The sequence below is a fragment of the Nyctibius grandis genome, chromosome 6 (genome assembly GCF_013368605.1).
Source record: "Nyctibius grandis isolate bNycGra1 chromosome 6, bNycGra1.pri, whole genome shotgun sequence".
In the NCBI taxonomy this organism is placed as follows: domain Eukaryota; kingdom Metazoa; phylum Chordata; class Aves; order Nyctibiiformes; family Nyctibiidae; genus Nyctibius; species Nyctibius grandis.
In genome coordinates this window covers 47154948-47731663 of record NC_090663.1, presented here as the reverse complement: position 1 = coordinate 47731663, position 576716 = coordinate 47154948, and the positions used below count along the sequence as shown (strand labels likewise).

Genomic DNA, 576716 nt, shown 5'->3' with positions numbered 1-576716 from the left:
AGTCAAGAAAATACTTATTATAAGCAATGCACCTTGCACTATGAAGGTAAAAAAAATTCTTATTTTTGCAGATAAAAGGGATTAGTTTCATAATTCATGGCCTGTCTGAATTCCTCTATCATGTATTCACATAGATTAGTAATTTAATTTTTCTCACTGGCACATGCATAAGAGATGTCTGATGTCTTAGACTCTTAATATTGCAAGTAAAGAGCATAGTAAGAAACCAGTCCTTATTCATGTCAACGTGTTTCTTTTAGCAAAAGTCTAAGTTCTTCAAGAGCTGGTGGAAGAAACAAACACATGGAGTAATTGATTTGGGTGACTGAAAAAACATGTTACAAACCTTACACAAAAATACACTGGGACAAGTAAACTTTTGTAAAATTGCATCTAACCTTTCTTACCTGATCTGTCCATTAACAAAGCAATATTTAGAAACAAAGTGATAACTAAAACACTAAAAACGCTCACTTCTAGATTCTTTGGTATTACATTGTCTCCTCCACAAGCAAATGGATGGCTTTCTATTATCTGTTACTGCATTTTTTTTTCTAACAAATGCTGATAGGAAAAACAACAAATAAGAGCACCTCTCCAAATAAACCATTTGAAAAAGCCAAATATGGATTTCTTGGAACAAAATCAACGTAGCAGAAAATCAGTCAGACTACCAGAGACCAATCAGTGGAGGGAGGGGGAAAAAAAGAAAGAAAGAAAGAAGTTTGAGATACACGTTGTCAGCTAAGTAAGTTAAAACTATCAAAATTTTGTCTTTTAATATTCATCTGAACATCAGCGTAACAGATTTTGGAAGCAAAAAAGACTACAGGTGAAGGCCCTGCCATAGGTCAGGAATTTCACTCTCCATCACTTCATGATGTTCTAGGAAAACTGTGAACCGAGCAAACAAGTTATTTCCAAAGTCAAGCTTTAACCCATGAACTGCTAATGAAGCTCAGTATCTTCTTTTAAGAGGAGATCCTTAGACTTCACTTTAGTCTCCACTAGTTAGAAAGAGCACATACCCATCTTGCTGCAATGGCCCAGAAAGAGAACACAAAACTCCCTGAAACTGACAAAGTGCGCAGGCTTCTCAGACTGATGCAGAGCCCACATCTAACCAAAGTTAGCTTTCATCAAAGCACAGATGCAAGTGTAAAATGGAACCTTTTATAAAAAACACCCAGGTTGAGAATGAGCTTTTCCACCGAGACACCAACATTAGAGCACAAGTTAAGATCTGTGGACTCTTTACCTTGAATCCTACATTCAGATTTTTTCAGCAATAACACTGTAGGTGTCTTGTCACAAGTGATGGACCATGTCAAACAAGACATTCAAACGGTCACAGTGGCCCAACCAACCACGACGCTCTACAGGCCACCACCACCAAACTGATGTTTTCGTTAAATCCTATACCGTTACAGTCATTGTTTTGGAGACTTATTAATGCAACAATAAAATTCCCAGTGAAATATAACTGAATGCCATCTTTAATGGGAAAGAGAAAGCTACAAAAGCTGAAACACTGGGGTGGGGTGAAGGGGGCGGACTCGCACACTGGCTCGCAGATCGCCGAGCCACCGGACCGGCGGCCTGTGCCGCGGACCCCCCCGCGCCGCCGCGTAAGAGCCCTCCGAGAGGAAAGAGCGACCGGTAGGGAGCGACGCGCCCGCCTCGCCCCGCGGCCCAGCCCCAGGGCTAAACCCACCTGTCCGAGTCCGACGAGGAGGCGGCGGCAAGAGGCCCGCTGGGACTCGCAGGCGGCGGCGAGCGGCGCGCTCCCTCTTCGGCTGGGGGCGGCGGGGCCTGGTCTTCCCCACCGCCCTCCTGAGAGCTCGGAGGGGCTGAAGCCCCCTCCTCGCCCGGCGCTCCCTCCTCGCCCGGCGCTCCCTCCCCGCGCGGCGCCCCCTCCGCGCTCGCCGCCCGCTCCTCGCCCGGCGCGGGGCGGGCGGTGCGGGGCTCGAACGCCAGGCTCTCCATCTGCGCCACCACCTCCACCTGCGCCTCCATCTCCGCACTCGGGGCACGCGGCCCAGCCGCCCCACGCGGCACTCGCCTCCGCCCACCGCCACACGCTACTTCCGGTTGCCCCGACGCGCGGGGGTTGTCGGAGGCAGGTGAGGGGCAGGGCGCATGCGTGGGCTATGGAGAGAGCCCCGGGGGGGCGGGGTCTCCCGTGCCGCGGCGTAGCGGGACGGCGCGAGGGGCGGTGGTTGCGGGGCGGGGCGCCGGCGGGGTGGGCGGGGTCAGGCGGCGGCTGTGTAATGTTGGGTGGCGCTGGGGCCTGTGTTGGAGTGAGGCGCTGTGTTAAGAACTGACGGACGGTGACAGTAATGGCTTCTGTCATCATTTTTGTAGTCTTGTTTACTTAAATCTCAATACTTGGTAAATGTTGTGGTTAGTTTAAATCAAACGCAAAGTTTTGCTTTTATGAGGCTTGCCTGAAAGACAGAGCTGGCGGTCACTGCTGCTCATGCTGAGGACCTGCTGGGACGGGTTAGTTCTGGTATTTTATATATATGCTGAGAACGCACAAAAGATTCATGTAATTAAAAAACAGTTAAGCTGGATAATACCAAATTACTGTAGTGATACCTAACCCTACTGTAGTAACCCTATAATAATGCCTAGCTCTACAAAACCTAACCATATCCTTAAGATCACCAAACCATTCACCAGAACAAAAATGCCCATGTGTATTCTAGGTTCACCATAAATACCCCCTGTTTTAGAGCTGGAGGTTTTTTGGTGTCGGTCCAACACCTCACACAATGCTGGGGGTAGCCTGATGGTGTCCTAGTCTTTCCTCTTGGCACCCAGGGATCTGGCCATACATAGTGTCCTCTCCCGTAGGAGAGAATGGAGGAATTCTCTCTGCCTTCCCCCAACCTCTGTGTGTTTGGTGACTCAAAGCTCTCCCCCACCACAATAACTCCGGAGACAAGACATGCATCTTCTCTGGAATACAACTTACCCACGGGAAAACCCAAAAGGTGTTTCAAAGACAAACACCACCAGGAGATCACTCTGGCTGTGACCCTACAGACAAGCCCCTTCAACCCAGGCTCCAAACTGCAACCTGACGGCTGTGCTGCTGTGCCAGCACTGTGTGTTCCTGACTGTCGCAGAGCTCCAGCACACTGTCCTTTGGACTGGCTTCCAGATGAAGAGCTAAGGGTGCCTTCCCTCCCAGGCAGCAGGGTGAGCAGCAGAGTGCATATAGGTCTAAGGAGGAACCCCATAAATATATACATGAAAGAGTTACGTGTGAGGATGCTGAGAGTGCCAAAGAGGACTGGGACTTGAGTATCTGATGGGAGCAGGGGAGAGAATTATATGTTTTCCGTGTAACATCTTCCCCTCCAGCTGTGAGAGAACTGGATACCCACATTTCAAAGGGCACCCGAAACACCTCATTCTTCTCCAGAATGTCCAGGCTATGTTGAAAAAACCATCACAAGAGTGCTGAAAACCATCACACAGGCTGAAGGGAGCATCTGACAGGCAGAAGATGTGTTTCTCTGGTAGTTCCACTCTTCGTTTGCAACATAGCACAGCAGGTGCAACCAGCAGAATTTATTTAGTAGGAAAATTAAACATATACAAATATGCATATAGTGTAATTTATCAGTATTTTTTTCTTACATTTATCTAAATCATGTATGTGTCAAGCAGAACAGGCACATTATAGGCATTTGGTAGTTTTTGCACTGTCCTAAGTGAGGAGCCTGTGTAGACTCTACATATAAACAACAGGAGTAAACTCTCTCATTGCACTGTTGCTCAGAACACGTAGGTTAGGAATCACCTTTTCTGCAGTGACAACCATGGGATCCTGAAGTGAGGGTACGTGGTGCGAGTGGTCTGAATATCGCTGCCCTCTACTGCAAGCTCTTTTAACAAAAGGGATCTTTAGACATTCATGTAATTAAATGTCAACAACAATTGGATGTCAATTACATGGAGACTACATATTGAACAATCATAAAAATGGTTTATACTGAATCACACTGGCAAATATGTTTTCATCCCTAATGAAGTGACAGAAATGAGATATCTACCCAATTAAAGAGTAAGTAGAGGCAGAATCCTACTAAAACCTAGTGCTGCAAAAACAGATCCTGCAAAACCAGGTTTCATTTTAAAGTGAAGCAAGGAGAGTTTATTTCAGTTTGAGGGATTTTTCATTTGTTTGTTTTTCAGAACTGGGACTTGAGATGTACCTGAAAAGGACCATGATACAAGATCAGTGAGTTTGTGTGAGAAAGCTAGTCAGTGTGACTGGGAGGGAATAATTTCCCTAAGCAGACAAAGCCCTTGTATCAGTCAAATTCTTTCCTAACAAAAGGTAAAATAGTTGATGTCCTAATGTACGACTGAATTAGTTGAATGATGAGGAAATGAAAATTAATTTTATTTGCTAAATATAAACCTCTTTTAAATGTAAAAGCATATTCAAGTCTCTACCTTGCACTGATGTAAGCAAAATTCTTCAACTGTCTCATGAATCATGTCTTTCCTGCTTTTTAAAGGATTTTAGTAAGTGTTTTGTAGCTGTACTCTGGCACCTAGATTGTGTTTTGACAGTTTCCTCTGTGTTTGTGCAGAACTGGCAGCGTCTTTCAAACAAGAAGATACTTCATTTCATCTGAACACTGCAGCTTAGCCTTTAGCATGTACGATAGCATTTCTCTTAGAATGAGCATAGTGAAAGGCATGATGCGCAGTAAACGTCATCAGCCAGCCAGACACGGCATTTTTAAGTAATCTGCGAAGTAGCAGCACAAGCACAAAGATATTCTCTGGAAAGAGCCATTTCACAGATGAACACTTGAATCACAGTAGTTCTAATGCCTGTTTTCAAGGTCTGAGCAGATGAGAAATGTCACTGCTGGGTCTGGAGTCCAACGTCATCTGTCAAGGCAGGGCTAAAAGCGATTGTAGGCCTGGTTTCTGCCTGCAGTTTCTTGGATGAAGCTCTCTGGAGGTGTTGTTTTCTATATGCATTTTATCTATTCCTGCAGCTAAGACAGATGTGTGTAATTGTTCCCATCATACTTTTAAAGCTAAAATGACACCATTCAAACTATTATTACAATGTTCTATTGAATTTCTTTGGATGCAATTGAGGAATCTGTTGAAAAACATAGTTTCATCCTGATATCTCTCCTGAGCTTGAAGGTGGAGAATCGCTTGGAGTTTTCAATATGCTACATTTCAGGTTGGTTTATTTAGGTAATTTGACAGCATTTTCTGTGTAACCAATTTCAGTGTTTCGTCAGTATAATCAGCTACTTAGATCTTCATTGAGATTCTTGTGTCAGTTAAGAATTATTTTTAATATAAAATAATAAGCAAGAAAAAGAACACCCTGGAAATATTGTTTGAAAGGTGCATTAAAAAAGAATCTGAAAGTGGGTTGTTACAGTGTCTTGATGGTTTCAATTGCCGTATCCTCTTCCCTTGCTTATTACTGTGCAATTTACCTTTCACCCAGCTGTAGCATTACTAACTGAGGCTGCAGACAGTTCGTAGTGACAAATTCTTCCTCATAGCTCTAAATGTGGTCTTCAGGTGGCATGAGGTGATAAAACTTCTGAGAAATCTGTTTACACATTCAGAGGTATAGTATAATTGGATTGACAAAAATGCTTTTTTTCTTCTTATCTCATATCCTGTGGTGGGGTCAGAGAAACCCTCCAGAATATCATGTCTTCTCCCGATGACGCTCTTCCCTGCTTTGGGCCAAGAGGTGATGGGAATTCCAGTAGTGTTGATTTAGCCTTTTCATTGGCACCAGCCAAAACAGCATTTGCTACTCCTTCATATGATGTAGGCACAGTTATACAGCTGGTCAACTCTTCAGCTCAGGTCTGCACCACTCCTTCTCCTATAAATGGAGAGAGAGAAGAAAGAGAGAGAGAATGTGTGAATTTGATAAGCACTGGAATAATGGTACCACAAAAAGCATTTTAAACACATAAAACTGCAGTTGCAGTAGGGCTTTTTGCCAGCATAGTGATACCAAAAAATCACATCCCTATGTGCCTTTGCCATGCTTCAAATTTCTAGGGTAGACTTGCTCCAAGTGACCCAGAGCAAAAGGATGGCACTTCATGTCACTCCTCACAATACTTCACTTTTTAAATTGATGAAGGGAAGAAAATTTCTGTTATAGTCCCCCAAATTGCTTTCATTTTGACCTACAAAAATAGATAAGTACATGAGCTGAATGTGTCTTCTAAAATGACCAGCAATGTTAGAATGCTGACATCTGAATTGTCACTCTAACATCTGAGAATAATTGCTTCAGGGAATTGATGAATCACTTTAAAACTTTCTTTGAATGGGGTTCCATTTGCAGACTCAAAAAAATCCCTTCAGAAAACCAATTTTTTTGCTGTTACAAGACATTGCCTTAAGCTGTGGGTCAATGCCACCCGTTGAATAGAAATAGAGTAGAAAGAGACTAACTTATTATATCATTTACTAAACAAGGTCAGGAAAAAATTACAGTTATCAGTGCTTCTCTTGTATTAGACAATCCTTGTTAACACATCCATATTAATATGCCTGTATGCCAATTCACAGTGAAGACTTTGTCCAAGGATGCTTGGATGCTCATACGGTAGGTGGGATATTCATTGTACCTGATGGCAATGACTGTGGTTCCCCCATACCACTATACATTCATGTCGTTCAGTGTATTTAGTCCAGTTTCAAGGGGACACTATGGGCTTAAATTTGCAAGTTTTGAAACTACTGCTCTGATCTCAGAGCCTTTTTTTTTCACTCATCAGTTGAAATATTGGAGGTTAAGGCATTCATGGTCAGAAGCAGTGGGAAGGAGAGGAAATCAGATCAACAGAATTTTCTGTATCACTATTGCTACTCCTATTTCATTCCACCCGGATGAATCAATATTGTAGCTTGCACAGCTGAGATACCTAGTTCTGAAACAAGATTAAAATAGCTACAGTACAGAATGTTTTACTCATTTCAAAGCTTCAAATTATTGTAGAGTTAAATTACACCAACTCCTTTGTTCTTTCTTTGTATAAAGAGTTGGACAGTTTATAACTATATGAAAAGCAAAATATATGACTTCTAAGGATAAAAGCCTTTTTTCCCAAAAATATATTTTTAAATATGGAAAAATGCACAACTTTATCTTATAGTCCCATATTCTTCTTTTACTTTGTTCTTCCAAATATAGCCGGTAATTTTCTGATGATTGAGCTGCCCACAGCCCATTTCATCAATAGCAATCCAAATCCCTTCACTGACAGACAGACTGGTTCACCTCCAGTTATTCTAAGAGTTTGTACAATTCATTTATCAACTCTTTTATTAGCCTATTACATTCTTTTTCTAGTTATGATTTCAGTTCAATATTTTAAATTATACCAATATAAGCATAATTTGGTTAGTTGCCAAACCAACTGCATCCAGGCTGCGTCTATAAATGTGATTTATTCTGGCATGTATAAATAGCTCAGAAATGTCAAATGTCTGTGTAGCTGAAATCAGCATATTGGAGTTCGTAGGGAGTTACATTCGGAGAGAGTAAATGCTCTGTAAATCTGAGTGCGGCTTCCCTATAATGACCTCCATGTAAGAAAAAGAACAAGTTTTAGTAAACTGATTGTTTATCTGATTATTATAAATTCTTGTGGTTCAGGCATGTCTTCCACAACCTTGAGTGAAGTTTTCGTGGCTATTAGAGCACTTTGCCTGAAGTTTCTTTCTCTCCTGACACATGCTCTCAACCGTTCTGTCTCATTTTGGCTGCTCAGCCTAGCATTCTTTCCGTGCTTGCAATAATGTTTTGGGTAGACAGGCACTTATTAAAGTGTCAAGATACGAAAGGCATTAGGCATGAAATTTGTGAAGAAATTAAAGAATGTAAATTTTAATCCACTTATGTAATAACTGAATCTAAAAGATCTTTCTGCCTGTATTCAGATGTTTTGCTGTAGATTTCTGCACACTTGACATCTCAGATTGTATTTCTTACATCGTAGTTTCATAACTTCAATGCAGCATAAACTGGCACTGCCAGCAAAATAAAGGGTTTTGCCCTTCCCCCAGTTCTCATTTTCTGTCCTGTTCCTCGTGCCAGCACTAGTGTTCATGCAGACATGAGTGAGTCAGGGTAGGGAAATCCAGTGAAAATTAAACCACCATCCACCCCCCCAGGTTAGTTTTTAGCCAGATCAGTCCCAGATCACACATTTCACTGTACAGCCCTACAAATGCTAGCATCAGCGTAAATGGGCTGTGGGATGTGCAATGTCAAGACCCAAGAGCTAAGCTATCTCAGAATTAAGGGACAATATATAAGCTCCTAGCACTGAAAGTTTTACCTCCTCCCAGTTATGAGGAAGAACTAGTCGGGTTTTTTTTTATTTTTTTCCAGAAGACCAGTGTTAAGAAACAGAATAACAAAAGGACTATGAAAAATTCAAAAAAGTCCCTTTGAAACAAAAACTGGTTTCTATGGAAAACCATAAAAAGGTACTTCTTTGAAGTATCTAAAGAAAGCAGCCTAACCTAAGATAACAAGAAGGTTCAGGAGACCAGCAGGTTAGAAAGTTGCATATTTAGATTCATTGTTGAATAGTTTTTGGGAAATCATTATGTCCTCAAGAATTTTATGCATACTCATTTGGCCTTCACATTTCTTTTGGTACTCAGGGAGTTCTTTCCACAAAATACACTGATTTTTTTCATCTGTTTGGCTGGAACATGATGATCTTTCCATTGCATTCTGACTTAACCACAGGGAACCAATGTACATTTGACCTTTGTCTCAATTATAATTCTCTGTACCTAAAAAAAAAAACAAAAAACAAAACAACAAAAACCAACCAAAACCTTACAAAAAGTAAAAATGTATCAGAAAACAGAAGTCCTTCTGCCTAGCCAAAATGGCTACTGAAAGCACATTGCCTTAGTGCTCAATTCTTGTTACTGATTCCTCACTGATAGGTCAGATCTGCATCACACTGTCCCTCATGAGAGCTACAAGTGAATTGCAAATGTCGCCAGTAAAACTTACGTCTGTAGAAAGTAGTCTTTTTGGAAACCCACCTGATGAAATATGGAATTCATTTTTGAAGAGAGATTGTAGTGTCTATGAGCTCAGTGTCTTCAGTCAAAATTGAAAATCTTGTAGATGGAGTCTTCTCCAGTAAGACACACATGGAAACAAACACAGTTGAGAGCACTTACTCAATGATTATTCTGAAATAAGTCACCAGAAAGAGAACAAGCAACTGCATTTCACATTACATACACAAGTTGTACCCAATATACCACAATAATCTGAAGAAAGTGGAAAGAGAAACTAGAATGAATATATTACACGGGACTTCCTAAAATTCCTTGCCTCTGCTTCCCCTCCTTTTTCCCATCCAGGGAATTTGTCTTTCACACTGCCCCTCCATCTGCCCCAGGAGTTTTATATGCCCTCTGTTGTCTTATCATGCCATGTTCATTTCCTTTTCTTTCTTGTTTGTTTGACTTAATCCTGTCTCTTTCTTTAGTAGTAATTTGTTTTTGTAGATACAAGGCTCTTTGGGAACCAAGGAACAGAGCCATGGAAGAGACACAGCTCATCAAATCCAGTCTCCTGCAATCTCAGACAATCATGTGATTCATGTTTGCTCCAGAAAGACTAGAAAAACATCCACTCTCCACATCACAAAGTGGAAAATACTTCTTTATCTTTGATGAACTGTACAACAAGATGAAAAGCAATCCTACTACGGTGCCTTAGAAAGAGCCTTTATGAAATGACCAAAACCTTTCTCCCACAGCACTAAGTGGCCATTTGTTATATTAATTACCTCAGTTTTGACCAGGCAAAGGGAGAGGTACAGTTTAAATGGGATCAACAGTGGCAATATCCAGTCTCCCCTTATTTGACCAGGCAAAGGGAGAGGTGCAGTTTAAATGGGACCAACAGTGCCAATATCCTGTCTCCCCTTATTTGAGCCAGTATCTTTCTGTAAAAAAATAATCCGTATTATTATTATTTTAGTCCTGAACCATGTGTTCTGAACCTTCGTGAGAGCTTCTGAATTCTGATCTCTGGTCTATTTGCTGATTAATTTTTAAAAGTCAATTTTGAATATGTGGAAGAGCTGAACTGCTTAACCTGACTGTGAAACTTCTCAGCTTGAAGCATTAGATGGACAATATGTGAAAACTTTAGTTTATGTATTGTCACCAGTGATCTGGAAAACAATGAGGTGGCAAAATTTTCTGGCTATTATACTAATGAGGGTAGTAAAGGTATGGGTGACTGTGAAGAACTGCAGAAGAACCTTGAGAGCTGAGTGGCTCGGTGATGAAGAGGTAGGGAAATTTCAGAATCAAAAATTGTAAAATCATACATATGAGACAAAACAGCCCTAATTTTACAGATATTATAATAGATTCTGACCTGTTTACTACAAATCTTGAAAGACACCTTAGGATTATAACAAATAGGTCTATTAAACATTAGCTGAGCACTTGGTAAGAATCTGAAAAGGAAAAAAGGCAGAGAAAGAGTAAGGCAGAAAAGAAAGAAAATGAGAAAAAAATAAACAGAGAACAAAACAGAAAAAATACTATGCTGCAGAATAAATTGACTGTGCTTTTGCGTCTTGAATAGCATATGCAATCCCTCATGTCAGAGGGGTTATAGTAGAACTGGAACAAATGTAGGGAAGATTCTGTACTAAATAGAGCGCCGCCTTCAGTCTGCAAAAACACAACCCAGATGTACTGTCAGAGGGATTTATGAGGGATATGAGTAAGAAACAACACTTGACAATAACAAGAGGCATTAAAACAATGACACTAAAACATTAAAACCTGCATGAGGCAGGTCAAAATGAAAAAAAGAGAAAGATGGTCCTTCACACAACAAATAAAACTGAGCTATGGAACTCCTTTCCACAGGATGTTTTGCATACCAGAAGTTTTTGTTAATTGTAAAGATAACGCCACTGCCTCAGAAAGTTCCTGAGCCACAGATCGCTGCAGGCTAGGAGCACCTATGCTAGCTTTGTTAATTATGTTTTTCCTTTAGACAAGCACCATCATCTATTGCTGCTAGGATACTCAGCTAGAGGAGTCTTTGGCCTAAACCAATACAGATAATACATGCGCTGCATGGTGTATTTACTCTCATTTCTGTGCAGAATTTTCCTGAGAGACATATAGACATCTTAGCCAACAATAAAAATAAATTAATCTGTTTCAGAAATGGTTTACTATTCCTACTCAGAAGGTTAATTTCAATGACAATATGGCACTCTAAAGCACAAAGCATTTTTATTGAAAAAAGGAATATAGTAATTGCATTCCATGTTGTATTTTGATGATAATTAGTGGGTGTCTCTCACAAAAAAAATATGAGCCTGCTATGAGACACATTATCCAATATATTCAGATTGGCTTTCAGTTTCTTTCAGGAAATATATATCCCTTAATAATCTTATTTCTCTTTTTAGTTAGATTAATTAAAATATTTCAAAATTCCATTTGTCAGTCAGTATCTGAGGTTTGCTTTCTGAATTTTGGAGATATGCAATAGACAAATTGTTTGTACTGTTCAAGACAGATTCAGAGAAAACGGGAGAAGTATTTGTTGCTTTATTGATTAAGCTAAGAAAAAGGGTCACATGCTAGCAAAAGTTACAAACGAACAGATTTATCCTCATTTACCATCTGTATGCAGTAGGTCTACAGCTGGGAGATTTCATACTTTCAGGCCATCTCTTTTTTTTTTTCAGATCCTGTTTTCTATCAAGTTATTGTGACTGTAGATGTTCTAGGACTTTGTCTTCCTTGTGGATGTAAGTACTACCTCTGTCATTACCTTCTTTAATGGATGAAACCCTCCATATAAGCTAGCGTATTTCCATCAGACACACAATTCTGAGACAGTGTGGAAAAGGAAGGAGAATTTCACTAGAAGTTTGGTCCCTTCCACTCAGAAGCAATGTGTTCATTGCAAACCAATGTGTACTGCTCCTCTCCAAGATCATACTTTACTGGATGTTAGAAACTAGACCACTTTGCTTTGTCCTGTTTGGGGGGGGGGGGGGGGGGGGGCAAGAAGAAAAAGAAGTGAGAAGGAAGGTGCACCAAAAGCAGATCACTATAAGAAACCAAAAATTTGGAGTAGAGAAACAAAGTATCAGCAAAACATTAGAGAGACATGACGTCTGGTTTCACACCCTGTGATCAACTCCATAAATAATTAGAGCTTAATTCCGTCAACGAGAAAGGCATCCTTCCTCTTGTGGCCAGAAGTGACACTCTTGAACTTTAAACAATCACGGCCCCCTCTGGTAAAAGTAGAGAGGGCCTGTAATTTCCTTAACTGGGTTTGCTTACTTGGGTAACTCAATATATTCAAAGGAAATACAATCTGGAGATGCTTATTTGTTTTCTGTTCATCTGGGAATGCCAATTTGTTCTGAATGATTTAGCTCCTTATTCCCACAAAGCTGAAACCATATATACACAAAATGGCTACATGGACACACACAAAGGTACAGCAGCTGTGTGTCCCTGTGTTTTAACCTTCTTAGGCAGCCATCCTGTCTGTTCAGTGTCAGAGTAGAGGAAGGAGTTTCAGTTGCAGATGAGTTCATGAAAAAGAAGGGAAACTTCAGATGCCAGGCTTATAAGTGGAACCATTTCCTCAGACTCACTTTCTTGTATCTTCAATCTACGTCTTATTCATTCAGGCAACTGGTGCTTCTGATTTGATTTCTCATCTTTCCGTTCTCTAGAACTCAAAACAGAGTGCCTTAACTTAATAGTAGTACTGATACTTATACCTTTTCTCTCTGGCAATGAGGTAGGAATCTCATTGTACCTTGAAGAGCTCAATACAAGAGTGGGAGAGTACAAATGGTAAGTACAAATGGTATCAGATCAGAGGTCACACTGTCATCAGGGAACCGGTTACTGTAGTGACAGAGACAACTGAGTGGATTGACTGGGAATAAGAAGAATTACTGGCAAGGCACAAGTCAGCCTTTGTGACAAACAGGCTGGTGAAAACACTGATTTGAGAAGACTGAGAGAAATGAAACAACAGTAAAAGGCAATTATTTCCATAGAGAAAAACACTAGACTTGTGGTGCTAGAACATCAAACACTAGAACAGGACAATACACATGGTAGCAAGGGGAAATCTGACTACTGGTAAAAGCTGAAGGAGGAGCAGTAATTGTGAACGAGAAGGTAATCTAGGAGTGTTGGTTGTTAGATTGTGACACTGTGATGTATATGACATTAACATATGAAGCCCTAATTTGTGGACAAACTAACTGTAAGCTACCTGATAAACTATCTGGGAAAAGATAATATACAAGAGCAGAGGAGAGCAATATTACAGTATTTAGGGGGGTAATGATCAAGCAGTAGAATATTTTTTAGTGGTTCACATAACCATAGTAATGTCAAATTTAAAAAATCAAAGCTAGCCAGAAGACACAATACATTTGAAGTATGAAGGTGAAGCAGAAATTTTTCAAGTACATTATTTGAGTGCTTATCTCTTTTTTTATCTTTTTAAAATCTATTTCTATTGCAATTACTCTTAGTAACTTGTACACAAAATAAGAAAATCAAATACAAATATTCTTGAAGGACAATTAATAAAACAAATAAAAAGCATGCTTTCTTTGATTTATTACTTTATTGCCACATGCATGTGATCTTCACTCAATTCCTTCTTCGTCATCTGTTGTTACATGATATAGTAAAACTACTCTGTGGTTTGCATTTATATGTATATTTGTATTATGTGTTTAATAAACCATGTTTTTTGGGTTTGATATCCTTCATGAAGCTGACCAAGATCAGGAATAATATTAACAAAACACTTATAATGTTGCCAAAGAGCTTCTTTAGGTAATGCAGTGATCACTCAGCTAGATATTTCTAGATGCTTCTTAATTATAAAATAAGAATACCAAAAATAGAAATAGCTAGGTATTTTTGTTAGATGATTATTTCTTTTTGTTCTGCAAAAAGTACATTGCAATATTAGTCATGATTCCAAAATAAAGAATATATCAAATACAGTAATAGCAGCGAATTCAAGACTGGAAATACGGCATTTCATCAATTTGCTGATAATTCCAGATGGTACAGTCCTATCTGAAGCATGCTCAGAAGACAGGTTCACCAATTACAGCTACTTGTTCTGAATTAAGATGTTTTCACAGATAAAGTACTTAGCTTTCTGATCTCCATTTAGTTAACATATAATCTAAATAAATTTGCACCAGCTCATCTTCTTTTGAAGAAAGGCAGTATTTATACATTGATATATTTTCCAGATTTTTTCAAATAACTATGTTTCCTGGACATTTCTATTTGAGAGATACAAAAACTGGCTGAGAAGTCTTCTCAGTATCTGACAAATCAAAATGCATACTTCATTCACATATTCACTGACATTCAACAGAAAATAAAAGGCCAACTAATAAAAGGCCAAGTTAGGCAAGCAATTCCTAGTCTGTTTACAGCCCAGGATGGAGCTGTCTTTGGAATCAGTTGTGGACTGGAGATCCAATTATCTCCTCCTCAGTTATATGAACAGGAGATCCAAATCCTTCTAGATGTTTCACACTGGCATGAGAGGATTTGGTAGTCCTAATGGTTGACTTGTTTTTCAACAGAAAGCTCATACTTAGGCTAAGCATAAATACTAGGAATTTCCACACAAACAGGTGAGTAAAATGTTAGACTCGCTGATACCTGTAGGAGGTTTTTTTATGTGTTACAGTGAGCAAACTCACCTATTTTGTTTCTGTCTAAGTTCAATGTTCCACTTGTCACTGTCACAGAAAACGGGTTAGACCAAGAACATTAATATCTACTTTTAATATTTTACATCCTGAACCCTCAAAGAATGTAACTGACATCTTGATCTCTGTAAACAGGCTTCTTGGTCTCTTTTCCATCAGAATTGTTGATATTATGCATCAAAGACACCTGCTCAACCCCATACCTTTTTTTTTTTCTTTTGGGAGATCTGCTGTTTCATGATAGAAGGGTGTTTTTTTTGTTGTTGTTGTTTTGTTTTTTATCTAGAAGCTTATTTTCTTGCAGAGTAATTTATGGATGAAGTTTCTCCGATGGAACATTTTCTTCCAGTGCTTCTCAGAATTTGTGATGATTCTCTGAGTATGATCTACTTCACTCAGTAGGTGAGCTGGCAATTTGGAACAACAGTCCTGATAGGGCTGCTTTTACAGAGGATCCAGACAAGTTTTAGAGTTAATCTTACAGGCAATTATAGAAATCTTGACTGTATTTTATATAGATGATGTTCTAACATGCCTCAGGTACAGCAGTGCAGGATGTGCTAAGGTACCTCAGCAGGTGTTCATTTTACAGTGCCACAGACAGAATCTAATTACAGAATCACAGAATGTTAGGGATTGGAAGGGACCTCGAAAGATCATCTAGTCCAAACCCCCTGCCGGAGCAGGATTGCCTAGACCATATCACACAGGAACGCGTCCAGGCGGGTTTTGAATGTCTCCAGAGAAGGAGACTCCACAACCTCTCTGGGCAGCCTATTCCAGTGTTCGGTCACCCTCACCGTAAAGAAGTTTTTCCTCATATTTATGTGGAACCTCCTGTGTTCCAGCTTGCACCCATTGCCCCTTGTCCTGTCAAAGGATGTCACTGAGTAGAGCCTGGCTCCATCCTCATGACACTTGCCCTTTACATATTTATAAACATTAATGAGGTCACCCCTCAGTCTCCTCTTCTCTAAGCTAAAGAGACCCAGCTCCCTCAGCCTCTCCTCATAAGGGAGATGTTCCACCCCCTTAATCATCTTCGTGGCTCTGCGCTGGACTCTCTCTAAAGTAATTGATACTTTAGTAATCAAAACTCAGTAAGTCCGCAATACCCCTTTATCTGAGGTTTCTCGGGGGGATGGAGGAGGTATTTGGGCAGAAAGTGCTGGGTTGTGAGGCAGAAGCTCCGGGTTACCTCGGGGGAGGAGGGCGCAGTAGTACCCCAGCAGATATGGGAGAGCTGAGGCGTGTGTCTGGGGAGAGCGGAGGTTATGTGGTGGGAAACACTGAGGTACTGCAAAGGCCTTGGGCAAGGAATGCTGAGGCATGGCAGCGGAGGCGGTGGAGGATTTGGGTGGGAAACGCAAGCAGCGACGGTGGAGGTCTCAGGTGAGTTTTGTCACCGATTTTTCTCAGAGGGGACAGTGTGTGTGTGTGAGGGGACATGACCCAACCCAGTACCTCTGATCTGGGCAGTAGAGATTTTTGGCAGGAAGCGCTGAGGCACATCAGGGTGAACAGATCATTTGAGGGGAGAAAAGCTGAGGCATCTCAGAGGGAACACTGGAGGCTCTTGAGGGTGGAGGGTGCTCAGCTGAAATAGAGGACATGGGTAGAAAGCACTGAGGTGCCTCAAGGTGATAGTGAAATTTGGGAGTGGGGGAACTGCTCCCAAATGTCTGAAGAGAGCAGTGCACCTGTGTGAGCGGGAAACACTGAGGTACCTCAGAGTGAGCAGTGTAGGATTTGGTCGAAGTGCTAATATGCCTCAGAAAGTAGAAAGAACAGCTTGGGGTAATAAACCTGAGTTACTCAGGGGGAGGTGGTCAAGTCTCAGATAGGAAGTGCCAAGGTTTGTCTGAGGGGACAGCAGAAAGTTTTGGTGGGAAATGCTGAGGTGTCCCAGATGTGGCATTTCAAGGATTTCAGAAGAAAAAAAGAGATTTACCCTCATATGGACAGTGAAGGGTTTTGGCTAGTTGGATAAAAGTACTTCAGAAGTGGGAACAGTGGGATTTAGGTGGAAAAGGGCAGGATTCTTGGAGTGGACAGCAGAGGATTTTAGGAGGGAAATGCTGAGGTAAACCAGCTCAGGGCTTTGTGGAAAAATGTTGAGCTACCTGAGATTATATATATGGTAACAGCAAGCAGGAAAGAAGTCTGATTTGAGAAGCAGCAAATTAGCTTTTCAAAAGGAGAGAAAGGAAAAAGCTAACACGCAGCAATGAGATGCGTCTGAGGTACGAGAATGGCTACTGTGGCAAGGGGAGTGACAATTTAGTTGGAAAATCTGAAGTGGTCTTAACAACGCGTAAAAGGGCTTAGAAAGGCTCATTTCATCCCCAGGGGGTCCACAGGGAAGGCCATCTGACTCACTACAAGTGGACCAGGGAAAGGCACAACTGAGAATGAGTTAGAGATTAGGTGGGAAAAGCTAAGATAAGAAAGGGCTAGAAAGTGGAGAGAGTCCACCACATGGTAGTTAAGTGAGCAAACAGTCTTGTGCAACAATGTGTCAAAGTAGAAGCAAAGAATAACTATTTCAGCAGAAAATACTAAAAAAACCTTTTTGTTTTAGGAATTACTTGGGCTCTACATGAAAAGCTGCCATAGAATACAGCAGAGAGTCATGAATGCAGGTTCAGAACAGTTTATAAAAAGAATATGCAATGACAGCCACACGCAGAATGACTGAGACACTAACTCACATGAACAAGCCTTTGGGACATGGATTTTTAAATTTTAAACAATGCTTTAAATAGGAAAGGTTATTGGAATAAGACTTGGAGAATTCATATGGTAACTAAATTTTCTATATCTTAATAGAACCAGGAAGAAAAAAGAAAAAAAAAAAAGAAAACCACAATCCTTAGGAGAAAAAAATGAAATTCCATAGTAAAGGAAAATAAAGCCACCCTGGGAGCAAAGATCTGGGCAGAGATGCTTTTTTTTTTTTTTTGTCCCTGATTACAGTGCTGCCACCTGCAAGTCCTAGAAAATATGCCTAGAGTCCCAGTCAAGCTAGAGTGCTTGTAAAGCAGAGGGGGGCGGTTAATTTGTCCAGGAGAGTGGGTAGTAGATTGATGATCTACTAGATCATCAATCATCTAAAGACTAGATGATCTAAAGACTAGATGATGGGGTTGTTTAGCCTGGAGAAGAGGAGGCTCAGAGGTGACCTTATTGCAGTCTACAACTACCTGAAGGGAGGTTGTAGTGAAGTGGGAGTTGGCCTCTTCTCCCAGGCAACTAGCGATAAGACAAGAGGGCACAGCCTCAAGCTTCGCCAGGGGAGGTTCAGGTTGGACATTAGGAAGAATTTCTTTTCAGAAAGGGTTATTAGACATTGGAATGGGCTGCCCAGGGAGGTGGTGGAGTCACCATCTCTGAATGTGTTTAAGAAAAGACTGGGCATGGCACTTAGTGCCATGGTCTAGTTGACAGGGTGGTGCAAGGGCAACGGTTGGACTCGATGATCCCTGAGGTCTCTTCCAACCTGGTTGATTCTGTGATTCTGTGATTCTGTGATCTTTAAGGTCCCTTCGAACCGAAACCATTCTGTGACATACCAGAGTTTACTACTAACGACAAAATAGTGGAAAATGACCTCTGTATCTACCCTTTTTCGAGGGAGAACACTCATTCTTCAGCGAATGGCAAAGCAATTTGTAACTTAGTAACTTTCAAACCTGACTTTACTTTAACTCATGACATCAGAACTGCATTTCACATTTGATTTTAACTTTGCCCCAACTATTGGCTTTTTTTGACTGCTGTAGGTTTAGGGTGACTTTGTTTCTAGGTAGTGATGTTTGTCTTCTCAGGAGTATTTTGGAAGCTGTTGGTTAGCAGTTTGTTTGCAGCAAAGTGTTACTTTGAAAATTTTTTTTGCAGGAATTTGCTGGTGGTGGACTTTTGCTGTAGGAATGGTGGGTTTTGTTGGGTTTTTTGACAGCTTATCTTTGAGATCCAGTATGGAAAGTAGGATGGCCTTATAGAGTGAATGGATGAAAATCAGACAATTTTGTAGAGGACTGTTAGGTGCAGCATAGGGGGAAAAGTTGAGATTGAATGTATGGTGTAACTGGACAGATGTGGAAAGTTAACAGGGGTGAGTTTTTGAAAGTTACTGAGACACTTAACACCTTGCTGGCTACTTCAGCCCCTTTTTGTCTGCCTAAGTGGCCTGAGAAGGGCCATGTGTAGCTGAAGTGCTCCCAGGCACTTCAGTGGGCCTCACCAGCTTGAATTTCCACAAATTCATGAAAGTGCAACAATTGTAGAAAAATCCAGTTGTGAGCTTTAACATCTGTTAAAGAAATTGCAAATTCTCCTTTGACCAGAGCTCACTGGGATAAACATGCTACTGGTTTATTTCACAAACTGTTACAGGTTTAGTTTCACTAGGAGGTATTGTGAATTAGCAAATAAATTATTTCATTCTTGTTATGTTATTTTAATTTAATCCAAATTCAGGGAGAAGACGAAACTTAAGTTTTACAGGTGTGTTACATTTTTTTCTTGTAAAACTGTAGTGAAAATGGAATAAACCCCTCCTTTTCATGACCTCGGAGAATATCTTATTGTAATCCCTTACCTCTTAACTTACTTTATGTAACAGAGGCTTTAAGTTCAGAAAGTTTCTTTCCTGTATTTGCATAAGTCATAAACAATCAAATGTGTGGGGCTTAATTTAATTAAGTTAAATCAACTTTAATTAGTAGGGAGAGAGGAGGGGGGTTGAAAGTGGGAGAAAGGAAGAGGTGCACAAAGGTGGTGTCCTGTTCAAAACAGGTACAGTGAGCAGGAGAGGGCAGGGCAAGGCAGGGACTTTCACTGGGAGAGGGGGCATAGCTGCCAAGGAAGGACAGTGGTATCCTGGGGGGAGGCTGTCAGAGGGAGGTTGCCACCCACCCAGCACCACAGCACCATGGGTTGCAGGGCATGGTTATTCCTTGTTTCTTTGTTGCAACCACAAATACACACACACTTCATTAACTTGCATGTAATGTCTAATCTGAAACATTTATAGATGCTCTTGCCCTAAAATTTCCATTTTGCGCTGATTAAGCTGTGCATTTGCAAAGAGAGATGTATACAATGGCCTAAGGCAATATGGAAAGTGGAAGGTTAGAGACATTTCAGAAACATGCAGCTCTGCTCCTCTTTTGCCAGTATGAAAACGGGGTAACATCTCAGGTCCTATGATACTCATCAGAAGAAACTTGGAATTTTATTTTGTATGTCAGCTGATATTCAGAAGTTAAGCCTCACTGCTTACGTGTTTTCATATCCTCATTTTCCATAGTGCATGAGAAAGTAAGGCCCCACAAAATCTGAGAGAATTCTGAGGTAATCATCCACTGCTGTTGGTACAATTTTGACATATCATCACCTGTCCTTCCCCTCATTCCTGGAAACAGCATGACCTGCTAGTTTGTGTGCAGTTGCCACAATATATGACTTTCAGCCTTGCACTTTGCTTCTCATTGTGAAATTGCAAATGCTCAAGGCTATAAACAGGCCTTGCAGATGGAGCTGTGTCCTGAGAAAATCACATTGTTCAAGATGAAAAATCTTCTGTTAATGTTTTTAACACTGCACTGTGCACAGTCAGTCTTGAGTAATTTACTTGTGGTCAAATCAGAGAAAAGAAGAAACGAGTGACATTTTAGATACCAGAGAAATTATTTCTGAGTAGAAGGACTCATGAAAAGCCCTTGAGAAAAGAACTGATCTTTCGCTCTGTGAAAGAGAATATCAGCTTTCATTAAGCAAGCAAAGCCTTGAAAACATAAATTTATACAAGTCGAATTCTAAGAATTGATGATACTGATATTTCCTGTCAGCAACAGACATTGGACATAATGGATTGCTAAATTACACAGACATAGATATGGAGTCATACTTCACACTCTTAGGTGAAGCCTGAAATTTATGGAAAGCATTATATCCAATAATATGACATGATATAGTCCAATTGTAATACCAGTTTATAATATAGTGTGATACAGTTTCATATCACAACCCATAAGCCAAATCTGACCCTAATGATAACATAATGGGAAATGCTGGTTCAGCAGCCACTCCCAGAGTGCTTTAGTTTGCTTGACTTTTCAGATTTTCATGTTTCTTACAAAATGGGGTTGAACAGGTGATACGTAGGTAGCCACTGCAGTGGACCTGCCTCTTTCTTTTATGACATGAAAATGTGCCTTGTTTCCAAAACGTGAAATTATGCTGGCTGCTCCAGCAGTGTGTCGGAGAACAGCACAGAGGACTTTTGTCTGTTCTGATACTCTGACTGCCTTGTCTCCATTGTGGAGCTCAAACAACCAGGAGTAAAGAGAGGCTTGAAGTTTCCTCTACCAATGTTGCTCTGATACCTCACTTCACCTTCTTATATCAGCAAGAATAGAAAAGTGGTAGTTAACTGAAAATAGCGGCAAAAAGACCAAGACCCAGTCCTCTCCAACTACATGCTCCTGGAGGAAGGCTATTGCCTCCACTGGCGTGACAGGATTCATCTCATTCAGCTGGTCCTATTTTGGGTTTAATAAAATTCAGGTAAGCTGGTAGGAGGCTACCTGAGGTACTGGGAAAAGGCAAATAACTGTGGAGTGCCATGGATTTCAGGATTCGGCATTTTGGGTTGGGCCTCTTATTTTACATGGAAACTTTGCATACACTTCAGCTAAGGTAAAACCCGTTTTAGATAAATGTTTTGTTCTATTTTAGCAACAATTTAGTATATGCAATCATCCATTGTCCTTTTTCTTTTCTGTAGCCTTGGAAATACTTGAAGGCAGCATATGTTTTTTCCCTTACATTTTTTTTAAAAAAACAGTTTTAATTGCTTGTAATAAATGTATGTGGGTGAAAGATTTTGAAGCTCCATGAGGTTGTGTCCAATGGTATTAATGACATGAACTACCACAGAAAGCTATCTTGCTTTACAGCCTAAATTGAGAGAATACTGTTCCAAATTTCTATTTCTTCTAAAGGGTTATAAAATTAACACCAGATTTGTATAAAGCAAATTTTTTTACAGATAATTAAATACTGAGCTAAAGCTGCTGTATTTTTTTTTATGTTGACAGCTTTGAACTTGTGAAGAAAATAGTGTTTCCTGTTATGCAGTAATCAGAGAAGCCAACTCTTAAAATACATGTTTCTTAGTTTTGAGGTTTCTATATGAAAACACTTGTATTTTTTCTTATCCCATTTCTCACTGTATCAGTGAACTTTCCTGTCAGTGCTGCAGGGATCTTTATGACAAAAATTCTGCACACAGAGATTGGACAAAAAAAAAAACCTGAAAAGTTTGATCCACTTAGTCTTTGAATAGAAATGATCATCACCCTAAAGCTATGCTAGAAAGACAAAACGGGCATCAAAAAAAACCAAGTGAACATAAACTGCCTATGTGATTATAACACTTCAGACTGAGGTATGTTTCTATTCATTCAAGCATTAAATGCCTATCATTTGGCTTTTGTTCCTGCAAATATCCTTTTAAGTGAAAGAGATAAGTATAAAACAAGGAAATACATTACACATTTCAAATAGGTACATGCTGAAGTATCGGTATGTTATTTGCGCAGCTACACTTCTCATTCCATTTTGAGATAAAGTAATGGTAGGCAAAAACCGTTCTTCCTCAAAAGTTGGATTTTTAGATTCTTACATGGATCTATTTTCATCATTTACTCCTACGCTGTCCACAGAAGGCTATTGGAAGAGTGAGCACAGATCAGTCAGTGGTACATTACAAATAGCAGTGAACTGTGTATCTCATTATCAGCGGCATCCCATAGAGATCTTTATGCAAGCTCGACATGGCAGTTATCAAACTTGAAAAGCATTTTGAAGGATTAATGGAGAGAAATGTTCCCCTTCCCAGACAGACTTAAGCGGCATAACTTTACAGAGTATTTTCTATTATTGAGTTGACATATCTCATTTAAAATTATATCTATTAATTAAGCAGGATTTGGAGACTGTTGACTGTCTTTGAATAAAAAGTAATAAGGCTTCTTGATTTCTAGGTTTGGGGAACCCACAAGACAGATGCAAAGGTATTTTTTAATTGTTGAAGATGACTACTGCATTGCAGATGCTGTAAGGACTAGCGCGACATATTGTGCAAGATTTGAAACGTTAGAATTCACAGCAGATCTCTTTGACAGGATGCAATATTGCGCAGATGCAAGATCTTAAAACCTGGAAGAGATTCCCCAGAGAGACGTTTGGAGAAACTACTCTGTATGCAACACTTCTGCTTTGTTTAGAGAAAAAGCATTGCATTGCTTGACACTTGTGATTTATATGACCACAATCCCATGGATATGTTATCAGTTCTTCCGGAGGCATCATGGCTGTAAAATGAGGAACATATAAACAAAAAAAAACCAAAACAAGGTCTATCAATCATTTTAAGCAATACAGAGAGATTAATGCCTCCAAATGTTGCACTGATGCCCAGCTTGGGAAAAATCTACATCTTGGATAAAGGCAGGAAGGGGAAAGAGGAACTTTTCTGAACAGTAAATTATGTTATGTTGCTTCCTACCACAAGCTGTGTCTACAGGGTTCTTTGGAACCCTCCAAAAAAAATTTTTTTGAACATTTTCTATCTATAATGCTATGATTTGTTGTTCTGTTGTATATGTTGTGGTTTTGTTACTGTGCTTTATACCAGGAGCATAAGAAGCAGAAGAGGGGAATTCGTAGGGAAACACGATGACATAGATATCAGTCTAAATAGGTGACAATTACGTCCAATTCTGGAATTTGGACTTTGGCAGAAATACAGCTGAAGGTATCTTAATCTCTATTCTAGTGCTATGGAACAGCAAGAAATCAAACAAGCACAGCTTAGAAAGTTCTTCTCTGTGTGGAAATTACGATTACTATGCCAAAATCTAGTATTTTGACCATATGCACTTGCCTAGTCTATTGTGGCATGAAATTAATCAAATTTTCTTTGGCCAACTCTAAAAGGTGGATTCCCTTTGAATACATTACTGCAGGATAAGGCAGAAGAGATTCCATAGTCTTGAAAATCCTTATTTGCTGTAGCCATACATCAGAACACCAACAACGTTTAGGGATGTCAGATACTTAAAAATGCCCAATTAAAATAAAATAATATGAGTCATCAGTACATCAGTCAGATTATTGTTTTTATACAGACGTATATTGCAGATAATATTAAAAACTCTTCGACCTTCTCCTGGTTGGAAGTGCACACCACCTTGTGTTAAAGGCATTTGCAAAACTGACTAACTAGATACACTGTGCCATGTTAAGCATGAACCCCACACTTCCAGAGACTGTTTGTGAGGTTAAACTCTGTGTTAAAAGCAACATCTTGCTCACAAGGGGAAAAAAAAGCTGGATGCTTTTATGTTCTTCTGTCTATGTGCTGGTTGCATCAGAGAAGCACAGAGTTCAGCAACCATGGAAGAAAGAGGAATATTCTCAAATTTACTTGCATTTTATATCTATTTGGCATAATTAAAATAACATAAAACTAAATTAAATTAATTGTCTGCTTCAGTTCCTATCTGGGAGCTCTCTATTGTCAAGCAAGGTAGGACATATTTTTTACATGAAATAAGATTTCTTTGTGCAGCCTTGGCCCCTGAAAATTAATTTACCTCACTTTCAGCAATTTTTTTCTTATTAAAATAAGCAGTACAATTGAGACACTATCAAAATATTGATTATAAACCCTTTTTAGAAACAAAAGGCCTGCTTTTAGGAAAGTCTTAGCACAAAATACAGTCTGAAATAAGAGAATATTTGCAAATGCTATGTTTTTAATAAAGAATTACAGTCCCTTGAACTTTCTTTGGAAAAGGAGTGGAGAATGAAGGAAAAGGCACAAGTTTGTAGAATAAGAAAATTCAAGTAAATTTTAGAACAATTTAAAATTATTTTTTAAAATATGGGTTTTTTTCCAAAGGAAAACTGCATTATCTATTGCAATTACTTAAGAAGGTGAAAGCAGATAAAAATGGAGATGTGTTCAATGCGGAAAGTACTCAACATAATAAGAAACTTTATTAGTATTAGTTTTACCACTATTTAAGTGATTTCTTCTGGCAAAGAGGGCTCTCCAAAGATGTTGACGCGGAGGTTACAGGACACTGCTACACAATCAATGTGATCAAGCAAATGCTGTTTATTAGCCGTTACGCACAGATTACTATAGCAATTCTATCTCCTTATCATGCTCCTACTCGTATATGATTGGTAATTAGTAGCTATCACACTCCCTTAGCATGCTTATGATTTGTTAAAGCCCTTTGTCCACGCTCCTTGACGTCTCCTCGTACATCCTCTTTCGTGTTCTGCTCCAAGTCATGTACACAGTTTTTGCTTCCTCTTATACCAGTTCTTTCCAGTCAACTCAACCACAAACAACCTTCACGTTCCTTCTTCAAGGTCAGTCCATAGGCTCTTGCTACATGATTTTTGTCATGCAGCCAGTTCCTCATTTCCTGCAGCCTTTTACATCTGGCTCAGGAGGTGACCATTCTCTTCCAGAAACCCCTCCACACAAAGATATTCCCTGACTTTTCCCAATCTCTGAGAAAAATTGTGATAGTACTTATTTTACTTGGAAAAATGTTTTTACAATGGTGGATTGTCATCATTTAGGACTTGAACTATTCCTGCTGATTTTGTAAATTCCACCAACTACAGCAGTCAGACTCAGAGGTTAAAAAATATTAGTAGCTTAGCAGTGATGAAACCAGCTGGATTCAGGGAATTTATTGAAATTACAGTCAGTAACTTCTCTTAAATGTCATATTAAAACATGACATTAAACAACAACTTGAATAAATGACAATGAATGATAAATGAAAATATTCCCAATAAAATACTTTTTAATTAAAGCTAAAGCTCTAAATAAATATTATTTAAAACACCGTAGCCAGAGTCTCGCATTTATTAAAGCACATCAAGAGGATGCTTTAAATAGTTAAAGTTCCACCGAGAACTTCAATTCTGGCAATTTAATTTAATTTTAGCATATTTTTTCCTGAAAACTGCTGAAATCTGTTTGCCTAATGTAACCTGCCTCCTTTCCATTAATGGTATTGAAGCATCCTACACCTAAATGAATGATGCAAGACTGAGATCAAAAGTAGCTCTTATATAGGAAAATGCTAATTGTTGTATTACAGACTTCCCTCGTTTATTTGCATTTATAAAACTTGGGAAGAAATCACTGCAAGTCCCTATCTATTACATGTTGCATGTTGTCTAGAATTATAATGTCAAAGTAAGATAACATTTTTCTGACTTGTTTTATCACCTGGCATACAGCACAGCTTCTTGAGCCAAAGAGATGCAGGTGATGACATGGCCTTAATCCATGCTGGGCTTCACAACCGCAAGCAGAACAGGTAACAGAGCACCACGCGACCTTCCTAACTGAAAAATGCCACTTCCACCAGCGCATGCATCGTGAGTCTTACCTGGCAGGGATGCCACGGCTCGCACGCAGCCTGAGCGGCCAACGCAGAAGCAGTGCAGGCTTGTGCAACGTGGCCAGTTATCCCAGACTGCGAAGTTTTCAGCAACCTAGTCTGAACTGTGGGTGTAGGTCAAATTTGCTTTGAACCAAGTTGCTGAAGATCTGCACATCCCCTAAAAAAAAGCTGCCCTAAGTGAGACCGATGTAGGGTTAGCCCCATGTCCTTACTAGTACATTTGCACTTGCACTCATTAAAGACAGATTAAAGGGAGCAAATTAAATCAAGGAAAGTTTGTAACAGTAAGTATAACTGCTCTCCTTTATATCCGTTGTGTGTTAAGTCATTCTGGTACTGAAACTAGTTATTTTGAGAAAAACATTATCAACAGGGAAACTAATATAGCTTTTATTCACAAATTCAACAAAATTGTGTAGTCTTTCATTTTACCAAAAGTCTGAAAAGCCAGATATGTGGCCAGTGTTATATTGTTGTCTGTGAAAATACCATAACCTTGAGAATTTATTAGAACTGGCGTGTCTTGGAGCTGGGTATTGTACAGGTATCTGACAGGGCTTATTTCAACACACTAACTGTGCTGGGTCTTGGATATATCTAATTGTACACCTATAAATAAAATGAGGATCATTGTTAATGCACAGTTACCAACACAATCACTGATGAAATGGAGGCAAACTCATGCTGTGGATGGTTTGGCTTGAAGCCCTGGTTGTCTTATAAAGATTTAGATGTCATTAAGAAAAATCCATTGTTTTCAGAATTATTATTTCCCTGCTGAGAAAACATCCTCCAGTCTGCAAAACCAGCATATTAACTTAGCATGAAAAAACGATCTGATGACATTTATTTCCACTAGGATGCTAGAAACTCTAATGAGAAACCAAATGTGCAAAAATTTTTATTGATGGGAAGGGAACAGGCTTAGAGAACAAAAACTTTTTCTTTTTGCTTTTTTTCTTTAAGCAAGTTATCAGGAGTTTCATATAATTCCACAAAGACATACTGTTTAATAAGATATTTAGGTCACACTGGAGTAAAAGATAACCTGGAGTGTTTCTGGCAATTATCACTGAGAATTTTCTTGGTATTACACAAGTTTGAGATTTGAACTACAGACTCTTTGCAAGAGAATACAAGAACCTTATGCGTCTGTGTCAAGGCTGCCTACTCCTTTCCAGAGATACACTGGCTTACCCAGCCTAACGTGTATTGCTCCAGACCCGCTCTACTTTGGGCCCTTTTGATGCCTCCGTATGTGGAAACAAAAAAAAAAATTGCCTCAGAGGCATAAATATCCTCTGTTTAACTCCACTTTTGGGCTGATGTATGTTGCACCTCAACCCTCTCTGATGTTAGCCTACAGACATGACAGAAAAGGCTGCATGTGCTGCATCTTTTAATTTTGCTGTACTGTTATAACCAGTTATTCCAAACAGCAAAGGAAGTGGGCGGTACCAAGATTTCTTGTAGCTTTTACTTTGACTGGAAAGTGGTTGGTTTTCAATAATAGGAGGAATAGTGAAAGCAGTTAAATGAACTAAATGCTTGAAAAATATTTCAGTCCTGGACCTGAACTCTTGTGTTCATTCATAGAACAGGAACATGCGAAGGATAACACTTTCCACAGAGTCTCTATTCAGACCACCTTGGGTTGTGGTCTGATGGGCTCTTCAGCTGCATTAGTTGCAGACCCAGCTGGTATGATGGGGCAAAACACAGTCTCTGAGCACATAAAATCCTTACCCTTTTTCCTGAAACATCTAGTACTTAGTTTCAATCCTAATATGAAAGGCTTTTTCCTACAGGATTAACAGGAGATTTTTAGGTACTCAGGGATTTCATTTCTAGAGTCTTCGGATCTCATACCACTTAGGTAACTTGTGCTGCATGCTAAAAAATAATCTTGTCAAGATGTTTCCTTCTGTATGAATCAGTCTGGGTTTAGAAAGCACATGTTTTTCAAGCAATATCTTCCAGTATAAAAGGCAATTAGGCACCTTAGTGAGATGCATGCCTGTCAGACTGACTTGAAAAATCTATACTTCAAACAGGAAATAATTTAGGATAATAATAATTTCAAATATGAAATGTAATCAAAGAGAGGGCAGCTAAGATTAATGCAATCTATTTATGATGGAGGCAGGTGAGGCAGTTATATTATCTCCATAAATTCAGCTTTGCTCTTTTCTGTGAGTTATTCAAGCTTGCAGAAAAGTCATAACTTAAAATAGGAAGGAGTCCCTGTGGAAGAGCTGGGGTTTGGGGGTTTTTTAAATATTAAATTATTTGGAGCGTTCTTTCCTACCATTTCCTACCTGAATGTTAATACATTCATGAATTTAAAAATTTAAGATTTTGAATTTACCATTTGAGTAGTCTAACCAATTGGAATTTATGTTAAAATAAAATTAATTAGGGAAAACAGAAAAGGTATTGTGAGATCAAAATCTTAACTTCTCTTTAAACTCTGATCAGCTATCTATTTGCTGCTTCCCATGTATCAGTCATGAGCTATTGCCCCAAAAACAGTATCACAAAAGGCTTCCACATTACTCAGTCTTCAATGAACCTCTTGTTGCTTTCAATTCAAAGGGTTTTGTGGGGGTGTGTGTATGTTTAAGTAGTAAAAGATTTGTGAGGAAATTATCTGTACGATTATGGAATTGCAATCTTGAAAGAAAAGCAATGGCTATTTTATTTAGACCTTTAAAAAGTGTGTCATTCTGTCAAAACCAATGCAAAATATTGATTTGGGGTGGTTAACTTTGGGAAAGTTCCTGGTGTTCATAATCAGATCAATCATTTCTTTTCAGTTAAAAAAAAAATGAGAGTATCTGAATATTGGACATCTGAATTCTGCACTTGATAAACAGAGAAAACATCATTATTCCCCTAAATAGGCCTGATGGACTCATAAGAAGTTATTTTCACCACACTCAGCAATCAGCCTCCTTGTTGCCTAATGGCATCTGTCAGTATAATGAAAACTGTAGTTTAATGGAAAAAAGGAAAAGATCACCTGTGGGTCCACAAATAAGGGAAACAGATAAAAGGAAGAAAAACAGTAGGTTGTACATACAGATATTAACTGTCCTTACTGACGCACTGCACACACAGTAGCCAGGGAAACAAAGGAGATGAAGGACCAGTTACATTGATTTACTTTAGTAACTGACAGTTCTAGATGTATAAGTAATCATTTAAGTCTAAGCAGAATGTAATACTATAAAAATATGTACTTTCCTGAATTAAATTCGGTTACCCATTTATACCTGTTCTTCTCGAGTGCTGATTATGGCATTATTATGGCACCTGAATGTCTTCCAGCAGCTCACCAGCAATGTGATTAGTACTTGTTATGTTATATTTTATTAGAGAGTTTGATCTTACAAAATGTACTAGCTGCATTTGGAACAAAGATAGCTGACCATTTGCCAGCATGAAAATTTCACACAGAATCACAGAATCACAGAATGTTAGGGATTGGAAGGGACCTTGAAAGATCATCTAGTCCAATCACCCTGCCGGGGCAGGATTGCATAGACCATATCACACAGGAACGCGTCCAGGCGGGTTTTGAATGTCTCCAGAGAAGGAGACTCCACAACCTCTCTGGGCAGCCTGTTCCAGTGCTCGGTCACCCTCACCGTAAAGAAGTTTTTCCTCATATTTATGTGGAACCTCCTGTGTTCCAGCTTGCACCCATTGCCCCTTGTCCTGTCAAGGGATGTCACTGAGAAGAGCCTGGCTCCATCCTCATGACACTTGCCCTTTACATATTTATAAACATTAATGAGGTCACCCCTCAGTCTCCTCTTCTCTAAGCTAAAGAGACCCAGCTCCCTCAACCTCTCCTCATAAGGGAGATGTTCCACTCCTTTAATCATCTTTGTGGCTCTGCGCTGGACTCTCTCTAGCAGTTCCCTGTCCTTCTTGAACTGAGGGGCCCAGAATGGACATATTTCATTCCCTACACACACACACACATCCAGCATAGCCTGGTTCTCTGTACATACCCTCTTCCTTTAAAAAATTGAGGGAGAACTTCCAGCATTGTAAAACTGAGGACTTGTGTTGCTTGCTGGCTTGAACTACAATCTTTATAGTGCTTAATCTATTTTTTCTTTTCAGCTAACAGACAGAAATTAAATTATTGGTAATACAAAAGCAATTTGTTCTCTTTTAGCTCCTTTTTATTTCTTCTAGCACTTTTGACTAAACTATTTAATTTATAATAGTCACAGGAATTCATTCCTACATCAACAGGAAAGGCCCACATGTAGACATGAGAACAACTCTGCTATGGCAGAGGACTTGAATCAATATCCCAGGTGGTCTCTTCTAGTATTGTATCTCCCCAAAAGAGCCCAGAGGAAAGCACAACAGCTTGGGAAGCTGCTTTTTTAGGAATCTCGTACTGCAATTTTTTCACTGTTATTAAACAAATCTAAATGATAGCAACAGGTATGGTCAAAATTAAATGAGATGCGGTAAACTAGCCCTGGGTTTGCAGTACATTCTGTTTCCAAAGAGAGTACATGATACTAATAAAATAATAATTACAGTTCAAAAATTGTTCTTCAGAGTTTTTTATGATGGCAATATAATCAGTCAGTGGGTATTTAAAAGTATTATCTCTGTACACAGTGTTGCATTACAGGGTTATGCAGCCATAGTTATGAGACTAAAATAAAATAAGAAAAACTCTTCTTAACATTGTGTTTATGTGTATATATACACGCATTTGTACATATGTATGTATGAGGATATATAAAATCATTTAGTCACCTTTATTTTACTGACTAATGATTGAAACTGTTGTGCTACTAACAATTCATTATTAGTACGGCTCAGCTTTAAAGACAGAACATGCATTTTTTTTCTCCATCCTGTCAGTTGCTTGTGTAATACTAAGTGCTTTATTAAATACTTGAAAGCTTACCAACAGTCCTGTGAATGGTCCCAATGGGAATGGTAGCTTTCAGTGAATTAATTATAATGTTCAATTGCATGCCTTAAACTAAACAATGGGTAGAAAAGTGCATTTCATGTCCACACACCAAACTTCAAAGTAAAATTAGCTGTTAAGTATCTGCTGAAGAAAATTAACGTAAAGATTATACAGCTGAAGCTAACAAAACTATGTCAAGAAAGACTGATGAAGTATTATGCAGGTTTTCTCTCTCATTTCTTCTCTTTTTTTCCTCTTGCCTCTTCTATCTCAGTTTTTCTTCGTTTTCCAGCACCACAGGATCTGTGCATTAAGCTTGATGTGTTTGCAGAATTGGGCTGTAAATCAACACTCACTTGTTCCTTCATTGTTTGTGTGTTACATTTGAAAAAAAAAAAAAGAAAGAAAGAAAGAAAAATTGAATTTTAAAAACCTTACAATGGCACATGGCCAGTTTAAGTTCATTGCCATAGTGACTACAGCTTATTTCTCAAGCTTAGTCTTCCTACAATAACAAAGCTATCGCCCACACATCTAGCTTATTCTTCCTTGTATAAACATTCTAATACATAGTAGCACAGAATAAGTAAAGTAGATACTGTACTTTGGGTTTTTTGATGAAAAATCACAGAAAAGAGCATGAATTGGCATGTGTGGTGGATGAATTACGGTGGGAAAATGTGCAAGATAGGAGTTAGCTTACTGAAAAGAGAAACTGTCATTTGCAAGGGATTAATGACTTTCTCTAGTTTTCATAATATTTTTCTAAAAAGATTTCTAGAAACATTTGAAAAATGAAGATGTATCACAATTTTTTTTCCTAATATTCTTTAGTCATATTGACCTTAGTCAATTTGTAAACTTATTTTTTAAAGCAACAAACATTATTACAGATTCTAAGATGAACATGGTCTAAAAAGTCATGCTCCCAAGTTTCTCTACTATTTCTCCTTTGCAGTTCCTCTGGTTATGCTGGTTTTTTTCTTGAGTTACCACGTCCTTTAGGAAGAGAAGGTGAAAAGTTACAGTACAGACTTTCTGTATCCTTTTCTAATTCTCCTGCCCCATTCTGCAAAGAATTGTCATAACGGGACTTTATAGTCCTATGCTATTATTCAGATGATATTGGAAGCTAATACAATACCCAGCTATTTAAAGTTTTTTATTTTGCAATCTCTATAGTAATACAATAATATTTTAACACCAACAAATATGGAATGCAGGATATTTCATGAAGAAAAATTATGAAAGAAGAGAAAGGGTTTTCATTTACACTAAAAGGATTGTAATTTATTGTGAAACTACACGTAATATCTAGGATGTTACGGGAGTGGGTAAGGACTGGATTAGTCTTATCGGTGCATCTTTATAAAGTAAAAAAACTACTAAAAATTTCATTTATTTAGAACAATGTTATTCATAAAATTTGGCTTCATTCAACCAATATGTCTTTTTCTGGGGGCAGAAGATTATTTTAAATGCCTTATAGCACTTCATTTCACGGTTTTATCAAAATACAGTGTTTTATTTGAAAAAAAAGGTGAAACTACTCATTTTGAACATTTAAAAACAGAATGTCATTTTCTTGTTTCACAAGAGCATTTTTCATTAAAATTTTATCAAGATTAAGAGATAAACATGTTTTAAAAGGTTAAATAATCCTGAATATTATAAAAATATTTTCATTTTGTTTTTTTTGTTGAATAAAATCCCAAACTGGAATTCTCACACAGTCCAAACCATGTATTTCCCTGATTTTTTTTCTGCTTGTGAAAGAAAGTTCTGTTATTATTCCAATACCAACTTCAGTGCCAATGAAGCTATTACACATTTTCATCATCCATTCACCATATTGGATCTTTACCAAAGGATTTTCAAGCTCTGTTGCCTCTATTAGCAATCTGGTGCCTGCAGGAAGATAGCTGCAAAAGTTGTTTCTCTCTCTAACCCATAGTCAAAAAGGACATTGGCACTACACCAGGAAGTTTGTTACTGAAGCTACTTTTCTTCTTATCCTCATTGTTCTATCAGTTTCTTATTGATAGCCACTTTCATTGATTTTAATTTTTTTACCTTATTTTGCATAGAATTCTCATAATGGGACTTCATCGGTTCAGTGCTTACCCTGGCAGATTGACCTTACTTACCTTAGTTGGATATGAAAGTATTTCTTTCAGCTACAAAACTTTGTAAACTCCAGGTTCATGAATGGCTTTTCTCAAAGAGCCATTATTTCAAAGGCAGGCTGTCTGTACGGATACCCTGTCCCTTGGAGAACTGTTCTGTCCATCAGCTCAAGATCGCATAAATCACCTATGTATGGAGAGAACTCCCATCTTGACACTTCCAGTTGTTGCCTGTTACCTCCGTCGTATTTTGAAGGCTCACTTCTCAAATTGTAACTACTTCAAGAACTAGCAGACAGGCTGCCAATATTTCAGAGCTATAGCTACATTTAATTACCAGGCTGTTAGAAAACTGCTTGTATTATCCAGTACTCGCTACAATGGTTTCTTTGGTCTTCACAATATTAAGAATATTAGCTTATGCCTTCTGTTACAGGTTGCTTGGAATTATTCGTGCTAACTTTAAGATATCTAATGTGAGTGTTTTTAGTGCTGCAACATAGAAACATACGCATAAATATCACACTGCCTTATCTCAGATGAATTTGAACTGATTCTAACCAAGCTGAGATTATTAACTCAAGAACGGCATCTTGCCAACATGGCTACTAGCAGTGTTCTGGGAATATATTCACTTATATGATGACCAGGCCCCTCACTAAAAAAAAAAAATAATAAAAATCTGAAAGCTAGTAAAACCCATGTGAAACAATAAAAAGCTAGTCTCTTAAGTAGTTTTTACAGCACAAGGAATTATCTCTTATCTTTCCCAGAGGATTCATCCTTTCCAGTTTTGTCTAGAGGAGGGCAGCCCAAGATTTCTTCCAAAACCCTGAATCCAAGAATCTGCCTGGCCATGCCCTAGGCCATGCCCTAGTTGTCATTGAAAGGGAGTCAAAAACTTTTGAGCACCTTTCCTTATTCAAATGATTGGGACACAAAAAACATGGGATGCATCATGGAGCACAGCTCCTATGCAGCAACAACATTAATGTTCAACAAGGTAAAGAAAGTGTGTCTCATATTGCAATGAAGTCTGTTTTCCTGTAGACTTTTGTGCGCTCCACAGGGCCTTGATATTTAATACTGAGTCAATCAAATGAAATCTAGTATTACATTTAAAACTCCCAGTATCACAAATTATAAAATCAAAGCAATTCTAAAAAGTTGCCAGAGGGGATCAGCAGGGAAAAACCTAAGATGTTGCCATGAATGGCTAGTGATGAGAATTGTGCTGATCCTACATCAAGTTACCATATCTGAAATGTAAAGGAGGTTTTACTTCTATTTGAAGAGTTCGGGAGGAGGGGATAGCGGGGAACAGGCAGCATGGGTATAGAAATGGGCCAGCTAGTTTGTGTATTGACAGAGTTTGTAGGCTGGTTATCTTAATCCCCCAGGTTACAAAAGACAAATGTAGCAGCTGTTACCTAAATTATCTGAAACATATTTGCAGCACAAATGGGACTGTCCCAAAGACAGGCAAGGTACAGACCTGGAGGTAAACAGTGCTGCATCTCTTACCAGACAAGCTATACCATTTTGAGCTCTCAAGAGGTTTTAATGCTTCTACAGACACACATGGCACCTAAACAAGGTTTTTAGTGATTATCGTCTACTTAAGAAATTGAAGGTGTGATTGCAATTCATGCTGGCTTATTTTACTATAGTACTCCATGCTCGTGACAGTGTGAGTTGTGCTATATGTTAATATTAATGCAACAAACACAGGGAAGATCTTGGGGAAAGTCAGCTGGATGATTATCCCATGTATGGCATTTTGATCACTGGCCTCCATTAAGCTATCACGAATACAACGGTCAGAATGGTTCAAGGGCAGAGACTAACAGGGATAAACATGGATTCCAAGATCTTTTCTAATGACATTGGACAGGTTACTTTCTGCTTCTTTATCTTCATCACTAGTATGTTTATGTAGCAAAAAGAATTTCAAATGCATGAGATACTGCCTTTTAATGAGAGTTAGGTGTCTCTATCTTTATTGTGTCTCTGCAAATTAAGCGTTTAGTGTTTCTGGGTTAGCTTTCCCAGTATACATGCTGACCACAGTATAAAACTTAAATGGACCTTGTAGATACCGTACGTACTGTTAAATAAAGAAAGAATAAAATAAGAACAAAGAACCCAAAGTCCTGATACTGCAAAAAGCTGAATTCCTTCTGGAAAATACTGAGCAATTTATTCTCTTAAAAAGTTATGTTAATACTGTGCTGGGTTTATTTAATGCATTGTATTAGTCAGACACAGTTATCTTCCATGACTGTCATTAAATCTGTCTTAAATTTTAGAAAACTGGCCATCAAATTCTTTCTAGTTGTAAGTGAGAGAGTTAGTAAGATCATTTGAAGGGCTGGGCAGAAAAACGAAAATATTTTTTAAAGAGGAACAGAACAGAAGGGAAATGATGGAACAAACTTCACAGACTAAAAGGAAAACACCTGGGAGTATGCCAATGTTAGCACAATACCAATAGACATGGGACAGAGAGAAAATCCTACTACTCTTTCCTTTGGCAAAACTCGTACCAAACACTGAGAGGAACTCCATTTTGATCTCTTATATTTTATATCCGTCTTATGAACAAGAACAATATACTAAGAAAGAGGGTATTAGTCAAAATACCAGGCTATCATGGGTTCATTTTATAAATGTGTTTTCAAGTATGTGACAGAATTCTCTGCACCAAAGTCAATTTTTATTTTGCTGTGAAACTTCTGAAAAGTCAAAAAGTAACAGTATTCTAAAAACCTCTAGATTTTTATTTCAGTGACTCGCCTTCTATTCAAAATGATTTTTCCAATCCATCTAACCATGGACATGTATGCATTTATTACACATTTACATGCAGAAGTTGTAATGTGTAATCCAGATATATGCCCCTGCAATTACTTGCTAATACAGGCAGTTAAAAGATCTCTGCACTGGCTATTAATATAATGTGCACATTTATATCTCAGGGACCGGACTGAAACTTGGTTAAAACAATTTCACATTTCAGATTTCAGTTATTATTTCTTTCTTTCAAGAAAATGCTGCTGTTCAAACTTAAATATGTGATATGAACCAGCCTCAGTGAGCATAGTAAGTAAATTCGTACTTAGAAATAGGCTCTATGTTTATTAGTATCACATATCATAGTCTCTAAGCACTTTACAAGGGAGACAGGCTGAGTCATATATGATTTCATAGGTCAAGCTTAGCTAAATCAAGGCAATTCCCTCCAAGTCAGAACTTTGAAAGTGAGCTGAAAATTGGAATTCACAGTGGTTCAACACAATAATTGCTGGTAAAAGTATTCCACACTGACTTAAGCAACAGTTTGAACACGCTTGCATACCCGAATATATTTGGAGAAAGCTCAAATATCAGGGCTAGTGATATTGCTTAGTCTATTCCTCAAACAGAATCTTGACTACTACATTTTCTTGAATACATTTCTGTAGACTCAAGGTCATAGATCTTTCTTTTCTCATTGGGTGTAGCCCTGCAGCAATCTGTTTCTTCCACTTGAAGAAAAAAAACATCACGGAAATACCAGCCTTTGGAATCCAAAGACCCACATCGTGGATCGCTACACATGGTAGTAGAGTTTACTAGAAAATGCTTGATTCCATGATTATTATGTTTCTTGGAACAGAGCTAACAGCTTCTACAGTATAGTGTGCATGACAGGTAGTTCTGTATAGAAAGGCAATAAAGGTGGTTAGCACACAAAGCTTAAATCAAAATACAAGCGCTGACTCATTTAAAGCAGTAAGCACTCCAGGCTCCAGATAAAATCCAATCAAGTCTTCGTTTGGCAAAACCAGCTGTTCACACAATGGTGGTCACCCAAAATACCAGACCTCATAGCAGGTCAGAGCTACCACCAATGGATTAACAAGTATTTTCCTTACTACAAATTTAGGGTACAGGTTGACTAGCATCTTTATGTGGCCATGCCAGCCTAAGCACTGTGTGTTCCCATCCCTAGTCAGTCACTCATTCCTCCCATTAACCTCTGCCCTTCACACCAGAACAAGTGTTTGTGTAACCAGGTGACAAATTGGACCAATTCCCTCATTCAAATCCCTTCTTTATTGTTAGGTTTGTTGTTATTAAGCTGAATCTATGCTGCAGCTTAGTTTACCCTTCAGTGTGACAAGTGATTGCGATGTGTAGGCGTGGGAAGAGAGGAAGGTGAGGAAAGGTGTTGCTTAATCCTGAACCATACCTACAAGAGGTCTGTGTGATCGTCATTTCTGTGATTGCAGCATTGGCCACTTGCAATGGGAATAGAGAGGGCCAGTGTAAAGAGCTGCAAACACAACACTGAAAGGAAAGGGAGACAGTGCTTCCTAAACCCAGGCTCACTTGGAACTTGTCTTACAATAAGTTTCCTGTTGTTCTGGTTCTGGAAACTGTACCACGTGTAAGATGTTTCTAAATAAGCATTGAACAAAAAATATGCTTATATCAGTTTTTGTCTAATTATGGCAGTCATATCTGCTCTTGAATTCTGGCTAACTACTAGGTCACAGTAGCAGAATATTTCGAAGTCTAATTAAATACTCCTGCTAGTCTAATTAAATACTCTCTTTCAGAGTGCACTGAAAAATCAGCACAGCTTTCAGAGTGGGTCAGTGTGGGTGGAGGCCTTCAGTGAGGTTTTTAAAGTCATCAGAACTCTCTGCTACCTGAACTAAAAACACAAGTTGGAGAGGTGTTTGATGGAGAGGGAGGAGGGGTTAAGAAATCATGTAAAAATACACCTTCTGAGCAGAGAGGGTTTTTTTGACTCTTTTTTATTTTTTTCGCCTAGCTGCAATCATAGTCATTGTACAAACAGTACCTCATTTCTAAGGAAACCATGTGAGAAATCAAATGGCAATAACCAGTGTGACAGGATTAGCATCAATTTTTAGTAAAAATGTATGAATAACACTTGTGTCTTTATTATGCAGCTAGTAGTGTTGCATATATATATATTAATCAGAACCATTGCTTCATCTGTAGCTTTTTAAAAAATATATATTATACCAAATGATCAAAGTATATTAAAGCAATCAGAACTCTTTCAAATTCAGATGGCTTTAGACTTGCAAAAGAATAATTTGTACTGTCAGCACCTTCACTGGCAAGTTCTCTCTCTAACATACGGACTCTGCTAAAATAGATTTTACTGTTTAAATAATTGGAGCTCTATTTAAAAAAAAATGCACCCAAACCAAAAACTGTGTCAAACACTTGTACTTTATATCTTGGCCTAGAAACTGACAATTGTCATAGATTTCCTTCCACAGGTTATTCTAAATAAGAAAATTAATAAGATTTGGATTCCATGTCTCTATGCCCTGTATCTGCTCCTTGGCCCACTAAACTTGCCTCAGCTTTCCCCTCATATTCCCATGCAGACTGACACTGCAATACCATAGCTCTTGGTTGTGGTCCTATCTCCTGGACCCCATGGTCCTCCTTCCCATATTGCCCTGCCTGGCTCAGGCATAAAAGCGTACTCATTGCCTGGGTAATGCTGGCCAGCTCGCTGTTGCCAAGCATAGCAGGCAAGAGTGAGTTTTCTATTCTTTTCTTTACTCAGGCATTGATAAAAATGCTTTTATGCATAACCCCTAGTCTTCCCCAAGCTTGTAAGAGGACAACTGTGCCAAGTTACTCTCATATTCAGTGCTTTTCTAACAGTGTGTCTATAAATCAAATATAGTTTAACAGTTCTACCTAAGAGTTTATTATACCAAATTTGGAAATCAGAATGAAGTAAGTGGCAATACTTCTGCATGAAAGGTTACTTGGATCTTGCTTAATGGATTAGTAAAAGCAATACATCATATAACATGTTAGTGTTGAAATGTTTACAAAGTAAGTAAGCAGACTTTTTCAGAGTCCAGTGTCTTTTAAGAGATCAGTGAAATCAGATTGTGTTTTTCAAGGTGCCTAAAGAATTGACATTTGAGAACATTCTCTCTAACACTGGAGTAAAACAAATTGAAAGCTAACAGTAACTACAGTGTAGTAAATATGATTGCTAACACATATGTTTTAGAAACACACATTAATTCATAGCTTGGAGATAAAAACAGCTTCTCTGAGAGCTTTATATGAAGAGAGAAGAATCTCTATTCTGTGGTTGAATTTCTGATGCTGTAGTTCACAGAATCACAGAATGGTTGAAGTTAGAAGGGGCTTCTGGAGGTCATCTAGCCAACCCCCCCTGCTCAAGCAGGGCACCTAGAACTGGCTGCCCAGGACCATGTCCAGACGGGTTTTGAATATCTCCAAGAAGAGAGGCTCCACAGCCTCTCTGGGAAACCTGTGCCAGTGCTCAGTCATCCTCACAGTAAAAAAGTGATGTTCCTGATGTTCAGAGGGAGCCTTCTATGCTTCAGGCCCATTGCCTCTGGTCTTGTCACTGGGCACTACTGAAAAGAGTCACTGAGCACCACCCTCTGGGCCTGACCATTCAGCCAGTTTTCAAGCCACCTCACTGCCTGCTTATCCAGAGCATACTTCATCAGCTTCTCTATAAGCATGTTATGGGAGACAGTGTTGACAGCCTTACTGAAGTCAAGGTAGACAATATCCACTGCTCTCCCCTCACCTACCAAGCCAGGAGATGGCTTGGTAAGATAACCTTCATCATAGAAGGTTATCAGGTTGGTTAAGCATGACTTCCCCTTTGAGAACCCATGCTGACTACTTCTGATCACCTTCTTGTCCTTCATGGGCCTAGAAACTGTTTCCAGGATTAGTCGTTCAATCACCATGAGGTAAGACTGCATCCCATCATGGCCAATGGATTTATTTATGTCCAGTTTGCTTAAGTATTCCTTAATCTGATCCTCTTCCACCTGGGGCATGCCTTACTTGCTCCAGCCTTTCCCCCTGGTCTCCAGGGCCTGGGATTTCTGAAGGCTGGTCATACTAGTAAAGACTGACGGAAGAAAGCATTCAGTACCTCAGCCTTTTCGATGCTCTGTGTCACTGGGTCCCTGCCCCATTTAGCAGCAGACCCACATATTCCCTAGTCTTCCTTTTGCTGCTTACGTACTTACGAAGCCCTTCCTGCTGCCTTTCTTATTGCCTTGTTCCCTCACCAGACTCATCTCCAGTTGGGCTTTGTCTTTCCTAAGGCCATCTTTGCATGCTCAAGCAGTATCTCTGTATTCGTCCCATGTTACCTGTCACTTCTTCCCCCTTCTGTATACTTACTTTTTATATTTGAGTTTTGCCAGGAGCTCCTTGTTCATCCCTACAGGGATCCTGGCACCTTTGCTTGTCTTCCTGCTCATTTGGATGGACTGCTCTCAAAATTGGAAGAGACGATCCTTGAATATCAACCAGCTTGCCTGGCATCCTCTTCCCTCCAGGAGCTTATCCCATAGGTAACACTATCAGGCAAATCCTTGAAGAGGCAAAGTCTGCTCTCCTGAAGTCCAGGGTTGTGATCTTGCTTTTTTCCCTGCTCCCTCCTTTTAGGATCCTGAACTCCACCATCACTGCAGCCAAGGCTGCCTTTGATCTTCACATCCTTGACAAGCCCTTCCTTGTCTGCAAGTATGAGGTTCAGCAGAGCATGTCTTCTCATTGGCTCCTCTATCACTTGTGTCAGGAAGTTGTCATCAATGCTCTCCAGGAACCTCCTGAATTGCTTATGCCCTGCAGGTATTGAGGTGGTTAACGTCCATCATGAGCAACAGCGTCTGTGAACATGAGACTTCTAGCTCTCTGTAGAAGGCCTCATCTACTGTTTTCCTGATCAGGAAGCCTATAGCAGACATCACTATAGTGTCGCCCATACTGGTTTGTTCTTTAATCCTCACCCATAAGCTCTCAGTTGGTCCTCATCCATCTTCAGAAGAGCTCCATGCACTCCAACTGCTCTCTCACATAAAGGGCAACTCCACCTCCTCATCTTCCTGTCTTGTCCTTCCTAAAGAGCCTGTATCCCTCCATTGCAACAGTGCAGTCATGGGAGCCATCCCACCACATCTCCATGATCGCAACAAGATCATAGCCCTGCAGTCACACACAGATCTCCACCTACATTTATTCCCCTGCTGCACACATTAGTGTACAGGCACTTTGGAAAGGCACTCTGGCATGCTGATTTCTCAGAAAGGGTCTGGGGATTTTTCCTGAATTGGTGTCTTGTAGGAACTTCCTTGCTTACCTGCAAGTACTTGAGGCGACCTTATTTAAGCTCTGTTTTGTTAGTTTTGTCTTTGCCTTCATTCACACCACCTCAGGCCCTTTGCTTGTCAGCCCTGTCCATCACTCCCTCACAGGGTTGCTGGCGATACTCTTCATCCCACATCACTCCTACTTTAAAGCCCTTCTTACCTGGTCAGCCATCCTGCTGGCAAAGATACCTTGGCCTCACTTAGTGAGGTGGATCCCATCTCTGCCAAGCAGATGCTGATCCTCAGGCAGGGTCCCATGGTCACAGAAACCAAAACCCTGTTGCCAACACCAGCTGCACAACCGGCACAGCTTGGTTTCTTCCTTCCAAACCACAGAAACATGCACTGAGTATAAAAACTGCTAAAGGTTTAGTGCTTTTTTATAAACATATAAAATTCACTTAAAGTCGGCATTTTAAAATGCTACTTTGAGTGATATTAAACATATATATTTTACTGTGTAGCATATAATACTTCTAATGATAGCATCAAAACCATGTATGTCCTTCTTAAAAGAGCAAACTTATTTAAAGAACAGGTACTCAGCTTATATAATACCACTTCAGCTTCAAACAGCTCGTTACCTTAATCTGTTAAGTGTCAGTGAAAATTACCAAGGAATTCAAAAGCTCTGGAAAGGAAGGAAGAACAGGCAGCCAAGGTACATATTTTCTTAAGGAGCAGCAGGGTTAAATATTCAGTATGCTACCCTGATTCTAGGTAATATAAAATCTATGGGCCTAAAAAAACAGTTTGACAGCCTTCACAGACTGATCTCATTTGTCTGCCTCATCTACACCATAACCTTCTGAACAATGTCAGAGGAGTTACCGCAGCATTGGAGTAATATGAGTGAGACCAGGCTCAGGCTTCATAATTTCATGAAGTCACTGGGTTATCTGCATGCATAATTTCCACCACAAAAACATTAGTATTTGAATTCAAGTTTCACTATGTTGACTTAAAGGTGCCTTTACCTAATTCTGAAGATAGCCTTTCGTAAGCAACTATTTGCAGTGGTTTTATTCATTATGGCTGATGCTCCTGCTATAGGAACACCATCACCAGGTAAATCTACAGCCCCTGCTGAAGGCTGAGATTCCTTACTGCCTGGAGTCAATTTTAAATGTAAACTATGCTGTCTGGGTATTAGTGATTATTTTTTTTTGACAAAGCATAAAAAGCAGCAGTAATAACAATAATAAACAAAGCCCACACTTTTAGTAGTGAAAATCTGTAAATACATATACCTGTCAAGAGCCAAAACTACATTCAGAATTGCTAGTGCCCTCTTCAATTTTCTGTGAAGCAAATTGGTTTAAATCAGTAAGATAGGCAGCTTGGCAGATACATTTAACTTGTGACTATGTAAAGAAAATGCATCAGAGTAAAACTTGCAGAAGAATCTAAGAGGATAACCTTACTGTAAGTACCAGCTGAAGATAACTCTTTGGTATGTCCCTCAGACTGACATGGACAACTGTGGAGTTGTGTCTCTGCTGAGTCCACACAGATAGAAAAATGTTACTTTTTATGGCCTGCTGCCCTCTCTAGGAAGCAGATATTCAGACATGTATCGCACCTTGGTGTCGCTCGAAACGAGGACCTTACCCGAAGCTCACTGAAGTTAATGGGAGGCTTTCCATTAATCTTGCAGTGTTTTGGGTCAGGCTTTAAGGCTCTTACTTTAGCACCTGTCTAATTATAAGCACATGAACGTGGTGACTGACATCCAGGGGACTACCCCAGTGCCCAAAATTGTAATCAAGGCCTAATTGAAGAGCCTCAAGCGTTACAGTCATAGTAAGAACAGAAAAAATCAGAAAAGATAATCCAGTCCTATTAAATCTCTTAAATGTACAACATTTACTAGTCTTAAAGAGAAAGAAGTGAAGACTTTTGCATATACATGTTCAAGTATATTACAAACAATGAGAAGCTTACAGGCAATCATGAGGGCCATACGTAAGGAAACAAGTTGTGTTACCCAGTGTCTCCTACTAGCTGGATTTCTCCAGAGGCTGGTCACCAAGAGGAATCACTAGATACACAGATGAATTAAAATTATACCAAAAGCTTTAGATGAAAAGGGCTGAATAACAGCATGCAACAAATATATTTTCTACTTCTCTACTGCCTGAAACATTGCCAGTCACATTTCTAGAAATCCTGTATGGCCTTTCACCCATATGTTCAAGCACACATTGAATAGGATCTTTCAAGAACATCTTTTCACAGAGAGCTTTTATTAAGAAACAATATAAATAGCATAATAAAAATGTCATAACTTGTGGAGAAAAAAAAAGATTGCAAAGTGAAAAACAGAAGCACAGTATCAGTGTGAGCACAAACCAAGAAAGCCAAGGAGAGCTTTGTTGATCAGGTTACTCCTCCTGCCATAAACAAACATTCCTCATTTTGTGCAGAAGTGAAAGCAAATGGATTCATGTGCAGTGGGTGGGTGCAACGAAAAGCTGTTATTCTTCGGTTGTGCCAAAAACATTTTGTTTCCTTCATCTCAAAACAAGACCCAGATTAATCTAAGGTGAAGAATCTTAAAATACATTTTCAGAGTCATGTATAAAGATCAATATCCCTTTTCTGAAAACAGGAGCAGAGAACGTATTAATCACACATCATTTTTGACCATGAATTTGCCCCAAAAAACATTTGCTATCAGTCTGTTGACCCCAAGAATAAATAAATGTCTGAGTCTCCCTTTGAGTCTTTTTGTGTATACCTGACAGAATGCATCAAGGCTTCATCTAGATCTTGTGCTTTTTTGCTTTTTTCCAAAGTCTGTCTATCTATTTCCCTGAATACCTGAAATTTTGCATAATTTGTGGCAAGTTAGTTAACCGTGCAGAGCCTCCCTTGTGCAGCAATCTCAAACACATTTGCACCTGGTGCAAATTTGCAACTAAGCCTGATCTATGTCAGATAACCAGATCATCAACCCAGATCTTTAGAAAACACAAAACTGTGTGTGCTGTCAGTTCTCCTGCAATGATGAGCTGGATGTTCTGTATGGACATAATTCCTACGTAGGCTTTGTAAATTTTGTACTTCTATGGAGTGCATATTTTGAGAAACTTTGAGAAACTACCAGGAACTTCCCAGAAGATGATTTTAATGAGAGAAACTCTTTAAAGCACTGTCCTGAATAGAGTTGAATTTTACCATATACTCTGGCACTTTACAAAATCAGAGTACAAATTCCTCTGACTTCCTCAGAAACCCGCTGCCAAGGGCACGAAGTATGAAGTGACAGCAGAAGCACCATGGAAGATGGAAGAAGGGAGGCAGCAGTCACTAGGCCCAGTGCTGGCCCTGAAAGCTGGCCATCCCTTAGCAGACTGTATAGATAATGGAGAGAAAGACATTTTGGTAGATGTGTAGCACTTAGAGCAGAGCAGGTGTAGGTGCCCGCGGGTTGCCACTGGAGGAGGCTAGGAAAACTGCCGTCCTCCAGCTGAAGTTTTTGTCTGTGCTCCCCTTATGTGTGAAATATCAACTTCAATTGGACCATTAACAGAGTTTTGCATGGGCAGAAATATTGAATAGATGTTATTTCTGACCACAGGTTAATTAAACTGTAAAGAGACTAAAGCTGGTCATATTTTTCCCTCTTACATGTAATCCTCAAACATTTGAAATTCTGCAAAACATGGACAGAAGAAAAGAATTTTCTTTCACATCAACTTTAGTAATGATTTGGGTATTTAGGAATGACTCAGAGAAGCAGATAGATACCACGTATTAAACAACACAGGAATGAAGAGGACATGGCAGAGCTTGGAGCTGTATATATGCTTCAGCTGAGAAACAGCTGTCAACAAATTTATCATTTGGTTATATTTATTATTTCTCTCCCCTTTCTACTCAACTGAATTAATTTAATCTGTTGCAGACAGAGGAATTATTTAAGCTCATGTTTCCTACTGTTATGTATGCTTTAAAAATAAGAACAGAAAAAAAAAACGTTCCTTATTGTCTTCATTCCCTATTCACTGGTTTGGTAAATTCTTTTATTCAAGGAATGAGGAATAGATATGAAGCAAATCCTTAAACTGAAACATTGTCAAGCACTGGACTCCAGAGAAAACCCAGAGAAAAATCCACAGAAAAACTATATACCATTAATTTGTTCCTATAATAAGCTGAAATCCAAAATCTGATTTTTACAAGAGAGTGTGAGCTGCCAGCCAGCAGTGCACTTTTATTCAGTAGAGTGCCCAGGCAAATGATTAACTTTAAGTGAATTCTCCAGTTTCATTGATCTCAGAACATTTTCCTGAGGTCAGAATCAGAACTCGATGAACAGGCCTCAATTTAAACATATGCTGATTTACAGTCTGAATATGAAGCAGTATCAAATTTTGCTTTTAGGATGCATTAATGATAGCTGGTACTGTACTGCAAGACAGCAGAGCCAGAATATCTGAACCCTTAGCCCTCCACATCTTCATCAGTGATGAGAGACAGTCAGCATCCGCTCAACCAACCTGGGGATGTCCAGCCATGTTAATTCCTTTTCCTGGTTTAAATCTGATTTTTTTACAAGGTGGAAAAAACAGGATTGATATTTTTTTATATCCAGCTTTTTCCTAGCCTACCAAAAGGAGATATTAATGTCAAATAGTTGCCTCCTTCATTGTTTCCTTTTTTTAATTAAGATGTGAAAGTTGTGGATTACTGTATGTAGTGACAATGACACAAGCAAAAGACAAGTTGAGAAAAAGCAATATGGGAAGATAGAAGTATTTACTAAGATGACATACAAATATGCTGGTGTATTTAGATTATGCAGAAGCTTTAAATGTCTGTGGTGGATAAAAGTGAAGTTTAGGGTGATAAAATAACTGACAAATGAAGCAGACATTAATGTTTATTAAATAGTCACATTTGTCGTTTAAGGCTGTAGATTTGACATGAAATGTATTGCATGTAAATAGTAAAATACATTATAGATCCCTCACTGTTCTGCTTTTCTGTCAGTAAAACTTTTCTACCACTCTGAAAGAATAAGAGGGATCTTCAGGCTTTTGAGAGAGGAATCAGCATGTGCTGAAGTGTGGGGAGTTTGACAGAACAGCACACAGGAGGAAGAAATATCAAACCAGAATGACTGAGAAATGACAGAGAAAAATGAAACCCAGCAGCTTACCCTAGAAAGAAAATTGGCATCTAGAGGATGAGAAGACATGCTGGAGCTCTGAAAGTAAAAAGAAGGGTTCGTGTTGTAACCAGGTGTCAGGAGGTGAGTCTCCAGCAGCTTTTGAGGACTCCAGTGTCAAGTCATGAAACCAAAGACAAAAATACTGCTCTCAGTAGATGTCATCTTCGCCCTGCAGATGTCAGGTCTGCACCTTGGAAAGACTACTTTTATCTTTGTCCTCATTACAAACTCTTCAGAAGAGCAATGGTTTTGCTTCTGAAATTCTCCAAATGCATTTTCCTGCTGAACATTCTTTACACTGTGTCCATTTCCACTGTCATTTCAGGCAGCATCCCCTGTTCTATTAATATGCAGATGTGCTAGCCTGTGTCCTTAGCAGAGGCTCAGAAAGGCTTCTTGCAGGCAAGTGAAGAAACTTATAAGAAAAGCCTGATCCTAGGATAGCAGTGCAGCAGAAAAATGGCTCCTGAGCTTAACATGGATGAGCCGAAGGAATGCTTCTACTTACACTTCACCTTGTTTATCAGGCGTTGGTAGGCAAAAAAAACCCTGACACGCATTCTCAGGAGACAGTATGAGACAGAATCAGATGGGGTCTATGATTTGAGACCATACCTCAAGCAGGAGAAAGGTTGACATAGGAGGAATTATGTTGCTATCCCACTGAAGACCTCTGAATCTTAGGACACACCAGTTTTAGATCTCTGTGCACCAGCAGGTTGCTCCAACACCTGCTCTGTATAAACATCTAATTCAGCCTGATCAAAAATTACCAGCAAACTAACTGGTAACTTTCTCAAATAATTTTGTTTTCTTCTTCCATTGGATTGGAAGAAAGTGCTTTTTCAAAAGTGGGAAAAAACATAAAATTCACTCTGATTTTTTTTTCTAATGAGAAAAACCCACTGTGACATTCTTAATAGAAAAACATGGCTCCGTTTTTACATTGTATGTCTTTGTGAAATTCACATCCCTTAGCATATGAAAAGTATTGTAAAATGACAGGGGAATAATTTCAGGAGCCTCTTGTCAAATTACTAGCAACATGCTCCTTAGAGAATCAGAAAGAAAACGGCAATCTCATAAAATACAAAAGGGCAAAGCTGTGAAAGCAAGTTCTGTCTTATAATTCATTTTCTACATTCCCTCTCTGTTCTCAACCACAGAAAACGCCTTTATAATTAAATTATCTGCCAGTAGAGAAATACATGGAATTATAATGCACAAGAATACATTGCTACTTTAATATTCTACACTATTTATAAGACAGCACAAGGCACAGTTTTTGACTTTTAAGTACTGGCAAACCAAATAATTTTCATTTCTTAGGCATTTATCCATGTCAAATTTAGAACATATTAAATTCACCATCACATCCTGAGATCTTTTTGCTCAGAAAGACATCAGGTCAAGTTTCCATTTATGCTACATTTACATTTATATCCATTTTAAAGACCCTCTTCTCTGCCAGAATGATTTGGAGTGACCTTGCTACAAGCAAGTACGGTCTATATGGTATTTTAAAAAGCTGATTATTCAAAAAGGCATTGATTATACAGTAAAGTACACTGTATGACACAGAACCTCAGCTGGCTGATATTGTTGGAGTTTCATTTACAGCAGTCAAGTTATGTGGGTTTCCCTCAGCTGGGGATCTAGTCATGTATATTTTGTGTAATTAGAGGATATATATTTTAAGCAATAACACACAGAGCTCTATTGTGTATATTTGGCAAATATTTCCGCCCTTCAAACAACTGCGGAAATTGTGAGTCTGGAAGATAAACATACCAATTACACCCAAACTGTATCCATATCCTCGTTTTAAATTTTGCAGATCTTGATTAAACCATCCATTATCTTGAAGATAATCCAGGTTTACACTGTGGCATCTGAACACAGACTATTATGAGACTATACATAATTTATATAGATCAGCACTAATTATTATGAAAAGACTCAGGTAGCTAAAGCTTATTTCTGTAATATCAGACCTGATTTTCACTGTTAGCTGCAAGGATGGAATTGCAGCTTGTACAGACAGTGAACAGTCCCATCTCCCTTTAGATTCCAGACATAGGTCTGAAGGAGAATTTACATGGTTCGTAGGTTTGGGATGGACAGTACATTTCATCCCAGCAACACTAATTCCTGTCAGTGATGGCAGATGAAAATGGGGTTTGAGTTTTTTAAATTAAAAAGACTGTGTTATTAAAATCAGCTATAATCAGTTGGGACTGAAGGCCCATTTGTGCTTTCATTTGCTGTGGTGAAACATCAGAGTTATCCCATTGTGCTCTGTGGAATTACTGTAGCATTTTATTCTTATACATGAGAACAGAATTTCTCTCTCAATCGTGTCTTTGAACCTAAGTGATTACAGCCTAAATTGCCTGTATGAATAAGACAAATGCATGTCCCTGGATAACATATTCTACAGGTTTCACAGAATCATTTTCTGCATGTCTACACTGATTCTACAGGATTTTAACATCAACCAAAAGCCAGATTAGAAGAAGAAGAAAGAAGAAAGAAGAAAGAAGAAAGAAGAAAGAAGAAAGAAGAAAGAAGAAAGAAGAAAGAAGAAAGAAGAAAAAGAAAGAAGAAAGAAGAAAGAAGAAAGAAGAAGAAGAAAGAAGAAAGAAGAAGAAGAAAGAAGAAGAAGAAGAACAACAACAACAACTACTCTTCAATGTCCTAATTTTATGCTGGGATGGGTGTCCTCTGTAGTGACAGCCTCCCTGCAGTTCATTTTGTTTCTAATGGTCTTGGAGGGACACTCCTGAAAACTACTTCTTTGAAAAAAAAATCAATAAATACATTTTTGTGCTAAAGCACATAACTGTACAAAGAAAACAGAACAAAAGACAGCTGATGAAAACCATAGGTAGTAGCAGGTCCGACTATGCTTTATAATGATTCAGATATAACTGCTGCGAACATTAAAGCAGTAAAAGGGGCAAAAATGCACAGTGTATAATTTCAAAGTGGCAACAATCAAACTTCCTTGGAAAAAGAAGAAAAGCATTACCCATTTTGTACTTGTTATGTAATTGTGCTTGTCCTTGGACATGTTTCACCTGTGATCACACTTCCAGCAGTTTGGTGTAGAATTTTTATTACTTCTTTATATTTTGTCATCATCATCACTATTTATTTTTTTAAATGCGACTGGGCTTGCCTGCTTTAAAGAGGTTTTTGAAACATCTGTGTGCATGGTGGACATGGCTATAGTCTCGTAATCCTCCTCATGGGAGCGGAAATGACAAAAATGAAATAAAAACTGCAAGTCCCTTTGGAAGTTCTTATTGAGAAACCCGTAGAAGATGGGGTTCACGCAGGTAGAGATCATGGCAGTGAGGTGGCAAATCAGGAACAACAGGTTGTGGCTGCAGGTAGCGACAGGCAGAATTTCGTGATTCCAATCAAACATGATATTGAAGATGGTGAGAGGCAGCCAGCAAACTGCAAATGCAACCACTATTGAGATCAGCATGATGTTGATCCTTTTGGTTTCAGAGGATCTGTACTTACTGTCTCTCATCTTGTCCATCATGTTGTTCCTTTTTTTTAATCGTATGTATATCTGCAGGAAATTCAACAAAGAGAAACACGTGGGATAATTTAACCTACAGCCATCATCTTTGCAAGGATAAACAAGCATCAGACAGAAAGAAGTACTTATCGCAAGGGGATTCTCACTTACCTTTAAATAGCAAATAAATATAAAACAAAGCGGTCCAAAGTACTGGATCACCAAAAGTGTCGTGGTATAAGAAAGCCTGGCAGTGTCCAAGGGGAACAGGTCCAAACACACATATTTGTCCTTATATTCATCAAATGTTATGTTTCTGAAGGGTTCATCCGTTAACACGTGGTAGATCAGGAAAGGCAAAGAGGAAGCTGTGGCTAAAATCCATATGGCAGCAATCCCCAGGTAGGCATGTCTGTTGTTTGGCCTCCAGCCCCGGGGATTGATGATCAGCTGATGGCGTTCGATAGCAATGAGGACTAAAGAAAAGACCGAGACGGTGATTGAGGCACATTGCACGAAAGGATTCAACTTGCACATGGCCTCCCCAAAAATCCAGTGGTCCATTAAAGTGTACACAAAGGTAAAGGGAAGACACATGATGGTCACTAGAAGATCAGAGAAGGACAGGTTGACAATGAGGATGTTGGTAACATTGCGCATCTCCTTTTGTTTTAAAATAATGACAATTAAGGCCAGATTCCCAGAGACTCCCAGGATTATCACAGTCCCGTAAGCCAAGGCCAAAGTGAAGACCATGGCCAAGGGCACATGGCAATCCTCAGCCTCAAACTGCAAGACCTGCGAGTTCTTCTCCGAAAAATTCAGGTGACTGGAAATATTACCCGGGGGGGCGAGGACCGAAGTATTCATGTTTTTTCCAACCCGCCGTACGACGTTCACAGCCGCCGCTGCCGCCGCTGTCATCGAACCGCTCCCGGAGCTCAAAACGCGCCCATCAGCCCCTCAGGAGACCCCGGGCCGAGCCCGCTCCTCGGTGCCGCATCTCCCTCGCACAACCTGGGGAGAAGGGAAGGAGCAGGGTCGGTCACCCCCGGCCACATCGCCCGCCCCGGCACCCCCACGCCCGCCCCCCCTCAACCTCCCGGCCGGGTCCCCCACGCCCGCCCCCCCTCAACCTCCCGGCCGGGTCCCGCGGGGGACCGGAGCCGCCCCGGGCTCGCCTGCCCCGCGGCTGGGGGTGCTCCGCGGCCCCGCCGCGGCCCCAGGGTTACGGGCCCGGCGGCCGCGGGGGTAACCGGCCCGGCGGCCGGGGAAAGCCCCGCGGGAGGACGGCGGTGGCGGCGCCCGGCCCGAGGCGGAGCGGGGTCGGCAGGCCGGGGGAAGGGAGGCAGACGGCAGGATCAGAAGGCAGGTCTGCAAGCGGGGAGCGCGTTCCCTCCCCGGCCCTCTCCCGCCGGCACAAGTTACACGAAATAACGAGCTGAAAAGGAATTTCAGTCTTCCACCAGCACACCTGATGTTTTACATCTCCTTGCTACAAGTTTCATCTGCAAAGGTCTGCTTTCTCAAGCTGCTCGAAGTGGAATCATATCCAGCCATCACTTAAGGGGGGAGAAAAAACCCATCTGACTAATGAGAGGGGTGGAAAAACTACTCCAAAAATCACTGCATTCTTTTTTACCTAATACATACACTTGATGTTGAGCTGCTGAGTGCCCACAGCAGCACTGGCACTGAGTCAAAGGCAAATCGGGAACTCTGAACACCTTAATCTCAGCTAGCAGGGCTGTGCAGCAAAGAAAGAACAAAACAAGATGATAGACAAAAAAAACCAGCAAAAATTAAAACACTGCAGAAAATTTCTTTACCTGTGCAACAACAAATAGGCATGCCTAAATAACCACCCCTTTGTAAAGACTCGGCTTTTAAAATCAGAGAAACTCGGGCATATGTGTTCAGGAGGAAAAAAGAAGGAACAACAAAAAAAAAGAAAATAAAGAACACAAATAACCTGACACACCTTTACTCCAACTCACTGTTAGTGGCAGACGCCCTGTATCTGGAACTTCCCCTCTGCCCACTCTCCCATGAGCTAAATTTATTGCTCACTTAACCTTAGCTTATGCTAATGAAAGTAACGCCACTTAAAATTCACACAAGTGGGTTTCAAACCCGGCTCCATATGGCACTTATCACAAAAGCTGTAAAAACATTGCCCACTAAGATGTACTTCATTAAAAGTTACCCTGAACGGGTGAGGTTTTGGTCTTAAATGATACTCGATACCAATCTCAGTGCCATCTAAGTCTCCAGAGCAGAATCGTCTTTGTTACTTGCAGCAGACGCCCTTCTAACCAGCCGTGTTCTGGGGACCAGAGCTGGGGCTGCCTCCTCACTGGGGCAGAGCCAGCATGTGAGGTCTGGGCTTGCAGCTCCGGCTCCCCCGAATGGTCAGCAAAAGGATGACCACGCCAACGCCATGTCTTCTCACCGGCATCACGAGCTCACCTCAGCTGGCTCTGCTGGCTCTTTATAATCCCCACACGGCTACGTGAAACTGTGACAGGCGATGTATCTTGCCTCTGAGTGGCATTTCACTGCCAAAGTTAACATCAGTGACTTCGGAGAAAAGCATCTCTGCCTGAGGTTTGGCTACTGTGATTTTCAAGCTAGCTTGGTGTGCACCTAGGCATTATCCCTCAGACCTGCTGCCTCTGCTAACTATATTTTTCAGGTCTCCCTAGTCCACACAGTCTGGTTTAGGGACCAATAAAGAACCTCCCACCACCCAGGGCCTCTTGAAGCATCGCATCAGCCAGAGACAGAAGTAGGTGCTTTACCCAAAGGGCAAGCGTGCAGGTGATGCAGTCAGGACTCCTCAATTTCCAACAGCATGACTTTAGCCCATCCCAAAAATCAATGTATGGATTTCATCATGATCTCCACTGTCACTCATACAGCAAGAGGTGGGCAGTCCAGCCCCAGAACTTGATGGAATGATGGCAGGAGCAGAGTGGGCGAGGAGCCATGTCCTGAAAGGAGAGAACTGGACAAGTTTTCTCACCAGCTGGGACCAAACTGCACCCAGCAATGAGGTGGCCTAGGTTTCAGGCTCTTGGTTTTTCTTTTCCCTTAGCCAAGCTCTGCTCTTGCTTATTTATTAAATATCAAACTCAAAACCAGAAAATGCCTCTGCTTCTTCTTACCTCACCTTTCCTCGTAGAAGAGATGCAACCTAAGAGCATGGCTGGGAACCAGCTCAGAAACACAGCACTGCTGGCAAGTGACAAGGAGTCCTTCCTCCCTGCCCACCCCTCCAAATGGACCAGACATCAGGAGGGGACAAAGTTGCATCTCCTGGACAGCTGCACTGTTCCCTGTCCCCTACCCCACCAGCTCCCAAACCAGGAGGGAGATCCCTCCCCACCCTGGGTGCTTGTGTGGGGTGGGAAGAGCCCACAGCTCTGCAGAACCCTCCAGGTGATTGCACCGTCTCCCCCACCACACATACCTCTGCGACTCTCCAGGAGGATTTCAGTCAAAAGTTTAGCATGAACAGGCAGAAAGGGTGAAATAACATGCTGTGAGGTGAATGGAAATGCATTGTAAAACTATTGGAGCTCTTCAAAAGGAAGCACAAAATGCTGTCAGCCCAAGCCGATGGTTCACCTAGACACTCGCAAGTCTAACCTGGAGCCTACCCCTCCCTGGGATTTTGTCATCTGCACCCAAGAGAGCAAGCAAACACCAGTCTAACCAGCACACAACCACCCACAGTCATGGGAAAGCAACCACAGGAGAAACTCACCTTGCAACTGCTCTGCCCGTCTTTGATAATGCTCAGGAGCTGGCTCAGGAGTCTGGATGGAGAAGAAGGAGTTGGGAAAGGGGAAGGATCCTCTGATATTCCTCCAGCTGAGATCCTAAAGACTGGTAAGGAAGGCTGGAGACTTCCCCTTAAAGCCAAACTCCACCTTATCCCAGTATCACATGATGGTGCTCTGCTGAGAAGATCCTGAAAATCTCACTGCAAGCACATCACCTTTAAATGACACAGCTGGGGGTGGGTTGCCTAGTAATTCCGAAATAAATGCAATTAAATATTGAAACAAAAGAGGAGGGGGGAGAGCGCAGGAAAAAGCTCGGGAAGGGAGACAGTTTCAAATCGCTGTCTGGCTGTTTCAGCATTTTGTCTGCAAGTTATTGCCATCTCGTGGCCAAACTAAAGATGGAACTAGAAGCTTTGTTGGAAAGTGAAAGAGAAGGCAATTTTAAGGATAATGAGCAAGTTACAAAGTTCGGGTTTGGCTTTTTAAACCAGTACAACTAGCTTCTGCTCTGTATTTATCATGAAGAGTGATGACTGAATTAATAAGAATTGTCAAGTTGCTGTTCTTGCCTTTTTTTTTTCAGCTAGAAGCAATAATAAACTATTTTAAAAGTAAAATAAGTCAATAAAGTATCAAACCTCAAGAAAATACAGCTGTCACTGTGGCCCTTGTGGGTATTTTTCTGATTCATCCCAGCCAAGTGGTTCACCATCCTGTATGACCCATGGAAAAGAAAGGCATTTCTGCAGGTTCATACAGAGCAGTGGCATATTCCAGGGAGCTGGAAGGAAAATGCAGCCCTGAAAATAAAGAACAAATCTCCACAGTGAGATGCAGAGCTGGAAAGGTGGTGGCTGTTGCCTTGGCCAGCTCTTCTGCTTCGTTTGAAAATTCCAGTTTCCATCAACCAGACTTTTTTTTTTCTAACGCAGCTGGCATGAGTAGCTCTGCAAACTACCACCAGCTATGGGAGGATAGTTTACTGAACAAATTCACAAAAAGCAAAATGGAAAATTTTATTTTCCATTCACCTTTTTCATGATCCTGAAATACCTTGCTCTCTCACTCACCAAAAGCACCGCTGCAGAAGGTCTACTTCAATGGGCATAAAAAGTAGTGAGTTTGGAAGTCCAAGAAAAGTTACCCAGATAAACTTAAGCAGCACTTTGAAAATGCTCTGACAAACCCTTCAGGCTGTATTAGGAGTTTGGATTTCTTGAAAAACAGAAGTGCCCTTACTCTTCCAAGGGTCCAGATTAATTTTTCAAGTATAAGGAGTTACATGGTATTATATTCTTACCTTCAGGCATACTCCTATTATATGGCGACACTGTTACATCATGGATAACTCTCAAGTGAGGAACCACGTTAATTATAGCTAAAAAATTAGTGGCACATAATAAATGATTGTAACATCTTTTGCAGAATGAGCCTCATGAGAAGGTTTCAGAACTCAGCACTGAGGTTGATGTTTACACTGTATTTCCAGGAGCTCGGCTCAACTTCATTGTAGCTGCAGTCATCGATGTGAGAATGGAAAGTGCAGGCATACCTCAAGATTGCTATAAACCAGTAGCTGGGGCACTGCTGACATTTTAACAGCAGCAGCCAGAAGGTAAGTGCAGGCTGTATATAATGCCTCTCAAGAACTTCAGTCATACGTGAGTTATTAACATGCACCAGTCTCCATCTGAGCAGAGCAAAGGTGGATACATTCAGGCAGGCAGAGATCTAAGCTGAAGATCCCATAAAGAGCATATTTCTGTCTGCAGCAGTGACACTCTAGGACATGCAGAACTGAGGACTTTCATTGCTATGGTTGTGGAACGATCCATTTACATTACAAAAAAGGAGAATTATTGTCCAATATAGAGATTTTTAAGGGCAATAGATATATTTCTAGGCAGGGGAAAAAGTCTTTTTCTATGCCAGAATGATCCCACTACTTCCCTGTAATGCTCTTACCTATATGGGCCAGATGGCTATTTTAAAAATTAAAATAAGCGCCCTGTGATACAGATCTGTAGTACTCTGCCAACAGGTATCCAGAGCAGAGATACATTTTTAGGACTAGTTCAGAATAAGAGGCTTGGGTTTACATTACAACGTTTTGGTAGTGGGGTGCTGCAGGGGTGGCTTCTGTGAGAAGACACCAGAAGCTGCCCCCATGTTGGACAGAGTAATTTTCAGCTGACTCCAAAATGGACCTGCCACTGGTCAAAGCTGAGCCCATCAGTGATGCTGGTGGTGCCCCAGTGATAACATATTTAAGAAAGGGTAAAAAATGCCGTGTACCAGTTGTGAGAGAGAGGAGTGAGAAAAATGTGAGAGAACCAGCTCTTCAAACGCCAAGGTCAGTGAAGAAGGAAAGGAAGGAGGTGCTCCAGGTGCCAGAGCACAGGTTCCCCTGCAGCCCACGTTGAGAACCATGGTGACACAAGTTGTTCTCCTAAAGCCCATGGAGGACCACAGTGGAGCAGATACCCATGCTGTGGTCCATGGAGAGGAGTCCACACAGGAGCAGGTTTTCTGGCAAGAACTGTGACCCATGGGGGACCGATGCTGGAGCAGTCTGTTCCTGAAGGACTGCACCCCATGGAAAGGACCCGTGCTGGAGCAGGACTAGAAGAACTGCAGCCCGTGGGAAGGACCCACGCTGGAGCAGTTAGTGAAGGACTGTATCTCATGGGAGGGACCCCACACTGGAGCAGGGGAGCAGCATGAGGAGGAAGGGGTGACAGAAACATGTTATGAACTGACCGCAACGCCCATTCCCTGTCCCCCTGTGCTGCACAGGGGGGTGGGTGTGTAGGATAGTTGGGAGGAAGCAGTGAGGCTGAGCCTGGGGGGTGTTAGAGAGAGACCGGGGGCAGAGGGGGGCAGTGTGTGTTAGTTTTGTCTTTGTTTCTCACCTTCCTACTCCATTTTTAATGGGTTAACCTACCACAGAGGCATTAATTTGGTGTCCTAGAAAAATCCAAATAGAGAAATGCCATTGTTTCTGCCACAGAAACTTCCAAGGTTTCAGATAGGCATGATATTTTTTTCCTCCAGATTGTCATAAATCATGAGGATCTCCATTTCAGCAGTAAATGAAGTGATTCATAATACTTCATGTTTTAATGGTTAGTATATGCAAGAATTTCAAACATCATATAAACACAGGTGAAGCAAGCCTCACAATACTTCTTTGATACTATGGAACTATAATACCTATAAGAGTTTGAAGATAGATCCCATGTGTCACTAAGTGACCTTGACTCACAGTGATGGCAACAAATATTCATAGGGTTATTCACACTGCCAATGGATGCAAGGTCAGGCTTTAAATAGTACAGTGGAGCAATGGAAAAGGCTGCCTCGGTCACTGAGTCTTTCAAACTTATATGCTATACATATGTGTGTGCGTATATATATACACATGCTATAACCTGAGTCTTACTACAAGCTTCCTGCTCTGCCATACTGTTGCGTGCCCACCTCAGGTGACTGAATCTGTTGGAGCTGTATCAATCTTCTCTGAAGCACTTTACATACGTACATGTGAGCACTAAAACACACTAATAAATAATCACTCTAAAAAACAGACACAGGGTCTTTTCAAACTCTTTCCTTTATAGCTATATAAAATACATGTTGTGCAGTAAATGCCGCATACCATCAGTTATGTTCTGTAGAAAACCCAGGCATCTGTGCATCTCCAGTCTCAACACCAAGCTGAGTGTCTCAAGCTGGAGCACCAAGCTCACAAAGATGTCAAATGCTTCCTCAGGACTTCTTATTCTGTTGATGACCACTGGGAACACTGGAGTAGCAAGATAGCCATCATGTTAAAGCTTACCCTCTTCCAGGGAGTAAATTTTTTCAGTGCATCAAAGGCACCCTGGAGTGGAAGACTGTGTTTGTTTGTGTGTGTATGTTTATTTGTGTGAAGGCACAACATTGCAAAAAGAGAATAAATACAATAAACAGAACACAAGTATCTCAACTAAGGAAACAGAACAGCTTCAGTAGAAGAATACAGAATTTCTTTGAAGTAAAAGCATTGAGAAGGGAACAAGATGTTTTTCAGAAACACATGGAAAAAATATGCCAAGAGATCAGCCCATTAAAATTCTCTCTCACTGTAACTCTCAAAGGTGGAAAATAAAAGATGTCATAAAATGAGGCTGTCACTTTCATTACAATGTATTGTCATGTGTTCAGGCAATGCAATCCCTCTGTAAAACTTAAAATCCACTGAGTGAAAGAACACCATGAGAATCGTTCGTGGTTTCTGCTGTATATAAAACAAACTGAAGTCACTGCTATGGAAATGAATGGAAACACTCTCTGAAGGTTGTTTGGGTTTTTTTAACTTTATTTTTATTGTTTTCATTTTCTAGTAATAAACATCAGTACCATTGAAATACTTGCATTTCACATTACTTTGTTCACAGATACGGGAACTCACGCTCCTTGGGGCAAAAGTCTGTCATCAGTAGCCTAAATAGGCATTTTGCTGTTGAGTACAATGACAGTAGCAGCAAATTCTCTGTTTGGCTAAGAGCATGTTTATTCCACAATGACTGCAACTGACACCAAACATAACAACAGTTCATTTCACTGCTAATGTCACAAACCCAAAGAAGCTGCGTGAATAATTATGTAGTTAATCTCTGCTGAGAGTCTTGCTGCTGCAGTTCCACTTCCAGCAATACAGCCAAGCTAACTAATGTAAAGCTGTCCTGATCATATGCAATGTAACTTAAAGACTGCTTCAGATACAACCTAAATTAAGTCCACCCGGCTAAAATACTAAGTCATGTTTTCTGCTATGGCCACCCCACTCTGTCTATTCAGGGTTCAAACTCATGTACAGTCATACACAAGCTCTCATCTGGTTTCAGAGGAAGCAGAAAAAGGCGCTGTGCTTCAGCATGATCATCCAGAAGGGAAGGGGCATTAATAGTCAATGTGTATAACACCAGCCAACAAATGTGATGACACATTAGGCAGAAAAAAGGATCAATTACATGCTCACCCTTGGAAGTATTTTATTAGCTAACCATGAGATGTCCTGCCTTTCACTACAAAGACATCTCAACCATTGCAAACTTTTTAGTCGTCCAAGGCTTGCTGTCTTCATGCCCAGCTGCTTTAGATGAGGTAAGAATCTGTGGAAGGGATGGGCTAAAAACACATCTACAGAAGCCAGACATTAGTGGTATTTTAAATAGTATTTTGTAATAGTATTTTAATAGTATTTTTGTGCGGGATGAACAGTTGGGTTAATGTGTGTGAAAAATTTTGACCAATTGAAAAGCTTTATATGTATCTCGCAAAATGCCTCAAACTCTGTAATAGCTATGTCCTACTGTTTTAGACTGTCCTGTCCATGGATAGGTGCTCCATTGGTAGCAGACTTTACAATAACATTAGACTTTGATTCATGGCAAGCTTTGACTCAGGGCAACTGACCACACGCTGTGGAATTTGGACATCAGGTGGCTTAGACCTTGATTTTTCATGGCATTCATCAGTTCTCACCAACTTCAGTTGGAACTTTGAGTCTTCGTGTCTTTCACAGTTAGCCTTCAGAGGCTAAATTTTCAAAGATATTGGGATGATACTCCCAAAAGAAAGACACATTTGGAAATGTGTTAAGAAACATGCCAAAATTAATTTGTATTCTTAAAACCACAGGTTCTCTCCTGCATTTTCTGTTGTGCCCTTCTGACTTGGGAATCCCAGCCTCCTCTCTGCAATGCACCATTTTTCTTCTCCAGCTCCTCCTGAACAGGTATCTTTCACCATCACCGTCTCTTACTTCCTCAAGGACTCCTCCATGGTTTCAACAACCCTACAGAGGCTGGTTTCTAGGGAACCTGTACTATTATCTGTTTTCAGTCCTGACATTAGATACCTCTAATGTCAGTACCTTTTCTAACCCTAGATCATCTATTTTATTATTCAGTAGTATTACTGGCAAAACAGAGGTACACAAACAGTGAAAAGGAAAAAATTATAATGGTCGGAATAGTAATTGTCTCTGATGTGCGCAAGTATCAGGGATTAATTGTCCAAATATAGCTGAGAGAAATCTGGTGTTATTTACAGGTCCAGGGGGAAAAAAAACAAAACAAACCCACACCTGCGAGTACATTACTGCTTGATGAACTCTCCTGAAATAAGACAACTAGCAAAACAAGTATGATATTTTGTTCTTAGAGAAAATTGCTTTGAGGAAGCAATAGTTGTCTTCCTGACTGCTCTTGTTCAGAAGCATGTAATTTCTGGAGGCTGTTTGGGAAACTGTAGTAGGTGACTGCCCGCCTTAGAAACGGTCAACATAGAGGTAGGTTGTTTGTATGTTTATGAAGGTACAATGGCATCTGTCCTGGTTTTGTGGGGATAAAATTATAGAATCACTTTTCTGTTATATTTTGTTTCAGTTTATGGCCAGATGTGGTACGGTGATCAAGGCCATTAGCAGTGAAAGCCAGGGCAGCTGACCCAGGCTGGCCCACAGGTGTATCCTATAACATTAATGTTACATTCACTATAAATGGGAAAGCTGCTGGAGCTAGGAGGGCTTTTTGCTCTGCTCTCTTCTTTTCCCCTTCTTTCTCCTCCTCAATGACTGCTATTCCAGGAGCAACTTACCCACTGCTCTGTGGGCTAAGTATAATTTTGTGTGTTTTGTATTAGCATTGATATTGGTTTCCTTATTTTATTAAATCTATTTAAATTTTAAGCCATGAGTCTCCCTCCTTTTCCCAATTCTCTTTCTTGGTTGTGGAAGGGACATTGGGTGAGAGAACAAATGGTTATTGTTTAGCCCTCGGTGCAGGCTAAATGAAGACAGCATCCCACATAAATCGTAGCTGTGCAATGCAAGAAACCATAATTCAGACCTGTTGGAGAGCAGCGTAGGGGAAAGGGACCTGGGGGTCCTAGTGGACAACAGGATGACCATGAGCCAGCAGTGTGCCCTTGTGGCCAAGAAGGCCAATGGCATCCTGGGGTGGATTAGAAGGGGTGTGCTTAGCAGGTCAAGAGAGGTTCTCCTCCCCCTCTACTCTGCCCTGGTGAGGCCGCATCTGGAATATTGTGTCCAGTTCTGGGCCCCTCAGTTCAAGAAGGACAGGGAACTGCTAGAGAGAGTCCAGCGCAGAGCCACAAAGATGATTAAGGGAGTGGAACATCTCCCTTATGAGGAGAGGCTGAGGGAGCTGGGTCTCTTTAGCTTGGAGAAGAGGAGACTGAGGGGTGACCTCATTAATGTTTATAAATATGTAAAAGGCAAGTGTCATGAGGATGGAGCCAGGCTCTTCTCAGTGACATCCCTTGACAGGACAAGGGGCAATGGGTGCAAGCTGGAACACAGGAGGTTCCACTTAAATATGAGGAAAAACTTCTTTACGGTGAGGGTGACCGAACACTGGAACAGGCTGCCCAGAGAGGTTGTGGAGTCTCCTTCTCTGGAGACATTCAAAACCCGCCTGGACGCGTTCCTGTGTGATATGGTCTAGGCAATCCTGCCCCGGCAGGGGGGTTGGACTAGATGATCTTTCGAGGTCCCTTCCAATCCCTAACATTCTGTGATTCTGTGATAATTGCCCACTTGTGGGCTCTGCCAGCAAATTTAGATTTTTTTAAAGACAATGTCAGTCTGTTGTAGTCGGAAGTTTTCATAGAAAGATACAGTGTCTCTAAAATGTCCCTCTTTCCTGGAAGGAACATCCACCTCAAGCAGTGTGGCTAGCAATGTGAGAAGCTTACCTGGAAAAAGGGACATCCAGGTAAACCTGTGCACTGGAAGATAGTCTTAATGCCCCCCGCCTCCATCACAGGTTAGAACTGGAGTGGGTTTCTATCTTCAGGTCAAGTATTTGCATGAAAATCTTTAGTGCCATCAGTGTTAGGTGGCGAGATGGCCAAGAATGTTAAGAACAGCTGCTCAGCCCTAAAAAGGATTAATTTTGTTCTCCTTTGTGAGTAACAGGAGATATGTCTCAGAAGGATGAGATGGATTGGCATGTCACTTCCACCTGGCAGCTCTCTGTGCTCCACTTGCACATGCCGTGATTCACCAGCAGTGGGTGGTGAATAATGCAGAAGCAGGTGAAAGAAGATGGGACGCAATCTTCCTCACCATCCTGGGCTCATCTGCTGAAGATTAAGGTTAATTGTTCCTTGATCACTTACCCTAAAATGAATATTTTTAACCTAAATTAAATAAGGAACCTAACTGGACTTTTCAAAAGTTATTTTACAATATGGTTGATCCAGACGTTTTGTCTTTGTGTGGCACAGTCTTTCACAGGGTAATTATACTGACAGCTTTTCTGCAGTGCTCTGTTAATATCAATTGTCAAAGGAGTGCCTTGGCAAATGGAAAAGTCATTACATTTTCGTGTCAGGTTCTGCCACTTGTGCTCCCAGAGACCTGCGTGTCACTCAGTTCTCCAGTAGCCCTGTAATTGGACTATGATCAATGACTCTTCTTGTGCTAGAAGATAGCAGCTGTTGAGCAGAATTTGTCTTTTTATGCTTTGTGCTACAACGTACCCAACAATTTTTACACTTTAAAATATTGCTCACTTAAAAAAAATGCCCTGCCTTCGCACTGAGGGCCCAGATAAAATTAAAACCACCCTTCAGATATTTGCCTCGGTAAGAACTGAGTTACTCAGAAAGGAAAACTGTTTGGGGGAAATCCATCACCTCCCACCTGTTCTAAAATAATGGTAGAAATTAAAGGGTGCTCGAGCAGTAGGGGTAAGTACCAGCAAAGCTCTGCTCCAGCTGGAGAGAGGGGAACTAGGGAGCGCTCGGGTCAGTGCTCGGCCATCGCCTGCCGACGCTCCCACTTCCCGATGTCCCGAGGCACGCAAAGCATTTCATCTTGGCGAAATGCTGTGTCCTGAACGCTGGGTGAGAAACTGAGAGCATCCCCGACACGCTGCCGAGCGCGGCGTTTGTTTACGGTCTCAATGTATTTCCATGGAAACTCTAATTGCCACACCGTGCAAGGCTAAAACAACCGGCCCCCGGCACCGCACGGAGCAGTCGCCCGAAATGCGCCCGCGCGGCGCCGCCAGCCCCGACCCCGCCAGCGCCCGGGCGGGCAGCGAGGCGAGCGCGGCGGCCGCCACCGGCGGCATCCCGGGCACCGGCGGCATCCCGGCGCGCGGCCGCAGGCCAGCCCCCGCGCAGCCGCATCACCCGCGTAAGGTGCGCCGCCAGGCAGCACGGGGGATGCGCGCTGTCCCCCGCTCCTGGGGAGCCGCGCTCTCCCTACCGCGGCCCGGGCCGGAGCTATGAGGGCTGCCCGCCTCGCCCCGCGCTCCGCACCGCGGCCCTTTCCGCCTGCCACCACCGCCGCCGCCGAACCCCGAGGCGCCCGCAGCCGCGGGAGACGCGAGCAGGTAACGCTCCGCGGGGCGCGGAGGCAGGGAGCCCCCCTCGCAGGGCGGCTGCGCAAGTTTGCGCGGGGCAGCGCCCTGCCAGCGAATGCGCGGAAATCGTGGGTGTTCGCTTCAGGCGCGGGGGGGATTCGGGCTGTCGGCCTCGTCCCGCCGCGTCCTCGCCGCCGTCAGCCCAAGCCGCGGGGGCCCGGGGCTCCCGGCGGGGCCGGGTGCGCGGTGTCGGGCGCAGGGCGGTGCGGGGCGCACGCTGCAAAGTGATTCCCGAGCGAGGTGTAGAAGGACAAAACCAACCGCCTTTCCCGGTTTGGTTTGGGGTTTTTTGCCTTTGCCAGACAGGAGCTGCTGTGCTCCCTGGCGTTAAATGTAGTCGTGCATGTCAAGTTTTCTGTTCTGACCAGCAAACAGCCCGTTACATTGCATAACATTTCCTTGGAGCTGGAGAAATAATCTCATCGGTTGGCTTTTGCTTGTTTTGGGAAGCCGCATTCTTATTTTCCAGGATAACGTTGCAATTCTTGTTTTAGTTAGACACATAAAGAGGCATACCGTTAAAATGCATGAAAATCCATTTTTCTGGACTTCTGAAGTAATCTCAATCTTTTGAATTCTCCCAGGTTCTCAGACTAGTTTTCGATGTTGCATGTAATGAACAAGAACATTTGAAGCAGCAGCATTTCATCTTTAGCTTGTGTTGTGAATGCAACTCTTCACTGGTTTCAATTTTTGTCTCGGATGTTATCTCAGTCTTTAATGATGTGAGGGCATCATTTCTCAAGCAGTAACGACATAGCTCGGTGCTTTCCTTAAGCTGACGTGGTCAGGCAGTTACAGCCTGTCAAGTTAACTCTTTACAAAGTCTCTGACTTTATTTTCTATACAGCCCTGATACCACTCCAGTATTATGGGGCAGAAAGGTTGTATTTCTTTGGGAGTTTTCACATTTTGCTTCCTCCCTGTATGTGTTCGTCTTTATTTGTTTTTAAGGTAGAAAAAGGTCTCCTAAGATTGTAAATTGTTCACAGCTGTAAAGATTGTCTGGTATAGACACTGTTACACAGACTGAACTGACTAGACTATACAGGCACCAGGCAGTCAGAGTCAACAGATATTAATATTGTAGGATATAAGCTCTTCTTCATGAATAAACCTTAATGTAAGTATCATCTCATCTAATAGAAGGAAGATTTTCTGAAAGAACAGTTGCCTTAAGAGGAGGATGGTTGCCTGCCTAAATTTTGTGTTCTTGAAAATTTCCCTTTAAATAGTAGAGAAAGAAAAATATCTAGCCTATTCACTCTCCTAAATTATGATTTATGGATTTTGTATTTTAAATGATAGCTTTAAGTGGAATAATGAGATTAATTTTAAGATTTTAAACACATAAAACTGGCATATTTTTGGTTATGTGGTACCTCTAACTCGGCTAAACCTGAATAATGGTTTAAGTTCTCCCTGTCACTCTCAGGCCTTAGAGCAACTGCAACTGAAAACTCCTCTGAGGCATGATTTTGGTGAAAATAAGAGTCACATCAGACAGCCACACTGAGGTGTTTAAGGAGGTGTTGAAATCTTTCAAGATCATGGTACATCAACTGTCATAAAATACATTTTACTGTAAAAGTTAACCACAAATAGTCCTTGTATTTAATGTTAGCTGCATTAATTTGGTTCTCAAAGTGAATATTCAAATCCACCCTGGATCCTGCCATGAAACTGCAGTCCTGCAGAGGAGCCTAGCCTCCTGTCTCAGCATCCCCATTGAAACTAAAGGAGAGCGAAGCAAACCCACCTAAAGCTCCCAGGGTGGGAGCTCATGCAGGTGTAGCTGAGCACAGTCTCAGGCAGGGTATGCAGACCAGGAATACAGAAAGGGGACCTCATTTGCTTGACTGATTGATGTAGGAGATGGAAGTGATCCAACTTGTGGAGTGGACAGCTAGAAAATCTCCATCAGGTACCTTCAGATTGATTAAATTTGATCTTGAAAACAGGCGCAAGAGCACCCTGGCACTGTGGTGCATTCAGTTTAGAAATACATTTCAAATATGAGGAGAACATTTTCAAAAGAGGCTATATTATTTAATTCTATTTCCCACAGTGGGATTTTCAGAACTCTCCATTTCCCTGAAAGCTATGGCCACATGCCGCACTGGGGTTGACCAACCAACAGAGCAAGAGCGAGCAAATCCCCCAAAATAGAAGCAGCCGTTAAAACAAAGCAGGAAGAGAAATGCCAGTAAGTGCACACAGCCCTATGAAATCAGTGCTTTGCTAATATGAGTTTGGGGACTGAATATCAATGATATGGGAGGAGCACTGGGTTTTTGCATCTTTACTGCCAGTGGCACTCAAGCTGAGAGAGCAACTGGTTCCTTTTGAGCAGGAGAGGAAGCTTGGAGAGCAAGAGATCCGCTTGGAGATTCTATAAATTTGGGGGGAAAAGTCTGCTTTGATTTCACACATCCAAAATGAAAATAAAATCTCTTTGGGCATGTTGCAAAGGGAACTTCTGTCAGCACAGCAGTTCTCTGTTGAAACCGGCAGACTATAGTTTTATTCTCTCCCTCTCTGTCTTTCTGTCACTCTGAAACTGTGACTACAGGGAGATGGTGCAGAAGTGGCTGCAGTGCACCATAGACTCCTAAGGTGCCCCAAGTGTCCAGCCAGGGCCTTGCCAGAGCATGCTGTGGCTTCTTCCAATGCTCCCTCCTCGTGGAAATCAGAGCATGTGGTAGGGCAGGTGGCACCTGCTCAGCTCTCACCCAGGGCAGAAGACAGCCACAGCACAGGGGGATGGAGCTGGAGAGCCCATGCTGGACTTTGGAGGCACACCTGCTAAGCTTCTTCAATATTGTTGTGTCTCAACAAAATATGTCTACTTCGCCAAAACCAGCATATTCACCTTTTGTTTTTAATGAATTCTATTTAAAACATGATGAACAAGTGTGCTAAAGCCGTACTGCAAGAGTTTTATGTGAAGGTGTAGAAATCCACAGAACCTGGCAACAATCTTTCAACTAAATTTTTAAGAACTCAGTAAATATTAATTTAATAAACATTTTTCAGCATAGCAACACAAAATTTTGTTCCTTGGCCCTAGTCTTAGCGTTACATGTATGGAATATAAATTTCTAGAAGAGAAAATAATTGTGGTGCATCTGACTTAAGAGCCTCTTCCTTTTCGCTTCTAGTCACCCAAAGTTGAAAGTGGCAGCATGAAATAACAGCAACACCACCAGATTTTTTTCAATTCTCTTCATAGAATCCATTGATTAAAACTAAGCAAAACTGAATGAAGTATACAGATTTCTCTTCAGACTGTAGCACATAATTGAAATGGAATGGACTAACTAGAGAGAGAACATTTTCTACCAGTAGGGATCCCTGCTTTTTCTCCACACACTGATGAACCTATAGTTTATAATCAACCTTTTCAATGACAGCTAATGTCACCAAAAAGTCTAGGGAGAAAGCTGCAGTTTTGTTACATGGATCAACAAAACTTTCACACATACATAGCTGCTATTATAACTTAAGCACTGGTGTGCATTGTCACTACTCAGTATGACCTATGGACAGATATGACTATGTGTGGGAATTTAACTGTTACTGAGAATACCTGTAGATACTTTAAAAGCAATCCTAATCTCCAGATTTTCTGAGAAACAACATCTGCAGTTTGTTTCTCCTTTACAGGTTAGTCCTTCAACCTAGTATCAGTTAAAGTAGAAGAATATACTGAATGATCCTTCTTGGCAAAGAGTTACGTATATAGGCACACACAATAAATGAAAAGCTCCTTCCTTCAGAGTCATCATCACTTTGAGAGCATTTTAAGAGTTTCTGAGGTTTTTTGAATCTCAAGATGTTACTGGATTTCCTTACCTCTTTCTTGTTTGTCTTCCTATTGTCAGCCAATGACTGGTTGGTTAGTAACCAAGATATGGACAGATCTAGCTGTTGAGTTCAAGTTTCATTTCCCTTTCTCAAATAACTCCTGATTGGTTTCAAGCCTGCTATCAGGCAACAGGATGCTCAACTCATAATGCTCTCTTAATCTGTGCAAGATATAAACTGGAAAAGGAAAGTGTTCAAGCAAAAAGAAAATTGTCCAAAATTACACAAATGGCTTTTTCATTATTAACTCCTCAGTTATATGCAAGGGTTTTTCCTACACACTTCTCAGCTAAGATGAATGTGGTAGTGCAAAGATAATGGAATGTTGATCCTGAAAATATTAGGCAGATAATATTTCTTACTGAAATGCAATGTACAGTTGAAATGGCTTTCATGAATCAAAAGAGAGTCTGGAGAGTACAGATGCATGCACACACTGAAATCTGCAAAAGCATCAGTCATAGCAAAACCTATCACTCCTCCGTGCTGAACAAAGGGAAAAAAAATGATACAGGTATGACATAACAGGGACATAATTCCATAAACCTGAGGTAAGGGGATGTATTTTATCCAGGGCAGAGCCCTGCTGTGGTTTTCTCCGACAAAAATTATCTTGAGTCACATTTAGAGAATAGAAAGAAATTTCAGCTGAGTTTGGAAGTCACTGTGGTCTGCAGATCATACTTTTTTCAGATGATTGCTAGCAACTCAGAAAATTAACTGAGAAAAATTAAGTAAAAAACTATTTACTTCTTTAGCTAGTAGTTGTATAAAGAGAAGCCCACCAAAATGAAAACGTCTGATAATATCAATGTAGAAGTAGAAAGATTGGATCAGTTACAGAATCTCTAGTCTGCCCCTTTAAATTTGCTTTAGAGGCAAGGGTAGTCTCAGGTAGTATTGTTTGTTTATTGTATGGTTTTCCACCATTTCGGTAGAGACTGGGAAAAAATAAACAGAAATAATTTGCATTAATGCCGCCCTGCTCATACGCACACAAGTATAGTATTTAGATTATCTAAATTCATGTATCCAATTCTTACTTCTGTTTTAGCTATTAAAAAGCACTTTAACTCAACATTGCAAGAAGTTGGCAAGGCTTAGTTCTTTTCACCTTTTCCCAACACATTACTTGCAAGACACAAAAACTTGCAATATCTTACTATTTTTTGAAATAAGTATTTCTAATGTCACGTGAGGGACCTTTCCATCACAACACACTGTCAGTGAATATTCTGAGGGTGTTTTATGGTTTGAGCTTCCCTTTGGCACCCGACAGTAGGAACACACACGTCGTGACGTGAAGGAAGGAGCACATCTGCACGTGTAGAGGAAACCGAATAGTATTATTGCACTTTGAAGAAGTCAGCATGATACAGCTCACTGAGGACAGCCACATTCTTGAAGAGCCCTGCCTTTTTTTAGTTATCAGGTTTAGCCTTCTGCTCAATTTATGTATGTTTTGGGTTTGTTTAGATCTCTGGGGAATTTTGACTTTGAAACTTTAGTACATGCAGGTGTTTAAGGTAAACTGCAGTTTAAACTGAATTTTATTGTCTTTCCGTTTCTTCTAAAACAAAGACAGATACATTAAGATTCTGTAGGCAGAACAACTTTGTGCTAACTTAGGTTTTAATGTTAGATATTTCTGTGCTGAATAATTAGCAGTTCCCTGAATTTTCAAATGGCTGTGTGGGGTTTGCTTCCAGTTAACACTGTCCTCTCTGTATTACATCCAGTTATTTTGGATGTTTTGTAGGCAGCTCTCCTTTCTGCTTGAGCAACAGTTAAAATATGTTCACCACTTAATAGAAGATGGTGTGTATAGCACCACATTAGGAATTCCATCTTGGATCACTGACAGTGGATCTCCTTATAAACTGATCCTTTTTGAAAGCTCTGACCTATTTTGTGTCAGTTTTCCTCTAGCAAGGTAAGAAATAGTACTGCAGTTGTTAGCATGTGTCAAAACATCATATATTTTCAGGTGCTCTCATTATAATTTGCTGTCATGTAATGATTAGGCACATGCCCAGATGGTGATTGTAATTTCCTTACTCATATCAATGAACTGTTATTCACATGAGTAATCTCACCAACTCTAAATGGATTGCTTTAGTAGCTAACTGCTCCCTCTGGAAAGGCTGACAATATGGTCTATAGCAAAGCACAGTTAAAAGCTAGCATCATAACGCAGAAACTTAAATTGCCGTCGTCCCATGTGAGCAGCCAGGTAGGAGGCCTAGGTGTGCTGAATGCCACACAATAAAACCTACGAAACTAATTCATGTTGACCTGAAGTTAAGCAGGATCTGCCTCACAGCAGAATAACATCACTATTAATTTATTTGCATTAAGGTGATACAAGGTAAATTTATGTTCCTTTACATTCTGATTAACAGCAGTATCATCCTTCCTTCAGATGCTAATTAATGCCTTTCTCGTTCTAAGCAGGACTGTAAAATGGATTTAGGATTCAGAGACCGTAACAACAGGACACCTACCAAGAACACCTCTGCTCCTACAAAGAATTTTTCTGCCTGGGAAGACTATAAGAGCAGCGTTGATGACATACAGTACTTTCTTATTGGGCTGTACACACTTATAAGTCTGGCTGGCTTTATGGGAAATGTGCTTATACTAACAGCTCTGCAAAAGCGCAAGCAGAAGACAATAATAAACATTCTCATTGGTAACTTGGCCTTTTCTGACATCTTAGTTGTGCTACTTTGTTCACCTTTCACACTGACATCTGTCCTGCTTGACCAATGGGTGTTTGGCACTGCCATGTGCCGTGTAATGCCCTTCCTCCAATGCGCATCAGTTCTAGTTTCAACTTTGATGTTAATATCTATTGCTGCAGTCAGGTACCGTATGATAAAATATCCTCTTTCTAGCAATTTAACAGCAAAACAAGGCTATTTCTTAATAGTGACCATTTGGGCCTTTGGCTTTGCAATTTGCTCCCCTCTGCCAGTTTTCCACAAAATTGTGGACCTCAGCAAAACTCTGAATTTAGAGGCACTGGAGAACAGGCTCTTGTGTATTGAGTCATGGCCTTCTGATTCCTACAGAATTGCCTTTACCATAGCCTTACTGTTCATGCAGTATATATTGCCGTTGGTGTGTTTAACCGCTACTCACACCAGCGTCTGCAGGAGCATAGGTTCCAGACTGTCAAACAAGGAAGACAAGTTTGAAGAAAAGGAGATGATAAACCTAACACTTCATCCCTCCAAGAGCACTGGCACGCAGGTGCAGCCCTCCGGCCATTCCAGATGGAGCTGCGCCTTTGGCAGAAAGCACCACAGAAGATACAGTAAAAAGACTTCAAGTGTGATGCCAGCTATTTCAAGGCATCATCAAGATACTCACTCCAGAGACCTCCCAGAAACCTCTGGCACAGAAAAAAGCCAACTCTCTTCCTCCAGTAAATTCATCCCTGGGATACCTATCTGTTTTGAGATGAAACCAGAAGAAAGTACAGAGATACAGGACATGATTACGGTATCGCGATCCGTCATCAGAATTAAGACAAGATCTAGGAGAGTTTTTTGCAGACTGACAGTGCTAATCCTAGTTTTTGGTTTCAGTTGGATGCCTCTTCACCTTTTCCACATTGTGACAGATTTTAATGCCACTCTCATTTCTAACAGACATTTTAAATTAGTATATTGCATATGCCATTTACTGGGTATGATGTCCTGCTGCTTGAATCCCATCCTCTATGGGTTCCTTAACAACAGCATAAAAGCTGATTTAATGTCCCTTATTCCATGCTGCCAAATACCATGATTTAATGCGCCCCAAGATAAAATAAAACAAACAAATTTGCCTTTCAAGTCTACTGACGTGTGTAGCTGTAAAAGCTAAACTAGTTTAGTCTAGTTAGTCCGACTTGGTTGTGATTAGTAGCATTTCGTGTGAATGGATAGTTCTATTGCATGTATTTCTTGCATTGGGCAGAAATATATACATATACTATAACGTTCTTCTATCTGTTACACAAAGGAAATCATGCCCAGCGTACAAAACAAGAATACCATTTTCATTACCTGAAATATTGGCAATCTGCACTTTGGAATTAAACAGAATGCATAATGAGTAATAAATGTAAGACTACTTAGACATATCAGTATTAACTGTCATAAAACTATAATAAAATATGTACCATTTACTAAATAACTATTGGTGAGACTATTTCAGTGCCAACTTTGTTTTCTAAGATAATTAAACATCTGTTTCTGGATGGGATTAGAAAAATATTTTTCCTTAGCTCTTTGACTCATACTTTGCAATATCTTTGCAAGATGCTTTGGTGCTGGTTCCCAGATTGCCTTATTCCCTGGAACGGGTTTGTGGGTAGTTGTTCTTGTCTAGATTGTTTCCATCTCACTGTGTTTACCCAGTACAACCTATCTGTGATTTCCTTAGCCAATTTCTACTCTGGCTTGTCATTTTATGTAATTTTCAGCAAGGCCTGAACTTATCTATAGTTATGCCTTTGTTCTTACAGGGATGACTCCCCTGAACGTACAACATGCTTCTGATCAGAGTAAGCCTTCATTACCTGAGTAAGTGATAGTGGAAAGAGAAAGAAAATGGAAAGACAGCAGGAATTTTTTTCTTTTCCTTTACCAAAAAGCAAAAGCTCACTGCACTTCATTACAGCTGACCCACTTGCTTTGGAGAGCTGCAACAGCTTTCAAATAAACACGCGTGTGTGTGCGTGCGCACACACACACACACACGTGGGTGCTTTCTGTGTCTACCTCCCCTCTCTCCTTTTCTCCTTTTTAACCAGACCAATACTTTTCCTTCCAAATTTAAATTACATGTATCTTCCCTAAGGAAGTCATATTACATGTTAAAGAAAATTGGCAGAGTCCGGGTCTCTAGGTTTGCTGGTTTTATTAACAACTCAGAGTTGGACCACCACCGCAGTGAATGGTACCTGACTCAAATTCACTACCGGTTTGTATAGAAACTAATAATCAATTACATCATAAACATTTCATAAGCTTCTGTTAATAATCCACTAACTATTTCAATTCCTCTTTCTTCCTTCATCAAGAGTCCACAAAAGTCCATTCTTTTCTATTGTTTAGCTGATCTTTATGTTCTGGTTCCGCTCCGACTCCGGCCGACACCCCGTCCTCGATGTTCTTGCTGTGATCGGCGTCCTTAATGTTCTTGCCGTGATCAGCGTCCCGTCCTGATCCAGGTTGATCAGAGTCCAGTTCCCACCGCCAGTGTCTCCTAAACATTCAACCTTAAAAACAACTGAAGTTATGTTTAAAACCTTATCTATACTAATTTTTATTTCTAAGTGTCCTATATTTCTTTTAAGGTAAAGAAAAGGTTAACCATACATCCCCTTTACTAAAATCATCAGAAGGTAATACTTCTAGGCCTACTCCTGCTTAGCTACTCATTAAGCTTTGATTGATGATTTCTTCAGTCCTAGGTCAGGATTACACAAGGAGCTTTGAGAACAATATTCATGCATTGTGAAAGCCCACCTGTGTTTATTCAGATAGACTTATATTAATTATTCTATTCACTATTCTATTTCACCCCTATTGATTCTTGTCTCTCTAACTCATAAGAACTTTTACATTAATTATGTGAAAATTTCTATAACAATTCCCTCCTTTTTTTTTTTATTGTATCCCTGCAATTATTTGTATCTCCGTGATGATTCTATTTTTGAAGCAAAGGAAGAAAAACATCTCACACAGCACTGTCCCAACACTAGTACAATCACAAGGACAATAATTATAAGCAAGACAATTACAATCAGCTTCTTTATCCATAAGGCCAAGTCTGGGAACCAAGATGTGAGCCAAGAGAGTGTTTCAGTAAATCCCCATGAGGTGTCGTCCCTTTCTACCTTTTGCATCACAGAACTCACTTCCCAAATTTTGTGCACATCTGTGAGTAGTTCTCCTGATCGGTCTGTGTACATGCAGCAACTATCATTTAAAACTGTACACACTCCTCCTTGTGAGGCTAATATCATATCTAGAGCCATTCTAGTTTGAATTGTGATTTTAGAGAGCTCTGTAATTTCCTTTTGCAATGTCAGAAATCCGTGCATTGAGGCATTGGCTAATTTTTCTATCATCTCCCCAGATATATTTATTATCGTTTTTTTCCAAATTGATAAATAATTCCTCTGGGCTCAATCTTTGGATAGCTACATGTAAAAATGAGTTCCCCAGTCTTTGTCTCAATTGCTATAAAGAAGCCTGCAGATCACCAAGAATAATTATTATAAAGCACACGAGAGGCATTGGTATTGAAATCTTGGTAACGAATAGCAATCTTACACAAGGTGAAACAGCAACATTTACAGATGGAAAAAAAAAAAAAAAAGGAACAAACTAAATATTTCATCTTTCCTCGGGTTCCTTGCGGACATGAGAATGATGGATCCAGGTTTCTTTCCCTGCAACTTTGACAGCATAAAAAGAGAAGTTAAAAGTACAACATAGGGTCCTTCCCATTTTGGTTCAAATCTATTTTTCCTCTTAAAGTTTTTTATCAATACTTTGTTTCCTGGTTGAATATTATGTACTTGTATCTCAGGAGATCCACCTCGATACCAATAGGCATGCTTTCGCATTTCAAAGAAAGAATTTTGTAAGTATAGTATATATTGTGTCACTCGTTCATCTCCATCCAATAAACTTTTTTTTTTTTTTTTTTTTTTTTTTTTTTTCTGGCAAATAAGTGCCTGGAACAGCCAAAACTCACCCAAACAATATTTCTGCTGGCGATAACCCAACAGGTTGTCTGGGTGTGTTCCGAATGTCCCACAGAACCAAATTCAAAGCCTCTGGCCATTTCAACCCTGTTGTTTTACACACTTTAACAATCTTTTCCTTTATGGTCCTATTCATTCTTTCTACCTGTCCAGAGGACTCAGGGTGATAGGGTGTATGTAAGTTCCCTGTGACTCCTAAAGCATTATAAACTTGGAACAGAATCGCTGCTGAAAAATGAGCTCCTCTATCCGAATCAATTACTTCAGGAACTCCATATCGGGGTATTAACTCTTTCAACAGCGCTTTCACTACAGTTTTTGAATCATTCTTTCTTGCTGGGAAGGCTTCTACCCATCCTGATAATTGATCTACAATCACTAACAAGTATGAATACCCCATTGCCTTTGGCATTTCAGCATAATCACTTTGTAATCCTTGAAAAGGAAACACCACGGGCGTTCTTTTACCTTGAGGTGGCTGAATCCTAGTGGTAGCATATTGTCAGCAAAGTTTACAGCTTTCAGTAATCCTTTTCACTGCGGAGCAGACTACGGGTGCAGCCCACAGCCGTTGAATTCTTTGTGCAAGTCCCTCAGGTCCCCCATGGCATTTTTCATGGAACCACCGAACAAGAGGTAGTAAATACCTTTTTGGGAGTAGAGGCTTGTTGGCCAATGTCCATTGTCCATCCTGTTGTTCTGCTCCAAGTCGTCTCCAAAATTTCATTTCTTCTTCTGGAAGAGCCTCATACATCTCTTCTGCACTTGGAAGCCTGTCAAGTTTCTCTGCTGCACACAAAACTGCCATAATAAGATGAATTTGTTTGGCTGCAGCTTTCGCAGCTTGATCAGCCAAGTGATTTCCTCGCGACAGTGCATCTTGGTGGTTTGTGTGAGCTTTTATATAAATTACTGCTATTTGTGCAGGTAACTGTATAGCTTCTAAAAGTTCACGTACCTCCTTTCCATGTGCAATGGTTTTTCCAGCTGAGGTCAAAAATCCTCTCTCTTTCCACAGGGTACCTGTAGCATGACAAACTCCAAAAGCGTATTTAGAGTCTGTATAAATGTTAGCTTTTAAGCCTCTTGCTAACTTTGCAGCCTCAGTAAGTGCTATGATTTCTGCACCTTGTGCACCCACAGCACTAGGAAGAGGATTAGCTTTTAACACAGTTTTTTCTGTTGTTACTGCAAAGCCAGTATACCTTTTTCCTTCTTCGTAAAAAGATGAGCCGTCTGTCAAAAGGTTGATGTCTGGGTCACTCAGGGGTTGGTCTTGAAGATCATTGCGTGGTTTACTGGATACTGCTAATACCTGGGTACAGTCAGGTTGATCTTTTTCCCCTTCAGTCGGCAAAGGTATTGAAGTGGCTGGATTCAAAGTATTGTACCTTTGAAGTGTGATGTTGTCAGCCAAAAGTAAAACCAGTTCATATCTATGTGCCCGTTGCGGTGAAAGTGATTTTTCTGCATATTGTTTCAATAATATTTCAACTTCATGGGGTACGCATACGGTTAGGGGATGTCCCAGCACTATTGATCTACATTTTTTCTACCATTTCTGCTGCTGCAGCTACTGATTTTATACAAAATGGTGTTCCTTGTGTAACTGGATCTAATTGAGCAGAAAAATATGCTACTGGTCTTTCATGTGGTCCTAAAGTTTGGACTAAAACTCCTCTAGCATTTCCCTTTTGCTCATCACAATATAATTTGAAAGGTTTACTATAATCTGGTAAACCTGAAGCCGGTGCTTGCATTAAGGCACCTTTCAGAGTTGTAAAAGCTTTTTGCCTCTCCAGACCCCATTTGATGGGTTGCAATTTTGATGGAGATGCTCGGTGACCTTTTACAACCAATTTATTACACAAATACCGAGTGTCTGTAACACAATCCTTCCTTGAACGATATACTAACAATAACTCATCTACATATTGTATCAATTCAGACTTACACGGAAAAAACAGATCAGCCAAATTCCTTTTCAAAATTTGGGAGAATATAGTTGGTGAACTTGTAAATCCCTGGGGTAACCGAGTCCAGGTTAATTGTTTCCCTTGCCAAGTGAAGGCAAATATGTGCTGGCTTTCCTCAGCCACAGGTATGCTAAAGAAAGCTCCAGTCAAATCCAATACAGTGTAAAATTTTCCCCAAATAGGTATTTGAGTAACAATCAAATTTGGATCAGGTACTACTGGATGGGGAACAATTACAAATACAAATCTATATTCTGGATCCCCATCTTTGTAACTTTGACATTCTTTTAAAATCCCCTTTTCCAAAAATGATTTTATTTGTTTTCCAATACTTGGGATAGCTTCTGCCACAATTGGGTATTGTCTAATAGACGGGGGAGTCCCTCCTTTTGTTTTAATCACTACAGGTTCTGCAGATTTTAACGGTCCAATATCATCTCCGGAGAGACTCCATAATTTTTAAGATACATTCTTTAACTCTTTTGGGATTTTAAGCTCACCTTCTTGAATTTCTATAGTTTGCATTCCCATTATGATCAATCAAATTCCTTTGGGAGTTAAATCTATGCATGTTTCCAATTCCTGTAATAAATCTCTCCCAAATAGTGAAACAGGAGAAGTTGGCGAAATAACAAATCAACCTCATATCAAACGATCATCAAAAACAATAGGAAGGGGAAGAGAAAGCGGCAACTTCTCTTCACCCAAAATTCCAGTAACCTTTACAAATTCATCAGATAACTGTGACACATAAAAATTTAACAATGATAAAGTTGCACCAGTATCTATTAAGAATTTAACAGGAATGCCATTTACCTTAGCTGTGATAAGTCCCTCGTTATCTACCTTAATCCCAGAGTCCCGATCCATAAATTTCTCAGCGAGAATGTGGATGCCCCGGTCTTTCCGCTCCGTCTCTCCCACCATTGTTGGAAGGTGGTCTCAGAGGACAACACCGGACGATGTGCCCTAAGTTACCACAGTAAAAAAAAACATTCCAGAGTATCAGTTCGAGAGGGAATGAATCTTTGTCTTCCTTGGTCTCCCCTTCCACAGCCTTGTGGAAAACCTCTTCTCCTGCCGCGCTGGTAATTCTGAGTAGTTGCGGTGCCGAAAGGTTGATCTCTCTCTCTCTCGCTCCTTTCTCTCTTTTCTTTGATCTTGTTTCTTTTGCTCTTCACTTCTCCCATCATATACAAAGGTTGCAATACCAAGAATCTTTGTGAGGCTTTCACCTTGCCACCCTGGCATATGTTTTTTGAAATATTTATTAATATCAGGTGCAGATTGATCCACAAATACACTGATTGCAAGGGGTTCCTGAAAATTGTCCCTTGTCATTTCTCCATATTTCAGGAGAGTAGCTTTTAACCGACTCCAGTAATCACTGGGATGTTCATCAGGTTTTTGCCTACATTCCATTACCTTTGTCCAATTAGTAATTTTTTTTTTTTTTTTTTGCCAGCTTGCCGAACAGCCTCCACCAGTTGCTGTAAGGCTTCTCGTTGGAGTCTGGCGCCATCCTCAGTGGCCAAATTCCAGTTTGGGTTTTGATCGGGCCAGGGCTGTAGCCCTTGAGTTTGATCTCTTTGTGCAATTTCCCGATCCTTTTGTAAGGTTTTTTTCCTCTCTTCTGCTGTAAAGAGCTCTCTCATGAGGGTCTTTACATCATTCCAATTTGGAGAATAATCAGTAAAATTGCCAGATAGCATCTCAGCACATTTTTCAGCATCCTCTCTGATGCGTGGCATTTTGATTGCCAGTTTACTAAATCTCCTTGTTTCCAAGGTTCATGTCTCACAACAGGTTGGACTGGTGGAACCTCTGGCGGAGCTCCAGGTCCAGCTCTAGGGTTTGGGATGTATTCCAACCTCATGGGATACATGCCAAATCCCTTGTCAGTGAAAGGATTCGATTTCTCCAGCACGGGTGCTGAAGGAATGGAAGGTTTCACTTGTTTAGGCTCTTTTTTTGCCTTTCTTTGCATTTGCCCAATAGTACCAAATATACCAAAAATCAAGATCTTGACTCCCTTCATCCTCGAGGATTACCCTTAAGAATCTCAATTTATGCGCATCAAAGGTCCCTTTAAAGGGTCAGATGTCTCTAGGTCCTCCACCTCGGACCCTAGTTAAAAATGGCCATTCTTCTTGACACAGCAAAATAAATCTCTTTTTCCCACATGTCCCGGTCAACGGGATTCTATTCCAATTCTCCAACACCTCAGCAAGGGGCGTCCCCCTTTCAATGCTGGGTCCAATTCCCATTTTACCTTTTCCTTAATTTCCCGGGTTACCTTTGTTTCAAAAAAATTCCTCAGCAATTTTAAACACACAGGCTCCTAGTGTCTGAGTATACCCGCTCCCAAGACCACCAGGTGAACTCACCCTTGTTGCCGGCAATTAGGCGTTGGAGACGGGAATGCTCAGAGAATCGGAGCAGTGTCCTAGAGTCCCATCTGGGGTGCCAAATTCTGTTAAAGAAAATTGGCAGAGTCCGGGTCTCTAGGTTTGCTGGTTTTATTAACAACTCAGAGTTGGACCACCACCGCAGTGAATGGTACCTGACTCAAATTCACTACCGGTTTATATAGAAACTAATAATCAATTACATCATAAACATTTCATAAGCTTCTGTTAATAATCCACTAACTATTTCAATTCCTCTTTCTTCCTTCATCAAGAGTCCACAAAAGTCCATTCTTTTCTATTGTTTAGCTGATCTTTATGTTCTGGTTCCGCTCCAACTCCGGCCGACACCCCGTCCTCGATGTTCTTGCTGTGATCGGCGTCCTTAATGTTCTTGCTGTGATCAGCGTCCCGTCCTGATCCAGGTTGATCAGAGTCCAGTTCCCACCGCCAGTGTCTCCTAAACATTCAACCTTAAAAACAACTGAAGTTATGTTTAAAACCTTATCTATACTAATTTTTATTTCTAAGTGTCCTATATTTCTTTTAAGGTAAAGAAAAGGTTAACCATACATCCCCTTTACTAAAATCATCAGAAGGTAATACTTCTAGGCCTACTCCTGCTTAGCTACTCATTAAGCTTTGATTGATGATTTCTTCAGTCCTAGGTCAGGATTACACAAGGAGCTTTGAGAACAATATTCATGCATTGTGAAAGCCCACCTGTGTTTATTCAGATAGACTTATATTAATTATTCTATTCACTATTCTATTTCACCCCTATTGATTCTTGTCTCTCTAACTCATAAGAACTTTTACATTAATTATGTGAAAATTTCTATAACATTACATTTCATAGCACAAATGCAAAGGGTATATATATTTTTTTTCTTTTTGTTTCCCCTGGGTTACTCTAACTTAATAACCCACCTCCAGCCTCAGGATTCGGTAAATGTACAAAGCTTCTGCCCTGAGTTTTAAGCTGTAAAACCTCTCCCCAGGTGTAGCTGGTCATTATTGCCTTTTTTCTACTAAGATCTCTAATCCAATAGGCTTTTTTACATAGCCTTTCCAGGCTGAGAAATAAAGTTGTTGTTGTTATAAATGGCTGGATGGGAAGGGTTATTGTGCATTTTTTGCCCCGAGATGCTTCCCTTCCATTTAGTCTTTAAAAGTGAAAGCAGTTCTTTTATTTTGAGGAATCATCAAATTATTTTTATCACAATGTTACAATTCTGAGACCTTTTCTCCCCAAGCCATCATCTGCTAAGGAGTTCATTACATACCAGTGGGTAATATCTTTGCTTCTATCATTAAGGTATTTCCCTAAAGTCTAGTTCCCAGTAACCCGTTGTTCTTTGTTTTCTCTAGTGTTATACTTTAATAGTTTCTTCCTGGACACTGACTATTGCGTTTTGCAGATTATTATCTCCTAAAAACCTACAGTATGTCATTTTATAGAGTACAAATGGTACAGAATACATAATATTGGAACAATAGATTTTAAAATAGATTTTTAAAAGTTTTAAGTAGTTTAATTTAAAAATATTTATGGCTAATCTTGGTAGATAGAGGAACTTAGGAAAAAATTAACTAAATCCACAGCCAGAAAACAAAGATGGAGTTCTACAGACGTTACAGCAGTTTATGCCCTATTTATGTCTACACATTTTTTATGTCATTATAATAGATCATTTAACCTTATTTATACCATGTGATGTAACCAAATAGTATAAGAGGATAAGAAAGCAGTCACATTGTTTCAGCTTGAAATATTCCTCCCAGCTTTTTTTTTTTCAATTTACTGTTATCTTCCTTCCTACTTGGTATTTATTTTCCATTCCTTCCTTTCTTTGTATGCTTTTAGAATTTCAACCATTTTTAACTCCTACACTTAGGATTGTTATTTGAATATAAAATAACTGTTTATTCAGTAATGACTATTTTCAGATCAAATTCTACTCACTTTTACTGTATATGACACACAGAAGCACGCTAGGACATGAATAAGGCCTTCCTCTAGTTTCTGAGGTGCACAAAAATTAGTCCGTACACCGGTGATTTTATATTCATATCCATTTTCGTGGATGAAGTCAATAACTGTGCTCCCTACTCTTTACACTGATCAAAGCACAACAAATTGTAATTTGGCAATAGAGAATTAAATCAAGACAGCTACTGAAGCCATCCAAATCTGTCATCTTCTCTTTTTTTTAAGACGATCAATGGTGAGAGAACGTGTATTTTGTTTTTATTTATAGAGCAATCATCAGCATTATATTTTGACATCTCCAAAATGTCACTGTCCTCCCTCAGAAATGTCCAATAAAAATAAAATAACTTTCCCACCTTCCACCTTCCTTCAACAGCCAGTGTAACTTGGTCCCAGTATCAGCGAGGAATACGTAAGAAGCAGACAGTAGCAGTAGCAAGTGAAATCAGGCACAAGGCAATTCCCAAAAGAGTAACTTCTGTGAGTGGGAGAGGAAAAAACTGAACCATCCATTTAATGTTTTCCCAGTCTGGAACATTTTTAAAAAAAAAAGTTCAAAACACAAGGATCCCTCCACCCCATGCTTGTTGAGTAGGCCTCATCCAGTTTGAGCGGCAGTAGATGCTGCTATGGGCTTCGTGCACAACAGTGACCAGCAGTGTGATGATGTCTCCATTATGCATGTCAGTATGTCTTGGGAAGGTGTATCTCACCACAATATCCGATGATATTTTTCATTCTCCTATGTATACAGGTATATGTACAGGTACAGGTATAGGTATATACACTTCCTAGAAAACAAAGCACATTAAAATGGATTTTCAAATAGCACGTTTAATCAAGTCCTTAGGCCAGCTAAACTACTATGGGTCAATTCCTTCTGTAACTAAAAATCTATATAAACAGGAAGGTAGCAGTTTTGTTTTGATAGCATCCGCTAGGTGCAATCAGGAAATGACACTTGCAGAGCTGTCTATCCATTGGAGTTAGAAGAACGAAGGATTGTGATGGTACAGTGATATCTCCCTCTCTATTAATTTAAAAAAATATTAGAAAAAACCCTCTCAGACAGCTGGTCTTCATGTATGATAAATGGTAAAACTCTTACAATGGCTCGCATGAGGAAAATAAATGTTTTTCTCAGTTCTACAAAATAATATCATTGACAAAGTTGACTTTTTGTAAATGTCAGAGATTAGATGTTGTTAATAGCTGGCCTTTGTGCCTCCTCTTTCAGCGGAGAAGAAACAGATGCCCATTTAGAAGTGCTGGCGTGGCTGGGTCACTCCTGAGCCAGACGGGTCAGTGGGGCCGAGGATGCCAGGAGCTCCGCATGGGCTGACACTGGAGTATATTTATTTAGGTTGTGGGGAAGAGGTTGGAGCCTCTGTGGCTCTCCATAGTGCCATGGCAACAGTGGCTGAGACAGATGTGTATGGCTCCCATAGGTCTGGAGTAGCTGTAATCACAGCAGGCAGTGCAGAGTCCCTGTCTGTGGTCAGGCAGCCAGGGGGACCATGTCCCAGGCAGCTGCATGGTGGCTGGTGGGGAAGAGCCAGCCCTGGGCAGGGCTGCGGGCATGGGAGAGCAGGCAGGAGAGGAAAGCCACACTGCCACTGTACTTGCTGGTGGTTGCAGCCTTTCCAGGCATGTAGCCCTGTTCCTGGAGCCTGGAAGCTTTCGTGACAAAAGGTTTCCTTCTCAGCAGTGTGAACACCTGAGGAAAGGGAAAAAAATAAATCCACCGATCTGAAGATGTGCAAGAACCAAGAAGAGGAGCACAGCTGGGAAGAAAAGTGTCCGCTCCCAATCATGCTGAGATAGGCTCCAGCTCTCTTTTTGAGAAGTGTAGGACAGGCGGCATGGAAAACTTCCCTACCTAAAGATTATTAACAGATTAAAAAACCCTTCTGGAAGCCATAGGGGTCTGTCAGCTTTCATTGCAGTTTTGAAAAAAAAAAATCAATAGTTTTCTCACAGTAGTCCCAATATCTCTCTGCAGCATACAAGATAAACAGTATTAAACATCATAGTCTCTAGAAAGATGTCCTTCCTAAATACCATTGGGTCCAGGAATTTAGCCTTTGATTTTGATGAAAGCCAGATTATGCCTATACTATTTACAATAAAAAGTTCTAACCAGAAAATATATTAGTACAGTCTGGAACTGTCTAAGGCAGTGACAGAACTCTGATCCTGGACAAGACTCTTCTTTTTACCCCCACATGAATGCAATAATGGTATAAAATAGTGATCCTTATGGAGGACCTTTATAAAGACTATTAGGTAAATTTTTGAACCATTTTTGACCATGATATATAGTTTATAATCTCTGAGGTCTGGTTTCTTGTTCTTCCATTTCATGTCTTTTTATATACTGCTGAATCCAAAACCCCCTTTTTTTTCTAAGGCCTTTTACATGCAGTATGTATGTATCCTGCGGTATCCTGAAGTTGCTTGGTTTTGATCCAACAGTATATATTTTTATTGTAGGTATATTTAATTGGTTGAAAGTTGCCTCTCCACTGAAGGTAGGTAGAGCTGCTGTTATTGTTCATATTCAGTTGAAGTGACTTTTGACAGGAAGAGAAACAAAAGAGAAATAAAAGCACACTAATGCTAGCTAGCCACATTGTGCCAGTGACAAGGACAGAGCCAGACCCTTCTCGAGTATCTGCCAGGGACAATGAGTTTGTGACAGTAATGTTGAACATTGCTAATCCCACATGTGACTGGGAAGCCTATTGCAATTTTTTTAATTTGAGGAAGTAACAGCTAATAAATGAGTATGGATACACGTGCCCTTACCCCTCTCAAAATGTTTCTTTAAAGCAAAAGCATTTTCTTTCCAACCATTTGATAAGGACAGTTTTGCCTGTGATCACTCATAATGCATCATTCTGTGCCATTAAGACAATCTGTGTCATCATACTAGGGTATGATGCTATCCACATGCCAGTGAGCCTTACCACAGCACCTATTTTTAAATCTCTGCAAGCTCAGAGATACTAGCGGCATCTGCTCTACTCCAAAGATTACCATGATATCCTGGCCTCTTTATTTATATATATTAAAAAAAAAAAGCCTAATACATCATGTCCTTGGTAAAAATAGTCATTGATTCTGACACAATCTTCGTCAAAAACCCAATTTCCTCAGAAAGAACGTAACTCAGATAGGAAGATGTCAGTGTTTTTCAAAAGCTGAGCTGTGCATTAAGGATACAAATAGCAGCATTGTTACAGATGCGATAAACTATATAAGTCAGACTTTCATTAATCTTGTTTGCTTTTGAAGAGAAAATATTGCAAAATATTTGAAAGTTATGAAATTACTTCATTACATACTAATATTAGGAAATATTCTAAAAGAAAACATTGCTACAATCCAAATTCGATTCTTTTGAACAAATATGAATGCTTTGTTTTGCCCTTGTAGTCACATTAAGATGATCCTTTTAATAATAAGGCTTAAAAATAGTCCTCTGGGAAATTATCAGAATAGTGATTTGACATTCAAGACTAAAGTAGGTTGGCCCTGCTCTTACATCCAGTTAAACAAATGCTTGCTTTGTCTTAGCAGGAGAAGGCTCATGTCTATATCACTTGAATGCCGCATTAATTGGACATTTTTGAGCAGGAAACATCTATTACTGTTCCTGTGAATAAAATAACGTACAAAGGGATTTTAAAGGCATTTCTGGTGCAAAATTTCTCCTGAGGAGTAACCTGGTGATAAGCAAACAGTTGTTCATCTCTTCAGACTCACTAGGGACCACAAAGACACAAAACCCATTTAATGACAGACCACAAGACCATTAATTATATTTTTAACTATAAATCTGCATATTTTTTTTTTTTGGAATGGAGAGAAAAATAGCTAAGCAAGGAGATAAATAAAACCATCCCTACTACAAGTAATCTTAGTGCCTTTTTGTACCTTACATCCAGATTTACTTACATTGAACAAGATGATAGTCTTACTCTGTTTTAACTCCTAGTAATTCCCTTGGCTTTATGAGGCTCTCCACAAAATTAGGGTTCATTTAGTATTCATAAGGATTTTAGCCTCTTGGCTTAAGGGTTAAGGAGCTGCACAAGAGGTCAGAGAATACAATCTAAATCTTTTACTTTCTGCTGGTTTTGTTTTTTTCGTGGTGTTAGCACAACTGGGAAAAGTGCAAGCTGTTTACTGCAGGAAAATTAAACTCATTTTTATGTAACTACTGGGACCCAATACAGGCAAAACAATTATGTACTTTTTAAGACTCCATCAGTTCCAACACACATCTAATAAAGGTAATTGTCTGAAGTCTCGATGATACATTCTCTCAATTAACGTCCTAGAGTATAAGAGCACATTTCAGATAGCATAGCCTCATCTGATCCTCAGTGCAAATCATGACAGATGAAATTCAGAACCTCATTCCTCCTGCAGAATGAATTGCAATATGCTCTACTTGAGATTGCTCCTTAAGATCATTCGAGGACTGAAGCTCATTCGAGGTGCAGTTGAACTCTTACTGGTTTTGTGGGAGTTCGTTCTTCAGAAAAGCTGCTCCAAGGCCATCTATGTCAGACAAATTACAGTTAGTTCCCAGGAGCTCTCTCAGGGGCACGTAACACCAATCTTCCCCTTGCGCACCATTACACCTGCAGTCAGCAGGGGCCCTCAAGTGCTATTCCTTTCACAGAAGAGAGGAGATGGCTAAAAAAAGCAGCGAATGAGACTGAAAACTCTGTGGTACTGGTTTTCCCTCTTGATCTGAAACAGTCTAAAATTGGAGACCTTCCAGAAAGTTGTGGAAGACACCTGTGTGAGACTTTTTGGAGAGGGAAAGAGGAATCACTTCCCAGAGATGAAGTAGAATGAAGAAGTCTGTCAGTGCAGGACTAGCTGATTAATTCAATACATACAGGATCCTAGGGCCTTATTAATAGTATGGCAAAAAAACACAGATAGTTGGATATGCAGTTTTGTTTATATTCTTTAAGATAAATTTATTTTAACTCATTGAAGGTAGACTTTGGTATGTGCTCTGACCCAAGCAACTTCACGTTGTAATACAGCTCCAACACCAAACTACACTTTGCTATTACAATATTGTCTCCATTTTTATTGGCCCATTACATGGCACAATGGGTCTGATCCTGATAAAAGATTTTGTTGAATTACTGCCATTAAAATTATTAAAGAGGGTAGCACTAGAAAAAAGGAGCACATCTGTCAAAATGAGAAGTTGACTAGATCAAGTTATCCCTAAAAAGCTATGGGAACACTGACACTTGTGCAAATACACAAAAGGTAAAGGTTTCTTTTCCACAGTTTGGCAGTTGTTTTTGCTAAAACAGAACTTCTGACCTGTCCATTTAATTATGAACATCTATAAAAGACATGACTATACTAAGAATTTTATGACCAACAACAACAACAAAAAAAAAAAGGCTAGAAAAAGTTTTTATTTAAAGAACACATATAAATTAATAATGGTTTATTTTCTTTCCTTATAGTGCTGACTGCATGCACTGTAATAAACTGATTTCTACTTTCTATGCACAAATTTCATGGGATAATGCTTACAGTAGACCGTAAGCAGAACTAAACCTGTAATTTACAATGATAAACAAGAACTAAAAAGCAGAGTTCATTTAACCATTGTTAAAACACAAATAACCTTGCTTTCTTTTGTTTAAAGCAGAAATGAAGACAGCATCTGTTACACTATTTATGCAATAGTATTCATACAAAGATCTTACCGCATTTATTTTTAGGAAATAAGAGGTATAATAAGAGGTGGTACAGCCAGGCTGATTCTATGTTTGTATCACGATATAAATTTATCCTTCATGATACATAAGGTTACTTGAAGGATAGCAAAAAGTCATAAACAATATGCAAAAAGAAATCCTGTTTGCTATCTGAAATATTGCTGTTCCCCTAACAGTGATTAAACCATATTAAGCACCTCGAACTGAAGAGACTTCATAAGTTTCTGGAATTTCTTTGGCAAAGCCAAGCACAGTAGTGTTAATCTGCACATTGGTGGTGGTGGTGTTTACAAAGTTGATTTCTATAACATCATTTAAATGCTGCTTAAAAACATTTAACAACAGCCTTATAAAGGAAGAAATTGAGCCAAGTTGCAACAGCATCCTTATTTTTCACTTTATTTTTTTAAAAGCGTTTGAGTTTAGAATCAGACTTATTTATTTAAGTTTTACGTTTATGGCATGTATGGCACACTGGTGAACATAATCTGATTTGAGCAGTTCTTGTGTGAATTTTTCTGTAGCTACACCTTTGGGTCTTCAAGCTCCCAAGTTCAGTAATATCAGAGGACTCCGGGAGCCCTCTCCTGGTGAACACAATTTATCTCCTTCCAGCTGCTGCTTCCCGAGCAGAGATTATGATACAGACACTCCAGCTGTAAAAGAGCATAGTGTTTAGAGCTTTTAATGTTATTTCCCCCATGAATGTGCTCCTAAGGTTTTTTTTTTCATTTATTAATACTTGTTTAAGCTAAGAAAGCCCCGAAACAGATGCTCTATTTTCCAAATACCACCTTACAAAGTGAAGCAGAAAGTCAAGGAAAATACTACTCAAAAAACTGATACCTGCCAATAAATACAAGCTTCAAAATACTCTCACACCAGTGCAAATTTTGCACGGTTAAAATTGACATCCTTCTGGAAATACTGCAGTGTTTTAAATAAAGCTACTTTAAAGATCTGTTAATTTAGTTGTAGGTATGGAGAAGGTTGTACGTGCACAGGCATTGACCAGGTGGGGAATGAATGAGCAAGCGCAGACTGAAAATCCCATCGCATCTGAAGGGTGCCTTGGGACCCTCTAAGAAGGGCAGCGAAGAGGAAGGCTCTTGGCAGGAGCAGGTTTTGTTCCTCTGTAACCAACAAGAGATGGCATGTGCTGGGTACACAGGTTACTCTTTCATGCTAACAAAACTGTATCTTTTTCTACACATTCCGCTTCATCCCTAGTGCATGTACGAGGCAGACTGCCCACATTATTCACAAGGGGGGGAAAAAAGAGAGTACTTTAAACACAATTTGTTTTCCTGCCATCTAACCTTCCCATCTATAGTTACTATTATCAAATTTAATATATATACTTATAATATAAATTTGGCTTATTCTCCTGCTCTGCTCTCCCTTTTTCATGTAGTAAGCACTTAATTTAGGTTGAAACACTGAATTAAAAATCCAGTCTCTTTCACTTGCATTTGTCATCCTGCCTACCTTCATATATAAGGTAGCTTGATTTATTGTATGAACTTTAAGGACACTGTGGCTCTCTATTCCATCACTTCTGAGGCCCTGAAAACATTAATTTTAAGTTCAAATCAGACTAAGTCAATGAACTACCAAGTGTGCTTGAGTCCAGCTTAATATCTAGGTAGCACCTCAGTTCAGAGGCAAAGGAAGTTTAAATAATGTCAACACGATAAGAATACATACATGCCTAAAACTAAGTTCTTAGTTTTAGAGCTTCAGGATATATAGAGGCAACCAACACCTTTCAATTTCAGTGGGAACTGAGCATTAGGGCAGTGATCATACCCCCACGTGCTGGGGAGCAGGAAACTCCTCCCAGCACAGTTTCACGAGTGCTAGGCAGCCTAAAATAAACTCCCTGTTCATTTGCATCAAATTCATCTCAGCTGAAAACTGAGCTTTATCCAGGTTAAAGGCGCCACCAATTTTAAGATGGTTCTTTTTAACCCAGAGAGGTTTATGGGTCTGTTTTGCTGTGCATCAGCTTAAATTGTGTTGGCTTATCTGAAGGGTCTGTGTAGAGATGGCAGAGGCTGGCTGTGTAGCAACTGGCAGGGGAAGAAATGTTCAGAAAACAAGGAGTTTAGTACATGTACTTTGCTCTTAATGTTGACACATGGTTGATTGATTAAAGTGTGGTGCGTAGTCACTTCAGCAAGTCCGAAAAGCTATATACAACTGAAACTATTACACAGTGGGTAACTTTTACAATATGCAATTTGCAATCAGTTAGAAAAACAAGTGTTTCACAATTTAATTTTTTCTGCCTGAAGAGGGAAGGTCTAATTTGCAGCAAGAATAAAATTGTTTTCCTCAGCAAGAAGGAAAACTTGAGCAGAGAATTAACACATTGAAGAACCTTTAATGAGTTCAGAGACAAGCATTCCCAGTTCAGCTTGCACTAGCACTGCTATCTCTTGAAGAGCTCAAAAAAGCTGAAATACAGTAAGGCCTCCTTGTTAAAAAGGAAATGCTTTTATATAAATATGTACTTAAATACCATCTCAGATGATCTAATACAAGATCTTACCTCCTCTGCTTCTTTTATAGCAGCAAAGCACTTCAACAATGGTATTTCTAGCTTCAGTTATACCAGCTAGAATCCAGTATATTAAGGAGACATAGAGGCCAACTGGGAGAAGTAATATTTGGAGGCAAAGTAGTGCTAGCCAAGTTGATGTCTAGGCTGCTATGGCTGAAATGTGCTGTAAAGATTCAAAGTGACAGCTAGGCAAACACTTCCATATGAAACAGACTTCAATATTGCATTTTTTTTGTTTCATTCCTCACTGGCTTTTTTTTTTTACCCTAGTCTTTTGTTTAAATAAAGTAAACAAATATATTTTGTCATTGAAGTCAGGTGGTATTAAACGTAAGTTCAAAAGACACCAATAAGTAGAGGGATCATTGCTTGCCTGGAAATGACTAATTATAGTGGAATGATATACAAAGCAAACCATCTCAGAACATTTATACTCTGAGATGAGTTTGGAAACTGGAACGTATATCCTGAAAAGCTAAAAGGATTGGTCTGAGGACTTGTATCACTAGGTGAGAGAATTCAAGGAGAATTTTCTGGTAGCCATTGGCCAGCATTGCTGCATCAAAAAAGTAAGAGACAGACCACTGATAATATTGAATCATTGATTAATTAGCACAGGAGCCCTAAGGACCCTAAATTAACACACCTAAATTCGGGCAAGTTTTCAGAAGTGGTGAATATTCTGCAGGCACCAGTGTATCAGGAGCAGAACAAAACATAGAAAAGCCTCAAAAGGAGAACGTGTTTCTTGCTCACCTCCATTCAAGATCTGTGAAGAAAGCTGCTGGATCTCATCCTGAGGAGGGCTCTGCTGGCTTCCACTTGCTTTTTGGACCTGCTTTCCCAGTCTTGACTCATGCACTTCAGAGGCAGGTAAAGCAGGGTGCACATGTTAACTTTTACCTTGACCAGAAGAAAAGAAAAATAGCTGTAGAAGTTTTCTCTTCTCCCTGTTTCTCTCGGTTGCTATGCTACATCAAGCTGAAATACCTGGGAGTACTTCTCAGGTCTGTGCACACCTTCTTGTCGCATCCCCATTCCAGACTGGTGCAAGACTCAGGCACACAAGGTGATCCAGAACAACAGGAGAACAAGACACAAGGTATGATTCCTCAGATACCTGCTGTCCCTTTTCTAAATACAGCCAAGAAAGCTAGTTCAAATCCAGTTTATTTTATCTAGTAAAAGACTTACTCTTTTAGGCAGATTAGTGGAAGCACCAACTTAAAAAAAAAAATCTGAATCAGTTCCTCCTCTAATTCAGTAAACTAGTGACTGGTGGGGTGTGTCATTTTAGAAGGGATTATACAAGATGATTATTTTTAATGGGTTAAGGTGTGGCAAATAATGTAATTGTGATGCAGTCCTTTAAATTAATGGTATGCTTTCATGTACAAATGCATGTATTATTCTGATCATCTCTATTTACATAGAGTAGAACAGAAGATGATCAAAGAATCAGATGATCACCAGCTGATAAATACATTACTAGCAAAAAAATAAGTTGGTGAACTTGATAAAAAGACAGCTTTAATGAAAAGGTAAAGGAAACCCCTATTAATCCCTTTGAATGATACCTGCAGAAATGGGCTCTCAGATGAACTGAAACTGCAGATTGTAAAAGGACATTATTAACACAATGCATAATTAATCTGTAAATTTGTTGTCAAAGGTATTGGAAAGATCAAAGTCTTGGCAAACTGTATCAGCTGATGACAACATAACCAGCGCTTTTACAGAAACACTTTTTTACACCTAAGTGATAAAAGAACTTAATCATGAGGCCACACCAGTCCCAATTAGGACCAATTATGCAGATACTGCCATAAACAAACAGCTTTGCTGTGCATGATACCTTCTTAACATGAGCTGCTACTTTAGCCAGAGATTTAAAATTTAATGCACTAGAACTAAAATAATTCTAGTTCTAGAGTAAAACACGGCACAAAGATACGTCATTAACAGTTTCTTAGTCTTGCAGAAACGAGTGTAACTGGATGCCAGTGCAACAACTGGCTAAAGGAAATTTAGTAAAAGATTCTCATATTTACCATCAAGGTAGTTCTGAATTAGGCTGAGGTATTGTCTTGCTAATATAATACATTTTAAATTTAATGTCCAGTAATTCTATTCTAGTAAGAATTAGGTACTGTAATCCAGACTTCAAATAGGAATAACATGAATAGATCCCTTGGATATTTATGAAGAAGTTCTAGATCTGTCACTACCACTAAAAATCTTAAATCGCTTAAAACTACATGCTAGTGGAGAGGAAAGAAAACTTATCAAAGATCCAGCTAAAAACATATTTGTGAAAGTTCACACAACAGTGATCAGTGTGCATGAGAAAAGACAGCTCAATTTTCCTACAAAAATTGCTTCATTACAGAAGAACAATAGCACAAACAAAAAGAAAACCGTTTCCCAAAGAGCGGGCCTCATGTAGTAGATGACATTTTTCTTCACATCAAGACTTTTTCTTCTTAGTTGACAGACATTTCAGATCACTTCTTCCAATTATAGTACCCCAGTGAGAAGCATCAAGTAATTTCAGAGAGTGCTTTAGCTTGTCTTCCCATTCCCCTCAGTGAAATGTACCCATCTGGTTGGCAATATATCTGTGTAACTGAATTGCTCAACAGAGCATCAAGGACCAAGCTGAGGCAAGTTGTGCTGGGCATGGAAATGCCTTTTACTTGTGACAGTTATTCCTTGGTGATGCCAGGAAGCCGTAAAGCTCTCCGGCCTCCTTGCGTTCATCAGCGTGCTGCAACACTAACCTTGGCCCAGCTCACTCTCTCCTTCTTTCACCTCCGTAAGCATTCAGGTTGCATACAGCAACGCTACCTCCCTCTCATGCTCCTAGTTATGCTAACACCCATTTAAAAAATCTACTATATTTGGGAGTTGTAGGCTTCCCCTGTACCAACTCTGAAAAGAATTTTTGCCAAATTCTAAAGTTGCTTAAAATCTGTTAGCTATTAGTTCATAAAAATTGCATCCCCAAAGGTAATATTTTGCTCATAGCATTCATTAAAGCTTTTCTTTTAAAGTGCCTGCTCTTGCCGTGTTCTTAGGTAGCACTTGTTAAATTCTTCTCTTGCAACAGTGGATGGTATTAGCTGTTGATAAATGAGTTATTATTTGAAGTGTCAGATGAACTGAAAGAACAATTTTATAGTGAAAGCAGCAAATGCCCACCAAGTAGAAAACTGCTTTTCAAGACATTAGACTTTTATAAAGGAAGCCAATTCCTCTTGATAGAGATTATCACATTTAGGAATAGTATTTTTATGGAAAGTCCGCAGAGGAAAACATCGTGATCTGTCAAGGATGGTAAAACCAAAACTTTCCCAAATATTCCTATTTTTGCACTATAAAATTTAAAAAGAAGGCAAAAGATGCAAACCCAATAAATTACTAGGCAATTATAAAACCTGCATGACATTGTGTGAAACATTATGGAAAATACTCTCTAAGAAGATAATTTTATCTTTTCTCTCTATTTGGAGTAAAACACCTGCAATGCCTTTATGCTGATTTTACTACCAGCACGAACTCCTGAAACCATGCTTGTAAGTTGTCTCAACAGGATTTTATTTAATACACACAACAAAATCTGACCAACTTCCCCCTCCAAATAGTGCAAAGCTCTTCTCTTTCAAGTTAGTTAGCCTGGAGTTTTTAAAGGGTATTCTTGTGTCATAAAAAAACCAGCTATTGTCTGTCTCCTTCTGACAGCCTGCCCGCAGAGAGAGATGTCACCACCCTGGTTCTGAACAAAGTCCTCATGACCTTTCTCTAGAGAATTTTCCCCTCAGTGTATGTATACATACTTCTTTCTGTAATATATATAAAATCTGATGATCACTATGACTGTGGGAGGAAAACACAAAGAAAAGGCCCATCTGCACACTTTCCATGTGCTGTTGTGACTCTTCAAAGGAGCCGCAGCAAAGTCACAAAGTCCACAAGTCATTCTGCATACATGTGTACAACAAACAGTAATAATCCATGCACACGATCCTGTGCCTTCTGTATTGATTAGTTATGGGATAAACCACGATTATTTCTATTTAGTAAGTGCTAAGTTAGGAGTAGCTGACTGAAGATGAAAATAGGATCAAGTTGAATGCCTGAGAAATAAAACTAGTTGTATGAAATCCGTGGTTAATTAATAGTTCTCCACTATTTTCCAGAATTTCCTGGTAGCAGTAAAATAAATTCAGATACCTATTCTCAGCACTTTCTTGTCACTTAAGAAGCATCTCCAGCCCAACACTAATAAACAATTGCTCCGATTCTTTCCAGTAGCGACCCGCGGTGAACCTGCACATCAGCTGATTGACAACGTAATACATGTAGCTACACTGAAGTACCAAGAAAGATTCTGTGTTAATATACATCCTGACCAGGAGACCACTGTACATCAAGGTGGTCCACCTGACAGCCCGAGTAGGCACAGGCCAGTGCCGCTCAAAGCCCTTGACCACTGGATGGACCCAGCCAGCTCATGGCAACAGTGGAGCCTGCAAGCAGCTCCCACTCCATACTGGTGGTTATGCCACCTGCCATGGGCTTTCCTTTATCTAAAATTGCAGCAAAAAGTTCTCATGTGAACATCCTTTCGAAAGACAGTTGTTTTCTTATAAGGAAATTCTGTATTAGCTTGGGTGACCAAAGGGGAGACGTTCTCTCCATGGACAGGATTTGCACTGCGCAGCGTGCCATGAGAAAATCCACCCAGGCTCTGCCCGACGCTGCACGAACGCGGGGTGCCCAAGCATCTGACAGGACATAAGATTTACTCACTATCTATATTCCTTTTCTTATTTTGCCTTATTAAGGCAGTTATCTTATTAAGCCATTTGTTGTAACTGAAAAGGAAAGGAGATTAAATTCTAAATGCATGCAGCAGGACTTAACGCTGAAGCAGGAGTAAGCAAAGGAACATTCCTTTAGAACACACTCAAATCCTATGGTGTTGTAAATTTTTTTAAAACGTCATTAGAGATAAGAATGGCAGGTAAATTTAGCTCCTAGATTCCACGTGATGCCATGCAGTGTAGCTGTATCTCCCTCCTCTGGCACTGTTTTGACTATAAACTAAATGAGACTGCAGCATGGCACATGTCATCTTGAAATCCTTCCAATTTCCTCTGGGAAATTAAAGAAAAATAAATTTAAAAGAAAATTGGAAGAAGATGAACTGGTTTTTCTTCTCATTTTTGCAGTACCAAACTTACAGTCTGACTAATTGATCTGTTTTGCTTCTCTGCTTATACAAATGAAATTGTTTCCAGAAGCTCGTTAGGAGGAGTAGCTGCCTGTAAGCCAAAGGAGGGAAGAGTCAGACAAGGTGACTGGCCTTGCCTATCAGGAAAAAAAAAAAAGTGTGTGTAGATCCACACTTGCCCACATAATTCATAATTTAATAACAACACTTAATAATTAGTGTGAATTGAGTAGACTGTACACTTCATGTACCTATGTAGACACAGAATGCTGATTGTAATGTCAAGCTACTAGATCTGGTTGTTTTCATGAGACACCACCACAAGCTGTACAATTAATATGTTTCACGACAAACTTAATGTCTGGGAAACATTCAGACACACAAGGCAGATTTCACAGTAACTCCTCTTTCTCAGGAGCTCTGAATGTATTCTGAATATAGTATAAACTGATCATGTGAATACTTCATCAAAGATTTCTGTGTCTGTTCAATTCTCAGTAAAGCAAAGAAAATTATGCCCAACAGCATGAAGTACTGCAGGATTTCTGGAGGACAACAGGAGGGCTAAGTGGCTATACAACTCAACCATTGAATGGTGGACACTCCAAAATGCGTATGTTGTTCACAATTTCGTGCTGAATTTTAAAGCTGACAAAGTTTCAAGCCAGACTTGTGCTACAGCTTGAACATAGGTAATTTTGATGCATAGTAATAGTTCAGCTAGATTCATGGGAGTCAGGGCTGTATTTCTTCCTGATACGGGAAAAATATGCTACCAATTTGTTTATTATTTAATAAAGCTGATAGGAAAGTAAGCATGGTTTGGAGCTTTGCAGTCTTCAGGGCTCTTGACACATCAAGAACCACATAGACAATGTGGTTTCAAATAAGTGCTTACTATAAACAAATAACAAATTTCAGTTACGAGTTTCTAGGTATGAATGTAATTGCAAGGCTTAAACCTTATTTGCAGGGAATTACCAGTCTATGTCTTTGCAAATCTCATGGCAAACTTACCATAGGGCTTTTCTGTGGATTGTTTGTACCTGCTAGCAGCAGACCCTTGAAACCTTCAGTAAATTGCTTGCACCTCTGGATATAGTAGAGACTCCCATAGTTTCCAGATGTAAGGAGGCCTACAGAGAACAAAGGATGGTACCTACGGATCCTTTCTTGTGGGATACTTCAACTTCATGAAGACACATGATCATATTTAAAACAGATTACAGGTTGTCACTTTCTAGGGTGTTAAGATTTCCTAATGGGATGAGCTTAACCCTTTCAGTTCTCTGTAGCCCTCTATTCCACGTATGTTGCTACTGGACAGCATTTTGTTAGCCATACTAAACAACTCTCTGTGATTCAATCACTGAGAAGCTGCTATGCAAGAACAGATCTTAAATGATAGGAGGTAAATATGGAGGGGAGCAGGACGCTTGCATGGGAAGGTATAAGAGTTTTGCTGAATGGTGGCTATAGATTGAGTGCTACATAATGGCTTGTATCCTCCAGTGGTATGACACCTTGATATACTCACTGCTATAATGCTGCAATTGTTAGTAACATTTTACACAGCCCCAAAAGACACCATTTAATTCTACAAATTCACATTTGCAGCTGGAAACAATGTCATGCAAAAGTGGTTTTGTATTTCTAGACACATAAGTGCTTATTGTGCTATTTCGGTTAATGTCACTGTGGTTTTAGTTGTTTCTTCTCCTTGGTTTTAATTATCTTTCCCTCTCCTGCCATCCAAGAAAAAAAGACAAGGTAGAGGAACAAGCAACATGAAACCGTAATTATATTCCCTCAGGAAATACTGTTGCTAGTAGCTATCTTTTAGTTTGTTTAGATCCCAAGCCATTTTGAACTACTAGAAAATGCAGACATTATTTGGTTATTTCTGTACAGTTTTATGTAGCAGTACTTAATTTTAAAAATAATGGGGCTTTTTACTTTGCTTTAACCAAAGCAGTAGAATTATGTTTCCTATGCATGTCATATGACAAGATAAGTAATAAAGACCTCAGTCCTCAGGAGCTGTTACTTGAAATACTGGCTTCAATGGCTGTTGTTCCTAAAGAAAGAAACGTAATGGTTAAATCATGTTCCAGCTTCACAGCGGTGCCAGTTTGTAAAAGCTAAGGGTCTGGTTGGAGAGCTTTTAGAAACAGAGGCTTTCTATTTTGCCTTTTCGTCACCAATGTCAAACCGAGAAGTTCCAGGTTGCTGGCTTAGTCATGCAGATTACAATCAGGATAATGCAGAAGTCAGCACTGATGTGAAGGTTTTTGCCTGAGATTGTAATCTTGAGGGCCATTTAGCCAGAAAATAGACAATACACAACCTTTTCCCTAGCGTGGCAGGAAATGAATGCTGGAGGCAAGATTGCTCATGGATGCTATAACAGAGGGCCTGGGGCAGGGGCCACGTTTTGTCCAGAGTCCCTGCAAAATAGCTTCCAAGTCTCTAACTATCTCTGCAACACTGAGCAGGGGGACTCAAGAGTCCTGAGTTACGTGATAAGCACCAGAGCCTGATTTTCTAGAATTTAATGTTATTTAATGTAAAGATCTTCTATGCAAAGTAGTTAAAATTATGTCAAAATAATTTTTACAATGAATTTCCTTTATTTGGGAAGAAGTATGTTTTCTACTTATTATTCCAGAAAGTTTTTGTTTTGGTTTGAAATTCAGAATTTCACAGGGAAGGGAACTAATGATAAATAACAGCACCATGGATCAGAGCCATAGCCTATCAGGCATATCAATTAGTACACCTGTCTTTTAATATTGTGAAAATGTTTATACTCTAAATATAATTTCTTTTTATCCTGTTTTAAATACCAGCAGCTACACAAGTTTAACTCCAGTGAGTTTTCTTCTCCAAAGGCATTCTTAATATACAAAGAGTACAGTAGCCACAGCACAGAGAATGTCATCAAATTTGCTGCGTCAGGTCATAGCTAGCGAGAAAATTGCCTTTGGTTGATGGATGCAGTTACACCACTGCACAGCTACATTGGAACAGCTCTGGATATGGAGGCAGAGTTTTCCAGGATTTCATTACCTTCATTCAGTGCCGTTAAACTACATAGAGCTCACTGAAGATCTTTTTGCCTTCAGGCAATTTTAGTTTCATGCAACAGAAGTGCATTACACAGCAGTCACTACATTACACAATAATCACTCTTACACTAATTGCATTCAGTAATGATTTAGATCACAGTAACTGTTAAGTCTGTGCTCCCAGTGTTTCTTACAATAGGTGGAGAAGTGCATTTAATTCACAGACTGATATAGCTATATATCTATTTATCCAGGGTAAAATTAGCAAATTTTTCACGATGACCAATCCAGTTACTATAATCTTAAATGAAACATAACTTGCCTCCTCTAATACCTCAGTTTCTAATTTTATCTTGTTCAGCAAATGACATCCTATCCATTGGAACCCCATCTATAATTTCTTCAATACAGTGTTATGCACATTGCATGTTCTTGATGCTAAACATATGCACAAAAACGAGTCCAAAAAAATTATGTTTGATGAACCATGTCACATTTTAATTACTTTTTCTAGATTTATATAATAATAAGAACCTATAAAACTAATCACCCATTTTCTCTATTGAAGATCCTCTGTCAAAACAAGTATTATCATTAAGTAGGGTAAGACTTTTTTCTTAAGGACTAAACACACTGTTGGATATGGGTCATGGTACTTCTCAGTCTAAGTGATTTTAGAGACTATTTTTTTACACTTTGCAGAAGATGAAATGATCCAGTCTCTAGAAATTACACACTCCAAAAGCTGAAAACAACCCAAGCTCATCATTATCTTCCTCTTCTTTTAAAAGGTTAAGTCCTTTAAACAGACACTAATGAAACCATGGAAAAAATAGAAAACATTACATGGACTACAGAGATGGTAACCAGAAGAATTATTAGGATGATGAGAGGTTTACAAGGAGAAGTTATGTCTAATGAGGAAAGCTAGGCAATCAGCTACACCAGTGAAAGAAAATTTAAGAGGATGTACTTTGTGATATAGGTATGTAGCATTGAGACTCAACATGTTTATCTAGACTATCCCTAGATCACACTTGCAGACCCAGTTTGAAACTCAAAAGTATGTGGATTATCTAATGAAAAATAAACATTGTAGGAGACGTGCTCTCCTGTAGAAGACAGGGTATAATGCTACAGAAGTTATGGGGATTACATGATTTTGAACTGAAAATATGAGAGGGTTGTATATATGTATATTTTAGCTGTGCATAATACTGTGACGTCCTTTGACTGCAGTAATGAGAAAGTCTATTCCAAGTTTAAAAAAATCAGTATGAGCAAGGAAATCAGAAATGATTTGTAGCCTCGCAGTCACCTGACACCCCAATAAGCGTGCTAGAGGAGCTGGTGGAAACCTCCTGAAACCTGATGGATGACACTTGTTTCCATGAATCTCAGACAAAATTGAATTTCCAGAGTCACCTCATCTAAAATATTATACAATATGTTCATCTAATAGCCCCAATTCTGCAGCTACAGGGCCTGAAGTGAAAGAGATTGAAAAGGACAAGAAGGAAAGAGACCACTCTAACCAGACAACAGATAGGACTAAGAAATTATCTACTGTCACTCAAACTTTAATGGTACACAAACCACTGAGATTTCAGTCATTTCAGGTTTTTCTGTGTCCCACATAAATATGAATGTTTTAAGCTAACTCTGTAACCATCTTCTATATTGTCAAAGACTTTTTTTCTTATGTTTCCACTCCTAGTGCATGTATAGTGAAAATATCCTGATATATCTAGGACAGGTCTGATAAATTTCTTGGGCAGTAGATTCAATTCACTATCAAAGAAAAAAGTTACAATAGCTTAAGTCTCACAAGAATAAAATTAAGTCATTATACTGTGAATTTCAGCTGCAACTGCACAAATAGGTACATTTTAATGGGAATAAGGAGGAATTCTTCAGATGGGTGCCCAGATTGTCTAGACAGAAGTTTAAGCAGAGGCAGAAGCAGTTCATTCTCTAAGCTACAGGCATGTTGCCCAGATATATCTGCCCACATACTGAATTGTCAATCATTTTAGCTGAGCTTTGAGCCACTGGGCACACTAAGGGCCCAAAGGAAACTGTGGGTTCCAGAGAGCTGAATCTGTGCGTATTTATACACTCACTTGCACCCTGACTAGAGTTTGGTCCTGAAGAGAGCCTGCAAAACAGAGTATCTAAAGGATCTAATATATGAGATTTGATTTTCTTTGCTGAAGATGCCATGCTATACAGCGGCAGCACGTTATACTACTACTCTGTAGTCTCATTTCAGGTTCTTTCCTCTAGAAAGTTTTAAACTTAGATACTTCAACACTCAGTATCTTAAAACTGGAAACTTGCAGAGTATGCTACATAGCTGCTGTATTACTAGGGACTTTCAAAATATGTAGAAGAATTGGTCATTTGAAACATTTCTATTTTACCATGCATGATTTTTTTTTGATTGTGGCAGAAGTACAGGGGATGGGAAAGGAAAAGAGAAAACAGAGGGGATAGAAGAGGGTGATTTTACAGAACACTGTAGTTTATTTGCATGGAGGATGATTTCTGCTATTTAATTTTAAGTATTTTTAATATGCTAAATCCTATTTAGAATTTTAAAAAATCTGTAACTATATAGTGCACCAGAGAGCCTCTTAAAAATCTAAACAAATAAAGTGGCAAGAGCATTAATTTTAAAAGGTCAAAGGGATTGATAAAATGGTTGACTATGCCAGGTAATTGCATTAGCCTAGGAGGCTCTGTCAAAACGAGTAAGTGGTCTTCTGCTGCTCTGATTAGTGACAGGAATCCATTAGGAAGAGCTTCAGTGTAATTAGAAAGGAGAGATTAAAAACAAAAAAAAAAAGTAGCAGCACTTAGAAAAATCAGGAAATACAGAAGTAGGTAGCATGAAGCATAATCAAAGGAGCATATTAGGAGTTAGCAGTTTCTTGTGCAGTATAGTTCAGAAACAATTGTAAACCAGGAAGGGAAGAGTGAAATTTATAATTGGATACATCTCTCGTACCTTTTCTTAGTTTATTAGCAGAGAAATTAAGATATCAGTGTAAAATACACCAGAATCAATGACAGAAGTAAAAACAAATTTGCCGAATAGAAGCAATTTAAAGAAAATTTCAGACAAATGCTGGAAAATCTGCTATAATCCACATGAAGAACACAAGTTTCAAAACAAGGCCCTCTTACCTCCATTTAGAGCTCTGTTCAGTCATTAAAGTCAAATTTGTAGAAATACTGCCTCAGCTATGCAGATAAACATGTTCACAATCTGTAAACTGTAGACTTAAACAATGGCATTGAATTGATAGGAATGTAATTTCAAAGCATAAACTTGGCTAAATTAAAAGCAAATGGCATTGTATTTATGAAATCAGGATACAGCAAATATTAGGGTATGTGACCCAAATATTTAATATTTAAACCAGTGAATGCATCCTCAGATTTGCTGAAACTCTGTCAGTGACCTGTGACAACACTGAGCTCAGTGTTACCTGATTTATTCTCCTAAGGGCTGATTTAAAGATAACCTAGACTATGTATCGGTTTCAATGATTTATCATTCTTATCTGATTTATTTATATTTAAACAATCCCTGGAACAATACCATACCAGTTTCATTCATACCCTCCTCACTGCTGTGAGCAGATCTGAACTCTGCATATGTAGAAAGAAACTCACATTCCTTAGAGCATAGCATTCATCAGGAACTTTGCAATAAATATACATTAAGTGGGAAAAACAAACAAACAAACAAACCCCAGCACAATTTAAGGTTAGTGGTGTATTTTCTATTATGTTTATGATTATGTGGCTATATCCTTCATTCGTTAGTTAATAGCACATCTGTAAACTACAAATGTAAGACAGATTAGCTTAAAAAAATCTGCAAAATAACTAAGCATAACTGCAATTTTCTATTTCTATTGTATTGCTTGGTCTTATTGATAACATGATAGTCAAGAAACTACATGTGTCTTTCCACTAAAGCTGCACTACAGATGCATTTCAGACTGAGGCAGATCCTGCCAAAGCTATGTCTGACTACTCGTTGCTCCCTCACTGATGTAGTTTCCCCTGCTCATTACTTTTTTTCTTGCTTCTAAACCCAGCTGTTAATTGCTTTAACCTTTAGTTGATTCCCTTGAACTCAGGAAATTTGCATTTTATTAAAACTAAGCTAACCACAACTTTAACCTCCATTCTAATTAATGCAGTTGTAACACTGCAAATGACATTTTCAACAATATTCAGAAATCAGTCTAACTCTTGCATGTCAATTGGTCTAATTCTTACATTTCAGAATTTCTGAAAATCTGGTACGTGGTATTGTCATTATAATGGGGTCTCCTTCTGAGAATTGTATGGCTACTGTCTTCTAAGTACCAAACTGTAGTCACTGCTTTATAATATTTCACATGATATTCCATAGTAACTAGAATTTAATAGCAAATCTATTCAGGGATGTAAGAATATTTAATCTATACTTAGTAAACCTACTTTATTTTGCCTTGTTGATACAGAACACCATAGGAAAGTGTATCACAGCCAGGTATCCCTTTATTTTAATTTATGCATTTGCAATAGTATCTGTAAAACTAATGCAAAAAAATTCAAATTAAGATCCAGATATCAACATGCCAAATTTGGATCCTGGTGTTTCCCCACACACACACAGGATAAATACATGACTGAGGAGAACTTACATGGCAATTATTCTACACAGCTGTCAAGACATTTTCCAAAAGATCCTTTGTAGATGAGGAGGGTGAAGTACTAAAAGGCAACAATTTTTTTTTTACAGATTGTAAACTATTTAAAGAACAAGATTGGACTAGAAATCAGTGCACATTTACATTGAATAGTTTTTGGTTTGTAACTAGGTCATCAAATTAGATGCATCATCACCCAGGGGTCTCATTATAGTCAATGGCGAAAGACCAGCTGAATGGCCCCTTGAAGCTGCCCATTAAGTATCTACAGAGCCTCCGTTTCTTTCTTAATGTCCCAATTAAAAATTTAAGGTTAGGTAGAATGAGTCTCAGTAATTTTGCACTGTGGGTACCTTTCAGCTCCAACTTGTGTCCCAACCATGTCCTCCAGCTCAGAAGTAAAGCCAGTTACACACATCCCCCTGCTTCCCACCCAGCGTATCTCTGTGAAACGAAAACTAGATGGAGATCACAGGACATTTTCTGTGGTATTCTGCTGGGAATAGCATAGATATTGACACTTCCAGGCATGCATGCTCTGAAGTCTCCAAGCTAAGGACGTGGCTGAGAGCAGAGCCACCAGGCCAACAGGAAAGTGAGTGTTCAGGCTTGTGTTTGCATTTGGGTGCCTGAAGGAAGGAAGGACTGCAATCACAGTGTGGTCCTGATGCAAGTTTGGAAATTGTTCACTAAAAGCAAAGTCTTAAGTCAATACTGTTTCTTCATCAGTATTTTAATTAGTTTCTTAGAAGACAAAAACATAGCCACATTTCTGTTCATCCAAATGAATAAAGAGTCTAAAAATTACTTTTTTCATATTTGGTTTGTATTCATGAGTGGGACCCCACAGTCAAAATGTTTTCACTGTCATTTTACCATATTGTCTGACTTCCTTCAGCATCCCTCAGCTAGATATAAGTTGCTGGTCCCATGTAGATTTGAACAGTATTAAACCAGAGCTATTCACTACTTTGCTACTATGATTCCTGTGCTGTTTGACAACATAACTCTAAATCTGTTTACTTGGATTCAGTGCTCAGTTTCTTGTCTATGATTGCTACATCCTAAATTATTAGATAAAAAAAAAGTTGGCTACTGTCACTGCCTTCTGTAGCAGTTCTGTAAAACTATGTAACAGTTTTATTGCAAGTGCACAAATAGGTAGTGTTCCAATATAAGCTGAATGAAGACTTTGCTCGAGCTAATCACACTTGCCTTATTTTTTTTTTTTTTTTTGGTAAAAAAACCCTGGGGAAATACTGTCTAGGGACAATCTTTACAATGAATATATTTCTTTGAATATTTGGTCCCTGGCTTGAACAAATCAAATTTTCATGTAGCGTTACTAAAAGATAGAAAAGTACTGCCTTTCCACTTTTAGACAAATGAAAGACAACTGATCATATATAGTAAGAACTACTAGCAGGACCATGTTAGTAGCAGCCATGTCTGTTTCTCCTTTCTCCTGAAAGTAGACATATTCCACTAAAAAGCACGTCTGCTCCTGTGAGACACCTTTTCTATCAGTGAGTTACTATTCCACTATATTTTTTGCCAAGAGAGTTAAGAAGCTGGAAGAACATGCAGTCTTAGTTTTTAAAAGAAAATTACTGTTTTTTCCACTTTCTTTCACAGACAGGGATGAAAGAAGTACTATTTAAGCTAAAAGGATGATGCTAGCACAAGAGTGCACAATGCACGTGGGCATAAATCAGTGACAGATACATTTGTGATGAACATTAGAAAGTGTTTAAGCATAAGAGAAATGACATCCTGGAAAAGGAGACGGACATTCACAAGACCCACTTCTAGTTCAGGAAAGGGCTTTCCGATATTAATAGCACACCGTGCTATGAGACCAGACTGCAGATTTTAGCAATTGCTCTTACACATTTTCATATTATAAACATGTTTGACTGCTTCTGGTAGCTTGAAGACAAGCAAATCTCCAATGGTGGCACATTACTTGGCAATACTCACAGATGTAAACTACATTCCCTGACCTGTCATACTATCAAAGATCAAAGTAAATCATCGAGCTGAACAATTCGCTGATAATTCATAAAGTGAAAATATTTTAACGTAATAGCAATGACCCTGGCCCACTGAGTGTCTTTGACAAGTGCCATTGAGATGTTAGAGAAATTATGAATTATGTCTATGGAAAGTTATATCTTAGTAAGAAACATCAGAATCTTGAAGCACTACTATATTGTAAAATGGACTTTTATTCTGCACTTCGGCATTCACCGATCATAACAGGGAACGTGAAATAAAGAAGTAGTATGAAATTACTACTTAATATCTCTGTATTAAGCATTACTACGTGAAAATAATGACACATGCAGGTGCCAGTGAATTTTTAATTATCACTTAGAAGCAGATCTTTCATACCATAGGTAGAGGTTTGGTAGGTCACCGCAGTGAAAGAAAACATCCTGTCTTAACATAAACCTTGAGTTTGGCAAATAATTTTTATTGTCCTTTCGCAGGTGTAAGGATGGCACCTACAGAAGCGGGGCTGGAACAAACGCAGGCTGCTCACAGGTGTCAGGATCTCCTCACTGGGGGCAGCTGGGGAGGACCCCTGCACAGTCCTGCCCTCAATAAAATCTTTATCTTGTATTTCTCCAGTGTCCCAGAGAGGTAAGGTTTAGGAGAGGGTAAAGTCTGTCAGCCTCCATGATGAAGCTGGCAGGAACAGGGAAGCTTTGGGGCACAAAGTCCTTTGTAAAGCCTGGTGAGAAGTCACACCGCCCCAACCAAAGGAGGACTGATTTACAGCGCTTCTCAGTTAATATCATAGAAACGAAATAAAACACTTGACAGAAGATCGCTATCGGCGCCTGAAAAGCAACATGTACTGAGGCCTGAAGACGGTGTCTCTGTTGAGCCGGTGGCGCTCGGAGCTGAACAGCCACAGACCGTTTCCCACAGGCCCATGGTCTGGGTGGTGACTTCTTAACACGAGCCTTCGTTAGTGGCCGCGTCCGTGCAACCCTCCGGGCGGCACCCGCACAGCTCTGCAGCCCGGGACAACCCGCACCTTCATGCTCTTCCTCTGTTTTCGGGGGCGGGGGGGCGGAAAGCCACGCTCGTAACAAGTCACGCTGGGGCTGTCAGGGAAGCTGGTGGCATCCGGCACCGCCCCGCCGCGGAACGCCCGCCGCGCCTCCCGCCCGGATCCCTTTGCCTGGTGCACCGCGGTGGCGGAAGGAGGGTGGCTCGCAATGGTGCGTGCGGCGGCGTGGGGACGGGGACAGGGACGGGGACAGGGACAGGGTTGCGGCTGCCGCAGCAGCAGCCTCTGGGAGCGGCGGGGGGCTTCTCAGGCGGCGCTCCCGGCCCTTCCCACCCGGAGCGGCCCCACCGGCGTTCGTGGAGAGGCCTTGGGAGCCTGCGTCGGGTCCCCGGGAACGCGGCGGGCGGCCGTGTGCGCGATTAAGGGCGGTAAAGCGGCCTTGCATTTAAAAGCTGCTCGGTCGCCGGCGCTCGGCGGCCCCGGGGGAAGGCGGGGTGGAGGGGGGCCGCCCGAGCGGGTTGCGCTCCCGGAGAGGGAGGGTTGCGTCGTGTTCGGCCATCCCGGCAGGGCGGCCAGTGGGCGAGGGCGGCCGGTGGGCGAGGGCGGCGGGGCTGGTTGTGTGCCTGTACCCGGCAGCCAGCGCCTCCGGAGTGGCGGGAGGAGGACGCGAGGAACGGGGCTAACCTGTGAAACCAGTGCAAGGAGCCCCTCGAGATTTCTTACGGGGTTCAGGATAATTTCTCTCTGACTTTAGCAAGTCTTTTTCGCAGTCCTGAACACTGATGCTGACGCGAATAACATGATGTACTAAAGTCTCCATTTATTGATCGCCTTGTCCTGCATCACGTTTGCACATTTGGCCTCTTTGCTTTCAGGTGTTTATTTTGCACACAGTTAAAGACTTTAAAGAATTAAAATTGTGTACTGTTTAATAAATCCTTTCAGTTTTGTTCAAACACTTTTTCACAAAAAAAATAGCATAACTTAAACTAGTGTTACAGTATTTTTTAAATTTGTGAGTAGTATTCCCTCTGTGCTGCACAAACAGCTAGAGAAGGCCTCTGACTGCTCCCTGGTGTGAGGTGTGTTCTCATGATCTGCAGGGAGGGACAAGAAAATCCTTTTTGTTATGTTGTACAAATTACATATGGCCTTTGTCAGAAATCCAGATGCAACAATCGGATAGCAGCTTGAATGGGGACATTTACTGCAAAGATACAGAGAGGTAATCTTAGTTTCCTAGCTGCAGGGGTCTGCAAAATAGATATTTTGAGAGCAGTCACTATGTAAGATTTTTCACAGCATTTTCTGTGCTCCAGTAGTTTTGTTACAGCATGTACCATGTTCAAGTAAATTTATTTGTTACTGGGGAGGGTAAGATCTAACTGGTGGAACTGATAAGCTGCTACTATAAGTTAAGGGCTTTCTGAGATGTTGATGCATGACCTTTTAAGTCTTCACCATGGTGTGTGCTCCTATCTTCCCTTTAATGTTTTACTTTACTTCAGTAGTGTACAGCATCTTTGATTTTTTTTTTCAGCCAAAGTTACGAAAAACCCAAGGAGGGAAGCAAGAGAAAAAAGTTATCCATCCTTACAGCAGAAAAGCCGCGCAGCTTGCAAGGGAAGCACACAAACAGGAAAAGAAAGAAAAGTAAGTTGACTGTGCAAAATCTGTGTAGAGATCCAAAGGACAGCATCACAGTAAGTATTTTTTGTTTGAGGGGAGGGCGGTGGTGGTAGAAGGGGACGGTTATGCTGATATAACCTTAAGATAAAAGAAAGACCTATATAACTTAGTACTGCTGGTCCATGTGAACTGACACTTATACAAAGTATATATGTCTGCTGCTTGATTTTTGGTATTGTCCTTATAAGTTAGGTTTCTTCTTATCACAGCATTTTGCTTTTCATAATCTGAATGGCTTGATGCTGGTGTTTTCACATAAAGCTTAGTCACCTAGTTTGACTTTACTACAAGATTTACTAAGAATCCTGCTTAGGGTCTAGCTTCTTGTGCTGAAGTGCTGAGTTCATAAAACAGAAAACCCAGAAACCTTCCTGCAGAATAGAGACTTCTGAATAAACGGAATAGTTAACTCCTCTTTAGCGATTTCCTGCTGTTCCATGGCAAGTTTGGTTTTTGCTTTTAAGTTTTACTTCCCCCTTCCACGGAAGGAAAAGATAGCTGGAGAGGACTGGCCTTGAGTTTCCATTCTGTCTCAGCTTGCTAGTCGGTATGCTATGATTGTTTAGAAAGTTATTAAAATGAACTTAAAGTATTTTCTGTCAAAGTACAGTAGTGTTTGGATGGACTATGTGAGCTGAGCCCAAATACTCGCATTTGAAGGTGTTAAATTGGGAACTCCTGAAACAGTTGAAATGTTCCTCAGAGACTGTGAAATTTTATGGTTGAGGATGGATGTACAACCTTATCCACAGCATTGGTCTAACTAGAAAGGGGCTGGCGATTAAACCTGCAGCAGACGCTCTCTGTTAACCCTCCCCCCCCCACCCGAAGGGAAAGGGAAAGGGAAAAGGGAGAGAGACTTACGGGTTGGAAAGTTAAAACAGTTTTAATAAACCTATAATAATGAAAAAGAGTATAATAATAATATTGGAATAATCAAATATATACAAATATATATACAAAACCAAGATCGAGCTCCCCCGACGTCGGCAACGTCACCACCGGCACTGCAGGGCAGGCTCCGGGAAGGCCCAGGCTGGGCCTAGCGACGGTCGAGAGCTGGATTCAGGGATGCACAGATCGGGATCGGGGGCAGCAGGAAAACAGTCGGAGTCCTCCTTGGACACCGGCCATAGCAGAAAGAGCAAGAGCGAGCAAGAGCAAGAGCGAGACCCTCGTGATCCCCCCGCTTTATACCGAGAATGACGTGTATGGGATGGAATACCCTCGTTGGTCAATTTTGGGTCACCTGCCCTGTCTGCTCCCCCCTGCAGCTGCGACCCCCCTTCGGCTTTTCACTTGTAAGCAGTGAGGAATTCAGCGGTGACCTTGGTTTCTCTAAGAAAAAGTACAGCAAGAGCCTTACTGCACAACATCCCTACCGGTGCCTCAGCAATAACTACAAACTTCGAGCGTTATCAGTCCTGGAAGCAGACACTGTCTGCAAAACATGTAGTTAGTTTCAGAAAGTGCAGTTACTTAGAGGAGACTTAGCTGAAAGTAAAAATCACTGAAAGGAAAATCGGCCTGGTTTAGGCCAAACCAAGACATTCCACCCCTTATTCCATACCATTCACGTCATACTCAGATCACCACTAACTTTTCATTTTAAAATATATACAGATAACATTAGTTTATGATTCATCTCTATACAGAAAAAAAAGTTCATCAAGTTCATTTAGTTCAGGATTGTGGGTTTCCATCTGGCTAGGAGTCTCTCAGGGCAGGAGACATGGTATGAGTTTTGTCACGGTTCATGCCCACGGGTTGCAGGTTAAAGATGTCAGTCTCGAGGAGGTTACTGGACACCACTTGCAGCTAGCTCTGGTCTCATCACCACTGTCTTAACCTGAAAAACACTTATGAACACTGTTAGTATTATGCAGCAATTAACATCATGCAGTTCAGAATTAAGTATTCTCACCCAAGATCAGATCACCTTCAGGGACACATCGGACTCCACCATCCTGCAGCATCACCCACCAAGTACATCCAGGTCCTTGAGCAAAAGCAATCCCATGAATGGGTTTACCTTTGCCCGTAGCAGGAAGAACCCAGACAGTTTTTCCCAACAGATTCCTTTCATGCACCACAGGGACTTTATCCCCTTCTACTGTATGTAAAAGATCTGACTGAGCAGGGCCAGCTCAGCTGATAGATCCTCTGGTGTTAACTAGCCAGGTAGCTTGTGCCAAATGCTTATCCCAGTTTTTAAAGGTTCCACCCCCAATTGCTTTCAGGGTAGTTTTTAACAGCCCATTATACCGTTCAATTTTCCCAGAGGCTGGTGCATGATAGGGGATGTGATATACCCATTCGATGCCATGCTCTTTGGCCCAGTTATCTATGAGACTGTTTTTGAAATGAGTCCCATTGTCCGACTCAATTCTCTCTGGCGTGCCATGTCGCCACAAGATTTGCTTTTCAAGGCCCAGAATAGTGTTCCGGGCAGTGGCATGGGGCACAGAGTATGTTTCCAACCATCCGGTGGTCGCCTCCACCATGGTAAGCACATAACGTTTACCCTGGCGGGTCTGAGGGAGTGTGATGTAGTCAATTTGCCAGGCCTCCCCATATTTATATTTCAACCACCGCCCCCCATACCACAAAGGTTTTAACCGTTTGGCTTGCTTAATTGCGGCGCATGTTTCACAATCATGGATAACCTGTGCAATAGAGTCCATAGTTAAGTCCACCCCTCGGTCACGAGCCCATCTGTATGTTGCATCTCTCCCTTGATGACCTGAAGTGTCATGAGCCCACCGAGCTAAAAATAGTTCACCTTTATGTTCCCAGTCCAAGTCTATTTGGAACACTTTAGCAGCCTGATCTGCTTGTTGGTTGTTTCAATGTTCCTCAGTTGCCCGACTTTTAGGTACGTGAGCATCTACGTGACGTACCTTCACGACTAGTTTCTCTAGCCGAGTAGCAATATCTTGCCACAGTTCAGCAGCCCAAATAGGTTTATCTTTACGCTGCCAGTTGCTTCGCTTCCACTGCTTTAACCACCCCCACAAGGCATTTGCCACCATCCATGAGTCAGTATAAAGATACAGCCTTGGCCACTTTTCTCGTTCAGCAATGTCTAAAGCCAGCTGGATGGCTTTTACCTCTGCAAATTGACTTGATTCACCTTGTCCTTCTGTGGCTTCTGTGACTCGTTGTATAGGACTCCATACAGCAGCTTTCCACTTCCGATGCTTTCCTACAAGACGGCAGGATCCATCGGTGAACAGGGCATACTGCTTCTCATCCTCTGGTAGTTCATTATATGGTGGGGCTTCTTCAGCACGTGTCACCTCCTTTTCTGGTGGCATTCCGAAGTCTTTGCCTTCTGGCCAGTCCATGATCACTTCTAAGATTCCTGGGCGATTAGGGTTTGCTGTTCGAGCCCTCTGTGTAATTAATGCAATCCATTTACTCCATGTAGCATCAGTTGCATGATGAGTAGTAGGAACCTTACCCTTGAACATCCAGCCTAATACTGGTAATCGAGGTGCCAGGAGAAGTTGTGCTTCAGTACCAATTACCTCTGAAGCAGCTCTAACTCCTTCATATGCTGCCAGTATCTCTTTTTCAGTTGGGGTGTAATTGGCCTCGGAGCCCTTGTATCCTCGACTCCAAAATCCTAGGGGTCGACCTCGAGTCTCCCCTGGCACTTTCTGCCAGAGGCTCCAGGTAGGACCATTGTCCCCAGCTGAGGTGTAGAGCACATTTTTAACATCTTGTCCCGTACGGACTGGTCCAAGGGCTACTGCATGCACAATCTCTTGTTTAATCTGTTCAAAGGCCTGTCGTTGTTCAGGACCCCACTGAAAATCATTCTTCTTTCTGGTCACTTGATAAAGAGGGCGTACAATCTGGCTGTAATCTGGAATATGCATTCTCCAGAAACCCACAACGCCTAAGAAGGCTTGTGTTTCCTTTTTGTTAGTTGGTGCGGACATAGCTGTTATTTTGTTGATCACCTCTATCGGGATCTGGCGACGCCCATCTTGCCATTTAATCCCTAAAAACTGGATCTCCCGGGCAGGTCCCTTGACCTTGCCTCTTTTTATGGCAAAACCAGCTTTCAGGAGAATTTGGATGATTTTCTCCCCTTTGTCAAAAACTTCTGCTGCTGTATCACCCCATACAATGATGTCATCAATGTATTGCAAATGTTCTGGAGCTCCACCCTTTTCTAGTGCAGTCTGGATCAGTCCATGGCAAATAGTAGGACTGTGTTTCCACCCCTGGGGCAGTCGATTCCAGGTGTACTGGATACCTCTCCAGGTGAAAGCAAACTGTGGCCTGCACTTTGGTGCCAAAGGAATAGAGAAAAATGCATTAGCTATGTCTATGGTGGCATACCACTTGGCTGCCTTTGACTCCAGTTTGTATTGAAGTTCTAGCATGTCTGGCACAGCAGTACTCAGCGGTGGCGTAACTTCATTTAGGCCACGATAGCCCACAGTTAATCTCCATTCTCCATCAGACTTTCGCACTGGCCATATAGGACTATTAAAGTGTGAGCGAGTCTTACTAATCACTCCTTGATTTTCTAATTGTCTAATCAGTTTATGAATGGGGATCAGGGAGTCTCGATTGGTGCGATATTGTCGTCGGTGCACCGTGGTAGTAGCAATTGGCACCTGTTGTTCTTCGACCTTCAGCAACCCCACAACAGAAGGATCTTCTGAGAGGCCAGGCAAGGTAAACAGCTGTCTAATGTCCTCAGTCTCTACAGCTGCTACACCAAAGGCCCATCTATACCCTTTTGGGTCCTTAAAATACCCTCTCTTGAGGTAGTCTATGCCAAGGATGCACGGAGCATCTGGACCAGTCACAATGGGGTGCTTTTTCCATTCATTTTTAGTTAGGCTCACTTCGGCCTCCAATACAGATAACACTTGAGATCCTCCTGTTACTCCTGAAATACTGATAGGTTCTGTCCCTTTATGATCCGATGGCATTAGGGTGCACTGTGCACCAGTGTCTACCAAGGCTCGATACCTTTGTGGTTTTGATGTACCAGGCCATCGAATCCACACAGTCCAATAAACTCTGTTGTCCCTTTCCTCCACCTGGCTGGAGGCAGGGCCCCCCTAATCAAGAAATGGATTCGTGCTGCTCACAGGGACTGGACCTTCATTTCTCCTATTCACACTTTGGAAAAAGGAATTTGAGGCCCATCTACCCTGACTGGGGTCCTGCTCACTGGTAACTGGAGCAGCCGTCCTCCTAGAAAAATTCTCTCTGGTATTTCTTTTAGCTTGCAACTCACGTACTCGTGCCTGTAGGGTACTGGTAGGTTGTCCATGCCATCTGTTCATGTCCTCCCCATAACCACGCAGGGCAAACCACAGGATACCTCGTGATGTGTTCCGTTTCCTTTGAGCTGGTCCTGTAGGAGGGCGTTTTCTCCTAACAGCTGCAACGCGCGCCTGTGTAGGTAGAGAGTCAAGTTTATTCTCTATCCTGGGCAGTTTGTCTGACAGTTGTTTAAATGAGTCTTTGTTTTCCTTAGTCAGTTTTTCCACAGCCGAGATGCGTGCCTGCAGTGGGGAAGAAATACTATCTTCATACTGTCGCATACAGTTAGCCATTTCATCCACACTAGGTCGTGCCATAGCATCTTCTCCCCAGACTAATATTGACAATGTGTGGGTATATGTCGGTGGAGCATTCTTCACAACCTTCCGGAACATGGATCGGTTGCATTCCACTTCATCAGGATCTACAGGATCTACAATGTCCCGTGGGTGTCTATAAATGATCTCTTGCACAGCTAGTTGTCTAAGGTAGTTAATACCTTTTTCTATAGTGGTCCATTTGCTCAGGTGACTCATAACATCATCTTTATAGGGATACCTGCTCTTTACAGCTGACAAGAGTCGCCTCCAGAGACTGATAGTGTTTGACTTTCTTGCAAGCGCCTTATCAATACCACCATCTCTGGACAGGGATCCCAACTGTCTGGCTTCTCTGCCATCTAATTGCATGCTATCTGCCCCATTATCCCAGCATCGGAGCAGCCAGGTAATAATTGGCTCACCATCATAACGGCTGAAATCTTTCCTTATATTTCTCAGGTCCTTCAGGGATAAGGAGTGGTAGGTTATCTCTACATCCGAGTCCTCCTCCTGTGATAGTTCTGCTTTAGAACGACCTTTCTTCTGTGATGGGTCTGCTTTAAAATGACGATCAAGGGAACCCCCCTCTGTGTCAGGCCCTGACTCTGCCTGAGAAGGGCCCTCACCTGGGTCATGTGATGGCTCTGCCTTAGAAGGCTCTGAGTCATCATCCTCCTCTTCACGAGCTGATTTCTTTTGGTATTTCTTCCTGGTTACAGGAGCAATTGGTACAGATTCGTTAGATGCTGGGGTCTGAGTAGATGCAGTGGCTGTCGTGGGAGTGCTGAGACTCGTTAGAGTCTGAGTAGCTGCAGTGGCCATCTTGGGGGGTGTAGCAGCTGCGGTGCAGGCTGCCGAGGTTTCAGTGGATTTAGTGGCTGTAGCGGCAGCACACGCTGTAGGATCTGAGGTAGCTGCACAACACCTACAACTGTCCCTGCACCGATATTTAATCTTATCCCACATCAGAAACACATTCAGGACAACCGAAAATAAAAACATGCCACCTAGACAGCACCATCCTAATTTCACAAAATCTAGAGGAACCAGCTTGGCAGAAAAGGAGAAGGTACTATTTCCTGAAGTAAAACTGGAAGTGTAATCATTAACAGAATCAGCTAAAGGACGCCTGGAGCGTGCAGATGAAGTCGCTGCTACTAATTCGCGATTAAAACTGCCCATCATTGTGTTATAGAGATAAGAGATCGGAATAGTAACTGCCCAGTTTATCACAGCATAAATCAGTATCAAACCCCATACCAAAACAATACATTTCGACCAGCGCCCACTGCTAAACCGCATGTAAACATTCATAAGAAGCAAACAATAACACAGTGCCCACGGCAGGTAAGGCATCATTGCAATACTCAACTGTGAAAGAAACTCTATAAAAAGACGAGATAACACAGTACTCAAAAATGACATCAGCATCTTCCCTATCTGTTTTAATTTCCAACCCCTCGTAAATCTCAAAGGAAGAAATCTGATACTCTCTCAGCTGAGCTCTCCGGGTCTCCTCCCGCCGGAGCTGGGATTCGACTTATCAGAGCAACCTGTTGGAGCTTCTCTCGAGCCCCACGTTGGGCGCCAATAAATCTGTCACGGTTTAAAGCTGGGCTGGCGATTAAACCTGCAGCAGACGCTCTCTGTTAACCCTCCCCCCCCACCCGAAGGGAAAGGGAAAGGGAAAAGGGAGAGAGACTTACGGGTTGGAAAGTTAAAACAGTTTTAATAAACCTATAATAATGAAAAAGAGTATAATAATAATATTGGAATAATCAAATATATACAAATATATATACAAAACCAAGATCGAGCTCCCCCGATGTCGGCAACGTCACCACCGGCACTGCAGGGCAGGCTCCGGGAAGGCCCAGGCTGGGCCTAGCGACGGTCGAGAGCTGGATTCAGGGATGCACAGATCGGGATCGGGGGCAGCAGGAAAACAGTCGGAGTCCTCCTTGGACACCGGCCATAGCAGAAAGAGCAAGAGCGAGCAAGAGCAAGAGCGAGACCCTCGTGATCCCCCCGCTTTATACCGAGAATGACGTGTATGGGATGGAATACCCTCGTTGGTCAATTTTGGGTCACCTGCCCTGTCTGCTCCCCCCTGCAGCTGCGACCCCCCTTCGGCTTTTCACTTGTAAGCAGTGAGGAATTCAGCGGTGACCTTGGTTTCTCTAAGAAAAAAGTACAGCAAGAGCCTTACTGCACAACATCCCTACCGGTGCCTCAGCAATAACTACAAACTTTGAGCGTTATCAGTCCTGGAAGCAGACACTGTCTGCAAAACATGCAGTTAGTTTCAGAAAGTGCAGTTACTTAGAGGAGACTTAGCTGAAAGTAAAAATCACTGAAAGGAAAATCGGCCTGGTGTAGGCCAAACCAAGACATTAGGATAGCTGTGTCATGTATCCTCAAGCAGAGCTACTGCAAGAATTTACAAGTAGTGTGTGTTGAGGATCAAGCAGTTTCCTAATGTGCAAGTTTTCACTGCTGCTTCATGTTTTGTCTGTACTCTCTGACTACTGACTGTAAGTAAGTTTTTATTGTAGATTATTTTCCTAGTTCTAAATTGACTACTTTGTACCTTAACTCTCTCATCTTGCCTCATAACTGCTTCTCAGAGTGCTTAATCACAAAAGATAACTGAATCATACTTGATTCTTAGTGCTTACATCTGTGACTTTGCCATAAAGAAAAACATGCACAAGAAAGCTGACTGAGTGAAGGAGTGATGTACTGATTATTCATTATGACGTGGCACACTCAGTCAAATCTTTTAGTGATTGTCTCTGTGGGTAGAGTTACACTGATATAGACATCTGTGCTGACGTTTCTTGTTAGAGTGCTACTTTTGGTTCCTCTTGCAACAGCAAGAAGTTAAAGCAAGGAACTCCCACTGGAATAGTATTCTCCCATTTAACTTTGCTTCATGGAGAAGGTTTTCAGGTATAATGTTAGAGATTGCACAGGGCAATCTATTTTGTTGCAGGTAAGAGAGTACCAAATGCATCATTCATTTCTCTGCTTAATGCATTAATATTGCAGTAATTAGGTCATCCTGTCCATGAAAAGGAATTAAGAGATGCTGGCTTTGTACTGATTAGGCGTTGTTACTGAGGCAGCTAGATTTGGCAAGTCATAGCATGTAAGTAATGTTGCTTGATTCTAACGCAGGTGCTTTTTCTGATGCAGCTGAAAAGTTTACTGCTCTAAGGGCATTCAGAGCAGCCTCAGGGTGTCTTGGGCTACTGGAGCCACCTTTGTGGCAGTGGACTCTTAGTCCACTGCTAACATTGCCAAGTGAAGTCTAGAGAGCAAAATGTGGAATCAAAATTGTTGTAGGAGCCAAAGGCCCCTCAGTTTTGAGCACTCAGGGTTCAATAGATTGGAAATATTACTGGCTTTCTAACTGATTCTCTAGACAGATATACTCGTAGAAGGCAATTGTAACACACCTTGTCCTTTCTCATATGATAATCTGGATGATTTTAGCCCTTAAGTTTGGTTAAAAAAAAGTTCAGGGTCCCCCAGTGACAGACAAAAAATTAAATTCTTTAATTTTTTGGAAGTTTCTTTCAGCAGTTGTCACCAAATGTATTAATTTCGAGACTTGCTCATCTGAGTGTTTATTCTAGTGCATAGTCTTTACTATGTAGATTTTTGTCTTTGCTTGCCTGAGTAGATTAAGTGTCAGTGCAGCACATGACAATACTAGTCTTTTATCTGCAGTAGCCCCCACAGTTGTAGTTTTACAGAAGATGTTCCAGTTAATACATTGTGGAACGCGGCTCTCAGTTCAACCACATTATTTTTTGATTTTTTTTTTTAAACCGCACCAATATTGCAATATTAAAAAAAATTGATTTGTTGTATTGAACAGCAGTTAACTTCTCAGTGCTGGAGAACCAGGTTATGCAGGGATGAATTGAAGGTATATGTTTAGGGAGTTTGCTTCCTATGCCTTGCAAGTAACACCTTATCTTGACTAGCAATACATGTAGAACAATTTTCATGTAGATGAATACATGTAGAACCATTTTCAGGTGATGACGTGGGATGGAATAGTAGGATTCTCTCTATTAACACCTGGCTACGAGACTGGTGCTACAGGCAGGGCTTTGGGTTCTTTGATAATGGCTGGTTTTATAAGACAACAGGCGTGACAGTGATACATAGGAAAGGTTTATGTCGTAGGGGCAAAAGGGTTCTGGGACAGGAATTAGCAGGGCTCATTCGGAGAGCTTTAAACTAGATTCGAAGGGGGATGGGGAACACTATCGCTCTAGTGTTGAGGTAGACCAGGAGGCCCCCCATCCCCTTGGGGTGAAATCAGGGGGTGAATCTGGGATGAAATCGGTGTGCCCAGCTCGCTCCCTGAAATGCCTGTACACCAATGCACGCAGCATGGGGAATAAGCAGGAGGAGTTAGAAATCCGTGTTCGGTCGGGGGGCTATGATCTAGTGGCAATTACAGAGACTTGGTGGGACGCCTCGCATGACTGGAATGTGGTCATGGATGGCTATGTCCTGTTCAGGAAAGACAGGCCACTAAGGAGAGGTGGTGGAGTTGCTCTTTATGTGAGTGAGCAGCTAGAATGTATTGAGTTCTGTCCAGAGGCAGATCAGGAGCGAGTTGAGAGTTTGTGGGTGCAAATTAAGGGGCAGGCTGGCAGGGGTGATACTGTTGTGGGTGTCTATTACAGGCCACCGGATCAGGATGAGGAGGGTGATGAGGCCTTCTACAGGCAGCTGAGAGCAGTCTCGCAATTACAGGGCCTGGTTGTTGTGGGGGATTTCAACTACCCTGATATTTGCTGGGAGGCCTACTCAGCCAGCCATCCCCAGTCCAGGAGGTTCCTCCAGTGCATTGATGATAACTTTCTGATGCAAATGGTGGATGAGCCAACTAGGAGAGGAGCGCTGCTGGATCTGATCCTCACTAACAAGGAGGGTCTGGTTGAAGAGGTGAAGGTTGAGGGCAGCCTTGGTTGTAGCGACCATGAGATGGTAGAGTTCAGGATCTCATGTGGCAGGAACAGAATAGCTAGCAGAATTGCAACCCTGAACTTCAGGAGGGCCAACTTTGGCCTTTTCAAGCAATTGCTAGGGGAAATCCCATGGGACAGGGTACTAGAAGGTAAGGGGGCCCAAGATAGTTGGTTAGCGTTCAAGGACTGCTTCTTCCGAGCTCAAGATCAGAGCATCCCAACAGGTAGGAAGTCAAGGAAGGGTACCAGGAGACCTGCATGGTTGAACAGGGAACTGCTGGGCAAACTCAAGTGGAAGAAGAAGGTGTACAGATCGTGGAAGGAGGGGCTGGCCACTTGGGAGGAATATAAGTCTGTTGTCAGAGGATGTAGGGAGGCAACTAGGAAAGCTAAGGCCTCCTTGGAATTAAACCTTGCAAGAGAGGTCAAGGACAACAGAAAGGGCTTCTTCAAATACATTGCAGGTAAAGCCAACACTAGAGGCAATGTAGGCCCACTGATGAATGAGGTGGGGGCCCTGGAGACAGAGGATAAAAAGAAGGCGGAGTTACTGAATGCCTTCTTTGCCTCTGTCTATACTGTTGGAGGCTGTCCTGAGGAGCCCTGGACCCCTGCGGCCTCAGAAGAAGTCAGGATAGAGGAGGAATCTGTCTTAGTTGATGAGGGCTGGGTCAGGGACCAATTAAGCAATCTGGACGTCCATAAATCCATGGGCCCTGATGGGATGCACCCACGGGTGCTGAGGGAGCTGGCGGAAGTCATTGCTAGGCCACTCTCCATCATCTTTGCTAAGTCGTGGGCAACGGGAGAGGTGCCTGAGGACTGGAGGAAAGCGAATGTCACTCCAGTCTTCAAAAAGGGCAGGAAGGAGGACCCGGGTAACTATAGACCAGTCAGCCTCACCTCCATCCCTGGAAAGGTGATGGAGCAACTTGTCCTTGGTGCTGTCTCTAGGCACATCAAGGATAGGGGGATCATTAGGGGCACTCAGCATGGCTTCACCAACGGGAAGTCTTGCTCAACCAACTTGATAGCCTTTTATGAGGATGTTACCCGGTGGATAGATGATGGTAAAGCTGTGGATGTGGTCTATCTCGATTTCAGTAAAGCGTTTGACACGGTCTCCCACAGCATCCTCGCAGCTAAACTGGGGAAGTGTGGTCTGGATGATCGGGTAGTGAGGTGGATTGTAAACTGGCTGAAGGAAAGAAGCCAGAGAGTAGTGGTCAGCGGGACAGAGTCCAGTTGGAGGTCTGTGTCTAGTGGAGTCCCTCAAGGGTCGGTTCTGGGACCAGTTCTATTCAATATATTCATTAATGACTTGGATGAGGGATTAGAGTGCGCTGTCAGCAAGTTCGCTGATGACACAAAACTGGGAGGAGTGGCTGAGATGCCGGAAGGCTGCGCAGCCATTCAGAGAGACCTGGACAGGCTGGAGAGTTGGGCGGGGAGAAATTTAATGAAATATAACAAGGGCAAGTGTAGAGTCCTGCATCTGGGCAAGAACAACCCCATGTACCAGTACAAGTTGGGGACAGAGCTGTTGGAGACCAGCGTAGGGGAAAGGGACCTGGGGGTCCTAGTGGACAACAGGATGACCATGAGCCAGCAGTGTGCCCTTGTGGCCAAGAAGGCCAATGGCATCCTGGGGTGTATTAGAAGGGGTGTGGTCAGCAGGTCGAGAGAGGTTCTCCTCCCCCTCTACTCTGCCCTGGTGAGGCCGCATCTGGAGTATTGTGTCCAGTTCTGGGCCCCTCAGTTCAAGAAGGACAGGGAACTGCTAGAGAGAGTCCAGCGCAGAGCCACGAAGATGATGAAGGGAGTGGAACATCTCCCTTATGAGGAGAGGCTGAGGGAGCTGGGTCTCTTTAGCTTAGAGAAGAGGAGACTGAGGGGTGACCTCATTAATGTTTATAAATATGTAAAGGGCAAGTGTCAAGAGGATGGAGCCAGGCTCTTCTCAGTGACATCTCTTGACAGGACAAGGGGCAATGGGTGCAAGCTGGAGCACAGGAGGTTCCACTTAAATTTGAGGAAAAACTTCTTTACTGTAAGGGTGACTGAACACTGGAACAGGCTGCCCAGAGAGGTTGTGGAGTCTCCTTCTCTGGAGACATTCAAACCCCGCCTGGACGCGTTCCTGTGTGATATGGTCTAGGCAATCCTGCCCCGGCAGGGGGATTGGACTAGATGATCTTTCGAGGTCCCTTCCAATCCCTAACATTCTGTGATTCTGTGATTCTGTGAACAATAGCTACAGTGTCTTCCATCTGCCTCCTAGCAGCCGTTGCCACTGGCTGTTAGACAGCTAAATGCTCCTTGCCCTTTATTTGGGCTATAGCAGCTTCCCCTGTGCACAATGACAGGTTAATCCTCTATGAAGGCTTTTTTTGGAGGATTTAAGTTTAGTTCAGATGCTTTTGCTAACACATGCTAGTCTACCATGTTACTTCAGCCTTTCTTTATGAACTTATTTGCTTTTTAAAAAGGAATTTTACATAAAAGAAACAAACTTATTTATAAGTGAGTTTAGGTGTTTAAGAGACAGTGGTCTTTATAACAGTATAGTTAGCCTTCCTGTTCCTTCCTCTGAAATGCAGCAAAAGGAGCTAGTCATGGCAGCAGAATCCTTCCAAGTGAAACAAGTGGACCACCTTTTGGCACGTGTCACGGGTTACCTGAGGAAAAAGCACCATTTTTTGAAAAAACATTAAATACTGGCAGCTGAGCAAGCTAATAAAAGGTGAGCTTCAAGCAACGCAGTGAAAGAGCAGATGGTTTATCCTGAGTTCTTGTGGGGATCAGTGAAGCCTGATACCTTCACAGAGCAGAAGTGCTTAAGAGAGAGAAACTCACTTGGAGATTAGAGGATGTAGATAGCTATCCTTTCCCTCAGGCTGTCTTTAGGATGCTGATAGTTATCCTTTTTAGGCCTCACAGAGCAGAGATGCTCCGTAGAGAGAAACTCAGCTTAAAGATTAGAGGATATAGATTGCTATCCTTTTCTTTAGGGTCTGTTTCTTGATTTCTGCCTTTTCTTTTTCAAGCACTCTCACTATTTCAGGTGTGAGGCCTCTAGGCTGATGGTAAAACATGTAACCCTTCATTTTGCATAGGGAAACTGTTCAGCCAAAAGTAGTGTGTCAGTCTGGACCATCCCAAGCGTATTGTGATAGCAAAATGATCTATCTATAAATAAGATTTCTACATCTTGCAGTTCTGGGTCCTAAACAATTAACCAGCCTTGTTCACAGATCGGCACTTTCTATATCTGTTTTGTTGTGGTGTTCTAAAAATAATTTGCGTTAGAATATAGACAATTGGAGAATGCTTTTATTTTCTGTACTGTCTTGGCTTGAAGATCAATTTAGCTCAAAAGACATGAATAATGTTGATTTCTTTTCTTCCCTAGTGTCTTTAAAAGTCTTGTTAAGGGTTCCAGTTTCTTTTGTATCTCTATTATCTTAATGATCAGCTTGTTAAAGCTTAAGTTTTTGGTTTTTTTTAATATTGAGGCTTAAGCATATGTCACCGAAATCGGGAATAAAACCTCTTAACACCAATGTAGCATTAAGAAGCAGGCACACCTTTATTGCAGCGCTGGGCGGGGGGGTAGCCCCTCCAAAGCCATGCGCACCTCCCTTGAGAAATCATTCTGTATTTATGTAGTAAAATGTTACATATTCATTATAATTCTAAGAATTCCTATACATATGCATAACTTTTCTCCGAAAAGGTGGTCTTTATTATAATGAGTTCCAAGAAATCATTTCCATAGTCTCCGCCTTTAACTCCTCCTAGTTGCGCATGCGTATTTTCTTCTGGTGGTCATGGGCCGGGGTCTCCGTGATGAAGGCCGTATGTCTTCCTTGCTGTGCACTTTTCACCTCTCCTTCTTGCGCAGGCATATTAGCACCTTGGCTCTTGGTCAAACCTCAAGACCAGTTCTAGCTGTTTCCAAAGCAAGAAGTCCAGGTAACCCTATTGTATTCAACTAGTGTCCATGACGTTCTCTTAACAGCACAAAAGGTCCAGTAACTCACCTAATGGGGCTTCCACGGTAACCTGTTAAAATTTAACAACCTATGGCTAACTCTACAGACTCTATAGCAAACACAGTACTCCTTTTCCCAGTATACCTATCTTATTAAACTTATCATTTTACGATTGAATTTTATTTGATTTTTGAGTATTGGTAACACATATGCTTAAAAACAGTCAGTTTAGCCACTAGCCAGTCGTCTTAGTATAATTACTTAGCTTTCAGTTTCTTTAATATATTTTAATGATGGAGTTTGGGTTCAGTTTGCAGAGCTCTGAAAAAGACAAGATAAATTTCTGATGCTGTAGACTGAGGAAAGCTTTCCACTCCTGCAGTCATGAAAAAGGAGTAGCCCACACCAATTTTTTCTTCCTCATTGCTTTTGCAGGTCTATTAAATGTCTTCTTTTCGTGGCAGCTCGTAATATTATATAAATGCTCTGGCATTGTCACTTCCAAAATTGAGACTTAGCTACAGTAAGTTTTCTGAAGAGTTTTTCACTGGAAAATGACTTACTGAATTTGAAATTTTTGCGGAAACAATTTTCCAAATTACTCCTATTTAATGACAGCCCTGTTCTCTGCTTGGATGATTAGTACATCCTTTGGTGGTGAATAGGAGAAGCTCCCTTGTAATCTCTACAGTATTTTATTTCCTAATCCCATCTACAAATCTGGTACTTTTTTGACCGTGCTTCTTATCATATAAAAATAAGCCTTCTTAGAGGGCCCAAAACTGGAGGCAGCATTCCCAGTATGATCTCATCAGCCCTGAATGAAGAGGATCATATCTCTGTACAGGCTAATGCATTTCTGCAGCATGGAAAAGCCGATTCTTTGATCTGCCTTATAAAATAAGGATCAGAGACAGTCAGTGAATCTACAAAATTCATATGGTTCATCTGTATTACTTTAAGATGTGAATTTACTTGCCAGAAGATGCTTTAATTGTGGTTGGCTAAATTTGTGCAATAATACTTTCTGAACATAGGTACATTTTACTTGTTGATTACTATTCAATAAAGGTATTACTTTGGGTATAGGAAGCCCTTGGATGGCATGTTACTGAAAGGTGAGAATGTCTTGTGGAAGTATCAGTAAGTGTTTGCCTTAGCTTTTGTGTTTGTTTTTGTGTTTTTTTTTTTCTTTGGTACTTGGCTGGAGACAGGATTCAGGACTAGAGACAGTTTAGGCATCTGTTTAATTTTTTACTTTTCTATATGATGGGGGAAGAGAAACAACTACTGTGAACATTCCTGTTTATGTTAAACAGGAAAGGAAATCGCATTTAGTTATGAAATGCATATTCGAATACCTTTTGCCCAAGCAAGATACGTAAAAAAGGGAAGACGTTACCCATGAGGAATTTCAATACTTAATGCAGCACTGGGAAAAAGGAAGGGGAAATTCTGCTCTAAGTTGCAGAAGTCTTTTACAGCCTCCGTTGTCCAGATACTCTTCAATGCAAGCATTCGTAATGAAATATGACAGTAATAATAAGCTTGTTGTCCAGAAACTGTCTGCACTACAGAAGACCAATCTTGACCATAATAAGAGGAGACAGATGAGTCGGTTTTGGAAAATTGACTGCAATCGTAAGTTGCCTTGTTCACTTGAATCACACCTTTTTCTTGTCTGCATCCCTCTTCTCAGTTCTCCTCAAGGTCTAATGAGCAGCAACAAATTCCAGTATATAACTACCAATTTATTCTCTATTAATCTACACATGAATCCTTATTCCTATAGGCAACTTGTTTGCTCTGTTAAATAATTACAAAGATGTTTTTATGATACAGCAATAGCTGGTTCACTGACGCCAGTAGAACGCTGCTTTTTCTACACTTTAGGAAACCAGACCGTAATGGGATATTCCTGGAACTTCTCTTAGTAGTGATGTACCGACATCAGTCGTGTTTTGTTTGCAACTGCTGAAATCTTTCTCTGGTTTTGGTAGCTAAAGCTGATCTAGCACTGGATTTTTTTTTCTGTCTTCTTCCCTCCTGAGTCAAAATATACCCTTTCTGTTGTGCATATATTGTAAATTTTTTAGCAGTCTGTGCATTTTCATTACAAATATGCTAGTGTCATATTGTCATGCTCTGAGATACGAGTGCTAAGGAGTTTTTACAGTATTTCTTGATTTGGCATGAAGCAACCCCTTAGGAGTAAGCAGTAGCCTTAAAATGTCTCCTTGTGCAGCCCTTTGTTTCTCCTTAGGTTTTCTGTTGTCTAACCTCTTAATCTCCCTTGAGCTGCTGTGATTCTAGTTACGCTGTTTGCAGCAGTGATGCTTTGAGATGTACTCTTGCAGATTCTTTATGTGGAACTGAAAAAATGTTAGCTTTTAAAATTATTTGTTTTGCTTACAGAAATAAAAGAATGAACTGCAAAAAAATCAGAATTTTTAACTCTTATAGAGGGATTTTCATATGGAAGTATTCTAAAATGCTTAACCAAGCCACTAATTGGTGTGTAAGCTAACCAACAGACAGGTATGGGGAGAAATATGGAAGGTATTCAGCAACGAGAAAGAAGGAAATACATCCTGTCAGCCATGACTTCTTTTTTCTTAATGAAAGCACCTATCTTAGTTCTCAGAGCCATAGGTGGCATTTGTATGTGTGGATATTATAGGAAAAAGCACTGAACTGGTAAACTGATTTGGCAAATACTTATTCATTATTAGTATTTAGAGTAGAACAGTTGAATACAGTATCTGAGATAAAGAGATGCTGGTGGAGCATGAAGACTTTAACCTTTTAAGTACTTAGTAAACATCAAGAAAACCACTAATCATCCTTATCAATTATCAGTACCTAAGCAGATGATTTTGGGGAGGCAGGTGTAGGAGAAAATCATTAAGAAGCAACAGACTGCCACAAGATTGAGGACAGGGATACATCCTCTCTTTCTGTTGATCAAAAGATGTTACTCATTGTGTGGAAGGAGATGAGAAGAACTTTCTTTGACTTACCCTATTTAATTAGCCTCCCTGCTAATGCTGTTGTCGTGTAGCAGTCATTGAGGTGAGATTTTTATGAAAACTACAATAAGGCAACATGTGATCCTATAATTCGTTATGTCTCGTACTGAAATAAGTTATGTACACCTAGCGACTGAAGGTTTTTCTTCCAGAAGAGAATCCTGGTTATATACTTAATTACCTTGATAAATAAATGATCTAGTGACCCTTGCAGGTGCAAATGGTAATTTGTAGAGTGGTTTAAAGCATAGATACATGACATGATTTATGATTCTAATCAGGCAGCTTTTCTAGATAGCATCGTAGTTTTCTCCATGGCAACGCTTTGCAGGCGTGCTCAGCTGGCTTTGTTTCCATGCAGGGTTCACAGCAGGGACTGATGGTGTAGAGTTGCACTGTGTGGAATATGTGTCCTTTTCTTGATCGCTATTACCCTTCAACACTCCCTGCTGTAAGCCCTGTGTAGGCTACCTACCACAATTTTTATTAAAGGCATCTTCTCCAGACGAGTTTTAAAGCCGACTTCTAATCTAATTCCTTTTTTGTTTCTTTTTTTACATAGCCTCATCCAGGTCTGTCCTTTAACCCACAGGAATGGGAGTAATTTTTGTTTAAACAGTAAAATCTTTTAATTAATCAACCAGCTTGTGGTTTTTTTTTTCACAGGTATGATAAAACTGACACCCCATGCTTAACCTCTATAGACTTTTGTATTAAAAATGCTTATTCCAGATGCTGGGGTGTCTCTAGAAGTAAAAATGCTTTTCTTGAATGTATTAGTGGAATTTTTAGCAGCGCTGTGTGTTTGCTTTTATGGGGCTTTTGGACAGTCTTTGGAAGATGAAATACTTCTTGAAAAAGATAATCTTTGTTTTAATAATGTAGGTTTGTGGCCAAGTGACACAAGCATGTTTGTCTCTGGGAAGTAGGACTTTCTCTTTTGATCCGAATTTTTGTGACAGGTGACAGACTTCTGTGCTCTGAGTTACTTCAGTTATTACTTCAGTTAACTCTAAAATGCTCATTAAGTTCTATAGAGTAGAAGGAATTTAATGAAGGAGCACATTTTGTTGTTAATGCATTAACTTTTACTATTCACTAAGCACAAACTTTAATTATTACAAGTTTATTAGATACTAGAATGGTATTTTTCACATTGCATGCTTGATTTGCAAGGATCTAGTGTGGCGAAAGCTTTTGTTCTTGATCTCCAAACTCATTAAACATACCAGCAGAATATTCAAAATACTTAATGAAATTATTACAGTGTGGGGCTTTTGTGAAATTCCTTTTGCTGTGCTCTAAGAAAAGTGATGTGTCCTATTTTCATCCTGTTTTTTCCATTTAATTTCTTCCAAGAAACTGTTTAACTTAATAGGTAAACCATGCAAATTTCAGATAGTAGATTTACCAAAAAGTAGAATTTTCAGATGAAGCAGAATAAGTTTTACATTGGTCTGAATTTGGCAAATATTTCTATTTGAAATTTTACCTTGACTTTCATGTGACTCAAAAAAAAGAGTTTTTTTGGAGAAAGAAAATAATTATCTTCATTTGTATGATATTCATTCCTGGCTAACACATCTGTTTTTTCTCTGCTAGGTTGAAGACTGAGAAAGCTTTGCGTTTGAGTATCGTTGGTGAGCAGAAACTGCTATGCTGAATACAGTACTCAACGTTGTAGCATAGATTTTAAGTTTTACCAAGTTTATAGATACTCCAATTAGAATTTCTTTCTCTATAATCTTAAAATAGTCTTTGTTGAAATGCTAAAATACCTGACATGTTCACTCAAGTAGTGATTGTACAAGGTTGTACAACCCAAGTACAGGGTTGAACTTGGGGCTGAATATAGCCTAATCTTTAGTCAGTGTATGTGACAACAGGGAAATACAGACCAAATGTCTGTTTTGTACATCTGTATGTGTATTTGTTGTACTTGTCTCCATGCTTTTTTTAATTGCTTGTAAAAGAGGATGATATATGTAGGTTAACAGACACATTGTGCTAGCAAGTAAACTCAAAACTTTGAGACGCAACCTGGAATATTTTTCTCTTTCATAGGATTGATGCTGAACCTTTTAGATTTAATCTGTTTAAAAATTGTGGTGATTAGAACTCTTGCTCAGCCATTGTGTTGGGTTTTTTTTCCCCCTTGGGGCCTTCTTAAGTTTCCATCTTCAGCAATTGATCCAGTGATATTTTGAACAGTAATTTCCAGTAAAGCAAAGCATAACATCTTTTCTTCCATAAGGAAGATAGGAAGTACATCTGAAATGATGTGAGAATCAGCTACCTTCATACCTGGTACACACATTATCAGTCAATCTATGATGCCATTCAAAATCTTGAAAAATGGGGGGTTATTTCAAAATCTGTATTGGTTCTACAGTGATGCTGTAATCATTAATATTAAGTTTATTCTTGTAGGAGAAAAATTGGAATGGTTTCAAAGTCATCTTGACCCCATTAAAATTGAGTACACAAAGAAGGAAGCTGGCGAGCTAATTGAAAAGTAAGTTAAAAACAGATTTAAAAATCTTAATTTGTCATTTAAAATGATGTTCTTAAATAAGAGCTGTAAAGTGATGATGACTCAGAGGAGGACTTTTTATATATTACTATTAATAATATCAAGTAGTTGATTTTGTTGCAACTGAGTTTGATTATATATTGAAAGATGTATATATTCACACTAGCATTACTGAAGTAAGTCATGTATTGTTTGGTTTTTTTTTATTATTTAATCGCTGCTTTTATCGTGTGTGGAGGACTCTAAATGATTTGGACAGTAGTAATTGCATGAATTTGCTAGTTGGATTATTCAGAGACACTTAAATGCGCAGTTTTCATTCTACTTACTCCTTTATTCTTTAATTTTCTTTGCTAAGGAGATTAAACAGTACTCAGGTGGGTCAATTTTTAGGTCAGGAAATACCAAAATTTAATCTGCTAAGAAGGAACTCAGTTATTTCTGTGCTGCTGGTCATGTACCTGTGGCTTGTCAGCATTTTTCACCTGCTAGCTAAATTACATGGTATATATGTTTTCTTACACAGGTGTACTATATCAATTTCCTTTCAGAAGCTCTGATATATTTTCTACACGGTCCATGAAACCTGTAAACTGCTAATCAACACTAGTGATACTGCAAAGGCAATAAAATCGTACTTTCTGGATTTGGGTTGGATGTTTGCGAGATGATGTAGAACACATGGCAAAGAAGAACTTTACTTTAAAAATTACTATTGAGGTGAAATTCTGCAATTAAAAGTTAGGAATGCTAATATTTAATACTGGTCTTCCAGAGCAGGTGAATTATAATAATGTGGGAGGTCTGTTTTATGCAGACATACTTTTAAAAAAAGCAAATTAAAAAAACGCACCAGTCCTTCCGGAAGCTGCAGATGATTCAAATGAAGTTCTAAATGGAGATTCCACTTTGAAGATTAAAGTAATAGTTCAAATCTAAGAAACAACTCTGACTGGTATAGAAATTAAATACAATTAGTAAAATAACTTCTTAGATTATCAAAGTAATTCTATTTTTTGCAAAAGTTTTGCATGATTGCATCTAGCATAAATGCATCTTATTTCTTTTAGTTATATGTGTCGATTCAATGCTGAATTGGAACAGATTGAATTACAAAACAGTATTAAAGGTAGACAAGGAAGACAGCATGGTTCACGGGAAACTGTCATCAAGCAGACCATAGAACGTGAAAGGCAGCTCTATGAAGGCTATGGAATAGGTATGTAAAAGCATTAGAAATAATCCTGTAGTCACACCTTCTTCTCCTCACAAGGCTAGAATCTAAGTGAAATCTCTAGGTATTATCTTTATTTTTCCCTTTAAAGGAATTAGCTAACTGCTAGGTATTTATGCCTTGCAGAGGAGATTGGGAGGAGGGGCAGGGTGAAGAAAAGGAAGAAAAAGATGGTGGAGAGCTGACTCAGATATTTCTGCTTTACTGCTTTGCCTCTGTGCATCTGTGCTAGTACTGCCTCTTTAGTGCGGGCATATATAATATATTTTCGAAACTGAAGTGAGATTTAATGCACCTGTCTCATACGAATTCTGTTCAGTAGCTTGCTTGGACCTTCATTATATACAAAGTATTTTTTATCTTAATGCACTTCAGTGGGTGTTCATGTTTTAATATGCATTAGCATGAAGACTTTATTTGCTCATGTGGGGAATAACCAACATCACTTTTTCTACAAATTAATTACTTTTTTTGAGGTAGGCTTCATTATCTGGACTCGTGCCAATGAAGTCTTTATACACAGCTTCCTCTAACATTCTTTTAATAATATACAAACTTACTGTTAGGGATAAACCTGTGGCCTGACTTGCCCCTTTCCACTGCAGTGCACCCAGTGGCATGAGGAACTTGAGCAAGTTTCATATCATGAGAGAGTGGGCTTTAGGGTACATGAACTTGAAGAGAACCAAAGCCTCTGAACTTATGGGCCTTAAACATATTCAGGAAGAGACTCTTCGTTCCACTAAGGTTGAGATGTATTTCGTGTGGGACAATGATTGCAGCAGAAATTGTAGTACTGATGTATTTCCAAAATTTTAATATTTCTGGAGTTTTCCTATTAAAATTTAGGTAATCCAGGAAGAAATCCTGGGCTTTTGTGACACATCTACTGTACAGGCACTGTTCTAGAGGCATAAGTGATAACCTACAAACAGAAAAATACATTTTTCCTCTTCTCAGGCAGAGGAGCTATGCTCCTTTGACTTACTGGAAATGGTGGTGGAGGGAGTGAATGTGCTCTGTGTGTGTCTGAAGGCCCTAACACTTAACCTCTTAACGATCAAAAACCCACAAAACCTCTAAAGATGTAAAACTAAAAATCTTTTAGATAAGAGCCTAGTTGAAAGCACTTTTCGTTTTTAAACATTTACCTTGGCCATTATCACAAGTTTGAATGAAATCATAATGCCAGATATTCTCATTGACTTTTTTTATTACCATTTATCTTCTTTTAGAGTAGCCGTCTATGCCAGCAGATTATCTAAGGAAATCTTCTGAGGAGCAGTCATGTGTGAAAACCACAACATAAGCATTAGAGCTGAAAATTTCCTTGTAAGGTGCAAATAGTCTTCTTTAAGAAGAAACACTTGAAAGTATTTTCTGGTTTTGGAGGTAGCACACACATGCAAGCTACATGCGAGAAAGAGAAATAAAAGACTGAAAATTTGATAGCTGGAACGAGGCTGAAGGGAAGCGGCAGTAATCTGGTGAAGTAAGGGAGAAAGACAAAGGGATAATGAAAGTGCAAAAAGCAAAGAGTTGTTTTGAGGAGAGTTAAGTACAAAATAGTAGTGAAATTTATGTATTTTTCTTTAACAAATAATCACATTGGAGTTGAATGATGAACTTGGCTTTAATACTAAAGTGTTATTCAAATGCAGTCAGTCCTCCTAACAAAGTACATCGTGGAAGACGTGAAAAATCTACATTGTTCTGTTGTTAGCATGCACAGCAAGGTTTGGGTTGTGTGATGTATTCCCTTTTCCCCCATTTATATTTTACCAATAAAGAAAATGAACAGCTCTAAAAATTTTGCCAGTGTTACTTAGTACTTTCACATCCTGCAACAGCAGAGAAATTCAGGAATAGCTGTGTGGCTTCATGCGTAATCTTTGATTTCTTAGAAAGGGGGCAAGAAATCATAGGAAGATAGATACTATGAATGCATCAAATAGCTCAGTTGTAGAATATCTACTTTTTGGTTTTGTTTTTAAATTTAACTTTTTCCTTTTTCTTTACTGCTTTGTGGAAAGCTGACAGAGAAAAGCAATAGGAGTAGATTAGAAAGATGTCAAATTGACAAGCACAACATACAAATAAAGAAGAATCCAGAAATATTGTAAGCAAAATTTGAGGTTATTATGGCATTAGTAAGTAAAGCATTCAGAGAGCATGGTGCAACTTCACATATTAAATACACTCGCAAATCATTCATTATTTGTTATCACAACTGCTGCAGGTTTTGCTCTCTGTCTAGGACAGCGTTCATTCACAGAAAATAGTTGCTGCTAAATACTGTAATTAGAGATCTGGGATAAATGGAAATCAGCTGGAAACTGTGCTTTTATGCTCTAGCTCATTATTATCCCTGCAAGCTGTAGTGAGGGGAGCTTTTATAACTATTTCCCCCCCTGTTCTTGAACTCAGTTATTTCTTGTGTGCATGTGCATTTGTTGTGAAGAGACTACATGATATGAATTGTTCACATTTAGGAAAGGCTCCTAAGATTTGATGCCATGTTTATGTGTGTGTACATATATATATCTCAGTTATATGTGAATGAAAAATGAATTATTCTTTACTGGCCATTTACAAAAGCGGTAGATAGATATCCAAAAGCATAGTAAATTTTAGTCTTTTTTTTTTTTTTTTTTAAAGTAGTACCTATATAGGGAACATGCAGTCTTGTCTGTGAGTTGAATTTTATTAGCAGCTATGTGTCACTTCCTTATTCGTTAATTTACATGCAATTTTCTTCCTGATGTTGTCATTTGTGTGTGTTTTTTCTAATCTGGTCTTACATTTTCATAGCAAAGCTATTGAAAGTGAATCCTAGATATTTACAGGAACTCAGAGTTAGCATGCCTTCAGTTGAAAGGCAATCATAATTATTTCATCTGAACATCATACATGCTTGATAATTTGCTTTTAATTACCTTGCATGTTCTCACAGAATCACAGTGTAAATCTTGGGGAAAAACAGCCTTTAAAGGAAAATGCACAGTTTATTAGTTAATTCTTGAAACTTCAGGATATAAGGAAATTGATTTAATTCAGATGAAAGTTGTATCATTTATGTACCTGCTAGTGTGACTACTGTATGGTTTGTTAGCTGCTGTTTTTTGTAGCTATCATTATTGCGTAACTGAATGGTTCTTTATCTAAAGGGCATCTCAGTTTCTAACATCCTTTTTCTTTTTTATAACTTCAGGCTGCAATATCATCCTTTGACCTGACTTGGGTGTTTCTCTGTATGACAGTTCTAATGGATGTGATATATATGCAGCCTATATTCTGTGCAGAGCACTGTCAGAGCAGTGACATTTCAGTCCTTGCGAGATTTAGGTAAATCTTTTGTGCAAATCTTTGCTTTGGGAGAGAGAAATGGTTACTGCTCTGAAGAACAATGGTGTTTTTATTAACAGCATACTTCTGGAAGGAAATAAAACATCTCAACAGGCTGTCACAGAGCACTTGGTAAAAAGTAGTGCTGTGGGACACAGCTCTAGAAGGGCACTCTGACACTGGGATTAACTCCTCTATCCCCTTTTTCTCTAGTTATGCTTTAGAAGCGCTCCACTCCAAGCCTGTGCACAGAGGCAGGATGGGCTAGACCTACAGCTGACAGAAGCTTTTTACTTCTGATGACCATAAGAACTTAGAAGTGATCTGATCTAATGCTTCTCCATCTGAACAGCTGGAAGGGTGCTGCTGACTTCACAGTATTTTACACAAGTTCTGTGTTACAAATTAAGCTCAGTCACTTTGTTTTTTTCTTCTTGTCATTAAATGGTGTTAAGCACTAACATCTTCATGACAAAGTTTGAAAGCTAACGTGCTGCTTTTTCTTCTTCAGAAGAAAGATAGGAAAATAAAACATTATCTGAAAGGCTCCGAAACATGACAAAAATGCGTACTTAAATTTTTCACTGCTGTTTCATTATAACATATAGGTTGTTGACTGCTTCATCTTAAAAATGCCAGACAATATCTGCTCCCCAAAATAGTCTTCATTTCTTTTCCACTAACCCCTGTGTCATATTTTTCCATCTTCCATTTTTTCCATCTTTACTTCAGAAAACACTCTCCCGTGACTTAATGTTTTTAAAGCAAACTAAGAAGTTCACAAGTAGCAGCAAAAACCATGACACTGGTGCATGCTAAGGAGATACTTCTGAGTAAGACAAGTGTTTTTAATCTGAACATACAGGGCTACTGCAGCTTTCCAACATAATTTAAAAAATCAGTTATTATGCAGTATATACTTATTTTATTTCTCTACACATGGGACTAGAGTTTCGAGTTCTGTTCCTAATCTGGCAACTCTGTGGTTTGTATTGTATAACATATTGCAAACACACATGTAAGCATAACTTAAAGATTTTGCTACTGCCAAAGCAGTAAAGATTGATTAAGTGCCAGTCTTGGTTTGTCACAGAATCTCCCCCCTCATAATGCCTGCTTTCTTGTGACATTGGTGAGCCCTGGATGACAGGCTAAATAAAACTGTTAGAATATTCTTTTTGGAAAAAGTCCTGTGTAAGTTAATAAAAGCCATTAAATGCTTTCCAAGGTGTTTTTTCAACCAAAAAAAGCAATTGAAGGGTCTTCATTTGAAAGTCTTGTCATTTAGTTCTGGTTTGTGTGAGAATAACACTGAACTGTATGTTGGATCAGTGCTTTGATAGACGGAACAGATACAAATCTCAGCATGTTTCTGGGGCAGTTGGCCCAAATTAGCATGATGCCACTTCTGCCAAACTCACTGTTTACACCACTAAGCTCTATCCTAGAAGCAAACTGAGCAGGCGTTGCTCCTTGTAAAATACCTGAGAGAAGGGAAGAACTTCTTTCTCTTGCGGGGGCTGGGATATTTCAGCATTTGGCACTGTGCTGCCAGGAGTGCAGTTCAAGGGACTGCAAAGAAAGCAAGAGGGACCATGGCTTTGTTTCAATGCTTAGTTGGGAAAGGTGGACCTAATGTGGCATTGATGTTTGTCAGAACCAAGGAATCGGCAGACAACTTTGCCTTGCTTTGCTCAGCTGTGAGCTGTATTACCTTATCTGTTTACCAAGAAGCAGGTTGCAGAAATCAGAGTAATTGGTCCCAAAACATTTTGCATATATTATTGTTCTTCAGTTGGTAACTAGAACCCAATGTGAAGGGAAGGAATATTTTTCTGAATAGTAAAGACTGTCTGGCCACAAAGATAGGTGACAGGTATCATCATCCTACATTCTGTAGTAGCAAAATCATCTATAATCCTGCATTGATAGCAGGATCTGATTTATTACTGTAAGACTCAGGAAAATTGATAGATGAACAAAGAACTGTGTATTCAGGGTTTTCTCAAGGACAGCATAAGAAGTTGCTGAAATGTTACATTTTTAAGAGCTAAAATAATAAAGTGGATTGAATGTTGCAGAGGTAGCGTCTTCCTTGTTGAGAAGCCTGCTGGCTGTGAGATCTATGCAGTTCATAGACAGTAATGAAGTATTTCATACTGTGCAAACATTTCAAGGCTCCTAAGGCATACATCTCTATAAATTAGTGAAGATGTTAAACACAGGTCACTTGCAATACTTTGGGACTGACCAAGAAAAGAATGACACTGAATCAAGGCAAAGCAGCTTAGGCATACTAGGTAAAACTCTGTATGAGTTTATGAACTACACACCTAGTAGGAATGTTTTGTCTACTCCAGGAGGAAAAAGAAAAAAAAAAGTCAGTCCCATAAGTGTCTAGAACGTATTTGCCTTACTTTTTATTACCAAAGTAAAAAAGATTTGTAGTGAGTATACTCTACAGCTATAACTACTGCTGATCTGTCTTGCTTGCAGTTGTGATTTAAGTGCTTTGAAATTTTTTTCTGAAAACATTTCAAAATACTTATGGACCACTTACTACTCATTAATTTATAGCAAGCATTGTGTATTTAGGTCAATGGTGAAACTAAGCTTTCTTATTTTACCTTTTATCTGTTGTGCATATTTATAATAAGTTCTGCAAACTAGAATTGTCTTTTTATTATGTGGGTGAGTGAATATCTGTTAAAAACTAGCATAACCAGACCTTGACCTTGTTTGAGGGTATTAGTTATGCTTTTAAAACAAATAATAAAATAATTCTTTTTCTGGTTTTATCACTAGACTTTTTTTAAAGGGAAACTTTAAATGCTTAAAATTTTGCTATTTCTCGGATGTGTCAGTTTAGAGAAAATGACGCACCCTCTTTTTACTGTTTGTCGGGATTGAATTTTCAGTAACTGGTACATTTGAATTCTGGAACGGTTCATAGGTGTAAGTTCACTTCCTTTTCTTTAGCAGTGAGAGGTCTTCCTGTTTATATATTGCTCTAGAAACTTTCTAATATGAATCCTCATTCTCATTTTCTTGGTCTTTTAATCTCTGAAATAATATGTTCAATCCTTTAGCTCACATTTCTTTCTTTGAAATGAGTCTCACTTGAATAATGTAACATGTCTAATAGAATTTAATTTCATTCCCATTAGAAATCCCAGACATTATGAACAGAAAGCATCTTAAATTTTTCAGGTAAGTTCATTTTATTATCACTACTAATCTGTTTATGCAAAGCAGTGTTTCTGAATTTGACATGTTGTATGACTTTTTTCTTAAAAAAGAATTTATGCAAAACTGTCAAAGAATTTGTTATTTGAAAAAGCAGACTACGTATGGTGTTGCTATTTCGGCATTTCTTAGCTGTTACAAGCTAAACGCTGGTGACAGTTATTCGTTAAAACATTAGAAGAGTTAGAAAGCTTCAACAGCTGGAATTCTATTTCTGTAACTTAAGTATCTTTTTTCCAATATTCTTAGAGAATATTTTCTCTTTACCTAAAATTCTCACCTCAGCTGTTCACTGATTTACACAAAAAGGATTAGCATTTACTGTTGGTGTTTAAGGATCAAGACATACATTTAGAGAAATGGAATTACACTGTTTTCTTACCTGAAATGAGATTTCAGATGGTAATTGTAGTTCTAAAACATAGTGACCTAAGTTATTTATAGTCAGAACTTATCATTAAGTAACTAAAACAGCACTAAGTTCTTAGTCATGTTTTCTAAGATCCAACTCTAGGTGTAATACAGTAGTGTTTGTGTGTGTATACTAGTTGAAAATCTTAAGCGAATTGATGACTTGGCATCCAGTTAAAAGATCCGCGAACTGTGAAACTTGCTGCTAGCCCATCTGGGCCAGCAAGCCAATATGCCTTGGTAATGGATTGAATGAACACTCTTGCTGACAGCTCTATCAAATTAAATACTTGAAAGGAAAAAAAGACTTATGAATGCTTTTGTTGCCAGGAATGATATACCACTAACTCCTGGGGGTGGTATGTAGCCAGAAATCTTACTTACAGGATATTGGAATAAAGCCAGAAATCTCAAAGAAGAGGCAGGCCTCTGCTGTGTTTATAAATACACAACTGACTTCTTGTACTGGGATGTCTGATGGAAGTGGTGGTGTTTTATTACCTTGGTAGAGCAAAAACGTGTCTATGTTATAATTGGCAAATACTGTCTCTGCCCTTGAGAAAAATAATCCATGAAGTGCACTTACAATAATCGAGCAAGTATGTTATTCGTTGAGTACTGGATTTGACTTGTGATATTTAAATGAACCCTTCCTCCTTCATGCAGCCTTTCGAAATAATATGTGAATTAATGTTTACTAACATTTTGTGTCCTCTTGAAGTCAGTCATACAAGATGTTAACAGTTAACCATAAATCATAATGAAGGACTTTTATGTACATGTGATATTAGCTCTGCAAATTAAGCATCCAGAGGAAGCAGTTCTTCCAAACTGCTTTTCCATTGCTTACAAGACTGGGAGTTTAATGTGTCAAACCTAAAAGCAGGTATGAATCATATATATTTTTTGTTCAGAATGTCAAATCTGAAAATACTTAATTCTTCACAGAGAAATTACACCTGTTGTAGTGTACAAGATCAGGTGAAACCGGTGCTTATTCATACTGCAGTGTGACTGATAGTATAATTTAGAAAAGCAGCCTCCCTTGAGTTAGCATCTTCTGAGGAAAGGTGAATTAACTCTGCCATTCCTTCGTGCTGTTTCTTTTGGTAATTGTTTTTCATTGCCTTATTTTTTTTTTCTTTAAGGGAGTGGGATGGTGATCTGAGGAAACTGCCAAACATCAAAATGAAAAAGCTCTCAGCTAGGGATGCTGCTTTCAGTCACCTTGAGGTGGCAGATGTGGAAGCTAAAGAAGAATTGAATAAAACAGAAGAGGTGGCCGAATGAGCACCAGCTGATTTAAGAGCTCAAACAGCTTAAGGGAATTGTAAGAAATCTATTTTAATTACCACTGAAAACAAGAATAAATTCTAACTATATAAGGCTTTGCTAGTTGCAGTTTTTATGAGCTCACTGTGTACCTATGGTAAAGAGTAAACAGTGTATTATTGGGTAAAGCTGTATATTATTGGATAAAAAATTTTGAATATAAATAAATACTTAAAATCTTGATTGTGTCCTTACTTCTAATACTGTACCTTCTCTTTAGGATGCAAGCTCCTGAGCTAACAAAGCAATTGTAGTTTGTATCTTGAAATCCTGACTAGTTGAGTACCTCTTCCCTGGTCATAGAGCAGTCAGGATTCAGACACCTGTTAGAAGTACTTTATAGTGGGAAATCCTTACCTTTTCCAGCCAATGGCAAGAATGTATGTCATTTGGTATATAAATAGCAGGTACCCTGGTAAACAGTGGGCCCAGCTAGTGGCAACTTTTATCTATCTCTTGTGGTGGTGGCTGGCACGTCTCTAGGTGTATGCAGTTTTGTGGAGGCCTCATCTCACAAAATCCTGTGCTCTGTGGCACAGAACACTCACCTTGGATGTAAAAAATGCCCTCCTATTGGGTGGAAATGTATATGCAGAAGATGAGATACATGGAGCATCAGTTAATCAAGAAGAACTCTTCTCTTGTACCTTCTCTTGTCTGAGAATCTGTGTCAGGAACATAGAGAGCTGGAAAGACTTCAATAAAATATTGTGTATTTATGTTTTGTCAAGAGAATTTGAGAGCGCTACACTGTCTTCACCACTCTGTATTGAAGAATTCAGATCAGAAGCCAATTAAAGATCCTACAATCTGTTTTTAAATATGTCTTTTGTCCATATGTTTTTTTTTGCTGACCCCTCTGTTGAGAAAGCTGTGTATTTTAAAATTAAGTTGCTTAGGACTTTCAAATAGCAGGCTTGCTTTATGAAGCAACTCTTTAGATGCCTTTAAATGTGTCTTTCAGGAAGGTTCTTAGCAGATTCTCACTTTCAATACCATAAAATAAAAAAAAAAAAAAAGGAAAAAAGGACAAGGGCAAAGCCAGGGTATAATTTCACAGCAGACATTAAGTAGGACACCTCTGTTAGTGCAGATTAGATTGTCTGGGCACAGAAGTCACAGTTCAATTGTACTGTCTGTACACATTGTAGCAGTCACAGTTCAGATGCCTGTTAATTATGCAGAAATAATTATTCCTGGTGGATGATCTTTCTAGTACTTGATCCCCAGTAGAGTTATGTGTGTTAAACAACAAGGCTTTGTCATGGTAAATGGTTACACTGGCTTCCCAGATTTCTTTTGCAGATATTGCAGGTGTGCATTTTCTTAGCTATGCAGCAAGTGTTACTGATGAGTGTTATTCTGTTAACATCTATATTAAGTTTTTACCTCTACAAAATAGGCTTGTGCTATCATGTTTTAGGAAACCAATCTGTTTAGGTAATATAGAATTAACCATTGTCTTCCTTAAATTAATTGAAAGAAGAAACCTGAATAAATTTAACAGACCTGAAGCATGTGTGAGTGATCTAATGCACCTTCAGATGGACTGTGAGTCTTAAACCTCGCTAGAGGTCTTACTCTCTGACACCAGCCGTATCACTAGGCCATCACATCACTCCCTTGTGTTTTAGAAATAAGCGTGCTGAAGTTCGGGGCAGGCCTTTGACATTTTTTTAACTTTGTTAAATTGAGCTATATTGTGGAATTCAGCTTGTTTTGATTTGTAAAACTTGAGGTGTTAAAATCTGGTGTAAGCTGAGCCGGGGTGATTGGTCTGAACTAAAGCCGTGTATGTGTTTGTTCAATGGTTTGACAGATTTTGACTTCCAGAAGATTCATCTTAAATTTTTGCTTGTATACAATGTCTGATGTGCTTTGAAGTTTTAAGTAGAAACATTGCAGAAAAAGTCACTTTCCCATCACATTGACTAAAATACTGAAGGAAAATGAGCAGTAAAGTAACTAGAAGGTCTAGCATGCCACAGTAATGACAGTTTATTAGGCTGACATCCTGGTGAATGCTTTAAAAAAAAGATTGCTGCACAAAGTTACGGAGGATGAGATGTTCTATATTCCTTGAAACAATTCACTAATAAGGTATTGTAAAAAAGTAATTATTACTTGTGTGGTTGATGTGATAGTCAAATATTTGAAGTGATTTCTTTTTTAACATCTGTTGTTCACAATTCAAGAACATGTTTACAATTTGGGCTTCATTGAGTTTGTGGGTTTTCTCCCTTGAAGTCCATCTATTCACTGCTTGTTTAGCTGGCTTTTAAACTGTTGTGACCTGCTGGATAAGTAATGAAAAAAGAACAGTTTCTGTGTGTGAGCTTCTTACATTGATTTATCAGAAGAAATAATACGTAGCTGTCAAATATTCATATTTGAATTGAAAAGTAATCTAGGCTTGAGTTGATAATGTGCAAGACCAATTTACCAGATGAGTTTTGTTGCAGAATACTAATGTGGCAATGGGAAAGAAAAAACCAAAGCTTATTATTATTATTTCTGTGCTCAGAGTTTTTGTGCTGGGAAGCCTGGAGTGGAGGGTAGAGAGAGTCTTTTGCCTTGTGTGCTATTGAGACAAGATAGTGGAATTGACTATCCAGTTTCATAGCCCAGTCATGACTGTACTTTAAAGCCAGCTATTAGGGTTTTGCATGTTGATGAGTTTCTTCCCTATGGTGGGAAAAAAGGATGAATGCTCTCAGGAGTTGTGAATTGTTACTCTGTTTCTTTAAAATTATAATCTAAAAAGCAGCTGCTGTTAACAGCGGGAATTGGAAATATTTATGTGATGTTCTATGTTCGTACAAACTTGCTGTAGGGGATGCCTTGAAATTCTGTTTACTTGTAACTAAGGATTACAGACTTAAATGTTAAATCCTCTATTACAATTCTCTGTAATTGACAGCGTTTTTTTCCTGGTTCGAGATTAATTTTATGGAAGATTGCTTTCATTCTTAACTTTGTCAGATATTGCTTCACAATTTCCCTGTTTTTTAATTGTTAACTGCAAAAGTTTAATTGTTAAAATTCAAGTTTCTTTGACTCTCAGGGCTCAAATTAAACATAAAAAATTTCAACCAAAAACTAACATTTTAACATGGAAGCCCTCTTTTATGGAACAACTTTTTTTTTTTAACATATTTTCTAATTTGTTACACTGTACTTCACAGCGTACTTACTAAGGTATACTTTTATTCCAGCCAGCCTTAGAGAGCCAAGACCTCTCTGAGGAACTGGCTGAATTACATTCAAACTTTCAGTAGCAGCTGAGTTGTTAGTAGTGTTCTGATTCTGGAACCTACCCTATTGATGGTCTCAGCTGGAAGGAACCAGCTGACTTTAATTCCAATAGTAGTATGATTTGGTTTCATGGAAACTAAGCAAATGTTGATTTTTATTTTTTTTTTTCTTTTTAAATAAAGCTATCCTTGAGGCTGGTTGAATGCATTGGATTAATTAATTTACAGTTCTTTAGTGTTGGAAACAAATGCAACTGAATTAATGGAACTGTTCACCGTGGTTTTCCAGTCTGCTCCACAAAGTTGGTGCTAAACAGATGAGACTTCCAGCATTTGTGATGTGGAGAAATGGGCATATAGTGAAGCACTTAGCCTCATTATTGTATTTTTCCTTTTTTTCCTCTACCAAGCATGTGTCAATCTCTATGGAACTTCAGTATGTGCAGTTGGATGCAACAAGTCAAAAAGGCAACCTATATTAACCATTTTCTGAGCCATTCCTAAGTGGTTCAAGGAATATACTTAAAGGGTATCATATGTATGATTTTTTTTTTTTTTTTTTTTTTGGTCTTTCATTGCAATAGCATGTATACTCATCTCTGTAATGACACTGCCATATGTGAGGACAGATTCTGGGATCCAAAAATGTGTATGTTGGAGTCCATCTTTTAAAAAACTTTTTTGCTAGACACCTGGCAGATTGTAAAGAGTAGTAAAAAAAAGGACATTATTGTTTTTTCTCAGCAGAAAATGTTCTCCACTTAACAAATCGTCCAGACTTATTTTTCTGCTAAAGGGCAAAGAAACACCTGCACTTCAGAAGTATGTCAGATTGGCTGATGTATACATCATATTTCAATCTTCTGGCTATTTCAAGAGCAAAAATTCTTTATGATTGATGTCCAGACTCTTCCTAAAATGAAGTAAGTTTTAGGAAGTTAAGAAACTTTGCTAATGAGGTGGTGTGATTTATGCACTGCCGTTTAAGCTGTTCCCTTAAATACAGCTAGCAAGATCCTCTGTAGAATTCCTGTAATGAAACTCCCAAAATCAGCTGACTGTGGGAGACTCACTGTAGTGATCCTGTAATCATGTTCCCTAAGCTTTAGCTGCTTCTATTGCAAATACTGCCCAGATTTCTTAACAGGAAAAGTTTAATATGAAACTAGTTACCTGTTACAAATGAGAAATAAAACTATTTAAACTTTAAACTAAGTTATTAGACCAAAATGCCAGCACTACTCAAAAAACAGGAGCATTTTCTAAAGAAATACAGGAAGGTGGCAGCATTCTACTAGTATCAGCTCATATTCCTGTAAGTTCACACATGGTCAACCAAGACAGTAACATGCTGTTTGGAAAATTTATAAAGTAACAATGCCTTTTGCTAGGACACGAACTGGCCAAAAATTCTTTCCGGTACTTTTTTAATGAAACATTCTTCTTTTTCCCCAGTGCTCAAAAGGTACCTCTCTCTAGAGGTAAAGTGGCACATGAAGATTCACTAAAGCATTCGCCTGAACTTTCTTTTAGACTGATTTTCTCTTTTGACTGCATTCTTCAGGGCTCCTGTAAGTAGCAGTCTAGCTTCTGAAAGCCATTAAGATTTTGTTGGTTTCTTTTTTTTCTGAGTTTATTTTAAATCGTATCTAAATGTTGCTACTATACTTTTCACTTCTTTTCTGTTTGTGAACCATTATTAAATTTTGTAGAACATATTTACCTCCCAGACATAAGCATACACAGATGTAATGATCCATACTTCATTAGAGCCTTATTTCCTCCAGTTTTAAATTGCATAAGGTCTAAAGGCATTGTAACGCTATGGTAGTTTTGAAGGGAAAAAAAAAAGAAACAACCATGCCATTTATTGAACTAGATGACCCTAAACAAATATGAGAAAAAAAGTTATCCTTTGTGTCATACAGGCTAGACAGCTTTCCATGCAGGTTTCAAGAGCAGTTATCCATTGCTAAAATAAGACCTAATTTAGTTAACAGACTTTAAAATGACTGTGACCTTCTCTCTTGTTTTTTTATTTGGAATAATGCTGACTATTGTATTTTCATATATATTAACTTTGAGCTGTTAAAAGGAAAAAAGGAAGTTCTATGATTCAGTTAGTAACAGTCATAAGTATTTGCAAGTAATAGAAGGGCAAGTTCGTCCCAGGGCCCACTCTCTCCAGCAGACTGGAATCGTCATGTTCTCAACCACGGTGTAAAATTTATCCAAGGTTATTTTCTGAGCCCTGTGTTACAGGAAGTGGATGTGATCCACCATTTAAAGTACTTCGGGTGAGTTCTTCATTAACTGACAAATTTTTTTTTGGCTTTTAGATAAAGTTCATGCAGAACAGCCTCAATATTGGGGGCGGGGGGGAGGTGTGAGTAAATACTGTATAGTGTGTTTCTTTATGTGTACACAGAGGGCAAACTGAACAGAAATGTGGTTTTTGTTCTAATAGTACCCTTCATCAAGAGATTCGAACTTGTGTGTGCAAAGCAAAAAGATAGAGTGAACTACACCTTGATTCTCTTAATTCTAAACCCAAATTTGGTTCTGTTTTTCCATGTGCTATAATAAATGGAATTGAATATATCTGGAATTTCCTTGGTTATGCTGTTTCTTCTGTGTTATATCTTGTAGGGATTCATGAATCCGTCTTTGATTTAAATGGTGAGATAGTTAGGGCAGCTTTAACAAGAGGAACAATCTGTTGGCCTTGGATGTTGGGAATGTAACTTGCTCGAATGCTTCTCTTGTGTTTTGAACATATATTCTTAGCAGTCACCAGCCATATGATGACTTATTCCAGCTAGAAGGGTGAGGTTTCGAAACTTAGCCCACTCTCGCCTCAGCTGACAATCTAGGATGAAGATACAGGGTAGGTGGATACAACCCTCTTTAGAAAACTAAATGTGTAGTTTGGTTGGAATGCTGTGTTTTTATTAAGATAGGATACTTATTTTGTTTTACATCTGACTTAAAGTACACAGATTCTTTTATAGTGCAAACATGTAGTATTTCTTTTCATTAAAAAAAGCATTATCTTTAGGGGTTTTGGAAAAGGATAAAATCTCACCAAGTAGAATTAAAAAATAATAAAAAAGGGAACCTGATCCATTCTGACAATCTAAGGTGGGATTACCTTTAAACCATTTAACTCTTCGTTTGTCCAGCCCATGTTTAAATCTTTCTAGTGTTGGACATTCCACAATCACATATAACAAACTGTTCATTCCAAGGCACTGCTCTCCTTATGAAGTTTTTTCCTCTTCTCCTGCAGTACTAATTGTCCATTTTGCTATGTGTGTAAAACCTGTTGCTTTCTGGGCGTTCTTTATGTAGTGGAAGCATGTTCTTGTATATGCCCTTTTCAGTCTTCCCTTCTGCAAGTTAAACAACCATAGCTGTTTTTCAAGTGTTTTTGTACTGTGAGGTATTTTCCTGAGCGTTCTGTCAAGGTGTGGTACCCAAAACTAGCCACTCTGATCCAGCAGGTTTATCAGTTTTAAGTATGCAGCAGAGTGTTACTGTTCACCATTCTTGCAACAGTGTGGTTTTGCCAATTCATGTTCAGCGTGTGATTCTCTGTATAACAAAGTGACAAATGTAGACTACTACAGTAATTTGGGTAATTTGTTTAATACAAATACATTTTTTCACAACAATAAGCAGATATATTACTTTTGTTTCCCTTACCTTCTGTCTTTCAGTACACATTCACCCACAAGAACATACAGTTTTTCTTTTGCAAAAGAGAGGGAGTTAAACAAGTAACACAAACTCATAGTTCCAAATATTATACACAGTAAAATATTTTCATCATAGAGTAAGTTTTGTTGCATTATTAGAAATTATAAATGGTTTGTGTTGGTGATGGCGAATTACTATTTTTTTCTACACAACAAAAATAAATACTGTTTTCAGATATAGCAGTGTGTGAGAATGGCACAATTGGACTAGTTGAGAATCTTCGTAATGCTCATGATAGTCAAAAGTGGTATGTTTATGCCAGTTTGAAATAAACTTCATAATGCTTTTAACTTAAAACAGGAAGAGAAATGTGCACGTTCACAGGTTAAGAGTATCTTGTTTAAAATTCCAGATCTGATCTGACACCAGATTACTTCTACCTGCCTTCATTAAAACTTCGCTTAAACAAGAATGCAGATGAAGCTCTTCTCCATAATAGCAGCTCAGAGCAAGGTTCTGTCCTTGTGGATTTAGCCAGGCTAAATTCCTCTGTCTGCGTGTTTGCCAGAGATGCACTGTGGCTACACAGGCAGTTTGATACATATCTTTGAGATATCATTTTCATTAAAAAGTCTTAGAATGTATCTTAAAACTTTCAGTACACTGTTTTTGCAGGAGAGAATCCTGTGGTCATTAATACAGAAAATTGTGCTTTGTGTGGGAATAAAAAAACCTCAGTTGATAAGCAGCTGTCTAGTGTCTGTATTTGTGCACCTTCCTTATTCATGCAGACCTGTATCCAAGGCAAGCTGGTGTGAATAGCTCCTTGCCCTCTTGAAGAGGAATGACCCTGTTTCAGAAACGAATTCCAATCCTGCATGAAATCCCTGAAACCTCAGAATACTCAGTGCACCTAAGAAAAGAAAAGGATGCACGGGCTAATACTGTAATACTTTTAAAGATTGCTTCAAGCCTGCTGTTACCTCTCTTGCTGGTGACTTGTCTCATTGTCTGTCTCAGCAGCCACTGTTCCATTTTGCTTCTTTTCCTGCTGTCGAAATTAGTATTTCAAAGGGACAGGGGGAATTTCAACTGAAGTCATTACCCATTCTTATATTTAACTAACTGAAAGCTCTCTTGCACATGTAGTTTGAGATGAATGCCAAAATAGTGTTTTGAAGTTGAAGTCATCAGTATAAAACGTCTTTGCAAGTATTCTGTTCTGTGGCTGACTTTCAGTGTATTTTTTAAAATGTACAGTAATCTTGTTTGATGCTGTAAATGTGCTTTCAGAAGCCTCAGGGTATTTTTTTCTTTGATTTGAATTTTATACGTGTGCAAGAAAAAAACCAATGAATTAGTCTCCAGTAAACTCAAAATAGGGGATAAAGTACTGTCAGTGGGGTCATGATGCTACAGCAGGTCAAAGAACATGCTGGCTTGTTCTTTGAAGTGGGGTTACTGTCACTTAGTAAGAAACTTTCTGATTATTTCAGAAAGATCTTAATTATCTTCCATAAGAAAGTTCCTTCTCTGTCAATTTTGCTGTGAGTCATCAGGTTTTATTGTAAACATCATACCAAACATTTAGATGCAGCTAGTAATTTTAAGTGTCTGACTTCAGATATCAGGAGATTTACTTCTTAGCAAGTAGATTTACACTTTTAGAAAAGCATGCCTTTGCAGAATATCTTAAACAGGTGCAGTTATGAGGTATTCCTTAGTACTGTTTTCTGAAAACCTTCTGAAGTCTCCCCCACAATTATAAACAGAGAAATTATTTGATTACTCTTGTATGTAATTTCAAATGAGAAGCTGCTACAATTCCAATTCGTAATTGTATAACTGGAAAGTTATTTTATGTGAAAAGTGTGTGTCATTATGTGGAAAGAAACATTAATCCAACTCACCTGGAGTAACTTAGATCATATATTATTATGGGCCTACTCAGGCACCAGTGTTTTGTGTCCTGCCTAGCCAGATGACAAACACTTAGTCACAGCCAAATGACATGAGCAATTCCAATACAAAAGAACATAATGGTCTGATAAAAGACACATTTTTTGCTAATACTGCTACTTCCAGCATTCCCTGAGCCTTAAGCCAGTAAACATATTCCGAAAAGAATGCCTAATATATAAACTCTGATACAACTTAGGCCCAGCACTCTGGACACTTGCAAGAATGGGATGATTGTGTTATTTAATTGTAAATATTTGAGTATGTAAAGAGGAAATTTACCATTGGAAACTGCAAGGCTTCTATAGAAGACTAGTTCACTGGTAATTATGGCAGATTTCCCCCTTTGAATAAACCTGTGCTCTCCTATCCTCTTTACTCTCCTTCTTTATTTGCTTGTTCACTTTTCCTCCTTTACCTAAATACAAGATCAAAAAAGAACTTTTAACTTTTTTTTTAAACATACATTATGTTCAGGCCCCACACTTGTTCACGCCAGTACATAACTATTCCAAGTCAATACCTGCTGTTGTGTCCTGATGGTAAACATCACAGGTATGAGAAGTGAATTGCAAAATTGGTTCTTTATGTATAATTCACCCTGTTGGACACAGTATAATATCTACATTCATTTATCTATTGCACCCTTTAATGCTATTCACACTTCATTTTTATATGAGAATGTTCAGAACATGAAGTTAACAACTGAACTGTTGAATCTCTAACATCTCAAGTTTACCTGTACAGAGGGAAACCATTGATATATTTTTTCAGTCAGGAAGATAAAAACTAACTTTCAGAACAACGAGATAAAAACTAATGTTCTCTGAAGGTACATGGGTATGTTCTCTTATGTCTAACTTTCTGTATCATGAATCTTAAAAAGTAAAACCAAAAATGGCTTCCATCTTCCTTAAGTGTCATCCCTTTTCAGACCTTTGATAATATGCAATTTACTTTTGTGTGATTCTACAGTAAACTGCATTTTTTCATTTTAGTTCTGCCTCAAAAATTTGTATATTCAATTTATGTCTAATTCATTCTTGCAAAGTAAAATAAACATGAGCTGCTGTTCTAAATGCATAGCTACATATTCTCTCCTATACTTAAATTTCTGTAGCTTATGGACACATGAGTTGGAAATGCTTACTTTTCAAAAATTCAGGCATATTTAAAAACAATGCTGCCCTTCAGATGTTTCAAATATCCTTAGTTGACACAGCTACCCAAACATTCAGGCTCCACTGCAGTCACATGAACGTGTGTTACCATATGAGGCTTAGAGAGTGAGTGCTGTGATACAGCTTTATATACTTAGATTCAGTTAATGCATACAACTTGAATGGTACCCTTTTGAAGTGTATCTTTAAGAAGATAAATAGCAAATACAACTTTTAGTAGTAAACAGATGACAGGTTTGTTTTTGCTTTCTGTAAACAAAATGATTATATCAGGTCTGTTTCTATTTTCCCAGCCATCCAATTTAAAAAAAAAAAAAAAAAAAAGTACTCTTGTCACATAGGTTTGGCATTGTCTGTTAAACCTGTTCTCTATTGCACTTTCTACACTTCCACTTTCACTACACTTGCTGACTAGTTGAGAAACTACTTCACGAATGGTCACACTCCATACAGTAAAAAGTTGCTTTGCTGGATCCGTTTTCCTTGTACGGTTTTGGTTTTTCTGTGGGTGGTTTTGTTTTTTTAACTGAAAAAATGCACAGTCATTTCTACTCTCTTTTAGCATTCGTAGTGTAGAAAACACCACGCCTTATTCTGCAAGGAAGAAACAATGCTGTCTCTGTCAAACAGGCATGACCTCAGGTGTCATTTCTTCAGCTGCCGGTTGAGAGTTTATACCTGTCTGTGCTACTGGCACCACCACTGCATCCTTGACGTCCGAGGTCTGAGTGCATGAAGAGTTCTTCTCCTCCAGTTTTTTGGCGGTGTCTGGGCAGTTCTGAACAAAGATCACTCTGTTGTAGGCTTTCAACCTGCGCCACAGCTGAACATAAACCTTACACTGCACGTACATGAAGACCAGGCCCCCTGTGAATCCAATGGCCACCACAACGAGTTTTGTCCAAAATGGCCATTCAAGGACACCTTTGAAATAAAATGTTTATATTTAGTACCATTGTTATGCAATGAATATCAAGTACTGAGTATCAGTAAAATATTTCGAAAAGAAGCCACTTGCTAAGAATGCCCAGGTATGTACATGCTATTGCGGCAGCTGTGGCTCAAGTAGAAAACAGCAGCTGTTACCTATCCCATATAGGCCAGTCAAGAAACTACTTGCCCTCCACAATAATAAGAAACAAGCATTTCAAATAAGAAATTCAAGGCCATTGTCATGAAAGAAGCATAATACTTGATATAGTCAAAACCAAAGCAAAGCATTTTAGTATTCTTCAATAATATCCCCATATTCAACAGCTTACTTAAGCAAAAATACAAGTACCAAAACTGAGATAAGAGGATACCTAGAAATATTATGCCCATCTTCAACAACTATTTTTTTTAATCATGCCAGAAGTGTGACACTGTTTAGGGTACCTGGAACACCAATATTTACAATATTATTACCTGGTCCCAGCTTCATCCTGAAGCCAGGGTACAGTAAAAAAAGCTAGTGGAAAGGGCTCTTATCTCCTGCATCACCTACCTTCACTGGCTTCTTTTTCCTGCTGTCTGTGCAACCCCCCTGAACACACCTATATCAAGAAGCAGAACGGAGATTCCTATGTACTAAAAAAGTAACTTTAAAGTTTTTGGTGTATCCTTACATTTTGCATTGCATTGATCAAGCATGTTGATATTTACAGAAAAAATATATGACTGATAACACAAAAAAAGCTAGAGATGAGAGCATTTGAACTTGGTTATGATATGAACAATGTTAAAATGATTTGCTTTGGCCTAAATGTGTTCTTAAGATCTTAACAGAATAAATTAATATTGTATTAAGAACAGCCTTCTCCTCATTAATTCATACCACTACATCTGCTTTTTTCAACCATTCAGTAGTCTAACTACCTAGGCTACCAGCCTTCCCATTACACATTGCCTCATCACAATTAAAGAGTAAATGCTATACACAAGAGTCAGACTTCTGTATCAGTGCTTAAGCTGTCAGTCTGAACAATCTGAATAGCTTTGTTGGTCCTATATGCAAGGTCTTTTAATAACATTTTGCTCACTGACTGTAGTATTCAAGGTGCCTTGCACATGCTGTATTCAACCACTGATGATGTATCACAACAACTTGGTGATATTTGTGCGTTTTACCCAAGTTTTACACAGGGAAGAAATTTTTGCCACAGGCAGGAAAGCCATCTGCGTTCCTTTGGGACTCAGCAGGAGAGCTTCAGTGAGGAGCCAAACTCCTAGACCTGGTAACCTGGACTCTTCAAAAGCAAGTCTTTTAGCCATCTGTGTGACTCTCATGAATCTAAGTATCCCCCGTACTGTTAAACACATAGGAACTGGGCTTTTAATTAAATAAACAGAGACCAAAAGAATATTGATTATTGCAAAAGCACACAAAATGTTTGAAGTAGCTGTAGTTTTCCCTGTCATGGTAACTGTTTAGTACTGTTTACCACTTAGACATAGTAACAACGTATTAAGTGATGGTGCTAGGCAATTGATTTTTTTTTTTTAATTTGCAGCAAAATGAGAGCATACAAAGATCATGTAAATCACTTTGTATCTCCCTAATCGCTATTACTCTGGTTAGTTGAACTTGCCACGGACAAATCCATTTATACTCGTTAAATTTGTTCACAAAACATCTGTCATGTCTTTCTTCAATCCCCTGTTCCTGGGACAAAAGGAGGTAACAAAGAATACTTTGCTGAGGTGTCATATCCAGTGATGTGCTTTCTTCTTTTTTTTTCCACTTTAATAACTGTTTTTCAAAATCAGTGTCTCTTTCTTGCTCTTAATTATGAAAACAGTATGGTTTGCATCTGACTAAGCCCCGTCAGTGGGTAACAACACTTAGAATGAGCAAGTCACAGCTGGAGCACTGAGCTCAGAAGAAAGAGGCTGACTAAAGGGCTCAGCTTTCCTTCAGGGTTTCTTCCACCTCTTAGCAGTAAATATGTGATGCTGCTTCTTCCATGGTAATACAGGAAGCATCATTTTTTGCTTAACTGGTATGGCACAGTGAATTTTGTACCTTTCAGTATATTCCAAGATTGCCATATTTTCACAGACTTGAGCTTTATTAGAAGAGACAAAGCTCAGCTAAGCCTAGACCTGTTTCTTCAAGCAGAGCAAATTTATGTGAAACTTGATTCCTTACCACTGGTGCCATATAAATTCTAGAATATTATAAATATATTTTAAATTGTCCTTTTTATAGATGAGTGACAGATTTACCAATTGAGGTTTACACTTTTATTTGCATCAAATGCTTTCATAAGAAGAAAAAAAAATCCTTTTAAATATTCTGAGAGATAGATACATTTTAAAAAGGTATTTTTAAACTTACACAATATCAACAAACTGCTATTATTATTCAGGGCTTTCAGTTTTTCTCCTCCTCAAAATATATTTATAAAAATTTTTCCTCCAGTGTTCACTGTCTTTTTCCCAGCATTTCACATTTAAACAGAGATAATGAAAACAGAGAAAAGCAAACTACATATGTGTCTCTCTTCCCTCCCTCCCCCAAATACACACATTTGATTCTGTAAAAGTACTACTTCCCCCCCCCCGACCCCTAACAAGCAAATTTTGGGGCAAAAGAGTTCTCTTCACAAACACTTATTTTTGCATGTTTTAAGTAGCTCCAAGGCATCTTTGTCCATTTTTCAGTGTGGGGAATCATCCATTACATTTGGCAAACACTGAATTCTATACAAATCATAAATAATTTTTGAGCCTACCAGGATTAATTAATGTGATTCTTATGCATTCTATAAAAAAACAAACATTCATGTTAGCTGCTTTGTTGTGTAAATTCAGCTAATCCAGAGACATACCTTTCCCCTTTTTAATGAGTAGGGTGATGTAGTTGTACTTATAAATAGAAGTTCAAAGCCATTCCTAGTCCTGTCCTCAGGGCGAGTTTTTTTTCAGATGAAAAACAGCGTTATCCATTTAGAAAGAATGCAAAATGAGACTTTGTATTATACATTCATCTGTGACTTACCGAGGCTTGTTATGTATTTTCCTCTCATAGGCAAGAAAGGCGAGCATCAGGAGTATCATCAAATATGTATCTAACTAGCAAGGCACAAAGCTCCGCCTGTTTTGTTTTGTTTTTATAACTTCAGAGTATAGCACAAAGCTAGAGACCTTTGTCCCTCTACTGTCTAATTCTTAAACTCAATTCAGATCAAAACTCAAAGGCTTCTTATCCTCTTCATCATCATGATCATATTTAAGACTGAATTTAAGACCGAATAGACTTAGATTTGAAATGGAAAATGGTAGTTCAGTTTGCAATATAGTTTCCACATACAGTAAGTATAGTCCAAAAAGAAACCTACTTATGTTATACATGCATTTTGTTACACATGTCCAGTTGGGTTTTCAGTATCTCCACAGATGGAGACTCCATGACCTCTCTGTTCCAGCATTTGACCACCCTCACAATAAACACAACAGGAATAAGGACATTCACAGTGAAATTCTATTCAAAAGGACACAGGAATGTCTTTCCATGCTGCTTAAGTCCCACACGAAGGACTGACACAACTGGAACACAGTCTCTTGGAAGTCCTTATTAGGAAGCTTGTTGATGAAAGGGCTCTATCGTGTTTTACAGGATACTGAGGTTCAAGTGTGTAATACAAATAAATTGCTGTTTTATGACCTGAACTTGCACTGAGCTGTTTGAATCATCTTCTTGTCTGAGCTTTAGAAATATCTAGATAATGGGAGATTAACCTAAGAAGAATCAGCAGGCTGGTTAAGCTGTTGTAATGATCAAGTAGAGGTCTCTGTGCAGGGGCATAACATAAGCTTTTAACACTGATGCATTTGTTACTTCTGCATTAAAGCATTTAACGTACCATGTATCAGTGAGCTGTTACTTAAGAACAGAATGTGACTGGTTACATAGCTGCATCTCACATACATCCAGTGTCGATAAAAGATACTTACCATTATCATTGCCTTGTTTAATTTCCTCAGCAGTTCTATCAATTAAAACATACAATGACCAAACAACACAGGTAATTGCAATTACATGGAATGTGACCGAACAAACTATTTTCCTCCTCTCACTTGTTGTCATCTGTAGTTTCTCCCACTGCAATTAAAAAAAAAAGTAATTAAAAAAAAAAATCATACTTGTAAAATTTTACAATAAACAGATTGGGCAGTCTACCAAAAAAGCATGCTGTAATAGAATTAGCAAGTCCTGTTATTTTGATAATACACATTACAGTAGTATGTGCATTGTCACTGTAATATTCACAATGATCTCATTTTCACAGATTCAGGGGAACGAAGAGTTCTATTCCTGTCTGCTTGTGAATGACATCTAAAGCCTTTTCATTGCAGTACAACCATAACATGTTAATACACAGACAAAAAGCTGTATATTTATTTTTAACTTTACCTGATGCACGCTTCTGGTGATGAGAGAAGAAAAAAACCCAAACATTAGCTTGTAATATTTAAACTATTCTCAGCTATTCTCAGTTGCTTAAAATTAGAGGAATGCAGCTGTGGAACAGCCTTCCCATAGAATAAAAGCATAGGAAAAGCAATGGCATTGAGGATTAAATTCGATAAACTTGAAAAGATGATTATGTTAATGACAGTACATGAAAGCAGTCAAACAGCCTCAGTTACGCAAGAAGGATCTTCCAGGCACGTGTTTGTGATTTCTGGCACTAAATCCATCATATGTTCATGAATTATGGAGCTAAATCGTAGCTTAAATTCAGGCTATTTTTAAACGCACTAGGCTGTTCTCTGCATTGGAACAATGCAACTCTTGAGGCAATTTTTTTAATCTCGCTTGTGAAGATATTTTTTTCAGCACTTCTTTAAAATAAAACCCTTCTCTACTAAAACGCTTACCTTTGAAAACAGCTGAAAGACTATGACATTTAAAAGCAAAATGCCTCAATTCTGATAAGTAATCTCAGAGTCGCTCGGTAGCACCCGATGAACGCGACAAGTCCAGCCCACAAACCGACAGTTTTGGTACCCTTGGTACACTCGGGCTGCGGCTCCCGATGGTTTCACAGTGCTGAGGCTGGATCAAAAAGCCTGGCCAGTTCAGAGCACCGAGGTGGTATAAATTTACTTCGAAGGTATGCCTTTGGCTTTGTTTTTCTGGTTTGGCTTTTTTTTTTTTTTGTCAGCTGTTTTCTTTTAAAAAATTTAGTCTTGTTTTGGGGAAATAACAAATTTCCCAAAATTATGGCTGGTGTTGGAGATGGCATCTAAGCTACATGCTTAGAATTTAACCTGAACGAACATGGCCATTCTTCTAGTCTGAACACCATTTGCTGTCTGGTCACATTTCCACAGAGCACAACTGCAGTAAAAGCTGAGGAATATCAGTGCAATATCACCAAGAGGGCTAACTCTTAGAAAGGCTTCTTCTGGAGCAGTACATACCAGGCCAAACAAATTTCATTCTTTAATGGCAGTTAAAACCTGCACGTTTCAGAGCTCTTGCCTCAAAACACAATTGCTGGAGCACTTTCTAGCTCTTGCCAGAATTTTGTGAACACAAGGCTCAAATTACTGTCTAGAAGAACTGAAATATTGCCTGAGTAATATAAAAAGAGACAGAGCTAGCAGTTTATTTACCAGCAGATACATCATTTCAGTTTCTGTGACATGCTTAGGAGTGAAAAGTAAGCTTGCTGGATTTTGTATAGCACTCCAGAAATATAGCAGGCATTTAAAAAAAGTAATAAAACAAAAAAACAGAACCTTATGTTCATTGTAGTTCATGTAGGTAGTATTCAGTGGTCAGACCAGACAGACTGTGGCATTATCATCACAATCATATCATCACAGTCACCAGGTTACACAGCATTTGACCTGGAGACTTTCATCCTTTTTGCAGTGAAAATTCACTTCAAGCCTTGCAACAGGCTTTCTTTCCAAAGAAAAAGTTGTCTTTGTCCACGTGGAAGAAAGGATTTTTACCTTAACCCCTCACTTTTAGCTTTGGATGCTTTGTGGGAGATCAATGCTGAACATAAAGAGGAATGAATTGTGTTCTCAAACAGAAATTTTCTGAACTCTGATGCTACACTTTTTGGTCTATTGGAGAGAAAATGCTGTGCCAAGTTTTCATTGTCATGTATACCTGTAGTCTCATTGTAGCCATTTTACTCTCTGTAACATACACAAAAGCCTTAAGAGTGTTGATCTGAATGCCCAGTCAAATAAAGCTTTTTCATGTGGAATTTTAAAGTCAAGAAGAATAATGCTGGTCCCATTACTCTAAAAGTAAACTTTTTGTAAGTGGGAAAAAAGAAAGACAAAAACAAATAACCAACAGGCAGGATAGGTAAATAAAGGAATAACCTCATGAACTTTTGCTGAGATTTACAAGAAAGGTGTATCATGAGAGGGAGCTAGTGGAAATGGGCTGGTGTGCCTTTTTTGCTAACATCCCATGATCAAATCCAGCCAGAAAGCAAGCCAAGGCTTACTGGACTGTCCTTCCTCTCTCTGGCCCCTCTTCTTCTCCCACAAGACAGCATGCCTGCGTGTCTGTTGTATCTACACATGCGTTACCACACCAGAAATAAGCTGGCTGGCAGGAGAACGGGAGAGGCCATCAGGGCAGGTGGTTATGGAACTGGAAGACTATGCAGAGCATAGTTGGGATACACGAAAGGAACAAGGACCAAGGGGAGACTCCTGCTCACACAGACAGACGCAGGGGGATCAGAGTACTTGGGAGCATTTTACAGCTCTTAGTGTCTCCTAAAGTGGTGCTGCTGTTTTGCCCTGCCCTCGCTGCAGTCCCAGTTCTCCTTTACTCCAGTCGTGATGGACTGAGCTCAGAAGGGGAAATTCAATTAAACTTTGTGCTCTACTCATGGTGATCCCTGTGGCAGCTGAGGTAATTTTCATGTCCTATTCATGTATTTGATCTTGGCTGAACAGAGAGTACTGTGTGACTACTGTCACTCTCTACTAGACAAGTGATGTTATTAGATAAGCCAGCAATTTAAGTTGCCCTGGAGCAGAGAAGTGCAATTCACTATTTTAGGATTTTTGCAATAGGCTTAAATCTAAAATTTAACTGTTAATGTTAGCACAGACTTGCTTGGATAAAAGCATAGTTATGTCAAGTAAAAATTGCTTGAAAGTCCATAGCAAAGGCTATGAGACAACAATATATTGAGCAGGGAAAGCATCAGCCCCTTCTACTTCTGCTTTGTAGTCCAGGACTTGATATAGCCTAAAGTTGTGTGGGTAAGTTTGGCAGCTGCTACCATGTCACATGGGACATTAATGCCTTCTTAACCACTGACAGATTAACCCCTGGTGTATTTTGAAACTTCTGCAATCCTCATGGCTCTCTACATTCAGTACATGATGGCAAGATAAAAATAAATTGCATCACATTTTATTATCTTCATCAGTGATCTGGAAAAATGTACAACCATCAGGTTGATGACACTGACATGCCATGGATAGAATAACAGATACCACCAAGAACAGAAAAATAACACAAAAGTAAGTGCCCAGATGCAATTTTCCTTGGAAAGTTATGTGTTAATACTCCTAAGGTGCTCTAGAGACTGGAAGAAGAGAAAGGAATGGAAGACTGGAACAGCCAGAGGAGACATTTATAATGACTTGCAAATTACTGAGTCACTAAATTGATAGACAAGCACTGTAGCTTTTGCCCAGCCCCCTCTGAAGCACCCCTTCACTGTCGTACATTCGATTGTCACCACCCACAGATTCCTTAGTCCTGGCAGCTATACAAGCACAGATTAGAAATCATCACAGGTGCAGATGGTTTAATGTCCTGCAAATGCAAGCAACCACATGAATATCATCGTCATGCTCCACTGAACAGGTGTGCTAAAACACTTCGTAGCATCTAACAACCACAAGACCTTTTACACAGGTCACCAAACAAATCCTCAGTGCAACAATATGTATCCCGAGAAGAAAGCTTGAAACACCCGCAAGCCCCTTTTCATTTCCTGAATAAGCTTTCTGAACACTACACTTGTACTGTGCTCTGCACACCACTGGAGGGTGGCAGGAGACTGTCTGCATGCTTCAGAGGTTCCTGCCAAGAAGCCAGAACGAACTCGGCATCAAAGGAAAGAAGCCGGATTGTAAATCTGATCAGAAACACTCCTCCCACCCCAACTACTACTTACAGCTATTTCTAAAACACGATGTGCACCTAAGCCTGAATTCCTCTGCTTTACTGCCAGATAAGTTTGTAATAATCTTGAAAGTGGCAGCTGTAAAACTGTACCCTATTCTGGGTTTCTACCTTGTGTTTTAGGTTTGTTTCTTAAAGACTATCTCGCTCTGAAACTTAAAGGGAATGGTTACTGATTTCATAATGCGCTCTTGCAATTACAAAATGTAGTCATGAGTCTTTTGGGGAAAGAAAAAAATAAAAAAAGGAAAAAAAATTAGTAACTTGCTAACAGGGAACATAATCATATGTAGCCAACCACTTCCCTTTCCTGTAACATAGTCTGAGAAAATCCCTGATATTTATTTTAAAGGACCAAAATTTGCCTCCCTGCGTGTCACTTCTAATAAAAGCTTGGTTACTCAATATGCAACAAATAAATATGGATATTTTTTAATATCGTCTGAAAAGAGATTGTCTGCAGATATGGGGATGCTGCTTCATATTCTAGAGATCCCAATACAGCCTCTCTTCTTAGAGACAGAAGTAAATCTGCAATTTTAATTCCCTCCCATACATTAAGCTTTCTGCAAAGTGCTTTCATCATGGCCCAGTGCAGAACCAAAAGCTTCACACTGCTCACACAAAAGCTGTTACCACACCACAGAACTGCACTCTGCAAACTTCGCTGCTTGTGTTCCTTTTCCCTGCCTTCAGGACTGTAGATTTACTGTCTGCCTGCCCCATCCCCATTTTGTGTCCGCATGTTGCCTCCTGCCAGTGGTAATGTTCTGTCACTTTGGCCACAAAGTTTTGTCTATACAGATTTCCTGAACCAGCTCCATATCTACTGCAGATCTGCAGATTCACATCCTTACAACAGAAGGTCTCTCCCCTACAGGGGCTCATCACTGAGGATGCCAAATTGAAGGTGAAGTTAAGGGGCTGCTTTGAAACATGCTATGAATGCTTGGACTTTTAACTTCTGGGTATTTTCAGGAACTCTATTTTTAAAAATTGCATGTAAGGAGGCCTGAGAGGGGAATCTGCTATGGGCATGACATTGCTGGTATTAAATATTTTTCTCATTCTGACAATTTTCTCCCTATCCATCATTTAGAAAAAAATGACAACGCACGTAATGTAAACACCACCCACAGCTGAAAGGAATTCCTTCTGTCCTCACCTAGAGCTAAAGTCATCACGCAACATTTTCTGAATTCTGTCTACAATCTAAAGAAAGACTTTGAGCCAACCTCTACCTTGAAATAATCATGCCTGCAAAATAAAGGCTAAAATTATTTACTAGGGGCTGCTGTAGAAACTGCATTATGCATGCAGTCTAGGAATACACAGAAAAACATCTTTCTTATCTCAAACGAGGCCTGAAGGACCTAGCCAGCACTTTTGAGAAAAGCTCTTAAGAAGTGGAGCAGTGTATGATGAACTGAGCCGAGCAGTGAAGATATGTCAGTAGTCTGAACATGTAGCTGTGTTACTTATTTTCTGTGGTTTAGGGAGGGGTTTTTCGGTCACTTGTTGCAGTACTAATTGGCTCAGGCTCCACAGTAAACTCTTCACTACTATCAACCTACCAGGTGGAGGAAAGCAGCTGCAACGGTAGCTTGCAGGAATGGAATTTGTGCAGTTGGTGGAGGAGGATGAAATAACAGTAATAAAGGACAACAGGGCTCCACACACATCAGGAGAACAAAATAGCCTCATCCAGATGTGAAGTGTTGATTAGAGATGAGACTTCAAACCTTGTAATTTGAATAAAAGCATTTTGGGCCACTCTGTGCCATCTAAACAACATGTGGTTACAGCCTGTGCCTGAGGGACTGCATCTTAAAGAAGGACAAGGCATGCCTCACTGCATCCAGCACCAAGAGAAGTGCCCCTCATACAGTCGAACAGAATGTGTCAGGTCTGATAGCTGAAAAGAGAAGAGTTTGGCCCATGAAAACACCTCCTCCTCCCTGTTCTTTTCCCCAAACACATCCAGAGAGGAAGAACTGAGCAGGTTCACAGAAAAAACAGAAAACATATTTGTCGTTGCTTTTTGTCAAAAGATACAATCCAGAGAAGAAAGCCTTCTAAGGATCAAGACTAGAAGATCAGACTTAGACCTCAACTTCATTAGCCACCAAACACAAAAATAAAATAAATTTAAAAATCCCATGTTGTATGGTGCATCACACAGCCATATCTATGCACAACCTTACCTTGATCTAGTTAGCTCACTAGACGAGCTGGTACAAATCCTCCTCTGGCAAACTTGTCTGAGGTTTACATAAAATCTATTTCTGTGACACTAAACAAACCTGGTTGGAATTCAAATTAATGTCTGTGGTGTATTTAAAACACCTATTAAAAGTTTAAAACTGAACCAGAAATGGGTGCATTTCCAAAGACAAACACACTTTAATTCACTTTTGTGTGTGATATGCATGCCTAGAGTAATAAAAGAATGACATACTGAAAAATCTCACTTTGATAAACACCTTAAGATTATCATCTGCAAAGAACTAATAATTCAGTTTTATCAAAATCAAGACAGTGCTGTATGTCTTTTTTAAATAACAGTTAAAAGAGCTGGACTTGAGTGATATGATAAGTATACACTTCACAAACTTATGCAATTTTTAGCTGTGTCTATCATCAATTAGGAGACCCTTAAAAAGTGTAAAATAGGTGTATTAAGTAATCTGCAAAGATCATTTCTGAAATGAAGTAGCTGTTTTTGCAGTCTGGAAGTACTATTGAGAATACTTGTCATTTACCAACCAGAAGAACTTCAGTACCTGCATCATAATCATCCCAACACAAAAAAATGCTACGTTTTGGCAACACAGGAACAGCCAGACCTCATGTCCCTCTCATCCAATGCTCTGTCTCGGACGGAGGCCAATACCAGATGCTTCAAAGAAACATGCAAGAAACCCCATGGCAAGTAATTATAGCGTAATCTCTCCATACTGGGAGCTTCTTCGTAGCTTCCATCTGGTAGAAATTATTTTATATCAATATATATAATGCAAAAATACTCTACAAAGTGTTTACTTTCCAAGCATCCTCTTTGAATGCTGAAACAACATTAACCAATTCTTTGTTCAACAGAGGTCTACACAATCAGCCTTTGGTACTATCATGAGCTTCTTTTTTTACAATTATTGTTTCTTTTCTTGCCCTGTGTATAAGCTATTTAAGAAAAGGATCATTGTCTCCTAACACAGTACGCTTCAGCTACCTTATAGATGAGATAATGCTGATAGATAAACTGCAGGCAAAATATTAAACCACTGGTCAAAAGTGAACTATTACCATAATGCAAAGCTTGTAAAAACTATGGGGAATGTCTGGTACACATCTAGAACTCTAGAAAAGATTTACATTAGGTGCCTGGGCATATGCCTTTATTACTCAAAAATAAAAAAACAAGCTACGTGTGGGCAACCCATAAAGAAGCAAGAACAAAAGGGGTAGAATCTATGTCTCTACTAACTTTTATCACAGTTAGTCAAGAACAGAAACAGATGCTGTTGTTACCTGCTCTCCCTACAGTATTTCTACAATCATTCTATCAACCAAATGGATCTAGTTTGTGTGTCACTTTTATTCTCTTTGCAGCTGGTTGTCTCCTGCCTTTGTCTACTCTGTCTTTCCAAAAGAGCAGCACATCTAATTGAAGGCATGACATTTTTCTCCACAGTCACTAAGTAGCAGATGCCTTTAAATCACAGTCCAGCTCTCAAACAACATTAACTTAGACACATAAAAAAATAAATATCAATCAATCAGTCAAACTACCATACCACAAAGCACAGATCATAATTTTCCTGCAAGGCCAGTTAAGATGAGATTTCATTTTCCAACCAAAGCAGGTGGGGTGCTGCCTTTTGCAGTATGCAGTCTACGGACAACACAAGAGCAGCAGTGACACATGCTCAGTGCTGGATTTGAGATGGATTGTGCCGGGGTGAAAGCAACCACAGGTCCTTCCTCCACTACAGCAGCCGTAACAAACCATCTCTGTGCCAGAGTCTGTGTTTGAATACCAAGTAGCATGGGCTCCCTTCGCACATCTGAGTGTATTTTGGTCTTAAATAGCGTGATGGATGTGGACAGAAAGCTGAGAAATCATGGGAGAAATAGGAAAAGGAGAGAAATTAAAGAGAAGGGTGGATAGCAACATGCTGGAAAATCAACGTCTCATTACATAGTCTTGTATGCCTCTCCACTTTCTTCAGTCCTGTCCAATTAAAGTGAAATTTCTCTTAAGAACTGTTCCCTTAGGCACCTAAGACATAGTTATATGATCACAGTTTTGTTAGAGAGTCTTTACTTGAATCACCTTCCCTTAAGTATTCATCTCACTGCCTAATTTCTTCAATATCAAATTGTCTAGCCTTCTGAGAAGTATCTTGAAGCATGCATTTCAAAATTAGAGCTGATGAAATAAAACTGGTGACACTTGAAAAGCTAAATCAACAATTATACTTTATATTTATTTAGCTGTAGTTATAAATGATGTACAGAGTCTTCTCCAGGAGTTACAACAGAATATTAGTTATTCCACCTAGAAAATATGTTTCACATAAGTGTGCCTTCTCTTACACCAGTGCAAGCATGAAAATTCTCATTACTGCCTTATACTAAATGTGCTTTTTGTTTGCTGATTATGTCCTTGATTCTCTCATTTGATACATTAGTAATTTAAACACTCTTTCCAATATGTAAAATTCCTAACAGTTCTAATTTGTATTTTACAGACTGAAAACCTAAAGCCATTTACCTGGAGAACTTACTGTGCAACCTGGCATACAGAAGCGTGTATTACATCGCTACAGCCCAAGGCCCTTCAGCATCATGTGGACAGAAGTATAGCAGTAAGCAGAGGAAGGAAGGGTACAATGGTACCTTTGCGTGCTGAGGAGTCTTGCAAGAAAAGAAGTACAGTTGACTGGAAACAGAAAGCAGCCATATCCAAAAGTCACTAGAGAAAGAGTAGCCATTTAGTACTATTGGATGGATGAACCTCAAGAACATCCCACCTGTCTTGAGCAACTGACCTGCCTTGTTTGGAAAATGTAACTCAACTTCTGAGCTTCCCTTAACCAAATCAGTCTGAATCGTTACAAAGATGTGGATTGATTTAAATGTCCTTGTATACCAAAACCCTGGTACTTTTAAATATATTTTTCTTTAACCATATCTAGACATATCTTATTTTTGCAACTACATATACACTACATATGCATACATCTGACTTGTCACATAACCAAGATTAAAAAAAGGAGCTGACGTGCTTCATTATCTATAAATATGACTTTAGCAAGAACACTGATTTCCCAATGAATAGCTACAGTTACCTACTCTGTCTTTTAATTTTCTCACAAGAGAGACTCTTTTGATACAATTAAATAAAAATGAAACAGAGGAAATTGTAGAGGGGTTTTTGGAGCAGAATGGTCATGTAATGAGCCAGAAATATGAGAGTATGGAGTGAAGGCCTAGCTGCGTGAGAAGATTCATGTAGCTAGTGTCAACAAGCCGACCTTGGAGAGATGAGGAAAAACAGCAGCTGAGCAAACAAGAATTGAGAGAGTAGCCGGTGGGAACCGAACACGGAGGAGAAGAAACAAGAACTGATGGAGCCAATTAAGGAAGGACCAGTGGCAGAGCAGTGACCAATCAACACATCAAAGAAGAGTATGTTTAGTAATATTAACGAATAGCAATGCACATGCTTACAGCCAGGGAAAGTACAAAATGTATAAAAGGGACAGCTTATGCTTAATAAAGGTCTTCACTTTGATTCACATTGGATTTTGTGGAGGCGTGTTCCTTCTCCTCAGCAAATTTGTGCTGAGAAAAGGCTACAGTATTTAACACCAAATTACGGCCTAGTGCTCTGGTACAGAGCTGAAGGAAGCTATTCATAATGAAAGACCTCCAACAAATGCCATACATTCCAATTTTGCCACATACAAATTGGAGCAGATGAATAAAACCCTAAATTCCTGAAGGAAAGGTCTCTTTTTTTTTTCCAAGTAATTTTAATAAAATGATACAGGAATAAAATTAAATTAACATTAAAAATCGTAAAATATACTGAATAAACTGGTAATTATCCCATTTTATCATAATTTAGATCATGTACTGTATTGCTATGTTCAAGAGAACATTGCTATGTTCAAAAGAAGCCATTTTTTGCATGTGTTACACCAACAAGCAAACATCAGCCTGTGAACTAAAACTCAGTTCAGATCATTCTCACATCAGTAGTTCCTAGGCAAAATAAATTTGAGGCAAATAACCACTGTAAAATCATATGTGTTACTTATGTGAGATTAATACATACATTAATCAGATCATGAATAGCAGCCTGCTCCCATTTGAGCTGGTAAAATCCCTAGCTTCAAAATTAAACAGTAAAAATGGCATTCTTACAACAGTCCATGAATAACAATGACTGCTTTAAGTCAATGCTTGGGTTGATCATGCTCTTTAAATTTTATATTACTAGCTATACATTTTGTGTCAGGGCACCATTCCATTTACCTTTTCTTTAATTGTAAAGCCAGTATCAAGAGATTCTCTTAATTATTTTCAATGCTTCAGCTACCCAGCCTCTCCTCTGTTACAACTATTGATGAGGCCAAGTTGTAAAAATGGAACACTGAAAGGGCTGAAATTAAAAAATCGGAAAGGAGACCCCAAATACTTAAAAAATAACTGAGAGGCTGAAGAACTGCAGGATAGGGTAGGACCGTTTACGTAAAATGAACATGAAACCTTTTGATACAAGTTGCATCTGTAAAACAGCTCATGTTTGTGGTTCTGTGCAACAGTGGATAACACCATTAATAGCCAGAGCTGAACAATCTCCTGAATTCCCTTTGCTTTTGTAAATGCTACCAAGCAGCAGAAGTAGCATATTTGGTTACTAGCAGCTAATTAGAAGAGGAAACAGTTTTCATTTCATTTCATTTTCTGGTATAAGATGTTTTGTTTTTTTTCTTAAAAGAATGCAAGTTCAAAGCAATGACAATAGAAACCATCTTGTCCCCCCTTCAGGAAGGATGCTGCACATGGGGGTGTCCCAGCAAAGTGTAATAGAAAGATGGCTTTTTGCAAGCCTAAGGGTCTGTTATGATGGTTTCAAGGTATGAGGCACAAGGGGTCAGAATCTCTTGTCAGAAGTCCATAGGAACTGGAACAGCTGTGTGAATAAAAGCTGTGTTGAATGGAAGAGAAATAAATACGGAGATGGAAAGGTAACCCACATTCTACCACTATGAGAAAGGTAAGATCTGTTATTCTTGTTGCAGCACAAAACGCAAGACAACATTACTCTGCGAACTACAGCACGTTACCTACATACAGATAAATTAGCAGTAATGCTCTATTACTCTCTTTCAAAAATTAGCAACGCAACTTCTGAACAAAGTAGTCCCTTGCATCCTCAAGGCATCACAGTAGGATATAAATGCTACAGAATTATTTTTACTTTAAAAGCTTTAATATACACATTCTCCCTTGAGCACAAAGTTATTTGCTATAATGACGATAGCCAAAAAGAAAGTAACAGCTTTGTGCCTTTGTGCATACTGGTGAAGAGTCTGACCTCACGTATTACAAGAAATGATTTGAGGCTAGCGATGTTTTGAGACAGCTTACTGGACGAAAGAAAACACAGGAGCAGTTGCCTTGACAACGCTGTGCCGCTACACCAGAAATCAAAAGGAAATGTAGGATCTTCTCCCGTGTTAAGGACTGCAAAGTATTCACCAAATTGGGTTAAAAGAGAACTAATCCCACAGCAAGTCAATGTTACCTGACCTATGCAATATTAGCTATCGCTTTGTATCATGAGCCTTATTAGGAAACTGATGAAAAAGCCAGATGGTTCATACCTCACAGCACAGGGCAATAAGAAGTAAACAGCAAGCGATACAGTAATGAGTGCTCAAAGTTTCTTTTTTTTTCCTGGGAGACTCTGCAGGTCACTTCTGGTTCTGAGAGTCTGCTCTGGTGGGAGAAGTGGTTTCTAACAGCGACCACTTTTGATTTCATAGGAGGATTGCAGAAAGATACCTCTGCAGGCTACATCGCTTTCAGCAGTGAACGCCATATTCTTAAATAAGGAATTTAAAGACTAATTATCCAGCTAGCATTGAACCAAAAATAAATCAACACCCTTAACATATTTTGCTGTCACTGAATTTATCATGCATGCTAACGGATTTTATCAAAAAAAGATTTATCCACAAAGCATCCAGTTATGAATGAATTCCTCCAGGCAGTCATATTTTTTAAGATTTACTCTTTTTATAGGACTGTGTTGAGCGCAGAGAAGGGAGCTGAATCTGGCACTCTCACATATTAGCAAAGAATCTAACACCTGCATTTGGAGTTGTGCAGGTGACAACTGTTTTGTAAAAAAAGACACCTTATACAGTTTTAATTCCAATAGAGGGAGGAGAAGTAGATGTGTCCCTGCTCCAGAGTGAAACATTAAGTCTGGGAGAGAAATGGGACTTAGAGATTCACTTTAGACTTTCCTTTTGTCTACCATAGCTCTCAAAGCAGCATTCTGATTTTCTTCTGTTGTTTCCACAGGTGAATCACTCTCTTTTTTAAGGACCCTGTGGAATTGCTGATTTCTCTGCCTTACAGCTTGGCATTACCCTACAAGTTGTCTGTTGGCTCAAACCCTACCTCTTAATTGGTTACACAGCTCCTACTGATCTGATGGTCTTGTTGCAAACAAAGTATCTTTAACCTGCTATAGTAAAACTAAATATTTGCTTTTGATCCAATAGTTAAATCAACATCACACGAAACAGTTGAAATCTTCCCCAAACTGATTTAACCAGTTAATCACTAATCTGACCACAAAGGGGCACTGATACGCTTGAACTGGGTTTTGCTTCGTATGGAAATTTGAGTTAGCCAGTTCCACAACTTCCCTCCAGGACCTAAACACCCTGCTCTGGGCAGTCATGAACTACGTATCTCCAACTGGGACTTAAACCTTTGAACCCTGTATGGGAGTTAAAGCTGGCAGGGACATCTTATCACTCTTATTACAATCTGTTTATTTATAAAAGAAATGATACCAAGCAGAGAGACAGCTTTCCTTCCTTCTCCTCTAATGACAGCAGCTGGGTACATGAGAAGTTCCACAGAGTTCAAGGGTGTAAAACCCAGACAGATGCACCTCATACTAGATTTAGAAGTGCTATTTATCAGTATATAAACAAATACAGGACACAAGAGGAGCAAACACTTAGAAGATATATGGACACATTCAAGACAAACAAGAAGATCACGATTCTTTCATTATCAGTATTTTAAGACTGGCTTTGCTTCTGTTAAATTGAATGGAAACTTACCACTGTTCTAAAAGAAAACCCCCAATCCTCTGTTTTTGAAAGGGAGAAATTCAGATACCCTTTCAATCAGAAAGAAAATGAACCTCAACTGGTACAAAATGCTTTCCTAAACAAAAAATCAACTTGCTCTTCCTTAATGACCAAGAGTAACTACATGGCAACAATGTGCAATTTTGCTTATGCCTCACATAAATAAGACATTATTTGTAAATAATTTCAAAGGTAAAACAAAATCAGGAGAGAAAATAGACATATCTGACACCACAGAATAATCTGTTGGGATAATGTATCAAACTAAACTAAACCATCTCATCAGATACCAGACATCTTAAATAGACAGCAAAATTTAAATATGAAAAGTATTTTGAAGTATAGTGAGACACTGTGGAGAAATCTCCATCTGAAGACATTTCTTCATTTTAAGCGCCTTTTAATTTGACACTTTAATCCATCTCATACTCACAGTATTTTCACTCAGTTCCTGCCTCTACTACACTTCAAACACCAAATTCAAGAGATATGAAATGCAGATGCTACTTTACCAGGATTACATCCTTTTTAAAGAAGAAGTGATTTTCTCAGGATGAAGCTATTACCTGAGAGAGCTCAATAAGGAACTCACAGAAGTTTCTTGCCACTTTCTAATTCCTTCCATGGTAAATAAAGTCACTTTATAAATGAAAAATTCTGCGTTATGGATTGCAAATGCTGAAAGGTAAAGCTACAAATGCAACTGTATTATTTATGACCATACACAGACATAACAGACACCATAAGAAATAAAACAGACACACTAAGCAATGCTTAATATTTAATCTCTAAATTTATATTTAGTGAAGTAATTAGACCTGCTCAAATATAAGAAACACTTGCAATGCCTGTTGATCAATGCTTAAAAGGATTACTTCAAAGCAAAGACTCACTAAAATGATTAAGTTTTATTTGATGTCTGGTGTTTTCAGGGATTCTGTAATTAAATAACTGTTGCATATTGGCACAAGCCTATTGATTTAATAGAGGTATCTTGATTTATGTTAACTTAGTATGCTGCACATTGTCATTTACAGGTGCTAACGGCTGTATGACATGATGTTCAAACATGGGTTTGCTATAAAACTCTAGACTTTCATAGAAAACTGTTAGGAAACATTGAGGGTTCATGAAAGGCTGAGGCGCGAATAAAGATGATAATTCACCAGTTGAGTCAAATAGTTTGTTTTATATTTAAATTCTGCTTTTATGATACTGCAAAACAAAAGTATAGATACCTGTAATTAAGTTCCATGGTCTTCAATTTTTCCCTTCAGGAGACCAGCAGTTGGAATGTTACAAAGGTATTATGATAAAATTCATCATAATGAAGCAATGCTCAGTCAAGAACCAAACTATAGAATCTCACATCATGGCTAAGGTAGAGATTAAAAATCAAAACTGGTTGAGAGATATGACCCTTTCACTTATAGAACACCAGTTCAAATCCAGGTCTAATGGCCATGGAAATGGCATCTTCTGGAGCTGGCCAGAAACTTTCATTTTAGAGGAAATTTCCATTTTCTTTTTTAATAAAATGAAGCTCTTATGGAAATGAGTAGGTATTCTTCTGTTGGAACTAAATCTGTGGTCTTTTCTTTAGGAAACACTGAAATGAAATCTGTTTTCAGAATTCCTCAAAGTTTATTAGCAAAATAAATCATTTTTTTGTCAATTTTGCTGCTTCCGCTCGGCGTGTGGCAAAGTGGACAAGAATTGCATCATTTTCAGATATACCTGCCACTGCCCGTAATATCTCTGCTATTACGACCAGAGAATTCCTCATTTTCCATCCTTAGGAGATTTGGGAAATTTTAATTCACTGCTGCCAGGCTGAACGTAGTGCTGGAGACTGAAGGCTCTCAGGGTCTAGTACACAGCCAAGCCTTAGCAAAACCTAAAGCTCTCAAGAAGGCCTGGAAGTCCTAGAGTCTCTGTAGTGATTTTCAGATCCTGCAACAAGGAGACAGGATTGTGGAGAGCTTTCTGAGCTGCCTGTCCCACAGCACGTTGACCTCTGGTAACCAGTCTTCATGCCATCTTCTGAAAACCTGGACTCCTAGGGAATGGCCCACAGCTGAGGTTCTGGGCTCCGTAAAAGATTGCAAGATATTTGACAGTGTTTCACTGGAAATTTCCACTTTTACAAAATACATAGGTTTTGACATAGGTGAAAAGTTACCAGTCAGCTGTACTTACCTGGCAGGTCTCTTGATGATCACTCCTTCCTCCCTTACTTTGTCTTTGCTACAGCTTTCAAAATGCTTGGTTTACAAAACAGCTTCTCATCAACTGTTTAGTGTTTCACAAACTTGTGAACGATGGCAATGATAGTGCGTACACTTATTAGGCACAATATATTTAGTTTAATATAACATATGAAGGGTGTCAGTTGAATGCTACAAATGCAAAAACAATAACTGGTTTTAACTTGAAAACTTTGAAAAATGTTTCCAAGTTTTGGTTTCTGAAATGGGTATAAATTATAAGAAAGGATCTCTAATTAGATGCTGGGTCCATACTATATGTACAAATATTTGTTAGCAATGCATTTGAAGGGGATAATGCTGCCAGCATTTACTGTCAGGTAGATAAACTACATTTGAGTACTGCTTTGAGCAGAAACAAAAATATCCTGTCTGAAACAAGAGGCTCATCTTTGCAATGTTGGAAGTCAAAACCTCACCTGAGAAGCAATGATAAGATGAATAAGGTGGCAATCATTCAATTAAGAAGCAACAGACTTGCTGGAATTACATTATGACTCTAAATCTGTCAGTATTCCATTAATTTCTTTCAATCCACAAAAAAAGGGCGGAGGCGGTGGCAGCAACAACAAGACATACACAGTTAAAAGTGCCTGCTTTTATATCAACAGTCATGCATATTTTTCACTCCTTTTCTCCTTGGATGCTATAAATTTTATTTCCACTATTTTAAAGACGCTCTATTATCTAATGCAATCAGGAAGAGGCTTTTGTTAAAAATGCTGTTATCTGTATATTCTCTTGGGAAAAGTGGCTGTTGCAAGTGTATTTGTTAGATGGAAGGTTAAAGCAATTTGTGTTGAAAATAGAAACACATATACAGAAAAAAAAACCCACAAGGTATGCTACAGGCAAAGGATTTTATACAATTACCTCCTTCCTGTCACATTAGCTAAAATTTATCTGCAATTACTGAAAACTAAGTCAATATAATTAAGTTTTTAGCCATCAGTTTTTTATTTACATCTGTTTCAATTTTCAGTCTACCTGGCAGGATCTACCTGGCACTTGACAACCGTGTCCTTTCCTATCACAAGCTTTGCTTGTCAAAGCAATCCCAGTTCTCTCTTCAAAAGTGGTTTATCATCAGAGACTTACTAGATAATTTCTCTGGACAGGAAATGAGAAGGAATTTCATTTGCTCTCCTTTCTCTCAACTGCTACCTGTGCAAAGCTGTCAAAAACAAAATGTCTTTTGCCATCAAAACATTACTACATATGCATATGCTAGTTATAAGCTAATAGTTTCTACATGTTTTTCAAGGGCTCTCCCATTGAAATGTATTTTAAATTGAAACTTGCCCTGTTCTAGATTGACTCAAACTTTAAAGATGCAACAAAACCCAAAAAGGAAGAGAGCAATTTTAGAGAAAAATCAGAGGAGAAATTCACTCCAAAGAAAACAAAACCCACATATGTTTAACAAACTCTTCATCTTCCCTATACTGACAACCTGTGTACCATTAAATTGATTTATCCTGGAAAACAGATGAGTGCAGATAACATACATTTGACTTTCAGGATGCAAGGTCGCCCTGTAGTTTAGATTCCATTAACTAATCTTAATGTACAAGTGATTAACTTGCCCGCAAGTGTGAGAGAACAGATGCAGCTAAATTGATTGTGTTAATTCATAATTGCTGTCTCCACATTGGTATAAGCATCGTTCTCAACCAGAAGTTACGGGCTCAATGTAAAAATTACTGGGTGAACTGGCCTGTGTTATTCAGAAGCAAAACATGATGAGTAAGGTTTCTCTGTGGCTTAAAAATAAGCAGATCAGCCAATAACAAAAAGCTGAAGTTAAAAATTCTAAATACATGAACCTATTATTTGTGCATTTATACTGCATGTGTGGTGAAAGAGAGTCTTTAGTCAAAATCCCCTGCTGCTTTAAATTAACTAACTTAAACGTAGAAATAAAATCACTGGGGATAATTTAACAACAGCAAATACAAAGTCATTTTGGACAGGCAGATGTTTCTCATATAGTGCCAGTATTTTGCGCAGCTGTTCTGTCCGTTCGACGCTCGAGTGCAATTAAATTCAAAAGCACCATACCTTCCGAAGAGGTTTGAGCTTGGTCTCCATTATAAAGTCGTACTTGCAGAGTTCGCAACAGCGCGTGTCTGAGCTCTTAATCCACTGGTGCAGGCAGGCCTGATGAACAAAGCGCAGGGTCCCTGTGCAGCGACATGGTGTGATGAGGGGACTTTCATCATCTCCCTCACAGTGACAGATCCTGACAGGAAGGACAGCAAGAGCTAGTGAGGGAACTTGCCAACCAGCAATGCAAAGGTGCTGGTTTATTTACACTGCTTTTTTGTTTTCAGACTTGACATTCACAAGACACCAAGTATATGACCTTTCGAATTGAGGCCCAGGAACATATTCCTTGTTCCCTTCTGCCACTTAGCAATTTCTCTTCACTTAGTTATTTCTCTTTGAATTTGCTACATGGTCTGAAGGTGAATCAATAGAAATAACACTGTTTTTCCCTTTTATGCATGGCAAAGCCTTTAAGACAAATACCAGTGCTCTTTCTAAGAGCTGAATAGTTCTTAGTCTGTAACTAATGCCAATAAAACACTCAAAGTTAGCAGAATCTAACCCCAAGCTGAAAATATCCAGTATGAAAAGCACAAAAAGTTCCTAGGAAACCTCTTCAGAGTTACACAGTTAAAAGAATTAGAGAACAGTTTTGAGTACTCTGGAGTAATGCGTATGGCACAGCGTATATACACATGCACACACTTCTTAGGAGGCAGGTGTTAAGAAGTCATGGTTCTTCCTCTTTTTTTATTCTTCACTGTCCCTTTGAAGCAGATAGCTGCATTATCTGGGAAAACAAAAACTACAGCTGTAAGCAGACCCTAAGGTAGGGGCTGGTCCCAAAACTGTTGTTACCTTGTAATGGGATACAGAGCTTTTCACGTTGTGGTTTTGCACAAAATGATCAGTGTCCTAACATCACAATCTGATGGTTTTCTTCTGTGACACATGTCCAAACGCCTTGCTGATCTTTCCCTCTTCCAAACAGACTCCAGATCATATCAGGAAAACATTCACCCATCAAAACCAACGACAGCTTTATTGTCAAGCGTCTCTGTGAGGGCAGAGAAAGCTCTACGGTGAGCAGAAGGCTTGACCAAACACCTGAAGTGAAGGAGGTTCACCTCAATGAAGAGTAACTCCCTTCCATCCCCACCCCAGAAAAACACAATGAAGCACCCAAGCCCTAATGAATGTCCTAAGAGTGAAATTGGCATGTAAGGGGAAAAAAAAAAAAAAAAGCTGAAGCCTGAGAAATGTTATTTCAAAATAGAGAAGTAGCAACAACAGCACAGATCCTGGTGTCACGCAAATGAAACTTATTGCTTAGAAACTTAGTACTTAGGAAAGGCACCCTCAGATACTTGCGTGCAGAGGAGGCTGAACACATCTGAGGAATAACTTGCCCCTTTATGCAGAAAACTGTGGTCACACCGCTCCTGGGGTAGGAAAAAGGCTGAGGAGGGTGCTGCAGTGAGGTTGTCTTCCTACCAGCCAGGTTAGGGAAGAAGGACCTTCTTCATTGCACAGGAGCACCTGGTGTACATCTGTGACGGACAGAGTTTGTATGCCTTAAACAACTTGTTTGACAACTCTGGCTGGAGGAGGGGATGGGTGCTACAGAGGCCTGCAAGTCTGGCAAGAGATAAGGGTCGTGGGAACAGAACAATACCCCTGCTGTGACTTAATTGTTGTGACTTAATTGTTGTGATTTACAACTCTGGCTGGAGGAAGAGATAAGTCCTGCGGAGGCGGGATGGTATCTTTTCCTTGGGGCCAGCCCACATGTGCAACAACTTTGCAAGGCCTCAACCACGCTTGTGCAGAAGCGGGGTCATACAGTGGACACCATAACTAGGGGGGATCATGACCACCAGACACCCCTTGGGGGACCACCGACTCATTTCAAGAACAATCTAAGACTACAAAGCGCAGGCGTCCCAATTAGCATGGAAAGCGAGCAGAGGGGGGGAGACAAGACGGATGTTACCACCCTCTCCTATCTCGCATGCAAATGACCTAAAGTATTTAGACCTTCTCGCCTGGGATGCTGGTGCGCGCTCCCGCCCGCCACCTGAGGACCGATCCTGCAAGCGATTTACCGGAGGAGCAACTCTGCAAGCAACTTACCAACTCTACAGACAACTTACATCCCTGGATCCAAGGGTGGTGATCTCTCTTTTTCTCTCTCTCATAGTCTCTAACCTCTTTCTCTTTTCCTTTTTCCTTTTCTCTCTTTTCTCAGTGCCTTTAGAAACCCAAGACACTTACAACCGTGCAACTTTCCCTGTATTAATAAATTGTTCTTAATTTCATACCAGTTATTTGGTGTCGTTTCACCTTAATTTACTCCAAGGGATTTATGAACTAGTTGCGACCAGGTCGTAACAACATCAGGAGGCAGCCTGGCAAAGACACCCTGTAGAAGAGTGGCTACAGCCGAGTCTACAAGCAGGGGGAGGAGGAGATTTCAATGTCTAAGCGAAAGATCTATGGATCAAAAAACAGTGGCTTCACTATTCTTCCATGGTGTAGCCTAGAGCCATGAGAAATGAATCTAAATAATGGGAAAGCAGAACAAAGCTGCTTTGCTAGAAATACAGCATGAGACCAAAAAAAAAAAAAAGCCAAAAAAATTAAGCTCTGGGAACCTGGTACACAAAAGCCAGGTTTTCAGTGTCTGTGGTGCCTGTACACTAATCGGTATCTTATACCCATGGGAGCAGAAAGGAGAAGAAAATACCCACAACTTCTAGCTTGCACATATTCATTTTTTGTGAGACACATTTTACAGGAACTCAATTTGCAGTCTTTTCTTTACTAACCCAGCCAAGCTAGGTGCATCAGTGGCTTAGTTCTTACATGGAAATGGTCTGTGTGCTGACTTCTTATGGAGTCTGTAGCTTAAGCAGAACTAAATTTTCAAAACACCAAATAGCTGTTTTGCTAACAAATGATTCCCAGCTGAGAGTTACATAAAAACCATCATTTTCATTTTAAACTAAAGCTATTTCCCAAAGGAAAACTATTATTCTTTGTTCATTTAAATTCAAGCTATACATAATTTATTTTACAGGCTTAGCATTTAAACTATTTAGAAATTAGACAACTAAGATAGGTGCCCAAGAGCCTTTTTTCTACTACTGACAGAATTGTTCCAAATTATTTTAAGAGCTAAAATACAAGCTTAAAACTCCACTGGGATCTTCGAATAAAGTGACATTGCAAATTTGAAATGAATAGAAGTATTCTTCAGTAGAAATACTTTTACAGAAAAATACTATATGAATTATACATTCTACTTGTGCTTTCATTGTATGGAAGTTCAAGCTAAATGTATAAATAACAGGATGACGTTAAGAACCTACATTATACAGAAGCTCCAACTAAATAATCTAATGGCCTCTTCTAGATTTCTAACCATGAAATATGTAATGAGAATAAAAACAAACTTCAAATGGAATTAAAGTCCAGAGAAAATAACCAAAGGCATGGTTTTCATTAGCTTGAATGCTCTTTGGTGCAATTTAGCTCTTCATTATTTGTTTAGCCAGAAGAAATTAGCTTAAAAGAAATTTGTGCTGCCTAAACTCACAGTCACACTCTTTAAAGACATGTGGGTACCTGACAGCTACTGAAACAGACTGTTGGCCAACTGCTTGAATGAGTACTGAATCAGAATTTTGTGTGTCTTTGCCCTTTGTTGTATTTATCTATCGTGTACATCATAATTATCACAAATTATAGAAAATAAAATGTAAACAATAGTTTCGAAAAATACATTGTGCAAACAGAACTGAGGTAGGGATACAAAGCATAGACTTATCTGAGTGGTATGTTAACCAAGTCAGAGGCAGAGAACTTCCATTCTAGTTTCCAAATTTTACATGATCACAACGGTTAAAAGTTTTCATCCATCAGATCAACTCTTTACAGGGCTGACCTTATCCTGAGAGTAAAATTTGCTTACATATGTTAGAAATAAGTTGAATGAAAAAAAACACTCTCCACTATAAAGAAAAAAAAATTGCTAAATCTATACTGATTTATATACAAATTGTAGTACAGCACAGATCATGGTTAATAGCTGCAGTTTCCGCTGTTCAGACACACCTATGGAATTTACATACTTCAGCTTTTCTCAGCTTTCTAGTCCTTTAGTAGATAAATGGTTCATTTATCTTCTTAGATAGATTCATTATAGAGCAATACTTCTGACTATCTGGAAACAGAGGGGAGAGAAGGAAGGCAGCTATTTGACCAAATCCTTTTAGTTAGAAACCCTTTGTAGTCATAAGTTGAGCCTGCATATTTATTTTTTTTGGTATGTTTGACAGCTTAGTGCTTTAAGATTCCTGCCTATGAACAGGACCTTGCTTGTCTAGGGGAAAAGATGAGTACTAGGCTCCAAAGGAGCTTTTGCTCTACAAATCACGTGTACACCAGACAACACAGTGTATATGAGCTATGCTTAGGGACATGGTTTAGTGGTGGACTTAGCAGTGCTACGTTAACAGTTGGACCTGATGATCTTAAAGGTCCTTTCCAACCAAAATGATTCTATGATTCTATTAGATGATCTTCTGATTCAGATATACAAAAGTGTGTGTGTGTGTGTATAATATACACTGACAGACATATCCCTACACATTGAGATCACAATATTTATTTTTCTTTAAAGAAAGTTCACTGTGCAACTTTATGAAATAATACTCTAACAGTGCAGTCATTCTTACGCTAAAGTTTTTGCTTTATATGCCAGTATTTTAATTATTCATATGCTAATTTGATTTAGGCCGATTTTCAGAAACCAGCAAGAGTTATCCTGGATGGTTGTCCTTCACTTCTCATTATTTTTTTTTTTGACGTACAGACAAACGTTTCTTACATAATCTCAGTTTAAAAGGTCAACTAAAATCAGTATAAAGCAAGAAGTTCATATGGGAAATTTTCAGGTTTTCCCGACAGTGGTTTAGTTTGGCAAAATCATAGCAACCAAAATTACGATCTAGATGCTTAGTCACCATCTGAGCTGCTCATTGCAAGAGATACACATAGATTCCAACAGGTTTGTAGTTTTTCCTTCACGTGCAAGGTAACAATTTTACTCTTATTAAAGAGGAGAGCTGCTAATCTCAACTCTCATTGGAAAAACAGCAGTTATCCTAACCTGTCTTTCAGTGATCCACTTTACTCTTTGGTAATTAAGAAAATAGGCCAAATTCTATGCCACTGCAGTGAAGTATAAAATGCACTTATTCTGCAGGAGTCTTGTGTGCATTGTGAAGCTTAGTGGTCTACCCTTGCCCAGTTGGCAAGCGCTCCTCTATGACAGTATCTGTACAGCTGATTTCCATAGAAGGCTATTGTCAAAGGAAGGTGATTAAGGATAAGACTGAATTAGCGTGTCCCTGCTTGTGCTTCGAGCTACGTAAGAGCCTTGTCATTAGGAACAGTGCTGGTGGAAAAGAGTTTGCAGCAATTCTGCACCACCAGAATCCTTTCAGTGGATCCCATATTTGAGATGACTGGCACAGAGTCTCAGCACCTAATAAACTTTTCAAGGATTTTTGGCCATTACATATAGACAAAGAGTTTAGCTACAGTAACGCAGATAGCTTTTATAGACTTCCTTAAAAACGTACCAGGTCAAATTTTACCCTCGCTAACAAATGTGCAACCTAGGGGAATGCCTCTGAGGCTTTCAAAAATATAAGTGTATGCAGGGGCATGGGCATACTGATAAGGATGTACAAGAATGTTTAAAGGCTATAAATGACATAATTATGTAAAAACTGTATTGTTCTCTAATGTTCCTGGGTGCTATACAGCTATGTCTATGTTAACAAGCGTTGCAGTGAAAGTGTAGCAAATCTGTTGAAAAAAAAAAGCTAGTGCTACAAACCTGCTATCTACACCAGGGCCATGTTGGTGGGGGTTGCTTTCATTTCTTACTGATTTGAGGTTGGACCAGGAATATGTCTTTCAGTTTACTTTCACTCAAACGGAATATAGTTGGAGAACCCTAAGATCAACTTTCAGTGTGGTCTAGATCATGGTAAAAGTAAAGGTGACCAGATGTGCTTCAAAAGTAGGCTCTTTATCTGAACTGAAGTACTAATGGAGACCCCTTCACCAACAAAATTAGGAGGAGTTACTGCCTTGTGACTGTGACATTTTTATTGCCCCTGTGATGCAATTTCTATACTCTGTGAACTAGAGCATGATAATAAACTAATGCAGATGACCAATACCCAGAGTGTCACTTTCCTGCAGATGGAAGTATACTAGTAGAACAGAAATGCTTTCAAACTTTTCACAAATCTCCCTATTAAAAGGGGGAAATATCTTCTCCGTATAAATATGCTCAAGGAAGATAATGCCTATTCAAAAAATATTATTTTTGGTGAGAAATTATGGAAAAGGCAGTTAAAATCTTAACCTTTACTGGAAAGCATACCCGGACTCATAATCATTATGCAAAGATAAATTCTTACCCTGTTCAGTGAGTTCATCTCATTCCTATATCTCACTATTCCTAAAGGTAGCTTAGTCAGGGAGAAACAGCATAGTTGGAAAATGTCGGACCAACTGAATCCCTGGCTTTGATTTTTGGCTGTGAGGATCATTAGCTACCAGCATGAAATACCATGAGCTCCTAAGTTATCTTAATTGGACCAAAAGGAACCAATTCTACAGATTTGCAAAAGGATGCACAAAATTGCTGTCGTTACTGTCTGATAATCTTAAGAAAACTGTTCTCCTGTCCAAAAAAGGTCTTTTTCTACCAATTTATAAAGTGCTTACAGTACTTTTAGATAGTTAGAACCTAAAATTAAAGCAAACAACTTTATGAACAACTCACAGCAAATAATTAACTCATTCATAAACAGAAACCAAAAAAGTATCAAACTCAGCTCTGCATAATTTATCACTTGAAAAAAAATTAAATTCACTAAATATGTTCACCCTGCAATAGCCTACACCATGCCATGTTTTCCTTGCTTTCATTTTGCAGGCTTTTTTTTTTAAAAAATCTCATTTCCATTCTTTCCACTGTTAAATCATAAAGTAATCTAAATGACAAATTGGTCTTCCTCTCCATTTAAACACAGTATGAATGAAGCACATTAATTCTCCATACCGAATGTAATCAATTTGGATACCTCTTCCCTGTCACTCTTGCCCTTCCATTATGTTATGCAGTCAGCTGCCTTTATCTGACTAGAGAAAAAAACAATTTTGCACCACACCAGTGGAATTTCATAATGGTCTAGGGTAAAGCTTTCTCTTGATTTCTGCAAATGGGATCAGAATTTGTAAGAGACCCAAGAGAAAACAACATTAGCAAAAGCACACTAAATCCTTTCTTTTGTCAACATTTCTTGTCCTCCTATTAATCTTCCATTATAGGCGATAAATAGGATATCTAATCATCCAAAGAGTTACAAGTAATTCCTGCCTCAGATGCACTGTCAGTGCAACTCAAGGTACATGTCAGACAAGATTTACTGCACTGAACACAGTTCAAAGAACGAGGGACTGCTTCTTAAAAAACGATTTAGATTTCCTCCTACCTGTCTAGTGAAAGTAAAAGCTTTAAGTAATTAAACTCCCTACAGAACACATGCAAGCTTTAAACATTCAATAACAGGACCCTTAAAACCAAGGATCTCCTCTCATCTAAACTTGCTAGCAGGAAGTGGTGCCATTTCATGTATTTTCATTAAAAATAATAATAGGTTCTGAAAGAAGCAGAAACCAGGACTCGGTTCTCCCCCAGTTAAGTGACCCTAACAGCAACAAAGACAAGCTTCCCTTGTTTCGGCCTCCTTGCATCCTTCTGAATCACAGAGAGCCTCCAAAAGAGACTGTATAACAAGATGGCTAAAGAGGTGACCGATGGGGCTTTGAACCACCAGGCAGAGAATAGAATTAACCAGGATTTCGTACTGCTTCAAAGACTGATGAACCACTAAACCATCATACAGAGGAGGAGATTCCTCAAAAAGCAGGAGATTCCTATCAGAAAGTCACCTTGCAAAAAGAAGGCTTTGAACAGGAAAGTAAGCAGCAGTCACAATTCTTTAAAAGGAAGGGGTGAGCAGCCAACATGCAGGACAAGACTGAGAGATTTGGCTCCTGATGAAGGAATGTATCACATTGAGACTCCAAGGGAGGCTCTAACATCCCAGGGAGAATCAGGTTAAAAACCCTCTTCAGCCAAACTGTACAGTCTGGCAGTTTAGCATCCTCCAGTTTTTGGTGATTTTGAAGGGCTCTGGTATTTCTAGTCTATCTATTTTGCACTACTGTTTAAATTATTTACTTGATCCAACTTCATGGTTTCAGTATAAATATTTCAAATGAGTGTTAAAATTCAATGGTAGTATTTGAGTCCATATATCTATCTTCTGTTCACCTTTGTCTTTTTTCTTCAAGTCCATGAGGACTTGTTTGCTCCCAAGAGGCTTTCTGTCTGCTGATTTTGTAAGCACTCTACTACATGAATGTTTCAGGATGTAAGTATTTTCATGCAAGATACTACTTTTGCAGGTCCTGCTAAATAATATTATGAAAAAAAAACCCTGTTACAACACTTGATTTCACGGAGAGAAACTACATAATCATATTGCCTCTTGTCAACTGCAACGTGCACTATTTCTGCCTATCTATGATTGTACTAACACATAGAAATACCCATATTAGTCTTTTCCTAAGTTTATAATGGCCTTTTAATTAATACACTAGTTTTATAAAGCTGATTTAAAAAAAACATACTTGAAGTAGATTCTGCAGATTTCATGAATCAACTTCATAATCTCCCTTACTACTTCTCCCCATTCTTACCAGCCTACTGGCATGCTCTACTCTTCTATTTACTCCTCAGATGAGGGCCTTTCTTTACCTGATTGCATATAGAGTCGTTCATGGAGTTCAACAAAATCAAAATGCTACTTCTGATATGCATTTTTTCACAGTGAGAAACTCCATCTTATTTAAGTGTCTGTGGTTTCTTTCAGCTTACAGAATTACAGTTCAGTGTTATTGCTGAAATGACTGCATCAGTGCTACAAAAAGATCTTACACCAAAAGTATAACTAGTCAAACAGAAAATATCTTTCAATTCTCCCATCATAAACAATAAAAATGCCATAACATTAATTCAGAATCAAAGCACTTACGATACACTAGTGGCAATATCGACCAACCCTTTTTCTTTCCTTAGTAATTCCTATATGAAAATCCATGGGACTAAATCCTCACAATCTATTCACTTTATTGTGTCCCACACATAGCTTTTCCCTTCAGTGAGATTACCGTCCTGCAGACCAAAGAAAGCTATTTCTGAGGTTGTGCCTCAAGCCACATGGCAGATTCCAGAACACCGTACATATGAGGAAAATCTCAGACACAAGGCAACTTAGGAAAAGGGGGATCCAACAGTATCATTTAGAAAGCCTATCCTATGAATCTCAAAAAAAAAAAAAAATTAGGTGCCAAAACAACTTAGCATGGTCAGAACTAACTAATATAGTTGTTCCTAATCCCAGAAGCAGAAACCTTGCTTTCTAATGGACTCCAGAAGAAAGGAACAGGTTCAGGGAAAAGATTGTAAAGATCATCATTGGTGTCATGTCATTGTTTCATCATTTTGGAAATAGAGAAACAGTGACACCACAAGGGGAAATGTCTCAGCTGAAGTGACCAAGAGGCCTGGCTTAGACTAGCTGAAGTATATATTGTGCCATGGTACTATACTTTATCTGCATGACTAATGTGCTTATGCTAGAATAGGGTGCGCCCTGTCACATTCCCACTCATGCAGCTAAATGCACATTGAGGAAACTGCTTATAGCCTTATGTGCGTATATAAATGTGTTTCACTGCCAGTAATTCATGAGGAAGTAAAGGAAAAAAATGTCTACCCAAACACTTAAAGACAAAATAACTGGCACGAGGAGATGTTCAAGATCCCTGTTGCTCTGCTATTTGCACACAATCCCATCTAGATGAGAGCCATTCCTCTCAGCCAGTTTTGTCACATCAACTAGAAAACATGAATACCTAGGATGAAGAGCTTGAAGAAACACCTCAAGAAAACAAATTTTTCACATCAAGCCAGCTATGTTAATTCCAGTCTTAGAACAAACATCACAAAAAAAACCCTTTTTCTATTTCTCATGCAGAAAAATGGTTACTGTATCTATCTGTGCACATCTGCGTTGAAATATAATTCTTTTTTTGTTTCAGGAGCAAGATTGTGAATCTGAAGAAAAACATGCCACAGATCATGAGTCAATTAAGTGCATGGACCTGCCCTGAAAACAGAAACTATAGTCTATACTGAACTGGTAGTAAAAACATGTCTTTCTTTTTCTTCAGCTCTCTACAAATTGATTAAGTAAGACAACTTACCAGCTATGAAAAAATAAAATGCTTTTGATTTTGTAATGTTTTTCCTAGGTGTTTTATCATCAGTATGATACACTTAGTAATGACAACAAAAAATACATCATTACTCCTGACATGAAGATAAATGCAATTATGACTGTCTTGACAAATTTTGCACAACAGGCCAAGTTATCAGCTGTGTTGAGTTTAACTCCAGCTGTTCAAAGAGCATCTCCGCTGACAGTGAGCCCAGGAACACATACCTATCAAAAGTTTTCAACCTTCCTCTACTAAACACGAGCCTAGCTGAAAAATTTGCATGAATATTCAAAAAGTTCATCCTTGAACCAATCTCCAAGTCTTGCAAAAAGTGCCCAAATAATTGTAACAAAATTGAAGAGGTTGAGAAGACAGATAAAAAACTGGAGTCTGCTTTCCATCTGAAAGCAAAGTCTAAGTTTGGGGACTTAGGCAACAGTTACGATTAATCTACACGAGACAATTAGAAAACTTTGGCTGTAATTTCTCTTTTTTTAAAACACAGTATAGTTAAACCTGTATAAAGACCCATACTGAAATAATTTATTTCAGTTTTTGGTAGCTCCTATCCAGTTAATAATGACTATATGGCCCTATTATATATGTACTGTGCATACTACAATGGATCTTCAATACATGCAGGCTTGGTGGTTCAGAAATTTAAGACAACTCTGAAGATGTTGAAGGAGTTATCTGTGCACATCTCTGCATCATACCATGTAGAAATACTTCAAGTGCTTCAAAAATATACATGACGTATTTACCATTGCTGCTATTCCTTTGCATTTCTGTAAGGGGAAGAGGTCCCAAGCCAGGGTGTGGTCGTGATGTACAAGCTGATGTACAAGCACAACTGGACTTTACTCTGAAGAATCTTAAATTATCATGACAGACAATGGTCAGAAAATGAAATGTCCATTCTTACTTGGTAAGTGTAATAAGGAGGGCATAGCACTAGCTATATTAGTAATGGCTTATATCTCCTGCTATCAAAAAAGCACAATGCCTACACATTATCTTTTTTTCTTTTTAAAACTAGGATATTTGTAGTGTGTTACTAGGTTGAAGTATACTGTGAAACTGCATAATGTGGCATCATGAACTTCCTCATTCTGACTGTGTTTACATTTCAATGCAAATTTCTTCCCAGCAAAGAAAAGTGAGAAGTTTTGGGTTACCATATCAAGAAACTAAGCCTGATCCTCATTTACACTTCGTAGATGAGAGTCAATGCTGGCTCACAAGTTGGGGAAGAAAAAAAACCAACAACTTGTTTCAGTTCTGTTAAACTTACAGGATGGTGCATTTTCATTTACCACTAAATTAAGTAACTTGAGTCCACACAGCTGTCTACTCCAAACTCAGACATCAGCTCAGAAGTGGCCAGCTTGCTCTCATTTCCACGGGAAAACGCTCACCTTCTGATTGTGTGCTTCACACTAAGGGTATCAGACTGTCAGAAGCCTGAACTAGAGTGAACTGTTGGTGTTGATTTTTCTTTCCCAAAGCTTACTTTAATGCTTATTCTGCCCAATCACCCTTTGTATTGTTCTAATCCTTGTGATGGGTACCAAACTAACAGCCCCTACACATTCACAGTGTAGAGGTGTTCAGCAGTGCAAAGTCCCCTCCAACTTATGCCCAGCTGGAGAGGGTGATTTGCAGGCACCGTCCATCATATTGCTGTGGTAATGGTAGCTCTAGAGGACACTGAATCAAAACCATAAATTTATTTCATGTAAGTTTATGAAAAGTGAGAAAGAGGGACCAAAGCTGGATTTGAACTGATCACCTAAGAAGGAAAAACTCCATATCCCATTGTATTGAGCTATCTGGCACCCTGCCTCATTCTCCGCCTCTGGCTAGAGATTTCAAACACAGTGATACTCTGCCAGAGGACACAGTGTGTCCGTCATCATGAAGAAAAACAGAGCAAAGAAAAACATTTAGTTCCCTTCTATGATTACTGTTTTTAAATAAGAGAAGTGTGTCTTCAGATTGAGATACGCTAACTTCTCTGTAGCAAGGGGTTTTGTTTTATTTCTCATGGCCTGCCTAGCAGTTTATTACTGAGAAACAGTGACAGAAAGCAGTCGAGAGAAGGGCACTCAGCCCACAGCGGTGAGAAATTCCTTTTAAGAATGCTAAATCTTTCTTATTAGGGACTAACCTGCATAATTCTAAATCATCAGACCAGTCATCATACAACACTGGAGGCTTCTGAAGAGCATCAGTCACGCTGGGCTCTGCCCCAGCAGGTGCTCTGTTATCTGGGACCGCCAGAGCACCACTGCCGGAGCCTGCCTCTGCAAAGCAGTCCTTTGAATCTTTACTGTCTCTAAGGAAAGACGCAGGCTGCCGATCTCTGTAGTAGCTTTTGCCTTTGCTTTTCCCACATTTTCTTGAGGAAATGCTTGCTTCCTGAGATGACACTGAAGACTGTGATTCCTTAAGCCTTGGAACCCTTCTTCGGCGGTGATTTAAAGTAGGATTCTCAGGGTCAGATACCTCTTGCTTCTTTTTCCCCATTGTCCCCAAGGTGACAAGTTCAACAGCATTATTGTTTGAGGACCCATCCTGGTTAGTGCATGATCTATTGTTCCTTCTCCCCTTCCTGGGCTTTCTGGCCTTTTCTCTCGTTCTTCTCCTAGCCTGAGCCCACTGACTTTCATCGGAAGATGATGATGAATCAGATGCATTCCAGCTGGATCTCGATTGCTCAGGATATAATTTACAGTCTTTCCCCTTTCCTTGCTTTTCTGTACGCTCACCATCGTCTCCAGTCTCTTTTTTCCGCCTAAACCTTCGTTTTACTTGTTTCTTACCAAACTCCCTATTAGAAGGGGTCAGCACCATGACACGGGTTGCATATTCAAGCTCATCTTCTGACAAATCATGCAAGGTAGTAGATCTAGACAAAGCAGTAAGCAAAGGAAAGGGATGGAAATGGTAAGGATGGGTGGAAAGAGAAAGGGAAATCACAAAAAAAAAGGATGAAAATGAGAACATGAATTTTAATAGAAAAACATGAGACTGAAAAGCAAAACAGAACCAAAACAGAGATCAAAAGAAAACTAAAGCCTATGTAAATTATGAATAGTGTTAAGCAGAAGCAAGAGCTACATATTATTTAAGAAAGACACCAACTAACGAGCATCAGCCAGATTAGAGTATATTTTTCTCAGCACGTACCTACAAATGTCCTGAGTGGAAGGGCAGACAGACAACCGTGACTGACTCCTGGGAGCTGTTCCTGTTGTAGGACTGCTTGCCTGTTGAAATAAATTAGACAGTTTGGAATCTCTGTCCATGAAATACATTGCAGATATTTTACTGCTTTGCCACATGATTACAAAATTAAAGTAACTCTTGCTGCTGTTCATAGCACACTGTTGAACACATGCAAGCTCACTAAATACAGGAAGCCTGATCAAAAGCAAAACCTATTTGTGGAACTAAATATGACTAAAGTGTTTCAGCTCTCATTCGCTCATGACTACTTTTTGTCACTGTTTGAGGAAGCGGCTTTCAACATTTTAATTTTCATTTTGGTTTTGATCTGCTGTAAATGTCTGATGGGAAAGGATGTTGTTTTTATTCCATGCAATTGAACAACCATGATGATTCCTTTCAAAATGGAGTGAAGTGCATTTACATTATGCTGAGTGATGAAGAGCACAAAGCTAACCTATGTTAAGTAGACTGACAGAACAGTGAGAAAATTAAAGTATGTTTTAAAAGGTTTTCAAGGCAATCAGATCTTCTAGAAGAGCTCATATATGTTAAACTGATGAGCCTGAGAAGACCAAAGTGCAGGCTGCATCTCTACAAAGCAGATCACATTCTCAAACAGCAGGAGAGATATAAAACACGTTTAGTATGTGACATCTTGCTCGTCAGGTTGTTGCTACAAATTGAAGACTCAGTTGCTCAATACTTCCACTGAAAACATATTTTGATGGTGTTAACAGCAAACCATTTCAATCTGCCTCACAATCATAGCTGTACAGAATCCGAATTTAAATCCAAGAGTCTGTGATTCTTCAGGATCAATCACGAGGTATAGTATTGTGGGCAGAGGGTTCAATACAAATAATGCTAAGACCTTCCTTTAGCTGATAAGGGCATTAGTTTTTAGTATGCAACCATATATCATTGTGAGGACCACTACCAAATGGAGACAAAATACTATAACGCTAAGAGTTCCACAGCATCACGTGCCAGATGCAGGGGAAGAATGACTATTAAGCAAGAGTACAAAGTACAAATAATACAAAGACGTAAAGGCTGTCACCCCAAGCTTTTGTACTAGCAAATCAAATTCAGTCACATGTAGAGTCCATAATTAAAATTATTTCTAGCTCACCTTTCACAGACATTTTTGTGGTGTCAGTTTGAAAATTAATAGTACAAACAAAAACAAATAAATACAGCAAGTACCTGCTGACATTTCACTTTTATCCAATGTTTTTAATATCGGTTATGTTTCATGCATACATCCTTTGGAAACATCAGTCACCACTCCATGCATTTTTGCTTTTAATGGGATACCAGCTGAGACTTAATAATGATGCTTTTGCATGAAAATAATCTTCTAGCTTTTGGAATTCAAGTAACCCTTTTTACCTCTTGATGTGTTAATACTATAACACCAAAGATATTACTAATTTATTACTACCAGTTCCACGAAATGAAACTCAGAGGCATGAAAACTAAGCTAACATGAGAAATTAAATGGATAAAGCTTCTAGGCACAATCCTTATGTTTAAATGGTTTTTCAATGCCTGGGACCACCAGGCAGAGGAGAAATGCTAGAATGACTGCAGCCTAATGCTGGAAAAAAAAGGACAAGTATCAATGAGAGAAATTGTTCGTATTTCATATCTCTCTTTCTACAAAAGCAACGTTTCAATTACATATACTGTGAAGGAATATGAATTGTTTTTACAAACACATTAGAAACAGATGGTATATTTATGGTTGGGTGTATAATCTTTTTCCACCGCAGCCTCTGTGATTAGTTTTAAGTGATTAGCCATTTGTGCAGCTACTTAATGAGGAAAGATGCAGACATCAGCACCAGAACCACATTGTTGGGTACATGCTGCTGCTATGTGAAAAAACACCCCTCCAGACGAAGGACTGCTGAAGAAATCCAGCCCTACAGTTGAGTGTGGACTCCTGAATTCATCCCCTGTGACTAGTTCCCATTTCTTTTCTCCCCTCACAGCTGCAGGACTGTACCATTGCTTCTTTCAGGATCTGTGTACAATAGAGGTTTGGCTCGATCTTAAGTGGTAGTCAGGTCATCTCCATGACATAAAAGCAAGATTTATGTCACCTTGCCACAAGCATTACCCTACGAAGAGATAAGGAGAATAGCTAAGCTGACCCAGTAACCATAGAGTAGGTCTGCACAAGTTCAAGAAACTTTCAGCAGCTATTAAAGAAGGAAGTCAGCAAGACGGTTCTTAAGAGGGCTGGAATCAAGCCAAAATTACAACAAGTTCCTTGAAAAGCTTTTACACTTACTGTTTGGGACTGGAGACAGGTGGAAATCTAATTATTTTAAGATAAAAATTACATTACCAGTTTGATTGTTTAAATCTTACATTTCACTCTCAGCTGTAAAGAGGCCTGGACTGTTTCAGCCCTGCTCAGTCAAATTTATTTTCTAGTTCTCCTGCACTGGCATAATGATGTTATGTTTAGTTGCACATAACTCACTGGAAGGTTTATTTCCTTCTAAAATAATTTACATCAAATTCTTTTTAAAAAATGAATGCTTTTTGCTTGTTTTCTAATCCCTATTGGAGCAAATCTGACATCTGGGCAGGCAAAAAGCCTATGCACCACTTAAGTCTTCAAAAACAAAGCAAGAAAACTCCAACATGCCAAGTTATGCAGAAGGTAATTCAGATTCTTTTATGTAAGCAGGTTTAACTGAACAGGTTTCTACAACTTTTAAATACAAATTTTTATTTTTATCTACTTTAAAATAGCTTTTAATGGTAAAATGGATGGATTGAGTGATTTCTAAAACCAAGAAAGTTAGTGTTTCTGATATTCATTATCTGATGTTTACTTATGGACCTCACAGGTATTGGAGGGCCTTATTTTGTAAATAATTCCAGTCTTATCTCTGTAAATTAAACAGGAGTGGAAGGATCTGTTAATGTCAGGTCTGTCCCTGTCACATGTCATATGAATATCATAATTCACAGCTAGTCAAACTGTTTTTAAAAACTTGTAAATTCCTAGTCAGCTGGAAGCCTATTCCAGACCTGTACCCCAAAATTCTTCTTCTTTTTCACCCAACCCATGTTCCGACAGCATAAACTGCATCTGCTTTCTGCTGCCGACACTGCCTCTGGGCTTACCTCGTTTTTTTTGGTAATATTCCCTCTTAGCCACCTCCTCTACAAGCTATACATCCCAAACTTTTTTTTAAAAGTATATTCTCTGAAGTCCAGCGTCACTATGAAGATAGATAAAGTAGCATTTAGTCAACTGGTGTATTTACAGAGCCCAGCATACAGCCATATGGAAGTTCCAGGTTAGATCCTAGAAGTGATATAGTTGTATCAGTGTTTTGCTTCCTCTGAGCGGCAGAGCGGGCTCATGAACCAAGCACTGCCCTGCACAAGTTCCACGTTCATCGAGTCCGTGGTACTGCGGAGTCTCTGCAATACTGTGCCACCATGAAACACCGCATTAAACAAGTCCATCATCCCTGCTCATAATATAAGCTTTCTTTTATTTTTAATCATCTTTACTGCTAGTTTTAGCAACAAAGTACAAAATCCTTTAAGTGACATCAAGTTTATTTTAAAGGAATATCTGACAAACCAAAACATGATCCTTTGAATATATTCTGCTCACATCATATCAGTCCAGCTCTATGGGCTTGTATATACAACAGATGTTGGAAACAGTCTCAAACACACAGATCTTATTGCTATATTTGCTAACCCATTGCTATATTGGTATTTAGCACACTGAATATTTTGAGATACTGTATTTATTGAATAGAGGGATCAGATTGATACTATGACTCCCAATTCCACTTGGCAGGCAGAATAATGAATTTTTTAAAAAACAGTGTTCCCTGAACAGATATCTACTTCAGACAGCTATATTATACAGCTCATTGGAATGGGAAAACTAAACAAGCACTGTACTAATTTTATCATAGCAAATTATATCAGCGGAGTAATTAAATGTGATAATTCAAAATAAAGTTGTCCAACAATTAATTTATAAGCAAGGCAGTTCATTTCTCTATGCCATCAACAGAAGGAAGATGGCTGAAGTATAATGCCAACTCCAGCTGATTAGGTTTGGCATTTCAAAAACATTGTTAGTAGAGACAGATTCCCCAGTCACCACCTTCTGCTGTCTTGGCCAGTTTAGATAAACTTTCTTGTCAAGGATATGCAGTTCAATTAACAGACATGACAGGGCACTTATCCGTAATTACTTTTGATATGTTCAACAGGATTTGGTAGTATGCTTTTCAAACAGAATACTGGTAAATATGGAGTTTTCAGGACAAGCGAGATGATAGTCATTCATCTGACACAAGGGAACTTTAATATCACACACACACATCCATGTTAAAAGATTGCAGCAAAGACAGAAATGGGGGACAGAATGAAGTTCAACTGATGAAAACAATAAGAACTTCAAAGCAAGATTGCCTTTACTTTGGTGTTCGGGATCTGATAGAATTTTCCAGTTACTAACAAAAAATGAGAGTCCTTGCTGATCATCTATTGCTTAACACTGCATGTTGAAACTAGTCCAAGAACATGAGTCAAGTTGTGCTCTTCTTAAGAAGAGAGAAGGGCTCTACTTTGACCTAACAGAAAAGCTGAGCAAAAACATGTTCCATAAGTGCAAAGCATTCATATTTGAATGGAGTTAAGCTTCAAAGTAACAAACCAGATGTAATGGACAGCTGCTATAAAATGGCCTCACAGATACCACCAGAAAGGCTAATGAATCCTCTAACGCCTCTGTTCTGAATAAGGAAGGCCAGAGGCATTTCCAAAGGCTGCTCAGCTTACAACACTGCTGAAGGAGAAAGTTGTAGAAAATGGAGGGATGATAGGGCAGACAGGGAATATGACTAATGCTTTTATTCTCCTACTAAGTATGATTTATAGCAGTGATGTATCACAGAATCCTCCAAATCCCACCAGCCAATACAGTTAAAAAGCTGAAACTCTATCCTATTACGATAATGGCATACCAAGGAACAGATAGCTCAGAAGATTAGAGCAGTTAGCATGGCAATAAGCTCTGTGTATTTTCATCTGAAAGTTTCTAATTTGTAAACAATGCAACTTTTTATGGAAAACATCAATCTTTATAAACTTTTATTTGGATAATTTCTCATGTCTAAAAAGATCAAAAACATGGTGGAAATGACCCAAGCCAGGTGTATCTATCTTACAAAGTGTGTCTTGATGGCAACTGAAACTTAGGCACGTGGGTTTGGGAGAGGGGGGTTTCTTGGATATGTGGGGGTTTTTTTCTTTCACCTTTGAAAGTCAGTAAAATCCTGTTATAAAATGGTTTGAAATCTAAATCATTAAAGCGTGTTTACTTTCCATCAAAGTAAAATCAAAAATGTAAGTGGCAAATCTATCCTACTATTTAAAAAATGAAACCAACAAAAGCAATTACAACTTTGACTTGTAGATTCAATAAGCTTTTTAATTTCTTTTCTCCTGTCTTACTGATCTATGTTAGTCTTTATTTTAAAGGTAGGGGTTCTACTCAAAAATCCACTCTTTCTATAGATGCAGAAGCACTGCTAGCTAAGCTTTGAATTATCAGATTGATTATAGTTTGCAAAAATCTTTGTACTGCAGTAATACAATATTTTTGATTCATGATTCTCTTCAAGGATGCATCTTTCTAGGCATTATCACTTTGTTAATAAAAATTTTATGTAGTTCCTAAAAAAATATACGCTGATGTAGGCAATTGAAACAAAGGATGTGCTGGTCTTTATACAAAAGGTGCAGAGCCCTGAGACCAGCAGCTTTTGTCTGTCTGGAAGGAACTAAATGCAAGTTTAGAAAGATGAAGCACAAAACATGCATCTTTTTTGTTACTGGATTTGCTAGTATTTTAGTTCTAAAGGTAGTTAGTATCAGTATTCAGAGAACATCATTTAGACTTTCTCTTTCGAAAAGGTCATCTGTTTCTACATATCCCTCTATCTGCAAGACTTAAAGCCTCAAAATATTTCTATATACTAAACAGCTTTCAATCATATGACATTCCTGCCATTCTCCCACCAGTGCATATGTATGTGAGTGCACACACTCACTGTATTCTTCGTTTGGTCTGATGGGCTACGAAGGACAGAGATTGGATAAATTCCCATCTGTAAGGTTATCATTATTATATTTGAACAACTCTACTCTGGTGTGTATTTGATATCTCTTTATTCCAGCCCTAAGGAAGAGAGAAAACAAAATGCGCCAGAGCAAAAGAGCTGTAGAAAGAATATTGAAATGACTAAGCCAAAGGACAGTGAAACCCTGACAATGCATCATTACGAAAAACAGGAGACACCATATTTTTATGAAGTGCAAGGAACCTCAGACTGCAGCAAAAAGTAATTGTGCATTGCTGTAGAGATAAAGTTTACTTAATTGAATTGTTTTTAGGACAAAGACCTGAAACATATTTCTGAGTGCCATGCTGAAAAAATAAAAGCCATATAAAAATTTCCAGGAGTACATATGGAGTAGGTATGTTACAGATCATAATTCTGTAAATCTGTTGAAAAATAAACAATAAGCATATGTCATAACTTGCATACTGTGTTTACTGAAAACAAATCAAAGCTATTTCGCCTGTATGGTATTGCATATCATTGGATAGGACTGAATTCAGTGATATCACAATGTCTTTACCGAAGTGGAAATTATATATAGGCATTACACACAAAGTAAGCTTGTATAAACACACAAAGTTTGTGGTACATAACACATTTCAAACATATATGCAATTGTGTCTGGCTGTGTGGCTGCGGCACATTTAGGTATACTCAGAATATGCTGTTGGTAAGAACTATGATTTAATAAAACAGAATCTGTGTAATTGTATATATTATTTTATACATATAATCATATTTTTTCTGTATTCCCTGTCATTAGAACACAAGTTTAAAACAGGTTAACTGTATCCAAGAATAAATTGAAAGTGTATTATCTTCTGCCATTGTCCCCTGGGACTGAGATGTATTTAATGCAATTTTATTCTAAAGTTAAAATATCAGGCAGACTTTGGTAAATTCTGCAGTCATGCCTTTTATTAAGCTTATTGTAAATAAATTATATGGACAAGCCACAAAGTATCCTCTAGACACAGAAATCAATCATTTACATCTAAGAGGAAAAAAAATACAGCAATAGTTATTATGTCATTGTATCTAGTTCTAGTTTTCTGCCTTTCTCTGCTTAATGTTTTGATGAACAAAACACTCTTCACTAACTTATTTACTTTCTGCTGTTGTTTTTTACAGTAACAGAATCATAATGAGAGTTAAGTGCCAGGTTAGTCTTCAACTTTGATATTAATGATTCTGTTTATGAGTAAGAAGAATCATTTAGATGACTAACATAACATTTACACTCATATTTTAATGCCGGTTTTGTATACATGATATTATTCACTGTAACAGCACTTTTGAAGGCTGACATTTTACACTTTACAAGAGCAAGGACTTGTTTTTTTCTTGGATTATTTTCTTTTTTGAAAGCTCTAAGTTTTCTCTCAGTTGCTCATTACAGTAATCTAGAAGCTACAGTTGGAAAGGATGGAGCTACATGGTTCCTTGAAAAAAAAAAACACCAATCTGGAAGAGAATTGTCATGTATGATTAGTGTGAAATTGGTGAAGAACAATAATAACAAAAGTGGATCATCCCCTGTAGCAAAATGCAAGGGGCCACACAATTGCTCTTTAGGATTCAGTCATGCAACAGGCACCTTGGAGATCCTGCAATCCTCTTTCAGGCTATCAAAGTCCATGATACGAACTTTTTCAAAAAGAACATTTAAGTTCCCTTATCCTTTTTCCACCATAAAATCTATCGTTTGTGCTTACAGTAATTCAGACAGAAGATATTATGCATTCTCTGTTGGTATCACTGCCAAAGACATGGTGGCACATTTATCCGTTCAAAAAAATGCAGTGTGTAATAGTGAGTTCTGCTTCAAGTTGCGTAAATCACCCAAACCGTGATACAGGATTCTTCATACATTCACCTCGTACTGAGAGAGGATGAAAAATTAGAAAAATATCACCATCCATGTGAAAGATCATTCAATTTTAATGGAAGAGATTAAATGGAAATTTATAATTCAAAAAGATAAAATGTTATATTACATATAACATAAATTGATACTCAACTTGTGAAATATATTTCAAAATCACAAACCAAGTAGCTCAAATCAATAATCATTAAATTGGCAACAATAAACTTTTCATCTAAAACTTTAGTGGGCACTACTTTGACTTGCTGGTGCCTTTTGGTTTTCATTTGTATCTTACTGAGAGGAGTCCAACGTGACATAAGAAATCAGTGTAGAAATTGCATAAACATGTAGTAAAACCAATTGCTTCCTACATTCCTTTCTCTGTTGTTTTTCATATTCTAAATTAAACCAATGAATATTATCACACTGAATATTCCAAAGCGATCACCTCACTTCTTCCTGATGTAACTCAACAAAGTTTTATTAGATGGATGCTTCAGAGACTTGTAAATAGAACGTGTTCTAACACCTGCTCCAGGCTTTTGAGAAGCAATTGAGCCAAAACAAAAATCAAGCAATTTGCTCCAAGCCTGAGTTTCTCTGCAGTGAAAAATAAGCCCAAAGTTCCCATCAGAGAATTTCAAATCTTACTGCTGAGAGAGTATCCTTTCTAAGGAGCTCTTGAATTATAATTAACATGCAGAAAGATAAGTACAATGTATTAGAAAGATTTCTTCCAGAAAGCATTTTAACATAACCAGGCAGCCTCAGAAACACACATAAGCATAACCTCTACGGACTGTAATTAAAACACAAGATTTGTTCCACTGGTTAATCACAACAGAAAGAAATGAATCCACCACATCCTTCTCAGACTAGTGTTCCTCTTAAATTATACACACATTTAGGAAGACATAAAAAGTTTACCAAAAAAATCTACAGTGCACAGAACTAAGCAGCTGCAAATAGCTAATGAACAAGGTCAAGTTTTTAATTTACTTAGATATTAAACACACCCAGATAAGATAACTCTAATTCTGAAATCCAGAACAAGACTATCTCTTACAAAGAATAATAAAGTTGCCTCTGTTACCAGCACCACGGGAAATGGGTGGGATACAGTGAAGTCTAAGGGTTACAAAAAAAAAAAATTAAAATAGCAAGGCTGGTTCATAATAGCAAGGCTGGTACTCGGCACTGGTGAGGCCGCATCTTGAATACTGTGTCCAGTTCTGGGCCTCGCACTTCAAGAAAGATGTTGAGGTGTTGGAGCGAGTCCAGAGGAGGGCAACCAAGTTGGTGAAGGGTCTGGAGAGTCTGACCTACGAGGAATGGCTGAGGGAGCTGGGGTTGTTTAGCCTGGAGAAGAGGAGGCTCAGAGGTGACCTTATTGCAGCCTACAACTACCTGAAGGGAGGTTGTAGTGAAGTGGGAGTCGGCCTCTTCTCCCAGGCAACTAGCGATAGGACAAGAGGACATAGCCTCAAGCTTCGCCAGGGGAGGTTCAGGTTGGACGTTAGGAAGAATTTCTTCTCAGAAAGGGTTATTAGACATTGGAATGGGCTGCCCAGGGAGGTGGTGGAGTCACCATCTCTGGATGTGTTTAAAAAAAGACTGGACATGGCACTTAGTGCCATGGTCTATTTGCCATGGTGGTGTCAGGGCAATGGTTGGACTCAATGATCCCAGAGGTCTCTTCCAACCTGATTGATTCTGTGATTTTGTGATAAGTCATATTTCCAATATTTCTATGTTTTTATTTCTATATATTACAGTAGATATGTTTTGAAAGCCATAGTTAGTAACTAGGGCTCCACTTCTTCACTACAAGACAATATGAAACATGGATCAGTCCCAAATATTATCTATTATATTGATTTATGACTCAAGACAGCCAGCATGGCTTCACCAAGGGCAAGTCCTGCCTGACCAACCTAGTGGCCCTCTGTGATGGAGTGACTACATCAGTGGATAAGGGAAGAGCTATGGATATTGTCTGTCTGGACTTCTATAAGGCCTTTGATACAGTCCCCCACAACATCCTTCTCTAAATTGGAGAGATACGGATTTGATGGGTGGACTGTTTGGTGAATGAGGAATTGGTTGGAGGGTAGTGGTCAATGGCTCAGTGTCCAGATGGAGATTGGTGAGAAGTAGTGTCCCTCAGGAGTCTGTATTGGGACCAGTACTGTTTAATATCTTCATCGATGACACAGTGGGATCTAGTGCACCCTCAGCAAGTTTGCAGATGACACCAAGCTGAGTGGTGTGGTTGACACACCTGAGGGATGGCATGCCATCCAGAGGGACCTGGACAAGCTTCAGAAGCAGGCCTGTGTGAACCTCCTGAGGTTTAACACGGCCAAGTGCAAGGTCCTGCACGTGGGTCAGGGCCATCTCCGGTATCAATACAGGCTGGAAGATGAATGGATTGAGAGCAGCCCTGTGGAGATGGACTTGGGGGTACTGGTGGATGGAAAGCTGGACATGAGTCGGCAATGTATGCTTGCAGCCCAGGAGGCCAACCGTATCCTGGGCTGCATCAAAAGAAGTGTGGCCAGCAGGTCGAGGGAGGTGATTCTGCCCCGCTACTCCGCTCTCGTGAGACCCCACCTGGAGTAATGCGTCCAGCTCCAGAGTCCTCAGCACAAGAAAGACATGGACCTGTTGGAGAGGGTCCACAGAAGGGCCACAAAAATGATCAGAGGGATGGAACACCTCTCTGTGCAGAAAGGCTGAGAGAGTTGGGGTTGTTCACCCTGGAGAAGAGAAGGCTTTGGGGAGACCCTATTGTGGCCTTTCAGTACTTAAAGGGGTCTTATAAGAAAGATGGGGACAAACTTTTTAGTAGGGCCTGTTGTGATAGGACAAGGGCTAATGGTTTTAAACTAAAACAGGGTATATTTAAACTAGATATAAGGAAGAAATTTTTTACCATGAGGGTGGTGAAACACTGGAACAGGTTGTCCAGAGAGGTCATAGATGCCCCATCCCTGGAAATGTTCAAGGCCAGGTTGGATGAGGCTCAGAGCAACCTGATCTAGTTGAAGATGTCCCTGACCATTGCAGGGGGGTTGTACTATATGACCTTTAAAGGTCCCTTCCAACCCAAACTATTCTATGATTTTATTACTCCCAATGCAAACAGGGCAGAAGGCAAGAAGACCTATTTATTGATTTCACAGGAAAAATCTCAGTTATTACCAGAATTGCAGCAGAAATCAGACACTGATACATTTTCCTAATTGTCTCTGCTTGGAAAAACAACTGAAGCAGAGGCTCTTGGAGTCCCAGGGCAGTTTTATTGATGTATAGACTGAAGCGAATGAACGAATGTCGCAGGTGGACATTCACTGAAGACAGCCACAGTGACTGTCAGGAGTACCAGGAAACAGGCAGACAGAATTAGGCAGAGTACAGAAGAGTGAGAGTACAAAATGATGCAGGATTATTTTCAAAAACCTGCAATTAACTCTGCGGTTACCCCACAAATGGGATATTTAAGGGCATTGTAATGAGCTGGAAAAGAACATAGAGATGGATCAGCAAATTAGTTTGAGCAAATGCTCTCTCTCCCTCCTACCCGCCGAGCAAAATGGTGCAGGCATTGCACAGGAGGGCCAAAGCATGGTGTCTTATGAGGACAAGGGGCAGTGAGAGCTATAGCCCTACTACACTCAGCTTTCACTGTTCATGTACTCTTGCCCACAAACAAAATAGTAATTGATTCAGCATTGAGTCAGGTTAACAGAATGGAAGTGCAGGATTTTGCCTTAATCCTGCCATATTGATGAAACACTCCATTATATACATAAAAAAAAAAAGACTTTCACAGGTAGAGCTACATAATTTTATAGTTACATGAAAATCATTTGTAAATATTCCAGTTGGCTTAATTTCATACTAGTACATGTACAGAAACAAACTGGCCAGCCACTGTTTTGTTTACTTAGGAACATATATTACAGTGGACTTTGAAATAATTTTGTATTGAAATCATATCTAAATATTTTGTGTTGTCCTTTCATTTGCCTAAAATAGTTTATTACTGAAATTCTTATCAGAAACTTATATGCAAGAGAAGAAAAGTTTTTGCAACATGCTAAATTTCTGCACTCTCAACGGACAGCAAAAGCGAATTGTGAGATTGAAGTCTTTATTTTTTCTTCCCCTTTATGGAATGTTGGATTTTAAAATCTATAGATCGACAGGTATATACTGATTCGTATCTGGTAAATAACAAACTAAACCAAAGCCGTTCCTTCTTATTATGTCTAGATAAGACATATTCAATGTTCAACAACTCAGTTTAATCTGTAATACCATATAATTCAGAATTTTTGTACCTAGTACCCAAAACTGGGCAAGCATACACTGCAAACCTCAGGTGTTCTCTCTGAATAAAGAACTTAAGAGCACTATGAAATATGAATGTGTATCTGCAGAATCTTTCTTGCTATATTCCATTTCACAAATAGGGTGGTACCAAATCCAGTGATATCAGGGAACATCTACTCTGCTCTGGAGCAGGAGCTCCACATACAACCAAGGGTGGCATACAAAATACACAGTAACTATTAATAATTAACTCTCAGTTTGACCCTTTTTACCTTATTCATACAGGCAAATGAAAGCAGTAAAAGATACAAAATGAAAACAATGTTTTGATTACTGTAATTTTTATTTTTAGATAAAGACTTTCTAATTTTTCTGTCAATTGAAATTTTTATCGTGTTCAAGATCCGACACTGCACAGAATTCAACTCTTGCCTTTGGTATGTAGTTTACACCACCTAGAAGCTTCCAATCTTGTTTGGAGGTGCAATATTTGTTACTATTACTTTGTGCCATGCGATATTAGCCTAAAAAGTCAGGTGTTTGCTTTTCTATGAATACACATCTATACACGCTCCTGTTTTACAAAAAAAAAAAATCATTTTGGATCAGACAACAAACTGGAAACTGGATTTCCAATCAAATGTCTTTCAGCATTTAAGAAGCTTCACTAGGAAGTAGCTTCACATGGAAAAATTGAACCAAAAGAATGAATGATGCTATACATCAGAAAAAGATTAAGCACATGCCTGAAAACCTTGCTTTTTAAGTTACTACTTAAAAAGGTGTGAGTACCCCTTTCTAATAAGCATCTAGACTGATTTCTGCAGAAATTACTTCAAAATAAATGTTAGTCACTGCCATGTGTCTTATGTCAGTGAATATATTTATGCATTGTCACAGTGTAACCCACGCAACTGACTTAAAAAAAAGCAGAAAAAAATAATATCAAATCAACATAGATTTATAGTAATTAGAACTATAGACATGCATTTAAAAGTCTTAGTGGAAAAAATACATACAATGCACTATGATCAAGCTTGTGAGTATATAACTATGTGCTTTTTAAAAATAAGCAGCTAGTCAGGAAGAGATTCAGCCATATCTTACCACAGGCTGGATACATAACTCACGTTTTTCCCTGGATTTTTTTTTCCTTCTTAATGTAATAGAGCACAACCTAAGATACAACTAGTTTCTTTAATTAAAAACAAATCACAGTTTGTGGTTTTTTTTTAATGGCTCTGAGAAGAAAACAGTTTTACAGTGTGTACCCCACAGACAATAATATTGTAGGGAAGGGGCTTAAGGATACTGTGCTTGCACTGGATGCAAAATATATAATCTTTAGATGCAAATATAATACATGGCAGAGGTTTAGGATGGGATTCAAACAATTATTGTTTTTATCTTTTACCTCCTGTATAGCCTAGCTTTTTGGCACAGATTTCAGCCATATCTGAACCAAAAATACAGAAAAAAAGGAGTTAAAAACAAAGAACTCCAGCAGAAATCACATTTTTCCTTTTCCTAAAGTTTCTCTTCTCCATTTCCTAGAAACTAAAAAGCATCTAGATATAAAGTCCTGGCTTCAGTGAACCACAAATCCCTATAAAAGGAATTCAGAATTCAGTCCGAAATGATGATACATTCATAGCTTTACACATTACAGCTGTTAATATTTGAGTAGGGCAGGGGGAGAAAAATCAAGCAGTAATTCTATCTTAAGCCGAAGTGCTAATGAAACATTAAGCAGTTGTGGAAAGTAGGTGAAAAAAGTGCAACTGTTATTTACTTCTTATTATTACACATATTCCAGTAATGACTAAATGTATATTTATCCTTTAAGACTGATTTTACATGGTAACCATGACATTAGGCAGCAAAAACTTGAAATCTGATGTCTGTAAAGAAAACATCAGAATATGCATATATGGTTAAATGGAGTAAAGTACTTATATTTGATAAACTTAGTTTTCTTTAAATTCTATACAAAGGAAATAGATTTCACATACCTTTGAAATGTTACTTGATCGACTCGTGGAACGCCCTGGGGATTTGTCATTCTGGAAAACAAAATTAAAAGATGAAAAAGGTTATGTCAGTTGAATTCTACCTAAGAAGAAGTTGTACTGGTTTTTGTGATTGTGAGTGAACAGAGTTTCTCTTCCTCTACTTTTTCTTCAGTTTGGCTACTGACTGTACAATGGAAGACAGCTCAACAAATAAACCATTACAATATTCATGCGAATTACACCAGTAAAAGTTGAAAAAAGTTCCATAAGAAATTATTGTTAGCACTTAATTACTGTGGTTTATTTTGCAGGGTTTTTTAACAACATTTTGAGTGAAAGATTAATGTATCATCACAGCTTCTCATGAAAACTGATACTCTTCTATGAAGAGGAATGTTTCATGACAAATAATAAAATCCACGTAGTCACACTGGACACATCCCTGCTCAAAAAGTTTAATTTATCCTTTCAGGACAATTAAAACAGTACTAGGTGACTTCCTGACCAGACATATCTGAGAAGAACAAATTGTAACCAGTCATAGATATAGTTCAATTTAACACCTACCCCTCCATCCCCTCTTGTTCATGCAGAAAACACATACACACAAACCAATGCCATAGGCTGAAATCCATTAATAAAGTTGAATAGCTACATTTCCACAGCACAATGGTTTTTTTTTCTGGTAATCCAAAGGAAGAAGTGAAGCAGTGGTTCATAATTTGTTCAGTATTTACACTTCCTCAGCAACAGATTCAGCTTAATTTACACTGAAAAAGTAAAAGATATTTCAGAAACAGTGCTCATCCCCTTGGTAAATGCACATATCTTAGGGATGTCATGGAACTATTTCTCAGCACTGAGAATGTAGGTTCAAACACTCAGGTGAAATATTCATATAAGCAAGACTGATTTTTACCTAGAAGGGGTTGAACTAGATACCATTTGTGCAAGTTTGTTAGATAACCTACTTGGGGACACAAAATCCAAAGCAGATCTTTCACCTGTGCAGTTTAATTTGCAATGCATGCATCACTGTGGCAGGCAGACACATACATGAATAATTTCATGCCTACATGTCAATAAAAGGCTTTCAACTTGACTATGACCCATCTCTCCTCATCCTTCATTTAAAGAACTACAGAAAAATACAGAAGCCGACAGTTAAAAGAGGCTAAATTTCTTACTCCATTAATGAGCACGTCTAGTCTAGAAATTAGTATTTCCCCCAATAATCTGCAGCAAGGCATAGTTTTGCAATGGCAAAAATGACCAAAAAACCACCCGTAGGCAACCTGCCAGCAAACATTTAGGGAAAAACACGTTGCCATTTTTATATTAAAAAAGCTGCTTCAATCTCAACCCCAGTAAGCACACCCATATGAAAAATAGTTTCAAAACTACTTGTTGTTTCATATACCTACTATATCTTTCTTCCTTCAGACTGTAGGTAGCTTATGTTTTTGTTCCATCCTTCAGCACCATCAATTTTTGCACTGCAAATATTAATATACTGAACTATCTCTCTTTTTATTTTGTCGTCACTAGCACTAAGCAGCACAATGGACTCTTGCCCTCAAAAAGCCAGCATCACTGAAGTCCCTGACCATACATCATTCTCCATTTTATTCTACCACACCGGCTAATTCTCAGGACTTAACCACCTTCATATCTGTGTCAGAGTTTCTTCTTTTTTTAGGAAGAATTAAAAAAAAATTCTTCAAGTTATGTACTCATTGCATATGCATCTTGTCCTTGAAGTTGGCCCCGCTTTGAACAAGGAAGTGAACCAGATGATTCCTTCTGACCTGAAGTATTCTGTGATTCAAATATTACTTCTGTGATCTATTATCCACTGTAGCTTTCGTAATAAATTAATAATTGCTTATTCTTTTTAGACAACATTAAATATATACAGTTTTGAATGTCTTCATTTATATCCATAGAAAATACACTTTGGATACTCTGGGTCAACATTCAGAGAAGCTCTGCTTTGACCTCAAAATAATAGAAGTTATGGATCCATGAAATTGATTCCCCTTTTGCGGTTAGAAGTTATGAACAGGGTCATAGCTGAGAAACTCCCTGCTAAAAGCATGCAACCTTTATCCTCCATCACTTGGACTAAAGAAATATTTTGCATTTTCTGACAGTGTAGTGAACTCTGGAACTCTAACTTCCTTTCTTTTAATAATCTGTCATCCAAGATTCATTTTCAAAATCTGTTTCCTGACTACAGCTCTCTAGGCTTTTTGCATGATCCATTCTTTACTATGGCACATACCTCCTTCACTTTAGTTACAACAAACTCCTGACTCTGTAACTGAAAACTCCTAGCATCCACACTCTGAGAAGTACTAGCTCATACACTGAATGGTCTAAGTTGAGAGAAAGAGTGGTGTCTCTACAGCTTTTGGAAAAATAAATAAAGAAATAAATTTAATCATAATTTCCAAGTTCAGTCATTTCATGGTGATTTATCCTGAAGAGCATATAAATAAAACACAAAATGTTGCACTAAATAACCAACATAAATTGAAGATAGAATTCTTCATTCAAGTTCACATTGAACTCACATGACTGTTCATACAAAGAAAGAATAGAATAGAAAAGTTATGGCAAAATCTCTTTTGAAATGTGTCCTTAAAGAACGTCTCTATGTTTCTATTTTAGTGGTTTACCTTTACAAAGTACTCACATTGTTAAGAATAATTGATTGCTTTTCTTACCGTAAGTGAAGCGGAACTATCTTTATTGAAGAATGTTTTTCCTACAAGCTTGCTAAACACTAATAAATTTTTTTTTCCACACATTCAATATTAATTTACATTTGAAAGGTTATATATAAAGAAATATACGTTCAAACATCTATAAATATTTTTGTGCATCAGGGAAATGTCTTATCACATCCTTCCAAACAGATTATTTCAAAGAAAGTAGCATCTGCCTTTTAGAATTAACACTTCTCAGTAGGAATTATTTAACATCTATAACTAGGGTTCTTGATCTCACTGAGTGAGTTTTCTGAATTTACACATACAGAGTTCTGGCCCTTGAGCAAAGTAAAAACAAAATATTCAGAGAGATCTCTTGCTAAAATTCTCAAACCATCTTTTCCTCCAGTCAACAAAACAGCAAAACACCTCCTTCCAAGATTCCTCCTGGCCTTGACAGGTATGAGCTTTTCAGGTTGTATGTTGTATTATGCAGTCCAAAAAAACACACTGGAATGCCTCTCCTTTTTTCCAGACTTTGTGTACCACCAATATCTCATCTCTCCTACCTTGTGTTACATCCTGCAAACTCATCAGGTATCTCTTCAAAACTGTAATAGCACAGAAACAAGTTCCTGTAACTTTTCCACTGGAATATTGAGAAAAATGAGTCTGTGTTTGTAAATTTCCTAAGAATTCAGTTTTACCAAGATCATTTACAAGGATATCATTGAAAATGGAATTCAACCCTCAATATACAATCTGGGAGGAAGCCAGAAGAGAAATAATGCCATGTTCATGAAACTGCTTTGGGATGTATGTTGTATGTGCTTGTCACAACACATCATACCAAGAAATCAACTCTGGTTGTAATAAGGAATTCAAAGAATTAAAAATAAAATAATATGTAAATCTCTCTCTTTGTGTCAGTAAACCACAGCCTAAAATCTCATTTCAGCACAAGACTGGGTTCTTGAGCCAATTTTTTTTGCATTGACCAGCTAAAATTTAAGCCTGTTAAACTTTTTGGTGCTTAAAGATACAGTTTTTCCCAACTTGCAAATGTGACTTGCATTGTTAACAAACAGTATTTTTATTAAAGCAAGAGAATAAATAGGGTGGTAGTAAATTATTACAAATTCCTAAAATACTGCTGTCAACAGTTCAGGCTCTCTTTCTAAGGAGGAAAGTGGTAGAATAGCTGGTTGCTTTCTGACTCACAATAAATTCTCATACACACAGTTAATGATTTTAAGTCTTGCTGGGTAGCAAAGTGCATTTTAAACTAACTAATCCATTTGTGTGGTTTCTTTCCTTTAGCTGCCCCTTGCTCTGCTCTGGCTTTGAGCCTCACTCGGGCTGACTCAGGCAGCTTGCTAACAGATTGCACTTCACCTCTCTGAAGAGAGCACAATAGCATCAAGAACTAATCACAGTATCTCATGTCACAGAAGAATCTTAAGCAACAACTTCTGTGACACACGTACACCCAACCTGCCCCCCAAAAAAACCTGTTGCACAAAATATTTTGCCTTTGTTCTCTTTTCTGTGGGCTCTAACCTTTGCATCCCAGTGGTGCAACATGCTGTTTCACATATCTGCACACAGTCCTCAGGCTTAGAGTTCTATACACGACTGTAACAACAGATTTTCTTTTAGAAGTCATATCACTACATATTATAAAAATAAATGCCTCCTAAATGTAAGCATAACACAAAACAAAGTTTTTGCCTGCCTAAAGTCCCCACCTAGTACCCCCCCACTGCATCTTCACAGGAATGTCCTTTCAGCACCTTTTCACTTCTGGAATTTTAAATAGAAGCAGAAGCTGTTTTCACTCTTAAGTCCTCAGCCATCAGATCTCAACTAGCAATGTCAGTCACTGGAAATGTAAAGAGAAGGAATTAACATTACCAAAATTAATGCGTGGACTCAATATACTTATTTCAACACCTTAACTTGAAAATGAAAAGACAAAAAAAACCAAAACATGCAACTTTTGCTTTAACTGATAAACAAAAAATCCAATGCCCATAATTAACCAACACATAAACACACTGTGTAATTACTGGGCATCATGCATAATTTTACAGTGGAACCCTGAAAGTTTTCAATACAAAAGAACAGCTGGGTTCAAAGGGCCAACTCACAGAAGAAAAGTCTGCTGGGAATATTACAGACTGTGATGCAGATGCAACCCTTAATTAAAATAATAATAAAATAATAATAAAATATAAGTAATAATAACTACTAATAAAAATTAAATAAAATATCAACAAAATACATATAGTATATGTTTTGTTTGTATTATTAATATATTCTATATCACACCTATCTATATATAAATAAAACATCTAAACACATATAACATCTATCTATCTATCTATGAATTTATTTTTATGTCTAGATATGTAAATGTATTCACTCTTTTCCCAGTTATTTGCTACTGGGCATGGCCAGAGCCAGGACAACACTGTCTCCCACAGGGCAGCTATTATTATGTTATTCAAGAATTATTTCACAGTTTCTCATGTTGGGGCCTAAATTATTACAACAAATACAAGTATATACATATTTATTTATTACTTTTATGCCAAGAAGATAATGACAATATTACTACTGACAGAGCATACAACCTGCCTCTTGGCTAGTTCGGACTTGGACAGCCTTTTTCTCTATGGGAAGGAGGGGCAGGGGGAAATCAGTTGCTGGTGACAGCATCCTAACAACTTTCAGAGTAACTGACAATTTCTAAACAGCTTTGATGTGGGGAATTTGAGTCCTGGAAGGAACTCAAAGCAGATTTTAGCCCTAAAATAATACTGAGAAAGAAGCTCATAACGAATTGACAGTTATCTTTTATTATTCAAGGATTTATCTAATTTTTTATACTTTCAAATATTCAACAGTTAGCCATATAACTCCTCTTATAAATGAATCATACCACTAAATCACCAAATATAAAATTATTGGTAGTTAAGTCTGTATTAGAAAATGTAAGAAAATTTAACTCCTTTGTAAACAAGTAACTCACCATTCTAACAAATTTTAACTTCACTAAGAAGTTCAACATTCATGTCAAATCACCCACAAGGTCACTAGGCAAAAAGCCTATGGAGAAGGTAAATCTGACCAGACTGAAGGTCTATATTGTAAAGCACAGCTGTGCAAAACCAGGTGATTATCACAAATAAAGCTTCTGAGAATGCTGAAGCACTTCAAACGCCTTTCTGACTGTCATCTGTGGAAACAGACTACATAATCCAGTGTGACATGAAGAAGTTAGTTTTATTACCCTAAAAGTCACATATTTTCCATATTTGTATGTGGGTAGAAGAGTACATAGCAATGATCAAGGAATCACCCTATTAGTGGGCTCTTGGGGAACCTTGCAGAAGAATAATGTACAGGTGCTTTACTTGTCATATGCCCTGCTACTAACTTTGCAACTAAGATATCTTTGTGGCCAGATTTGCAGCACGTAAGACCATAAAAATCTCACATTGGTACTTCGACTGCAATAAGGTTTGGAGTTAAACATTTTAGGAAGTTATTCTCTTCTTATCATTTTTTCCTTTGAAAATGATTGCAACCAACTGCATGGCACAGACGAATCACTGTGTTACTTATAGCTGCTTCTTGCACTGGTACCTCCAGTGGGCTAGGTTCCTTTCCTCTCATATCTTACACTATCTTACTCCACATCAGTCTCACTGGACTCAGTGTAGCAGCTTTTTTCTAGCATAAGCTGCTAATAAGCATGATAAATATATCAGAATCTGACCCACCATCCTTTTGAGTTGAAAGTGCTAATTACAATTTAATGAGGTTCAGAGCAATTTCCATCACAGGCCAAGATGAGTCAACAGCATGTTTGCTGTTACAATATAAGGGTTTCACGGTGATGCTTCTACCTGCAATTACATGGACAACTTCCATGTTACAACATTCAGTCACTTTCTCTGTATTGCACAAATGTACAAGGTCAAAACTGTTTTAAAAATGGGAATAAATACACCATTACATTTTTTAAAAAAAACAGCACTGAATCAACCTTGAAGCACAGCACAGGCATGCACAGAATACAGTCAGAAAACAGTACATATTGAACACTCACCTGACATAAGTGTAATTCCTTTATCAGCTCACATAAAGAGCTACAATTTACTTTGTTGTACCATACTTAGCAAAAGTGAAAAGTTCCTAGAAATCCTTGCCAAAATGACAAATGAAACAGTCATGAATTTGGAAATAAGTTCAACGCAAAACAGACAGTGTGTGTCACATAGCTGCCCTTGATTGATCGTGAGATAAGAAGCTAGCCAGAAGCTCCTATTGGAAAATTATTTCTGGTAACGCCTAATACTAATGAGAATGAGGTTAAAGGAACAAAACTGAAACTAAAAAAGGCAGGGGTTTCAGAAGATCAATGTATAAGGGTAAGTCTTACAACAAAGCAGCCAGACGAAGCAGTCAGAGTCTTGCTCATTAGTACCTCCTGCTTTCTAGGAGCAAAGTGAACTTGTTCCTACTGCACTTAAGATAATCCGGAACTGAGGGTTGGAAGTGGCTCTAATTTCCTTCTGCACCTGCAGGAGCCATTTGATTCAGTTCAGAGGCTGAAGGAGATCACGTCCTTTCTCTCATTGAAGACAAGAAAAGAACCTGAACAAATCTTAAAATGATCTAAGAACTGCCTTCCATATTTTCCTGGGGCAGATTACATACTTCATCATCCAAGTCAACAAAATGCAGTGCAACAACCCAGCCCCAGCCCCACATGACTCAAAGTTTGAGCACTTCAAGTTACCCCAGGGGAAGTTTCCAGTGTAAGCTATTTTATGAAGTTCCCGTGTATCAAAAATATCACAAATTGCCTACATATCCTTCAGCAATAGAACATACTTTAGAAAGAATATTTGAAGCAGACAAGATGCTATCACACCTTGACATGAAGTATGATTTGTTTCTATGTCCAAAGCATCAAACTATTAAAATACCAAGGAGAACTGAGGGGATTCGTAGAAACAAATGTAAGAAGTACGCGGGCGATTTAAACACGGTGAAACCAGAACATCCAGCTGACAGCGGCGGCAGCAGCGACAGCGACGGCAGCGACTTGAGGTTAGTGCGGGGGAGAGGGCGACATCGGGCTGTAACCGGGCGGTTTTCGTACTCTGGGCCCCCCCACCGAGCACCAGCCCCGAGCTGCTTCCCCCCCCCACCCTGGACCGGAGGTTCCCGGCAACGAATCAGGAGAGGAGGGGGCGTAGCCGGAGGTACCGCGGGCAATTTAAACGCACCACCCCCTGTTGATTGGGTGATAAAAAGCCTCCTGGAGGACAGGGACTAGTCCCTGCCCAGAGGGGAGAGGGAGACTCAGCAGTGACTGTGTGAGTCAGCAGTGACTGGGTGTGTCCCAGGGCAGGAGAGGCCGCAGCAGTTTGCAGCTCGTTGGGGAGGGCGCTGACTCCCTCCCAGTGCGCAAAGCAAGGAAGGTGCCAAGGAGCTGTGAACCAGGGGTGGCACCAACAGGTATTTCCCAGTTCAGTGAAAGAACAATGGTACCTACCCGGTGGAAGAAGACCAAAATGGATGTGGGAACCCAGACAGAGCTCCCACGGAAGGAGGTGATGGTGCAGGTTGCAGGCTGCAGGGAATGCTACAGAGTCTCTGTGGTGTCAGGGGGCTGTGTGCGCTGTGAGCAGGTAGATGATCTGCTCGACCGAGCGGCACAGCTGCAAAGCCAGGTTGAAAGGCTTTAAGCCGAAGTAGAAAGGCTTAGGAGCATTCGGGAGGCTGAAATGGAGATAGACTGGTGGAGCCAGGCTCTGCCTTCCCTGCAACAAAAATGGGAGCACCTGCCGGAGAGCTCCCAGGATCGAGGGACCCCTGTACTCTGCCCCTCTCAGGTGGAAAACAATAACCTAGAGGAGAAGAGTGAGTGGAGGCAAGTCTATGGCCGTGGCAAAAGGCGAGTGCCCTCCTTGCCTACCTTGCCTCCACAGGTGCCTCTGAGCAATAGATATGAAGTCCTAATGGAATACAGCCGGTCCAATGGGGATGTGGTGGAGAAGCAACCTATATCAGAGGTCCCACCACAGTCAGAAAAACCTGACAGGCGTATAGCTACCTCCTCCAAAAGGAAGAAGAGAAGAGTTTTAGTGGTTGGAGACTCCTTCCTAAAGGGATCTGAGGGCCCAATATGCAGAGCTGACCCCCATCACAGGGAGGTCTGCAGCCTGCCTGGAGCCCGAATCAGGGATATCACCAGGAAACTCCCCAGCCTGGTGCAGGCCACAGACTACTACCCCCTGCTGATCTTCCAGACAGGTGGGGAAGAAGCTGCATCCCGTAGTCTGAGGGGGATGAAGAAAGACTACAAGGCCCTAGGACGGTTGGTGAAAGAGTCTGGGGCACAAGTTGTTTTCTCCTCCCTCCTTCCATTTTCAGGTGATGACGTGGGATGGAATAGTAGGATTCTCTCTATAAATGTCTGGCTACGAGACTGGTGCTACAGGCAGGGCTTTGGGTTCTTTGATAATAGCTGGTTTTATAAGACACCAGGCGTGACTGTAATACAGGGGAAAGGTTTATGTCGTAGGGGCAAAAGGGTTCTGGGACAGGAATTAGCAGGGCTCATTCGGAGAGCTTTAAACTAGATTCGAAGGGGGATGGGGTAGTAGCTGGCCTTGCACCACTGGGGCAACGCTCTAGTGTTGAGGTAGACCAGGAGGCCTCCCATCCCCCTGGGGTGAAATCCGTGTGCTCAGCTCGCTCCCTGAAATGCCTGTACACCAATGCACGCAGCATGGGGAATAAACAGGAGGAGTTAGAAATCCGTGTTCGGTCGGGGGGCTATGATCTAGTGGCAATTACAGAGACTTGGTGGGATGCCTCGCATGACTGGAATGTGGTCATGGATGGCTATGTCCTGTTCAGGAAAGACAGGCCACTAAGGAGAGGTGGTGGAGTTGCTCTTTATGTGAGTGAGCAGCTAGAATGTATTGAGTTCTGTCCAGGGGCGGATCAGGAGCGAGTTGAGAGTTTGTGGGTGCGAATTAAGGGGCAGGCTGGCAGGGGTGATACTGTTGTGGGTGTCTATTACAGGCCAATGGATCAGGATGAGGAGGGTGATGAGGCCTTCTACAGGCAGCTGAGAGCAGTCTCGCAATTACAGGGCCTGGTTGTTGTGGGGGATTTCAGCTACCCTGGTATTTGCTGGGAGGCCTACTCAGCCAGCCATCCTCAGTCCAGGAGGTTCCTCCAGTGCATTGATGATAACTTTCTGATGCAAATGGTGGATGAGCCAACTAGGAGAGAAGCGCTGCTGGATCTTATCCTTACTAACAAGGAGGGTCTGGTTGAAGAGGTGAAGGTTGAGGGCAGCCTTGGCTGTAGTGACCATGAGATGGTAGAGTTCAGGATCTCATGTGGCAGGAACAGAATAGGTAGCAGAATCACAACCCTGGACTTCAGGAGGGCCAACTTTGGCCTTTTCAAGCAATTGCTAGGGGAAATCCCATGGGACAGGGTACTAGAAGGTAAGGGGGCTCAAGATAGTTGGTTAGCATTCAAGGACTGCTTCTTCCGAGCTCAAGATCAGAGCATGCCAGCAGGTAGGAAGTCAAGGAAGGGTACCAGGAGACCTGCATGGTTAAACAGGGAACTGCTGGGCAAACTCAAGTGGAAGAAGAGGGTGTACAGATCATGGAAGGAGGGGCGGGCCACTTGGGAGGAATATAAGTCTGTTATCAGAGGATGTAGGGAGGCAACTAGGAAAGCTAAGGCCTCCTTGGAATTAAACCTTGCAAGAGAGGTCAAGGACAACAGAAAGGGCTTCTTCAAATACATTGCAGGTAAAGCCAACACTAGAGGCAATGTAGGCCCACTGATGAATGAGGTGGGGGCCCTGGAGACAGAGGATAAAAAGAAGGCGGAGTTACTGAATGCCTTCTTTGCCTCTGTCTATACTGCTGGAGGCTGTCCTGAGGAGCCCCGGACCCCTGCGGCCCCAGAAGAAGTCAGGATAGAGGAGGAATCTGTCTTGGTAGATGAGGGCTGGGTCAGGGACCAATTAAGCAATCTGGACGTCCATAAATCCATGGGCCCTGATGGGATGCACCTGCGAGTGCTGAGGGAGCTGGCGGAAGTCATTGCTAGGCCACTCTCCATCATCTTTGCTAAGTCGTGGGCAACGGGAGAGGTGCCTGAGGACTGGAGGAAAGCGAATGTCACTCCAGTCTTCAAAAAGGGCAAGAACGAGGACCCGGGTAACTATAGACCGGTCAGCCTCACCTCCATCCCCGGAAAGGCGATGGAACAACTTGTTCTTGGTGCTGTCTCTAGGCACATCAAGGATAGGGGGATCATTAGGGGCACTCAGGGAAGTCATGCTTAACCAACTTGATAGCCTTTTATGAGGACATAACCCAGTGGATAGATGATGGTAAAGCTGTGGATGTGGTCCATCTCGATTTCAGTAAGGCATTTGACACGGTCTCCCACAGCATCCTCGCAGCTAAACTGAGGAAGTGTGGTCTGGATGATCGGGTAGTGAGGTGGATTGTGAACTGGCTGAAGGAAAGAAGCCAGAGAGTGGTGGTCAATGGGACAGAGTCCAGTTGGAGGCCTGTGTCTAGCGGAGTCCCTCAAGGGTCGGTACTGGGACCAGTACTATTCAATATATTCATTAATGACTTGGATGAGGGAATAGAGTGCACTGTCAGCAAGTTCGCTGATGACACAAAACTGGGAGGAGTGGCTGACACAACGGAAGGCTGCGCAGCCATTCAGAGAGACCTGGACAGGCTGGAGAGTTGGGCGGGGAGAAATTTAATGAAATATAACAAGGGCAAGTGTAGAGTCCTGCATCTGGGCAAGAACAACCCCATGTACCAGTACAAGTTGGGGACAGACCTGTTGGAGAGCAGCGTAGGGGAAAGGGACCTGGGGGTCCTAGTGGACAGCAGGATGACCATGAGCCAGCAGTGTGCCCTTGTGGCCAAGAAGGCCAATGGCATCCTGGGGTGGATTAGAAGGGGTGTGGTTAGCAGGTCAGGAGAGGTTCTCCTCCCCCTCTACTCTGCCCTGGTGAGGCCGCATCTGGAATATTGTGTCCAGTTCTGGGCCCCTCAGTTTAAGAAGGACAGGGAACTGCTAGAGAGAGTCCAGCGCAGAGCCACGAAGATGATGAAGGGAGTGGAACATCTCCCTTATGAGGAGAGGCTGAGGGAGCTGGGTCTCTTTAGCTTAGAGAAGAGGAGACTGAGGGGTGACCTCATTAATGTTTATAAATATGTAAAGGGCAAGTGTCATGAGGATGGAGCCAGGCTCTTCTCAGTGACATCCCTTGACAGGACAAGGGGCAATGGGTGCAAGCTGGAACACAGGAGGTTCCACATAAATATGAGGAAAAACTTCTTTATGGTGAGGGTGACCAAACACTGGAACAGGCTGCCCAGAGAGGTTGTGGAGTCTCCTTCTCTGGAGACATTCAAAACCCGCCTGGACGCATTCCTGTGTGATATGGTCTAGGCAATCCTGCTCCGGCAGGGGTTTGGACTAGATGATCTTTCGAGGTCCCTTCCAATCCCTAACATTCTGTGATTCTGTGATTCTGTGAAGTACCAATATTTTGCATTGCTCAATATAATGTGCCACATTTTTGATAAATCTCTCCACTTACCTCTACTAGGAGGTGAAACATTTATGTTCCTCAAAATAGACTTGAGCAATAAGCAATACACTGTTCTGAGACAACAGCCTGGTGTCAGTGGATCTTTCTGCCTCCTTGACCTAAGGCACTAGAGCAGATTGCACCTACTGACAGAGAGGTTCGTGTTGCTCTTCTTTTCAAAAAGAAACCAGTGTTATATCACCCAGCTCATTTCCAAATAACACTATCCATCAGAAACTATGGACACAACATCCTAACCAGTCTCTGAGTTAATATACTCTAACAAAACATAATTTCACATGACTGTTTTCATTTTTTAAGTAGATGTGAAATTCCCATACGCTCCTAGTTTCACCCATTGAATTCATCAGCTGACTGACAATGTCAGGATTTTTTTTTTCAAACTAACTGGGTTTCATTTATCTTTTTGCTCACTTTAACCTTAAGAAAAATCACAACCACTTAATCCGAGGTTTTTCTCTATGAGTGGGTATTCTAAATCACCCTCAGTATGCAAAAATACATATCTAAAATAGTATCTGTCCTTGTCAACTCAGGAACTGTTTGGTGAACACCAAGCATCAAGCATAACACTGCATGAAAAATCTACCGTAATTAGCTGCCTTTGCTCTTCAGTTTATATCTTGGGGAGGAAAAAAAAACAAAGAAAAAGAAAAAAGGCTGCCAAAATGATAGTTCCTAGTAGTACTTATCTAACAAGATACAAGTGATGCCTGTCTTTATCCAAAGCTGACCACACAGTTAAAAATCAAAAACTGCAAAGGTAGATATTGGACAAGTAAAACTTGCTATTACCTTATTAAAAAGTCACAGGGAGAAAGCATAGGAAGACTACAATTTAAAAATCAGCAGGCTTCTAGTCTGTACTCTAATGACATACCTTGATATGACCAAGATGGATAGAATACTATTCGCAAATGGAATTAAATGAAAAAATGCAAAGAGGGATAATAATTGCAACTAAAGAAAATATTACAAAAATAAATAAATAAAACCAGAAACAGGCAAATACAAAGGAAAAGAGATGGAATGAAAAATAAACATGGGAAAATGTTTTCCCCGCTGTGTCAAAATATGGAACCACATAAAAACTAAAATTTTCCCTATGCATACAGGCATTTAAGAGAGCTAGTTCTTTAGACTCAAAAGAGTAACCTACAGGGAGGAAAAGTAATTGCATGAATTCATTACTGTTAGTTTTTCACTAGAGAACTGTGCGCATATTGACACTCAATACAAGGCTCTAACTTCTCTGACACATAATGTCTATAGAAGATTGATTTACTTGTTACATTTAGAAACAAATCTTGGCCTACAAACATCTTACTAATGTTTTTGTTTCCCACTGTTATTTGCCAAGATACTTCTCTTCAGCAAAAATACAGAGCTTTTTATTATTATTGTATCAATGTCTAACTACAGCCCGATTAATTTCTACCATCTCACGACATTAATCAGAGCACTTCAGTTATAACAGGTAGCAATATAATTTGTGACAGATTTCCTCACGTCAAAACCACCTTCTGCTACTTGGTTGCTAATGTCTAAATTACTTGGCAATTATAAACAACCCGCATGATTGCACTAACACTTGATTTACATTCATTTATTACTGGAGACATGCTATGGGAGATTGTGTATTTGGTTGTTGCTGATAAAGATACCTTACCTTGGAAAACTGAAAACGTTATTTTTATAATTCTTTTTTTTGGCATTACTCAGCTATATAAAATGAAGACAAGCACCAATTTCAATTTTTTTTTCCTATAAAATACAAATGCAACAAACAGCCTGCAGGCTTTACTTTGTCAATGTGTTTTGCTAATGTTTGGCTGTCAGTTCAACTTTGTTTTGTTACTTCTACATAAGTGTGACACATATATGTCACTGTACGTCTCTTGGTTTCAAATATGAAATAAACCAACTATTTAATTATCACTTATTTTCACACTGTGCTATCCTCCTTAAATGGGTTTGACACAGAGCAAGTGAAATAGAATCCTCCTCACTATGACATCAAATTATCATTTTGTCTCACTTCTATGATGCAGAGAAATGCAACACAATAAATTTCACTGCAGCACTCTTAAATCAAATGGTTCTATCATTTACACATTACTGTCATTTACAGCTAATGTATTTAAGCATTTCCACCTTTGATCAATAAAGATCTGTTTTTTCATTCTATCTTGTACAGCATGATAGAACTTTAGTACACTAGCCACTATATTTATTTTCCAGGCTCCCAGTACATCACAAAACTTTGCTTTTCCATAAGACTCTCAGTGAGCTTGAAGAGAAAACTTGGTCTTTTCATCACCATGTTGAACTCCAATCAATGTTGGTGCAATTATCAGTCTGAATGCTCTTTACTTTTCTCTGATGAGTGACATAATTTCTTCATCCTTCAGGATGTTTCCACAAACATCTGGTCTCTGCAGTTATCCTCTCTTGTTTGAACACTCTTGGCGGTCAGTATACAAATTTCAGGAAATAGTTGTAAGGAGTATCGGATAGGAATTTTTTACAAGAAAGCAGACACGGTCTGTGGACCATGTAATCTGATTTTTAATTCATAGTATGATATACATTCAGTTTTCTCTTTAAGTATGACTATATGCAAATTTTTTAACTGAAAAGACAAACTAAATTCTTTCAGAAGCTAGAATTCAGAGGTCACTTTGTTGTCTGCCAATTATTGTGACCTGCTGAATTCCAGTTAGTACCAGAGATGAAAGACTCCGGGTGGCCAAGTACTTGTCTAACAGCCAAACATTTATCAAAGGACAAAAGATTAATTGAATACACAATGTCAAAGTGCTTCAGTTACAATAGAGCTATAAAACATTACTTGATTATGTGCTGTACATTCAAATATCACCATTTTTATACCTTTTATCTGATTACAAGTTCTGTGTTTTCAGTGTGCCTTTAACTCAAACTCCTCTGAGTAAAAGGGAAAATGAAAGGAAATATAATTTCCCCAGTCCTCTAAAGGATACCCAAGCGTTCAGATCCTTTGAAGTACAGGTGCCACCTTTCATTGGCCAATTTAATTCATTATTCAGCCTAAACCCACTGGTCTACAACAGCAACAAGACTAGGAGCAAAACTATAAATAATTATGTTCTTGACCATAAGTCATAAGTTATAAGTCGTAATGTTAAGAAAATTGTAATGTTCAACCAAGCTCTATATAAAAGTCCTGGAGTGATATGTTTATTCACACTAAAATGTGTAGAAAATTTTGAGGAAAGACAGCTTCAAGTCACACCCACTTCTCTCTGCTTCAGAACTAATGCTGAAGTTCATTCAAATCTTATTTCTATACGTACTTTGATCCAGTGATCACCACCCTTCATAAATGACGGGATACACCACCAAGATAATACAAACCTTACTGCTGTGAAGTTTCCATATATGCTATCACAGATCTTTATTACAGAAATGATCATTTTTGTTTACAGGTAAGCTTTGTCTGATTTGCATCTCTAAAGTCACTGAGTCTTCTCATAAGAAGTTAGCAGCAGAAATGAATAGTAGTTTATTACTGCACAAACCCAGAAATGTGCCATTTACTCCAATCCTTTGAAGAGCTTCCATGCCAAAGACTAGATCCTTGTTTCAGTTACATCTGGAATATTTTAGGACAGCAAGGTTCAGGATCCAGGCCATAATTATTTTTTGTTTCTCTGCCTCCTGAAATATTCACTACATCAGTAGAAGGATGCTGTAGAAATTACAATTAAATTTGTCTTATTCTTAGAACTCACATGCGTACCTATTGCTATAAATTCATTTATTCAGTCAGAGGATGGGGAGGAACTATTATACCAAAGGTTTTTTGTTTTTTCTTTATAGTTACCCTAACATTTAATGAAAAGGCTAAATCTTGATCCTATTTTCCACTTAAAATAATGCAAGTAAAAAGAAGTGGGGAACACAGTATACACCTGTTTCTCAGCAGACTTGCCCAGCAAATCATACATATTCATGACAGAAGCTTTCTACAGATCTTTTATTCCCAGACAGACATGACCTACATATTCAGTCTCAAAGATGTGTTGAGAGATGGACATGTACAGCACACCATTTACTGATTACTCCTTGTGTTATAACAGAAATCCCTCTGACAGAAAGAGAAACACTGAGGGTGAAAGAAGGGGGAAGTTTGGGGAAAACAGATAATGGGGAGACTGTCCTGGGGAAGAGAAACAGCTACCCCAGCTTAGGCAAGGGAAGATTTTACTGTTGAGAGCACAATCTCTGATTCCAGATGTGACTAATAAATGAATGAACAGAAAAATAAAATCAAAACATAAGAAGCAGATCTGCCAAGCTATCTGTTTAGCTATAATGCAAAGACATTGTAGGCAGTTGTTCATTCCTCCCAGTCCCTTCATGCCTATAAAAAAAGTCCTTGGCATAATTAGGACAGTCAATAATTCAAACTTTCCCAGAGTGGCTATAAATAACTACTTACCAGAATACAGAATAGACTATATTTATTTTATTCATATCTGTTAATTACTGCATAGAATTTAGACTAATGTGTTGGAAGAAACACCCTGACACTGTAATTGACTCCAGTATTTGCACACAATATTCTGTGCATTTATGTGTGTCTGTTTGCAAAGGCTCTAGCTGTTAAAAACACCACTGAAATTATGTAGTCTCTTATTCATGAAATATTCTAATTACTGTCTTAGATATCAGTTAATCCTTACACTTTGCATTTTTTCCATTACTGCAGGCAACAATGGAAGCATGTGTGATTCCATTATATTCTTTTCTGTGCTTTCTCACCAAGGACTCCTGCTATTCTTAGTCACAATACGTAATGTGAAATAACATTACACACAAATCAGTATTGCCATTTTCTAAATAGATACCACACTTCCTCTCATTTCATTGCAGTAGGTCTTCTGTGTGATAAATGCTCTAGATTTTTAGTCTTCAATACAATTCCAGACTTCCAGCAGTCCATGTCGGAAAGGACTTCAAGTACAGTTATACTATTTTAAGAAAATAAACAATATTCTGCCACTTGTATCTGAAGCGAGTATTTAACTAGTGACTTACACAGTGTCAACTTGAACCAGCTCCACTGAAGATCTGGCTCCTTCATCTCGGTCCACATTTTGCTGTATGTTGTTCATAGAACATCCTCAATAACATCTTATCTTTCATATTTTCAGGAACCAGGCCTCCCAACTCTGGTAAACATTGTCTTATACAGCTATAAAAATGCAGATGGTATTCAGGTGATGCTCTTCTAGATCTAAAAAACCATCTTTAGCTCCAAATGAATTTTTTCCCCTCATACAGAAACAGTATTCTTGCCAATTATTGCTATAAACAAGAAAAACAGTGCTGGCTTTCACAATCTGAGATAGTAGAGACAAAATTATCACAGAGAAGAGCCTCAGAGAAAGGATTAAAGATTCAATCTTCAGTCCTCATTTTTTTTATTAAGCATTTAACTGATTACAAATGCTGAGTGATCAAGCAAAGACCTATGTAAAGGATTAAATCTATTTATTTTTTTCTTTACTTGCTTCCAGAGTTTAGTTTCTTTTAAAACTTACATGCTGTCCTGGTTTGGCCTAAACCAGGCCGATTTTCCTTTCAGTGATTTTTACTTTCAGCTAAGTCTCCTCTAAGTAACTGCACTTTCTGAAACTAACTGCATGTTTTTGCAGACAGTGTCTGCTTCCAGGACTGATAACGCTCGAAGTTTGTAGTTATCATTGAGGCACCGGTAGGGATGTTGTGCAGAAAGGCTCTTGCTGTACTTAGTCTTAGAGAAACCAAGGTCACTGCTGAATTCCTCACTGCTTACGAGTGAAGAGCCGAAGGGGGGTCGCAGCTGCAGGGGGGAGCGGACAGGGCAGGTGACCCAAAATTGACCAACGAGGGTATTCCATCCCACACACATCATTCTCAGTATAAAGCGGGGGGATCACGAGGGTCTCGCTCTCTTTCTGCTATGGCCGGTGTCCAAGGAGGACTCCGTCTGTTTTCCTGCTGCCCCCGATCCCGATCCGTGCGTTCCTGAATCCAGCTCTCGACCATCGCTAGGCCCAGGTTGGGCCTTCCCGGAGCCTGCCCTGCAGTGCCGGTGGTGATGTGGCTGACTTCAGGGGAGCTCAATCTTGGTTTTGTATATATATTTGTATATATTTGATTATTTCTATTATTATTATTATACTTTTTTTCATTATTATAGTTTATTAAACTGTTTTAATTTTCCAACCCAGAAGTCTCTCTCCCTTTTCCCTTTCCCTTTCCCTCTGGGGGGAGGGGCGGGGGGGATAACAGAGGGCATCTGCCGCAGGTTTAATAGCCAGCCCAGCTTTAAACCGTGACACATGCACACAATCTAATTCCACAGAACTTGTGCTTTAACTTGGAAGGGTCATATAATGCTACCACAGAGAGCTGGAAAAGAGAACAGGTTAGGGAAAATGTCAATAGAGAAGCTGATGAATTCAGTATTTTCTTTGCTCTTCCCATTTCACAGTAAAGACAAAGTATGAAAATGTAATGTCAGTATTCCAATTTCGGTTTACTTTAGTTCTTTCCAAGCTCAGCCTATGCTTCATCACTTTTCCTTTCATCTAATTCTGGATAATTCTAATGAGTCTGGATATCAATGACCCACTATTCCTAGATGGCTCCCAGTAGAATTTAAAACATACGGTTTCTTGACCATGTTTCAAATATGTATCCTGGTTGGGAGGTTAATTAAACTATGATTCTATCTGTTTTTCCAGTTGTAAAGGTCAGTATCCAGATTCAATCTACACTGAAACAAAATTAACCTTTTGCATTCAAAGAAAATAGATGTGCTAAAACCACTGAACTGTAATACAGCCAAGCACTACAGTACGCAACTCAGCTTACTCATCCAATTAGCAGGATGAGGAACATAACCTCATACTTTGATTAGATGGAGAAATTTTACTGGCAATAAAAGATGAAAATATAATCTCCAATAACAACAGCTCTGATATGATTTCTCTTTTAAAATCAGTGCACACATAGTCTAGTTGGAAAGGACAGTGAAAGTCCCCTCCCCCTCCCAGTGCATGCAAAAGAAGTCACAAGTACAGTCCCTGTGGACATGAACATCTCAGCCATCCAAATACTCTCAGCCTGCACTACTCACAGTTAACAAAAAGTGAAATCACTTCCTTCCCTACATTACGCTCCCCAGGGAAATTGGGTTAAAATATGCTCAGAAGGCCCAGATAAAAGACAGAAGATTAAGTATTACAGAAATAAAATATGTTAAGCCTATGTGATGTAAAGTATCTATAAGGCAAAGTATTGTAGCTCTTTATATAGGGAGATGTGTGTGGGAGAGAAGCCATGTAAATGTCCCATCTCTCTCTTGTACAATAGACAACATTATATCCCTGGAACCTCTCTCTCACTATGATATTTTCTTGTGGTGCAAGTAATTGGCCTCTGCAATTAACCGGAATAAATAAGTAGCACAGCTAGATTTTCTTCCATTCTCAAGTCTGTGTATGAGCTGCTCAGTAAGAATCTCCACAATGTAAGGAGAGAGAAAGTGAGATTAGCTCATAACTGCAGAAACATTAGGGTATACTTCCAGTTAAAAAACCTTCAAAGAGCCTTCCTGTCAGTTCCTCAGTTCTCTCACTGCAAAAATCAGTACTAGGAGCCCTGAATAAGCTATAGGATTTAAAAGATGCAAGGAAGAAATCTCCATACTGTCTCCGAGATGCTCAGTCATTAGCAAGAATCTGTTCTTCTACTTTAAACATAAAAAGAAATGGTACTTTTACATCACTTCAAATCACTTCTCTATTGCACTCCAAGCTAAATTCCCACTCTTCAAGTGCCACAGGGCATGTAGCTTTGAGTTCATATTTATATTAGCTTTTCAGTTCAGTTTTACAGTGCACTTTCTCCAAGGGCTGTAATTGGTATGTGTTCTTTTGTGGTACTAAGAAAACACGACATGAAACAGGAGCAGAGAATGAAAAGCTGTCTGTCTTTTAGGAGTACTTACTGGAATCTGAGAATAAATGCTGTGATATCAGTAACTTCCCTTGCACCCTAAAATAAATGTGTTCTGATCCCTGTAGTTTATTTAGCTATTTAATATAGTCAAAGATTCACCTGATAATCCATTAAGGAGCTCCCTTTACCAGCAGTGAGTCAGGCAACCGAGTTGTGCACTGATCTCCATGGGAACAAGCTTGTATATTTGGCAACTAAAAAAAGCCCTGGTAAATTAAGGGTAATTTCCTCTCCTCTTTTACTCTCAGGCACTTTAAAAAACATTAAAAGGAAATAATGAGAAATATAATAAACAGCTCATTATATTTTTCATTATGAAAATAACACAAATCAGAACTGCCACAAAAAGGCAGCATTTTTCAGTTATTTCAATGAATTAATTATGACAAGAATCATACCTGTGAAATGAACATTAGCTGGTGAATCCCTAGTTTATTAAGTATTCATTCGCAATGTATTGTAAACTGCCAGATCTCCTGTGACAACCATTGTATAGAAAACCCACTATACAGTATATTGTATACATAGGCTAGCCAAAAGAAAAAAAAAAAGGCACTTTCCTCCCAAAGATTCTTTACATTTTCCACACCTTTGCAAATTCATCTTGGTCACTATGAAAAATTATTTTCTTATTAACCATTGACCATCTGTCTTTTCCTCTATTATGACTCTAAGCTTCCTGTGAGACAGTTTATCAATTAAGCTAACCACGGCAAGCAAACATTCTTTTTTGAGGCCTTTCCCTGTATTTAGCTGATAGATAATTGTTGAGCAATGGGTGACCTACCCAGGGCTGACTGAGACTTTGCAGCACTTCATATTCTGTTTAGCACTGACAAGTCAAATTCAGATATAATGAAAAAGTACTATCAATCTAGACTGTACATATATCTACTCAAAACTGCAGAGAAATTAAAAACATTAATCCCTATGAAAATGACTAAGATTCATCTATACCCCTTTGGAACTTAGATTCTTCAAGGTGAAATTCTGCATCTTGGCTCATGAAGCAGCTAGACAAGATGTTTTTTATTGCCTTAACATCTATATATTATTCCAGACTTCAAAATTTGAGACCGTTGGGTAAATTTTCACGTTGCATTCAGTACCCTTTAGTGTTGAAAAAATGGAATGTACAGCTGTAAAGTAATCCTACAAAAAGCTGAAGTTGTGTCCATGTGATGAAAATATGAAGAAATATACCCTCTGGGTGATTATATGTAAAAAGATATGGGCCAAAAAAAAAAAGAGAATGAACAACAATTTGCCAAAGGCATAAACATTCACAGTAATCCTCTTCCTTCCCCCAAACACATGAAGAGTGAGAAATCTGCTGGAAAATTTATATGGTCAATAGATGGAATGGCCTCTGCACAAGAAACAACTAAATAAACTATAACCATTCAAACTATAAGAGGGACAACTGAGTTGAAATATGATAGAGGGCCACAAAATCACAAGAGGTGTGGAAAACAGGAAATTATTTTCCAGTCTACCAGTACAAGAACATGAGAACATCAAATCAAACTAGCTGGCAATAGGTTCAGGACAAAGTAAATACCATAAGTGGCTAATATTTAATAAGCACATCAAGAATTTTTAAAAGCTTACAGAGGATCAAAAAGTGACAGAACATACTTGCAGAAGAAAAACTCGTTCAAGGGGAACACATAAAAAATTACTTCTTGGCCAGGAATTCCCTGAACTACAATTTACTGGATGCTGGGACAATATTCTGGGGAGCCACACTGACAGCTCACGCTTTTACCTTACCCTTCTCATGAAGTTCACAATTAGTCATTGTCTGAAATAGCACACCGGGCTACATGGGCTTTCAGTTTGTCTTCATTTGGACTTTCTTACATTAATAGACATAAACTGGATAATTATAAGACTGAAATTTGTCATTTCAATTACCAAGATGGAGATAAATGAGAACATTACACACTACTCAATAAAACTGCTGTACAATATTATGTATGAGAGTATTTCACTAATTCAGTCCTGGAAGATATCTTTGCAAGTGTAAAGCAAATGATTTAGCTCCCACTAACTTAAAGTTCCTGGAAAATCAACAGCTCTGAAAACTGTGAGGAGATAATTTTTTATGTAAATGTGAAAACTTGCAGTGAATCATAGATTGCTAGTTCATCTGTATTTGGGAAAGTTCCTGGTGAATATAAAGAGTCTGTGTATAAAAAAAATTTAAAAGGACTTGAGATTCAGTCCTTTGTCCATAGCTTTGTCCACATTTTACTCCTCACAGAATAAATTCAGAGTAAATTAAACAGCAAGTCCTTACACTTGCTGGACAACATTTTTAAAAAATATTACCATTTATAAGGAAACTAAACTCAATGATTTACAACAGCTGTGCAAAAACCCCATATCCTGTATAAAAGGTTTACAAATACCACATAATGTAACTCGGATTATCTTTGATTATATTTTTAGTATGAAGTTGTCCAATTTGTCCTTAATGGAAAAAATATTTAATTAAAAAAAAAAATATTTAATTAAAAAAAATGAACAGCATCATGCCAACATACCTGTAATTAGACTAGCAGCCAGAAAAATATGACAGTATCTGAGCATCGTCATGACAATATTTTTATCAAAAGTTTCAAAGCTAGTATCTCTGCACATTCTGCTTAAGGTACCACTTTACACAGCATGTTCTTGCTCTTTCCATTGCAACCTAAAAAATATCAGGTATGTAAAGTAGCAGACAATAACTTTTTTAGCTCTGAGGTACCAAAACCAGAAGCTAAATCCCTGCATGTTACCCTAAATTCACAGTGTGCACATGTAGCTAAAGATTTTTACAGTAGCAGGCCTTATTCTTCAGACCACTCAAGGAACAACAAGCGATATCTAAATCTTTAAGCGGACTTTATAACATGTATTTAATGGAAGATACAGAAAAAATAACTCAACTTTTCCAACATTCATGTGATTACAATGCAGAAGTGAACAGAGAGTAGAGTAAACACATAGAGATACTATCACACAAATGTATACACACTGACTGCAGTTACTAATACAGATGGTTGAGATTTTTTTCAATTTTCTGTTTAGTAGCTGCTCCTTGAAAAAAAAAAATTCATATCCATTAGGGTTTGAAGAAAATTTCACCTTGAAAGGCTTCCTTCTCACCTCACAAGAGAGGTTAGTTGGTGGAATTAGCTTATCCAACTGTGAGACTTGGATGCTACTCCCTGTTGTGTCTAATTCAAACCACAAAACTACTAGTTCTCCTGGGGTAATACCAGTCTGTTTCTGTGTAAGAAAGAAAAAAAAGGGGGAAAAAAAAAAAGGGAGTCTTAGTTTCACCCTATTCTGAATAGTAGAATTATTTTTATTGTTGTCGGAGGTAGGTAGGGCTTTTTCACAACAGTATGCTTTGAAAAACTTTACTTTCCACTCCAATATAGTTCTGAACTAACTTGAATTTAGACACTTCTGATATAATAGATCACTTCTAATGAGATAAAGGAGAATGATCATCAGAGACTATATCCATTTAGTAAGTTCCTTGCTAATGGGCAGGATAATAAAGAATAAGCAATTCTCTTTCTCATTCTAATTTACAGGTCATATATATGCATACTAGTGTATAGTATACTAGTAGCTCCCTCCTTTCTTAATGCACTTAAGTTTCAGCAAAGTTTATTTAAATACTTCAGCGTTTTATAAAGACCTTTGATGAAGGATTATCACCCAGGTAAGCAGAAACCTAGTAAAGAAGTTTGCCAGATACACTTTGAGAAATGAAACCAGATGCTAAATAGTGATGTGGGAATATAATTTTACATTCTGCCATCAGAGAGAGAGAGAAAAAAAAAAGTGATGGCCTGTATGCTTCATGTTCTGTGACTCCTGAGAATAATTATCCTGAAAACTCTGTTGAGTAGATTAGTGCTATAAAAGGTCATTAGACACTACACTGAGTATTGTACAGGAAACCTGAAGGAACTAAATGAACAAGCAAAAAAAGAGAACAAAATAGAAAAAATAGCTGATCTGTATTAGTTGTACAGACTTAATGGTCTTAATTCACAGCCCCACAAGCCCCTAAGATGAAAAGAGACTCCAAAGGAAGCATTTAAAGAAGGATATACAGGCTCAGTGGCTCTGGGAAAAGAGAGGGATCTATCAAAAACATGGACAAATATTAATTATCGCTGATCAGTCTCTTGCCCCCAAGTTCGATTTTGTTTGGGGGAAAGAAAAGGAAGAAGATTTACTCCACATGAGACTTCCACATATTGGTAGTGGCAAAACGATAATTCAGCCCAATTGTAAAATGAAATCTTGCACTCCATACAATGCATCACACTTGTCCTTCTGGGAACTGAATTACACCCTGTTAGTCAACTCTTCCCTTCTGGAATTCTAAATTTTTCCATTTTTCCCAGCTGAGTGTCTTCTTTACATTGTTACTCAGATCATAATGGAAAATACTGCATTATGAGAAAGTTATAATACTCTCAAAACAGTTTTCTATGTCATTCAGTATGTATATGCTCATCCCTTACTTCTAAATTACCTTTATCTCTCCTTGAGCTGAGCTGTTATTTCCTAATTTGTTACTATTTTTTTTTTTCAAGCCTTAAATATTAGGCTCAAGCCTCAAGATTTAATCTAAATCTTTTTGACTCAATTTTTGAAATGTGGTCAAAATACATAAAGAATTCTAGATGTTTTGTCTAGGGTTTACCACAGATTTACATGGTATCGTTACAGTGTCTGTAGTGTTTTTTCCTCTCACATTCAATATATCTTTTCTCACACTTCTAGTATCACTGAATATAGTTGTTAATCCAGAGGAAGATTCCCCTGAGGAGTTCATAACAACACACTATTTTTCTGAAAGAGTTAATTTTGGATGCTGTGTAATCTGTTTAATACTTTTAGTATTTTCAGTGGTAAACAAACAAACAAAAAACTAATTGGCTTTGTACTAGTCTTTTTACTTTTTTATACCATGTAACATGGAAGCTCCTTACTGAACTTTCAGCTTCAATTTCTTCTGTGCAAAGCAACTAATTTCTAGCTTAAAACTTCACTTCTTTACTTCCCTGCATCCTTCCTTCTTTTCGAGATGAAAATGATAATTGCTCTTCTTATTAAATGATACAGTTGGTTTAGTACAGTATTTTGTATAAGGCAACTTTTAATCCAAAATCTTCAATAACAAGTTTCTTTATAATCCGTTTCTTAAATGACACTAAAAGAAAGATGAATGCTTCCTGAAAATTATCAGGAAAATGTTATCATTGTTGTGCTAGGCACTGATGAGATCACATCTACAATAGCGTATGCAAGGACAGACACGTAAGAAAGATAAATTGAAATTGGAACGGGGGCAGAAAGGCCAGTGGAATCATTAGAAAAATTGAAAGCCTTCTTTCCAAGAGGGTCTTAAAGAATTTGACTGGTTTAGATTAGCAAAATGATGGTTGAGATGGGATATCTGCTATATATAAATACTTCTGCAGTATATAACTAGGGATGGGAAAATTTAAGATAAACCACTGTTTGCACAAAATGAATGGGTATAAAATATCCACAGAGTAAATTTAGGCTAGACATGCAGATGCTTAATTGCTAGAAAAACAACTTCTCAGTAAAAGGAGAAAAAATATAACTGTTTGACAATAAGTAAAAGAATTACATGAAAATTGTAACAGCAGGTGCCTGTACTCAATGGAGTAAGTCCCCTCTAAACATATATTTTACTTCGAAAATAATGTTTTGTAGTTTTCATTAGAGACAGTAACTCATTTTCAACAAAATTGTTGCCTAGTAGGAAAAAAATTTTTCTTCAAACATCTGCCTTCCACTGAAAATATGATTTTTTTAACATTTCAAAGTATTAATGCCAACAAAATGAAAATTTTTGTTTAACACTTAGCCAATATCTACAACAATGAATTGCCTGCGCAATGCTTCCAATGAAAAAAAATCCCAAGCTTCAGTTTTGAAATTCCTATGAAGCGTAAAATGGCACAAGCACTTTATGGCTGTCTGCTCCCAGGCAACTCTATGAAGTATGCCCTCTCAGACCTCAGACTACATGTATCAAGACAAATTATTAAAGATTTTGTAAGATGTAACATGCAAAAAGCAGTATAACTAAGGCAATCACAGCAACTAACATGAATATGAAAAACCTGGCTTGAGGTTCTGTTTCAAACACAAAAACTCAATTTTCAACTGAAAGCTTAGATGTACTTTTTTGTTAAATTGGGCAAAAAAGCTCAGGTTTTGGCAAGAAAATCACATTTTTTTAACACTAGATATTTTGATAAGAACATTCTTCAGGAACATGATATAAAATTACATACTGTATTTGAGATGTAAATCCAGTACTAAATGAAACCTGAGATTAATAGTTAATCTTTTTATAATTATTTCCTGTACACGGAATAATCCCTTAGTATCAGCAGAAGTTATCCCTTTCCTTAGTTAGGCAGTTTCATTTTCCTCTTTTATCTTGACAGAAACAAAATAATTAACAAACATCATTTGCATAATCCCTGACTCCACATCTCCTCAATGTTTTCAAAACCACTCAAGGACCTTATTAGTCACAGAAAGGATTTGGGCTTTTCTAATATGGCATTTCTCTTTGCCCATCTAAAGGCTATTTCCATTCATTGTTACTTTTTCTTTCCCCAATACATTTTTGAGTTTTTCGTCTTGTCTTTCTTACACTAAACACTGCAACAGAACTGAGCTTCAAAACTGTTTATGAATATTCACTCCAATGAAAATTTTGAGTTTAGCTACATTAGCTAGGGTTGTGCTCAAGAGTGACCATCCTTCCTAAACATCCTACTAAATAATTTTGAAGATTTGAATATACAGAATTTACACAAAAAATCTGGAATATTTCCCAATACAGAAGTTGCTATTTGCATCAAATAGAAACCTAATCTAAAAGCATCATATCACAGAGTCACAGAATCACAGAATCAACCAGGTTGGAAGAGACCTCTGGGATCATCAAGTCCAACCATTGCCCTGACACCACCATGGCAAATAGACCATGGCACTAAGTGCCATCTCCAGTCTTTTCTTAAACACATCCAGAGATGGTGACTCCACCACCTCCCTGGGCAGCCCATTCCAATGTCTAATAACCCTTTCTGAGAAGAAATTCTTCCTAATGTCCAACCTGAACCTCCCCTGGCGAAGCCTGAGGCTGTGTCCTCTTGTCCTATCGCTAGTTGCCTGGGAGAAGAGGCCAACTCCCACTTCACTACAGCCTCCCTTCAGGTAGTTGTAGACTGCAATAAGATCACCTCGGAGCCTCCTCTTCTCCAGGCTAAACAACCCCAGCTCCCTCAGCCGTTCCTCGTAGGTCAGACCCTCCAGACCCTTCACCAGCTTGGTCGCCCTCCTCTGGACTCACTCCAACACCTCAACATCTTTCTTGAAGTGCGGGGCCCAGAACTGGACACAGTACTCAAGGTGCAGCCTCACCAGTGCCGAGTAGAGAGGGACGATCACTTCCCTAGACCGGCTGGCTACACTATTCCTAATAGAGGCCAGGATGCCATTGGCCTTCTTGGCCACCTGGGCACACTGCTGCCTCATGTTTAGCCGGCTGTCGATCAGCACCCCCAGATCTCTTTCCACCGGGCCACTTTCTAACCACTCTTCCCCCAGCCTGTAGAGCTGCATGGGGTTGTTGTGGCCCAAGTGTAAGACCCGGCACTTGTTCTTGTTGAACCTCATGCCGTTGGTCTCGGCCCATCTATCTAACCTGTCCAGATCCCTCTGTAGGGCCTTCTTACCCTCCAGCAGATCGACACTCCCACCCAGCTTGGTGTCATCTGCAAATTTGCTGAGGGTGCACTCAATCCCTATGTCTAGATCATCTATAAAGATATTGAACAGCACCGGCCCCAGAACTGAGCCCTGGGGAACACCGCTAGTGACCGGCCGCCTGTTGGACTTTGCCCCATTCACCACCACTCTCTGGGCTCGGCCATCCAGCCACTTTTTAACCCATCGAAGAGTCCACCCATCCAAGCCCCGGGCAGCCAGTTTGTCTAGGAGGATGCTGTGGGAGGCAGTGTCAAATGCCTTAGTGAAGTCTAGATAGACTACATCCACAGCCTTGCCCTCATCTACTAAGCGGGTCACTTGGTCATAGAAGGAGACCAGGTTGGTCAAGCAGGACCTATAGACCTCCCGAGTTACCCGACCCTTCTTCCAGAGCAAACAGGCTCTCTTTTTTTCCTTAAGTTCTAGCCTAAGTTCTCTGTTTAACCAGGCTGGTCTTTTTCCCCAACGGCTTGTCTTCCTACACACCGGGACAGCCTGTTCCTGAATATTTAGCAATTCCCTTTTGAAGCATGTCCAGCCTTCCTGGCCCTTCAGGACCGACTCCCAAGGGACTCGGTCCACCAGCCTCTTAAACAGGCTAAAGTCTGCCCGCCGGAAATCTAAGGCAGCAGTTCTGCTCTTGCCCCTCCTTACTTCGCCCACTATCGAAAACTCTAACATTTCATGGTCGCTACTCCCAAGACGGCCACCGACCCTCACATCTCCCACTAGTCCTTCTCTGTTCACAAACAACAGGTCAAGCAGGGCTCCTCCTCTAGTGGGCTCATTTACCACTTGCATGAGGAAGTTGTCCTCCACACATTCGAGGAATCTCCTAGATTGCTTCCTCTCTGCCATGTTGTATTTCCAGCAGACATCCTGCAAGTTGAAGTCGCCCACAAGTACAAGGGCCGGCGACCGGGTGGCTTCTGACAGCCGCTTGTAAAACGCCTTGTCCGCCTGCTCATCCTGGTTGGGTGGTCTATAACAGACTCCCACTGTAATGTCCGCCCTGCCGACCTTCCCCCTGATCTTTACCCATAGACATTCAACCTTGTCATCCTCACCATCTTCCTCAATTTCGACACAGTCTAAGCACTCCCTAACATATAGCGCTACCCCACCACCTCTCCTGCTTCGCCTGTCCCTCTTAAAGAGCTTATAGCCATCCATAGCAGCACTCTAGTCATGAGAGTCATCCCACCACGTTTCTGTGATGGCAACCACATCATAACCTTCCTGCTGTAGAGTGGCTTCTAGCTCTTCCTGTTTGTTGCCCATACTGCGTGCATTGGTGTAAACGCACTTCAGCTGGGCTAACAGCCTTGCCCCCAACGCAGGCCTGTCGCCCCTAGGTTCATTTGTGGCTGCCCTGGTCTTATCCCCCTCCCCCATCGAACCTAGTTTAAAGACCTCTTGATCAGCCCTGCCAACTTCTGGGCCATAACCCTTTTCCCCTTCTGATTCAGCTGTTCCCCATCCGGCATGAGCAGGCCCGGTGCCATGAAAGCCGCCCCATGGTCAACGAACCCAAAATCCCACCTACGGCACCAGTCTCTTAGCCACATATTAATCTGTTGTACTTTCATAGTCTTTTCCCTATTTTCACCAAATACCAAAGGAATTGAAGAGAATATAACCTGCTCACCTTCCCCCTTCATCAAACACCCCAGGGCCCTGGCACTTCTCCCTTCAATCTCATCCCTACCCACCTGAATACTAATAGTGGGTAGTAGTTAGAGGGCCTCACCAGTTCAGGAAGCCTCCTGGCAACATCCCTTACCCGAGGCCCAGGGAGGCAGCAGACTTCCCTGTGAGTTGGGTCTGGCCTGCATATGGGGCCCTCCGTTCCCCTTAGCAGGGAGTCGCCTATAACAATTACTTTTCTTTTCTCCTTTTTGGAGCTGGTTGCAACCCTCTTACTTGGTTGCTTCTGTTCACGTAGCCCCGTAGAAGGTCTTTCACCTAGATTCGTGTCTTCCTGACACTCAGGAAGACGCTCAGGCTCCAGCACCTCATACCTATTCTGCAGGGGGACGTGGGGAGGGGAGGAAGGTTGGGATGGGATTCGCCTGCCACCCCGAGCAGGGACCTGCCTCCATTCCCCCCCATCCCATAGGTCTCCTCCTGCTCCTTGTGGAGGAGGAAGAGGATCCTCCACTACCCGGGGAGCATTAGGCCCGTCCGTTTTCCCCAGGGCAGGCAGGGAACAGCACTGCCCGCCAACCTCTTCCTGGGATGCTCTTGTACTCCTTAACCTTTCCACCTCCTCCTTGAGTTGTGCCACCAAGGAGATCAGGTCATCGACCTGTTCGCACCTCACACAGGTGAGGTCTCCGTTACCGTCAAGTGCCAGGGCCAGGCTCTGGCACTCCCTGCAGCCCGCCACCTGCACCTCCGCATGCTTCCGCGCGGCAGGTCCGTTTGGGTTGCCATGTCTTTTCTGGCACCCGCAAGGGACTTAGGGCCCTGCCGAGTGGAAACCATACCTTCCTGCCCGCCTACTCAGGAAACCATACCTTCCTGCCCGGCTACTATATCAGTCACATGTCTTCTGAAAACTAAACCAACATTATTCAAATAAGACTCCTACCGATATACTTTCAGGTGGAAGTCCTGCTAGACACACACACTTGAGATGCAGTGCAGAACCATGGCCTTTCAACCGTGACATCTCACTGATCCTAAGATCGCAGGCACCGCAGTAGGAGGACCCACACAGCTGTAGTAAACGAGGCAAGGTTAGTGAGACCAAAGTACAAATCATTTTTTTATACCAGAATAGTACATGGGCCCTGGTTACCTGAGGTAGGAATTGCTCATTGGCTTTTCACATTTGTTTTATTCTGACACAGCTGCTTAAGTTTCATTCAGTACACGTCAGTTTGCTTGTGCACATAATTTCACAGGCGAATTCAATATATCTGCACTTCTCCTTACATATTGCTTCTGCTGATCTCTAAACATGATATGTCACTAGGGAGGATTCAAAGAAACATTTAGCAGGTTCTCAAACGTGATTTAATTATGTTATACTGTTAGCATGTGTAAATTAAATGAATCTGATATTTATTGCCTTGTAAAGTGATTTTCTGTTAAATTTTAAAACTAATTACTAGTATTTGTAACAAATATAATTTTTTTCAAGTTTTCTTTAGAATAACTGTCAATAAAACTATTTTTATACTGATAAATATTTTCATTCAAAATATTCCCTATGACAACAAACCATTATTCCCAGCTATATCACAACACTTGTACCTTGCAAGATGTTCCCAGTAAAATTTTATAACGCTATGAATCCTTGATTTCCCTCTTTTCAAAGTGATAGTTTATTCTGTTATTCAAATCTTACTCTAAGAGGTTAACATTAAAAGGTATAAAAATAAACTAAGTTCCGGCCTGCTCATTTTTAAATACCATCATTTGAGTAAATATGACAAACTGGACTGAGTCCCCATTGTTTGTAGTGAATTTTACATCTTGCTTTGTAAACAAGAAGACAAGTGAAGTTCCTACACTTTGAAGGAACACTATTTTCAATTCAACCTATGGGAGAAACTAGCAGTAAAAAGCCTGTATGGGAGACTTCACTAGACAACATACATCCATGAATAAAAAGATGTGTTTTATTCATGGGAAAAGTTTTCTTTTCCCCCTGCAGCATTTGTACACTGCACAGATGATTCCACAACTGTCAGTTCAGTTGACATGCAATTATAGACATCACAAACTATTCCAAAGTCTGTACCACTTTCACAACCTTATCTCCTAGGATTCATTTGTATTCAAATTTCTAAAATGTTGCAAACAACAATATACATCTGCTTTGATTTTCTAACACCATGCATTTCACTAGTATGTCATTATAAAACATATCTAAGTTACAAGCTATACCATAAAAACTGTATCTTAGGATACTGGTGAATGTCTAAGCTCTACTCTCTGTTTATTCAGTTTTGGTAATAGGATATAGCATTGGATTTCCTTGTTTGATTTAGGTGCAATGATGAGCATCCAATTAAAAACAAAACAGAACTTGGTGTGAACTCTGACTCACACAACCTAAACCAGAAATGAAGTGAGAAACACACCTAACTTGTGACAGCAGGGCAACGTTATAACCAGCAAAGTAAATTTTATCTTCCAAATTGTACAATTGCCTAATGGCCTATTCTTCATGGCACCCCTTTAACCTAGCAGAATACCAAAATTACAGTCTCTGACAAATCACCAAGTTCAGCTGATTTCTTGGTTTTGACTTCCTGCCGCTGACATGAGATTGTCATGACTTTGCAGCAGATGATAAGGAAAAAAGTTGAAGAAAAACATGTTTTAGTCTTCTTTAAATGAAGGAAACCCAGGAAGGCTGCAGGTGAAGAGGCAGCACCTGAAAGGAACATGTTCTATTTTGATCATATGTCTTCCTTCCTTCCTCCTTCATACAGCAGGGAGAAAACACGTTTTCATCTTTTTTAAGATAATCTTGCTTACACATGTGCAACACTGGGACTGGCTCCACTGGTATGTACTGGCTTGTTATGATGCAGATTGCAATGCAGGACATGTGAAGATTTGCACATTAGTGTATTATCTCCTCTCTGTGCTCAGCATTCTGCTCGCTGTTATCAGCCAAATGCAATGGTGCCACTGGTGGTTCATTCAGACTTGATTTACAATAGAGAAAATAACATCTAAAATTCCCATTCAATTTGGTAACAACATCAAAAGCTTTAATGCAAATCCACACATTCTATGTAAAGCCTCAGCTCGAATGATCTGAATTGCCTATCATTTCAGTTTCATTTATTACACTAGTATATTGAACCCTGCTATGGGGGCAAGGCTATGTAGCCACATAATTGTAATGAAGTCATTGTAATACTGGAAATACAAGAATTAATAGAAAGTGCCTGATGATATGCTCATGCTCCTAGTGAATGCTACCACCAGCATTGGAGTCCTATGCCAGCTCATTGTCAGAAGCCTGGAACATGAGCATGCCCTGAAAAATCTCAGATCTATTTTTAAGTCAATGTCTGTTTAACGAAAAAAAATTAGCAACACTGCACATGCCCTAACCCCTAGCCAAACAGCCTGCATGCTTAGAGCTACTAAAATAAGAATAGTAATTGTAAAAGTTGATTTTTAATATTAGTTTACCTTTTATGTAAATAGCTCGTTTTGTCTCTTCAAAAATTCCATGTACTTGAATATGGCAAAATTATTCATTTTTTTTTATTTTTAAATTTGGGAACACAGATGCTCTTGCTGTTGCCATGGGAGACTTGTAAACTTCTCATTAGTTGTAATCAATGTAAAATTTGTATCTCAGCTTATTTGCAAATACTTGAGTGTTAGGAAATCATATAGTTATGGTGTTATTTTTAAATTATTAAAGTATTATGCAACCTTAAATAGAAGGTATTTGATCATACAGGTAGAAGTACCTTTACTTATACTGCAGTGTTGACATTTTCATATACACAAACCACCCAGTGTATGTTGATATTCAGCAACTTAACAGGAATGCAATGTTCTTTTTTTAACTCATTAAATTACTGGAATTATTTTTTTTTAATATCTAATATCTTATTGCATACCTCATAAAATTAGTATTATAGTTAACTAAGAACCTTGACATCTTACCTTGGAACTGATGAAACCTAACATACTTCAGCACAGTATGCATACAACAGAACAAGAAATTATTAAATAATTACAAAATTATAAATGTTATAATAATCCATACAGTTTATTGCCAACTGTAAACTGTTAACTAGATAACTGGTTGAAAATGCTGCATTTACATATCCTGATGCCTGTGTGACAGACAACAGCAAACAGCACATTTAACATTTCTCCTAACATATAAAGCCCCAAGCTATTTCTAAAACAGGCTGAATGTTTCAAAAATGCTTGAAGATTCTCTGACAAAACCCAAACATCTCATTTCTAAAGATGTATGATCCCACTTAGGCTTCTTACTTTAAAATACTCTGAGGCTGCTGTTATAAGATACCAAAAAGATACTATTAAATATTCACAAAACTTTTAGAAGGCATAAACAAAAAATATGCTTCTAAATGGAAGTACACTAATTAAAGGACTGCACAACTAAGAGCAGGCACAAAAAATAACATAAAATATGGAATTGTACAAAAAACACTGCCCTGTGACAGTATATTCATTGCCTATGCATTTCGAGCCAAAAAATTAGACATCATGCCTCCAAGTGAGGAATAAGTAAGTTAAAGAGTGTAAACCAAACAGGTCACCTGCAGCCCTAGCTTCAGGACTAGTCTGACAATACGCTGCTGCTTTCATATACAGCCTGTATCCAGTTCTTTCCCCCTCCACAGCTGCATGTCTTGATCTCCACCCTTTTAGCTTTGCAACACATTAAAATCACATAAAAAAATTTTAATTATTTTCCAGTGAGCTTCCAATGATAGCATGTGACTCCAGTAAAGCCTTTGAACATAAAGCCTTTTCCACCTTTGTATATTAACTCAGCTGTCTGCATAATTCATGAAGACAGATGAAAGACTACTTCCCATGTAAATATGTCAGGCAGAAAAATAACTATTTTGAAATGAAACTGAGGGTAAGATTTAGATCAGACTTTGGGAGGTAAAGCAGAAAGCCAAATTCCTAAAAAGTGTTACAGTGCTTAGATATTGCAGAGGGTCTGCATAAATTACAGGACAAATTCTGCCCCATACCATAATCAAAATTTGACTTTTAGCTGTGTACCATGCAATGCCAAAGAATATAGGGCACTGTAAAAGCTATATAATGCTGAGGCATCTCAAAATCAGGTTACATGAGGCACTTCAATTATTTTTGAAAAACACATGACCATTCTGCACTGCTGAATTTACAAAAACAAGAAGAGAGCATCTGACTTAGCAACAATTTCCATACAAATATAACTCCACTTTTGGAAATCACAGAAGATCTGCCTTCAGGTAGAAACATGAACCTTTTAATTTCACCGTTGCTTATGCCTGGTGAGAGAAACTCTACTGCCAAGCACCTAAAGAACTAACCTGGGTACAAAATTATGAACCAAACTTCTTTCTGCATCTATTCAGAGAAAGATTTTCAAGAAGCGGTATTCAAAAACAACCTGCACCTCCAGAGACTCTGCCCTGATTCCAAGAACTTTTCTGCCTAAGCGTCCTCAATAAAAATAATCTTGGTTAAAATTTAATCTGAAACCATCCCCCAAATACATTCAGTACTTTCACATTAAAAAAAAAAAAACCACCCACCCACACCACTCCTTTTTGACATCTATACTAAAGTCAGCAATTTTTATTTACACTGAACTTTCAGTCCCTTCTTCACATCCCTCAACCATCAAGCCAGCAGCCCGGTAAAACAATACCCTTGCAAACAATACTGGAAGTGACACGAGCAATCTCGATGAAGCTGAAAGCCAAACGTGCGTGCCTGGACAGGAATCCCAGATTATCATTCTGACTGCTCATCACAATGTCCTTGCCTCTCATTCCTGAAGTGACTAGGCACAGCACCAAGACTGAAGAGAACAGTGGGATCTGCCAAAATGAAAGAGTTATTGCTGCCTTCTACTGTTCCATTCAACTGAATTTTCAGCACCCGTGAATGTGCTGACAGATTTCCTCTTGCTCTGGTTATTTGGGAATCCACTGTAGGGAAACCCGAAGTTAGGAGTGGCACTCTGCTTGATATGCTTTTGAAGGTATTTCATATTCTTTAGACTTCTGACAAGAAGAGGTGTTTAAAAACATCTAGTTTAATTTCTTTAATTGTGACTGTCAAAGGTTGAGAAGGCATAACCTTGGAGATAGTATCAATAAGTGATAATGATTTTTTCCTTGGCAAAATTCACACAGTAGTCTCAGAACTGTTCAGAAACAGCAAACACATGCTGGGCCCTCAGGGACTCTTCCAATTTTTTAATTCGGGCTATGAAGGAGGCATAAAGGGCAATCTTTCTAAAGAATCCATATCAGATTTGATAATTTCTTTCAATACACATCTAAGTAAGAGCCTAGAGATTTCAATAATAATAACAACAAGCAGTAGTTCTTCACACAATCAAGTAATTAAACATTGGAACTCTGACAGAGACATTGGTCACTGTTAAAAGTTAACATTCAATGGACATTAAAAGGCATGCAACCAGAGAAATTAATGAAAGAATAAATACTTATCAAGGACTGTTAAAAACCCTGTGATATCCCATATGGATGAAGAGGACCTATGACTGCATATCTCTTTAGATTTGAGGAGCATGTCTCAGAAATATTGGTATTTGTATTCTTCTACTGGCATCAGTTGTTTTTGAAGGAGACATGACATCGGGCTAGATGAATCCTGTGGTAACCACCCAAATCATTGGATTTTGGATGAATCTGGCTTTAGGAACCATTTTTATGTCCATCTTTATTAAATGGACAGAGATGTAAAGTTCTCACGTTTGAATTTCGTTATTGCTTTCTTGATCAACACTTTGACAAAACATAAAAACAATTCCAAGAGCAGCACAGTATTTCAATTTTAGGAGTACAGTGAATAATACCAACCTCAGTCATATTGCAGCATCCTTTAACACCAAAAATATAGTTTATGGCTTACTTTATACAATAGTCAGCCTCATATAAAGACATTCCATTTGTAGCTATAGCAAGAAGTAAACTTAATTTGAATTACAAACATATTTGCATGCTAGGTAATATTGTATACTCTTAAGTGTTTATGTGAAAGCTGTATCTACTATCCAACAGGAAAACAAGAAAATTAATATTTTAACTGCTGTGTGTCCAAGAATTCAGAAATGAATGGCAAAGTTTCTTGATTTGCATTTTCAAAACAATACACCTGAAAAAGATAAATTAAAAACCACACAAGAATAACATCTGCTGAAAAAAACAAATGAAATCTTAACAAGAAAAGAGCTATCTATCTCTTTTGTAGACCTACTTATTTTGTCCCCTGTTGATCTCTAAATACTGATTAGGTCCAGGTTTGCTTATCTTAGAAGATCTGACAAGATCACTGCTTGTGGCTGTATAACTACACGATAAAGGACTAATTTCCTTGGTTAATGTGGTCATTGCTACTCCAAGGAGTGAGGTAAATGGAACTGGGGAAAGGAATTTAAAAAAACTGTAAAAGTTTTCTCATCCCTCAACCAACACATGCATACATATTTGAGAGACACACTGCCTATAAATCATGGTTAAGGAATATGCTTATGAACGTGTTTAGCTATCCTATCCATTGAAAAAGATGCTTTTTTATAGCACTATAATGCATGTATTTGGTTAGATTTCTCATCTTAGCTCTCTGAGCATTATTTAGTATGATTACCATGCAATTAATCCTCTCACAACTCAGATAAGAAAGAAGAGTTTCGTGCACCATCAAAATCAGCCATGAATCTTTAGTCACTGAACCTTCTACAGTTGATTTTTGTACATACTGGTTCTGCCCAAATCTATTCAAATCTGAAAATTAGCCGGATTTTGCAAAGCAGAACAAAAATCTTTCTAATGCATAGTATTTAAGCTTTGATTACAAGTGAGGCTCATTTAAAAAGGTATTCCTCCTAAAAACAGCATACCTGTGAGTTGAAGTATATTTAAAATGTATATCCAGTTGACAAGGTGAAAGGTAAAACCGTAGAAAACTGTTGAAAATCCTTCTCTAAAAAAACAAAAAAAGAAAGAAAAGATACATCTATGCTGACAATTACTGAAGCTTTGAAATTTGAAAGACCAAATCCCTCCAAGTACTTGGAGGGAGTACTTCCCTCCAAGCTGAGAAGACCTTTAGAACTGGGATGACAGATGTGTACACCTGCGAATGTGTTACACTATGTGAAATGGAAGAAAACACTGAGGACACTATAGCAGATATTTATTTTGAATGTGATTTTCAAGTCTGAGAAGTACTGAAAGGTGGTTTTTCTTTTTTTTTACTATTTAAAACAAGAACCTAAAACCTTTCAGAAAGCTTAAAATAAACCTGAACTTTTTAAATGAAATCTTTTTTAAACAAAGGAACTCAACAATCATTGGACTTTCATTTATTAAAAAATAAAGGAATTTCTTACAAGACAAAGCAAAATCCATTTTGTCTTCAAAAGGTGAGCCTTACAGAACACAACACAAAAGCGGATGTTTCCAAGAAAAAAGCAGTTGCATGAACGTCAAAAACAGCTTCATGACTGTGAAACTTTCATCATAGCAATCTCTTGACAGCATAGGTTTTACCAAGGATTATAAAGCAGTTTCAATTACACTGTTTTCATTAATATAACTATCTCAGGCCATCCAAAGCCAGAGGCAGTGACTGGAAGGCCATTAGAGAGTAATACGTTTTCTTGAGCAGACATGTTATTCACAGACACACATCTGAATAATTTTTTTTTCTATATTCTGTTTTAAAGACAACCTACACCTCAAATGCATTGGAATACCTTCCATCTTTACCCTCAGATTCCTAAATAGTGTATTTAACAAGCTGGCATTTCTTAGTCTTGGACTTCATTTAGTATTGGGGTTTAAGGGGAAAGGAGTGAATATGTAAACGTCTTATTTTTCAGTTCCACATAGCTCATTCCCCACACATCCCCCATTTAGAGAAAAAAAAAAAAAGTATTTTCTCTCCTCATTGTTTATCATGGCACAGGAAACTTAACAGTAGTTGAATTCTCATGTCTTAAATGTAAATATTAGTCCTTTCCCAAGGTATTTATAAATTATATATTACTGAAATAATAATGCAAAAGGTCTAATTTGGGGGTTTTATGTAAAGAATAAAAATAATAATAATGTAGTCCTTGAAGCAGCTTCAGATGGTCTATGGATCAATGTAAACACTCAACTAATAAATCTTGAAGTAGTTACATTTTCTGGCAGCTGCAATCAGTCCGAGGCAATTGAAGAGTTTCTGAAATGTTTCTGCATAACTAAAAAAAACAGCCACAAAACTTTACACTATTCTTGGGTATCACTAGCTACTGATTCTCGGTTTTCTTATCTCATGTTTTTTATTTATAAAACTTATCTTCTACCTAGAATGTGTAATCAGACAGAAAAAGCAGAAAAGTATATGATGAAACATAACATCAGAGATTTCATAGTTTTCAGACCTCCTGACGAAGTCTGGCAGAGACTCAAAGTCACCTGAGCACTAAACCTGAGATGGTGATAGTGTGCAGAAAGGCCTAAAAGAAGTGGGCAGATGGTTTGATCAACGACCCCTGCACCATCATTTACAATTTTGTGGCAACACAGATGTTATTTGGTATGTAATCTGTTGTAGTTATTTGGAAAAAAAAAATGCTGTGCATCAAATTAGACTATATTGTCTGCAGGGAAAACAAGAAGCTACTAAGCTGTATTAGAGAGCTGTCTTGCTACACTCTTAGCAGTGTGGAATGAAAACAAATACATTTTACGTATTATTTTAAATAAAGCCACAATAGGAGTTAGTCCAGTGAGCTCAATTCCATTTGTCTTCCGTTTGAAACTGCATCTACTCTAAAAATGCATAAAAATGCTCAAAAGCGCATTACTTTAATTAAAAAATGGTAGGAAATAGTGAATATATTAACTTTTTAAAAACATTCTAAAAGATTAAGTTAGAAATTATATTTACTTTTCCTGAGAGCCATGCTGCAAGTCTGCAAGCTTGCCAGAACGCTTTTTAGTTTATTTCTCTGAAAGAGGCAATCTGTATTAAAAGCAAAATACAAGCTCGTAATCAGGGAAATGCAAATGCCAGGTTTCTAGTCTCTCAATTTAGAACAAAAAGAATAGAAGTAAGGTCACATTCATCCCACTATACTGCTTTGAATGTAAAAAAAAATCACTAGTGAACTTGGTCTGATCCCCTATGACTTAACTTAGAGCAAAATCCTCAAATATTCTTCCACTTTTACACATATTTTGGTAAAGAAAGAATTTGCCTGTACCATGCAATAATAAAATGAGAAATAGAACACAAACCCCCCAGACAAGGGCGCCTAGAAACAAAATTCCCAGTAATATGAGTAGATTTCTAGATTACTAAAATTTCTGAAAAACAAAAGAGGTTATTTGCTTGTAGGGATTTTTTTTTTTTAAATTAAAGTACATTCTGGCCCCAAATATACTATTTTATGCAGACAATTTGATAGTCACCTCTGAATGCATTGAATCACAGACAGGCACAAACAGATCCCATTCTGACTGGACTTTATGCAGTTAATTACATCGCAAAAATAAACTAAATACATAGGTAACATAGCATATTGAATTTTCTCATGTACAAAAATAAATTGCTTTCAATTATTTTTTTATCTGCATGAAACCAATTTCTTTACTAAACACTTTGAATTGAGAATAAATATACAAAATTACTAAGCTAATTACACATCTCATGCATCTGAGAAGCTGATAAGGAATGCATTTTCCATGACAGGTACCAACTGACCAAAGCATTAACTCATGTTACTGTCATCCACATTACTAAAAAAGTATCTCTTTGCAAATAGTCCTTCAAATGCTAAATACTGAGTTGGAAAAAAAAAAACCTACCTACACCTAACCTCTATCTTATTAATTACAGAATCACAGAATCACAGAATGTTAGGGATTGGAAGGGACCTCGAAAGATCATCTAGTCCAATCCCCCTGCCGGAGCAGGATTGCCTAGACCATATCACACAGGAATGCGTCCAGGTGGGTTTTGAATGTCTCCAGAGAAGGAGACTCCACAACCTCTCTGGGCAGCCTGTTCCGGTGTTCGGTCACCCTCACCGTAAAGAAGTTTTTCCTCATATTTATGTGGAACCTCCTGTGTTCCAGCTTGCACCCATTGCCCCTTGTCCTGTCAAGGGATGTCACTGAGAAGAGCCTGGCTCCATCCTCATGACACTTGCCCTTTACATATTTATAAACATTAATGAGGTCACCCCTCAGTCTCCTCTTCTCCACGCTAAAGAGACCCAGCTCCCTCAGCCTCTCCTCATAAGGGAGATGTTCCACTCCCTTCATCATCTTCGTGGCTCTGCGCTGGACTCTCTCTAGCAGTTCCCTGTCCTTCTTGAACTGAGGGGCCCAGAACTGGACACAATATTCCAGATGCGGCCTCACCAGGGCAGAGTAGAGGGGGAGGAGAACCTCTCTTGACCTGCTAACCACACCCCTTCTAATACACCCCAGGATGCCATTGGCCTTCTTGGCCACAAGGGCACACTGCTGGCTCATGGTCATCCTGCTGTCCACTAGGACCCCCAGGTCCCTTTCCCCTACGCTGCTCTCCAACAGGTCTGCCCCCAACTTGTACTGGTACATGGGGTTGTTCTTGCCCAGATGCAGGACTCTACACTTGCCCTTATTATATTTCATTAAATTTCTCCCCGCCCAACTCTCCAGCCTGTCCAGGTCTCTCTGAATGGCTGCGCAGCCTTCCGTTGTGTCAGCCACTCCTCCCAGTTTTGTGTCATCAGCGAACTTGCTGACAGTGCACTCTATTCCCTCATCCAAGTCATTAATGAATACATTGAATAGAACTGGTCCCAGTACCGACCCTTGAGGGACTCCGCTAGACACAGGCCTCCAAGTGGACTCTGTCCCATTGACCACCACTCTCTGGCTTCTTTCCTTCAGCCAGTTCACAATCCACCTCACTACCCGATCATCCAGACCACACTTCCTCAGTTTAGCTGCGAGGATGCTGTGGGAGACCGTGTCAAACGCTTTACTGAAATCAAGATAGACCACATCCACAGCTTTACCATCATCTATCCACTGGGTTATGTCCTCATAAAAGGCTATCAAGTTAGTTAAGCACGACTTCCCCTTGGTGAAGCCATGCTGAGTGCCCCTAATGATCCCCCTATCCTTGATGTGCCTAGAGACAGCACCAAGGACAAGTTGTTCCATCACCTTTCCAGGGATGGAGGTGAGGCTGACCGGTCTATAGTTACCCGGGTCCTCCTTCTTGCCCTTTTTGAAGACTGGAGTGACATTCACTTTCCTCCAGTCCTCAGGCACCTCTCCCGTTGCCCACGACTTAGCAAAGATGATGGAGAGTGGCCTAGCAATGACTTCCGCCAGCTCCCTCAGAACCCGCGGGTGCATCCCATCAGGGCCCATGGATTTATGGACGTCCAGATTGTTTAATTGGTCCCTGACCCAGCCCTCGTCTACCAAGACAGATTCCTCCTCTATCCTGACTTCTTCTGGGGCTGCAGGGGTCCGGGGCTCCTCAGGACAGCCTCCAGCAGTATAGACAGAGGCAAAGAAGGCATTCAGTAACTCCGCCTTCTTTTTATCCTCTGTCTCCAGGGCCACCACCTCATTCATCACTGGGCCTACATTGCCTCTAGTGTTGGCTTTACCTGCAATGTATTTGAAGAAGCCCTTTCTGTTGTCCTTGACCTCTCTTGCAAGGTTTAATTCCAAGGAGGCCTTAGCTTTCCTAGTTGCCTCCCTACATCCTCTGACAACAGACTTATATTCCTCCCAAGTGGCCAGCCCCTCCTTCCATGATCTGTACACCCTCTTCTTCCACTTCAGTTTGCCCAGCAGTTCCCTGTTTAACTATGCAGGTCTCCTGGTACCCTTCCTTGACTTCCTACCTGCTGGCATGCTCTGATCTTGAGCTCGGAAGAAGCAGTCCTTGAATGCTAACCAACTATCTTGAGCCCCCTTACCTTCTAGTACCCTGTCCCATGGGATTTCCCCTAGCAATTGCTTGAAAAGGCCAAAGTTGGCCCTCCTGAAGTCCAGGGTTGTGATTCTGCTAGCTATTCTGTTCCTGCCACATGAGATCCTGAACTCTACCATCTCATGGTCACTACAACCAAGGCTGCCCTCAACCTTCACCTCTTCAACCAGACCCTCCTTGTTAGTAAGGATAAGATCCAGCAGCGCTCCTCTCCTAGTTGGCTCATCCACCATTTGCATCAGAAAGTTATCATCAATGCACTGGAGGAACCTCCTGGACTGAGGATGGCTGGCTGAGTAGGCCTCCCAGCAAATATCAGGGTAGCTGAAATCCCCCACAACAACCAGGCCCTGTAATTGCGAGACTGCTCTCAGCTGCCTGTAGAAGGCCTCATCACCCTCCTCATCCTCATCCGGTGGCCTGTAATAGACACCCACAACAGTATCACCCCTGCCAGCCTGCCCCTTAATTCGCACCCACAAACTCTCAACTCGCTCCTGATCCGCCCCTGGACAGAACTCAATACATTCTAGCTGCTCACTCACATAAAGAGCAACTCCACCACCTCTCCTTAGTGGCCTGTCTTTCCTGAACAGGACATAGCCATCCATGACCACATTCCAGTCATGCGAGGCGTCCCACCAAGTCTCTGTGATTGCCACTAAATCATAGCCCCCCGACCAATTAATTCCAAACAAATTGTGGGTGACAGACAGGATCTTTATGCCAGTTTAAATTGAGGGCAGTGTATTCATGACAGTATGCAGAAAGAGCCACGCACCAGTCTTTGCCTCTGCATCTCCACACAACTTGAAGTCATGGTATTTTCCATGGTTCAGCAACAGAAAGAACACTGTGGAGCAGCAACATGATGCTGCAGTAGATTAAGAATGTAGGGCTCTGCCTTGTTTCCTCCTCCTAAAAAACCCAACCAAAACCATCTGAACAAAGAAATAGTAGACAATAACATAAGTTCAGTTACTTATGTCACAGAAGTGGATTACTTAAATGTTGCTGAACTTCTCTCATAGCTGAACTCAATAAGAAAGCTCCTCTAAAAGGGTTTTATAAAAAAGAAAACCAGAACATACTTTCAAGACTGCTACTAGAGTTAGCATTTCTTGGTTCAACCCTATGTGTAGACATGGACTACATGAAAGCTTTTTGTACACGTTAAACAAAAATCTTTTAGGTCACTTGCAACATTAAAGCCAAGTTTTACTGTTACACTTCGCAGAATTCTTTGCCTTTTAGTCACTTCTTCAGAGCTACAGGAAAAAGGTTTTCCAAGAAACACATGTACATTAATTATGTTACACTGCATGCTCTCTATGTCTATGTTTAGAAAGACAGTATGATCAACATTCAGATCATCCAGAGGGACCTTGACAGGCTTCAGAGCTGGGCCCGTGCAAACCACATGAAGTTCAACAAGGCCAAGTGCAAGGTCCTGCATGTGGGTTGGGGTGATCCCAAGCACAAATACAGGCTGGGCGGAGAATGGATTGAGAGCAGCCCTGAGGAGAAGGACTTGGGGGTGATGGTTGACGAGAAGCTCAACATGAGCCGGCAATGTGTGCTTGCAGCCCAGAAGGAAAACCGTATCCTGGGCTGCATCAAAAACAGCGTGGCCAGCAGGTCGAGGGAGGTGATTCTGCCCCTCTACTCTGCTCTCGTGGGACCCCAGCTGCAGTGCTGCATCCAGCTCTGGGGCCCCCAACATAAGGAGGACATGGAGCTGTTGGAGCGAGTCCAGAGGAGGGCCACAAAGATGATCAGAAGGCTGGAGCACCTCTCCTATGAAGACAGTTTGAGAGAGTTGGGGTTGTTCAGCCTGGAGAAGAGAAGGCTCTGGGGAGACCTCATAGCAGCCTTCCAGTATCTGAAGGGGGCCTACAGGAAAGCTGGAGAGGGACTTGCAGTGATAGGATGAGGAGTAACGGTTTTAAACTGAAAGAGGGTAGATTTAGATTAGATCTTAGGAAGAAATTTTTGACTGTGAGGGTGGTGAGACACTGGAACAGGTTGCCCAGAGAAGTTGTGGATGCCCCCTCCCTGGAATTGTTCAAGGTCAGGTTGGATGGAGCTTTGAGTAACCTGGTCTAGTGGAACAGTGTCCCTGCCCATGGCAGGGGGGTTGGAACTAGATGATCTTTAAGGTCCCTTCCAACCCAAATCATTCTATGATTCTATCAAGCAGGAAAAATGAATGATCCTCTGTTTAAAGTACAGAAATCTGAAGCAAGATGACTATTTGTGGTTCCTGTCAATGATGGTGCATGTAAAAACTCAGTTTCCTTAAAACAGATCTTCAAAACGAGCAAATTAGTGATAGATGTCTCCATTTTTTTCACAGTGCATTTTAAACATACTTGCATGCTAAAGGCAGGTACTCAAACAACACTTAAAAAAGTCTTTAGTTGGAAGTGTCAACATAGTGAATACTCAGTTTTGCAGATGCTATCACCCATCCATACTGCTCAATACATAAGCCAAGGTGAACAGTGAATATGGTGTGACAAAAAAAGTATATGGAAGAAACTGGACATTTCTTTTTTGAGAACAAGTGAACTCATATTTGTACAAGATACCAGTCAAAGGGGAGCTGACATCTGCATTTATACAGAATTTACTTCTTCCTTTTTTTCCTCCATTCTCTTCTTCATTTCATTTTTTCTCACCTCTATGGAGAGCTAAACATAATGAAAAAAAAAAACTCCTGCCTGAATCATCCTCTCATTATTTCAGACAATTCCTGACAGTGTATAACTGTGACTACTACAAGATTTCAGTAATGGCAGTTTTTCTGATGCTGTCTAAATATACCTTGCACTTAAAAATCATACTTTGATAAGTCACCAAACTCTGAGAAGCATCACTTCAGATATTCTAAGCATATAATTTCTATTGGTTCCTCTGAAAGTCAGCCCATTTTTATTGAAATACCAAAATAATGATTTAAAAGCAAATTTTAGGTTCACACTTTTGAAAACACCTCTTTTGACTACAAAACAGGATTTTCAGAGATAGGGAGCATCATTAGCCATTGAAATTTACTGGAAGATTAGGACTTCTTCAAAAATGACATGAGTATTTTGAATTGTCTGTCCACAAATGGTGATCTTCAGGATTTTGTAATCTTGGTTTTAAATAAAATGCCCTTATCCCACAACAGCAGAAAAAGTGAAGGGAAATCATACTTAGTCTGTATAAAATATACAAACTATCTCATACTACTGTAGTTCAACAGGCATCATTATTGATGTTTTGACAATTTAGTAATTATCTATGCAGTTATAAAATCAGTTTAAATTGATTGAATTGCTCATTTTTCTGCATTTCATTTTTATCGGCTGTTATTAATATTCATGAGCATTAATATTTATAGTTACAAAGACTACAAGAAGCAATTAGCACACTCTGAAATAATATTACGCAGAGAAAACAAACATCAAGCATGATTAAATAAACTCAGGTTTCCATAATAAAAAAATAAATTAAATTATTTCAGCATCAGGAAATACTGTAGTCTAAATTAGTGTCACTTACCAAGAAGAGTATAAGCCTAAATCTGAATAGGTAAAATTATATTTCCCCACTAAACATGAAGGCTGAGTACATGGTTCTGATGCACCACGCTTCCAGATTATCAACAGAGCACTTTGAGAGTCCTTGGAAGCACCTATATTGCCTCTGGAGTCCTCATCTACTGTGAGTTTGAGTTCATCGGATGGACCAACATCAACATGCCTCCTGGTCCAGTGATCTCATTACTATAAATTTCAGTACATATAAATTTACTCCACCTACCCTCAAACTAACACTAGGCAGAGCCTGTACTCAACAGCCTCTCTGTGAAATACAAGAAGCAGAGAGTCTGCAGCAACTTGAAGTTTGGAGATATTTTTCTTTTGTTAGTTTGTTTTGGGGCATTTGTCTAGGGAAACCACAAGTTCAAATTAATGGCCTAATCAGTAAATAAGCTTTTTCTACAATCACTTTTTATTCCACAATACACCTTTTCCCCTTATTTACACATTTCTCTCATATATTACTTCCAATGGTTATATTGAAAATACTAATTATGGACTGATTGACATTAAAGATAGCCCCACAACAAAGTAGTGATTCTTGCCTGGGACCTCAAGACACTGTGAGGAGCAAAATTATACCTAGGAAGAGTAAAATGGGATTGCATTGAATTAATATAATCTTCTATGTCCTCCAAATGAAAAAACCTCAAACATCTGTGTAAGATGAAAATCTTTCTTCTCTCTCACAGCAGCAAAAAAGTGCAGTATTCCAATTCAGTAATAAACCTCAAAATACGTTTAGTATCATCTTTACATATTGCTAGAACAATGCACTTACAGCCTAAAAAATAACAATGTAGACTACCGTGAGCATACCTCAGTGCAACTTAAAACATAATTCTTGTACATGAAATGAATACCATATTAAAGCTAAGAATAACAAACACGTCTCAAAATTTAAGTGTATAATTTCTGCATAAATAGAAAATAAATGGAAAACAAGATCTTCTCTTTAGAACATTGAAACATCTATGAAATAAATTTTTGTCATGCTTTTCCTCTTTTTCTGTCAGATCATGGTTACGCTCTACATCATAAAATTCAGTTTCTCCAAAACAACAGAAAAGAGAAAAAGTCACCAAAAAAAAAAAAGACACTATTTTTCTCCCTCATCCGTCATGAAAGAGCATCAGTGTTTAACTTCTGGGTATAAAAACGCTAAAACCATGGCTACATTTGGTGCCTCTCTTCTTAATGTAAGGTGGGCCAAATGTAAGATCCTATTTACAGTACCTTATGAAAAACAATAACTCAGTTATATAAATTACAACCTACATGGTTAACAAGTAAATATTGTTGGGGTCATTGCAGATTGAAAAAGAGAAAAAAATTAAATATGAGACATAGAAATAGAAAACAGAAACTTTACCATAAAATAGAAAACAGAATCTTCACAAAGGAAGAAGTCTAAACAATTCTATTTAAACAACGCTTAATGATTAGACAAATCACAGTCAGTTGACTGATCTGGTACAGAACTTGTAACTTTCATATAATTGATTTTATAAAAGGATTACCAGGGAAAGAAAACCTAGGATGTATTTCTTCTGGAAACAGGAAAAAACCTACATGCGCAGAAAATCAGAGGCAGGAAAAAAGCAAATACAAATATCATAAGCAAATGTTTCCATTCCAGATTTCTAGGATCACAGACAAGGTTTTCCTGTAACCCTCAATACAAAATCATATAGCAGCCTAACACATTTCATTGTCTTCACCTTCAGTCTAAATTTCCCCTTCTTAATCTCATCCTATTACTCCCATCTCATACTTTACGAAAGAACAAGGGGGAGGGAATAAAAGATTAACCCCAGATGTAATTAGCCTAATGAGGTCACAGGTAGTTTTCTTTCACAGTAAACAAAGTTGACAGAAGTGATATGGTCAGCATCCACATATGGCCATCTTCCACCAGGTATCCATTTTTAATTGAATTTCTAGGAGTAGCATTTCCTACAAATCCACACCAAGATTTGAACTAACACCTCTGAAAAGAAGGTTATCAGGAGTAGTCACCATGGATTCACCAAGGGGAAATCATGCTTGACCAATATGATAGCTTTCTATGAGGACACGACTGGCTGGGTAGATGAGGGGAGAGCAGTGGATGTTGTCCACCTTGACTTCAGGAAGGCTTTTGACACTGTCGCACATAACATCCTCATAGGTAAGCTCAGGAAGTGTGGCTTAGATGAGTGGACAGAGAGGTACATTGAGAACTAGCTGAATGGCAGAGCTCAGAGGGTTGTGATCAGCGTTGGAGGCCTGTAGCTAGAGATGTTCCCCAGGGGTCAGTACTAGGTCCAGTCTTGTTTAACTTATTCATCAATGACCTGGATGAAGGGACAGAGTGTACCCTCATCAAGTTTGCTGATGACACAAAACTGGGAGGAGTGGCCGGTACACCAGAAGGCTGTGCTGCCATTCAGTGAGACCTGGACAGGCTGGAGAGCTGGGTGGAGAGAAACCTCATGAAGTTCAACAAAGGCAAGTGTAGGGTCCTGCACCTAGAGAGGAATAACCCCATGCACCAGTACAGGCTGGGGGTTGACCTGCTGGAAAGCAGCTCTGTGGAGAAGGACCTGGGAGTTCTGGTGGACAAGTTCACCATGAGCCAGCAACGTGCCCTTCTGGCCAAGAAGGCCAATGGTATCCTGGGGTGCATTAGGACAAGTGCAGCCATCAGGTCAAGGGAGGTTATCCTCCCCCTCTACACTGCCCTAGTGAGGCCACACCTGGAGTACTGTATCAAATTCTGGGCCCCCCAGTCCAAGACAGATAAGGAACTACTTGAGAGAGTCCAGTGGAGGGCTACAAAGATAATCAGAGGACTGAAACATTTCTCTTATGAGGAGAGGCTGAGGGAGCTGGGTCTGTTTAGCCTGGAGAAGAGAAGACTGAGGGGGGATCTTATCAATGCTTACCAATACCTTAAGGGTGGGTGTCAAAAGGATGGGGCCAGACTCTTCTCAGTGGTGCCCAGCAACAGGACAAGAGGCAACGGGCACAAACTGCAACACGGGAAGTTCCATCTGAATATGAGGAAAAACTTATTTACTTTGAGGGTGACAGAGCACTGGAAGAGGCTGCCCAGGGAGGCTGTGGAGTTTCCTTCTCTGGGGATATTCAAAACCCGCCTGGATGTGACCCTGTGCAATGGGGAACCTGCTTTGGCAGGGGGTTGGACTAGATGATCTCCAGAGGTCCCTTCCAACCCTAACCATGCTGTGATTCTGTGAAACTGCAGCAGTGTACCTGGTTCATGCTTATCTCCATCTCCTGTGGAACGAACACTAAACCTCAGTCTATCTGTTGATTCATCTTCAGAAAGCCACTAGGTCTTCTGCCATGTTTTCTCCTCCTCCTTTGTATTAATTTTCCAAATGTATTTCATCCTTCCGCTATCAACCAAGATAGGTCTAACACCTTTATCTCTACAGGATATAAGCACCTTACAATTGTAAGTGAATTTTTATCCTGAATGTTAACATTAGTTCACATTAATGATGGTGAAGTGGCAAAGTAGAAGTGACCTTCACAAAGTTATGAAAGTCACAAAGTTATGTGACTTTCACAAAGTTACATACAATGCAAGTCAGCACTTTAACCTACACAATAATTATGATCCTTTTGCTACTTGGATTCATCACTCCAGCACCTTCTGTTGCTGTTCTTTGTTGTAAAGAGAACACCACAATTGCAGTTGCAATGGGAAGTATTCAGTGACACTGCCAAGTGGAAAACAGGGTGATAACGCTACAGTTCAGAATGTCGCCAAAGAGGTTTTTTGGAATAATCTGCTTATAAAGGTTAACTTTTGTTTGAAGATCTGATTTCTCCCCTAGATCCTCTCCTAGCTCAGGACTCCATCAAAATCTTATAAAAAAGAGAAACTTGTACACACTGCAGATTTCAAGAGGCCCTACTTAAGCTTCTGTGCTACAGCATGTCTCCGTTAGGTAAAAGGAAGAATGCCAGAGAACTGCAATGACTCAAGCTGTCTCTATACAAGCTAGATGTTCACAAGGTAGCTGTGATATGTGCAGGCTCATTATGCTGCAGGAAAACCAGCCCACAGGTTGGGTGGAACACTGTGCTGAACGTGAGCTGAAATGGCTCCACAACACATAGACATACCATCGTGTCAGAAGAACAGCTAGCCACGGAGATTCGGTGCACTGCGTAGCCTCCTATGCCACAAAACCAACATCAAATCATTTGTAGTGTTCAGAAGACTCTTACTGGGGATAGGGAAGCAGAAGAATACATTAGGGATATATCTAAGGAGACACACAGCTCCCTGTAGTTTACTAATTTCTTCTTCTACCCCTGTCTGTAGTAAAACTTATGTACTAATATGAATGCATGAAATGGCTTCTATGCATGGACATACACCCCCATTTTCCTCTTAAGCATATTTTTTGGGAGTATTTTGGAGTATATTTTGCAGTAATTGTTATTATGTAAATCACCAGTAAGAATGAATCCTGTTGTGGAAACTGCAGAAACTTACGCAACTAGGTACAATGTAAACTAGCCGGGCTGAAATAAATTTACATATGAGGGAAATCCTGATTCTTACCCTTTTCTATCAATGCTCTAAACTGCTGCTGCACAAACTTATATGCACATACTTCACTCTAAACATGCAAATGGTATCAGTATAGACTCTTCAAGCAAATTATGAATACACATTTCTGTTTATAGGACTGAGTTACACAGACCATGGCAGTCAGCACACTAGAGAGCTTATCCTAAAACTGGTTCTAAATCTTGTAATTCAAATAGTATTGTACTGCAAAATACCAAGCAAAAATATGGATCCCCAGGAATGGGAGTACTATGTCGACTTGCAATTTCACGTAAACATTTAGTATTACCATGAGATTTTTTTACAAGATAAAGTTGCAGAATCATCTTCCACCACTAATTTTTTTCCCTTTTTTTTTTTCTTCTTCCTTTTTTTTTTTTTTTTTTTTTTAACATGATATGTTTTAATGGCTTTCCTTGCTGATATTACTCTGGCAATAAATGAATGAGCAGAGACATTTCTTTGATGCTTCCTGTCATCTTGGCTTCCCCATTACATCATAGGTCTTCAGTTAATGACGGGACTGAAGGCTTCGCTGAGCTAAAATGACACTAACACATTTCACCTTATCAAAAACTTAGGTTAATTACTTGTCCCTGTCTGATTTTCTCATTTTCTAGAACTCATTTTCCAGATAGAAACGGAACGGTAATCTGGTAATCCCCTCTGTTTCAGTGTCTATAACCCTACATCATATAACCTGGAGCTTCACACACTTTAAACTAAGATTTTTGTGGACACACTAAAAATTGCTAGAGAAATAATTCTTGAGCTTTCAGTCAAAAGTTATGTGAACAAGTCTAATGTACTGAGACATAACTCTTCTCTCCAAAATTAAAAATAAGTTAATACATTTTAAATTCTACACTTGAAAGATGCCCCTTTTTCCTAAGTGAAACTAACAAGACAGCTTCCACTATGCAAAAAAGAAACAAATTATGAATAATTTATATGAAATAGATTTGAACCAATCTTGTAAACACATGTTGCTATGAGAAACAAGGTGCATGAAATATTTTTGGGAATGAATAAAGGATTTAATACAATCTATTCAAACAGTTACACAGATATTTAACAAATATCATTGTTAATGTCTTATAGTAATTTGATCTACAGAAAATACCTTCTTGCAAATTCCACTGATAAAAGTATCTGTAATCTGGATACCTAACACCTAGAAAACATAAATAACATGTAAATTATAAAGCTAAATAAAACATTACTTTAAAAAATGTTAAATAATAATAATAATAATATTAATAAATTTACTCATATTGAAGCCAGCATTCAGGTAAGCTTTATTTTTTTTCTCCAATATTTAAGTTATTGTTGCTTCTATAAATGCATAGTAATAGTAATTTTCTGTGTGACTTCCATTTTTGGTCAGAAAATATGTCATCCTTTTCACAAGTGAAATGAAAATGATTTAAGTGAGGACTGTCATTTTAAACCTGCCACAGGGGAAGCCTAACTGAAATCACTGGTCAAATAAGTAAAAATTTGACCACATCTGCCCTGCTCTTAAATTATTAAATGATGCTGGCATGTACTGAGGAAGAAACCAAGCACTGAGGGAGACTTACCCAAAAGTTTTCGCCTACATTTGCCCTGCTCTAATGGTTTATGTATGCACAGAAAAGAAGCACAAATGAACTCTTAACAACTTTACATCCTTATAATACATTCATGGTGAGAAGTCAGAAGGTGATGGTAACCCACGTAACAACTGCTAATTGGCTTTAAATATAAGGAAAATCAGTAAGATTGGCCTGGGGTGGCATGGCTACTGAGGCCACTGACAGCTTAGGCTGACCCTGTAAATTAGAAAGCAATAAACAGTTAAAACAATTGCCCTGTGGGGGAGCATGCAGCATTGTGCAGAAGGATGAGCCCAATGTGAAACATCTACATCATAAGGAAAAGTTTCCATAGCTTAACGTTAACAGATACTAAGGGACTTACTAAATAAAAAGCTAAAAAGTAGCCTGTTGTAAAATGCTAAAAATGAGCATGCATCTAATTAAATTTCTTCTCAAAAGGCCTTAGAGCGTCTGAGGAAAGAAAAAGAGGTGAGGCGAATCAAAAAGTACAATGAACAATGGCAACAAGAATTTTAGCCCAAGAATATCAGAACAAATGGTGGCTTTAACTGAAATGCTGCAGAAGTTTCATAAAGTCCATGAGAAGTAAATAGAAAAACCCAGTCACTTAGGAGATAACATCTCAGCACCAGAATAGAGGGAATCAGCCCAGCTGAGAGATGTAGCATGAGAGAACAAGAGATGTTTAGGATTCTACTCTCCCCCAAAAATTTATTCGGACCTCATATTATTCCATAAGTTACCTGACACAGAAGCCAAGAGCTGTACACCTGAACCACAAAAGGTTATATTCTCCACAGTTCCTTTTTTCAATGTGTAATTAAACATGCTGCACTCAGCTGGATTTTTATTCTTCTAGAAGTACAGACTAAGAAAAGGTTTAAACAGCATGTAATTTATTATACCAGGTGAATAATTCTACCTGTTTCGAAATTACTTTTCTCTGTAGAATCTCTCTCTTCCACAGCTTGACTCACATATGCACACTGTTTGGCTACCATATTAAAGTTACTGCTAGATTTCCAAAAGCAGTGTCTATAGAGAATTTTGTAGATATAGTATTGCGGATTTCCTAGCTGGTTCTGCAGCCTAACTAATATAAGTCTACTTAATAGTTATGCAAATAAGAAGATAATTCTGATTAAACCAACTCCCTATTCTTAGATAATTACTCTTTTCTCACATCTAGTTTTTGAGTATTAAACTACACAATTTTCTTATAAAACATTAAAATACAGATCTTGAACATCCCCTCAACCCCTGTCAGATTAACAACAGGCTTACACTGTTAAGAGAAACCTAGAGGGATCCTATTTCACAGGATTTTCAGCAAGGAATTACACTCCCTTGATGAAAATCAGGCAGCCAAATACGTCAAGCTCAGATCAAGCGATCTTTCTTGTTCTCAGATTAAATTTTCGATTTCAGATAAAGACCACAGAATCATGGAATGGTTTGGGTTGAGTAGGGCCTTTAAAGAACATCTAGTGATTAATCATTCACTAGGTGATTACTACTATTTAGAACTACACTATTCAGAACTTTTATATAGTTAGCAGAACTTACAGCTAAACCCCAGCTTCTCAGTTTATCATCACTGGAGGAAAACCTGTACTGGTGTTGGCTAGCATAGAGTTAGATTTCTTCATAGTAGCTTGTATCGTGCTATGTTTGTATTTGTGATGAAAACACTGTTGACAACACAGAGATGTTTTAGTTATTGCTGAGCAGGGCTTACATCAAGGCCTTTTCTGCTTCTCATACTGCCTCACCAGTGAGTGGGCTGGGGGTGCATGAGTAGTTGGGAGGGGACACAGCTGGGACAGCTGACCCCAACTGTCCAAAGGGATATCCTACACCATATGGGCATATGCTCAGTTGGGAGGAAGAAGGAGAAAGCAGGAACATTCAGAGTGATGGCGTTTGTCTTCCCAAGTGACCATTACGCACTATGAAAGCCCTGCTTTCCTGGAGATGGCTGAACACCTGCCTGCTGATGGGAAGGAGTGAATTAATTCCTTGTTTTGTTTTGCTTGTGTGCATAGCTTTTGCTTTACCTATTAAACTCTCTTTATCTCAGCCCATTATTTTTCTCACTTTTCCCCTCTGCTTCTTTCCCCCATCCCACTGAGGGGGAGTGAGCGAGTGGCTGTGTGAGGCTGAGCTGCCTGCCGGGGTTAAACCACAACAAAACCGCTTTCCATTGTTTGCTTAATTATATTTTGGAATGACCATTGACTACTATTAACTTGCTAAGTCAACATCTGTAGATCAGACATGGCAACCTGGGATCTGCCAATGTCAAACAGGTAATTCATAAACATATTTTACTTTCTCTTGAAGAAGCAGATGGTATCATTTGCTTGCATATAAAAAAATCCTTCCTTAGAGTTAAATTACATGCTTGATCATTTGCCATGACTTCTAAATTACATTTGCATATACAAACATAAATTACCTAGTTACCCACATGAATATACTTCCACATATAATCACCCATAATTCAAGTGGGGAATACAACAGGGTAAAGTAGTATGTACTAATGACTACAATTCAGCATTAAGTATATGCTCATGTCCCTTTAGCTTCATGTGTTTAACATGATATACTGAATCGAGGACCACTCCACACCCTATGCAGAACAGGCCGTACATAACTGTTAAGAACATACATTGTGATAATGCTCAAGTTCTCTATTAGGACCCCATGAAACACTAGACACTGAGCAAAGATAGGCAGACACAGAACTGCTTCTAGTCAAATTGCTTAATCAATGTTAATACATATTTATGTATTCCCATCAAATTCATTTTAATTAACCATACGTACATAAGCTTACAGAATCACAGTATAAATAGATACTGTCAGCACAGAGACAAGTGACTCAGGAAGTAAGAATTTAAAATTCTACATTTTCAATTATACCCATTATCATTTCAGAAGACAAAAAACTGCAAATACTGTTGCATAGAATTATGAGCTTTCAAGATATTTGGATTCTTTTCTATTAAGGAAGAAAACATTACTGTTCTTTCCCTAACTCTAGCAAAAATCAGAGAAAGGGAAAAATGAAAAAGATATGAATTTGCATTTAAGAAAACAAAAAAACCCCGCAGAGAATAATCTGAACATCTTCACATTTGTCTGAATGAGTATCTGCTTCAGAAGAGATATAGTAGATGAAGCCTAAATGAAATAAAAAAGCAAAGAAACATGCTAGAAAGTAATGGAAAAAGTAAGAATTGCCAGGAAAAAAAAAAATAAAACCAGAATCAAACTTTCAAAAAATAAAGTTAAATAGGAAAAGGTCTTTTTGCTAAATAAATATAAAAAACAATGAATTGAAAAGAATAGAGGAGCAATAATAATTTGAATTGACACAGTCTTCATGTACTGAACAAAACTTAACATAGTCTAGAGGTTTGGCCTCAAAACTAAATAGTTTGCTACAAAAAAATATATCGACAAAGTGATTCTAGATCTACGCAGTATGATAAGTGTTACTGGATAGAGAATAATTACTGTCACAATTGTTAGGAACAGAAAGCTTGATCTGGAATACTGTGTACAATTGGTCACTTGTGTTCAAACTGGAGCAGGAATAGACTAGACCTTTTAAGATACTCATGGAAACATGGAAACTATTACAAAAAGGGAAAGTAAAGTTATATTACAAGTCTCTAAAAAACAAACCTTATGATGAACATTAGGAAGGATGAACCTTTAAAGTTTAGAAACAATTCATACAGGACAAACAAGTGCAAACTGATAATACATTCAGCTTGAAAAACATTTCTAGCTATTAGAGAAGCAAAGTCAATTCCATGTTTATGTCCCACTACACCAAGTTAATGGACTATATGAAATTGTTTTGAATATGAAAAAAAAAATGAGGTCTACTCCCTGTGAATCTAAAATTATCAATACAAACCCCCAAATCTAACAAATTGTAATATTAAACAATATTTTTTGAGAAGTGATGCCTCCCTTGATTACAGAATGACCCAAAATTTTTGAGGTATACTCAGAACCAAGAAGCTAGAGCTCCACCTAAAATTGAACACAAAGGCTTTAATCTTCAAATAAAGTAGACTAAGGTGATAAAGCCTGGGGTTAAAATTATAACTAAGTTGAAAATAAAAATGGAAAAATGTTTCCAAGAATATTTAGTTGAGTTTTGCTGAAATATTTCAGAATTTATTTGATTTGGATGAAGCTAGAATATCTTAATATCAAATAAAATGAAATGGTATAACTGATTTTATTAAACTCTTTAAATTTATTTCAGTGTTTTCATGGTCTAATTTCTTTTTTATTTTTTCGTGCACTGCTGATCAGTATTCCGTTTACTTGCTTAATGGAAAAAGCAATTTGTTAATGATCATAACCTGCTTCCTACTCAACAAGCTTCCTTCTTTCTTTTACTAAGAGAGTAAAATATTTTTTTTCATAAAAATTAATAAGACACACTTGCAATTTTCAGATCATTCCCCTTTGGGAAAGTGGCATTGTGAAATGACCACTTTGGGCGTTTATTTTTAAAGGGAAAGAAAAGTTTCATTTGAAAAGTTTTAGCTGAAGTTCTGAAATACAGAAGACGTGTGGCTGAATCAGAAGTGTACGCAAAAGGCCTACAGCAGAGGTGAAAAAAAGATGCAGTGTACACTCCAGCTTGCTTCCCATCAAAACCAGACTGGCCACCTACAGTCTAAGGAAGCAAAGAGCTGTTTCTTCCTACCATAAATGTGCTCACAAGACAGACCAGATAAACCCCCAGTAAGGGAACCAGGTCTATGAAGGAGCTGCAATGCACTGAAAAATGAATGTTCATTCAGAAAGAAGGGACTTGAACAGGTCATTGGAAGTGGCTTGGTACACTTACAACAAATAAATTATTTTACGCTTTATTTTCTGCTGTTTCATTATGTTTCATTTTCTAGTGCTAAAGTCTGTATCTTCACGCAAGACCAGATGGAAAATTTTTCAACATTGAAAGGCTAAGACTACTAAACAAAATCAAAACTGATTTGAAACAACTTTAGTTTAAAAATGTTCATAAGGACAATAAGGATTTTCAGCCTACAGCCCACAAGTTGGAAAGACACTGCCAGCAAAAGCTTATACTGAATATCACTTACTTCAGAAGTGAGGGATAGAAAGAGTAATGGTTGAGAGAGCAGAAAGCGAAGAAAATGAAGAGGAAAGCTTGACAGGCCTCAAGAGATATTATTGCTTTATTTCCTGTTGTGAAGATTATTATTCTATAGCCAATCATGACATTAAAGGACACACAGTATCTTCCCTAGATGTTTATATCCTTGGCTTTCTTACACACTTCATCAACTAAGCAGCAGTCTACAGAGTTTCACGCAAACTTATTTTTGAACAAGTTTTAATATTAATAAGGTGAAAACATGCTAATTCTACTGTTATGAACTGTATTCCCAGTTCATAATTTCTAAATCCCATCTGATAGATTGGAATGCTTGTTTCTGGAATATCAAACTGAATTAAATGTTGATCAGCAGCCAAGCAGAAATCAAAATATGTAAATTTTGACATATCTAAATTCCTTAATAGCTATCACGTATTACTAGCAATACCTGAACATTAACAGTAATTAAATAAAACTTTAAAAGAAAACAGTGAATAGTAAATAAATATGGGGATAATATAATTGATATTTCTTGTTTCATGACTCATTGCTTTTTCACTTCCTTTTATTTCTCTGAAAGAAAAGGATTCCAGATGAAAGTGAGCTATAATAACAATCAAGGATATTAAGTAAACTATAAAATTTGCAGGTTTTAGTGCTGCCTTTTTGTGGTTGCTTCCTTAGCAGAAATTTACATTCTATATAATCTACCATTGAACAAGATAATTTTGCCACACTAAGTAGAGGCTTTTTTTTCACCAGAGCTTCAACAACTTTCAAACAGACCACTGCCTTTTCATTTACAACTCTCTTCACACTCTTTGGAATACCACATTTCATTAGTGGTTATAAACAATTATCCACCTTTCTGCTTAGATGACATCATGTCCATGTTTCAACAACTGGAGGGCAGTACTTCCTGATATCTCACGCTTCTTAGGATAGGAAAATGTTGTGCCTATTCCATATTTAACTGAATATGTTTCAAATAATCAGTTTTACTGTAGTCTGAAAATGTCAACACAGTTGAAGAAAATCAAGTATATAGACAAATTTTGCTCTAACATGCAGGGCAGTCTGAAGCCTTTACATTCAAGTATCAGTTCTTACTCACCTGGGGAAGTCTACTGATGTAAATGGATTTATCTGAATGAGTAAAAACTGCAGGATTAAAATTCTTGTCAATGAGTCACTTTATTCAACTTCATACAATTCATGATAACTCCACTATGTAAATTGTTGACTTTACATTGCCTGAACACCTACTATCAACATCTTTGCATGCAGAAACTCAAGCATCTCTTGCAGCATCATGTTAAATATATGAAGTTAATTTTAAAATCCATCTCTCTAACACAAGTGTAGACATACTATACTTTGTTCCTGTTACAGGCAGGAGCAAAGAGCAAACAAGGTACCTTTAGATAATGTCCATCTGTATTCATCAGGGACCAAATGCCACTGCATTGATTAAGATCACAAAGAATGTAAGTAATCCATATTATGACATTACCTGCTTAAACACTTTACCATTCACAAAACATCAATAGTGATTTATAGCCATAGCATGCAAGTCAGAATGGATCATGCATAACATAAAAGATGAAAAAATAGCAAATGGAAAGTGTAAATAGCTATACTGTCAAAGAGTTTCACACACTGAGGTAATGCAATCAACGACAAACACTGCATTTTTTAAAATAAATTTAACACCTCTGAAGTTCATCTGCACATGCTACTGTCATGAAATGCAACTTTTCACTCACCAAAGTAGAGTTATGTGAAGCATCACCTGAGACCTCGGGAGTTCTTGTGCTGTTTGGAAGTCTGTGAGGGTTACGAGCTATCGCTTGGCACCAGCCCAACATTTTCTCCTTCCAATTATCCCTTCTCAATTTCTGAAATTCTGAAAATAATTTAGATTCCCTGAAACATTGACACTTTGAATATATTGCGTGCATGTCTCTGGATGCATACCTTTAAAAACAGCTTTTTAAGTTATATCTTAACAAACAAGCTAACAAACATATTTTTAGAAGAGCATTTTTATTTAAAATACTCCAAAGGGTTACGCCATGCAGGTTAGAAAAGAACTATGCACTTTCAGCACACCTTACATGCATTAATACTATTTCAGCGTCAGCAAATTCAGTGCCTTCTCCCCATGTTAAATCTTTCTCTAGTTGTCACTTTAATTAAAAAAGTGTTATTTTAAAGGGATGTTTTTACAAAATAACTGTAAGACTATCATCGTTCCTAAAACCATGTAACATTTGGATGCAATACCCCACATTCCCTGAAACTACAAATAGCCCTAAAGCAGTAAAAAATACTAAATACAAATCAACAGTATGAAAATACATACACGTACTCATGCCCACACAGACCAGAATACCTGGCTTGTCTTGAAGTGTTACACTAGGATGTATTGTAAATAGCAAAAAGTAATGTACACACACCAGCAATAAATGCTACATGCCAACTGCAAGTTGCATGCGAACTTCTTTTTAGCTTGTAACAGTAATAAAATACTTTTTAAGTAACACTAACACATTCTGTAAACACAGCACTAGTAAGTTGGGGGTTTTTTAAGTATAAGAAACCTCCATAAATATTTTTAAAATGTCACAATCTAATTTTCAGTTGAAATATGTAATAGAGCTATTCAGTGCAAAACTTTGCTAATTAATTACAAAAAAAAAACCCTACTTTGAGCAATTTTTTCTCTGCAATATCTAAACCAATTTATAATCTGTCTGTTTATAACATTTCTTAATTTAAAATGTGTTACTCTCTAACATCGTGAAACATAATAAACAAAAATATTAACCTACTAGATTGAGTGTCTTGTACTCCAAACAAGGTTAACTCTAGACTGAATAGACCTGGAACTAACTACAGTAATGCTAAAGGTCTTACACGGTAAAGTAGCACCTATTTAATGTCACTGAATACTATTGTACTTGTAAAGTAGGTTTATTTTTTCTGCAATACTTCTCCATGCAGTACACAAGGACATGCTCGTGTTTACAGCAGACTTTCATCTCACCAGGTTCTGATTCTGAACAAACTACAGACCCTTCTTGAATAACTACAGCTCTAACATTTCCGCACTTACCATTAATATATAATTTTCAAAGCATCAAATGCATGAAGCTGTATTTCTCCACACAACCTCATGGAACCAATAGTAAGGAATAAATGGGAACTAGCCTTAGCTTTATTGCACTGGAGAAGATTAGATGAGTGATTCTACAGGTGAATTGATTCTTATTAATTTTTCAGTATCTTGAAATCTTAACATGTGATATAAATGTATGCCCACAAAGCATTAGTAACATGAAGACTGTCACATAGCCTGTTGACCGCCTGTGGACTCAGATCCATTTTTCCATTATAAAAGATTACAGCTGTAGACTTTCAAGAGCCCAGTCCTCCAGGGTACAAGTACAACCCAGTAAAGGCTTAACAGTGAGAAATATAACTGAAGCACCAAGTAAACTCATTGTCATCAACTTAGCAATAGTTATGATTGCCACTGGATGAGAGCATCCACTCTCTTGCAAGCCCTACAAGACCGTTTATTTTCCTTAATTTTGTGAATGCAACTAGCAGAACTTTACATACCAAACTGGTTCTTTTTTAAGAGTAAAGGAAGTACCAGTGAATAGGTTGTGCTTTTCATTGTATATCCAACGTATCATGAAGTACTCATAAGTAAAACTGAAGAATGGGAAAAAGTATCAGAAGTACAAGCATCTGTACATGTCCTACTCTGCGACTTTGAAAGACAAGCACTTAATATGAGACAACCAATTACAGCTTTTATTTTTTCAAGCTTCTACTGCAAATTCCAGGTAATTTCTACATCATTTGTGCTGAAATACTATTTACCAACTAAGCAGGATCGAAACAACAGTGCAGTCTGACTTCTAAGTAAGCTAGTCCCCAACCCATCCCCCCCACCTTTTAAATTGGAGCACACAAAATCTGAGAAAGTAAAACGTCTTTTCAAAACTATTCTGATGTCTCTGGAATTTCCTGTTCTTCATTCAAAATTTCAAGCAGAAAGTATTTCAGTATTGTTTAGACTTTTCAAAACGAGACAAAGCATTTCTTTCTGCTGCTCTGGAACCCATCATGGTGGTTCCTCACATATTGTTTATGAGCAGAGGAAGGGAGTTGTATCAGGTATGACACTGGCCAACTCTATTAAACTCGGTGAAAAGGGATGAGCTGCTGCTGCTCTTTATAACTGCACTTGGGACGGGACAAAAAGGTACTGCTTGCTTTACACCTAACAAGTGAAGTTTGTAGAAAAGACATCGAGCCAATCTTTCATGCCACTTGAACCTTCACAGACAGCAAAACAGCTCTGGGGAAGTGGTTCTCCATTTTGGTAAAATCAGTCAGTAACTCTTTAGTAAAACGTTTCACTAGACACAGGACTTATGGGAAGATTTCATTTGTTATGATTCCTGACCTGCATTCCTCCCATGATCAGTAAGTTCCTGGAAATTAGAGAGTAATGCTGGCTAGAGAAAAAAAAAAATCCTTAAAAAAATTTTAAAAACCCACAAAATGCATATTTGGAATAAACATAATAATTTTTGAAGTCTCTGCCAGAAGAATATTATATAAAGATTACAGCCCAGAGGAATGTATGTAGAAATTTTTGGCTTGCTATGTCAAAAAGTTCCCACACTTCACTGTTCCTCTGAATGCACACCATGAACAAGGCGGCTACATGTTCAGCTGGGTGCAGCTCACAGCTTGGGAGCCCTTTGCTGCTTTGGCTCTTCTGAAGAAAGAATATGAACTTGAAAAAAAAAAGAAAAGCATACAACTTTTAAGGAAGTCTTCACTCTGATTACAAAGAATATTTCAATCATTATTTAAAAGTTACTCCTCTCCAGAACACTGTTCAGATGGAAAACTTCCTGACCATTCTCCCAAGATTGGACAAGTATATACAATCTTTCTACTACTAAAAAAAAACTCAAAAAAACAACCTTTAAATGGCCACTTCCTTCTCTGGATCAAATGCACACAAACATGTTTTTGAAAGGCAGTAAAATTAACCTAGTATATTTCAGATAAGTGGTTCAAAAGACACCCTAAGAATAAATCATATGGTTCCCAAGTTGCTAGAGTTCTAAAGTCAGATAAAAAGTCTGCTACACCTACTGATGAGCAGCTGCTCACCTGAGTAGTTAGCTGAAGCTTCCTTTTGAACCATTACACTCTTGATCACTTATTAAGAGGGAAAGCTTCAGGTCTTCACTGAAGAACCTTTCTAATATTCTACTACTTCTGATGAGTTATTATCTTATTGTTATTTTAGGCTTGTATTTTAATATAGCTTTATGTGTCAGGCTACTTTCTTTGTTTCTGATTGTCTGCCAAATTTTCAAGTAAACTTTTAGCAGAAACGAACCTATATTGCTGCATGTTTCAGTGTATAGTGAATTCTTCCAGAGATGTGTTTGGTGTAGAGAAGTAACGCAAACTCCATCATCTCTACAGTCATGTACTCTATATAAGCCAATTCAACCCAAGAATACAACTCTAGGCATCACTTATAAGCATATAACGTGTTATACTACAGTTTGGGTTTGGCCACAGATTAAAATATTTAGTCTAGGGAATATTCTACAAAATGAATCTGCACAGCTGGATACTCCTGGTACTCAGAACTAAGAAAGAACCATACACCCCAGGCAACAGCTGTATTTCAATATGACAAAGGTAACTACTTGAAGTCATTATGAGTTTCTACACAGTCGAGACAGGTGTATGGCATGTTAACAGTTTGCAGCAGATCCTCTTTAATGTCAGCTGGTAAGAAGTCTACATTCTCAAAGTTTTACAGCCTTTTAAAAACTTGTTAGTTTAGAGCTCCACAGAGCCTAACTGAACCACAGGTGTAGTGAAGAGTGGATGCCCGAGATCACTGTGTGCCATCTACCTGCGGCAACAGCCCTCCACGGATCTGCAAGGAGACCATGCCAAAGAGTGACACCACCATCACCCCTCAGTAAGTGATCAATCAGTCCTTTCTATACTGGCTGTACCTGTGAAGACAAGGAACCACATGATTATAGCTATAGTCCTATTCCTCTTGGGGTGCAGAACTGCTTGGAACAGTTGAAGTTCTTCTTTTTTGCCCCGAGGAGTCAAAATGATGACTACCACTGTACAGATCATAATTGAAAGGACGACTTTGCACTTGCTCATACAACTGAAGAACCACCACCTCAAATAAATTGCCTGAAAAAAAATCTTAATTCATCCCCTATACAATAGTTTGAAATTAAAAGAACTACTTTATTCATACTTTTTCAGAGGAGACAATTCTTATAATTTAGGCGAGCAAAGGGACATAGAGAATTATAGAATCAAGTACACCTTGCACAATATTAATACTAAATAAATAGGGGCTTAGTTAAGGATGATGTATTAAAAGTTAGCCAGTTATATGAAATAAAAGCATAGTGTCTCCAAAAAAAGTTCATAAATGTAGCCAGAGAAAGGAACTGGTATGCTTAATTCAGGAATATAATTAGATTCAGGTAACAAAGGCCTCAACAAAGGCTGAATTAAGATGAAGTACATGATAAGGTTATGCTTTTTCAGTCCTTACCAGGATCTAACAGCTACCATGGAACAGCAGGAAACTGAACACAAAACATACTGTTCTTTATCTAAGATAAATAGTTTTGTTTTCTGTGTTCTAAGATTCCCAACAGCAATCAAAGTGATGTTATTTGTCCAGCAACTAAACACACTGCATGACTTGGCAGATCATCAAAATATTCTAGGAGTAGAGCTGCAGGAATATTGAAATGCAAATAGCCTTCAACTGCTGAGCTCTGGTAAGAGAAATAGTCCCTGTTGTTCTTTGTACATCTCTTGTCTGAGTCTTATCAAACTGTGACTTCCAATCAATTACTCTAATTTGAATACAAACATAAATTCATGGGCTGTATGCCCTAGCAAGCTCTGATAGCTTGTGATATTTTTGTGTCACAAGCGAGCTGTAGTCTTTTCTCAATCAGCTCAATATTACCCTACGACTGCTGTGTTTCACAAGAACAATTCAGTGTAGCCATAGCATAACAGCATAATGACTCTAACTCTATATTTTTACATATAAGAAGCTCAACCTCAAATTTGAAAATTACCTCTATATTTAAAAGAAAAAAAAAAAGTTGTATTAGAATATATGTGATTGTGCCAACAGCTCCAAAAGTCCAGTACAGATCACTGGTGGTTATTTAAAGTCGGGGGAAAAAAAATAGTTTCCACATAGAAATGTGACAACTATCTGTAAAAAATTTTTTTTCATCGGAAGTGCTAAGTACAACCTGCCCCCTCAAACTGAGGAATAATTTTGTGAGTCCAGCATTTAATTAATATAACTTGCGATGTCAGCAGCTTCAAAGGCCATCAAGCTTGTAAAACGTTATCTTCCTGACCGATACTTGCAGCAATCAGCTAAAATATATACCTAATGTGCTAGCCTCATTAAAAAAAATGCAGAGACCAACAAAAAACAAGCACACATGCCCACAAATTACTCAGCTGACACCTAGAATGACGGTATCGATCGAGACTCTAATGATAACAGTTTTCTTGTATAGCTGCTACATATACACAATCAAACTCCTCTGCATTAAGTGGAAGTAAGAATCTAAATTCAAACATGTTTTCATATTTATTAATAACTGATTTCAGAAGTTATTTCTAGGGCACTACTTGAAGAGTAAACCCAATTATGCACAAGTAAATGCATTTTCCTAGCTGTAAAGACAAAACGGAGTTGGCATGTAACTTAGTTATGCTTTCCAAACGTGTCACTTCAGCAGCTCTTTAAAAATGTAAACACAGTATCAGCACTCCTCTTCAGAGTATTAGAAGTTTTATTATAATCAAGTTTTCTAGAACTTGCTTTAATTGTTTATTTAAGCCTGCAAAATGTCAACTATAGCATCTTCTTAAATTACTACATATATTATCCAATCAATTTTCAGAGACTATAAAATGACTATTTCGATGCTCCTGTACCATAATTAACCATCTCATTATTTCCAACTAAAGTCAAACTATGTTTTGTTTTTTTGTTACACTGTTAATATGTATTTTAAGTTGTCCTTAGCCCTTCAAGACTTTAATTCCTTTTTGTCATAACTAAGGATCCAAATTTCACTCATTACTTTAAATAGTTTAATCATTGAAAATAAATCAATTTAAGATGACTGCTACAAAAATTGTTGCAGCTAACATTGTTTTGTCTAACCATTCCTTAACCACTACACCCAAAGAGTGACAAGAAATCTTTAAAAGCTTTCAAAGAAAACAGTCTTTTGGGTTACTAAAGATATAAAAATTGTGGGTATGTTTGTCTTTATAGTCACACTTTTTTTTTTCTACAATGAAAAGTGTCTCTTGTGTAAAGTAGAAAGCAATTTTAAATCACTTAAGGCTCTTCAGAGAAACATGACAGGTTTTTGTTCTCTACGGTAAATTTTTAGCTTTGTAATTCTACTCTTTGCATTTGTGAAGACTGCAAGAAGAAAATTTTGAAAAATTAGAAGGAGAAACATGTAGTTACGGCTACCGATTTAATATTTTAAAAAATAACTTTTACACATGTAGATACTGCCAGAACTGTATTTGTCTATGCAGAGTTAAATTCTACTTTTTTTCAAACTATTTAATAAGCAACCTCTATACCACCATCAAATATAACTTTGTTTTCTGAAAGGTTCTTGCTCTTAATATCATGACTCTTCTTGGGAATGCTTTGTTCATCTGAGGTTAGATGTCTGCATTGAATTATCCTCAGAGCTTTCAAAAGCAATGCAACAGTATGTGCTCCTGGCATGATCCTGCCTACAGGTGAGTGATGAAAGGGTGCCCTAATCCTTCCCTCGGGACCCCTCCATGTGAATTCCAGATGCATCAGACTCCCAAGTAGACAGAAGAACAGTCTTGAAACAACATAGATTTGAGAACAAGAAGAAAGTACATGTTTTTGCTTTATGAGTTTGCATATATTTAACCATACACAACCGCCAACCAGCTTAAACCAAAGCTTCAATCAACAATGAAGGCATAACTAGTAAGTGCATGTGTGACAGCCATACCGAGCACTCAGCAGACAGCCATTCTTCAGGGAAGATGTAGAAATAGCAGAAAGCGTAACATGCAAAAAATCTACAAGAACGTAAAACATTAACTAACTCATAAAGTTATGCATGAAGTTATCCAAATGCACAGGGCAGAAGAAGCTAAACTAAGTCTTTAACGGACTTTGTTCTGCATACGTAAAAGGAAAAGTCTACCTTGCAAAGCTTTTCCTCATTCTTATGTGGTTTATTTAGAGAAGTAAGGTATATTTATGGCGTAATATAAAACCCACTTTGAATCAGGCAGAGCTCGCTATTGAAGCAAAATATGAAGACAGAAGCAGGTTTTTTTAAGCCAATAAAGGTTAGATGTCTGAAAGACACAATTTAACCACTAGACACCCCTGTTTCACAGGATGTATAATTAATACTGAACTCAATACGGTTTTTAAGAACAAAGGGAAAATCACATTAAAACACATTTCATTGAAGTGCCAAAAATATACATGCCAAAGTGTGCTAGACCTTGCTCGGTCCAGCAGAAGAAGTATCACCCCTTTGTTAGAGAAGTATTTTTAACAGAAGTTCTTCTGTCAAATACAACATTCTGGGCACTCATAAACCATCCTCCTTTGACAACCATAAACACAGAAACCTCATGCTTGTGAGCAGTTCGGATACTGCTCCTGTGATAGGTCTGTCATATAGCACCTACACTAGATGATGGTCATCAGTCCTGGAATAAAGGCATATCCTGTTGCTTGGATACTATTGCTCTTCATAACGCTATTTACAACAACTCTATTGCAGGACAGGCTATATCAGAAGGCCATTGTGACTTTATCTGTGCTGGTGTCTTAAATTTTTCTTACCTAATTTTAGATAGTTTTCAGAAACTCTTTTAGGCAGAATAACATCAGAATGACAGGAATGCAATCACTGCACCCCAACTAAATTAACAGAAACACTTCTGTGAAATGCTCATCTGTTCCAGTAGGTTCATTTTGTATACAGAAACAAGAGGAACCAAAACTTTTTTTTTTTTTTTTTAATAAAAACTTGAGAATCAAGTCCATTACACCAAGCATATTTCCTGCATGTATTCTCTACTGACCCTTTAAGGATGATAGAATGTGGTTATACATTATTGTCATTTTTTTTTATAATTCACAGTGCTTAAATAAGTGGTTTATGTAAAAGTATGTTTCATTATTTGTTTTGACTCTTTGTGCTTTATTTCCCAACCAATCATAGCATATAAGCATTACCATTAAATGAATGCTCACCAAATGGTGAGTAGTAGGTTAACACTTTAAAATGATATTTCTGTCCTATTAATTAGTTTTTTATGTTTTGCCTCATTTTTAAAAAGTCCTATAATAAATTAGGTTCAGGCTTAATTTGAAACTATTTGAAGACACTCTTAAGAATTCCACTAATTTCAGTTTAGAGTGTCTTACTGGTATTTACTCAGTCTTCTGGCATCTCTCCAGATTTATTATCTATTCAGCAAAACATTTCTGTTTATTTCATTAAGTTAACTACAAACATAAAAACTAGAAGGGCTAAATAATCTTTCAATATTTTTTTCCTACTTAATTTCTCTAAGTATTTCCTGATTTACTTTTTGACAGCAGCCAGAGCAACAAGAATAATTGCTTCTAATAATTATACCACCATAATTATTATTGTCTAATGAGAACTCTATTTAAATGAAGTACTATTTCAGCTATTTGAGTCATTCTTTTGCATCTAGGCATTCGCTTCTAAGGCCTGCTTTTGTGTTTGTTTTCTGGAAATGGTAGTTGAAAATTATCACAGTAACATTATTCAAAAGTTTACTCACATAATTATTAGCCTTCTGGTTAACATATACATTACTTATGTAAGAGACTAGTTATTTAAGCTGTTACAAGTAACCTCAGCATTAGGCCACTAGGCCAGTAACTACTTATAACTTACATAACCGGAATCCATTTATCCTGAAAAACCCTAAATAGGTCACCTGTCATGATTTCCTCCTAGCAGAGGTCAGATCTTAAAACATTATCTTCGTAAGATATATTAAAAGGAGGGGTACAAAAAAGGATTACTTGCAATAGTATATTTCAATTAGTTTAGTGGTAACAATTAGTTAATGGGCTTATTTAATCTTTGTTAAAAAGGAATCCAAATTTTCTGCCTTCAGCAGAAGTTTTCATCAAAGTAATTTGGCTGTTACATCAACTTATTAAGTAATATACCCAGCTAATCCTTGATGACAATGTAAGCCTTCTTCAAAACATTTAGCAGAATTTTCCTTACTATAATATATACAACTTAACTTTAATACGTGTTTCCACAAGTACCTTCCAAGAGAATATGAAATTTCACTTTCTTCTAACTAATTTCAAGTCTGTACTTGCTAACAAGAAAATAGCTGCACCTCAGTTTCCAGAGGTGACTGAATTTTCTGTCAACTAGCATTCAAGTAAACTATTTCATGACTATTCATCAGTCACAGGATACCTACCACACCTATGGGTGGATATGACCGTATTGCTCATTATTCAGGAGTAAATTCCTTATAAATACTATTTATTAAAAATTAAAATAAGCTAAATGCAGCCAGAAACCAATCCAACCCTAATGTTTTCTAAAATTATCTAGTGGAATATGAGGGCAAATGACTAATGGTACTGATAGCCGAACAAAAACAAAAACATTATAATAACAGACCATAATGATTTACTAATTATTTTTCATAGAGAATATTGATTTTTACTTCTTTGTGAGATGTAAACAATACAGGACATGTAGTTATAACCACAATTCTCGTGGCTGTCAGCGAGCTAAGATTCACACAGACCATATGCACGTCACATGTATAATATGCTATTCTTCACAAACCACTGAAAAAAATCAAAGATGTAATATTTGTTGTGTTTGTTAACCAAAGCCTAAAACTAAGTACAGCATCAGTTTCTCTCTTCTATTCCAAAATAACACTAAGCACAAAATAAGATATCCGCCTTCTTGCAAGTATTTCCAAAGAACCTCAAAGAAAGAAGACATTAGCAAGGATACTGACAAAATGTAAGGTTATAAAATTGAGAACTTGCACGTACAGGAGAAGACAAGCACAATGCTTGATGGCACAGCATTGCTCCTTGGCTCCCTTTAGTGACTGGGTGAACACACAAGGATTTGCAACTCTGCCATGGCCATGGTGCAGCAGCTCAGGCAGCAAAGTCTCATCCTGTGCCACCCAGAAGGTTTGATCTCTGCCTCTGACAATGCCCTGAAGCATGTCATCTTGCAGTTACAACTTTCTCTGACTTTACTACCATCCATACTGCTTCCTTTTAGGCTATACTGAACACTGGTTCTGAGATGGAGATAACAGTCCACAGTACAGCATGGCGCAGAGATGCCCGTGGCTGTTGTGGGATGTGACCTGGCACAGCTACACAACACAGTGCAGTCCTGTACAAAGGTCCTGTTCTAAAAGCTGTTTAACTGCTGTACCAAAGAGCAGCTCTATGGCTAAGCCATAAGCCTTGCCCTCATAAGAACTATTTCACAGCAGCATGAGACCTCCTTAAGCAGTCACACGGCTTCTCAAGTAAGCTCAGTGCTAACTAGAGTAGCTCTGCAGTGTCATTTAATGAGCTATCTTCATGTATTTATTGTGCCTGTGCCCCATAATACCCAAGCACCCCATAATACCTGAGCATCCCATAATTTTCAATGACTTGTTTCTCATCATCTCTGTGAGATGCACCTGCTATTCTCTCCCTTCTACAGATGAGGCATAAGAGACAAGCCTTAGCTTTCCAAAGATACTTTGTACTGTTGATGACCTGCATTAAATTCCTTCTCAAGGGTAACCATGTTTTTGATTCAACAAGATCTGGAACCAAACCCTCCACAGGCAACATAATTCACTGACAGAGTCCCTCCTCTGAAAAAATACTTGCACTGGCTGGCTGTTTTTTCAGCTCTTTTTCCCAATGCACTATTTTTTCCTGTTTTGTGGAAGTTTCTCCCTCTTCACTTACCAGCTGTGGCTTATTCCGCCTTCAGCACCAATCTATGTACCCTTTTTGTTCCAAACACTAAAATATATAGCATTTTTCCTACATAAATAGCCTCTTGAGCTGGTCCATAGGTTATGTCTCATTTCTTTAGCTTTCTAGTTCCCTGAAGTTCAAATTTTACTCATTTAGACATTTACACATTTTACACTGAATTCAGACATTTTTATTTCTTTAAGGTCTGTAGTACTTTGACATTTCTAGCTCTCTGTTATATCATTTATTTTCATATATATATATATACACATCTCTAATCACAGCATTTTTACATGAGGGATCTCTCTCATTTGAAGTAAGCATCTTTCCTTTCTAGCAGCAATGGTTTTATTCTCTTCAGAAAAATTTATTAAACTAGGAATGTTTATTGAAAGAGTTAATAAATAAGAATTTCACCAACAAAATTCTGGCAAGCTGCTAGAACCAATACATTACAAAATTAAGTAAGCACTCATAAAAGCACACCTACAGCTCTGTATAACTTGAAAAAAAACAATTTTTACTACATTATCAGGAGACTTATTTACAATTTTGAAATACCTGCCATGCTACAAGTCTCAATGAGCTAACTGGGGTAAGTACACTATTTCCCAATGCCATTCCATTCTCATCCTCAAATGCATGAGTGAACTGAGAACACAGTTGCTAAAGTACTAGCTCAATAGATGTGATTTTATTAAGGACCCTTTCTCCGTATACAGCTCCACAGAAATGAACTTTGCCTCAGGAAACAAGAAATAACGTCAAACAGAGATGAATGCAAAAGCTCATGTAGGTAGTTGGCCTATATTCAACTTTAATAGTTATTTAGAAAGGTAAATAGAGAGAAACTAACTTTGAAAGTAAAAGTGGTATTTAACTGCAGGCCAGCCACCCTCAAAACTAAGGAGCAGTTCAAGAAGTCTTGAGGGGAAAAAGAAATGTGCTGGTGAAAATAATTACACACAAAATGGCTTGTTATTGCTACTGAAAGTACTTATTTTAAAAGACTCCAAGCACAAAATGAAGATCCCCCTGCACTCCTCAGCTTTTGCAATATCTGGAGCATAGCAAATCCAGGTCAGACCCCTTATAATCAGGTGGAAGTCGATAGGAATAAGTAAAAGACACACAGAAAAGCGCAGACGATACTCAAACAGTGAGGTCAAACATGCTTATTTGTGATGTGAAAAATGGGGAAAAGAAATGTGCACAGAGAATGTAATAAAGCAAAGCAGAAGGCAGAGGAATCTTACAGCCCGACATTACAGTGGTCTTTGGGCACTTTCTTATGGTTGAACTTCCATAGGCATGTCTAAGGGCTCATTAATCCATTTTGCAAATCTTTACAGTCGAGTTAAGATGTGAAGGACAGTCCATTAACCCTGTGTCCATACTGAAGCTATGTCACATTTTGAAGGATCAGGACTCCCGTAGGCTGACAGAGGAGTTGTGCCAGTATGTTTAGAATGACGACCCATTTATCTGTGCCAACAAAGCACTATGACATGGTGTCCTCAGAAAAGGACAGACTATTTTCAGATATAGAATACATTGCTTCCCTGTGTATATATTTACTTAAGTCTTTACTGACAACCCATGGGACTGCAGTTTGCTTAATTAGAGTGTTAACATCTGTTGTTAATACAGATTAATATTATGAATTTCATATGTCTTATATTTCCTGCACTGTAATAGAAAATACTTTTGCACTAAGAATATACCTCTACTTGATATCTAAGATTACTTCATCAAGCAAAACAGATATATTTTTTATTTTCACTTTTTTTTAAATGACATTTAAATTCAAGTTCCATCATAAGACAGGAAGAAATACATCTTTCTGTTACCATATATGCAAAATTTCATGCCAGAAAGTTCATTTTCCACCAAGTAAAAAGCCCACATGAGTAGCAGTGTGGAATGAAGGTGTCAGCTCAAATTTGCTTTCCAGCAGAACAGTAGTTCTACTACAGAAGGAATACTTTTTACAGTTTTACAGAAGGCATCATACAGTCCTTAAATTTACAAGAGTATCGAAAAATTCCTGAAATAGAAACAACACTGGGAGTTAAAATATGTTTTGCTTCATGTAAGCTCAGTATAAGTATGAAGAGGCATGGTGTCAAAAGTGTGAAGATTACACGTTTCCTTTGCTATTGCTACTAACTGCTGCCACACTAAAAAAAAAAAAAAAAAAAAAAAGGTACTAGAATGTACATTTTTCACATTCAGAGACTGGCAAAATAATCAAAATGTACAGAGAAGAAAATGTCAAGTGCACCCTCTAAACACTATGGGAATTTACTAATTAGGGTCTTCTCCAGTACAGTTACTACAGTAATGTCAGGGGATGCTGATTATATAAATCTAATTAAATGTTAAGACAACACTATATAGACATACTTTATTGACAACCACTAATCGGTCCAGCAATTTATCAGGTCAGCAGAAATCTGTCACAGGCTTACAGTGTAAAACATACAGCAGAGGAATGAAACAATTCTACTAAATAGTCTACTAACCAAAATATGAAATATTTTATGCTCACTCATTTTTGTCCCTCCTGTTAGGAGGAAAGTTATTTTAAATAAAATTTCTATCATAAAGTAATTCATATTTATTAGTGGGAATTCTGGGTTCAAAAATTTAAATCTTTTTCTTTCAAGATAAAAAACTAACAGGAAACAATCAGTAGCATTCCCAGCACAGCATCAATTTAAAGTCCCTGCTAATAGTTTAGACTCACCATTCAGCTTATACAGAATAATTCACTTCCCACCTTCATTCATCAAGCAGCAGGTAAATAAGTCTTAAAACAATATTCTTCTGAAAATGAAGCAGCAGGTCAATGTTCTGATTTGTGTCCATTAGCCAGAACCAAACCAAGATGGCTTGGTAGGTGACAAGCAAGATAGATTCTTATTCCCGGTAACTGTGTCCCACTGACTTTTTTGCTGTTTCTCTACCCTTCTGTTTTGTGACTGTTTAGTTGACAACAATAGTTCTTGGCAGGAACTCTATTAGGATCTTTTAAACATTTCTAAGCTACTTACAGAAATATCCCACTGCTGGCACCAAAAACCTCTCTAGCAGATTTTGAACTAATCATATATTCAGAATTGACGAACTACACATTGTTAATGAAATAATGATAAAAACATTGTACAATAAGTAATCACAGAGCTATTGTTGTCACAAATCTAAATTTCAGACATATGCTTAACCTAATTCTGAAGATCCAGTATATCTAAATATTTACATTGCAAAATCTAGTTTCCAACAAGCATAAATTAAGATACCTATAAACTATGCTTACTCTTTGTTTTATAATGGGGAATCTCAGATTAAGAGAAAACTGGTTTAATTAGCTTTGAACATTTGAAGTAAGTTTATTTGACAGTACTGTTTGCTAATAGTGAAGCATAACTATATTCACAACAATCAAAACCTGCAAGTAATTTTTAAGTTATTCTGGACTATTGCATGGTGTGGTTTTGATCAGTTAGTACTCACACAGAGATGAAACCTGGCCTCGACTCTTTGGCTTCACATAAGAACTGGAGGTTGCCTAAGCAAATCGTGCTGTGGCTACCTTTAGAAAAAACACCAGTAATGATCTTCAGAATTATTAAGCCAGGCATCTTCAGAATGAGCTAAATCTAAAACAAAATTGATAACTATGAGGTAACAGGGAAGAACAGGTAGAATCCTATAAAGGCAAATCCTGCTTTTTGACCCCTTATAGTTCTTGGTGGAAAGTCAACAGTGTAATTAAGAAAGAAGTTTTTATTTACCTGGACTCTCAAAAGAATTTTAGGTCATAGCTTCCCAAAAAACATATTCAAGTAAGCAATCATGAGCAGTAGGTAAAGTTCTGTGCTGGACAAATACATGTCTCTGTTGAGCAACAGTAGACAGGAATAAATGAGCTATTTCTATTGTGAAAAGAAGACAAGCTTCAAGGTTTTACACTAGGGTCTTCCAGTTTTGAAAATTAGGAAGTATCGCTTGAAGGAAGTCACTGAAGTTTGCAAATCAAACAATAAGTTGAAAAAAACACCAAAATTATAACAGCCTCATATGTGCACTATAACCTCACTGGTTCTAAGGTCACATATGGCTTTTCCTTGCATTACTTCATACACACAGTGGAAAATAATCACTTAACAGAGAGGAGAAAAAAACAGAACATGAAACTATGTTTACTGTACTGTCTAGATCCTTCTTGAAAACATGAATTTTAATTTCCCCATAGGTTTTACTACAGCATTAATAAACACACAGAAAACTCTCCATTATGCACGTCATTAACCACACAGGTTACAAATTAGTTGCGCCTCTGATGCAGCCACAGAGCTGTTCTTTGTGCAGTGACAGCCTGGCTCTGAACACTTACTTTTGCTGACAGATGACATAACCCATAACCATACGGGTTACAGGGCTAGAAGTAGTTTAGGTGTGAAATGGTTATTAAGCAAGTTCGCATTCAAGCTGACTTCTGAAAAGTCACATGACCATTGCCCTTCCCAGGAGCCACAGCCTGCGAAGGTTTGCCAGCAAAGCCACAGCCTGCAAAGGTCTGCCAGCAAAGCCACAGCGTGAATATGTGAAGCCAGCTGGGGCCGCACGGCACCTGAGCAAAACTTAACCTACACTTGAAGCACTAGAAAATTTTGTGAAAGGATGCCCAAGAATTCCTGAATTACTCAGTTTGAGTGAAGATGAGATTACGACTTCTCTGCAGGCCAGATCCCTTCATGCCCTGGTGACATATTATCTGGGTTTTCCATTATTCCGGACAACAAAAAACTGATTGCTACTTGCCAAAGTTTATGTAAATTAGTTTTACAACCTCACAAAAATCATTTAGGTGACAGCTCAGAATTAAGCTTCTTTTATTTTTCTGATTCTTGTGAAATATAGCTGCCTACCTCTTTCCACTCCTGTATCCCTTTTAAGGGAAAATGCTTCTAATAAATACTTCTCCAGGATTTATGCAATGAGCGACCTTTACTGGGACTGGATAGAGTGAGAATTAGGAAGGAAAATTTTGTCCCTCAAGTATTCTCTCTCTTTGATTCCTTTATTGGAAAAAAATATATTAACATTTATCCTTTAATGGCATTTTCATTAATGTTAAAGCATTCATTTTAAACTTGTGACATCCATAAAGTTTATTTGTGAGGTCTTTCGTAGATATGTGACGTTACTTTGTTTTTCACTTCTGCAACACACAGTATTTTATACTGCAAGAAAGGAGAATAAAAACTGCCTTACAGTAACATTTGTACCTTTCCATTCCATCCATATTCAGGTGACTAAAGCAGTCCTATACATAATTTACAAAGCCTAAACAGGGCTGGTAAACTTGTGGTTTCATTTTGCCAATAGCTTTGTCCCTGCAAGTTTGCAACATGTCATTAAATCCCACCTGAGCTGCCAGGAATCCTCTAGTCATCAATAGAAACTTAAAGTTTTGTGGCTTTGAAATCCCATTAATCCTTAATTCTAGATTGAAATCTTGGTGCAAACCCTTAATATTATGCATCTTCCTCAGCTATCTAGTTCCACTAGATCTCTGAATTTTTAACTGGCTTTGTTCCCTCTGAACAGTTTTGCACAGCATGAGGAACATATGGGCTTATGCATTTAAGAAAGGTTTCTAAGAGTCTGAAAAAAATAGAAATCTCATATTTCAAGATTATGTTTCACCTAATTAAGCAAATCTGTATTATTTGGTTCAAGAACTGACTCAATGAAATCTGCCATCCCCAGAATTTCAAGGATCATGTGAGTAGGGCACTTGAGTGATAAACCCACGGGAACACAGCTGGTGATTTTACAACAGCTTTTGAAGGCTACAAAAAGCATAAACTTCATCACCTCTACCACATCCTACAATTTATGTCTCACACAGAAGACAAACATCTGCTTCAGAAATTAAAAAAAAAAAAATAATCAAAACAAAACACAATAAAGTTCGTCAATAAATTTCTCAGCTTAGCAGGAGAAATAAGTCAGTAACCAACCTGAATAGTCTCTAGATTCAATAAATTTTAAAGACATCTAACATCACAGAATTTTTAAGGAAGTTTAGGTTTTTGTACTGAAACAAAACAAAACAAAATAAAAAAACTCACAAAAAAAACCCAAATAACCACTAATTTCTGAAACAGTACATCCACGGTTTAATATTTTTTGGTAGTGATGAAATAATACCATATATTATAATCTTCTGAGGACAGGATCATTTCTCTCAAAACAAACAAAAAGAGTAATATGCTCATATAAATGTACCTTCCCCTGTTGTTATGCTTATTTCATTTCACATTAAGAAAAAGTTATTTTCTAATACAAAATCTATTCTGGGGTGAAACAACTACATTCATTTTTGTGTGAATTAGCATTTCTATTAACATAAATTAGAAATGAATAGGTTGTCTTGATAGTCTCTCATTTGACACACCTTCCTTATCTCAGATATCAAAAATAGATAACTGATTAAAAAAAGTTACTTGGCCTCTCTCCTGTAATGTAAATCATTAGCTCATTGCCTCATTTGAATTACATTTGAAGAATCAAGGATTTTAATAAAGTAAGAACTTTTATTTATGTAATTCACATTAAAGAATTTGAAGGAACTCGTATCACAATGGGACAACACTAAATTTCCTTCCTGAACACACTTCTGAGCAAAGCCGTCCATATTCTCTCCACTATAACCACAAGACTGAGCAAGTTTAGTTTGCTTGAAGTATGGTAAATCTTTCTTATAAAAGAACTGGAAGCAAATACACAGTAGAAGGCATAGCACTGCCATAACATTCTAAATATTAGAAGCAGCATGTGTTGTAATAATGTTTGACAGTCTCTGAAAAATGAAAGATCACAAATCAACATTCTATCCAGCTACGCTGATTTAACCACACTAAAACATAATACTTCTTGTGTGATGATTCAGACAGTATCGTAACAAAATTATTAGCTAAAGGTATAATTTAAAAAGCATTTAATTGTAAATGTCTTTCTCTTTCAGGCAGTCTTGATTATTTGAAACATTTACTTTTTGAGCTGATACTCAATTTCTACCCATTATTCTCTTGAAATCCTTTAACTCAAGTTTTAAAACCCTAAAGTAATGAAATACAGTTTCTTGTGGCATGTTTTTGAACAAATTCAAAGCCAACGGAGGGAGGGTGAGATCTGGCAGGAAAGCACATCTTTGGTGAGGAGAAACTCAGATTTGAAATGAAGAGCAAGTTGAAATCTGGCCTGGAAAATAAATACTTTGCCAAGAGGACCAGCTTTAAGAGACTCGGGAATGGTATATATGATCAGACCTTTTTCTCCCTTGTTGCATATGCTGACTACGTTCTTCCTTACACTCATGACTATGTCCACATATACGTGAGAAGGAAAGAAACACAAACTTCTGTGTGGATGCAGCACAACAACAAAAGTAAAAAAGATATGATGTTTCTGTTAGTGCACGGCAAGATGACAGTTTGGAGTAAGAAAATCAATAACCAGAGCTTGTGAGAAACCTGTTTTACAGGCACTTTTAACAACAGTATAGCCACTGATATAAGGTAAATTTTTATAAATACTAGAGATATAAGTGTACTTTAACACTTCAATGATTTACAGATTGATAACATTTATAGCATGTTCTGTGTGCATATGTGTTACCCAACATTTTGTAAGGAATGGAGAAGATATGAAACTGAGGAAAGGAGATACAAAAATTGACCAGTTCAAAAATGAAGAGGTGTGTGCTTTTCCAGTTAGTGATCACATTTAGTGGATGCCTTGATGGTGCTCCTCTATCACTCTCCATACAGGATTTATTTAATACTTTCTCAGCAGTAGATGATCATTGCTGAAAATAGGATCTGTAACACACCCCATAACTTGCAATCTGGTTTCAAATTTGGCATGCTGACAGCAGCAAGCCAATCCTATAGTGAAAGTGACATTTTTTAAAACTCTTACTTCTTCCTCATGAGATCTTCCATTGGCATTCCATCGCATTCAGAAGGCAGAGAAAGTTGCTCAGTTAAGCATCACAAAGTAAATAGTTAAGCAGTACAAAGTTCAGTTACACTGCAACTTGTTTCTCATTAGTGGCAATAAAAATGGTGCTGCAGGCTCAGTATACCTTTTTCAGTGTTTGCTATGAAATGTTGAATACTATGTAAATTTTCCAAATGCAAATGCTGCCAAATCGGCCTAGGCTTTGAAGAGAAGCTCCTGTCTTCTCATATATTATAAAAAGAAAATCCCCATACCAAACCAAACCAACCAACCAAACGAAAACTAACACATTACAGAATGTTCTCTCTTTATACCTCTGCAACTCCACTGTTTTTCGCACAGATGAAAGTACCTGAATCTTAGTAAAAAATATTAATTGCACAGAAAGACCAGAATCAAGCCTGTTTCTCTGTATCATCTTCTATTTTAACTGTGCAATTAAAAGTAATTGAAAAGAAATAAAAAATAAGGAACTTGTCTTCAAGCTCAAAACTCCAGCATTCCACATAAGCTTACAGTCCAATGCAAACAAAACTTGGGGCTGAAATTAGAGATTTGTGAAATAACAATAAATTACTGTGTGATAGATGACTGCATCATAGGCAATAGATAAGGGAGAGGGCAAGTATAGGCTGCAAAACACTATGGGAAACATATCAATGCATTCATCCCTATATATGTAGGAACAATTACATGTAAGGTCTGAGGCTGGACTCACGCATCTGTTCACATATGCCTGTGTACAGTAGTTGCAGTCAATATTGACCTCATAACAAAAGGTAAGCAATTGACTGAGAGACACAGCAAGTACTTTAAACTGTTTTTAACTATTCAGAATAATATTTTCAGATATTTCTGTATGTTGTTTTGTATGTTCTATATTTTAGATAGGATAATTCCATGTTGCTTTCACATAGTCATAATGAGTATTAATGGCAGAGAATTAAAGATGTCAAAAAATTATCGATAACAAAATTATTACCATCATGATTGCTACATAGCTTATTCATTCAAATACAAAGCAAAACATATGGCTACAAATAAACTCTTCAAAAACACAAGTTCATTATCCAAAAAGTCTTTGATAAGTTAAATGGATCATGTCAGCCTTTCACATAATATCTCCCTCCTCTTCTAAAAATGTAGTACACCAGAAATGAATAATTCTTCTTATTGTTATTCAAAACCACTAAAACCAGTACATAAATTGCCTGACATCTCTGACATCTCCACCCTGCCCTTCAAAAAAACCCAAACCCTCATAAAAACTGATGCATCGGTAAATGTCTCATTTCTTTGAGATCATATATTATGCTGTTTCTGATCCAAATCTGGTCACAGAGAATATCTTCATCCCCTGAGAAATCGAAGAACTACTAAACAAAACAGAACTTTTTTTTTTTTTTTAATAGAATGATGTAAAAGCAAAGCAAATACTGAAATCAAAGGAAGAAACGTTTACATAAACTCCTTGCAGCAGTGGCCCCAAAGTTTACTTGAAATGTCTTCTGAGAGTTTCAAACACACACATGAAGTATTGTATTCTGGAGCAATAAATGCAGTAGCTCCAAACACAGAAAACACTGATCCACTGTAATATCTGAACATTTCTTTTGAAAAAAGAAGTGTTTTCCTTAAAAGCCACAACTTAGAATTAAACACAAAATCCAGTGCTTTGCCAAACAAAAATCCTACAGACCTTACACTGAAATTAGACAAACTGAAAAAATATGCAATCTCATTTGAAGATTACTTTTGTTCACTCACACAATCTTTGGTTAACTCTTGTACAATTCTGTATATCTAAAGAGGACAACCCTTCTCAGCAAAGTTAGAGACATGATACAATTCTGTATTTTCTAGTACTATCAATACCTATTGCTATCAATAACATATGTCTATATTACTATCTATCAGAGAAGTACAGAAAGAAAGTTGGTTTTAAAGGTTCAGTCCAGCTCTGCAAGAATATGGCTGCTTGCTAAATAAGCATATGTATTCTGTAAGGGATACAAAGGTCAAGATTATCGTGGTATAATCAAGATGCTAGATTTCAGCACTTTTCCCCAAAGGATCCATGAAACTAACATGGCAAAAGTTGTACAGGCAAAAGCTGTAAAAGCATTAATATTCATGATTTACCCTCTGCCAATCCAGACTGCTCAAAAGAACTTCAGCTTGCACAGAGCTCAGCAGGGGAGGAAGTTGTCTTTAAGCAGGTGAAAGAACCCACCATGGAAGACTGCATGTCCAAGAACTGCTTTTCAAATAGGCACTCACAGGTGTCGTGAATTAGAATTATTGAAGTGTGCTAAGAAACAACAAAATGTAGCCAGCTTGGGTGGGCGGTTTTGTGGTTGTAGGTTTTGTTGTTGTTGCTTTTTTTATCAAACAGGTTTTATTAGTCCTTCCTCATCTGTCCAACACGATTCACCCTAATAGCCTCTTTTTCATTGTTTTGGCCATTGGCTGTATCAGTAAGCATGAAGTAGAATGTCAGGAAAACATGTAGTCTAAAATGTATAACACAAAACATTTCCGAACCTGAACGCCATTTTTTTATTTCAATGTCAGATAGTGGTTCTTGTACTTTTATTTTACAGAAAAAAATCTGTTCCAGAAGCCTATGCTGCTAAATGATTCAGAGATGAAAAAATCCCAGAAACAAAAGCTTATGAATAGGTTAAACCCTTGAGAGACAGCTGAAACAAAAGGTGACAGCACTTACAAAGTCCTCATGTTTGTCAGATCACTAAAATTGCCAGTGTTAAAACCTAGACAAATAAAAATAAAAAAAACAATCTTTCACTGAGCCACTGAAAGACATTTCAAGAAGTTCACGCATTCCTGACAGTATTCACTCATGGGGGCATGATGAGTACATAAAGAAAATGCTTTCCTTCTTTTTAATACACACCTAGTAGGAACTGTACTCACAGGATTTAATGAGGGGTTTCTTGAATGTCAAAATCTAACCTTCTCTTTTACTAATAATGTTTACATGGTAAGATCATACACAAATTTTACAATTAGCATGCGACTCTACACATGCAGTACCTCTCCCAGTCATATCAGGTTTTGCCCAGAAGGTCACTTTTCTTCACTATAGAAAAAAATGTATAAAATCATGATTATTCTCCTCCTACTGCTAGTTTCTGCTAACAGTTTGGCCAGATATCATCAGCTGCGCAACCCTCTTTCCAAGGGAAGGAAAAACACTCAGCTGTTCACAACACCTTTTTCCTTCCTTTAGAACAACCAAACACCTGAGGCCAAGCTAGTGGGAAAATTACAACTGCCCATAATAAGTTACATCAAAAAGAGGACAAGGAAGAAAACCATATTTCCAAGAACAGTGATATCTCTTCTGAGCCTTTTAGAAAGAAAAGGCAACACCGGGAATCTGCATATCTCCTATGGCTTGCCAGTAGCCTTACTGTGAGACGGTATTAAACTGTATATTATGTAAATACACTAATGGGGATAAGAGGGTTGCCTAATCTCCCAAGATAATTATATCTAATCTAGTTTCTTGGAAATATGCTACCACAGACCAATTAGAGTAGGTTCTCAATGGTTTTCCTGCCTATAAAATCCCTTCAATAGTCCCCTTCAATATACAATCTACATTCTGAACTACTTCTTCAACAAAGAAGCAAATGTATTTCAGAGTAACCTAGAAAAGAAGAACCTAGTGTCCTGATAAGCATTACTCTTTCCTTAATTATACACTCTGTTCACTCTTTCTGGTTGTTAAATTCTAGCAAACATGAAGAGAAGTATATCTTGAGCACTGTTAGGCTTGAAGAAAGTCTCTGATGAATTCAGTTCATGACTTTCTAAAAAGGGAAAGAAAACGCAAATGAAATTTATGCCTTTAGATAATAATATGAGGCATCTCCAAATCACTATGGCTATGCCAAAACATCAGATTTTTAAAGGAATTTAGTACCTAAATATCTGTCAGAGCACTTAAAGGTATTTGGGTACCAAAATATTTGGCTCATCTGAGCCTAACTCTCATCAGTTCCTGAAAATGGGGTGCAGTTACTTAACTTAGCAATACAAAGCCAAATGATACCCTTGCATCTTCACTATTGCAGGCCCTGTTTACTACTCTTATTGTTCTATTATTCTATTATCTTAATCTGGGTCTAGATTTTGGGGGTCACATCACATCCTGAATATAAGGCGTCGAAATAACTTTCACAGTCCAAAATCCAGCTATGGCCCAAACTTCAGACTTTCCAAGTCTGGACTTTGGCGCTCTTTGTGAGGCTGCAGAAGTTGAATTCTGCATTAGCTGTGCAAGAATTTTTCTCTTCTGTTACTTTGTTCCATGTTGACTCCATGTTCACACAATCATAAACAGCCAGGAATCCACTCACTCCATTTTGAGCAGAAAATTGAGCTGCTTTCATGGCTATATTAGACGCAAAAATGAATAAAAAGGAGTACAGTCCCATGAAGGATGGAACGCAGGTAACAGTGTACTTGATAAGCAGGAATGCTTAAGGCACAATAACGAATCTGTTAACAAAAATCTGTTACACTTGCTATACTTAACCTAACAGTAATATAGCAATTGCTATGTATTAATTGGAATTAGTATTTACTGAAGATGGGATATTAATGGGAAAAGAAAGTATTGCGGATTACAATTACCAATTCAAAATGAAACTACCATAAACCAAACTAAAAAAAAAAAAAACCAAAACCATTCAAGGAGTGTTTTTTCCTGATTTCTACTTATTGCTTACTCTGATGCTTCAGATATTACTAAAGATTGCCTTAATCTACTTCAATAAAATCATGCTGTTAATCAACAGGGGAATGAAAAAGTTGTTGCTGCCAATGACTCTTAAAGATGCTGATTGACATATTTACTCCTTTATGTGTAGGAGGAAAGAAAGGAATCTTGTAAATTGTTTAAGATTCATCACTTCTCAAACAAACTAATTATGATTCACCTTTTGTAACAGTTATTTTCTAACAAGACTTCAATCTTTTGCGAAGGAAAGTAATATTCTTGAACTTGACACAATTACTTTTCTCAGCTAAAACACATTCTTTTAACAAACTGAACTTTTATGTTTTTAATCCTTTTAATTAGGACAGTAACTAAATAACTGGATGATTTAGTAGTAACATGACATGACTTAAATCTTGATGCTTGAGAGCATTTGAATTTTAAATAGAAAATAGAAATCCTTATAAAGAAATGGCATAAGCGACAAATTCACTAAGACTAAGCCTATGCTTGGTATAAATGCTTTGGATTCTCTTCATATAAATACACATTCACATGTAAGAAGAAAGAATGGATCCTGTTAAAACAAAGATATATAAAATTGTGTGTCCTGCCTTAATGGATCCACTTTCCCTAAACTGCTTTTTTGTTGTTGTTGCATTGCTTTTTTCCTCATTCTTCATTAATTTCCACTATGCTTCAGAGCAAGAATTGCTTGTATTTATCTTTCTGTCACTCTAGTTATGTACAGTAGTTATGAATAAAGGAATATGGTGAAAACCTTTATAGTATCATCATTATTGTATTTGTCATTGGATATATGGAAAAAGGACTCCAGGGATTTAAGAAAATATACTTTTTTTGTGTAGAACTCTAATATGATTAAAAAGTTTCTTACTCTCTAGTTTAAAGATTTAAAGCCTTCTATTATTTTCTCATCCACAATAATTTCTTTCCCCAGTATCTGGTTTTTAGAAACCTTAAAAGGGATCATTTGCTTTTGTAACATATGAATGTACCTTTATGCACTTGTTGCCTATCTAGACCACTATAAGTTTCATATTGAACAAATAATATTAAAAGGCACACAAAACTACCAAAACTGTATTCTCTCTTTTTGCTTCTTATGATTCTGATTCATGGTAAGGAACTGCTGCAAAGATTACAGTATTACATTCCTAGTGCAATACAACAAAACCTGTATCAGCCTCTCAAATGTGTTCTCAGTTTATTAGGGCTGTAAATTCTGCTGGTTTACCTGTCCAGCTACATTTTTATTGTTTGCTCTTAAACGGCATCATGGTCTTTTGCATTTTGGAAGCAGAACGTGTTTAAAGTTTTTGAATAACATAAACTGTGGAGAGCAAGACAAAAGTTTTACAACCAGTGATACTGAAACAAATTTAGAATTCACACAGTATTTCCAAATGACTACTCAAAGACTGTAAGCTTTTGTGTAAAATAATAGGGTGTCTGATGAAGCAAAAATAAAAGCCTGCACTCCCTGCACTGATCTGCACACTTGGAATGTTAATAAGCTTGATTTAAAACTTCTTCACCTGAGTTTAGCACAGAAAAAAAAAAAAAAAAGATGAAGTAAAATGTGTACAATGCCAAATGTTTGCTGGCTTCTAGCCTACTGCTACAGGCTTTTCCAGCAGTTATTGCAAAGGGGAGAGAAGAGATATGGGAATCAGATACAATTTATGCTAGTCAATATCTTTTATGTCTCACAGATGATGAAAATTTGAAGTATCAACCCTCAAAATTCGATGAAACTAAGGCTCTTGTGTTCTTTGTCAGATAAATTCCTAAACTGCTATTCTGTATTAGAAACCAGCATTAAACTGTATCATTAGACAAAATGGAAAATGAGGGGTCTCACTGTAGAAATATAAACTGTGAAACTACAGTTGGGTATAAAAAGTGCTTCAAATGGGAGATCTATGTCAGGAAAAGTATGTGAATAATAGCTACCCTTAACCTATTACAGATATACAGATATTGCTTTAGCAGCCAATAATTTACACTTTACACAGTAGATATCACCAGTCTGACTTAACAGCGCTACAAAACTGTCTGCGCTATCAGAACAGCCAATATACTGAAATGAAACCAAGCATTGAAGAGAGAAACTTTAAATAAAGACTAAATTTGGTACGTGACCTACTATGATTACATGGAAGGAAAGTAGAGGGATGGCACAAAAGTCACTCAACAATTTCTATATCATGCAATATTTTAACAACAGTACTATCTAAACACCTGTCAGTCATTAAAAGTCACACACACAACTTATTTCAGTGTTAAATTATTACAAAAAGACAACTACTAAATTTGAATGCTTGCCAGAAAAATCAAACAGGCAGATAATACCAGAAGCTGCGGAGATAATACTGGAAAAAAAAGTAAAGAAAACATTCCTTGAGCTGTTTACTGTCTAAATTCCTCCTCCTAAGGATTTAGGAAACGTCAAACCACACGAAAAATCATAATGGTATAATTCATTATGGAATTAAAATTTTTGCCGCTGCATGATGAAACTAAAAAACTAAAAAATGAAGTCTTACTTAGGGTGTACTCACAAGGTACTCAGAAAGGGTTTTTGTTTTTAAATAAATACTGTCAGAGGGGAAAGCAGTAGTTTTTTTAAGTTTTTTTTTTTTACTGTAGTATTTTTTTTTGTTATAGCAGATTGAATTGGCAAATACCTTTGACAAAAAGTAAACAAAGACTAGGAACTCCAAGCATGTTTTTATTTTCAATTTTAACACAAACAAAATAAACAATTTCCCTAACTTTACTCAGGGGCATACCTGTATCATCATATCTTAATTTTTCAACTGAAAGACAGCACAAAGCATTTGGGCCAAACAGTTAAAGCTCAGTAAAACCGTTAGCAACTAAAACCACCTTCATAATGGAAAGTGTTGAGCAACATTAACAATGGGTATTTCAAATTTGTTCATGTTAGCAAGCTTCATTAAAATAAGTATGTACATACATACATACATACATATGTGTGCGTGCATGTCATGGAGTGAAGCTTACTCAGATAAGATGATGTCTGAACCATACCTGCCCACCAATTAGATAACCAGTTGGAAAAACAAAGATAGTTGTCACCAGTAACACAGATAACTGGCATGGGGGAAGCCTGCCCAAATCACTGCCAAATGAGAGGGTCTATTCTGTTCCATGGGTTAGATATGCACGAAAGAAGAAAATAAAGCAGTCATACAACTTTATGTTCTTGTAACATATTTGTAGTTAGAGGCCAGAAAGTCATAGTAACCAAGGTAACAACCACTAATTGGCTTCAGATACGTGGGAAAAAGCCAAAGAAATTACCTGGGGGCTATGCAGCAGCTTACCTGACCACCTAGGTCAGAAACCAATAAAAAGTGAAGAAAGGTGCCTGTCAGTGGGAAACCATCTGTGGGTGCCAGAAAACATGCAGAAGGCTGAGCCTGAGGTGAAACAGATAGCTACTCAAAAAAGCCATCTGCAAGTCAGGACTTGGGCACATGGACCCTTTGGAGCAAGTGCCCTCTCCCCCCAGTCTATGGCACTGCTCAACTGGGCCAGAGGAGCAGGAGCCTTATAGAATCATAGAATAGATTGTGTTGGAAGGGACCTTTAAAGGTCAACTAGTCCAACCTCCCTGCAGTGATCAGGGACATATTCAACCACATCAGGTTGCTCAGAGCCCCATTCAACCTGACCTTGAATGTTTCCAGGGATGGGGCATCTACCACCTCTCTGGACAACCTGCTCCAGTGTTTCACCACCCTCGTTGTAAAAAATTTCTTCCTTATATTTAGTCTAAATATACTCTCATCTAGTTTAAAACCATTACCCCTTACCCTATCACAACAGGCCCTACTAAAATTTTGTCCCCATTTTTCTTATAAGCCCCCTTTAAGTAATGAAAGGACACAATAAGGTCTCCCCGGAGGCTTCTCTTTTCGAGGCTGAACAACACCAACTCTCTCAGCCTTTCTGCATAGAGAGGTGTTCCATCCCTCTGATCGTTTTTGTGGCTCTCCTCTGGACCCATTCCAACAGGTCCATGTCTTTCCTGTGCTGAGGACTCCAGAGATGGACAGAGAACTCCAGGTGGGGTCTCACCAGAGCAGAGTAGAGGGGCAGAATCACCTCCCTCGACCTGCTGGCCACGCTTCTTTAGATGCAGCCCAGGATATGGTTTGCTTTCCAGGCTGCGAGCACACATTGCTGGCTCATGTTGAGCTTTTAATCCAACAGGACCCCCAAGTCCATCTCCACAGGGCTGCTCTCAATCCCTTCATCTTCCACCCTGTATTGATACTGGAGGTTGCTCGAACCCATGTGCAGGACCTTCCACTTGGCCTTGTTGAACCTCAGAAGGTTCACACGGGCCCACTTCTCAAGCTTGTCCAGGTCCCTCTGGATGGCATCCCATCCCTCAGGTGTGTCAACCACACCACTCAGCTTGGTGTCATCTGCAAACTTGCTGAGGGTGCACTCAATCCCACTGTCTATGTCACTGGTGAAGATATTAAACAGTACTGGTCCCAATACGGACCCCTGAGAGACATCACTTGTCACCAATCTACATCTGGACATTGAGCTATTGACCACTACCCTCTGGATGTGACCATCCAACCAACTCCTCATCCACCGAACAGTACACCCATCAAATCCATATCTCTCCAATTTAGAGGATGTTGTGGGGGACCGTGTCAAACGCCTTACAGAAGTCCAGACAATTGGCATCCATAGCTCTTCCCTTATCCACTGATGTAGTCACTCCATCACAGAGGGCCACTAAGTTGGTTGGGCAGGACTTGGTGAAGGGCACGTTGGCTGTCTCGAATCACCTCCCTGTCCTCCACGTGCCTTCACATAGCTTCTAGGAGGATCTGTTCCATTATCTCACCAGGCACAGAGGTGAGGCTGACAGGTCAGTAGTTCTCGGGGTTCTCCTTTCTACCCTTTTTAAAAATGGGTGCAATGTTTCCCTTTTTCCAGTCACCAGGGACTTCACCTGACTGCCATGACTTTTCAAATATCATGGAGAGTGGCTTGGCAACTACATCAGCCAATTCCCTCAGGACTCTGGGATGTATCTCATCAGGTCCCATAGACTTATGTGTATTCACATTCCTCAGGTGGTCACGAACCTGATCTTCTCTTACAGTGGGAGGGACTTTCCTCCCCCAGTCACTGCCTTGTGGTCCATCCACTTGAGAGGTGTGGGAAGCGAGGTTGACAGTGAAGACTGAGGCAAAGAAGCTGTTGCGTATCTCAGTCTTCTCCTTGCCCCTTGTTACCAGTTTGCCAGTTGTGTTCATCGGAGGGTACACTTTCTTTGACCTTCCTTTTCTGGCTAACATACCCGTAGAAGCCTTTTTTACTATTCTTTTCATCCCTTGCCAAGTTCAGCTCCATCCATGCCTTGGCCTTCCTGACCCTGTCCCTACACAACCAGGCAGCATCCCTATACTCTTCCCAGGATACCCGTCCCTGCTTCCTCTGCTTGTGCATTTCCTTCCTGCCCTTTAGATCGACCAGTAGGTCTCGACTCATCCATGCTGGTCTCTTGCTTTCCTTTCCTCGTTTCTTACACCTGGGGATCAAGAACTCTTGCGCTCTACAGAAAGCATCCTTAAAGATCTGCCAGCTCTGTTCTGCTCCCTTGTCGCTGTGGGCAGTTTCCCAGGGGGTCCTGTCGACTAATTCCTTGAACAGCTGGAATTTTGCTTTCCTAAAATTCAGGGTCCTGGCTTTACTCTTCATCTGACCCATATCCCTCAGGACTGCAAACTCCACCAGTGCACGATCACTGCAGCGCAAGCTGCCTCCCATCTTGACATCACCAATTAGCTCACTTGCATTGGTGGCCAGCAGGTCCAGTATTGCATCCCCTCTGGTAGGGCTGTCTATTACCTGGCTTAAGAAGTTACCCTTGATGCACTACAGGAGTCTCCTGGATTGCCTACAGCTCGCTGTGCTACTTTTCCAGTAGACGTCTGGGTGGCTGAAGTTCCCCAGCAGGATGAGAGCCTGCGAGCGCAATGCCTTCTATAGCTGGGGTAAAAAGACTTGGTCAATAGGCTCCCCTTGATCAGGCAGCCTGTAGCAGACACCAACCACAAGGTTCCCTTTTGTTGCCTCTGTCTCTAATTCTTACCCATAAGCTTTCAACACTTGACAATCTACCAATTTCTTGATGGAAAGGGCAACCCCTCCACCTCTCCTTTCTCGCCTGCCCCTTCTCCACAGCCTGTAGCCATTGGTAGCTGCACTCCAGTCATGGGATTCGTCCCACCAAATTTCAATAATGGCAACTAGGTCATAGCTTTCTAGCAGGTAGCTTTCAACTCCTCTTGGCTCCTACTACCTCAGTAGCCCCTGGCTCATCTCTGTACAGACTTCAAGTGTGCTGCAGTATACCCAGCATGTCTCAGAGCAACAGGCTGAGGGCCTTCACTAGCACCTCGTCCCTCTAACCTTAGCATGTCATCCCACTGCTTGTCAGGGGCAAGCCTGACAAGCACGCCCCCTTCAGGTCCAGTTTAAAGCTCTGTCAATGAGCCTTGATCAGCATGTGTGTGTCCTTACAAATGTGCAAGTTTCATAGAAAATAAATCTTTCAACAGAAATTGCTGTCAACCCACTATAGCCATCCTGTTTAGCAATTTTTTTCTTTTTTACTAAATGATTTTATGCCACTGAATGGTGTGGTTCAGTTCTTGCAGGTACCCCGCTCTAAATTCCCTTGTGGAAATATATATTTTTCCTCTCTAGAGGGTCCCTATATTATGTGCAGAACTTTCTCATATTAAATCAACATTAATAATCTCTAATACATAACAATAAAAATTTGCACTCTGGGGGACCTCAAAATGCAATAAAACTTTTATTGAAAAATCATTCAGGTTAAATAAGTTTTGCTGTCGCCACATTTTAAACTACCCTCTTGAGAAGTGGAAGCCACTGGACCATCAAATGCTATGATTAAGAATCCTTAGCATCTTCTTCCTATTTCAAATCTATAGGTTTCTCATTTAAAGCTACTCAGCCAAAAGACTTCTGACCCTGAGAAAGTGGTACTTAGCATTAACTGAAAATTCTGCAAACACTGCATGCTGTAGTATGACTCTGCATTTAACAGCTATGCAATATTTCACGTGTATCATATGTACTTTTTCCTCCCTGACCTCTTACTCCAAATCTGAAACTAAGAACATACTAGGTATCATGAACGTTCATTTCTAAAAGTCAAATAGGAAGAAAGGCACAGGCTTTATGCAGTCTTGAAGAATACATAAAAGACAATAAGCAAAAAAAAATTATTTGATGTTTAGAAATATTTGAAAACAATTTCCCACACATCAATTCCATGTACCCTAAGTAAAAATAATGCAGATATTCTAAATGTATGATAACAAGCGTCAACACTCTCTTCTGATTGAAATCAAGTTTTTAATCTATTCTTAATTATTTGCTGAATTGTTTCTTCATTTTCATGCATAACTTCAGTCTTTCTTCAAGCTAAAGTTTCATATTAAAACAAACAAACAAAACCCCCCAAAAAACTAAATGCAATTGCAGAAATATGTTCAGATGCCCATGACACTTGGAAAAAGTAATTACATTAGAGAATTACTATATTCTCTGGCCTATGCCAGAGACTTCTGCGTACAGAAGTCACTCTGGAGACTTGCAGGCACATACGCATATGTCACTCATCTGGCATCTTCAAGTTGCAGACCCTTGCTCTCCAATGGTCATAAAAGTTGTACAAACTCATAGTAATGACATGATCAGTATGGCCACTTTTGCCAAGGGGCACCTTCTACCAGCTGCTCAGCTCTGTAAAGTGGGGATTTCTGGATAGCTTTTTCCTTTAAACCTTGTGTTCTTACACAGAAAAAACACAAAATTACAATTAAAGGCATTTCTGCTGCACACTTCTTTACAGCCCATGCATTTATTTCCTTTTGTGCAAGATGAATTTTATGGAGCATCTACTCAGCATGCAAAGTGTTTAGAATTGATTTTCACAGTGACACGCTCTGCTGTTTTTATATCCACAGTTTTACATGCATGACAAATAATTGCTTTTCAGACGTATTGTTTTCAGGTGCAGAAGTGAAGGCCAATATTTCATAATGTGTTTTTTGGTGGCCCTAACATTATACCAAATGCAACTGACTTTATGAGGACACCTGGTAGAAGTTCCCTGTTGCTTTGTGCATAAAAGTGTCCTTTGCCCTGAAACAACCACCCTTCCTCGTTTTTCCAAAACCAGTCTTTTTACATCAAACAAGCAGTAAAGTTGGACAAGACTTCTTATGAGGTTAAAATTTTTCAAAATTTGATTCGCTGTCACTCACAAGTAAACACTGTTCATACAAACCAATGATTACCCTGGAGGTGCTTTTATTCCATCTCTGACAGCCTCAATTTGTAACAATTTTAGAGAAGTTTTATCACTAGGTAGCTGCATGAGACATTAAAAAAAACACTTTGGGATTACCATAAAAGACAAGACCCTACAAATTGCTGAAACACACAGAAAAACAATCCATATGCCACATAAAAATACCCCTAGGACAGAACAGACTGAACATTTCTTATAGAAGTAATTTTACAGCCAAAGCAGCTCCTACATACAGTACTCGATAATTAGAAATGATCAGGCCCATTAGATGAAGTAAAGATACCAATGATGTAAAACAGCCAAAGCCTATCAGGGAAAAAAAAAATAAAAACCAAACCCAAACCAAAAAACCCACAACACACCTTTCTATCTTTCAATAGAACAGTAAGTCAAAAGATTACCCTAGGAAATGTGGGAGACAGTATCTACAGAATAGAAGCTGAAGTAGTACACAAACCTGTGTTTCATATCCAAACACCTTCCTGGTCAGAAAGAAGACCTCAGCCTATCTTCAGCTAAGATTTATGTAGTTGAAATATCAACTGGGACTTGAATCTATCAAGGGAAAAGGTGCTTGATGCCTCAGGAATTTCTTAAATCTCCTCATCTGAAAGCATCTAGCGTCTCATTGAAGCACTTAGCACACAGTAAGATTGGTTCTCATAGGAAATCAGCAAAAATAAGTATTTTGCTGTTTTGTGAAACAGTGAAATTCAAGATTAGGCATTTATATACCTTTTAACTATATTTTAATGTTTTTATTCATATACCTTTTACCAAAAATGTCAAATGAATGCTCATGATTGTTTACTGCTGAGATTTGCACTTACATATTCTTCTTACATCTCTCCCTCATAAGATGGTTGAAACCATCAGAAGCATCTGCAGCAACCTAAATGTTTATTGAAATACTCATCTCTTCTACAGTGTACAAAACTTCTATGTTGCACTTAGATCAGCTTAGACAAAATGAGGATCCCAAATCTGTTCCATGACACAATCTCCTTCTAGCTCAAGCTCTCCTGTCCTCAGGAGTCAGATGGTGAATGTAGCAGTGTCCTAAAAGCTGAAAGTATTCTTTTGTGGCTAGGGTTGTTCTGAAGTGTAGACCCTGAATCACTGGATCTCTGATGGGAAAGGGCTTGTAGCAATGCCTTCACACACACATGCAGAGCCAGGTCATCACTTTATGGACTGTAAGCAGAGTTTTAAAGCATGGATCACACACTGGCAAGGTTGTGAACACTTTCGCAGTTTGAGAATTCCTTGAAATCTGCCAGAGTAGGTAGGCAGAGTTAGAGAGCCTCAAAAATCTCTATTTGTTCTCCAGGATACTTTCTTCCTTAAATTATTCCAGCTTTCAATATTCCTAACCAGAAATTCGGAAGGAGGAAAAATTAGTAGGATAACAGGAAGAACAGAAAAAATTTAGCACTGTAACTCCCCTGCAGGCCAATGGAAAATTTACCTTTCCCTCACATATCACAGATTGTATTTCTTAACTGTAACCCTACTTCAGAGTGAAATCAAGTTTTCAGGAAGTTAGTGTGCTGCAGGTACTAAGTTGCAATTTTTTTTGTTGTTTTTCTTTTTTTTTTAATAAATAACAATTTTAAGGTTTTTAAAAAACCTTTATTTAAAAAAAGCCTAATTACTCAGGCAGTATATTGAACATAGCTGTAGCAGACAATCTAGATCATAAATGACAGTACAATTAACAACTAAGAAGCCCCCAGCACACAGACCAAAATGCAAAGCAAATAATGAAAGAAAAAAGACAGCTGAATCACCATGAAAGTTTACTTTTTTTTTGTTGTCTTCATCATGGGAAGGACAGTAAGTGAATCTGTTTCTATAAATGACATCTGAAACTGTAGTTCCACATTAAACACCTTTGACTGCAGCAATTCAGGTGGAGTAAGACTGAAGAAATACTGGTTATGTTTTCTCTCATTAAGCTGAAGTAGCATAAAATTGGGAATAGGTATTTGCACTACAGACTTGAGAACTCTGACAACCTATTATGTCACATAATGTCACTTGTACTTCCATCACAAAATATTATATTGTCATTTTCAGTGTTACCAAAATGTTCGTTACCAATAATGTAAGGATATATAAAACCTATTTTGCAGTCACAATGTTTGATTTCAAAGCTAAGTATACTTTGACTAATTACTTCATAGAACAGCTAGAACATCAGTGGGGTTTGCTTGGTTTTATTTTAAACAGAGTAATACTTCACTACTAGTAGAAGTAGAGCATTTGTTTCTTAAATGTTCCACTCTTCTGATTCTATACAGTGCTAAATGCTAGTCTGCCAGAAAGTGAGTGGCAAACAAAATATGCTTGTGCACACCAGAAAGTATCAAGTCTTAATATCAGGCTGCCAAGGGAAAAACAAACAAACAAGAACAAAAAAGATGTCACATTGAAGAAAAAAGGTTTAGTTAAACTTTAGTCAGACACATATAACCTGCACTTGACTTATCTACACATTAAGTTACCATACACAGATACATATATTTTGGGGGGTAATCATTTTAGCAAAAAACATTTTATGAATCATCAGATGTTTAAATTTTCCCTTATTTCTTTTTTTAATTCAGGAAAAAATGAGTTTAGCAAAATGCTATAGGTTAACCATTTTTTTCAGAATGGACACTAAAGTGATACCTCAAAGTTTTATAAAACAGGTCTATCGGTTGTGTATGGCAGCATTGCGAACTGTACTGCAAATAGCGACAGCAGAGTAACTATTCCCAGTTATGTCATAATCTATTTATTTGAGCTTAGCTATTTGACAATAAAGGTTACATTAGCTTCAGAGAGAAAATTGATTCTGTCATATTTCTCCTATAACACCTGGACAGCATCAATTCAGGAGAACAGAGAATTCTATATTAAGATCTCAAATGAACTCAAAATTTTCCATCCAGGCTGGCTGGTGGCGAATGCTGAGACTATGAAATATGTAAGGAATGCAATGCTCATTCTTAGAGTTGTGTTACCAAGCAAGAACGCCAAATTTCTCTTAAAAGCCACTGTCTTGCAATGATGATTGCAGAGAAAGAGCTTGATAACAGAATCTGTGAAAAGATACAAAACCCATTCTGAATGGTTTGACTTTTTTTTGCTTTAAATGTTTTGAAGCAGACAATTCAGAATGACAGTCTTTGAGCCCATCATTTTTCATATGGTGATTCTTTTTTCCTCCTTGCACATTTGGTATTGACAGCACTGTCATGACCAGTCTACTAATTTTTAATTTTATCAGAACTGAACACTGTGAGCTTGATTGGAATGCCAGAATCTCAAAATAATTTATGAAACTATGGTAAACTGCCCTTCTACCTATCTGCTAAATACACAGAAGACCAGTAACGTGATTTATGGTCATATAAATAATACAGAGTAAAGACTGTATTACTAAAGAAAATTCTCAAACACTCATACAATCAAAAAGGTACTAGAAATTTCATGAATGAGAAGTTATATCCTGGAGGCCATAAATACCAACCTATATGTTACGTAAGATTTAACAGTTCTACATCAAATTCTACCATTACTCTTCCAACCTCTTCTAACTTATTATTTTAGTTCTTATGTGTCAATATTCAGAAATTTTAAAAGGACAATGACACCAGTAGTCCCAATTCTCAACCACACTCAACAAATGCACAAAAATACATTTGTATTTTAAACGAAGTTTAAAATGGCAATAAACAAGGAGCCTCTACATGAGAAATAAGTTGAGCCAAGCTGCACCATGTGTACAGAACTTCCATGATTACATGGGAACTGTAAAAGCTGAAGGGTCTGTTGTTTCCATGGAAACTTTTTACCTACAGGATCCAACCATAGGAAACAACATAATGCATCCATACCCCTTATAAAATGGACTTCACTGGGGGATTTTGGAATGTTCTATGAAAGCAGAAGGAGCAGTGCCACACTAATTTCAGATGGGGAAAATGAGAACATAGAAAAATATATTTGGAATTAGAACCAAAGTCAGAGCACTGTGAGGTGTCCATCAAATTCAGCCCTTGTGATAATGACTCAAAGAACAGCAATGTAGGTGATGGAAGGAGGAGGGAGAAATACAGCAGAAAAACTACCATCAAATAGGACAGTATTTTCCTGCATTAAATGATTGGCCATGTATCCTATAAAGAAGACCATCAGAAAACCAGAGATGACTCAATACATCCACTGTGGCTCAGGAGGGCCAAACAACACTACCTGCAGACACTGGCTTACAGAGGGGACTCCTCACTAATGAGACTTGAAACATATATCAGGCAAGGCATGCAGCTAAGCTGAGCTCACAGCAGCACTACCCCTATGCATGCTGTGACCTCCTTTCCTCACTGTAGGAGACAGCAGCAGCATTAGAGGATTTTAACAGGCCTACCTATTGCTGGCCATCTGTAACAGTGATATAGGCCTGAAACAGTGTTTGGGAAAGCCAATTCACATCCCCACTTGTGTCTGGTCTCTTGTATTCAGAGCAAAATGCTGGAAGTGGTTAGAAAACTGGGAAAGAGCAGTAAAGCTTTCACAACACTCATGCAATCACTACCCCATGCAACTCCAGCACCTTTAACTCTCTCACCCAGCACAACAGATATAGTGTCCTTCTAGGCACACAGAGTCTTCACAGTTATTAAATCAACTCCTCTTTGGGCCTTGAACACTGCCTCATCACAATCCTCTCTAGTTACACCTATCATGTGATAGAGCATACTCAGGTATCTTGGTCCCTACTCATCAGCACTGCATGGTTCACTGCAAAAAGGCAAACACAGCAACAGAATGCATTTCACCAACAAAATACACTATTTTCACAAGGTTTGTCCAATTAACCATTTGCACTATGTTAGTCTTGCCTACTACCAGAGAAGTCAGATGATTGGGAGTGTTAGCAAGCATTTTATTTTTCTCTCAAAGATAAACAAAGGGAGTCTCTGAAGTAAGCAGAAGTAATATACTCAAAGTAGTTAACACTCAGAAATACTAACACAGTATTGCTGTCTGTTCCTTTCCCTCACTTCATTTTGTTCTTGCACCAGGTCCTTGAAATTTACATCGTATATTGAAATGAAGGTTTCAAATTCCTTGCCCAGAATCATAAAGGGTAATAAGAGGGCAAAGTGTTAGCTGTATCCTCTTTATCCCCCACAAACCAACATAGCCAGCGCAACAGAATATGGCAGTAATGGTAGACCACAGAATGGAAAAGTCTCCTTTTAAGGATCTACAAGAAGTTTTTTGTTAAGAGAAATGACAGAGGATAGCACGTGTGGGTTTTTTTTATCTGGGCTGCCACTAGATAATAAATCTCTCTAATAAGACAAACATTTCTTTAAATTTACCATATTAGTAGTTACTAGTACTACTAGTACTATTAGTAACTACTTTAAACTGTTTCAGCATGACAGTGCTGTAAAGTATAGCTGTAATCTCAGATATATCCAGTGAGTAAACTACAAAGGGTTTTCTCTTGAGCACATGTTAATGGATCCAGACAATTCATCTACTTGCTCCAAGAGACAGTTTTCTTATTATTGTTGCTAAAATAGCCCCATTCTTCTATATTCACATAATCCTATGACTACACAGCTGGATAAATTTGGCTCATAAGTGAGCTAAATGAAGGTATAGTATTCATGCTAATGACTGAAAAGTTTCATTCCACAATATGGATATATTTAAGAAACATATTCTGAACAAGAAAATACTTCCATTGCCTGCATACTGTTACTGCTGCCGCAATTTAAGAAGATGGTGCTGACGGGGAAATGAAGTCATGACTCTTGTGTATTCAAAGCCTAGGAGAAGAGTTGAGAGATCTACTAATACTTCAAAGTAGCCTGAGAACCATCCTCTATCTTCTTATTAAAATAAATCATCCCACCCTAGAACACGAAACAGCTGATGTTTGCATTCCCATTAAAAGTAAGGGTACACTGTCAAATTCTGCTCCCCAATACAATATCTTGCCTTTTCTCTTTTTTATTGAAAATATTACAAAAATCAAGGAAGAAAACTCAAAAATAATAAACAAACTAATGTACATATTAAATAGGAGCTAAGAAATATGCGTATTTTACACGAATTATTTCAACAGGCAAGAGGAGCCTTTGCAGGAGAGGGACGGCTGGCGGCGGCGGCAGGTCCCGGGCGCTGTCCCTTGTGCTGAAACGGCGCCCAGAGCTGCCAGAGGGTGCAGCATCCAGCAGATCTACCACAACTGCCTCATTTTAAAAAAGGAGAATAAACAAGTTGCATGTCATTTGAGTAGCTGCTGAAGCGTGCACATGTGTAAACTAGAATCGCATTTCTAATATGCTTATAGCAATTTATTGAAGTCAGACATGAAGAACACCCTTCCCCTTCCAAAGCTGATGATACGAGATGGAAGTGTTGTCCATGCTACACTGAAGAGAATTTTTCACTTTCACAGGAAGAATGAGCTACATTCAAAGCGTCTTCATTCAAAGACCTTCAAGCTGGGAAAGTCTGCTCTGCCTTAGAAAAAAATTTAGGTCAAATTCAGTATTATTTTGTTCCTCATTATGAAGAAGAATTAAAATTACTGTAAATAATAATTTTCTATAAATCTATGTGTGGAATGACTACGTACCTGAATACACAGGCTTTTTTCCTTTAAAATTTTCTTGTTTAGATAGTTAGATTTGGACAAAACTGCATACACCTGTTGGCCTAGCATCACAAGTTTTGCAAAGTTGGCAGTAAACTCAAGCAATTTGAGCCTCTGATGTTGTTCCTTAACTAATTGAATCATTGCAATCAAACAGATTTCAGTGCCTGAGAGTTGTGTTTGATCAGAACGAGATTTGGTAGGGTATAGGTGACTACGGAAGCTGCTTGTGAAAATGCTGTCTAGATTTGACAGTACTTCTCTAAAATGAGTCTTGGAACGCAGGCTTTGCTGATGACAAAGTTCTGCCTTAGATAACTTCCATTTGAACTGTATTTGCAACATGTCACCCCTCAGAAGAAAAGCATCTGCAACAGAGAGAATGGTTCACAGAGCACTGTTTGTAACAGAAGTCAGTGTGAAATGTACCTAGAGCAAATAATTGCAGAATAGTTAATCAGTTTTTCAGTTTTCTGAATTGTTTCCAGTTCCAGATCAGCCCCATTCAGGGGGGGCTACTAAACCCTACTAGGTTTAGGCACTACAACACATTCTAGACACCTTCTACTACAGCCACTGCTTCAATCTAATTCAGGACCTAAGCAAAGCCATGAAAGTAAGTAAGCCATGGAAGGTTATAGCTGAAGATAAGACAATCACTAATTAAAAAAGAAGGATTTTTCTTTTGTCTGGTTTTGGTTTGTTGGGCTTTTGCATTTGTTTTTAAAAAACACAATTTAGCAGGAAAAATTTACAGTAACTTTTTAATATGGCAATGCTTCCTCTGTAAAATCTTTGACCAACATTAGAAGGAAATCCAAATGAAATGAAATCTGAAGCCTAATATTTTAAACTCAGAATCATTTTAGGGTGGGAGATGGAAAACTCATACACAAGGCCAAACCTTCAATTTATGGGAGCTGGGTATTCCAGAGATAAAAGGAATTATAAAAGCTTTCTTCATGAGACTTGTAGTCAAACTTTTGCAGCATCAGAAGACATTTGTCAGCATACTGTAAGCTTTGGCTAGAAACATAAAGAGGAAGAAGGCTACTGAGATATGGAATCTTAAGCTTCAAATCCTTTATCAGTGAAAAGACCAATTCTAAAATCAATACTGGTATTTGATGCATAGTCGATACACAGCAACTTCAGTTGGTGAAATATGTGTTTACCATCTTCTTTTCATAAAAAACATGACAATCATACTATGCAGCCAGTAGCCTTTATGTAATCTTATCAGGAAAAGCAGCCTGTAAAGAATTGGTATTATCCTACAGCCTGCTAATAAAAGCACAGCAAGCAATCTCTTATTTTCTTACTGGTAGCAGAGTAATGTTTTTTATTCACAGGAATATGAAAAAGGAACAAGGATTCAAAATTATGAGAACAAACCTACCCTGTATTATGTAACACTTCCCCTTTCTCTCACTGTCATGAAATTGCCTGTCATAAGAATCACATGGCAGACCAAAATAATAACAGTTCCCAAACAGCAGACAGAAGACTTACTGATAAAGAACTCAACTTTCTAAAGCATATTAAAGAAAACTAAGCACACCACAGACTGACTTACAGCTGTACTTTGGGAGCATTCAACCATTAAACACAACAGCAATCTATCACCACAAAATTACAGAAAAACAGCACCAGGAAGCAGTAAGTGTCTTATAGCTGCAGATACAGGTGGATTTCCATGCAAACATAGCATAGAAGTCCAAACCGTGGTCATGTCAAGAAAAGAATAATCTCCCATGTGTTTTGAGAAATACCATACAATATTGACAACATACAGGATTAGAGATTTTGTCATATATTGTATGTAACATCATGTCCAACATGAGCTTTACATTAAGACAAACTATGAAGAAAAAGCAATATGTGTCAAAGTACATCAGTAACCTGATTCATATGCTAGAGCTCTCCCTCCCCTTTCTCCCTCCCCACGTCTCCTGTTGAATAAAAAATTAAACCTCTTAAAAAGACTGCAATTACATGACTCTTTTCAGGCAGCTATACTTGAAAACAAACATCCCTACACTTCCTGTAAAAAAAACCACCTGTATGTCAGGTAATAAATGACCATATCTATTTATCTGTTAAATTATACCTGAGAAACTTGAAGAAGAGAATTTAAGATAATCAGCAACAAAACTACGAACATCTGCTAACTGGTTGAAGAATTATTTCATCAATTTCCTGGCATTCTAATGCTTTTATTCCTTGCATCACATGCCTCAAGCCATTCAGAGAAGAAATATCTGCTATTTTATTAGCACTGGTATAAGTGACATTTTCACATATCAAGAGATACTCTATTTTCAGCTTTCTGTAAAGTGATCAAAACCAGTAACAAAATTGTACTAAATATTGTGCCTCCTCATCTAAAAAAAAATTCAATAAATTGCTTGACTTATGGTTGTAAGGCAATAAAATGACATAAACAGAGATGTAAAACCTTTACCTTTTTTTCATTAATTACAGACATGTTTCAAGTACCAAATATCTCTGTACATACTTCACCACTGCCATGAAAATCATTTAATAGAAATGTATAAGCACTACTTTCTTTGTAGCACACAAGAAAGTACATGCCTTTAAAAGTATTTCATCTATCATTACAACTATTTAAAGTTAAGCAAGTAACAAGCGAGATAACACAGGTTAATGTAAAACAATTCATTCCCATCAAGAACATTCAGCTACAGCCTCCTCCCTTAAAAAGCATGTCAGTGTCTCCCAAACTATTTACAAGCTTTAAGGTAAATGTTAGCAGTAACTCTAGTTTGGCATTTAAAATAAATGTTAGAAGTTACTCTAATGTGGCGTTTGAAATAACCATTAGGTTTCTGTCTCAATTCTGACTTGAAGAGAAGATCTGCTTACAAAAAAATGCATGCTCTTCACAATAAATGGGCATACATAATTTCAAGAAGCACATTCAAATTATTTTTTTAAAGGTACAAACTGTACAGCAAAACCACGAAGTTCAAGCCTAATCCACTATACTCTCTCCATAAATGTCAAAGTATTTCCCTGATAACATTTAAGGCCTCAAAAGTTGCAGATCTCTTGCTGTCTTGCTGCCTTTGAGATGGCAGAACATGAAAACACTGCTGAAGAACAGACAGAGATCCAGTGTTTCTTTCACAGCACAGAACTGTGCAGTATGCAGAATTAAATTTCATGCCAAAGTAAGATAAACATTGTGTCAGGATCTGAGAGGGAAAGATGTTTAAGTAGGAGATTTAAAAACTAATGTAGCAGCACCTATTTTTTGTATATGTTGGAGAAAAAGAAAATTCCTCCTTGCATATTATTACATTCTACAAAGTTCTGTGAAGGAAACTAATATTCATCATCACTTCTGTCAGAACAACAAAATGTATTAAGACTATAGAAATGTAGTAGGCATAAGTAGAAAAACCATTTACCAGTAAGTTACAAGCAGTATTTTTCCTCTGTAAAGAATCAAAACTTTAAAATAAACCAATGATAACGTGGCAAATTCATTGCTTGTTAATAGTAACTACAGAATATCAAATATTGTAAGATCTTTAGGATACTGGGTTTGGGTCAATGGACATAAGACTCACCACTATAACAATCAAGTCGTATTACCATATGAATGTGTCCAATATCCTTATTACAATTCCAAAGGTTTTTTTTTTCTTTTCTTTTCTTTTAAGGAATATTCTTGCAAGGTAAACATATCAAGATTGACTCGTGTTTGTCACTGCCTTCTTTATTAAAATAGCTTGTATTCGCTGAGATGATTACACCCAGATAAACAGACCTCATTTTTGCTTCTCAGGGACAAGAGTCCATTATGTTAATCTTTTTAAAAACAGCATGAAAATATTCCAGTACCACATTTTGAAAAATAATGGTTAAGCTGAACAGGTATAGTGCCTACAACATGAGGGAAAAAAGTTAGTTTGGCAGCAAGGAGTATCTTCTCTGCCTTATCATGACATTTATTGTTGGCTTTTATAAATGTACTCCTACCGCTATGAGTATACAACATTCAAGTTTATTTTTTCCACAGTAGTCATGGCAGTTTATGATGTGACCCTTACAAAATCTAGATTAGTGTTAGCATTTTTTGCTAATCTTTACTCAGTTGTCTTGTCCAATTTTCTCTGCTGTAAGAAAATTTCTTTCTATACTTAACTCACCTTACAATCACAATGCATGCCCGTACACAAGACAATGTAAACAGAGGCTACTTTATGAACCTCACAGTGTATGTAAGTTCACAAATTTATAACAAAACTATCAGCCAGAGCAGGCATTTCATCAACCGTATTCTTCAGGAAACATACATTTCTTTAGCCTTTTTTATCACGGTAGAGAAAAATCAACCAGAACTCCAGCATAACTGTTAAAATATTATATAGATATAAAATGGGGGACATACATTAATATGGCACTGGTCTCAAGGCACTAAAGTCTATGTTTTCAAAAACTTAACAGATTTGGAGTACTGATGACCTAATTTGATTTTTAGCTTACTGACTTAATTCACTTTGAACGACAGTTCTATTAACAAGCTCTTCTGTAAACAGACACCCAAGTTTTTTTTCCCCATCACAGAAACACAGTTACACATTTCACTGTATACTTATGATTTTTCTGAAATATTGAAGAAAGTTGAATTACTTACTGAACACCAAAAAAAGTCCACATCATGTTGTGAATGCACCCTATACTCTACAATTTGGTATTCATTTCAGCAACAACCTTTTCCAATAGCATTAGTAAAAGAATCAGAAAGAAAGACAACTTGCTCATTTAAATATTTTGGCCAAAACAAGTAGCGTTAATGCCTTCCTAAAACCAGTGAAACAAACTAGTGGAAGATTATACCTGCATATGGAAATGTAGCACAGAGCTGCTGCAACAGGTTGTAAAACATCTTAGCATTTTCGGTGCTTTGGAAAAAACCTGTATCATCTTTAGACTACACTCAAAGAAGCTCTATAGTTAAATTTGCTGCAAAATCCCTTGTTAGCTACAACTTCCACTAATTATTGAGGCAAATCACCCCAAAATTACAGGAATAGACTGCACAGAAGCTTTTGCTCCCACAGAGGATACTGCATAGGAAGATTGCCTTAAAAAGTTCCCTCTAGCAACTGTTACCATGCTGGTACTCCTAATATTGGTCAGATATCCATTTTGGGCGGTTGTGGACATTAATTAATACTGCACTTATTAGTATTCTTAAAAAAACAGACCAGTATTTGGCAATCATCTGTAACTGTGCACAGACATTAAACCTGCAGATAAAACATGTCTGTGAGCAATTATAATCACTGAACAGTGTTACAGAATGGGTTGCATCATGAAACATATGCCACTGAGGTTCTTAAGTCAGCCAGGTTTATGTAATTCCCTTTGAACTTGGAAATAGTTCACTTAAGCAAGCTCTGCAATTAGAAGATGAACTCTTCTTCAAAAATTTTAAAGCTGTCATAAGGACATAATATAGCTATACAGCACACCTAGCAATAGCAGAATTTGGCATACAATCCTAACAATTGTTATCCCAGGAATTGGAAGACCTTTCAGACATTTCATTTTTTCATGTCTACCTGAACCAGCACCAGCTTGATGCTCTCACTGCTCTAGGAAGCCCATTTAACTTTTTTATTTAGCACTTTCACCTCAAAATGCCTGCTAATGGAAAGGCAGTGAAAGCAGGTACTTGCAGAAACAGTATCAGTGGATACCACGAACCCAGAAGACAGAAACACAGAGTACAAGCAAGGAAGTTTCCCCTCATGAGACCATGCTGTGTAGGAATTGCAGGGGTAGAAGACCTTCTACATAAGCCTGAGCAACCTGTCTGGACAAAAAAAAGGCTGGTTCACTACTCCCAAATTACATCCACTAAACAAATTTGAATATCATTGTGATTTACATAAACTGTAGATTTCATGTGAAAAACATAGTTTTTACCACTTTATCTACAATCTCTATAAATACCATTAGGGAGTTTTTACTCTGCAGAAATCACAGCCATAAGCCTTAAGGGATGAGCGGATATTCGAGCAGGATGATTAGGCTCTGCCCAGCAGAGCACAGTTCAGCAAATACATTTCAATGAGCAGCATGTACATTAAGGTTGGTTGGGAGTTTTTTGGGATTGTGTTTGGGTTTTTTTTATATTTGTTTGAGAAGAGAACTTTCATGAACTTAATTATCCCGGTCACTTTGCTCTTTTCTCCTATATAACTTCCACAACTTTCAAGAAAATACTTTGTTTTCTGAGATACTGGAGTCTTGCTGAAATGATGCAACCCAGCCCTCACAGGAAAAAAACCTAGAAAAGAGCATGAGACTATTCTTACAATTCAGAAGCTCCACACTTATCCCACCACCCTAAATTAACTATCATACTTATCTGACCCCTGTGTAAATATTGCATGTATTCTTCAGTTAGCTCTAATGATCAAATTAAAACAAGAATGCCAGAGAGCAATTTTAAGCCAGGTAACATTTTATACTTCTGCTTTTCACATCGGAAAAATAAAGCCTGCAAGCTTACCAATACTTTTCTGCAATCACACAGACGCGTTACGAGTATCGATCATCTGTTGAACTTAACAATTTCCTGAAAACCACGTCACACAAACCACAAAAAGAAAGTTGAAACACTACTTCTTTCAGGGATGCAGTTTGTCACTTAACGTCTTAGATAATACTTAAAAGACATCATGTTTGTTTTCCCAATAGTTGCTTATTTTCCATAAAGCAAGAGGGAACAGAAAAACACAGAGACAAAAACATGTCTGTAAGAAGCAGATGTCTATGTTATGTACATTTACTGCTACATCTAGAAACCGGCTACTTATGTTTTGGGATGGGAAGGGATGCCGTTTTTTTTTGGTCTTGCACAATGCATCTTTAATCTATACATAACAAAAGAGATTCCTACAGGTAAAAATACCATTAAAATTGCACAGGTTTTCTGTATTTTTTTGTTCTAACCATTAATATAATATGAATCTGCAGTTTCTTCTTAACTGGAAAACAATAGGATACAACACTTCTGTGTTTATGAATCAAAGAAATTTGGTCAAGGGATGAAAAACTAATCACTGATGCCTTTTAAATGATAATAAAGAGTAAGTTGTAGAGCTCATGCCTACATTTGCTACAACTAACACATGTATATTAGAAATGCAGGCTTTAACATGTTTTTTTTGTTGTTTCTAAACAGAGATAGGGATCTTATTATATCTACTTTTTCATCCAAGCTATTATAATGAAACTGCTACTTGACAGCATATAAAGAATAATGTTTGTCAGTACTAGCAGACTGCATGAATTTAAATAAAAATGTTAAAACCCCCTAATGCAGTTTGCAACTTCACTATTTTTTTTCTGTAATGCTGAGATGTTGTCACAGGAGATTACTTCAGTGTGCTAAGGCACGCTGCACCCATGTGTAATGAGTAACGCTATGGCACGCTGCATCCTGCTGAGCAGCCAAACCCACTGGCTACCAAAGGCAGACTCGTCCTACCGTAGCAAATCGAAACCTTCCTCTTACCTCGACTTCCTTGCTCTTCTCTTTGTTTCTGCCCATTGAACTTCTCCCATTGCTGGCAGCCTCCCGCGCTGGAACTACAGAAATCTGTTGGAGGGGCATTTTTACTGTGCTGCAGGTTGCCAATACCTGTTTGGATGCCTTATATCTTCACTCCCCCCGAGTAGCCCACCTGTATAATTGTTCATATCCTTGTTTTGCCAAGCTCAGCTCTAAATAAAAAGGGGAAAATAGTATTTGAGACTCTGTGTAGCATATGCCAGGGTCTTCCATTAAAAAAAAAAAAAAAAAAAAAAAAAAAAAAAGAGCAAATTGCAAACACAAACGAGAAACAGCTAACAAAGAAGTAAGGCACAATAATCCAGAGAGTTTCACATGCTTTGGGAGATGAGTTGCTGCAAGTCATAACTCCTCTGCTGTGTCCCTGGAGCACCCCTTTGCCCCCCTATCACCCAAGAGCATTGTGGGAGACAATTCAATCTCTTCGTTACCTAATAACTGTCATGGAAACCAAGGAAACCCGAGCCTCACAGGCCCTTATTAGCAATCGCTTCCCTCTAATGGCACAGGCTCCCACATTTGCAGCAGCTGCCACTTCTGCTTTTGTTTCCCATCTGATTCCACAGGAGTCCACTAAGCACCCGAAGACACCGTGTCATGCTGACTAGGTAAAGCAGCATAAGGTTGAAAAGCTTAGTGTCCTATTTTGGAGCCAAAATCTCCTCCTTTAAAAGCACAGATAGCTTGCTGTGTCCTTCATGCGTCTACAATAATCTGCTTAGGTCAAAGGATCTGCCTTGAAGTGAAGAGCAGCAGTGAGCGAATGAGGTGTAAAAAGGAAGACAAGACTGGGAGGGATTGCAAATGTGCCTTTCTGAGGTTGATAGTAAAAAGTTAACCCTTTGCTGCACTCGTCTTTTCCCGAGACATCAGAAGCAAGCTCAGCAGGACAAGCCAAAGGCAGACACACGTGTCTTTACAGTAGTCACACGCACTCTGAAAATGTCATTTACATGTGCTTCTCCCGCTCAACAGCTTCTGTTCTCTCAGTTACAAGAAGCAAAACACCCCTCCCCCTAAAATGCAAAACAATAGAAGAATATCCCAGGTGCCTTATTACAAAAATGGATATGAAGAAAGGAAACTCTTAGCTCTTATACTTCTGTAAAAAATTTATTGTTCTTGATAAATATTAAGAATGCAAGCAAAACTGATTTCAATAAAAAATAGTAAAGAGATAATTAGATCAGAACTCCAGTTCTTAGCACTATATAAATAATACAGGAATGAAAGCAGAAAAAAAAAAACCACACCAACAATGTTTTAATATGTTGTCAATTTAAAAAAAAAAAAAAAAAGTATTATCCAGTCCTTGAAATAAATCATCTTTATTTCTAGCTATATAAGTTGCCCTTGGAAGTCTAACAAGAAATAATGGCATTATGTACAGCTTGGACTTTCTTACAAAGCCATGTGGGAAGGATTTCAAATAGTGTTCATTCACTACTCCACCACTTTAGTTACTGTTTCTTAGTCTGAGTTAACAGACTTTAGAAGAGACTAGCCAGAGAGAAATTGGGATCTGGTTCACACTGCCATCCCAGTTTTACATCACTGGTTTAAACTAAGGTATATTGACACACTCTAACATAAAGGTTTATCAAATGCATTAAGAATCATAATCTGAACTAGGAGTTTAGAGATGCTGCAAGACATCTCTATATAAATATATAAATATATATAAAAATATATATAATAAATATATAAATATATATATTTATATATTTATTATATATATTTTAAATATATCTCCATAGCCATGAAATAAATTTACAAAGAATAAAATGAAGTCTCTTGCCATTTACACAGTTCCTTTACACATTTTAGTTAGATTTTACATGTTTATTCCATCTTTACTCTCTGATATTTCAAAATTAGCTTGAATATAAGTTTAAACAGCTTCCAATGTACACAGGGAGATTTTTCTGAATTTTATATATAAATCAGAAAAAAAAGACAAGCTCCTTCTTACCAAGACAGCTGTAATACAAAAATTTATTCTAGCAGTATTCAAAGACAAGGAATGTCATATACCAGATTGGTAGAGTTTAACTGTTAATCTTAAACTATCCTGTAATGTAAAGGAAATTCCTTATTAGTTTAACAGAAAGTTTTAGAGCTACAGACAAACTCTTTTCCTTCTCCTGAGGAACAACCAGATTAAGAATCCCTAAACCTGGCTCTGCTTTGTCATGATAATCACTCACCTCTTTGATAAAAACACTGATAGAAAACTAGTGGTTTTGAGGTATTAAAATGGAGTTTTCCTGTAGTGTGTGTTTCCATGTCTAGTTAAGCTTAAAAAAGTCAACCTGCCTTTTGATACTGCACCAATAATTCTGCATTTTAAATCATCTGAACTTGAGATTCAAGTCAGAGATTTCTAGGTTAACCAGTAATCTCTTTAATCCCATCTATGTCTGTTTTAGTTAGCCAGAACAAAGACCTTACAGGGTGTGATGTGCTTAGTTCTTTTTAAAACGATTAAGTCTTGTGGTCCCTTTTTCTCCCCACAGTGAAACTACGCCATTAAAAAGTATATAACAAAAAAACCTGGTCCAAAGCAAGGGATATATTATACCATTAAGTAAATCCATGCTCACATTCTGCTTAACTGTTTCACTAATTACATATATTCATCATGTGGAGATTTCAAATTAAAATGCAATTGCCCTCACCGTACATATGCCGAACGTGGCTCTTCCCGCCTCGAGTGCTAAAACAAGTCACAAATCACTCAAGCCTCATACTGCTATATGTAGAAAAGTGGAGAGCACTACTGTTTCGTGGTAACAAAGCTGTTGGAAGACATGGGACATGTCCAAAAGCACAGCATAAAAGTCAGTGGCAGAGGTGGGGCTGGGATCATTTTTCTGTCCCACACTTTAGTTCAATGTTCCCTCTTTGCTTTTTCAAGTTTACTATATAGAATTATAAAACGTAAAGCTTTTGCGTAGGTGTTCATACACCTATGATCTCAGAACAGCAGTAGAACATCAGAGCACATCTTGCAGAAACAATAAAACTATTGATTTCAATTTTCAATGTGCTTTTAGCTCTCAGAGTCCCAAAGTACTTCATAACATTTAGAGAATGATTTGCAGGCTCCTATGTTCCCTTCCATCACTTCCTACTACATCTCAGAGCAATCACCGGGAGCGGAATACAGCCCTCTTACAAAAAAGGGAGCAGAGGCTGAAAAGTGCAAGTCTGAGGTAAGCTTCAGGTAGACGAAATATATAAACTTGGCATCAGATCGCTGTTCTTCTCTCCCTTGCTGAGCAAGACCTTAACTCTACTTACTCGGATCCTGTAAAGTTATAAATTACCTAGAAAGATTCTATTAAAAGTCTATAAAGTTGTAAATAAAGTTATTTTATATAATATATATTTTTTTTTAATATACAAACAAACACTTCTCAGAAAATGTGGTAACTTCCACTCATTTCCCATGGTTATCAGCCTGGGATATTCTATTTAAACAACACTAATTTCAGCAAATGTACCACTCAAAGAATCAGCATTTCGGTGCCCTGCCTCGCTCGAAGAACAGCACGATAGATACTCTGGTGGAGTATGGAGCTGCTGTGCAAAGCAGCTAGATGGGGTTTCAGCCCTAAGGGGATGACAATAATGGAAGAGAATTGGTGACCTGGAACACGTGAAAATGACATGTCGGAGAAGAGAGCTACGTATTGGGTGGGCCATTAGCAACTGATTTAAGTTACAGAAATATAATCCACAGTTCTTGAAGCAAGTAAGTACAGAAGAGACAAGTAACCCCCTTTTTGCCTATGGTTTGAAATGCTACTAATCCCAATACAGAGAACCCAAAGGATCCAACTTAATTTTCAGTCACCCAATACTCTCTCCTTAGTTGGACCCTGGCGACCATGAAGGTAATAAAGACAAAAGGAACTGCTTTCCTCATGTTTCACAATATAGGTCTGCTCCCTAGCTGTGGACCACCCCCTGTGTTTCTGCTCTAGCCTGCAACATGTGCAACCTCTTTGTCTATCCCCTCCATCCGTGGCTCTAAGACTACCACATCCTCTCTCACGCTCAGGGCATGTACATTCACTGTACAAACTACCCCGAAAGCATTTCCGTAAGAATCAGACAACAAAAAGGGGTAAGAACTCTAACCCTACACACACACACAATGTTTTTATTGTAATTTAACAATGTTCTTCTCACCATACCCATTTATACAAGCCTACTATACTGAAGTAAGAAAAGAATCTGATCAGCTATGGTTAATGGTCCAACCATGGTGATGTAAGCATCAACAAGAGAATGAAAAACAGCGACACAAACCCTTTGTGACACAATTACAAGGAAACACTGTACTGACAGTTTCACTGTCCTCAAAAATAATACAGAAAAGTAACATACACTGTACATACTACACTCCCTTTACTATCTAACTGGGGAGATTTTACACCCTCATTAATGTTTTCAGACCTATTAACATGCTTCTTATATACTCCAAACATCTTAGCTGACCTCTAGCCTATACCTTCCGTGTCCTCGAGTCACTTTTACATATTATTTTCAGCATCCGTATATTACCTTCATTTCCTTAATAAGAAATTGATGAAGAATTTAACAGTAGCACTTCATTTATTCTCAGCACAACTTTATTTAAGAATACAACAAAAAAAAAGTGGTTTTATGGAAAGAGGTTGGACTGCATAATATTCCATTACTGCACACAGATGCTCTGCAGTCCTAGATATAACCCTGTGCGAAGTACAAAGCATTCTGTAACCCAAAATTTCTGCAGAGGATCCACTGCCTTCCCCTCTGATATTAACGAGTGCATCAAAGCAATTGAACTTCTCACCTCTGATATGCACTGATGACAAAATTACAAAAGGGTAAAGCACACAACAACCACAAACAATAATAAGGGGTATTGTCAGGAGGCAGATTTCAAAAGAATTTATAGATAGGTCCTAAAGAAAAGAATCCTGTCTACAACTTTAAATGAAATTTTGCTGTCAGGTTATCAAAACTGTATCAGCATACACCTAAAAATTAAGGTTACATACCAGTACATATTCAGAGGCCTTTATTTACATGTACACACACACAAATATATATAAACTTCCAATAACACCCTTTAAACACAAGTTTTCCCTTTTCTGCAGATATTTCAGAATAAAGCTATCTCCACACATACAATCAGTATAAAATTTAGTATGTTATAATAAGAAGTAAAGTCAGAGAGGAGCCCACTTTCACTTACAATTAATGCAGTTTTCTTTCCCTTAAAATAGTAGTTACTCTCTTACATAAAGTTTTGAGAGGAAAAAAGAAAAGAAAACACAATCTCACCTATATTAGTAAAGTTAATGCAGGCTACTTGTTGTGACTTTCAGCCTGTCTTATATTTTCATCTTAGGTATAGAGAAGCAAGTCTGATCACCACAGCAGCTATGGAAGTGGACACCAGTACTAGATACTGATCAACTGGGATGAAGTACAGTCACTTTAGCTAGCAGAAGCTTCGAACATCTAAATTAAAAACACAGTTAATAGTGATCTAATGCAAAACAAACAAGACGATGTACACCAATCCCTTGGGCTTCACAGCATCCTCAAGTTGCATGACACTAGAATCAAATGAAATTTTTAGATAAATGAAAAATTCCTTTAGATCATCTCCTATCCCTCAGGTTTTTTTTTTTTAAAATACAAAGCAAGTCATGGAATTAGGGCAAATATGAAAGATATCTTGAGCCAAAATACAATCGAGGAGTGTAATTATTTTAAAATGTCCAAATATTTCAATGCAGCATGGACCAGTTTCCAGATATCTTTTCCTCCCAATGGGAACACCTTTTGTTCTCTGTTATCTGGACCAGGTTGTCTTAAATGCTGTTCTGCACTGTGGGCTGACTTCAAAGGGAGAGCCTCAGGAATGCAAGAGCTTTAGGCAGAACTCTTGTGCAAGTCATCATCAAACGCAAAATTTAAAAGTCATTTAAAAGAGGTGAACAGAATTTGCCTTCTTTGTAAATTAGAACAAATGGCTGTGAGATGTCATATTAGAAATCACTTTTTAAATCCTATATGGAATTGCTATAGACTTGAATGTAGCCATCATGTTATTAGATCCTCAGGGGGTTTTTGGTAGCTTTCCCCTTTGCCCACTTTTAGCTTCATAATTGAATGAAGTGCTGAGAAGTACCACATAATATGAATATAGGTGTATTAAAGGTATTAAGGAAGTAATCAACTAAAAATTTCAAATGAATGTCTTTGGATATATAACAACTGAGACTGAATTAAAATATGCCTTGTGCATTAAATAAAAGTTTACCTAGCTGAAACTTAGATTTGAGGGAAGTGAGATATGAGATGACAGAACAGTGGTAAACTGGATAAAATGTGGCCCCTGGCTGTTAAATCCCATTATCTTCATTATCTCCTAGATAGTAAAGTTAAAAACAACTTCTGATTTCCACTGATAAACACAAAAACTTTCATGCATGCCTCCAATATAGTGTTTACACTAAGTTTATCTAAATTAAACCAAGCGTACTATTCACTTATCACACTACAATGTCCCCATGAAATAGGGGACAAGAGAAGACATGCACTGAAGTTCTAGAAACTGCCAGTAGCTTCAATAGCCCATTTCTCTCACAAGTTAGAATGACAATTTGGAATTTTTGTCTAAATGCAACTATACCTTATAGAAGCAAACAGAAAAAGTCAACGACAAACTTTTACACAGAATGGGCAGACTATGTATTTAACCAATTTACACTACAAAAGAAATGAAATTATGCAGTTAAAGCATCTGCTCAAGAAACTACTATTTATACTGCAGTGACACTTAGCTACTCATGCAGCAAGTAGTGGAATCCACCTACTAAGTTTTGGGTTAAATGCTGCAAACCTGAACCCACCAATCTTAAAGAGTTCCAGCGTTATTCACTAAGAACGGACTAAGATTTAAAGCTATCAGTCAACACAGAGAAGGGCCGGGACACAATACAGGAAGACCTGGACAATCTTCTAGATGAGAACATTAGAAACAGGATGAAGTTCAGTAGTACAAGCAGCACGGTTATGGCACTGGTGGAACAGGAGAAAAGAAGCTGGGTAGCAGCCAGGAGCACAGACTGATAAAAAGGATGAGCGTATTTCTTAACAAAAGGATGACTGGAAAATGCTAATTATCATTATCTGCAAAAATGTAAACATAGTCCCAGGGTGCACAAACAAGTTATTTCCAATTCTTCTTAGTCCTGAACAAGCTACACCAGTAATTTCCTCAAAAATCAGACTTTTCACTTCTCAAAGTTCTGATCACCAACACCAATGAGATGCTGAACTCAGACACAGCGGGAAACTGTTCTAAAAAACCTGCATATCAGGAAATTATTATTTGCTAACCCACCTGCTTCTGTTACTGGCTACATATAATTAGACTGGAAGACCAAGTTCATTTGTTTGTTTGTTTTTAATGCAGAAATTCAGGTGCACAGTATATTGGAGATTATAATATGAACTCTGCTCTCGAACATTATTTGATAAAGAATGAAGACAGATGCACAATTTGTGATCAAAAATAAAATCTTACAATCAGGTCCATCTGTGTGAACACTGAAAGTTTACTCTTAGAGATTTCCCATGTTTGCTAAGCATTATTTGCTTTGTGAATCTCAGCTGCTAGACTCTTTAAGAGACATGAAAAAATGCAAGATATTAATTAAAAAATTCAAATGAATATTCATTCAAAACGCTTTTTATAATATATTTCTTCTCAACTTCCTACAAGTGTCTATTGTTTATCATACTGTATTTTTTCCCTTTATTTTACATCTTTATCTTGTAAGCTTAAAATACTGTCATTTCCCTCCTATTCTCATCTGCTGTGACCTGTTCCTCCTCCTTTCCATCAGAAACACCTGGGTAGAATTTTGTCTTTGCTAAATATTCATATGCCAAGAACTACAACTTCTCTAATTTTTTAATATTCTATTCTGTAATCAGCTTTATTGAAAATAGCTTAATAAAAGAAATCTTCTATACTGAACCAAGTGTTTAACCTTATGTCCAGTCTGCATGTTTGGCTTTGAAACTTCTCCCACTAGTTCAGAGAGAGGACAGCTCATTGCCAGTATGATAAGGATCCCATTAAATTACAACAGCATGGAGTTCGAAAGGATCTGTGGAAATTAACATTACAGAGGTGGCAAATTCACTTTAAACTTGCTCGTGGTTTTGACCCACAAAGTCTCCTGCCTTCATAATTTTAAGTGACTATAATCACAGAATCACACACAGAATCACAGAATGTTAGGGACTGGAAGGGACCTCAAAAGATCACCTAGTCCAATCCCCCTGCCGGAGCAGGATTACCTGGATCATATCACACAGGAACGCATCCAGGCGGGTTTTGAATGTCTCCAGAGAACGAGACTCCACAACCTCTCTGGGCAGCCTGTTCCAGTGTTCAGTCACCCTCACCGTAAAGTAGTTTTTCCTCATATTTATGTGGAACCTCCTGTGTTCCAGCTTGCACGCATTGCCCCTTGTCCTGTCAAGGGATGTCACTGAGAAGAGCCTGGCTCCATCCTCATGACACTTGCCCTTTACATATTTATGAACATTAATGAGGTCACCCCTCAGTCTCCTCTTCTCTAAGCTAAAGAGACCCAGCTCCCTCAGCCTCTCCTCATAAGGGAGATGTTCCACTCCCTTAATCATCTTTGTGGCTCTGCGCTGGACTCTCTAGCAGTTCCCTGTCCTTCTTGAACTGAGGGGCCCAGAACTGGACACAATATTCCAGATGCGGCCTCACCACGGCAGAGTAGAGGGGGAGGAGAACCTCTCTCGATCTGCTGACCACACCCCTTCTAATACACCCCAGGATGCCATTGGCCTTCTTGGCCACAAGGGCACACTGCTGACTCATGGTCATCCTGCTGTCCATTAGGACCCCCAGGTCCCTTTCCCCTAGGCTGCTCTCCAACACGTCTGCCCCCAACTTGTACTGGTACATGGGGTTGTTCTTGCCCAGATGCAGGACTCTACACTTGCCCTTGTTATATTTCATTAAATTTCTCCCCGCCCAACTCTCCAGCCTGTCCAGGTCTCTCTGAATGGCTGCGCAGCCTCCCGGCGCGTCAGCCACTCCTCCCAGTTTTGTGTCATCAGCGAACTTGCTGACAGTGCACTCTAATCCCTCATCCAAGTCATTAATGAATACATTGAATAGTACTGCTCCCAGTACCGGCCCTTGCGGGACTCCGCTAGACACAGACCTCCAACTGGACTCTGTCCCATTGACCACCACTCTCTGGCTTCTTTCCTTCAGCCAGTTCACAATCCACCTCACTACCCGATCATCCAGACCACACTTCCTCAGTTTAGCTGCGAGGATGCTGTGGGAGACCGTGTCAAACGCTTTACTGAAATCGAGATAGACCACATCCACAGCTTTACCATCATCTATCCACCGGGTTACATCCTCATAAAAGGCTATCAAGTTGGTTGAGCATGACTTCCCCTTGGTGAAGCCATGCTGAGTGCCCCTAATAATCCCCCTATCCTTGATGTGCCTAGAGACAGCACCAAGGACAAGTTGTTCCATCACCTTTCCGGGGATGGAGGTGAGGCTGACCGGTCTATAGTTACCCGGGTCCTCCTTCTTGCCCTTTTTGAAGACTGGAGTGACATTCGCTTTCCTCCAGTCCTCAGGCACCTCTCCCGTTGCCCACGACTTAGCAAAGATGATGGAGAGTGGCCTAGCAATGACTTCCGCCAGCTCCTTCAGCACCCGCGGGTGCATCCCATCAGGGCCCATGGATTTATGGACGTCCAGATTGCTTAATTGGTCCCTGATCCAGCCCTCATCAACCAAGACAGATTCCTCCTCTATCCTGACTTCTTCTGAGGCCTCAGGGGTCCGGGGCTCCTCAGGACAGCCTCCAACAGTATAGACAGAGGCAAAGAAGGCATTCAGTAACTCCGCCTTCTTTTTATCCTCTGTCTCCAGGGCCACCACCTCATTCATCACTGGGCCTACATTGCCTCTAGTGTTGGCTTTACCTGCAATGTATTTGAAGAAGCCCTTCCTGTTGTCCTTGACCTCTCTTGCAAGGTTTAATTCCAAGGAGGCCTTAGCTTTCCTAGTTGCCTCCCTACATCCTCTGACAACAGACTTATATTCCTCCCAAGTGGCCAGCCCCTCCTTCCATGATCTGTACACCCTCCTCTTCCACTTGAGTTTGCCCAGCAGTTCCCTGTTTAACCATGCAGGTCTCCTGGTACCCTTCCTTGACTTCCTACTTGTTGGGATGCTCTGGTCTTGAGCTCAGAAGAAGCAGTCCTTGAATGCTAACCAACTATCTTGGGCCCCCTTACCTTCTAGTACCCTGTCCCATGGGATTTCCCCTAGCAATTGCTTGAAAAGGCCAAAGTTGGCCCTCCTGAAGTCCAGGGTTGCGATTCTGCTAGCTATTCTGCAGAGAAGGAGACTCCACAACCTCTCTGGGCAGCCTGTTCCAGTGTTCAGTCACTCTCACCGTAAAGAAGTTTTTCCTCATATTTATGTGGAACCTCCTGTGCTCCAGCTTGCACCCATTGCCCCTTGTCCTGTCAAGGGATGTCACTGAGAAGAGCCTGGCTCCATCCTCAAGACACTTGCCCTTTACATATTTATGAACATTAATGAGGTCACCCCTCAGTCTCCTCTTCTCTAAGCTAAAGAGACCCAGCTCCCTCAGCCTCTCCTCATAAGGGAGATGTTCCACTCCCTTAATCATCTTTGTGGCTCTGCGCTGGACTCTCTAGCAGTTCCCTGTCCTTCTTGAACTGAGGGGCCCAGAACTGGACACAATATTCCAGATGCGGCCTCACCACGGCAGAGTAGAGGGGGAGGAGAACCTCTCTCGACCTGCTGACCACACCCCTTCTAATACACCCCAGGATGCCATTGGCCTTCTTGGCCACAAGGGCACACTGCTGGCTCATGGTCATCCTGCTGTCCACTAGGACCCCCAGGTCCCTTTCCCCTAGGCTGCTCTCCAACACGTCTGCCCCCAACTTGTACTGGTACATGGGGTTGTTCTTGCCCAGATGCAGGACTCTACACTTGCCCTTGTTATATTTCATTAAATTTCTCCCCGCCCAACTCTCCAGCCTGTCCAGGTCTCTCTGAATGGCTGCGCAGCCTCCCGGCGCGTCAGCCACTCCTCCCAGTTTTGTGTCATCAGCGAACTTGCTGACAGTGCACTCTAATCCCTCATCCAAGTCATTAATGAATACATTGAATAGTACTGCTCCCAGTACCGGCCCTTGCGGGACTCCGCTAGACACAGACCTCCAACTGGACTCAGTCCCATTGACCACCACTCTCTGGCTTCTTTCCTTCAGCCAGTTCACAATCCACCTCACTACCCGATCATCCAGACCACACTTCCTCAGTTTAGCTGCGAGGATGCTGTGGGAGACCGTGTCAAACGCTTTACTGAAATCGAGATAGACCACATCCACAGCTTTACCATCATCTATCCACCGGGTTACATCCTCATAAAAGGCTATCAAGTTGGTTGAGCATGACTTCCCCTTGGTGAAGCCATGCTGAGTGCCCCTAATAATCCCCCTATCCTTGATGTGCCTAGAGACAGCACCAAGGACAAGTTGTTCCATCACCTTTCCGGGGATGGAGGTGAGGCTGACCGGTCTATAGTTACCCGGGTCCTCCTTCTTGCCCTTTTTGAAGACTGGAGTGACATTCGCTTTCCTCCAGTCCTCAGGCACCTCTCCCGTTGCCCACGACTTAGCAAAGATGATGGAGAGTGGCCTAGCAATGACTTCCGCCAGCTCCTTCAGCACCCGCGGGTGCATCCCATCAGGGCCCATGGATTTATGGACGTCCAGATTGCTTAATTGGTCCCTGATCCAGCCCTCATCAACCAAGACAGATTCCTCCTCTATCCTGACTTCTTCTGAGGCCTCAGGGGTCCGGGGCTCCTCAGGACAGCCTCCAACAGTATAGACAGAGGCAAAGAAGGCATTCAGTAACTCCGCCTTCTTTTTATCCTCTGTCTCCAGGGCCACCACCTCATTCATCACTGGGCCTACATTGCCTCTAGTGTTGGCTTTACCTGCAATGTATTTGAAGAAGCCCTTCCTGTTGTCCTTGACCTCTCTTGCAAGGTTTAATTCCAAGGAGGCCTTAGCTTTCCTAGTTGCCTCCCTACATCCTCTGACAACAGACTTATATTCCTCCCAAGTGGCCAGCCCCTCCTTCCATGATCTGTACACCCTCCTCTTCCACTTGAGTTTGCCCAGCAGTTCCCTGTTTAACCATGCAGGTCTCCTGGTACCCTTCCTTGACTTCCTACTTGTTGGGATGCTCTGGTCTTGAGCTCAGAAGAAGCAGTCCTTGAATGCTAACCAACTATCTTGGGCCCCCTTACCTTCTAGTACCCTGTCCCATGGGATTTCCCCTAGCAATTGCTTGAAAAGGCCAAAGTTGGCCCTCCTGAAGTCCAGGGTTGCGATTCTGCTAGCTATTCTGCAGAGAAGGAGACTCCACAACCTCTCTGGGCAGCCTGTTCCAGTGTTCAGTCACTCTCACCGTAAAGAAGTTTTTCCTCATATTTATGTGGAACCTCCTGTGTTCCAGCTTGCACCCATTGCCCCTTGTCCTGTCAAGGGATGTCACTGAGAAGAGCCTGGCTCCATCCTCAAGACACTTGCCCTTTACATATTTATGAACATTAATGAGGTCACCCCTCAGTCTCCTCTTCTCTAAGCTAAAGAGACCCAGCTCCCTCAGCCTCTCCTCATAAGGGAGATGTTCCACTCCCTTAATCATCTTTGTGGCTCTGCGCTGGACTCTCTAGCAGTTCCCTGTCCTTCTTGAACTGAGGGGCCCAGAACTGGACACAATATTCCAGATGCGGCCTCACCACGGCAGAGTAGAGGGGGAGGAGAACCTCTCTCGACCTGCTGACCACACCCCTTCTAATACACCCCAGGATGCCATTGGCCTTCTTGGCCACAAGGGCACACTGCTGGCTCATGGTCATCCTGCTGTCCACTAGGACCCCCAGGTCCCTTTCCCCTAGGCTGCTCTCCAACACGTCTGCCCCCAACTTGTACTGGTACATGGGGTTGTTCTTGCCCAGATGCAGGACTCTACACTTGCCCTTGTTATATTTCATTAAATTTCTCCCCGCCCAACTCTCCAGCCTGTCCAGGTCTCTCTGAATGGCTGCGCAGCCTCCCGGCATCTCAGCCACTCCTCCCAGTTTTGTGTCATCAGCGAACTTGCTGACAGTGCACTCTAATCCCTCATCCAAGTCATTAATGAATACATTGAATAGTACTGCTCCCAGTACCGGCCCTTGCGGGACTCCGCTAGACACAGACCTCCAACTGGACTCTGTCCCATTGACCACCACTCTCTGGCTTCTTTCCTTCAGCCAGTTCACAATCCACCTCACTACCCGATCATCCAGACCACACTTCCTCAGTTTAGCTGCGAGGATGCTGTGGGAGACCGTGTCAAACGCTTTACTGAAATCGAGATAGACCACATTCACAGCTTTACCATCATCTATCCACCGGGTTACATCCTCATAAAAGGCTATCAAGTTGGTTGAGCATGACTTCCCCTTGGTGAAGCCATGCTGAGTGCCCCTAATAATCCCCCTATCCTTGATGTGCCTAGAGACAGCACCAAGGACAAGTTGTTCCATCACCTTTCCGGGGATGGAGGTGAGGCTGACCGGTCTATAGTTACCCGGGTCCTCCTTCTTGCCCTTTTTGAAGACTGGAGTGACATTCGCTTTCCTCCAGTCCTCAGGCACCTCTCCCGTTGCCCACGACTTAGCAAAGATGATGGAGAGTGGCCTAGCAATGACTTCCGCCAGCTCCTTCAGCACCCGCGGGTGCATCCCATCAGGGCCCATGGATTTATGGACGTCCAGATTGCTTAATTGGTCCCTGATCCAGCCCTCATCTACCAAGACAGATTCCTCCTCTATCCTGACTTCTTCTGAGGCCTCAGGGGTCCGGGGCTCCTCAGGACAGCCTCCAACAGTATAGACAGAGGCAAAGAAGGCATTCAGTAACTCCGCCTTCTTTTTATCCTCTGTCTCCAGGGCCACCACCTCATTCATCACTGGCCTACATTGCCTCTAGTGTTGGCTTTACCTGCAATGTATTTGAAGAAGCCCTTCCTGTTGTCCTTGACCTCTCTTGCAAGGTTTAATTCCAAGGAGGCCTTAGCTTTCCTAGTTGCCTCCCTACATCCTCTGACAACAGACTTATATTCCTCCCAAGTGGCCAGCCCCTCCTTCCATGATCTGTACACCCTCCTCTTCCACTTGAGTTTGCCCAGCAGTTCCCTGTTTAACCATGCAGGTCTCCTGGTACCCTTCCTTGACTTCCTACTTGTTGGGATGCTCTGGTCTTGAGCTCGGAAGAAGCAGTCCTTGAATGCTAACCAACTATCTTGGGCCCCCTTACCTTCTAGTACCCTGTCCCATGGGATTTCCCCTAGCAATTGCTTGAAAAGGCCAAAGTTGGCCCTCCTGAAGTCCAGGGTTGCGATTCTGCTAGCTATTCTGCAGAGAAGGAGACTCCACAACCTCTCTGGGCAGCCTGTTCCAGTGTTCAGTCACTCTCACCGTAAAGAAGTTTTTCCTCATATTTATGTGGAACCTCCTGTGTTCCAGCTTGCACGCATTGCCCCTTGTCCTGTCAAGGGATGTCACTGAGAAGAGCCTGGCTCCATCCTCAAGACACTTGCCCTTTACATATTTATGAACATTAATGAGGTCACCCCTCAGTCTCCACTTCTCCAAGCTACTCTTTACTGCTATGAAATAGCTTAAATGAATTCTGATATCAAGATTCATTTTAACCCAAATTGTAGTTCAGCTACAGGACTAAGCCATTTTAAAATCACATTCTTGAATAATTGTCTTTAATATCCAAATATTTCCTGCGTTTAAGAGTAAGCACTGTTATAGGTGGGTGCCACTCATAAATCACTGCACCTATTGTGCAATTTATACTTGGAAGTAAGTAATTCAGTTTTATTTACTTACTTTGGTACTGTCCTGGTTTGGCCTAAACCAGGCCGATTTTCCTTTCTGTGATTTTTACTTTCAGCTAAGTCTCCTCTAAGTAACTGCACTTTCTGAAACTAACTGCATGTTTTTGCAGACAGTGTCTGCTTCCAGGACTGATAACGCTCGAAGTTTGTAGTTATCACTGAGGCACCGGTAGGGATGTTGTGCAGAAAGGCTCTTGCTGTACTTATTCTTGAGAGAAACCAAGGTCACTGCTGAATTCCTCATTGCTTACGAGTGAAGAGCCGAAGGGGGGTCGCAGCTGCAGAGGGGAGCGGACAGGGCAGGTGACCCAAAATTGACCAACGAGGGTATTCCATCCCATACACGTCATTCTCGGTATAAAGTGGGGGGATCACGAGGGTCTCGCTCTCTTTTCTGCTATGGCCGGTGTCCAGGGAGGACTCCGTCTGTTTTCCTGCTGCCCCCGATCCCGATCCGTGCGTTCCTGAATCCAGCTCTCGACCATCGCTAGGCCCAGCCTGGGCCTTCCCGGAGCCTGCCCTGCAGTGCCGGTGGTGACGTGGCTGACTTCAGGGGAGCTCAATCTTGGTTTTGTATATATATTTGTATATATTTGATTATTTCTATTATTATTATTATACTTTTTTTTTTTCATTATTATAGTTTATTAAAACTGTTTTAATTTTCCAACCCAGAAGTCTCTCTCCCTTTTCCCTTTCCCTTTCCCTCTGGGGGGAGGGGGGGGGATAACAGAGGGCATCTGCCGCAGGTTTAATCGCCAGCCCAGCTTTAAACCGTGACAGATTTATTGGCGCCCAACGTGGGGCTCGAGAGAAGCTCCGACAGGTTGCTCTGATAAGTCGAATCCCAGCTCCAGTGGGAGGAGACCCGGAGAGCTCAGCCAAGAGAGTATCAGATTTCTTCCTTTGAGATTTACGAGGGGTTGGAAATTAAAACAGATAGCTAAGATGATAATGTCATTTGTGAGCCTTGTGTTACCTCTTCTCTTTATAAAGCTTGTTTTACAGTTATGTGTAATGATACCTTACTTGCCGTATGCGCTGTGTGGTAGTGCTTACATGTGGTTTAACAGGGCGTGCTGGTCAAAATGTGTCGTTTCGGTATGGGTTGTGATACTGATTTATGTCGTGATAAACTGGGCAGTCATTATTCCGATCTCTTATCTCTATGATACAATTATGGGCAGCTTTAATCGCGAATCCGTAGCTGCGCACACTGGGCGTCTTTTAACTGATTTTGATAGTATCTGCTCCTTTTTTGCCAAGCTGATTCCTGCAAAATTCGAACAGGGCATGTTGTTATTTTTGGGTGTCCTGTATGTGTTACTGGTGTGCTATGTGATTAGATGTCGGTGCAGCAACAGCAGGAGGTATCATGCTGCCCCTGTAACCAGGAGAAAACACCGAAAGAAATCAGCTAGTAAAGTGAAGGATGATGACTCAGAGGCTTCTAAGGCAGAGCCAGCACGGGACCCAGGTGAGGGCCCTTCTCAGTCAGAGTTAGGGTCTGACACAGATGGGGGGTTTCCTTGATCGTCTTTTTAAAGAAGGCCCATTACACAAGAAGGACAAGAAAGGTCCTTCTAAGGCAGAACAATCACAGGAGGACTCGGACTCGGAAGTAGAGATAACCTACCACTCCTTATCCCTGAAAGAACTGCGAAATATAAGAAAAGATTTTAGTCGTTATGACGGTGAGCCAATAATTACCTGGTTGCTCCGATGCTGGGATAATGGGGCAGATAGCATAGAATTGGATGGTAGAGAAGCCAGACAGTTGGGATCCCTGTCCAGAGATGGTGGTATTGATAAGATGCTTCCAAGAAGGTCGAACAGTATCAGTCTCTGGAGGCGACTCTTGTCAGCTGTAAAGAGCAGGTATCCCTATAAAGATGATGTTATGAGCCACCTAAGCAAATGGACCACTATAGAAAAAGGTATTAACTACCTTAGAGAACTAGCTGTGCAAGAGATCATTTATAAACACCCTCAGGACATTGTAGATCCTGTAAATCCTGATGAAGTGGAATGCAACCGATCCGTGTTCCGGAAGGTTGTGAAGAGCGCTCCACCAACACATGCCCATACATTGTCAATATTAGTCTGGGGAGAAGATGCTATGGCACGACCTAGTGTGGGCGAAATGGCTAACTGTATGCGACAGTATGAAGATAGTATTTCTTCCCCACTGCAGGCCCGTGTCTCGGCTGTGGAAAAACTGACTAAGGAAAACAAAGACTCATTGAAACAACTGTCAGACAAACTGTCCAGGATCGAGAATAAACTTGACTCTCTACCTACACAGGCCCGCGTTGCAGCCTTTAGGAGGCAACGCCCTCCTACTGGACCGGCTCAAAGGAAACGGAACACGTCACGAGGTATCCTGTGGTTTACCCTGCCTGATTATGGGGAGGACATGAACAGATGGCATGGACAACCTACCAGTACCCTACAGGCACGAGTACGTGAGTTGCAAGCTAACAGAAATACCAGAGAGAATTTTCCTAGGAGGATGGCTGCTCCAGTTACCAATGAGCAGGACCCCAGTCAGGGTAGATGGGCCTCAAATCCCTTTTTTCCAAGAGTGAATAGGGGAAATGAAGGTCCAATCCCCGTGAGCTGCACGAATCCAGTCTTTAATTAGAGGGGCCCTGCCTCTAGCCAGGAGGAGGAGAGGGATAACCGGATTTATTGGACTGTGTGGATTCGATGGCCTGGCACATTAGAACCACAAAAGTATCGAGCCCTGGCAGACACTGGTGCACAGTGCACCCTCATGCCATCGAATCATAAAGGGACAGAATCTGTCAGTATCTCGGGAATAACAGGGGGATCTCAAGAGTTATCTGTATTGGAGGCCGAAGTGAGCCTAACTGAAAATGAATGGAAAAAGCACCCCATTGTGACTGGTCCAGATGCTCCGTGCATCCTTGGCATAGACTACCTTAAGAAAGGGTATTTTAAGGACCCAAAAGGATACAGATGGGCCTTTGGTGTAGCAGCTGTAGAGACTGAGGACATTAAACAGCTGTCTACCTTGCCTGGCCTCTCAGAGGATCCTTCTGTTGTGGGGTTGCTGAAAGTTGAAGAACAACAGGTGCCAATTGCTACTACCACGGTGCACCGACGACAATATCGCACCAATCGAGACTCCCTGATCCCCATTCATAAACTGATTAGACAATTAGAAAATCAAGGAGTGATTAGCAAGACTCGCTCACCCTTTAATAGTCCTATATGGCCAGTGCAAAAGTCTAACGGAGAATGGAGATTAACTGTGGACTATCGTGGCCTAAATGAAGTTACGCCACCGTTGAGTGCTGCCGTGCCAGACATGCTAGAACTTCAATACGAACTGGAGTCAAAGGCAGCCAAGTGGTACGCCACTATAGACATTGCTAATGCATTTTTCTCTATTCCCTTGGCACCAAAGTGCAGGCCACAGTTTGCTTTTACCTGGAGAGGTATCCAGTACACCTGGAATCGACTGCCCCAGGGGTGGAAACACAGTCCTACTATTTGCCACGGACTGATCCAGACTGCACTAGAAGAGGGTGGAGCTCCAGAACATTTGCAATATATTGATGACATCATTGTATGGGGTGATACAGCAGCAGAAGTTTTTGACAAAGGGGAGAAAATAATTCAAATTCTTCTGAAAGCTGGTTTTGCCATAAAGAGGCAAGGTCAAGGGGCCTGCCCGGGAGATCCAGTTTTTAGGGATTAAATGGCAAGATGGGCGTCGCCAGATCCCGATAGAGGTGATCAACAAAATAACAGCTATGTCCCCACCAACTAACAAAAAGGAAACACAAGCCTTCTTAGGCGTTGTGGGTTTCTGGAGAATGCATATTCCAGATTACAGCCAGATTGTACGCCCTCTTTATCAGGTGACCAGAAAGAAAAATGATTTTCAGTGGGGCCCTGAACAACAACAGGCTTTTGAACAGATTAAACAAGAAATTGTGCATGCAGTAGCCCTTGGACCAGTCCATATGGGACAAGATGTTAAAAATGTGCTCTACACCTCAGCTGGGGACAATGGTCCTACCTGGAGCCTCTGGCAGAAAGTGCCAGGGGAGACTCGAGGTCGACCCCTAGGATTTTGGAGTCGAGGATACAAGGGCTCTGAGGCCAATTACACCCCAACTGAAAAAGAGATACTGGCAGCATATGAAGGAGTTAGAGCTGCCTCAGAGGTAATTGGTACTGAAGCACAGCTTCTCCTGGCACCCCGATTACCAGTACTAGGCTGGATGTTCAAGGGTAAGGTTCCTACTACTCATCATGCAACTGATGCTACATGGAGTAAATGGATTGCATTAATTACACAGAGGGCTCGAATAGGAAACCCTAATCGCCCAGGAATCTTAGAAGTGATCAGGGACTGGCCAGAAGGCAAAGACTTCGGAATGCCACCAGAAAAGGAGGTGACACGTGCTGAAGAAGCCCCACCATATAATGAACTACCAGAGGATGAGAAGCAGTATGCCCTGTTCACCGATGGATCCTGCCGTCTTGTAGGAAAGCATCGGAAGTGGAAAGCTGCTGTATGGAGTCCCATACGACGAGTCACAGAAGCCACAGAAGGACAAGGTGAATCAAGTCAATTTGCAGAGGTAAAAGCCATCCAGCTGGCTTTAGACATTGCTGAACGAGAAAAGTGGCCAAGGCTGTATCTTTATACTGACTCATGGATGGTGGCAAATGCCTTGTGGGGGTGGTTAAAGCAGTGGAAGCGAAGCAACTGGCAGCGTAAAGGTAAACCTATTTGGGCTGTTGAACTGTGGCAAGATATTGCTGCTCGGCTAGAGAAACTAGTCGTGAAGGTACGTCATGTAGATGCTCACGTACCTAAAAGTCGGGCAACTGAGGAACATCGAAACAACCAACAAGCAGATCAGGCTGCTAAAGTGTTCCAAATAGATTTGGACTGGGAACATAAAGGTGAACTATTTTTAGCTCGGTGGGCTCATGACACTTCAGGTCATCAAGGGAGAGATGCAACATACAGATGGGCTCGTGACCGAGGGGTGGACTTAACTATGGACTCTATTGCACAGGTTATCCATGATTGTGAAACATGCGCCGCAATTAAGCAAGCCAAACGGTTAAAACCTTTGTGGTATGGGGGGCGGTGGTTGAAATATAAATATGGGGAGGCCTGGCAAATTGACTACATCACACTCCCTCAGACCCACCAGGGTAAACGTTATGTACTTACCATGGTGGAGGCGACCACCGGATGGCTGGAAACATACTCTGTGCCCCATGCCACTGCCCGGAACACTATCCTGGGCCTCGAAAAGCAAATCTTGTGGCGACATGGCACACCAGAGAGAATTGAGTCGGATAACGGTACTCATTTCAAAAACAGTCTCATAGATAACTGGGCCAAAGAGCATGGCATCGAATGGGTATATCACATCCCCTATCATGCACCAGCCTCTGGGAAAGTTGAACGGTATAATGGGCTGTTAAAAACTACCCTAAAAGCAATGGGGGGTGGAACCTTTAAAAACTGGGATAAGCATCTGGCACAAGCTACCTGGCTAGTCAACACCAGAGGATCTATCAACCGAGCTGGCCCTGCTCAGTCAGACCTTTTACATACAATAGAAGGGGATAAAGTCCCTGTGGTGCATGAAAGGAATCTGTTGGGAAAAACTGTCTGGGTTCTTCCTGCTACGGGCAAAGGTAAACCCATTCATGGGATTGCTTTTGCTCAAGGACCTGGATGTACTTGGTGGGTGATGCTGCAGGATGGTGGAGTCCGATGTCTCCCTGAAGGTGATCTGATCTTGGGTGAGAATACTTAATTCTGAACTGCATGATGTTAATTGCTGCATAATACTAACAGTGTTCATAAGTGTCTTTCAGGTTGAAGCAGTGGTGATGAGACCGGAGCTAGCTGCAAGTGGCGTCCAGTAGCCTCCTCGAGACTGACATCTTTAACCTGCAACCCGTGGGCACGAACTGTGACAAAGCTCATATCATCTCTCCTACCCTGGGAGACTCCTAGCCAGATGGAAACCCACAATCCTGAACTAAATGAACTTGATGAACTTTTTTTTTTGTATAGAGATGAATCATAAACTAATGTTATCTGTATATATTTTAAAATGAAAAGTTAGTGGTGATCTGAGTATGACGTGAATGGTATGGAATAAGGGGTGGAATGTCCTGGTTTGGCCTAAACCAGGCCGATTTTCCTTTCAGTGATTTTTACTTTCAGCTAAGTCTCCTCTAAGTAACTGCACTTTCTGAAACTAACTGCATGTTTTTGCAGACAGTGTCTGCTTCCAGGACTGATAACGCTCGAAGTTTGTAGTTATCACTGAGGCACCGGTAGGGATGTTGTGCAGAAAGGCTCTTGCTGTACTTATTCTTGAGAGAAACCAAGGTCACTGCTGAATTCCTCATTGCTTACGAGTGAAGAGCCGAAGGGGGGTCGCAGCTGCAGAGGGGAGCGGACAGGGCAGGTGACCCAAAATTGACCAACGAGGGTATTCCATCCCATACACGTCATTCTCGGTATAAAGTGGGGGGATCACGAGGGTCTCGCTCTCTTTTCTGCTATGGCCGGTGTCCAGGGAGGACTCCGTCTGTTTTCCTGCTGCCCCCGATCCCGATCCGTGCGTTCCTGAATCCAGCTCTCGACCATCGCTAGGCCCAGCCTGGGCCTTCCCGGAGCCTGCCCTGCAGTGCCGGTGGTGACGTGGCTGACTTCAGGGGAGCTCAATCTTGGTTTTGTATATATATTTGTATATATTTGATTATTTCTATTATTATTATTATACTTTTTTTTTTTCATTATTATAGTTTATTAAAACTGTTTTAATTTTCCAACCCAGAAGTCTCTCTCCCTTTTCCCTTTCCCTTTCCCTCTGGGGGGAGGGGGGGGGGGGATAACAGAGGGCATCTGCCGCAGGTTTAATCGCCAGCCCAGCTTTAAACCGTGACAGGTACTCAGTACCTCTTTATTTTGCTAGCAAATTGAAACTGGTGTGAATTTAAACGCTGGTGTTTCATTCTGTAAGAAAATAATTGATGTTTTTCAATTAAAAGCAAGCCCACAAGGAACTGATGCCTGACTGATACCTGGGATCAGCAGCCTTGTTCGCTTGAGTAAACAGATACTGAAGTAAAGCAAAGCACAGAACTTCACCGTAAATGAGCCACCAGAGGGAGCTCATCCAGCCTGCGGAGGGTAATAGAGCTATATTGACATTGGCAAAAAGTTAATTAAACGTTTTTATAGGGGTCGCTGACTGAGTTCAAAACAAAGCACATTCCCTGGCTGAAACTCTACATGCCTGAGAAGTTTAATGAAATCAGAAAAGGTTGTTTCTTTAACAAACATAGAATACATTTCTGATTAAATAAAGGTAATTAAGTTTAGAAATGTGTGATACAGCATGTTCCTACACATACACAAGCCTTTTCTTCTTCATCCCTCTTTATTTGCTCCAGATGAAGAGAATTCCAAAGTGTTATTAAACTACAAGACAAAAAATACAAGATTAAGTCTATAATTTCATCTAAAAGCTGTGGAAGTATACCAAAAGCAGAGCCACATAACTATTAAAAAGATACTCATTTCTAATCAAATATAATTTGTTGTTATGATGCTTACCTAATTCTGTAATTAGTTATTACACTTAGATGGACATTGACAGACTAACTTTGAGTTTACTATCACAATACAGTTCTTTCATTTTAAATTGTACTGGACCCAGATTCAGAAAACAAATCCCTCCAGCTCCTGTTCTGAAGGATCCAATGGTTACTATCAAACCCGTGAACATTTTTTGAAAAGGCATACTGAAATAAGAATTACTCAGGTTTTTACATGGTGCTTATTGATCAAGAAATCAAGAGCTTTGCTAGGGTTTGTTTTGTTACTTTTCCATGGAACTAAGCATCTAACGGTGGTAATTGAGATGGAGGGCGGGCAGGAGAAGGACGATAAAATTATTTCCTAAAGGAAAAGTACCAGTTAACATAAACACCCAGGCAAATGATTGCAAAGCTCTCTATGTTTTTCTGCAGATTATGTACCTTAAATATTCATTCCCAATTAACACAACTCTACCACAGATTTAAGTCATACATTTCTTTGTGTTAGCCATTACCAGCTTTCTAAACATTGCAAGATTAAGTTGATTACACTTTTATCTTACCTCTGCCTGGATGCTTTGCTTTGGAAGATAAGAGTAAAGGTAATATGCTATTACATTTATCTGTTCTTTCAAGCCTCAATAAAAAACTGAATTCTCTTCAATACCACGTAAGAGTAATAAGTTTTATAGTGAACTCCTGTGCAACGTAAGGATACTACAAAAAGCACTTTGCTGTATAATCTCACCAACACTTATGCACTGGGATAAAATCCAACCTGAGAAGTCCCAATACCAGTTACAGTTCCTCTGAGTTCCACTAAGCACTTCAGAGTGGCAAGCTTCTCCACTCAGCTATTTTACAACCAGGAAAAAAGGTAAAACTGCTGTCCAATACACTTCCTGAAGTTATCCTTCCCAAGAATATTTTTAGGCAAAAAAAGTTCTTTCTTGCTTTTCTCACTGAATAACTGCATTTTTTAAGAGAGTCGGAAGAGGTTATTAAGAACCTAAATTAATGAAGGGTCAGATTTGTAAATCTTCTGCTAAAAAACCGTTAATAAATTCGTTCTCAGGATTGAAGTAAGATTTACTAGCCTGCCACCCCCTCGGCCTTGTGCCATAAAGCTAACCAGCTTCTTCACATCACATACTGATAAAAAGTTTATTTTATATTGTTCAGTATCTTACCACAGTAGCAATTATCACACACATTTTTACAGCTGAATAGTTCTAAGATTCTCTAGGAAATTCTCTAAAAACCTTTAAAGCCTCTGATCAGTATATAATCAGTAGCTAGAAAAGGACAGAAGACACCCAACTCTTACGATATTGTTTTCTCCGTGTGTGTTCAGTACAAGGTAAAACAGCCCTGTTCAGAAGGCAGCATAAGAGGACAACATCCCTATACAGAAGCCTGAATTTTATAGTTCTTCAAGGAAGAATGACTTCCAAACACTAGCAATTGTTCACGCACCATTTATATTCCGCAAAAGGTAATACACCTGCATAAAGCTCAGCTTTATGGAAGTAGGATTGTTTTCCAATAGCTGATGTTACTCTCATCATCATGGCATCAGGGCTACACAGCAACTTGGGAACTGGACAAATTATGAGGCATACTGCATCTCCACATGCTAATCAGAGAGTATTAAATTATTTTATTGTAGGACTGCAAAGTTTGTTAATTTCTTGTGCATGCTAGTTCAGATCACAAGTCTTTATTTCTCATTCTCTGCTCAATGTGGATACCCCAGCTCTGAAAGTTAGGGTTACACTGTAACATCTCCAGGATGTGAAATCACTCCCATCTATCCACTTCCGGACGTTAAAAGCGACTATTGAAGACATGAGCAAAATCACAGGCTTGGTACAAGCATCACATGCTTCTTACACAGCAAAGGCACACCCTTAAAAACACGCTGCCACTGGGTGAATACACGGATTGAAAACAACGTAACAGGAAATTGTCATTGGATTTGAATTCTGAGTCTAACTTTTTTTTTTCCCCTGTAAGAAACTTTCCCCCTGTAAGAAACCATGAAAAGTTGCACATTTCAATACCATTTACAGCATAAGTTTACAGACATTTTCTAGTAATAAATACTGCAAGCAGGGAATATATCTTCATTATCATTAAGGAACTCAGTGTGGCAAAACCACAAAAGTTGCATCCATCTCAAAGCAGACACTAAATGCAGGTATCAGACCACATTACATGAACTCCAGCTAACCTGTGGAAAATCTGTTTCTTTGATGCACAAAAATATTGTTTTAAGTAATTAGGCATATACACAGATGATGTTTTAAAACCAGTGAATATACGAGTGGAAAACTATTTGAAACTGCCTATGGAAATCCAACAGATACTTTGAAGTAAATACTTGAAATAACAACAACAACAACAAAAAAAAGATGTTACAAAGCAGCTTAAAAAATGTCAAAATGGAAAGGACTGGGGAAAATGAAAAAAGCCTTGGGACAATATCACTATGAGACTATACTGTGTCAGTTACAGATGGATTCAATCTACATCGAGTATCTTTGAAAGATTTTCTTGATTTGTCTTTGATTGAGTTGTCTTCAAACTGAATTCAGTGAAATTTTGGTCTTACCATAAAAATGAAACATTAGATATCAAATGTGTTTCATGACAGCAATGAACCACTTCAGGTCAAAATAAATCTAAAAAAAAACACTTTTGAAGCAGAAACTGAACATTTGCTAAAGTTAGCAACACCTCCAATTTAGCCAAACATTAGCTGGGGGGAAGTATTGTTAAATTCCTTAAGGAAAGGACGCATACAAAACATTTCCATGTTTTCCAGAGGGATGAGCCTCAAAGCACCTTGAACAAAGCCTGCACCTTTAAATATTCACAAAAACTAATGAAGCACATCTTGTTCTGATTACCACTTTTTCTAATATCATCCATTGATAAACACTTCGTAGACTTTAATATTTTAAGGATCATTTACCTTAAAATAACATTCTCTCTCATAAAATAGATTGTAGAACTATCTGCCAGTTGGCTCTTGCTCACCTCCTCCAGTATTCCTCAGCCTAAACAAGATATGTTACTACCTAAATCTCATCCCACTGGCTTTTTCCAGCATAAACAGTAAAGTTGAATCAATTTAAATGAAAACCCATAGCTCTCTTAACCCACTGAAATTCTCATCTCAGATAGAAAATGCAGTTAAAAAATGAGTCCTTGCTAGATGATTTTCCCCTCACTGATACTAGAGGAAACCAAAGTGACACAACAGAGAATAAGACCTATAATAACAATACAGTAACATGCATTTAGCAGAAAGACTAAAAAGCTGGTGTCTACAAGACACAAAGCAATGAATGAAGCCGCTTTGTTCTCTCCTATTACCCAGCTAAGAATGAAATATTTTGCACCGCCCTGAGCTGTTGCTGTACTACTAGCTTAAAAAAGCTACAAGATTGTGTCAACTAAGCCACAGCTATTAGTGGCACTAGGTCAAGAGTTTCATTACATTCATGACGCAAAGATAAAATTTTCCCTTTCTGTTGCATGCTATGAAGTCCACCCCTGCATCCAATTAATAGCAGGTACAAAGCTGTTTTTAGATCAAGTGCCCTACAGTTGCAATTTTTGGAACTGTTTGCTTTAGAAAAGTGTTGAAATCCCCACTGTGCCCTGAGCGCGAGTCCCTGGTGGTACATGAGTAACAAAAAGCTGAGAGGGCTCCTCCTTTGAAATACGCAGCCCAGTGTACTCAACGCAGTGGATGACTATGAGTATGACACACATATGAGTGTCTGCCTTCATATGCTGTCTGTTCAGTTATGGCTGCGATTTCTTCATTTAACCAATATTCACTATTTTTTTTGCAGTGAACTAACACTTCATTACAACTTTCCTTGTAAGTTGCTTTTTAAGAAACATTCTTTCAACTGCCACACCAGGGATAAAGGACGGAGCAAATAAGCTATGTTTAAAGAAAATGCTACAACTGTAAAACCTTATTTTCAACCCATGTGTTTTTTATATATTTAGATGGTAGGTACTCCTACAGGAAAAGGATGTTTCTTTATATGTATGTCATATCTAGCAAATTAGAAACCTGGTCTTATTAAAATGAGAACTTTTAGGCAATTTCAACATAAACAGACATGCTTTGTTAAAAATGACAAAAGGAGAACAAATTCACTGCTTTCAAAGAATCTTTATAACCCTTCCCACCTCCAGCTTCTTGGAATAATAACAGTGCTCAACTTATGTCTGCAAATACCATCTTTTCTTCCATTCAGATACCACAATTAATTGTGAAAACAACTAAGTATGGGTATTGGGGTATTTTTATTGAAACAAACAAGACAGACTATTGCTATGACTCAATCAAACATAAATAAAGTAAGCGTATTATAGGTACAACCGAATAGGATCAAATCAAAGCTTCGTATAACCAACAAAAGGAAGGGAGACTCAGGAGGATGAATGTGCAAAAATTGTGCTAAAAAACAGAGGAAAAAAACCCAAAGCTATCAATGTACTCGCTCTCTCCATTTTTTGAGGAAACTGTCACAGTTTCACAGAGACAGTTGGCACAAGGTCATAAATATTCACCATGACACTCCCACTCCATCAGGTTCACTTAAACAGCATGGAATCTACAAAACTTCCATCTGCAGAAACACAGATGAAAAGGACAGATCCTTTAATTGGAGGAGATGAATGATGAAGAACAAAAATTAATAAAGTAATGAAATATACATAGAAAAAGTAGATGAACTTTGTCAGGAGAGAAAGCAAGGGCCTATTAAATGAAATTGTAAGGAAGAAAATTCATAAACTGTAAAAGGCTGGAATTCTCATAAAGCATAAAATTAGAGCAAAGAATTCAGTTGCAGGTTGTAGTTAAGGCCACAATAACATTAAGAATCAGAAGATGACTAGACATTGTTGAAATAAGAGTTTCTAGGATACATTAGCAAAATCCAAACAAGTCTCATATGAGACTTTTAAGAGCTAATAAAATAATTTTTAATTATTACTGGTTATGAATAAATCTCTCTGGACAGGTTCACATCTACCTGCTTCAAAGTATTTAACATGGTATCATTCGACTTTATAATAATATTTGTATTATTATTACAGCTGTACTTAAATGTATATCTCATATATAACAAAATTATTACTCATGGTGACATCTTTGAAAATTGCTTTATGTGGACTATTAAAAAAATGCAAATTAGAGAAATCTTCCAGGGAAAAAAAATAACAACTTCCTTTTATATAATTTTCTCCCATTATAATTCTGCTTATGCATAGGTCTTATGCATAGGAATAAAAATGTCAAAAACACAATTTAAAAGAAAATACACACAGTCTCTTCCAAAACAAAAATCTCGGTCTAGGGTGAGAAAAATTTGCTTTCATTTTTATTTTTGCTATCATAAGAACTGAACATCAGCTTTCAACTTTTCTCTGTTACCAATCCACTTACCTTCTGTCACCTCTCAGGAAATATCTTCATTATAACCTCTTAGACAAAAACAGTTTGAGTACAACACAAACATACTTCCATTGCCAAGTCAGTACACGTGAGGGCAGAGGCACTTTACAGCATCCCTCAAGCTCTAACCTTCAAGTGTCACAGCTGTGCCCCTTCTCCATATCAGGAGAAGACACAGCTATTTTCCCTTCTCAGGGGTGTTCATGTTTGAGTAGATGGAAGCCAGGCACTCAGACCTGGTGATACATTCCTGAGTGTGTACCTAGGAAACTAAGGCTGTAAGATCATTCCAGGATCTTCCTGCCCTCTAATGTCAATTGAGCCAAACTGAGTCATTATAGATAATTTAACCTACTACTTTAGCATATGCATTACTGTCACCTTTTCAATAGATAATTTGAAAATGGAAGCCAAGTTCGCTTCAGAATGGAAGTGGTTGCAATCCTTTTTCTTTGATATACACTGGGGAAAGAGTGTATATATATCATCTAACCACAGCCACTTAAAGTGTCTGGAGTCTACACTCCAAAGCAACTACTCTCCTCTACTAAGCCAGATGTCTGGACAAATTTCATACTCAGTGAAATTAACACCAGTTAGTCAGTGCTAACTTAGCCTCAGGAATTAACTTTCTGGACATTTTACACAAAGGAGTTTATCAATGGAAGTTTTCACTTCAGCAGGAATTCTTGAATGAATGCTGCAAAACATTTCAGGAACAGTACCTTCCAAATTTACACAAAGGTGTATTTGTGTCATCTGGCTAATCCTGGAGTCCAGTTCATCTGGTCAGAAGACACTAGGGACCACTGCAAGTAGAGTATACTACTTCTAAACCTTAACTCTGAAACTGTGTATATGCATGTGTTTGTCTCTTCATGGTCTGTAAAGGCAGTCTACATTATCTTGTCCAAGTTGCAATGAAAGCAGAGCTTTAGATTGAGATACAGCAGAAAGAGAGATAAGGATTCATGTCATTGTAGCTTAAACTTTCAGTGGTGTTCATTCCAAAAACTGCTAGAGTTAGCCCTCAGGACCCTAAGCATTCCAGGTGTGGGTTGAAAGTATATAGGCTATTTGTGTACTGCAGGACTTAGTAACAGACCCCAGCTGTCCCTTCATAAGACCCTTCATAAGACCCTCCATTCCTCTCTTACCTATGCACATGCTAAATGCCTCGGCAGGGAACCCTCGCATGCAGGCAGGAAGCACACAGCTGTAATCCAGCCACGTCCACAATCAGAGGACAAGATGACCAAGGAACATTGCAGGGCGTACCTGCTAGAAATTTTAGCTATAAACTACAGTTTATAGTTGTAACTATTTATTTTAGCTATTTAAACACACAAATAACCACCTATCAGCAATATTTTTCCAATTTTACCACTAATTACAAGATAATTGAACCTGGAAAGGCCCAGGATTGCACCACCAACAGCTATGCAATGCTAGTAATGGGAGGGGGCAATAACGCACAAAACCTTATTTTCTCAAGATCTTCTATGCAGCTCCATATAATATACACTATGTACACTGCTGGGCTAGCCAAGCAAAAAAACCCACAAGCTGCTAATACCTCCTAGCTCTTAGTTAACAGAAAGCTGCAGAAAGCAGCACAGACAAGTTTTGTTTGCTTACTTACTTTTAGATTATTGACTTCTTACTGTGATTAACCACAAAAATAGAAACATACACAGGAAACACATCAGTATGCCCACTGCCCTCCTGTCAGTTTGACAGTCTTTTCCAATGTTCTTCCTTAGTTTACTTTCTGCTTAAATAAACCTTCTGCCTATAGTCACAGTCACTTTGAAACTATTCACAAAGCAAAAGCTGTATAAAATGGATATATTAAAGCCTGAGAAATACAGAAGTCATAAAAATCTAAAAATACAAACATCCTATCAATCAGAGATTACTGCATAGCTGAAAGGCAATGCTCTTACAACGCACACACAATTAAAAAAACAAAACAACAAAAAAAAAAAACCTTACAGCCACATAGACCTGACATTAACGGAGAACTAGTTATTTGTGGAACAAAAGCACCTCTTGACATTGTAACTCTGTTTTCTACCTAATAATTTCTTATGATTCATGCAGTGTAGTTTTATCTGAAATACACCACAACAATAAACTGCTATCAAAATAATTATACAAGTATGAATTTGTGTCTCCCATTCAAGTTGAGAGCCAAGAACTTACACTTTTTTTCCAGGAAACTACTGAGGTGGCAGCAGAAACGGAGAATCCTTAGACCATCCTCTCATGAAACAGCCCACAAAAATAGCGCTGTCTTTGGTCCATTACATTAATAAATACTCATAATTATCCTCTCTAGCTTTGTGGAAGGCACAGAGAGCCACAATCATTACAATCCCCCAGACCATATCAGTAGACTACCGCAAGAGTGATCCTACAGAATGCCATTTCCTGAGACGGTCACCCTTAAACCTGCCTTCAGAGGAGGGAGACACAACGCTCAGTGACACATCAACTTCTAGGCAACATGAAGAAAGAAATTATAAGATGCTTCTCTACCAATATGAGGTTTCTCAGGAGTGTTCTGCTTTCAATGGGTCAAAACAAGCTCCTCACGCAGCTCCACAGAGGTGAATGTCCTTGCGCGGGCATTCTGGAGGTAAAGACATTCTGGAGGTCCTGCTGTCTCTGACAGCACAATCCCTCCACACTGCACAAATTATCGATACAGGAGCTGAACCTTTCATCTGTTGAGAAGCTGAAACAAGAGTTTATTGCCTGAAGCTGGGTAGTATGAGATGTAGACGTACAGCATAACAATACTGTATCTCACTCAAAATTGCTGTACCTGTTAAGTGGTGTGAATTAACCTAAAGAGAATTCTCTTTGCACTTTTTCTAAGACCATCATGACTCTTGCTTTAAAGTGCATTAATCTTGTTTGCAGGACAAACAACTATTTGCAAGCAGACTCAGCAAAAACAATTTTCACTGGCTCTTAATCGCAGGTACCCTTTCCTTCTGATGGACTAATTGTGGAGTAATATCCAATAAGTGTAATAAGCAGGTGAAGTATAAATGACAGGCTATATAACAGTACTCATTCCTTCCCTTCCAAGCTACTTCTGTAGCATAGTCAAGATAGTCACCTCAAGAGGGAGAGATGCAAGCTCAGTCTGAGGGAGGCTGTGAAGTCAAATCTTGTTGCATAATTTGGAAGCATATACTATAACCACAACATGCTAAATGAGGGAATCAAAGCATTTATAATTCCTATCCCCACATTCTGTAAACCAACACATAATTAACCAGAAACTTATTATTAACGATAAAAAAGAATTATAGAATTAATTAGTGTATATTTTCACAACACTGAAAATAAACTAAGAAGTTGTCTTCTGTTGAATTTGAAAAGCATTGGACCAACCAAAAATAGAAAATAAATACTGCTAGTCGGAAGTACTTACTGCTTTGTACCATTCCGTCCCTTTTGTCCACTGGACCTCAAATTTTTTTTATTCATCAAAATAGAGTACCTTATCTTCACTTCCTGAAAATTCTTTGCAATTATTTTTTTCTTTTATTTGTGTGTCTTTTATTTCTTTTTTTCACCAGCACTTTTTAAAATTTGGCATTGCTTATTCCGTGATGAGCTAATAACCTCTTAATTTCCAAGGCAGCTCACACAATTCTCCAGCTTTCCTTATGTTCAGCTGCTAATGAAGCCATGGCTGGTGGCTTATGAACGTTGTGCACAGGCTCACTAGCACCATTTTGATATCTACACTTACATTCTGACACTACCTGAGATTTAAGAAGTTTATACCTAGAACAAAACATTGACTGCATACTGATGCCAAATGATAAAATATTTCTGTTTAGTTGCATTGATACTCTCTCCTGCGTCATCACACCATGTAGATGGGGTGCTTAGGGACATGGTTTAGTGGTGGACTTGGCAGAGTTAGGTTAACAGTTGGACTTGATGATCTTAAAGGTCCTTTCCAACCAAAACGATTCTATGATTTAACTTAGAGGACATTTTTTCCTGACCGCTGATTTCAGAACATCTGGTGGAAATCTGGTATCATATATTTTTAAAAACACAGAAAGTTTCCACAAGAGCTGTGCCCTTATTTCACATTCACAAATCATAGTTATGTCTGTCTGATTTTAACAAGGCATGAAATTATACCTCAGCAAAGTAAATTAACCAGCAACACCAGGGACAGCTGTCGTATTTCTTAGTGTCATCAGTTCAGATATATCAATTTATATTCCTCAGTATATCCTTTATTAAAAAAAAAATCTACATACTAATTAATGAAGCAAAAGGTGAAGACCTCACAATAATTCTATTCTCCTTACTCTGCAAGACAGAGCTTTGTACTTGCTGATAATCACAAAGATGCTTACAGCATGCCGAAATGCTACAATTAAAACTTGTATTCCCCTGAATATATTCACAGAAGACAATACAAAAACATATGACAGGTAACATACGTGATTACAGTTCAAGTCTAAGTTTAGTTATCAGAAGACAAAAGAAAAGCATGGGGAGAGCAGCGGAAGATTCATCTCCCATGATCACTGAAACCTTAATTACAGCTGTGCAAGACACTCCTTGGAAATTAATGTGCTCTTAGGGTCTTGGAATCTTCTACAACAAAAAAAAAAATCTGTGCTATTCTTCACCAGTTTCTATATATATAATTTAAATACTTACTACTGATTTTGGTAGTGTGTTTTTTGTTTTTCAACTGGGTTAATTTCACCTTTTGCCGTGCTTGCACTGGACTCTCATCAGGATCTCCAAATAAGTGACCCAACCCTGTATTCTCAGTGGAATTAAGAGAAGGTATTTCAAACCCTTTTTCAGAAGGCATGAGAAGAATAAGGGGAAAAGCTGAGTGCTCCAGAGATCCAGCAAGGGAAGTATTCAGAGAAAATTATGAACTCTTGTCACTGTGCATCAGCAAACATGCCTTTCATAAAGAGGAATAATTTACCATTTTGTCTGTGTAAACAGAACATTTGTACTCTTAAATTTCTGGCAAAATGAATGGCTATAACAATATCTAGAAATTGTTGTGCTTCTATAAACATATAGAAGCAGACTTTGTGCTACTACTTATTTTACACAGAACATATTAAGATACCTGAAGTTTTGATCTTTTACAAGCACAGGACAGAAATGTTGTGTTGATGGTGATTAGCTGAACACAGAACAATCCAGCTGTGGGGGGAAAAAAAGAGGCAGAAAAATATTTCTGTTTTCTTATTTGTTCACTAGCTAACATAATAGAAATTATACATGCAAACTCCCTTTGGAAGAAAAACATAATAATTACAGAACTGATCATAATGAAGTAGTTGCCACCATGACCTACAAATCTCAACAAGTTATATAGTTACTTGTCTGTGTATCATGACAGTCAGTTTTACAATACTGATATATTTATTTGGAATACTACCAAATACCTTAAATGTGTAACAGAAATCCTTTAATCAATATCACAATTAACATCATGGAACTATTTCTAGCAAAAAGACTTGAGACAAAGTTGGAACTATCTCATGGTTAAAAAACGTTAGATTTCTCTCTCTTGTAGTAACCTGGGCTCAGAATATTTAATAATAATAATAATGATATCCTTTTTCCTCCCCATGTTGTCTTTTCTGTTTCTACCAATATGATGGTTGAATATGTGAATTACAAAATCAATTGCAGCCTTTGGTAGGAAGCTGCATACATGCTGTTTTGAGACATGCCTGTGTGATGCTGTCCCCCACTTCCTTAACAAGAAGTGAATGGATTAAGCACTAAATATAGAGAAGTATAGGAGGATTTGAAATAATCCATTCCAGCCATCTGTGAAACTACAGAGTGCTGCCATAGCTTCATTAACTTATTGACAACCAATCCAAAAGAGAATTCAAAGAAAACAGAACCAGAATTGCTTGTCTACAGTTCTCCAAGCAATATTTAACTGGTTAAATAAGGCATATTATTCATTCTGGCCTGTATACAGTACCAGTCAGAAGTTATTCCAAACAGAAACTACCTTATTACTTCTCTCATTAGGCCCTTATTAAATCAACAATCAGTCTCTAGAACCTTTTCTCCTCCTCTTCTCAGTATTTCTCTTTGAAGCATACTGCCAAAGTAGGCAGACTTAATGAAAAACAGTATGTCCAATGCCTAAAAGAAATCTGTATTGACTGATGTCAATCTCCTGAACTGCTATTACGTTTAATCAGTGCTTACAAGCTTCTTCCTGTTCAGATTATCCCATAAGAATTGTCTGCAGAAATTGTCAACAATATCCTTAGCATTTGCAAATGCCTATGGTCAAAATTGCACAAACAAACAATTTATAAAGAAATGAAGGTCCTGACAGCATTTCAATACAGATATACCAGAGGCAGAAGTACATCCTCCTCTCTATAATGCCACTGCATATACTCCAGATACAGAAAAAAGTACAAAGTCAGTGCATTGGCAAAGTGATGGAGTGGAGCCACTCTTGACAGGGCATCAGACGGCACAAACACCCCAAGTGCAGATTAAAGATGCATAAATGTCCACTAGTGGCAAGGACCAGTGACAGACTATTATCCTACTGGAGCAACAGGCTTAGGAAAAACAGGCTGTAGCAGCATTTCCTAGAAAACAACACAGCTTCTTGGCCCATGTGAATCTCTAAGGAGTACAGGCAGGTTTTTTTCTGTAGCTCAACAAAATTCTCAAATTCCTGGGCTTCAAAGCAACCTGGTGCTCCATATGAGAGTGGTATCACATGAACGATTTTTACATCAAGTGCACAAGCATCTTCAATGCTTCTGCAAAACTGAAGTTATACCTAGAGAAGAATGCTTTGTATAATAGGAAAAACGATGGCAATGAAGTTGAGGACTATGGTACCTTTGAAGTATGTGAATATTTGCTCAACACACACACACCAGAAAGAGGTTCACTGGCACTTGGGAGGAGTAAATATGGGGTCAGTTCTTACACCAAGGGGAGAAAATACGCCTCTATGCTCACATATTGTCAGCTCTTTAACCAGACTTCAGAATTGTCTGTAACTATATAGTAATAGACAATGTTGCAGCCATTTTAGATCAGAAAAAAAAAAAGACACCCACATTTTTCTGCTATTTTGTCCTCAAATGCAGTGACGCTATTAAAATCAGATGGAAATCAGCATATTTGCAGGACCCCAAATAACATGCTTTTTTGTCTGGGAGGCTACAAATGTGCTCAGCATGCAATACAACATTCAACTTTTGCATCCTGTCAAAGACTTTTCTCCATGTCCTCACCTAAGATTTTTCCAAGCACTCCTGTACTTTTTTCCCAAATGTTGTCTTATCTTCAATTAATATAAATACCTATAATTGATACACACACACATGCACACTTTTATATATACACATATACACATATAAAATACTTGCATTTCTCAGACAGAAATGAAGAGATGAACAGAGCAATTGAAAACAAAGACAAAGTTAAAATAAATTAGCCAATTCTAACTCAATCTTACCTCTTTTCAGTTTGTCTGGGTTTTTTAAGGCTACTGTTATGATACTGGAAATTCACTTGCCTGACTAGTGCTAAGTAATTAAGCCCACCAAATAATACTGAAAATCTGACAAATTCAGTTATTAAGGCAGCATTATTAGAGCAGCAGTTTCTCTTCTCTCCCTTGACTAATCATAAAAGTCTCCTTGAAATATCCTGGAATATCCCCTCCAGATTCTTTGATAAAACCAAAGGAAAAGCTTCAGCATTTGACTCCTTTTAATACAGTTAGGATAACACAGGGCAATTGGTGAAGTTCCACCAGAACTGTGTGAATATTAACAGAATTAAGATAACATTCAGGTTTTACTTTACAACACAAAGGGCAGAACTCAGATCCCAACATCTAGCAGATTTTCTTTTATCTGCACTTAATTTGTGCTTATTTCAACATCTCTCAAGTTATATCAGAGTAGTAAAGAAATACTAAGACAAAGAAATATGGAAAAAATGGGAAAAAAAATGAAATAAATATCAAAATATTTTCTGACACTTCATTAAGAGCTTGAATTGTGGAAGACTAGCATTTGCAAGTTTTAATGTGGTTGCAAGTTATGCCAAACTAATACCTATGCTGCCCAGGCATAGGAGTTGCTGCTACTTTAAAATAGAGTGCTAGATAAGGAAAAAAAATCTGAAATAGTTATTTTTAAAGGATTGAACAGCTACCATCTGTTTTGAAACACTCTTCATTAGTACCTTCCCCCTTATAGTTTTCAGGAACTTGCTAACTAGATGATGCTTAGTTAAACTATTATAATTACATATACAAAGGAGAAAATTCATATACTGGTTAAGTTCTAGCTTGTAAACTCCCATTCTCATTCAAGATATAATTTTTAGGCATATTTATATATGATACTTAGGCATGAAGCTTTTCTCTTCCCCATCTCATAGTTTATTTTCAAATTGTAACTCTTGATTGGGACTAAGAACTTCTGAATTCTGTTCTTAGCTCTGCCACCAGCTACGTGAATCTGCCAAAATCAATAGTCAGTCTAATGCTTTTGGTTCTTTGTGCAAAATGGATCTTCTAATACTTTTCTTGCAGTAGTGCTAGAAGGACAAGTTCATCTCTTTCACTTGCTGAAGTATTTTGATGGAGACAATTAGACTCAAGATGAAAACAAAAGTTTGAATTCCTAAGTGGAGTTTGTTATGTGACGTATGTAAAATTAGATTATTTCACTACAGATGTGCCACAAGTGGCACAACTATAAAGGGCACTATCATATAATTTAATAACTCTGGAAAAAGATGACCAATCCGGAACAGGTCTGAGTCATAGCAGGCACCTGCACAGGCAGTCTTTGCTAAAGAACTTTATAGTGGAAAGTTTCATACTCTCATACAGGTTTGGATATTTTCTACCTTTCAGTCACTTTTAAAAGAATTTCTGAAAAATAAGCTATTGCAGTTTAGCATGCATCACAGTGGATGTATAACCTATAATGACACAACATTAAAATCTTGCTCATTAGATTCAAAACCTTAGAAGAGGAAAGATGTTTGTTTGCTCCTCACTAAAATACAGCAAGTTAATAATAGCAGGCGTTAAACATAAGGCACTTTGCAGGGTCTTCTTCTCCATCGAGCTGCAAGTCAAAATGCCAAAATAAACCCTTTTTTCCAGCAGTATGAATATAATTTAACATTTAACAACAGAAAAGAAGAACTTACAGGTAAAGCAATCTTTTAGCAAATTTCTGCTATGACAGAGCTTCACATGATCCTTCACATTACTTCCTGGGTTCATTTCCTAGAACAAACAGAAACAAGACACATGTGAAACCACTTATATCATGTTGAAATACTGTATACTTAAGTTTAATAGCCTTAAATCAAGTTATGAAGCAAGCTTTAGAAAGCTTTTAATGCTGGTGTCTTACAGATGGTACAACCTAAAACAACACTTCTGGAATTGAAGTTAGTCTTAAATAACCTCTATCAAATCCTATACGAGACGCTGGTTCCCATTCATCTTTCTGCTGACTCTCAGATTGATTTGAGATTAATTAAATACTAATCCTTGATCTCCCTAACCACAGGAAAACCATACATTATTTTTCTTCTATCAGCCATAATAGTGGAAAAAGCCTTTTTGTAGCCAGCTAACAGGTATGGCATTGGCAGAATACCATGCAAGAATAAATAAAGCTTAATAAAACAAAAAAGCCAAAACACGTAATTTGGTCACTAGTAATGTTTTTATATACATTTGCTCGCAAAAGAAAGAGTAAAATACATAAAACATTTAACTAAAATAGTTGTCTTATGAGGGCAACAAGTACAAGCCCTGTCCAGCAAAGCACCCAAACCAGCTAAACCTGAAACCTGAGCTGCGCAGTAGCAAGTGGTGGGTGCTTGCATTGGGCACCTCCCTGCTGTGGGGGACGGAGGCCCCCAGCTGTCACCCTGACCTGTTGCCTGGGGAGGTTTGCTCCCTGCTGAGGGACTCAGATCGGGACACTGTGGAAAGGCTGCTGCAGCCTATTACCCTCTGCTTCTCTTCCACACCAATGATGATGTCAGGGGCAATCAGGAAAGCATCCAGCATTGACTACATTGCTGTGGGGTATGATGGGGATGCTTGGGGGCATGTCAAGTGCATGGGGAAAACTGCTCAGTTAGTTTTCTCTTCAGTCCTTCCAGAAAGGCAGAAGGGTCTGAGGAGGAGCAGACAGATCCCACAAGCCAACAATTGGTTGTGCAGTCAGTGTGGGCAACAGAGTTTTGGTTTTTATACAATCACAGGATACTCTAACAAGGACAGAGGATTGTTTAGCAGATATAGTAACCACCTAATTGGGGAAAAACATTTTTGACAACAGGTTGTCCAACCCAGTAATGAGAGTTTAAAACTAGGAATAACAGGATCAGGAGAGGATGACCAACGATCAAGTGAGGAAGTGAAGGACAAGGTTGTCAAGCAAAGAGTATGAGTCAATGTGAATAGAAGGATATTTGTAAGCAAAAAAACAGGGTTGTAGCGGTCCCACCCCATCTGTGTTCACATACATAGCGAAATGCCTGCCAGGCAGAATTATGGGGAAAGCTATCCTACCTTTTCTGGGAAATCAGCATGCTTTTGTACGTCTCCAAAGAGCCTGTACGCTAACGCAAACAGCACAGGGAACAGGAGGAATTCAGAGGTCTGTATCCAGTTGGAGAATTATGACCTCACTGGGATCACAGAGACACAGGTAGGATAGCTCACACAAACATGAAGGGGAACAGGAAATGTTCCTACTGGTGTTATCTGCAGCATAAGGAAGACTAGGGAAAATGGTAGCCTACTGCTGAATATTGTTGGAGACTTGTCACAAAGGATATGAGGAAGGCCAATACATTGAATGCCTTCTTCGTCTCACTCTTTACTGATAAAACCCTCCCTCAGCAATCCCAGGTCCCTGAGATCAGTAGGAAAGCCTGGGGCAAGGTAGATTTCCCCTCAGTGGAGGAAGATCAGGTTAGGAAACATTTAAACAAACTGGACGCACACAGATCCGTGGGCCATAATGAGATGCTCCCACATGTACTGAGGGAGCTGGCTGATGTCTTTGTGGGCCAACTCAGTCGTTGAAAGACCATGAAAGATCATGGTGACTGGAAAGCAGGGAGGGAGGAAATTCTGAAGACTGGAAGAAAGTAAACACTGCCCCTACTTTCAAAAAGGGCAAGAAGGAGGATCCAGGAAACTGCAGGCCAGTCACAGCCTCACCTCGATCCCTGAGAAGGGAATAGAGAAAATAATCCTGAAAACCATTGCCAAACACAAGAAGGACAAGAAGCTGGGAGTAGTGAGCATGGATATATGAAAGGGAAATTGTGCCTGACCAACCTGACAGCCTTTCACGATAAGAAGGCTGACCCAACAGACAAGGAGACAACACTGAACATTGCTTATCTTGACTTTAATAATGCTTCTGTCACTGTCTCCCATTGTCTCCTCCCTGACAAACTGACAAAACATGAAATAGATAAATGGAGAGTGAGATCAACAGAAAACTGGCTGAACTGTTGGGCTCAAAGGGTTTTGGATCAGCAGCACCAAATCCAGGTGGCCAGTCAAAGGCATACCCCAGGTGTCAATACAAGAGCCAATACTGTTCAACAACTTCACAGTATCTTGCAAAGTGGGACAGAGTACACCTTCAGCAAGTTCACAGATAATACAAAACTAAGAGTAGCTGATACACCATAGGGTTGTGTCCCCATTCAGAGGGACCTTGACAGGCCGAGCAATGGGCCAACAGTAACTTCATGAAGTTCAACAAAGGGAAATGTGAAGTCCTGCACCTGGCAGGAATAATCCCATGCACATTGTCAGAAAAGGACCCGAGGGACAATAAGCTGGCCGTGAGCCAGCAATGTACGCTCACAGCAACCTGGGCTGCATTATGAAGAGTATCACCAGCAGACTGAGGGAGATGATTCTTCCTCTCTACTCAGCACTGGTGAGCCATTCTGAATGCTGGGCCCAATCCTGCGTTCCCCAGTACAAGAGAGACATAGGCTGACTGGAGCAAGTCCAGCAAACATCAAGAAGGTAATTAAAGGACTGGAGCATCTTTTGTATGAGGAGAGGCTAAAAAAGATGGGGGCCTTGAGAAGAGAAGGCTCAGAGGGATCTTATCTATGTTTATAAATACCTGATAGGGGGCAGGGTAAGGAAGGCAGAACCAGACTCTTCTCAGTGGTATACAGTGAAAGGACAAGAAGCAACGGCATAAACTAAAATACAAAGACATCCCATTTAAACATAATGATTTTTTTTTTCTTGTGAGGGTGGTCAACCAATGGCACAGGTTGCCCAAGTTGGCTGTAGAGTCTCCATCCTTGGAGATATTCAAAACCCAACTGGACATAGTTCTGGGCAATGTGCTCTAGGTGACCCTGTTTTGACCAGGGGGTTGGACAATCTCCAGAGGTCCCTTCCAACCTCAATGACTCTGTGATTCTGTAAAGTGTTTTATTTAACTGGTCTATGCTTAAAATAAATTGAAAAGAGGTTAAATTAATCACCCATGAAACCTCTTCTCCACGGTGTGTGAAAAAAAAATAATACAATCAACCTCACTGTGCTTTAGGCTAGCATAAAAGGCATTAAAAGGTTATAGCTGAAAGCTAGCAACATATAGTAACTCTGACCCTAATGAATACCAACATGTCTTTTGGCCTCTCTGGTATTAATGGCAAGACTTTACAACCATAGATTAAAAGCAATGGAAGAAATTCAGATCTCTGATGCAATTCATTGCAGAAGCTATAAAGTTTTCCCCAATAATTCCTGCTTCTAACTCTCCTAGGTTTCCCTGAAAAAGCAGAATTTGCATAAATATATAACTTCCTGCAGATATTCACATGATACTTAAAATGGATTAACAACAAATACATTAAATGTATTTTGTTTCATAATGGAAATATATACTTAAAACCAAACAAACATTACTCTGACCACTCAAAAAAATTCGTTAACATGCACTCTAAAAATGTGAATCAACTTCATGGTATTCAGTGGTATGGTATTTCATACTAAATGAAAAACACCAATAGTTATATGGGCATTCATGGTTTTATGACAGCATGACCCAAAGAACTGTTCCACCGCATGTAGAGAAACCAACCCATGGAGTAATTTTTATAACTTAAGAAGGACAGAAGCATAGATAGACTGTAGATTAAAAGTCAAAAAAAACCTTTTTACAGCCAATATATTACTTAGGGAAAAAAAATCCTTTAGCATTTGAAATCATACACATTCAAGAGAGCAGCTTAAGCTTTTATTTTTCCAGAAGCTTTTTCTTTTCACAAGTTTGAATTTGAGTTGTTGAAAAGATATGACTACAAATTATATTTCAAACTCTCTAACTGCCTATTTCCTTAGAGAAAATTAAACAGCACATGCCTATTTCATTCATTGCCAGGTAGAACAAAGAATACATGTTAAACAAACATACAGTGGACTTCTGTACACACGTACTCTTATAAAGGCATGTTGCATGGGTATCTTTTGTGTTCATGTTGCTATGGAAACAAACTTCTGTTCCAAACATGATTATAAAGACATTCTAGTTCTTAAACAGGGTGTCTTGTCTGTTTTTTATTTTTTAAATCAAGGGAAAAAAGCTAGTCTATAAGGTTACAGAAGAGCTCTCAATAGACAAGGGCACGTGAAGCTAACAAAATTATAACATCTGAAATACAAAGATTTTTCATTCCATAGTGTTTGTGTGCTTCGATGTAACTTTAGAGGCTACCCCAAAAGGTACTAGATTACAGCATAAAGTTAGGACATTACTGGTTTTGCATAACACAGAAGACCAGGTAGATAAACCTGAAATTTTCTTTGATTTGTTGAAAACTCAAAATCTATAGGAAACCTTCACTGCTGAACTATTCATATCAGACAGTTGTTTATCAATGGCATAAGGTAAAACACCACAAAAATATACTATCCCACTTAAAGGAAGACAAGTTTGCTACGAAGAACTGTGTTCTGAAAAGCTATCAGCATACACATTAAAAAAGGATGAATCAAAGAACTATGTTACATAGATTTGAGTTCATGCTTTCCTATTGTCTCACAGAACATTACACAATCTCTATTCAATACCTGTATTTGTTTTATTTATCTTGGTCCACCTGCTCTGCAAACATTCTTGCAAAGCAGTTTCCCATGGCAACATCAAATATCACATAGTCCTAGTCTTCTGTTGAAGCACTTATAACTAATCCACTCCCGAATTTCAAGGAGCATCTTTTTCTGCAGTACTTAAGAAAATAATAAATAAATGGAGTATTTCATTAAACCAAAAAAAGACATGAATGAAACAAATGCCCATGAATAAAACTCCCTAATAAGGGCATTATTTTTTTATTTTATTTTATTGGTTTTATAATTTCATTTGTGGACAGAATCACATTTAAACCATCTAAGGCAGGGATGGGAGACCTATGTTATAAAAAAATCCCTGTCAATCCGTTGGTAGTTTTTACTTGATTAAAATTTCAAAATCATTATCTTACATATAGCGAAACAAATTGTGCACAATACAAGTTTTAAAGAATAAGGTTGCACTATGCTGGAAAGTAAGTTTTGGAACGATGTCCTGGTTTGGCCCAAACCAGGCCAATTAGTCTTAGAGAAACCAAGGTCACTGCTAAATTCCTCACTGCTTATGAGTGAAGAGCCGAAGGGGGCTCGCACCTGCAGGGAGGAGCAGACAGGGCAGGTGACCCAAGATTGACCAACGAGGTATTCCATCCCATACATGTCATTCTCACTTTCCTATTTATCACTAACCCACTGCCTCCTGGAGGTGGGGCCCAGGAGGGAGGGGCCCTCCTGTCTCCCACTGATTGGTACCAGCTTTGCCAATTCTCCAGTTAAAAGCCTGCAGGTGTGATGGCAGGGAGAGCTATTGCATTTTGCCCTCTGCCCGTGCTGGGGGGAGCTACTGCCTTTTCCCCTCTGCCTGTGCTGGGGGGAGGTACTGCCTTTTCCCCCTCTGCCTGTACTGGGGGGAGCAACTCTGCCTGAGGAGGATTTCCAAGCTCTTGATCTTGGTTTTGTACATATTTGTATATATTTGGTTATTTCTATTATTATTGTTATTATATTCTTTTTCATTATTATAGTTTATTAAAACTGTTTTAACTTTCCAACCCATAAGTCTCTCTCCCTTTTCCCTTTCCCTTTCCCTTGGGGGGGGTGGGAGAGGGTTAACAGAGAGCATCTGCCACCTGGTTAATAGCTGGCCCAGCTTTAAACCGTGACAAACGAAAAGCCTACAATGACTGCTTACTATGGGACAACTTCAGCTAGATACCATCACCTGCAAATCATTAATAGCCCATCTAATTTTTTCATCCTCATGTTTACAATGATCAAAGAAATATAAATAAGAGGAAAATTTCTCAATACATTTTCATGCAAGATAAAAAAACTAGTAAGAGTGATTTCCTGAAAGTAACTTATGTTTTACCTGAGAATCTATCTTGAGAACTCCTTCTGCCTATTTTAAGAAGCAGCAGAAATATACAACATTCATTTTTAAGTGAAGATCTTCTGAGAAACTCTTTTAAAGTAAGCACTCAAAAAAAAATAAAACTCAGAAAATATTGTGTTAATCTTTAGCACACTGGTTCTGTGTGAAATTGAAAGAGAACTGTTGTTCAAGCTGTAAACTAAGGAAGAATTGTCTTAAGTTAGGAAAACTGGCCTGCTGAATTTCAAAGTCTGACATCTGCATTTTAGATTTGTTTGTCCAAAACCACCAGGAGCGCCAGGAACAGGCCCAATGGAGATGTAAAAGCTAATCAGACCTTCTGGGTCACTACTACACCACCGTACTTTAGTTTATAGTAGTTTATAATTAGAGCTACTTTAAGAACTACTACATATTTATGCAATCTCAGATCCACAATAAACAGCAGCATGAAATTCCCACAATATTTTTCTACCAGAATCACCTCCTTTCACCTATACATTTACTTGGGTTATTTTTGGGTATTCCCAGGCATTCTCTTCTGCTTATCTTGGAATTTGGTCCAAACAAGCTTTACAGATTGGTCTAGTTTGCTGGTCTGTATGGTGAAGTTCTGCACAATAATTCTATTTTTAGGTAGAAAGGCTTCTTTGCATGTCTTAGACATAAATGACACTATGGGCTAGTGTAGCAAATGTGGCATTTCTACAGAGCACAGGACAGATCTACATCAGGAGGACAGCTCAGCTGGTCTGTTGCATATGCAGCAAGTCCAGTTTGCTTTACAAATACAGGCAAATGTTGCTGGACAGATAAATCTGAAATACAAATACAAGAGCCCTCTGGCTGCAAATAAAAGCACATGAAATATCTCTATACAAAACCACCTGTAAGCTCACCTGCTACCTTCCCAATGATTTTGTACTATCCATTGGCCAAAGTACACTGCCTACAATTATCAGTAGACAGAACTTAAATCTATTTGTGGTGAACAACAGATGCGCTTTATCATTACACTCTAAAAAACTTTATTGTGTATTATTTTTAATAGGTCATTAAATTATGTCCTTGAGTTAATGAGTGATATGCTTATGATTTCTAATGCGTTTTATTTCTCAAGTAAAGGCAGGTAGTAGTACTTCTGCCATCAGTCACTTAGGTGATGCTAAAAACTGGTAATTCAATTCCTTAATTGTATGAACCTAACCATGCATGTGTTTTATTATTCTTTACTATATACAAAATGTTTGTCTTAAATGTGTAAATTGGTTTATAAGAAAATCAAAGGTAAAAACAGTTCAGCCAAAACTACAGCAAAAGCTATAAAAAGTACATTACTGCAAGCTTTAATCATACCACAATTACTCTGTGTTTATTTGTCCATAGGAAGATTAGATTTCTACTCATTTTAAAATACCAAAGCAAAAATATCAGTGATAAAATGATCAGTAATAGTCAATTTCATTACATGCAATAGATATATGTGAAATAAATTGGCTAAAAGCAGAGGACGTTTTGAAAAATATTTTTCAAACATGCTACTTCAAAAGTAATGATCTAAACTAAAAATAAAATACAAATTCTTAAAGGACTAACATCCTGCTTTTTCTGACAGTGCCTGAAAGACTATAAAGCCTTTAAATTATTAGAATCTATTCTAGAAATGGCTAAGCAGCCAGTACCGTATTCGTTTGTCCTTTTTTAAGCTTTCAGGGTGCTGTGTAGCCATAGTAACTATGCCTTTTCTCTGTGAAATCCATTAGCTGGTTTCAATCTGGGATTCAATATTACCATAAAATCAAAGCCAAAGATTAAAAAAAAAAAATTATTAAAAAAAGATTATTGGTGACAAGCATTTCTTTTAAAAGCAATTTCTGCAAATTTATGCTTTATACACAACAGCAAAAGAAACCAAAAGGTTAAAAGGACATCAAAAGATAGATTCAAAATGAATTTTAAAACTTTGTTACCATCAGGAATGACACAATACCACCTCAAAATAGGTCTCAGGGCAAAACCAGGTCTCATTTGCATTAAGTCAGTCAGTGCTGCTGGCTGGCCGGCCATCAACGAAACAGCACAACAGATGAGCTTTCAACCTCACCATATCACTCCCTTTCTGACAGCAGGCTAAGGTGCAAGTATGAGAAAGGAAGAGAGACCAGGACTTGCACTGCAATTTGGACAAGCCCATGCAAAAGATAAAAACCATCTTTGTTCCTACAGTAACTTTTGTGTGACAATACAGACAGACTACAAATAATCTGTTGAATCTCTATTGTAGAAGAATTCTGTCAATAGGAAATGGAAAAATCTTGGACTTTTATCCCATATATACAACTTTGAAAGAGGGCAGGTGTTTCAGATTAGGATAAGCTTTATCCTGTATCCTACTTGGATATGTTGGTTTTTGTCATGAAAGCCCTCAGCAACTTCAGTGCCAGCTCAATCCTGACATTGGTTACAGGTAAACTAAGCTAATTGCATCGCCACTGTTTGCTCAAATCCTAATTACCAGGAGTTACACTAGGCAACTAGGAGGAGCTACACTTCTCTGCAAGTAGTTGGAACATATTCCACAGCTGGAATCTGCAAAGTGTTGGAGAATATTCCACAATCCACTAAATTAAATATAAAGAATTCCTTCAAGTCTTTATACTGGATACCACATTCCTTAACAAAAAATTTCCACTGCCTCCTCAGCTGTTTAACTTTTTGTTCAACTTCTGCTGATTTGATTTTATACTTCCATTCGCTTCTGCATTATATTAGAAACAAATATGATTCAAAGATGAAACATCCGCCATGGTAAGAAGTGTGCATGTTTGGGCTGGAGGGAGGATTCCCACTAATAAGAGAAAATGAATACATACTGGTATTTTATTTCTGCTTTCTAGCTCCTTATTCTGCTATTGCCCTTCTTATAACAAGCAACAAGACTGACTGGCAAGGCCATGTTCATATAGGATAAAGAAAGATCATACAATTATTTTTAAGACGCCACCAAAATTGTAAAATGAAATCATACTTGCATTCAATATAAAGGAAAAAAAAAAATCACATGAGAGTTACCTGAATCTAAACCTTCTACTTCTTCCCCTATAATACACAACTTGTCAAGTCCTGACTTCATTGAAGTTAACAACTCCCATAAACTTCAGTAAGGCAAAGATTTCACTCTATGTGTATTTATGACAAGGGTGACATAAGAGGGAATTAAAGGTCATGCTTCCTGTCACTACAGTAGAGTTCAAAGTCATGTCATCATAGTTTCTACACCTGACTTGGCCAATGATTCTGTGATCATCAGCTTGTCCCTGATCTAAACCAGAATGACAGCACATTTTAGAAGTCACAGTGTAAAGCTCAATAATAGCCCCAAACCCTTCTGGGAGTTCAACAGACAGATGCACAAAACGCTTCTTTCCAAATATTCTTGGTGCTGTCTTTCAAACAGAAACAGAGGGAGGCTCACCTTTACTTTAAAACACAGTAAACACATTGAGGAAGGCAGGAATGTTCTTAACAGTTAGAACATTTTGACAAGACACTAGAGATCCAGATTCAATTTTGTCCTAAGCATTAAGATACTGAAAGACGCAAATCTTACTACTTTAAAAAAAAAACAAAACAAAACAAAAAAAAACCACACAAAAAACACCACCCTTTGCCATTAGCGATGACTGTGCAATTTCATCCACTCAGGCTACAGAACAAAGTACTTCCACACATATAGACAGTACAACCTGTGAACTATAACCTTAGGAGAGGAGAGCAGGATATACAGGTACTTTCCTTTTTCCACACAGTCTTACTGCTGCAAAAAGCTCACAATGGGAAGCAGCACTGCTGGGACAAATCACAAGAAATTAAATACAGCTCCGTGAATAGGAATTACCTAAAGTTGAGGAAAAAAAAAAAAACAAACAGAAAAGCTGGATATCTGATACAGTATAAATAGGTGTAGGTGCTCTCAAAAGAATTGCAAGTGTTGCAAAATCTGATGGGAGCTTTTGCAAATGCTACAACTTAGGATGCCTTGAAAAACACCAGTAATTTTCTGTTCCCACAGGCTTCACATCAAAATATTACACAGCATTCTCTCTGTACATGCCTGTTTAAGTCACTTTACCATTTACCTACATTTATTAAAGTTTTTTTCAAAATGCAAAAGCTGTTGTTCCTTCCTTTTCTCATTGATCTTTTAATATTTTCTAATTTATATAATAAAACTAAAAGAGACATCAGAACTTTAAGCCACGTATATTCATAGCTTTATTTTTCACTGCATTAAATTCTAGGGAGCTAATGCCTTTACAGCCCTAAGAATATTCCACAAGCTTTAAATTATAAGGGAACACAAGATAAACCTCTCTTTAAAACCTTTGGTACCAATTAAAATAAACTTGGAAGAGGACTAGTCACAGGAAGTAATTTTCCTTGACATTAGAAAACAAAAGAACCTCACACACACAAAACACCCATATAACATCTTCATGGGAGGAGGCTCTGCGAGGATGTTTTCTATGTCCAAAAATATTACTTCTTTCACATAAACCTCTCTCCTCACCCTCCATTCCAGTACTCTGCAGTTGCCATAGTTACCATCTTACATGACCATACTGTAATGACCTCACATTCAATATATCCCCAAAAGCTTCAAGTTTGCAAAATAATTCAAGATTTGTGCAGAAATTTTGCCACAAAATTTCACTAAAAGATTGGCAGGTGTCAAGGCACATTCAAACAAATGTCTCTTTCTGAAGACTGGATCTTTTATTTGCTGAATAGCAAACTTTGAGTCACAGTGAAAGTATAGGAACTGAATGAAGGTACAGGAACTGAAACCATGGCACAACTCATATATTCTGACAATTTAGACATGTAATTTTAATTACCATTCAAATGGTTTTAAATAAGGAAGGTGATCCAACTGCAAGCAGTTTTCCTCTTTCTGAATTCCAGTAAAATCACATGAAGAAAAATCTTAAAACACTCCTAACGACAACATAGTAAGCAGAACCTGAGGTTTCCTATACCATTTACAGATTAATGTTCCCCACATGGTTTCAACACAGCTATCAGGAGCACAAAATACACAAACACCAGTCCTTCTCCTAAGCTTGAAGGAAAACAAAAACAAACCATAGTGATGACAATCTAAAAGTCAGGCGTAATGCCCATAATAGATAAGTCACTGCATCTTTAACTACTGTCCCATAATGAACAAAAGTAGATATATTGGATTTCTGCATGAGGTCCCACGGCCTTGCTTTTATGGAATATAAAGAACTCTGCTTGGAGTAATTCTGAATTGTGTCTGAAATCTTTTATGTAACACAGATTACTGTCTATTGACTGATGTATAAAACTCAGGTACACATTGCATCTATCCAAGGAGCAGAACTCCCAAAAAGCAGAAATGAATCTGTATTCACTGAATGAAGTGTTGGACACTTGGGCCCCTGCTAAAAGTTTCCAAATATGCAAAGAAAAACTTTTCTCCCTGCTTTTCACTTAGATGAAAGCCCACACATGTTTATGGAAACTGTCCTAACTTCCAAATATGTGATGGTCACGAGAAAAAAAAAATAAGGTAGAGTCAATAATTTGCAATACATCTTTTAATGAATTAGAATAAACTACATCCCATTCAGTTTGTTCTATTCAGTTAGATCAGACGCATTACATGCCACTCGATTTTTTTCTTTTGTCTTTCCTACACCCCAAATCAAAAAAGAACACGACAAGAACCCATCTGGATTACACTGATATGATGCTAAAAGGCAAAAGGACCCAATGAAGTTATGAAAATATCATACCCATCTACTTATTAGCATATATACAATTTGTAAATCAGAATTTTAGTCACAGAGTATCACTAGCTCAACAGTTAGTACTCAGGATCACAGCGTGTGAGGTTATTTCCATATTCATCTTGTGAAATCCTGTGATCTTTCATAGGCAGTGCAAGATCACCCTGTCCCTTATATCTTAAAACTGTACTCTTATGTGAACATACTTGAAGATTCCATGTTGATTTTAACCTTAGAATAACAATGACAAAAAGCCATCTGTGACAACCCAGCACTTTGCAATATATGCATTTATTTCCCTACTCAGTATGTTCGGGATCTTTCTCACCTATACGTGGCCAAAAATTTTAAGCCGCTCTTCTGGTTATACTAGCCCTGCTGATGATACACTATGTTGTTGCATAGCATCAACTTTATGAGCAACTGAACTAGTATATTCTCATTATTGTCTGATAGTCTGTTGCTTTGAAAGTAACAATTCTTACATTCATCAGCACCACTAGTGCACAAATAATCGTCAAAAAAAAATCTTAAACAAATAAACCAGGGAAGAGGGTTTATAGGAGTAAGTATTCTGTGATTTGTTTTTCAATTGCTTTTCAATAAAATGATATCATAATGTGATGACTTGTATTTTTGTATGTAGATTTTTCAACGTACCAGCTGTTTTCTCTGTCCTGGCAAATTTTGCCCTTAATAAATCCCAGTCCCAACCACCCTCATTCATTATACAAAACAGACACTGCATGTCACTCAAAATCTGAAAAAAAATTCTCAAAGTTTGTAATTCTCTACGAAGTGAGCTGTACCTCTCATTTTATATTTCCCACTTAAAAGAAGACCAGTTTACAATTTAAACCTTATGTTACTCATCTATAATCTCCTTTTATGTTCTGTTTTGATGCTTTGTGAACAGAATATTCATCTAGCTTTTAAATTAATAATTAATTGAAGAAAACTCCGTTCTGCATAGCTCATGAATTTGAGAATTCATTGCTCCACATGAGGAAGAAGTACTACACATACCGTCCTGCCCCCAAATGCTGTCTTCTGTTACAGCCCCTCATTCCTTTAACAGCCACAGGGAGTCATTCTGCCTCTCCCTGAAACATTTCCTCCTACCTATGAATCCACCTAAAACTTTTTTCTCAATTAAAATCATCACTAGTTTCTTTTTTTTTATGCTGAATTCATTTTAACCTAGGTCTTTTCCATGCTGAGTTACCAGGAGGCTGCTCAAATGATCCTTTTTCTAGGATCAAGGAAGAAAGTAACAGCAGAAGAAAAAAAAAGGAGGTTTCTTGGGGTATTACTAATTTAGAAGCGTTTACGAATCTATACCCTGAGAAATCAAAACAAAGTATAAGACAGGGTGAAGGACACATGACCAGTGACAGGGCGCATAAACTTGGATCTGGTGCTTGTTTCCTTATGATGATTAAATACACTAGGGATATTTAAAGAGTAAGCTAGAGAGGTATCATAACATGGCCTTTGACCTCTGTACTATGATTTCTGCAAAGAGGAAATAAGATTTGTTATCCGTGATGGTGCTGCTCAGAAGTAGCACTGGCACATTTAGATGACTAGCTATTCTAGCGTACCTCACTGCTAAACCCATAAAGTCTTATAAGATGCACTTATAATGAAAATGTTGCCTTAAAGTTGGAGCAAAAAAGTTTAAGTAAGTGCCTCAGGTAATCCAATTTCTGAAACAGAAGAAACGTGCAAAGCACTGTCTTATCAGTGCTGGCCTCTCTGACTTTACATTTGCAGTCTACAACTCAGTATATTATATTCTCAAAACTTCCATTGCATAAACTCTGTATTTTCTCTGCTAGAGAGGATGCATTATTATGCCTTTACATCAATTAAGCCAAACCCCAAAACTAGAAAATTTGTGCAACATATTTGTCAGACAGTATGTACGCCCTGAATTCCTGAAGTGGTTGGCTAGTGTTAAGAAAAATCTTAATAAAGAATTTGCCAGGGGATCAAAAGCATTTTTAGCTTAAACTTTTATTTTCCCCATTCTCAGGAAAAGGGCCAAAATAAAAAACAAAGTCCAAATCCATTTTACTTGTGCACAAGCAAGGTACAACTTCTCAGAATTTTTTCCTAGTAAATACTTACGGAATACAAGCATTTCAAACCACTGCTACATTGCATATATTCTATGTTTCATATACTCGTTACTATTTAGCCACTGAAAACACGACCAGTGTCTCTTTAAAGCTTTTCCTGTAGCTGACTTCTGAAGACCAAGAGGGCTTCAGTAGAATTGAAAACGGGTGTTAAAAACTAAAAAAAGAAAAAAGGTAAGCTCTGCAATTTAAACAAAGACTGGCACTTGTTTCTCTGCTTCTTGCATAAGCATGCTGCTGCACACTGTAATGGCCTATCAAAGGTACCAGAGCTTTAAGTGGATTTACCTGCACTACTGTTTTAAGCTGAAGTCATCAAGTACAATAAAAGGGCTTCTAAATTGATGTAGCATGCTTTTCTTGAGTTCTCTTGAGTTTTCTGAGTTCAAATGAAATCTTGGAATAAAGGAATTTGGTTCTAATGTGTAAGCAGAATGAAAAGTTTTGCACACAGCCGCCTTCCCCCGTGCCCCATCCCTGCACAGCAAGTTCCTTTTTACTGGTCTCAGACCAAGCCTGAACTTCCAGCAACCCTCTGGTTTGTAACAAACTCTATGCAGTTCCTTTTCAATCTTCCAGAAGACTTTTCTAACCACGTTTAAAACTTGAACTCACAGACATACAGCCTGCCTGCTTCTCAAAAGCCCATCTTACTGCCTGTTTTAAGCCTTCCTAGCAGCTAAGTCACAGTCTCCCGACTACCTGCTCCACCCAGCATTATCAAAGCCTCTCCCCAGGCAAATCTGGGGAGCTGCTTGCTGGGAAGGAGCAGTCCTCTCTTCCTCCCCAAGATTTCTACCCAATCTATTTTTTAGCATCTGGAGGAAGGCAGCCCTCTTCCACACTGTTCCAGCTATGCCTCTTTCAGCAGAAGAGGATACAGAGCAGGCAATAAACAGCAAACAAACTGCACAAACCATCCATCACACATGTAGACTCTTCAGTGATTAGGTAAATAAAATCTCTACATATGTGCAATTTTGGAATGACTTGAGGTTAAGTTCTCATGAGAAACATCCAATTTCTGTAGATTCCTTCCACTATCTAAATAGCATTTGTTCTCTACTACTTACTCATGTTTTTCCAATACACTCTGCCTCACTGAAGCACTGCATGCTGGCTAATATACTCTTAAGGATGCCATAGTGAAAGCTGGGAGGCTCTTGTCATTAATTACTTCAGACATCAAGTTCTGCATCTCGGAGCTCAGCATCGCAAAGCTCAATCACTGTGCTGCACTTAAGTAAATATCCCCAAGACACATCATTGAGCATATTTTCCACGTCATCTGTAGAGGCTGAAAATTGTCCTCCTATTATAGTTCACTTGAAATGGAATTGAATTGAGAAAGGAAATGATCATCTTATTTCAGGTCACAGCTCAGATGTCAAACTATAGAGAAAACAACACAGAACTTTCAGAAAAGAAAAGAAAAGAAAAACAAGTTAAAAAAAACCCCACTAACATAGTTAGCACTAAAGCAAACCTACCCAGAATGTTAGTAGAAAAGGCCTATAGAGTCTATGTGCAAAAGCATGCTTCTGGCCTCTAAGGCAGAGTCCAGTTAATGGGCCAGAGAGTAAGCGTGACAGGAGTGCATACATGCCCATATGTGAGTAGTTTTCATGATCATGTCTGCATCTGTGACTAGCATCATATATTGGTAGATCTCATCAAATTAACAAAATATCTCTAATTCTTAGAGCTGCCATCAGGTGTCTTTTAGTTAAAAAGGAATTCATTACTTACAGTAAACACTTTCCAAAATATCTTATTGTATTAGATTTCTTGTTTCAAACTCTGAAAGTCTCTCTCCAACTGTTAGGAGGAATATCCTTATTTTATCCAAATTCTATTTTTTTAATCAAGAAAAAGAATAATAGCATGTGACTATTAAACTGCTTCAAATATGGCAAAGAGTATACTACATCCAGAAATTATGTTCTAACTGGGCACTTCCCAAAAGACCCAGTAAGCCTCATGGACACCTGCCCCACTACTGCCAACAGTCTCTCACAAAAATCACTGCCAAATAAGGAAAAGGAAACCTGAAGATGTAAACAAGGAAAAAAGTAATAAATACCTTTCCCTTTGAATGCCCCAGATGGCCTTTTGACAATAATGCCGACCCCTGTAACTACTTTCTATTGATTCAACAATTTAAAAAAGATAATAAATTGAAAACCACTCATAGGCAAGATTCACAGCTGGAGGTCTGGCTATTTACACTAAGGTCAATAATGTCTGTGAGAATATAAATTTTGTCTTCTGCCCTGTATCTGACATAGTATCGAGTGCCAGGTTTCAGTCCACAACTTTAGGTATTAGTGGTCTAGCTTAAGTATAGCTACCAGACTGTAGAAGAGCTCTGAAATAAACAAACATAACTAACAATCCTACTCCAAACGCAAAGCAGAATTGTCTCCCCAGGAGACAGGTTTATCTGTGCAAAACCAAAGTTTTCTAGTTGTAAAAGGCTCTAGCATATACTCCTGACCTACCTAGAAATCATCAGAACTCTCTCACAGGCATTGACGAACTGAACCTTTCAACATAAGCACAGTGCAAAAGCAGAAAACAAGTATTCTCTATCAATGACAAGAAGAAAGCCAGTGCACAAACCTCTTCCCTAAAGAAAGAAAAGGTAATAATAAACCATGAACAAATGTTAGTCACCTCGCAGACTAACATCCTCAACTACTATAGCGATACGTTCGCAGAATACAATACACAGTTCAATTGCCAACACAGTTAGTTTTAATACCAAACATAGAGCTCGAAATCTTCAAGTCGTGAATGGATGCTGAATGAACAATTAGCTTATTGGAAAACAGAGTAAATGGAAGAAATAACAAATCAGGTTCTGGGTACTGTTTAATCTAACTACTGTTTCTACCTATTTTCACTACAAATCACTTCATACACAAAGGACAACTAATGACAAATTCAAATTACCAACATTAATGTCAGTAAGAAACAAAATAAATCTAAGGACATTAACCAATAATAGACAGCACTTTTTTTTTTACTTTTTTTTTTTTCAAATGTAGACAACAGACTGACTTCACAGAATCACAGAATCACAGAATGTTAGGGATTGGAAGGGACCTCGAAAGATCATCTAGTCCAATCCCCCTGCCGGAGCAGGATTACCTAGACCATATCACACAGGAACACGTCCAGGCGGGTTTTGAATGTCTCCAGAGAACGAGACTCCACAACCTCTCTGGGCAGCCTGTTCCAGTGTTCGGTCACCTTCACCGTAAAGAAGTTTTTCCTCATATTTAAGTGGAACCTCCTGTGCTCCAGCTTGCACCCATTGCCCCTTGTCCTGTCAAGGGATGTCACTGAGAAGAGCCTGGCTCCATCCTCATGACACTTGCCCTTTACATATTTATAAACATTAATGAGGTCACCCCTCAGTCTCCTCTTCTCTAAGCTAAAGAGACCCAGCTCCCTCAGCCTCTCCTCATAAGGGAGATGTTCCACTCCCTTCATCATCTTCGTGGCTCTGCGCTGGACTCTCTCTAGCAGTTCCCTGTCCTTCTTGAACTGAGGGGCCCAGAACTGAACACAATATTCCAGATGCGGCCTCACCAGGGCAGAGTAGAGGGGGAGGAGAACCTCTCTCCACCTGCTAACCACACCCCTTCTAATACACCCCAGGATGCCATTGGCCTTCTTGGCCACAAGGGCACACTGCTGGCTCATGGTCATCCTGCTGTCCACTAGGACCCCCAGGTCCCTTTCCCCTACGCTGCTCTCCAACAGGTCTGCCCCCAACTTGTACTCATACATGGGGTTGTTCTTGCCCAGATGCAGGACTCTACACTTGCCCTTGTTATATTTCATTAAGTTTCTCCCCGCCCAACTCTCCAGCCTGTCCAGGTCTCTCTGAATGGCTGCGCAGCCTTCCGGCGCATCAGCCACTCCTCCCAGTTTTGTGTCATCAGCGAACTTGCTGACAGTGCACTCTATTCCCTCATCCGAGTCATTAATGAATATGTTGAATAGAACTGGTCCCAGTACCGACCCTTGAGGGACTCCGCTAGACACAGGCCTCCAAGTGGACTCTGTCCCATTGACCACCACTCTCTGGCTTCTTTCCTTCAGCCAGTTCACAATCCACCTCACTACCCGATCATCCAGACCACACTTCCTCAGTTTAGCTGCGAGGACTTGTCATGACAAAACCAAAATCTCACATATGGCTTGTTGTGACTTGATAGATCCTCAATGAAAAAAAAAAATGAAAACTGATGCATACTAGTCCAGCAGGTAGCTAGTAGTTGATGGTACAGTCTTGGTACAGTCCAAGAGTTTCTTTTGTCCTTCTCTTGCTTCTGTTAGCTGCCAAGGACCTCATTTTGTGGTGTACAAATTTCTTCAAGTAATTTTTTTTTTTTTAATTTCTATTCATTCAGATCCGTGTTTTAATTATCACAGAAGCAAGAGCTACAATATTTCAGTTCTTGCTCCTTTGTGAGTTAGAAAATAAAGATAGTATCTATAATTGTTTTTTGGCTGCCTGGTTGATTAGATTCATAAACATACTGTATGGGGAGCCAAACTCTCACAGGACTAGTCTAATTAAGAAGTCAAGTTGCTATGCTGATTACAGACACTCTTCATGAACTTTAAAATCAATAGTTCTCAGAGTAATCTCGACTCTTGTGCACGGTTTCAGGAAACAATTATACTTTTTGGTTTTATCAAAGTACTACAATTTTCATGTCAGAGATAGACTTACATAGGGTTTTTTTAAAATTTGCTTTCTAAAAGCATAGCTGCCATCACTTTACTCACATATTTGCCATCACACTTACCAACTACCAAAAAAAAATAATTTCATTGCTGTGAAATATTCTGAGTTTTGTGATGTAGATTCTGACTTGATATTTCAGAATAAAAATACTGAGGTTATATTTAGGGAAATCATAATGATCAAGTCAAATAGGTAGGAGAGCAACCTGCTGAGAGAGCTCATTGTCTATCTTATTAACCCACTGAGGGTTGGTTAAAGGCTTAAGATAAAGGGCTAATTCAGAAAAATTCTGCTTTCTTGCAGTAAACAGATCCTTCATGATCCAAAGTTTCTTTAGCCCGAACTTTCAGGCTTGTACAAAGCACCTAGGCTAGGGGAGTCTTCTGCTGCTTTTCAAGTAGTGAAAAAATTTCCCATAAGGAACATAGAATTATGAAAAGGAGCAAGTTTTGCCATTTAAAAATTCTAACTCTTCCACAAATGCTGTTATACCACCAATCAAAATCATTGCGAGTATCTGATAAGCACAACGATTCATGGACAAATTATCATTATTGTCACTCTGCAGTTTCCAATTTTTTTGAGAACTGGTGTATTCACAAAGAGAAAATCCTCCTCACATATATAGGATACTGCTTCCAAAAGCTTTATATTTCACAACTGAAGCTTTAAATGTAAGCAGGGCAGAACCAGCACAGAACAATGACATATACATCCACCCTGGCCCCCCTAAGGTCTCTATTAGTAACCATGGTATTTCACTACTGGACAGATAAAGATATAGAATGTATCTTTTGCTTCTAAGAGTTTCACTGATAAATTAATGAATGAAGCTAAAACTTAGTTCTTCAGTCATCAGAACAACAGAAAAGTTTCAGGAAGTAATTTAAGAAGCAATCTCTCAGAGAACAAAAAGAAATAAGATGATTATAGGAGGAAAGGATTACTCCTATATGCTCAAACAGTACATATATACAAAGAAGCATGGTCTGTTATTCAGGACATTACAATGATTAGAAATCACAGTCTGAAATTAGGACAAAAATAAAAATGGGATGCCAAGGAAAACTTTCATATATTGATATTTATTAGGCTACAAAAAATTGTTAAAAAGTATGTAGCTGAAACAGCTAGGACATTTAAAGTGTAACAAAGCAAATAAATATACAAGACATTTTTATGCCATACTCAGGAAAGTGCAAATTACAGCTTAATAAGTTTATTTTCCACCTTTGATGTCTATTATTCATTCCAACATTTTCTGCTGAAGTAAATATTTGAAAAGAAGAAAAAACCACAAAATGTAATTTCCTCATTCCATGGACAATAAATCTCTCGTTTAGTCCTAAGTATTCAAAAAGTTATGAATTAGAACAACACACACGTACTAGAAGAATGCAGGAACACTTATCATATTCAAACGTTTACTACTCAGACACAATTTAGCATTTGACACATTCCAAGCACAGTATGTCATATTCTTTTGAAAAGAAAATTACATTATTTTTAATTCATACAAAAGTAATGGAAAAGATTTTAAATATAAAAAATAGAAGTTACACGTTTCCTTTCAAAACTCACCAGTCTGTGACCTCAGTATGTATGGAGACATATGACAGAAAAGATACAGGTGGGATCCAAAATAAAGCAGTTTAGAATATTCTGTTGTGCAAACTTCAGTGCATATGTTATACAAGACAGTATTAAAGCACTGGATATCTGTAAGCAGGGAAACGAGCAAATAAGATAGGAGATGGCAATTTACAAATATTTTATAACTACAGACATGCAAATATCCTCTTTTTGGTTCACCAAAAAGATGAAATAAACATAGACCATTTTTGGTCAGTTGGAACAAAACCATTAAAAACTTCTGGTTAACCAAAAAACCACAAAAATTATCTGTTTTCTCAAAGTGTTTCTTGAACATTCTCCCTAGCTTGCTATGTTTCAATTTGGCATGGTGTAAGAATGGGCCCGTTTTTTAAGAATTTTTTAAGCAGTTTGACATTTACAGAAGTAAACGTCAAAACTTTGTGCTATTTTCAACTGAGAAGCATTAGGCTTCAGCATTTTCAACATGAAATAGTATCTTCTTTGCTTTGCTTTTTCTTCCTCAGAAAAATGTAGGTGGTTTTCTTGTGGAATGAACAAATCACCAAAGACAGAAAACATACGTCTAGTTTCAGCCGACTCAAATATGAATCCTGTGAAAAAGTTACCCTTACCCATTAATCCTGCAGAACTACTGACTTTTGGAGTTTTCTCAGTTTATTTTTTGTATACAGTCCAATTTTGTCAATGGAACCACTTAAAGGGAGAAGTGTCAAGCCTTAGAGCTATTTGTGCATTTAAAGTTAATTTTGCTTTTTTTTTAATTATTATTTTGCTGTTGTTTTGTTTGTTGCTTGTTTAATAAATATTATTATACCTTTTGGTTGAAGTAGGCTCATTAATACTGGTTCATTGTATTGGCTTCTCAGTTGAGCACACCAGTACTTTTCACTGAATTAACAGGGGTTTACTAGGAAACTTTCTTCACCACCTCATCTAAATCCCCTTGCTAATACTTCTAATATCATATTTTGATTGCAGGAATGTCTTATTTACAAATTCTGTATTTATCAAATGTTAAATCAGGAAAGGAGGTGTCATTATTTCCAATAAGGAGAAATAGCTGTTTCACAGAATCAACCAGGTTGGAAGAGACCTCAGGGATCATCAAGTCCAACCATTGCCCTGACACCACCATGGCAAATAGACCATGGCACTAAGTGCCATCTCCAGTCTTTTCTTAAACACATCCAGAGATGGTGACTCCACCACCTCCCTGGGCAGCCCATTCCAATGTCTAATAACCCTTTCTGAAAAGAAATTCTTCCTAATGTCCAACCTGAACCTCCCCTGGCGAAGCTTGAGCCTGTGCCCTCTTGTCCTATCGCTAGTTGCCTGGGAGAAGAGGCCAACTCCCACTTCACTACAACCTCCCTTCAGGTAGTTGTAGACGGCAATAAGGTCACCTCGGAGCCTCCTCTTCTCCAGGCTAAACAACCCCAGCTCCCTCAGCTGTTCCTCGTAGGTCAGACCCTCCAGACCCTTCACCAGCTTGGTCGCCCTCCTCTGGACTCACTCCAACACCTCAACATCTTTCTTGAAGTGCAGGGCCCAGAACTGGACACAGTATTCAAGGTGCAGCCTCACCAGTGCCGAGTAGAGAGGGACGATCACTTCCCTAGACCGGCTGGCTACACTATTCCTAATAGAGGTCAGGATGCCATTGGCCTTCTTGGCCACCTGGGCACACTGCTGCCTCATGTTTAGCCGGCTGTCGATCAGCACCCCCAGATCTCTTTCCACCGGGCCACTTTCTAACCACTCTTCCCCCAGCCTGTAGCGCTGCATGGGGTTGTTGTGGCCGAAGTGCAAGACCCGGCACTTGTTCTTGTTGAACCTCGGCCGTTGGTCTCGGCCCATCTATCTAACCTGTCCAGATCCCTCTGTAGGGCCTTCCTACCCTCCAGCAGATCGACACTCCCACCCAGCTTGGTGTCATCTGCAAATTTGCTGAGGGTGCACTCAATCCCTATGTCTAGATCCATCTATAAAGATATTGAACAGCACCGGCCCCAGAACTGAGCCCTGGGGAACACCGCTAGTGGTGTTCCAAGTGTGTCCAAGTGGTGTTCCAAATATTTCCAAATATGCAGATTACAGGTCATTTTTATGCCTATATGGGAAAAAATTCTCATATGATACTTTGGTTTCATGCTATGTCCTAGAACTACATAGTAAATTTGATAGACAAGTAATAAGATAAACAAGGAACTAGCAGGAGGCAGTCCCTTATCATACCAGCTAGAAACTTTTCTTCTAAACTGTACAAGTTTCAGGTGCATCAATCAGATATTCCATTATAACAGTAGCACTAAATGATAACTATAATATGCAGAATTAGTTGTTCATCATTCTATGACAAGTTCAAGTTCAGCCTGTACACATTTCACTATTCACCATGCTTAAAATTCGCACTTATATTTGTAACAAGTTTTTCCCACTCCATAACTATTTGTAAAACCAAGATTTCAGTATTTCGTAACATTTTTGTAAAAACAAGCTTACCTGCAAGCAACACCTCTGTCTCACACAGAACTTAGTGCTGATTCGTTGCATTCCTTATACTTAGAATTCTCTTAATCTGCTGGGAATAATATACTCTACAGCTATGAAGTCAAAACTCTACCATGCAATTACACTAAAGAAGCATGTCAATACAAAAATTTATTCAATATTCTGTAGACTGCTGATAAAATAATGAGAGCCGGCATCTCAACCAAGAAAGAGTCACTAAATTCCGGCATCCTTCAAGAATACTCATGTTTTTGAGGGAGCTGGAGACGGAGTACCATAGTTCAGGGACAGAAAGTCTAAAATGCACAAAGCTGAATACACATCATAAATTTAGCCTCAACAACATTTTAGAAGCCAGGGGATTGAACTAGAACGTAAATGCATTGATCATACAGTTTTTATGGCATACAGTTCCAAGGCATTAAGATTAACTCTGATGTGGTGCTTACGGTCTTCCAGCAGTGCAAGAATGAGCACACTAAGACTCACCTTCCTCCCTCTGTCCCACCTGGTTCTTCCAAGCCTAACTAGCATATTTACAATCTGCGGTCGGGCCTGTACTTTGATTATATGACTAGAACAACTTAATACATAAACCTTATTGTTACCAAAACTATTGATAGAGTAAGGACCATATTTTATTGGACCATATATATTATTGGTTTCACTTATTATACAAAAAAAGACTCATAGATCCTATACACACAATTTTTAAAATCAGCATCAATGCTTCCCTGTCTTCTGTTAAGGTTACTTTTCTCCCATATAAGAAGGCAAAACAATCCTACCATTCAATGCAATTATCAGTGCAATAAGTAGAATTAGCTGTCTATTTAAAGTAAAATTAATTCAGCAGATGTCTTTCTGAATTATTTACCAAGTGGCACTTCCGTAAAATGCATCTGCAAAGCTAGATGAGAAAAACATTTTCATTACTAAACACTATGAATTCCACCAGTCCTGGAGAAAAAAAAAATGCCACCAAAGAGCTGATTTTCGTTATGGGTAAAGTTCTACTTACATACTAAAGACCAAAGTTTCTCAGCAAAATATCTTATTTGAATGTTTTTGCCATTACTACCAATATTATCACTTTAAACTGAGGCTAAACAAAAAAAAAACCCCACTATCAAAAGTATCATGCTTAAAAAAAAGTGTTCTATTGCTTCACAAAAATGAATATATATTGAAAGTAAGTAGCCAACAGCACAATAATAGCATACTATTCCTGGAACTGAGCAATTTTTTGAATTTTAAATAGCTACAATGTAGTACATATAATCTAGGGGAGAGGTAAAGAAAAATCATCATTGATTCTCTATCCCCTCAAGAATAAGTAATTGTACCCAGGAGCTGAATAGTACAGATTAGCATTAAAATACCAGTCAATTATTACTAGCTGTAATATAACATTCTGAATGGACAATACGCTGAACAAATACATGCAGAGTTAACTAGAGCATGGAGGCCAACAGATGTCTCAATAAAAACAGCCAGGGACTCCTGTTAATTTCAATCAGTGATGCAATTCACCCTCACCTTGTACATTCTTCAGATATCTGTACTGTTTCAGCATGATGACAAGAATCTATAAACATGTGATTACAGTAAAGAAGAGCTCTGAAGATGTCCACAATATGTACATTTTTTCCCCACCAAGGCAAGAGTTCATGTTCCGAAAGAAAATGGATAATCAATCAACTGTGACAGAATAGGGACAAACTTGAAGTATCCTGTAATTATTGCCCTGCTCCTGTGAAATGCCATATCTTGTAGACCAGCTATAAAAGGCTTAGAACTTGATGCATTGCTATTTCAATGGAATGACAACAGGTTATTAAGTTGAATTAAGTTTTCTAAGTAGATAGTCTCAGGTGTCTGCATTAAGGGTCCAGGGGAGTATTTGGCCTCCAACTGAATTTTGGTAAGAAGAAAGATTTCAGTAGATCATTCAGTGTTCTTGGATCCAAATGTAAGAGTTCAAAGTAGGTTTGTATTACTGATTGCCTTAGCAGAATGATAGCACTGACCACCTATGATACGTTAAAAGAGATCAGAGAGGCAATGATGGAAGGAAATGCAATTGTAATGGCAGATACCCGTGAATATCAGGCAAGTATCACACTGGGACACAAAGCAGAGAAAAAACTTTTAGCGCTGCAGTAATGATTTCATGGAGACTTGGTTAGGGAAACCATTAGAAATGCAGTCCCAGACTTAGTACTGAATAGTATGCAGGATCTTGTTCAAAATTTTTCTATTGAAAGGCACGCTAATAATGCATTCAGATTCAATATCCCCACAGGAGTTACAAAAGCCAGAAAATATACCATGGTTGTATGTGACGTCCAAAAGGAAAATGACACAGAAATGAGAGAGCCTATTAAAAAGAAGATAAAAAGAACTGCTAAAAGAATTAAATCCCAGAGACATCATGTATATCACTGAAAGACACTATATTGAAAACACAGTGCCAGCACACATCACTTATTAAGAAAGGCTTGATTAAAAGTTAAAAGGAAACTGACTCGGAGAAATAGGCTAAGAGCAGCTTTCAGAAACAAGAAAACAACAACAAAAAAGCCATTCATTGACAAGCTTAGGTTATGCTCAGATGAAGATAAAAAGAATCATACACCCTGGTGAACTAAATAAATAAATACAAAGAGGTAAAAAACCAAAAGTTTGAGGAGTAACTCAGAAATCAAAGCTACATGCTAAATGCAACCCCATCCAGAGCTAGGCATCTGCTAGAAATTCTGTAGCACCAGTTGATGATCCAGATACAAAGAAATACCCACAGAGGATAACAACATTTCAGTAACAAAAAAAATGCTTGCATTGATATTCACTATGGAAAGCAGAGAGGAAACCCCTGTAAGCAACCCTGCTTCTATTCCTTCATTACAACAGCAAGATTACTCCCTGCAGCTGATGAGCCAATTTGGAGAACCTCTCCCACTAACTAGCTTCAGCTTCTAAACATTTTAGAAGAGACAATCAACTTCCAGGAGATACTGAATTTGATTGGAAAGTAACACTCATGTTAACTAAGTTGGGCTTTTCTTCTATTACTCATTTTAACTTTCAGTTTAGCAGGGCTAAATACTGCTTTACTTCTCTTAAGCTAATGGAAGAACAACTAAGGGCTGCCACTCTCAACCTACAATATTATGCAGCATCCAGAGAGCCTAGAAACATCTACTATGCTGAACAACTAACAATGAATTGTGCAGAACAGGCGAACTAGTGACAAATTGACCTAGTTTGCCACAAAAGTCAGGCAACAGTAAGAAGAGGTGCAACTTAAATGGCTCTGATCACTACTGCCTTCCCAGAATTGCTTCTGGGTCACTCCTTACTGTTCTATTAATTTCGTATCTACTACAAGTAATGCATCCATGCAAAGCTCTTTTAAAAGTATTGTTTCCTATTTCATCACATACCTAAATCTGTTCTATCAAGACATACAGTTGCTTCTGGTGGTTTCACTCTTGAAAACATTTGTCAGCTAAAACTAAAAATTCAGGCAGTACCTGCTTTGCTAAAACATGGAATATGAAAATGAAGGACTGTTGGCAAAGATGTAAGTTCTAAAATCTAATGAAAAAATATGGCTAGTTGTAAAATTGCATTTTTTCAGAAGGTAAAAGTAGTGAAAAACTGTCTTGATGCTAGGGGTAGAACTTTGTTTGTTTTAAGGAAAAACTAATGCAAAATTGCTTACACTGGTGTTTTCCTTCAAAGGCTACTCCTGTTGACAAATGATATTGCAGTGAGAACATTCATGACAGCCTCCTCTGGTTGCCAGCTTTCTCACATTTTTGTCATGTCTTTCTACTCGTGTTGCAAGGAAAGTGGTAAAATTTGACATCTAAAGGCATAACTTAAATCAGGCATCTATCTTACCCTTACAAGCATGTGGATATTTATTCTCAGATAACATAATGTGTCCTGTGGTCAACTGACTCAGTTATGGCTTCAGCATTTTTACACAGATACACTTTTCTTATTTGCATTTTTAAATAAAAATAACAGTGTTGACCCATGCAAACTAAAGGTTTTCTGAATAATGCTGTAAATACATATTGATTATGACCACAATACTAAGGTGTCAACAACAGTGCTCTACTTTTCAAGGGCTACATCTGAAATCCCTCTTTCCTGACAGAACTAAGCAATATGCCAGCAAGAAGAGTATCTCAAGAAACTCTGACTCATGCAATCCTGGCATTCATAACATAGCTGTTACAAACAAGTTGCTGATTTCTGAGCGTACAATCAAGCAAATCTTCTGCGCACTTCCTTTATTTGGTTCAGGTTTCCCCCTACAAACGTCAAGAATGGTGAAACACAATGAAGAAACAAGTGTAGAGCTATTACCATGTGTACACATAGAAGTATCTCTCAATGCTGCACTGTTTTTGTGTCTGGATAAGAGTAACAAAAACAACAAATCAACCATCAGAACAACAAAAAAAAAAAAAGCCACACCACCACAAAACAAAAAAAAACAAAAAAACAAACAAACAAACAAAAAATCCCCCAAAACTGAGTACTTCAAGAAGTAAACAAATTATTTGGGATTCCAGAAGAAAACAAAAATAAAACCAAAAAAGCGACAAAAAAATCACCTCCCCAGTATGAAGGGCAGTACTAGCACTCAAATCTGTGTAATAGGATATCAAAAAAATCTCACGAGTATGATCCATTTTTTTCTCTCCATCAGGGTAAGGAGTCACCTAGCCATTATGGCCAAGACAACATATCCTACATCCCCTCTTCCCTGCCCACAGAAATATGGTGAGGATCCTTCCAGCTCCACTGATTCAGCTTCTTCAGGCCCAGCTCAATACAAAAATCTCAGACTTTTTTAATAAAAGGCTAGAATTATTTTTACACCTCAGAAGAGCTGCTTCTTTGCCAGCACTGTTCTTTACCAGCCCTTACACTCAGCTCCCATAGTAACTCAAAACAAATACTGTGCATTTCCAGGTACATTCGTTCTGTTTTGCTCTAAGAACTGCTAGAGTACAAAGACTTCTCAACATCTCAAACCTTAAATTCACTATATACTCTCACTGCCATGATTTCTGATCAACAAATTGAAAAAAAAAAACTTTAAAAAATATAAATCAGTACACATAAAAGAGATTATAAGAAGATCTGATTCACAGCAATAAAGCATGCAGATTAAATGCAAGAGCCTGAGGCACGACAGACAGTCCCTCATGGTCACTTGACCTTTAGCGCTCCACAATGAACTGGAGAGATAAAATGGACAGAGGCCTGGTTACAGTGAAGAGGCAGTTTAGCTCGTGGCTTCTTATCTACCTTTTAATGTATTAGTCATCACAGTTCCATTCATTTAGTGCTCACAAAAGCATACAGCCACATGTAACCTTACAGGTGAGCTTGCTAATGCTGACAAATCAAGTATGGAAGAAAACTTGGTATTTCAAGGAATGAGTTCAAGGTTCAAAGCTTCACTGCATGCCCCTTACTTTGCCTCTCCCTTGCATCCATCAACATAGTAAAACATTACACAGCATGTACTGACAGAAGAAAAAACACATTCCCAAAAGCAATGCCACAACTTGAGAGAGAAGGTAAACAGTGAGATGAACACCTTACAACACTCTCTGGGGAACAACATGGGAGGATATACGTTGTGTGATAACAGTCTTACAAATCAATTATTTCGGAGTAAAAATAATCTTCACACAGTTAATTTTCATGTCAGGACTTATGAAAAAGCAGGTAAGAGGGACAAGCCCTACACATAGTGTTTTTTTTTTGTTTTCAAATGCAGTGCATTAAATAGAAACAAGCATACCATTAGTGTAACTGAACAGCTTCAGTACCAAGTTCTCGTAACAAGTATTCAGGAAGGACAGAAGATTATTGATCTGCTCTACGTAATGACAACTCTGTCAAACTGAGAAAATGCATTTAAATATTACACTTCAGTAGAAGGTTTTATTATAACTGCAGGTAGACGTAGTAAAATACTTGCTGTATTTCTTTATTTAATTCAACACCAGTCTTTGTAGCACCAGCAGCAGAAATCATAATAGAGCAGTATGGTTAGCTGCACATGCAATCTGAGCTTATTCCCTTTGCTTAAATTGGCTCTCAAAACAAGTGACTCCATAGACATTGAGCATCCTGAGCTTGGAGATAATTTCAGGAAGACACACTGAGACCTCTGCACATGAAAGCCCATGGTGACATGACTTACATCTCTTTGTGAAATTCAGTGAACATATGTAATGTAAAATCCTAACAGCTAATGAGAGGCTTCTCAGCAAAGAACTGAAATAAAACATAATTAAATGCTACAAAAAGATTAATTTTAAATTCAAATTACTAGGTGTCTGTCAAAATACATTTCATCTAATTAACTGCACACATCCAAAGCTTGCATCTTCTCATTGTCTGCTGTGGCATTTGTCCTGGTTTGGCCTAAACCGGGCCAATTTTCCTTTCAGTGATTTTTACTTTCAGCTAAGTCTCCTCTAAGTAACTGCACTTTCTGAAACTAACTGCATGTTTTGCAGACAGTGTCTGCTTCCAGGACTGATAACGCTCGAAGTTTGTAGTTATCACTGAGGCACCGGTAGGGATGTTGTGCAGAAAGGCTCTTGCTGTACTTGTTCTTGAGAGAAACCAAGGTCACTGCTGAATTCCTCACCGCTTACGAGTGAAGAGCCGAAGGGGGGTCGCAGCTGCAGGGGGGAGCAGACAGGGCAGGTGACCCAAAATTGACCAACGAGGGTATTCCATCCCATACACGTCATTCTCAGTATAAAGTGGGGGGATCACGAGGGTCTCGCTCTTTTTTTTCTGCTATGGCCGGTGCCCAAGGAGGACTCCGTCTGTTTTCCTGCTGCCCCTGATCCCGATCCGTGCGTTCCTGAATCCAGCTCTCGACCGTCGCTAGGCCCAGCCTGGGCCTTCCCGGAGCCTGCCCTGCAGTGCCGGTGGTGACGTGGCTGACTTCAGGGGAGCTCAGTCTTGGTTTTGTATATATATTTGTATATATTTGATTATTTCTATTATTGTTATTATACTCTTTTTCATTATTATAGTTTATTAAAACTGTTTTAATTTTCCAACCCAGAAGTCTCTCTCCCTTTTCCCTTTCCCTTTCCCTCTGGGGGGAGGAGGGGGGGATAACAGAGAGCATCTGCCGCAGGTTTAATAGCCAGCCCAGCTTTAAACTGTGACAGATTTATTGGCGCCCAACGTGGGGCTCGAGAGAAGCTCCGACAGGTTGCTCTGATAAGTCGAATCCCAGCTCCAGTGGGAGGAGATCCAGAGAGCTCAGCCAAGGGAGTATCAAATTTCTTCCTTTGAGATTTACGAGGGGTTGGAAATTAAAACAAATAGCTAAGATGATAATGTCATTTGCGAACCTTGTGTTACCTTTTTTCTTTTTAAAGCTTGTTTTACAGTTAAGACAGTTAAGTGTAATCATACCTTACTTGCCATATGCGTTGTGTGTTAGTGCTTACATGTGGTGGTTTAACAGGGCGTGCTAGTTGAAATGTGTCGTTTCGGTATGCGTTGTGATACTGATTTATGTCGTGATAGACTGGGCAGTTATTATTCCGATCTCTTATCTCTATGATACAATGATGGGCAGCTTTAATCGCAAATCGGTAGCTGTGCACACCGGGCGTCTTTTAACTGATTTTGATAGTATCTGCTCCTTTTTTGCCAAGCTGATCCCTACAAAATTCGAACAGGGCATGTTGTTATTTTCGTGTGTCCTGAATGTGTTACTGGTGTGCTATGTGATTAGATGTCAGTGCAGCAACAGCGGGAGGTATCATGCTGCCCCTGTAACCAGGAGAAAACACCGAAAGAAATCAGCTAGTAAAGTGAAGGATGATGACTCAGAGCCTTCTAAGGCAGAGCCAGCACAGGACCCAGGTGAGGGCCCTTCTCAGTCAGAGTTAGGGCCTGACACAGATGGGGGTTTCCTTGATCGTCTTTTTAAAGCAGACCCATCACACAAGAAAGATCCTTCTAAAGCAGAACAATCACAGGAGGACTCGGACTCGGACGTAGAGATAACCTACCACTCCTTATCCCTGAAAGAACGGCGAAGTATAAGGAAAGACTTCAGTCGTTATGACCATGAGCCAATTATTACCTGGTTGCTCCGATGCTGGGATAATGGGGCGGATAGCATAGAATTGGATGGTAGAGAAGCCAGACAGTTGGGATCCCTGTCCAGAGACGGTGGTATTGATAAGACGCTTCCAAGAAGGTCAAACACTATCAGTCTCTGGAGGCGACTCTTGTCAGCTGTAAAGAGCAGGTATCCCTATAAAGATGATGTTATGAGCCACCTAAGCAAATGGATCACTATAGAAAAAGGTATTAACTACCTTAGAGAACTGGCTGTGCAAGAGATCATTTATAGATACCCACGGGACATTGTAGATCCTGTAAATCCTGATGAAGTGGAATGCAACCAATCCACGTTCCGGAAGGTTGTGAGGAGTGCTCCACCGACACATACCCATACGTTGTCAATATTAGTCTGGGGAGAAGATGCTATGGCACGACCTAGTGTGGGCGAAATGGCTAACTGTATGCGACAGTATGAAGATAGTATTTCTTCCCCACTGCAGGCCTGTGTCTCGGCTGTGGGAAAAGTGACTTCTAAGGAAGACAAGGACTCATTGAAACAACTGTCAGAAAAACTGTCCAGGATCGAGAATCAACTTAAATCTCTACCTACACAGGCCCACGTTGCAGCCTTTAGGAGGAAACGCCCTCCTACTGGACCGGCTCAAAGGAAACGGAACACGTCACGAGGTATCCTGTGGTTTACCCTGCGTGATTGTGGGGAGGACATGAACAGATGGCATGGACAACCTACCAGTACCCTACAGGCACGAGTACGTGAGTTGCAAGCTAACAGAAATACCAGAGAGAGTTTTCCTAGGAGGATGGCTGCTCCAGTTATCAATGAGCAGGACTCCAGTCACGGTAGATGGGCCTCAGGTCCCTATTTCCCAAATATGAATAGGGGAAATGAAGGTCCAATCCCCGTGAGCTGCACGAATCCAGTCTTTAATTAGAGGGGCCCTGCCTCCAGCCAGGAGGAGGAGAGGGATAACCGGATTTATTGGACTGTGTGGATTCGATGGCCTGGCACATTAGAACCACAAAAGTATCGAGCCCTGGTAGACACTAGTGCACAGTGCACCCTCATGCCATCGAATCATAAAGGGACAGAATCTGTCAGTATTTCTGGAATAACAGGGGGATCTCAAGAGTTATCTGTATTGGAGGCTGAAGTGAGCCTAACTGAAAATGAATGGAAAAAGCACCCCATTGTGACTGGTCCAGATGCTCCATGCATCCTTGGCATAGACTACCTTAAGAAAGGGTATTTTAAGGACCCAAAAGGATATAGATGGGCCTTTGGTGTAGCAGCTGTAGAGACTGAGGACATTAAACAGCTGTCTACCTTGCCTGGCCTCTCAGAGGATCCTTCTGTTGTGGGGTTGCTGAAAGTTGAAGAACAACAGGTGCCAATTGCTACTGCCACGGTGCACCGACGACAATATCGCACCAATCGAGACTCCCTGATCCCCATTCATAAACTGATTAGACAATTAGAAAATCAAGGAGTGATTAGCAAGACTCGCTCACCCTTTAATAGTCCTATATGGCCAGTGCAAAAGTCTAATGGAGAATGGAGATTAACTGTGGACTATCGTGGCCTAAATGAAGTTACACCACCTCTGAGTGCTGTTGTGCCAGACATGCTAGAACTTCAATACGAACTGGAGTCAAAGGCAGCCAAGTGGTACGCTACTATAGACATTGCTAATGCATTTTTCTCTATTCCCTTGGCACCAAAGTGCAGGCCACAGTTTGCTTTTACCTGGAGAGGTATCCAGTACACCTGGAATTGACTGCCCCAGGGGTGGAAACACAGTCCTGCTATTTGCCACGGACTGATCCAGACTGCACTAGAAAAGGGTGGAGCTCCAGAACATTTGCAATATATTGATGATATTATTGTATGGGGTGATACAGCAGCAGAAGTTTTTGACAAAGGGGAGAAAATAATCCAAATTCTTCTGAAAGCTGTTTTTGCCATAAAAAGAGGCAAGGTCAAGGGGCCTGCCCGGGAGATCCAGTTTTTAGGGATTAAATGGCAAGATGGGCGTCGCCAGATCCCGATAGAGGTGATCAACAAAATAACAGCTATGTCCCCACCAACTAACAAAAAGGAAACACAAGCCTTCTTAGGCGTTGTGGGTTTCTGGAGAATGCATATTCCAGATTACAGCCAGATTGTACGCCCTCTTTATCAGGTGACCAGAAAGAAAAATGATTTTCAGTGGGGCCCTGAACAACAACAGGCTTTTGAACAGATTAAACAAGAAATTGTGCATGCAGTAGCCCTTGGACCAGTCCGTATGGGACAAGATGTTAAAAATGTGCTCTACACCTCAGCTGGGGACAATGGTCCTACCTGGAGCCTCTGGCAGAAAGTGCCAGGGGAGACTCGAGGTCGACCCCTAGGATTTTGGAGTCGAGGATACAAGGGCTCTGAGGCCAATTACACCCCAACTGAAAAAGAGATACTGGCAGCATATGAAGGAGTTAGAGCTGCCTCAGAGGTAATTGGTACTGAAGCACAGCTTCTCCTGGCACCCCGATTACCAGTACTAGGCTGGATGTTCAAGGGTAAGGTTCCTACTACTCATCATGCAACTGATGTTACATGGAGTAAATGGATTGCATTAATTACACAGAGGGCTCGAATAGGAAACCCTAATCGCCCAGGAATCTTAGAAGTGATCATGGACTGGCCAGAAGGCAAAGACTTCGGAATGCCACCAGAAAAGGAGGTGACACGTGCTGAAGAAGCCCCACCGTATAATGAACTACCGGAGGATGAGAAGCAGTATGCCCTGTTCACCGATGGATCCTGCCGTCTTGTAGGAAAGCATCGGAAGTGGAAAGCAGCTGTATGGCGTCCCATACGATGAGTCACAGAAGCCACCGAAGGACAAGGTGAATCAAGTCAATTCGCAGAGGTAAAAGCCATCCAGCTGGCTTTAGACATTGCTGAACGAGAAAAGTGGCCAAGGCTGTATCTTTATACTGACTCATGGATGGTGGCAAATGCCTTGTGGGGGTGGTTAAAGCAGTGGAAGCGAAGCAACTGGCAGCGTAAAGATAAACCTATTTGGGCTGTTGAATTGTGGCAAGATATTGCTGCTCGGCTAGAGAAACTAGTCGTGAAGGTACGTCATGTAGATGCTCACGTACCTAAAAGTCGGGCAACTGAGGAACATCGAAACAACCAACAAGCGGATCAGGTTGCTAAAGTGTTCCAAATAGATTTGGACTGGGAACATAAAGGTGAACTATTTTTAGCTCGGTGGGCTCATGACACTTCAGGTCATCAAGGGAGAGATGCAACATACAGATGGGCTCGTGACTGAGGGGTGGACTTAACTATGGACTCTATTGCACAGGTTATCCATGATTGTGAAACATGCGCCGCAATTAAGCAAGCCAAACGGTTAAAACCTTTGTGGTATGGGGGGCGGTGGTTGAAATATAAATATGGGGAGGCCTGGCAAATTGACTATATCACACTCCCTCAAACCCGCCAGGGTAAACGTTATGTGCTTACCATGGTGAAGGCGACCACCGGATGGTTGGAAACATACTCTGTGCCCCATGCCACTGCCCGGAACACTATTCTGGGCCTTGAAAAGCAAATCTTGTGGCAACATGGCACGCCAGAGAGAATTGAGTCGGACAATGGGACTCATTTCAAAAACAGTCTCATAGACAACTGGGCCAAAGAGCATGGCATCGAATGGGTATATCACATCCCCTATCATGCACCAGCCTCTGGGAAAATTGAACGGTATAATGGGCTGTTAAAAACTATCCTAAAAGCAATGGGGGGTGGAACCTTTAAAAACTGGGATAAGCATTTCACAGAATCACAGAATGTTAGGGATTGGAAGGGACCTCGAAAGATTTGGCACAAGCTACCTGGCTAGTTAATACCAGAGGATCTATCAACCAAGCTGGCCCTGCTCAGTCAGACCTTCTACATACAGTAGAAGGGGATAAAGTCCCTGTGGTGCATGAAAGGAACCTGTTGGGAAAAACTGTCTGGGTTCTTCCTGCAACAGGCAAAGGTAAACCCATTCATGGGATTGCTTTTGCTCAAGGACCTGGATGTACTTGGTGGGTGATGCTGCAGGATGGAGGAGTCCGATGTGTCCCTGAAGGTGATCTGATCTTGGGTGAGAATACTTAATTCTGAACTGCATGATGTTAATTGCTGCATGATACTAACAGTGTTCATAAGTGTCTTTTAGGTTGAAGCAGTGGTGATGAGATTGGAGCTAGCTGCAAGTGGTGTCCAGTAACCTCCTCGAGATTGACATCTTTAACCTGCAACCCGTGGGCACGAACTGTGACAAAGCTCATACCATCTCTCCTACCCTAGGAGACTCCTAGCCAGATGGAAACCCACAATCCTGAACTAAATGAACTTGATGAACTTTTTTTTTTTTTTTTTTTTAATAGAGATGAATCATAAACTAATGTTATCTGTATATATTTTAAAATGAAAAGTTAGTGGTGATCTGAGTATGACGTGAATGGTATGGAATAAGGGGTGGAATGTCCTGGTTTGGCCTAAACCAGGCCAATTTTCCTTTCAGTGATTTTTACTTTCAGCTAAGTCTCCTCTAAGTAACTGCACTTTCTGAAACTAACTGCATGTTTTTGCAGACAGTGTCTGCTTCCAGGACTGATAACGCTCGAAGTTTGTAGTTATCACTGAGGCACCGGTAGGGATGTTGTGCAGAAAGGCTCTTGCTGTACTTGTTCTTGAGAGAAACCAAGGTCACTGCTGAATTCCTCACTGCTTATGAGTGAAGAGCCGAAGGGGGGTCGCAGCTGCAGGGGGGAGCAGACAGGGCAGGTGACCCAAAATTGACCAACGAGGGTATTCCATCCCATACACGTCATTCTCAGTATAAAGCGGGGGGATCACGAGGGTCTCGCTCTTTTTTTTCTGCTATGGCCGGTGTCCAAGGAGGACTCCGTCTGTTTTCCTGCTGCCCCTGATCCCGATCCGTGCGTTCCTGAATCCAGCTCTCGACCGTCACTAGGCCCAGCCTGGGCCTTCCCGGAGCCTGCCCTGCAGTGCCGGTGGTGACGTGGCTGACTTCAGGGGAGCTCAGTCTTGGTTTTGTATATATATCTGTATATATTTGATTATTTCTATTATTGTTATTATACTCTTTTTCATTATTATAGTTTATTAAAACTGTTTTAATTTTCCAACCCAGAAGTCTCTCTCCCTTTTCCCTTTCCCTTTCCCTCTGGGGGGAGGAGGGGGGGATAACAGAGAGCATCTGTCGCAGGTTTAATAGCCAGCCCAGCTTTAAACTGTGACAGCATTACAACGCAAATAAAAAAAAATTTGCAAAACAAATAATGTGTTTTATAAAGAAGCAAAGTTTGCAGGGGAATAATACTATTTTTGTTTAACCAACTGATAGCAAGTGGCCCCAAAGAGAGACTTTCGGCACCCAAGCCCTTTCATCAGGTCAGAAAGAGAGAGCAAATGACATTATCTCATTAGAAGAAAAGTCTAAACAGCTAACTTACAAACAGTTAAGGCTACATAGAAATAGAAAATTATCGTTTAAGTTTCTGAGAAAGTTAGTCAATCATCTGAGTAGTTTACACTAGAATTTCAGTCTGTTGCAAACAGAAATACTCCCATCAGCATCTCCAGTGAAGGCATCTCCTTATCCAGAAGAGCTGGCAAACACGGGCATATTTAACGAGTACTATGGCAATCAAAGTTGTGTTTCTGGTACACAGCAAGTTACTAAATGTCCTTTTTTTTCCCCTCCACTGAGAGCTGAATAATTCAATAATACACAACAGAAAAAGTTTTTTCATTTCTACATTTATGGCCTAAATACATATTGGCTATTTAATTGTCCTGTTCTGACAGTCTAGAATAGCCTCCCTCAGAAATGGGGCTGACATGTTGAAAAGTTCTGTAGATAACTACTTCTTTCCTTGAGTTTTCTGCGTTTAAAATTTAAGCTTGAAGACAAGGTGCTTACCTATAATCGCAACTGAGAAATTGCAGATCAACTGTTTTCACAGAATCACAGAATCACAGAATGTTAGGGATTGGAAGGGACCTCGAAAGATCATCTAGTCCAATCCCCCTGCCGGGGCAGGATTGCCTAGACCATATCACACAGGAACGCGTCCAGGCGGGTTTTGAATGTCTCCAGAGAAGGAGACTCCACAACCTCTCTGGGCAGCCTGTTCCAGTGTTCAGTCACCCTTACAGTAAAGAAGTTTTTCCTCAAATTTAAGTGGAACCTCCTGTGCTCCAGCTTGCACCCATTGCCCCTTGTCCTGTCAAGGGATGTCACTGAGAAGAGCCTGGCTCCATCCTCATGACACTTGCCCTTTACATATTTATAAACATTAATGAGGTCACCCCTCAGTCTCCTCTTCTCTAAGCTAAAGAGACCCAGCTCCCTCAGCCTCTCCTCATAAGGGAGATGTTCCACTCCCTTCATCATCTTCGTGGCTCTGCGCTGGACTCTCTCTAGCAGTTCCCTGTCCTTCTTGAACTGAGGGGCCCAGAACTGGACACAATACTCCAGATGCGGCCTCACCAGGGCAGAGTAGAGGGGGAGGAGAACCTCTCTCGACCTGCTGACCACACCCCTTCTAATACACCCCAGGATGCCATTGGCCTTCTTGGCCACAAGGGCACACTGCTGGCTCATGGTCATCCTGTTGTCCACTAGGACCCCCAGGTCCCTTTCCCCTACGCTGCTCTCCAACACCTCTGTCCCCAACTTGTACTGGTACATGGGGTTGTTCTTGCCCAGATGCAGGACTCTACACTTGCCCTTGTTATATTTCATTAAATTTCTCCCCGCCCAACTCTCCAGCCTGTCCAGGTCTCTCTGAATGGCTGCGCAGCCTTCCGGCACATCAGCCACTCCTCCCAGTTTTGTGTCATCAGCGAACTTGCTGACAGCGCACTCTAATCCTTCATCCAAGTCATTAATGAATATATTGAATAGAACTGGTCCCAGAACCGACCCTTGCGGAACTCCGCTAGACACAGACCTCCAACTGGACTCTGCCCCGCTGACCACTACTCTCTGGCTTCTTTCCTTCAGCCAGTTCACAATCCACCTCACTACCCGATCATCCAGACCACACTTCCCCAGTTTAGCTGCGAGGATGCTGTGGGAGACCGTGTCAAACGCTTTACTGAAATCGAGATAGAGCACATCCACAGCTTTACCATCATCTATCCACCGGGTAACATCCTCATAAAAGGCTATCAAGTTGGTTGAGCAAGACTTCCCGTTGGTGAAGCCATGCTGAGTGCCCCTAATAATCCCCCTATCCTTGATGTGCCTAGAGACAGCACCAAGAACAAGTTGCTCCATCACCTTTCCGGGGATGGAGGTGAGGCTGACCGGTCTATAGTTACCCGGGTCCTCCTTCTTGCCCTTTTTGAAGACTGGAGTGACATTCGCTTTCCTCCAGTCCTCAGGCACCTCTCCCGTTGCCCACGACTTAGCAAAGATGATGGAGAGTGGCCTAGCAATGACTTCCGCCAGCTCCCTCAGCACCCGTGGGTGCATCCCATCAGGGCCCATGGATTTATGGACGTCCAGGTTGCTTAATTGGTCCCTGACCCAGCCCTCATCTACCAAGACAGATTCCTCCTCTATCCTGACTTCTTCTGAGGCCGCAGGGGTCTGGGGCTCCTCAGGACAGCCTCCAGCAGTATAGACAGAGCCAGAGAAGGCATTCAGTAACTCCGCCTTCTTTTTATCCTCTGTCTCCAGGGCCCCCACCGCATTCATCACTGGGCCTACATTGCCTCTAGTGTTCGCTTTACCTGCAATGTATTTGAAGAAGCCCTTTCTGTTGTCCTTGACCTCTCTTGCAAGGTTTAATTCCAAGGAGGCCTTAGCTTTCCTAGTTGCCTCCCTACATCCTCTGACAACAGACTTATATTCCTCCCAAGTGGCCAGCCCCTCCTTCCACGATCAGTACACCTTCTTCTTCCACTTGAGTTTGCCCAGCAGTTCCCTGTTCAACCATGCAGGTCTCCTGGTACCCTTCCTTGACTTCCTACCTGTTGGGATGCTCTGATCTTGAGCTCGGAAGAAGCAGTCCTTGAATGCTAACCAACTATCTTGGGCCCCCTTACCTTCTAGTACCCTGTCCCATGGGATTTCCCCTAGCAATTGCTTGAAAAGGCCAAAGTTGGCCCTCCTGAAGTTCAGGGTTGTGATTCTGCTAGCTATTCTGTTCCTGCCACATGAGATCCTGAACTCTACCATCTCATGGTCGCTACAACCAAGGCTGCCCTTAACCTTCACCTCTTCAACCAGACCCTCCTTGTTAGTGAGGATCAGATCCAGCAGCGCTCCTCTCCTAGTTGGCTCATCCACCATTTGCATCAGAAAGTTATCATCAATGCACTGGAGGAACCTCCTGGACTGGGGATGGCTGGCTGAGTAGGCCTCCCAGCAAATATCTGGGTAGTTGAAATCCCCCACAACAACCAGGCCCTGTAATTGCGAGACTGCTCTCAGCTGCCTGTAGAAGGCCTCATCACCCTCCTCATCCTGATCCAGTGGCCTGTAATAGACACCCACAACAGTATCACCCCTGCCAGCCTGCCCCTTAATTCGCACCCACAAACTCTCAACTCGCTCCTGATCTGCCTCTGGACAGAACTCAATACATTCTAGCTGCTCACTCACATAAAGAGCAACTCCACCACCTCTCCTTAGCGGCCTGTCTTTCCTGAACAGGACATAGCCATCCATGACCACATTCCAGTCATGCGAGGCGTCCCACCAAGTCTCTGTAATTGCCACTAGATCATAGCCCCCCGACCGAACACAGATTTCTAACTCCTCCTGCTTATTCCCCATGCTGCGTGCATTGGTGTACAGGCATTTCAGGGAGCGAGCTGGGCACACCGATTTCATCCCAGATTCACCCCCTGATTTCACCCCAGGGGGATGGGGAGCCTCCTGGTTTTAACACTAATGAATGGAATAGCACATGAGAACATAATGCAAAACTTGAGGACTGATGAGCAAGTCTGGAGAGATTTAACAGACTTCCTGTTTCTGAAATAATAAAATAATTTCAACATAATTGTTAATACATTTACCTTACTGTATTTGCAAGGCCAAGAAGGGCAGGAATGCAGTTTTAAATCTTACCTTCTTCAAAATTTAGGCATTTTACTCAATAGTGCAGTCAGTTGCTCTCTGTACCCAGGAATCCTCACTGTTGAATAGGGGCAACCACTCCGTTTTTAAAACTACTGTAAGGACACTGAAGACAGAAGACACTACCCTCACTTTGTACAACATCTTGGCAAGACAACTTGTCTAGCTTGCAAGAGAAACACGTTCAACTCCCTCTTGAACTTAAGGAGACTAAATCCATGTTACCCACAGCCTTCACATCCTTGCAGACTGTGTTACTCATCAGGCTTCTGAAAATATACTGATAAGAATTTAAAAACAAAAACAAAAAAACAAAAGAAAAACTGAGGCAGAATAGCAAGAACATGGCAGCTAGACCTGGGTAGAGCATGAATCAGAGAAGACAGGAATTACAAGTTGCATCACTTGCTCTGAAGATTATTTACAGATTCTTACTTTGGGACACAGTTCACTAAGGAACACTTGGCAAAGAGTCAGTTCAGATTTCTCTGAAACAGTAAACCAAATAAGAGCCTATGGATAAAGATCAGGATCTTTATCTTCTTCCCTACAATAAATACTACTGTCTTAAGCAGACATTAGCTAGTACTTTTTTCCAAGTTCAGTATCTGGAAAAAAGCAGCAGCAATTATTCTCCTGTGCATTCAAAAGATGATCTCAATAGGTCTCGTCATGGTCAAATTCACTTTAGAAATGGCAAAGTTATCAGCCTTTTGCTCTTGCTGGAGTCTTACATCCTTTCCAATCACTACACAACATTTTTACTGTTCTACCTGGACTGCATCCTTAGTAAATCTGCAGATGACACTTAAGTAGAAGAAATGGCTGACATAAACAGCAGAACTTCGACTGGGAGAAACCTCAGTAAACTTGAGGACTGGGCTAACCTCACAAAGTTCAACGTAGAAAAGCACAAAGTTTTACACCTGCAGCAAAGTAACTCTGCACTGCAGGCCAGCAGTTAACAGCTGAACAGGTCCCAGCCCTTACGGTGGACATCAAGTTAAACAGCAGCCAACAGTGCCCTCTTGTCATGAATAAGTCAAACTGCATCCTGAGCATCATTAACAGACAACAGGGCCCACAGATCAAGTTATGCTCATCTTACACTTTGCACTGATGAGGCTGGAATACTACAGGGCCAGTTTTTGCACGCCCAATTCAAGAGCAATGTGGGGAGGTCCAGAAGAGGACTGTCACAATGATCAGAGAACCAGGGCACATGATCCATGAGGAGAGGTTGAGGACGCTGGCCTTGTTCAGTCTGGTGAATAGCAGGCTGTAGGGGTAAGTTGACATAAAGGTGAACTGCAAAGACAAGGAAGCCCAATTCTCAGTTGTGGCAGACAGCTAAGCAAGGGGAAACAGTCACAAACTAGCATTTGGGAGGTTCAGGCTGAACATTAGGGAGACATTTTCCTATAAGAGTAATGCAGTCCTGGATCAGATTGTCCGTGGTTATGGAATCTCCACATCCATGAAGGTGTCCAAGTCCAGCCAGAGTCCCCAGAGACCTGATCTAGTGCTGGGCATAGCCCAGCTCTGCTGGAAGTTTGGGACAGATGATCCCTTAGGTCCTTTCCAACAGACATGTCTATGATTCACTACATGCTCAGCTGGGAACTGTTTTCATGGTTGCATCTTATTCTCAGTTAAGGTTTCTTCTCACTACCACTCTCTATGGTCACAGTGACCTCTTTTTACCTTAATCCGTATTCTCCCAAGAACAAGTAAAATAGAGGAGAAGGTGGCATGAGAATGATTGAGTATGAGCTAACCACGAATGATCCAATCTTGGGAGGGAAACCAAAAAGTTTTGAAGTGACAGTCCTTCCCTTGTGAGGTATTGTTTCCTCTAAACACCAGATCTCTCTGTTTTCCATGCGTAAATGAAAAACAGATTTAATCTGATGCCACATGCTTTGCAAACTGAGTGTATGAAGCCACAACAAGAATAGGAGAATGTAAGAGCTTGCAGCAAATAATGGAACCAATTTTTTGCCTTTTTTTTTTTTAATCAATAATGTCATCTTGTCTCTTTATTCTTTCTTACCTGTCTGTATTTATCAATTTGTCTCTCATTTACTTTGCAAACTTTCCAGGCTGAAAAACTTCCTTTTTTTTTCTGTTTTTGTTGTTGTTGTTGTTTTGGGTTTATTTTGTTTTCTATACCTTTCATTTTCTTAAGGTCATGGCCATTACAAAAGCTTATAAGCCTCAGAATAAATCAAATTCAAAACCCCAAAATGAAATGGCTATGACAAAAAAACACACATTTGGGTTAAAAATGCAGGATATAGACAAAGAAAAATCCTCAGGAAATTGGCTTGGCATTTATGCAGTCTTTAGCCCTTTATTCTAGGCCAAAAGCTGATCCCTAATATTGAGAATTTATCAAGAAATATGCTTAAAGTAGTAAGGAAGTCACATGGTACAGTTGTAGAGAGACATAAAAGCTTGTCTATTCTGCAGAAAGAGCTGTCATTAGATAAGCAAAGAAAAATAGCACAAAGAATTATAACTTTGCTTGTACCAATTTCCGCAGAATCTTTTTTTTATTTTTTAATCCCTTACACTGCAAGACACTATTAAAGCTGTAGTTACATCTTCTGATTTGAGAAAAACACTTGCAGCAGGAAAAAAACTTGCAAAGCAATGAAGCGATAAATAATTTGACTTATAAAAAGGCAGAGGATCTGAACAAAGCAATCTTAATAAATTTAATTGGAAGCTAAGACGAAAGAGATGATTGGCAAAGAAAATATCAGTTTCCTTTTATTAAAGGAGGGTTGACTCCAGAATTAGGTTAATTACTGATCAAGAAAATGGCTCCAACATTTTAATTAGCTAAATGCTTCACTATAGTACAAAGCATGCATTGCATCATATTATGTGGCTCACCTCTGTTACCAGAAAATTAATTCTAGCTATCTCAGTAAGGATCTTACTCCTTGTGTCCATTTGTTTTCCAGCCTGGCAGAAACAACATTTACTACAGGAAAGCAATGGAATGAAGCATTTTTCAGAGAATAAACATTCTTAAAAGCAGAAAAAGACCAGTACTGTTAATTGAGAGGTAAGCTGGAAAATGCAGACACACATTTATGGATCACAAATGGGAGGACAATCACAATACTGAATCCCTACCAAAAGTATTCTATGGGACTGTATTCTGAAACACAGGTATTAAGAAGGAAGATTTTAAAACAATAAGGAAAAAGATTAAATCTGAATTCAAAATTTAATCTTTGGAGTAAAGAAAACAAAAACCTGAGAAACAGTTTAGCAGAAGCCTCCCTTTTTCTCTGTCAAATGATTTATAATATGCCAACATACAAAAAAGACTTGACAACCATTCTTCCCCACTGCTGTTATTGCCATCTGCAATGTTACCATCGGAGTGCAAATCTCTCAAGTGTCCTGCTGTCTGGTCTCCCACCTTCACAAGGTAATGACCAAGCAGGGTTGCTCTCCGGGATCAGCAAAGCTCATCTGCAAATCCCTTGCTTGCACTATTTCATGTAATGAAAACAACTCCTCCAAACAAATTAATAGCTTTATCACCAACATCATAGATTTTGCTGTATGAGTATTAAAGAACACCACGTTTCACGTAATTTATTCATTCAGACTCCAACATTAGGACACTGCACAGAACTGCATGAATATCAGCAACAACTTCTGAGGGTGCCAGAGGACTGTCAACAACTGAAAATAATTAACATATAATTTTAAGAATGAATTTGCATAAATCAGATTTAAGTTTTGTCCATACAAAATTCCTGGAGCTCCCGCACCATATAAGAAGTAAAGTTGTCAGTGGCAGAAATAATTACTGTTTCAACCTCACTTAAAATTTGATATTTTTTTTTTAAATTACACACAGCTTTGAATTACCTGATTATCTTCTAGTAACACTATTTAGAACAAAGCGCTTAAAAATTTCACCGAAAACCAAGTTTTTAGATTTGAAAGATATCTAGTCTGCACTATATCTACTTGTAATAAAACAAAAACAAATGAAAACCTGGGGTGGCTCTGAATGCATGTGCTTATGACCTGCATGCACACAGTTCCTCATATCCACCTACTGAATAATTGTGTTCAGAATACAATGATGCAAAACAAGAAGTGTTTTCAAAAACACTATTCTTTTTTCTGTCAGGAGATAAAGTAATGCATATTGTTCCTAGCCCCTTTAAAAAAAAAAAAAAAGAAATCTAAGCTATATATAATTTTGAGAATGTGAATATCTCCGCGTATTCTAATAATAGAATAGAGTGGCCATATAAAATAAAATTGGTAATCACAACAGCAGATAGATCTCATAGGATTGCCATCCCATACAAACCACATTTCTAGATGGAAAGAATCTGTCCACTTTCCAGTGAAGCTTTCAGTTGACCAACAGCCACAAGAGATTCAGGTCTCACTCTTCTGGAACAAAAGAACTTGCTGACCCATAGCACAAGTTCTGGGAGAACTGCAAATCCAAAATGACAGAAAGCAGTCTCTCAGGGATGACGTGAACTTGGCCAGTAGGTCCAATTAGAAGTTTTTATGGACTTGGAATTGCTATTATAGTTTAATATTTGCAAAAGTGTTACGAAGTTCCTTCTGAGAAAGGAAGGTTGTTTGTTCTAACATCTCCTATGTATTCATAACTTTAGCACTTAATCTGCTCAGAGACAAGATACCGCCAAAAAGCATGCTGCAAAATACCAGATTATGGGAAATAAATCCAGTTGGAATTCCATAACTTAATTAAAAGATCTTAATTTCATTCCTGAATAAACACCCTCCCATATTTTTGTTCAAATATTGTATCCATTGTTTACTTGTCTCATAGCAACAAATACATTTTGAAAATTCCTTATAGTTATCCATGAAAGTCAGGCTACTGTATGTCTCCTTAAAACTTTGAGGAAAAAAAAAAGAAAAAAAATCCACATAAGAGTAATGTTATAATTTTCACATTCCAAAGTTATTTTAAATGAATAAGTCAAAACATTACTCTACAATCTGTTGCATAATAATAAGAGCGATAAATTACATACATTAACATAAAATCATAATCTTATTGCAATTGTATTTGATAATGGAGTCCAATTTTCTCTAAATTGAGATGCTATGGTGACTAAATTGAAGCTTAAATCAGATGACAGATGATTTCTGATACACATGCACAATAAGAGAAACTATGCCACCCACAAACAATTTTCATGTTTGAAACAACAAACAGCTTGTGAATATGAATCAAGACACATTCTTCAAAAAAAATTAGAAAATGTGATTAGAGAGAGGATAATGTGCTGGTACTGCCAGCCATGGATTGCCACCTTCTTAAAACTGAAGGCTGAGATAATTATATGATGTAGAAATTATTAGAAACTTTATTAGTAGAAAGGCTTCTACGAACCCAACATTTTAGAAACTGAAGTATAATTTGGGCAATCTACTCACCTTCCAGCATGTTTTTTTATGGGGAAAGATATTTGTTCTACGTGTTTTCCTCCTCTTCCAAAATGCATTATTCTATCAGAAAATACTGTGCAAGTCACCAACTCAGTAAGCTTTTAACCATTTGAAAGTATAACTATTTTAGTTAAAGACACTCCACACAACATAGTAGTGATGACAAGCTGATTTCCTTGCATTTAGAATTATCTTTTAAATGTGATGTACTTTACGACTCTCTTATTTCATCGATTAGAGAACAGCAGCTCACGTCTCTCTGCGGAGGTGATGCCAGAGGAGGAGACAACTACTTCAACAGCAGCAGCAGAATCTGCCCCCTGAAAGGGATTACACTGCACATCAATCAAACCAAAGGCAGCTTTACCTACATGGAGGAGCATACTGTCCCAGACCACCCCTCTTTAGCCTGTGGATGGCATTCTCTCTCTCCAATTTTGAGGAACAATTGTAAGAAGGCTTTAACTAGAAAAAATTTCATATCCAAGACAGAATTTTTGGCCAAAACCACAATTTGCCATGCTAGGCAAAATTCCACAGATGACGCATTCAGTTGGGCTATCGAAGAACCAGAAAAAAGTTTCTGCTATGATTTCTAAACAAAACTGAAACAGCTTTTGGCACCCAAAGTGAATGATCTCGTTTTATAAATACTATCTACCATGAAACAGCTTTAGCTTCAACACACATACGTTTTCAAAGATAAGTTATCCAGCTCCTGATAAAACAGAATGAATACGGTTATAAAATATTGAAGATGCTCTCGAGGATAGGAATATTGTTGTCTATACTCTAAGTAGAAACATCAACCAGAAAAAATTATAGCACAAAAATCCTTACATTCTAACCTTAGAATAGATCACATTTAATAATATAAAATATTAGAAAACAGTTTTGATTCAGATTTGCTGAAAAATGAGTTTACATAAACTCAAATTATTTTTTTAAATATCAGTTCCCTATGGGCAGGAAATGTCACATTTTAACAAGGTTTTATATGCAGATCAGTCATGGCAGAATATGACCTTTAATCCTCATTGATTTTAAATGTATTTCTTGTCAGATACCTAATGTCATACATATGTGTAAATCAAGTTGGAATGCTTGAGTTAAAGTGAATAATTAAATTCTGGTTTTGCAGCTTTATCTTTTAAAGCATTCCATAAATTGTTACAGCTGTAAGGGTCTTCAGGAAAGTCCCCTCTTACATTCAGACTCCGTAGCCCAAAAGCCTACTTTTGTTCTTTGCTCAAGTCTTCTTTCATACAGCACATAGCCTGGGAACCATACAGAGATAAAAATTACGGCGAGTGGGTGGTCAGAAACTTTCATTCACAGTCCTACTGTGAACACTATAGATGTCACTTCTCCTGGGGCCAAATGACAAATGAAGCCAGTATCATTAAGGCACACTCTCTGGCAACAGGAAAGTACTGACATTTTCTCTGTTTCGGTATTCTTTGGAGATAGCTACTCTAAACCTATGCGTTGGGAAAGCAGAAATTTCTGTTTCATGGATTGCAGTATTACAGTGAAAAAGTTTAACTCCCATTATGTGATTATACTCAACACTTTTACTTTCGGCCATTTTAAAAAAATACCTCACTAATCCTTTACAGAACTTCTGCAAAATTACGACTCATTGCTACTATAAGAGGCTAAACTCATCTCTGAAGTCAAATGAATTTTATCAAGGTAGTATTGCAAATGTAAATCAATTCCAGATGTGTTAATTAATCTAACCTCTAATCTTTTGGGAAGAGACATTTTACAAGTTGGAAGGTGCTTCTATAATCAAGAATTTTTATATCATTATACAAATGAAGCCAACACACAGGCTTCATACACAAAGTATTTCAATCCAAAATTTAGAACTGCTATATAGAATCAGGAAAACATGATTTTGTGACAAAGGAGTAAAACCAGAGGATATATCTCAATAATATACCAGTGTTTATGATGTCTCCTCCTTTAATCTCCTTGGTAAGGATTTAAAATCCAGGCACACTTCCTGGTTGAGCAACAGAAGCTATGCACACGTGGAGAATATGCCAACAATTCTACCATGAAAACCAGCTGCTTTGTCAAAGTGTCTATACAAGCTATTAATGTAGCCTCACCTATTTCATACACACATTATGATTCAGGGGAATAAAGTCAAGCAATATCTTAAGTAGACTACTGTTGATGTTAAATAGATCATTTCTTGATCAGACTAAGTTTTTAATTCATCCTTTTTGTGTTCTTCCCAATTCCCAATCTAACAACTTGTCAAAACTTAATATTGCTTCTACACTGATGAAAATCTTTGACAGCTAGATAAAATACTTGACATTTAAAGTTACGCTGAAAAAATTAGCCTTTTGCTACCTGCATTCTCCTGTATTTTCCTCCTCCAATTCATCCTTCTCCTCAAATATTAGAAGTTGTGGGGTTTTACATATCTTAATTGCACTTAAAGCAATTAATCAGCTATGCGATGAGTCTTGAAACCAAATTTGTCATAGTATTACATGCATTTAGAATTCCATTCAAAATACACATACGTGTCCATGCATTTGAAAAGAGCCACCATACTCTAGTTTGACATGTTTTTTCATCAGAGGCCAGAATTTTTTTTTCCTGCTGGTATTCTAGAAAGATAAGCTGCATACCTGGCAGTCATTTCTATAAGTACTACCTAAAATACTCTACAGTGCAGTCATCGTATATTAAAGGTACCTCATTAATTCCCCAGAAGAAATTAGTGTAATGAATAAACAGCCACACATTCTGAAGCCCTTCATAATTCATCCACAGCATCCTATCCTGAAACAACACTACAGATCTTCTGGGTCCTGATTTTTTTAAAGGATTTTTATTCAAAGCTTTTGTGTTAAAACAACACAAAACGTAAGGCAGCAATAATCCCTACCCTGAGACCTGATCAGAAGCTCGCTGAACCAATAACCTTCAACAAGCTTTACTGAAGTTTGAACAGGGCCAGCGATGTTGCTAGCATACCCAGTACCACTGTGGTACATTCCACTGTAATATGTCCTTATTTCTTAATAGTGAAGATTTTTACAGTGTCCTTTGACCTTAACAAATAAGTAAACACATGTACTCTATTTCTGTATGGGAGGGTGTGAGTGTGTTTGTCTAACACAATATATAAAAAGTGGCTATATTTAGAGGCATGACAGCAAGAGAAAACTCAGATATTTTTTTTTTCCACGATATTGCCCAAGCTGCCTTTAAATACTAGAGAAATAAGGAACATTTTTCACACAAATTTTGTTTAAGCTGTAAAGCAACCCATTATTTTCACTGGCTGGTATTCTCCCCTTGAAAAAGAGCACCAAACAGCCCTTTAAAGTATAGGTTATCTTGAAGATGTTTACCTTGGCAATACACACACACATGCAGGTTTTAAGTTACTCTAAAAAGTACGATTGTAAAAAGTAAAAACTGTATCACGAAAACATTGTTCAAAGCCTAAAATATTTCTTTTCATATAAGATGTTTTTCTTCCAGTGGCTAAAAACTATCATGGTTTTGGTAGTCAATGAAATCAAAATGTAGTCCTATACGCCAAGATAAATTCTTGTGTCCTTTCAATACTTTACTTATAAATGAAATAGAACAGTTACAGATCAGAACTTGAACTTCATTGCCTTCAGTGGAAAAAAACAATTGTAACTAGAGAACCAAAATTGAAAGTGTTAGTGTAGCTGTAAACATTTATACCGATGTTACTTTCCCTCTGTGAATATATATAGCTTCTCATTATAATAGTAATATGAATGAGACCCTACACTAACTTCATTACCTTCAAACCCCTGGATAATTTAGCTCTAGTTTTCAGTGTAGATTTAGGAGATTATACATATCAAGGCTTCTTGTGATTTGTTTTCATTATCATAATCTTAAATGAGTTGAATAGCCCAACAAATAAAAAACAACAAAATGCAATATTTAAAAAGCAGCCAACCATATATTTTGATTAATCTACAAGTATGTTAGTATTTAATCTCCCACCAATTTTTGGAAAACTACAATTTATTCCCGGAGAAACCATAAATAGCATCCTTAACAGAATGGCCATTTATAGCACTCAGAAGACTTTGATGTTTTATGGAAACACACACACACAAAGGAAGATGGAACAGGAATTTAGTTCCATACATTACTAACTATATTAAATTTCAGGTGTTCCTAGGAAGCCAAATGATTAACAGAGTATGTGTTTTTTGAATGTTCTAGAAACTGAACTAAGATGTCAAATTTTACTTGGAAACTGAAGAGTTTTGAAAATACTTCTCCAAATATGTTTACAGACACATATAGAATGTGTCTCGAGGTAACCAATATTCAACTTACACTTGAATGTCTTTAAAAGACAGACCACTTTGCTCTTTGGAATAAGCATCTCTGTACTGGATCCGTTGCAGCAACTCTGCCAAGTGAAATTTTCCAGTTAAGTAATAGCTTGATACACAGATGAAAACAAAAACAAAAATGTAACTATCTTGAAAAGATCATCTGTTTGATCTTTATCCCAAAGGCCATCTCGATTTGTGTACACAATTATTGTTATTTCAGAACCGCAATCTCAGATACTGCATCATAGTTTATGCAGAATAATCCATAGATATTTAACACCCTCACAGGAAAAACTCATTTCTTTTTCAAGTACAAGGTTCCCCTGGATGCAATTTAAAAAAATAAAACATTTTTCAAATTCATCACTTTTCACAAAATATAAATTAATCACTTTCACTATTAAAAAAATTACATGACACAATATTCTTCCAGGTCACATTGCATTGTTTTGCCCCTAAAACAGAGATCTTTAAGATATGCTTCCTGAAATAGACTTCAGCCTTCTGTTTGTATCAATATCTTATTTTACCACCACTGCTGTTGATCAAAATGTTTCTGTCACTTGAACCCTTTACATAAAAAAGCCAAGTAGATATCCAGGTTTTCTTCTAACAGAATGCAATTTACATTTTCAAGATTCACTAGTTAAGGAAAAAAACAAAACAAAACTGAATCCTCTCTTTTTTTAAGAAGCATTCATAAAAATTTCACAAAGTAAAAAGTTTAAGAGTGTAAGTAAGTTGCATAATTTGAAAAGAAATAGCACTCAAGTTGGAGTAATTATTGTTCTTTGGATGGATTTACAAATAAGTTTTTTAAATAATGAGCTATGGTTTTCAATATGTTCTTAATGTTCACCTTATGAACTAGACAATAAGTAAATACCAGCCTATGCTTCCAATTTGCAACTTCAGTCATTCCCTAGGCATTATTACTTAATGCAACATTCACTAATATTAATCAATTTTATTTGAATTAGACTGATATTACATTGATTTGAATTACATATGCTATGGAGAGTTAAAAATCACTATTATACATTTCTACTTTCTTAATCTTTAATAGAGCTTCCAACTGCTGACTTTGCAAAGTTTTAAATACAATCTTTATTAGATGAGCATATATAGAAAATATACAAATGAAATTTATCAAGTGCCAGAAAATCAAACAGCACATTTTTGCACAACTTGGAAATGGCAGACACTGCTAGTTACAGGAACTTCAAAAGCTAACAACATCCAAGATTGGGATGTAGGTTCACTTCCTCCCTCCTTTTATTGATGGTAATAACTGATTAAGTTGCAGTATGTATTCTCCGATTCAGTTGTTCTTTCTGAACAGTTCATTGCCCTTCTGCTATTAAGTAAGTATATTTTCACAAGGGCTGCTATCAACAACTTTCAGCATGACAGTGTAGAGATTTTCATTAGCTCAGTACACTAAAAATAGTATGTGGAATATGTGGCACCTAAACAAAACCAAACAAAAATCTGAAACAAATTGCAAGTCACCATCCTACACAAATAAATATCATGTGCATTATAAAGATTATATGTCACAGTTATTCATATCCAGCTCATCTATTCCTTCATTACAAAACTATCATCCTTACGTTTAGAAGGATATAAAGTTTTCTCTCAAAACTAGCATTTTTCCTTTCATAACATTCAAAAAACATTTTTCCTGATTGAATTTTGTTGAAGATTTATTTGCTTCTCATTTTTCTCCCCTAGCACATCCTGACATATACATAAATCCCTCAGCTTTCTATATGTGTTTTTAAAGAGATGACCAAGTTTATTCTCAGAATTTTAAAACCTGTGGTGAGAAAGTATCTAGCTTAGAAATAGTAACAACACTTAGAAATACTGATTGGGTTTCATATCTGATTTTAACAACAGAGGGAACAAAACTGACTGCAAGGTGATTAACATGTATTTGTTTCTTTCAAACTGTAAACTTCCATTTAATTCTATACAGAGCAACTTAGAGCTAAAAGAATCATGCATAACAGCCAAGTGAAACAAGATACAAAGTAAAAATGTTTACAAGGAGGGGAAATATTTGTGGATATAAGGAACTTCATCTGGCAAGCAAAACCAAACCAGATAGCCCTGCAACTTCAAGTCACTCCACTGCTTCCTGTGGTGTATACAAACCATATTTATCTTGGATCTGATGTCATTACTGTTTGGATACTAGCTACTGAACTGTAGAGTAATAGAGTTAATATTTTTAGCACATACAGTTAAAATAGTAGCAGAACCAATTCCCCCAATAACTGAACACTCTGGAAAAAAAGGTTCAGAAGAGTATCTGTCCTCAGTTACAGTTCAGAAGCTTGAACAACATTTACCAGCATCTTTCTGCTCCACAATTCATCTTGAGAATGCACAGCACGAACTTTTTAGCAGTTCTCCCCAGAGGCAATAGTGCCAAAAATAAAAACCAGGGATTTCTCTCAGCTGCCTAACCATTTAATATTTATTTGAGTTCTTAAATATTTCCATCTACACATTCTCAGGAGGCAACTCCACCATGTTCCCTGACAGCACTACCCCAATTCTCAGGCTGTCTCTCATCTTTCATCACCTTTCTTTCTTCCCCTGCATACACTCTTTCACTCATCCTTCTGTCAGCCTGTCTTGAAAAGGACATTTTCCTCCTGGTTTGCTTTCTCTGATCCATCCAAGACTCCTCCCTTCAGCTACTTCCCCAGCTATATTTTTTTTTAGAAGTTTTTCATTTGCTTGCCTTGCCTGCCATCCACTTTCCGTACTCAGTCCAAGGAGCTAACAAATACATTTCTGTGGTATAATCCTATAACATTTTCTCTCTGCACAACATCCCTAAAGTGTACTTCAAAATGAGGTTCCCAAAGCTTCCGGTGGTCGCCTCCCTTCACAGTGAAAGACCATGGAATCAGCCAACAGACTGACTTAATTTGGACATATCAAAATCAATGTCTCTAAACACCATACTCCTCAGAACCTCCTCATGTGATTTTAAACTATAAAATTAATTTTGAATAAAACACTATTAAACTATTTGAACATTTTCAGTGCAAAAATTGTCATTAAAATTTTCAATTCATTTTAGATATTGTTTTTTTTTCTTTTACACCTTTGTAAACACTCCAATTTTAATGGCAAACTAGATTATCACAGTGAACTTTACAATGTATTGACATTACCATTACTTTGGGCTGTTTCCAAGTAACAAAATAATCCAAGACAAAATTTCATAGTACTAAAGAATTTGTGCCTTAGAGCTGTAAGTCTTCTCAACGAGTCTATGCATGTCCCATCACTATTCCATGGTATTCACAAATTGCAGTACATACAGCTGAAACGCTGCTTGATTAATACTACTGTTACATTAAAAAAAAAAAAAAAAAAGCATTTACAGTTCCTAGGAATACTGTCTAACGCTGACTATAAATCTGAAGTCTCTGAAAAGCCACTGAAATTTTCCATACTTTATTTTTCCCTAGTGACTGCTATAGGGGATTTGTGACATTTTGTGGCAATAACAATGCCCATGAAGAACAGTGGAAGACAGTACAGGAAAGGGTTTTGGCAGCTGAATATGGAGCTAGCTACAGAATCCACCTCACCAAAGAAATGTTTCAGAGATGAATAATAGGGTGATAGAGTATCAGCTATTCACCGGAACCTTTGTTGGCTCAGAAAGAACAAATCCTTTGAAGAAACTTTATTAAGTGGAGAAGAAAAGAAATTGAAGCCTAAGACATGTTAGATACTACTGAAAAAAAAAGACAGACCTCTAGTATTTGTTTTTTTCCATGAAAAGAAAAACAATACTTTCCATTGTTAAAAGGCTGCACAAAGAATAGGAAGATGGAGTGGTGGAATAAAGCTTTTTTTTTAATAGTATTTTACATATAGCCATTCAGAAAGTAAAATTTAAGGGTGTCTCAATCCTTCCCCACAGTATTCTTATTTTAAGAAAACATTTAGTTACTTATAAAGGGATAGCTAATGGGTACTCAGAGAGCTGCAACTTTTTGTAGGACTGCCTCCCTTTAAATATGCAGATTTTTGTTTAATAGGAAAGACAGACAGTGTCTATCAGTAAGCAAATTAAAACAAGTCAACCAATTCCTGTGAACACTTCAGCTAGTTCATCTAACACAGACCAGCTGATTACAGTGCTCTAATAAAACAGTTTATTAATACAAAACATTCCACAATTAGACTGTGAGAATCCCATCGAGAGCTGATTAACTCTCACACATATGACAGATGCCAGGAACCCAGAAAAACAACTGTAATAAGAGATGTAGAGCAACAATTCTAACAGTTCTTCACGCACAATAAACAATTTTTGCCTCTGTTACCGTTACATGGCATCCTGAAACGCTTCGCATTTACTGTCCCAGAGAATGTATTACCCTTCAATGAGAACTTTAAATGGAGACAGACACTAATGTCCCTCAAATAGACAGAAATGCTGGGTAAGTCAACTTAAAAGATTCAAATTGAAATAACCACCATTCTGGTTTATCAGAGTCTCTAACCCATTTAGATCTGTTGAGCCTTTGAAGCGCTCCGTTGTTGGTTGACAGGTCACTGTATGAAGTTTTATCTGTGTATACAACTGTGCTGTAGTTGCTTTCTGCAGTCACGTGAAGATGACTTTTGCTGCTTTATTGTTGAACACAGCAAGAACACTGTCGTACCAGCACACGCAAGAGCTGTTCAGTGCTCAATAACTTTATTTAAAAATAGACAAATATTTCATACTAGTCGCATAACAGAGGCTTCCTGACAGCAAGTTCTAATCTGCTTTATTTATCATACCAAGAAATCAGGAGTAACCTATGCACTAGCTGAGACTTAATTTAATACCTGAGTGTATGTGAATTAACTAATGCAGAACAAGGCAACTGTATAGAGACAGGAATCTTCCCAGTCAGCACTTGAACTACTAGAAATAATTTGGAATAGGACAAGCACCATCAGTCTAGGCTAAGAAAGCTGACCAGAAAGCACAGAAGACGACAAACAAAGCAAGCAAAGCTGCAGAACACCTAGTTCATTGCATCCAGAGAAACCTCTACGATAATGTTACTCTTCCGTGTAATTGCTAGGTCTTGTTCTAGAAAACGGAATAGTTAACAGAATTATTCCTTCTAAGCAGCCCTTCGAGGCTGAAAACAATGGAGCAAATCACACTGTTCTTTGGTTTTGGTGCAAATTTGACTATTAGTAGCAGTTAGCCTCCCCTTTGCTAGACAGCTGAGAGTTCACAGAACAAGTTTCCCAGGGAAGCTGCATAATCTCCACCCATAGAGGACACTCACAACTTGCCTGGAGGAGCACTTCCTCTGGCCAACACCACGTCGAACACCAGGCTAGACTTGGGACCTCCAGAAGTCCCTGCCAACCAACATTAGTCTATCACTCATCAGCTGTGACGAACACCCTGAGTAGTTTATGCTAGCTATCTCACTACCAATATCCATGGTGTTCGTAGTGCTTTTGCCTCTTCCTCTTCCCTCCACTTCAGGGGAATCAGATACCAGATTTTCCTCATACTGATGCAGAAACAAATCAGAAATAATTCATCTACATACAGAAAGTTGGCAGACAGGCTCTTCAAAGAGATTAGGTTTAGACCTAAGTTCCTATTCCGAATTAATTTTTGAATGAGACTGCCCAGTAATATAAAAAGCCTGCAGAAACGCAACTTCTAAATTAAATACCTAAGCTAGACATCTGAATATTCTCCTAACCCACTAATACTTTAAAAGTTTTGGAAAAAAGTACTGCTTTATCCATTATCTTGAAAACTATACACCAACTTGAAATCCAATTTACAAATACTCCTGAAGGCCTCTAATCTTAGTTTTTCAGAAATTTTTAGAAATCCATTGTTAAGAATCTATTTCACCTACAATAGCATTTCAGAAATACCAAGTCACAGACATTACTGGAATAAAACTAATCAAACTTTGAATTATATCAAACACTTCCATACTGGAAAAGCTTCTTGGCTACATAGTGTGTTAGTTTTGGGGTTTTTTTTCACTTCAGTTCTGTGGGTCTCTTCAGCAGCTTCTGGAGGTTCAGATGTTCTCTATAAATTATTCCTTCCTTCAACAGGGAAACTAACAGTTTCTTTGTGGAAAACAGTACGGCTAAACAAACAAAATCAATTGGAACAGTATAAATAGAATAAAAAATGCTGAACACAGATTTGGTGACAAATGACAATTAGTCAACACAATGAAACCCTTAAAAACAATGTTTTTTCTGGCCTAACACTTAATTAACCTCTAAAAGTTTCCCAGTTTGAATTAACTAATGAGTAACAAGTCTTTATACCATAAGAATTTTCTTCTGTTCTGAAACGTCATGTACTGGTAACAAGTATCACAGCTTTCCTGTAAGAAAGCACAAGGTGAATTAAAAGAACAAGAACTTTGTGTCTTTGTGTTCTCCTGTAGCATTAGGTAATCAGCCATCAACTTATTCTTCCACAACTCTCTGCATCAATTGTTTGTATGAAATATATTGCCAGCAGAGACTTTCTTTTTAGAGTATATTAAAGGGCAAGAATGGTTTATTTCACCTTCTCGGTTTGCTCTAACCACAGAACAGTCCTAAAGAGTCTGTCTAAACTCTAGGGGAATCACTATCTATAACTGAAAGCATAAAATTACTCTTTGGCAGAAAGCACTGCCTACTTCATCTTCTTCAACTATAAGCCTCCCTTCAATAACAAAGTAATCAAAGAGATTAGTGGGGTTTTTTTGGTTAAACATGACCAAGATTCAGGCAAGATGTCTCCAAGTATATAACGCGCAGTTCTATTCCCATGTAAATTTGAGGCTTGAGAACTCAGAAGTATATTTTTCAAGCCAGCTGAAATAGACAAACACACCCCACAAAGTTTCTAGCAAACTTTGGGAAAGGATAGACAACTTGCTACTACCGATGCACCCTTGTAATGATCTTATCACTCTCCACCCCTACTACCCTCCCAAATGTTACTGTCTTTGTCTTCTTTATCTTTAAACACTGAGAAGGAAGTTGAAGAGGGAGGGAAAAGAGGAAGGAGAAAGGAAAAAGGTAAAAAAAAAATACTCAAAATTTTTATGAACTTAATAAATCAAATTGTTGCAGCATAAAAAAGAAAGGTAAGATGAAAGAGGTTTTGACCTCTTCCTTGGACAGTATATAAAGGATCAACCATAACTGAAATATTTTACAACAGGTTGTGTTTCAGAAGAGATGATCATATGGTATAGGGCTGAAGCACTCTACTGCTGTTCATGCAGAGGCATTTTGTTCCCAAACGTAAAATCAGCACACTATTTACCAGAAAGCTTTATAGAAATAGGGGGAAAGGGGAACAGTCATACAGCACAGTATAGTGTCAAATATAAACTTTTTTTTCCCCCAGAATGCAGCTTTTTAATTTTTTTTCTGCCGAGGCAATGCCATTAAGTGAAGGAAGGCAGAGGACTATCATTTGACTCTCACCTTATTATCACTACCAACAAATTTTGAACACCTTAGAGTAACATTAAGATCACTTTCGCAATACTATTTTGGAATCAAATGAGCAAGCTAAGTTCGGTGAATGCTGTGACTAAAAAAGAAATCCTAAAAGGGAAGAACTCATTCAATAAAGACAGTGAAAGGGATACCATGTAGATTATCATCTGTTACATATTTTACAAGTATTCAACCCAGACTGGCATTTTAAACACCTTTTAACTAAAGCCAAAAAGCAGCCTGTTATGCTTTGAACGAGTTTATGCTTCATGTTTCCATATGTTGTGCAGAACACAGGCAAAACATGTCCAGGTATTCAAAGAGTGATCTCAAGATGCTGGGAAACTCTACATTGATAAAGTTACCTAGTACTGCAGTAAAATTTCTGATAAATTGGGGAAGGGGGTGGGGGAGGGGGGTGGGGTGGGGGGGCAGAAAGAAAAAGAAAAATAAAAAAGTGAGACAACTGTGTTATGAATTATACAATCAGAAAATCCAAACTCTTCAAAAAAAAAAGGTTGCCGCAAATTAACAATACTGCGGACTTAGATATATCACATTACATGCATACGAAAAAGAAGTCTGTCTGAATGCCAAAACACAACAGAAATGTTGCAAGCAAAGATTAGTCACATGTTTGACTACTCTCTGTGTTCAAATTGTAATATTCACAGAAAACTACAGCATGCCTTGGCACAAGTGCTAAGAAAGCTAGGAAGTGCAAAGGGAGTTATTGCAGTGTTTCCCAACAGACAAAGAACAAACAACAAAAATTTTTCTTTGCAGAAAATCCCTCCAATACATTAACCAAAAAAATGTATCTCTACACAGGAAAAACATTTTGGTAGGTTTACTGAACAAAAGGCTTGTGGTTCATAACTAAATGCATCAAATAACTTTTAAAAAAATAAAATAAATCACTCAGAATGAATTCTGAGGAACAAACACAGAAGCAAGTGGATGTCTAATCCTATCAGTGGAAAGCCAATAAAATGTCCGGGAAAAGAATTAACAGCATGAGGAAACAAGCTTGGGCTCTGTCATCACTTTACAGACTGCAAGGTAGAAACAGTGAAGACAGAAAGGAAAGAAAAATACAAAGTGCAATAGTTTTCACTCCTGAAAACACAGAAGAAAAGAAATAAGCAAAGAACAGGGAAAAGGAAAAACTCACTAGAGCTGGCAGGCTTCTTTTGCAGGTTTCCTTTGGCATGAGGTTGCAGGGGTTTTTCCTCCCCCCTACCAATTTTGGGGTATAAAGGAAGGATAAAGGCAATATGAGAAAACAACTTAAGATCTACGTGACAGGCTTCCAGAAATCAAGGTTTACCTTCACTCATTACAAGATTTTGGAAAAGCTGCTAGTATTTTGAGTCAAAGTCAAGTAGAATTTTGTACATACAGAAACAAAAATATGCGTTAGCATTATTTCTTACCCGGCTTTCCTCTAAATTCTAGATTCACAGATCCAGCAGTTCCTTAGCAAACAGACAGACCAAGAAGAGACTTACTCTATAATTTAGGAAGCATATGCAAGAGAAGCCTGGAAGTTTCACACCACTTACCAAGCATCTGAAACATGATTATGGCATTCACTGACCAACCATTTAGAAATCAAATGATATCTAAAATGAATTGCATACCTATATGGCAACTTAATGCTATTGTTACAACTTGACAATAAACACCATCTTCAGGAAGGCATTTCTAGCTTAAAAATAAGGTGGCGACAAAAAAGTTCTCAACCTTTCAATGAAGTGTCATAGCAATCAACAGCCATAACAGCAGATGTTCCTCAAGCTTGTGCACAAGTGAGGTGATGTCAAAGCTGACATATGCTCTTCCCACCCATTTGTTCCATGATAGCAATGAAAGAACTCATCAGGCCAATTATGACTTAATATCGAGATTTGAAACCATTTCTAAGGAAGCCAAAATATACCTCGGGACAATAAACCTTACATATTACAGCTATGTAACCAAAAATTAAAATAAGCATTTTGTCTCAGAATGCAAATACACAAGCTAATGGAAAATAGCAAGACTGTATTTAACAGATTTCCATTAAAGTATGTAACAGCCAGTAATGAAAGACTGAGAGATTTATGGACAACATTGTGGCTGAAAATCTTTCCACCACTTCACACTTAGTATAGCTTCTCCTACAAAAATACTTGTGGACTCTATTAAATATCTACCAATATTCATTCTGATCATGAATTCCACTCATTATGTAGTAGTTATGCTAACCAAGTCTTTGCAGAATTTTCAGCTATGTATTAGGCATACAAGTCAAATGAACATCAAAATTATCTTGATTTAGGAAAACACCCATCAATTTTCAGCTGGCTGTGTGCTTTTAACTAGCTTCAGTACTTCTGAAAAATCTCTCTCTTGGTGCCTTGAGTTAGGATCTCCAAGGGGCTGAGAGCAGAGCAAACCCACCAAAAAACTCTTTTTGAACTAGTAAAAGAAAGAAGATGGACGAAGTATTGAAATATACACTGAGAAATTATCTGAATGAAGAAACAGTACCTCTCTACTGATTAAACCTTTTGTTATACTCGTTGTTCCAAAGACCATCTAAGTCACCAATTCATCCAGTACTATTGCCAAGTGTTTCATAAGTGACATAGAACTTAATGGAGGAAAAGTACTTATATACACATGGCATAACAAAAATGCTGAAGAAATTAAGAAAACATTCCAAACAATATTTTCTTTGTACTGGCATATACAGGTAAGCAAAAAATAAAAATAGGATGCAACCCCCCCCAAAAAAAAGTAATGCTTAAAAGGGTGTAATCAAAGCTTAGCTGATTTTGCCAGTGATTAAATCAAATTTGATGTAACATTTAGGAAATTAAAGCTTGCAAGTGTTTTACTGTAATTGTCTTATCCTATTCTAGTGTTATATACTATCTGGAATCAGCAAAACAAGTGCTATCTCTGGCTACCTTATGCAGGTATAAATTTAATCTATTCAGGTGGAGCCTAGGTATTTTACAGAAATACTTGTCCCTCTGCTGAAGTTGGGCAAAATAAATACAACAAATTCAACAGAACTATTATAAGCACAGAGATTTACTAAAGCTCAGGTAACAAATGAGGAATATATCCAAAAATCCAAAGTACTCCTTTGTCCCAGGGAGACGTTCCATTGTTGTCAGTTTTTCGTAGTCACCTTCCTCCTCTTACTAGTATCCATATCATTATTATTCATCCCTTTCCCCAAGCATTCAATATCTCCCAAAATAACGAGTACTGACAACTTAGAAATTCTAAGTTTCAGTAGAATTACTCAGTTGTAATCAAACGAAACCTAAATAACATCTAAACCTTTAAGTCACCATTTGTTTTGTAACAGATTGCATTCGAGCAGCAACACAAATTACAGTCTGCAAATCTAGTCAACTTCCCCACAGTCCCTTCAACTTGTTGACCCTATAAGCGTAGGATGAGCAGTATTATAACAATCTCCTCTCTCCGGTGACCAGCGATAAGAGGAAATGGAATGAAGCTGCATCAGGGGAAGTTCAGATTGGACATTAGGAAAAGGTTCTTCACTGAGAGGGTGGTCAGTCACTGGAACAGGCTCCCCAGGGAAGTGATCACACCACCAACACTGTCAGAGTTCAAGAAATGTCTGGACAACGCTCTCAGCCGTATGGTTTAGTTTTAGGTAGTCCTGCGAGGAGCAGGGAGTTGGACTTGATGATCCTTATGGGTCCCTTCCAACTTAAGATGTTCTATGATTCTATATTTAGCATCTTCATTAATGGCCTGGATGTTGGGATGAATGTACCTCAGCAAATTCACTGGTGATTGAGGGGAGGGGTTCACATACCAGGAGACACCGCTGTGCTTCAGGGGGATCACAACTGACTGGAGAAATAGGCTGAAAAATCTCAGGCAATATCAACAAAAGACAATGCAAAATACTGTAACTCAGACAGAATAGCCCCATGCAACAGTCCAGTGTGGGAGCTAACTGATCAGGAATCAGCTTTGCACAAGAGGACATGCAGGGTCTGGTGGACAATTTGAATATAAGTCAAAAAGGCACCTCTGCAGAAACTGAGTGCTAAGGGCTTACTAGACTGCACTAGCTACAGCGGAACCAGCAAGTAGAGGAAAATTATTATTCTAATCCACATCTGCCAGACCACATCTTGAGTACTGTATTCCATTTTATGCTCCCCAGTATAATACATATTGGTACAGTGGAGAGCCAACAAAATGGTTTAGGGATAGAGCGTGGGATGTATACGGAGTGGCTTAGAGAACTGGATCTGTTCAGTCTCTAAAGGAGAAAGCTAAGGGGAGATCATATTGCTACACTCAACTATTTAAATACAGCCAGGCTTGCTGGGAAATGCACAGCGAAAAGATGAGAAGCAATAGATGCAAACTGAAGCAAGGGAAATTCAGATTAGATAAAATGAGAAAATTGTTCATAGAAAGGGTCATCAAAAACTGAAACAGGTTGCCCTCAAAGACTGGGGAATCTTCACTCTTGAAAGTATCCATAAAAAGTGGTCAAAGCCCAGAGCAGCCCACATATCTTCAAAACCAGCCCTGCTCCAGGCAGGCAGCTGGACCAGATCAACTCCAGATGGTACAGAAATGGTACAGAATAAGGGGTGGAGGTTGCACTGGGTCTGGCTTGGATGGAGTTAGCTTTCTTCGCAGCAGCCCTTATGGTGCTGTGCTGTGTATCTGTGGCCAAAATGCTGTTGGTAACACACCAACGTTTTAACTATTGCTGAACTGTGCTAGCACAGCATCAAGCCAGTAGGCTGGTGATGAGCAAGAGGCTGTGAGGGGGCACAACCAGGACAGCTGGCCCACACTGACCAGACCATGTTATGTCATGCTCAGAAATAAAAGCTCAGGGAAAGGAGGAGGAAGGGTTCATGGTTATGGTGTTCACTATATGTGCAGAGATGCTGACTTCCAGGAAGTGGTTGGACATCTTGACTACAGGAATTAATGATTTATTTTCTTTTTTTGCTTTGCTTAAACAACAGGCTTTCACTTTCCCTATTAAACTATCATTACCTCGATCCATGAGGCCTTCCTTCTATTTTCTCCTCATCCTACAGGAGATGGGAGTGAGCAAGATGCTGGGGGTGTTCGGCTGATGGCTGAGGTCAACCCACCACAGGTGCCCTTCAACTTGAATGACTCTATGATTCTATGATATTTCTTCACATGTGTTTCTCACATATTCTATAGGCTTCAAAAAGCACTTCATAATACTGTAAGGAAGAAGTTACTCATTAAAAAATTTGGACTGTCCGAAACTTTCTCAAGTTTTTTTGATGTAAGAAGTACGACAAATTCTGTATTGGCCAGTATCCCAGGAGGGCCACAGATCAACTGCTACCACAAGCCAAGAATCTATACAATTATCTTCCTATCCCTTCCATCAATATTCACAGAAAAGAGAAAGGAGAGAGGAACAATCTCAAGGAAGCTGGAGCAAAACTGAGAAGAATGATTAGATGACACACCATACTCTTAAGTTTCTGTGTGGGTATGTGTGAATTCTGACATATTTTAAAAACTTAAAGCATTTTTACTGTTGTGGGTGTTCACAGAAGATAGCTGAGCAACTCTTGGAAATATGACAGCCAAACAAAAAAGAAAGTTGCCAGATGCACTGGATTTGCACTCCTCCCAAGAAGGAAAAAAAAACGCAGACAAATAATTGAAGAATAAGCCAGTAAGGCAAATAACAAGGTTTGATGGTTAAGGTTTGGGGATTTTTTTGTTTTGTTTTAGGTTGGGAATATTGGGGTGGGGTTTTTCCCCTTTTTCTTATTCATAAGCAACAATCTATTTTATTTCACGTAGCAACGAAAATAAGGGTGGGTAAGGGGTTGCATTGGTTCTGAAAAGTCCAATGAGCTGCTACAAATGCCTCAGATAGTTTTCTCAGGCCTCAAACAGAATGTGTGAAAACTAGAAAAAACTGTAACAAGCCTGTTTATTTTACAGAGTTAGACAGACATGCTGCATTTGCATTGGTGAAAGGCAGAAGGTTTGAAAGTATCGGCAGCAACGGACAACACAGGTACACTTAATTCGAAACATTCTCCAGACAGGCTTTTTGGGGCTTTTGGATTATAAAATTTCTCTTTCCAACAAACCACCACATGCTATTAACGTTATGATCTAATTTTATAGCAGGAACATGCTGCTTATCCATACCTGATGGCCTTGCTCATAGACAACTGTAAAAAAACAAATGCTTGTAGGTTTACGTTGCCACATCTAACTTTATAGACAAACTACAAATACTCTAATTTTCATGAAAATTTGTTTTGTATTACCTAAATAATCATGCAAGATCGTATGGCATGAGTACATGCAAAGAATTCATTATTTGCTAATTTTGAGATTGAACAACAGGAAAAAATTCATAAACATTCATAAGAGAAAAGGCTACTTTACATTAGATGACAATAATAGAGAAGTTAGTGATGCAAGAATGAAAAGAAGAGTTGGGGGAGGGGATTTAACCAAATTTGAAACAATTGGTACAACAAACAGCTTAATAAAACAACGTTTACTTACACTAAGTTCAAATAATGTAGAACATACCCAACTTGAATTAAGCAAAAATACACCTGCATCAACAAAGTGGGTCTTTTTTTCATTATTTTTGTTGTTATCACTATTATTATATTTGTTCTTCCTGGACAAAACACTCAACAAGACCAAGGTACGCTTTGTCTGCTTGATACAGAAAGATGAACTATTAATTAAGAATCCTAAATTCCATTAATGATGACATCTGTGGAGACCCAATTAACAGATGCCAAGGTATGTTAGTAAAAGTGAATGTGACAGATGACTTCTGTTACAATGGATTACATATGGTATTCAGCTTTTCAAACTAAAAAGTGAACTGTGACGCCATCAGGTTATTTTTATAGAGGACAGTGGGAGTAGGTTATATTCCTGATTAAGAAATCTAAAATAAGCAAAGAAAGAAAGGGCCACCTTATGAATTAAAATGTTTAAAGAGCAATATAATGCATGAAAAGAAAATTAATGTGCTCTAAACACTACAGTGATATCAATCCATGTTCTCCCTTTCTTTAGCGTTTTGACCTGGTTATTTTGAGATTTTATATTGATACAGATTAAACTGTCAACCTAATGCAGCAGCTATCTCTTAATTTAGAATTTATAATAATACTAAAGAGAAGAACTTTTAATAAGTTTTTTGTGGTTTTATTTCTTCTGTTTTGTGGTAGGGAGTTATCTTGGTCGGTTGTGCTTTGTTTGGGGGGTGAGGGTTGTGGGGTTTTTTAGACTGCATTTTTTTGTTTGTTTGTTTTTGGTTGTTTGGAGTTTTCTTGTTTGTTTTTATTGACTCGGACAGACCAGAAAGAAGAGGAACAGAAAAGGAAAAGGAGGAACTGAAGTTTACAGAATCACAGAATCACAGAATGTTAGGGATTGGAAGGGACCTCGAAAGATCATCTAGTCCAATCCCCCTGCCAGAGCAGGATTGCCTAGACCATATCACACAGGAACACGTCCAGGCGGGTTTTGAATGTCTCCAGAGAAGGAGACTCCACAACCTCTCTGGGCAGCCTGTTCCAGTGTTCGGTCACCCTCACCGTAAAGAAGTTTTTCCTCATATTTAAGTGGAACCTCCTGTGTTCCAGCTTGCACCCATTGCCCCTTGTCCTGTCAAGGGATGTCACTGAGAAGAGCCTGGCTCCATCCTCATGACACTTGCCCTTTCCATATTTATAAACATTAATGAGGTCACCCCTCAGTCTCCTCTTCTCTAAGCTAAAGAGACTCAGCTCCCTCAGCCTCTCCTCATAAGGGAGATGTTCCACCCCCTTAATCATCTTCATGGCTCTGCGCTGGACTCTCTCTAGCAGTTCCCTGTCCTTCTTGAACTGAGGGGCCCAGAACTGGACCTGCTAACCACACCCCTTCTAATACACCCCAGGATGCCATTGGCCTTCTTGGCCACAAGGGCACACTGCTGGCTCATGGTCATCCTGCTGTCCACTAGGACCCCCAGGTCCCTTTCCCCTACGCTGCTCTCCAACAGGTCTGTCCCCATCTTGTACTGGTACATGGGGTTGTTCTTGCCCAGATGCAGGACTCTACACTTGCCCTTGTTATATTTCATTAAATTTCTCCCCGCCCAACTCTCCAGCCTGTCTAGGTCTCTCTGAATGGCTGCGCAGCCTTCCGGCGCATCAGCCACTCCTCCCAGTTTCGTGTCATCAGCGAACTTGCTGATAGTGCACTCTATTCCCTCATCCAAGTCATTAATGAATATATTGAATAGTACTGGTCCCAGTATCGACCCTTGAGGGACTCCGCTAGACACAGGCCTCCAACTGGACTCTGTCCCATTGACCACCACTCTCTGGCTTCTTTCCTTCAGCCAGTTCACAATCCACCTCGCTACCCGATCATCCAGACCACACTTCCTCAGTTTAGCTGCGAGGATGCTGTGGGAGACCGTGTCAAACGCTTTACTGAAATTGAGACAGACCACATCCACAGCTTTACCATCATCTATCCACCGGGTAACATCCTCATAAAAGGCTATCAAGTTGGTTAAGCATGACTTCCCCTTGGTGAAGCCATGCTGAGTGCCCCTAATGATCCCCCTATCCTTGATGTGGCTAGAGACAGCACCAAGAACAAGTTGTTCCATCACCTTTCCGGGGATGGAGGTGAGGCTGACCGGTCTATAGTTACCCGGGTCCTCCTTCTTGCCCTTTTTGAAGACTGGAGTGACATTCGCTTTCCTCCAGTCCTCAGGCACCTCTCCCGTTGCCCACGACTTAGCAAAGATGATGGAGAGTGGCCTAGCAATGACTTCCGCCAGCTCCCTCAGCACCCGCGGGTGCATCCCATCAGGGCCCATGGATTTATGGACGTCCATGTTGCTTAATTGGTCCCTGACCCAGCCCTCATCTACCAAGACAGATTCCTCCTCTATCCTGACTTCTTCTGGGGCCTCAGGGGTCTGGGGCTCCTCAGGACAGCCTCCAGCAGTATAGACAGAGCCAGAGAAGGCATTCAGTAACTCCGCCTTCTTTTTATCCTCTGTCTCCAGGGCCCCCACCACATTCATCACTGGGCCTACATTGCCTCTAGTGTTCGCTTTACCTGCAATGTATTTGAAGAAGCCCTTTCTGTTGTCCTTGACCTCTCTTGCAAGGTTTAATTCCAAGGAGGCCTTAGCTTTCCTAGTTGCCTCCCTACATCCTCTGACAACAGACTTATATTCCTCCCAAGTGGCCAGCCCCTCCTTCCATGACCTGTACACCCTCTTCTTTCACTTGAGTTTGCCCAGCAGTTCCCTGTTCAACCATGCAGGTCTCCTGGTACCCTTCCTTGACTTCCTACCTGCTGGGATGCTCTGATCTTGAGCTCGGAAGAAGCAGTCCTTGAATGCTAACCAACTATCTTGGGCCCCCTTACCTTCTAGTACCCTGTCCCATGGGATTTCCCCTAGCAATTGCTTGAAAAGGCCAAAGTTGGCCCTCCTGAAGTTCAGGGTTGTGATTCTGCTAGCTATTCTGTTCCTGCCACATGAGATCCTGAACCCTACCATCTCATGGTCGCTACAACCAAGGCTGCCCTCAACCTTCACCTCTTCAACCAGACCCTCCTTGTTAGTGAGGATCAGATCCAGCAGCGCTCCTCTCCTAGTTGGCTCATCCACCATTTGCATCAGAAAGTTATCATCAATGCACTGGAGGAACCTCCTGGACTGAGGATGGCTGGCTGAGTAGACCTCCCAGCAAATATCAGGGTAGTTGAAATCTCCCACGACAACCAGGCCCTGTAATTGCGAGTCTGCTCTCAGCTGCCTGTAGAAGGCCTCATCACCCTCCTCATCCTCATCCGGTGGCCTGTAATAGACACCCACAACAGTATCACCCCTGCCAGCCTGCCCCTTAATTCGCACCCACAAACTCTCAACTCGCTCCTGATCCGCCCCTGGACAGAACTCAATACATTCTAGCTGCTCACTCACATAAAGAGCAACTCCACCACCTCTCCTTAGCGGCCTGTCTTTCCTGAACAGGACATAGCCATCCATGACCACATTCCAGTCATGCGAGGCGTCCCACCAAGTCTCTGTAATTGCCACTAGATCATAGCCCCCCGACCGAACACAGATTTCTAACTCCTCTTGTTTATTCCCCATGCTGCACGCATTGGTGTAAAGGCATTTCAGGGAGCGAGCTGAGCACACGGATTTCACCCCAGGGGGATGGGAGGTGTCCTGGTTTGGCCTAAACCAGGCCGATTTTCCTTTCAGTGATTTTTACTTTCAGCTAAGTCTCCTCTAAGTAACTGCACTTTCTGAAACTAACTGCATGTTTTTGCAGACAGTGTCTGCTTCCAGGACTGATAACGCTCGAAGTTTGTAGTTATCACTGAGGCACCGGTAGGGATGTTGTGCAGAAAGGCTCTTGCTGTACTTATTCTTGAGAGAAACCAAGGTCACTGCTGAATTCCTCATTGCTTACGAGTGAAGAGCCGAAGGGGGGTCGCAGCTGCAGAGGGGAGCGGACAGGGCAGGTGACCCAAAATTGACCAACGAGGGTATTCCATCCCATACACGTCATTCTCGGTATAAAGTGGGGGGATCACGAGGGTCTCGCTCTCTTTTCTGCTATGGCCGGTGTCCACGGAGGACTCCGTCTGTTTTCCTGCTGCCCCCGATCCCGATCCGTGCGTTCCTGAATCCAGCTCTCGACCATCGCTAGGCCCAGCCTGGGCCTTCCCGGAGCCTGCCCTGCAGTGCCGGTGGTGACGTGGCTGACTTCAGGGGAGCTCAGTCTTGGTTTTGTATATATATTTGTATATATTTGATTATTTCTATTATTATTATTATACTTTTTTTTTCATTATTATAGTTTATTAAAACTGTTTTAATTTTCCAACCCAGAAGTCTCTCTCCCTTTTCCCTTTCCCTTTCCCTCTGGGGGGAGGGGGGGGATAACAGAGGGCATCTGCCGCAGGTTTAATCGCCAGCCCAGCTTTAAACCGTGACAGATTTATTGGCGCCCAACGTGGGGCTCGAGAGAAGCTCCGACAGGTTGCTCTGATAAGTCGAATCCCAGCTCCAGTGGGAGGAGACCCGGAGAGCTCAGCCAAGAGAGTATCAGATTTCTTCCTTTGAGATTTACGAGGGGTTGGAAATTAAAACAGATAGCTAAGATGATAATGTCATTTGTGAGCCTTGTGTTACCTCTTCTCTTTATAAAGCTTGTTTTACAGTTATGTGTAATGATACCTTACTTGCCGTATGCGCTGTGTGGTAGTGCTTACATGTGGTTTAACAGGGCGTGCTGGTCAAAATGTGTCGTTTCGGTATGGGTTGTGATACTGATTTATGTCGTGATAAACTGGGTAGTCATTATTCCGATCTCTTATCTCTATGATACAATGATGGGCAGCTTTAATCGCGAATCCGTAGCTGCGCACACTGGGCGTCTTTTAACTGATTTTGATAGTATCTGCTCCTTTTTTGCCAAGCTGATTCCTGCAAAATTCGAACAGGGCATATTGTTATTTTTGGGTGTCCTGTCTGTGTTACTGGTGTGCTATGTGATTAGATGTCGGTGCAGCAACAGCGGGAGGTATCATGCTGCCCCTGTAACCAGGAGAAAACACCGAAAGAAATCAGCTAGTAAAGTGAAGGATGATGACTCAGAGGCTTCTAAGGCAGAGCCAGCACGGGACCCAGGTGAGGGCCCTTCTCAGTCAGAGTTAGGGTCTGACACAGAGGGGGGTTTCCTTGATCGTCTTTTTAAAGAAGGCCCATTACACAAGAAGGACAAGAAAGGTCCTTCTAAGGCAGAACAATCACAGGAGGACTCGGACTCGGAAGTAGATATAACCTACCACTCCTTATCCCTGAAAGAACTGCGAAATATAAGAAAAGATTTTAGTCGTTATGACGGTGAGCCAATAATTACCTGGTTGCTCCGATGCTGGGATAATGGGGCGGATAGCATAGAATTGGATGGTAGAGAAGCCAGACAGTTGGGATCCCTGTCCAGAGATGGTGGTATTGATAAGATGCTTCCAAGAAGGTCGAACAGTATCAGTCTCTGGAGGCGACTCTTGTCAGCTGTAAAGAGCAGGTATCCCTATAAAGATGATGTTATGAGCCACCTAAGCAAATGGACCACTATAGAAAAAGGTATTAACTACCTTAGAGAACTAGCTGTGCAAGAGATCATTTATAAACACCCTCAGGACATTGTAGATCCTGTAAATCCTGATGAAGTGGAATGCAACCGATCCATGTTCCGGAAGGTTGTGAAGAGCGCTCCACCAACACATGCCCATACGTTGTCAATATTAGTCTGGGGAGAAGATGCTATGGCACGACCGAGTGTGGGCGAAATGGCTAACTATATGCGACAGTACGAAGATAGTATTTCTTCCCCACTGCAGGCCCGTGTCTCGGCTGTGGAAAAACTGACTAAGGAAAACAAAGACTCATTGAAACAACTGTCAGACAAACTGTCCAGGATCGAGAATAAACTTGACTCTCTACCTACACAGGCCCGCGTTGCAGCCTTTAGGAGGCAACGCCCTCCTACTGGATCAGCTCAAAGGAAACGGAACACGTCACGAGGTATCCTGTGGTTTACCCTGCCTGATTATGGGGAGGACATGAACAGATGGCATGGACAACCTACCAATACCCTACAGGCACGAGTACGTGAGTTGCAAGCTAACAGAAATACCAGAGAGAATTTTCCTAGGAGGATGGCTGCTCCAGTTACCAATGAGCAGGACCCCAGTCAGGGTAGATGGGCCTCAAATCCCTTTTTTCCAAGAGTGAATAGGGGAAATGAAGGTCCAATCCCCGTGAGCTGCACGAATCCAGTCTTTAATTAGAGGGGCCCTGCCTCTAGCCAGGAGGAGGAGAGGGATAACCGGATTTATTGGACTGTGTGGATTCGATGGCCTGGCACATTAGAACCACAAAAGTATCGAGCCCTGGTAGACACTGGTGCACAGTGCACCCTCATGCCATCGAATCATAAAGGGACAGAATCTGTCAGTATCTCGGGAATAACAGGGGGATCTCAAGAGTTATCTGTATTGGAGGCCGAAGTGAGCCTAACTAAAAATGAATGGAAAAAGCACCCCATTGTGACTGGTCCAGATGCTCCGTGCATCCTTGGCATAGACTACCTTAAGAAAGGGTATTTTAAGGACCCAAAAGGATATAGATGGGCCTTTGGTGTAGCAGCTGTAGAGACTGAGGACATTAAACAGCTGTCTACCTTGCCTGGCCTCTCAGAGGATCCTTCTGCTGTGGGGTTGCTGAAAGTTGAAGAACAACAGGTGCCAATTGCTACTGCCACGGTGCATCGACGACAATATCGCACCAATCGAGACTCCCTGATCCCCATTCATAAACTGATTAGACAATTAGAAAATCAAGGAGTGATTAGCAAGACTCGCTCACCCTTTAATAGTCCTATATGGCCAGTGCAAAAGTCTAATGGAGAATGGAGATTAACTGTGGACTATCGTGGCCTAAATGAAGTTACACCACCTCTGAGTGCTGTTGTGCCAGACATGCTAGAACTTCAATACAAACTGGAGTCAAAGGCAGCCAAGTGGTACGCCACTATAGACATTGCTAATGCATTTTTCTCTATTCCCTTGGCACCAAAGTGCAGGCCACAGTTTGCTTTTACCTGGAGAGGTATCCAGTACACCTGGAATCGACTGCCCCAGGGGTGGAAACACAGTCCTACTATTTGCCACGGACTGATCCAGACTGCACTAGAAGAGGGTGGAGCTCCAGAACATTTGCAATATATTGATGACATCATTGTATGGGGTGATACAGCAGCAGAAGTTTTTGACAAAGGGGAGAAAATAATTCAAATTCTTCTGAAAGCTAGTTTTGCCATAAAAAGAGGCAAGGTCAAGGGGCCTGCCCGGGAGATCCAGTTTTTAGGGATTAAATGGCAAGATGGGCGTCGCCAGATCCCGATAGAGGTGATCAACAAAATAACAGCTATGTCCCCACCAACTAACAAAAAGGAAACACAAGCCTTCTTAGGCGTTGTGGGTTTCTGGAGAATGCATATTCCAGATTACAGCCAGATTGTACGCCCTCTTTATCAGGTGACCAGAAAGAAAAATGATTTTCAGTGGGGCCCTGAACAACAACAGGCTTTTGAACAGATTAAACAAGAAATTGTGCATGCAGTAGCCCTTGGACCAGTCCGTATGGGACAAGATGTTAAAAATGTGCTCTACACCGCAGCTGGGGACAATGGTCCTACCTGGAGCCTCTGGCAGAAAGTGCCAGGGGAGACTCGAGGTCGACCCCTAGGATTTTGGAGTCGAGGATACAAGGGCTCTGAGGCCAATTACACCCCAACTGAAAAAGAGATACTGGCAGCATATGAAGGAGTTAGAGCTGCCTCAGAGGTAATCGGTACTGAAGCACAGCTTCTCCTGGCACCCCGATTACCAGTACTAGGCTGGATGTTCAAGGGTAAGGTTCCTACTACTCATCATGCAACTGATGCTACATGGAGTAAATGGATTGCATTAATTACACAGAGGGCTCGAATAGGAAACCCTAATCGCCCAGGAATCTTAGAAGTGATCATGGACTGGCCAGAAGGCAAAGACTTCGGAATGCCACCAGAAAAGGAGGTGACACGTGCTGAAGAAGCCCCACCATATAATGAACTACCAGAGGATGAGAAGCAGTATGCCCTGTTCACCGATGGATCCTGCCGTCTTGTAGGAAAGCATCGGAAGTGGAAAGCTGCTGTATGGAGTCCTATACGACGAGTCACAGAAGCCACAGAAGGACAAGGTGAATCAAGTCAATTTGCAGAGGTAAAAGCCATCCAGCTGGCTTTAGACATTGCTGAATGAGAAAAGTGGCCAAGGCTGTATCTTTATACTGACTCATGAATGGTGGCAAATGCCTTGTGGGGGTGGTTAAAGCAGTGGAAGCGAAGCAACTGGCAGCGTAAAGGTAAATCTATTTGGGCTGCTGAACTGTGGCAAGATATTGCTGCTCGGCTAGAGAAACTAGTCGTGAAGGTACGTCATGTAGATGCTCACGTACCTAAAAGTCGGGCAACTGAGGAACATCGAAACAACCAACAAGCGGATCAGGTTGCTAAAGTGTTCCAAATAGATTTGGACTGGGAACATAAAGGTGAACTATTTTTAGCTCGGTGGGCTCATGACACTTCAGGTCATCAAGGAAGAGATGCAACATACAGATGGGCTCGTGACCGAGGGGTGGACTTAACTATGGACTCTATTGCACAGGTTATCCATGATTGTGAAACATGCGCCGCAATTAAGCAAGCCAAATGGTTAAAACCTTTGTGGTATGGGGGGCGGTGGTTGAAATATAAATATGGGGAGGCCTGGCAAATTGACTACATCACACTCCCTCAGACCCACCAGGGTAAACGTTATGTACTTACCATGGTGGAGGCGACCACCGGATGGCTGGAAACATACTCTGTGCCCCATGCCACTGCCCGGAACACTATTCTGGGCCTTGAAAAGCAAATCTTGTGGCGACACGGCACACCAGAGAATTGAGTCGGATAACGGTACTCATTTCAAAAACAGTCTCATAGATAACTGGGCCAAAGAGCATGGCATCGAATGGGTATATCACATCCCCTATCATGCACCAGCATCTGGGAAAGTTGAACGGTATAATGGGCTGTTAAAAACTACCCTAAAAGCAATGGGGGGTGGAACCTTTAAAAACTGGGATAAGCATTTGGCACAAGCTACCTGGCTAGTCAACACCAGAGGATCTATCAACCGAGCTGGCCCTGCTCAGTCAGACCTTTTACATACAATAGAAGGGGATAAAGTCCCTGTGGTGCATGAAAGGAATCTGTTGGGAAAAACTGTCTGGGTTCTTCCTGCTACGGGCAAAGGTAAACCCATTCATGGGATTGCTTTTGCTCAAGGACCTGGATGTACTTGGTGGGTGATGCTGCAGGATGGTGGAGTCCGATGTCTCCCTGAAGGTGATCTGATCTTGGGTGAGAATACTTAATTCTGAACTGCATGATGTTAATTGCTGCATAATACTAACAGTGTTCATAAGTGTCTTTCAGGTTGAAGCAGTGGTGATGAGACCGGAGCTAGTTGCAAGTGGCGTCCAGTAACCTCCTCGAGACTGACATCTTTAACCTGCAACCCATGGGCACAAACTGTGACAAAGCTCATACCATCTCTCCTACCCTGGGAGACTCCTAGCCAGATGGAAACCCACAATCCTGAACTAAATGAACTTGATGAACTTTTTTTTTTGTATAGAGATGAATCATAAACTAATGTTATCTGTATATATTTTAAAATGAAAAGTTAGTGGTGATCTGAGTATGACGTGAATGGTATGGAATAAGGGGTGGAATGTCCTGGTTTGGCCTAAACCAGGCCGATTTTCCTTTCAGTGATTTTTACTTTCAGCTAAGTCTCCTCTAAGTAACTGCACTTTCTGAAACTAACTGCATGTTTTTGCAGACAGTGTCTGCTTCCAGGACTGATAACGCTCGAAGTTTGTAGTTATCACTGAGGCACCGGTAGGGATGTTGTGCAGAAAGGCTCTTGCTGTACTTATTCTTGAGAGAAACCAAGGTCACTGCTGAATTCCTCATTGTTTACGAGTGAAGAGCCGAAGGGGGGTCGCAGCTGCAGAGGGGAGCGGACAGGGCAGGTGACCCAAAATTGACCAACGAGGGTATTCCATCCCATACACGTCATTCTCGGTATAAAGTGGGGGGATCACGAGGGTCTCGCTCTCTTTTCTGCTATGGCCGGTGTCCAGGGAGGACTCCGTCTGTTTTCCTGCTGCCCCCGATCCCGATCCGTGCGTTCCTGAATCCAGCTCTCGACCATCGCTAGGCCCAGCCTGGGCCTTCCCGGAGCCTGCCCTGCAGTGCCGGTGGTGACGTGGCTGACTTCAGGGGAGCTCAATCTTGGTTTTGTATATATATTTGTATATATTTGATTATTTCTATTATTATTATTATACTTTTTTTTTCATTATTATAGTTTATTAAAACTGTTTTAATTTTCCAACCCAGAAGTCTCTCTCCCTTTTCCCTTTCCCTTTCCCTCTGGGGGGAGGGGGGGGATAACAGAGGGCATCTGCCGCAGGTTTAATCGCCAGCCCAGCTTTAAACCGTGACAGAGGCCTCCTGGTCTACCTCAACACTAGAGCGTTGCCCCAGTGGTACAAGCCCAGCTACTACCCCATCCCCCTTCGAATCTAGTTTAAAGCTCTCCGAATGAGCCCTGCTAATTCCTGTCCCAGAACCCTTTTGCCCCTACGACATAAACCTTTCCCATGTGTTACAGTCACGCCTGCTCTCTTATAAAACCAGCCATTATCAAAGAACCCAAAGCCCTGCCTGTAGCACCAGTCTCGTAGCCAGACATTTATAGAGAGAATCCTACTATTCCATCCCACATCATCACCTGAAAATGGAAGGAGGGAGAAGAAAACAACTTGTGCCCCAGACTCTTTCACCAACCGTCCTAGGGCCTTGTAGTCTTTCTTCATCCCCCTCAGACTACAGGATGCAGCTTCTTCCCCACCTGTCTGGAAGATCAGCAGGGGGTAGTAGTCTGTGGCCTTCACCAGGCTGGGGAGTTTCCTGGTGATATCCCTGATTCGGGCTCCAGGCAGGCTGCAGACCTCCCTGTGATGGGGGTCAGCTCTGCATATTGGGCCCTCAGATCCCTTTAGGAAGGAGTCTCCAACCACTAAAACTCTTCTCTTCTTCCTTGTGGAGGAGGTAGCTATACGCCTGTCAGGTTTTTCTGACTGTGGTGGGACCTCTGATATAGGTTGCCTCTCCACCACAGCCCCATTGGACTGGCTGTATTCCACTAGGGCTTCATATCTATTGCTCAGAGGCACCTGTGGAGGCAAGGTAGGCAAGGAGGGCACTCGTCTTTTGCCACATCCATAGACTTGCCTCCACTCACTCCTCTCCTCTAGGTTATTGTTTTCCACCTGAGAGGGGCAGAGTACAGGGGTCCCTCAATCCTGGGAGCTCTCCGGCAGGTGCTCCCATTTTTGTTGCAGGGAAGGCAGAGCCTGGCTCCACCAGTCTATCTCCATTTCAGCCTCCCGAATGCTCCTAAGCCTTTCTACTTCGGCTTAAAGCCTTTCAACCTGGCTTTGCAGCTGTGCCGCTCGGCCGAGCAGATCATCTACCTGCTCACAGCGCACACAGCCCCCCGTCACCACAGAGACGCTGTAGCATTCCCTGCAGCCTGCGACCTGCACCATCGCCTCCTTCCGTGGGAGCTCTGTCTGGGTTCCCACATCCATTTTGGTCTTCTTCCGCCGGGTAGATACCATTGCTCTTTCACTGAGCTGGGAAATACCTGTTGGTGACACCACTGGTTCACAGCTTAGCAAGCCAACAGGTGAAAGCACATACATCACTTGTTACAGTGAAATGAGGACCCTGTGACTATAAAAGACTTATCTTGTGCCTTAGAAAGAGACACACGATTAGAGTCTGATACAACAGTAAGTAGTTGTCTGTGGTGAACAGCTAAGTGATCAAGGTTTGTTCTCCTACATAATTCAGAACTCAAGTACAGTCACACCTTTTGTCAAGTCCTACAAAATAGCTCAAATTTTCTGCTGTACTTAAAAAAAAAACACCTGTCCCACCAACAAATCAGTTTTTGAAAAACATAATTATAGACTTGATTTCATTAGTAGTCAGTTCTAACAATGCCCATAAAGAGCAAAGTAAATTCTCACCTAGTATGTGACTTGAACCACTCAGAATCCTGAACTCCTTCAGTAACTACTGTGATCCAGCTAAACAATATTGAGGTCTATTAGTGAATGGCAAGATAACAGACAAGCAGAGGTGCTCTGCCACTCGCACCATCCAGATGTGCTTTCAGTACTACATATTGAAGCATTCATAAAGAGCTGTAACTCAGTAAAAAAATAGGGGAGGCTTTTTTTCCTAAAAAAAAAAAAATCATTTCATTTTTACTTCTCCAGCCCCTCAAAGTTCACATATGTGCTTTGTGACAATTCTCCTTTAAGACTGAAGAGTTCTTCCTTCCTAGACTTATCTCCCTAGTCATACAAAACCCAAAAAAATACCAGCCATTTGTTGATGAAGGGCTATCATTTCTGCATTAAAGAGACAGATACAATAACAGAGTCCAGAGATTCACTACCTGTCCTCTTATTAATGAGCTACCTCTCAGAAAGACAAAAACACAGAAAAGCAAGACGATGTACCAGGCAATTCACTTACTCAGGCAGCTACATGTGGCCATTTCCCATAAAGGATTTCAAGAACCAAAGCTTATATTCCATTTTTAAGATTAAGTACCTATTAAAATCCATGCTCTCTTCCTTTATCCTATCATTCCTTTTTAAAGATAATGGGACAGATGACAGAAAGAAGAAAAATGAAAACAAACCATTTCCCACTTTCACCTTTTCTCGCTTTCTTTCCTGCTTCTCTTAGGAGACTCCCTGTAGCCACCTCAATGATTTTTCAAAACATACCTCATTCTTCTCTGGATCAGACACCAGATGTATAACAGAACAGACTCAAGGTCTGGAAGGATTCCCTGGGAGATACAAAACATTCCTAAGCAAAGAGTTTTATTGTTCCTAGTGGGTGAGCCTGTTTTAAGCTTCAGATTAATTTTTATGCCAAATCTAGGAATAGGGGAGTAGATAGAGTGGAACACGTCAAAACAAAAAACTCCAGATTTCATTCAGCCCAACCAATTAAATAAAATACAAGAAAGAGAGGCACAACAAAATGGAAGAGCTCCTCTCTGAAGATGACAAAGAGACAGTAAAGCTCCACATTTACATTTCAATTGAAAATACTTCTTGTAAAAATGTGGGAAGTCAGAATAATTTTGCTTCAGTGGAACTAAGCAAAGATGACATTGTATTTTCTTGCAACACACAAAAGTTGCAAGTAGAAATATTTCTATGCTGGCTCCTAAAATAAGGTAGCACACAACATACAAATATGACAACAGGGACAAAATATGTCATGGAGGTTTCATGGTGGGAGACAGCCTCATATCATGCTGTGCAGCTAAAAGAGCTCTAACAAAGGCTACTGAGCACATTTCACTTTGGATGATAAGTGATAAGTGATGAAACTTCAAAAGCAGGCCAGGCAACAGGTCTGTTGTTAGGTTATCAAAACAAGCTCATCCTACAGTTTATACAATTTTGGTAGTCACTGATAATAAACAAAGCATGACATAGGCCAATAAGGAGAAAAAAACTGCACCAGATGATTTGCCAAAAGACCCACACCATAGCGCTGAATGTGTCATTTGTTTTTTTACATATACATGCACACACACACTACTGTAGCACTCTTGAACAAAATGATGTCACGTCTCTACCTGCTAATCAGGTCTTACATGTCAAGAACTGTCTCCATGACAAACAAGCAATCACAGAAAACCAGACAACTTCATTGTCAGGCATTTATAAGCATCATTACAGGACGATTCTTAAGACAGCAACTATGTGATGAAGGGGAGGTACCTCTCTTGCATGAAGAAATTCAGGAGCTAGGAAAGAAAGGTTCTACACAGCACTTTGAGAAAGAATTAGAAGAGAACAGGTCTTATTCTCTCCTTTGCAGATGGCTGTAATAAAGTCAGAATCAAGGTTCATGTACTACTTTTAAATTCACGTAGAAAAAAATCAAGATCATCCAATCTCCTACAAGCATTCAACCTGCTTCTTTGGAGTAAGAAGTTTCAGGCCACCAGAAAAATAAACAACAGAATTATTTGTTCATTGGGCCAATAATAAAACAGTCACAACACAGTGTTTCAGAGCTCCAGGTTTCAGTGTCCTTAATGACTTAACTTATGTGAACACGAAGTCACATAAAAATAACCTTTCAAAAAAGATTTTTCTTGCTGAAATGTAAAGAACTTTTGGAATCTGTAACAAAGGAGAAAGAAAACCACTTCACATGATAGATTTTAAGAGTGAGAGAGTAAGCAAATGCCAATGAACAAAATCACATTGTAGATAATGCTTTCTTCCTTTACTCAGATACAGTTCAACACTTACAGAATACAATTATACATATTCTCACACTTTGTATAAGGAATGCAATCACAGCTGTAAGAGCACACATATAACTGCTTTCTTGCATCATGCATTAAAAAAAAAACCAAACCTGTAGCATCTGAAGACTGCTTTCTTTATTCTCTGTTCCTGACAGAAGTTTTTAGCTACCATCAAGGAGATATTATGTAATTATAAGTGCAGGACAATAAGGTTTAAAATGAGGAAAAATAATCTATAGATATTCCCTATCTCTATTGCTACAAACAAAATTTCCTTAGATCATCTGTTTCTCTTTAGGTATAAAAACTTCTAAAACAGATTAGGATATTAAACAATCACCCTGCAGAAAAGCTTCCTGTTGCTAAGAAACAGGAAGGAAAACAATATATCAAAGGTCAGCTGTTACTGAATTGATTCAGGATGATAAAATTTTTGACTCAATTTGACATATTTCATAAGGAATCAAACACACTGTTTAGGCTGGACTATTTCCATAAGTCATATTCTGCTTAGAAGGTTTATATTTGCATGGAGACTATGAATAAAAGTAGAACTGTGTTCAGTGAATGGTGACAGAAATGTTGCTCTGGTTAGGCAAATCAACAGGGAATTACAGTATTTTGAGAAATCCTCCTTGAGGAGTTAAAAAATGCATCACATTTTGTACGACCTTTCATTTCTGGCAGCTTTTTCATTAGACAGATTTTAGTTCTAGGTTTAAGTCAAAGGTCAATGCTTCTAACACACCACTTCTCTCAACAAGCAAGTTAAAGACAACTGTTTCACCTGAGGCACCATATCTGCAAGCATGAAATAAAGCATTATTTTCTTGCTACTCCCAGCATATTGATTCAGCTGCACTTCCCCTCAGCAATTAAGAAATCCAAACCATCTCTATACAAAATAAAACCCATATGAAGTATTAATACAGTGAAATTACTGCACTGTCTTCCAGATGTGTAACTTCAGAAAGAGCACATAGCACAGAATAAGCCACAGGTTTGCTACATCAACATTTAGGAAAAGATGTTGTAAAAAAAATTATGTCTGCAACTCACATTATCCACGAAGTTTAATGAACTGCGATTTTTTTTTCCAAAAAGCCAAAACAAAACAAAAGCTCAGAATTACTTTAAAGGCTTCCAATAAAGATTAGAGAAAAAGATAAGGAAAGTTTTGGGGTTTGTTTTAAAAGTGTTCCTCGATTTAACAACGTAGGTTCTTCCCCAGCCAAGCTATAGGGACACACGGAAGCAATCAGATACTTCACTATTTCTCCTTCAACTCTTCTACAGTTCTGCATAGCTCCTATAAAGGAGCATGTCCAAGAATCTCCCCCTTTCACTCTGGGGAGTTAATCACACTAGATGCAAAGCCCTGGAAAACAACAGGTTCCAGGCACAAAAAGCATACAAAACAAACAACGTGTCAATGGCAAACTGCTTTACATACTATAAATAACCTAAACAAAAACTGTTAGACAGTAAGTCTATTTGTCTCTTACATAGTCTTTCCCACTGGTTTGTTCCATAAGTTTGAACACATACCAAACATAACACATGTTCAAGTGCATAAGTACAAATTTTTATCTCAATGCTTAGTTTTTCAGTCTGAAAAGACAGTTCACAAAAATATAGCATGTGCCATACGGCTACTCTTCTGGCTTGCAAAATGTCTCTTGCTCACCAGGCTTGTTCCTGACATAACTGTCTGAACTCTATAAATATAGTTTCTTCTTGCTGCCCCCTATTTGTTCTCTATATTTCTTGCTTATTATCTAGTCTGAAGGTAACATGAGTGATAACACACCTCTTGAGGAAAGAGGGAACCTAACAGTGATAATGACATATTTTGGTGCTGAAATGGCCAAGGAGGACAAAGCTCTAACAGCCTCCTGCACTCCCAAGTTTTCTTAATCACATCAAAGGATGCTGGTACCTTTAGGGATCCTGTATACCCATTTAAAAATGCCTGTATTAAAAATAATTAATAATAAAATATAAAAAAATAATACATTAGAATTATATTACATTGATATATTTGATATAATTGTCAATTTAAAAAATAATTTTATTAAATATTACTGATAATGTTGATATATTACAAGAAAAAATAAAAATTAATGACTATATTAAAAATAAATTGTCTAATGAATGCAAGATACTCAGTAACAGACAGTGTCCAGTCTTTTTCCTTCCCCTCTGACCTGTTCTTCACTTATGGTTTAAATTTTAGTATTCTGGTGTCACACAAGACTTTTCTAAACCATGAATTGTTTTAGCCATTTCTTCCTTTGACACCTCCTAACCCTACCAACAGTTCTCATGTCCGTAGGGAAACTGAAGACTGTTCCCGTCTATGACTGGACAGTGGTTTAATTTCAGTATGAAATGAGTAAGCATTAGATAGCATAAGGAAAGTTACAATAGCAAATGTCTATATCAGATCTCATGAAAGGGGAAGATATTCATTTACAAGTATCTCACTCATACTCATCCTTCCAAAGATTTCATTCACTCACTATCTCACACTTACCTACACACAAGTGAACATGCCTGCCCAAGTGGTTTGGCCAGGAACAACTGTATGCGACAAAGAGGACAAGAGGCGCCGGCTATCAAGTCCTTCCCATATTTCTGGGTTTCTTCTCGACTGGCAACAACAAACTAGTTTTTGGATGGATCTTCACAGCCTTTAGGAGCCAGCAGCCATTGTGGGATGGTCCTCCACACCAGAACCCTAGTTACCTCAGCCTCCATAAATCTTAGGCCAGGTTGTTTCCTATTCTGTTTTTCTTCATTTGGAATATATATAGTCTATAGTCTGTTTTTCTGTTGGGCAAGCAGGAAAAGAAATGCTACACATGACGAGCTTCCACTGACAAGTCATCTGCTCTTTCAGAGGGCAGGCATTCTGGTCTTGACATAAAATAACACATTCCTCAATCTTACCGCTGGAAATAGTGTCCTGGGAGCTGCATCCTTGGAGAGCTGTTCTTCATTATTGACACAGGCCTTTCTTTTAACCCTTCTGCTGCTACTTCTGGTAGTTAAACACACTTTTCCATTCCTACATCATTAATGAATATGTGAATAAATAAATAATATTTCTAATAAATATTTCTATTACAGATCTCTATGAAGCATTTAGCAAAGGTAAGCCAAGTCATCACAAACAGCACAAACTGTCATTCCTGGAAATCACAACAAAGAAGCCAAAAGCTGATGACCATCAAAAACTAATCTCTCAACCCATGCAGCTAGTCCTAAAGAACTGAGGTGCCTGATGGTCTTTATAGGAACTTGCAGTTATGTTGCTATGTTCTACAGTAATTAAAGAGCTTGGTTTCTAGTGCTGACTATCTGGTCCCTTCCCCAGGAACTGAAATCAGTTTTAAAAAAAAAAGTGTGGGCTGATTCAACTGACAATGGAGATATTGTCATATTTTGCATAAATTGTAAAATGCAGTATCCGATGGAAACTGGCAAAAGGACTTAAAAATCCCAGGAACCACTTTTCTTTTTAGTAAAATGTGTTTATTATGTCACAATAAATATTATTTGAAGACACATTTCAGAACTGTTGAAAATATAAAAGTAGCACAACAAAGCCTACCCAACATATTTTCGCTTAACAAAGAAGAACAGAACTTTACAGTCAAACTTGCTAAAAACACGATGTTTGCCAACTGAAACGTGTAAAGACAGAAGCAAGGCCTGCAGAGACAGTTACATGTGCTCACCCCCATTCTCCATAACCTTCTGCCTGGGCCCTTCCTGCCTGTACAGCTTCCACTCCACTGCATGCTCAGCTGTATTCCTACTGTGGTGACCACTATTCGTACCTTGAAACGCTGATCTAGAGCCAGCCTCAAGCACTGAGGGCTGGACATCACCTGGGTTTATTTTAATTCTGTTTTACTGATGTCCACCTGCAAATACGGTTCTCCATTATCCCATAAATCTTAGGTTTTAGTCTTTCATTATGACAATGTACCATATAGGAATGTTTCCAAGGGATAATTAAATACCAACGCACAGTATCTTTATGGATAACAGCTGACATTTTTCCTCATAAAGAATAGTTTTACTTCCTGCCTTTACAGCATTTTTCTCCTCTGTCTTGATTTAGGCCATGAACCAGAGAGCACACTATGTGCTCAGGACTTTCCACAATACTGATACTGTTATGTAGGTAAGTAATCCTTTTCCCTAAAGCAAAGGTTTTGGGCACCTGTTCAATAACTGTTTATCAACTGCACATACTTCCAACAGCTAACAAGCCCCACATTTAATGCTCTCCGCTGAGAACTCAAGTTCTCAACAAATACAATGAATTAATACATACATAAACTAACAAAATTAGGAAAGAGGACTTAGACTGAAGGAAGAAGATGTCTTCTAAGCCTAAATAACTTGAGGAAAATGAAACAGAGAATCAAGGCAGAAGTAAGTCACACTGATGACCAGAAAGGCGACTAGATCAGCAGCTCCAGTTAGACTTCCCAAAAAAACCTCTAGATTAATCATTTGTTATTGCTTTCTTTACAAGGTATGGTCTCAAATAATTTCCAACCTACATATAAAACTATTCAGGGCATTCTTGTTACAGAAAATTCCTTAACTGGATGCCAGCAATGTTTCCTGGCAGAAACGCTCGCAATTGTCAAATGTTTCGCTAGCTGAAAAGGCCTCTATTTGTCACTTCAGAGTACTTACAGTACCTGCCAGTTCTGCAATCCTTATAACATTTGTTACAGGACAAAACACGAAGCCTAAGCTTAAAATGCTGACTGAAAGCCAGAGAAAATGGTCTGATTTCTAACATTTTGAATACCACGCCAAAAATAAGCAGTAAGTTAGTTCAACTTGAACATTGTCAAAACCAGATATTGCTTGACACTGTAGCAATGAGAGCTGTGGCAAAATATTTACTTTGTTAGCATCATGAAGTTCAAGATAGTAAATATTCAAATTGTGTCCTGCAAGATGTGTGGTGCTTGTGCCTGTTTATGCCAGTCTCAAAGCTGAGTAAAACTTGGTGTGTTTTGCTGGTGAGGATGCTACAATTGTCCACCAAGAGAAAGAGTAGCCACTTAGAGCACTGACTGAGATTTGTACTCTGCTGCAGAGTATGACAGATATCCTTTGCCCAGTGGTTACAACTATCATATAGTTACTGCTATAAGTGGCCCTAACGTAGTAGCTATATGATAGTAGGGGTAACTATCATCATATTGAAAAAGTGGAAAGCATGTTCTTTGTTGCTTCAGCACAAAAAAAAATTGATCTGCTAGGAGGATACTTTACATTCCTTACCTATGAAAAAGATCAACCCCTGCAGATCTACTTGAGAAGAACAATTCCTTTCCTTTTGCAGGAAAAAAAATTTTTTTTTTCATGTTCACAACAGAAGTGGCTAGTAGGAGTTAGGATAAGAATTTGTAAGTTTGTTTGTAATCCTACATCTACTGCTTAACCATTAATTTTTTCAAGGGTATATATTTGGATATTTAATTCTTTGGGCTCTTTCCAACCCACATGACTACTCAGATTTTTATGCTCCTCTACAGCCTTCTCCTCATTGTCTGTATGGGTATGTGTTGCATGAAAGCTGTTGAAACACCATTAGCTTATAACTCCACGGATCTCACCTCATTCTAAACACAAGCAGAGTGTCTATGCCATGCCACTGTCACAGACTGAACAAACTTGAAAACAACTTTAAATGCAAAAATTGAAGTGTAGTAACTGTATCTGACAAGAAATCCTCACCCCTGCAAGACAAAATGTTGCATTTAATCGCTACCTGATGTTATACTTGAAAGATGTATCTATTTCATTCAGATAAAGTCCTTGCTGGAACAGATATAGTCAAAATTATTTTGATACGCCTGTCTACTCCTAGGTTTCTACAGTTGGAAGAAAAATCCCAGCAGTTAAACTGGTGATATTTCTGATCATAACAAGGGCTGAGGTTTACTCCAGTTTAGCACACACTTCTCTAGTACACAAAAGACATGTACATGGACGAGGACACACAAACTGCTCCAGGACTGGCACTAGCTACATTTTTGATGATGAGGCTTGTGAAAGAGAGCCAGAAGGTTAGATAACAGTCACAGTAACACAGCATTATGTCGCTTCTGGACTGAAGGCAGAGCACAGACAGTTCTGAATATGGAGAGAAAAAAATTGTGTTAAACTAGCCAATTATTAGAATAAGGTGGAGATGCCAAAGATTTGACCTTGAGTCTCCTATGTGAAGACAGAGCATTCTTGGATGCTACTCTAAGCTGCTTCTCTTCACCACTTTCTCTTTCTTCTCCTCTTCCTTCTCTTCCCCGCCCTCATCCTTCTTTTTCCTTTGGAAGCCTTATGATTTCTCAAGTAAATTTTTTTTTTAAAAGGCTAAAAATAATTAATGGGATGAGAAAACAAGTTTCTGGGAGCTCTACCCAGGATGCTTCCTTGGCCATGAATAACTACACTAGTTTTGAAAACAGCATTGCTCTATTTCAGTTGCTGAGCAGGTGGTCTGTTAAATCTTAAAAGTTATGTCTGTTAGTTAAGTGTTCGTGTAAATATTTCATTAAGCTTCCTGGCTTATAATAAGCATTGCTTAGCACTATTTTATGCAACACAGGCTACAGAAATTACTCTACCAAGAGAAAAAAAAAAAATATGAATGAGAATTGGATAACCACACTTTTTTTTTTTAATATCAAAGGGAAAAAAAGATTGCGAATTCTAAGTTAAATGTGCCTGTTTGGGGAAGATACCTCTTGTTTCATCTCATCATCTTATAGCCTAGGCAAATGAGCACATATTATCTCTTTGTTCTCTTTCTTATAACCTTATTAAATTATTTTTAAAAATCTTTTCTTAAAAAACTACTTTATAAATAGTTTAAGGAAGTATAGGACATGTTCTTCCACAACACCTTACCATAAATTAATTTACTTCTATAACAGATTTTGTCATCACAAAACATCATTAATCTCTTTGTGTTTCAAAGCAATAAAGATAAAAGCTCTTAAACATGAGCAGCTTTTAGCTGTTTAGATGTTGACAGTCACTCCATTTGTATTTCTATAAAGTTGAGGGATCCAGTCAGGTTGCTCCCAGTCAATTAAACACTACCAGAAGTTGACTAGTTTCTCTGACAATTTTGCAAAACTTCATCTGTTTTACTTCCTGGCATTTCCTTCCCTTGCAAGTGATTTAAATCACCCTAAGAAAGATGTGAATAACACACAGGATATTAATTATACTTTAAACAGCATTTTTATTACTTTTTGTTTTGTTTATAACATTGAGAAAGGAAATCTTTCCCTCAGAGAATTTTAATTATCATGTTCTCAGATGTCTACTATATTATTTTTTCTTTGGTGAAATAAAGAAGCTCTCGTATTATTAGCCCAAAAAGCAAAATTGCCTGTTACAATTCTTATTTGTTTGTCAGCATAGAAGAGTGTAATTTATTGGCCTTGCAGTAACAAAGTCTTCTACACTTCAGGAGAATTATTGTAGAGATGGTGAGGCAGAAAGTTGTAATTTAGAAATCCAAAAATAGGCTTCAATTCTTATTCAACTAAAGGTGAAATGGAAAAATAAGATATTTGAAAAAAAAAAATAGACTATTCTGTTGTCTATTTCCAGTAAAGCATCTGCATTCTCCCTGTGCATTTTTAAGTAATACAGCAAGACCTGTGATGATTGCACAAGGAATTACAGACAACATAATGCTTGAAGTACCGTTATGGAACTGCATAGCCAATACAGTATTAAAGCATGGAGAACCTTCCAGCTCTATAATAACTATTTCAAGGGAATAAAAGTGAAACTCGTAGAGCTGCAAAGGTCTTATGAAGATGACAGCACTACAGAGTAAAGCAGAAAGGGAGTGAGCTTTACACTACTCCACATAAATATGTAAGTAGGAATCTAGGTCTGAGGCTACACTATTAAAAATAAGAGCAGAATTCTCCTTTACCAATCTGCTAAACCAGAAGGCATCCATTACAATGTAATTTTATTTCTTGAATAACATTGAAGGTTACTAAATATATAGACATGATACTTGGGTCAGAAAGATCCCCAGATGCTAACAGGTAGAGTCGGCACAGTCTCTACAGCAAACAAGCACTAAAATTCCTTCAACTTCAGAGGTAATCATCTAATTTTTCTACAGATTAGATCCTGACTTTCAGATTTGAGTACCCAGAAAAGGAGAGAAATACACAGTGAAAAAACACCTGCAAATACTCCAACCAGCATCAAACAGGGGACCCAAGTGGGTAGAAAAGAATATAAGCCATATCTCCAGAGTAACATTTAGTTGTCTGACTCAAAAAGCACTTCTCCCCTAGTAATCCCTGCCTCATTCACTATGCACTATAAAATGAGGCTAAAGCTCTACAGATAAAAATGTCTTACAGCTCTGATTTATCCCCACCACATCAGTATTTTGTGCAACAGTTCTATGGAGAGGGGGGAGAAAGTATGCAAAAAAGTATTACACGCAGCTGTAATACATACTCACATACACCCAAGAAACCTGCAGAGCAACAAGGGTCTGTTGTAATAGCCAAAGTAGGTAACAGTGCCGACGCGTTACCACCTGCGTGATCAAGAACTCAAATCAACGGGACATTTTGTCTACGCTGCCATCAGACCAGCGCCTCAGAGTGTACTCTGGCTTCCTGTACTCCTGGGCACACCTGCCTGCCTGTCTTCCTTCACCCTCTCAAACTGCACAGGCTGTGTTGAGCTGATGTTCCTCTTAACTAGCTCCTTGTCATCTCCTCTCTTCAGTATCTTCATCTGAATCTTATCCTGTGAGACCAATTCTTATTTTTTAGCATGTCACCTTTCTAGCCTAGACTCTGAATATCACTTCCCCTTCCTGAAGTTTCACTCCTTAGGTTTCAAGCACTCATCTCTCTGGGTTTGTTCTCTTGTCTATCATTTTCTCCTCCCAGTTTCGCTTTCACAGGACCCTTCATTCTAAGCAGCTTTCTCTTCCATAGCTCCTGGGTACCAGGCAGCGTGTGTCCCACAGCTCAAATGACTCAACGTTTGTGATTTCAGAGAAATCCTGCTTTGGCCCAGCCATTAAATTTTAGAGAGGTTTTAGCCAATAAAGTCTAAGTCTTCCCAGCATGAAAACAGGTGTTTTCAAGGTCTACTATTTTCCACAAGCAAATAAGTCTTCTGAGGAAGGAGAGAAACACATTCCTTGCACAAGAATTAATCCATTTTGTTTCAAGGCCCCATCCTGAAGCATCAGTGCGTGTAAGTTCCCAACAGTGTTTGACAGTTATCTTTTTCCCCCAGCTCAGCTCTCTAACCTTGCCAAAAACCTTCAAAACTTTCTGCTCAGAAGACTGGCGCATATCACACAGGGAGTTTAAAGCCCAGCAAAAGGCATAAGTAACAATGACCAGTGCCATATATCAAGAAAATCTAACTTTAAATAGCTGATAAGGGTAAGAGAAGAGTATTCATCATTTATCACATCACATTCTTCAACTATCACTTCAACTATCTATTTCAGAACTTTTACCCAAGAAAACTCCTTTCTAGCTTTTTACAGCCATTTTAGATTTCCACATGTTGAAATTTCCATTGCCTTTCTATGCAAAATTCTGTTCTTTCCAAATTGTTTTTACCTTGTTGTGGTTGTTGAAACTGGTTGCTTCTGTTTGAAAAACCGATTTCCATACAATCATGTAGAGAAACAGGCACATCTGCTGTCAAATATACTCTCATGATATTGATGCATTCACCTTATGTGAATTTTATTTTAAGAAAATATTACAGAAAAGAGTTCCCTTGCTCCGTGAATTTAGTTCCTTGCTCTGGCAGGCATCTCATTTATGAAAGCTTTTTCATAAATTTCTTAGACTCTACTTTCACACAGCAAGATATACTTTGATATAAGCTACCTTCAATTGGGAGGCTATTCTATTGATTAGAAACCCTATTGTAATTTCTGGATAACTTTACACACAGCCAATATGCTCATTTGCTCTCATATCAGTATTGTCTTATTCTAAGTAATTCTTTCCTTGTGATTATCCCCACACATTTACAGAATACTCCTATACCCTCTCAAATTTCATCTTATCAAAGAAGTCAAACTCCCAACTAACGACGATACATGTCAAAAAAGGTTTACAGTATGTTTTGATTCTTAAAATTGATCTTATTTACAGTTTAGCTATACAAACAGCTATATAAGCACAGCTGAGGCAAAGGGGCCTTCGGTCTGTCACACTTCCTTAGTACCAGTGTCTTTGGTAAACTCCTAATACCTTTTTCTAATTTTCTTTTACCATTATGCACAGAACTATCCTTTCCTCCAAAAGTAGTTTAAGAACTTGAATAACACTGACATTAAAACCATAACCCTGCCGTTGCCTGGATTAATTTTTCCCCCTTTCTGATAAAAATATACACTGCCCTGTTAATGTGTAATTAGTCAGCTGCTCCACTTTCCAGTGGATCCGCACTCAGATTACACCTTGATTTCCATTTCAATACTTCTATGCCTTTTCCTGTAGATGACTGTAATCACTTGGTATAAAACATGGCACACAATCAAGTTTTTAGACAAACCTAGACTTTTAATGCTTCCACATCCCCACTCTTGGAAACATACCTGATGAACTTTGTGCTACTTACTCCAATACCTTTGGCAGGGTCTAACTCAGCTTGACAGTTTCTCTGTGCAGGCTCCTGTCTCCAGTCCTAAGGCACTGAAATATCTAGTTGCGATGATGAACATGACCATTCTTTCATGAGTTCAAGTGTATCTTAATGACAGCTTTGTAGAAAATGCACACGTTTAACTGTGGCTTAAAAAGAAGTAATTATAATGGTTGCAGCCTTTAGAAGTAGTCTACATTCTTAAAGATACATAAAGAAATGTTGGTGGCAATTCTGGGAAAAAAAATGAATTCCATCCCATTAGCTACAACATTGCCCCAGGCAATCGCAAGCACTCTCTCAGTTTTTGTTTTGTAACTATTATTATCTGGATTCCTCACAGATGTTTAAGTAGCACTGTAACCTGTACTGTAGCTTATTGCTACTGACTAGACCTTTAACTGAAGAATAATCACTTTCAAGTTTTAAAATAAAAATCTAACTTGACTACATTTGACAGGTCATACAGTAGATTTTGTATTCCACAGCATAAAGCCAGACAAGGAGGCAGGAAGCATGTGCTCTAAATCAATTAAATTTTTTTCATTCCTACATACTATTTAACAAAATATTTTCATCACAAGTTTACTCTTTAGAACCCATTCATTGATGGTTGTACACTGTTAGATTATGTGATAGAAGCTTATCCACACCCCAACAAAGGAGCACAGAGAGACAGCGGCTCGTGGGGGAGTGCAAATAATACCCTGCCTGGCTCCTCCCAGGCCCATCACAGGAGCAATCAGCCCATCAGAGGCCCATCTCTACAAGCCCAGAGGACCACAGGGATGCAGAATGGCAGGCAAGAACACAAATTAGGGACTTGGAGGAAGGGAGGCCCCATCCAGACCCCTTCCAGGGCTGTCCCAGGAGACCCTCACCCCAGTGTCCAGGTGTGAAACCCATCATGATGACTCAACAACAGAGCACCTCTTGGACAGAGGGGGGTCACTGCCCAGGGGTGTGGGACACATTATGGGACGTAGAGGAAGAGTGTTTGGGGATTGCACAGGACTTACTGTCTTACTATGGGATGTTTACAGGAGGAACCAAAAGCAGGGAAAGGGATGGATTTACATGATTTGGGGAGGAACAAGTGTGAGAAAACAGAGGAGTAAGTGGATAAAAAGGGCTTGCTAGTTGGTTCACTTGTCTGGCTGTGTTCTGCCCTGAGCAGCACAGTCTGTCCTATCTCCTTACCAAATGCCTTTAACTCTTTTCCTGGGCAGGGGCTCTACACGTTATGTATGCGTGCGAGGGGGTCTGAGTGCAGCAACTGTGGTGGGACTGCCCATGCACCTGGTGCCAGCCACCAGAAAGACCAGGTGAGTGGGCTTAAGCATCAGCCTGGACAGGCTCACATGCGTGTGCAGTGCAGCACCGGGAGTGGGGGCGGGCAGACAAGCGCGTGGGTGCATGTAGTGGGAACGTGTTTTCAGCCTTGCTGCTGGTTGGACCCAGGGCATGGAGCTGTGGCAGCCTCACCCCTCTCAGGCTGCCAGATCAGGCCCAAAATTTTCCCCTACGCAAGGGAAGAAAAGGCTTTTGATAAGTTAAACACAGCACACACTTAAAACAAGATTTTCTTCTCACATTCCACATACAGCGATCATCATCTTTCATTCCATATCTCAATTCTGTCCCATTTCCACTATTTTTCCACTCAGATCGTTTCACTCACTTCACATCAATCTTCTCTTATCATAGATATTTCCTCTCCTCCTTTTCACTTCCACACTACCCCTACCTCAGATTTTACACGTTTATTTTCTTTTAGTTTCCTTAGGCCCTTCTCCATTTTCTATAACCTTACCTTTGTCTTCCTCTCCATGAAATTCTTTTTATCATTTCCTCTTTAAATTCCTCAACCACTCTTTCAGTAGAGATAAAAACTGCCCCTTACACATTCTGACATTTCTCTTCAGCTTTCTTCCCGCTTGCCAAAATTCATTCTTTGTAACACTGCCTTTCACTCTCTTTCAAAGAGAAACACATGCAATTGAGGCGCTCTTCTTCTTACTTAAATAAAAGATGGCTATTTTAAAACACTTGCTGACTGAACAGGGTTTGTATTAAAGTTTTTTCACAGGACAGAATAAAATCAGCAGACTATTACTACGAATGCAGTTCAAAAGAAACAAAAAAATCAGAAAACAGTTTCTCACAAAGTACAGAGACTGCTCACGTAACAAACCCACAAAGAAAATACACGAGGTTTAGCTATTTCTTTTCCCCTCCTCCCCTGTGTGTGGCTGCAGAAGGGAGACCATATTCACATATTCCTCATGCTAGAATTTAGTTTCCCAGGCTTTGCCCTACCTTAAGCTGCCCACCTTACCAACTTCAGCATATCTATATACGATGGCAAAGTTGAATTATGTTCTTTAGCAAGAGTTTATGGAAGAGCTTTTATCTTTTTGAAGCATTTAGCTTCAAACAGACAGTCAGTCCCTTTCTTCCAGCTCCACAGAATACTGCATACCACCAGCTGTGAAGACCCACATTTGAGAGGCATGTGGAGATGGGATCAGTTTGGCTTTTTTGCAGGTATGCCATCTTCCATCCAATACCTCCCATTGTTTGTTAGGACTTCCATTAACGTAAGACACTGATTTTACTGTTTGATTTTTAAAAGTTCCCATACAAACAAGGTAGATGTATTTTAAATAACTCTACACGACTGAAAATATTTATCAGCTTTATAGAAAAGCATCAGTCTTCACGAAAACTCATATCCATCAGCTGACTCTACTGACTGTTCACCCACATGTAGAGCTAGCACAGAGAAGGAAAATCTGATACTGTTACTATGTAGAGGAACTTTCTACACTGCACTGAAATTATTACCACTGGTCAGAAGTACAACTGTGTCACATTAGCTGACCTGTGTTTGCCTGCACTTGGCAGAAGGGCTTTAAACAGAACAGACCACACCACTGTGAGGAGACAGTAGACATCATTTGAAGGGGGTTGGCACTTCAGAGCCATGCTTCAAGTTTCTCTCCAAAGAAGCAGCACAGACCCTCTGAACCTGAAGCAGCAAAGAAGTAAAGTAGCATATTGTCCACCACAGGCCAAGTGAGGAACATGCCTGTGTTCACAGATTACGTGGCAAGGACTGGTCACACAGCCTGATGCTAGTTTCACATAATCATCCCTTTCCTATGAGGGCCAAAGATCAGAAAAGCATTATTAGATTTAGTCCTGCTACACACTACTTCATGCTAGCACGTGGGACTTTCACTTCACAGCCTACTTCTGAGCAAAAGTTTTTTCCTTACTCCAGCTGATAGCGTCAAGGTCTTTGAATAGCAGAGCAATACAGAGCTCACTTCAACTGCCTCTGCACTCAGCTGACCCTGATAACCAGAGAGCTGGAGCTCGCCTCGCGTTCTTCCACTACGTAAATGGGCTCCAGCCAATGATTTCCAGCAATATACCAGGATTAATGCTACAGTCCATGTTATTTTCCCAGCCTCCTTTCATCACACTTATCAAGCCCTACAATGTCTTACATTGGGCTTGGGCTTCTCCTTAAAACTCTGATCACATAACACATGCGCACCCTTGCCTTGTCAGGAGACAGGTCCAAAAGTTCACTTCTCCATTGGCTAGAAATCTTATCCTACTCCTTATTTTATTAGTACTTGATCTCATGCTAAAATTTTGTTCCTTAGGTTAGGTATCCATCTAGCTTGGCTCATGTTACATCAATTTTACATCTGAATCAATGTATTAATATTTGTTTTCCTCTTTGAATCTTTCATGCTAAAGAAGTCCCTTTTTTCCATAGAATCATTGGTATTTCAAATATTCCATCTGGAAAAGACTTCAGAGAAGAATACCTTGGGGGAAGGAAGGAGGTGCAGCAAGAACCCTATCTCCCATGAGACCTGCAGTCATCAAGCCATCACAACGTAAACTACGCTCCATGGAGGTCAAGGAAGATGCTTCCATGACTGCAAAGATGGCCTGGCTTTCCCTCACTGTGCTTTCGTTTGGAATCTCTTCTCCTCTCTTTTAGAGAGCTGAAGGGCAGAAACTGGAAAATGGGGATTAGTACACTATTAACCTCAAACACATTTTCACTCAATGACTTAATGTGACCAAAAATAATTATGACATGCACACAAGCTATCCCCTACATATCCTCACTGGGAGCCCTAACCATATGATGCCAGGACAATTACATTTCCATAAGTTCTGCAGAACCATGGTGCCACTTCCCTTCCCAGCTTGTCCCCTCTACACCTGTATAATGCAACATGAAGTAAAAATATAACACAACACAAGGGAGCAGTTAATTGTAATATTTTTATAGGCATCAAAAAGGATAGAGAAAATGCTCCTCTGAGGAAAATGGAAAGCCTTACATGAAATCAGTCAGTCACCACTACCTTATTTAAAGAACTTAATTTTGCAACAGAGATAAACAGACAAGGAAGAGTGTTATTCTGAATCGCAAATGAAAGAAGCTTGTTTTTTATATGCTCAGACTGAGCTGCTGAACAGATTAGAAGTACTTTGTACCCCACATTTTCCATGATGCCCCACATTGCCCAGTATTTTCATACAGTGAAATATTACATACCCTTTTTGCAGAAATAAAGTTTGATATCTAATTTCATCTACAAAAAAGTTCATTTAAAGGTACAAATAGTCCAAACTTGGATTTCAGTTGGTGGTGGGCAATAGTAGAAACATTCCCAGTGCATCCCACCCTCCTTGATCTGCCAGACTTGTTATACATTTTATTGTACTGAAGTCTGAGGGTTTGGACTACCATTTTTTCTCTACAAAGTAGAGAAATATAAATGAAACAAAGTCAACTTAATATCATACAGTTTGGCTTTGCAAAAATGCACTCACATCTGCCTAATATGAAGTTTTAACAATTGTTTCACATTTTATAAAAATACCAAGCTATTGCTTGCCTTTTAAAGGAATATAAAGAATGGATTTAAGTCTTATAAACCAAAACATCCACAAGTTGGAGAATTTTCAAGCTATCATTGATCACATAGAGCTAACTTACAGTAACATCACTTTTCCTTCCACACCATTATATTATCAAGAAAAGTTTACATAGCACAAAACTGCCCTTTCTTCTTTATCTTAAAATTTCCAGTAACTGCTGCATCTAGCTCCATTTTCTTTGCTCTTCTTTCTTTGCTTTATTGTTTCTTATACGGGATGGGTAGGTGCACATTCACAGAACATCTTTGCAGATTCAGAAAGAACCACTGCCTCTAACCGCCTGCTCAGCGCTGCCTGTGCAGGCAGACAGACAGAGACACAGAGCATACAACACTGCCAGCTACCTCACTCCAAAGCACTAATAGTTCAGCCAGGTCAGTACAGGGTAGCAGCTAACCAGCTAAGGTTTCATGTTGTGCTGTACTTCCCATCACCATCCCAGGCATGCCCACATGTCATAGGGACAGACAGACATAGATGGGTCAGTTCTGGAAGACATTCTTGTGAAAAAAATCTGGCAACAGACAAGCAAAGTTAATGGGACAAAACTTAGGCAGGAATATTATAACTCTTCCTACACGCAAGCTACCAGAAATGCTTCCAATGCCTTGAATGCCACACTCCTTGTGTAAAAATATTAATTTGGTAAGATTATAAAAGAACTATAAATATAGTATCATCATCACTGTAAAATCAGAAGCTTTGTTTTTCAATAGTCACCTAGTCTGAAATTAACTTTATATCCTTCCGCAGCTTGGCACTGCCAAAACCTCTCACGATACAGTACAAGACCTATCCTGTACACCTGCCCTACAATAAACACGATAGCACTGTGGCAGTACAACTGCTCGAAGCACCTTTAATGCCTTCACAACCCAAGAACCATTCCGTAGAAGGAACTATATGAAACAAGTAGCATTGAAATACCCTAGAGAGCTGTGAAACAACACAGAATAATGCAACACTATCAAACTTCCTCTCTTTCCAAATCACTGCACTCTAATTAACGAGATTTAAGTTTCAGTGTATGCCCAGCTGTCAATGAACTCGGGAAAAAAAGGCACTGAACCAACAAGGTAATGTTATTTTACTGTTTCGTATTGCTTTGACTGTATCATATAGTCTACTTTTTAATAGGTGTTTATTCCTCTTTCCTGAAGAATCTGATATAAACTGCTGTAATATCACATGCCTGCCTGGAAAAAAAATCACCTTTTCAATTACCAATGATTTGGAAAAATACTATCCAGCAGAAGAGATGTCCTTTTTTTGGCCTGTGATCACTCTGTTCACTTTAAAGGAATACACCTCATTAACCCTGATAATTAACAAGGTTATTCTCATCACATAAAAGGTTTAAGTTCCTCTATAAAGTCATTATTTGAATTTGCACTGCTATTAAGATTATAAGGCTATTCTGGATTTAATTTCACACAGCAAGATGTTTCTCTTTAAATATCCTAATTTTTTTTCAAGTCAAGGCATATAATTTCATTGTCATGTATACTACATGACAGTGAATCTACTGGATTAAGGAATGGCTAATATACATACAGAAACCAAACAAAATTAAGGTTGAAAACCTAGAAGGGGTCAGGCAGCAATACAAAAAGGCAGCAAAAATAGAAAACAGGCATCAGACAGCAGCATGGCTGTGGCAGCAGAAGCCAGCGCTAACTGAAAAAGGAGAAAAGGACCAGAATTACAAGGAGTTACACAGACCCTGGGAAAAGACTACCAGCAGACGTATCAACTCCAAGTTGGACCATTCCAATAAGACTCCACAGGCTACAGAGAAACTTCAATTTCCCACGCTCTTCACACTGGAAGTGTAGTAGTGCCCATTTGGCGAATTTTGTTCCTAGATCACATGTAAGGTTTCTCAGAACTGATTAGCTAATAAAATCTTCTAAAAATCTAATAAATGCTTTAATGTTTGCACATAGGTGTTCCTAGTACATGAACCTGCTTCTCTGACAACAGAAAAGCCAGTTGTCTAAAGCCAGACAATTATTCTGAGGATATTAAAAAGTTAATTGCAGCAGTCGCATATACAAATCCTACATCACATATAAAAACCAAGATGACAGTTTATCTCATTATCCATACTGACATCACACTAGTTGATGTGATCTGTAGTTAACAAATATATGGAATAATCATAGTACAGAAAAAATCAGTCACATTTATTTAGACATTTAATTATACAGCTTTCATTGGCAGCATACCTGATACCAGAGCACTCAAGCACCTTGAATGTAAATATCTAGAGATGTCAAATTAACACTCAAGGTTTTGCAAAGAAGTTTCTTTTGCACCGAATTCAGTCATTATTAAATAATAATAATTTAAAAAATCCTTCAAGTGTTTGAACAGAAAAGAGAACTTTCTGTCATGAGATGGGGATTACCACAGCTCTGACTGGGTCGAATATTGAAATGAAGCAAGTTCACAGATCTAAGCTCAGCTGTCAGTCCCATATGGGAGAGTTTCAGGCACTGCTACCTTGACCCATCCATGCACCTTAAAAGGGTGTCATTCATTTAGCGTGCATTTGCCAAAAACTCTCATTTTTGTATTTTAAAGCAGCCATTGCTAAGTCTTGTCACAAGTGTTTAGCAGTGTGAGAAAAGCATTAAACTCTTCCCATGACAAGTGTCAAGAGTGCTGTGAAATATTCAGAATAAACCCACTAGTCAGTCTAATCAGCATAACAACTCCCTCAGGAATTATCATTTTGCAAATCTCTCAAACACATAAAAAGGGTAAGAAAGTTGTTAAAAATATAGCAGGGTACTCATGAATGAGCCATACACTGAATTTGCTTTTTAAAGTCTAAAGCAAGTGACAGTTCTTCAGCAGAACGAAGACAGAAGTATGCACATGAGATTAATAGATGAGGTAATGGACAGCAGTATTTAATCATCATGACAGCTTTATGTAAGTTTGGATGAGACTTTTGGTCAGGAATATTAGACGCTAGCAGAGTTTTCAGTACTGTTAGGAAGCATCATCACTGTGCCTCCAAACACACCCTTATATGTGGTTTGCACATTGGGAAATGCACCTGAATACTCACAGGTTATCCAGTGCTACCTTTGTTAGTTAATACATTCCACTTTTCCTTTTCAAATTATGGTTTTGCAATTGCAACCAACGCCCTCCCAACAGCAAACATATAAGTTTCTCCATTAATTAGTCTCCTTTCTCACTCTAATAAATATGTACACAACACATATCTTCTCACACACACACACCCCCAGCACAGTCAGGGACAGAACCCCAAACAGAAGCGTTTGTTTTTCAACATGAAGTTCAAAGAGCTTAAAATTACTTTTTTTTTTTTCCTTTTCTTTTTTAAACAAACACTGAAAGTAACCAGAGTGGCTTTGGCATTGCTTTAATCAGTTTAAACTTGAAGACAGGAACTCTAATTAAAATCTGGAACTCTAGTTGTAAGAAACAGCTAATTAGTTCCCAACTTTTTAATGAAGCAGTATGGCAGCGTCCATATTAGCTGTTCAGTATTAAAAAGGAAATGTTCTGCAAGATAAGCTTGTTCTCTCAGGCGCTACATCAGTTTGTACATTTACTTCAATCCATGCCATTGTCATAGGGATTTAAGAAAACACACTATAATAACTATCAGATTTGCAGATCTCCACACACAGTAAGATAATCGAACTTTGCAGCATTTCGAACAGACAAAGAGAAATACAAGGCAGTTCATTACCTTTCTGATAGGCAATGAAGACAATTTAAATTGCACTGAAGTATAAGGTTGTGTTTCCCTCCTTTCAATTAGTTCCTGACCACAACCTGCAAATATAACAAAGAGGAAGATGGGGAAGAAGTGAGAGAAGGCATTTTATGCTTGTGCTTCCCAGAAGCCTGGGCAAAATACATGGGATAGGGGAAAAGGGAGAACTGCCAGATGAAGAGGAGCCTTGGCCAGACAGTCACAGCAAGACATGCTGACAGCGGTGACAGCCTGAACACCTTCCTTCACATTTCCGCAGCTTTCACTATCTCAGTTTATAAGGGCTGGTACTTCTATCCCCCTTCCCACACACAGAGCATCAACTTAAAAAAAAAAAAATCGCTGAAAAATTGGTTACAAACCAAGGACAAGTAAGTTCGCCCACACTCCCAAGCCAGGTTTTTCTAACCCGGGTTTCCTCTTGTTACGAAGTGGCAATATGCCGCGCTTACTCAGAAAACCCTTAACGTTGAGGCAGCATTTATCCCGGTGCTGAGCCGGGAAGGGTGTGAAACTGTCCCTACGAGAGTCGGAGGTGCGCTGGGGAGGGGCTGTGGCGAGGAGCGGCGGTGCCCGCGGCCGCCCCCCGCTCCCCGGCGGCAGCTCCCTCCCGGGGTCGGTCTCCGACTTGGGGCAAGGGGCTGGAAGAGCAAGAGAAACTCCCTTCGCTTATTTCTCCCAGCAGCACACAAGCTGGAGGCTGAGGGACCGGGGCAGCCGGGGCTGCTGCTCCGCACCGGCGGCTGTGAAAGTGCCGGCCCGACGGAACGGTGTAACGAGCAGAGGAGCTGGCGGACACCCCCGCTCCCCGCCTGCACCCGCGGCCGGCCGGCAGGAGGGGAACAGCGGCAGGAACCCGCCCGGGTACCCTGATGCGCTGCTCCCAAAAAAAACAAAACAACAACAACAAAACCAAAAACCAAACCAACCCACCAAAAAAAAAAACAAAACAAAACAAACAAAAAACCACAACCCTCCCCCCCAAAAAATTTAAAAAAAAAAAACAGAAAAAAAACCCACCTCACCCCCTAAAAAGGGCAGCACCCGGAACCCGGCAGGTGCCCCGCCGCCACCGACCCCCCCGCGCCAGGCCGCCGCCCGCGCACTCACCAGCGGCGGGCCGAGGTGCCTCAGGAAGCGCGCTGCCGGGGCGGCGGGGCACGCTGCCCGCCGGGCTGCGCCCTCCGCCCCATCCCGCCGCCCGAGCAGCCGCCAGCCCGGCGCGGCGCTGCCGCCCCGCCCCGCCGCGGCTCGCCCCGCCCCTGCCCCGCCCGCATGATGTCATCCCGCGGAGCCGCCCCGGGGTCCCCAGGAAGGGCGTGCAGCGCCCCCCGTGCGCCCCGCCGCCTCTCCCGGCCCCGCTGTGTGCGGGGGGGCGGCTGCCCGCCCGCCGCGGCCGTTCGCATGGAAACACGGACGCGGGAATGGAGCCTTGCGATCAGAGCGTTCCACGCGGGAGGATTCGCCCCTCTTCCTCCCCTCACCCGGTTTCTGCTTTTCCCGTGAAATATCCTTCAAAATCACTTTGTTGGAAGTGTAGCAATCCTGCGTGGAGCATCTGGGCGGGAGAGGCTGAGGGCTTGTTTACATGTTCATTTCTCTTTGCATTAAAACACGGAGTGGTCGCCTGGATTCTCCCGTTCCCCTCCGAGAGCTGTGCAGAAATGGCATCTGAGCCCTTAGTTCAATACGGAGAAGAATTAGAGCGGGGGGGGGCGGGGGGGTTGGACGGGAGGGGGCACACGACACAACAACATGCAGCTCCATTGCTTAGACCGCAAGCTGTATAATTATTCTCATGTCATGTTTGAAAATGTCTTAAGTTTGAATGGCTTAGGTAGCTTAACAAACAAACGTCCTGAGGCAGCGAGCTCAGGTAGTGGTCCAGAGTGGGAAAGCCAAAATAAAATAAAATGAAAAACCTACCTTAGACCAAATTTCCAGAAGCACAACACATCTGCTAGTTACATATATTGATAAAGGCTTAATCACCAGAATAAACCGTTCCAGGCTGATTTAAAGTATGCCTCTATGGTCCCAAGGGACAGAAAGAGTAGAAGGAGGACATACAGACTTTCTTTTCTTTTTCCTTTCCTTTCCTTTCCTTTCCTTTCCTTTCCTTTCCTTTCCTTTCCTTTTTCTTTTTCTTTTCTTTTCGTAACTGTGCTCGATTGACAGGTCTAGAAATTAAAGAAAACATCGGTCTGAGCTGCACTGTGGAAGGAGCGGTAGTACAAGCCTTAGGCTTCTTCAAAGAAGTCCATCCGCTGAAAAGATGGAGAACTGTCAAGTCCTGTTGCCATAAGCGCAAGTGTCTAAACAAACATCACCTATATCATGATGAAAACATTAAGTGGGTACCTGCATATTAAGGAGTTCACTCTTATTTCTCATATTTTTCTGGCTCCTGGGATCTGATCCAAAGCTCAAAACGTGACAGGTTTTCTAAAGTTATATCTGCTTGTTATATGTTTCTGCACCTTTTCGTATAAATAGTAAAAAGGAAATAAAACAGTTCAAAATTCTCCTCTCACCTTCTGGCATTAGTTTAAAGATTCTTTTAATTCTCAACTATATGCAAGTACATTTTCACTCATGCTTGCAGTTTTTATCTTACCTTATTTATCTTTTTATCTTATTGGAGATTTCACCTAATCAGGTTTGTAACAGCAATTTTTATACCCTGAAAATAAAATTGAAAATGGAGCTACATCAGCCTCAATTATTGCTGCTCTGCTTCACCATTGTAATGCACTTGCATGGCTGCTCACTGCATCAAAATACATCCCTTCCTCCCTTCCAAAGAAAGTATTTGGGTGTTAAATTGTTTCCTGTTAACTGCAGAATGATTTTTCAAAAACGGGATCAGTAAAAACATACTTGCAGGAATGAGGACTCTCCTTCCAAAAAAAATCGTCCTCCCATCTGGCATCCTGAAGCCCTAAGCAGAGGCAGTAGTATGACACTTCTGCTCATTGCTTTGGGTAAGTGGACTAGTCACTGAGGTCTAGTAAAGGCTACTGATCTCATGAATCCAGTGTTGTTTCATTTCAGTAAGACACTTCAGTGATTCCATTAAGTGCAACACAAAATGTAAAAGACAAAAAATACCCCAAACTCACACAGACAACTGATATTAAGTGAATAATGAGGCAGCTACCCACATAAAACAAGGGACATGGTGACATTTGGACAGTAATATTTAGCTGGAAAAAGATGTGTACTAGCCAGAAGATGTATACTAGGCAATTAATTCAGAGTTCATATAAAACGATGAGCTCAGTTCACCATCGCAGAGCAATTTCCTCACAGTGGATTCCTCAGCAGAGCACCGTCTGTCAGTGCAAAAGGCATGTTATAATTGCTAGTATTGTATCAGTTAACACTGGTGGAAATATTGGTTTAGAGAGAGCTGCAGCTTCCTCTAGCAAACTTTTATAGATCCCTTCATACCTCGAGGACATTAACAACTCTGTAACTACAGCTGCTCTGATTCCATATGACTAAGACAACCAAGAACAATGCGCCAGAGCAATTTATTATGACCAAACGTGTCTGAGTTCATTGCTTACCCTACCTAAACTTTTTTCTTTGGATGTCAAGATTCAGTCTTCCTGAAAGCCAGTATATTTGGATTTTTAAAGAGATATCAAAGTTGAGGAAGCGTTTGTGCTGAAGAAGGGCCTGAATAGCAGCTTTATGGGTTCAGAACTATAGCATTTAAACACAGGGCTAAACTTTTCTGAGTTAATCCTTCCAAGTATCAAAAATGAATATTGTATTTACAAACCTTTCATAAACATATGTGTTATAGAGCAACAAACTTGTACAGCTACATGTCACAAAATTCAAGTGAAAACTTATGTCAAATTTTCATTTAAAAAAAAAAGAAAAAAACACATTTAACGTGGAGGACGTGGCAAGCAAAAGGGAGGGAAGAAAGAATCATGCTATATACATTATTTAAGGCAGAAAGAGGATTAAGGTAGGAAATCTTAAAATGAGTACTTGGTAATTTTTGCAATGAGATTCGAATTGACTTAAGAGTCAATGTGACATTAGATTTATCAAAACTATAAATAAATTTGAATCAGGTTCTGCAGGCTTGGTCCATGAAATGAAAGACAGCAACAATACCATTCTTCAATTAAAAAATAAGAAAATTCATGGTTTGAGCCTTTGCTTCACCCTCAGGATGTGCTTACTCTGCCTAGGTTCAAGCATAGGTAAGATGTTCCCACCAAAAGAAGTGACTCTTCCTTTCTTTCAGGTATTCCCAAGCCTCCCAGTATCAGCATTAATGAACGCATAAACTGATGTGGTGAGCAAGATCAGTTTACCTATCAGGCTGGAGAACAAAAAATCTGGAAGTTTTAGAAAATTATATGTATCCCCTCCTCCAGCTATCACCAATCACTAGTGCTTGCACAAGAGTAGCAGGAGCTCAGCACATGGGTCTGGGGGAGAGAAAACAGAGGGAAAGCCTGCAGCAGAAATGTGGTGGCACTAACTCATGCCAGCTATGAAACATGCAAGAGTGGAAGCAGTTACCCCACCGACAAAGATTTACGATGCTCTTGAATGTGATGATTTCCTTTTCTTCTTGTTTTGCTAAGTTGAAAACAGCTGTCTTGGTAATCAAGTCTGCTTTACAGTAGAACAGCTCAAAACAGGAAGGATTAAGTTAGTGCTTCCCCAGACTTGATCACGGCCTGATAGTTAGGCTAAGAAGATGAGAAGTCCAGCTTTTAAACCCTCCAGGCAGAAAAGGGAATTGAATTAAGTCTAACATTTAGACTGGACAAGCGTGTTAATCACAGAGATAACAGATAAAAAGAGGAGAAAAGTCTTTCTGGAGTTTAGTGAATCTCCAACAATTTTGCAACTCTTTCAACTTCCTCATTGTCATTACTTTTGTATTAGTGCGTTTAGAAAAATAAAGTCTTGTTTCCATTGTAATGACTTTCACATTGAGGATTTTCTTCATTTCAAGATAAAATAAAAGATGCTTCATTTGTTCATGTTTAAATCATCATTGAACTCTGAATAAAAGCTATGGTGAAACAATGCTAGAAATATATATCCCCAAGACCAGACAAAAAATATTTGTTAGAATAAAGAAAAAACCCAAACCCAGAAGCCAGCCACTTACTCTTTCTTTACTGAAGTGCTTTCTCAGCCTGCTGTTTGCCTTGCTGCTAGATCTTCAGAGCATGAGTTCATATGTATTCTGAATAAGAAGGACATAACAGAGAAGACAGAAAGGTACAGCTATTTCACATCACAAAGCATGGCTGTAGAGATACAATGGAGGAAGGACAGAAGTTACTTTCCTTGTTCTTCTCCCTCCTCTGAGTAAAAAACTCTACCAAATTAAAACAGACTTCATGTTGTGTTTCCTACTATACATTCAGCAACAGAAAGGCATGCTACCTGTTGCCTGAACTAACCAAGCTAAAAGAGAATGTCCAAATACGTGGATGAAAATATTAAGGCACAACTCCTGTTCTCACTTTGACCTCGAGTCCTCATATTTAATGAGCCAGCTTTACTTTGACAAATTATGCAAGTGATGTCCTCATGTACGTAACCACCACCATAGCGCTCTGCCAGTGAATGATTGATGTGTTTCTTCATGATGTTCCTTGGAACAGAGAAATTTCTACACCAAGTATTTTTAATAAAGTATTAATTTATCATCCTTTTCATAAATTAACCTTCTGTATTTCATATCCAGCTATATACTTGTGCTATTTCATCCTAACAGTAGCTCCTTCCTTCCTTTTCCTTCATGTCAAAACAACATAAAACAGCACTTATGTTGACACATGGAACACTGGTATGGTGGGCTGTTAATAGCATCTGTTTTTCTTAACTTTGTATAACCCAGACATTTGGTTTTTCCTCATTCTACAAACGTCTGCTGAGAGCCTAAGGGCCAAAATGTAAAAATGTTGGTTTGTTGTAAAATAAAGCACTTCAAACTGAGGACTAGAGGATATCTGGCTGTAAGGAAGTATTTGCCATGTACTGCAATGCAAGTTCTGTTCTGAAGAGGATGTTATGCTAATACCAAATCTGTGCTACATGTAGTTATATAGGTGAAGGTATTAGCCTACTGAAGTATCCTTATTAATAATTTGAAGACCATTTCAATAAAAAGATATACAGTTGCAGTATGAGAATTAAGGTACTACCAAAACACAGCACACATAAACCTACATATGTGAGGATTTTCTAACAGGAAAACTGTCTTTGCAATTTAGAATCACGAGTGGGAAATACTGCTTCTCCTGCCAGCTGTCCTCCTCTGTTATCCTTGTAATATCATGCCTACAAGCACTGCACTTCAGGTTATCTCTCATACAGTTTTAATTCAGACCTACATATCTTCATGTTCTGCACATGATGTGAAGATGTTACACTGGCTCCCCAGTAAGAATTGTTTTGAAAAGTTATTATTCACATTTAAGAGCGTATGATACCTCCTCATCCCCCAGGCAGTTCCTGCTGCCAGTTTGTTCTCTTCTCTCATAACAGAATTCTTCTCTCATACCAGAAATGGTAATTTTTCTCTGAAATTTTACCACTAGATTGCAAATATAATGGTGTTTTGGTAGCCAATATGCCCACTGAAGGTGACCAATTTTATAAAAACAGTGAACATTAAGACAAAAAGGCATTAAAAAGCTGTCTACTGCCAAAAACAAGTAATAAAATAAAAATAAGAGACTGAGCAAAACAATGCTATGAGATAAAAATATTTTTATTTACAGACCATTTTGGTACTTGCATTAATTTCCATCTTGTGAACTTCTACTCCATGACACCTACAGTTCCTAATGTGTATTTCCTTCTCAAAGAAAATCCTAATTCAAACATGGAATAAAAATTAACAGATTTTACAGAACTGAAAAAAAAAATAGTTATCGTAAGAATCACGAATGAATGTCCCGCTCCTGAGTACCACTTACGATCTAATAAGATAATTTAGGTATTGCCAAACCTGCTCGTAAGTATTTTCATATCCTAGTTTCTTGGTAAAGTAGATATCAAGTACATTTATATATCAAGTATGCCAATAAGTGTGTTTGTCCTATACATAATGTTTAGCAGTTTATCGGTAAGAATCAAACTGTGATTCAGAAAAGATGCTTCAATGAATGCAATGGATTGAAGTGTATTGTCTATTCAATAATACACTATTATTTCTATATGTAGAGAGGTTAATTAGCAAGACTTCTGGACACAAGAGATCAAAATAAGCTTCTCCAGTTGCAAGCTGAACTTCTATACAGAGGGCAATACAGGATTTAGAGGCTACAAAACAGACATGGACATACTCATAAACAGTTAAAGTTTCAATAATGATATTATAACTAAACTATGCACAAGTTTTGATTCTTATAAAGAATTGCTATGTTTCCAAAGAAAAGGCCAATGGATCTATCCAGGAAGCATTCTGGATCCACAGTATTGCCCTTGTCATGGTGTTCCCCTCTTCTCAAATGGCAATACGTAGCCAAAAGGAAAAAAAAATCTGTTAGAATAATTTCATTGGGATTGTAATACTGCAAGTTTTTCCTTGAGCCTGAAACATCTGTCCCTGTAACACTAGGAATTAGGAATTAGGAACACTAATTCATCTGAAAAGATAAGGAGGTCCACATTTATCTTGTCATCTTATTTTAACCTGCTGTGCTCTGCCCTCCAAGCACAGCATGTACAATACCTATCAAGTTTTTATCTTCTCTCAGCTTATTAAACAGCAATTCAACGCACGGAGTCGTGGCATGCTCCGTTTATTCCTTGTGCTTCTCTTAAGTGGTGGTTCAGGTACTGGTGATAACAATCCAAATCCATTCCATGTAATCCAGACATGTTTGGGTCACAAAGGAAGTTTTTTATCTCCTATTTTGCGTTATTCTTTGAGCTGTTTGCAAGCTTTATATGTTGTTATCTTCAGTATCAAAAACGTGGCTTGTTTTACATATTCTCCAGCTGCTTAACAGTAGCCTACCACAGCAGCTATATCGGTTTCATTCTTAATATTAAAGCAGAGCAAGCATTTTCAGTCACTATAAAAAATGCATTTTGCAACCACATCTTATTCAAAAATTCATCAACAGTTGCTTTTTTTTTCGTTGAAACAATGAATTAATCGCTCTACAGGAACCTTCATAGCTCTTTATAGCCTGATATTATGCTGGAGATGCTAAACGCTTGCATGCCCAAATTGCATTTGCAAATGCTACATCCACCTTGTTCTTTCAAGCGCTTACATTACCAGGATTAACTCTCTATTTGGATACTCCAGTTTCTTATTCATTCAGCTGTGGAAGAGCAATTCCGCTGTACAAATCTGGCCACTGAACTTTATTAGAGTTGGAGTTACTGTCCTGTATACAAGCAGGCTACGCACCTCTGGTGTAGTTTACTTGGTTGGTTTCTAGTTTTCACATTTGTACTTGAGATGAAGATGCATAAATATCCCATGAAGTGGGTATTTTAACTCTACTGACAGTGGGCCATTCTTATTTAAACTGCTGATGCTGCTACTGCATTCCCAGTTTGTGGTGTTTTTCTTCCTGGGTATTCCCTTCTGGCTTGAATATTATTAGATCTATGTGAACCATTTTGTCTCTTGTACTGCTTTTCATTACGATACATAACTTGGAGTTGCTGGATTCTCACTTAATTAAAAGGGATCTTTCTGGCAACAGAAACTGCTTCAGTCTTTCTTGAATATGTATCTTGCTGGTGACGTACCTTACGTAACACATTCCTTTATGCCTTGTTCTCACTCCATTTTAAGAGTAATAATTGAAGCTTAATAACTATCACCTAGAATTCATATATCTGACTTGCTCACTTCTCCAAAATTGAGATATATAACAGGAATCACTTTTTGTTCCACATCACTGCAACCATTTAAATAGAATTATTAAGATATTGCATTAACCAGTGATGGCTCTGAATACACAACAACCGTTAACAGAAATTGAGTTTGAGGTAGCTTATAACTCTGGGAGTATGTGTGTGAGCATGCATCTGCACATTTGCACAAAGTGAATCGGCTCTTTTCCAAGCACAACAAATTGATTAAAAATAATTGAGGTTCAATGTTTATTTAAAAATGTATGGCATCCATCTTTACCTACTGGTGAAAATTTAGTCAAGCCTGACAACACAATACTTCATAAAAAGGAACCCCCTGCTGAAGTTTGCAGGGTACAAAACAGAAAGGAAAGGTCAGTCAATAGCTCATTTAAATATGCTCAGATGTGTATCTTCATTTAGTTCTGTCTGTAGTTAGCATTAATGTCTAAAGATCAGTTTTCCTCCCACACTTGACATGGCAAGACTCATCCACTGTTTAAGCAGTGGGAGACAATAATTTTCAAACCACAACAAAACCTATAAAAAAAAAAATAATAACAATTTACCTGAAGAGTCAACCTGACACACATCCATTGCTTTGATTGCAGTAGTATAACTCACACAAGTAAATCTAAGAAATGACATATGCTCATGCTAAAGAACAAATGCTATAACCTTGCCCTATAAATCAAAGCAAAAGCGCTAAGCAAGTCAAGCTGGTTATTAAGACAGATGAAATGCATTTTTACTTTTCACAGAATGAACCAACAGAGGAGTTATTTCACAAAGCCCAAATCTGGCATCTGTGGCTTCAGATACCCTTCATATATCACGCTTTGCTCATAGGGATAAGCATCTACTAAAACACATTACCTAGTTAAATACAGGCTAGCTTTTCAACCAATTTTGCTGTAGTTCAGGTGTCACTTCTGCCACTCCTAATGTCTTCATAATTGCTATTGTCATGACCTGTGAGTTTTCAGGATTAAGTTAGTAACTGTTTGTTGTCATTTTAATTAGTTAACACAGTTCCCTGATCCTTTGCATCCTTCCTTCTCTCCATAGTCCTGAAAACAAAGCAAAAGCTTGGAGGGCGTTTGTACCCAGGAGAACCCTTTGCTTCACAAAGTCTCCAAAAGATCCAGCACATTATTAAGATTTAGGTAAGTGAACTGACAAAAAAAAAAAAAAAAAATCCCTTTCTGGTTTCAGGTTTAATTATATGCACACACACATCTCTTCTAGGTGATCTAAATATCACATAATGAGAATCCAGATTTTAGAGAAAAGCCATCTAAGTGTTCTGTCTCACCCACAGTTAGCCACTACAAATTCATATTATTTCAATACACAATGACAGTCCAATCAAAGAGGAAGTTGAAACCCGTAGAAAAACTACTGCCCAGTAGTATCTAGATTTGCAAACTTATACAACTCATAAAAAACAAACAACTCCAAAATTTTTTCACTAGAACACACCAATTCTCACACCATATTTGCTTCGCAAGTCCACAGGCAAAACAGAAGGCCTCATTAGCAGAGAGAGGTTATTCAATGGCAGATGGTGTTCTGGTGGTCGTGAAAGTCATTAGGGTTTGAGGAGTAACCAATAGTTGTGATTGGAAAGGATGAACAGACCCATTTTGTGGAATGAGTGTTGTGTTTTACTCTTTCAAATGTGCTTCTAGTCTCTGTAGATCAAAGAGTGGGAGACTGTCATGGTTATGGACACAGGAGGCGATGCTCAAACAGGATGAAATTAAGATTATTTGAGCATCATCTCCATAATCTTCAGCTTCTTTGTCTACAATATCTGAATTTTATTGAAGACCACTGGGAGGATGTTAAATTTTTCAGATACTTGAATTGAGTTACACTAATGTTTTTGAAAGCTGGAGCAACTATCCTCAAATAGACATTTCAGTGCCCGATTCTGTAGCTTCTTTACTAGGCATTTTTACTATGATTGTGGCAATATTGTTGATATTCTTAGGAATATCATTTCAGTTTAATAATTTGTGCACAGAACACAAAAATTACCCTCACTGTATACAATGTCTGTTTTCCTTTTTATTCCAATTATTAGAAGTTACTAAAGGGGGGGGGTTATTGCTTTTGGGGAAATATTCTCTTCAACCTTTCCCTTCCTCCCCAAGTGAAAAACTTGTTGGAATACACTTGAGATCTTTTAACTTATTTACTCACCATGGGAAGGTTCTTTGGCAGGAGACCAGCTCCAGGATCTGGGCCCCAAAGAGTTGTTGAGATTAATGACATGGCAGGTGTTGTGCACAGCAGGTGGCAGAAAGGGTGATGTAACAGCAAAGTTATTTCCTGTTTCGCAGGCTTGCAGGAAAGAGCCCTAACTTTCACATTTTCTAGGAATTAGGGCTCAGAGAGAAAGACATTGTTTTTAATGGGATCCAGTGTTGTACTCAATTTTAAGTTTTACAGTTTTTCTTAATGCACTAATGATACTTCACAAAGTCATTAAAAGATACATTTTAGGAAGTAACAGTAATCAGAGTCAAATCAAAAGATGCAGATACATAATTTATGCTAGCTTCTTGGAACTAGAATTGTTTTGTTGTTCAAGTTGATTCAAAAGGAGCTAGCATTCATGTGTTTCAATTAAAAGAACTATCACTGCATCCAAACTTTTCCATAAGTCCTGTCTTATCTTGTCTTCTTTTTTTTTTTCTTCTCTTTAAATGTGACAGTACGTAGTATCCAGTTCATGCATCACGGTCCTAGGTTGCTCAGTACAAGGCTAAAACCTGAAAAAAATTTCTGCATAAAGAGTTTACAGTCACTGCAGCTGTATGTTCATTATTTCAATGGGGATTATTTACCTATAAATACTCTTGAACATGCAAAACTAAGCCTATGCCTAACAGAACATTACTTTAAAAGGCATGCCAAGCCATCACCCATGTGTGTAGGGAGAATTTCCAATCTTCTTTCATGCAAATGTATTACTGATGAACAGATATTTAGTTGCTCTCTACCACTCTTTACAACAAAATCATATGGAGAAAATAATAGATATCACCAATAGCATTATGGCAAAAGGTATAAAGAGCTAACGGCTGAAGGACTAATGAATTCAATTTTTCACTAGAAAAAGGCCATGTGGAAAGAACCCTGATAGTGTTACAGTCATTGCATGAATTAAAGCATTTTTCTTTCTCTAGGCTAGTAGATCTTTCAAAGCTTGTTTTGTGTTACATACCACATGCTGTTTTACATATTTTCTAGCCAGTTTTCTGCCTATCCATGTGCTTAATACATTTTGAGAAACAAACATTAATTACTTAATTGCTTGTTGATTTTGTCAGTACAGTAGTACTAGTTTGCATGGTAACTGATATGCACAGATACTGATTTTCAGAAACTGTCTCACATTCTCAGAAGCATTTAATTTGTTTTGGTTGCCAGTATGGCTGACAATATGGTTAGCACTTTCAACAGGCATTTCACATGGTATAAAAAGAAGGGGTGCAATAGTTGTGTCATATTTCTTTCCCAACAATGGATGGACCTGAAAGATAGGAAGACAACATATAAAAATCTACAAAGCACCAAAACTTACTTTTATTTTAAGTAACTAGCAGCCCCTGTTTCTAGTTTGAGATATGAGTGTGCTTCTTCACGTCATACCACTCCCATGCTCATCATGTCCTAGCAGCTTTTATGGGGGAAATCAGTTGCCTAACAGATCCTCTAATTAATGTGATAAACACTTTATAAAAAGTGGGAGGCTTCTACAGTCATTAAAAAATCTGTGGTAAACTGTGTGGGAACTTTTCAGATAAACTAAATTCCAATGTTAAAGCATTTTCTCAAGTCCGTATTTACCTTGGGTAACATCTCATACCACAGTAGTCCTTTTGCAGAAAACTCTCAACAAAATCCAAGCAATGCACACAGATATAAAAGAAAACAATAATTATATATGTACTAGCATATTTTTAGTTAACCCCATTTGCCTTCTATCAGATGTTACTGAAATTAAAGACACAAAAGTAAAACTGCTACATGCGTCCAGTAAAGGCTGATAAGAATATATTTACACGCTTAACAACATCTAGCATACAATAGCCCAAGAAGATGAGAGCTTCTTGTTTGGATACTGAGCAGAGGGAGAACCTAACTTGCACAGGTAAAGACAGAACCTGCATGGGTCTTTTTGCTCTACGTTTACACGCTCTATATAAGTATCTAAGGATGCAGTTCAGACCTGTCTTTAAAAGCCACTTGAAGAGGAACGCCAGCATAAAATGCTTGTAGTGCAGCCTGGGCAGAACATGGACTCTTCACAAGGAATTCCTGCATTTCTTGTCAGTCAATAGAGTTTTATTGTTGATTTAAAACTGACTTATAATGAAACAGTTCTAGAATATGATTATTTCTAAACTAAAATAGCAGAGATTTAGAAGTAAAATAAGTGCTGATGTGAGTCATCTGATCACCAAACTGCTATAATCCACACAATCCTGGTGCCAGGCCCAATTATACATTTCATCCATGTCTCTAATATATAAAGCAGAACTAGAAACAGAAGTCAAAACCTGGGATTTCATTCTCCCTCATCAAGAGACTAGAATTGCTGTATTTCAAATCCAGGGCTAGGAAGTGTTTCAGCCCAAAGTGGCTTCTGACTGTTGGAAAGCGAGTTTGAATTGCTGTAGCTGGCGGCAAGGCTTGAACCGCAGGACCTCCTTCCCACTTAGACAAATTCCCCACTCCCAGTGTTTGTGTTGAAGGGTGACCAGTATCAACACTCAGGCAAGAGGGTCACCTACTGCCTGGATCTTTGCTGGAGGCAAGGCAAACTGTTTTGAGCCTATGACCTTAAAAGTAAAAAAGGCAGGCATTTATGGAGTCAGAGTTTAAGTGGCATGAGAAGAGGGAAGAGCTTTGATTTGCAGTTCCGGACTTCATTGCTTACATTTTCTTGTGTCCTTTTTACTGAACTTTGCTACTAGCACACTTACGTTCCTCTATTCTATGAGGTGCATGATAAGGAAAATAGATTAGTGTCAGAAGTGCCAGTTAACTTCACATGTTTCATTTGAAAAATGTACAGCTGCTCTCGTAGCAAACAAGCAATATACAACACTTCATATCCAGCCCTCAATTAGTATGCTGCCTTGCAGGCCTAGTAGAAATGGTCTCTTGCCCCTTTATGGAATACAATATCAAAATAAGTGAGTTCTCATTAATTTACATCTAAACTCAAGAGGATTTTGTTCACTTATAACAATTTTTTAGTTTTAAAATATTCATGTAGTACAGCAACTACCACAAAACTTCAGAACATGGTCCTTTTAAACTCAGCTAGTGACCAGTACAAAATTCCTGTTAGGAAGGTATAAGAAACTTTTTTCTAAATGACTGCAGAATAATCAGTCTTTATGGATTTTGTTTCTGATTATCATGAATTAGTGGTCATTCTTTTTACAGACTACCAAACTACAAGTATTTTTGTTACCTATGCAAGAAATCTAATTCTGCTAATTAATTAAATCCTTTTGCTATTTGTACAAGGTGATCTTGGATTGACTTTTGATCTTCAACTGATACAGAAGATATCCAGGACCAGATCCTCTGCTGATTTAAATCAACTAGTTCTAAGACTCTGCAACTATTTCAAAGGCTAGTGACATGTTTCATGTACCTTCCTATTCTGAAAATTACAGTTCCGGTGTTGTACTGGGTTTGGCTGGGATGGAGTCAACTTTCTTCGTAGCAGCTGGTATGGTGCTGTGTTTTGGATTTGTGGCTAAAACAACGTTGATAACACAGCAGTGTTTTGGCTATTCCTGAGCAGTGCAGTGCATGCAAAAAGACTTTCTCTTTTTCCCACCCTGCCCCCAATGAGGCGAGTGGGATGGGGGTGAGCAAGGAGCTGGGAAGGGACACAGCTGGGACAGCTGACTCGAACTGGCCAAAGGGATATTCTGTGCTTTATTATGTCATGTTCAGCAATAAAAACTGGGGTAGAAGAAGAAGGGAGCACAGGGGCTTGGCTTCCAAGTTGGCCATTGCTCAGGGAGTGGCTGGGCATTGGTCTGCTTGTGGGAGGTGGTGAGCGATTGCCTTTGCATCACTTGTATTTTTTCTTTCCTTCCCTTATTAAACTGCTTTGGCAGGGGGTTGGACTAGATGATCTCCAGAGGCCCCTTCCAACCCTTAACCATTCTGTGAGTCTGTGTCTTTATTTTGTCCCGCGAGTTTCCTTGCTTTTGCTCTTCCTGTTCCCTCCCCTGCTTCTGCTGGGGCAGGGGGAGTGAGCGAACGGCTATGTGGGTGCTTAGCTGTTGGCTGGGGTCAACCCACAACAGATTTCAACGCATTTGCAGCAGGAATTGGGCATTTTGATGTCAAAAAACATGGGCTAATTCCCAAGTTTGCTCAGAAAGAAAGTAAAAAAAAAAACAGATTCCTTTGTTTGTTGTGTATATTGCCTATGTATGAGGGATATAATAGGGTGGATAAAAAACCCTTTTCTCCTTCCAACCAATTTATATTTAAATAAAACTATCTTAAGAAATATGAGTTACAGCTGCCCCCTGAAATGACTAATTGCTAAGATAAATTAATTCTTTCATGAATAAAGTGATAAAGTGATAATTTTTCCGTTTATTGCCATCCATTTCCAGCATCAGTTTGAACGCTGGCTTCAAAGCAAATAGATGATTTTCATTAGAATGTCTTCCCTTTAATGTACTATGAATTCTATTAATAATATGGAAGATTTTCTATGTTTCATCACAGAATATCTTTTTTCTTTCATGCAAAACTGGTGAATGGAAAACAGTTGTTTTTAAAATATAAAGGAACAGGTCAAAACCTGATTCCGACCCAAACTTGTAGAGGTTTGGTTGAGTGAGAAGGGGCACGATCCTGTGTCAGTCACTGAGCAGTCTGAGCAACCCAGGCTTTGAGCAAGGGTTAAGCCCAGAGCTAGCGACCTTGCACTCCCCTTGCACGGAGCAGAACAAAGAACCTCGTGGTGCCTGCTTCGCGGGAAGCAAAACTACGTCCGGGAGGCGGGGGGCGGTCACGGCTCTGAATATGTAAACCTATGGACCAATCACAAGTGCGATCGGGGCGCGTGATTAACATATGCATAGTCTATATAACCACTGCTTTCTTTGTTAATAAACGAGAAGCTTCCATACTCACATTGAGATCGCATAGCTTACTCCGGACCGTCCCCCAGCACCCGCGAGCGCGCCTCCCCCGGTTTTCCCCGTACTACACAAACTGAACATTTTTTGGGTTTGAACAGTTAATATTAGCTATCCTGTTGTTGGTGTTGTTTTCTTTCTCTACTTTCTAACTAAATTGTTATTAACTTACAATATTATTATTAATTTGAACCACATACATTTTGTCAAAAACAGCATTGGATACTGCAATATAACAACATAAGCACTAATATTAATAAGAAACACTAGATGTTTAACAAATCCTTCATTACAAAATTATCAAGGGTATTTTCAGCTCTGGAGAGTCTGAGCTGGTGAATCTGTTTCCTGAATCTTAAACTCATTTAATTTCTGGTTACACTGCCTGTTGCTTGTCAACCAGATTTCTTCATTTACAAGAAAGGATCCTTTTGGAAACTGCCCAGACAGTGAATTGTTCTATTTTTTTTTTATGCAGAGACTGCTTTTTTGACAAGGTGGGCTGATGAAACAGTCCTTAGACTAGTCATAACCCAACTTTCCTATTGCTTTGCATTTCTCATCAAAATCTCTGAATAACTGAAGCTATAAACTTTGAAGAAAGGAGGTATGGATGATGGGAAATGACAGCAGTCCTACTGTACAGGATGGGCCACAGCAGTTCAGATAGCCCAGAAGTTCTTCTGTCACAACAGACCCACTAACTCTCACCCAGGGGAGCTCCAGGAAACAGAGCCGTACTTACTCTGAAAGGCACCTTACGTGCTGCATGCATGGTTCACTTTGCCAAATGCTGTGTAGATGCACCTGAATAAACCAGAATTATCACAAGTTGTGGATATGAAAATCTGGGCAGCAAATCTAAAAGAATAAATCAATTTGGATTCCAAATGGTCATGCCATGCATCGATTAAAAGGGTCAGGGGGTTATATTAGTCAGTAAATGCTTAGCATGAAACTCCTATTTTGAGAAAACTTAGGTCAATCGCTCATTAAACATGGATATTATGCTATTTCTCTTCTAGTGAAGAAACTCAAGAAAAAAATCTGATAATATTCTACTCTAACTGGCCACTTTTGTGTATTTTTCAAGTGGAACACATACCATCCATTAAATGGGCTCAGAAGTGATTGATGCTGAAAATTAACACTGTCACATTAAAGCCATCTTTTCAAAAGGAACTGGTATGTAACTGCATGTGAACAACATTATTCCTGAAAATATTTGCAGTTTTCTTTGTTTGAAGATTTTTGTCACATTCTTTCTTGTAAATAAACAATAAAATCTACAGGAGCAAACTCCTTGTTGCTTTCAGTGTATTTGCACAAATAGATGGGACGACAGAGAACAACTTAATATACTGAATTGACAAAGTAAAATATGCATAACTCAAGGACATATTTTGAAAAATATGATCCTCTCTTCTGGAGCTTTAAAAAGAAAACAGATAAGAAGCATGGAAATTGATAAAGACTATATTAACTCAATCACAGAGGAAGCAACTGCCTTTTCACTCATCTGTGTAATCACTATACTATGATTGTTTTCTGGGAAGTGATTTAAAATGTCTCATGCTAAATTAAAGAAAAACTTCCACTACCTAAAGATCTGAATTAAATCTTATCAATACAGAAAATGTCATCTGTGGTTAAAGGAGTATGATGCTTTTCCTATAAAGAAAAAATTCCTTCATCATTACAGTCCACTCTTCTACTGTGTCTTCATATTGGAGAACACAGTAGTGGCAAGACCTAATTAATTTCATTCACACCACAGGATTTTGCAGGGCCTCTATTCAGAACAACTCTTGCTTAGTGTGGTTTCAGTCCATTATTCATAATGCAAATGACTTGCAACATGAGAGTAGTGGGAAACTATACAGAATCTCCCAATGTGTGAGAAATTAGCAAGTGTTACTTTGCTGTTCTATGTGCAGCACATAGTCAAATTTACGTTCCTAATTTTTAACTTTGATATAAAAAGCATACTCACACTCTTTGAAAATAAGAAAATAGAATATTTAAAGAAAAAAACAGAGGCACCTTGCATTCACTTTGAACTACATGTTACATTAAATAATTTTCTGAGGACAAAAGGTGGGGAAAACCTGCATGAATCATTTAACATAGATGCTGACTCTATATGTGAATAAGTATGTGAGCAAAAGTAGCTTTGGAGGAGCCTAACCTGCAAGGATATTGAATGTGAATGTCTTTAATTGTTACAAATTTGGCAATTTTTTCTTATAAGGCTATATAACAGTCTGTATATAAGACTATAAATGTCATTTGCCAAAGGGCACTGTAGAATATCTACAAACATCAGGAAGACACTGCTGACACAATGAGAATACAACCAGGAATGTTCCAGCATAGTCTCAAAAAGTAGGCTGAAGTCCTGGAAAAGAGAAGTAGCATTGTCTTGGCGTGGGAAGCAGTCCGGAGTGCCAGTTACCTCACATACAGAGTATATTGTTTATTCTGTCTAAGATACTACTACTTTCTGACATTAATGATGAACACAGGAGACGTGGGAGCTGAGGCAAAAAGGAAGGCTAAAATCTGTTGTAGAAAGGAGACAATGGCTGAGAGAAAGCAAAGAAAAACCTGAGCCCGGCCTGAAGCCATTGCACACAGAGAATTTGAAGAGCCTGATATTTGGCTTTCAATTCTGCCTGTGCTGATGAGAAGCCCTGAGTTGCCACAGCATCATGAACACAACTGCAAGTGCCCAGTTGTTACAAGGCTCCAGAGCATCCATCTCACCGTAGGAAGCTTGGTAATGAGGTTTGAGGAGCCGAGCGGTATAACATTACTGATACCAGTTTCAAGTTTGGTATGTATTTACTTTGCATGATGCTGATGGTGATATTTAAACAGTACGTAGCTGGAATTATTCCCATAATATAAAATGGAAAATGCATTGTTTTACAGAACATGTTTCACACCTATGATAGGCTCCTAAAGCACTCTGTTAAATAATCATTTATTGTTGGACAAGGATAAGTAAGTAAGTAACTGCAATCCATACTCAACAGCATACTATACATAGGACTGCCAAATACAATCCATCTCATTGAGAAAATAAATATTTGCCAGAATTATGACTACGTAAACTATCAGGGTTAATTAAATGTCAGTTGCTCAATAGAAAACAGCATAATAAGGAAGAAAACTTCCTGTCAAAGTGAAATGAAGTGTTGTCTTTCTCCCTTGAAGCAAAAACCTGGAGTATATGTTTGTTTAAAGACAAATTAAATGGTACCTTGGATTTAATCTTACAGATGCTTTCAGCAAAACTAAGTAAGTTTTATTGACAGAGATCTGGTGAAGCCTTAGCTAGAATAAAATGTACACCTGTGGTGGCTAGAAAGATTAATTCAGACAGAGAAAGGATACAAGGGCGATGAAAGCTTGGTTTGTCTAGCCTAGCAAGACAAACACTAAGAACTACACGTGCTGTCCTGAAGTATATCATGGAAAAGGAAGCGAGCTGTCTCAAAGCTTCATCTACTTCTATTTTAAATGACACTATAGCTATCAAACACAATGTATGGATAGTGAACTGAAACTCAAGTAGGCCATACAACAGAAAAAGAAGAGCTATTTAAATTGAAGGACAAGGCTGGAGGAGGAGCATATATGAATTCTTCCTGCGTAATTTCAAACTGGGAATTAATAGAAGAAATTAAGTTTCTAGGATTGCCCTGTAAGAGTAGCAGAAGCACAAGCAAGTGAAACTCATGTAACTCACTAATGACAAATAAAATCAAACTAGTTTAGAATAAACAAGGTGGTTTATGAAAAACAGAGTACACCATGACTGTATGCAATAGCTGGGGATTTAGGTTACGGAGATTCTCAGGAGGTCCCTTGCTGTCCAGTACGCACACAAACTTTTAAGACCCATCTACGCAGGGATTCCCAGCACCTGACAGATGTATGACAGTTAACATGCCCACAACCTGCAAGTGTGATGTGTCTAGGCTACAGATGCAACAACACAGAAACTCTACAGTCTAACCTGAATGTATTTTGTCCTCAGGCAAATGCTTAGCTTCATAGCCAAGTGTTTCCTTCTGTGCCTACTCAGGCAGAGCTGGAGCTACTCCTAGTGCCACCTAGGATATGGGGCTCCAGCTGTAGAGACCAGAGGAGATGCTGGTGCCATGTAATCTGGTTCTGGTTAAGTGGAAATCATGGATTCTGGTTAAGTGGAAATAATTTCCTTCATGAGCCTGAGGTGCGAAACCACATGGGATTTTTTTGTATAACTTTTTTCCAGTGCTCTGGAAGGACTCACTAATCACTGGAGCAACATTTCACTCAAGTAATAAACATGCAGTATTGCAGATCACAACACAGAGCCTAGACACGGATTTGCCTTCATGATCTACTCCTTCTGTCCCTGTCCTGGAGATGCTACAGCTGCCTCTTTGTTCTATTCTGGAGCTGTCGGTGACATATCTTCCTAGCTGTCACCGTAATCCTCTCTGTGCCCCCATCCAGATTGTTCCTAGAATTTGGTACACACGGAGTTATGTTGGATGTCCTGAAAGCCAGATGGATTCAGGCTGACTTTGCACCATGGTACTCAAAACTTCCTCTCTTGGGACATGGTGCAGAGACTAGTCTTACCTAGAACCAGCTCTAGTTGAACAGGGTTATTGGTTTGGCTCTACACCAAGGAAAAATCATTTCCCAATTTATTTTCAGGTCGCTCATATTTGGCCAACAGTTTTTTCAGTGTCACATGCTGTATAAACCTTCACGAGCTTCTGTGAATTTATCCAGAAGACAGAAATGCAATTTCTCTTCAAGAAAAGTCATTTACACACATAAAAGATGCACCCTAAAAGAAGTTTACCTTTTGAGTTGCACGTGTTACTCACCTGCTGTTTTTATAGACAGGCATTGTCTGACCTATGTCATTGTAAATCTTAAAATACTTAATCTTCAGTGCCTTCCCACACTTCTCAATGTAGTAAGTTTTCTGGCACTGGTACTGAAAATGCATTCAGACTCAATTCCAAATCCTTGCCTCCTTCTCCTTTCTTATTTTACTTCAGTAATAATGGTAGCATAATTTTAAAATACAGATTCATGATAATTTCAGAGCTGAGAACTAGTACCATCTCATATTGTGGCTTCTGAGGTTTGGAAATTCTCATGCAAGAGCCTGAACCAGTTAAAGTGCATTCAGTAGACATGTCATAGCCATTAGTAAGAGCACAAGGGGGTTCAAATAAGCAATAATGTGGTATCATCAGCAAAATATTTCCTGACAGAATAGCCAAAACATCCATGAATGAATAAGGTTTATAGCACTGGACACCAGGAGTGAGAGACAAAGCCCATATCAAAAGAAGCAGAAGCCTATTATACTGTATGATAACTATTTCTGCGAAAAGTTGGGGGTTTGTGTGCATTTTTTTAAATTTTTTGAGTCAAAAAGGTGAACTGCAGTAGAGAAGATGAAATTTTTCACATATTTGGGAGGGAAAATATCAGAATGAAGTTATTCTGAACTGCCACCAACATTATCTTCACTGTGTGGATGCAAAGATTGTTACAGTGTTTTGTGATACACAACCTCTTGGTATCCATGAGGGTTCTTACGTGCTCACATAATTGACTTAATGAAGAGAGCATCTTTCTGAGATCGTTACATCACTGTTTCAGAGCCAAACACATTAAACAAAATGGAAATAATGGTTGCCAGTTATACTCAAGACATTGCAAAATATTTCTGACATGATTAGCTATGAGAAATGCGTACCACCCAGACAGAAAAAAGTCTGCCTAATCATTGGGATTATCTTTTGCTTGTTTGACAGACTAGACAGCAATGCAAGTGTCAAAACACTGATTCCCTTCATTTAAATATTTCAGCACTGTGTCATTTTAAATTTGAGTAACCATCAGCAAAAATATAAAGATTAGGTTTTGCATAGAGATAAAACCACTTAAAACAATTATGCTTGCAAAAATAAGAAGAGTGAATTTGAGGGGCAACAAAATGCTGGGCATGCATTTGGTGTAATTGCTGTTCTTCAGGATTTTTACTCTGACATCTGGACTTCAGTGGAGATCTCATAGTTAAAAGCCTTCACATTTGCTGCCTGTTTTCTTTAAAATTTTCCCTAGAATGAAGGGAATTGCTAGTCCAGGTTTTCTTGTACCAAAGTGTATGAAAAAGACTTAGGAAAGGGGACCTCAGAATGGTTATCTCCTGTTCAAAGTGATTTTTAACAAATAGTAGTAGACGTCAAATACTTAGGTGTTGGGGGGAAAAACAGTGTTTATTCAGACTCTGAGAGACTCAGACCTAGAGTACATTCTAAGACCTGTCCAGCTGCTCACAAGTAACTGCTCTGAATCCAAAACCAACTTGACACAGAAAGTAACACAATCACCTTCTTGGAAACACAGCGTGAGCTCATTAGTGCTTTGGGCCAGAGATGCCCACAGAGTCAGTGAGCAGGACAACCTGGGACTAAGTGAATTCCCAGGAGTTAACCCCACTTTGGCAGAGCCACTTTTGAGCTAGAACTAATAAATTCTGATGGACTTTAACTGATTCCGTGTGGAGCTACTTATTTGTCTATTCAGTGCAGTTTCTTGCATACCTTTGCAATCCAGGTTATTAATTTTTGTCCATTACCTGGAAACTGGAGTCAACTATACAGAGATTAATCGTGTCATCTTTATCACCTTTATTATGGCAAAAGAAACTGCCAGAAGTGTTTGTATCCCCTGCCATGAAGTTTGCCAATTCCCTTATTATCCTGCAGTTCCTCTCTGCATTTATCCAGTTTAAATTAATATTCCCAAAGTTTATACAAAGCAACCCAGAAGTTTTACCAGAGTTTTACAAGACCTTTTCTTTGAACCCGTGTTATATTTTATTATATAATTGGCCAATACAAAGAAAATTTTATTTTTGTCTATTTCCAGAAAATGAACTTTCTTTTCCACTTTATGGAAAATGGCTTGTCTACATTCTGAAAGTAACTATTGTTATGAAATTATGTTTTATGTGATTATATTTCATTCCAACATTTTTCATTACTCAAGAACTTAAAACTCTGTCACTGTATATAAACCTACATGGTGCAAAACCACTGTAAAAAGTGGTAGTGAGTGATGACCGTGCAAATAAGTTCATAAGAAAAGCCAACACCTGAATGAACACAAAATGAACTGTAGTGTATTGTAATTGTAAGCCCTGTGAGATGTATGAAAAAAATAATGAGCCACTGTAAATGGCTATTTCATTTTGTAATAGACAGCTGATTGCACACTATTTTTAGTTATGAACAGATAGTTACAGGATGTGACATTGAAAGTGGTGGCTTACTGAAGAAGAGTCATTCCTTGTCTTTCTAATGTGTGTATACCGCTCACAGACAATCATTTTCTCAAATGTGAATGTTTTTTTCAGTAAGTTGTAATATTATTATCTGTAAAGAATAGTGACTTTTATAATGCCACTCAGGTTTCTGGATATAAGTTCGTCTTTGATAGTTTCATGATCACTTCTCAATTACATGAATACCCATTATATTTAAGGCCACAACCTGGATCCACAGAATTCCAGGCAGCCACAATTTTCTGTACCTTTCAGCTGAGAAGAGAATATGCTATTGGAAAGAAATAAAAGCTTTTAAAGATGAAAGGGTTCTTCTTTCATTACTCCACAGAGAATAAGGAATTTTTTTACAAGTAAGCGTGAGGCTGAAAGATGGCCTTAAAACTAATGAAGCACGGATATAACTCCTGGAAGATTTCCCAATGCTTCCTCATTGGCTACTACAGCACATAAAAATCTAATGAACCACAAAATGATGATGGAGAAATCCAGTATACTCAGACTTGTTTCTGGACTCTGGAATATTATAAGAGCTGTTCACAGTCATTATGGAGAACATAATGGGTGGAAAATAGCAGGATTGAGATTAATACATTCCAGTTTTCTTTACTGTTTCTAGATTCAACAAAATCTTTTTTGCATGTCTCATTTTCAGATGTTTTCCTGTATTACAGTGTGTAGTTAATGTATTCTGATACTGCTATAAAATTTAATTATGAATATAAATACATTATTGTGTTAGTATGTATTAATATCGATATATTACTGTATTAATATATCTTGTGTCTAATTAAGATAATTAATTCAACTATAATTAATACTGTTATATTTCTGGGATTTCTCTTACACAATGTCTGTATTGCTCATGCTACAGGCCTTAGTTTATTTTTGCTTACCATGTATGATGCTGATATCATTATGCCATTTTGTCCTTAAGAATTCAATTTGATGGGTTTTTTTAGTATTATAGACATCTTGTACACTGCCAAGTATTTGTACTGATGCAAATAATTCTTAGTTCGCTACAGGTCAGAATGTTGGACTGCAAGGTATTATTTTTGCTAAATGTAAAGGTTTGTACCTCAAGTACTGTAGAGGTTACTTTTTCCAACACTTTGGCTCTCTATCCAACATTTTGAAGGAGTGTGGGATGGGAAATATGAATGTTAAAATAGTCTTTCAAGTTTTATCCTTGGCTACTTCTACCCGGCCAGTTGATATCAACATATTGTGTGTCAGTGTGGTAATTCAGTCTCTGAACACAGGTGAAAGTCTGGGTTGGCACTCTCTGGTTTATCAAGGAGCTCCATGTATAATACACAGTTTATGTAATCCCATGAGAGCTCCTGCAAATCAAAATTCTGCACCAGTGAGCAAGGCTAGTGACGCCAGAGCCTGCAGCTGCCACTCTGAGTACAACCTGTATCGAGGCCTGTGCTGACTATGGCTGTATTAAGTAGCAAATAACTAGACAGAGCAAACAGCAACTGGGAGCATGAAATAGAAATATAATCTAGTAACAAGGGTAACACTACTTGGGAAGAAGCAGGTGCTTCACTGCTCCAAATCACTATTTTCGAACGATACCACATTGCTTAACACTGTACAGCAATGTCAAATGCAGCTTACCCACAAATGCTAACTTTTCATCATGAGCCTCTGAAATAATGCTTATTCCAGCAACTAATGCAAGTTTCCCCCAAGAAAACACCAAACTTACACTTGAGTGGTATGAACAAGTGAAGCATCAAGCCTGCTGAAGAAAATAATTAATTAGTGATTAACACCCAAACCCTGGAGTGTGAAAATCTTTACTAAGAAAGAGAGAGAACTGACTTTTAGGCTCCAGCTCTTCTATGACATGTTTAGTGACATGTTCTGAGTCAGTTGATTCAGTTTTAAGCACTGACTGTAGTATATGCTACTGAAAAAGTGCTGTGCTTGCTATATTTATGCAATACATATTTAATATTACATGTATTTACTATCAAAGATGAAAATACATTTTGTAAAGGGTTGCAGCATCTTTGCCTCTGTCTTCCATGCCATGCCTCAGTTCCACAGCGCAATGACTGTCATTGTAACAGTGCAGTCTGTTTGGTGCCTAAGCCACACGTACACCATGCGTACACACAAACATGAATTTGGAGCTTTAACACTAATTTGCTGGAGCTAAACTGTATCACAGCATAACATACACGGTGGCAAGGGGCAAGAGTTAAAGACCAACAGAAATGTGATCAAGATCCGCAGCTATGACTTTCACTGAGTGCTCCGTAAGTGTTCAGCTGAAGCTACAACTTGTCTTCTCTTCCACGAAAAAAAACACTTTATATTTTTGCACAGCATACGTTTGGTAATTAACATGCTTTTAGTTAGGCTGCTTAATAGCATATCTTAGCCATTGTTTAAAGTTTTCTAGACACAGAATGAGTCTCCCATGTTCAAAAAGCATCTATCTTTTGCCTTTTCATGCAAACACTCCGAGTATCATAGAGGGTACTATTTAGTAACATTAAATAACATTAAGATGCTACTTTAGGTAAAAGAAACAGTATTACACATGCTTCATTGCCCTCTATTTACGGCAGACCATTATTCATAGAAGTCCAATTTACAGTGGATTATAGAGGGCCCTATATCAAACCAGTATCTTTTTCTTCGTTCTTCTTTCTAGATAATGAGTTTTCTAACTCAACATTTCTTAGGAAAAAAATTCATAGCTTTTCCTTCCTGGACTACAGTCTAGGCCTAATAGTTATTGATGCTTGGACAGAAAGTTTCTCTGCTTCTCAATACACCTTTAAAATTTCTAATAGGTCCTGTTAAAGACTAGAATCGCCTATGTAAAGCTATAAAAGCACCTTTTAACACTCAATAGTGGGAAAACAACCATTAATTTCAAGTTATCATCAGTGATCGGTGCCACTGCCATATAAAAATCACTTCTGTTCATTAATGCACTACTTGGCTCATGTTAGTTACTGTCAGGGGTATCCACGTTTTGTTTAAAACATAATCTTGTTATGTTCAAACATCTGCAACATGTGGACCCAAACTAAATGTGTGTTCTATTATCTGACTGGTCATGACATTATACACTTTCAATAGTACAGGAGCACCCCTGTACAAGGTTCTTAGACTGCATGCTGGTCCTTTGACAATACTATGAAACAGTTTACTAGCACAAGGTAATCACTGAGGCTGGAACTGGGCAAGTTAAAACCTTAAAAAAAAAAAAAAAAGGCATATTTTTATGTTTGGGTTTTTTTTAATTTTTCAAGGAAATATTCCACAGTATGACCCATGGCTTCACCAAATTTGAAGTATATCTCACTTTTTGTGTGTGTGTATCTATATATATACATATATATATAATGACAGGCATTCAGCTCTATATCTGTGTTTATTGGGGCTTTAGCAGTGTGATGTGGAGGGAAAGAAAGAGAGGGTTCCCCAAGGCCGTAACCAGCCCTGGCAGCCCCAGGCAGTGCTGCAACACCCAAACAGAAGCCACACACAGGCCAGCCAGCTTAAACATCCATCGCTAATTAAAAAAAAGATTATGTCAAATGCATTAAAACATATAGCATTACGGAGCAGACCAGACTGCAAAACAGTGGTCTTACTTCACGGTAAATGCAAGGAGATCTAGCCCCCAGTGGAAGTAAGGTAAGCCACCTTAGGACTTTTTTTTTTTTTTAAACAGGAAAATGCATGCATGAAGATACCTGCTGCTGACAGTTCACACAACAGATTACTCCATATTAAATAAATATTATCCCACATCTGGGCAAAGGACTTAGTATCCTCTTGTTTACTTTTACTAGCCAGAATTGAATGAGTCAAATACATGGGCTGTAAGGCAAAATTCCTACAAAAACTTTCACTACGCCAGTGAATTTACTACTTCTACTTCAACCAACTGAATTTCTAGCAGATTATTTGCTCCCTTTCTCTGACATCTTGAAAGCCAACTTTTTGTGCTCTTTCTTATCATTTTTGTCTGCAAAAGTGAGAAATTTCGTCACATTTTAAAAGGCTCAAAACAAGTACTAGCTGAGATAGATAATTCAGATTTCTGTAATTCAAAACAGTCTGAATCTGAGATGTTGCAGATGGTATGGAGGAGTAGAAGTATCATTTTGGCTGCAGAATCACATTTAAGACTTTTTTTTTAATTTTTGCTAACATAATCTGAGTGATGGGACGAGACTCTTAGGTCTACTGCTCTGTCCCCATTCTTTCCTGTTCTTTTGCTCCAGATTGTGTGAGCGTGGGTGTGCCAGGGTTTTCCCTGGGGAATGAATCTAACAGAGAGGATGAACAATGGGCTGTCATTTAGATGGAAGACAGAAGGTCCCAGAATGACAGATAGACACTCCATCAGTGTCCAGAGACAGGCTATCAAAACTGGATTTCTTGTTAAAGTACAGCAAGTTTATCCCCAAACCACAAGCATACAAGGTTAGCATGCTATGATTTTAACATGGCCAGAAGTGTGATTTCAGGCAGTAACCAAAGGAATAAACAGGCTATCAAGGTAACTAGAAAATCCTAAACCAACACATAAGATTCATCAAGTACATGCCAATTATTCAGCTAGTATTTCATATCAACCACAACCCCACCACTCCTCAATATGCATCTCCGTTCCCTCTGTCATGATGTTGCCAGTGCTTTGAAAACTCAATATATGCCATGGCAAAACAACTTTGTACTACCTTCTTTTCCCTCAAAACTGCTGCTTATCTGTTTTTATTTAATGATCTTGAATCAAATAAAAGTGGCAGATAACTGACACAGAATTATTAATAGCTTCACTGTTAGTCCACAGATCAATTTGAAACCATAAATGGCATCAGCCACTACCACAGTAGCCAATATGTTGTATTTCCATCAAATCTGTTTATCATACTAATTATTCACAAACTGCATTGCCATGGACACGATCCTCTTAAAATCACCTGAATTAATGAGGTGGGTAATTAACTTCGTTTAGCTTATTTCAAACCAATCCTTAGGATTTGACATTTATTGATTGGATTCTGAAACCTTTGTATCACTTATTTTGGAGTAATCTGTAACCAACTTTACACAACCTTCTGACAATTTTACTGAATAACCACAGATGACAGAAAATCTTTTTCTCACAAGACATTATGGAAAGAAATAGATGCATAGGTACATATACTCATATAGCCAACTATCTTTAACTACCTCATCCCCAATACTAATATATAGCATACACAACTGGAAAACCCAGTTGTCGAAAGGTCTTATCCAGGGCAAAGGAAGGCAAATGTATCTGTTAAATGCAATGGTCTCACTGACATAAAGTTGCTAGGTTTTTATAGCCACCATCATTCATCTTTATGACAAGAAAAACTCTGTAACACAATTCACACTGCAGCTGGTGGGATAGAGGTTTCCATGAGTTCTCTTAATGCCTGTTGACAGAAAATTTGCAGGCCAGAACAGTGACAGCAGTTGTATTAGGTGCCAAAATTACTCTTATACACCTAAGAGGAAGAAGAGCGCTACTACGACTTTATGACCCGAGGATATAGATTATTTCCTTCCTCCAATCAGTTCAGACCTTCACCAGTTGACACATCTGTTAAACTCTCTAAAGACAAACTTTTGGGCCTTGTACTTTATTTCATGTCTCACGAACCACTATAAGCTAGAATGTAAATCAACTCTTGAATTTAATCCTTAAATCAAGTGAGATATCTTCAATCTATTTTGACAGTAGAGCTGTTTACAACTAGCTCAGTGATCACTTTGATTTTCAGGCACTTGATAACTGCTTTCTATTAGTATAGAACATAAAAAAAAAATGTTACATGCAAAACCAAATTAAACTTTCCTGAGGCAGTTATTCTAACTGATCTCAAAAGAATTGTGGATTTTTAATTTTTTATATATATATATATAAAAAATATATATATATGCACACGGAAGCACACACACATTTGCTTATAACTTCTATGCTGCAGTTTTGCAGTATTTCTCTCTCTTTCTCTGCCAACCTCCCCCAAATTTAGCAGCAAATGTAATAATTCTTGGGTAATGTAATGATTTAGTGTAAGTCATTCCTGTATGAAACTAACTTAATTTTAAAGTAGCAACATAACAAATTTATACCACATAACTGTGCTGTTTCTGCATTTCACTTCTCTTGGAGCATTTCAGGGATTTGAGTTTTGTATTCTTTTGAGAAGTAAGGAAAAGCTTTTTATTTCATGTATGAAAAATTCGAGAAGTAGAGGTTGTTGGGAGGTAAAATTTGTCTACCATGGTAGTTCTTAAAGAAATAACAGAATGCATATTTGCATAAATGGCTTGCTTTATAGGAGTCTGCATATAACTCAGTGGTTTTTTCTGGTTATCAACTTCAGACTTAAGCTTAAGTGACTGCAATATTAAATTACAGTGCTAGCACCCATGGCTGCTAAAATGCAAAAACAAATATGTATTTGGTTATAAATTTTACATCTCCTAGTAAATAAGTAAAAATATTTCTCCCCATTCCCAAAATGATAGGAGCTTTTTGACCTATTGATTGCCTAGGATTCCTCAATTTTCCCAACATTTTTTTTGAGCAATGTTTGATCCTGGATGAAGTTCTCACAATAAGTATCTGTGCCAGAGCTGAGAATGCTTCAGCTTCCATCTGTCAAAATTTAACATTTGGGCCAGATAGATTTGGCCCAAATAATGGTGCAGAACAAAGCACTAGAATTTGGTAGTAGGTAACACCATTGCTAATACCCTTCCCTCACCTCTGCCCAAGTTATGTAGACTGATATCTAAGCATCCAATACAAACTGTGTAGGATTTCTTGAGTTCTGTCCAGGATCAATGCCTTACAGAATTGCCTTAGCCATTACGTAAGTAGGAGCAAAAATGCTGTCTAATGAGATGGTTGTGCATTGGCTCATTGCAGCCAAAATATTTTTTCATAGTGGCGGAGTTCACAGTACTACTAGACATTTGCACACAAGGAAGAGGCCCCTGTATTGTTCCCACTGGCTCACCGGCTTTGGAAGTTGTTAGATATGCTGGAGAGCATGTACTTAGATGTGAACTACTTGTAAGCACTTTGCCAGAAGGGACTGCAAGCTTAACTTGCACATAATATGAGAAAACTTTTAGCCCAAGAGTGCCGAATGATCTGGAAACTAACTTGATAACATCAGATCCTTGAAACAGTCCTTTTTTCTTGGCATTCTCACACAGATATATTTAGCTCCTCTTTGAGTTGGAAAGTATTCCCCATCCTAAATTAAAAACAACAACAACAAAAAAATCTAGTAAATCCATCCGACTGCAAAGTCTCTGATAATTCCATTTAATCCAGGATGAAAACTGATACTAAAAATTCACTGTTGTTGTTTGGGTCAGCAGTAGGTTTATCTGAACGAAACCCACTTGTGTCGTACATACGCTGTTACTAAGAGCATTAGCTACCTGCCTGGTTTCTAGTTTGGTGGCAAAAATGGACATATTATATCCCTACTGAGTAGAGAGCTCTAAACTCTCTGGCAAGCTCGGTTACGCCTTCTCGTACACAACTGCCAGTTCCCACATAGTAAGCATCATCTGCACTGGGCCAAGACAGTAAATCAAAATAATTCACTTGCAGGTTTCTGGAACATCCTTTAGGACAGCTGCCATCGAGTAAATTCTAAAATACAGGAACCATTGGTATTAAAGCACTGGCAAGCCTTTGCTTACTGCCAAAAGTGATGATGGTATGTTGATAGCTGATCAAATCTGTCTGCCAAAAACTAACTAAAATGAAAGTAGGAGCATTTGGCAAGTTAAAAAAAAATTACCTAAGCAATAGCTGAAAATTTTTCATCTATGTTACATGGGATCTTTCACCATAGATGCCAATAGTATAACTTTGGTTGTTCTAAAGAACATTAACCTAAAAGAGTGCTGAAATATCAGAGACATTAAAAATAATACATATTTTCTAAAAAGAAACAAAGAAAATGCTTCAAAAACACTAGCCATGCAATATATCATTTATGTATTTCCCTTGCTGTAAATCTACACACCAAGGGAATGTGTCTCCCTATCTGTAATCTGTATGAACTTTGAGATCTAAGAGAAAAGAGAGACTTGAGTTAGTGCCTTAGGACCATTAATGTACCGATAAATAAAGAAAAATTTTTAAGTTTCCTCTGAAAGACATTCAGGCAAAGCATAAACCTATTTTTCAGCAGACTGAAGAGCCAAGTTCTTCACTAAGGTTTTACTGTGAATTTCTAGAAGGTTTTGGTATTGTACACCACTGGCTTTAACTACCGAATTTTGTTTTCTGGTTTCGTTACTAAAAGATAGTTGCCATAGCTTGTTGCTCTGAGTTGTCTCTGTGATTTTCCTACCAAAGACAGATTAAGACTTGATTAACAGATGAAAGCAAATGCATTTATACATCACGACCACATCTAGGTGTGTTCAGATAACTGAATAAGCACAGGACTACATCACCCTCTAAAAGAGAGCCAGTAAAAACTGAAAATGAGGATTGAAATATGTTATATCTGTGTAAGAAAAAAATTTAGTTAACTGGTTGTTGTGTATATGCCCAGGATGTCATAAGCCAGGTATTGATGCCAAACAGTAAATACAAACAAAATCAGAACAGTTGCATCAAGTTCTAAAAGCCTTTGTTAACAAACCAGCTACAAAAAATGTCCATTGACTGTCTAAAATTTAAAAACTTGTTCCAGTTCATCTTGTGAATTCAGTGCATGTGGATATCTGCTGTATTTAGTTCTTGTACAGACATTCAGATCACATCTCCCATGTAGGAAATATACAGGAGATAGAAATGCTTACAGAAGAGCTTCTTATCTAGAAGAACAGAGGAAAGGCTATCCTCTGAATTCCCAAGACACACTGATCACCAGGGCCTTTAAGGCAAAAGCCCTCTGCCTGACTGCTGGCTCCCAGAAACTCTGACTCTTGCCAAGAAGAAATGCTTGCAGGCTTGTGAGCCTGTCCTCCCTCCTTTGTTTCTATCTATCTCATCCATTACACCAGAGAAAAAAAATCTCATTCCTTTTTAGGATCCTTCAGAGTTATCTTGATCAGTTCTACAAGATCCAGGGAATGCAGGTATGTTTTTCCAGCACTGTTAGCATACTCTTAGTACAAACCTTTCGTATAGGTTGTTTTGAAATTTGTCTCATTTTGTCTGTCACCTATTAGTATTCTTTCTTACTATGATTACTTGCTTTGCTAATTTGAGTTTTTTGTTTTTTGGGTTTTTTTTAATAACATAAAACTTGAGGTTTTTATGTTATGTGGCACTCTGGCAGCTATTTTCAAGAGCACCTTTAGGACATCAGATATTTGTCAGGCAAAAGAATAAGAACATTTACATGAAAATATAAACGTATGTTTGATTTTTGCCTTGCATTGGGCCATAAAGGGACAGCTTACCCTTACTAGTACCAAGAACCGCGTTCTCAATCTTTCTTCATAACAAGTGTTGTCCTGTTACTATACTTATTGAGTTATATAGCCTTATTATTACTGACTAAAATATATTGTCTAGTTATTATATATCCTAGATCTTTGTTAGGAGCTATCATTTGTATTTCATCCATTAGGAGTAATTGTAGTTTGTTCAGTAACATTTTTTTAAAGAATTGAAAGGCAAAGAGTATTGCAGAGCCAAGGATGCCCTGAGGTTTTAGAAGACTATTCCTCCCTCTAAACTGAAAGGGAATCTACTTACAAGAAGTATAGGTTAGACAGAAATGCATACACAAAAGTTTGCTTCCAAAATTCCTAGACACTGCCAACAGGGGTAAAAAATGTGGTATAACACTACAGATATTATTGCCTTCATAAAAGTCAAGTAACAAAACCTGTCAACTCACTTATTAAGTGTAAATCAAGGGGAGAAAAAAACTGCTTTGAGTAAATCTGAATATGATAGTCACATGGTGCAACAACAAAACAACACAAAGTAAAAAAGTCCTGTCAAAGATAAACCTATGGCAAATGCATCCTCATATGAGGTATCTTCAGATACCTATTTTCCATATATTTTTCAATATTTTTCAATTATTGCAATTATGCAATAAATACATAATGTCATGTTGCACACATGACAACACAAAATGTTGATAGATTTAATATCCTTTTTCTAGAAACCTTTAGGATCCAAAACAAGAAAGAATACTATGACAAGCATCTCATTTTTATCAAGTATTCATATCACAATTAAGACCTAGGGACAAAGCCTGCAAAGTTTGTAGTTGTCTTAAACTAAGGAGAATTACTTCAAAACATTCACATTCTAGAATCTGTTTCTTTTGGTGTGGTTTTAGAGCAAGCTACTATACATCTGCACGTTACATTGATCCACAAACTGCAGCAGAAACTTATGCTGCATATTTTGGAGTAAAAGCATTCACAAAGTGCTCAAAGCTACAGTCCTCCAGATTCTATGCTTGCACCAGTGCTTTTTGATCTTTGTAGTACCTCATTCAGCATTTTCTTTGCAAGTTTGTATGTACAAACTGCATTGCTTTGGAAGTTGGTATTTGCTTCCTCAACAAGAGGTTGAGTGAGACTTTGGGAACCAGCTGAAGGTCCTAGATATTGCTTCAGGATTTTGAGATTGAAATCAGACTTCACTGATTAAAATAATTCTCCAACACGAACATCAGTTTTTCAGTGCTTTGAATAAAGAACTTCTTTTTGATACTACAGATGTAGTAACAAAAGTTGCCTTACTTCACCAATATTAAAATATATTCATGCACTTCCAAAGAACTTATGGAAATTGTGGACAATTTCTACAGAAAAAGGAAATACAGTAATCAGAATACCTAAATGGCAATAATTACATTACTAATCTTATTTTAATATCTATTCATAATATATCCATGCAAGATGCAGAAAGGGAATTTATCAGACCTCCTGGACTCCAGTGAACAGTGTGGTAAACTTGGCATGAATTATTACAGTTTCTTCAGAAGTCATAAGCAACAGACAAAGATTAAAATCTGATGGAACAGCTTGATGCATGAACTTTTGCACAGAGGTAGATTAGAAGCTGGAAGCTTGCATGGTGTTTTAAGATGCCATTCAATTGCAGGGAAGGTTTTTCTTCCTGCACCACAGAATGAAGTTGTTGCCACACAAAGGCAGTTAGCAACAAGTTACAGTTACTAAAATAGACTGCAAAGTGAAAGAATTGCAAATTTATCTCTTGTTCTCCTAAGAGTCTGTGCCGTTTTAAACAAACATTCAGAATTCTTTACACAAGTTTAGGATTTGTTTTGCAGGAATTTTTAAGCCCTTGTGCCACCATATTCTTGAAAGGAAAGATTTCTAGAGTCTTGTACTCTTTAAAATCTAGCTCTAAATGTTATCAAGTAATTATTTCAAATGAGGATCCAAGAAAAAAAAAAAGCCTGTTTTGTCAGCAGTATGAAATCCTTGGGGAGGAAAGTTCATAGATTCTTTCTCTGGAGAGTCCCTTTCCATGTTTTAATATGTGCACCTATTATATATCACCAAATTCACAGCAAAGTCTTACTGATGATCGATAGAAATTTTTACACAAATAAGAAGGGTGATTCCCATACCTTAGTTAGTAGATTAATAAAACTACTTTTATATAATTTCAATATCAATATTGTGCAATAAAGTTTACCAATTCAGAAAATACAGTGGTATCTGAATCTTATAAACTTAACTTCAATATAATCATGTCTTTGTTTATAATCCTTCTGTGAAATAGTTCTCTTTACTAAACAATAATCAGTAAATAGCTGATGTTCTATATTGTGAAAACAGTGAGTCATTGATCCATTGGAAAGTAATGTTTGAAGTTAGACTGTAAAAAAACCCCTACTTCTGAACATCACATTACCACTGGTTCAGTAAGTTTATTTTTCAGCAGTAACCTTTATATGCTTCCCTCACTTCATTTTAGTATGTCTTTTAGATGAACCAGAATCTCATCTTCGTAACTGGAAAATACCCCAGTGAATCATTTCTGAGAACACAGTTCTTGCTCAGCTAACAATAACAACTGCCAAAACTGCTCTAACAAATTAGGAAAGTCAGAAAAATGCAATTACTTTTATCACCAGCTACTGATTAATTGTACTACAGCCATAACTAGAATTTGGATTAATGAACAATAACATTCTGCTACCATAGAAAGGAACCTAAATAGTGAAAACACAAGCTCTAAACAACATGCAAGAAAATGTGCTTGTGATTTGTATCTTATGACATCCTATGCTTTGAAAGAAAGCTAGATCATGTTTTCTTTTCATCACAAAATAGGCCTATATTTTAGTTTCTGGCTGAATTTGATCTTTTGAAACAATTATGGTAAATGGTCTAGAAAGAGGAGATCGGGTGCACTGCTGTTTCTCTTGGCACACAGCTTTCAGAGATGAGATTAGTGTTCTTGCTTCACATGTTCAAGATTTAAAAAGTTGCCAGGCTGGGCAGCCGGAGGGAATTTTTCTTGCTGGATATATTCGTAGGAATTGTACATGTGGTGGGGCAAAGGGAGGGTTTGCTCATGGCTGTAGCATGGGACACAATCCACTTTACATGATGAACCTGCCTCAGCCACTAACAAGGAGATGCTTTTGATTCAAAGTCAATAGTAATACAACTGGAAACGGACTTTAAATACACAGCGTACTCTCCAGTGGGGAGTTTTGCATTATATATTTGCTAAACCTAAAACAATCTGTTTTACCTTTGTATTCACAAGAAAGAGCAAGATGTAGCATAGATAACTATGGTTAATAAATGACAGTGAGTTGTTCCTGATTACAGCTGAACAGAGTCTATTCAGATCTAGCCATCTCTGTTATTGTTTAGCCATATACCCTGCAATCTTATCTTGTATGCATTGTCCCAAGTCTATGTTTTGATCACAGCATGTGATCCAATGAAGATGAATAATCACGTTACACTTTGTACCTGCAGAATCCTTTGTATTTGAATAAAAGGGTGATGTACATAAGGACTGTCACTGTGCTCTTAACCATTAATTTTTTCCACATAAAAAACATTTTAAGACAAACAGGTTTTCAATATACATAATCTTAAAAATTGCTTTACAACTAAAAACTAAAGTTATCCATGTACTTCTTATTCACAAAGGCTAGAGAATTTGTCCTCACAATACCCATAAGGTGAACCAGTATTCAACATCTTCATTTTACAGATAAAAAGCTTAAGCACAAAGCCCAGACAACTTAACACGAACACTTGCATTTATCTTGGCGCTGCTAAAACAAACCCTAGATTCAAAAGTAGTGCTCAGGCACATGGATAATATATGAAATAGAAAATAAAAAAAAACAAAAACAAACAAACAAAAAAAAAAAACCACGCACCAAAAAACCCTTACCTACATCTCCTGAATCCCAAGGCAAAAATGGAAGCACCAAGCTACCTTTTTCAGTTCCCATTGTACTCAGTACCGTGCTAGCAAGACATCTACTAGCAGTAAGTGTTATTTGTGTTATGTGTCAAACATTAAATATCTATTTTACACATTCTAAGCATGCAAAGTGCAGAGAAGTACAAGCTTTCTTGAAAGAATAAATTCAGAAATACAATATGTTTTGTAAGCCCTAAAATAATACCAGGTGTGTTGCTACAAGCAGGTGATATCCCTGCACAAAGACAGGTCGCTTTGCTATTACAAACAGCACATCCCTGAACTGAATGTGATGTATTAACTCTGATTCACAATATGTTTAAACCACAGTACAGGCAAACTGAAACACACAGAAATTTTATAGCAAAAAAACAATACTGTACACAGTGGGCAAAGCTAAGAAAAAGCTCTGCCTTAGACATTTATTTTTTATACAGGAAATCACTCTCTTTATCCCTAAGAAATATTTTTCCCTGTATTAATAATCTAGAAAACATGGATTATTATCACGATAGTAGAAAAATATTTTAATTTATAATATATTACATATGGTGATAACATCTCCAAGCAGTGGAACACAGGCAGGCTCTGTCGAGTGTAGTTACATTTTCCTGTCAACATGTACAGACAGATATTTGCTTAGTAGTTATAGAGACAATAGGCATTCCCAGTGCTGCCACTAGAACTGAAAGGATGGGAGGAACAGGGTGCAGGAATACTCAAGCCTACATGCAAAAACAGGATATACTGCTCCTCGACCCAAGGGTGGATACAGCGCATGGGTGGACACATGGAGACTTACAAACCTTAATCTCTGATAGCACAAGGGTCTCAAGAACTGGGCAGAAGACGCATGCTACGCAGCCTTTCACTCCAGTGAAATGGCACTAGGAACTGAAAATTTCAGGATGTCCACATTATGAACATTTACTTCTACTGCATGAAGTGCTGTGTGTTTTTTAAATATTTGTTCTACTTACTAGCATATCTCACAGAAGGTAATTCAGATCACCTTGGATTTCCTTAGCTATTGCCATTGAAGAAAATTAGTGTCATTTTTACCCTCTGTAGTCTAATTATCGTGTCAGTTAAACTTACCCTACTTCTGCACTTCTGTATTTTACTAATAATAAACTATGAATAAGAGCTTTTCCCTCCCTTATTTTTGCCTCCAGTTTCCTGGGATGCCTAGTCCATTCACAATAGAACTGGAAATACTAAAAAATTACACTGTAAAATACCCAGTCCTGACAAAGGTCAGCAATATGCTCAGCCACACAGCTAGCTAAGATTCAGTCACAGTTCTTCACTTTTTTTTCATATTTTACCTATTTCCATGCTACCAGCAATGTGAAGAGGGCTGACTTAGTTGATGAAAGAGACAGATGCTCTGTGCTTCTCTCTTATTTCATGAGCAAGTAGAAGGTTGTGGACAGAGAGTGTGCAAGTGACGTAATGTGAACTCATTGCAGTGTTTCCAATTCAGAAAACGTTAGGCTATTTTTCACTTCTCCCTTGATAACTTCACTACGAAGGCTTAAAGAACCAGTAGCTGTGGCTCACTGCACAATTTTGGCAGCTTGAATTATAAGTGCTTTACTTACACAACTACAAAGACTAGGAGAATCACTGAAAGAATTAATTGCCAGTAAATATTTTTTTTCTCCTCCCAGAAGAAAGAAAAGGGAAGAATGGAAATCACAACTGTCTCACAGTTTTATGAGACTGTGGTTTTTATTAGGTAGCTGAATATAAATTATTATTGACATCCAGCTTGTTAAAAATGTTTTCATTATTAGTGTTTATATCCTGGACCTGTCACTCATTTGCCTGTCCAGAGACAGTCTTTATCACTAGCTAAGAGAGTAACCTTACATATTTACCTGCCTATGTCAGTGAGAAAGGACTGCAGATAACAGCTCAGCACCATGTCTCCACTTGAGCCAGGAGGAAGTGTGAATAATAGAAAATATTTGAGAATTCAGGTACTTATCCTCTCCCTGTGGAGGGACCAGAGAAAGCCCAGCAGCACTGATGGTGATGTTGATGGGAGAGAGCGTTGCAGCTTTGAAGTGGTGTGGTCTGTACTGCTACACTGGCAGCTGTCAGAGCAGATTTGCTTCTTTTGTGCAAAGAATTTCTCTCTCCCTCTTGGCCCTCTATGGAAGGCATTCAAAGAGCAGACAATTCTATCAGGGGATTTTCCTCCCACCGCTGAAAACTACATACTGTATCAGCAAGAACACATGGTTAGCTTTTGCTAATGACTAACCCTGAATTCCTTCTAATAAATTAACAGTGATATATAATATTAAGCAGAAGATTCAGTGCATGCAGTCTGGAAATGCAGGGTGGTATCAAATAATGACTATGAGAAGAACAAAATAAAATAAGAAAACCTAAAAATGTTTCAGAATTTCATCCAATACTGATCTGAGTTTTTAAGTTGAACTAGGAAAAAAAAAAGTGCCTCTTTTCCAGGAAAGCAGGTATTAGCTCTTAAAATTTGCTTTGAGATGACACCAGCATGAAAAACTGAGAGATGTCCATGAGCACACATGCACACACAGAGAAATGAGGAACAGATCCAAACATATCTGCATGAGCAGAGTCAGGTTAAAGACAATTCTACAGCTCTCTGATATCCTTCTGATGATACAAGGTTGTTTTATATCATGGTATCAACATCAAGATATGAAGCCTAATTCAATACTACTTTAAAGGCAGAGTAAGCTTTTATAAGGCTGTATCTAGTAACACTGGTGCCTTCTTTCTCTTTCCCAGCCCTTCTCCTTCAACAGAAACATATTTAGACTTCTGGTTTAGACTGCATAAAGGAAAGATAATTACAAGTATTTGCTGTTATTATAATACACTCCTTAATAGGTTTAGGTACATGCCTAAGGGAAAGGGACAAATTTAAAAATGCACTTTAAAAAGCTTTACTAGCCTCTGTCTTCAAGTATTTGTCTTTGAGTCAGTCTCTTAAGTTTCCATATGTTGCTGCTTAGCAAAGGGCAAAAGAGTTGTACCACTTCTGCAGCTGCCTTCTGCACTTCATTCTTTTTATTAATGCATTTTCACAATAAGGACTATACCACTTTAGATATGATTCATACACAGAATGCTCTTTGACATTGGTAGTTATGGATGTGTATCAAAGTCATGATACACTCTTTAGAGTTACTCCAATAAATGAAGAAAAGTTGTTACCACCATATAACTATTGTTCCTCCCTTAAACTGATTTCAGCTTTATTCATGTTTTGATCTAACTTTTTAAAATTCCAGGCCAAGAGTGATATGACATCTGTTGAAATCAATTCATAACTACGAAACCAATAACCATGCAATGTTATTTCAGATCTTTCATAAGACAGGCACACTACAGAAAAGATGTAGTAATAAAAAAACCCAACTGTCTCCTTAAAGAACACTTTTTTAACACCCACTTTATCTTCCCACAAATGTCTCCCCATTAAGTTTGTTTTGAAGCACAGCTTGAAGGTCAAGAACTTATAAGAAGCATACCTAAACCACAAGTCTGGGCATCAGAAGCAGCTGGTCAATGGCAGATTAGACCTCCATAGAAGCTAATTTGCTCTGCAATGCTTGTGATCTGAAAAATACAGCAAATTAACTCACACAAACCACGGTGCATTTGTGACTGAGAACACTTGCAGTAGCCAAGCTATCTTTTTTAAAGATAAATGACATATTATCTACACTACCATTCAGGTTGCCACATCCTGAAGCTATTTGAGAACATGAGCCACCCTGATTCAGGAATACATCCTTGTTTCAGAAGGAAATGCTCCAATAAAATCTGTGAAATCTCAGTGCATAAATCAATGCTTTCTCAAAGATCTCACATTACAAACCCTTAAACACTTATTTTCCTGAGTTATGACCACAGAATAGCCAGCCAGCTGCCCATTACCACTGTGCATGGGGTTTGAGACCAAGTGAGATTTTTTTGAGGATCAAAAATATTACTTTAGCTTCACTGGAAACTTTGTAATGAGGGGGTCAAGGAGTCCTGAGCAAGGAGATTAGTGAGAAGCCCCACTAATAAGTAGCCTATCTGATGGATTTAAGGCAACATGCATATGAGGCACAATGATGACTCCCTTGCGTTGGTGGAAACAAGTGGAACACGAGGTAGAGCACTGAGAATATTGCATCAGCACAGCCCAAAGGAAGCTCAGAGAATTGTGACTGAAAGGCAAAACACGAGTGCAGAGCAAAGCTTGCAAAGGCCTGAAAAATATATACCTCCCCGCTTTGGTTTTAAATTACCTTGAAATTTTTCTTTCATGTGGCTTTTCCTTTCCTCTTAGAGCTTGATATTCAAACCTTGCAAGTAAATAAGGAAAGCAGCAGTTTTAAAGATTGACACAATTTCTTTGATAAAGAGCAAGTTGTCAGAATTACATGTAGAAGCCCTAAGGCAGAAAGGAAAGAGCTTTCGATCACAGTGGTAAATAAAGTCCTTGACACAGTCTGAGTAAAGGGCCCAGCTACCAAATGCAAGATCTAAGTTCCTCATTGTGATAGAAAAATCAAGGAAGACATACATAATTATTTTTTTATCAAAACCAGAGTGACAAAATCTTTAAACTGCTGGGGTTTAACTCCATGTAAAATATCTTATCTGGCATAGCCTCACCAATGTATTACCATGCTTTATATCAAATCAAAATGTTTCATTCACAACCAATAAAAAATAAAAACAGGTTAGATTAGAAAAGAATCCATAAAGAATTTTGATGCTAAGAAGGTGTGACTTGCATTACCACAATACAGGCTAAAGTATATTGCAGCTTCTTGCAACAAAGATTCAAAACAAAGGCAGCATAATTGTAGCTACCATGGTCACAGTAGCTGCTACAGTCCCAGGTTTGAAGCAAATGGTCAAAGGGCTACCTCCATGCCTGCATGCCATGCTGTCAGTCCTGTAGGACATCCCTTCTGTCACGCCCTGATATCCAGGTGTGATATGTGGAGGATGGATTTGGTTTTTATCACGTGCAGAGCCATGGACCTTGCCTGGGCACGCTTTTCTAACAGCGCAAAGCTTTCTATGCCGAAGTTCTAATTCAGGTGGTATTGAGCTGATCCCACAATCTGGTACTTAGTCTGTAAAATACTGGGGACAGGAATTCCATTTTAATGTCTGTCAGTAACTGCTACGCGGGAGTCTACTATGCTATTACAATATAAATAAAGAAGTTACTTGACAACTTCTGCTGCATGTCAATACCCAGCATTGTTCAGGTAAAAGCTTTAAGGTATTTCTGCAGGTTCCGTGGTAAATTCAAGTAGAATCCTGAAGAATTCTATATGCACATGAGCATATAGAAACAGATGATTAGTTTATAACTTAGAATCCAATTTCACCTTTGCTTTTTGTTGGTCTGGACTATTTCTAACAGAGGCTGGTTAGCGAAGGAGCACAATCAGCAGAAGCTTTCTGCATGCCTGCCTGCCCATTTTCCTCTCCTGTATATCCTGGCCAGATTTTACAATATCACTGTCATACAAGACACATAAGGAACAGTAAAAGCAAGTGATTTAACATTCCATAAGCTCTAACAAACAAGGAAACACAGCCTGATATTCGCCACAGACATCTTTAGCCCTAGAAAACCTGCTTTCCAAAAAAGAAGGGTGACCTTTTATTTGTGTTGTCAACTGAGATATTACATTTCCAAACTAGCCGCTCCATGCAGCTACCACTTAAACAAATGAGCAGGGCGTCCACCCTTCTGAAGGCAAAACTTCTACTGAAGTATAATAAAAACATAACTGAGATATTTCATAACTACAGAAAAGAGATCTGAAGCTACACATCTTTGTTGTATATTTACCTCAGATGCAAGACGATGAACTTTTGAAAGTTCCAGTCTTTTGGCTGTAACTAGAGGGTTTTCAACCATTAAATTATCTTCTATTGTTTTCCATTTCCTGATTACAGTAGAAACGCTTTAAAGAGTATTAGGAAAATAAAAATAAAACAGAAACTAAGGATTTCAAATATTGGTTGTTCTTTGGCTCATAACAGGGAATAACTGCAAGCAAAATTTTCAGGCAAATTGGGCATAAAACTGTGTATTACATTTGCTTTTTCAAGCAATGAAGGGACTAAATATTCTTGTTAAATGTAAATTACTTTTGGATGATAAAGATAATTATGTGTTGAAGATGTAATGATTCTTTGACCCTAAGAGAATAAAAGTTATGAAAAATGTCTCATAAAAATACAATCCTCCCTCAAGGATTTGACTTATTGTCTTTGCAGTGAAATGTGCATGCTGTTCAGTAGACTGCAATTTTTGTTTCTATCAATGGGAATTGTCAGTGTTAAAACACAGAAGGGTTTTTCCCTGAGTACCTCCTGCACAAAACAGAAAATACCAGAAAGATAATGTAAAAGAAACGGATTATCAGAACTAATAAATTCAGACAATTTCTGTTCTCTTGTTCGCACTACATAAATTTATAGAACCAGGAAAAATACAATTACTTTCTGTGCATTCACCTCAGAGCTCCTTTTTTAATGACAGCTCCTGTATCCAGGAATAAGGCAGTTTTATTCAGGTTGGGTGCACGTGTCAAGACTAATGTCATTTCCTTTTCATACGGCAGGGCATCATAAGGACAAGTAAAGATTTCACATTACAGAAGGTTCACATGACAGAAGTTCTGGGCAATACTGAATCGTGGCTGCCAGTAACTGACATCCTGAGATAGTGTCACAACAAGTCATATGCAGAGAAGTGGGTTGAGTAACTTGCAAGTTGGATTCCTTTTTCCCTTGCTTGACAGGTCTGAATGCAGCTTCAGTTAATAACAATCTGACTGAAAAGATATCAGAATATACATTGCTGGGAAAATTCTCAAATAAGGTTAGAGCTACATTTACCAGATTAAAAATGTATAATGTCTTTGTACTTATATGGCTGACTGTGACAAAATTAAATTTTTACCTTCATGTCTTTAACAAATGTCTTGCATAAATTCATTCGACTCTCAGTGCTTTTAGAGCTACTGGTCCAGTGCAAAGGGGTTGCCATGACTACGGCTCCAGAGAAGATCCGTTGGATCACCTATTACAGGAAACTCTATTGCTTTTCAGATGCTACAAGCCTACATGTTGGAAAATCCCCTCTTGCTATTTCCTCTTTCCTCCCACCGCCCCTCCTGCCACAGCAGGCTTCCCCTGTAAGCTGAATGTCAGTGCACACACGTGTGTGGAGAACCATGCCTGCTCTTTCATCAGCTCTTCAGCTGTGACTGTGTCACCTTTATTATTAGAAAAAGAGGAGGCAGGCTTAAGACAACAATCCTCCAGCACTGTTTGTACATTGTCGTCACCCGAGGAAATGCCTCAGAACAGATCTACTGCCTAGGGCAGGGAAAAAAAGGTAAGCAAGACATCTGTCTTGTTCCCAGCCATGACAGAACCATTTTGCGTAGAAATTCACGAACCTGCCAAAATCCACTGACCAATTTCAATCAAATTTCACAGGGAGTAGAGATCTCACCAACTCTGGTTTCCCATACATTTCATAAAATTTGGTAGCTGAATCGGATACTGTCAGTGCTTCAACTACAAGAGACGGAAAGTTCGGCACCTGCCACCGGGGCGAGCCACAGCCCGCTGGACAGTCCTTGCACGACCCCTGAGCATGCAGCTGCTGCCTGGGCTGGTTACCACTAGCTGGATTCCAGGTTTCATCATCTCAAATCCCCCCAGTAAGAGCACAGGGAACATGACGGGGACTCCCTGCATCTTGGGCGTGGGCTGAAGGGAAAAAGAAGACAGCTGGAAACATCCAAGTCAAAAGGCACTGAAAAGGTGGCGGGGTGCACAGGGGCAACTTAGGCGCTGGGTATTTTTCAGTGAGGTGTTACAGAGGGAAGTACAGAACTGTTTTCTTAAGTTCAGCTGATTTGACCTACAATTTGTTCCACATCAAAATAAGAGTGTCCTTCCAAAACTCCTTTGTTAGAAAAAAAGCCAACTAGACAATATGATAACTACACTTACCTGAAAAATGGGAAATACACTCTGAAGTTGTTTACTTAGAATCAGGTAGAAAAAGGACCCAACACCTTAACACTGATAATCCCTGTGTACACACCCCAGAAGTTATTGTTTCCCTTTGAGGTTCCATTTTTGGTTTTAACTAAAAAGTACATCCTGAGAAATCCTCCAATTAAACGCCCAGATTTTTTCAGGTTTGTGTTTGTATTTTCTAACAGGACAAAATGCATAGATATTCCTGACAGGTTCTAGCAGTATCTTTTCCAAAGACTTTTGGATTTTTGCAGCCAAATTGAGGATAGAGACTTGTTTCTTTCTATCATATATAGTCATCAAGAAGCAATGTAACTTTTCTATAGGGCAAATCTTACAAGTCATAATGACTTAAAAGGGGTCATAAGTAAACAAGAAAGAAAAAGATTTAATTGACTTTAAGTTAATATGGTGCTTTGGTGAACTATGGGCATTAGGAGTGGAACAGTTGAAAAATGCTGTGGTTTTAGTGTTACAGAAAATATTTCAAACAATACCTCCCACAAATGTCCCACAGTATACTTGTCCTCCTGAATGACCAACCTCTTCATAGTTTTCAACTATATTGTCCAGGAATCTGAGTGATTAGAATCTCACACTGTCTTTCATAATAAATATAACAACATTTACTGAATGAAGCCCATTCTTGGACTCAAAAATATGCAAAAGTCTCCTCCCCTAACACTTTCCAAATACCAACTTTTAACAAAGACCTTAAGTTGTTAATAATCATGCAGCTCTGAATGAAGCTTTGCATGCATTCAGAAAGTTTTATGAGCAAAAATGTAGGAATTTGGGAGACTTACGTTTTCCTTTTCATTGTCATAACAACAGCATCTCTGAAATGTTTTAATTTATTAGTCATCTCATCTGAGATTCCCTGAAAACATTTCTCCAATGTTGTTCTAAACTGGCTTTAATCAGAAAAATATAGTATTTTTGGTGAGGTTTTTTTGCCTCAAATGAGAACAGGTGTGGTCCACAGTTTCTTAAACAATGGACTGAATTACCACCAGCCTTGTTAACACTTTCAGGTCACTAAGTGAATACACTGTTCCTGAAAAACCTTTCCTAATTATATATTCTCAAAAAATGTAGTATTCCTGAAGTTGCAAGCATCAAATGCTTTCCCAGCCGATGTTAACACCAACAGACCAACTCCAGTATTTGCCAGGATTAACACAGTGACTTAAAAGTATTCTGTTCTGGTAAGTACTGAAAGAGAGAACTGGGATAGAAGAAAATTTGGTTGCACATCCTGTGGGTTTTACTGCTTCATATCCCTGCAGCCTTGCACACTTCAGATTCATATTTCTCTGCATAAAAATGGACAACAAATATGCAGGACAACAGTTTCTGCCTTGGACTGCCTTAACAGCTAATAAGGTTTTAAGCTTCCAGAGCATAATCATGATCCGCTAACCAGCTGTCACAGGAACTGTCATTCCAATGCTTTTGCTCTAAATGGCTGTGGGACTTCAGCAGAAATTCCAGAAATATGCCCTTTTCTTTTTGCCAGACTCACTCATAAGCCCCAAACAGCATCACACTGTGATTTTCCAGCTGTTCAGGAGCATAGGACTGCCCATTAGAAACACCATTTCACCACAGGTGGAGCTGCTCACTAAATGAAATACTAGATGCCCTAACAGCATTCTGTATTCCTGGCTTCATCTTAATCAAAGTATAACCAGGCACTGGCAAGGGGGTAGCTGTTTTCTTGGAGTTCACATTTGAGAGAATTTAATTTAAAAAAAAAAAAAGTATGAGAGATAAAAAATATTGTGGCGACTAAATCCTGTGTTGTCCTATTTCCTTGAGTACTCTGCTGCCATCCCACAACATACAGTAAAAATGTCATAAAGCCAAAGTGCTAGACAGTAGTCTAAGGAGCACTGGCATCTACATACTGGATGCCAAGTCTTTTGCCAGTACAACTTCTGGTTGTTACATGAAGTACTGGTAAAAGGAATCACATATATGCCATAGCAAGGTGTACACAGAATCATAGAATCATAGAATCATTTTGGTTCAAAAAGACCTTTAAGATCAAGTCCAACTGTTAACCTAGCACTGCCACTAAACCATCTCCCTAAGCACCACATCTACACATCTTTTAAATACCTTCAGGGATGGTGACTCCACCACTTCCCTGGGCAGCCTGTGCCAATGATTGACAACCCTTTCAGTGAAGAAATTTTTCCTGATATCCCATCTAAACCTCCCCTGGCACAACTTGAGGCCATTTCCTCTTGTCCTATCGCTTGTTACTTGGGAAAAGAGACCGACACCCACCTCGCTACAACCTCCTTTCAGGTATTTGTAGAGAGCGATAAAGTCTCCCCTCAGCCTCCTTTTCTTCAGACTAAACAACCCCAGTTCCCTCAGCCGCTCCTCACAAGACTTGTGCTCTGGACCCTTCACCAGCTTTGTTGCCCTTCTTTGGACATAGGCATATGTCATCAGATACTCTATCTCTGAAATTTTCTAGTGCAGGCACAGCATTAGGAAAATAATTTTAACCCAGCACTTAAAGTCCTGTGTGGGCTAATGAAAAAGGTCTAAGCAATTCTGTAACTAACTTTTTCAATTGACTAAAATGCAAAACAATGTCAAAGGATCCATTTCTCTTACTAGCATAATGTGTACCTGTCACTATACACATATAAATATCAAAATAAAGTTTGCTAAATCAATAAGCATACATTGCTTCTTAACCACTCTCTGAAAAATGAACGCATGTCCAAGTGAAGGAGAAACATAGAAGTGGAGTCTATAGTCACCTTATATTGTATTAATGATCCAGTCAGCTTAATCATTCAAGACATAATAGCTGGTCTTCCTAGCATATTACAGTCTTCTAGGAAGGAAGTAAGCATTAGCATTTCTGGTGATTACACTAAGCATCTACTGACTAATCATGTTTTGTATCAATGTGGTTTTGTCAAAAGGTGAGTGGGTGCTCTGGGATTGTCAAAGAATTGCTTGAGACTGGTGAAACTGTAATAAGTAAGAAAAAATACACATCCCACACACCCTTCATTCCTACACAATGTATGACATGTTATCCTTTGCTTTTGGTAAGAACCCACTCAGAATTTCCAAGCAAGGTGCTCCCTATAAATTCAGAAATCATAGCAGGTTAAATTGCTACAAATTCCCCTTTTATATGTTTAAAATATGTATGTTAGAATCTGTAAAGAATGAATAGGGGAATTCTGAATACAAGTAGCTTTGAATACTTCCAGGACTAATGTATATTCTGTCCATACATACAAGAAAATTCATGTACACACTGATTGTTTTAGCTAAGAACACTGTGGACAAAATTTCTTTCTGATGTGTACGGGTTATAATGTGCCTATACGGGGTCTATTGATCCTCTGAATTATCAAAACTGTTTCCTGAAGAAACAGATAATTTTGACTACTGTATGCATAATCCTATCTGGATAATTCCACTATTACATCTAAGTAATAATATACACATGATGTATATGTCCATATATCATCTCACAAAGAAGCAAAACTTAATGGGGGAAGTTCCATGTTATTGTAGCTCATGGGAACTTCAGCTAGTTCTACCACCTAGAAACACGTAAGATCAAATAACAGTATTTTGACTAACCCTTTTGTCATTCAAGTATGCACAAAAACTCTATTCCCATTGCAGATAAGGGACAGGCACATAAGATCTTTGCATCTTTTACACGGCAAAGTCTCTCTCAGCCATTTAATGTAAAGAAGGAGAGGGTGGGCATGCTGTGGGTCATACAGTATGACTAGCCAGCTGGTATACAGCTATCGACTGGCCAGCTTATCATGCAGGAAGGTATGTGCACTCAAGCCTGTTTGTAGGTAAGCTAAAATCAGCCATAAATCAAGATTCCATGCCTTAGTCCTACAACCTCTCCTCACAGATCAAAACAATGACACACAGGCTTTACTAGTTTGCTCAGGATTTCAGTTTCCCGAAATAAAGCAAATTCAAAGGTTAATGTGGAACCTGAACTCTTGTCTTTTTGACATTTCCATTAAGTGTAAAAAAAAAAAAAAGATCGATTACTACAAATTTATGGTCACTTTCAGGAAGTGTACTGGGTCTGCCCTTTGCCACTCTAGCAGCAGAGCAATGCCGATTCAAAAGGAACAACATTAAATGCAAACTTTATTTCTGTGAAACTGGTGAAATTGGTTGTATTTTTTTCCCTTGACAGGAGTCCAAATGTTAACCTATTTAATGCTTTGCTCACAGAGTTCAGAGAAATCTCTTCCTTTGTAAGAAGTGTCTCTCTTTTCCTGACAGAACAAAATGTTCAAATGAAAACATACTTAATAGTTTAGCAGAAATTTTGATGACAGAAGGTCCACTGTAGCTAAACCAGGATTGAAAACCTGTTACATTGAGGGGGGTTGCAACTTTAATTCTGCAGCAAATACAAAGGCTTGGGTGGTTTTCACTTTGTTACAGTAAATCCATTTTAAAGGAATTTAAAATAGAAGCTGTTTTAAAGATGTTTCTCACTTTCTAGAAAACCAGTCAGATTTCATACTTCCCCTCAAATCTGTCACATTGTGAGGTGAATTGTAGGTACCACATTGGATTGCTTTAGTCATATCATGTTATGGCTCATTGTGATATGACAACAAATGACAAATGAAGTTAACAGCACTTGACATGCCAGATCACCTCTATCCTGTTGCATTTCAGAGACTTTTAGTTTTTACTCTTACACAGTACATAGGATCATGATTCAGTCCTAGGCTTGCAGGTTGGAAGGGACTCAGCAGTTCTCTAGTCCAACCTCCTACTCAGAAGAGTGTGAGCTACAGGGTCAGGCAAGGTTGCTCAGGGCTTTATGCAGTCAGGTCTTGAAAACTTCTGATGACAGAGACTGCACAACTTCTGTGGGCAACCTATTCCAGTGCCTGTGGAAATCATCTGGAAAAAAGGTTTCCATATATCCAGCCTGAACCTTGCATTTCAACTTATGCTATTTTCTCCCATCCTCCCACCATGAAGAGCCTGGCTCCATCTTCTTGATGACCTTCTTGTAAGTACTGAGCAATTGCTATTAGGTGTTTCCCCTCTCCCCAAAGTCTACTCTTCTCCAGGCTGAACAAAACAGATTCCCTCAACCTCTTCTCACTCCCCAGAGCTTTGCAGTCACTCTTGGTAAGCTCAGGCTCTACCCTGGCAGTATCACTGGTGCCCACATGGATACAGAGCAGAGTTAACAGTCTGAGGGCTCCACAAGCCTCTGCAGTCTCTCTGCAGAGTCCTGGATGCAAGCCCTTGGACAGCAAAAAACCTCTCAGGATGGCATGGTCAGGTCTGCAGAGGACTTTACATCCCCTGCAGGCCCAGGTCCCCCCCCCAACAACCACCTGTGGCTTCCTTGTGGTGTCAGTGCATTGTTCAGACTTGGGCAGCCCCAATACTTCCTCAGACTTGCCTTTCTCCTCCTTGCAGGTAACCACTCTCACAGGCCACCAAGCCTACCCTGCAGTTACAGGTCTGTGGGCAGACAAGCAACTGCTTCTCTGCCATCAGAAGTCACATGCCTCCAGCCTTCCCCATAACAGGACCCTCCGCAAACCCCCACACTGACCACAGTCTCTTATTGATCCTGCATCTATGCAGGTCAGCCTCTCCTCTCCACAGAGCCTCCATGAAGTTCCCCATGCCTCTGACAGCTGTGCCTCACCTGGGCAAATCCATGGGCAGGCTGCCCACATCCCACCACCCCTGCCACCCACCTCTTCCCCATAATGACAGTGGGAAGTCTTGACCGAACCGGTGCTGTGTTTCAGCCTGGAGGTTTTAAAACTGCTTTTCATTATCTAGAAGGTTGTAAAAATAAAGTGCAGAATGAAGCAGCACATGCAGAAGTGATAAATGGTGGTCAGCAAGGAAGACCATCAATCACTTGGAGGAGCAACAGAAATGATAAATAATACACTACATGCTACACATGAAAAACTGAATATGTTGTAAGTAATCACTGAAACTTTTTAAGGGTTTTTTTTGTACATTGTTTTCAACTGTTACTAGCAAACCTTAACATGTATAAAACACATGACAGAAGGAAGAGCACAACTCACAATCAAAGGACAAAATATTCCGAGGAATTAAAACCTTTGACCATTATAAAATTAAGTTGCTTTGAGCTTGCTGTACACTTCTCAGTAGTCCTATAGAGGGTCAATCAATAATTCTGTAGAATTTTTCCAAAATTTTACATTTTTAAAAATCCAGAAAGCAATATGTTCGCTGCAACAGATCACAACTCTGGCCTGTGGAGAATTCCGATGTCTTAGTTTTTTTTCTGTATCTCATAGTATACATGCCACTGATACAGACATAGGTAAACAGGGTGGATGAAATAGTGATGTAACCATGATTTTAGCCAGACCATGAAAGAACTTGTGTACTCTTTAAAGTTCAGGTGATATTCTGTAGCTCCCAGTCCTTCACTGGAAAAAATAAACTTGGTAATCTAAGAAAGATCTTAAAAAAAAAATCTAAATATTTTGATCCTGATCAGGTTTTTTCTGTTTATTTGTACTTATCTCACACTTCAGCTAATAAGAAACTACAAACATCTGTATTCGGGCTTTAAATACTTTTCAGAGAGGGTGGTTCTAGTCAGCATCCATTTATCATTAGACTACCATGCATCAGTTGCCAGAAAATATAATTTAATTTGATTATTAAGAGTTTCATAGATTCAATTTTTCAAGTAATATGTTGCTACAGAGATTTCAAAATAAAACAGTATTTGTACCTGTGTGAAGCCACCACAGCCTTAGAAAGGGCTGTGCCATTAGAGTTACTAGTACACAAATCCACACACTTAGAATCAGATCTAGGACCAGGTCACAAATTTGCACACCTGAAGTTGTGTGATCAAGTTGTCATGCATTTAGGACCTTTTTTCTCTTAAAAAAAAAAAATCCAGCTATGAAGTTTAGATCTGTAGACAAGTTTTTTAGATGCGAGAAACATGAAATATTAGAACAACCCAGACAAAACTTTGGCAAATGACACTATGAACTGACTGGAATTCATTTTTAAACATTGTTCTCATATGGCCATAACATTTAATTTTTTTTAAATTACCTTTTGGGACAGCAAGAAGATACAGTTGTACTGTATAAGGACCATAATAGTGAAAGGGCATAGGAGTGTTTCAACTAGTACTGTATGAAGTGTAAATAAGATGACTGATGCACAGATTATCTGTGACTTTGTCATAGGTCTAAGTGAAGGACCATATGCTGGAACAAAATGAGAGAAAACTCCAGAGTCAGAGCGGGCTTTGATGTCATCCTACAATGGAGATGGAACAACAGGGGAAAACACTATAAATGATTTCTACTCATGCTCTTGCATTATCCTGGAGAAGTGAGGCACAATCTGTTTCAGAAAAATAACTGCCTGTTTTTACTTATTCAAAAGGTTCACTTGAAGGCAAGGGATGTAAAATGACATGCACTCAGATTGCTTAGGTAGAAATCCAGATTTATTTTTTTTTTTTTTTTTAAATATAGGAACAATTATGGAGATTATAATAAAAATGAAGTCTACCTGGAAAATTCAGATTGTTTTTCTGAAAATGGAAAGCACATATACTATCCCCATAGGTCTCCGATAAGTTTGTAGCTTCAGGCACTTAACGAATTAGTGATATTAATCATATGACTCTCCCAAGACCTGTTTTTTCCACCAATTAAAAGAAACATGGCTTTGTATTTTAAGAAATGGTTTCACTGAGTGAGATACTGACCTGGTTTCAATGGGACCAGGAAGAAAATGTGATTTTACTGTGGATGAGTATTAAATCCTGAAGGACATCTTGAGAAATTCAAAAACTGACAGTTGTAAATAATGCAAATACAAATTCTTCCTTTGCTGGGATGAAAGAGAGGCTAGTGGGCAAAATGATGTCGGGAAGAAGAATCTCTCAAGCTAGTGTTCAGGCTAGTCCATCACTTCTCCCACATGATCCTAGGCCTCCTGTGAATTTTGAAAAGTGAGGAAAAATTATACTGTCAGTAAGATCCTTTAGATGCAAGAGGAACATGGAGCGGTTTCAAACCATAGACCCCTGGCAGGATAATCTTTTAACAAAGTTTAGATATGCGACTCATTTTGTCAAGAATAACAAAGCCCTCAAAATCACCATTTTAACTATGTCCCTTTTAATACATAGAGCAAGTTGCAAAGTATCTCAGCAGCCTACAAAGTCCACACCTTTGTATAAAACTAAGGTATTAGTTATTGCAAGGCACTTAAAATCCTCTCCCAGAGTTAGAATAGTGTTACAATGTTAATAATTTAGATTCACAACTTTCCGTTCTTGCCGTTGCATCTCCATCAGATTTCCCCAAATAGATATTATTTTAGAATGTGCTGATTGTTTTAAAACTAACATACCACTTACAGATTTTGTTTCCCCTCCTGAGCTTCCCTTCTACTACTCACACTTGTGCTTTCACTGAGCTGAACAGTTTGAAAAAGCATTTTTACTTTACAAATATAAAATTAAATACTGGTGCATGTTAAAGCCAATGTTGAAAATACTACAGATATTAACAAGGTATTTCACTTATCACTATTTCTGTTCAATTCAATAGGAAAAGTTCCAGCTTATTTCAATGAGGCCAGAATTAAAGTTGTGCTTCTGAAAGTCCCATAGCGCTGCTTAGAAAACAGCTTAGGGTTCTGCGGACTTAATTTTCAATTCTGGAAGAACAAATGCATGGTCACGTGGTTAACACTGAACATGTCAGTCTCCTATAAAATGTTTTCTTCCTGATTTTTTTAAAATAAATATTGTACTTACAATTTCCAAAGGAGACAGCAGCTGTGTCTACCTTAGCAGGTAATGCAGACCACTAGGAAAAGATCAATAAAGCTAAACGGCTGAGGTCTGTACTCTGTACCCCAAGGCTGTTTTATTTTGGACATCATGCAATGAACTGCATGCCCAGTTGTATCTGGAGTGCATTATATGGGCTCCTAGGTCACATCTTCCAATTTAATTTTATCCCAAAGAGGTTCATTGCACGTGGTCCAAAATTGCTGAGAGATGTAAGCCAAGGCTCAGTAGGGGAGAATGAGCAAGAGATGTGTTTCAAAAGCACACTCCTGATTCAAGCCCAGATATTAATACCAAACTTCCCAGGTGTGCCTTCATTATCTTTATTTCAGTGGCAAGTGATTAACTAATTTCATTACACTGTTTGTAAGTAATTTGGATCTAGGGGAGGTAAAAGACTCCTAGTGTCAACATACAGAGTAGTAATACTAAACTCTGTTGTTGCTTTTCAGCATGCTTGTAGAACAGAATGGATTTTATAGATCTATAGTATTTGATTTTCTCTCCCACATTGGTATCAAGTATCATCAATATATTACTTGGGGGGGAGGGTGGGGGAACAAAACGAGTTACTAGAATGAAGAAAAAAATGTTATTTTTGTATTTGAATTCCTTTTTTTTGGTTGCTTATTTACGATTCTAATTTTCTGTATTTTTTTTTTTAATATTGACAGCGTACTTAGGCACACGGAAAACGCATATTCTTTAGTTATTTAAGTTCCTACTACACTTGAAAATATACAAATATATGTATAGTTTCCTTACTCTTGTACTGATATCCTGTTTTGCCATTTAAGTCAACCAATGTACATGTAGGAGGAGACATAGAAAATATGTTATCAATAAAATAGTTATTCAAAGAGAACTTTGCATTGTATTCAAAAGATATATATGATTGTGAACACTAGTAAAGAGTAAAAGAAAAAACTAATTAAGCTTCTAGATTTGCAAAGTACATATTTGAAAAATGAAGAATTGGTTAAATGAAGATTTAAAATCTCAATAAACAGACAGTCAAAGTTATTGAAATAGAAAAAGGGACAGATTACAAAAAAAAAGAAAAAAGAGGTGTGGCCTGGAAGTGGAAGGAAAAAAATGAAAGTAACCATAAAAGAAGCTCAACTGCACTGTGTGAGGGAAGCTAAAAGAAAGTGTTTGGCCAATTGAGTCAAAAAAGAATAAGAAAAAAAGAACTGGGACATCTTTTCCATAAAGACATCCTGGAGCCTGAAGGTAATTGAGGTTTGACTTGAAACTAAATGAACACTTTGCATCAGCTTTCCATAAGGATTACAGTGTCCAATGCAGTGTCAAAGATGCGAGGGCAAAAAGTTTGAGAATATTGAAAAGGAAATTACATCAGCAGTGAGATCAAAATGCAGAGAATTTTACATCTCCTGACTACATTACTTAATCTCCATCCCAGGACACTAAAAGAACAGAGTATAATTTTAAATCCCATATTAAGACTATGAATAAATCTATCAAATCAGGAACTAGGCACAGAATTAATGAATAGCAAGCATAGTAATAATAGCTGAAAAAAGGAAATATGATCCCAGCAGCTGTACATCTCACAACATGACCTTAGAAATAAGTAAGTCTCAGGTACATTGTGTGCAGAAACATTAATTATAGCCATAGGAGTAAATAGAAAAAAAGGATTACATTATTAAATATTACATCGGTTTTTCATTGCTATATCATGACAGACTGTCTTCATTTAGCCTGCACCCAGGGCTAAACAGTAACAGTTTTTCTCTCACCCAATGTCCCTTCCCCGACCGAGGAAGGGAATTGAGAAGAGGAGGAAGACTCATGGGTTAAAATGAAACAGATTTAATAAAATTAAAAAAAAAAAAAACACAAACAAATATAAATGATAATACAGAACACACAAAATTACACTTAGCTACAGCTAATCCAGGAATGGCAGTCACTGGGAATGAGAAAGAGGTATGCTAGAAGAAAGGAGAGCAAAAAACAACCCCCCTCCTCTCTCGCAAGCCCTCCCTTTTATAGTGCACTTGATGTTAATGATATAGAATACACCTGTGGGCCAGCCTGGGTCAGCTGCCCTGGATTTAGCTGCTAATGGCCCTGATCACCATGGCTGGCCACAAACTGAAAAAATTTAACAGAAACTTGATTCTATAAATTTTTATCCCATGAAACCAGGACACAGACTAATCAGGCATCTTTATTTGATAAACTAATCTGCTAAACTAAGAAATTGCACATCTATTCTAACTGTTCTTGAGTTAAATACTTGTTGTGATATCAAATGGGAATTATTAGCTGCTTATGGAAGGTGGAATTGCTAGAAAAGGAAGGTGGTATAGAGATGACAACCGCTTCTGCCACTGTTAGGTTGGCCGGTTACTAACAGAGTTTCATGCAGACCAGTCTTGGTGGCAGAGCCCCGAGGGCATCCTACCTCCAGGAGGTCTGGCTGCCAGGGGCCAGGGACTGCTTAGAGACAGAACATCGGAGGGCTACCCTTTTCCTTTGGTGACCTTGGGCAGCCCAGCGATCACTGGACTGTGTCTGGTTGCCCTCACCAGACCTGCTTGTCCCAGTTGGGTACCGTGGCAGTGGGCCCCTATGAGGAAGCCACTGTCTACTGGCTGTGTTACCATGCTTTGGCTCCTGTCTCCCTTTCCCTTGCAGAGCAGCAAGTCCCCAATGCTCCCTGACCCCTGGCAAAAATCCCCATGTTCCTAGAATGCAGAGCACTAATCTCCCGCTTATCTTCCCAGCCTTCACCTGGATCAGGAACCCTGCTATCTTGTGAGCGCTACAGCGAAACCTGACACCAGTATTAAACTCACCATCAATTTTTTCCCTGCCTGTGAGCACTCGCTGGTCTCTCTAGCATTTGCAATAGAAAATCATCACAAACACAGTTGAAAGTAATTGTTTATGCAGGCTAGGTTGTTTGTCAAAGTAAAACCACAAGGTATTTGAAAAGTATTTTTGCTTTGGTGTGTATTAAAACACTAAAAAAAAAAAAAAGAGGGAGGTAAAACCACAAACAGATACATTATGAAAAATGTTAAGTTGCAGGATTCAGTGACCCAAAAACTGAGCTTTGAATTTTAGAGATTTCCCTGGGAATTTAAATAAAGACTTGATATTAATAATTGCTCAAAAAAATAAAAGCATCAATAAATCGCACGCATAGATAGAGCTGTGCTTTAATCTCAGCATTCTGGTAACTATATTTTTTCTTAGTGCCCTTACATATTTGATCTGTATCTGGGTAAAATACACAATTTTGCTTTCCAGACCTATGTTGCTTAATGAATTATCAAAGTCTGTCGGGTTCTAAATAATAGCAATGTTCTATCAAACAGCATACCGTGACTGTAAAGATTAGATAAATTTCATGGGTGAATTTTAGTCACTACAGGTGCAGATAAAATTTGAATCTATTAGTGCATCAGGAGAAGATCCCAAAGATAACCAATTTATGCAACCTGAATCATGACGATATTGAATGCTGTATGAGATACTGGTCTAGAACTGAAGGGTATTTATAAGGCTGAAATGTTTTCCATGTTCATTAAACTAACAGGAAACTGACTGCTGATAATATAAAACCTAAGGTCTCTATAAGAGAGAACAAATTTACATCCTCTGCTAGTTGTATTCTTTCCCTCCATGCTGTAACTGCACTGAAATAGAGCTGGGGCTAGAGAAATGGAAGAGTAACCGTTCTCTGAAATATTGGGAGTTTTTAAGAGGTCGTGGCTGAAGCAGGCTGATATGATCATTGACACTGAATTTGCAGAAAAGACAATAGGGCAGTAGCACAGTAAGGGGAGAAGAATGAATACGGAAGAAGGAAAGCATGAGCGATCAAAAAGAATTAATAGTAAGTAAAGACACAGGACCATTTCTTCTGGTTTGTGCTATAAAATTAAGACAAACATCAGTAGTACTTCAGGTTACTTTGAGCAAGACTGTATTAATTTCCTCAGTCATCCAGAGCCTCTTCTGGGACACAGTAAAATACACCATTTGAAATGCAGTGTCAGTTCTACATATTATGTTTTGAATATAAGATGTTTAAAAGGCCAGGTATGAAATTTTCCAGGGAAAATTTCACATCAAACCATTTTTCAAGCATCAACTTCCTTGTAAAGGTCTATCTTTGCCTTTCTCTCACTATAACATATGTTGGAGAAGTGTATGTGGAGTGCAGCTTAGCAAATATTCAAAAAAAATGTAAAAGCTTAATCATCTAAATTTGTATATGCTTTTTCTTGGAATATGTCTGAAATTCAAACAGTTGCCTTTCTTATCAACCATATTTATAAAAATGAATTCTGGAGAGTTCTGAGCCTACTACTATCATTCTACTTCCAAAATCATTCAGCTGAACACAAGCAGAGATTATTTCCTAGACAGCAGTATTTGGCAAGTAGCAACTGCCTCAGAGAAATTGCGTTTTGTTGATGTATTGTTGCAATACCTCATTAGGGTAAAACTATTCAAGCATCATTCTGGAGACAGCTATTCCATATGGCCTTTTTCTTACTGCTGTTCTCATTTTTTCATAAGAGAGGTAGATAGAAAAATACAGAAAGCACACTTGTCTAGTCGCAAAAGTGTCATGCCTTCAAGACCTTTTTGGCATTTTTTTTTCTTAGTATTTTCAGTAAAATTGTGCTTGATATGATAAAATATGTATTGTAATAATGAGAGCAAGTGGGCACTGAAGAAGGCATAAAAATTAAAATGGTGCCCAACAACCAAGTGATATTTGCGAGGGGTGTGCAGAGGGAAAATATACAAAAGCTTTTGTGGAATGAGTTGTACACATTCATAGAATCATTTAGGTTGGAAAAGACCTTTAAGGTCATCCAGTCCAACTGTAAACCTAACACTGCCAAGTCCACCACGAAACCATATCCCTAAGCTCCACGTCTGCACGTCTTTTAAATACCTCCAGGGATGGTGAGAATTCTATGTTAATAGTTAAAATGACTGTGGTAGAGCTAAGAATTTTTAATTTTTCTGGTCAATGACTTTTCTCTAATTTTCTTTAGTTTGTGCTAAATAACTGCTACCGAAGAGGATCAGTTCCTAAGCAAGCAAAGTATATTTTCTTTGAAAAGGCAATAGGAGAAGTTGTAAAAGGTGGGGAAATATTTTTTTCTTCTTGATGACCCTCACTTTATCAAATAAGACAGTTTAATTAAAAAAAAAAAAAAAAAAATCACAGTTCCTGTTCAAGTCACTTAACTGTATTAACCGCCTCATCTTAACACCAATACAAGCTATATGTTGTACATTTTTATCAACAGTTAGTCCCAGGTATCCTTCCCTTCCAAAATTCATTATTTCAGTAGCCCTTATTGAGACAGGAAAAGGGCAGGAATAGGTACAGCTATGAATAATCATTTTATTCACTACATATTATAATGCACAAGAGGAATAACCAATTCTTTCCTAGAAAATAACCTTGTTGGTTCAGCATAGCATCATCAAAATTGTGACTACCTAAGGCACAGCCCTGCTAATATCTTAAGCTATTGTGATCCCATCTGTTTTCAGAACCTCTGGCAAAATATCACAACCGTAAAAGTTTAAGAAAAAGTACACGAGATTTTTTTCTCTCTTCTTTCAGAGCAATCTAATCATGGATTAACTTGCCATTAGCAGTCAGTCTCCAAAAATGCTTTATACCTGCTAAAAATGTGTACCACTTATGGGATCCTGAAGCCACTGGCTAAAAAAATATTAGAGCCTTGGGGGGAAAATACATTTTCCAGATCATTATTCCTGAGGACTTCCAGAAATTTATTACTCAAGTTGGGAAAAAATACACTATATAAGCCTCCTGCACAAATATAAACTGCTATAGATAGGACATATATATATAGTAAGTGCACTCTGCTATTCTTTCAGTAAAGATACAGTGCTTTTCACCTTAATAAATCTTCCTGGGTAGCAACAAGATATAAGAGAGAGTTATACTGCCAGTAATAAAAATGGTGCGAGGAATGAAAATCTGTGCATTCTATAATTTATGATCTGCTGCCTAGCAGCAGCCTGGATGCTTCAAGAAGGTATTTCTGTCTCAAAGTACTTTGTAACTTCAGAAAGATTCCTTGAACTTTATAAACAGTTTGAGTGTCTGCCCCTCAGAGAGCAGGATTTTGCTTAGGGTATTTGCATGTTCTCATCCTTAGGATTTTCCTTCTCTTGTTTAACAGCTCTTTAGCATAAGATGTATAGAAAATTGCTCATACATATTTTTTTTTGCTAGGATTTCACAGCAAATGGAGGAGCAAAATAAGCCCTGGATATGTTATTTAGGTTGGCTTTTTTTTTTTTTTTTTTTTTGGTCTTCTTGGTGACTTTTTCAAAGCTTGTGTGGGATCTTGAGAGATACGGGAAAAAAACTGCAACGCAACATGATTCATCATGGAAAGCAGAAGAGAGTTCATCCTGCATAGATGAAGAAAACAGTAGACTTGAGTTTTCAACAAGTACTTCACACACATATTGTCTAATAAGTGTTTCTTAAACAAACTATCCTAATTCTTCACCACTCTAAATATAAACTAACAAAAATGGTGCTCCCAGGCTATCTAGGTTTTAGTACATGGTATGTTCAAGGAGACTATAGCAATGACATTTTTACATTTACCGAGGTGCCTATAATAACTGCAACTTTCCTGAAATGATCAGCTGACAATAAGTCAGAAAAAAATGAAAACAGTTCTGTCTCCTATCTCAAGCAGAACAGAAGGGTAGGAGGAAGTCATTAAGTTCAAAATGATTGCCTTTAAAGCTGTGTGTTATCTAGTGTATACCAGAAGGCACTTGAAAAATACCAGGACAGTATTTCAAATGGAGTTAAAAACGTGAAGTTATGAGTTTTTACTGATAAGGAACTGACCAAAGCCACGACCTTGTTCCATAGGAAGCATAGGAACTCTTACAGACATACATCTGTGTAAAACAAGAAATTGTGCATAAGGCTGCCCTTCTGTGCAAAGCAGACGTTAACCCAGATAACCTACATTAAGTTTTTCCTTCAGGTTCATTTCTCACGGGATGCAAATGCATACATGCTTACATATATTCACACACATAAGAGCCACTTCTGAACTCACAAGAAACTGTCCTTATGGTTTTAAATCTTTACCCTGAACCTCAGGGTTTTTTTGCATCTTTGCAACAGATGAAAGTGGAAAGAGATGTAGTTCTCCATTTCAGAGCACAAAATATCAGCAGAGAAAGCAGAAGAACATTTTGTGACAGTTCAATTTTGCTGCATGAGTGTGAAAATGGTGTGAGAAAGAACTGACTCATGTACTTTTTGCCAAACCTCATCTTGTAAAAATTCAAACAATGACACAAACATACAGAACTGATCTACAAAAGTACTCTCTGGAGTCAAAAAGATGCAAGATACTTAAAGGAAAAAAAGAAGGAACCTGTGCACTCTGCAAGGTGCTCACTGTCTTGGGCCACGTAGGATTACATACCTACATGATAGAAGGCAAGCTATGATCAAGACTAGACCTTGGGAAACAAAGTGCTAATTCCAGAAAAAAAAGTATATTCTGTACAATTCCATCTAAATTTAGTTGTACTTCTCGTATTAGTTTATGACCTACCCTCACATTAAAGAAAACAAAGGTGTTTTGGTACATCCTATAAAATCTTTTATCTCAGCTTTCACTGGTTCTTCCATAGGAAGCTGTACCTTGAGCTAGTTGGAAGCTTGCATGCCCACTGCTTTGATTCCTCTGAAATGACATTCTTATCTCTCTTGAGAAAAAGAGTACAAAAGCAAAACAACAAGTTTTCAAAATCTCAAAAATGTTTTGCATATCTGAAAATTCCATCTTAGGACCCCTCTGAAGAGAGCTGGCACAAATTCCTGTGCCATTCCCACTATAATAGAAAGTTTAAGTGTAAGAGAAAATTAATTCACTGGTGCATAAGTTTCGCACAGTAAATATTGCAACTTTTTGTAAATAAAACAAACAAGACTAGAAGTGTATTTCAAAATAAGAAGTGTTGACCAAAGTTGTCTTACTGAAACCAACAATTTCTGTTGCTGTTCAAGGGAGTTATAATTTCAGTATCTTGTCTCTCTATTCTCTTTCCAGGTTAGATTCTTTGGCTTGATTATACTTTTAGCACAGTAGGTAGGGTGACTCTTAAGAAACCTAATCAGGATGCTTATAATACTGTATAATTACTTTGTGTAAAGTTTTTGCCTCTATAAATTGGTGCTAGAGAGCATATAAAAAAAGGCATGGAATTCAGAGCATTTTGGGCATGATCCATCTTGATCTTGGTCCTCTGGGATAGATGGCATTCCAAAGATTCTGTATTTCTACTGTATGACATTTGGATATTCCTATAGCTGAAATGGGCAGCAGGGAAAGAGACTGTCTCCATCAGAGGACAACATATTGGAATTCTGTCCTGCCATCCCACTCAACATTTGCTTTACTATTAAATTTAACAGAAATAAGCAGCCCTGACATTGTCTCTTTACCCCTTCACATCCTAATCAGTCTTTTTCTTACTGGTGCAGTGTGTTAGGACAAGAGTAACCCTAACAGGCTACCTGGTGGGGAGGAGAGGAAATGCAGAGCAGGCTTTGCAGCTCATGCCAGCAAGTGGATGTGGAACTCACCCAGGCATGTTCCTCCACAGCAAAAACTGCTCTCCTGATCAGCTCATCTCATGTGCAAAGACATTATCCTGTACTAAATGCACAGGCAGACATAAAGATCTCTTCCCATGTATGCATTTGGCAGTAGGCATAATTTGAAACAGGATATTATCATTTTCCACGGCCTGTTTAACAGAGGTTTCCTATTGCTTCATATGGATAAAGGATATTTGTAAGTAAATGGACATAGGAAAGAAGAAAACTAGGAGCAGATGATAAAACTGTTTGAGCATATGTTCCAAGAATGCAGAAAACTTTTAGTCTCTGCAAACATATAAAATGAGTCAGAATGCCTAGATCAGGGTGGGTTTTTTAAAATAGAAGGAAAGAAAATGTTGTTACAACAAATATTTAGCAAACTGCTGCAATGTACTTAAAATTCTCTGAATGCTCAGTTTTAATGAACACAAAGAATGTCTGCAATCAGTTGGATACAGGCCTAATCAATTCCAAAACATTAAAGATATTTTTTCTTTTCATTTTCAGCTACAAATTCCTCTGCATATGCTTATAGACTCTGTGAAACAACGCTGTGCAGTCTCTCTCGTGCACAACATGCTTCAAACTTGGCGTTAATCAGAAGACTTGCTTCAGTTGTGAGCCTTTGTTCTCAGCACTTTCAGCTCCGTTAAAACGAAAAATGACGTGAGTATGTACAGTTCCCGACACTGATAATGTTTTAGAGTTATCACACATCAAAATAGATGCCAGGCACAATTGTGTATAAGAACTACTGAATTATTTTCTAGATAAGGTAGAGTGACAGCTAGTATAAATAACTCATTATTTATATCTGTCCAACATTGTGATTTTGATTTAGCAAGTTAAAATTCCATTACAGAGAGATTTTTTTCCCCCCATGATGCATTACTGGTAGAGAATGGTAGAGAACTGTAGGGCACGGGGAATGAAAATATAAAGGGCTGGTAAAGAAATAAAGGAGGTAAATGGAAGATAAGAGACAGAAGCTTGATGAAAAAGTTAGACAAGCAACAAGGACCCAATGTAAAACAACAGAGAATGAAAAAGCAAAGTGAGGAAGAGAACAAAATGAAAGGAAACAGAAAAGAGCAACTGGAAAATGATGGGGGGAAAGGGGAGCAGAGAAGAAAGGACAGAAAGATTGGGGTAAAAAAAGTAACACGAAGAAATAAGTGGAGTGAGAAGGGGAAACAGGCTATGAGTCTGAAGGAGAAAGGAGCAAGAATCAAGATGGGTACAGAAGGCAGGAGAGAGACTGTGGAAGGGTAATAGATACCTAAGGGAGAAGTCAAGGAAAGAAAAGAGAGGAAGAAGAGGAGTGTGGAGGGGACTACTAAAATAGACAGTGGTAACAGATAAGTCAGGATGATCCTCAGCTTGATTTCAGATTTTACTTTAGACTTCTGCATCTTCTTTTTTTCTTTTTGTTGTCTCCTTTTCCCAGTCTAGCAATCATAAATGCAGACTGAACCAATGTGTTAATAGCTACTTAATGGAAGATTTTCATATGCTGAAAATGTGCAAGCAATCTTTGCTGTATTAGGAATTTGCTCTAGGGGAACCTGCTTTGGCAGTGGGTTGGACTAGTTGATCTCCAGAGGTCCCTTCCAACCCTAACCATTCTGCGATTCTGTGATCTGAACGGATATAAGGTACTTCACATGACAGCTAACAGGAGGGCTACTTCTCGCAAATGCAAACTGAGTGATTCCTTTCTCTAAGAATGTGCCAAGATTTAGATATTTCAAGTTTTGTAAGAACAGCCTGTTCTCTACATTCAAAAGGAGAGAAAAGAGTCAAGGCAGATTCTACTCTGCTCACCAAACCACGCTTCTGTTAAATATTCTGAGGTGTTCAGGTAATGTGTACAGCATTTAAACCACACTCACCTTCTAGGAATTTTACATGACCAGAATTCACCACCACAAAGCTGCACATTCAAAGTCTCTATGTGTCAAATTTGGAGGCTACTTGGGAAAATTACAATCAAATTGAAGGAATAATGCACCTCCAAATGAATGATCATATATTAAATGTTATAAGAGCATAAAAATACTCTAATGTTCCCTGTGGTGGAATTATGGGTTGTCAAAACAGTTATGACTATGCAGGTCAAACAATAAGTTTCTTCATTTCTCAAAAGAGTTCTCTTAATTTTTAATTAAAATTTTGTCCCTGAAATTGACTTAATTATTGTTGATAAGATTTGTAATAACTCATCTCTTTTGATTTGTATTCTAAGATATGCCTGGTGCAGTTATAATTCCTAGTTGTTCTGACATTATAGTTTACATTTTAGGATGGAAAACTATGGTGTTTTCAGCATTATAAAATTCATTGTAATAATTTGTACATGGTCTTTTATTATTAATTAACTAAGAAGTTTAACACGAAAACGAGTTACACACTGACATAAAGCAGCCCACGCTGGGTGCCCTTTTGGATAATCTTGTCTTCCCCACACTGCTTTGCTTCACAAACTCCCTCTTAGTACCTATTTTTAGGCATTATATTTGCCAGCCATATTGAAGATTGACACTTATTCATTGTCCTAAACTCCTCAGTTGGAGCGCTTAGGTTCATTTGACCTTTGTTGGTCTGTCTTCAAGCTGCAAGTTTTCAAGCAAACTGCTGAAGCGTGTGTTCAATTTAACACACTTAAGTTCTAGGTGGTTTGGGTATGTAGAGAAAGAGCTTTGCTGAATAGAGATTGATCTCTGCATACACTTAGAATTAAGCTCCTCATGGAATCAAAGCTGATTTTTTATTGTAAAAGGATTTTTACAGATTTTGATGACAATTTATTACAAGATGTATTAAATATAACAGGTAGGTTTGTGTTACATGTGGCAAGAATATTCTATCCTTGTTTATACTTAATATAGTGAAAGCATATTGCTTTAACTTCAGGGCTGAAGACTTTTAGTTCAGTACAGTAATACAGTAAAAACACAGGACAGCCACTCTTCAACTTTGATTCTGTTTTGATTAATGTCTATACAAAGGTGGGTTAACAAACCCCACAAATATATGATAAAATATTATCAAAACCAACTGAGCACCCAAAAGCGAGGACAATCCAGAAATAAATTTGCCAGTGTAGCCCTAATTTGTGTTCTTCAAGTGTCAAAATTTCTATAAGAGCATTAATTCAATCAACACATTGGGGTATTTTCCACATAGTTTCTGGTCCAGTAAGTACCATTCTTCACTTTCACAGGCTATGATGTGCCTAGAGACAGTTTACATGAAGGAAACATGTTGTCTTATTTGTGGGAGTTGGTAAAGAGCTTTGTTCTCCTAACCCTCTTATTCATACAGCATGAGTCAACAGACCAAATGAAGACTAGGAAGTAAGTATTAGGGATATTCAGGATATTTGGATGTCATCAATAAATGTGAATCTGTCCGAAAAGTCACTCTGAAAGTCTGCTTCACAGATTCTTGTATGGCTATCTTTCAGTTAGAAGAATATTTTCTTTTCGAGTGACTACTATACACATTTAGCTTGGTCTTGCAGGAGACCTGTATTGAGCTCTATTCTGAATTCAGGTTTTAAATAGGCCAAAATATGTAAGTAAAATAATCATTTTAACCAAGTACTATCTCCATCCAGATAGTCTTTTTGGCTTATAACCTTTCCCAAGTTACATGTCAGTATAACAGCAGACAAACTTTATCTCAGAAATTACAATGTGTATCCAGTATACTTCGCATTTATTGCAATGACAAAGGGCAATTAGTTTTTCCATTAAATCCACAAGCTGTTAAAAAAATGACTTTTTCTACCATATGAATTTTTGGGAACATTTGTTTTTCTAGTCTTCCATTTTTAAAATGGGAATTTTGTTGCAAATGTTAAATATACTTGCATAAACGCTCACTTCAGACCGAGAAGAAATTAACCCAATTCATTCAGAATGCTAGTTAAAGAGAAGTAATTATTCAGAATTCAGCTGCTTGTGTGAGAGGTCTCTGTGCAGAGACCTGCAAAATTCCCAGCTGCATAAATCTGTGTATAGATCAATCCAGAATAATTAAAAAGCTCTGCTATTTTAGCCAAAACCCTCTGGGACAAGTCTGAGCCAAGAGCAATAGTTGGTTTTCGGATAAGTTTGTGGCAGCTTTTTGTAAGGAGAATTTTAACTGATACTTTACTGCTCTGTTGATAGTTGTGGCTTTTGCATGGTAAGGATTATCTTGCAAGCAACAATGCATATAAAAAAATCACTTTATTTTTTGCCTTATCTAGGTGATTTCAAGGCAATCTACGGACCGCATGTCTCACTATTCAGTCATTCATAAGCTTTTCATACTTAAAACCAGTAAGATATGAGGCTTAATTTGTCCAGAATAATTCTTACTTTACAGCTGATGCATGCATCTCTCCTTTTCAGGCTCAGAAATATGCTGCTACAGTGAAATGTTGTCCCCAGCTTCCTAAGGAAAGGAAGCAGGATGCAAAGCCAGGCCGCGGTGCTGTTAGGTAGTGTGATGCTGTGCAGACAACTTGTTTCAGAAAGATCCACCAAAGCACTAACACGAGTATGTCTTCCCCAGATGCATCCAACGAACGCCTTTCAACCTTAAAGCACTAAAGTTTTCTATATGTAAAAAATGAAAGCACCACTCTTAAGCAAGATCTCTTTTAAATTGGACTATGTGCCTAGAAAATAGTTTACAGCGATTGTTCATAATGTTAAAGAATAACATAAAGGTGTTCTTTAATATTATGTTGTTCTATGTCTGTCAAAATGAGGTAGGATTTGTTCTGTCTTAGTGACCATAGTCAGCCTGGAGCAAGGCTGACAAGTACGTGGTAAAGATTGTGAGACTGAAGGATGAAGAGGTGGAGTATGGGCCACATTTTTAAAGCTTACATCTGGACTTTTGAACTAGAAAATGCTGTGGACGTTTTTTCAGGGCTATGTAACAGCCCAGTGAAGAACATGATTAGGACTTCGAGTGAATAGTTGACATAATTTTTTCTATAATATGGTTCAAATTCAAACTAGCGTTACAAATTTCTCTGTTCAGCTAGCTCTGTTAATTCAAAGGTTGAACTCCAGAATTTTAGTCTGAAGGTTAGATTATCCAGAAAACCAGCAATGACAATTTAAACTATACTATCAGAGTTTTCAAAAACTCTGAAGGAGTTTTTGAAAGGAGGGGCTGGCCACTTGGGAGGAATATAAGTCTGTTGTCAGAGGATGTAGGGAGGCAACTAGGAAAGCTAAGGCCTCCTTGGAATTAAACCTTGCAAGAGAGGTCAAGGACAACAGAAAGGGCTTCTTCAAATACATTGCAGGTAAAGCCAACACTAGAGGCAATGTAGGCCCACTGATGAATGAGGTGGGGGTCCTGGAGACAGAGGATAAAAAGAAGGCGGAGTTACTGAATGCCTTCTTTGCCTCTGTCTATACTGTTGGAGGCTGTCCTGAGGAGCCCTGGACCCCTGCGGCCTCAGAAGAAGTCAGGATAGAGGAGGAATCTGTCTTGGTTGATGAGGGCTGGGTCAGGGACCAATTAAGCAATCTGGATGTCCATAAATCCATGGGCCCTGATGGGATGCACCCGCGGGTGCTGAGGGAGCTGGCGGAAGTCATTGCTAGGCCACTCTCCATCATCTTTGCTAAGTCGTGGGCAACAGGAGAGGTGCCTGAGGACTGGAGGAAAGCGAATGTCACTCCAGTCTTCAAAAAGGGCAGGAAGGAGGACCCGGGTAACTATAGACCGGTCAGCCTCACCTCCATCCCTGGAAAGGTGATGGAGCAACTTGTTCTTGGTGCTGTCTCTAGGCACATCAAGGATAGGGGGATCATTAGGGGCAGTCAACATGGCTTCACCAACGGGAAGTCTTGCTCAACCAACTTGATAGCCTTTTATGAGGATGTTACCCGGTGGATAGATGATGGTAAAGCTGTGGATGTGGTCTATCTCGATTTCAGTAAAGCGTTTGACACGGTCTCCCACAGCATCCTCGCAGCTAAACTGAGGAAGTGTGGTCTGGATGATCGGGTAGTGAGGTGGATTGTGAACTGGCTGAAGGAAAGAAGCCAGAGAGTAGTGGTCAGCGGGACAGAGTCCAGTTGGAGGTCTGTGTGTAGCGGAGTTCCGCAAGGGTCGGTTCTGGGACCAGTTCTATTCAATATATTCATTAATGACTTGGATGAGGGATTAGAGTGCGCTGTCAGCAAGTTCGCTGATGACACAAAACTGGGAGGAGTGGCTGAGATGCCGGAAGGCTGCGCAGCCATTCAGAGAGACCTGGACAGGCTGGAGAGTTGGGCGGGGAGAAATTTAATGAAATATAACAAGGGCAAGTGTAGAGTCCTGCATCTGGGCAAGAACAACCCCATGTACCAGTACAAGTTGGGGACAGAGCTGTTGGAGAGCAGTGTAGGGGAAAGGGACCTGGGGGTCCTAGTGGACAACAGGATGACCATGAGCCAGCAGTGTGCCCTTGTGGCCAAGAAGGCCAATGGCATCCTGGGGTGTATTAGAAGGGGTGTGGTTAGCAGGTGGAGAGAGGTTCTCCTCCCCCTCTACTCTGCCCTGGTGAGGCCGCATCTGGAGTATTGTGTCCAGTTCTGGGCCCCTCAGTTCAAGAAGGACAGGGAACTGCTAGAGAGAGTCCAGCGCAGAGCCACGAAGATGATTAAGGGAGTGGAACATCTCCCTTATGAGGAGAGGCTGAGGGAGCTGGGTCTCTTTAGCTTAGAGAAGAGGAGACTGAGGGGTGACCTCATTAATGTTTATAAATATGTAAAGGGCAAGTGTCAAGAGGATGGAGCCAGGCTCTTCTCAGTGACATCCCTTGACAGGACAAGGGGCAATGGGTGCAAGCTGGAGCACAGGAGGTTCCACTTAAATTTGAGGAAAAACTTCTTTACTGTGAGGGTGACTGAACACTGGAACAGGCTGCCCAGAGAGGTTGTGGAGTCTCCTTTTCTGGAGACATTCAAAACCCGCCTGGACGCGTTCCTGTGTGATATGGTCTAGGCAATCCTGCCCCGGCAGGGGGATTGGACTAGATGATCTTTCGAGGTCCCTTCCAATCCCTAACATTCTGTGATTCTGTGATTCTGTGATTCTGTGATTCTGTGATTCTGTGAAAAGGAGACTCACAGAAAGAAGATTTTATATTCTCTCTGGATCAATTGTGTAATACAGTCTGACCAGATTTAAGATTCCTTATCAGAATCTTGAAAGACCTTCTGGCATAGACTTTGAGATGGACAAAAAAAGATGGATTTATACACAAATCCAAATCAACTCAATCTTGAAGAGAATGTGCAGCAACAGAGAAAAATCTCTCTCTCAGTACCAATATTGATTGATCAAATGTGTATATTTAAATTGTAGCAGAATGGCTAATCTTAATTAAGACAATACATACATCAGCTTTTGTTACTTAACCCTCTTTCATGCTTATTATGTTCCTAAAATCAACAAATAGTCCTTCCTTTTGAAAACACTATCCAGAATACCTGCCGTTTCAAAGTCATTACAACTCCCTGAATAAAGCTTATTAGTGGGGATCAAAACAGGTTTTATCTGCTGAGTTAAACCAATACAAAATTACTGTGCTCCGTAGCTTGATCTGTCCCAGTGACCAGTATGGACAATCGTTCATGTCTGTTTCGATACACTCGATTCAGAAAGGATGCTACAGAACAGAAGGAGGGCAGAGGAGTTCTAATCTTCTTATAGAAATTTTATCCCTGAGTGTTGTTTCTGGTTGATATAAACAACTGAAGTTACTAAATGAACATTTTGTCCAGCTACTTTCTATTTTGTCTCTTTTTGATGCACGCACGCTATATCAACTTTAACTTAATACTTGGTCTGTAAAACATTCTGATGATCTATCAATGGGACTGACTGTAGTGTTAGTAATCAAGTAATCATTAATTAACCTTCTGTAAGCAAATTATCCTTATAAAGGGACTCGTTTTGCATGCTGTATTTCATCTCTGCATGTGATGGATCTATAGAAAACAAAAAAATGGAGTGTCCAAATAGTAGAAGTTTTAAGAAATTCACACTTCTGCAAAGCCTTAGAAAGTTGTAATTATACTGAAGAACAATTAAACTTTGGGGAGTTCATTCTCTAGGAAATTTTTCCATTACTTCTCACCATTTTATTTTATCTGAGATACTAAACCTCTCTCTCAGTGAAAGCCACCACATTGATATTCCTTGAAGTTTTGCAGTGCATTAGGAATTTTCATCTTCTCTGAATATCTTTCACCACAAAATCACGAGCCTGCAAATATGCTACAGTTCCTAAGGAGCTTATGGAAGTCACAGACCAGTGTAGATACGTAAGACTGGCTGAGAGATGATGCCACTGCCCACAGCATGATTACCAAGGTACCTGTGGCTGCTTGTTTAATTCAGTGGTTGTCTCCCCACATCTTGCAGAAGGACTGTGTGACAACCTCCTGCTCTGCTCTTGTATTGTGCACTCAGAAGAGAAGACCATCATTTCTTTATTAGAGTAGCGGTAGCAGAATCTACTGCAAATTCCAAGCTGTGAGCACTATTGTACTGACATGACCATGTAGAGTTTAATTCTTTTCAGCTCTGCAGGTTATGTATCATCACGTTGCTCTGTTCATACTTTTTTTTTAAAGAACAGTTTTGTTCAGAAAAGCTCTGTGGGATTTGGGGAATCTTTATGCCCTATAAATGTAAGGTAGTACTAATACAGTTTTTAAAGCCACATGCAGGGCTTACTCTTGATCCCATTGAAGTCAATGGGATTTTGACATGCTTTAATGGGACTAGAATGGGGCTCATAGTGAGCAGGGAAAAAATTATTTTAAATGTTTAAGGTTATTTTAAATTTTAACTCTGATATCTCATGGCAAAGAACCACGTTAACTATAAGGAAGTCTGCATGCACCACAGCCTGAAACCAAACTCTCACAGATCTGCCTTTAGAAAGCCTGCCTTGCAGATGGCAAGGTAAATAAGGAAAGGCATTCATTTGGATAACAGGGGAGGCAGGGTCAGGAAGTTGAAGTGTCTCTGTCAGCCTCAGAGCATGTACTAGGTCTCTGAATAATCATGTTGGTTGAAATCAAGAAAGACACATACTCTTTAGATACCTAATTTGTATTCACTGGTATGGCCATCTCAAGACATTATGGATCTAGGTGTTCAATCCAATTCAAGTACTAAAGAATGAGCTATTTTGGACAGTGTTTGAATATATTAGTAACTTAAACACTGCCCTAGTACCACTGACTGTCCTGAACACAGAAGAACACAGCTTGCTGAATCAGAAACACCTTTTTTCCCCACACACAATTTCTGTCTCATTATTAGTAAAGTTGACAAGTGTTAAGGGAGGGGACCCTTGCCCACCTTTTCTGCAACAAATGAAGTTGTGATCCAGCATACATTTTCTTTTCACAAGACAGTTATGAATTATAATCAGACCCAGTCTTCCTATCCAGTAAATAAGGGAAGGAGCCCTGAGGAAGAGGTACATAATTGTACTTAAAGAGGGAGAGGAAAAAAACATTCATACCCAGTTCTGCATTTCGTAACTTTCCAATGTTTGACTTTGCAATCTTGATGTGTTCTTTAAATGAAGTCTGTCTATAATCATCTATGTTACAAAACACTATACTGAAAGCTCAGATTCGTTCGTGTACCATAGCGGCACCTATATGTTCACCACTATATTTGCAACTTTTAAATACATGGCAGAGATCTTTTCTACTTGATTAGACAGAACAACTAACAACAGTAGAAAAGTTTAATGTTTTTACAGTAGTAGACTGTTTACTGTAAACCAGTCATAAAAAGGAGATGGGAAACTACTTTTCCATACAGTAAAAATACTCTTTTGGAGCAGAGAAATGATGACTCTGGAAATTCAGGTTACATTCAGGTTTTGGATGTGAATATTGAATGCAGTAAATGAGCCTTTCTGCTCCTTCTAACCCAAACTCTGGCCTTTCTGAACATTTTTCTCTTTGCTGACTTCTTACTCCAGTTTCACTATCTCATTCTCTCTCATTTCCATCTCTGAATCACTGTATCTAGCCCTTCCTATTCCTGCTTTCTAACCTAAGCATCTCATGCAGTAGAACAGCTCTTCTCTTCCTAGTCCTGGTTATTTACAGCTACTGTTTTGCACCAAACCATTAGAGTCCTGTATTTTTTGTCAGTTTGAGCCTTCCTTTCTCCCCTGCTTTTGTCTCTTCTCTGCTTCTGTCTTTTTTTCCTTTTGGCAGTATGTTAAGAGGGCCTTTTCTCCAGAAAATTTTAAGGAGAGGAGTAAAAGCAGAGAAGACACCTCCTTTTTCTCAATTCAGGTGCCAAATAACATGATGTGCTACAGTGATCAGAAAAAAGAACTTCGATGGAGATATTGCTCAGCACCTGCATTCTTAAACAAGAGCTTGTTCACCATGGACAAAGGTTCATGTAACATTAAACATGTCTTTAAAGAATATGTTAAAAAAGAGGTTATTTTTAGATTAACTCTTTGTTTTACTCAGATTTTTTTAATTTTTATTTACTCAGAGTTTATTTTTGAAAAACTTAACATTTAGAAGGGAGAAATTAAGTTGCAGAATAATCTCTTAAATATCAGGCTTATGAAGTACAGCAGAACAGTAGTTTTACAAATTCATGCAAAGAAATGACCTTTCACCAAAAACATGGACAGACAGATGGAAGCTAGATGGATTAAAATGCAAACAGGTTCTCAAATCCATTCTGTACTTAAATCTTTGAAAGAAAGGAGACATAACCAAACAGAAATTAAGAGATTTCCTAAATCATTTATGTTTGATTTCCAGTTCATTCTGACCTTTGTTTTTCAAATATAGATTTCACTACTTACTTGTGAAAGTATCCCCTTTTACCTATAGGGTAACTCTATCTATCATCATTCAAAAATAACAGAAACATTCCAGAACATCTCTGAAATTAGAACTTATATATATATATTTTATGTATTTCCAAGACAAGAGGTATCTGTTTTGTCATTATTTCCACAGAGTGCACATATTTGCCTGTATATAGTTCAAGCTTATAAAATAACTTTAACAGCCCGCATCTAAAGATCAGGGTAAAACCCAGACAATGCAAAAAAACAAATCCTATGACACTGTGCTATTAAGTATCAAGAGTTTGTTTCTTACCTGAAAAACCCCTATAGAAAGCAAAATGGTCTTCTCACACTCAAGGTACCATGTGTTGTCTTTGACTATTTAAAACATGGTATATGTATGACCAAATGTGATTTTGTAGTTTTTTCCCACTTTCAGCTAATCACATGACAGGTGTATTTAATGAGACCAAATTTCATAGTCTAACCAATTTTGTTATCTCTAGAAAGATAAACACAATTACAGATCCACCACCATGCCCCCTCAGAATGAACAGAAAGAGTTTCAGGCTGAAAACATCTCTCCCAGTCACATTTTCTGGAATGCTGTGGTAACACCAATAATTGATTCAGATTAAGCCTGGTTATGTCAAGCTGTAAACAAAAATGGCTGTGCTATCACAGCTTTCACATTGCTGTGGCAGAAGACAGGGTCACCTGTGGCTGTGACCATCCACACATCAGAGAAACTGGTTGAGTGCTGATCAGAAAAAAAAAACCCACACTAAAAAAGGAGCAAAAAATGAGTTAAAATGTGATTTCCACTTGCTTTTGAAGCAATGTAGCAAGATGCCCTTATTGTTAACAGCTGTAAAGGCATAGCTTGTCTTCACCTAGGAAAATGTAGGGGATTCAGCTGTACTGTGTGAGTGAAGGTGTTGAATGCTTTCTATGACCAATATCATCCCTTTTCCCTCATGTCACAATGTTCAGAGGAACTTATGCTTGCAGAAACAAAATGCTTAAAAATGCTCAAAAATCAATTTTACAGGACATGCCCTGAACCTGAAAAATTGTGAGAATCTGAAAAAAATAGGAGATGCAAATTCTAGAACTTGAATTCTTATATAGTGAGCAATTAATTTGCACTGATAATGGACCCTTCAAAATTAAATTAATTTTTTTGATATACGGGTTGATTCAGCAGAGGGTAGGAAGAAAAGCAGGGAAGCCACAGCAACAGTCTGTGAGAAGTTACAATGTCAGATGCTAAGCATTTGTAGTAAAATCCATCAATCAGTTGGGAGAGTCATTGTGACAGGTGTGTTTTGAAGTTCTTCCCCTCACATGAAAAAACAGTAGTTCCTTGGTTTAGTGAAATAAATACAGATGGATATAGATTTTCATAAATATTTTAACGAACTTCCAACTCCTTGAAAAAAAATTCTGTAAGAAGGGATACCACCCTCTGCATCAGCCTTGTCGATTTGTTTTTTTTTTTTCTTGTTTTCTGTTTTTTTCTTCTGGATCCTCACATGACTTCATATTCATATGGATTTGTCAGGCATTCTTTCCTTACTCTTCCAAACAAATCTGAGTAAAACAAAGAGCCTGTCAAATGCAGCTATAACATGGAATTTTTCTTCTGGCTACATCTTCCTTCCCTATGAACAGGCAGAAATAGTCATTTGTCACAGAAGAATAAGGGAATCCATCTCCATAGCACAAGAACGAAACAAATCTGACCACTGATTCTCTTGAGAAATCAGAAAATTGCTTAACTTTCATGGGCTTATTTCCTTACTGCTGTTGGCTCATATAAAAATTGAAATACTGTAGAACTATCCTGTCCATTTTTGTGGTCACGTTCTTTCAACCTCTCTTCCACACTGCAGCCATCTTTTGTATTAGCTTGAACCTCTCTAGCAAAATAGAGCTGGTTCCTCAGATAGGCCTTCTACATACTTTTGCAATATAAACAATAGAGTGAAAAAATATGTGGCGTTTCATTCTTACACAGAGGCTTTCCTTTCAAAGCATTATTTTTCTTTATCTCTACTCTGATTGGTAAAAGATACTAATTTACATTTGAATAACCAATTTGATCCGTTTCCCACTTACTGATACATCACCATTTCCAGCATTGCCACATGCAAACATAGCAAGAAAAATATCAGTCAGACAAGTTTTTTGGACAAAACAGCACCATTTATTCTAAGCATTTTATTAGCCTATGAAATATTTTATGTCATATTTTAGAGTCAGCAAAAGAATCTGGCAATGCAAAAATGTTCTAGTTTCCCTGATCTTCTGGTAATTTAAAAATTATCTTTTTTTTTTCCCCCCAACTGGAACAGCAAGAATTTTGAATTATTGAAATCAGAATTTTCAGTGCATGGTGGGTTGAGGCTATTTGCTGTCATTGAGAGGGGAAACAGACATTAGGTACCAAGCATATCTCCTGATCTTTCCTGGTGGGTTCATAGGCAGCTTCTCCACCTTTTGTTGCTGAGCTGGAACAATGTTCCTGAACGTCCTGGTTTGGCCTAAACCAGGCCAATTTTCCTTTCAGTGATTTTTACTTTCAGCTAAGTCTCCTCTAAGTAACTGCACTTTCTGAAACTAACTGCATGTTTTGCAGACAGTGTCTGCTTCCAGGACTGATAACGCTCGAAGTTTGTAGTTATCGCTGAGGCACTGGTAGGGATGTTGTGCAGAAAGGCTCTTGCTGTACTTATTCTTAGAGAAACCAAGGTCACTGCTGAATTCCTCACCGCTTATGAGTGAAGAGCCGAAGGGGGGTCGCAGATGCAGGGGGAGCGGACAGGGCAGGTGACCCAAAATTGACCAACGAGGGTATTCCATCCCATACACGTCATTCTCAGTATAAAGCGGGGGGATCACGAGGGTCTCGCTCTCTTTCTGCTATGGCCGGTGTCCAAAGAGGACTACATCTGTTTTCCTGCTGCCCCCGATCCCGATCCGTGCATTCCTGAATCCAGCTCTTGACCATCGCTGGGCCCAGCCTGGGCCTTCCCGGAGCCTGCCCTGCAGTGCCGGTGGTGACATGGCTGACTTCAGGGGAACTCAATCTTGGTTTTGTATATATATTTGTATATATTTGATTATTTCTATTATTCTTATTATACTCTTTTTCATTATTATAGTTTATTAAAACTGTTTTAACTTTCCAACCCGGAAGTCTCTCTCCCTTTTCCCTTTCCCTTTCCCTTTGGGGGGAGGGGGGGGATAATAGAGAGCATCTGCCACAGGTTTAATAGCCGGCCCAGCTTTAAACCGTGACACTGAAGAAAAATTTATGTTAGGTAAATAGTATTCTCTGTTTTTATATAATGGTCTCATTTTCATTAATCTAATGCTGATATCAGAGGATTTCTCCTTCTTTACAGTGATATCAAAACACTTATTTCATTGACTCAGAGAACAGTAGGCATTCTTTACTGAAAGAAAGTAAAAAATGAATGTTTTTATTAATCTGCAATATGTCTGAATTTGCTGTGAAAAACACGTAGTTATAAAAACTTAAAAAAAAGTATTGGGGTGTAGTACACTGAATGTATTGTGTTTGCCTATTTGCAGAAAATAGACAAACTTAGAAGCAGAATAATCACTCATTACCAGGCATATTCAGATTTGTTTTCACTTACTGTCATGGAATTAAAAGTATTTTAAAATATCTCATAATGAAATTAGAGAAGTCAAGTCTTAATGACAGTACTCAGATTAAATTATTGAGAAAGAAAAACAGATAGTCATGACTTGCTGCCTCCAATACCGACATTACTGTATCTGACACATCTCTAAATTGGGGCCAGAAATAGACATCATCATCCCTACAAAAACAATGATAACCTCTAGCCTCTAGACTGAAACTATCTGGAAACTCCATAGGGTATAGACTGCTCCTATTGCCAGGGGCAAAACCATGCAGAAGTAGGCTGAAGAACTGTACATGCAGTTTTGGACCTTGTTTTAGAATTCCAACCTAATGAAAACAAGGTGTCATAACTGCATTTTGATCGCATGGTAGATAATCAGCTAGTCTCCAAAGGCAGCCAGAACAGAGTACGTAACTGAATACTTGATGTCATATTTTTGTGACTTTCTTATTTTAGAAGATAATATAAATGACTAATACTGACTCAGGGGGACCTATATAAAACACAGTGAAAACAGGTAGCATAACACAAGTTCTGACATTCTCTTTTCCAAATCAGAATAAACTACAAAGTTTTCCAAAACAAGATTCTGAAGAAATAAATTCTTAGAATGATGGCTTTTGTTTAATACCAAAAATATTAACATTTATTTAAAAGAAATCAAACAATTCTATTGAAATGAAAACATATTACTGAAAAAAGTTTCAAATTTTAAAAACTAGGAAATTGTAGTTGTTTCTTTAGTTTTGCCCCCTTTAAAGTTTGCAAAATCTATGTGTTCCCGAAATATTTTGACTTAAAGTGGCATTTTCCATTAGAATTTTACTACAATTAAATATTTTTCACACAATTTACCTTCTAGGATTAGACTGAGAAAGAACAGAATCAAGGATAAAACTCTTCCAATGAAATATTAGCGTCCATATTTTTTCATTAAATATATTTCCTGTGTTCTACAAAAAAGGCCTTCTGCTGCCTTCACTTAGTGCCTATTGAAACTGAAGGATAGTTTGAAATACTGTAGCCTAGAGCTTGACTTCCTGTAGTTTTACTACTCATTTCCTCTCAGCTAGAAATAATAAATTCAGAATAATCTTGGGTAAAAATCTTGCTGTAGTACAATGAAGAAAGTTTGATAGAAATATAGCTGTATCTTGTGTTTACAATACACTCCATTGTCTGGTAAAGGAAAAACAATTTTATTTATTAAAATAATAGCACATTTTGAAATAGTGCACTACTACACTCTGCATTCAAGTCTTCTCTAAGTTTGTCACTTTAAGAAACCCTTCTGTCACCTTAAGAAAACAAACAAAAAATTTTGCTATAGATATTGCTAAATAAATCTTTAGCTCTAACATAGTTCATAATTTCTCTTACACCCTCCTATAAAACTTGTTTCTCTCTTGCTTGACAGTTCTGGTAAATTCTCCTGAAGTATTTTTAAAAAAATCCTATAGGATGACACAAGACTATTGTATATAAGATGACATTCTTTGGATTGGTAACCAATAATTCAAATTAATCTAATTCATCCTTTACCATTTGTCAAAGGATCCTATAGTAACAGCCTGTCCACCTACTATTTAAGTCAGAAAACACAGTTCCGCCAAAAAGTGCCCGAGCTCCCCAGAGGCAGACCTGGAGCCAAATGGTAAGAAAACAGAGGCAAATTGCTGAGCCTCACCCCTCCAGGTGTAGGAAACATGGCATGCCTGTGATTAATGTGTGCTGCCACTGGATGTCACTGATGTTCCACTTACACAGCATACATCATTAAAAGTGATTTCGGAACAGAAGACCCTCTCCCACGTACACTGAGACACCATTAATAAAATCTAACCTAATGAGAAACAAGTTAAAGAGGTATCAGTCGGCTAGTTGAACAGTAACAGATCCATACCTGCTGGAGAATAATTTACAGGTTCATTCTACAGCTAGAGGACGAATCTCATTTTACTCTGCACCATCAGCATGTTGCAGCATGTCATGATACGAGATACTGAGCTGCCCAAGCATTGAATTCCTGTTTCCAAAAGCTGCCGTTGATAAAAGGTAGCTGCTTTTGTGAACCCCACTATTTGATGCTATGGGAGGGATCATCCAGAAATAGCTATAGTATTACATGTGGAGTAAAAATTGGGCAATTAGAGCCAAAATAAATATTTTAAATAAATAATTGTCTCCATGAATGTGTCAGAAGGAGTTTATAGGAGTCCTATTTTTATGGGCTCTGACCAGTGTATTATTTTTCTTTATACTTTTATAACTTCTATGGAAAAAAAAAGGAACATGATGTCTTTAGGGAAAAGTTCTCACACCTTCATTATCTTACAAACAAGAAATTACAAGTTGAGACAGACAAAGGAGTATGAGGTTCTGTCTTCATTTCAAATTCAAACTTCTTTTCTTCTGTTTTGTTCAATTTGCTCTTTCCATTATTGTTTTTCTCAGAGATTTTTTACATTTTGTACTGATATCTCTTGAATTAACCATTCCAGAAGAGTATTACTAAAACCTAAGTTACGGCACACCATAATGACCTCCTATCACTATCCTCACTCAGAACCTATGCAGAAAACCACATGCACCTGCCTTGGATTCCAGATGTGCTCCAAGCCTATGTGAGTTGGTGTTTCAGTTGAAGCACCACTGAACCAAGTCAAAACACAAAGCCCTGAAAACCATCACTGATCCTAATCAAATATTTTCACCTCTCAAGAATGTTTGCCTGTACATACATACAATACAATCTAAAACTATTTTGTTACAATAGATGTATTTACCTGTCGTCAGAAATCTCAAACTCAACATCCTATACATCTTGTCTATCACTTCAATCTTGACAAGAGCCCAGCTTGTATTTTTGTTTTCCTATATTCCAAGAAACATAATGGTGTTATCTATATGGAGTAACAGCAACAGACCCACTGCTCCTTTATTCTGACTTCAGATTACATAAACAAGGCTACCACTAGGAACGTAGGAGTTACTGTGGAAGACAGAGCATAGGTCCTCGCAAGCAAAGGACCAGTGCTTACAACCAGTGACATTACAAAAGATAATTTTAATTTTGGAACTTCTGCCTGAAACCTGTTACAGCAGCCAAGACAAAGAGGGCAAAGCAGATACCATTTATTGCAGAATCTTCTAGCATTGTTGTTCAGTTTTATTATAATTTATTGTTGTTGGGCTGGTAGATGCACTGGTAACTGCCAATATTCTCAACCAGTGGTTTTGTCTGCTTCCATGGTAACAATGAGTATCCATGTGCATTAGAGTTAGAAATATCCCCAAAGTTGACCTGTTACGTGCTAGGATCGTTATCTCAACCCTTTAGAGGCAGACAGGAAAAGTAAATTAAAGAAAATAAACAGTACAAGGCAGGCTTTCAAGTATTTTTCCTTCTGAGAGATTTTTCATCCTTTTTCTTTTTTTGGCATGCTTTAACAGAAACAACAAAGCAGTCTCTCTTGGGATGGTCATACATACCCCCTCTTCCTTGTGTTAGGTAGAAAGAGAATATAATAGTGAATGCTTCTCTCAGACTGAGTCTCTTTGTTCCTTTTTTAAATGATTGGAAGGAATTTGGGCTATATTCTATTTTTCTCTCTCAGAAGTGAGTGCTCTGTCATGATTTTGGGAGAATCAAATGAAAGAGATTATATTCTGTTCTTTTGTGTGCATTTCTTTTAATAACTAAGCCTTACTACACAATGTATCTCTGGTCCACTAGTAGCTGGTGAGTGCAGTCAGATGTTCACACTGTTTTGTTTTGGGTTTTGGTGAGGTTTTCTGAGAGCAAGGGAATGTATAATTTAGAGACTCATATTTTAATGCCAGAGGAGACTATTAAAATAATCTCTTGAAGTTCTATCTACCCTGGGGTATAAGAATCACCTGGCCATGTGCACCCTGATACCTAAGGTCTGATAGTGTAGCATGCAGTTATCATTGGAAATCAGTGTAGCAACTTAGGTACCACTTCTTAAGACTCTAATTTTTATGAGCATCTCTAAATATAATGTTACAAAAGTAAAAGTTATAGAGTAAACCCCATTCTTACTTCCCATTTTTCAAGAGAAAACGTAAAAGGATTTTTCTATGGGCTTACCACATACTGACTTGGAATGGCAGCCATTCTCTTTACTGTGATGAAAATTGTCCTCTTCACTACATTTAGAATCTTCAAGGAAAATACAACTCAGCATGGTGGTATGAAGAATTTTAAATTTATTTTCCCATTCACAAAGTTCAGAGATTCAGCCACAACTATTGAAATCCCCCTTTTGTCTGTTGTAATTACTCAGATAGTGAAGTTACAGTAATACGGGATTGGAATGATATTGCAGTGGTACAGACCATAAAACCAAATAGAACTGGACTTTCAAACAGTTTAAGAGATTGAAATCTTGTATCTCCTATGCTTAACGCAGTTATACTCCTTCAATTAAATTCACAGTTGTAAGAATTCTTATGTCCTTGTGTAACGGAAAAAGGTAGATAATTTGAAATACCTGTATTAGTAAAACCAAAAACAAATTTACGAGAAGTAAAAAAACTAATTCAATCTCCAAGTTACTGTATACTAGCTATCATAGGCAACCGAGTGATAGCATTTAGAGGCATAGCCTGATTTACATAGGAATACTGAGTTGCTGCTCAGGTTTTTTTTATTAGAGTTGATGTGTTCACAGAACTGGAGACTGTTTTCAAAAAAACAAGCTGAAAAATATGGCTTACATGTTCCAACCACTTGTATGTATTTTTAAGAGTTTTAATCTACAGCTTTTGGTGCAAATCCAATTTAATCCCTCACTTAGGGTAAATATACATAATGGACTTCCCAAATGAAATTAAATGGAAGATCTGGCTCACAGTCTAACTAATTTCTTTCTTTACCTGAGAAGTATTTCTTAAGCCTGATCAAGCCATCTCCTTTAAAAATTTAACTAAGTCTTCATCTAAACAAAAATTTAATTTTCTGCAGGGGACCTTTTCACAATATGATTTTTTTTCTGCCAAAGAAAAATATGCCTTCATTTTGAACTGCCTCACAAAAAGATAGCTGAATTGATCCCAGCTTGCAAAGAGCATCTCTCACTTGATCTTCCCAGAAGTCATTCTTTTGAAAAACAATTTTGTGCACCATAGTGGTGTCATTTGAGAACACAAACATGAAGCAAGTTTGCAAGAGATATATTGTCTGGATCTGAAGTTGATAAAAGGAGCACTTTATCCAGTGTGACAGTGGCTAGGGAATGAGTTACCATCCCTGCCTTCAGAAAACAGAAACCTGAAAGAAAAATGTTTTATGTTTAACTATAATAACAATAGTTATATAGACCTCTCCATCCTTCTGCTACCAATAATCTTCGTATTTTATTTCTGTGATGTTCCCTTCTTTTGGTCATGGCCCTTCAGCTGAACATCTATATTATATTTCTGTCATCTCCCACACATTCAAAACTCCTCCACATAGGCACGTATATAATATAGAAATATAAAATATTTAAAATATTTCCATTGGGAACCTCACCACTTTTCCTTCTTTTTTGTCTATATGTGATAACATAGTATGGTTTTATTATTCCAGCAATTGCAACAAATGGCATATTGGTATCCTTCATGAAAAACATCAATACTTTTTAAGAACACAATATAGACCTCTGTTCCTTTAAATACTATCATGCTATATGGATGTAAAGAGTTAATTCACATGATAAGCTGATAGCTTAGGCAGCTTAGAAGTTATCAATTCTACCTATTCATTACCATTGCTCAAGCGTGCATTTCTCCAGTGGAGCTGAGTCAATGGAATAGACTGTGTGAGCACTTCTAATTGACTTCAGTGCTAAATCAATATAAAAGACTTTCATTCAATAAGGAAGGACAGGCAGGCCATAAAAAAATTCTAAACAGAGGTAAGGAAATACATTTATAATTCATAGTTTAAACCTTTTATTATTATTTTGCTACGGATTGTATTCAGACTGGACATTTTAAGTAAGTACCTAATGGAAACACTGCAACAGCAAGAGAAGCTTCAGGGCTGATACTTGTATTTAAAACAGCTTAAGCTCCCTACACTTCCAAAAAGCAGGTATCCCTGCCTGACTCTTTGAAAAATAAAAGCCTAAGGATCAATGATATTCTAAGCCCATGCTCTGCGCGGAAGCTGAAATATGTGGTCAGAAGCCATAGCCATAGCATGCCTCAGCAAAGATCCCCACTCTAGACCTCAGGGACGGATGGAGCAGGCATCTCCTGCATGGTTCAGATCAAGGTTCAGAGTGCCAAGTCAAACAGCTCTCTCCTTTCACAACGTGGGCTGGGATACAGCCCTGCCTCTGAGATCATGAGCTCATCTTGAGGATACCGAGCCAATTTCCCTCATATTTATTCTTTCTGAATCCTGTAATCATAAACTTCCAGCAACAACAAAAAAAAAGCCCTATCCCAGTCTTGTTTCTAAGTAGGACTTTGAGCTAAACTTGCTTAGGACGTTCCTATGGTTGTTCCACGTCTGTATTTTCTCTCTACCTTAATTCCCAAATGGAATCCAGGAGTTACCTGAAATCTGGTTTCGTACATTGAAAGAATAAAAGGTACAACTAGGATGAAGCAATCTAGTTTGCACAAGTTGATGAGCTATTTACTATTATTTTTTCATTTTGAACTTATTTCCATACTGCACAAACCTCTGAACTCATTTTAACTTAAAAAAAGATCAGTAACAATTTACTAACACACAGGTAATCCTCATACGATGAAGGCTGTTATGAATCTCTTATGAAGGCCCTTACTATTTCCCAGAATGAAGGCTCTACCTGCATTCCTCAATAAAATCTCATTAATAAGAGGAATATCACAGTAACTATTAGAAAAAGAAATAATCATCTAAAAATCACAATTCAAACCTACTCAAATGCTCAGCCATATTTTCTAGGCCTTTTTCCCCACATGAAAAGTCAGTTTGCGTATAACCTCTCTCAGAGGGTACTCTTCCAGTGTGAAAGTACTCTCACTGCATGTGCACAGAACCTACATTTCTCTTGGAAAGTGATTAATGTGGCTCTGCAAAATTACATACTGAACTTCAGAATTTGGTGTTGACAAGGGCTCCCTCTTGTGATAACGTGCTGAATTCAAATTAATTCTGAGGTATTTGGACAGTTTGTTTACAAGTACAATTGCTTCACTGAGGGGTTAGGGAATGTCAAGAGGATTGTGCCCTAGTTGTTGGGTAGCTAAGAAGTTGGGGATGTGTAAGCTTGTCCTAACTATTAAAAAAAAAAATCCAACCTGTAAGTTAGGAAGGAAAATACATGCAATGACATATGACTGTTCATGTAAACATGGATTCTTACAAGAGTTATGAGAACAGTCCTAAACCTTCACAACAATTAAAAAGTCAGGAGGTCATAAAGTAAAATAACCTACTATCAATAACATGAATGTTCTAATAGATATATAATATTGAATTTATGAAGGTTTATAAATGACATCTTTGGAAAATTTCCAAAATGCTCACTTATGCATAGAGCTCTTCAACAACTGCTTCTGTTTCAATTCAGTTCTCCTTTAACACACTTATCATCAGAATAACTTCTACCAAATTTTCAATAAATACGCTGTTTAATTAAAACCAAATTGTCTCTTTCCCTTTTAAAAATAACTAAAATGCCATTGCCTGATTTCAGTTAAATAGAAAAAACCCACCACGTTTGTCTAAGTTAATTTCATTCCCTAATTAGAGATCAGGGAAAATAAATGCAGCAAGGTCTGCAGGTGTTAGGAAACTTGAGACTCCTGAATAAACACTTTTTCTAGTATTCCTTACTTTCTCCTCTCAGAGGTCGAACCCAAGGAACAGAACTAGATCTCTAGTAGACTGCTGCAAAACCAAATTTCATCCACTGCCTGAAATGTAAACTAATTGAAAATGGTAATTATATACTGCAGGCAAAAGGTTACTCGAATATGTGCTACCCTTTCAGCTGATTATAGCATGTCAGTACTGTGGGAATACAAAGTTTTATTATCCCTCCCAACTTTGGTTTGGTCATTTACAATTGTAAGTACTGCATATGATATAAACTATAAATCATTAGTGCAAATGTCAAACTGAAGAGATGCATACAGATAGCTCAGAGTAACTTGAATTAAGTAGCCATTGTCAATGAGCTTTGCATATTGTAGCATATTCCTAAAATTTCATCTAAAACCAATAGCTGACTGCATGAAATCTAGATGTTCTTACATTGTGTCATTATCCATTTGCCTCCTCCAAACGAGTTAACAGTGGCACAATGCTGTCTTCAAGGAAAAAAACAGTTTCTGATCAGTTCCAGATAGTTATTTCTCACAACAGAAATCTGAAGGTGTTTATTCCTCCAACCTACAGGCCTTTATGTATCCTACTACCACTTCTTCTTTTAGCTTATTCGGTACAATTTTCTATAGTAATAGCTCAAAAATTCTGACTGTACACAAGATTATCTATAAATTGGAACAAACAGATACAGATTTTTCTAAAAAATACCTTGGAAGTGTACTTGACTGTAGTGACTTTTATATTGAAACATCATCAGCTATATATTTTTGTATAAGGTATGTAGGATCTTCTCAGTAGGATACAAAAGTAGGCAGCCTTCTCCAAATAAATTTGCCATCTGAGATTCAGCAGCAGAGTAAAAGCTGGAGTCAATCTGGAGCCCCACCTAATTCAGTCAAATTTCTTGTGGCTGCAAAGTTTCAGTGCAGGAAGGTCTCAGACAAGCATTTTGGTCACAACAGACCACATGCAATACAAGGAGGCAAGAAAGAGAAACAGTAAAATACCAAAATAATTGGGTGCTGTTTCTACTTTGACTTCACTGATTTCAATGAGCACATTAATCTCGATTGGCTTAGTGGAGAGCAAGGAAGCCCAAACTGATAGGCTGTCCCAAATTGCTTAAAAGACAAATACTATATGTTTGTATTAAAACACCATAGACTGATTTTTTAAGTATGTGGGAGGGAACTTTTTAAAGACTCATTTGAGGGAAATGACAGAGTTTCTTCCTTTTGAGATACCAAAATATGTATAAAAACACAAGACTGAGTGACACCAGTAATTACAGACTTCTCTTGTATTCTAAGAAAATTATAAAGTGTATATTCATGTCAACTATTACTTTACCTACTGTTCCTAGGATAATGGTAGTAAATGAAGGAGAGTACATAATCCTGCATATGAAATAATATCTTTGTATATTTATTTTGTAATGTGTTTTTAAGCACCCAGAGAAACAGATAAATCATAATGCCCCCTTCATATTCATTTACCAGCAAAATACCACCATTAAAACAGTTAAAAGTGTGACATCTACAGAGTCCCGATGGTACTAGGTATAAAATGAGTTTCCAAAATTTCTCCTTTAAGCTTTCACTGAACTGGAGTTAGTTGTAAATAAGATGTCACAGTGTTGACAGATATAACAATGTTTTATAAAAAGAGGGATTCAACTGAAGAAGTACATGGGGCACTGTAAAATTAAATCAGCCAGCATATCCCATTAGTCATTATCCAAGTCCAAATTATTCCCAGAAATTCTCATTAGATACATTAAAATAATGTGTCACACAAACAGAGCTTTGTTCACTCTTGACTTATACTTAACTGGATTGAAAACTAAATTTTAGTCCTTTTCACATATCATCAGTGGAAGTATATGAGGATATGTGGAAGGCCAACTTAGCACTTTAGCCTGATACCCACTTAGCTATAATGGAGGAACTGAGAGTTAGGGGTTGCCAGGCCCATATAATGCCCAGACTTCATATACAGGCGTTACTGGACTGTGGATCTATCAGAGGTTTCATGCTAGGGTTGTGAGCTGTGGCTGCAGGAAGCAGATACGTTATCTCCACTATCTTTTGCCAGCATAGGAGGATTCACTACTGGCCGTTTTCAGCTACTTTATGTCTTCGCCACACCATTGAGATAAGCAGACCAGTCAAACTGAACCCTAAAAGGATGTAGCTGGTAAAAGTCATTTACCACTATTTCAAAAGAAAATTCACCTTTTTCGCATTTTTCTACCAGATCTTTTCCTACCTGATCATCTTAGCAATACAACAAGCAGGAAAGCCAACATAAATCTACTTGCTAACTTCAATACTGTTTTTATGTCCTAGGAACACATCATTTGCATTGCATATGGATATGCCTGTGAGTATGAAAATGTATCTGTAAATGTGCATTCCAAGTGGTTAAATACTTGCAGAGTTTTCCTTGCTGTGAAATGATCTCAGTTGCAAAGCTTTTGTGAGAAAAATAAAATTCTAGAGAACTGTGCAAAAACAGACATGTGAAAAAAGGAACCAACGTGGAACTTGTTGCTAGCAAGCCCTCATTTCATTCTAGCTGTGGCTTTATAGAGGAAACCTCTGTCCAGGCAAGATGTGCCCAACAAATAAACAGTCTGGCAATGGAAAAATAAACATAGCCTTCCTGCTCATGCTAATAGGTAAGCAGCCACTTGATTTGGCAAAGCAAACAGTTGATAATACAGACCATACAACTGCATAGGCAGATTAGTTAGGTTGAAAAAAATTGGTTTTAATTACTTGTTTTCTAATGAATTACCAGGTTGTCACTTTTATATTTGCTTATTTTGTACCTTTTTTTTTCTTTTAAGTTTTTACTATTATACAGATATATTGCTGAAGAATACTAGAATGTGAGTCATGCTTCCTATGAAATGAACAACACCATCTCTTATTCATATGATCTAAGCTAAAAGTGTCACTACACTGCAAAATTGGGTCATAATTTTATACTCAATTCTTTTCATATTAAAGTTAAAGGATAATTAGCACTGACTTGGAATGGAAGATGATGTAGTTTCCCTTTATGTCTTCTAATGTCTCACAGATAGGATCTGTATGATTTCTGATGTGGCCACAGTTTTTTATATATATATATATATATTAAAAAAAAGAAATCACACAACAAACTTAGGGTATTGAAAGAAATTCAGAAAGATTCCTTTTTGCAATTACAAAGTTTTGGGTTTAGGCTCTACTTACTGTAGCCCAAGAGATCCTATATACTACCCTAAATCCTATCAACTTTTGCTCAAGGAGCATCCTAGAACAAATGTTCTAAAGATAAATTTATAACAATGTGTGTACAGAGAAAAGAAATAAACAAAACCCTACCCAAACTCTGCTGCACACACAATTCACCTCTGAACAAGGGAGGCTGAGGATGAACAGTTCCTAGTCGTCGTGCTTAATGTAAAGCACATGGCTAATGTAGTGTGATAAGGGTGATATGCACACCCAAACAAAAGTTGGACCAAAGAAATTTACACTGGAGAGAGGATAATTCAACAATGCTAAATATCATGGTTGGAGAATTACTGCTGTTCAGTTGCTGGCATATCCTAGATCCCACAATTTACACATAGCTTATTACAAATAATCAGGCTCCTCTTGAAAAGACTGACTGAACCAACAGGAACCTCTGCTAAAATGTAGCCATCTAGAATCTTAGACATATGGGCAGAAAGATTCTCTAATTGTTGCTAATAGGGAAAGAGAAACAAGATCAAAAAGAGGGTTTTAAATATTTTTAACTTTTTTTTTTCTTTTTTAAGTTTAGATTCTGAATGGAAACAAAATATCATATCCATTTTAATTAGCATTTTGATGATCTTTCTTTCCTGATAGTTCACTTATTATAAAGTTACTTTTTTGATTGAATAAAATGTTTATATAGCCCTATTGCTAATGTCACCAAAAAAAAAAAAAAAAAAAAAAAAAGTTGGGCAAATTCTGATCAATTAAGCCCACTTAAGTTTGAAAAGCAGATTTTCACTTAAAGAGGTCTCTTCTGCCTGCTATTTAATTCATACTGTTTTATAGGAAAGAACATTTGGTAAACATTTTTTGCAAATACCATTCCATATAAATTCTATATAACTCCAAAACACAGTAGTGGAAGCAGTACACAAAGTAACAATCAAACTGGTCACTTAGATTAAAGGATATACTATTACGACACTGTAATTGTATTTGTAACAGAGGACAAACAAGCCCTTCTCTCCCCCCTGCATCAGCTACTTGTTGCAGAGAGCTTGGCAGGCTGATTCTTCCTGGCCTGAAACCAGGTGAACACCTCAGGCTGCCTCAGCAGTCTCGGTTTGGCAGCTGTTTTACCACAAGGTGCTTTGGCATCACATGCATGAGGATGGGCTGTGCTCTCCTGGACTGGGGAGCTGAGGTGCGCTGAGCTGATCCATCCTCTGCCACTCATGTGCTGGTACTAAATGGTGCTCTGGTCATTACCAGGAGCAGAGTTTCCTTTCTATTTAGAGGGCTGAGCTTGAAATGGGAGGAGAGTATACTCTTAATAACTTTTGTGTTTGTTTGCTAATTCCGCTCCTGCCTTGCACAGAGCACAGAATCTTGCTGCTATGATTTACTTGCACGTCTCAGGTGTATTTTCTGAGTATGGGGGTCTTTTATGGTTGTTCTGCTCACAAGTTCATCCAAATTTTGATGCAACACATGACTGCCATCGGGATACAGAAAATTCTGTTTTGACAAGGTTTTTCTTTCAAATGGCCTAAAACCCAACAATTTCAGAGTTGCACTAGTCTATATGGGTTAAAGGGAAGCCCTGCTCCCACTCCAGAAGTTTTTCTACTCATTCATATTAACACTGGACGTGTCTTTCCTTCATAATAGAATTGGTACCAATTATTCATCGTTATATTCTTGCACAAAAAATGCCTTTAAGCATTATAAAAGAAATTATGAAGATGTGCTCAGCACTACATATATAGCTGAATGTCATATGAGCCATAACAAAAATCATCATTTTACATTGGACTCATCTGCATGCTGACCTATGAGGATCTCAAGGTGATATTAAAAAAAAAAGAAATAATTCATATTTAGAATTGTTTCTGTAGGTCAGCAGTGTTAGATTCAGTGTTACAAACAAAATTTCATTCCATTGCTGAGTTATAAGGTCATTGATATCTCACAGAAAGAAAAATACTGCAGGATCTATTGCCTTTTAATCCATGTTAGTTGCTTAGGCAGGTAAAAACATGCAACAGTATGTGGACTGCAAAGTTAAAGACATATAGGAATATCTAATATTAAAGACATTGGATATAACATCCAGAGAACAAAAAAACAAGAACAACAAAAAACCCTAAACAAGACTAGCTAGAAAAACTACCTGTCACTGGCAACTTCTATGAACAGAAAATGCCTCTGAACTGAACACAGTTTAGCTGCAAACATAAGTAAGGAAAAGTCAGACTCAGAGCAACTTCAACAACATTTTTTGTAACAACACTATATCAATACAAAAACCTTCTTTTTTATATAGCAAGAGCTATTGTATATGCCTTGCTGACTCACTAATATTGTTGGCTCATTTCTTTGCAGAGATAACGAAGAAGGATGTATGCTCTAAGCTGAGCATTCCTCAAGCATTAACCATAGGAGCAGCAACGCCTAGGGAGAAAGTTTGAGTTAATCTCTATAATATCCTATTTTTATATAATAGTTAGTAAAGCTAAACCCTATGAAGGGATCAAAAGTCTTACCTTATATTGAACTAGTTATTTTTCAGTATATCATAATAAAGTTACACCTTATTGCATTTTTCACAGCTAACATATCTGGTTTAAGTTAGAATTTGATAAGCTTAGAATACAAGTTAAGGAAATAAAATGAGCAAATTCAGCAAACAAGAGTCTAGAACGTACCCACTATGAACTTAGGATATACTGAGATAACTAGGGAGTTACAGATATGTAAGTCCAAAGGCTGTTCTTATCCTCTCCGATATATACACACTATACACGTTGTCACTTATTCCTCTGACAACTTTTTACCTACTCCACTGTTCCTTCCACAGCCCCTCTCTTACCTTTTCCTCTGTACCTAATCTAGTTGTTTCTGTTTCAGTTCACTCTAGAGCTAATGACCAGGGATATACCTATGCTGCATAAACAGCCAAGTAGATTTAAATAAATTATCTCCTTTATTAGGATACCCAGCCCACCACAGCACATGACTCAGCAGGTTATAATTCACTGAAGAGGCTGCTCATCATATCTTCACCATTTTGAAGTTAGCAAATGATGCTAATTTACAACAGATGATGTCATAGCACAGCAGCCAGCTTTTCAATATTTAGACAATTGAAAGGTCTGCCAAGAAACAGAATTAAATGACAGTTAAAAGCAGCAAAGGGTAGAAAACCAGTAACAACTAACAAATCATTTAATGCCTTTCATGGTGGTGCTTCAAAAACCATTTTAGCAGAATCTTCCTCAGATCCATTCCCTCTAGCGTGTGAACTCTTCTTCTAATACATAGCCTGACTCTTATTACTGTTTTTTTAAATGATAAAAGTGAAGGACTTGTTTATAGCAAAAAAAATACAGTAGATTTATGAATAATGTTACTCTCACTAACACAGTATTTGTTACTTTAAAGCAAAGAAGGCCACATTCACATAAGTCTTTCTTAAGACATGGCAGCATGGTATAATTTTATTATGTGATGTTTGTAAAAAAATGAAAATAACTGGAAATATAATTGAGAGCAATGATGTATGTTCCACTACATTAAGACAAACAACTAAGTTAATATCTTACAAAGGTCATATTTGCTTAGCTTGGCCTATGTAAAGTGGGTACCTCATGTTATCAGCAATAGGGACAATCACTAGATTAAAGCTGTGGACGTTACACTTTCATAAGTCACTTTTTGACCCTTGCACTTTATTTGGTTTAGTCAACCATTTTTATGAGATCAAATAATTTCTGTCAGTTAGAAAGCTGGATTTTAATTAAAGCAGAAATTTTTTAAAATTTGGAATATTGCCTTTCCTCATTTTCTGATACTTTATTGGGTTGAGTACACTATCTATGGGGTCAAGACCACAGTTCCGCTTCGGAAGTAATCCACAACACCAACAACAGCAATGTCAGTGTAGAAGGAGGTGCCTCTGCAAAAATAGTTAAGAACTTACACTAAATACAAGCACTATCATGAAGGATATTTCCACTTCATTGGCAGCATACTTTCCAGTGACAGGAACAGGCATGTAGGTATGCAGAATATATTTGCTTTATATTTTCTACCTGTCCCATATTCATTTTTTCCTACAATTTTACTTTATCATTCCTATAGAAAAGGAATGATATTTTTATTGACAATAAGCAACCTAGACTAGAAAAAAATGTGCACAGATTTAAAAAAAAAGAAAAAGAAAAAGCAACACTTCAATTATGGATTTAATTTTGTCCAGCTCCCACTGAGTTCTTATTCTAATCTGCATTCTGCCTTTGTCTAACCTCTTAAGTTAAAAGCCCTACTTGCAGAAATGCTGAATTTTTCTTTTTTTTTTTTAGTTTCAAATTTTTCTTTCATTTTTTCTAAGGCCATGATATATACATTTAGTCCTGACAGTTAGTTCCTTATTTTCTCACACAAGTCAACAAACACATTTGTGGAGGGACTTGCTACAGAGTTAGTGAAATCGAAGACACACCAGCGTAATGAATCAGCTTTCTAAAGATCCCAGTGGGGCCAGAATTCAATTTGGAAAATAAAAGTCTGAGGAATCTGGTCATTGAACTACTTTTCATACACATTTCTTTGAAAAAGTTGAACAAAGAAATGCTACACAACCATTGAACGCTAGCTTGGGTGCTGACTCGATTTCCCCCAACTGGTAAACTGATAAATCATGACACACATCATTTGGTTTTGGCTACAACTGAACATTCTGTAAGTCTCATCTGGTTTTAGAGTGTTATAGGTATATATATGTGTGTATATATATATACACACACACATATACACTTGAATACAAACCTGTTAACAACCTTTCAAAAATCATTTTAACCTTCCCTATCTTTTCCCAAGTTAATCTGATTCCAAAACTATCAGAATTCATTACAAAGATCCGGGGTTTCATTGGTCTCCAGTAAAATGTCAGCAGCTGTATCTCAAGTGGGGTAATTTTACAGTATTTTAATAGCGTCCCTGAAAACACATAGTAATGGTGAAGGCTACCCCAATTTCTCTACAAGGCTATCAACTTTTCATTTTGTCACTACCAGCATCCCTTCCCATATCTGTACGTTCTTCTTTTCCTCATTTCTACCCTGCTCACTACAATCTACTTTCATTGATGAAGAATGATACTAGAAGCTTGGTAAATAACCCACGTTTTGAAAGGTTATTCATATTCAAGTGGCAGGTTTTGCTTTCCAGCTATTTTTGACCTACTAGTATTTTTTTTAAAGGCATTTTCCTAAAACAAGGGTTTCTCTCAGCTGAAAATATACAGTAGACTTGTCAGCCTCCAAGGAGGATTGAAGGTTTCGTGTAATCTTTATACTAAATGGTCCCTGTAACAAATGCAGAAGATGCATCTTATGGAGGTGAGGAGACAAGAGTTCTCATAGTTTTCCAGGTAGAAAGTGACAGCATATTAGACTCCATGGGAAAGACAGGTTACTTATGAACACCTTCCCAATGTTTTTGAACTGAAAGACTTAACTCTCTTCTGCACACTAGCACCTCTGGTTTTGCACTAAAGATTCCCTGTCATATGATGATGCTGAATAAGGTGTTTGCTTTTGAGTCCATTTTTAATTTCTCTGTTTAACTGTTATTCCGATAAAGATAAAAAAGAACTTGAACTTTAAATATGGCTTAGTCACTTACAAATTTATATCAAAAAACTTCACATTTTATTTGCCACATTTGAGGAGTTAACTGCCTATGTTCTTTAGCCTCGTTGTAGATATCTAAATAGCATTTGTGTCTGTTTGCAAAGCCTTCTTAAAGTATTAATAAGACCTCAATATGGGGCACAACACTTCTGTTTTTAACAAATATTGCATAATTCCTCTGTGCATGACAACGGTAGGACATAGGCAGAGGATTCTGGTCTTTCATTAAGCATGTCCCCATTGAACCAGTCTCCAAGAAGAAAGACGTGGTATTTTCTCAGTGTACAATGTACAGATAGATGAACATTGCAATTTAACAATTTATTATACATTCTGTGATTTTTAATATTAAGTCAAATTACAATTTTATTCTGACAGATGCATATTTTTGCTATTAAGTGTTGTCTTAATTCAGATGTAAGTATTTATATATATAAATTCAGAATTAACATTTTAAAAATTTTTTTTTAGTCTTTATGACTTATCTTTAATCATAGTTATACCTCAGCACCTGTAGATGGCTCTGCTTGTTCCCATTCTTAAGGTATGCCACAGGTAACCAATACTGCCAACAGTGAAGAGAAAATAATGTGAGGTGCTAGACAGCTACGGAACTTATATTCCAACTACTTTCAATGGGACTTAGCAGCTTTCAAAAGCTTTATCACCCATCAGTTCTTTTATTGATGGCTGTTGAGATTAATTTATTCTTGTTGTGCCTAATGTCTAAGGTTTTATGATTGATATTCAACTACCCAATGATGTACATTTAAAAATACCATTTACATAAATGAATACACTACACATTGCACAACAATACAAAATAGATCAGTTTTGCTTAATGACTTTCCTTAAAGAAATTGCAGGCTATTATATCAAAAATTCTCAACTGTAGCATACTTGTAGAAATCAGGCCCCTTCTTTAATTGCACACAACTTTATTTTTATCAGTTAAGAAGAGCATAAAAGATTCATCAGCTTTATTGACATATTGGATAATGGAAGAATTCGACTCTGTATATAGGAAAAGCTGTAAGTTTTGAATTCACATCTAAATTCAGATAGATATACAAATATTATCTGTTGCAAATAAAAAGCATGCATAAATACAGTCAATAATAGATTTTTCAACAGACACAAAGGTGCAAGTTTACCTCTGACTGGAACAGGTGATTCTTTTTTGCCTCAGTCTTCACCAGCAAGTGCTCAAGCCACACCGCCCAAGTCGCAGAAGGCAGAGGCACGGACTGGGAGAATGAAGAACTGCCCACTGTAGGAGAAGATCAGGTTCAAGACCATCTAAGGAACCTGAAGGTGCACAAGTCCATGGGACCTGGTGAGATGCATCCGTGGGACCTGGGGGAACTGGCGGATGAAGTTGCTAAGCCGCTATCCATCATTTTTGAGAAGTTGTGGCAGTCCGGTGAAGCTCCCCCTGACAGGAAAAAGGGAAACATAACCCCCATCTTTAAGAAGGGAAAAAAGGAAGACCTGGGAAACTACAGGCCAGTCGGTCTCACCTCTGTGCCCAGCAAGATCATGGAGCAGATTCTCCTGGAAACTATGCTAAGGCACACGGAAAATAAGGAGGTGATTGGCGACAGCCAACATGGCTTCACTAAGGGCAAATCATGCCTGACAAATTCGGTGGCCTTCTACAATGGGGTTACAGCATTAGTGAATAAGGTAAGAGTGACTGACATCATCTAGCTGGACTTGTGCAAAATATTTGACACTGTCCCGCACGATATCCTTGTCTCTAAATTGGAGAGACATGGGCTTGACGGATGGACCACTCAGTGGATAAGGAATTGGCTGGACGGTCGCACTCAAAGAGTTGCGGTCAACAGTTCGATGTCCAAGTGGGGACCAGTGACAAGTGGCGTTCCACAGGACTTGGTATTGGGACCGGTGCTGTTTAACATCTTTGTCGGTGACATCGACAGTGGGATTGAGTGCACCCTCAGCAAGTTTGCTGACAACACCAAGCTGTGTGGTGCGGTCGACATGCTCGAGGAAAGGGATGCCATCCAGAGGGACCTTGACAGGCTTGAGAGCTGGGCTCATGCAAACTGCATGAAGTTCAACAAGGCCAAGTGCAAGGTCCTGCATGTGGGTCGGGGCAATCCCAAGCACAAATACAGGCTGGGCAGAGAATGGATTGAGAGCAGCCCTGAGGAGAAGGACTTGGGGGTGATGGTTGATGAGAAGCTCAACATGAGCCAGCAATGTGCAGTTGCAGCCCAGAAAGCCAACCGCATCCTGGGCTGCATCAAAAGAAGTGTGGCCAGCAGCTAAAGGGACGTGATTCTCCTCCTCTACTCTGCTCTTGTGAGTTCCCACCTGGAGTACTGCATCCAGCTCTAGGGCCGCCAACAGAAGAAGGACGTGGAGCTGTTGGAGCAAGTCCAGAGAAGGGCCATGAAGATGACCAGAGGGCTGGAGCACTATGAAGACAGGCTGAGAGAGTTGGGGCTGTTCAGCCTGGAGAAGAGAAGGCTCTGGGAAGACCTTCTAGCAGCCTTCCAGTACCTGAAGGGGGCCTACAGGAAAGCTGAAGAGGGACTTTTTACAAGGGCATGTAGCGATAGGATGAGGGGTAACAGTTTTAAATGGAAAGAGGGTAGATTTATATTAGATATTAGGAAGAAATTCTTGACTGTGAGGGTGGTGAGACACTGGAACAGGTTGCCCAGAGAAGTTGTGGATGCCCCCTCCCTGGAAGTGTTCAAGGCCAGGCTGGATGGGGCTTGGAGCAATGTGGTCTAGTGGAAGGTGTCCCTGCCCGTGGCAGGGGGGTTGGAACTAGACAATCTTTAAGGTCCCTTCCAACCCAAACCATTCCATGATTCTATGATTTGGTTTATTGAATAAAATGGGGTAACTAATCCATCATATAGACAGGAAAGTTGTGATATGTGTGACTATGTTTTCACGCTTAGAAATCATAAAGAGAGATTTATAATAGCTACTAATGAAATGTGTGTTGCAAAAATGATCCAGCAGAAGTTACCTTGGATGTAACTTCTTATTTCCACGTGCTCCTATTTTATGCAGGTGTTATTGATACTGGATTTCATAAGCATCACTCCTTTGCCTGCTGTGGAAATATTCCTCCTTAGATCACCATACAAAAGATCAGAACTCAAAAACGGCAACGTCAAAATATTTGATATTTTTAAATAATAGAATTATCTGAAAATTAAAAAATTATAGTTTAGTAATCCCCTTTAATTAACATGTAGCTAATACATTCAGAGGTGACTGATGCTTTCATTTGTATAAATGGTATTTGTGTTTCTCAGACCAAGACTTTACAGCAAAAAAATCCTCACAAAGTGATCAGAAAGATTCTTCAAAAAGACCCTTTTTCATATAAGTTGCATCTATACAGGTTTGGTAACATATCCATATCATTCCAATAATTATTGCTTCTATCAGTATGGATCTGAATTTTAAGATTGTTGCTGATACATTTACTGAGCTGCATTTATTTCTTATACTAGCTAGTCTTGTTTACAATTATGTTAATATTTTACTAGGGCTTAAAATTCAACACTATTTACAACGTACAAACTTCAGTCTCGACTGCCCCAATGACACTGATAGAACTTCTGTTGCTTCAGTTCCCTTGCACATCGCCAGCACCCTGAAGGCAGGCATAAGAAAAAAAACTTGTTGAGCTGTGCCTTCTCCTTCCACTTTCACCACTCTTTAGGCTGATGTGGACTGTACCTGCCACAAGCAAGGCAGCAATCGAAAAGCATCAGGGAACCACATTATATTAGATCCTTCCTGCTGTGAGTGATTAACTCAGCCCAGGGTACTGAATCATTTTCTAGAACTGGGATGATTTTGAAGAAACGCAAATGGAATATACACACAAATTCCTGGCAATCAGTAAGTGCTGGCTTCCCTTTATTTACTGCAAGCTGTGTTCATTTTTTTAAATGTGCTTCTGATTTCCCACAACTTCTCTGTACAAATGTATGGGACTCCTTGGTTTTAAGATTTCAGGGAGATTGCTTTATATAGCTAAATCCTGTGAGCAACTGAACACTTTAAATTTCCATTGACTTCAGAATCCCTGGACTAACTATTGACTGGGATTTGATTTGTAATTTGGTTGTAATGTCGGGGCTTTCTCTCATACGTGTTAAACTTTCCACTACACAGAAGGTAGACTTTTTATATACTAGTTTTACTGTTAAGAATATCTATACTTTCCTACAGACCTTTACAGATACTTTTTGTTTTAATAAGGACTTATTTACTACTCTTTCAGAGTCAAAATATGTTCCTATTATTAAACGCATTGCACGTAAACATATATAAAATAAATACAAGATACAGATAGATATAGACATCCAGTTAAGTGCAACTTTATTTTAATTACTGCTGTAAATATCCCCTAGAACGACATACATACTGTGTCCTAAATAAAAAGGGCTTGAACTTGCATTCTTGCATGAGCCAGCAGTATTGTTTCCTTACCTGCTAAAGTTACTTAACCAGTTTGACCAGGATCTAGTATCCTTCTGACTAAAGACTTTACTCCATTGAGAGCAGTCCCTTTCCCACAGCCAGACGAGTAAACGTTTACCCTTTTTCCTAGGCGAAGCAGTAACAGTTCATGGAGCTGCCCTTCACAAACCTTGAAGTAGCTTTCATCTTGCTGGCTTTTGTCATTTTCTCCTTGTTTACCCTGGTTTCTATCTACAGTGACCCCCGCGACAACAAAGAAGGTAATAATCTAAACTAAATATAGTACTTTACAGTTTTTACTAACCAATATTCTCATTATAGGTTTTGTGATCAGTCTTGCTGGTAGACTTATAGTACCTGACACTAGCATTATGAATGCCATACGAAGGGCAGAGAGCAATCAGTTAAGGCATCAATAAAAGTCAGAAGCATAGAAATTGTGTTAAGGTACGATAGCAGGAACTTTCACAGACGGATCTGCCCACTCAGACCGCACTGTGCCACACAGCTGAGAGCAGCACTGTAAGTAGCCTCCCAGGGAATAAGTGGCTGTTCTCTGTAGGGAAGGCTTTTCTCCTAGTAGCAGTTCTGCTTCATGGTCTGAGGAGTTATAAGATGCTTAGGCTGGCAAAACTGAGGATGTTCTTGTAATCAAGGTAAATGTTTGTTTTTATCAGGCTGAGGCCAAGTCTTTACTCCCTTTTAAAAGAGTGAAAATGCCATTAAAAGTACAGGAGGGTGTCTTTCTCCGTTCAAAAGCTTTTGAAATCTGGAAAAAAGCCCAGCCCGATCCCCTGCTAGTTCTACAAAGGAGATGTAACACAACCTTACACCATCAGCAGAGAATTCCAGTGTTACAGGCGTAGCGCTGTCCCGGTCACCATCATGCCACCTAATCCCTTGCTGGCAGCAGCCTCACTGGGGCCGCTGGAGTGGAGAGGGAGTGGGGAGCTCTGGCCATCCCCACCAACAAAGCAGTTCCTCTCTTCTTCCCAACCTCCCATGGGATCACCCTGGCCCTGCTGAGCTTCCTCAAACTGGAGAAGGGGGGAAGGAAAGGAGGGAAGGAGGAAGTGACTGAAATAATCTCCTGAGGCACCCAGCAATATACCTGTTGGTTTCTGCCATATCTCATGGTAATTAATCCTGCATTAACTTGATTTCTGTCTTAAAAAAAATCTATTGTATGAACATGCTGCTGAGCAACACTAATGCAGTGTTCTTAACATGTGTCATCTTGCAAAACTTGGGGCTGCTTAATAATTTGTGAAACAATAGTGATCAGTGTGAAAGGTAAATAAGTGTCACAGCGTTTGCCGCCTGCATGCCAATTAGGTTTCTTTCTTGCTCTTCTGCTCTCTTGGATTTTACATCATCTCTACACAAAAGGGGAAAGTGTTAGAAAACAATGCACATTTCTGCAGATAAAATGTGGTTGCCATGAGAACTGACCTCATTCAGACAGCATGGACACAAGCAGTTTTTCCTGGGAGAAGTCCATTGTACCGACATGGCAAGAACAGCAACTCCTCATGCTCTAACAAGGATGGGGGAAGTATGTGGTACAAGGCGTTGCAGTCCCCATGGCAGCAAACAAATATCTGCAGAGCAATTTTGCACAGGCATGAACATGAAAATGAAACACTTTCGTTTCACCTGTCTATAACTGCTGTGCATCTTACAAGATTAAAAAGGGAAGTTAATGGAATCATATTGATTTTAAACTTATGCCTGCCAGTATGAAAAGCCAAGGTTAGGTCTCCTTCCTTGCCCTCAGCTTCCACATTAACTTACTACAGCGATGTAGTGTGAGTAGCTCTGACAGTACCTCCTTAGTGTCAAAGCTGCATGAGAACTTTCCGCTTGTTTTTATCACCACAGCCATGCTTTCAGTTTGCAAAGTGAAAGCTAAATCTTCTGCTGAGCACTGTACGAGAGCAGGATCCTGATGCAGATCCCATAGGTGCGAAATGTCTCATAAACCTTGGTGCATTCAGCAGGGCAAGTTCTCACATTCCAGGTTAAGACTATATTCAAGGCATCTTGTATGCAATGACCTTGGACAGAACTGCTGTGAGAACAAATCACACTTGTTATGCTAGTGAAATAACCCCTGAATTCAGGCAATATCCTCCTGCCACAATGGAGCCTTGTAACCATGTTTATGTCTTTCTCCTACAACTTTTTTTAAACTCTGCATTTAGAGGAACAACTGGCAAGGAGAGAATCTAAAATAAAGCCTGCTGTCTAAGATACAGTGGCAACAGGAGAATGAAAACCATATATCCTCTTTGTGCTAACATTGAGGAGTGCCGTGTTGGAAACACGTGCCTTGATTCAAAGCTAACTGAAAAATCCTACAGGTGCTTGGGTGAGGAGATGTTCTTCAAAGGACTTTTAGCATCCTCACCCTCTCATACAGTGGTAAGGCATTGGGCCAGTATCTTCTACTAACAGTGGAAAGGAGTCTCCTTTGATTTCCATATTACATGTTATCTGAACAGAAAAGGAGGGCTACAGGAGGATTCTTATTTATACTTCAGTTATTTCAGTTCCGTTATTTATGTGGGGAAAGTTGTGCTTTTGTGAGAAGACATGTGCTTGTTTTATTTTCTCCTGTGGCTGGGAAGCTTGCACATTGTTTGCTTTTCCCACCATGTAGAACACAGTGAGTATTTTTCAGTTATTTATTTAGATTAAGGAAAATGAGAAACAGAAATATTATACTCTATTTCTCAAGCGTCTAAAGCGATTTTTAAGGGAAATTGTCCTAAAAAACCAAGCTTACTTCATATTACAGTATTTTATCATGGTATTATATAGCAGAATATATATATAGTGTGAAGCAGCAGTTACTGGGCCAGCTCAAAAGCCAGTGCTCAGATCTGCCATTTCAATGGAGGCAAAGGACTGGGAGAGAGGAGTGCACATGGTAAAGTGTGGCCAACTAGAAATATCAAGTAATGTAGTTGGAAAGTAAGGGCAAGTATGCTTAACTTCTATTCAAAGACAGACTTTTCCTCCCTCAGGAAAATGATGGCTTGTTCTGTAAGATTATCCTACATTTGTGAAAATGCAGTAATCTATGCAAATGTAAATATAACATCTTCCTTCAAAAGTCTGTTTCTAACTGAAGACAAGCAGATTGTTTGGAACAACCAAGGTTCCCCTTTCAGAAAAAAACTATAGGAAATCCAAGAGTATTAATTTAGGCCCTAGTAAGACAAATTCCCAATAACATGGCAACTGAGATACTTAAAGAAGGGCACTGAACAAGTACAGTATAGGAGTACATCTTTGCCCTAAAGATGGACACTACTGAAAAAAGCAGAAGTGCCTCTCTAGATGTGTCATAAGGAAACTTCTATAGTCAAAACCTGTTCTGCACCTGTTTTGTTGTCAAAAGATTTCTATTTCCAAATCACAACCCTAAGGAACATGAAACTTAATTCAGAAAATTAAATTTAAAATAAGGCATGTACCATTATCATTACACTATGCATAATAGTAGCTTCTGGAAGTACTGCAAAATCCTACAGAAAACCTATATGTAAGATCAAGAAAATACTTGTTGCATGTATTACAAAACTTTTTTTTCCTGGCATTACATGTTGTTCCTTACAATCAGAGGTCTACAGGCTAGCATCTGGCACAACCAGAGCTACACGGGACAGAGTAAAAGCTGACAAGAATGCAAACTGCTTGGGGACCTGAAGTGGATGTGTCATTCTGAAGGAGGCTGCAGCATGTGTTTCTGGCTGCCCATTTAGAAGATGCTAAACCCACTATCATGCCTTATATGGAACATAATTTTCATGCTCCAGTGTCACTGTTGCTCTTCTATATAAAGAATAACAGTGGGGAATCAGTCTTCTGGTTTCTTTTGATTTTTTTCTTGTGTGTAGCAGGTAAGTTTTCAATTCCGTTAACTATTTGACCTGTATCCCTCTAAGGAGCCAAACCACAGCTCCCTGAAGCAAAGCGCCATGTGCTTTACGGAGTTTTGTTTTAACAAATATAAAAGATTACAGATTTATTGTAGAAATGTAAAAGGGAGCAAGACATTAATAGTTTATGATGCATTTGCTGCCAAAGAGAGACAGTCATTAGAAGAGCAGAGTCTCAAGCAGAGTTCATGCAATAAATCTCCCACTGGAGGGAGTTCTCTGGTCACCATGAGCCACTGGGTGTGCTGCTCGGAGAAGACTTGTCTTGCAAAGACCAGAAACAACTCATGAATTCCTGGAAGCCTGGCTCTCAGCAATATCTGTTAGAATCGAAACCTCAAGGCTGAAGATTAAAATGCCTGTCTTGCCATTCATATTATAGCGTGACGAGCTACTCCAAACACAGGTGCATGCAAGGGAGTTCTATTTACTTAGCAGATTTTTGTCTCAGGAAAACTTACCTTCATATACCCTAATTGAATTTCAGTGTAATAGATCTACTGTTTTGCTCCACTTAAACAGCATAATCCAAATGGCAAAACAGTAAGGAAGATACTAGCAAGTAATACTCCTTGCCCCACAAAATTTGTTTCTCCTTATCTATAAATACACATTTTTTTTTCCAGAAAGAAAAGCATTTATATAGCTAGAGAAAGAAAAGGAAGGATCGCCTATACTAAACCACTATTTTAAAAAGTTACTTAAATTAAAATTACTTAAATTCTTTAAGATGCCTTTTTTCATACAGGTACCCCAATGCCTTCTCCCTCCCCACTGGTACAAAGTCCATAACTCTGCCACTAATACAGAAATCTGGGGAAGGATTCTGTCTGTATTCACTAAAAGTGAGCCGTGGGATTCCTGTGATAAAAATGGTATTTCAAAAAGCCATAGTTACTGTAAGGTGAATACCATCCTTCTGTGGACGTAGGGGCGGCACACTGGCTGTGCTAAACACCACATTCGAGTATTTCAATGACTTGTTCCAGCCTGGTGAGTCAGAATACCCTGAACTCAATGCCTGTCTATACAGGAGAGATGGTGGCTGGGAGGTTAGTCAGTAAGAAACGTGAGTTACAAGAGCAGCTCTCAACTGCAGTGTCTCTCTGGTCTTAGCACTTACGGTCTTGTGTACATGAGGGACTGTGCCTTTGCGAGCATGCAGATGGAAAAGCAGCAGCTTTCTTTTCCACCATAGCCAGTCAACAAGGATTTAGGAGGTATGGGTCAGCCTAAAGCCATTCTCAAACCTGGGAGGTTTTGAATTAAAAGATACACTTTCCAGGAGGGTCTGTAAGGCCAGACTGCAGGACAGGCTCCGATGGCTGCTGCCAGGAGTTTGCCACTGCACGGAATGGGTGCAAGCTCCCCTACACAAAAGAGAGAACAAGCAAGAGGCAGCCTGGCTTTCTAATCACATGAGAAAAATACCTTGGGCTGGGGAATTTTGAATCTGATCTCTGCTTTGGAGACTGCTTAGGTATCCTGAATAAAATTTACCTGGTCAACAGATAAAATATATAAACATATACATAAAACATATAAAATGTATAAACACTAAAACTTAAAGTACTTTCAATGTCCTTGCTGAGGGAAGTGAATTACCATCTAACTTTCTCTTCTGGCGTAAGAAATAATAGGGAATAAAGCCCTTGCCACAGACCCAGGCATCACTGACTGGTACGTCTCACAAGTGTCAGCTAATAGCATAAGTTTCTGGAGCCTTTCTGTCCCAGAGAGGTGACTCCTCTTTCTGAAACATTTAACAAATGCAGCTTCGAAGCAGGGCTGCTCTTAAAAGAGTACCTCAAACACTTCTTACAGCTCTTCCTTAAGAGCACTTTCTGGGAGGTGGCATGAGCCACTGGCCTACACTTCTCAGGAAAGGTAAAGACACAGAATGCTACATCCCCTCAACATACACTACATAAAGCAGTGTGTCAGGCAGAGCTATCCTGCAGGGCAGATCTTAAAATCAGAGTGGGGATCACCTGATCTACATCTTAGAGCCTTCTATACAGCCAGAGCTTAAATAAAATATGTGGGATGCTAGGATGGCCACATTAGGTGTTAATACAGCTGACTAACTGAACAGGAAGACACAGAGATTCTGCATAGCTCCCACGGGTAGTGACAAGAAACAAGGTGCATTTGAATTTGCTTTACCCTTTATATCAGATGCAATACCAAAGAGCACTGAAGTATGCCGGCAGTACATATGGTTTCATCATGTATACCTGGCTAACTGAATCTCAGTTTGCTCACATGGGGTGCAGAGACCTATAATGGGATTTTTATTGACAAAAAAAAAACAAAGAAGAACACAAGAATGAAACCGCATGTTTTTAAGACTTTTTTAATCCTTGATAATTAAGAATAGTGACCATAAAAGTTAAGGTTGTCTGATCTGATCACTTTGAAGATTCCTCTATAAACCTCTATAATGATTTGTGTATTGATATATTGGGCAGTGGTAAGTGCAAATAGTAAGTGCACTTAAGAACTTGTTATTCTCTGAAATATTTAAGATATTATATATGTGCATATAATATGTTTAATATGTTGTATATTAGGGAAGTTCAATATTTCCATGATTTCTCTAATGACAATTTCTTTCAATTACAAACTGCTGGTGAGCCTTGTAAGGCCACGGAGTCACATGGAATACTGCAAGCACACAAATCTGCAGACAAAAACCCTTCTATTTCTCTTTCTTATAAAAATAAAGGCTCAAGCAAGCTCAATGGTTACGCATTTACAAAGAACAGATTATTTCTAGAAAAATTACATCAGCCATTTCTGGAAGCCAAAATTTCCAAAATCCAACCAGAGAGAACAACCAATGTTGTACATCAGCTACTACTTTACAGAATGAAAAGGGTAAGGGCCAATTCTTGAGCACTGCAAGAAATAAAAAAAAAAAATAAAAAAAATAAAAAAAAGAGTAACATTGAGAGCATTGTTTTGTAGTAGTAAGTAAATCTGATTACACCAGAGAACAAAACAGTGAGGAAAAGGAAAGACTTAATCATATAATACGAATTTTCTTAATTATTAGGAATTCCTAAATAACTTTTAAATAAAAAACTTTGCATTACATAGTAAAGTTTTTCACATTTGCATGGAAACATCCCAGCTTCATGAATCCTCACCTGGATGTTACCTACAAAACCTACAAGGTATAATTTCAGGAATGAAGAGACTTGGCTGTGCACCTGTTCTCACTAGGGAAAACCAAAGCACATAACAACAGTGTTAGATCTGCAGAAGGAAACCTGAGGAATTAATGTTTAACCTTTCATTAGTCACAAAGGGACCTTTTTCATCATCTTGATAACAACGCTTAGTGGCCTACATTCATTTGATAGTTTAGTATTTATTTCTTTCCACGAGGAGGGACAATAGCACGATTCATATGCTTGATGCATTCTGCTCTAGAAGTCAATATTTTCAAACTCTAAACTCGCAAAATAGTCAGGTTTGGGGAGCGCTTTTTTTTTTTTGCTTCGCCCCATGAGGTGGCATAATTAATAATGTCAAAGACTGTGAGATTACACAGTCACATAACGATTTTTTTTTCTGCTGCTTAAATATTCTCAGGCTGCTTTCCGGTCTTATTAAAGATTGTGTCACTGCTTAGAATAATGCAATTAGTATTTTTTAGGCTTTGCTATGATCATCACCTTTCTTTAACAACTATATTCCTTCTGTCATTAGTGTTTGATTTTGCTCTGTGCGAAAGGTCTTTAAAAAACTTTAAGTATCTCCCTAATAAGAGGCCAAAACTATATCTGTATTAAAAATACTCAGAAGTATCCCACCTACTTAAGTAGTGAGATGATAGTAAAATTTCAGTTAATTTGATAAAAAATAATCTGGAATTTTGGAATTTATGTTCCTTGTTTTAAAATCAACCGTAAATGTGAGCTTCTTACCACTCTTGTTTGATAATGTAGCAATAAAATAAAGTTTTTTTTCAATAACTGCTTTAAACACTGCAATAATATCCTTATGTAACTTATAATAGAAGTTACAATACATTATGGACCCAGAATATAGAAGTACTACTTGGGTTTCACAACAGAGATTTTAATAGTGTTTTTTAAATTGAATAAAACTACCTGAACATGTAAGACTCCTCAGTATGTGGCATATGTCCCTTTTACTGCTGGGAGTACTTCAAAATGAAGTTTACTAAAATCAGTGGGAAAGACTCACTTAGGCTGCAGAACCAGAATCCATTCAGAACCAGTTTTAGGACTGACCACACCCATAGCATGTCTCATCTATGAATATTATTGGAGCACCAAATAAGTGGTCATGACATCCTTAGATATATGAGAGAATGAAGGCACATTCCAGCTTTCCTTTATTTTTTTCTTTATAGTTGAAAGTTTCCTTATTACTTTCCTTCTGATGCAGTTTAAAAAACCCCAGATAACCATTTTACAATATCCTGTGGGGAGAGAGCTTTTGTTGACCCAAATGTCCCTTTCACAAATCAGTAATAAAACTATATGTGATTAATGCTCAAGATAACAACTTTTAATCCTAAAGCCAAAACAGAAAATGTATATTTAAGACCAGTATTACACCTAACGGAAGATTAATGCAAGACGAGAACATTCTCAAAATTTAAGTACCCCAAGCATTCAATTGTTTGAAGATACTGAAAGTGTGAGACTACATTATAATTATGTTCCCAAATTCATGATTTAAAATAAAGCATTTAAAAATGGTAGAGAATTAGACCTGCTAATGGGGGAGGATTTTTATATTTAATATTCTTCTCCATACTATATATATTTGCACATTTATATATTTCTCTTAAGATTTATGGAGGTTTGGGGAGGGGTGAGTATAGCTTGTAGCAGAATTTGCAGATGTACTACTAAAACCAGACTATCACTGCATAATGGAAACATAGGGCCTTTTCACACTTAGAAAAAAAGCTGTATGGGACCACCCACAGTGCAGCGATCTAGTAACAGTAGAGCCTACACTGGATTGAACTGTAGGAAGTGTTGAAACACAAGCACCTGTATGGCAATACAGACATGGCCTTAGAGGTGAAAATTTGCAGGTAATTGCTGACTACTTAAAATAAAATATTTAATCTGAAATAATTATAGTGATTCCTTTGGCTGAATGTAATTTATATGCAATTTTAGTTGCTGAGAGTGTGAAAGTCTTTAAAGGCATAGAGGCCAGAAGAGGAAGAGATGGATGAAGGTGGTAAGAAAGAAGACTAGAAAAGTCTTAGGATCATACCTGAGGAAGGACTTGGTTCCCCTAACTTTTAGGCACCTGAACATGTCAGCTGCTGTGCATAGGCTGGGCATGTTGAACAAAGATGTTCCTAAACATCTGAGAACTTCCTAAGTTCATAAGAACAAGATGCTTTGGGGAAGACTCACTCTATACATGTCTGTTTCTTTAACTCTTAGTATTTGCTAATGGTCACTGTTAGAGAGCATACTAGGCAAGATGTACCTTTTAAGCTGATCCAGTATGTCCTATACCCTGTATGCTGAGCAGGAATCTGTCTACATCAGGTCAAACGCAATGCTGCGCATAGCATTGTCCCAAATCCCACCATATGCTGGTACGTAGGGCCCATCAGGGCTGCCTGCACAGGAGGCACGATCTGCTTTCTTAATGCTGGACTTAATGCTTTCCCAGTGGTACAAAGTCACCAGAGAAACATAAACAAACTAACTCTTCTTTTCAGAAGACTTGTTTGTGCACCTTCCTCTAGGCAAGTGCACAAACCACAGCAGAAGCCTATTGAATTTTAATTATTTTCTCCACACTTACAACAGGATAGATCATGCTTTCGGCTTAGGTTATAATTTGGTGGTTAGCACTTTCTTTGGTGTATTTTGGCTCCTCTGAGGAAGGCACTGAAATGAAGTTTTCCACTTCCTACATGAATGGTCTTAACCACTAAGTGATGGTAATGTAAGTGATGGCTGTGCTCTTGTTTCACTGGACAATCCATGAAAAATAGCTTGAGAGTGGCACAGAAAGCATTGAAAGAGGCACACTACCAGGAAGGGGAAGATTCCCAGGGCAGTAACGGAGACAGACAGAATGGGTGTTTGGCTAATTATATCATTTATCTGGTAGGAGGAAAACCCCATAGCAACAAGTGCTTTTCCTCCTTGCCTTCTGTTCACTCAGTCTAAGCACCAGGGAGATGCTTCCACTCAGAAACATCATCTGCCACTGCTCTGTCAAGCGCAGATTGAATTCAGGATTTCAACTCAAAAATGGCACAATGAGAAGACCATGCAATGCCTTGGGCTGATCAGAATGAAATGGAGGTATTAAAAGACTCTTATATCAAAATCTAATAGAAAATTCAAGGTGTCTGGGTCGCTAGGAGCAAGACAGTTTTCTTGTCTTGTTCTTTTTCTGAGAAAACTTCTGGAGAAACCTAATAGGCCTACAGCAAGTCTTCCCACACACAAAAACATTACCAGAGTGCTTTCATGCCACTCCTTTGCCTCCCAACATATAGGCTTTAAAGTTTACTAACTCCCTTTTGTGGCAAAACCCAGGGAAAATAAGCCAACTTTTAAAAGCACTACAGGGGAGGATAGAAAAGAAAGAAAAAACAGCCCTGTGTTTTCAAACTGATGATGTGGGAGTTAGAACTGAACATTAAGACTTTCCCAGGAATCCCTAAAGAATTAGTATATATTATTTTAGGACTAAATCCAATCCATATTTGACTCATAGGATTGCTTTTGAATTGCTGGGTAACACTCATGGATTGGATTGTTTTCTTGTTAAACTCAGAAGCATACAACAGTTTTCCTGTCCCTGGGAGGTAAATGTTGCTGATAAATATATAGCAGAGTAAGTGCCAGACAGGTTAAGGATTCCTTCCCAGATTTAAAAAAAAATAAAACTAACAGTTTGTGTTGGAAGAAGGCAATAAACAAGATTACTCCATCAGCTCCTGTTCTTTTCTGTCTAGTAATTCTACTTTTTCCTTATAATATGATACTCTTGCACCCCATCTGTGGGAGTGGTGCTTAGAAAGGGCTTTTTGAGGACTATGTTTTTGCGAGTAGGACAGAAGCTTCCCAGTTCTCTATGTGAAGGAAGATTCATATCTGAAAGAATACAGGAAGAAAAGGGCTTGCTAATCTCAGGGATGTCTCCTGGCTTTGTGCCCTAGAAAATTACCAAGATACTGCAAAGCTACCTGTAGGAGCATGTGCTCAGACTCATTTTGTAGCTAGAAACATTTGAAATGTGAGTGTCTGAATTAGTTCACACTTCTTGGCTCTCATGTTCCTTTCTGTTTCCCTGAACTCTCGTTCTACCTCTGCCTCCACAGAAACCAGGCAGCTCTCATCAGGCCAGTACTGAACAGTTCCTGCGAAGCATAGAGGCAGCTATAGAAGCATAGATGAGTGACCTTAGGCAGGCTTTTGCATGACCTGGCTGGAATCTTGGAAACATACCTCAAAATAAAATTTGTTCTCTTTTAGTTTCCTGTATTCTTCACTATATAGCCCTGAATGCCACATATATTTCATTTGTGGCTGATGGAGTGGGAAGGAATGGTGGGGGTAGATTCTGTGAAAACACCACAAATCTGTGCTCAAACTGGTGTGTAACAGAGAAGAGAAATTTCTGGTACATTGATTGATACATTGTAGGTATTTTTATTACTAAGTAAGACTGATACCAGAGGTTAAACAGAAAAATTATTCATAAAACATGTTTTTAAAATGTTAGGTCTTTTAAATCAATATATTTCCTCATCATGATTGGATTTCATGCAACTTTCATCTAAATACAATGATGAATCTACTCACCTTTGAGTTGAAGGCTTCTGTATTCCCTGTTCCATGGGATGCTCCTGACTTACAGAAATCTTCTCAGGAAGTCTTTCCAATCTGAGGGAAGCTAACAAATTTCTAAAAAAACCAACCAACGCAAAAATCAAAAATAACCCAAACCAGCAAAACCCCCCAAATTTCAAAAGATTCAGAAATTGTTAATGGGATTTCCATAGAAGATAATCTAATGGGTCAGGAGGCACAGGAGAAAGAGAAAATACTAGCACTCAGTGAGGTGGAATTAAAAGTACAAAGGCAAAATAGGGCAAAATTAAGGTAAAAAACATAACTGCTTTTCAGTGACCTCTTCATATAAAAAAAATTTATAAAAAATAGAAACATGGTGAGGCAAGTAATAACAAAGGCATTAGAAATTAATAATGACTAGATAATCCCAAGCACCCCCCCTCCTATTCCACATTTCTGTAACTTTTTGCCACCTCCTCCCTCTAGAAACAGTCCACATTGGCTGTTCCTCTATGTATGAACTCACACTTGCGTATCTTAAACACAGGGGTTTTGAAAACTTCTTTCACCAAGATGCAAAGTATCAGCACTTTCCTTGCATGTGGGGCAAGTTAAGAACACTCATACAAACATGTAGGATGGCTCATCTGTAACTTGTTACACTAACACAAATTGGCCATGTTTGATACAGGCCATAGCCTAAATAAGACAAATGAGATCATGAGCCCAAACAGAACAATTCAAAAAAAGGTATGTTAGCAAGGCAAGAACAAACACCTGAGTCCAGTAACAGTTCAAATATAGGAGAAGATAATTAAAGGACAGGTTAGACAAATAATTTAAGTATTGGATAACTGTATTTTGGAAGGTTGGAAAAACAAAAGCGCGTTTTTAAAGGTAAGACAGATGCCTAAGGACTCTAAGACCAGCCAATTATGGAGAAACTACAGAGGAAGGAGTAGGTGGAGATGAGGAAGAAGAAAAGGGAAGAAAAGAAAAAGGAAGAGAAAGAAAGAAAGAAAGAAAGAAGGAAAGAAAGAAAGAAAGAAAAGAAAGAAGAGAAAGAAGAGAAAAGAAAGAAGAGAAAAGAGAAGGGCAGAGAAGAGAACACAAGAGAAAAAAGAAAATCAGACTAGACTTCATAACATCCAAAGGCACCAGCATTCTTCTCAGGGAATGTAATATTTTTCCTAGCTGCAAATTTATGCAACAGGTCAAATGTATGTTGGCCTCATTTTCTTTGATGGCAGATTGTATAGATCAGATATCAGAGCCTAAGTATGTTCAGCTTATGCAAAGACTGCAATTTAAAAACAACTAGTGGTGGTCCAAGAGAAAAGAACTGGAAATGGAGTAACTCCCTAATGATGAATTTCAGGGTTTGGATGCTATCAAAGCAGAAACTATATTCTATTTTATATAGCTAATAAAGGTCAAACATCTGAAAACAGGGACTAGGATGCATATGACACTGTAACAGGAAGGAAATTAGTAGAGATTCCCAGAGGAAAAGAAAAGTGAAGCCAAAGAAGTAAACTAACACTAGAGATTGAAGAAGTGAGAGGTTTGCATAAAAATGGTTTATGAGTATATTTAAACACCTTTCACTTCCATTCTGTTACTAAAGAAAAATAAAAAGGCCTACAACAGGCTGAAGTTAAGATATTGCAGTATGAAAATAAGGCCAGTGAGCTCCTTACCTATAGATAAAATGCAGGAAAAAAGCTAATTTTCAGACAATAAAAATATAAAAGTGTGGTGAGTCTAAGGACAAGAGATGCTGTCAAATAATCCATCAGTTTTCATCTGTTTTATGCTCTCAGACATACGGATACTATGGAGAAAACTGCAGAATTATAGATTAATGAGTTTAGCATGCCACGGCTAAATCGTGACCAGTTAGATCCTGACTTAGAATACATAACAGAAAAATGGAGGCTGTAAAAGAATGAAATTAATGCTGATATGCAGAGCCCAGAATGAAACAGTGAGCTTATACTATAGAGTGGCACAAGATTATTTGAGAGAATACAAAGATTCTTTTAACAAAAGTCACAAGGTGTATTGAAACATGGGTAAGATAGGTGTTTTAATTTTTTTATGCATATTGTATTTTTAGGATTATAACTAAAAGAATTAAACCACTGCTCAGATAATAAACCTGAACAAACAGAATAATACTGTACTAATTCACAGGTCATATAGGTAGCTATATCCAAGTGCATTTATCAGTTAGTAAAGTGACCTTTTTAACAAGTTAACAGAAGTGAGAAGTAGGATACTCAGTTTATCTGTGACATTTCTTCCTATTTCACAATACAGGAAATATTTTAAAATAAATGCCAATAGGATTTTGAGAAATCATTATCAGACAATTCTGACAGGAATATCCCATGATGGTGGCATTCTGAACGAAAACAAATTCATTAATAAAAATTGAATACACCTGAAAAAAATTTGAAAAAAATAAATACACTTATAGATATTTAATGTTGGCAATACTTCTAGGAAGTTATCTGTCTGCTATTAATGACAAAATGGATTTATAAGAAATTTTTTCAAAACTTTAGAGTTTACATGTATAAACAGTTCAATGGATTTAAAACCAGTAACATGAAAAGTGTTGCAACTATTTCACATGCTTACAGTTTATTGATTATTTTATTTTGGCACAGTATGTCAGGGATATAAAATTAAAGATTTTTTGAATACTTATGACAACACTAACAGCCAAGAAAAGACAACCTTACAGAACCTTAGACTTTGATTTTATAAACTCAGAAAATGTGTTCAGATTTACAGCTCTTATTTCTCTTGATTACAGAAAATGCCCTACTACCAATAATGTTAATGAAATTAATGTTTAACAACATAGCATTATTTATTTACTTATTTTAAAGAACAGTACTTAATAGTACTTAAACCACACTGAAAACCAATCAAATTGTAATCTTCCATAGTAATGAAAGATTATTCCTTCTGTTACCATGACATGAGGTTTCAGTTATGTTTTGGAATTAGACTTGCCAAATAAATTCCAAGTTCTGAAATTTTTTTAAATATTTTAATTCTAGTGGGGAAAACAAGTAGTTCTATGCCCATATAAATATATTTACTGCTAAAAAGAGAGGTGCTCTTTGACATTGGTCTGAAAGCATTAATTCCTTTTCTTAGGACACCAGTCATGATACAACTTTCAGTCACAAACAGCTTGAAATAAAGAGAGGAACATTCTTTACTTATTCCATATCTTTTCCACTAGCCATAGAGTTAATGTTCTGCTTTTGGCTCACAGTTAATTCTAATAAAGAATCAAGAACTTGGGAAACGCACAGATGGACAAATACTAGAAATTATGTAGTTGTCTTACATGGGTGCTATGTAAAACATTGCTTCTTCACTCCCTCATATCAAGCCTGAAATCAGAAGGCACTTGGTGCTCGATAAGGCTTTTACATTTTCTATTTTTAATGTATGTAAGAATTTTCTGACCTCCAAAAATAAGTCTTGTCAAGTAAAAAAACTTTTATGTAACATAATCTCTCAAAATCTAAAATGTTTTTTATTAATGATGGTTCTATTGTCTCCAGAGGAAAGCTCCACAGAGGAAGAATACAAGAAAAGGAGCAAATTCAACAAGAAAAAGACACATTCAAGTACAACTGAAGTGGTTTAGAATATTACCCAGGCCCACTGTTGGAAATACTTTTGAAAGAAGCTGGAAGCTGGTCATCTGAAGACAGTAAGAAAAAGTATGTGAGAAAGGAAGGACCTGATCATCCATCAGATGGAATCCAGATGTGCCAATTAAAGTTAATGAACCACGACCCATGAAGCTGCTTCAGCACTTTTTTACAACCTCACTTCATGGCCTTAATAAAACTACCGGGGCTTTTTTTACAGAGCACATCTGCTCTAAATTCCAAAAGGAGAAACTTCAAATTCAGAATCTACGTTTGGTTTCTTCCCTGCTTTTCAGTCATGTATAAAGTCTATTTAATCGCAGTGTATTTACTTTTCTACATGTTCCATCAATAGAACATCAGCATTGGAAGATAATATTTCTACAGTGAAATTGTATAGGATTATTATAGTAGATACTGAATTTACATCAACATTAATAAGGTGCTGAAGCTGACTGAAAAGTACCAGGCAAATATTTTTTAAAATTCTCCAGTATAATGGCATCTATACTCAAGTATTGCTTTTGATTACAGATATTTAGAAAGTTTATAGTATGCTTTACAAAAATTAGGTTGATTTTCTGCTCTTGAAAGGTGTCTCATTCAACTTTGATATTGAAGTCCTCCTTTTCTTCACAGAGCAGGTATGGCTAAGGAAGCAATGCCTCCTTCTCCCCAAAGTCTGCAAGATCTGCTGAACTTCTAAGGCTAAGGCTGGAACTGATCCTTCTTGCCTCGCGGACAAAGCAATTCTGCAGTTTTTCAGTTTCTAGATGCTACCCGTTTCCTTAGGTTTCAAGCATCAGTACTACACCAGCACTGCTTCTTCTGTCCACAAGTAAAAAGAAGAAAGGAGAAGGACAAAGTAGTTCATAGACTAGTTGTTAGAAGACTCCCTTTTGCATATTAGGAGACGACTGGAAAAGCTCAGGGCTGGGCTACAAGGTATAAGATAAAGGGAAGGAGAACTTATTTCATTCTTCACCACAGTGACAAGAGTAGATCAAGAAACTGACCTTGTTGTATCACAAACATTCAGACAGTAGTTGTTGAGCAGCCTAATTATGATGCATCATTTTCAGATTGTCAGTTTTTCAGGAAAGTAAAGAGAATGTCTTATTCTGTCAGATAGCCAATGTTAATCCAAAATCCCTGCTTTAACCCATATCACACCATTTCTTTCTAGAAAAAGGGGACAAGACAAGTGCCTTTCAGAGCCTCTCAGCAGTTTCCCCAGATCACCAGAATGCACGCTTTTGGTCTTTTGCTATTATACAGAATGGAGGGTTGATTACAGGATTGATAATCCTTGTTTTTCCGTATCAGGCATACCTCCCCCCAGCCTCCTGCTAAGATGTTCTGCCAAGTACGCAAGTCCATCAGTTTGCAACGTTCTCCCTACCTGTAGCGGAGATCTCCACACTGCCATGCTGGTTTCTCTTCACCCCAGCTACATTTCCTCATGTTTCCTGACTCCCCTACTTGTCCTTCTCACAGCAGGGATCATCAAATAGCAGGAGGGACAAAAAGGCAGATCCTTGCGAATCCCAATCTATTTTAAGAAATTTTTTTTCTTAAGAAAATTCTTTTTCTTAAGAAATTTTTTTCTTTAAGAAATTAAATTCTCTTTCTTCTTCTAGACCATATGTTTAGATGAAACTGTTAACCCCTCCAAACTAATATTAATCATTAATTTAAAAATTAATCAGGCTGCATATTAATCCATGACAAAATCAATGTTAAAGCCATTTGCTAGAATAATTTCATATTCTGTCAAAACATTATTTGTCAGGTCTAATATGTATACAGCTTGTGCTAGCACAAAAATAGTTTTCCCAAACAAAGCAATTCACTATGAAAACTGATATCGAAACTACAATTGCTTTTTGGTAATGGTAGGCAATTCCAGGAACACTTGCCCAGTTTAGGCCTTATCAAAGCCTCCTACAGTAAAATACATTATTCCACTCTTTTTATAATAGGCAGAAAATATTAACACCTTTAGGCGACGTGCTGTTTTGCTTGCAGGAACTCAGTGGGACATGGTGCCTCACACAGAAGACCTTCCCACTGCATTTCCACAGCCTGGTTCAGAAAGCCACAAAGGCAAGATACTCAATGCAGAGCAGGAAGCTTGCAAGAGCTCGGAGACAGTGTCTCACGGCCACCTGCATCCCAATTCCCGCTTCTCACCGAGTTAAGAAGTGACTGGTCACATCCTGCTTCTGAGGAAGACAAAGGCGTCTCAGCAGACCGTACCTCTTTAACTCTGAACTTGAAGAACTGTCATTCAGAAGTAGGAGTCCAGTTTGGTCTTACACATGGAAATGTCTGTTGTATGTGCAGGACCTCATTGGGAGTCATTGCCTCCCAAGGCAATTTGCTTGCAGAGCTTTGTATTGTAAATCTTTCCATCTCTTAATTAACAGATTAAATAATGAAACACTTCATTTTATTCTAGCAAGTTTTCTCAATGCAAAAAAAAAGGTTCACACTTTTAAATGGCTTGGTAATAAAAATCCCTGTAAACTGTCTCTCCCAGTATACACACTATTGTTAAGACAAGTTCAGTTTTATCTTTCTTAATGTTACTGGTATTGTATACATGGTCAAACAAGTGAAAAAATAAAATGGGAAGTTTAAAAACTAGTAAAATTTAAAAATTAGCAAAATACAGTGTTTGCTGCAAATACCTTCTGCCTTGCTTAAACACTAAACTATTTTTTTAAATATGTATTCAAAGGACACATATAACATAGTGAATAAACCACCCACAGACCAGGTGAATGATGTTTTAAAGGTTCACTATTTTAACAATTTCCTTCAACCCAATAGTACTTCAGTAAGGAAAGAACACATAACATAACTGAAGAAATAATTGTTTTTATCTTCAAGTCTCATATAAACATCTTTAGTGGAAGATCTCTATGTTAACAAAGTTTTCTAAGAGAAAATACTCTACTAGGCATTTGTAGTTTCATGAGCTGTTTACAAGTTGTTCTAGGATGAATAAACCTAACAAGGATCCATATTCTAGCACTTCTTATTTAAAAGCAACAGTAAATTGAATTTCTTTGTAAAGTGAGTTTCTTTGGTCTTTATTTTAATTATTTTTTAAATTATTGTTTTTAAGATATTTAATCTACAAAGCAGTTATTTTGATCAAAAAAAAACCACTGTGACTCATCCAACGTTGTCATCCAAAACAACTCACGTTTGTAGGGAGATACATCCAGGAAAAATATATTCAGTGCTGACACAAAGATAAAAAGAGCACTTAACAACTCAGAATTGTGGCTTGGAAGATCCAGATCAAGCATACACATTCAATCCTTGTGAGTTACAGTCCAAGTTTTTGCATATGTTCTAAACAGAACTAAAGTGAACTTTCCAATCTTTTAACTAATAAAAGATATATAGGACCAACCTCCCAGCACAGCAAGTGTATTAAAAAATGTCATGTGTTTATTAATTAAATTACGGAATTTAAAAAAAAAAAAATCTATGTGCACATTCTGACTCTGTGTTTTCAGTGGTCTATGTCCTACTTTCCATGCTAAGTGAGACATAGCTTTAAGAAGATCTATAATCCCACTTTCAAAGGGGAGAGCATGCCAGGACTGGATACCAGGTTACTCTGGTATAGACAGTAAAATGTTGCCCTACAATGAAAAGAGGTATAAGTGTGAAAAAGTACTGTGTTGTTCTTACTCATGAAGTTGCTATTGCAAACAGAAGCTGCCATTAGGTAGAGATTAATTTCAACTTCATTTTGAAGGCCCTCTTAACACAAAAACTAACATTAAATTAAATTAAATTGCAAAGAAATTTCTCTCCTCGTGAAGAGATCCTCTGAATAGATCATCATATACTTTGGATCTTTCTTAGTTAAGAATCTGATTGCAAACACGTTTAAGTTGAACTGTGAAGAAACTACTTTGAAATAAGAATATCCATGCAGGAGTTGTATTACTTTAAAAATGTTTCACAGTAAATCAATTTAACCTTCTTGCACAGGTAAAGACTGATTATTTCACAGACATGTTGGCAGATACTGCTGTATGGAGGCAAAACCACTTCTTACATTATTGGTCAGACACAACAAAACTAATTTTATTGATTTGCAGTTATAGGAAACACTGGAACATTAAAGGTATCATACAATCCTCACCTAATTACTCACCTAACCATTAAGAGACAGGAAGCAACCATGCACATACAGTAAAGAGGAAGACCTTTCACTAGTGACACACAGTTATACTTTACCAGATTAAAATTCTGTGCTCTCTTCTATTATTATCCACAATTCAGAGATACTGTTCTACTTATGCTTTATTATGTTCTGTAAGAGGACAACATGTCATCTTCCACCCTGAACAGTTGTAAACCTTCCTGCAGGTAATTTCTGCACTTCTTTAGTATTCTCCTCCTACTGCCAGTACTAATACCATTACTTCAATCACATATGGTAAAGTTTTCCAGCTGTAGAGAACCCAAGCAAAGATCCTGGCATTAGACAAATCTTTCCTATAATGTAAATCTGGTTCTGCCAAAGTCAAGAAGATTTTTACAGTTGACTTCAGTCAGGGGACAACTTAGACTTAATAGCCCATTCCTGCTCACAGCACAAGTCAAGGAAGAGGAACTGTAATTTTGGGAGTGACTTGTTCAGCCTAATGGCCACATCCTCAGGGCTGAAGTTAATTCATTTTGTATTAAAAATTCCCATAGGAGTGACTCCAAAGGGGAAGCAATCCTTTCCAGTACATACACCATACAGGTGAAGTAATTATTTTCCTATTCCGAGATTTAGTGGCTATTGCTCCTTAGTTCTACCCATAAAGTGTACTATTTCTGCATTGACTGATAGGTGTAGTTCCTGCTGACTGTTGTCCTCCTTGTTAAGTTTTAGTAGGTTATTAACAGTAAGAAGCAGAAAAGAAAAAGTACCATTAGTCGAGAAAGTTAATTTTAAATAGCAATGGAAGGTACCTCACCAAAAATGTGGATCTAAGCCATGAACTTTAACAAGGTAATAAAAATAGGAAGAAGGAAAACAAATGTGTGTGAACAATTATTTTGCATAAAATTGCATAAAGAATTAATGATACTAGATTACCATTACAGCAGAATAGAATTTGTATATAGTAGGCTAGCAGTTGAAATCCATGCGATTATTATTTATTCGTACACCTGAATATACTTCTTACTATAACAGAGTATTTAATGAAACTTCCAAAAATTCTTGCAGCTATAGAATTCTGCTTCATTTTGAATGGAAATATTTTTATATTATCATGCAACATATTCAGGTTTTGATTCTTAGTACTGAGTCATTTAGTAATCTCTCTGACTCTCAACAGCAGTATGTAAATTTATACGAGCTAGTGATCCAGCCATCAACTTCTAGACAAACACAATACCTTTAATTTATTCCTCTTAATATTATATCACACACACATATATTTTTCAAATTATTTTACTGCAGGAGAGCAGCTCTTATCCATCATAATCAGAGAAGCTATAATATGAAGAATGACTGCTTCACAGCACAGATATTATTTCTCCTTTCTAATACTTATGTAGATTTTTAGTTTCATTAATTATTTGCACCACAGTGAAATATCCAACATAGTTCAAAGCTAATGGTATGTAAAGTATTAATATTGACAGCTGCATAAGAGCTTTATTTTCAAAAAAAGTGAGGAATAAGAAAGGAAGATAGGATAGAGGTGCTGACAGACACATCCAAGATTCCTAGGAAAACATACTTAAAGAAGGCATATCACAGCATTTCTATGCAACCAAGCTCTCACAATCTAAGCTACAGCATGAATAACAGTACAGTAGCTCCTCTACAGTAACTTTCTACATGGGCACTCTTGTACTAGAAGAGGAGTGATTTTTACATCTCAAGCTTAAACTCACCAGTGGTCTTGGTTCAAGATAAGATTTAAAGGTTTAAAGATTTAAACCTTCAGATAAGATTCAAAAATTTAAACCTTTTGCATACTATTTTCTTGTGCCAAACAGTTCTTCGTCGGCTACCTCTACTAATTTCCGAAACAGACTACTAGTAACTATCTTCTCTTTCACTTGAAAGTGGTTCAGAAGCCTAGCCTGAAAGTACTAACGTAGCCATATCATATGAATTGATTTTTGACCAAGTCTTACATTCATCTTAGTATTTTCTAAACAATTAGCAAACAAGGAAAATAAACAGGAAGATCCTGTTTGGAAACCCCTCACTTTGAAGGGCTGACAAAAGCTACCTTACTACAGCCATTGCAACCAAATAACACTTTCTATGACTGGCAGTACAGAGCAGCACACAGTATTCATAGGGGAGTCCTTTGATCCCAAGAGTATCATTTACCTGTGTTACGGGTCATTTAATTATTTGTCTTCTCAGTCAATATCCTTTGATGTAACAAATTCAGGATGCCAGTGCTCTGGTACATGGAGAAGTGATTAATTCCTGCAACAGCATCTTCAAAGATGACATTGCAATACAACACAGAAGAAAGAAAAAGATACAAAAAAAAGAAAGAGGTTAGACATAAATAATATATCTCTCTAATTCAGAGAACCAAACTCTATATGTTAGTCTGAGTGAATTTTTTTGAGGGATTAGATACACAGTGTAGCCTTTTTCTTTGTTTTATACGGCGCATGTAAATCTTGTATTTATTAAAATTTAATTGACAGATGTAAATTCATGGGACTATAGGTTTACATATTCTAAAGAAAGGTAATATTAAAGTGCTAAAAATAGCATTCACCTATTTTTTAAATGAAAGAATTCAGGATATATTCTCATTCCTTTCCTAACAACCCTCATAAAGCACAGTGATAATGAAGCCATGCAACATGTAGTCCACGCAAACACACAAATATATTGGCACTCTGTGCCATTATCTCTAACTTTAAAAACTGTATAATTTTTTGAGGTTGATCAAGGCAGAGCAATCATAAAATGAGTATTCTGTATAAATTAAAAAATCTACCCTTGCTGGGCTTTTCCTATCCTTTTCTACAAGACATCTAGACTCCTTGTCATTTTCTGAATTTCTCAGAGGCTCGCTCTTGAGGTGCCCTGGACTATAAGGGGATATATGCCCACTTTTATCCTTAAGTCCCCAGAATCAGACTGATGGCAAAAAGACAAAGGTCTGACTCAGAAGACTGAGGTTACACCTGCATGAGCGAGTAGTGCAGCCCCACAGGAGGCTTGTAGACCAAAGCAGTTAGTGCTGAGGACGTAACATCCACAATACATATGTCTCAGAAGCATTTACCAGGACTAGCTGATATCAGCTTCTGGAGACTGAATGCCCAGTAGCAGCTGGACTTCATCTGTTGTACTCATCTTCAGTTCATAATTAGTTAAAAAAGAATCCAGTTTGCAATTTCTGATACTGCTTCATGACACAAAGTAAAGCACAGTAAATGGGAATGATATTGATATTCACTTTTAAAGTGCACTCCTGATGTAAAACCTAAGTTCAGTAAGCTGCTGGACAGCATATGTTTTCATGGAAGTAGATAGTGTAGCTGCACAAAACCTTGAAGTTTAGTAAGTTTACCTGCTTTTTTAGAATTCAGCCAAAGTACTCAGTCCTAAAATTTGACATTTCACTCTGTTTCACATTGACTCGAAAGAGTTGAATTCAAATTAGGCCTGGAAGCAGTTGTGCTGAAAGATTAAAAGTCTGTTTGTATATTCCTTTTGGGCTATTACTGTGAATTTAGACCTTAAGATTACTCTTTGGTGTATATTTTTCTATTTTTTTTTAATCTATCCATTATCTTCTTCATAAGAGTTCTCCATGAAGAAGTAATTTATCAGATTCAAACGTGAAACAGATGAACTGGAAAAGCATGCAAAACCTGACTTTTTTTCTGGGTGGCAGGGTGTGTTGGTAGGAAATTGTCTTCATTTCTATCCTTATTTGCTTATTTCTATAATGGGATGATGACTGTAGTAAAGGTCATATTGTTTTAATATAGCACAAAAAAAAGCATAGAAAGTTTTGAACTGTACACCAAAGAAATGTCCTTACCATTTTAATAATTTTATCTTTGTTTTATTAGAGGTACCATTTAACTATCCATTAATGTAGAAACTTCATAAAATGTTAGCAATTTACACTTGGATGCAAGCCCAAAGTAATAACTGAAATTATAATTGATGAAAACGTAGCACTTCAACGGTTGGCTCTATGCCTCAGTGTATTTTTTGTCAAGCAAAATATTATTTGCAGTAAATATTACAGCTTGAGAACACCATAATGCTCCAGAAGAGCTGCACATCCATTAGTGAGAGGGGAGTAAAGAACTCCTCATAGAGATGGAAGATTTTAATCTTTTCTGCTCTCTTCAGATGTCCTTGGGAACCAGCAAAATAGATATGTAGCACACAGTTCCCTTGTGGCCTCTGCCAGCCCTTCGTATCAGCACCTGTCAAAGCTTGATCTACAAGTTGATTTAATGTGTAACCACTCAGAGCGGTTGCTTTCACATGAAACTTCCTTGTCTACCTGCTCTCGTCGTGATAGATGGAGGAGGTCATGGCCTTGGGAGGAGCTATTTGCAGATTTTCCCTCTTTTTCATTTAGTTTTTTATTTTAAAGGGAATCTGAATGGTGTTATTTACAGTCCTGTTAAGGAAGATTAGCAGAACTGAAGGACAATACTACAGATACAAATTTTATGATGTTATTGCTCCAGGCTGAAAGAGACGAAAGTTCAGTGCTAATGACAGTGCTAGTTTCGGTGTCTGCGTTCAAGTTATGGCAAGGAACGTGAAGGTAAGAAAAACATATTTACAAAGGTATTAAAGGGCTATGATACAGATGGGTGCTTTTGGGTACCCAGTAATGCTTCTCCTGTTCCTTCCTCCTCCTCCTCCTCCTCCTCCTCTTCTTCCTCCTCCTCCTTCTCTTCTTATGACCTTATTAATCAACAAGAATGGAACTAGCAGTGCACATACCACATATAATAGGCACAATAGCAGAAAAAAAAAAAAGCTTTGTAAAGCTGAGATTGCAACAGAATTGCAGGGTTCATTTAGAAACACTACAGGTATATTCAGCATCAACCGACAGATCAATTGAGCTTTTACAATACAGACTAAAATATAGCACAAAACCAGTTACACAGGGACAGGATGGTGATTTTAGCTCTCCGTTTGTTTTGCAATAGCTGAAAAGAGAAGAAAAGAGGAAAGCAGCTATTAGGAAGTAGGGCAAACCAACCATTCTTGTTGTCTTTTCTGCCTTACTATTAAAGACTAGGAGCAAAGCAGAAAAGGCAATTTTCAGATCCAACATTCCTTGGTTGATATTAACACTATTACTGAAGAAAGATCTCAAGTGAACACACATTTTAATGACAATAATCATCACAAAAATCTGCTGAAACACCTTAAGCTTGATTAATGTTAAAAATCTGAGCTAATAAAAGTTCTGACTGGAATGTCCATTTCATTTGATGTGAAATCACTGCCCCTTCCTGGGGAATGACCCTGAGAATTTATTGCCCTTATAAGGCTTCAGCAAACATTTTATATTATTGATCATTACTCCTAGTCATTAGTTTTACAACTGTATAAACCTAGATAATAAAAATACTATTGTTTTGGAGATAAACAATTTTGTCTTCCTTCTGCATAGAGGAAGCAATCAACAAGGATGCATTTTATTTAACATTTAGTAAAATTTTCACTATTTCCAGAGCTGATATGAAAGACTTCAGTAGTTTTTGCTGTGTTATATATTTAATACAAAATATTTTTTACTTTACCAAAACATTTATGAAATTTTAGATAATTTTTAATTACTACTCCATTCTTGCAAACGTATTTTTTTAGAAACCTTTAGTAAAAACTATGGATTTTCTTGCCATTCTTTTCAATATTGTATGCAAGTTTTATAATTTTGAGACTTTTAGTTTTTCTGCTTAAACATGGTATTTGAAACAAAGCTTTCTCTACAGCAAATACCCACGTTTTTTCCATGCTACGTGTTTTTACCATGCTAGAACATCCAGCACCTCTTAAAATTACCCATTAGAACTTGTTTCAGAATACAGCTATTAACATTGTAATGTGCTGAACCAATTATGCATGGATGTGCAGAAATTCCTTTTCAGATCTGAAGTCTTCAGTCAGATACATTTGTAGTCACAGTTTTCATAGCTAACCATCTCAAACCCAGTCATAGCATCTATGAATCACTAACTTTCTGCAGGAATGAGGTCAATAGGACGCCTACACACTCAGGAAAATGTTTCCCTATTTTAACAGCAACTTTTCCTCTGTTTTCTACCCCTGTCTCAGAAAAGCGTTCAGATCCTTTTGCATCCTTGAGTTTATATCAATTGTATAGCTTCAATGATAGTATAGGGTAACACTGTCTCTTCTTTTTAAAATCCAAACCAATAGTGAAAGAATGTATATTAATGTGTTTCTGTATATGAAAAAAAATAGATGTAGAATTGTTATAACTACTGTATTTATTAAGATGTTTCAAACTTATAAATTATATCTGTTTTGTTTATGTTTTTCAAGTTCATACACTAGAGGGACCTTACCTTTGCCACTGGAGGGAATTAGGACTGGTCAAAACCTTGCAATGGAAACCAGATCAGTACTTGCAGATTTAGACTGGAAGTTCTCATACAGCAAAGCTGTTAAGCAAGTGCTTAAATTGATCTCTCTTCAGCAACCAGCTCTTGGATACATGCCTTAACAGCCGTATTGAGCAACGTTGGCCCACTGAAATGAGGCCTGAGAGCAATCATAGCTCCATTCAAGCTGGACAGTTCCTTAGCAACAATGACAGTATTGCACCCCTATAATTGAAATTGTGGTGATTTCCAGCAGTCTTAGATTTTTAGTGTTAACTTTTTTGGTTGAAATTGTTTTCCCACATTTAGACTCTTTTTGAAGTGTCCTTGTCTTTCATCTGCTACTGTCCTTTTGTCTGAATTGGTTGCCTATGTTGAACATTTAAAAAAAAAAAACAAAAAACACCCAAACCCCCCAAACCCCCCAAACCCTGAGGAACTATCCAATGGCCTTCTTCACAGAAAGTTTGTTCATTATAGGAAAAAGAGAATTTTTTTAGAGTGAAAAAGTCATTTTTTTTGCAAGACAAAACGCAGCATAAATGATAAAGCCATGATCTGGAAGGGTAAAAGAGCACTACCAACAGCATATGCAACTAAGCCAGACATGTCTGGCAAGCGGTCTTACTACTGCCTCCAAATTTTTAGTTAGTTGCTTGCTCAGACCTTGGCAGCAGCAGGCCATAGGTCTTTTACTGAGTGTTAAGCTGCACAAATGCTCTGCTGCTGCTGCAGTGCTACTAGTATTCAGCCTGCATGTAATGCAGAGCTCAAACCAGCCTCACAGAACGGAGTGAAGTCCAAAATGTGTCCTGTTCAGTGGGTTGAAAAATAGAGAAAATGCAATTACATAAAAAAAATTTAGTACAATAGCAGTTACCAGAAACTGATGTCATGTAGGTTACCTACAATGACAAAAAAACGTGTTCAGTGCCTTAGTAATTCAACACTTGTTGAGATATCTTTGAAAATGTACAAATTTCACTTTCAGCGAAGTTCTGACTTACCTTTGCTAAGGACAGAAGTTTGTTTTAAACTACCTCCAGTTCCAACCATTCAGTCCAAATAGGCATTGATTTGCGAACTGGATGAGATTTTAAGGGTTGCTTTTAAGACATCAAACTAAATTTCTGAGTATGCTGAACTGCAACTTCTAATTTTAGCAGATCAAGAATTTCAGGATAAAGACATCGCCTTCATACATATTCACAAAGTATAAAATATATGCCTTGCTTATGTGAACTATTATCAACATAATAAAGAGGAATCTAAGACAGAATTGCAGTGCTGCATACAAAACCAAAAAAATAGCATGCAATGTTTTGCTCAAGTGCCTTCAGTGATCTCAGTGATGAGAATGTAATAACTCATGACCAAGCAGTAACAAAAAAATGGGACAAACTAGAATTTTGCCCTTGATAGTCTATCTTATTCTGGTGTGCATAGCCTTGAAATTGTAGAATTTCATAGATTAAGGTGACTATATTTTCTCATTGGTAATACTCCTCCACAGCTGATATTTGTTTTGATATGGCTGGAGACCTTTAAGTCACTGTCTGTGGTAAGCCAGCCTTTATAACACCTTCTGTGGCCCACTGTGGTTCTGCTCACCTTATCTCCACTGAGATAGTCAGTAGTTGTCAGTTGTCTCCAGCACAACTGGGTGCTACGACAAGATGGCCTTACAGCTAAGTCCTACCAAAGTTCTTCCCCTCCCAAAGGATCCTAATACAGTTCATCTACTGTTTCATGTCCTTTGTTTTTCAGCATTCTCAATATCCTTTCATTTGTTTGCATATCACAAGCAGAAAAAATGAGCTTTATGTGTTAAAGACCACCACTGCTGGACTGTAACTCTTGTGTCCAGTTATTCCTGAACACATTATTCTGAAATGCCAGTTCTACTTCTGTTCTGCCCTTCAGAGAGGTTACAAAGCTTAGGCTTAACCTAAGAGGCCTCTGAACCACCATTTCAAGATGCTAATACACTCGGGAAAACACTGCAGCATCATTCAACTCGCAGTACACTGAAGCTCTGCAGTGGCCTAAAGCTGTGTGTTTTAATATTTTTCACCTCCTTAAAATATTCCAATCATTATACTCACGTATAATTTGTTTCAGACTGACATTACAAATGCTTTTCTTTCATGTGTCACTGATAACTATTTCTTCAACTCCTCAAGCATATATGAAAAAGTTTGAAACTACTTCATTCGAGAACTTCAGATATTATATCCGTTCTTATGATGGCAAGCTTCCATCCCACTTTTGTATTGACCAACAGATTCATGTGTCTCTATATTAATCTGTGTTCTCCAATACGTATCAGTTGTGAGGAGTAGGAATAAAAGCATCCAGAACATTTCAGGCACCTCTCCAGTCACACAAAATATAGAACAGGCAGAACACAGAACTATATGTATTCTAGTCCGGGTAACTTAAAGTCCGGACAACTGTAAAGACAGTCCATTCTCACAATTCCTACGCCACAAATTCCTACGCTACTTGAAAAACAGTTTTGGAGAAAGCATTTCACGTATTGGCACGGACAATGATTATAGGGCTGCTTTACATAGTAGTTTTTCCCATAATTTGAATATCTCAAGTACTTAGAAACTTAGATTGCAAGAGCTGTTTAGAAAGCTGTGCAGCAGATGCTGTTAAAAATTACCAATGCCTAAATTTTACTGCTATATTTTATTTTGTTTGACAATGTAACTTTTTATCAAAATAGCTCCACTACATAATAAACTGCAATGTCAATAGAAAACACTTCTCTACTGATAAAACTGCAGCCATGTTAGAAGGCTAGCAGTGCTCTTTCGTGTGACATTCTGGAGTAGACAGGTCTAAGGGATAGCAGCTGAGAACAGGTTAAAGGATAGAATACGAGCTCTTCAGCTAAAAGCACGTTTGCCCTGTGCTGTGGAGCACCATGCAGAAGTATCTAACCCAGGTCTGATCAAGCAAGCTCTTGAACTACAAGTAGTGAGGTCACATTGGCACGGTTGAGTGGCAAGGTTTATTCGCTTGAAAGTGGAGCCCGTATAACCCAAGCTATACTGCTTTCAGGATACAAGCCACAGAGTGCTGCCCTATATTATGCAGAGGAAAAAGCAGAACTGGCACTAGCTGTAACAGTACTGTTAGGGAGTTGTTTAGCAAGAGCAAGCAAAAAAGAAAACTCCTGAGGAAAATGAAGGAGGCAGCAGAGAGCCTTGTGAAAAAACAATAAAATGAGAGACATGAATTAGAGATAGTGAGGGCAGATTAGGAAGAGACCTTATCTATTCAAGAGAGGAGTCAATGATCTGGAAGCCAGGGAAGCTTGAACTCCCTTACCTCTTTTCCTAAGGGCACTTCTAGCCTGGTAGCTCAAGGTAGCTCAACAGCCCCTGGTGAACCACATGAAGGACCGACCTGGGAAGACAGTCATGTGTGCCTTGGCCACATCCAGCCACACCAGCCCTTACAGCTGCCTGTGTATGATCTCACTTACTTATAGATGAACAGTGCATCTAATGAGAAAAGTTAGGAGCCACATTTCAATACTCAGTAATAAAACATTAAGCTGAAGAGGTACTAGACTGCTAATATCATCAGGAATTTTGACCTTGCCACGAGCTCTTGTTCTGAATGAAGTTTTATCACAGTATAAAAATCTCCTCACCTGTCTTTGCTAGGGCTTACGTAATTGCTACACCAGAGCAAATATGCCCCTGATGGTCACTGAATGTATTCAGGCACTGTATTTTTTTAAATATACACAAACCTAATGATAACCACTTTCCATCTTTTTGCTTCTGTTTATTTTAGAAAATGCCAAACACACTGTTTGAGCTTTGGGCATTATAACTCATGCTGTTTAAAACAAACTCATTTGAAAACCACAAAAATCTAGTTTTGCTGCATTTTTTCCATCCAAAACTGATTGAGGAGGTAGAAAATCAACAGAATAAATAGACTGCTGGTCACTGCCTTTTAAACTTACTGATATGATTTCATTGTTTCTTCCCTCTACTGTTTCTTACACTTATAAAAAGATCAGGATTTTGGAAAGGATGCCTTTTATTAGGCTGATAGATCTAAGTTGGAGAAACAGACAAGCTTTAGGATAGATTTGAAATAGAAGGCACAGGTCGAGAACAATTTCCTTTAAGCTTATATTAATTATGTCAATAAATTAGACTATCCAAGGGAATAAAAAAGTTGGAATAAGTATAACAAAAGGGGGTATTAGTAAGTGGAGAGAGTTTAAGATCCTTAGTTCTTGTGGGACAGAGGCTAAAATGCAAAACTGTTAGGTGATGATAAAACATATGGGGAAACTACGATGTGCTATAAAAACGATATCTCTGCTGCATTCCTAATATAAAACATATTGGTTTCTATCTCAGACCTGAAATAGGGATTGTGTCCCTGAAAAGTCATCTGTTTTTCTCAGAGAATGGGTTGACTAACCAGGGATCCTTTTCCCTACAAATCTTGCCTTAGATCATCCACAGCCACAATAATACTATGATTATACAGTGGGTTTCAGCTTTGGTTTTGTACAGTGCCAACAGCAACAGGCAGTGACCCATGTCCAGGCCGCCTGGGTGCTGTGGTGCCAATACAACTAATACTGACCCATCACTTCTTTCCTGCTTCTTATCGGTCTTCTGGATCTAGGATAAACTTCTGATGAATGTGGGACTACATGGACCAATGCTATGTTAGGAGGTTTGGTTGTTACAAGATTTGTTACATCTTCTAAATAAAAAAATCTCTGAGTTTGTATAGCCAAGGACCGGCAACTGTGACAAAACCAAAGCCTAATCAAACACAAAATACATGGAATTGTATAAATCAGTACCCAGCCAACATTAAGTTGTTATGAGAAAACACTAAATCATCCATTATTGTTATAAAAAGGAGTAATGCCAATGTACAGCAGAATCTAGTACATTAACTCATCTCAACTCCTGTGTATAAACAAGGATCACAGCAAATTAACACATTCTCCAGTTGTGTGTGAGCAATTAAAACAAACTGAAGCAGTACTGTAGCAAACTTATTTTTTAAAAAAAAGTGATTGACAAAAAGAAATCAAGGGTCCCTTTCTCAATAAATCTTCAAGAATATTAGAATTTAACTCAAGAATATTCGAATTTAACTACTTCCTCAGTGCCTTTTTTTTTTTTTAATAAAAGACTTGCTGCTTTTACATGTTTGTTAGAAGATCTATTTGAAGGTTTTTATTTCTTCCCAACATTCCATTTACACAAGAATATCAAATATTCACTTATGTTTACTTTTTTGGGGATAGCTCACCTCTGGCAGTGTTTGGATGATTCAGTAAAGAATATTGGAAAGGTCTTTTACTATATATGTTAATGGGCAGATGTTCAGAGAGCAATTTGACATACTAGTGTTAAATACGTTTTAACAAAAAAAATAAGTTTACATGTTTTGAACTAAAACAGTCTGATTAACTGGGCTACTCTCATCAGTATGTATTGCTGGGATTCCCCACTTTTGTCAGGCAAAGATAATTCTGGACAGACAAAGTAGTGACTGTCTAATGCTAAAACAAGTCGAAACCCTGGTTCTTTTAGTTCTTCCCAAAAATAGAGAAAAATGTATTTTGATTAGGATATCCTTTTTCTACATACAGGATGATCATTAAACTGAACTGGATAAAATAAAAATTTAAAGACTATAGCTAGTTTTGGGACGAATGGTTCCAAAGTATTAGGGATTGACGCTACCCTTTACACAAACGTAAAAATATACAAAGAAATTGAACTGTTTCTAAAAAACTCTTAAATGTTTTCAGAAGGTATATAATTGTCTGATATCTATTATATCGATAATTGTCTATAACTGCTATAACAGATATAAATACAGCCAAGGCCTTTCAAAGTTTACTCTGTTAAACACAATAGGCCTTTCTTTATAAATTACCCTATGTCCTGGTTTGGCCCAAACCAGGCCAATTAGTCTTAGAGAAACCAAGGTCACTGCTAAATTCCTCACTGCTTATGAGTGAAGAGCCAAAGGGGGCTCGCACCTGCAGGGAGGAGCAGACAGGGCAGGTGACCCAAGATTGACCAACGAGGTATTCCATCCCATACACGTCATTCTCACTTTCCTATTTATCACTAACCCACTGCCTCCTGGAGGTGGGGCCCAGGAGGGAGGGGCCCTCCTGTCTCCCTCTGATTGGTACCAGCTTTGCCAATTCTGCAGTTAAAAGCCTGCAGGTGTGATGGCAGGGGGAGCTACTGCATTTTCCCCTCTGCCTGTGCTGGGGGGAGCAACTCTGCCTGAGGAGGATTTCCAAGCTCTCAATCTTGGTTTTGTATATGTTTGTATATATTTGATTATTTCTATTATTACTATTATACTCTTTTTCATTACTATAGTTTATTAAAACTGTTTTAACTTTCCAACCCCTAAGTCTCTCTCCCTTTTCCCTTTCCCTTAGGGTGGAGGGGGGGAGAGGGTTAACAGAGAGCGTCTGCCCCAGGTTTAATAGCTGGCCCAGCTTTAAACCGTGACACCCTACCAAGCTTTTCCTCCTTATATCTTTTCTCTGAAACACCATCTTATTTTTAATACAGGACAATACAGGTGTCAGCTTGCACTGACTTTGAAAATGAAGATGTTTGCTATACATGTGATTAACCCATTAACTCTAAACCATGCTATTTTACCAAAGGGTGGTCAAGAGGTTAGAGAGAATATCAGTCTCTCTCAGCATTAACAAATCCATTCTGAAAGGGACACTCCTCATCTCGTTTGTAAGACACATAGTCCCATAAAGCCAAGATTTATAAGGCTCTATAAATTATGCATACATGTCAACAAGACAAAAGCAGTCTCTGTCAGCACTGGGGTGTGCTTTCCATTGCTTAACAAAAAAGAAAGGAGCAGGCAATTTTCAAAAGGTCTCCCTTCATCACCTGGAGACTAGATATCTACAGGATAAACTGAAAGCAGGAGCAAAGTTATTATGCTATCTGAATATATCCATTGGGCTTATGGTCAGGCAAGGAAAACACCGGGGGAAAAAAAATATCAGGAAAAGAATGAGCAGATTTGCTGTGAGAATTTGAAATCTGTAACAAGCTGCATCTTAGATGCCAAGTTAACAGGTGAACAACTATGTCATCTTACAGAAGTAAGAGTCTTTTTAATTTACAAGTGTAAAATAAAATATGCATTTATTGTTAAAAATCACAATTCTCCAAATGTTCCTACACATTCCTTCAAGTAAAGGGACAGTCTTACAGCAGTCAATTAATATATGATCTATGTCACATTTGATTCATTTTCTGCTTCTGCTGGCCTTTCTGTATGGATGAGTGAGCTACAAACAACTGAAAAACATGAAAATACAATTATTAAAAACTTCAACCAAATTATTACAAGGATTTAGCTCCATCTTGATCCTTTAAAGCTGTACTACATTATGTACTCAGTATGGAATTATATCTGCATATTGAACCTGGGAGAAATTAGTTACAAAAAAGGTCGCTGGGATTTTTCTTCTAAATTATTTTGTTGGTAAAAGGCATTTTTAAGTCAACAGACATTTTCTTAAGGGTTGATTGTTTTTTTTCTACCATTCTTGATCTTCATCAAGAGATAAAACCTGAATTTTAACAAAACCTATTAAAAAAAAAGGACCATACACTGAAGACGATTCTCTTCTTCACCAAAAACCAAACAAAAATTGCCCACCCCAAAACACATTCCTAAAGTCATTCCAGTTCAAGACATTTAGCCTTAAGTAACTAGGTTTTGTATACATAATGATATCATTGGTGTTACCATAAAGCTGATAGCATTGCTAAACACTGTCCTGACACCACTGAAAGCAAGATCCCTTCCGAGGAGCGGTTATATTTTCTGTAAGTGGAATCCTGAACAAATTGAAAACCAAGCCACATTTTATCAGCCTCAGTGAGTCAAGATTAATCTTTTCTGTCTTCACACAAATAAAATATCCAATGGTGTGTATGAGTGCTAAACACAGGCTGGCTCCACCTGGTTCTTTCAGAGCTAATCACTCTGTGAGATACTAGAAGTGGAAGAAACTTTGGGGAGCCAAATGCAACGAATGGTTGGTTGATAAGGCTGCCTTTCAGGGGCAGTAAAGCAAAGACAGGACTTCCCGTTTGATAGCAGGAGAGATAATGAAACTCTGAATAAACTCACAGTATTTCAACAAAAAAAATCAAGAAAATACTTTTCCTTCTCTGTGTTTTATACCAGCATTTCTTAGTGGTCTCTACCACTCACTAGGAGAGGGGCCTCATACAAATGTCCAAATAACTCACATTTTCATTTCTGTTAGGTTTGCTCAATACTAAGAATTGGTGATCAGTTTCCCAGTGCTAAGACTTTGAGCCCTTCTTCCCTATTTACAATGAAATACTTCAGAAGATATTTTTCCTATAAACTACCTCATTAAAGAATGTACTATTTTTCTTTTATGCATTTCTACCTACCATGCCATTCCAATTAGGAGCCGCTGCAATGCAGTCAGTCCATCAATCCAAATTATATCAAAACAACTAGAGATGATGTAGGGTGAATATAAGCTATTCCCTCTGAAATACTGGGCTGGGGTGGGTGAATAGCTGGCTTTCAATTAAGCCTGACATCATAAGAAACATGCCTATTAGCCTAAAATCATTACTATCATGGTCCTGTATGCATCATGACAGCTATAATGATAATGTCTAGGCAAGGATAAAACAAGAGTACATTAAATGTATTCATGATCTCATGAGCTGCAATCAAATAGAAAACACTTTTCATAGAAAAAATCAGTCGCTGCTCACATACATTAATGAGCAGCAACTTAGCATGCTGGACGAAGATCTAAGTCTTTCACCTTTTTGTACTGAAACTTTCCCAACAATATTTATTTATTCCATGACACTTTAGTCTAGCAAAGTCTTCATTCCTGTACATAATGTTAAGCAGACGAGCAGCCTTAGTGAAGCTGATGGATTTACTTATTGGCTTAATGACACGCATACACTCAAGTTCACTGCTGGATCAGAGCCTACAAGCTGCAAAGGATGCTTACTAGCTACAAAATTAATTGAGACACACAGGAATTGTAAGCTCTGAGGACCTCTCCGTATGTTATGACCTCATTTAGAGCCTCTGATCAGTTGCCAAACATTTACTTAGCTGTTAGCACACTGTTAGTTAATGTGTAACAACTGCAACAAACCCTGAAAATAATGTGTTTCAACCAGGTAGCTGTAAGTCACTAAGTTTATTTAAAATCTCTATAAAAATTCTATATAAAAAGTGTAGTCACAGTTCTATAAATATGACACTATAAGTCATTTAAGATTAATTTAGAGTATAATAAACCTCAACTTTCTATTTGGGCTCTTCTCAGGTCTTCTTGGAAAAAACAAAGAGAAAAAAATATTTTCGCGGTATAAACTTTTCTTTAACAATTCAATTATTACTGATACACACTGAGAAAATTATACAGTATTCTCTTTATCAATAAAACTGTGAGCCAAGTTTGTTGCTGTTGAGGTTCAAATAAAAGGTCCTAGTAACTACACATTAATCATTTGAAAAATGGGACAAGGAATAGCAAGTTTGTTGGTGCCTGCCAAAGATGACTGCAGTCAATTTCTGTTTGAATTCTGAAAGAGTTTTCATATGCCTAGTATTTTAAGTATTTAAAGCCATGAAACCCTGCTGTTGGTATAGAAAAACATATGAATTAACATACAAGAATAGATCATGGTCTATTTATACTGCTACCTGCCAGAAACAGACAGTAAATGAAAAGAATAAAAGCTGTAGCTGGTGGTCTTCAAGTAGAATGCACTTATATTAATATATTATTATATGTACCCCTCACATAATTTATTTAACTCTCTAAGTACACAGCATTTAATGTTGGTTAATCAGGATGAAATTAGTACTAATTCAATGATGGCCTTAAATCAGGTAGCTCAGGAAGGCTGCCCCTGTCACCATGGCAGCACGGCCCTAAGAACAGGTTGTAAACACATCAGAGGACATAAGCAAACACTCAGGAGCATGGCTATTTCCCTATTACACCGCTATGGTTACCTGAACTATCACATCTAAACCTGGTACGTGTAAATCACTGCAGTGATAACAAAGTCCTGTGAAGAACACTTCTGATGCTCATTCTATAAATTCATTCTGTGTTAGGATTTCCATTTGAAATACTATCCACAAGTTGCCCAAGCTACAGTCCACAGGATGTTTCCTGTCTGCTAGAATAAGCTGTGGAGCTTGTAACCTGTCCTTAACTGCTCCCAGTCTTCAGGCCACAGCACCCTTTCCATATCTTGTGAAAACTATACGTCCATGATACAACAGATGGGAAGCAAAAAGGCTCCTCAGGAAAGACAGCAGAAGCAAGATGCTACTGGCACAAAAACAACTCATCCACCTGGTGTTCTCCATCCTGACCATTCCTGAGAGCAAAGACAACTACAAAATGGCTGCAAGAAATGCCTAGACAGTGGTGGCCCACAACTCTGTCCACCCTCTCTCAAAGCAGCTTGGAAGCCAAGAGGCACTTGCCTGTGTCATGGGTAGTGCAGCACATGCAAGGAAAGCCCAGTGCCTTCAAGACTCCATCCATGAAGATGCAGACTGGCAGATCTGAACCTCTGCAGTAGTCCCAAACACGTGATAGTGGAGTGCTGAGACCTCACCAGGCTTTCAACATTGGACATCACAGAAATCTACTGTAGACAAAGAATAAGTCTGTGAGTGCAATCTGTATTGAGAACATGAGATAGATGTATAAACACTTTGGGTTTCTTTCTTTCATTGTAAAAGCTATAAAAAGGAAACAAAAATACTGCAAATAATTGCAGTCATATTGAATCCAAGCCCGAAGTTCTTGAACAGACAGCTTTAAAAAGGTGATGGTGTGTGATTTCATATTCAGCGGACCTTTGCTATGGTGCCCTTGTAGCAGTGGGACAATACAAGGGGCAGAAGGGGGATAGGGAAAGGGTTACTGAGCCCCTGTGAGACAGATGGAGACTCACATAGCACAGAGACGGCAGAACTACGGATGGCTACCTCTGCCACATCACTGCCCACTCAGCCTCCTTGATGGAAACAAGCCTAGGCTCCTGCATCTCATTAATCCCTCTCTGTTGTCACGACAGCTCCCTGGACGCTTTTAAAGACAGTTTAACCTAAACCTAAGTAATGCAGGGGCTAAAGCATCCCCAGGCAGCTCTGGCAGCCAGGACACTGCACAGCTACCTCATGCCTACTGCGCTCAGAAGGGCTACAGACTGGCCAGAGGCAGCTTTCTGATTTCCATATTTAATTTGCTCACTGTGGAAATTAAAAACTGTGTTTTATTACCTATCAGCACCATAATATATACTTGAGCTGTGACATTCACGCTGGGATTTTTCCATCCTGCATGTATCATGCTAGAAAACCGTTACGCCAATTTATTATTTTAACTGCAAAGTTACAAATAGCTTTGTCTCCAAGTATATTCTGTAAGCCCAATGCTAGCTATCCACTACTCACCTTAGTGGCTCATTTAAAAAAAAAAAAAAAAAAAAAGTAGCTTTAATCTGCATTCATATGCTCAACAGCATCCAAAGGTGAAGGCCAGTTTTCAAAAGCACACCAAAAGTCAACCCTCACTGGGTTGTACTTCTACAATTACTTTCAATTTCAACTTCTTTTCAACACAGAGCTCTTCTTGAAAACGTTTAAACAATACATAGCTGTTTTCATGAGCATTAGAGACAGCATTTCAATCAAGTTATTTTTTGTGAGCAAACATCATATGTATAAACACAAAAAACAAATGACATAGATTATGTAAGACAATCACAACTGAGCAACGCAACTTGAGTTTAAGCTGGGTAGTATCAGTCCACAAAGCTAAAATAAAGGTTCTTTAAACTTACATAGTTAAGAAATTTGATTAAATAACTAATTACTCCTTGACCCTGTACATGTGTTTATATACATTAGCATTTTTCCCTCTGTATCAATAATAACATTATCTTTGTGTTTTTAAAGGATTCAAACACTGCAATCAGGAATAAGTTGAAAGGAGCAAGGACCACATCTCCTTTTGCAAAACAGACTTTATAAAACAGTGCACATCAAAAGGAAAGTTCCTCAGGGTCTCTGGTAACAAGAGATGTTTTATGACTATTTTGTGGAAATTCGACAGCTGAAAATATTTATTAGCCTCAAAAACAAATAAAACCTGCCAAATTCAA

At 38.9% G+C, this 576716-nt stretch overlaps 5 protein-coding genes across 7 annotated transcripts in view; 2 read left to right on the top strand and 3 right to left on the bottom strand.

The window, feature by feature from the left end:
- The window catches only part of NAF1 (nuclear assembly factor 1 ribonucleoprotein), a 24049-nt gene extending 21953 nt beyond the window's left edge, over positions 1-2096 (bottom strand). For both annotated transcript variants that reach the window (XM_068404044.1, XM_068404045.1), the window contains exon 1: positions 1715-2096. In XM_068404044.1, the coding sequence (XP_068260145.1) occupies positions 1715-2016 (302 nt within the window). In that variant the 5' untranslated portion in view covers positions 2017-2096. The remainder of the gene's footprint in view (positions 1-1714) is intronic.
- A 47832-nt stretch (positions 2097-49928) lies between these two features.
- On the bottom strand, positions 49929-51206 carry NPY1R (neuropeptide Y receptor Y1). Its single transcript, XM_068404072.1, has 2 exons — positions 50508-51206; positions 49929-50387 (listed from the first exon to the last, which is right to left on the bottom strand). Exons 1-2 carry the CDS (start codon positions 51204-51206, stop codon positions 49929-49931), a joined length of 1158 nt encoding a protein of 385 aa, XP_068260173.1.
- An 18694-nt stretch (positions 51207-69900) lies between these two features.
- Positions 69901-71232, top strand: NPY5R (neuropeptide Y receptor Y5). The gene has a single exon (XM_068404253.1). The coding sequence runs from the start codon at positions 69901-69903 to the stop codon at positions 71230-71232; it is 1332 nt and encodes a 443-aa protein (XP_068260354.1).
- A 33201-nt stretch (positions 71233-104433) lies between these two features.
- TMA16 (translation machinery associated 16 homolog) lies at positions 104434-136559 on the top strand. Its single transcript, XM_068404156.1, has 8 exons — positions 104434-104579; positions 105062-105383; positions 106496-106608; positions 125880-125917; positions 126708-126792; positions 127881-128029; positions 134557-134599; positions 136195-136559. Exons 1-8 carry the CDS (start codon positions 104434-104436, stop codon positions 136334-136336), a joined length of 1038 nt encoding a protein of 345 aa, XP_068260257.1. The 3' UTR covers positions 136337-136559.
- Positions 136560-143331: 6772 nt separating this feature from the next.
- On the bottom strand, positions 143332-441203 carry MARCHF1 (membrane associated ring-CH-type finger 1). 2 transcript variants are annotated; one of them, XM_068403330.1, is made up of 10 exons: positions 441116-441203; positions 439979-440064; positions 341540-341618; positions 257166-257305; positions 197437-197487; positions 182996-183075; positions 181974-182714; positions 169379-169559; positions 151410-151557; positions 143332-147395 (listed from the first exon to the last, which is right to left on the bottom strand). In XM_068403330.1, the coding sequence occupies exons 4-10, from the start codon at positions 257265-257267 to the stop codon at positions 147094-147096; spliced, it is 1605 nt and encodes a 534-aa protein (XP_068259431.1). In that variant the 5' UTR covers positions 257268-257305; positions 341540-341618; positions 439979-440064; positions 441116-441203; the 3' UTR covers positions 143332-147093. The 2 variants fall into 2 exon arrangements, with proteins under 2 accessions (XP_068259431.1, XP_068259432.1); XM_068403331.1 differs by lacking the exon at positions 181974-182714.
- Positions 441204-576716: the final 135513 nt, after the last annotated feature.

Coding starts and splice junctions, on each gene's coding strand:
- NPY1R (XM_068404072.1), bottom strand. CDS start 51,206: ATGAATACTTCGGTCCTCGCCCCCCCGGGTAATATTTCCAGTCACCTG. Junction 50,388..50,507: donor TATTTATTTGCTATTTAAAG/GTAAGTGAGAAT, acceptor AATTTCCTGCAG/ATATACATACGATTAAAAAA.
- NPY5R (XM_068404253.1), top strand. CDS start 69,901: ATGGATTTAGGATTCAGAGACCGTAACAACAGGACACCTACCAAGAAC.
- TMA16 (XM_068404156.1), top strand. CDS start 104,434: ATGGCACCTACAGAAGCGGGGCTGGAACAAACGCAGGCTGCTCACAGG. Junction 106,609..125,879: donor AAACAGGAAAAGAAAGAAAA/GTAAGTTGACTG, acceptor TTTCTCTGCTAG/GTTGAAGACTGAGAAAGCTT. Junction 125,918..126,707: donor TTTGCGTTTGAGTATCGTTG/GTGAGCAGAAAC, acceptor TTATTCTTGTAG/GAGAAAAATTGGAATGGTTT.
- MARCHF1 (XM_068403330.1), bottom strand. CDS start 257,267: ATGTTGGGCTGGTGCCAAGCGATAGCTCGTAACCCTCACAGACTTCCA. Junction 151,558..169,378: donor AGCTCAAACCTCTTCGGAAG/GTATGGTGCTTT, acceptor TTTTAATTGCAG/TGGGAGAAACTACAGATGAC. Junction 147,396..151,409: donor TAAACAAGGCAATGATAATG/GTAAGTATCTTT, acceptor TTTATTTCAAAG/GTGTCCTTGAATGGCCATTT.